The 573709-nt window shown below is 48.4% G+C and overlaps 11 protein-coding genes and 2 long non-coding RNA genes across 43 annotated transcripts; 7 read left to right on the top strand and 6 right to left on the bottom strand.

Moving 5' to 3' along the window:
• Window positions 1-37715: 37715 nt before the first annotated feature.
• On the bottom strand, window positions 37716-83247 carry PRMT2 (protein arginine methyltransferase 2). Of its 5 annotated transcripts, none has more exons than XM_061424263.1 (11): window positions 83128-83247; window positions 61447-61543; window positions 56610-56717; window positions 55678-55860; window positions 51906-52067; window positions 50838-51002; window positions 43369-43544; window positions 41393-41522; window positions 40443-40579; window positions 38934-39105; window positions 37716-38285 (listed from the first exon to the last, which is right to left on the bottom strand). In XM_061424263.1, exons 2-11 carry the CDS (start codon window positions 61483-61485, stop codon window positions 38253-38255), a joined length of 1305 nt encoding a protein of 434 aa, XP_061280247.1. In that variant the 5' UTR covers window positions 61486-61543; window positions 83128-83247; the 3' UTR covers window positions 37716-38252. The 5 variants fall into 5 exon arrangements, with proteins under 5 accessions (XP_061280247.1, XP_061280232.1, XP_061280238.1 ...); XM_061424248.1 differs by lacking the exon at window positions 83128-83247 and adding an exon at window positions 62728-62915; XM_061424254.1 differs by lacking the exons at window positions 51906-52067; window positions 83128-83247 and adding an exon at window positions 62728-62915.
• Window positions 83248-103075: 19828 nt separating this feature from the next.
• S100B (S100 calcium binding protein B) lies at window positions 103076-110482 on the top strand. The gene is made up of 3 exons (XM_061424226.1): window positions 103076-103184; window positions 106291-106428; window positions 109240-110482. The coding sequence occupies exons 2-3, from the start codon at window positions 106291-106293 to the stop codon at window positions 109378-109380; spliced, it is 279 nt and encodes a 92-aa protein (XP_061280210.1). The 5' UTR covers window positions 103076-103184; the 3' UTR covers window positions 109381-110482.
• Window positions 110483-136548: 26066 nt separating this feature from the next.
• On the bottom strand, window positions 136549-258401 carry DIP2A (disco interacting protein 2 homolog A). Of its 4 annotated transcripts, none has more exons than XM_061424111.1 (38): window positions 258017-258401; window positions 238139-238210; window positions 231573-231692; window positions 226689-226808; window positions 224084-224311; window positions 220670-220807; window positions 213200-213319; window positions 211960-212154; window positions 205962-206053; window positions 199749-199859; window positions 198458-198581; window positions 198006-198115; window positions 197627-197729; window positions 197126-197190; window positions 196852-196945; window positions 195802-195921; window positions 194768-194882; window positions 193390-193529; window positions 173361-173497; window positions 172935-173015; window positions 172377-172504; window positions 169967-170081; window positions 160943-161144; window positions 160078-160187; window positions 159799-159879; window positions 156958-157081; window positions 152393-152514; window positions 152188-152299; window positions 151012-151121; window positions 150522-150652; window positions 148213-148381; window positions 147709-147879; window positions 145909-145970; window positions 145065-145122; window positions 142997-143071; window positions 142542-142716; window positions 141942-142065; window positions 136549-139349 (listed from the first exon to the last, which is right to left on the bottom strand). In XM_061424111.1, exons 1-38 carry the CDS (start codon window positions 258105-258107, stop codon window positions 139097-139099), a joined length of 4698 nt encoding a protein of 1565 aa, XP_061280095.1. In that variant the 5' UTR covers window positions 258108-258401; the 3' UTR covers window positions 136549-139096. The 4 variants fall into 4 exon arrangements, with proteins under 4 accessions (XP_061280095.1, XP_061280101.1, XP_061280110.1 ...); XM_061424117.1 differs by having other exon boundaries at window positions 220670-220804; XM_061424126.1 differs by lacking the exon at window positions 231573-231692.
• A 627-nt stretch (window positions 258402-259028) lies between these two features.
• On the top strand, window positions 259029-262517 carry LOC133251584 (uncharacterized). The gene is made up of 2 exons (XR_009737694.1): window positions 259029-259361; window positions 262162-262517. It is a non-coding gene; the product is annotated as an uncharacterized LOC133251584 (long non-coding RNA).
• An 11430-nt stretch (window positions 262518-273947) lies between these two features.
• Window positions 273948-378705, bottom strand: PCNT (pericentrin). Of its 12 annotated transcripts, none has more exons than XM_061423983.1 (50): window positions 378527-378705; window positions 375818-376024; window positions 371023-371100; window positions 367974-368175; window positions 366098-366153; window positions 364924-365098; window positions 364327-364463; window positions 362213-362324; window positions 360552-360795; window positions 360235-360310; window positions 354423-354564; window positions 353382-353599; window positions 349982-350451; window positions 348211-348769; window positions 344575-344685; window positions 338833-338979; window positions 333556-333707; window positions 332230-332390; window positions 331904-332142; window positions 330115-330277; window positions 329710-329922; window positions 328421-328453; window positions 326826-327055; window positions 326328-326444; window positions 326192-326212; window positions 325077-325283; window positions 323009-323179; window positions 322602-322754; window positions 321183-321275; window positions 316580-317425; window positions 315981-316172; window positions 305154-305867; window positions 304163-304259; window positions 303647-303715; window positions 302214-302368; window positions 297414-297608; window positions 296042-296215; window positions 295241-295436; window positions 294262-294484; window positions 293822-293972; window positions 292793-293386; window positions 288363-288568; window positions 287481-287583; window positions 286712-286891; window positions 280388-280486; window positions 279287-279519; window positions 277638-277714; window positions 276595-276724; window positions 274772-274899; window positions 273948-274332 (listed from the first exon to the last, which is right to left on the bottom strand). In XM_061423983.1, exons 1-50 carry the CDS (start codon window positions 378581-378583, stop codon window positions 274289-274291), a joined length of 9750 nt encoding a protein of 3249 aa, XP_061279967.1. In that variant the 5' UTR covers window positions 378584-378705; the 3' UTR covers window positions 273948-274288. The 12 variants fall into 12 exon arrangements, with proteins under 12 accessions (XP_061279967.1, XP_061279986.1, XP_061280032.1 ...); XM_061424002.1 differs by having other exon boundaries at window positions 286712-286888; XM_061424048.1 differs by having other exon boundaries at window positions 292973-293386.
• On the top strand, window positions 377672-398053 carry C1H21orf58 (chromosome 1 C21orf58 homolog). 5 transcript variants are annotated; one of them, XM_061424192.1, is made up of 11 exons: window positions 378857-378943; window positions 379262-379491; window positions 386153-386452; window positions 387217-387277; window positions 388370-388443; window positions 389512-389676; window positions 391903-392014; window positions 396075-396196; window positions 396511-396734; window positions 397129-397191; window positions 397813-398053. In XM_061424192.1, exons 3-10 carry the CDS (start codon window positions 386309-386311, stop codon window positions 397172-397174), a joined length of 948 nt encoding a protein of 315 aa, XP_061280176.1. In that variant the 5' UTR covers window positions 378857-378943; window positions 379262-379491; window positions 386153-386308; the 3' UTR covers window positions 397175-397191; window positions 397813-398053. The 5 variants fall into 5 exon arrangements, 4 of the variants coding, with proteins under 4 accessions (XP_061280192.1, XP_061280176.1, XP_061280183.1 ...); XM_061424199.1 differs by lacking the exon at window positions 378857-378943 and adding an exon at window positions 385350-385464 and having other exon boundaries at window positions 379158-379491; XM_061424208.1 differs by lacking the exons at window positions 378857-378943; window positions 379262-379491 and adding an exon at window positions 377672-377771.
• Window positions 398054-402829: 4776 nt separating this feature from the next.
• On the bottom strand, window positions 402830-406892 carry YBEY (ybeY metalloendoribonuclease). 2 transcript variants are annotated; one of them, XM_061424169.1, is made up of 4 exons: window positions 406683-406892; window positions 405389-405517; window positions 404108-404176; window positions 402830-403094 (listed from the first exon to the last, which is right to left on the bottom strand). In XM_061424169.1, the coding sequence occupies exons 1-4, from the start codon at window positions 406890-406892 to the stop codon at window positions 403008-403010; spliced, it is 495 nt and encodes a 164-aa protein (XP_061280153.1). In that variant the 3' UTR covers window positions 402830-403007. The 2 variants fall into 2 exon arrangements, with proteins under 2 accessions (XP_061280153.1, XP_061280163.1); XM_061424179.1 differs by lacking the exon at window positions 404108-404176.
• A 95-nt stretch (window positions 406893-406987) lies between these two features.
• On the top strand, window positions 406988-449127 carry MCM3AP (minichromosome maintenance complex component 3 associated protein). Of its 2 annotated transcripts, none has more exons than XM_061424099.1 (29): window positions 406988-407078; window positions 408415-409734; window positions 409976-410199; window positions 412653-412731; window positions 412961-413105; window positions 414402-414592; window positions 416843-416982; window positions 418270-418467; window positions 418790-419058; window positions 420224-420386; window positions 422389-422549; window positions 423227-423468; window positions 423687-423892; window positions 424431-424531; window positions 427166-427297; window positions 427599-427712; window positions 428789-428941; window positions 430364-430561; window positions 432373-432441; window positions 432524-432658; window positions 435751-435904; window positions 440020-440278; window positions 440494-440591; window positions 441350-441740; window positions 442805-443062; window positions 443532-443661; window positions 445763-445969; window positions 447799-447949; window positions 448840-449127. In XM_061424099.1, exons 2-29 carry the CDS (start codon window positions 408522-408524, stop codon window positions 448996-448998), a joined length of 5940 nt encoding a protein of 1979 aa, XP_061280083.1. In that variant the 5' UTR covers window positions 406988-407078; window positions 408415-408521; the 3' UTR covers window positions 448999-449127. The 2 variants fall into 2 exon arrangements, with proteins under 2 accessions (XP_061280083.1, XP_061280072.1); XM_061424088.1 differs by lacking the exon at window positions 406988-407078 and adding an exon at window positions 407322-407428.
• An 11643-nt stretch (window positions 449128-460770) lies between these two features.
• On the top strand, window positions 460771-491269 carry LSS (lanosterol synthase). Of its 3 annotated transcripts, none has more exons than XM_061424145.1 (22): window positions 460771-460886; window positions 461326-461491; window positions 462172-462337; window positions 464289-464397; window positions 465096-465217; window positions 465984-466080; window positions 467335-467470; window positions 467697-467805; window positions 468439-468557; window positions 469647-469744; window positions 470001-470028; window positions 471582-471638; window positions 472259-472330; window positions 472597-472647; window positions 473177-473326; window positions 473624-473720; window positions 474459-474564; window positions 486708-486773; window positions 487165-487245; window positions 487759-487929; window positions 488680-488758; window positions 489154-491269. In XM_061424145.1, exons 1-22 carry the CDS (start codon window positions 460873-460875, stop codon window positions 489283-489285), a joined length of 2226 nt encoding a protein of 741 aa, XP_061280129.1. In that variant the 5' UTR covers window positions 460771-460872; the 3' UTR covers window positions 489286-491269. The 3 variants fall into 3 exon arrangements, with proteins under 3 accessions (XP_061280129.1, XP_061280140.1, XP_061280135.1); XM_061424151.1 differs by having other exon boundaries at window positions 460772-460886; window positions 462172-462310; XM_061424156.1 differs by lacking the exons at window positions 486708-486773; window positions 487165-487245; window positions 487759-487929; window positions 488680-488758; window positions 489154-491269 and adding an exon at window positions 485201-486701.
• On the bottom strand, window positions 476336-488940 carry LOC133251587 (uncharacterized). Its single transcript, XR_009737697.1, has 2 exons — window positions 488822-488940; window positions 476336-476799 (listed from the first exon to the last, which is right to left on the bottom strand). It is a non-coding gene; the product is annotated as an uncharacterized LOC133251587 (long non-coding RNA).
• Window positions 491270-498066: 6797 nt separating the features above from the next.
• On the top strand, window positions 498067-514721 carry SPATC1L (spermatogenesis and centriole associated 1 like). Its single transcript, XM_061423976.1, has 4 exons — window positions 498067-499278; window positions 506323-506673; window positions 513467-513618; window positions 514177-514721. Exons 1-4 carry the CDS (start codon window positions 498693-498695, stop codon window positions 514501-514503), a joined length of 1416 nt encoding a protein of 471 aa, XP_061279960.1. The 5' UTR covers window positions 498067-498692; the 3' UTR covers window positions 514504-514721.
• Window positions 514722-516795: 2074 nt separating this feature from the next.
• FTCD (formimidoyltransferase cyclodeaminase) lies at window positions 516796-539290 on the top strand. Of its 3 annotated transcripts, none has more exons than XM_061423954.1 (14): window positions 516797-516931; window positions 517542-517700; window positions 518759-518887; window positions 519675-519763; window positions 519841-520020; window positions 521275-521412; window positions 521504-521635; window positions 527190-527251; window positions 527599-527728; window positions 527822-527983; window positions 529409-529452; window positions 529626-529764; window positions 530955-531050; window positions 532046-539290. In XM_061423954.1, exons 1-14 carry the CDS (start codon window positions 516895-516897, stop codon window positions 532130-532132), a joined length of 1584 nt encoding a protein of 527 aa, XP_061279938.1. In that variant the 5' UTR covers window positions 516797-516894; the 3' UTR covers window positions 532133-539290. The 3 variants fall into 3 exon arrangements, with proteins under 3 accessions (XP_061279947.1, XP_061279938.1, XP_061279929.1); XM_061423945.1 differs by having other exon boundaries at window positions 517517-517700; XM_061423963.1 differs by lacking the exons at window positions 530955-531050; window positions 532046-539290 and having other exon boundaries at window positions 516796-516931; window positions 517517-517700; window positions 527822-528044; window positions 529626-529711.
• Window positions 539291-542183: 2893 nt separating this feature from the next.
• COL6A2 (collagen type VI alpha 2 chain) lies at window positions 542184-573358 on the bottom strand. Of its 3 annotated transcripts, none has more exons than XM_061423915.1 (28): window positions 573224-573358; window positions 559483-559622; window positions 558713-559311; window positions 558490-558510; window positions 557710-557775; window positions 556397-556450; window positions 556267-556311; window positions 555947-555973; window positions 555695-555721; window positions 555552-555596; window positions 554939-554992; window positions 554476-554538; window positions 554021-554083; window positions 553647-553736; window positions 552977-553039; window positions 552327-552393; window positions 552058-552116; window positions 551629-551691; window positions 551305-551355; window positions 551025-551060; window positions 550738-550800; window positions 550590-550652; window positions 550411-550446; window positions 550178-550223; window positions 549756-549908; window positions 549137-549589; window positions 548869-548907; window positions 542184-543295 (listed from the first exon to the last, which is right to left on the bottom strand). In XM_061423915.1, exons 2-28 carry the CDS (start codon window positions 559619-559621, stop codon window positions 542697-542699), a joined length of 3084 nt encoding a protein of 1027 aa, XP_061279899.1. In that variant the 5' UTR covers window position 559622; window positions 573224-573358; the 3' UTR covers window positions 542184-542696. The 3 variants fall into 3 exon arrangements, with proteins under 3 accessions (XP_061279899.1, XP_061279906.1, XP_061279915.1); XM_061423922.1 differs by lacking the exon at window positions 542184-543295 and adding an exon at window positions 544380-545467; XM_061423931.1 differs by lacking the exon at window positions 542184-543295 and adding an exon at window positions 545487-546480.
• Between the last annotated feature and the right edge of the window lie 351 nt (window positions 573359-573709).

The raw sequence follows: 573709 nt of genomic DNA, 5'->3' as shown, positions 1-573709 counted from the left end.
TTATGTAGTGGGAAAATGTATTTACAGGTCAAAGCAAGCAAGACAAGAGGAAGAGCTCTGTGGAGTGTGACCTCCTACCCCCCACTCTCAGGCCCAGCTCCACAGTAGCAGCCCTGTGTGCCAGTGCATCAGGCAGGTTTCACACGATTGGAAACTCAGAGCATCGCTGCACACCCCTGCTGCTCCCCATTAGGCTCCTGACTTAAATTTTGTTGCTCCATTCAGGGGAATTCTAGTGAAGAAAATGAAATCTGAAAGAGATCCAATAACCCTGTCCATTTTTATGCTTGCTGTTGTCATATGTTCTGTGAGAATCTACCTCCCTCTGCTTGAACATAAAGTGACACTCGTTACTCAGCAGGTGATCTGGGGAGGCTTTGAGGAGCAGAAAACAGTAGTGAACTCTCAAAATTGTTGTGAACATGATATGTCTTTCACAATTTAAAGGAGCTCTTCCAATTTTCCTGTTTCATAAGATTTTTCTGTCAACCAGAAAAATGTACAGCGCAGGCAGGGCTAGGGTCTGTGGCTGACCTGTTTGCACATTCCATGGGCCACCGTGTGACACACACACCCCCGCCCCAGTTAACTTTTTGCACACTGCATAGGTGATTATGTTTGCATGGCTCCAAGGGATACCCTGTCCCCACCATCTTCTGCAGATAACCATTTTCCTTAGTTTCTAGTCTATCTTTCATGTGTTTCTTTTCAGAAAATAATACATATATATGTGTATTTAAATTGCCTCTTCTTACACAAGAAGTAGCATCATGAATATTCTTTGAGCCATGTTATTTTCACTTAACATATCCTGGGAATCAGGCTGTAACAGCTAATAGAAACTTTCCTGTTGTTTGGGTTTTTTTCAACTACACAGTAGTGCATAGTAGTGCATCCCCATTTGGGGATGTACCAGAGGGAGTTCACCCTGACTCCTGTGGTTGAGCATTGAGCTTGCCCAATATGTGGCTATTACCAGGCAATAACTCAGTGAATAGCTTTGTGTGTGTATAAATTTGTGTGTGTATCAGTGCACGTGTGTAAAGATGTAGCCTCAGATGATGACTTTATCCACTGGATGGGGATGTGACCTGAGACCGTGAGCATGTGTATTTGTGTGCCTGTGTCTGTGTGCGTGTGTCTCTGGGTGTTCCTATGTGAGCATGTGTGTATCTGTGCACTGTGTGTGTCTGCGTGAACATGTGTGTCTGTGTGTATGTCTGTGTGCTTGTATGTCTGGGTGTGTGTCTCTGTGTGCAGTGTGTGTGTGAGCATGTGTATATCTGTGTGCTGTGTCTGTGTGTGAGCATGTGTGTCTGTCTTATGTGACTGTGTGTGTACATGTGTGTGCACATGTGTCTTGTGTGTGTACATGTGTATGTCCACACGTGTCTTGTGTGTACATGTGTGTCTGTGTGAGCATGTATGTATCTGTGCAGTGTGTGTGTGTGTGTGCGGAGCATGTTTATCTGTGTGTTGTGTGTCTGTGTGTGTCTGTGAACATGTATGTGAGCGTGTGGGTGAGCGTGTGTGTGTGAGCATGTGTATGTGTGTACTATGTGTCTGTGTGAGCATGTGTGTTTGTGTACGTGTGTGTGCAGAGGGAAGAAAGGAAAGTTGATGTGCAACTCCCAAAAGGAGGTAATTTAATGTGTCTCTGCAATAGACGACCTTCTCTATTGGAAAAAAAAAACTTAGGAATCTGCTCTGGGTGTGAAAAGCTTGGCTCTCAGGGCCTGAAGGAAAACAGAGAAACAAAGACATAAACTGCTTTGTGTAAGAAATAAACACAGGCTGGGGCAGGAGAAGACAAATGACAGGAGCAGGGCTGAGGATCAAGAAAGAGGCACCAGAAGCTCAGTGAGGTGGGACCTCGAAGCGCAGAAGCCCGTGCAGGGGGTGTGTGTGGTAAATGCCGCCCAGTGGCCACCCCAGCTCCCTCAGTCCTGAGGAGTACTGAGAGTGCTAATTCTTAGGTACGTGGATAAGGAGTCCGGGGTCCTCAAGGAGGAGAAAAGGGTCTGGGGCTCTCGAGAAGGAGAAAAGGAAAAATGTTTTTTTTCCTACATTCCTTCGTCTTAGTCACATAAGAGTTTTTACCTTAAGCTCTAAGTTTTTAGGGCAACAATCTATTTTGCCTAAGACTAACTTTCTTTAAGTCCAGAGCTGATGATTACACAACAAAGCAATGCATCTTGCTCAAGGGTATGTTTTTCCTTACTGTGTGTGTGTGTTCTCAGCCCTGTCTGACTCTTTGAGACCCCCCTGGACTGTAGCCTGCCAGGCTCCTCTGTCCATGAAATTTTTCAACAGTACTGGAGTGGGTTGCTATTTCCTATTCCAGGGGATCTTCACGACCCAGAGATCGAACCTGCATCTCTTGCAACTCCTGCGTTAGCAGGCAGGTTCTTTACCACAGTACCACCAGTTAGATGGCATGTTTTTCCTTAAGTTCTGTACTAATGATTATATAACAATAATGTATGTTGCTCAAGGACAAATTTCTCCTTAACAGGAACCTTCTGACTAATCTTATTATCTTCAATTCAGTCGCTCAGCTGTGTCTGACTCTTTGCAACCCCATGGACTGCAGCACGCCAGGCTTCCCTGTCCATCAACAACTCCCAGAGTTTGCTCAAACTCACGTCCATCTGTCAGTGATGCCATCCAACCATCTCATCCTCTGTCGTCCCCTTCATGCCCTGCCTTCAGTCTTTCCCAGCATCAGGGTCTTCTTCAATGAATCAGTCTTCATATCACATGACCAAAGTATTGGAGTTTCAGCTTCAGCATCAGTCCTTCCAGTGAATACTCAGGGTTGATTTTCTTTAGGATTTACTGGTTTGATCTCCTTGCAGTCCAAGGGACTCTCAAGAGTCTTCTCCAACACCACAGTTCAAAAGCATCAGTTCTTTGGTGCTCAGCTTTCTTTATGGTACAGCTCTCACATCCATCTCAAAGCTATGATTTTTCCAGTAGTCATGTATGGATGTGAGAGCTGGACTATAAAGAAAGCTGAATGCTGAAGAATTGATGCTTTTGAACTGTGGTGTTGGAGAAGACTCTTGAGAGTCCCTTGGACTGCACAGAGATCAAACCAGTCAATCCTAAAGGAAATCAACCCTGAATATTCATTAGAAAGATTGATGCTGAAGCTGAAACTCCAGTACTTTGGCCACCTGATGTGAAGAACTGACTCACTGAAAAAGACCCTGATGCTGGGAAAGATCGAAGGCAGGAGGAGAAGGGGATGACAGAGGATGAGATGATTCGATGGCATGCTGCAGTCCATGGGGTCGAAAAGAGTTGGACACGACTGAGTGACTGAACTGACTGACTCTCACATCCATACATGACTACTGGAAAAAAACAAAGCTTTGACTAAATGGAAATTTGTCAGCAAAGTAATGTCTCTGCTTTATAATATGCTATCTAGGTTCATCATAACTTTTCTTCCAAGGAGCAAGCATCTTTTAATTTCGTGGCTACAATCACCATCTGTAGTGATTTTGGAGCCCAAGAAAATAAAGTCTCCCACTGTTTCCATTGGTTTCCCATCTATTTTCCATGAAGTGATGGGACCATATGTCATGATCATTGAGTTTTTCATTTTTTTTAAATTTTCTTTTAATTTATTTTAATTGGAGGCTAATTACTTTACAATATTGTGGTGGGTTTTGCCATACATTCACATGAATCAGCCATGGGTATACATGTGTTCCCCATCCTGAACCCTGCTCTCTCCTCCCTCCCCATCCCATCCCTCAGGGTCATCCTAGGGCACCAGCCCTGAGCACCCTGTCTCACGATAGAACCTGGACTGGCGATCTGTTTCACGTATGATAATATACATGTTTCAGTGCTATTCTCAAATCATCCCACCCTCGGCTTCTCCCACAGAGTCCAAAAGTATGTTCTTTACATCTGTGTCTCTTTTGCTGTCATGCATATAGGGCCATCATTACCATCTTTCCAAATTCCATATATCTGCATTAATATACTGTATTGGTGTTTTTCTTTCTGATTTACTTTGCTGTGTATAATAGGCTCCAGTTTCATCCACCTTATTAGAACTGATTCAAATGCATTCTTTTTAATAGCCGAGTAGTATTCCATTGTGTATATGCACCACAGCTTTCTTATCTATTCATCTGCCAGTGGACATTTAGGCTGCTTCCATGTCCTGGCTATTGTAAACAGTGCTGCAATGAACATTGGGGTACACGTGTCTCTTTCAATTCTGGTTTCCTCGGTGTGTATGCCCAGCAGTGGGATTGCTGGGTTGTATGGCAGTTCTAGTTCCAGTTTTTTTAAGGAATCTCCACTCTGTTCTCCATAGTGGTTGTACTACTTTGCATTACCACCAACAGTGTAAGAGGGTTCCTTTTTCTCCGCACCCTCTCCACCATTTATTGTTTGTAGACTATTTGATAGCAGCCATTCTGACCAGCGTGAGATGGTACCTCATTGTGGTTTTGATTTGCATTTCTCTGATAATGAGTGATGTTAAGCATCTTTTCATGTGTTTGTTAGCCATCTGTATGTCTTCTTTGGAGAAATGTCTGTTTAGTTCTTTGGCCCATTTTTTGATTGGGTCACCTATTTTTCTGGAATTGAGTTGCAGGAGTTGCTTGTATATTTTTGAGATTAATTCTTTGTCAGTTGCTTCATTTGCTATTATTTTCTCCCATTCTGAAGGCTGTATTTTCACCTTGCTTATAGTTTCCTTCATTGTGCAAAAGCTTTTAAGTTTAATTAGGTCCCATTTGTTTATTTTTGCTTTTATTTCTATTACTCTGGGAGGTGGATCATAGAGGATCCTGCTATGACTTACGTCAGAGAATGTTTTGCCTTTGTTTTCCTCTAAGAGTATTATAGTTTCTGGTCTTAAATTTCTATCTTTAATTCATTTTGAGTTTATTTTTGTGTATGGCGTTATAAAGTGTTCTAGTTTCATTCTTTTACAAGTGGTTGACCAGTTTTCCCAGCACCGCTTGTTAAAGAGATTGTCTTTTCTCCATTGTATATTCTTGCCTTCTTTGTCAAAGACAAAGTGTCCATAGGTGCGTGGATTTATCTCTGGGCTTTCTATTTTGTTCCATTGATCTATGTTTCTGTCTTTGTGCCAGTACCATACTGTCTTGATGACTGTAGCTTTGTAGTGTAGCCTAAGTCAGGCAGGTTGATTCCTCCAGTTCCATTCTTCTCTCTCAAGATTGCTTTGGCTATTTGAGGTGTTTTGTATTTCCATACAAATTGTGAAATTATTTGTTCTAGTTCTGTGAAAAATACCGTTGGTAGCTTGATAGGGATTGCATTGAATCTATAGATTGCTTTGGGTAGTATACTCATTTTCACTATATTGATTCTTCCAATCCATAAACATGGTATATTTCTCCATCTATCTGTGCCCTCTTTGATTTCTTTCATCAGTGTTTTATAGTTTTCTATATATAGGTCTTTTGTTTCTTTAGGTAGATTTATTCCTAAGTATTTTATTTTTTTCGTTGCAATGGTGAATGGAATTGTTTCCTTAATTTCTCTTTCTGTTTTCTCATTGTTAGTGTACAGGAATGCAAGGGATTTCTGTGTGTTGATTTTATATCCTGCAACTTTACTATATTCATTGATTAGCTCTAGTAATTTTCTGGTGGAATCTTTCAGGTTTTCTATGTAGAAGATCATGTCATCTGCAAACAGTGAGAGTTTTACTTCTTTTCAAATCTGGATTCCTTTTATTCCTTTTTCTTCTCTGATTGCTGTGGCCAAAACTTCCAAAACTATGTTGAATAGTAGTGGTGAGTGTGGGCACCCTTGTCTTGTTCCTGACTTGAGGGGAAATGCTTTCAATTTTTTGCCATTGAGGATAATGTTGCTGTGGGTTTATCATATATGGCTTTTGTTATGTTGAGGTATGTTCCTTCTATTCCTGCTTTCTGGAGGGTTTTTATCATAAATGGATGTTGAATTTTGTCAAAGGCTTTCTCTACTTCTATTGAGACAATCAAATGGTTTTTATATTTCAATTTGTTAATGTGGTGTATCACATTGATTGATTTGCGAATACTGAAGAATCCTTGCATCCCTGGGATAAAGCCCACTTGGTCATGATGTATGATCTTTTTAATATGTTGTTGGATTCTGCTTCTAGAATTTTGTTAAGGACTTTTGCATCTATGTTCATCAGTGATATTCGCCTGTAGTTTTCTTTTTTTGTGGTACCTTTTTCTGGTTTTGGTATTAGGATGATGGTGGCCTCATAGAGTGAATTTGAAAGTTTACCTTTCTCTGCAATTTTTTTGAGTAGGATAAGTGTTAGCTTTTCTCTAAATTTTTTGTAGTAGAAGTCAGCTGTGAAGCCATCTGGTCCTGGGATTTTGTTTGTTGGAAGATTTCTGATTACAGTTTTGATTTCTGTGCTTGTGATGGGTCTGTTAAGATTTTCTCTTTCTTCCTGGTTCAGTTTTGAAAAGTTATACTTTTCTGAAAATTTGTCCGTTTCTTCCAAGTTGTCCATTTTATCTGCATATAGTTGCTGATAGTAGTCTCTTATGATCCTTTGTATTTCTGTGCGGTCTGTTGTGATTTCTCCATTTTCATTTCTAATTTTGTTGATTTGATTCTTCTCCCTTTTTTTCTTGATGAGTCTGGCTAATGGTTTGTCTATTTTATTTATTTATCTTCCCAAAGAAGCAGCTTTTAGCTTTGTTGATTCTGACTATGGTCTCTTTTGTTTCTTTTACATTTATTTCTACCCTAATTTTTATTATTTCTTTCCTTCTATTAAGCACTGAGGTGCTTCATTTTTTCTTTTTCTAGTTGCTTTAGGTGTAAAGTTATGTTATTTATTTGATTTCTCTCCTTTTTCTTGAGGTAGGCTTGTATTGCTATGAACCTTCCCCTTAGCACTGCTTTTACTGAATCCCATAGTTTTGGGTTGTTGTGTTTTCATTTTCATTTGTTTCTATGCATATTTTGATTTCTGTTTTGATTTCTTCAGGGATTTGTTGGTTATTTAGAATTGTGTTGTTTAGCCCCCATATGTTTGCATTTTTAATAGTTTTTTTCCTTAGTTGACATCTAATCTTACCGCATTGTGATCAGAAAAGACACTTGAGATGATTTCAATTTTTTTGAATTTACCAAGGCTAGATTTATGGCCCAGGATGTGGCCTATCCTAGAGAAGGTTCTGTGTACGCTTGAGAAAAAGGTGAAATTCATTGTTTTAGGGTGAAAAGTCCTATAGATATCAATTAGGTCTAACTGGTCTATTGTATCATTTAAAGTTTGTGTTTCCTTGCTAATTTTCTGTTTGGTTGATTTATCCATAGGTGTAAGTGGGTTATTAAAGTCTCACACTATTATTGTGTTACTTTAATTTCCCCTTTCATACTTGTTAGCATTTGCCTTACATATTGTGGTGGTCCTATGTTGGGTGCATATATATTTATAATTGTTGTATCTTCTTCTTGGATTGATCCTTTGCTCATTATGTAGTGTCCTTCTTTGTCTCTTTTCACAGCCTTTATTTCAAAGTCTATTTTATCTGGTATGAGTATTGCTATGCCTGCTTTCTTTTGGTCTGCATTTGCATGAAATTTCTTTTTCCAGCCCTTCACTTTCAGTCTGTATGTGTCCCTAGGTTTGAGGTGGGTCTCTTGTAGACAGCATATATAGGGGTCTTGTTTTGTATCCATTCAGCCAGTCTTTGTCTTTTGGTTGGGGCAGTCAAGCCATTTCAGTCAGTCAGTCAGTTCAGTCCCTCAGTCATGTCCCACTCTTTGCAACCCCATGAATCGCAGCACGCCAGGCCTCCCTGTCCATCACCAACTCCCAGAGTTCACCCAAACTCTTGTGCATTGAGTCGGTGATGCCATCCATCCATCTCATCCTCTGCCGTCCCCTTCACCTCCTGCCCTCAATCCCTCCCAGCATCAGGGTCTTTTCCAATGAGTCAACCAACTCTTTGCATGAGGTGACCAAAGTATTGGAGTTTCAGCCTCAGCATCAGTCCTTCCAATGAACGCCCAGGACTAGTCTCCTTTAGGATGGACTGGCTGGATCTCCTTGCAGTCCAAGGGACGCATAAGAGTCTTCTCCAGCACCACAGTTCAAAAGCATCAATTCTTCAGCACTCAGCTTTCTTCACAGTCCAACTCTCACATCCATACATGACTACTGGAAAAACCATAGCCTTGACTAGACAGATCTTTGTTGGCAAAGTCTCTGCTTTTGAATATGCTATCTAGGTTGGTCATAACTTTCCTTCAACCCATTTATATTTAAGGTAATTATTGATAAGTATGATCCCATTGCCATTTACTTTGCTGTTTTGGGTTCGAGTTTATACACCTTTTCTGTGTTTCCTGTCTAGAGAAGATCCTTTAGCATTTGTTGAAGAGCTGGTTTGATGGTGCTGAATTCTCTCAGCTTTTGCTTGTCTGTAAAGCTTTTGATTTCTCCTTCATATATCAATGAGATCCTTGCTGGGTACAGTAATCTGGGTTGTAGGTTTTTCTCTTTTATCACTTTAAGTATGTCCTGCCATTCCCTTCTGGCTTGAAGAGTTTCTATTGAAAGATCAACTGTTATCTTTATGGGGATCCCCTTGTGAGTTATATGTTGTTTTTCCCTTGCTGCTTTTAATATTTGTTCTTTGTGTTTCATCTTTGTTAATTTGATTAATATGTGTCTTGGGGTGTTTTGCCTTTGGTTTATCCTGTTTGGGACTCTCTGGGTTTCTTAGACCTAGGTGGCTATTTCCTTCCCCATTTTAGGGAAGTTTTCAACTATTATCGCCTCAAGTATTTTCTCATGGCTTTTCTTTTTGTCTTCTTCTTCTTCTGGGACTCCTATGATTTGAATGTTGGGGTGTTTGACATTGTCCCAGAGGTCTCTGAGGTTGTCCTCATTTCTTTTAATTCTTTTTTCTTTTTTCCTCTCTGCTTCATTTATTTCCACCATTCTATCTTCCACCTCACTTATCCTCTTCTGCTTCAGTTATTCTACTGTTGGTTCCCTCCAGAGTGCTTTTGATCTCATTTATTGCATTATTCATTATTGATTGACTCTTTTTTATTTCTTCTGTGTCTTTGTTAAACTTTTCTTGCATCTTCTCAATCCTTATCTCCAGACTATTTATCTGTAACTCCATTTTGTTTTCAAGATTTTGGGTCATTTTCACTATCATTATTCTGAATTATTTTTCAGGTAGACACCTTATCTTCTCCTCTTTTATTTGGTTTGGTGGGTGTTTATCATGTTCCTTTACCTGCTGAATATTTGTCTGCCTTTTCATGTTGTTTAGATTGCTTTGTTTGGGGTGGCCTTTCTGTATGCTGGAAGTTTGTGGTTCCTCTTTATTGTGGAGGTTCCTCCCTGTGGATGGGGTTGGATAAGTGGCTTGTCAAGGTTTCCTGGTTAGGGAAGCTTGTGTCAGTGTTCTGGTGGGTGGAGCTGGATATCTTCTCTCTGGAGTGCAATGAGTGTCCAGTAGTGAGTTTGAGTGTCTATGGGTTTGGTGTGATTTTTGACCGCCTGTATTTTTGTGCTCAGGGTTATGTTCCTGTGTTGTTGGAGAATTAGCTTGTGTATCTTGCTCTGAAACTTGTTGGCTCTTGGGTGGAGTTTGGCTTCAGTGTAGGTATGGAGGCTTTTGGATGAGTTCTTGTCGATGAATTGTTCCCTGGAGTCAGGAGTTTTCTTGTGTTCTCAGGTTTTGGATTTAAGCCTCCTGCCTCTGGCTTTTAGTCTTATTCTTACAGTGGCCTCAAGGCTTCTCCATCCATACAGCACCAATGATAGAACATCTAGGTTAATGGAGTAAAGGTTCTCCACAGTGGCGGACACCCAGAGAGGTTCACAGAGTTACATGGAGAAGAGAAGAGGGAAGAAGGGAGATAGAGGTGACCAGGAAGAGAAGAGGGGGAATCAAAAGGGGAGAGAGCAATTTAGCCAGTAATCAATTCCCTATTTGCTCTCCACAGTCTGGAACACTCAGAGAGGTTCACAGAGTTCCATAGAGAAGAAAAGAGGGAGGAAGGAGATAGAGGTGACCAGGAGGACAGGAGGGGGAGTCAAAAGGAGAGAGACCAGTCTAGCCTGTGATCGGTTCCCTAAGTGTTCTCCACAGCTCAGAACACCCAATGAGATTCACAGAGTTAAGTAAAGAAGAGAAGGGGGAGGGAGGAGATAGAGGTGACCTGGGGGGGAAAAAGGAGAGTCAAAAAGGGAGAGAGCAATCAAGCCAGTAATCATACTCTTAATTAAAAATGGGTACTGAAGATTGGATTCTTAAAGGTACAGAATTGATAACAAATACCAAAAAGCAAAGATTAAAAATCTAGAGTAGAGATTAGACTCTCAAAAATACAAATTGAAAAAACAAAATCGCAAAAGTTATTTAAAAATATATATAAATAAGTTTGCTTTAAAAGTAGGGTCTTCAGGAGAAAAACTATTAAAAATTCCAACATATGGAGGCTGAACAACACGCTGCTGAATAACCAACAAATCACAGAAGAAATCAAAAAAGAAATCAAAATTTGCATAGAAACGAATGAAAATGAAAACACAACAACCCAAAACCTGTGGGACACGGTAAAGCAGTCCTAAGGGGAAAGTTCATAGCAATACAGGCACACCTCAAGAAACAAGAAAAGAGTCAAATAAATAACCTAACTCTACACCTAAAGCAACTAGAAAAGGAAGAAATGAAGAACCCCAGGGTTAGTAGAAGGAAAGAAATCTTAAAAATTAGGCAGAAATAAATGCAAAAGAAACAAAAGAGACCATAGCAAAAATCAACAAAGCCAAAAGCTGGTTCTTTGAAAGGATAAATAAAATTGACAAACCATTAGCCAGACTCATCAAGAAACAAAGGAGAAAAATCAAATCAACAAAATTAGAAACGAAATGGAGAGATCACAACAGACAACACAGAAATACAAAGGATCATAAGAGACTACTATCAACAATTATATGCCAATAAATGGACAACGTGGAAGAAATGGACAAATTCTTGAAAGTACAACTTTCAAAACTGGACCAGGAAGAAATAGAAAATCTTAACAGACCCATCACAAGCATGAAATTGAAACTGTAATCAAAATCTTCCAGCAAACAAAAGCCCCGGTCAGACGGCTTCACAGCTGAATTCTACAAAAATTTAGAGAAGAGCTAACACCTATCCTGCTCAAACTCTTCCAGAAATTGCAGAGGAAGGTAAACTTCCAAACTCATTCTATGAGGCCACCATCACCCTAATACCAAAACCTGACAAAGATCCACAAAAAAAGAAAACTACAGGCGAATATCACTGATGAACATAGATGCAAAAATCCTTAACAAATTCTAGCAATCAGAATCCAACAACACATTAAAAAGATCATACACCATGATCAAGTGGGCTTTATCCCAGGGATGCAAGGATTCTTCAATATCCGCAAATCAATCAATGTAATACACCACATTAACAAATTGAAAAATAAAAACCATATGATTATCTCAATAGATGCAGAAAAGCCTTTGACAAAATTCAACATCATTTATGATAAAAACTCTCCAGAAAGCAGGAATAGAAGGAACATACCTCAACATAATAAAAGCTATATATGACAAACCCACTGCAAACATTATCCTCAATGGTGAAAAATTGAAAGCATTTCCTCTAAAGTCAGGAACAAGACAAGGGTGCCCACTTTCACCATTACTATTCAACATAGTTTTGGAAGTTTTGGCCACAGCAATCAGAGCAGAAAAAGAAATAAAGGAATCCAAATTGGAAAAGAAGAAGTAAAACTCTCACTATTTGCAGACGACATGATCCTCTACATAGAAAACCCTAAAGAGTCCACCAGAAAATTACTAGAAATAATCAATGACTACAGTAAAGTTGCAGGATATAAAATCAACACAGAAATCCCTTGCATTCCTATACACTAATAATGAGAAAACAGAAAGAAATTAAGGAAACAATTCCATTCACCATTGCAACGGAAAGAATAAAATACTTAGGAATATATCTACCTAAAGAAACTAAAGACCTATATATGAAAACTATAAAACACTGGTGAAAGAAATCAAAGAGGACACTAATAGATGGAGAAATATACCATGTTCATGGATTGGAAGAATCAATATAGTGAAAATGAGTATACTACCCAAAGCAATTTATAGATTCAACGCAATCCCTATCAAGCTACCAACAGTATTCTTCACAGAGCTAGAACAAATAATTTCACAATTTGTATGGAAATACAAAAACCTCGAATAGCCAAAGCGATCTTGAGAAAGAAGAATGAACTGGAGGAATCAACCTACCTGACTTCAGGCTCTACTACAAAGCCACAGTTATCAAGACAGTATGGTACTGGCACAAAGACAGAAATATTGATCAATGGAATAAAATAGAAAGCCCAGAGATAAACCCACGCACATATGGACACCTTATCTTCGACAAAGGAGGCAAGAATATACAATGGATTAAAGACAATCTCTTTAACAAGTGGTGCTGGGAAATCTGGTCAACCACTTGTAAAAGAATGAAACTGGACCACTTTCTAACACCATACACAAAAATAAACTCAAAATGGATTAAAGATCTAAACGTAAGACCAGAAACTATAAAACTCCTAGAGGAGAACATAGGCAAAACACTCTCGACATACATCACAGCAGGATCTCTATGACCCACCTCCCAGAATATTGAAATAAAAGCAAAAATAAACAAATGGGACCTAATTAAACTTAAAAGCTTCTGCACATCAAAGGAAACTATTAGCAAGGTGAAAAGACAGCCTTCAGAATGGGAGAAAATAATAGCAAATGAAGCAACCGACAAACAACTAATCTCAAAAATATACAAGCAACTCCTACAGCTCAACTCCAGAAAATAAACGACCCAATCAAAAAATGGGCAAAGAACTAAATAGGCATTTCTCCAAAAAAGACATACAGATGGCTAACAAACACATGAAAAGATGCTCAGCATCACTCATTATCAGAGAAATGCAAATCAAAACCACTATGAGGTACCATTTCACACCAGTCAGAATGGCTGCAATCCAAAAGTCTACAAATAATAAATGCTGGAGAGGGTGTGGAGAAAAGGGAACCCTCTTACACTGTTGGTGGGAATGCAAACTAGTACAGCCACTATGGAGAACAGTGTGGAGATTCCTTAAAACTGGAAATAGAACTGCCTTATGATCCAGCAACCCCACTGCTGGGCATACACACTGAGGAAACCAGAAGGGAAGAGACACGTGTACCCCAATGTTCATCGCAGCACTGTTTATAATAGCCAAGACATGGAAGCAACCTAGATGTCCATCAGTAGATGAATGGATAAGAAACTGTGGTACATATACACAATGGAGTATTACTCAGCCATTAAAAAGAATACTTTTGAATCAGTTCTAATGAGGTGGATGAAACTGGAGCCTATTATACAGAGTGAAGTAAGCCAGAAGGAAAAACATAAATACAGTATTCTAACGCATATATATGGAATTTAGAAAGATGGTAACAATAACCCGGTGTACGAGACAACAAAAGAGACACTGATGTATAGAACAGTCTTATGGACTCTGTGGGAGAGGGAGAGGGTGGGAAGATTTGGGAGAATGGCAATGAAACATGTAAAATATCATGTAGGAAACGAGTTGCAGTCCAGGTTCGATGCATGATGCTGGATGCTTGGGGCTGGTGCACTGGGACGGCCCGGAGGGATGGTGTGGGGAGGGAGGAGGGAGGAGGGTTCGGGATGGGGAACACATGTATACCTGTGGCAGATTCATTTTGATATGAGGCAAAACTAATACAATTATGTACAGTTTAAAAAAAAATAAAATTGGAAGATTTAAAAAAATAAATAAATAAAAAAAAAAAATAAAAGTAGGGTCTTTTTTTTTTGCAAGGTAAAAGTAGGTTTTAAAAAAGAAAATTAAAGGAGTAATAAGAAACTTAAAAATTAAACATTTTTTTAAATTTAAAAATGGTAATAGTAAAATATATCTAGGAATTTGTCTGGAGCTGTTGAGGGCAGTGTGGGGTCAATTCAGTTTCAGATAGTTCCTTGTTCCAGCTTATACTTCTTCTCAAGGTCTATAGGTCTCTTCCAGAGTAGTCAATGCTAACTACAGTGTTTTAATCTGTTGCACCTGTCACTTCCAAAGTGGTTCCCTCTTTATTTTGGCTTCCTCTGTTTGCAAGTCTCTTCAGTATCTAACTTCTACCCTGACACAAGGGTGTGAACATGATCACTTATTTAGCCTCATTTGTTCAGTCATGCTGTGGGGAGGGAGGAACACTGCAAACAAATATCACTGGCATGCGTGGGGAGTACTCGCAGTGTCTCGGCCACACTGGGTTTGCCCCCACTCACCGCGTGTGTGCTTTCCCAGTCTACACTGCTCAGGCTCCAGGTTGCTCTGCAACTCTCTAAAGCAGGCCTGGGTTGTGTGCCCTTCCCAGGTCTAAGCCACTCAGGTTCAGGTTCTCAGGTACTCCACAAAGGCACAGACTCGGATGGGCCTGCGTTTTGTGCCCTTCCCAGGTCCGAGCAGCTCAGGCAACTAGGTGCTTGACAAGCGCACTCTCCCCAGGTGGGGCGGTGTGTCTTATCACCTCCCCCGTCCCAGCCGCTCAGTTTCCTGGGTGCGCAGCAGGAGTGCCATCTGAGGTGTGTCGTGTGTCTCCTCTGGGGAGCTGATCTCTGGCTGCCACCCTCCTGGCGGCTGTCAACCGTCCAGGATCCCAGGAAGACTTGGTTAGCAACTGGGAGCCTGCTTGCAGTTTGGTAGAGGATGCCATCTCTGGGGCCGAGTTTGCCCCTTTCCAGCTCTGGCTGCCGCCTGCCTGCCTCCCTCCTGCCTCTCTGCCACTGGCGGGGATGGGCCGGTCCACAGCCTGCTAGCTCTCCTCTGACATTTGCTCAGTCCTTTGTTCTGTGAGCGGCTCGGCAGTGCCTTAGGTTAGAGCTTTTCACCAGAAAGTTCTCTCTCTCTCTCTTTCCCTTTTTTTTCTCTATCTGTCTCTCTGGCTATCCCATGGTTTGGGTTGCTATCTCACTTTATCTCCCTCAGATTGCCCTCAGGACATTCATGCCCAGTCTTTACCCTAAGCAATGCAGCCCGTGGCTCCCTGTTCAGCCCCTGCTTGCTGGTGTCAGACGCGAGCATCTGGGCTACTTCTCCACTGGGGGTTGCAGTTAGGCGCATAATCTGTGGGTTTTATTTATTTATTGTTTCTCCCGGTTATGTTGCCCTTCTGAGATTCCAAATCTCCCCACAGACCTGCCGGTGAGAGGGTTTCCTGGTGTTTGGAAACTTCTCCTCTTTTATGACTCCCTCCCCGGGATGGGTCTCCATCACTAACTCTTGTCTCTCTTTTTATCTTTTATATTTTGTCCTACCTCCTTTTGAAGACAATGGGCTGCCTTTCTGGGTGCCTGGTGTCCTCCACCAGCATTCAGAAGTTGTTTGTGGTATTTGCTCAACATTCAAATGATCTTTCGATGAGTTTGTGGGGAAGAAAGTGGTCTTCCCGCCCTATTCCTCCGCCATCTTAGGACCTCCCTTGAATGTTGAATTTTAAGCCAGCTTTTTCACTCTCCTCTTTCACTTTAATTAAGAGACTCTTCAGTTCTTCTTCACTTTCTGCCATAAGGGTGGTGTCATCTGCATATCTGAGGTTATTAATATTTCTCCCTGCAATCTTCATTCCAGCCTGTGCTTTATCCAGCCCAGCATTTCGCATGATGTACTCTGCATATAAGTTAAATAAGCTGGGTGACGATATATAGCCCTGACATACTCCTTACTCAGTTTGGAACCAGTCTGTTGTTCTGTGCCCGGTTCTAACTGTTGCTTCTTGACCTGCCTACAGATTTATCAGGAGGCAGGTAAGGTGGTCTGGTATTTTCATCTCTTTAAGAATTTTCCACAGTTTGTTGTGATCCACACAGTCAAAGGCTTTGGCGTAGTCAATAAAGCAGAAATAGATGTTTTTCTGGAATTCTCTTGCTTTTCTATGATCCAACAGATTTTGATAATTTGATCTCTGATTCCTCTGCCTTTTTAAATTCCAGATTGAATATCTGGAATTTCTCAGTTCATGTACTGTTGAAGCCTCACTTGGAGAATTTTGAGCATTACTTTGCTAGCTTGTGAGATGAGTGCAATTGTGCAGTAGTTTGAGCATTCTTTGACATTACCTTTCTTTGGGATTGGAATGAAAACTGACCTTTTCCAATCCTGTGGCCACTGCTGAGTTTTCCAAATTTGCTGGCATACTGAGTGTGGCACTTCACAGCGTCATCTTTCAGGATTCGAAGTAGCTCAACTGGAATTCCATCACCTCCACTAGCTTTGTTTGTAGTGATGCTTCCTAAGGCCCACTTGACTTTGGACTCCAGGATGTCTGGCTCTAGGTGAGTGATCACAGCATCATGGTTATCTAGGTCGTTAAGATCTTTTTTGTATAGTTCTTCTGTGTATTCTTGCCACCTTTTCTTAATATCTTCTGCTTCTGTTACATCCATACAACTTCTGTCCTTTATTGTGTCCTTGTTATCTTCAACATAGGTTGTGGGAGTGGGTCTGGTAAGACCTTTCTATTGTTAGTTCTAATCTTGTTAATTTAAGATGTATGTTGCGGGAGTAGGTCTGGTAAAAGTATATAAAGCCTTGATAAGACTAGTGGGAGCACTCTCTGCCCCCTTCTGATATCTATGTCAGAAGCTTTCTCTGTGCCTTTTTCACTGTAATAAAACTCTGCTACATAAAAGCTCTCAGTGATCAAGCCTCATCTCTGGCCCCGGATGGAAATTCTCTCCTCTGGAGGCCACGAATCTGACACCGTTCACTGGAAGCTATCAGTACCCACTCCACACTGTCTTGATGACACAGACATGTGCTCAGGAGCCAGAAAGAGAGAGTGGTGACAGTAAGAGAGACACAGAACACAATGTTCAGGGGAGTTAGGTAAGCCGAAAACAGCATGCAGAAGACAGAACACTTGGACTATCCTGGTTCTTCCAAGAGGTCCTTTGATGGTTCTGAAGCTTTAGAAGTTTTCTGATCAAAGTTTACTGAGCAAAGCCATGTTAACTCTCAACAAATAGGGTGACCTCAATTTACATCTGGATTTCAATAGAAAAATCACTTATACCTACATAGTATAAGCTACATTTTGTTCATATCCTGAAAATTATCTCATCCAAAAATGCAAAAACACTTCCATGAGTCTTGCTGGTCCTGCCAACTACACCAATTGTCTTGCTGTATCTCACTGTGCACACTGTTCATTGAACCCAGGGTAGGTAAGGCACAAGCAGGGAAGCTGGCAGAAGACTCGAGGAGCCATAAGAACTTCAAACACATTTATGCTCTCCTGGCTAGCACATTAGCCATAGCAGCAGACACGCTGTATTCTCTCCTCTCATGGGTGACCCAGCAGACATAGCCGTAATGCAGCCTTACCACCATAATGCAGCCATAACACAGTACAACCTCTAGGGCTTTCCAAGTGAAGCTGATATATGCTTACAGAGCAACAGTAGCTCCTGGCCAAGTGAGTACCTCGTGACGTGCATGGGCAGTGCTATAAGTGATCTCAGCTGTTACACGATCATTATTTATAAAACAGAAGGCAAGAGCAAGAGAGTATGGGTTGAGAGAGCCTGACCATGCCATCTTGGCAAATTTGCTCTTTCCCTACATCATGCTTCACAGTATCTTCAGGGGACTCACACAGAGGGTTTTACAGAATGAGATGAGGGGCTTGGATGGGCATGGAGATGGTCACTGGACAGTGCTGCTCCCCAGAGGACAAGACCCACATTCAGAGGTTGCGGCCAGGCTGTCAGCAGGGTAGATGAACATGGTTCAGTGTCCATGAGACAGGTGGGACCCTCAGAACTATAATGCTCTAGGTGGTAGTGGGGCTGGGCGGCAGGAGAGGTAGGACCCAGGAGCTGCCTCTGTTTGGGCCCTGACTGTGTAAGGGTGGGCCTAGGTTGAATGCCTTGTCCGGGCACTTTGCACCCTGTCAACTAGAACAGGGCCCTCCTGAGTCAGGGTGGGGCAACCCACCCACCCAAACACATGCAAATGCCCAGAAAAGCATGCCTTCAATAAATAGGTCCACAACTCCTTCACAAACTGAAGACCTTCAAAACAGCAAAAGCTAGTGGAACTGAATTAAAGGAGGAGATGACAGTCCTAAAGGGACAGGGGATGGAACAAAAGGTAGGTAGCCCAGGTTTGGGTCAGGAGGTGTCAGATATGGGGTGGAAGTTTGAATAACTGGATACCTGATAGGGGATTAGTGGAGCAGACACACTCGCACACCACACACACTCCACATCACACATATACCATACACACACACTGCCCACACATATCATGCACGACAGAGACAAGACACACACAGTCACCCAAACATATATGACACCACACACACACATACAGATTTGAAAGTGCAGTCATCATCTGGTTCTGGAGTGAATCCTTTCAGCTCATGCATAAGGCTAAAAGCTTTCAATATTAATATAAAAATAACCTTTTGTATATCAGATTTCTACTTATAGTTGCAGTACACTTTCTGTCTCAAAACAGTCCTATTTGTGTGATATACGACTAGAGAAAAAGCATATACATCCATGCACACATAAATATGTAAACAACATCAGTCAGTTCAGTTCAGTCCAGTCACTCAGTCGTGTCTGACTCTTTGCGACCCCATAAATTGCAGCACGCCAGGCCTCCCTGTCCACCACCATCTCCCGGAGTTCACTATAACTCACGTCCATCGAGTCAGTGATGCCATCCAGCCATCTCATCCTCTGTTGTCCCCTTTTCCTCCTGCCCCCAATCCCTCCCAGCATCAGAGTCTTTTCCAGTGAGTCAACTCTTCGCGTGAGGTGGCCAAAGTACTGGAGTTTCAGCTTTAGTATCATTCCTTCCAAAGAACACCCAGGGCTGATCTCCTTTAGAATGGACTGGTTGGATCTCCTTGCAGTTCAAGGGACTCTCAAGAGTCTTCTCCAGCAACACAGTTCAAAAGCATCAATTCTTCGGTGCTCAGCTTTCTTCACAGTCCAACTCTCACATCCATACATGACCACTGGAAAAACCACAGCCTTGACTAGACGAACCTTTGTTGGCAAAGTAATGTCTCTGCTTTTGAATATGCTATCTAGGTTGGTCATAACTTTTCTTCCAAGGAGTAAGCGTCTTTTAATTTCATGGCTGCAATCACCATCTGCAGTGATTTTGGAGCCCCCCAAAATAAAGTCTGACTCTGTTTCCACTGTTTCCCCATCTATTTGCCATGAAGTGATGGGACCAGATGCCATGATCTTCGTTTTCTGAATGTTGAGTTTAAGCCAACTTTTTCACTTCAAAAAGGTGTTTGCTGGTTTCTTATCTTGCCTGTTGAGTTTGATTTTATTCTGTAAATTTCGGTTCATGATTTTAGAGATGAGCGACAAAGGCAAATGCAAGGAAAAGATGCTTCTAATTTCTAAGGAAATGAGTAAACAACACATTTTGTGAAAATATACCCAAGCCAGAGGGATGCAGGGATGGGAGGATGGGTGGGGGAGGGGATGAGAAGTGGTTTTCAGGTGCTGTTAATCAAACAAAATCATCTGTGTCAATGAGTTTTTGCAGGATAAAGAAACCTCTCCAAAATGCAATGGTTTAAAACGGGGGTCATTTATTGCAGTTCAGGATTCCATAGTCAGCAACTCGACAGGGTTAGTGGAGAGTCCTCAGCTGGTCTTACTCAGGCTCTCTCCACACAAGCAGGCACCAGCACTCAACGCTGGGGCTGGGGCTGAAAATGCTCCACAGGGTATCAGGTCGAAAACCCTGAAACCTATAAATGTTACCACATATGGAAGGATGTCTCTGTGGAAGATAAAATCAAGGATCTTTTTATTTTAATTAGTTAATTATGGCTGTGCTGGGTCTTCGTTGCTGTGCACGGGCTTCCTCTAGTTTCAGCGAGCAGGGTCTTCTCGTTGCGGTGACTTCTCTTGTGGAGCATGGGCCCCAGAGCACGCAGGCTTCAATAGTTGCAGCTCCCAGGCTGTGGAGCACAGGCTCAACAGTTGTGGCTCAGGAGCTTACTTTCTCTGTGGCACAAGGGATCTTCCCAGATCAGGGATCGGATCCTTCCATGTCTCCTGCATTGGCAGGGGGATTCGTTACCACTAAAGCCCCATAATTAAGGGGCTTGAGGTGGGAGATCTTCCTGGATTACCTGACTGGCCCTCCCTGCAGCAACAGTGTCTTGTAAGAGAGGTCAGAGGAAGGCTCCAGACAGAACCAAGGCGGCCACGTGAAGTTGGATCAGAGAGGCACGAGGAGGCTGCCCTGCTGCAGAAGGCAAGGCATGCAGCTCCAGATGCTAGATACGGTGAGGAAACCCCTCCCAAGAGCTCCAGAGGATGTGTGGTCCTGTGGACACCCTGGCTTCAACCCAGTGTAAATGATTTTGGACTTCTGACCCCGTGAACTATAAGAGAATAAATTTTTGTTGCTTTCAGCCAGGAAGTTTGTAGTGACTTGTAACAGCAGCCACAGGAGACAGTGGACCCGGATGACCTAACTCTGATGGGCAGTGCTGCTGTCCCCAGGGCCTCGTGTTTCCAGCACATTTCCTTCTCCAGGGGATCTTCCCAACCCAGGGATCAAACCTGGGTCTCCCGCATTGCAGGCAGACTCTTTACCCTCTGAGCCACGAGGGAAGCCCTTCCAGCACATAGGCCTGGCCTAACCTGCTGATGGTCAGAGGTCCTGACGAGCAGCAGAAGGCACACCTGATGCAGAAGCCCTTTCAAACTTCTGCTTGGTCACATTTGCTTATGTCCAACGGTCAGAGTGAGTGGAGCAGACCACACCCCCATTTTGATGGAGGTGCAGGGAAAGGGGCACACTGAGATAAGGGGTGGGGCATCGGTGACTCTTTAGAAACCACCACAGTCAGCTCCTTCCTTCACCCTAGGCTTCCAGAAATCACAGTCTCCACCTCAGCATGTCTCCAGTGCCCCTCAGGGGCTCTGTGTGCTTCTTGGAGTGATTTTCCACTACACGGGCTTCCATTCTGAGTTTCTTTCCAGGAAAACTCGGCAACAGGTGACATTAATCTTACATAAAAGAAAGTACAAAGTGCATTTGAATGAAGCCTAAAAGAATTTCAACAAATACAATTTTACTGACACAAATTCAAATTATATAAGATTTTTGATAAGGGAAATTGGTATAATATTTTAATAGATTTATTTGTATCTGTTTATATGTACATGTAAACTTGCAAATTTCAATGCTAAATAGATTTATTTTATTTTTATTAATGAAAGTGTCTGAACATACACAAAAGTAGAAAGTACAAAGAACCTCATCACATCACCCAACCTCAACAGTTGTCAGCATTTGCCATATTTGTTTCACTAACCCTCACCTTTCTTTTTGCTGGAGTAATTTCAAAGTAAATCCTAAACATTATGTCATTTCACCTACAAAAAGCAGCAGTTGCATCTCAAACAATGACCAAAACAGACATTTTCTTCCTAAAACCACAATGGCATTTTCACATCTATGAATATTTACCATAAATTCTTTTTCTGTGTGAGTCAAGTTTTATCCGGGGCAAAATGAGGACTGCAGCCCAGGAGACACCACCTCAGATAGCTCTGAGAAACTGCTACAAAGGGGCAGTGGGGAGGCCAGTATACACGTGATTTTGGTGAAGGGGGAGTACATGCAACCAAGCACACATTTTTCCAGAAAGTATCTACTAGCCTGGTGAAGATTTACTAGTCACAGGGTGCCATAATTTCTTAATATCAACTTGTGAACATTTCAAATTCAGACTTTCCAAATTGTCTAAAAAGAAAATGCTATTTCACAGTTGGTTTTATTCCTATTAGGACCCAAACATGGTCCACATGTTGCATTTTGTTCTTGTGTCTCTCAAGCATCTTCTTCTTGTCACAGACCTCTCTCTGTTCTCTCTTCCTCATTGCGGGTATGGTTTGTTCTGTTACTGACGTGTTCAGGTAATCGAACATTCATCCCACAAAATCCCTAAATTCAGGTCTAGCTTCCTTGGACTGTGTCCTCTGTGTTTCCTGCAGAGTAGAATTTAAATACTTGATTACATGCAGGGAGCCTTTTTTCCCCCAAGAATACTTATATAACTCAACTTTTTTTCAAATAAGTGAATGGTACTTGTGATGGCTAATTTTGTGTGAACTTGGCCAGGCCACAGCCAAACATTATCCTAGATATTTCTGTGAAGGTGTATTCTAGATGTGATTAACACCTAGCACACTCTGAGTAAAGCAGAATATTATCCTGCACAGTGTGAATGGGCCTCTTTCTGTCAGTTAAAGACCTTAATAAAAAGAGACTGACTTCCCTCAAGGGAGAGAGGAATCTGATGGCAGACTGACTTCAGACTTGAACTTCGACATCAGCTCCTTCCTGAGTCTCCAGCCGGCCAATCTACCCTGTGCAGTTTGGACTTACCAGTCTCCACAACCACATAAGTGCTTTCCTGGTGGCTCAGATGGGAAAGACTCTGCCTGCAATGCGGGAGACTCGGGTTTGATCCCTGGGTTGGGACGATCCCCTGGAGAAGGGAATGGCAACCCACTCCAGTATTCTTGCCTGGAGAATCCCCATAGATAGAGGAGCTGGTGAGCTATAGTCCATGGGGTTGCAAAGAGTTGGACATGACTGAGCAACTAACATTTTCACTCACAACCACATAAACCAATTCCTTAGAACAGAGAGAGGGAGAGAGAACATGAGAACTAGAGACAGATACAGCTGGTATACGGATGATAGATACAGACAGACACACATGTGCATCTCTTTCTCTGGAGAACCCGAGAAATATGGACTTTTTAAGGGAATTTTAGTGGAGAACACTTAAATACAGTTCCCCCAAATTTGAAAAGGGCAACACGTAGCATCAAATTACTAAAAACTGTGTTGAAAATGCTGAATTCATGCTTGCCCCCACTTTGGGGGGTGAATTTTGGAGATGAATTTTTGTCCTTGGATGGAAAAGAAAGTACATTGTTGAGGGCTATGGCATGTTTTCCTATGTATTTATTCTAGTAGAAGTTATTTAATATTAATTTTGCCCTAGTACATTAAAAAGTAACACACTTATTCCAGTTACAGCTTCATTAAACCTCCACTTCTGTGTATTTTTTAATATGTAACACATTTCCTCCCTGTGACATTGGGAATAATAATACCTGTTTTACGAAGCCGCATATAGAGTCTGGCCCAAAGTAGCAGTAAACTGTGGTCATCGTCACTGCCACTGTTGTCAGCATCCCCTCCATCATCAGCAGCAAGACCACCCTTAGCGTCATCAACATAACCCGCTTTGCTCTGAATCCACACAAAGCTTCTTGTATGGAACAGAATTTGCTCGCTTTCAGTGTGAGTTCATGAAATTGCATTTTAGTCTTTCAAAAATGGAGCATGTTTCCCAGGCCACACTTACGTTATTCCTCACTGCTGTGACCCATCTTCCTGAAAAGCTGATTCCGTGCTCTCCCCAGAGGTCCCAACTCCTCCAGCATTACTCACGGGCCTCTGGGCTGTGTGCAGTGGAGCAGAACAGCTCAAATGAGGTTCGTACATTAGAAAGAAAGCAAGGACTTCAGAGCAGTGAGGAAGCCTGCTGATGTCTGCCCCTCCCCAGCCCTTCCCGACCCACAAGGGGCCTTCTCTTAACACACCCGAAATCACCATCCATCACTCCAGTGACTGTCACAACACATGATCAGTTTGGTGCCTGCCTGGCAGCTGGGTAACCTTGGGGAAACCTCTTAACCTTTTCAAGCTCCATTTATTAATCTGTAAAGAGGGATAATGTGACTTTGAGGGCTCTGCGGGCACCACATTCATGAGAGTGTATGGGGCTGACGCGAGCAAAGGGCTTAAAGGACCTCAACAGAGAGTTGACAGATGGACAGATGGATGGCTGGATGGAGTGTGTATCTGCCTTGAAGATTCCAAAGCATTTCCTTGTACTTGATCCTCACCACATCCTTGTGATGTAGGCTGGGAAGTAAAGTCCACTTGAATAAAAGGAAGCTGCCCCAAGACTAGCAGCAGTGAATGGTGCCGGGGTTGGGGGGGTGGGTGCTGGTTTCACAGTGAGATGCAGCACATCCTGATTAGTTCTCACCACCATGCAAAGCTGTGGACACGTGTCTTCGTTAGGACAGTATTTCTTGCACGGCTTATGTACGGACAGTTTCTAAAGAAAAAAGTTTATATCTCACTAATGTCAACCTAAATGACTTCTATCAAATAACTTAAATATGCTCCAGGAATTCTCCAGGCAGGAATACTGGAGTGGATTATCATTCCCTTCTCCAGGGGATCTTCCCATCACAAGGATTGAACCCAGGTTTCCTGCTTTGCAGGCAGCTTCTTTATCATCTGAGTAACCATGGAAGCCCCAACACTTTCTGATTACATGGACCTTTGTCAGCAAAGTGATGTCTCTGCTTTTTAATACACTATCTAGGTTTGTCATAGCTTTCCTTCCAAGGATTGTCTTAATTTCATGGCTGCAGTCACCATCTGCAGTGATTTGGGAAACCAAGAAAATAAAATCTGTCACTATTTTCAACTTTTTCCCCTTCTATTTGCCATGAAGTGTTGTGACCAGATGCCATGATCTTAGTTTTTTGAATGTTGAGTTTTAAGCTGGCTTTTTCACACTCCGCTTTCACCCTCATCAAGGGCCTCTTCAGTTCCTCTTCACTTTCTGCCTTTAGAGTGGTCTCATCTGCATATCTGAAGTTGCTGATATTTATCCTGGCAATTTTGATTCCAGCTTGTGATTCCTCCAGCCCTGCTTTTCACATGATGTGCTCTGCATAAAAGTTAAATAAGCAGGGTAACAAGCCTTGACGTATTCCTTTCTCAATTTGGAACCAGTCCATTGTTTCATATTCAGTTTTAAATGTTGCTTCTTGACCTGTATACAGGTTTCTGAGGAGGCAGGTAAGGTATTCCCATTTCTTTAAGAATTTTCAGCAGTTTGTTGTGATCCACACAAAGGCTTCAGCGTAGTCAGTGAAACAGAAGTAGATGTTTTTCTGGAATTCCCTTGATATGTACTGTATAATATAAACAAACGTCTAAGCTGATATATTGTATAATATAAACAAATGTAAAAGTTAATATACTGAATAATAAAAACAAGTGTCTAAGCTGATATCAGTTCAGTTCAGTCACTCAGTCATGTCCAACTCTTTGCGACCCCATGGACTGCAGCATGCCAGGCTTTCTTGTCCATTACCAACTCCCTGAACTTGCTCAAACTCATGTCCATCGAGTCGGTGATGCCATCCAACCAACTCATCCTCTGTCGTCCCCTTCTTCTCCTGCCTTCAATCTTGCCCAGCATCAGGGTCTTTTCCAATGAGTCAGTTCTCATCAGGTGGCCAAAGTATTAGAGCTTCAGCATCAGAATCGTCCTTCCAATGAATATTCAGGACTGATTTCCTTCAGGATTGACTGGTTTGACCTTGCAGTCCAAGGGACTCTCAAGAGTCTTGGAACTCTCAAGAGTCTATATCTAAGCTGATATAAGTTGTGTAATATAAACATATATATAAGTTGATATATATCAAATAATATAAACAAGTGTCTAAATTGAAATATATTGTATAATATAAACAAATGTCTAAGTTGATATGTAGCATAATATAAAGTGCCTAAGCTGATAGGCTATATACTATAAGGAAGTGTCTAAGCTAAACACCAACAAACCCATGCCTGTGGTGTCCCTGCTGCAGTGCCCCAAGCGAGGGCCTCAGGTCCTCCTTCCTGCCTCCTTCCTCAGGTCCAGTCCAGGGTCACTGGCCTTTGCCTGGGGTCACTTTGTAGCTGCCACATTTCCCGTGAAATTAGAGCAATCACAACACAAACGCTCACACCGTGCTGTTCACACAGCTGGATTCCGGGACACAGCATTGATCCCAGACGTGCTTTCATTGATATTCTGGGCCATGACAGAGCCCAGATCATAACCTTTAATCTCCTGGGAGGGATCTGCAGACTGGGTAAGGGCAGCATCCCCTCTGGCCCCCCTAATCCTTGTTGGGCATCTCTGACTCCCCCCAGTAAGTATCCTCATACCTGCCCCTCTCACTCACCCAGGAACCTCCTCCCTCCCAGTACAGTCAGCTTGTTCTTCACCCAAGGTGAGGGGTGGACATCAGACACCCTCTGCCCTCCGACAGTTCCAACCAGGGACCTGGCCCCTTCCTGTGGGGGCAAAGTATAGGGGCAGACGACTGACACTAGCCCAGGTTGGCAGGGCTGCTGAGCTTCTCTGGACTGGCCTGAGGTGACCAGGCAGGACACCTTCCACTTGCCCTCCACATGCACCTCCCTGTCCTAGAGGGACAGAACCTGTAGGGACAGAACCATGGGCTTCCTGGCTCTTGGCTTTGATCTTGATCAAAGGGAGCAGGAGTTCCCGCCCCACCCCCAACCCCCACCCCACTCCACCCCCCTGCAGGGGTGCCACAGCTCCCTGCAAGTTTGCTGATAAACTCTCCACTGGACCCGTGTCTGCGGGATGTCTGCTGGGTCCTAACTTGCTGGGGTCCTCCCTCCTCTCCTGTCACCAACCACTGGCCATTTCCTGAGTGTCAGCCTCAAGGTGGAGGGGCCCCAGAGCCCAGCAGACCCTGCTCATTCATGGGGAGGAATATGAATCCCCAATAGGCCCAGGTGGACGAGCCCAGGCTGCACCCCGGGTCCAAGGGTCACCCAGAAGCAGAGTCCTGGGGGCGGGGAACTAAGGCATCCCCTCTGGGCCCACAGGTGGCCGAGGTGTGGGGCTGTGTCCCCGTGCTGAGCCTGTGTGGCCACACACACTCACGGTGAAAAAATTGACCAAGATGAAAGCAACCTGAGAGGCTGAGCCCCCGGGACAGCGACAGGCCTTCTACCCCTGAGCCAGGGTCTGGCTGAGGTGGGGAGCCCAGCCCACTGCTGAGAACCCTTTGGGGTTGTTTCTCTTCATTGACCTTCATTGACATGGTGGCTGGTGGCTCCTGCTGTCAGTGTTCTCTCTCAGTTCACATGGCTGCACACGCATTAGTGGACTCCCTACCGTGCAAAGAAATGGCTGTTGCAGTGAACAGCTGAATTCTAGAGAAAGAAGCCCTGAACCACTGTCTGGACCCCTGGGGCACCACAAGAGCCAAGTGCATCTCAGACGAGGCCCTCCTGTCACAAAACTGAGACAGCTATGTGGCCTCCGGGGTCAGATGTTCACAGTTGTCAGCTCGAGAATGTAAAGGGCTTGCTGGACAGAAGCTGCACAGCAGGGACCCTGGATCAAAAGTCACCTTAACCCAACACTGACCAGGACCAGTGGCAGCCCAGCTGTGACCAAGCCCCCAGGACGGTGGCCCGCTCCTCCCACAACCATCATCCCTCCGCACATCTGAGCTGAGTCTGAGAACTTTGATTTTTAAAGGCACCCATGAAAAGAAAAACAACAAACCATAAACACAGCGCTTTGAGGATTGGTGTCTGATAATTTGCTCCACAAAGTTTACCTGGGGCCTGGGATATGCAGAACCAAGGGGAGCAGGAGGGACCGGTGAGAGAGTGCACGGGAGGGACAGGTGAGAGAGTGTCCGGGAAGACAGGTGAGAGTGCCCAGGGGCAGTGAATCTCCCTCTGAGGCCATAGTCACACGTTTGTGTACAGTGCACGAGCACAGGCATGCACGCACCCGCACACACACACACTCCATTCTTCACAAGAGCCTATCCAGAATCTGCCCAGGGCAGCGTTACACAGCACCCTGACCCTCCAGAATCATTTCTGACCATCATCATGGCTCTTTACATTCGATTTGGAGCATGGTTGGTTGGTGTCCCAGCAGGTATTTGAGCCACAGTGGTTACAAAGCATGAATAAAAATTCATGCTCGTCCTTTCAACTTGTTCTGCAAGTTACCTGAGGGTGTCCGTGCCTTGGGCAAGGATGGTGTCAGGGGACAGGCTACCTGTCAGCCCCCTGGAAGAGGACAGGGGCACTGACACAGCAGGATTCAGAGCAGACGAGTGGCTGTGGTCTCAGCAGACAGCTGATCTCGGGTCCCCACATGTTATGAATCTCAAAGAGCCAGCTGTGGTTTCATTTATTCTCCTTATTGTTTTATTTTCTTCTTCATTTATTCCCCCTTTGATATTTATCATTTACTTTATTCCACTTATTTTGGGTTTAAGATGCTCTTTCTTCTCTTTCAGTTTCTTCAGGTAGAAACTGAGATCTTTAAGTGGAGGACTTTCTTCTTTGATTGTGATAAAATGTACCTAAAATAAAATATACAGTTTTAACCATTTTTAAGTGTATAGTTCTGTGACGTTCAGTATCTAATATAGACTTTTAATGGTATAAATTTCCCTTAAGTACTGCTTTAGCTTCATCTCCCAAATTTTTATATATTTTCATTCAGTTGAAAATAGATTGTAAAGTCCCATTCTTTGAGCCCTGGGTTATCTGCAAGTATGTGTTCTACTTTCCAAATATTTGCACATTTCCAGAGATCTTTCTGTTACTGTCTTTCTAAATTAATTTCTGCTTTCATTTTTATTTGAGCCTTCTTCCTGCTTTGCTTACTTTTTAAACTTCTTCAACTGATAAACTTCATTTATCTTTATTCTCTTTTGTTATTTCATAAACTGATGGTTGCTTCACTTACTTGCCTTCTCTTTTACTTTATCATATTATTCTCTTTCATCTCATGTAAGCTCAGCAGATTTTCTACAAGGGCACCAAGGCCATTCAAAAGGGGAAGAAGAGTCTTTATAACAAATGATGCCGGACAACCAGACACCCGCACACAAAAGAATGAAGCTGTACACCTCCCTACACCATACACAAAAATCCACTCAAAATGTAAGAACTGAAACCATAAACTTGCGACCCCGTGGACTGTAGCCCACCAGGCTCCTCCGTCCGTGGGATTCTCCAGGCAAGAATACTGGAGTGGGGTGCCATTTCCTTCTCCAGAGGATCTTCCCGACCCAGGGATCAATACCAGGTCTCCCGCATTGCAGGCAGATGCTTTAACCTCTGAGCCACCAGGGAAGCCCTCTTAGAAGAAAACACAGGAGTAAATCTTCAGGACCTTGGGTGAGGCAACAACTTTTTAGATTTACCCAAAAAAAAGTGACAAAAAGAAAAAATAAATTGGATATCATCAAAATTAAAAATATTTGTGCTGCAAAATGAAAACTCCACTGAGTGGAAAAAATATTTGTAAATCACATATCTGACAAGGGACTTGAATCCAGAATACATGAAGAACTCTCACAATTCAGCAACAAAGGATTAATAAATAGGAAATTATCTGAATAGACATTCCTCTACAGAAGGTGTAGAAATGACCCACAAGCACATGAACAGAGGCTTAGCATTAGCAGTCATTCAGGAAGGGTAAGTCAAAACCAAATGAGACACTGCATCGCACCTACTCAGACAGCTGCAACCACCGCTGTTTAAGAAGACAAAACAAGTGGTGGTGAGGATGTGGAGAAATTGGAACCTTCATACATTGCTGATGGGAATATAAACTGGTGTAGCCATTTTGGAAGACAGTCTGACACTTCCTCAAATAGTTAAACATATAATTCTCATGTGACAGAAAGTCCACTCCTGGTATCTGCATAAGAGATATGAAAACATACATGCTCAAAAATTTACAAAAATATTTGTAGCATCATTACTAATAATAGCCAAATAGTAGAGAAAGCCCCAGCATTTGTACAGATGATTGCATAAACAAAATGTGGAGTACTGCCCTGCCATGAAGAAGAATGAGGTTCTGACAACACTACAGTGTGATCCTGAAAATGTTATATTAAATGAAAGAAGCCAGTCACAAACAATCACATATTGTAGGAGTCCATTTATGCGAAATGTTCTGAAGAGGCAAATCCATATGCAGAAAATAGATTGGTGGCTGCAGGGGTGGTATGGGGAGGTTGGGAGAGAGTTCACTGCTTGCTGATGGGGACAGGGTTCTTCAGGGCTTGACAAGATATTCTAAAATTAGATTGTGGTGATGCTGCCCAACTCTGTGAATGCAGCGTGAATGGACAATGTTGCTGCCATGTCAGTGAACAAAGGATGTTGTGGCCACCCAGCCACTACGCCTGCCCTGACAGTGAGCCCTGAAGGGACTCAGGATGGGAAAGCACCGGCAGTGGCCCCGGGAGCTGAAATTGCAGATCACAGGACTGGCTTCAGTGAGCCCAGACTCTGCATCTTCCCGCCCACAGACAAGCACTAAACTCCTTGAGATGTCCGGTTTTCCTTAATTAACAGTAAACTTTTGATGTTCTGGCCACTTGGTTTTCGCTGCAAAGTTCCTGTATATCTTGGTTCCTCCCTTGCCTCTTCCAAGCAGTCCCTCAGAGCTATCCTGACAGGCTGCCTCCCGGGCTTGAAGTCCTCAGAAAGTCTGCAGGATAAAACATAACTCTCAACTTTTAGGTTGTGCTTTTTTTTTTTTCATTCGGCAGTAGTAACACTTTCAAGGGGTGGAATGTGTGCTATGTAAATTACATCTCACAAATAAAAACTGTGTGAAACAGTCACAGATTTTGCTTTAATACAAGCTTGACTGATCCTTGGTCATTAGCGGTGCCTCTCCTGTAGCTGTTATTTCTAATCCTGTGTCTGCACCTCTAGTGCTCACTTCCCCCAGGTGTGAGGATCAGGAGGAGGCACTTGTGCTCACTTGCTTTTCTCAGCTGTATTTGGCTTCAGTGGAACCTTAGTTCTGGACCAGAAATTAGGTCCCTGTGGTGGAAGCGCAGATTCCTAACCTCTGGGCCACCAGGGAAGTCCCCCTTGCTCACTTTGCTCTCTGTTTCTCCTGTAACAAATACAGTTTCTTCCTTAACAAACACTCTTCTAGGATCTGCCAGGAGGCAGGCGCGTGGGGCAGAGCAGAACAAGAGACAAAGGCTTGCCTCATGGGACCTACATTTAGGAAAGAAAACAGCAAACTGCCGCATGAGTGGGGAAAAAGACAGGAGCCTTACCAGCTCGGCCCCTCTTCAGGGTCTTCATACTCCTGACACCTTTTGCCTGCCACAGCCCCTCTATTTCTCCCGATTTTTCACCACCATTGAGGTCACTTCATAGATGAGGCACCCCACATAGGGCTCAAGAACAGCAACCAGGGATTCAAAAGTGGTGGACGAAGCGTTGTTCAAAATGGTATCTCACATGCCACCAGTAAAACGCCCAAATATTTGGGTTAAATATCAGCCGCTTCATGCCCAATTCTCTCACAACTTGGGTCAACTTGGCATAGGTATGCCGTTTACTCACAGTATCCAGGAGCTTGCCTGTGTTCAGCCACACGGTGCAGATACAGCGTTCATCCATGCCATCAGGGTGTGTGTTTGGTTAGGCACACCCTGCATGACTCACCTGGCATTCTGCAAACTTTGTCTCAATGAGGGGTGAGTGGTTATAGATGCCAACTGTTCTATCTCATCCCTGCAACAAAGGATGCTGTCCGCCCTTGAGTCCCGGAGTCGCAAAAGCCGTGCTGCCAAGGGTTCCCCTTACTTTTGCTGAAACTGCTTACCAAAGTCATCTGAGTTGATACGTCATGAACTCAGTCACATTCAGGGGTCCCTTGAGGATGCCCCCCACTGAGCATAGGCTGCTCATACTTCACCTTCTGCTGCATAATGGCCTCGTGGAGAGGTGGGGACCTGCAGTCTCACAAGGCTCAGCGTCCCTCATTACCTCATAGTTCAAGGCACTGAGTTCCTCAAGGCCACGCATCTCTTGCTCCAGAGTGTGTATACGCTGCTCTAGCTCTTCTCATCTCTGCAACTCGCGCACTTGCACAGCATCACTATCCATATTTGCCTTCAAGGCAGTCAGGAAAATCCACCCCACATGGCCAGTGGCAGTACACGCTGCTTTGTCCAGCAATGGGAATTCACCACCTGGAATGCCTTTTCAATACTCTCTGGTGACCCCTCCACAACCTCCTAGTCTCCCACCAGGACCCACACTGAGAGGACTGTGGCCACCAGGTACCACATACTATGTGGTGGCCACTGGCTTTCTCCATCCACTGGAGCCTCAGGCTCCTCTACGTGCTGGGTATCCTGCCAACTACACCAGTTGTCTTGCTGTATCACTGTGCACATTCTTTGCTGAGCCCAGGGTTGGCAAGGTGCTAGTGGGGTAGCTAGAAGAAAACTCAAGGAGCTGTAGGAACTACAGACATGTTTATTCTCTCCAGGCTGGTGCACAGCCATAGCAGCAGACATGCTGTATTCTCATGGTTGACCCAGCAGACACAGTCTTGATGCAGCTTTAAGGCAGCCGCAAGGGCTTTTCAGGCTTATATATTCTTACAGAACAAAAGTGGCCTGTGGCCAAGCAGGCACATGGGGACATGCATGCGCAGTGCTGTAACTGATCTCAGCTGTTATATAACCATGTATTTACAAGATGTGGGGCAAGATTGAGCTGCCATGGGGTGAGAGAGCCTGACCACAGCATCCTGGATGATTTGCTCTTTCCCTACACAGGTAATGCCCCAACCGCCTCCCCTCAACCCCAGAAGCTCTTAGATACTTGTCTTCAACACTGGGGTTCTGAAATGAGCCTTTCCTGGTGTACTTCCCCCAGTGTGCTCCAAGTGGCACTCAGAAAGTCCCCTCAGCTTGAAGACCTGCATCCTCACTCATTTCTCTCCGTTCTCCCTCTGTCCAGTGGCATGTCCCCCTCAACACGACCCACCCAGAACACAGGGCCTCACCTGTGCTCCATCCAGAGCTGGAGGGGTCGAGTCAGTCCCCAGTGTGGCTGCCGGAGTTGGGCCCTTGAAGGCTGGTCAGACTGTGAACAACATCCGCTGAGGGTTCTGCAGCTTTTCAGCTTTGCTGGGAGACTCCCAGGGGTTGAGGTGGGGGACCCAGGACAGACAGGCACCCAGAGGCTGCCAGCCCCACCACAGGGGCCCTTCCCTCAAGCCACCTCCTCAGAGCTGCCTCTTCTTACCACCGCCACCCACCCCCCACCGCAGACATCCAGACCAACAGCCTCTATCACCCTTGAGGTAAGCATGGGGATGCTCTCTGCATGGCACTGTGCACTGACCAGCCCAAAGGGAGGGATTCCTCTTACAGTTGCTTTATTTTCTCAGTGGATACAGAAAGCACAGTTCTCAGCTCAAGGCTGGGTGGGGAGGGGACTCTGGGGAGGGGGTTGCAAGGCGCAGCTAAGGGGTCCCACGCCCCAGGCCCACACCAGGCACTCACCCCTGTGCCAGGCACACGCACAGGCTGAATAAGAGGCAGATCCAGAAATATGTTTAGTGCAACGTCATCAGGAACAGAAACTACTAGAACATTCAAATGTCCAATTTTGTGTAACATGAGTGGTCTTTTGAGTGCTGAAGAATTGATGCTTTCGAACTGTGGTGCTGGAGAAGACTCTTGAGAGTCCCTTGGACAGCAAGGAGATCAAACCAATCAATCCTAAAGGAAATCAACCCTGAATATTCACCGGAAGGACTGAAGCTGAAGCTCCAATATTTTGGCCATGTGATGCGAACAGCCGATTCATTGGGAAAGACCCTGATGCTGGGAAAGATTGAGGGCATGAGGACAAGGGCACAACAGAGGATGAGATCGTTGGATGGCATCACCAACTCAATGGACATGAGCTTGAGCACGTTCCAGAGGACAGTAAAGGACAGGGAAGCCTGGCATGTTGTAGTTCATAGGGTCACAAAGAGTCAGACACAACTGAACAACAACAACAACAATGAGCAGTTTAAGTCTTTCTTTTAATTTCATTTTTAGAAATGTCGACTTTTAGGTTGCTCCTATTGGTATCTAATTAAAACTTATTATAGTGTAGCAACATTTGGCGGATCATCAAAAAAGCAAGAGAGTTCCAGAAAAACATCTATTTCTGCTTTATTGACTATGCCAAAGCCTTTGACTGTGTGGATCACAATAAACTGTGGAAAATTCTGAAAGAGATGGGAATACCAGACCACTTTACCTACCTCCTGAGAAATCTGTATGCAGGTCAAGAAGCAACAGAATTGGACATGGAACAACGAACTGGTTCCAAATTGGGAAAGGAGTTCGTCAAGGCTATATATTGTTACCCTGCTTATTTAACTTCTATGTAGGGTACATCATGCAAAATGCTGGGCTGCATGAAGCACAAGATGGAATCAAGATTGCCAGGAGAAATATCAATAACCTCAGATACACAGATGACACCACCCTTATGGCAGAAAGCGAAGAACTAGAATCTCTTGATGAAAGTGAAAAAGAAGAGTGGAAAAAGTTGGCTTAAAACTCAACATTCAGAAAACTAAGATCATAGCATCCGGTCCCATCACTTCATGGCAAATAGATGGGGAACCAATGGAAATAGTGAGAGACTATTTTTGGGGGCTCCAAAATCACTGCAGATGGTGACTGCAGCCATGAAATTAAAAGACACTTGCTCCTTGGAAGAAAAGCTATGACCAACCTAGACAGCATATTAAAAAGCAGAGATATTACTTTGCCAACAAAGGTCTGTCTAGTAAAGTTAAGGTTTTTCCAGTAGTGATGTATGGATGTGAGAATTGAACTATAAAGAAAGCTGAGTGCCGAAGAATTGATGCTTTTGAACTGTGGTGTTGGAGAAGACGCAGTCTCTTGGACAGCAAGGAGATCAAAGAAGTCAATCCTAAAGTCAACCAGTCTTGAATATTCTTTGGCAGGACTAATGCTGAAGCTGAAGCTCCAATACTTTGGCCATCTGATGTGAAGAGCTGACTGATTTGAAAAGACCCTGATGCTGGGAAAGATTGAAGGCAGGAGGAGAAGAGGATGACAAAGGAAATGACAAAGATGGTTGGATGGCATCAGTGACTCGATGGACACGAGTTTGAGCAAGCTCTGGGAGTTGGTGATGGACAGGGAAGCCTGGCATTCTGCAGTTCATGGGGTCATAAAGAGTCGGACACGACTGAGTGAATAAACTGAACTGATGGTGTAGAAAACTGTGTTCTGTCATTATTTTAATTAATTATTTATTATTTTTGGCTGCACTGGGTCATTGTTGCTGCATGTGGGCTTTCTTCAGTTGCAGCAAGCAGGGGTTGCTCTCTAGTTGTGATGCACGGGCTTTTATTGCGGTGCTCATCTTGTTGCAGAGCACAGGCTCCAGAGCACAGGCTCAGTAGTTGTGGCGCGTGGGCTTAGTTGCCCTGTGGCATGTGGAATCTTCCCTGTCCAGAGATCGAACCGGTATCCCCTACATTGCAAAGCAGATTCTTTAACCACTGGACCATGAGGGAAGCCCCGTCATCATTTTAGACATAAATATCTGTACATTATCTCACCGAGGATAAAGTGCCTTTTAAATCTAGATTAGTGGTAACATCTTCAACCAAAGTAGAGGGAATGTTCCATCCAGTTACATCTTTGAGGGCAGCACTGGCACCTGCAGACTCGCCTCCAGGCACTCGACTCTGGAGCGGAGAATCCTGGCTGAATGAGAGGTGAGGGCCATGGGTGCCTGCCTAGCAAAGGACTGTGGAGAAAGGAGGTAAGGACTGGGGCCTCTGATCCCGGCTCACCGCCCACTATGTCTTCCCCATCCATGGTGGTCCTCCTCCCTGGCCATTACATCTAACCTTTGCCCTCTCTTTGAACTTCCTCCTGAGACCTGCATCCTCAGTGTCTGCACTCGCTGGCCTCTCACGTCATAGGAGAGGCCCCAGCATGGCTGGGGCACGACCCAGGGCCCTCACTATGGAGGATAACGCCTTCAACCTCTGGGATTCGGGACCCACCATCCAGCTCCAAGCCTGGCCTCCCCCTCTCAGGAAGTCCCTACCTAGCCCCCTGGAAGTTGCATAACGTCCACCCACGTGCTCTGGCTCCCATCCCATTGCTCGAGCTGGTCTAAACCCCACCTCGATCTCAGTTTCCATCTAGGCCCCCCACCCACACTTCACCTCTGGTGGTTCTAAGGAAGGTCACCAGCCTTTCCCAAAGGCAGCTGTCCTCAAGGCTCACACCCACAGCCTCCACCACAGCTCTGACAGCCAACTGCATACCAGCCCGGAAGCTACCATTGAGGGCAGCTCCCACACACAGCACAGGAAGAGCCCTGCCCCTGCCTGACTCAGGTCTGAATGTCCCCCTGGGCTGCCAGCCCATCTGGACCATCTGCTTGGTTCTCCCGGGTGCTGGGGGAGGCAGGGCTCTGTGTCCTGAGGACTCACACTCCCCCAGGACTGACGCCAGGGAAGTACCAGGGAGCCCAGGATCAGATGCAGCGGAAGACAGGACTGGGAGGCAAAGGGGGTCGGCAGAAAGCAGGCAGGATGACCATCAGTCACATGGGGCCAGCGAACACTTTCCAACAAATGTGTCAACAACTTCATACACACAAGACAGACAGTAGTGCAAGAACATGTAAAGTAAGAATGGCCCAGAATTTCCTAAGACTGACAAACAATATCAGCTCACAGATTCAAGGAGCTCCAAGAAACAATGTACTAAAACAGCTGAAACCAAAGACAAAGCGCAAATATTAAAGCAGGAAGAAAAAGGCATCAACCATTGGATTTAACAGCACAGACTGGCTCAGCTGCAAACATCATTCTCCTTCAAAGAAAGGGAAGAGTGACCCCCAGCGGCGACTCAGGGTCACCAGGGCTGCCACTGCTACCACCCACCGCCCCCAATCCCCGCGCCCCAACCCCCTGCCCAGGTGAGGTAAGGCTGCTTCCCCTTCACAGGGCAGGAACGAGGGGTATCTCTCTGGTTTCATTGGAATGACGCAGCCCAAGGTCTCGGGGGTGGCATTGTCAAAGCGAGTTGATTGGGTGGCTGGAGCAGAAGGGTTACTGCCACCCGGTGGGCCTGGAAGGCAGAGCATCAAACCAGAGGATTCCTGTCCAGCCTTACGAGCTGATGGAACTCACTCTGCTGTGTCTGGACGTGCCTGGGACCCCTCACTGTCTGACTGCTCCCAACCTCCCATCAGAACAGCAGTGTCTGTCTTGCCCCCATCCTATCACTGTGTTTAAGAAGGACAGACTTGTGTGATTCCATGGGTCACAGCACAATAGGCCTTTTGCCTCTGGACCTCTGGGCATGAAATACATTCGTGGGGCTCCATCCTCATGATGGAATCATCCTAACACCACCTTACTGGGGATTCGTTTTCAACACAGGAGCTTCGTGAGGACATAAAACATTCAGCCGACAGCAAGTTCACAATGTACAATCCCATTCACACAATGTTGGAAGCCAGGCTAAAGTCTCTGGTCACAGAAGCCGGCATCACCCTTAGCGGTGGTTGGGGGTAAGAGGGGCACTGGGGGCCGCCAGCGTGCTGAAGGGTCTTGGCCTGAGGGCTGGTTACACATGTGCCTACTTTGTGAAACTTCATCCATCTGTATACTCATGACTTGTGCAATTTGGGGTATATAATTTATATTTCAATAAAAAGTTAACTAAAAATCAAAATCACACACACCAAAAAAGGTTATAAAGCAATGCACATAATGTGACCCGTGCTTCTGAAAAAATAACGTTATGTGCACAGAAACAGGATATACACCGCCATTCATTTATTAAAAAATATTTATTGAGCATGTCCTATGTGCCGACCCATAACTTATCTGGAAGACGTCTCTACAAGCGGACTACCCCATGCAGAGCCCCACAACGTGCATCACACCTCCAGCTCTTGCGACGATCTGGGACCCCACGTCCGTGAGCTGAGCGATGAGCCAAGGGCGGGAAGGACAGACGCACACACGATGCATGACAGCCACCTTCAGAGCACAGGGTGGACACTCATATCCCGTGAGCTCAGGACTGGCCTGGCTGAGGGAGTGGGCCACCAACTAACCACAGTGGACGCTGGAAACACAGCCCAGGTTTCAGGACAGGCAGGGCAGTGACAATGGTGACGGTGGGCCCCCGGCGCCGGGCGTATGGGGAGGACCCTGAAGCCCCGAGCCCGTGCGTGTGGGAGTCACCACCCCAACCTGGAGTAAGTCCATGGCTTTCCCAGGACACGCATCCGTCCAGGAGTGACTCCTCAGAGTCACGTATGTCCCCCAAGATGCAGTGGACATCCCCCACAGAGCTGCTCTGTCATCTCCAGATGGGAAAGACTTTCTCCCCAACCTGAGAAAGACAGAGGAAATGAAAACAAACCAATCAGACAGCAAATCACGTCAGTTTCATTAACATGCAGTATTTCCTAATAATAATTTAATATTGGACAAGAGGCTGGCATTCAGGTGAAGGCTTTTCTTTTAATGACAAGCATTTCAACTTTCAGCATAAAGCCAAGCACAAAATGGTCTGCTTGATTATTCTCTCTCCTGCATGAACCTGAGTAAGGAAGAGGATTCTCAGTGGCCTCTGTGAGCCACGAGCCACAAGGCCCCGCCAGCCATGCTCACTGCAGCCTCAAACTGCAGCCTCAGCCAGGACATGGCTCCACCACACATCCACGGCGGCCATGGCAAGGCACACGCTGTGAGCAAGGCCGCGCTTGGCCCAGCCCTCGGCTCTCTCTGCACCCTGAGTCTCCTGGTCTCTGTTCTCACTGACCAGCCGAGTCTCACAGGGAGAACTTAGCTTCCTGCACCTCTGCTTCCTGTGAACAGGAGGGTCCGCCTCCTGCCATGAGGATTAGAAAAATAACCCAGACCAGCTCCGGCACAGAGTCTGCTGGGGTGGGAACAGGCACCCACCACTGTGACCACCACAGACCCGCCACCTTCGGGACAGCATCAGAGCACAAGACTCTAGAGCTACATATCTTACTTTCTGCAACGTAGGGTCTTGTGCAGAAGTGATGGACCAGCTCAGGGTGACAGACATGTGTCGCCTCCACACGGGGTTCCTCTGCAACACCACTGCGCCCGTGACCATGTCTCCCACGAGGACGGGGACGGGCTCATCCATCATGAACAGCACCTGCTTCCAGTGGGTGGTGCTGCAAGACAGGCCGTGGGGCCATCTAAGCCTGCCCCCTCTGGGGAGGCCATGGGACCCCCCACACCTCCGCCCCGGGATCAGACGGCTGCACAGGACCCAGGTGGGGTCACAACCTGAGTGGGGAGGTGGGTGGATGCAGCTGTTGGATGCTGCTCAGATTCCCTGGTACCTGAGGTAGACAAGCCACAAGGGCGTGTGGCCAGACACAGGTCCTGGCCCCTCTCTGGGTCAACCCAGCCTCCATGAGCTGGCACAGCAGCGCCTACCCAAAGCCAGTGACCCTGAACTGTGACTCCCACAGTCCTAGTTGGTGCAGTTAGAGAGAGATTCACACTCATGAAATCGTGCCCAAAAGAAGTCATTACTTCTCTGAATTTGGCTGAGTGTGAGCAAGACAAGTGCAGCACTGGGCAAGCAGGGACACCCCAAACTCTGCAAGTTCTATGGCTCGGACACACGAGTGCCTGGTGTGGGCCCAGGCACACCCAGCACTAAGGGTCTCTGTGGCCTCTTGCTCTTCTGTCACATTCTCTCTGATGCAAAGGCACCCCACCTCAGCCACAGTGGTGGTATCCTTTCCGCAGCCCACATGTCCCCTCATCCCCATCCCCATACCACCTGAGTGTGGACGATCCCCACCCAACGCTCGAGTGGGAAATGTCAGGCATACCCGGTTCACCGGTCTGGGAGGAGGCCCGGCTGGAGTCCACTCTGGCCATTCAGGTCCTTCTCCTGCTCAACGTTCACAGAGGATGCCCAGGTCCTCCCCGGCCCAAAGGCCACAGTGGGGTCTGACCCAGGCGGCCACCACCCTCCCTGAGGCTGTGTCACTTCTGCCAACCACACGGTGCAGACAAGTAGCAGGGTCATGTGGAGGGGAGTGGAGTCCCCACGTGAAGGCAGTGCTCCAGGGGCTGCTGCGTCTAGCCCCACAGACAGACAACACAAGCTTGCATCCCCACACGCAGGGGCAGGCGTGCAACTCTGAAATGTTACTACATGAAAATCGTATCTCAGGAAACATCCGCCTTCTCCAAGAGTCAGAGGAAAAGCCCCTGCCACTGAGCTGCAGCAGCAGTGGGGCCACGGAGAGAAGGTGGAGGCTGACCATCCAGGGCATCAGGGGCTCCCCTACCTGTGCAGGGGCCAAGGCGACCCGGACTCACCTCCGCACACAGCCCTGCCCAGCACCCACGCACCACCCACATGCCTGGCCTCGCGCTCGGCCGGGTCTGGAGAGATTTGGGTCCACTTCTGACATGTCTAGCTCTTTACATTCGTGACTCTGTCAGGCCTCCTCTGTGACCCACGGTGGGGATGGGGTGGCACACTCACGGGTGCAGCGGGCCAGTGCTCAGCACCAGCTGTGGCTCGTCCTCCTCCAGGTTCTGAAACTGGACGCTGAACCAGGCTGTGAATCCATGCAGCATGCCTGCCTTCTGTATATCAAAGTGAAGCTCCCCTTTCATCATCTGTGTTCAAGGCAACGGGTGAGAAGTGGGTGCAGGCCCTGGGTGCACGGGACCCATGGGCTGTGGCCACCTCCACGTGGCCATCCGAGACCTACAACACCACCCCAGGCAGCCATACTGCCTACTTCAGTAGCTACGACACAAATCCGTAGCTTGCTAATTTAGCCGAACATGTCAAAAACCCAGAGAAAGGAAACGTTACAACTTGCAACTTAAATGCTGCAGACAAGCAACTTAAATGCTGCAGACAATCAGAAAGGTCTGGAGCAGTCTAGGTCTCATTGTCCTGATTTTCTGTCCCCAAATCTAAGCAGGACACTTTCTCAATTCTCTGCATAAACAGGAAATTCCAGATTGAGTCTCTATGATCCCAAAATGAATTGAAGCCTCAGGTTTAGTCTGCACATGGTTTTGTATCGTAAGCTCCATAAGAGGGTCCTTCCGCTTTGGAGGGACCCCTTAAAACGGGGTTGTCCAGAATCCACACATGCCACCTCATGGCCACAAATGGTAAGTAAGAGAATTTTAAGAATTTTGTCATCAGTGGGAGATAAAAAACTTAGGAAAAAATTTTAATCCAAATCCTATCATGACACATAATTTATCCATATTTGAACAAGCTGAGAATATGAAACATAAATCTAAAAATAACTGAAGATGTTAAAGAGGTTAGCTATAAAGAAAATAACCAAAAAATACTAAAAACAAAATCAGAATAGATTAAAAAGAATGTGGGAAAATCAAGAGCAACACATCTAACTCATTTACTTGAATGATTACGTGGGGAAGGAAGGAAGGGTCATGTCTGCTCACCTCAAGGTCGGCGACCTGCACGGTTCTCATGTCCAACTGTAATATGGTGCATGGCTCAGAGAGACAGTCGTCTGGTTTCAAAATGTGGTTATACTTGGGCTTCGAAAAAAACTCCTTAATTGCTAAAGATCTGGGGGGAAGAAGTAAGTGCTCAGCATCTGAGATGACGTAGCCCCCATCTCAGGCTGTCTCGCTCCCTCCTGTGTGTTAGCAGGAATCCTAACTCACTGTCTGCAGCCCCGAGAGCAAAAGGCAGGGCCAAGGAGGCTGGCTCTGGTGGGCAGTGGCCGAGAATGGGAGCCACAGGCACATCCTTCTGTGTCCCACTGACACACCCGGAGGACACGGAAGCCACGGGAAATTAAATTTCAGTGAATGGTGCGAGAGAACGTCTCCTCCAAGGGGCCAACCAACGTCCCTGGGAAATGCACGGCCACAGTCCTCCCACGCCCAGTTCACAGTGCCCTGTTCCAGACACTGCAGGCCCTGCTCAGAGCTTCCTCTGCCCTCCCTGGTCACTTTACCAGACATTAACACCAGGCAACACAAGAAGCCCCCTGCCCTTTCCAGACCTTCCCTCGCTCCCGCCACATCAGTCCTGCACGAACCACAGAGCCTCTGTCGGAGACTCCCCTCTCCACCCACTTTCGGATTTGGGTTGAGAATACGACGATTCAACACATGAGGGAAGATTCCATACCTCTACACCGATATTTTTTTCTTTTTTTTTTGCTGCTGCTGCTGCTGCTAAGTCGCTTCAGTCGTGTCCAACTCTGTGCGACCCCATAGATGGCAGCCCACCAGGCTCCCCTGTCCCTGGGATTCTCCAGGCAAGAACACTGGAGTGGGTTGCCATTTCCTTCTCCAATGCATGAAAGTGAAAAGTGAAAGTGAAGGCGCTCAGTCGTGTCCGACTCTAGTGACCCCATGGACTGCAGCCCACCAGGCTTCTCCATCCATGGGATTTTCCAAGCAAAACTACTGGAGTGGGGTGCCATTGCCTTCTCCGCTTGTTTTTTGAGTTTTTAATAAAAAACAGAAAGGCCCAGAGGCCCCCATCTTACTGCCAAGCCCTACCTGGTCATCTGGTAGGTGAGCAGCCATCTCTGATGAGGGGCCCTTCCCTGGCCCCAGGACAACTGCGAGGCCTCCCCTCCTGCCTCCTGGCACCCTCGGAGGGGAGGCAGCCACATACACACATCATCCTTCTCGAGGAGGAAATGCAAGAAACAGGAGGCCCTTGTGAGGAGACCTTTTGTGATAAAACCTGAAGCTCTGCCACAGGCATGACCGTAAGTCAGGAACCAGGAGAGCCACCACAAATTCTGGGGCACTGCTTTCTGTGACAAAGGCCAGCAGAGACTCCACTAACACATTTTCCGACCCTTATTAAACACTCTTGGCTCTTAATGGGATCATCTGTCTGTTTTAATGGCCCACATTACCTTATGTTTCCTATCATGTTTGAGGTCTTATAAACAGGCCATTTCAATTCTGTTATCAGCTTAAAGGCCGGTAAGGCAATAGACAGACTTCTCAGTCATGTGAACAAACTGAAGTCCCAGCAATGAGGGTTTTCTAGCCCTGCGGCCTGTGCCCCTGCAGGCACGGGAACCTGACGCTTGCCTGAGGGCACTCACTGAGGTTCGGGTCTGGCCTGGGGTTTGGTCCCACAGGCCGGGAGCCCCACGCTTGCCTGAGGGCACTCACTGAGGTTCGCGTCTGGCCTGGGGTTTGGTCCCACAGGCCGGGAGCCTGATGCCCACCTGAGGGCACTCACTGAGGTTAGGGTCTGGCCTGGGGTTCGGTCCCACAGGCCGGGAGCCCCACGCTTGCCTGAGGGCACTCACTGAGGTTCGGGTCTGGCCTGGGGTTCGGTCCCACAGGCCGGGAGCCCCACGCTCACCTGAGGGCACTCACTGAGGATAGGGTCTGGCTTAGGGTTCGTGCCCTGGAGGCCAGGAGCCCACACTCACTTGAGAGGGCTGAGGTCGAACTCATAGGCATTGTCCCAGAAGAGCACCTTGCTCCGGTAGTCCTTGTCAGCGCTGCAGGGCACCAGGTGCAGGGCGGCTGTGGTCGGCCAGATGACCCCATCCTCCTTCAGCCAGGCGTCCCGGGCATACAAGATGGACTCGATCATGAACTCAAACTGCGTGGAGGGAGGCATATAGGAGACACAGTGACTGAGATGGCGTCTGCTCCCACCGCCCTGCCCCCGCCATGGCACTCATATCCCGGGGACCGTCACAGACAGGACGAGCCGCCAGCTCACCGGAGGGCTTCTCTTACACCATCACCACAGTGGTCACCGAGTTCAGTCACAGCCTGGGTTTAAGCCCACTGGCCCACACCACTCCTCAGAACTGGGCACGGCCAACGGTCAGGGAACTTGCCCTCTCGCCCACCCTGCCCACCCAGGAGACAGCTGTCACCGCAAGTGTTTTGGGGTCTTAACTCTCAAACAGTATCACTCTGGTCTGAGGTATTCTCAGAACTTTCACCACCCTTTAGGTTGACTGAAGTCACTTCTCAAAAATGTGAAACAGCAAAGCAGGAGTGCCACAGAGGTCATGTGACCCTCATGTCAAAAGCAGCAAGAGCCCCAGGAGCCCTCAGGGGTCATGTGACCCTCATGTCAAAAGCAGCAAGAGCCCCAGGAGCCCCTCGGGGGTGCTGAATTCTGAGGATTCTTCACATGTCAGGGTGCACATGTGAGCTGCAAATATTTTCTCCTGGTTGGCCTTTTTTCATTTTCTTAACATTGTCTTTTACAGAGCAGACTTTTTAATTTTGATGAAGTCCAATTTATCAACTTTTCCTTTAATAGAGTATGCTTTTGGAGTCAAAAAACCCTTTGACTAATCATGAACATTTTCTATGATTTCTTCCAAAAGTTTTACAGTTTTATATTTAAGCAACTAGATATAATCAATTTTGAGTTCATTGTTCAAGATGAGGTATGAGGCTTAAAGTTGAAGCTTTTTTTGGTTTATGGATGGCCAACTCTTCCAATATAATTTGTTGAAAAGACTATCTTTTCTTCATTAAATTAACTCTGTTCCCCTGTTAAGAATCAGCTGACCACATTTGTAGGAATCTACTATCCATTCTGTTCCACTGGCTTACATGTCCCATTAAATTAACTCTGTTCCTCTGTTAGGAATCAGCTGACCACATTTGCAGGAATCTACTATCCATTCTGTTCACTGGCTTACATGTCTATCACTTCACCAGGTTCACAGTCTTGACCACCACAGCTTTATACTAAAGTCAGGTAGTATAGTTCTTCCAATTTCGTTCTTCTTTTAAAAAGTGTGGCATTTTCCTGGTGGTTATGTGGCTAAGACTCTGCGTTCCTAATGCAGGGGGCCCAGGTTCCATCCCTGGTCAGGGAAATAAAATCCTACATGCCATGACAAAGATCCCCAACTAAGATCTGACACAGCCAAATAAATATCTTTTTTAAACTGTATCAGCTATTCTAGCCTGCCTGTGCTCAGTCATGTCTGACTCTTTGTGCTCCTATGGACTACAGCCTGCCAGGCTCATCTGTCCATGAGATTTTCCAGGCAATAATACTGGAGTAGATTGCCATTTTCTTCTCCAGGGCTAGTTTATTTACACTGCACATAAATTTTACAATAAGCTTATCTGTATCTACAAAAAAAATCCTGCTTGAATTTTTATTGGAATTGTATTAAATCTACAGATGAACCTGGAGAGAAGGGGCATCCTTACGAGGCCGTCTCCAGCTCATGAACGATGCGTGTGGGTCAGCATCACGTGGAGTCAGCATCCGAAACTTGAACATGTTTTCCCAAGTGTCATCATTCTGGAGCCACTGTAACTAGTCGTGAACAGTGCTAGTGTATAAACATGTGACTGCCTTTTGAATGCTGACTCTGTGCTCCATGATCGTCTTAAACTTGCTCACTAGTCTAGGAAAGTTTTTGGGAGATTCCTTGGCATTTTCTACAAAAGCAATCACACTGTCTGAGAACAGGGTTTATTCCTGTGCCTTCGTTCTGTTTAGCTCCCATTTCTTCCTTCTCTCTTGCAATGGTTAGATTTCCCAGGACAATGTTGAGTAGGAACAGGGGAGCACCCCTTCCTGCTTCATTCCTGCCCTGGGGGAAGTGGCCATTCTGTCCTAACAAGTAAAAAGCTGAAATGAAAAGTCAACAACTCTTCTGAAGTCCATTAAGAGAAACTAGGTCACAGAGTAAACGGCTACCTTCAAATCGGAAAAACTGAGAGGCCCGTAAGATGGTCCCTGACGTACGATGGTTCAGCTTCATGACAGGGCAATAGGTATTCAGTAAAAACTATGCTTCGAATTTTGATCTTTTCTCAGCTAGTGATACGCAGTGCAACACCCACATGCCACACAGGCCAAGCGCCCATCAGCCATGCGATCATGAGCGTGAACAGTCCACACACTGACAGCCTCTCCCTTTCAGGACAGTATTCAGTCGACTACATGAGACATTCAGCACTCGTTTTCAACAAGCTTTGGTTATGATTTTGCCCAACCATAGGCAAGTGGGAGTGCCCTGAGCACGTCTAAGACAATGAGGCTCAGCTGTGACGTTCAAGAGCTGAGCTGCGTTACGTGCGTTTTGGATCTCAGTATTTTCAACTTAGGACAGGTTTGTCAGGACGCAGCCTCACTGTAAGTCAAGGAAGGGCTGCACAGGGAATCGCAACTCACCAGAGCAGAAACATCCCTGGAACCAGGGCCAGGCAGGGAGCTGAACCGAGGCTGACAGGCTGCTGGGGCTCCGTGTGGACAGCTGAGGCCAAGACTCCAGGCAGGCCCCATCACGGGGTCCCCACAGTAAATACCAGAGGAAAGTCCCAGTGCTTCTCACAAGCTCAAAAGAAACCATTGGAAATACGCCAGAGTATTCTGTTCTTCTTAACAGGGTCTGCCATCAGGAGAGACTACTTAACAGAGCCTAATCAGCTGGGGAAAGAATACTATCCAATTCGAGCACCCTCCAGTGATCCTGTCCCACCTAAAAGGGGAAAAAACTTGAGAAGCACCTGTGGGGTTCACAGTCCAGAGGCCCAGGATCACTCAACACTGAGACCCCAGAGCAACCCCCTCCATATCTCTACAGGCCTGTTTACACAGACCCTTTATCCAGTCATCACACCTGGCTATCAGGAAAAAAAGACATATGAACAGTTACAAGAGCCACAGCAAACCTTAGAACCAGATTCAGCCTCAGTGAAAGTGTTAGTCACTCAGCTGTGTTAGACTACTTGTGACCCCATGGACTGCAGCCCCCTAGGCTCCTCTGTCCATGGAATTCTTCAGGCAAGAATACTGGAGTGGGTTGTCATTCCCTTCTCCAGGGGATCTTACCAACCCAGGTCTCCTGCATTGCAAGCAGATTCTTTACCACTGAGCCACAAAGGAAGACACAGTAGGCAACTGTAATTATCAACTTAACAACTATGATTAATATGCTAAGGGCTCCAATGGACAACGCAGACAGCATGCAAAACAGATGGGCAATGTAAACAGAGAAAAGGAAATTCTCAGAAAGAACCAAAAATAAATGCTCAAGAGCAAAACAATTTAACAGAAGTGGAGGATGCCTTTGATGGGCTTGTTAGTAAGGACTCTCAGCTGAGCAACAAGCCTGAGCTTGAGGAAATGAAAACAGAAACTGCCAAAGCTGAAAAGCAAAATAAAACAGGCTGAAAAAGGGAACACATTGAAGGGCTACAGAACACAAAAGGTGTAACAGACACAGAACAAGAATATCAAGAGAAGAATGAGAGGCGGGAAGAGAAGAAACAGTTGAAAAAATGACTGAGAATTTCCCCAAATTAATGTCAACTCCATTCACGGATCACAGCCTTGTCGTGGTGAAGGGGCTTGTGTAACTCAATGAAGCTATGAGCCATGCCATGCAGGGCCACCCAAGAAGGATGGGTCATAGTGGAAAGTTCTGACAAAACGTGGTCCACCGGAGGAGGGGACAGAAAACCACTGCGGTATTAGAACCTCACGTGGTGTCTTACATGGTTCACACCATTTGCTGAACCCAGGGTAGGTAAGGCACGAGCAGGGAGGTTGGAAGAAAACTTGAGGCACCGTAGGGACTGCAGACATGTGTTTATTCTCTGATGGCGGGTGCAGTGGCAAAGGGGGATTTCTCAGGTGGGGCTTATATATGTTTCCAGAACAAAAGTGGTCCATGACCAAGCAGTACAACATGATGTGCATGCACAGTGCTGTGAGTGACCTCCACTGTTACAAAAGCATGTATTTACAAAACGTGGGACGCAGGACCCTGACCACGCCATCCTGGCTAATTTGCTCTTTCCCTACATATGGTTAGAACCTTATGTAGGACAACTGACTGGTTCAAAATTGGGAAAGGAGTACGACAAGGCTGTATATTGTCACCCTGTTTATTTAACTTATATGCAGAGTACATCATGCAAAATGCTGGCCTGGATGACTCAAAAGCTGGAATCAAGACTGTTGGGAGAAATATCAACAACCTCAGAGATACAGATACCACTCTAATGGTAGAAAGAGAAGAAGAACTAAAGAGTCTCTTGATGTGGGTGAAAGAGGAGAGTGAAAAACCTGGCTTAAAACTCAACATTCAAAAAACTAAGATCATGGCATCTGGTCTGATTACTTCATGGCAAATAGAAGAGGAAAAAGTGGAAACAGTGACAGACTTTATTTTCTTGGGTTGCAAAATCACTGGGGACAGTGAGTGCAGTCATGAAATGAAAAGATGCTTACTCCATGGAAGATAAGCTATGACCAACCTAGACAGCATATTAAAAAGCAGAGACATTACTTTGCCAACAAAAGTCTAAACAGTCAAAGCTATTGTTTTTCCAGTAGTCAAGTATGGATGCGAGAGTTGGATTTTAAAGAAGGCAGAGCGCCAAAGAATTGATGCTTTTGAACTCTGGTGTTGGAGAAGACTCTTGAGAGTCCCTTGGACTGCAAGGAAATCAAACCTGAATATTCTTTGGAAGGATTGTTGCTGAAGCTGAAGCTCCAGTATGTTGGCCACCTGATGTGAAGAGCCAACTCACTGGAAAAGACCCTGATGCTGGGAAAGATTGAAGGCAGGAGGAGAAGGGGACGACAGAGGATGAGATGGTTGGATGGCACCACCGACTTATTGGACATGAGTTTGACCAAACTCGGGGAGATGTGATGGGAAGCCTGGCATGCTGCAGTCCACGGGGTCACAAAGAGTTGGACACGACTGAGCGAGTGAACAACAACAATGTCAAACACAAGTCCACAGATGCAGGCGTGAAGAGCACACCAAGCAGGATAAATGTGTGGTTGGAGGGTGGGGGGCGAAGTATGAAGAGGCATGTCATCTTCCAACTATAGAGACTCAAAAGATAAAGTCCTGAGAGAGGCCGGGGGAAAAACACCTACCTACTGAGGAACAAAGATAAAATTTCACCTGAATTCTCAGAAACCCTGAAAGCAAGAAGAGAGTGGAGTGAAATATTTAACGTATTTCTTGATTTTCTGTTGTGTGTGTTTTTTTTTAAGCCACCCTGTGCTGCATGTAGGATCTTAGTTCCCTGACCAGGGATTGAACCTGGGCCCCAGCATGGGGAGCACAGTGCCTTAACCACTGGACTGTCAGGGAAGTCCTTGTGATTAAGGATCTTTGATGTTACTACTGCAAAAGGATTAGAACTCGCTGAAGGCTCAGATGATGGTTAGCATTTTTAGGCAATAATGTGTATTTTAATTAATATATGTACATTGTTATTTTAGATATAATGCTTATTGCACACCCCACAGTATAGGGTAAACATAACTTTCTATGCACTGGGAAACCAAAGTACTTGTGTGACTTGCTTTACTGCAATACGTGCTTTATCATGGTGGTCTGGATACAAACCTGCACTATCTCTGAGGTCTGCCTGTAGATCAAACGCAGATCTACATAAAGAAAGGAAAGCACTAAAAGAGAAATAAGTGAAGATAAAACTAGAACTTTTGTTTTTCCCATTCTTAATTAATCTAACAATTTAATCTAACAAATCTAACAATGTGTCCAAAATAACAGCAACACAGTACCTGACCATGTATGTGTATTTATGCTTACATGTAACAAAATGAATAAAAATGCTCACACAAGGGACTGAATTATTTTGTTCTCATAAAGAACTCACACTACCCATGAATCATCACAGTGTTAGATGAAAACAGACGTGAATCCGCTGTAAGTATATATTGGAAACTGTTGTTCTCTGTGTCCAGTCATGACCGACTCTGCAACCCACCACGGACTGTAGGATTTCCCAGGCCACAAGACTGGAGTGGGTTGCCATTTCCTTCTCCAGGGGATCTTCCCACCCCAGGGACTGAACCTGGGTCTCCTGCACAGCAGGTGGATTCTTTATCACTGAGCCACCAGGGAAGCCCTTGGAAACTGTAGGGCAACCAATTAAAAAAAAGGAAAACAGAAGAAGTATAACTGATACGCTAAGAAAGGAGAGAAAACGGAGTCATATAAAACGCTCAATTAAAACATCAAAAGGCAGAATACCTAAGTACATATGGAAAATATTAAGAGATCTGAAAAGAGAAATAGGCACAATACAATTATTGTAGGGGACTTTAATACCCCATTTTCAACAATAGATAAATCATCCAGACAGAAATCTTAAGGCTCAGTGTCATTTGCTGTCACTTTCCCAAATCTCTGCAATCTGTAAGAAGTGAGGACCAACATTCTTATTGTTCTTATTAGTTAGTTCCTTACTATTTAAAACAAACTTCTTGCTGGAAACTCCAGTGGTGTCCCCCTCCCCTTCATCCATACGTCACTTCTCTGGGTTTTTACAGAGACTAAACTTCAGACCACATTTCACTGTAACATCTTAGGTCCCAGAAAGGGGGTGGGCCGAGGGGCCGAGGAGACACACACCTGCAGGCCCGGCTCCCACTCACCTCTCACCTGCCCTTGGAGCACAGAGAGCTAGGGAGCTCAGAAACCACTGCGCAGGCTGGGTGGGCAAACCAGCAACCTCTCCACCCCAACCCAGGTGAGACTGGGGAGGGAACCTGGGAGAGCCTGGGCTTCAGGCTGGCACCAGTGCAGACCAGGGGGGCTACAGAGAGGGGGCAGATCAGCCGGGGGGAGACAGGCTCTGCTAGCACGGAAAACACCGCCTAACATCACGCACTGGATATTCGCAGGTTCTCGAAGAGAACAGAAATTTATGTAAATCACTCACCAGAAAGATACATTCACTCTTAGATTTCCCATAAAGGCATTTTTTTTTTAATCCATTAAAAATTCAAGCCAATGTTCATACAAGAAATCACTGACATGTCACCTTAGGAAAAAGTTAAAATTAATCACCATGTACGAATATTCCAGAGCCCAAAGCAGCCACTCCAGCATTCCCCACGGCCCCTTACCAGCAAGCAGGTGCCCATCCACTCAGACACCAGCACGTCCACCTTCTCTGGCAGCACCACGTCTTCCACCTTCTGCTGAAACACGGTGATGATATCAGCAAAGCCATTCTGCACGACCAGCTGCCCCGTGTGCTGGGCCATCTCACTGGCCTCCACCGCAAACACCTACATGACAGAAACACCATCCACGTGTGCCTCAGCCCCACACCACAGCCAGCTGCCCACTCTCCCCGAGCCCAAGTCACCAGCAAAGTCAGGACCAGCATCAGAGAGAGGCAGGCAGCGTGCTGGACAGCGGCCAGTGGATGGCCACCCCGTCCCCCTGATGGAGCCCCGGGAGGACCTGCCTCTCTCCCTGACTCCACCTTCTGCCAAAAGGCAGACACAGGGCTGCGTGCAGGTGGACAGAGCCTCTGCACCCACGGGGGCTGCCCACCCCAGGGGTCCCGGGTCAGGCCCAGTGGCCTAGCTCCCATATACACAGCAACAATCCGTAACCGACACAGGAGACTCCTGGCCCTCAAATGACAACAGTCAGACTTTGAGGCCACCAGCAGCTAGTTACCAATCGAGGATCTAAGAAGTCCTGAATGCTACGTCTGGGTTCTGGCAGGATCGGGACTTGGGCAGTCACTGCGCTGCAGCTCCACTTGTGAGCCTCATCCACCTGCCTCGGGGCCACTGAGAGGGGCACCTCTGCTCGGCTCAGACAGGCCTTAAATGGCAGAGGACCAGAGCCCAGCAGGAGTCCCAGAGAGTGGTCCACCCTGACCCTGGCAGGGTCACATTTGGGGCGGGAGGACACCAGGACACCAGGATAGCAGTCTACACAAGCTGCCCAGCCCTGACACGTGGATACACGTGTTTCTAACGTAACTGAAGCAGACATTTCACAAAAACATCCCACCGGTTTCACCTCACTGCCCTGCCCTATTCCACTCCGTGCTGCCTGCGACTCATCAGACCCACAGCAAGGCCTGTTGCGGGCTCAGCCTTCAGAAACACGCTGCCCTTTTCACTAAGCAGTGGAGGCACCACCAGGACCCTGCTCAGAAGCTCCCTACTTACGGCTCTGGGCTGAGCATAGTGTGCACAGAAGAGGCTGATGATCCCAGTCCCACAGCCGACGTCCAGAATCACTTTGTCTTTCAGGGATTCTTTATTCTGCAGGATAACGCTATGGTACTTAGTTGTTCGTGGCTGGTCTGCCAACATCTCCAAGTGAAGTTTCTAGATGAAATACGCATGAAGGAAGGATCACTGCCTGTCATTAGCACTACGCTACCCTCTGACTTTGGACAATCAGAGCCTGACCTGACCCCCATAAAGCCCCACACCACCCCGTGCCTAAAAAAACGTGCAAAAATCAGAAGACCAAAAAAATGCCAACAGATACAAACAAGAGTAGACAGTGAAGGAATGAGGTAGAAGCTTCTGGAACCCTTCCCATGCAGGGCGGTGCACCTCTCCAAGAGTCAGGAGAGCAAGGAAGCAGGTGTGGACCCAGAGGTGGACACGGGAGAAGCGGCCACATGCCTGACCTGACACAACGTGGCCAAGATCCGCCACGAGAGAATGGACGAGACTGGGAGGGGCTGCGGGAGGTGACGGCACTCCACGGGAATCGAACGCATCCCCAAGGAGGCAGAGCAGGGCTCCTCCACACAGTTCAGGAAGCCACAGAGGGGGCACCCCCAGCACCGTCCCCACACACCCGCCAAGGAGACCCAGCCCAACAACCACTTGGAGGGTAGGGGTGTGGCGACAGGGGCCTGGCAACCCAGACCAGGTCAGCGCCAACAGGAGCCTGTGTGGGCCTCGTGAGCCCATGGCTCCTCAGGGACAGACAGACAGAGGGATACCACCAAAGTGGACTAAGTTGAGACCCAGATGTCCTGCCTGCAGGTCAGAACCAGGATATGGAACCCATGGAAGAGGTGTGGTTACATTCACCTCAGATACAATACACTTCAGAGCAAACAGCATCAGGTCATGGCATGGACAGCAGACGACTGAGGATGGGGGTGGTGGGAAGCCCCCACATCAACACAAGAACCACTGCAGCCAGAGAACATAGGAATGCTAAAGGTTCCTGTGCCTCCACAACAGAGCTTCAAAACGCACAAAGCAAAAGCCAGGAGAAATGCAACAAGAAACACAAATTCACCACTACAGAGATTTCCATAGCCTTCTCTCAGTAACTGACAAGTAGAAAATCCTAAGAGACACAGATGTAAACAACAGTGTCAGCTAACTTAATCCAACAGACTTGAACAGCACTTTCCCGACTATTTACAGTAAGACACAAAAACATCTACAGATTCACCTAGAAAGGTACACAACCATGTACGATCAAAACCTCAAAACTTAAAGAGACGTAACACAAGGGTTAAGAAACGAGGAGAGTCGGCGTATCACCACAAAGATGTCACTCCTCCCTAAATTCACACACACTGTCCATAAAACCAGTGGGGTAGGGGCAAAGGCGGAGCACAACAAAACAGTAATAAAATTAGTTTCAAAAAATAAACACTTCAGGCCATGAAAATGCTAAAAAGGTAAATCAAAACCGAGATACATGTTTTTTTGCCTTTAAGATGGGAAATCTTTTTTCAGCTGGCAGCTTTTTCTGTGAAGACCTGTAGCAAAGGCACCCTCTGTGCCGCCGGGAGGCGTACACTCAGCCGACCTTCCAGGCGGGTGGCTTGGCTTGATCCACCCCAGAAAAACTCATACACACATCCCCCTCAAACCCACCCAGTGGGAATCTAGCAAAGAGGAGGAGGATTCAAGGAGGAGGACATCCACTACAGCATCACTTAGCATGACGAAAAGCAAACATGATCCTTTCAAAATCAACACACTGGAGCTACTGAAAAGAAGAGACTTCCAAAGCAGTACAGCTATGTGAGAAAGGTGCTAACAGCGTATGGGGACTACTCCTTTTCCATAAATTTAAAAAAATAAAACAGATGCAGCTTAGACTTAGACTATCTACACTGCTGTTGGGAGAAATCTCACAGAAGAGACAGACCTCATCTTCTCATTAACTCTTTCTTACTAGACGGAAACCTCTAAGCATGTACACAGTGGCAGATTTTCTTTTCTTAGGCTCCAAAATCAGTGTGGATGGTGACAGCAACCATGAAATGAGAAGACGCTTCCTTCTTGTAAGGAAAGCAATGACAAACCTAGACAGTATATTAAAACGCAGACACCCCTTTGCTAACAAAGGTCCAAATAGTCATGTATGGATGTGAGAGCTGGACCATAAGAAAGTCTGAGAACCAAAGAATTGATGCTATTGAACTATGGTGCTGGAGAAGACTCCTGAGAGTCCCTTGGACAGCAAGGAGATTAAACCAGTTAATCCTGAAGGAGAGCAATCCTGAATATTCATTGGAAGGACTGATGCTGAAGCTCCCATACTATGGCCACCTGATGCCAAGAGCTGACTCATTAGAAAAGACCCTGATGCTGGGAAAGACTGAGGGCAGGAGGAGAAGGGGACAACAGAGGATGAGATGGTTGGATAGTATGAATTTAGACATGAATTTGAGCAACAGGACGTGAACTTGGGCAAACTCCAGTAGCTGGTGAGGGACAGGGAGGCCTGGTATGCTGCAGTCCATGGGGGTCACAAAGAGTTGAACGTGACTGAGAGACTGAACAACAAGCATGTACACGCGTCAGTGGTTTTTCATTTACTTTAACATTTTTAATGATCCAATAGGATGGGGGCTTCCCAGGTGGCTCAGGGGTAAAGAATCTGTCTACCAATGCAGGAGACACAAGAGATGAGGGTAAGATCCCTGGGTCATGAAGATCCCCTGGAGCGGGAAATGGCAACCCACTCCAGTATTCTTGCCTGTGAAATCCCATGGACAAAGCAGCCTGATGGGCTACAGCCCATGGGATCACAGAGAGTTGGACACCACTGAGCACACACATGCAGAATACATATCTACAAAAAAGTACACGAAAAAGCACCTGTAGATTTCACCCAACATAGCAACAGTGCAAACGCTCTTGTACCCACACCCACTCGGAACCCTGCCAGCACCCCAGGCCTTCCCACCTGGCCTCACCAAACACGGACCCCTTTTACCGGTAACCATCATCCGAATTCTAAGGGGAATCCAGTCCCTGATCTCCAGATCCACCACTTTAACACACATTCACAAACAACACCTTTTAATGTCGCCTTATTAACCTTACAGGACTGAATCTACCGTATTTGAAACGTTCATCATTCAAGTATCTATTTTATTTAGTCTAAAATATAAACAGAGTTGTCTGGACCATAGGACTTTGGGTCGTTATTCACACTGGAAAAAACCAAACTAATAAGCTAGTTATTTATAGGTAAAACTACTGATTTACACAACTTTTTACATTTTATTTTTACAGTAATATTTACTACTTTTTTTTAAACACTGAGAAAAGTTTAAAATTCCATTGCTCAGATAGTATCTCTAAACCAGGAATTGGTACATTACAGCCAATCCAGTCCATCACCTGCTTTTGTATGGCCTGCAAGCCAGGATTGGCTTTTACATTTTTAAATGGTTTTTAAAAATCCAAAAACACGACACATGAAATCATATGGAAGGCAAATTTCAGTGTCTATAATGTTTTATTGGAACGCAGACCTGCTCACTGAAATTTTTAAGTCTGCTTCAGCACTTGGATGGCAGAGCTGAGCAGCTGAGCTGAAGAAAACATCTGCAGGCCCCATTCTGAACAGTTGAGCTGAAGCCCGGAAATTATTTTTGAAGTTAGAACTTAAAACCAGAGAGTGGCAAGCGGCTCCGCCTGGCTGGGCGGGCAGGAGGCATACCAGGGTTCCATAGCTGCCGAAGTACTCCTCATCCTGCCAGGAATCCTCGGGGTCCCAGTCTTCCAGCTGCTTCCCCAGGTGGTTCGCCGGGATGTACCCACAGCAGCCCGCACGCTCGCCCCACCACCAGTCTGCAGTGGTTTGTCTCAGGATGAGGATCTTTTCTCCTCTCAAAAAGCTGAGCTAGAGAAACACATATAGAAATGAAAACTAAAGAAAAACCTGCAGTTGGTATTTCAGTTGTGGCTCAGTGATAAACCTCCATCACTGGTCCCAAATCACAGCAATTGCAGTAAGGAGTCCATGGGAAGGACATCAACTGACAGTCTGAAAATCACACTAGCATTTCGAGATTTCTGAGGAAATCTACAAGAAACAAAAGCAGACCTTAACAAGAAAGATCAAACATTTTCGAACAGCTTGAATTTCTTAGAAGAGAATTCCTAACAGCCCCTTCACCGTAACTCAGCTAGGTGGAAGCAGACCTTAACAAGAAAGATCAAACATTTTCGAACAGCTTGAATTTCTTAGAAGAGAATTCCTAACAGCCCCTTCACCGTAACTCAGCTAGGTGGTAACGGATTCAGTTGCTGGAGGCTTACGCTAAGAAATTACTATTACACAGTAAAGAAAGCTGCATCAGGTAGATGTTTTTATTTTACACCCAATTTTCCTTCACTAAATAGGTTACAAGTAAGGGTTTCAAAGCAGAAGGTGAAGCAGGTACCTCCTCTCCCACCCCATTCCTCACCCAAGGATCCTACACATCAGGCTTCGGACCTGAATCTGTTAGGCTGGAAGGGTCACAGGTGGGTCTTCTGTTGCTGTGAAGTATCTGAATACCTCTCTATTTCAATCTGCTGACTTCTGCATTGACATTAATCCTGCCACTGAACATGCTGAACCCACAAAGAATAAACCCACATGGCTACCTGCGTCTCATCGGTGGCAGAATAGTCTGCGATGGCCACGAACTCCTCCGGATGCACAGCCCCCTGGAGGTGCTCCTCCTCAGCCTGCGTGGTAGGGTCCTCCTCCTCCTGATCAGAGCAAGGGAGAAAGGGAGGTGATGGGGGCAGCCATTCCTCTCCCTTCCTCTCTGCCTCTCTCTGCCTCTCTGTCCGTCTCTGTCACTCTTCATCTCTCTACTCGATTCTTTTCCACTCACTCTCATCCCATTCAGCTCCACTCTTGCTGCCACTGGCTCCCCACCACCCCCTATCCTCAGCTGCCTACTGTCCATGTAGAGCATGGAGCGGCAGGAGGTCCCCACACCTCTCCATGCTCATGTCACACCTGTGCCCGCACACGTACATACGTACACACTCAGTTTATTTTTTCTATTGACCTAGCTTTCTGTCAAAGATTGCACAGCCACTTTTTAAATTTTTTTTCTTTTTTCACTCACATAATACCTTGCGGAAAACTCCCCACCTGCAGAACTCTAACTTATAATTGGCTACTTAACATTACACAGCAGAATTCTGCCTGAGTCTTCAGTCGTCCTTTACTGATGGACTTTCTCTATGTCCACAAACATCTGCACACATTTATCCTGACACGATGACATTTTGTCTCTATGGGATAGACTGACATGGCTGAAACACAGGCACAGTTTTCATTCAAACATTTGTCAGGTTCTTTCCACAAAGGGTGAGGCACTTCACCAGCAGTGCATGGGGTGACTGACTTGAGTTTTTGCAGAGTGCTATGTGTAAAGACTCCAGAAAGGGTAAATATGTGGGGAAACACTATTACTTACACTTTATAAAGAAGACTTCTGATAGTACAGAGAAACAGCAATAACTTATTGTGGGGTTTATAACATATATAGAAGTAAAACATGTTACAACACAGCACAAAAATAGGGGCTGGTAAATGGAACTAATTTGGAGGATTCTTACATTGTCAGTTCAGTTCAGTAGCTTAGTCATGTCTGACTGTGACCCCATGAATCACAGCATGCCAGGCCTCCCTGTCCATCACCAACTCCCGGAGTTCACTCAAACTCATGTCCATCGAGTCAGTGATGCCATCCAGCCATCTCATCCTCTGTCGTCCCCTTCTCTTCCTGCCCCTAATACCTCCCAGCATCAGAGTCTTTTCCAATGAGTCAACTCTTCACGAGGTAGCCAAAGTATTGGGGTTTCAGTTTCAGCATCAGTCCTTCCAATGAACACCCAGGACTGGTCTCCTTTAGGATGGACTGGTTGGATCTCCTTGCAGTCCAAGGGACTCTCAAGAGTCTTCTCCAACACCACAGTTCAAAAGCATCAATTCTTCGGTGCTCAGCTTTATTCACAGTCCAACTCTCACATCCATACATGACCACTGGAAAAACCATAGCCTTGACTAGATGGGCCTTTGTTGGCAAAGTAATGTCTCTGCTTTTCAATATGCTATCTAGGTTGTTCATAACTTTCCCTCCAAGGAGTAAGCATCTTTTAATTTCATGGCTGCAATCACCATCTGCGGTGATTTTGGAGCCCAGAAAAATATAGTCTGACACTGTTTCCACTGTTTCCCCATCTATTTCCCATGAAGTGACGGGACCAGATGCCATGATCTTAGTTGTGAAGAGGTCAAAAAAAAAAAAAAAAGATTGGGATAGGTTAAGGATACACAACATAATTTCTTGGGTAACCACTAGAATGATATAAAAAGGTACTGCTAAAAAGTTAATCGAGGAGATAACATGGAATTATAGAAAATATTTTATTAATCTAAAAGGCAAGATTGGAAAAAGGTACAAAGGAAGAACTGTGACAAAAAGGAACAAACAGCAAGATGTTAGACTCATTATGTTAAATGTTAACAGACTGAACACTCTAATTAAATGGCAAAAATTACCTAACAGGAAAATAAAAGACACAACTACAGGCTCTTTACAAGAGGAATACTTTAAATATATAGAATTAGACTAGTTGAAAATATAGATATATATGTGTCTGTGTGCCATGCAAACACTAACCGTTAAGAAAGCTGGTACAGCTAAATTAATATAAGACAAAGTAGATGCTAGGCAAGAAGTATTAATAGGGAAAAAGAGAGACTTCATAAAAATAAAAGGGTCAACTAACCTAGTAAACAAATACTAACCTAAACATATGTACCAAGTAACAGAGATTCAAAATATATGAAGCAAAAAGTGACAGATCCAAATGGAAGTAACAAAAAAAAAAGACAAATCACAGCAGAGATTTTTGAAACTCATCTCTCTCAGTATTTGACAGAACAAATGGACAAAACATCAGATGGAATCCAGAGATTTGAGCAATACTAATGACCCATATGACGGTGATGACACCCTGATAGCTCAGTTGGTAAAGAATCCACCTGCAATGCAGGAGACCCCTGCTCGATTCCTGGGTGGGGAAGATCCACAGAAGAAGGGATAGGTTACCCACTCCAGTATTCTTGGGCTTCCCTTGTGGCTCAGCTAGTAAAGAATCCACTTGCAATGTGGGAGACCTGGGTTCGATCTCTAGAAGGGAAATGTCACCTGTTCCAGTGTTCTGGTCTGAAGAATTCCATGGACTATATAGCCCATGGGGTCGCAAAGAGTTGGACACAAGTAAGAAACTTAGGGGAAAAAAAAAATGACCCATCTGACAGTGACAACACTGGACACTACACCCGACAACTGCAGGATGACTTAGTCTCTGAAAGTGTACACGCAGCATCCAAGGCCAAACAGGGTCTTACAGTGAGACCATACAGCTTACAATGAGACCAGTGTAAGGCCAAATAGGCCTTACAATGAGACCATAAAGCAGGCATGAGTAAATTTCCAAAGACTGAAATGTTGCATTTTCAGACCAAACATTAAGTAAAACCAAAAGTAATAACAAAAATATAAAATTTCCCAAATGTCTAGAAATTAAGCAACATACTCTGGATAGCCCAGAAAATTTTAAATTTCCTCCCCTTAGGTAAATTCTAAAAAGCACACACAAACAATATCATATATTGCTCAAAGATACCTACATAAGGTATAAAAGCATAAAAAATGGTCCAGAAACACAAAGATCAATTCATAATTTATAGTAGTGTTTGCCCTTGAGATAGAAGAAGAATGGGACTGGGGAACAGACTTTATTCATGGTTTTCTCATTCATTCATATTTATATATATATACACATACTTATATTCTTTAGTAAATATGACAAAATGTTAGCAAGTTTCCATTTCTCTGTAATATGTAATTTTTTGCAGTATTATTCTATAAATACTGTCACCCTGCTTATTTAACTTATATGCAGAGTATAGCATGAGAAATGCTGGATGAAGCACAAGCTGGAATCAAGATTGCCGGGAGAAATATCAGTAACCTCAGATATGCAGATGACACCAACCCTTATGACAGAAAGCGAAGAACTAAAGAGCCTCTTGATGAAAGTGAAAGAGGAGAGTGAAAAAGTTGGCTTAAAGCTCAACATTCAGAAAACTAAGATCATGGCATCTGGTCCCATCACTTCATGGCATATAGATGGGGAAACAGTGGCTGACTTTATTTTGGGGGGCTCCAAATTGACTGCAGATGGTGACTGCAGCCATGAAATTAAAAGACACTTACTCCTTGGAAGGAAAGTTATGACCAACCTAGACAGCATATTAATAAGTAGAGACGTTACTTTGCCAACAAAGGTCCATCTAGTCAAGGCTATGGTTTTTCCAGTAGTCATGTATGGATGTGAGAGCTGGACTATAAAGAAAGCTGAGCACAGAAGAATTGATGTTTTTGAACTGTGGTATTGAAGAAGACTCTTGAGAGTCCCTTGGACTGCAAGGAGATCCAACGAGTCTGCCCTAAAGGAAATCAGTCCTGAATATTCATTGGAAGGACTGATGTTGAAGCTGAAACTCCAATACTTTGGCCTCCTGATGTGAAGAACTGACTCATTTGAAAAGTCCCTGATGCTGGGAAAGATTGAAGGTGGGAGGAGAAGGGACGACAGAGGATGAGATGGTTGGATGGCATCACCAAGTCAATGGACTTGAGTTTGAGTAAACTCTGGGAGTTGGTGATAGACAGGGAGGCCTGGTGTGCTGTCCATGGGGTCCCAAAGAGTCGGATACAACTGAGTGACTGAACTGAACTGATTCTATAAATGTTCCAGTACTTTTTAATTTCTCAAAAGAAAATTAAGACATCCACAAAATTAAAACATTTTATAATTTTAAGAAACAGATAAGTGAAATGATCCAACTACAAATAAAATTCTATATATAAAAGCCACATGAATTTAGAACAATAATTAGAATGAAAAGAGAAAAAAGAAACGTCAAAATTGATATCACAGACATGAAAATGTTTTTAAAAAAACACTATTTATTATTCTGTTTTTTAATTTTACATAATCAACATTCCTTGAAATTTAAGGTGACTTTTTTTTTTTACTGTTAACTTGAATGATACGTGTTACAAGCAGAAAATAAGCATAAATATATAAATCTTTTATAATATCCAACCCGTGTCTAATATATTCTGTCTGGGATGTTTTTAACAACTAAAAAAAACCTGTGCTTGCTTCACCAGCTCAACTGTCAAAAATGGAACCCTAGATTCCTGGGAGGTATTTACAATGCCCAATTCAGAATGTCCTGTGTGACCTCACAGCGCACTTCCTCTGTTTAAGCAGCCCCTGGTTAGTGGCCACCTTCCAAGGTCCAAGGAAATCATCATCACTTCGTGACTGAGTGAGCTCCACTCTCTGTAATGGTCCCAGTCTTTAAACACAAGTTCTCGAATAGCAGAACCGAAATTACCTGCAACTCATTTCTGGGGCAGTCACCTGGTGTTGCCATGGTTCCTTTGGGATCTGTACATAACTGCTGCTTTAATGTTTCATTTTCCCCTTCATTTCTATTTTTTAAAAAAGAGAAAATGAGAAAACGCTTGTTATGTTGCATCATAATGTTCACTTCTCTTTTAAGGTCCATGAAAAAGGTCTTCTACCAAATGGAATGTGAAGAATGAATGGAAATGAAATTTATAAACACAACTCTTACAAAATCAACTGAAAACATTTAAAATTTATGAACTCCAAACAGTGTATATTTTCATCACTAGCCTTCAAAGTGTTAATTGTTTATTGGCCAAAGCCTGTTACTTTCTCTTAGATCACTGGGAAAATTTAAAACAATAAATTGATGTCAACCCTTAACCTGGAACCCTGACAACTGTGACTCCAATTAAAATTTCTTATCTGGGGCTTTAAAACGTTTCCACTAACAGGAACCAAGGTCTGCACCTCCCAGAGACTTATCAGTTTCAATCTTATTCTTTCAGTGACAGTGTAACTCACATCGTGCTCTGCTATGGATGTGTGTTTTTTCAGTTACGCAGCAATTCCTCGTTTGAAATGAGTGCTTCACATTATCAGTCAATACCTAGTACTTGTTTTTGTGACGTTTATAATTACAAATACTAATACACATACATTGCATTTTCACTGGAAACTGCATTGAGGCCAGGATGGGGCGGGGCCGGAAGATGAGGTGTGGCCGTATTGATGGATGGGGACAGGGTGGGCGGGGTGGAATAATAGGGCGGTGCTCGGCTAAGGGGCGGGGCACGGTTGGGGGACAGGGCCCTGAAGGGCAGGTGGCCCGTGGCCTAGAGAGAGAAATAGGGGAAGGGAGGATGAAGGGAGGGGCGGGGCGTGATGCAAGAGCGGAATGAGTAGTGGGGGAAGAGAATGGGACCTGCGCTCGGAGAGGGTAGTCCCGGATGCCAAAGACAGACGGGAAAGTGGGCGTGGCTGTAGGAGGGGCGGGCACTGTGGGCGTGGTTGGGAAGACAGCCGGGCAGTAAGGCAAAGGGTGCGGGGTCGTGGGCGTGGCGCGATGGGGGCGTGGCCTTGTGGGCGGGGCGCCGAGCCAGTGGTCAGGGGCTAGCAGAAGCAGGAAGGCGCGGGGATCCCGGGAAGGAGAACGGCGGCCTCGGTGCGCCGGCTGACGCACACCTCGGGAGTGTACTCCCCCCTCCCCTGTCATGTCCAGCTTTACGTGCGGTCCAGTCGCCCGAGCTGCCCACGGGAAACCTACCTCAGTTGCGTTTCTCCGCTGAGGTCGGCGTCCACACCTCCGGAAAGGAGTGGAAGCCAGCACCCACCAAGAAACAAGCCACCGCCCTCTGCCCGCGCAGGCGCTCTGTGAACACACTGTCCCCCCCAACCCCGCCGTGGAAGGCCCCGCCCTGGAACCGGCTCGGCGAGCATGCGCCACCGTCCACGCCCACCCCCTAGTCTGGAGAGTGAGCCAACGCCCTGAACTGCGCAGGCGCCGTGCGCTGGCGCGCATCCTGGAGAAGACTCAGTCCTAGGTGGATCTCCCTGCGCAAGCTCGTTTTGAGGTCCCGCCTTCGGTTGTCGCGCGAGCTCGGGCTCTGCGCTCGGATGCCGGCTCGTGTTCGAGCTCGCGTCCCATGGGGCGGGGAGTCAGACGGCGGGGGGTGGGCGACGTCCTGGTCCGGGGTCAGAAACCGGCTGGGAGTGACAGAAATGGCTGATTTCCGCCGGAGCAGGACCGAGAAAGTTTTCCTGTTCTTTTCTTGTAATAATTCAGTAACCTTCGCAACCACACTGTGAAGTGTAAATCCTGTGTCATTCTTTCCAGGGCAGGGGGTGGCTGGAGCTGGAAAGGTAGAAGGAGGTGGTCAAAATCCTAGAGAAAGTAGGGCGGTGGGGGTCGCGGTCGAGTAGACGGGTGGGTGTAGTCAGATTCACAGGATGACGTTTCGGCGCATATATGCTGGTGATCGTTGCACAGAAATGTAAATTATTTAATACCACTGACTGTAGACTTTGGGATTGGAATGAAAACTGACCTTTACCAGTCCTGTGGCCGCTGCTGAGTTTTCCAAATTTGCTGACATATATATTGATTGCAGCACTTTCACGGCATCATCTTTCAGGATTTGAAATAGCTCAACTGGAATTCCATCACCTCCACTAGCTTTGTTCCTAGTGATGCTTTCTAAGGCCCACTTGACTGCACATTCCAGGATGTCTGGCTCTAGGTGACTGATCACACCATCGTGATTATCTGGGTTGAGAAGATCTTTTTTGTACAGTTCTTCTGTGTATTCTTGCCACCTCTTCTTAATATCTTCTGCTTCTGTTAGGTCCATACCATTTCTGTCCTTTATCAAGCCCATCTTTGCATGAAATGTTCCCTTGGTATCTCTAATTTTTTTGAAGAGATCTCTAGTCTCCCATTCTGTTGTTTTCCTCTATTTCTTTGCATGGATCGCTGAGGAAGAGTTTCTTATCTCTCCTTGCTATTCTTTGGAACTCTGCATTCAGATACTTATATCTTTCCTTTTCTCCTTTGCTTTTCGCTTCGCTTCTTTTCACAGCTATTTGTAAGGCCTCCTCAGACAGCCATTTTGCTTTTTTGCATTTCTTTTCCATGCGGATGGTCTTGATTACTGTCTCCTGTACAATGTCACGAACCTCCGTCCATAGTTCATCAGGTACTCTATCAGATCTAGTCCCTTAAATTTATTTCTCACTTCCACTGTATAATCATAGGGATTGGATTTAGGTCATACCTGAATGGTCTAGTGGTTTTCCCTACTTTCTTCCATTTCAGTCTGAATTTGGCAATAAGGAGTTCATCATCTGAGCCACAGGCAGCTCCCAGTCTTGTTTTTGTTGACTGTATAGAGCTTCTCCATCTTTGGCTACAAAGAATATAATCAATCTGATTTCGGTGTTGAGCATCTGGTGATGTCTATGTGTGCAGGAGATCCAAACAGTCCATTCTGAAGGAGACCAGTCCTGGGTGTTCATTGGAAGGACTGATGCTAAAGCTGAAACTCCAGTACTTTGGCCACCTCATGCGAAGAGTTGACTCATTGGAAAAGACTCTGATCCTGGGAGGGATTGGGGGCAGAAGGAGAAGGGATGAAAGAGGATGAGACGGCTGGATGCCATCACCAACGTGATGGACATGAGTTTGAGTGAACTCTGGGAGTTGGTGATGGACAGGGAGGCCTGGCGTGCTGCGATTCATGGGGTCGCAAAGAGCTGGACACGACTGAGTGACTGAACTGAACTGTAGACTTATAAATGGTTAAGGTAATAAATTTGTGTATTTCATCATTGAAAAACAGCAGGAACACAAATTAGCAGTATAAGGAATGAAAAAGGAAATACAGATGCTATAGATTTTTTTAAAGATAATAAACTGATATTATGAAACTTTGTCCAAAAAAGTTAATAAATTAGATTCCTTGAACAACTTGCCAAAACTGAGCAGGAATAGTTAGGATAGCTGCATAGTTCTAGATCTTCTAAAAGAAATGATTTCATTATTTAAAATCTTACAATGAATGCTCCAGGAGAAGACAGCTTCACTATTAAATGCTTCCAAATATATAAGGAAAAATAATAATAGTGTTACACAAATTCTTCCAGAAACTAGAGAAAACTGAAATACTTCATAACTGGTTCTATGAGGCCAGCATCGCCCTGCTATAAAATACTGTTAAGGCAGAAAGAAGTTAAAATGGCTGCAACAGAGAGCTTTACTCAGCATGCAGTTCCACGGAGCTAAGGCATAGCCCACAGCAGCTGAAGGACAGTGCACCCTGAGAAGATTTCAGGGCTTAGCAGTCTATGGTTTGGATACACAGGCCTCTAGATGCATATCTCAGGAAGAATTTCAGTGAACCAGATCCCTGCATCCTCCCATACATAAGAAAAGTACTAAAATCACGAACTTGAGATATCTGTTCTTTGTGATTAACAGTAATGTTTTACCAAGATACATGCTTGACTCCTTCTATTCCCAGGCCAAAATTCTATATAAACTGGCTCCTCCCTTACCTCTTTGGAGCAGTTTCCTCAGAGCCACTAAGAGGCTGTCTCCCAAGACATAGTGCTCAGCAAGACCCTGACTAAAGCTTAAACTCACAACTTTTATCTTGTGTGTCTTTCTTTAACTGAACATAAGTAAAAGTAATCCAATAATATATAAAATGATTGTCATGACCGAGTGTGGTTTATACTAGAAATGACAGAATGTTTAACATTTAAAAATCAATATTCTTTCCACATTACAGATTATTAGGGGAAAACATATGAGGACTACATAGGTGCTAGAGAAAAACATTTCATAAAATTCAAGACCCACCAAACTCTCACAAAACTAGAAATAGAAATGTCTAATTATAAATATATATGCACCCAACACGGGAGCACCGCAGTATGTAAGACAAATGCTAACAAGTATGAAAGGAGAAATTAACAATAACACAATAATAGTGGGAGACTTTAATACCCCACTCACACCTATGGATAGATCAACTAAACAGAAAATTAACAAGGAAACACAAACTTTAAATGATACAATAGACCAGTTAGACCTAATTGATATCTATAGGACATTTCATCCCAAAACAATGAATTTCACCTTTTTCTCAAGCGCACATGGAACCTTCTCCAAGATAGATCACATCCTGGGCCATAAAGCTAGCCTTGGTAAATTCAAAAAAATAGAAATCATTCCAAGCATCTTTTCTGACCACAATGCAGTAAGATTAGATCTCAATTACAGGAGAAAAACGATTAAAAATTCCAACATATGGAGGCTGAACAACACGCTGCTGAATAACCAACAAATCACAGAAGAAATCAAAAAAGAAATCAAAATTTGCATAGAAACGAATGAAAATGAAAACACAACAACCCAAAACCTGTGGGACACGGTAAAAGCAGTCCTAAGGGGAAAGTTCATAGCAATACAGGCACACCTCAAGAAACAAGAAAAAAGTCAAATAAATAACCAAACTCTACACCTAAAGCAACTAGAAAAGGAAGAAATGAAGAACCCCAGGGTTAGTAGAAGGAAAGAAATCTTAAAAATTAGAGCAGAAATAAATGCAAAAGAAACAAAAGAGACCATAGCAAAAATCAACAAAACCAAAAGCTGGTTCTTTGAAAGGGTAAATAAAATTGACAAACCATTAGCCAGACTCATCAAGAAACAAAGGGAGAAAAATCAAATCAATAAAATTAGAAATGAAAATGGAGAGATCACAACAGACAACACAGAAATACAAAGGATCATAAGAGACTACTATCAACAATTATATGCCAATAAAATGGACAACGTGGAAGAAATGGACAAATTCTTAGAAAAGTACAACTTTCCAAAACTCGACCAGGAAGAAATAGAAAATCTTAACAGACCCATCACAAGCACGGAAATTGAAACTGTAATCAAAAATCCTCCAGCAAACAAAAGCCCAGGTCCAGATGCCTTCACAGCTGAATTCTACCAAAAATTTAGAGAAGAGCTAACACCTATCCTGCTCAAACTCTTCCAGAAAATTGCAGAGGAAGGTAAACTTCCAAACCCATTCTATGAGGCCACCATCACCCTAATACCAAAACCTGACAAAGATCCCACAAAAAAAGAAAACTACAGGCGAATATCACTGATGAACATAGATGCAAAAATCCTTAACAAAATTCTAGCAATCAGAATCCAACAACACATTAAAAAGATCATACACCATGACCAAGTGGGCTTTATCCCAGGGATGCAAGGATTCTTCAATATCCGCAAATCAATCAATGTAATACACCACATTAACAAATTGAAAAATAAAAACCATATGATTATCTCAATAGATGCAGAGAAAGCCTTTGACAAAATTCAACATCCATTTATGATAAAAACTCTCCAGAAAGCAGGAATAGAAGGAACATACCTCAACATAATAAAAGCTATACATGACAAACCCACAGCAAACATTATCCTCAATGGTGAAAAATTGAAAGCATTTCCTCTAAAGTCAGGAACAAGACAAGGGTGCCCACTTTCACCATTACTATTCAACATAGTTTTGGAAGTTTTGGCCACAGCAATCAGAGCAGAAAAAGAAATAAAAGGAATCCAAATTGGAAAAGAAGAAGTAAAACTCTCACTATTTGCAGATGACATGATCCTCTACATAGAAAACCCTAAAGACTCCACCAGAAAATTACTAGAACTAATCAATGACTATGGTAAAGTTGCAGGATATAAAATCAACACACAGAAATCCCTTGCATTCCTATACACTAATAATGAGAAAACAGAAAGAGAAATTAAAGAAACAATTCCATTCACCATTGCAACGGAAAGAATAAAATACTTAGGAATATATCTACCTAAAGAAACTAAAGACCTATATATAGAAAACTATAAAACACTGGTGAAAGAAATCAAAGAGGACACTAATAGATGGAGAAATATACCATGTTCATGGATTGGAAGAATCAATATAGTGAAAATGAGTATACTACCCAAAGCAATCTATAGATTCAATGCAATCCCTATCAAGCTACCAACAGTATTCTTCACAGAGCTAGAACAAATAATTTCACAATTTGTATGGAAATACAAAAAACCTCGAATAGCCAAAGCGATCTTGAGAAAGAAGAATGGAACTGGAGGAATCAACCTACCTGACTTCAGGCTCTACTACAAAGCCACAGTTATCAAGACAGTATGGTACTGGCACAAAGACAGAAATATAGATCAATGGAACAAAATAGAAAGCCCAGAGATAAATTCGCGCACATATGGACACCTTATCTTTGACAAAGGAGGCAAGAATATACAATGGATTAAAGACAATCTCTTTAACAAGTGGTGCTGGGAAAACTGGTCAACCACTTGTAAAAGAATGAAACTAGAACACTTTCTAACACCATACACAAAAATAAACTCAAAATGGATTAAAGATCTAAACATAAGACCAGAAACTATAAACCTCCTAGAGGAGAACATAGGCAAAACACTCTCTGACATACATCACAGCAGGATCCTCTATGACCCACCTCCCAGAATATCAGAAATAAAAGCAAAAATAAACAAATGGGACCTAATTAACCTTAAAAGCTTCTGCATATCAAAGGAAATTATCAGCAAGGTGAAAAGACAGCCTTCAGAATGGGAGAAAATAATAGCAAATGAAGCAACTGACAAACAACTAATCTCAAAAATATACAAGCAACTCCTACAGCTCAACTCCAGAAAAATAAATGACCCAATCAAAAAATGGGCCAAAGAACTAAATAGACATTTCTCCAAAGAAGACATACAGATGACTAACAAACACATGAAAAGATGCTCAACATCACTCATTATCAGAGAAATGCAAATCAAAACCACTATGAGGTACCATTTCACACCAGTCAGAATGGCTGCGATCCAAAAGTCTACAAATAATAAATGTTGGAGAGGGTGTGGAGAAAAGGGAACCCTCTTACACTGTTGGTGGGAATGCAAACTAGTACAGCCACTATGGAGAACAGTGTGGAGATTCCTTAAAAAACTGGAAATAGAACTGCCTTATGATCCAGCAATCCCACTGCTGGGCATACACACTGAGGAAACCAGAAGGGAAAGAGACACGTGTACCCCATTGTTCATCACAGCACTGTTTATAATAGCCAGGACATGGAAGCAACCTAGATGTCCATCAGCAGATGAATGGATAAGAAAGCAGTGGTACATATACACAATGGAGTATTACTCAGCCATTAAAAAGAATTCATTTGAATCAGTTCTAATGAGGTGGATGAAACTGGAGCCTATTATACAGAGTGAAGTAAGCCAGAAGGACAAACACCAATACAGTATACTAACGCATATATATGGAATTTAGAAAGATGGTAACAATAACCCTGTGTACGAGACAGCAAAAGAGACACTGATGTATGGAACAGTCTTATGGACTCTGTGGGAGAGGGAGAGGGTGGGAAGATTTGGGAGAATGGCATTGAAACATGTAAAATATCATGTATGAAACGAGATGCCAGTCCAGGTTCAATGCATGATACTGGATGCTTGGGGCTAGTGCACTGGGACAGCCCAGAGGGATGGTATGGGGAGGGAGGAGGGAGGAGGGTTCAGGATGGGGAGCACATGTATACCTGTGATGGATTCATTTTGATATTTGGCAAAACTAATACAATTATGTAAAGTTTAAAAATAAAATTAAATTAAAAAAAAAAGAAATGTCTTACTCTGTGAAATGACACACAATAATATTTAACAAAATAGTGAATGGTTTCCTCCTGGATTCAGGCACAAGACAAGATTATCCTCTATCACCTTGTCTATTCAATTGGCAGTCTTATTTAATGCAAGAAGGCTAGAGAAAGACAAAGAATGTGCAGACTAAACCGAAAAAATAAAACTGTCGTTAGTCACAGGTGGCATGATTGTGTATGCAGATAATCCAAGATAATCCACAAAAAAGTACTACAATTACAAGGTGAATTTCTAAGGTCCCGAAAAGAAGGCTCACTACGGCAACAACAGTTGGAAATCGTGATCTAAAAGTTTGTGTAGAATAGCACCAAGTAACATCAAGTGTCATCTGTCCTTTAGTAACTGAAAGAATGACTGGACAAACACACACACACAGGATACAGAAGGTCTAACAACACTGTCACACCCGTGTTTTAACTAACAATGAAAGTATCCAAAATATACCAAACAACTGCAGAGTACACCTTATTTTTAAGGTCATATGGAACGTTAACCAGGGCAGACCATAGATGCTCCATAAAATAAGTTGCAAAGGTTGAAATCTTAGAGTTTGTGTTCTGAACATAGTGAAATAAAATTATAAATCGATACAAATAGAAAAACAAATAGAAACATGTCCCAATGTTTGGAAATTAAGCAGCATGTCAGAGTAATCCATAGGTGAAAAGAAGAAACCAAAGAGATAACATTTTTAATTTCACACTGAATGTTAATGAAAATATACTGCTATGGACTGAATGTCTGCATAACTCCACAACTCAGACTAACCCCAAGGTGATGGTATTAGCAACCAGAGCATTTCAGATGAGACAAAAATCATGGTAGTACAGCCCTCATGAATGGGATTAATGCTTATATAAAACAGACCCTTAGTGGAAGTGAGAAATAGATTTAAGGGACTAGATCTGATAGACAGAGTGCCTGATGAACTATGGACGGAGGTTCGTGACATTGTACAGGAGACAGGGATCAAGACCATTCCCAGGAAAAAGAAATGCAAAAAAGCAAAATGGCTGTCTGAGGAGGCCTTACAAATAGCTGTGGAAAAAAGGGAAGCGAAAAGCAAAGGAGAAAAGGAAAGATATATCCATCTAAATGCAGAGTTTCAAAGAATAGCAAGGAGAGATAAGAAAGCCTTCCTCAGTGATCAGTGGAAAGATATAGAGGAAAACAATAGAGTGGGAAAGACTAGAGATCTCTTCAAAAAAATAAAAGATACCAAGGGAACATTTCATGCAAAGATGGGCTCAATAAAGAAATGGTATGGACCTAAGAGAAGCAGAAGATATTAAGAAGAGGTGGCAAGAATACACAGAAGAACTGTACAAAAAAGATCTTCACGACCCAGATAATCACGATGGTGTGATCAGTCACCTAGAGCCAGACATCCTGGAATGTGCAGTCAAGTGGGCCTTAGAAAGCATCACTAGGAACAAAGCTAGTGGAGGTGATGGAATTCCAGTTGAGCTATCTCAAAACCTGAAAGATGATGCTGTGAAAGTGCTGCACTCAATATGCCAGCAAATTTGGAAAACTCAGCAGTGGCCACAGGACTGGAAAAGGTCAGTTTTTATTCCAAAGAAAGGCAATGCCAAAGAATGCTCAAACTATCGCACAATTGCACTCATCTCACACGCTAGTAAAGTAATGCTTAAAATTCTCCAAGCCAGGCTTCAGGAATATGTAAACTGTGAACTTCCAGATGTTCAAGCTGGTTTTAGAAAAGGCAGAGGAACGAGAGATCAAATTGCCAACATCCGCTGGATCATTGAAAAAGCAAGAGAGTTCCAGAAAAACATCTATTTCTGGTTTATTGCCTGTGCCAAAGCCTTTGTGTGGATCACACTTAACTGTGGAAAATTCTGAAAGAGATGGGAATACCAGACCACCTGACCTGCCTCTTGAGAATTCTGTATGCAGGTCAGGAAGCAACAGTTAGAACTGGACATGGAACAACAGATTGGTTCCAAATAGGAAAAGGAGTACGTCAAGGCTGTATATTGTCACCCTGCTTATTTAACTTATACGCAGAATACATCATGAGAAACGCTGGGCTGCAAGAAGCACAAGCTGGAATCAGGATTGCCTGGAGAAATATCAATAACCTCAGATATGCAGATGACACCACCCTTATGGCAGAAAGTGAAGAAGAACTAAAGAGCCTCTTGATGAAAGTGAAAGAGGAGAGTGAAAAAGTTGGCTTAAAGCTCAACATTCAGAAAACTAAGATCATGGCATCTGGTTCCATAACTTCATGGCAAATAGATGGGGAGACAGAGGAAACAGTGGCTGACTTTATTTTGGGGGGCTCCAAAATCACTGAAGATGGTGATTGCAGCCATGAAATTAAAACACGCTTACTCCTTGGAAGGAAAGCTATGACCAACCTAGACAGCATATTAAAAAGCAGAGACATTACTTTGCCAAAAAAGGTCCATCTAGTCAAGGCTATGGTTTTTCCAGTAGTCATGTATGGATGTGAGAGTTGGACTATAAAGAAAACTGAGTGCTGAAGAATTGATGCTTTTGATCTGTGGTGTTGGAGAAGACTCTTGAGAGTCCCTTGGACTGCAAGGAGATCCAATCAGTCCATCCTAAAGGAGATCAGTCCTGAGTGTTCATTGGTAGGACTGATGTTGAAGCTGAAACTCCAACACTTTGGCCACCTGATGAGAAGAGCTGACTCATTTGAAAAGACCCTGATGCTGGGAAAGATTGAGGGCAGGAGGAGAAGGGGACGACAGAGGATGAGCTGGTTGGATGCATCACCGACACAAGGGACATGGGTTTGGGTGTACTCCGGGAGTTGGTGATGGACAGGGAGGCCTGGCATGCTGCGGTTCATGGGGTCGCAAAGAGTCGGACACGACTGAGCAACTGAAATGAGCTGAAAACAGACCCCAGGGAGCTCCCTATCCCATATATGAGGACATAGTGAGAAGACAGCTGTCTGTGACCCAAGAAGCCCTCACCAGACCCGGGAAGGGGGTGCCTTCATCTTGGACTTTCAGCCTCCACGACTGTGAGAAACAAATATTTCATGGTTTATAAGCCACATAGTTTATGGTCTTTTTGTTATAACAGTCCACTCAACTAAGACACATAGATTAAAATTGAGGTGGGGGGATGCAGATAAAGCAGAGTTTGGAGAGAAATTGATGCTTTCAATGCTTATGTTAGAATTAAAGAAAAATTTAATCCATGATCTAAACTTCCAACTTAAGCTAAAAGTAGAAAAGAAAAGCAAATTACAACCAAATTAAGTTACAGAAGAATATACTAGATATAAAAAAATTAATGGATGAGGAAACAATTGAAAACGTTAATAAAGACAAAAGTTGGCTCTCAGAAAACAATTTATAGAATTGACAAATTCCTAGCAATATTTATCAAGAGAAAAAAGATCGATCAATATTAGAAATGAAAAAGATATACAGAAGACTGTGACCCCAATGACACCAATGTTAAAAAGATAAATAGAAGACTGTGACCAGTTTTGTGCCAATACATCTGATAACCTGTATGAAATGGATAAATCCTTTAAAGCATAACTTAACAATACTGACTCAAGAGAAAAATTGAAATATATATATGTTTGTATATATAAATATATTTATATAAATTAGATCTTAAATTTTATTTTAAAAAATCCAACAAAGAAAATTCCTGTCCCAAACTGTTTAATGGATGAATTCTATGAAGTATATAGACAAGAAACACCAATGTCAACAAAAATTATTTCTTGTCAATAAGAAATAACGCCAATGGTTAATCTGCAAAAGAAAGGGAAATTTTTTGGAGCCAACCTGAGGATTACAACCCAGGAGACACTCTTTCCCACTTCTGGGAATTGTTTCCCCCATTAGAGGTCAAAGGATATAAATGTTTTTGAGACAAAAGCTTATATATCAAGTGACATATTGACAGTTTACACAATCATCCAGATCTGCGTGTACAATGTAAGTAATGAGTCATCAGGTCCCTTCACAAGATTAAGAAGGAAGGTTGTCTCCAAGGAGGTCTGGTCAAGGCAGATGCACGGCACACACTCTAGGGGAAGGAAGAGGCCCAATGGGCAGACAAAAAGTTTACATTTAATTTTTTTTCTTGGTTTGCCATAACATGAATTTATCTCATCATCAGTATTAAACAAAATCTTAAGAAAATAGGGCATAGACACTTCCCAGTTTGTTTTATGAGGCAAACACAAATATATAGAAACACGTGACAAATACATTTCAGTTGCTCAGTCATGCCTGACTCTTTGCAACCCCATGGACTGCAGCACGCCAGGCCTCCCTGTCCATCACCAACTCCTGGAGTTTACTCAAACTCATGTTCATTGAGTCGGTGATGCCATCCAACCATCTCATCCTCTGTCGTCCCCTTCTCCTCTTGCCTTCAATCTTTCCCAGCATCAGGGTCTTTTCAAATGTCAGTTCTTCGCATCAGGTGGCCAAAGTATTGGAGTTTCCGCTTCAACATCAGTCCTTCCAATGAATATCCAGAGCTGATTTCCTTTAGGATCGACTGGTTGGATCTCCTTGCAGTCCCTTGGACTCTCAAAAGTCCTCTCCAACACCATAGATCAAAAGCATCAATTCTTCAGCACTCAGCTTTCTTTATAGTCCAACTCTCATATCTATACATGACTACTGGAAAAACCATAGCCTTGACTAGACGGACATTTGTTGGCAAAGTAATGTCTCTGCTTTTTAATATGCTGTCTAGGTTGGTCATAACTTTTCTTCCAAGGAGCAAGCATCTTTTAATTTCATGGCTGCAGTCACCATCTGCAGTAATTTTGGAGCCCAGAAAAATAAAGTCAACTACTGTTTCCACTGTTTCCCTATCTCTTTGCCATGAAGTGATGGGACTGGGTGCCATGATCTTAGTTTTCTGAATGTTGAGCTTTAAGCCAACTTTTTCACCCTCCTCTTTCACTTTCATCAAGAGGCTCCTTAGTTCTTCTTTGCTTTCTGCCATAAGGGTGGTATCTTCTACATATCTGAAGTTATTAATATTTCTCCTGGCAATCTTGATTCCAGCTTGTGCTTCATCCAGCCCAGCATTTCTCATGATGTACTCTGTGTATAAGTTAAATAAGCAGGGTGACAATATACAGCCTTGACGTACTCCTTTTCCTATTTGGAACCAATCTGTTGTTCCATGTCTAGTTCTAACTGTTGCTTCCTGACCTGCATACAGAATTCTCAGGAGGCAGGTCAAGTGGTCTGGTATTCCCATCTCTTTCAGAATTTTCCACAGTTTGTTGTGATCCACACAGTCAAAGGTTGTGACAAATACATGGAAAGAAAATTACAGACCGATAGACTTAGTAAAAAAAGATGCAAAACCCTTAACAAAATATTAGCAAACTGAACCCAACAGCATGGCAATATGTTATTGCCAAAGCAAAATTTGGGGCTTCCTTGGTGGTTCAGATTGTAAAGAATCTGCTTGCAATACTGGAGACCCAGATTTGATCCCTGGGTTGGGAAGATCCCTTGGAGGAGGAAATGGCAACCCACTCCAGCATTATTGCCTGGGAAATCCCATGAACAGAAAAGCCTGGTGGGTTACAGTCCATGGGGTCACAAAGAGTTAGACATGACTGAAGTGACTAACCCTTAAAAAGCGAAATTTTTCCAGCAACACAGAATTGGGCCAACACTTGGAAACCAATGTAACTCATCATTTTAACAGAAGAAAGAAAGAAGGAAAATCATATAGATTACTTTAATAAATAAAGGATTTGACAAAATTCAACACCCAATCAAGATTTTTTATCTCAGCAAAAAGAGAATATCTTCTATCTGTAAAAAGCCATATATGAAAAACCCAATCACTAAAATCAGACTTAATGACATTATACTATAAAGGGAATGGCAGGATATATTTAAAGTACTGAAAGGGGGAAATCTACAACCAAGATTACCATACCTGGCAAGGATCTCATCAAAATTGATGGAGAAATAAGAAACTTTTTAGACAAGTAAAAGTTAAGAGAATTCAGTACCACCAAAACAGCTTTACAGCAAATGTTAAACAGACTTATATAGTCAAGAAATACAACAGAAGAAAAAAGATCTACAAAATCAATCCCAAATAATTAAGAAAATGACAACAGGAACATATATCAATAATTACTTTCAATGTAAATGGATTAAATGCTCCAACCAAAAGACACAGACTGGCTGAAAGGATACAAAAACAAGACCCTTATATGTGCTGTCTACAAGAAACCCACTTCAGACCTAAAGACACATATAGACTGAAAGTGAGAAGATGGAAAAATATATTCCATGCAAATGGGAAGCAAAAGAAAGCTGGAGTAGCAATCCTCGTATCAGACAACACAGACCTTACATTAAAGAATATTACAAGAGATAAGGAAGGACACTACATAATGATCAAGGGATCAATCCAAGAGTAAGACATAGCAATTGTAAATATGCACCCAATATAGGAGCACCTCAATACATAAGACAAACACTAACAGATATAAAAGGAGAAATTAACGGTAACACAATAATAGTAGGAGACTTTAACACCCCTCTCACACCAATGGACAGATCATCAAAACAGAAAATTAATAAGGAAACACAGGTCTTATATAATGAGATGGATCTCATTGATATCTTCAGGACATTCCATCCAAATGCAGAAGAATATACCTTCTTCTCAAGTGCACATGGAGTATTCTCCAGGATAGATCACATCTTGGGTCACAAATCAAACCTCAGCAAATTTAAGAAAATTGAAATCATACCAAGCATCTTCTCCAACCACAATGCTGTGAGACTAGATACCAATTATAAGAAAAAAAACTATAAGAAACACCAACACATGGAGATTAAACAACACGTTTCTAAATAACCAACAGGTTACTGAAGAAATCAAAAGGGAAATCAAAAAATTTCTTTTTTGAAACAAAGACAATGAAAACACAACTCAAAACCTATGGGATACAGCAAAAGCAGTTCTAAGAGGGAAGTTTATAGCAATACAATCCTACCTCAAGAAACAAGAAAAACATCTAATAGACAATGTAACTTTACACCTAAAACAACTGGAAAAAGAAGAACAAAAAAAAAATTAGCAGAAGGAAAGAAATCATAAAGATCTGAGCAGAAATAAGTGAAAAAGAAATGAAAGAAACAGTAGTAAAAGTTAATAAAACTAAAAGCTGGTTCTTTGAGAAGGTAAACAAATTTGACAAATCTCTAGCCAGACTCATTAAGAAAAAAAGAAGAATTGAATCAACAAAATTAGAAATGAAGAAGGAGAGGTTACAACAGACAATGCAGAAATACAAAGGATTATAAGAGATTATTATGAGCAACTGTATGGCAATAAAATAGATAACCTGGAAGAAATGGACAGATTCTTAGAAAAGTTCAATCTTCCAAGACTGAACCAGGAAGAAATAGAAATTATGAACAACCCAATTACAACCACTGAAATTGAAGCTGTGATCAAGAATCTCCCCAAAAACAAAAGCCCAGGACCAGATGGCTTCACAGGACAATTCTATCAAACATTTAGAGAAGAGATAATGCCTATCCTTCTAAAACTCTTTCAAAAAATTGCAGAGGAAGGAGCACTTCCAAACTCATTCTACGAGGCCACCATCACCCTGATACCAAAACCAGACAAAGACAACACACCAAAAAGAATAAACTACAGGCCAGTATCACTGATGAACATAGATGCAAAAATCCTCAACAAAATTTTAGCAAACAGAATTCAACAACACGTCAAAAAGCTCATACACCATGGTCAAGTTGGGTTTATTCCAGGGATGCAAGGATTCTTCAAAATATGCAAATCAATCAATGTGATACACCATATTAACAAATTGAAGAATAAAAACATATGATAATCTCAATAGATGCAGAAAAAGCCTTTGACAAAACTCAGCACCCATTTATGATTAACAGCAAAGGCCATTTATGATAAGCCTACAGCAAACATTATTCTCAATGGTGAAAAACTGAAAGCATTCCCCCTAAGATCAGGAACAAGACAAGGGTGTCCACTTTCACCACTATTATTCAACATACTTCTGGAAGTCTTAGCTACAGCAATCACAGAAGAAAAAGAAACAAAAGGAATCCATATCAGAAAAGAAGAAGTAAAGCTCCACTCTTTGCAGATGACATGATACTGTACATAGAAACCCTAAAGACAGTATCAAAAAATTACTAGAGCTAATCAATGAATTTAGCAAAGTTGCAGCGTACAAAATCAATACACAAAAATCACTTGCATTTCTATATATTAACAATGAAAAATCAGAAAGAGAAATTAAGGAATCAATCCCATTTACCATTGCAACACAAATAATTAAATATCTAGGAATAAACTTACCTAAGGAGACAAAAGAACTGTACACAGAAAATTATAAGACACTAATGAAAGAAACGGAGAAGGCAATGGCAGCCCACTCCAGTACGCTTGCCTGGCAAATCCCATGGACCGAGGAGCCTGGTGGGCTGCAGTCCATTGGGTTGCTAAGAGTCGGACACGACTGAGCGACTTGACTTTCACTTTTCACTTTCATGCATTGGAGAAGGAAATGGCACCCCATTCCAGTGTTCTTGCCTGGAGAATCCCAGGGACGGGGGAGCCTGGTGGGCTGCCGTCTATGGGGTCGCACAGAGTCAGACACGACTGAAGCAACTTAGCAATGAAAGAAATCAAAGACAGCATAAACAGATGGAGAGATATTCCATGTTCCTGGGTAGGAAGAATCAATACTGTGAAAATGACTATATTACCAAATGCAATCTACAGATTCAATGTGATCCCTATCATATTACCAATGGCATTTTTCACAGAACTGGAACAAAAAATTTCACAATTCACATGGAAACACAAAAGACTCCGAATAGCCAAAGCAGTCTTGAGAAAGAAGAATAGAGCTGGAGGAATCAACCTTCCTGACTTCAGATTATACTACAAAGCTACAGTCATCAAGACAGTATGGTACTGGCACAAAAACAGAAATAGAGACCAATGGAGCAAGATAGAAAGTCCAGAAATAAACCCATGCACCTATGGGTACCTTATTTTTGACAAAGAAGGCAAGAATGTACAATGGGGCAAAGGCAGCCTCTTCAATAAATGATGCTGAGAAAACTGGACAGCTACATGTAAAAGAATGAAATTAGAACACTTCCTAACACCATACACAAAGATAAACTCAAAATGGATTAAAGACCTAAATGTAAGACCAGAAACTATAAAACTCATAGAGGAAAACAGGCAGAACACTTGATGACGTAAATCAAAGCAAGATTCTCTATGACCCACCTCCTAGAGTAATGGAAATAAAAACAAAAGTAAACAAGTGGGACCTGATTAAACTTAAAAGCTTTTGCACAACAAAAGAAACTATAAACAAGGTGAAAAGACAACCCTCAGAATGGGAGAAAATAATAACAAATGAAACAATTGACAAAGGATTCATTTCCAAAATTTACAAGCAGCTCATACAACTCAATACCAGAAAAACAAACAACCCAACCAAAAACTGGGAAAAAGACCTAAATGGACATTTCTCCAAAGAAGACATACAGATGGCTAACAAACACATGAAAAGATGCTCAACATCGCTCATTATTAGAAAAATAAATGCAAATGAAAACTACAGTGAGATATCACCTCACATCGGTCAGAATGGCCATCATCAGAAAGTCTACAAACAATAAATGCTGGAGAGGGTGTGGAGAAAAGGGAACACTCTTGTACTCTTAGTGGGAATGTAAATTGATACAGCCACTATGGAAGACGGAATGGAGATTCCTTAAAAAACTAGGAATAAAACCACCATATGACCCAGCAATCCCACTCCTAGGCATATACCCTGAGGAAACCAAAATTGAAAAAGATGCATATATACCATTGTTCATTGCAGCACTATTTACAGTAGATAGAACATGGAAGCAATCTAGATGTCCATTGACAGATGAAAGGATAAAGAAGCTGTGGTACATATGCAAAATGGAACATTACTCAGCCATAAAAAGGAACTCACTTGAGTCAGTTCTAATGAGGTGGATGAACCTAGAACCTATTATACAGAGTGAAGTAAGTCAGAACAAGAAAGATAAATATCGTATTCTAATGCATATATACAGAATCTAGAAAAATGGTACTGAAGAATTTATTTACAAGGCAGCATGAAGAAACAGACATAGAGAATAGACTTATGGACATGGGGAGAGGGGAGGAGAGGGTGAGATGTATGGAAAGAGTAACATGGAAACTTGCTGCTGCTGCTGCTGCTAAGTCGCTTCAGTCATGTCCGACTCTGTGCAACCCCATAGACGGCAGCCCACCAGGCTCCCCCGTCCCTGGGATTCTCCAGGCAAGAACACTGGAGTGGGTTGCCATTTCCTTCTCCAATGCATGAAAGTGAAAAGTGAAAGTGAAGTCACTCAGTCGTGTCCAACTCTTAGCGACCCCATGGACTGCAGCCTACCAGGCTCTTCCATCCATGGGATTTTCCAGACAAGAGTACTGGAGTGGGGTGCCATTGCCTTCTCCAACATGGAAACTTACCCTATGCAAAATAGATAGCCTACAGGAATTTGCTGTATGTCTCCAGAAACTCAAATAGGGGCTCTGTAACAACCTAGAGGGGTAGGATGGGGAGGGAGATGGCAGGCAGTTTCAAAAGAGAGGGGATCTATGTATACCTATGGCTGATCCATGTTGAGGTTTGATAGAAAACAACAAAATTCTGTAAAGCAATTATCCTTCAGTAAAAAATAAAAAAAAAAAAAAAATAGCATTCCTTCTTGGGCTTCCCTGGTGGCTCAGTGGTAAAGAATCTGCTTGACAATGCAGGAGATGCAGGTTTGATCCCTGGGTTCAGAAGATCCCCTGGAGTAGGAAACGGCAGCCCACTCCAGCAGTCTTGCCTGGGAAATCTCATGTCCAGAGGAGCCTGGGAGGCTACAGTCCCTGGGGTCCCCAAGAGTCAGACACAGCTGAGCATGAGGACACACACACACACACACACACACTAATGCAAGCACCTGACAATTAGCTTTTGAATACAATGCAAGGGACTGACATTAAGCTTTCTATGGCTGAGGCATCTGCTTCAAAGACAGCCATCTCAGATAAGCACATTACCAGCCACATAACTAGATGAAGAGCCAGATCATCCACGAACTTCCCCTTTTTAGGAAGCACCGGTTGACCTAGATAATTGACCCTTTGATGGTTTGCTTTTTCCGTCCTGTCCCTTCATTCCCTCTCTTATATTTTAAATTCACCAATAGAGAGTGAGCCAGAAAAACTCTAGACCCTACCCTCCACCCCAATAAAGGCAGAACCCCAGAGAGCTCTATCTCTCCACTTCCCCTCCCCCGCACTGCATATTGAGACCTGACTGTGTGCCCTGGGCAATCTGTACCTTCCAGGACCTGTGAGTAACAAAACGTGTCTTTTCAAAGCTCCTTAATGATGGTTGCTGAGGTGCTTCTTAAAATCCCAATGATAACCACAGGGCTAGTCCAACCTTGGCAAGACCTTGAAAAACATCTGTGGGAGCAAATAGGATGGGTCCAGAGAGGGCCCCCAGGCATCTCTAGCTGATAGCATCACTACAGATAGGCTGAGACTGACCAATATAAGCATCAACATAAAATGTTTACGAATAATTTTAACAAAAATATGTGCAAGGCTTTATGTTCAGTCGCCCAGTTGCATCTGACTCTTTGCAACCCATGGACTAGCAGCACACCCGGCCTCCCTGTCTCTCACCATCTCCTGAAGTTTGCCCAAGCTCATGTCCACTGCATTGGTGATGCCATCCAGCCATTTCATCCTCTGATACCCTCTTCTCCTTCTGCCCTCAATCTTCCACCGGAATCAGAGACTGTTCCAATGAGTCGGCTGTTCGCTTCAGATGACCAAAATACTGGAGCTTCAGCTTCAGCATCAGTCCTTCCAATGAGTATTCGGGGTTGATCTCCCTTAAGATTGACTGGTTTGATCTCCTTGCAGTCCAGGGGACTTTGAGGAGTCCTCACCAGCACCACAGTTCGAAGGCATCAGTTCTTTGGTGTTCCGCCTTCTTTACAATCCAGCTCTTACAACCATGTGTAACCACTTGGATAGGCCATAGCCTTGACTATCTGGACATTTGTCAGCAGAGTAATGTCTCTGCTTTTCAACACACTGTCTAAATTTGTCATACCTTTCCTGCCATGAACCAATCGTCTTCTGATTTCATGGGTGCAGTCACCATCCACAGTGATTTTAGAGCCCAAGAAGAGGAAATCTGTCCCTACTTCCACTTTTTTCCTGTCTATTTACTATCAAGTAATGGGGCCGGATGCCATAATCTTTGTTTTTTTAATATTTAGTTTTAAGCTGAGTGAAAGACAGAGTGAAAGGTTTTATACTACAACTAATTTTTAATGCTGAGAAAATCATTGAAAGATCTAAAGAAGTGAAGGGAGATTCCATGTTCACATATTGGAAATTCAATATATTTAAGAAGTCAATTCTCCACAATTCTTCAAGAATTTTTATAAAGATACAGCAATCAAGATAGTGTGGAACTGGCAAAATGATAAAGAGATCAGTGGAAAAGAAAAGAAAATCCAGGAGTAGACTCAGACTTTTACAGTCATTGATTTCCAACCAAGGTGCCCAAGCACCTCCTTGGGTTGAAGAGTCTTTTCAAAAGGTGGGCTGCAAGAACATGAACGTATTTGCCTGCCTCACAAAAGACATAAAAGCTTATTTGGAATGGATCACACATCTAAATACAAAACTTCAAAACTAGAAGCAGCAAAGATTCCTCAGACATAAAAACCACTAACAATAAAGTTAAATATTGGTAAATTAGACCAGTGGTCAGCAAACATTTCTGTAAAGGGCAGTCCAGATGGTAAATATTCTAAAGCTTTGCAGGCAGCCTCAGCTAGAATCACTTGACCTTGTTGTTGGTCATAGCATGAACAGCTTGGACAATGCAGAAATGAATGTACACACCTGTGTTTCAATAAAACTTCTATTTACAAATCCAGGCAAAGGGCTGACTGACCATAGATTGCTGACAGCTGTATCAGACAATCAAAAGTTAAAGCCCTTCTCGTCGAAAGAGACAATTAAGAATACGCAAACCAGAAAAAGACAACCTGCTGATAGGATAAAATATTTGCAAATACTATCCAACGTATATAAACAGCTCATACAACTCAACATCAAAAAAATAATCTGATTTTAAAATGCACAGAAAAACTGAACAGACATTTTTTTCAAAGAGGAAATGCAGATGGCCAACAGGCACATGAAAAGTTGTTCAACATTGCTAATCATCAGGGAAATGCAAATTAAAACCACAATGAGATTATCACCTCTCACCTGGTTGAATGGTCATCATCAAAAAGTCTGCAAGTAACACATGTTGGCAAGGGTGCCGCAGAAAAGGAACTCTTGTAAGCTGCTGCTGCTGCTAAGTCGCTTCAGTTGTGTAAGCTGTTGGTAGGAGTGTAAACCGGTGCAGCCACTGTGGAGAAGGGTATCTCAGGAAACTAAAAATAAAGATGCCATGTGATCCAGCAATTCCACTCCTGGAGATATATCCAAAACAAACAGCAATTTAAAAAGATACGCGCAGGTCATTGTTCAGAGCAGCGCTATTCACAATAGCCAAGACATGGAAACAACCTAAATATGCATCAGCAGGTGAGTGGCTAAAGAGGCTGTGATATACATCAAAAGAAGGAAATACTGTCATTTGCAGCAACATGGGTGAACCTGGAGGACCCAGAAAAGACCCCACAGCCTTTGTCCAAAAGAAATGAAAAAACATGTTAAAAGATGCCTTGCCCAAGAATGTTGATAGCAGCTTTATGACAAAAATGTTGGTACCATGCCAAGTGTCAGTGACCAGGAGACTGGAGTCACAAACTGTGACGTGTTCACACAATGAACAGTGCTCACAAAATTTACTTCCGTGAAAGCACCACCTGCTTGAACCAAAAGGGACCAAGATCGTTCAATGTGAAACAAGGCTGCTGTGGACCCCAACTCCTCCATGCTGAGGAGCCAGTTCTTGCAGAAAAGGAAGGACAGGGGCCTGCATGCCATTCCAGGGAGCAGCAGGGTCTTGAGATGGCAGCTGCCTGAAAGGAGCAGAAAAGTGAAAATGAAAGTCGCTCAGTCACGTCTGACTCTTTGCGACCCCATGGACTATACAGTCCATTGAATTCTCCAGACCAGAATACTGGAGAGGGTAGCCTGTCCCTTCTCCAGGAGATCTTCCCAACCCAGGGATTGAACCCAGGTCTCCCGCATTGCAGGAGAAGGCAATGGCACCCCACTCCAGTACTCTTGCCTGGAAAATCCCATGGACCGAGGAGCCTGGTAGGCTACAGTCCATGGGGTCGCTAGCAGTCAAACACGACTGAGCGACTTCACTTTCACTTTTCACTTTCATGCATTGGAGAAGGAAATGGCAACCCACTCCAGTGTTCTTGCCTGGAGAATCCCAGGGACGGGGGAGCCTGGTGGGCTGCCATCTATGGGGCAGCACAGAGTCAGACACGACTGAAGTGACTTAGCAACTCCCGCACTGCAGGTGGATTCTTCCCTGAGCTATCAGGGAAGCCCAAGGAGCAGAACCAGGCACTAATCCAAATGCACTGACTCCTAGACCATGGACCTGGGAATACTGCCCTGTGATTTCAGGACTGAGGGCGGTAGGTGAGGACAGGGGCCTGTGCACCACCCCTGCATGCCTGGGAGCGTCCTGTTTGTCGCTCCCATCTCAGCAGCGTGTGCTGGGTCTGGCAGGAAATTCAGACTCCTCGTCTTCCCAACTCACAAATGCCTGAAACTAGAAGAGCTACTGCTCCCCAGTGGCTACTAGACCTGATGGAAATCATGAATCATGAGGTCCTGAGCTTCAAGCTTTATGCCACAAGTGGATGAGACTTTTAGGGGAGGGAGCTTCCTGGGATGGGCGAGCAAATGCTCTGTGTTTAGAAATGTAAATAGTTCATTTCTAGAACTATTTACTATAAAATAGTTTAAAAAAAAAAAGCTAAGTGTGTGACACTGCAAATGCCACCCTGAAAAATAAAACAGCCAGTTATCTTACCAGTAAAACAGACTTATTCAGAAATAGCAGCAGAATTGCAATTCAGGACGTGCAGGTTATGGCAAACCATAGGCAAGTCCAGAGAACAGGGAGAAGAAGGTCACTTCACAGACCAAAGAGGGAGCTGGAAGGGCTCCTGTAAAGGAAAAGTCCATGGGAGGGAAGGGAGGCTCTGGGATAACGGCTGCTCATTGCCCAGCTGCTGCCAGGCAGGGAGGAAATTCTCCTTCTCCTGTGGTTGGTGAAGTCAGCTTCCTGTCTGGGAATGGGAGCTGAGCTGCGAGGCATGAGAGCTCCCCATCCTGGGCTTCCTGACTTGCTTTAGACAAGATTTCTCTTTAGTTTTTACCACCAAATGCCCACAGTACTCTGCAGGCTTCCCAGCAAGAAGTGGACCCCCTGAATCTGGGCTGGCCTTGCAATAAATATACCCACAGAAGTTGAAAAGTGACCTTGTACAATTTCCAAGGTTAGGATTCCAGAAGCCACAGTTTCCAGTCTCATGGTCTTGAAACCTGTACCACCAGGTGAAGAGGTGGCTGAGCAGAGATAGATGGCTGCCTCACACACATGCACAGGCACACACATATACATGCACAGCACACACACACGTTTGACAACCGGTCACCTCCAGAACCAAAGCCACCTGGTGGCCGGTAGTGACTGGAGATGGAATGAGTGCAGGGGAGGCCCTCCTGAAAACCCTGCTGAATAAATCCCTAACAGCCAGTATGCAGAATCGTGAGCTAAGTCAATGATTCAACTTTGGGACTGTTTGGCATATACAACAAAAGCTCATAGACACATCAAGGAATGCTAATTAAAATCACAGTGAGCTGTCACCACACTCCCATTAGAACGGTTAAAAGACTGAAAATCCTGAAGTGTTGGTATTTTGGGGACTGGAGTTACACGTTGTTGGGGAGAAAGTGGGATACAAACTGGTACAATTAAGTTAGAAACTGGCAGTTTCTGGGAAAGTTAGACCTATGCCTACCCTGCAATTCAACAGTCCCACTCATAGGCTTGTGTTCCTCCCCTGAAAACTGCATGCGTGCCCGAGATAGACACTGTGAAGGGGATGCTGTGAAGGAGTCTTCTGGGACACTGGAGTGTTCTGTATCTTTAAATGGATAAAAATGTGTGTAGTAAATGTGCAATAAAAAATAACCTTGATCCGAAAAAAAAAAAAAGTATGCAGCATACCATGTAAACCACACAATGTAAAAGACACTTCCATTGAAAGTAATCTTTCAACGTCTTTAAAAAAGATGTGCACCCTCCACTGTTCGCAGGTGATGTACGGCTAGAGGATGAACCGTGGGTTTTTAACGACTGTGAATTCTTTGACACTCTTCCCATAACATTCCCTCTGCCTGAATCTGGGTGGGCTTTAACCAATAGAACAGGAGACCAGCAGTGACCTCTGAGGCCAGCTCACAAGAGGCTGTGCAGAGCCCTCTGGTTCTGCAGAAACGCCTGCTCTCAGAACCCAGTCGCTGTGAAAGTCCACTTGGGAACCCATACAGGTGCCAGACATGCGATTGAGAGGGTCCTGGGTCACCCACTACCACTGTTTGAGGTATCCCACTGTTCCAGGTTTCTCAGCTGTGGCCCGGACATCATGGAGCTGAAGCAAGATGGGTCCCTGCTCCCTGATGGCGCGCCTGGTGAGAATAAGGAAGAGGGTGAGTGTTTTACACCGTCCGCTGGTGGCTTCCTACACGGCACTGGGAACCGGGGCAGAGTTTGGTGCTGCATTGTGGGTGCTGCCAAAACAAGAGCCTAGAGCCTGCAGCCCTAGTGTGAAACCAGACAGAAGCAGGAGGCTTGCACACCTAGGGGCCAAGGCAAGGAAATCAAAGCAATGTACCAGAAGAGGAGGAAAGAGTCTTCGTTATTCAGCCGTGGGAACTGGGTCCCAGGGTGACCTGTGTGGAAGTGGACTTCCGGTCTGCTGAAGTGGCTTCCCAGCAGCATCAGAGTGTCAGCCGGGTCTCCTCGCTATGTGTCTAAGAATGGTCTGGAAGAGAGGAGCTAGAGGAGGATAATCCAATTTCCAAACAGAACTTAAAAGAGCTACAAAGGACCATGGCTGGCTCAAAAATGGAACTATTTCTTATGCCCCTTCTCTCCCAGAAGAAGATTCTCGAAGAACGAGCAGGTTCAGGGCAAAGGCTGACTCCACGGGCTGTTGGGGAAGAGTGGCCTCAGAGCGGGGACAAGATGAGATGGCATTGTGAAGCCCTCAAAGACTCCGCAATAGTTCAGTTGCTGCTCATATCTGTTTTGTGAGCAAAAGCTTCCTGTGGACTTTGTACATGGGCCCCTCAGACGCTGTCGTATCAATCGCCTTCCAAACCTGAGGGCACTGGTTGCAGAAGCTGCATGAGGGCCAATTAGAGATGGGCCCGTTTCAAACAGATTCGGGTTTAGGTTTTGTCAAGTGCTGTGAACGTCAATGAACTCTGTAGAAAACCCACAGTTATTCAGACAACAGAACCGGCAGAATCAATAGCAGCTTGCGCTGAAAGAACCAGAGAAAGCACAAGACAGAAAGCAGCATTTGGACCCTGAACTTCGTCAGCCAGGCAGCAGCTACAACATGGACTGCTTTTCATGGAACAGGAAAAATGGCTGAGAGGTGGAAAGGGGGCGAAGTGGAGAGGTGGGGGTCATGCCCAGCCACTGTAGAGCCTGACGAGGGGCTGCTGTGCATGCCGGGCCTCCCATTTCCTCTTCAGACTGGACTATCTCATTAGGGTTCTCCTAACCCATTCCACCACTGGACGCAGGGCAAGAGGACTGGGTCAGATAACTTGTCTCTTTAGGTCACATGCTTGGAATCCTCAAGCCACTTTTCTGAGGAATCGCGTCTGCGGAGGCTCAGCACACTGGCCCAACTCCTGGGGCTCTGGCGAGCAGTGGGGTGAGCCCTGCGGGTCTGGGGGATTACTGTGCGTGTCTCTGTGGTTTGGCTGGAGGGCAGAGTGCTTTGTCCAAAGTTGGCCCTGACAGTGCCTCCCTTCCCACACCCTGTTGTCCAGTGTGGGCTTGCCACCACTCCGTCCCCTGCTTGTGAGGGCAGCTAGCCTCCACCTGCCGATAACGAGTGGGAAATGATGACAGAGACCCTACATGACTTCTGAGATGAGGTCAAAACAGTCAAAACGTCCAGTGGTTCTGGAGAAAGGCCATCCCCATGTGAGGGGCTGACTGTCTTGAGACCACCTTGCTGGTGGATAATACACACATCCTAGGAACTGTATCAACTTACTTGACTTTATTGTGGAGGCTACATTGTTTTAATTTCCCAAAATAGTTTATTCCTCTTATGATTTTATTTACATACTCTTTACATTTATATTTACATTAGCCCTCAATTGTACTATTAAATAAGAAATATACCTGTGGATCTATTTCATTTATACTAAAATTTTAAATATCAGGCCAACTATTTACAACGTCTTTAACTTTGTTTTTAATCTTTTTGGCCACACTGCAAGCAGCTTATGGGATTTTAGTCCCCTGACCAGGGATCGAAGCATGGCCCCTGAACTGGAAGCGTGGAGTCTTAGCCACTGGACTGCCAGGGAAGTTCCAAACTTGGTTTGTTTTTTAAAAAGCAAAAAATATTATTGTCCCACAGTAGGAAAACTGCTAGGAATTAGACTGCTGGATTTAAACCTTCTTTGGAAGGAATGATGCTAAAGCTGAAACTCTAGTACTTTGGCCACCTCATGCGAAGAGTTGACTCATTGGAAAAGACTCTGATGCTGGGAGGGATTGCGGGCAGGAGGAGAAGGGGATGACAGAGGATGAGATGGCTGGATGGCATCACTGACTCGATGGACGTGAGTCTGAGTGAACTCTGGGAGTTGGTGATGGACAGGGAGGCCTGGCGTGCTGCGATTCATGGGGTCGCAAAGAGTCGGACACGACTGAGCGACTGAACTGAACTGATCTTTAATATTCTCTGTTTTAGTTGGTAAATTTTTATTTAAGTCTTTGTATAATTTGACTCATTCCACCTCCTGGATCATTGTTGTTGGAGAGGGTTCAGGTCCACATAGTTGTTTTGAAAACAAGGTGTAGGAACCCTCACTACTGACTAATTTTAGCCATCGATTGAGTGGGTTCCGCTGTGGCTCACTTGGCTTCATGCACTTGAATGCTGCGTGCTGAGCTGGGCCCACGTGGGACAAGGCTGTAAAACGAGCGGTGCTCACAGAGCAGTTAAACAAAACGTTACCATTGAGTAAAAAAACGAAAAAAAGGAGGCTAATCTAGAGATTTCTTTAAACTTAAACCTGATGAGTTTTTATGGCATCAATGAAAAACTATTCAGTTGTTTTTTCTGAATAAAAAAACTATTCTAAGAAGGAATTGGAATTTTTTATTCAAGCCAAATTTGAGGATTATAACCTGGGAAGAGCATCACAGAAAGTCTACCCATTAGAAGTCAAGACATAGTTTATATAAGGTTTGTGAGATTGAGGCTGTACGTTAAAAAGACATATTGTTGACAGTTTATATAAATCAGATTTAAGCACCATCGTGTGGGTCCTGTGACCCTTTATAATTCAAGGAGGAATGTTGCCTTTAAGGATTTGTCTTGGTGCTGGGAGCGTAATGCTGCTTAAGGTTGGCAGGGGTCCCTGCCTATGGGGGGTGGTCTGCTCCACGCCTAGTGTGGGTACAAGATGCTCAGTGCAGGGGAGGGGAGGCCAACGGGCAGAGAAGAATCTTCGTGTTTACATTTTTCTTGTCTTGCCACATATATGAATTTTATTTCACAACGGCAAATTTCTGAGTCCTTAAAAATTATACAAAGCATATTCAGATGAATACTTGTGCCGAGTTCTGCCAGGGACGCGCTGGCGAGCCTCCTCGGGTGCCTTCCCGGCATTGGTCACTTGCTCTCACATCCCTGGACTCGATTCCAGAGAAACAAACCACACGCATAAAATGGACTGAGGAAGCAGCTTCGTGTGGGGCGTGCTGCTGCGCACCAACCCCAGCACCTTCTCAAAACAAAAGCTCTCTTGTCTCGAGCTGGACCCTGCTGTCGCCATGGACCCAGAGCAAGGCCAACACCATGGCGGCTGCCAGCTCTGCTCACGCTGTGCCTGCCCTTCTGGGAGGGACTCTGACTTTGGAGCGACTGGTTAGAAACTAAATGGATTCATGGAATTTGATGTGGTGTAAAAATAATAAAACATGATACCCATAAAATACAGATGCTCTATCACAATTGGCCAGATTGGGGCCTCCTGGACTCAAGGTTTTCTAAGTTAGCCAGTGAGCTGATTCTGCACTTTTGGCTCCAGTTGTCTGGCTCAGAAAGAAGCCTCTGCTCTTCTCTTCTTTGCTGTTCTTTGCTTTGCTTGGTCTTCCTTCTGTACCAGGAGCTCACCCGACAGTTGCAGGTTCCTTTGATGGGTGAGAATAGTAACTTGCATGATGATAGTGACCGTTATCTGGGCGCATTAGGCACAGCGCACTATATACACACACACAAATTTCCCCTCTTACTGAGGCTGAGGGAGGTCAAGTCAGTTGCCAGAGTTCTGCCCACAGAGACTGGACTTGAACCCGGCTCGACTCCAGCCCCAAAGCTGCTGGCGGGAGCAGCTTTCTCGGGAGCAATGAATTCTCCTCTCCTGACACTTGCATTTGTTACAACAGAAGCCTTTTGTCCCTCTCCCACATCCCTCTGGAACACAGGCATCCTTTTCTCCCTGTGGACATGGGTCGCTCTGACCCACCTCGTGAGCAGCTTGGTGGCGGATGGCACTGTCCTTTATGCAAGAGAACAATGTTGCTGCCCAGGCCTTTCCCCCTGGAAAACTCCAGCCAGAACAACTCTTCCTTCCCCCAAGCCAATTCAGCTAGACTTAGAGCTGGTTCCTGAATTAATTGTTGCTAAGGGTTTGCTGGGTGGATGAAAGCTGAGCTCAAGGAAGCTGGAAGGAGCTTTGTACATCCTAGAGAGTCCTGTTGACCCACCATCATCTCCATCCACTGGGATTCTATAGGCTAGGAGGAGCACCTCTCCTTACCAAGACTGATGCTGGAGCCCCCTGCTCAGGAGCCCTCCTCCCTTGGCCAGCAAAGCCTCACTATATGTCACTTGGGGGCCTTTGACACTGGACATGCTGCAGGGTCTGAGCATCCTTCACTGCTTCCCAGTTATCCCTGAAGTTCTGTAGACATTTCTCAGCAATGCCATGACCACTAATCAAGCAGACAGCTCTTGACTATAGAGACAGCAAAGACAGGTGAGTTGCTTCAGTGTTATTCACAGTAGACACCTTCCTTCCAGGCCAACACCCAGCCCCTTGGTCTCCACCTTCCAGAAAACACCTGAGGTGGTGGCAATCCAATAGCCAGCCCTGTTGGTACTCTGACTCCCTAAGATTATTTTTTTACTACTTGGGCAATAGTACATATTCCTTTTACAGATAGGCTGTTTATATTTACAAAATATCATTACATTGTGTGAAATTGTAATATAACAAGAAATATGGATTTGGTTTTTGTCTCTGGGCTTCCCAGGTGGTCCTGTGGTAAAGAATCTGCCTGCCAATGTAGGAAACATAGGAGACTCAGGTTTGATCCCTGGGTTGGGAAGATTCCCTGGAGAAGAACATGGCAACCCACTCCAATATGCTTGCCTGGAGAATCCCATGGACACAAGAGCCTGGCTGGCTCTGGTCCATTGGGTCACAAGAGTCAGACACAACTGAAGTGACTTAGCATGCACACGTTGGTTCCTGGCACAGAACTCCTATCACCCCCATAATTCCCGGAGTGGCAGGGGTGAGAGGAAGATCTTCATAATAGGCCCTATCAAGCATACCTGAGATGATGCTAAAGAGGTGACTCTGGGCCCTTGGAGAGCTTCAGGATGGGGCTGGTTGCCTGAGGAGACCACTGAGACTGGAGGTTGGAATGTAAGCCCCACTCCAAACTTCACAGAGGGGAGAAGGGCTGGACAGTTAGTTCAGTTGTTCAGTCGTACCCAGCTCTTCGTGACCCCATGGACTGCAGCACACCAGCCTTCCCTGTTGATCACCAACTCCCGGGGCTTGCTGAAACTCATGTCCATCGAGTCGGTGATGCCATCCAACCATCTCATCCTCTGTCGTCCCCTTCTCCTCCTGCCTTCAATCTTTCCCAGCATCAGGGTCTTTTCCAATGAGTCAGTTCTTCGCATCAGGTGGCCAAAGTTTTGGAGCTTCAGCTTCAATATTCCAATGAATATTCAGGACTGATTTCCTTTAGGATTGACTGGTTTGACCTCTTTGCAGTTCAAGGGGCTCTTAAGAGTCTTCTCCAACACCACAGTTCAAAAGCATCAATTCTTCGGCATTCATTTTCTTTATGGTTCAACTCTCACATCCATCCGCACACATGACTATTGAAAAAACCATAGCTTTGACTAGGCAGATCTTTGTTGGCAAAGGAATAATGTCTCTGCTTTTTAATATGCTGTCTATGTTTGTCATAGCTTTTCTTTCAAGGAGCAAGCGTCTTTTAATTTCATGGCTGCAGTCACTATCTGCAGTGATTTTGGAGCCCAAGCAAAGGCAGTCTATTGCTATTTCTGCTGTTTCCCCATCTATTGGCCATGAAGAGATGGGACTGGATGCCATGATCTTCATTTTCTGAATGCTGAGTTTTAAGCCAACATTTTCACTCTTCTCTTTCACTTTCATCAAGAGACTCTTCAGTTCCTCTTTGCTTTCTGCCATAAGGGTGGTGTCATCTGCATATCTGAGGTTATTGATATTTCTCCTGGCAATCTTGATTCCAGCTTGTGCTTCATTCAGCCTGGCATTTCACATGATGTACTCTGCATAGAAGTTAAATAAGCAGGGTGACAATATAGCCTTAACAAACTCCTTTCCCAATTTGGAAGCAGTCCAGTTCTAACTGTTGCTTCTTGACCTGTATACAGATTTCTCAGGAGGCTAGTAAGATGGTCTGGTATTCCCATCTCTTGATGAATTCTTCACAGTTTATTGTGATCTACACAGTCAATGGCTTTGGAATAGTCAATTAAGCAGAATGAGATGTTTTCTGCAATTCTCTAGCTTTTTCTATGATCCACTGGATGTTGGCAATTTGATCTCTGGTTCCTCTGCCTTTTCTAAATCCAGGTAGAACATCTGGAAGTTCTCAGTTCATGTTTTGTTGAAGCCTAGCTTGGAGAATTTTGAGCATTACTTTGTTAGCATGTGAGATGAGTGTAATTGTGTGGTAGTTAGAACATTCTTTGGCATTGCCTTTCTTTGAGATTGGAAATAAAACTGACCTTTTCCAGTCCTGTGGCCATTGCTGAGTTTTCCAAATTTGCTGGCATATTGAGTGTAGCACTTTCACAGCATCATCTTTTAGGGTTTGAAATAGCTCAGCTGGAATTCCATCACCTCTACTAGCTTTCTTCATAGTGATGCTTCCTAAGGTCCACTTGACTTCAGACTCCAGAATATCTGGCTCTAGGTGAGTGATCACAGTATTGTGATTTTCTGGGTCATTAATATCCTTTCTATACAGTTCTTCCATGTATTCTTGCCACCCATTCTTAATATCTTCTGCTTCTGTTAGGTCCATACCATTTCTGTCCTTTATTGTCCCCATCTTTGCATGAAATGTTCCCTTGGGATCTCTAATTTTCTTGAAGAGATCTCTAGTCTTTCTCATTCTGTTGTTTTCCTCTATTTCCTTGCACTGATCACTTAGGAAGGCTTTCTTATCTCTCCTTGCTATTCTTTGGAACTCTACATTCAGATGGGTATATCCTTCCTTTTCTCATTGTTTTTAGCTTTTCTTATTTCTTCAGCTATTTGTAAGGCCTCCTCAGACAACCATTTTGCCTTTTTGCATTTCTTTTTCTTGGGGATGATCTTGATCACTGCCTCCTATACAATGTCACAAACTTCTGTCCATAGTTCTTCAGGCACTCTATCAGATCTAATTCCTTCAATCTATTTGTCACTTCAACTGTATAATCAATCCTAAGGGATTTGACTTAGGTCGTACCTGAATGGTCTAGTGGTTTTCCCTACTTTCTTCGATTCAAGCCTGGATTTTGCAATAAGGAGTTCAAGATCTGAGCCACAGTCAACTCTGGGTCTTGTTTTTGCTGACTGTATAGAGCTTCTCCATCTTTGGCTGCAAAGAATATAATCAATCTGATATTGGTATTGACCATCTGGTGATGTTCACGTGTAGAGTTGTTTCTTGTATTGTTGGAAGAGGGTGTTTGTTATGACCACTGCGTTCTCTTGGCAAAACTCTGTTAAACTTTGCCCTGCTTCATTTTGTACTCAATGCCCAAACTTGACTGTTACTCCAGGTATCTCTTGATTTCCTACTTTTGCATTCCAGTCCCCTATGATGAAAAGGACATCTTGTTTTGGTGTTAGTTCTAGAAGGTCTTGTAAGTCTTCATAGAACCCTTCAACTTCAGCTTCTTTGGCATTAGTGGTTGGGGCATAGACTTGGATTACTGTGACACTGAATGGCTTGCTTTGGAAACGAACCGAGATCACTCTGTCATTTTTGAGATTGCATCCAAGTACTGCATTTCAGAGTACTTTGTTGACTCTAAGGGCTATTGCATTTCTTCTAAGGGATTCTTGCCCATGGTAGTAGATATAAAGGTCATCTGAATTAAATTCACCCATTCCTGTCCATTTTAGTTCACTGATTCCTAAAATGTTAATGTTCACTCTTGCCATCTCCTGTTTGACCACTTACAGTTTACCTTGATTCATGGACCTAACATTCCAGGTTCCTATGCAATATTACTCTTTACAGCATCAGACTTTATTTCCATCACCAGTCACACCCACAACTGGGCGTTGTTTTTGCTTTGGCTCCATCTCTTCATTTTTTTTTGGAGTTATTTCTCCACACTTCTCCAGTAGCAAATTGGGCACCTACCGACCTGGGGAGTTCATCTTTCAGTGTCATATCTTTTTGCCTTTTCATACTGTTCATGGGGTTCTCAAGGCAAGAATACTAAGTGGTTTGCCATTCCTTTCTCCAGGCAAAGGAGAAAAGGAAAGATACATCCATCTGAATGCAGAATAGCAAGGAGAGATAAGAAAGCCTTCCTCAGTTATCAATGCAAAGAAATAGAAGAAAACAATAGAATGGGAAAGACTAAAAACCTCTTGAAGAAAATTATAGATACCAAGGAAACATTTCATGCAAAGATGGGCACAATAAAGGACAGAAATGGAATGGACATAACAGAAACAGAAGATATTAAGAAGAGGTGGCAAGAATACATGCAAGAACTATACAAAAAAGATCTTAATGACCCAGAAAACCAGGATAGTGTGATCACTCACCTAGAGCCAGACATCCTGGAATGCAAAGTCAAGTGGGCCTTTGGAAGCATCACCATGAAGAAAGCTAGTAGAGGTGATGGAATTCCAGCTGAGCTATTTCAAATCCTAAAAGATGATGCTGTGAAGGTGCTACACTCAATATGTGAGCAAATTTGGAAAACTCAGCAATGGCCACAGGACTAGAAAAAGTCAGTTTTCATTCCAATCCCAAAGAAAGGCAATGCCCAAATTTTCATTCTATCCCACAATTGCACTCATCTCACACTCTAGCAAAGTAATGCTCAAAATTCTCCAAGCAAGGCTTCAACAGATGTTCTAGCTGGATTTAGAAAAGGCAGAGGAACCAGAGATCAAATTACCAACATCTGTTGGATCATTGAAAAAGCAAGAGAGTTTCAGAAAAACATCTCCTTCTGCTTTATTTTCTATGCCAAAGCCTTTGACTGTGTGAAACACAACAAACTGTGGAAAATTCTTCAAGAGATGGGAATACCACCCCATCTTACTAGCCTCCTGAGATATCTGTATGCAGGTCAAGAAGCAACAGTTAGAACCAGACATGGAACTGGACTGCTTCCAAATTGGGAAAGGAGTTTGTCAAGGCAGTATATTGTCACCCTGCTTATTTAACTTATGTGCAGAGTACATCATGTGAAATGTCTGGCTAGATGAAGCACAAGCTGGAATCAAGATTGCTGGGAGAAATATCAATAACCTCAGCTATGCAGATGACAGAAAGCAGAAGAAGAACTTTCCTTTATAGCAGAAAGCAAAGAAGAACTGAGGAGTCTCTTGATGAAAGTGAACGAGGAGAGTGAAAAAGCTGACTTAAATCTCAACATTCAAAAACAAAGTTCATGGCATCTGGTCCCATTTCTTCATGGCAAATAGCCAGGGAAATAATGGAAACAGTGAGAGACTTTATTTTCTTGGGCTCCAAGTCACTAAAGATGATGAGTTCAGCCATGATTTTAAGAGACGCTTGTTCCTTGGAAGAAAAGCTGTGACCAACCTTGATAGCATATTAAAAAGCAGAGACATTGCTTAGCCAACAAAGGTCTATGTAGTCAAAGCTGTTGTTTTTCCAGTAGTCAGGTATGTATGAATGTGAGAGTTGGACCATAAAAATGGCTGAGTGCTGAAGAATTGATGCTTTTGAACTATGGTGTTGAAGACTCTTGAGAGCCCCTTGGACAGCAAGGAGATCAAACCAACCAGTCCAAAAGGAAATCAACCTTGAATAGTTATTGGAAGGGCTGACGCTGAAGCTGAATCTCCAGTACTTTGACCACCTGATGGAGAGAGCCAACTCAGTGGAAAAGACCCAGATGCTGAGAAAGATTGAAGGCAGGTGAGAAGGGGATGACAGAGGATGAGGTGGTTGGATGGCATCACCAACTCAATGGACATGAATTTCTGCAAACTCTGGGAGATGGTGAAGGACAGGGAAACCTGGCATGCTGCAGTCCGTGGGGTTGCCAAGAGACGGACACGACTGTGCAACTGAACAACAGCACCATCCAAGGACCGGTGTCTGAACCAGAATCAGGCCCTGTACTGACTCTAGATCACAGTGGCGTTGGAGCGCTCCACACACGGATGTCTGTGGACACAGTTGTCTTGTTCTGGAGACTTTCGTGAGCTCCCTATCACAGTGGCTCTCAGGTCACAGGTAAGGTAGCCAGAGAGGGAATTCAGCAGGGGCCGAGTGTGTCTGTCTTGGCAGTACATTCAGGAGCTAAGAAACAGCTCCAGAGAGTTCTGTGCACCACCCAGCTCCCCTGAATGGGCTGAGACTCCCTCTTACTTCCAGAGTTCTCCTTTGACTGCTGGCCCCAGTGCCAGTTTGTGGCCCCAAGACTCAGCATCAGCTCAGAGCCCATATCTGAGGATGTCACCCTGTGGACTCACAGCACCTGAAAGCCCATCTCTTTCCGATGGGCAGCTCCTCTCCGCCCTGTGGGCCCTCGAGTTGGGTAGGGGCACAGCCTGTACTGGGCTGTCCCAGGAAGCTAATGTTTGTGCCAAGAGGGCAGGCCCAACGCTCTGGCATCCAGAAGTTAGATGAGAGAATCCCAAACTAGCTTTTTACCTCTGCAGGAGCAGCCTGAAGCTTTTCTTGTGTACAATGAAGGACGAACTCAGAGTCCAGGTTGTGACCCTGGGATGGGGCTGAGGCCCTCAGGGCTGGTGCCTTGCATTTGCTTGAAGCCCGCAGTGCACAGCGGCTCCTTCCTCAGAGGCAAGCAAGTTCTGTGCTTCCCAAGCAGGCCTGCTCTGCCTGTGGGGCAACTGGGAAGTAGGGCCAAAGCCTGTGGCTCAGGTCCACCTCATGGGGTGTGAGGACAGGCTGTGGACCAGGCCAGTCGACTCAAGCGCAAGGCTCAGGGCCCACGCTCTCTGTGGGCCATACTTCCAGGACAGCTTCCCCTTCTTATCTCGGCAGTGAACCCGAAGCTGTGTATCACCCCGGAAACTAATGCCGCCAGCAAAGGGCTGACATAAGCGGTGGGGGGGAGGTGGCAGGGGCAGGGCAGATACTGATCACAAGCCCACTTAACTTGCCACTTTGGTCTGCGAGGCTGGCTGTGGACTCTCGCAAACAGCCATCTGCGGCCTCAACTGCAGCTGCTGTGACTGGTGAGGTGTCTGCACCAGAGAAAGTCGACATGACCCCGGCACTTGGAGTGCAAGCTGTGGATTCTCTAATGCCTTTTCATTCCAGCCAGTTTCCGAGGACCAGTAGCAGCAGTTTGGGTTAGGTTAGGGTTAAGGTTAGGCAGCTAACTGCAGCTCCACTCAAGGGTCAGCCTTGAGACACGGTGAAGGAAAGTCCTCTCAGGACAGAACTGCAGCAGTTTGGTTGGTTGTCCACTGTGTCTGTAGAGGCATGGCTAGAGTAGGAATCTGTATTAACCCATGGGCGGCTGCTAATGATTTGGTTGTTCAGCAACTTGGAAGGAACAGGATTGAAAACTGGTCACAAGAAGGCCCTGGAAGAGGGTTTGGATGGACCTCTCTGAAAGAGCAGTCTGTGAACATGTTCGTGTTCCGGGGAACCCCTGCCCCAACTCTGGGCATGCCCTGCAGAAGAGGCTCCTAATAAGCAGGTGGAGATGGATTGCCTCGTGGGCATCAGCCAGCTCTTACTGCAGCTGCTCCAGGGCTCACTTGATGTATCCACAAATACAGTGGCCACGTGGCAGAGGTGGGGGTGGGCAGGGCTCAGCAACAGTTGCTCCCCTCCCCACTGTTGCCGTAGTGCCTTGTCTACTGGCAGCCAAGACTAATGCTGCGTCCGAGGTGACCAGCCATACCCCTGGTGGCAGGTGGCTTACACTGGACCTCTGCCATCATGGACAGGGTGGAAATCTGTCCTCACTGGAATGAACATACACTCTGGGTACGGATTTTACTTCCCTGCTTGCACTGCTGCAGCAGGAGGTCCAACATCCATGACCTCACAGAGTTTATCCACTACAGTGGCTCTGCATCCCAGCCAAGGACACGAGTCCCAGCAGAGGAAGAGCAGTCTTATCACACATCTTATAACTCAGAAGTGGCTGACCTGGTCGAAAGTTGGAATCACTTCTTGAAGAGTTGATTATGATCCCAGGTGGAAGGCAACATCCTGAAAGGATGGGTTCTGTAAGGCAGGATATGATCTGTACTTTGAGTTAAGAACTGTTCCATCATGCTGTGTCCCCAGAGCCAGAATGCATGAGTCTGGGAACTGAGATTAGAAGGATGAGTGGTGCTGTCATTGGTACACTTCATACCCTCCTGGCAGAATTTTTTTCTTATCTTGGCAGCTTTGAGATCATTTGGAAATCTTACTGTCCAGAGGGGAGGTTTCCACCAGGGTGCAGAGCAATGGTCCCACTGAACTGGAAGCCAGGATTGCCACTGGCCACTTTGGGCTCCTCACGCCTTTGAACCAACAAGCAAAAAGAAAAAACAGATCATCTATTGGCTTGAATGATTGATCCCAATTACTGGGGAGAGGGAGGAGGTTTGTGTTACTGCTATGTGAGGGCAGCAGGGAGGACTTTGGAACCTGGGCGTTCTGGGGCTCCTCTTAATACTTCCACAACCAGTAGTAATGGTTAATGAAAACACAGAGCAACCAAATCTGAATTATTATAATTAAATAAAGCAGGAGTACTGAGGACTCCAGCCCCTCAGGGATGAAGGTTTGGCTCACTCTATCTAATAAGGAATCTGGAGCAGGTTCTTGCTGAGGGCAGGGGAGATTCGGAATGGATGGTCAGGGGTGTCTACCAGGACCTCAGGGCTGGTTACACAGAGGTGAAGGCTAGAGCAGCTATGCATATGTTTTTGCTTGTTACATGTTGTGTCTGTCTCCTAATCATTTTTCTTTTCTCTACTTCCCTGTTTTATAAACAAGTTGTTGGAAGTTAGCATTTCAATTTAATCTTTAGGTAACTGAATTTTCTGTGGAATCATAACGGACACAGTAACTGTAGGGCTGTGCGTCTTCTTGCTGGGGAAAGAACTAGTTCACTGTAACAAAGGGAGCTGTGTCTTCTCAGCTTCTTTAGCTGCTGCAGGGGAGTCCGGATGTGTGTAGAATGCTGCTGATGGATGCAGAGTGCCAGGCAGGGCGCCTCTGCCTGGTGTGGATTCTGGCCCCTTAGTGCTGCTGCCTTCAGTGGCCACTAATCAGGTCACACCGTGGTGAGCCTGGGCTTGCACTTTGGAGGGGGGCCTTCTCTCCTGCTCCTGGGGGAGCATGTTTGTCTGTCCCCTCCTGCTTCTCCATCCTTCACAGCATCTGCTGGTGCTCGGCTCCAGGATGTGGCTGGCAGCCTGGCCTGGCTGGCCTAGCAGCCTGGCCTGGCATGGAGGCCATTTCACCTGCTTCTCTGACATGCACATGCCAGATGCTGCGTTCACACCGGCCCCCTCTTCCTGAAGCTCTTTAGATTCCTCTACACAGTTACGATCCTATTATAGGTGCATAATTCTTTGTGTTAAACTTGTCCTGTTTGAATTACTGTGTGGTTTCTGTCTCTTGATTAGAACCAGACTGATAACAAGAAAAATAAAAGGATTTATTAATTTTTTACTATACTGTTGTTAGTCTAAAGTGATTTCAACACAACATTGTTATATAACCGTGCTCCAATATAAAATAAAAAATAAATGGTTACCTGAAAAATAAAGTGATTTCAAAATTTAAAAAAAATTTAAAGATGCTATAAGGAAAGAATGAACTTGGTAGAATAGACAAAATGGAGGGGAAAAAAGGACTGATGCCAGAAATCAAGAGTTAAGTTTTGAGTGCATAGACCCCCTAGTGATGTGCTGTGAGCTGTTTATTTTCTACCAACAGAAAGCACTCTGACACCAAATGTATGGTTTATGCCAGCTGGGTGTCCTGTGATCTGACTCCCTTCTGACACCATCCACTCACAAGGTTGCCCCACTTCAGCAGTCACTGTAAGACCCCAGCTGTGGACACCTATAAACTGGGGGTCCCACACACCCTCCTCTGGTTCAGTGATTTGCTAGAGCAGCTCACGGAACTCAGGGATAGGTTACCAGCCTGTTGTAAAAGGATGCAACTGGAGAAGAGCCAGATGGAGGAGGTACAGAGGACTAGTGCAGGGGCTCGAGGAGCTTCCTGCTCTCTGGGAGTCACCCTCCCCATCTCTACGTGCTCTCCAGCCCAGAAGCTCTCCAAACTCCTTCCCTTGGGGATGTTTATGGAGGTTCTATTACGGCAGCATCAATGGATTAAATCATGGGCCATTGGTAATTAGCCTGATCTCCAACCCTTCAAAACGTGGTCCACTAGAGGAAGGAATGACAACCACTTCAGTATTCCTGCCTTGAGAACCCATGAGAAGTAGGAAAAGGCAAAAGGATAGGACACTGAAAGATAAACTCCCCAGGTCGGTAGGTGCCCAATATGCTACTGGAGAAGTGTGGAGAAATGACTCCAAAAAAAAAAAGAAGAGATGGAGCCAAAGCAAAAACAATGCCCAGTTGTGGGTGTGATGGGATGGAAATAAAGTCCGATGCTATAAAGAGCAATGTTGCATAGGAACCTGGAATGTTAGGTCCATGAATCAAGGTAAACTGTAAGTGGTCAAACAGGAGATGGCAAGAGTGAACATTAATATTTTAGGAATCAGTGAACTAAAATGGACAGGAATGGGTGAATTTAATTCAGGTGACCTTTATATCTACTACGTTGGGCAAGAATCCCTTAGAAGAAATGTAATAGCCCTCATAGTCAACAAAGTCCGAAATGCAGTACTTGAATGCAATCTCAAAAATGACAGTGATCTCGGTTCATTTCCAAAGCAAGCCATTCAATGTCACAGTAATCCAAGTCTATGCCCCAACTACTAAAGCTGAAGAAGCTGAACGGTTCTATGATGACATACAAGACCTTCTAGAACTAACACCAGAAACAGATGTCCTTTTCATCATAGGGGAGGAACGCAAAAGTAGGAAGTCAGTAACAGGCCTACCTGGAGTGACAGGCAAGTTTGGGCTTTGAGTACAAAATGAAGCAGGGCAAAGTCTAACGGAGTTTTGCCAAGAGAACACACTGAACATAGCAAACACCCTCTTCCAACAACACAAGAGACAACTCTACACGTGGACACCACCAGACGGTCAACACCGAAATCAGGTTGATTATAGTCTTTGCAGCTGAAGATGGAGAAGCTCTATACAGTCAGCAAAAACAACACCCGGAGCTGACTGTAGCTCAGATCATGAACTCCTTGTTGCAAAATTCAGGCTTAAGTTGAAGAAAGTAGGAAAAACCACTAGACCATTCAGGTATGCCCTAAATCAATTCCCTTATGATTACACAGTGGAAGTGACAAATAGATTGAAAGGATTAGATCTGATAGACAGAGTGCCTAAAGAACTCTGAAAGTTCCTAACATTGTACAGGATGCAGTGATCAAAACCATCCCCAAGAAAAAGGAATGCAAAAAGGCAAAATGGTTGAGAAGGACTTACAAATAGTTGAGGAAAGAAGAGAAATGAAAGGCAAAGGAGAAAAGCAAAGAGAGTCTGTGTATAATGTGTCTAAAGAGAGGCTGTTAAGAGGACCGCAGTGTGGAGTTGGTACTCAGCCTTCCTTGGCTGCTTGTGAGGCCTCGGTGAGGGCCTCACCCCCCATCCACCCCGACCCCTGCCAGCACAGCCCTTAAATCAGAGCACTTGGACAGGACGTGCCTGGGGCACTGTCCAGCTCTGACAGCCTATTGCAGCTCACCCCGGAGGGATGAGGAATCCTTCAGGGTCGCCTAGCATGTGCCCTCGGTAGTATTAAACCATTCGGCCCACGTTTCAGGGCCTGCAGACGCCCTGAAGTTCAGTGACTAAAGTCACTGAAGTTCAGTGACTAAGGCAGACGCCTTAGTTCAGTGACTAAACTCGAGGTACTGACGTCCACGGGTGTCCCACTCGCGGGTGGGGCGACAGTAGGTGCCTTCGGGCCCTGAATTCCCGCATTCATCCTGCTATTGTCTGCACATTTGCTTTGTCAGAATCAATCACTAGTCCCACTCCTCTACCCACTACCATCCTTGCCTTTAGAGGAACATCAATATTCACGTATAAATTTAAAACCAGTACAAAGAGCTGACTCCCCACTTTCTGCCCTACAGGCCTTTTTCTTCCTTGGCCCGAGTGCAGGCCTGGCTCCCGAGCGAGTCCCGGGTGGCGCCGTCAATGCGGCCCTGTGTGTCCAGCCCCCGCGGGCCGCAGAACCAGGAGAGGGAGACGCAGGCCCCGCCCCCGGCCCGCCAGCGCCCCGCCCACGGCTCCCATTGGCTGCCGGGCTCTCTGGGTGCCGGTCACGCCCCCCGCGAAAGGATAATAGGCTGTTTCTGCCCTAGTCCCGGCATTCAGGACGCCGAAACCAGAGGTGACCGGAGCTACAGCCAAGGACCACTGACGTGAGGACACTCAGGGGAACCTGCTCTGGTGTTTGGGGGGCAGGACCCGGAGGGTGGGCTTGGGAACTGGGCGGTACTTTAAAACCCTTTAGGGTGGTGGTTTAGTCGCTAAGCCGTGTCCGACTGTTGCAATCCCATGAACCGTATAGCCTGCCAGGCTCCTCTGTCCCTAGGATTCTGGCAGCATTTCAAAAGTACGACTCTCCTGCCTAGCGGACACGGCTACCTCAACTCCAGGCAGCGAGATTCATCCTACAGATGAATCACGTTCTCCCGTTGATTCATCACTACAGTCGGGGAAACGTCGGGTCTTCGGCTCGGCTGTTGCTGCAAGTCGGCCTCCTGCTTAATTATTTGAAGACAGGGTTTGCGTCCTCCGCGGAGAGGGGACGACGCCCTGAGCTCGGAGCCGGCGTCTTCGGACGCCCTCCCCCAGGTCAGGGCGAGTGAGGAAGTCTTTGCAATTAAATTACAACCAAGCCAAAGAAATTGAAGTCTGTGGTAGGTTTAACCATCCTCAGGTTTCTTGGGGAGGTAGGGCTCTTGCCTAGAGGGATTCCCACATCTCCTGTGATGTGACCTTCTGAGGAGCTAACGCCCAGCAGTTCTCCTGTTTTCGAAATAAAAGATTAATGTAGAATATTCACGGAATGCAGCGAAAGGAGAACTGGATATTTGACTTCCAGTTCTCTTAAACAACAATTTTAACCATCAATTGGGAAGACTTTAACAGGAAAAACTTGTAAAAATTAATTTGTAGTGTTTTTAATGAAGAAAATCGCATTTTATGGCGTTTTCACATATGGGATATATATTTTATGCCTTTCCTTTAAAAAAATCCCACTAGTCATACTTCACACAACAAATATTTTAGCCTCATCTTTCCCAGTCATCATGAAGCTTGAGAAACATAAGGACTATGCAAAAGTTTCTTAAGTTTTTTGTTTTCTTTTTTAAAAAATTAATAATTGAGAACTCGAGTTCCAAGGATAAGAAAGTATGAAATGTTAAAGATTTAATACACCTGAATTGTTCTGTCTACATGTGGTATTTTTAGGGACTTTAGAGCAAAACAAAGTGTACTGATTATTAATAGGTAAGTTTAACAAAGATCAGAGAAGGCAATGGCATCCCCACTCCAGTACTCTTGCCTGGAAACTCCCATGGATGGAGGAGCCTGGTAGGCTGCAGTCCATGGGGTCTGGAAAGTCAGACACGACTGAACGACTTCATTTTCACTTTTCACTTTCCTGCATTGGAGAAGGAAATGGCAACCCATTCCAGTGTTCTTGCCTGGAGAATCCCAGGGACGGGGGAGCCTGGTGGGCTGCCGTCTGTGGGGTCGCACAGAGTCAGACACGACTGAAGCGACTTAGCAGCAGCAGCAAAGATTAGGCCAAGGCAAAAATCTTCAATCCTTTTCCTTTGAAAGTCAGAAATAAATAAGAATTTAAATCTTATATTCCAGTGTATTTTTAAAAATATAAATGATATTCAATACAGCAATGGTTTTTCAAAAATGAGACATAATTCTTTATTTTTAACTATGACACTGCAAAGATTCTTTAATGATTAGAACTCAAGGCCAAAAGCTGGCAAATTTCTCTGGCTGAGCGTCCGGCCGTTTTGTGAAACAGTTGACAAGCAGTCCTTTGTATACTGCTGTTTCCCAGGGTTGAACAGCTGTTTCCTTGGCTTGCAGACTGTGTGGTATAAGGTACATGTTGTGGGGGAGACAAAAGCTTCCTACCTTGATAAATGCAGAGCAAAGGCACCATTCTGTCATTGGAGGCAGCACCGCCAAGAATACAAAGTGCCTGGAGGTGGTCCAGCCTCTGCCCGCATTTGTTCTGGCATCAGAGCTGGTATTAGGAAGGAAGACATTTTCCTCTACCCTTCTAAATTCTTCTTGCTGGTCTAAGAATTAAATAAACATGAGACAGGTAAACAGGAGAAATTTAAGTCGAAGTTTGAAAACATATATACATGGGAGAGACCCAGGAAAACTGTCACTCACCAAAATGTGGAAGATGTTGAGAGCAGTGGTTTGGGGCTTCAGAGGGGAGGAAGCAGTTCACACAGAGATGGTGAACCAGCGTTTGCTGTGCCAGCAGAGGTGATGGGACACGGAGTGGACTCAGGTCTCCTAGCGTTCCCCCCGCCCTCCTTTGCCCCTGGCCCACATTCCTTGCTGACCTCTCTCTCTGGTGGTTGCTCCATTCCTGTAATAGGCCCTCCATCTAAATTCTAATTCAGGCAGCTACGGGGAATTTCTTCCTGAGTCCTGGGGGCCTTGATTGTTTTCAGATGAAAATAATCTGCATCCCAGAGAGATATTTTGGGGTGGCAAGTCTTGCTCCCCTACAGTAACTTCATCAGATGATTGTATAATACCTTCAAATTCAAGGTCCCTTTCCTTGATCTTCTTTTTCAAAAAAATTGTGGCAATTCTACCATGTTTATTTTTTCAGTTGAATTTTCTAGCCATTATTTGGTCATGTTCTTCACCGCCCCCCACCAAAAGTCAGAAACATTTTTGTTAAAAATGAGTTAAATTTATATATCCATTTGAAAGAAATTTCCTACATTTTATGACCTCAGTAGCTTTTGGAAGGACCTACACTTTTGTTGCTAAACTTATGCTTAGAAATATGTGTGTGCTGCTGTAAAACAGGACTTTTCTGCTACATTTTCTAACTGCTTATTGACAAAACATAGGAATATTATTGACTTCTGTATCCTTATTTGGCTCCTGTTCACCGTAATTAATTCAAAACCTTGCTCCCCTGTACCGTCACCTCATCTTGCAGTCCTGCCAGGACAGGGTGGGGAGTCTCCTAGGGATGGGGGAGGACTCAATCCCCCTCACTGCTCTTCCTCTGTATTTTGGTTGAAGTTTTCCCCAAATGCAACCAGAAGCCAGAGGGCTTGGGAACGGAAGACAGAGAAGGGAGGGTTGGCGGGGAGTGGGTTCAAGGGGTGATGAAAAGCCACACCCTCTAAGCTCAAAAGGGGAGGTGAGCCAAAGCCAGTTGCCCCCGATGGTAAGGTCGGTGTAGGTAACAACTGCTCTGTTCTACAAAGCGTCTTTTTTTGTGGGCCCCAGATGTCTGAGTTAGAGAAGGCCGTGGTGGCCCTCATTGACGTCTTCCATCAATATTCCGGGAGGGAAGGTGACAAGCACAAGCTGAAGAAGTCAGAACTCAAGGAGCTCATCAACAATGAACTTTCTCATTTTTTAGAGGTGAGTCTTGCTTTTTAAAACTACATTAACCTACTCTCCTGTCCACTTGTAAGACCATCTGTCCATTTTCTCTTCTGAGCTGCCCTGAACATGGCTCCAGGTTGGTATCAGGACTCCTCTGTTGTTTCTGAAAATGTGTTTGCACAAGTGAGCCCTCAGTACAGAGGCTGGCTTAGGTAGGCCCCACAATTTTCATTTTGTGTACAGTATGAGCATCAAGGAAAAACTGCTGTCTCCAACGCAAGAGTACAGGTTCTTGGGAAAACCTAAGGATATACAGCAGTAGGGTGGCTTCCCCATTGGCTTAGTGGTAAAGAATCTGCCTGCAATGAGTAGATGCAGGTTCAGTCCCAGGGTCAGGAAGATCCCTGGAGGAGGGCGTGGCAACCCACTCCAGTATTCTTGCCTGGAGAATCCCATGGACAGAGGACCCTGGTGGGCTGTAGTCCATGGGTCGCAAAGAGTCAGACACGACTGTAGCGAGTGAGCATGTACAACAATAACAATGACAAAGTGGGATGGAAACTACACCATGACTTATCACACACTGAACACACAAGAAGACTGTTAAAAATAAGCTTTTGTTCTTGGGAAGAGGACTGTTTCTGCTTTCTCTACATGGTTAGATCCACCACAGTGAGAAGATGCCAGGTATTACTGAGCTCTCAGCATAGTCGATGCTGGGAGAGATGCAGGCCCCAGGACCTGGCTCATCACAAAGAGGCCACAAAATGGTCACAAGAGAGGCCCTGGGGCCTTGCAGGGGGACCCTGTGGGGTGAGGTGCCCTGGCAGGAGCTTGCGAAGCTACATGAGGACATCTGATGAGGCCCACTGCCCTGGCAGTTCCCCTTCTGGTGGATCTGTGTCCAGATGCTCCACTGAGGACTCACTTCCCCACTCACAACCTTCACTGCCCTTGGCTCAGATGGCCCGAAGGTCATCTCTGCTGTATCCATATTGTGTATTCAAGGCAACAAACTGCAGTCCACCTGGTACCTAATATTCCCTTGGTGCCCAGAACCAAGGTTACTGAAGTGATCTTGCACCCAGAGGAAATGGCCATACAGTGCACCAGTGCACTCATGTCTGACCAGGAGCTAATTCCCAGGAAGACATGAGAGCCCAGCCCACATGGTGGTGGGAGCTGTCCTCCTGTGCAGGCTTGGTGCAGGACGAGCCCCAGCCTCTGTGCCCCGAGTCTGCAGGGCTCTCCCCACCCAAACACTCCTTGGCTGCAAATGGCGCCACCATCATAGGAAGCGGCCTGCAGACTTCAGGGGGGATCCCCTAGTCTGATTTTGAAGCTGGTTTTCTCAGGCACCCAAGTTCTCAGCATGGTAACTGCCTGCTCACACTTTTACTTACCTTGTTTCCCACCACCTCACCTAAGAATCAGAAGGTCCTGGATTCTTCTGTGAAAAGAACTGTTGCAATGAGACCAAGTGCAGCTCAACAAATGTAGCTACTGTCATTAATTATTGATTTAAAACATAGAAAAAGCTTAGCATGTGGGAAACACAGTTTATAAAACAAAAGCAAATCATGGTAAGTATATCAAGGTATCATGAACATCGTTGGCCTGGTTTTTAGGAAGTAGTTGCTGTTTGGAGGCAAATCTTTCCTGTAATTGAAATTAATCTTTTAGCGGATATTTATAGGTACCACCCAACCCCTCATGGGAACCTCAGTCTTTTACATGTTTTATGTCTAAGGCAGCCATTGTGTGTTATACTCGACTTCTTCAGGCCAAGTGCTCCTGCCCTGAGGACTGGGTGTTCGGAAGAGTCGGCGGTGTTATGCTCCTCTTCAGCTCGTGTGTGCATCTTTCCTGCACTGTCTCTGTCCCTCTGTCTCACCACTCACTTGACTCCATGTTGGGCATAATGTCAAGAAGAGTCCCAGACACCGCGAAAGCAACTCAAGTGCCAAAAGACACACGAAGTTAATAAATTGAGGGCATGTTCCCGAGAGTTATTTCAGCCAGAAACTACTTTCAAAACGTGAAAATCCACTGGAAGCCTTCACTATAGGGTCTTCCACATGCAGAAACCATGAAAAACTTATAGGAGCCAAAAGTTCGTTTTTGCTTTCAAGGCATTTGCATATAATGTGCTCAGGCTAATCTAGACTGTACTCTCCCTTTCTGTTTTTTTTTTTTTTTTTTTTTTAACACAAGCAGCCTGCAGTTTTTCAGATCCTGGCTGTTCCAGTCAGTCTTTTAGTAGCAAGATCCCACTGCACCTAAAGGAAAGTGGAAGAGAAGGCTCAGACCCTTAGAGACCTCTGCCAACCAACAGCCTCCTGGTCACTGGAGAAAACCTTTCTGGAATTTTGCATCTCATGTCTTAGGTTGTTTCTAAATTAGTTATTATTATTATTTTTCTTTTTGCTCTGGGATTTTTTTTTTTTTTTTTTTGGCTGTGCTGTGTCTTCTTTGCTTCACAGGGCTACTCTCTAGTTGCCGCAAGCAGGGGCTTCTCATTGCCGTGGCTTCTCCCGTTGTGGAGCACAAGCTGTTGGGCACGTGGGCTCAGCACGTGGGCACTGTGGTTCCGGGGCTCTAGAGCACAGGCTCAGTAGTTGTGGTGCAGGGGCTTAGTTGCTCTGAGGCACGTGGGATCCTCCTAGATCAGGGATCGAAGCCATGTCTCCTGCATTTGCAGGTGGATTCTTTACCACCGAGCCACCAGGGAAGCCATTAGGTTGCTTCTAATACAAAATTATTAAAGCCAACCAACTTCTGATCATGTCTTTGTGGCCCTAACGTTCATTTAGAAGCAAGCTGGACAACCTGTCTTATCTCTCTCAGGAAATCAAAGAGCAGGAGGTTGTGGACAAAGTCATGGAGACACTGGACAGTGATGGGGACGGCGAATGTGACTTCCAGGAATTTATGGCTTTCGTTGCCATGATTACCACTGCCTGCCACGAGTTCTTCGAACACGAATAAGGAAAAGAAAGCAGCGGAGCTGTTTCTGCAGCAGAGATGGAGTTTGACCAGGGGAACACAGGCAGGGCTTGCAGGGCTGTAGGAGCTGAGCTTTCCGTGTTGTAGCTAATTAGGAAGCTTGATTTGCTTTGTGAGGGAACAATTGAAACCTCTTTCCAAGGACCATTTTTAGTGCCCCCAGCCTTACTTCTGCATTACTGGGCATAGTGTTAGCTTTCTGGACCCAGGGACTCTTGGTAACTATAACTTAGGAAAGTCATTTCTCAGTCACAAAGCATGTGCTGTGCTAGCTCTCCAAGCTGTGGAGACCCCTCACCTAGAAAAAAAAATTGACTACCAAAAAGGACTGGAGCACTGTGGGTTCCACATGCTGCCACTACATTTAAAAACACAAAGCTTTGTCCACCATCCTTTGAAAACGTTGCCCATCATTAAATCTTCTCATCACTGGAGCAAATGAAACCTGGTGTGGTTGGGTGGCCTGACAGTCTGTCCCACCTGCCAAAGAGCATGGTCACATTTAGAGCCCTTTCCAACAGGTGAGCTGTGATGTTTGCCTATGCAGTTAAGCTAATAGTTCTAAATGGAAAATCTGTCTCATAAGCTGACAAATGCTGACATTATAACTGTAAAAAGAACTGAGAATCAGACTTCTGCATTCAGTGGGATTCTCCCGACAGAACCACACTTTGCTGGGTCTCTGGGATTTGGGGCAGGGGAGCAGGGGGCTCAGGGCAGGTCACAGCTCTGCCCTGGAGATGGCCGTACCCAAGCACCTGCACCTCCTGTTCTGTCTGTAGAATGAAGGTTATGATGGATGTGTCTGATGTGCGGTGAAGGTCATTCTTGATCTGTCTGTGCAGACAGGGTCTGCTTCCAGCTGTTGGTGAAGCCAGGGAATTTTATGACCTTTATGCTTTTGTAGCCACCAATTCGAAAAAAATCAAGTTACAAATATTAAGAATCACTCCCAGGAAAATTCAAATTAAGCATTAAGCTTATCTATCCTTTTTCTCTTATGCTTTAAGGACACAAACTTGGAAATCATAAACTAATTGGTCGCTTGTAACTGCATTAAATAAAAAGCACTGTAACAAACCTACTTGGTGGTTAAGCATGAAATAAAAGCTGTATTCTTGCAAAACTGGAAAAAGGAGTAGTCCACACAGCCTGTCTTCATCAGGGCTGCAGATACAGCACCCCCCAAGCCAGGGTTAAAGCTTAGGTGGGGAAGAGAGGGTGTGACAGGGCAGGGACATGAGGAGTGACAGAAAGGGAGGGGTTGGAGGTGTGGGTCCATTGGAGAGACATAAAGGGGAAGGCTGTCAGTTCAGTTTAGTTGCTCAGTCATGTCTGACTCTTCACGACCCCATGGACTGCAGCACACCAGGCTTCCCGTCCATCACCAAACTCCCGGAGCTTACTCAAGCTCATGTCCACCGAGTCGGTGATGCCATCCAACCGTCTCATCCTCTGTCATCTTCTACTCCTCCTGATTTCTATCTTTCCCAGCATAGGGACTTTCCTAATGGGTCAGTTCTTCACATCAGTATTGGAGTTTCAGCATCAATCCTTCCAATGGATATTCAGGACTGATTTCCTTTAGAATTGACTGGTTTGATCTTCTTTCAGTGCAAGGGACTCTCAAAAGTCTTCTCCAACACCGCAGTTCAAAAGCATTAATTCTTTGGCTCTCAGATTTCTTTATGGTACAACTCTCACATCCATACACGACTACGGGAAAAACCATAGCTTTAACTACACAGACCTTTGTTGGCAAAGTAATGTCTCTGCTTTTTAATATGCTGTCTAGGTTGGTCATAACTTTTCTTCCAAGGAACAAGTGTCTTTTAATTTCATGGCTGTAGTCACCATCTGTAGTGATTTTGGAGCCGAAGAAAATAAAGACTCTCACTGTTTCGATTGTTTCCCCATCTATTTGCCAGGGAGCGATGCGACTGGATGCCATGACCTTAGTTCTGAATGTTGAGCTTTAAGCCAGTTTTTTCACTCTCCTCTTTCACTTTCATCAAGAGGTTCTTTAGTTCCTATTTGCTTTCTGACATAAGGGTGGTATCATAAGCATATCTGAGTTTACTGATATTTCTCCCAGCAATCTTGATTCCGGCTTGTGCTTCAAACCAGCCTGTCATTTCACATGATGTACTCTGGATATAAGTTAAATAAGCAGGGTGACAGTATACAGCCTTGACATACTCCTTTTGCAGTTTGGAAAAGTGAAAGTGAGGTCGCTCAGTCGTGTCTGACTCTTTGCAACCCCGTGGACTGTAGCGCACCAAGCTCCTCCATCCATGGGATTGTCCAGGCAAGAATACTGGAGTGGGTTGCCATTTCCTTCTCCAGGGGATCTTCCCGACCCAGGGATCGAACCCAACCAGTTTGTTTCTCTATGTCTGGTTCTAACTGTTGCTTCTTAATTTGCATACAGATTTCTCAAGAGGCAGGTCAGGTGGTCTTGTATTCCCATCTCTTTCAGAATTTTCCACAGTTTGTTGTCCACACAGTGAAAGGCTTTGGCATAGGCAATGAAGCAGAAGGAGATGCTTTTCTGGAATTCCCTTGCTTTTTCAATGAACCAACGGATGTTGGCAATTTGATCTCTGGTTCCTCTGCCTTTTCTAAATTCAGCTTGTACATCTGGAAGTTCTCAGTTCACATACTATTGAAGCCTAGCTTGGAGAATTTTGAGCATTACTTTGCTAGTGTGTGAGATGAGTGCAAATGTACAGTAGTTTGAACATTTTTTGGCATTGCCTTTCTTAGGGACTGGAAAGAAAACTGACCTTTTCCAGTCCTGTGGCTACTGCTGAGTTTTCCAAATTTGCTGCCATATTTGGTGTAGCACTTTCACAGCATCATCTTTCAGGATTTGAAATAGCTCAGCTGGAATTCCATCACCTCCTCTAGGTTTGTTTGTAGTGATGCTTCCTAAGGCCCACTTGACTTCACATTCCAGGATGTCTGGCTCTAGGTGAGTAATCACACCATCGTGATTATCTGAGTCATGAAGATCTTTTTTATATAGTTTTTCTGTGTATTCTTGCCACCTCTTCTTAATATCTTCTGCTTCTTTTAGGTCCATACCATTTCTGCCCTTTATTGTGCCCATGTTTGCACAAAATGTGCCCTTGGTATCTGTAATTTTCTTGAGTATCTTAATTTTCTTGAATTTCCCATTCTATTGTTTTCCTCTATTTCTTTGCACTGATCACTTAGGAAGGCTTTCTTATCTCTCTTTGATATCCTTTGGAACTCTGCATGCACATGGGTATATCCTTTCTTTTCCCCTTTGCCTTTAGCTTCTCTTCTTTCCTCAACTATTGTAAGTCCTCCTCAACCATTTTGCCTTTTTGCATTCCTTTTTCTTGGGGATGGTTTTGATCACTGCCTCCTGTACAATGTTACAAACCTCCAGAGTTCTTCAGGCACTCTGTCTATTGGATGTAATCCCTTCAATCTATTTGTCACTTCCACTATGTAATCATAAGGGAATTGATTTAGGGCATACCTGAATGTTCTAGTGGTTTTCCCTACTTTTTTCAACTTAAGCCTGAATTTTGCAACAAGGAGTTCATGATCTGAGCCACAGTCAGCTCCAAGTCTTGTTTTTGCCGATTGTATGGAGCTTCTCCATCTTCAGCTGCAAAGACTATAATCAACCTGATTTCGGTGTTGACCGTCTGGTGGTGTCCACGTGTAGAGTTGTCTCTTGTGTTGTTGGAAGAGGGTGTTTGCTATGTTCAGTGTGTTCTCTTGGCAAAACTCTGTTAGACTTTGCCCTGCTTCATTTTGTACTCAAAGCCCAAACTTGCCTGTCACTCCAGGTAGGCCTGTTACTGACTTCCTACTTTTGCATTCCAGTCCCCGATGATGAAAAGGACAACTTTTTTGTGTTAGTTCTAGAAGGTCTTGTATGTCATCATAGAACCGTTCAGCTTCTTCAGCTTTAGTAGTTGGGGCATAGACTTGGATTACTGTGACACTGACTGGCTTGCTTTGGAAACGAACCGAGATCACTGTCATTTTTGAGATTGCATTCAAGTACTGCATTTTGGACTTTGTTGACTATGAGGGCTGTTGCATTTCTTCTAAGGGATTCTTGCCCACGGTAATAGATATAAAGGTCACCTGAATTAAATTCACCCATTCCTGTCCATTTTAGTTCACTGATTCCTAAAATGTTAATGTTCACTCTTGCCATCTCCTGTTTGACCACTTACAGTTTACCTTGATTCATGGACCTAACATTCCAGGTTCCTATGCAACACTGCTCTTTAGAGCATCAGACTTTATTTCCATCACCAGTCACACCCACAACTGGGTGTTGTTTTTGCTTTGACTCCATCTCTTCCTTTTTTTTTTTTTTTGGAGTCATTTCTCCACACTTCTCCAGTAGCAAATTGGGCACCTACCGACCTGGGGAGTTCATCTTTCAGTGTCATATCTTTTTGCCTTTTCCTACTTCTCATGGGGCTCTCAAGGCACAAATACTGAATGGTTTGGCATTCCCTTCTCCAGTGCTGCAGTCCTTGGGGTAGCAAAGAATGGGACTGAGTGACTAAACTGAACTGTGGAGGGGTGGGGCCATGGGAGGGTATAAAGAGAAGGGGCCATGAGGAGGGACATAACAGGGAGGGGAATAAGGGGGAGGAGTCTGACCATGGGAGGGACCATAAAAGGGTGGGGCCATGAGCAGAGACATAAAAGGAGGGGAATAAAGGGGAGAGGTGGGGCCATGGCAGGTATATAAAGGGGAGGGTTGGAAGGCTGAGCCATGGAGAGACATAAAGAGGAGGGGCATACAGGGGAGGATGTGGGGGTGGACTGGCTGCGCTGTGGGAACTCAGTAAAGCTCACTCGCTCAGTTGTGTCTGACTCTTTGAGACCCCATGGACTGCAGCACACCAGGCTTCTGCCACAAACATGACTGCAAATTCTGGTACACAGATGTATTAGGATATGCAAATTTTATTTAGGTTAAAAGACAATAGCATTAAGTATAAACCAAAGGACAAGGGAAAGAGAAACAAAAGGACAAGAAATATTCTTCTGAAAATAGATGATGGTGGAGAAGATCATGGAACAGCAGAAATACTGTAATTAGTAGCAGAAAGAAAGAAGAGTGATATGCATTGCAGAAGTAGATAAAAGGAAGAATGAAGGGAATGACTTGAAATATTCATTGGTAGGAAAAATCACTGGATATATACTTAAAAGAAACAAAAACTCTAAAAATCAAATGCATGAAAGTTGAAGAGAAAATGCCACCAAGAAGAGAGACAAGGAATAAAAATAGGATAGGGGTTAACACACACTCTTCAAGTGTAAAGGACAAGAGAAAAAAAACAGAAGAAAAAGGGTAAAAAAGCTTACCCAGTCAATACATGGTATATTTTGATCTATAATCAAACATACATGATTCTCTTAATTATATACAAGAGATTTTTTTTGGAAAATGAACAAAAATCAAAGAACGAGAAATAGAAATGACCAAAGAAGCCAAGGAAGAAATTTTAAGAGAAAAGAAGAATTCAGTAAAAGGGGAATTACTAATAGAATAGAAAACAAAGATAAAGAAATTTTTAAAGTTGATGTAGTAAAACCACAGTGTAATCATACCATAAGAATTTTTTATAAAACCAATACAAAGAAGAAATTGAAATGGGGGATGTAAGAGATGAGAGCATGAGTTTAGATTTGGAAAGAGGAGAACAGAATGAGTAGAAGAGATTCTAGAGAAGTCTGAGTATCTCCTTGCAGCCCTGAGACCCCAATCACACCAGCATCCTTACCAAAGCGGTCTCAGTGACCCTGTGCAGGCAGCTTAACTCGCATGCTCTGCGCTGAAAAGCAATGACAGGCAGCCAGAGTTATGGGGAAGGGGCTGTGTGATTTCATCTCCCACTGGGCACTAACCTGTTTGTTATCCAAAGTGGAAATGGCCTTGTGTAAAGACACTCCGTAAATCTTACTGAGTAAAATCTCAGGGCTGCAAGGAGATACTCAGACTTCTCTAGAATCTCTCCTACTGATTCTATTCTCCTCTTTCCAAATCTAAATTTATATTCCCAATTTGTCAGTTCAGTTCAGTCACTCAGTGGTGTCCGACTCTTTGCAACCCCGTAGACTGCAGCACACCAGGCCTCCCTGTCCATCACCAACTCCCAGAGTTTATTCAAACTCATGTCCATTGAGGGGGGGATGCCATCTAACCATCTCATCCTCTGTCATCCCCTTCTCCTGCCTTCAATCTTTCCCAACATCAGGGTTTTTTCAAACATCACTTCTTCACATCAGATGGCCAAAGTATTGGAGCTTCAGCTTCAGCATCAGTCCTTCCAATGAACACCCAGGACTGATATCCTTTAGGATGGACTTGTTGGATGTCCTTGCAGTCCAAGGGACTCTCAAGAATCTTCTCAAACACAACAGTTCAAAAGCATCAATTCTTTACAGTCCAACTCACATCCATACATGACCACTGGAAAAACCACAGCCTTGACTAGATGGACCTTTGTTGGCAAAGTAATGTCTCTGCTTTTCAATATGCTATCTAGGTTGGTCATAACTTTTCTTCCAAGGAGTAAGCGTCTTTTAATTTCATGGCTGCAGTCATCATCTGCAGTGATTTTGGAGCCCCCCAAAATAAAGTCAGCCACTGTTTCCGCTGTTTCTCCTTCTATTTGCCATGAAGTGATGGGACCAGATGCCATGATCTTAGTTTTCTGAATGTTGAGATTTAAGCTCAACTTTTTCCACTCTCCTCTTTCACTTTCATCAAGAGGCTCTTTAATTCTTCTTCACTTTCTGCCATAAGGATGGTGTCATCTGCATATCTGAGGTTATTGATATTTCTCTCAGCAATCTTGATTCCAGCTTCTGCTTCCTCCAGCCCAGCGTTTCTCATGATGTACTCTGCCTATAAGTTAAATAAGCAGGGTGACAATATACAGCTTTGATGTACTCCTTTTCCTATTTGGAACCAGTCTGTTCTGCCATGTCCAGTTGTATCTCTAATTTTCTTGAAGATATCTCTAGGCTTTCCCATTCTAACATTTTCCTCTATTTCTTTGCATTTTTCACTTAAGAAGGCTTTCTTATCTCCCCTTGGGTGCTATGCCTACTTTAGTCCACTGGCCATTGTGGAATGCAGAGTTCTGTACAGGCCCAAACCCTGTACCTACTACTGAGGAAAGTAAGGACTGTACCAGGTCTCCAAGCACTGTCCTCAGGAAGGTTTTTTTTTTTTTTGTAAGTGGACTTCCCAGGTTGCTCAGTGGTAAACAATCCAATGCAGCAGACACAGAAGATTTGGGTTTGATCCCTGGGTCAGGAAGATCCCCTGGAGAAGGAAATGGCAACCTGTTCCAGTATTCTAGCCTAGAAAATACCAAAGACAGAGAAGCCTGGAGGGCTATAGTCATGGGGTTGCAAAGAGTTGGTCGCGACTGAGTGACTTAACAGCGTTCAGAGCATTTAAGTAAATTACAAAAGTTGTACAACAAGAAAGTGGTTATATGTCATTCTTTTCATGTGTGAGTTTGCTAATGTTTTGTTGAGATTTTTGTTCCGTGTTCATGAAAGATACTGCCTGAAATTTTCTTTTCTTGCTGTGTCCTTGTCTGGTTGGGTATCTGGGTTGTGCTGGGCCCCAAAATGCCTTGGGAAGCATTCCCTCCTTTATTTTCTAAAAATGATCAGCCACACTTGGTGCAACTTCCAGCCCTGAAATAGTGAGCACTTTGAGGGGGAAGCAGCAGGAATTGAGATTTGGGTCCCTTGATTATTTGGGTCCCACAATTGCAACAAAGAAGCCAGAATGGGTAAATAATGGAGTTCACACTGTTCCGATGGTTGGTGCTGGTTAGTGTAGGAGGAAAGTCAGCCATGCATGGACACAGAGTCAAGAATTTTCCCCAGGCCTCCAAACTGGACACTGTGTCCTTTTTGTGTGGAAAGGAGCCAGGTAGTAAAAGTCCAACACATTCTGTCTTTGTTTCTTTCAGATGACCCTCTCTCTACTCCTCAGTTCTGTTACAGGTAGGTTCTGCCTCCCTCCCACCTGGGTCAGCTTCTCACAGAGATATCCAGGCTGGATTGTAGAAATAAAACACATTAATTCTTCCAGAGAAAGTGAAAAATGGGAACAATCCCAACTCAGCATATAAGACTGGCATAACTTTGATATAAACATTTAGAAAGACATTAATGGAAAGGGAAATAAAAATTGAAGGTCAAGTCTGTAATTCCTAAACAAAATACCAAAAAAATTAAATTTAACAACATAAAACAATAAAGGATAGTACATGGCAATTAAATGGATTTGTTCCCCAAAAGCAAATTGATTCAATGTTCAAAAATCAACTTAAGCAATTAACCATATCAACAGAACAAACAAATAAATCATAGCATTTCAATGCAAAAATATCACTGTAGGGACTTCCCTAGAGGCCCAGCGGTTAAGACTTCACTCTCCAGTGCAAAGAGTGGGGGTTCGATCCCTGGTCATGGCAACTAAGATTCCACGTGCATCCGGGCCAAAAACCAAAACAAAACAGAAACAGTGTAGTAACAAATGCAATAAAAACTTAAAAAATGGTCCACATCAAAAAAAAACTTAAAAAAAAAAAAAAGAAATATCACTGTAGAAACTACACATCTATTTATGATAAAAAAGAAAAAGATTTGGGAAACTATGAATAGAAGGAAATGTACTTAATCTGATAGTGCATCTACATCACACTTACACCAACCATCACAGCTGCTGGTGAAACCTTAAATTCTTTCTCCTTGAGATTGAGAACAAGATACAAATACCTGGAATTATCTTTTTATTTTTTATTTTTTCTGTTTACAGAGTATACAGAAAAAGAGACATATTCACTACAGTCTACCCCTGGTTCCAGAGCAGGCATGCATGTGTGCTTTCTCTCGCGCACACACACACACACACCACACGCTGGGGTAATCGTATCTCACTCGTCACCGGTGGGTGTGGACGATCCCAAGGCATTTCCAGTATTTATACAATACCTCGCTCCGAAAAACACCCAGAGCTCCTCACACACATAGACGCATCCAGCAGAATTAAGTCCAAAGGCTCCTGGGCACAGACTTACGCACCCACCGGGCCTTCGCTTCCCGGAGCTGTGCGTCTGCCTTCTTGGTCCAATCTGGACTCTCCAGGCGGCTGGACTACTGTCTGCGGGGCGCGTCGGTGGGCAGGGCCGGGGATCCTGTCAGCTCTTCCCTCCGCCCCCGCTCCATCGCCAACACCTCATCGCGTTCCAAGGGCTCCTGTCCCGCGTTTGCGCCTTGGCGACCTCCTGCCCGTAGAGCGCTGTTTCTGGACGCGAAGCTGCGCGAAAAAGGGAGTCAGTCTGGGGTCTGGATTCTTATTGATCCAAGGACACGCGTGGGGAGGGGCCGCGCGCGGGGACAAGGACTTCTCCCGACTCCTTCCGGGGATGTCTTCGTCCATAGACGCGTGGTTTCCAAATTAGCCTGGTGTTGATGTGAGTGAGTTGCTACCTGCGACTGTGGCGCACACCTTCGTATGAGAAAGCCTGGACAGAGAGCCCCCGGGGGAGCCCGCCACTTCTGCGCCTGCTTCCTCCTGTCTCGCTGGAGGCCAGCCCCTGCAAGCCCGGCGGACGCCCCTCGGTCTCCAGCACCAAGGAGGGACCCTGGAGAGCCTTCCAGTCGCCCGCAGCAACGCGGTCTCCCGCCCTGGGACTGGCGAGTGCGGATCTTTCCAAGGTGCACGCGGGTTCGGCGCTCGTGTCCTGCGCGGTCACAGTCTGAAGGGGCGCGCCCAGACCTCCACGCTGGCGACCCCCAGGTATGATCAGCCAGGCATGCGGACTAGCTTCCAGGCGCTGGTCGGCATCCCCGCCCCGCGCCCCTTTGTGAGGCCGCCTGCGGGACCCATGCTGTCCACCCGGGGCCAGTACGCCGTGAAGAAGAGGAAAAAAGCCGTGCCCAAGAAGTATGTGCGTGGCAGAGGTGGGGGGTGGGAGGGCAGCGAAGACCCGGAAACCTGGTTGGGGGTGCGGAGGGGGGGTCTTAGCCCTCCCGCGGTCCTCAACCCGTCTCTCTGCGGGTCTCCCGGGGGTTCGATCGCCGACTTTATCTACTCGGGAAGGATAGATTTCGTTTTAGAGTCCCCTCCTCACCCCTGACACCCCTGCTGGGTTCTTGACAAGTTCAAAGCTGAATTCGGCCTGGGGTCGGGCTGGTGACACTAGTTTCTGGGAATCACCGGGTTTCGGGGTTAGTGACCTGTGCCTCTGGGGCCCGCGCCCGGGACTAAGGCTGGGTTTTCCGAGCGCGCACACGTGCGATAGGGGTCCCGGATCACATTGCGGCTGGAAGGGACAGGTTTGCAGGTTTGAGAGACCTTTCAAGCCCTTTACAGACTCAATGCAGAGGCCTGCTGGGAGAGGACCCCTACCGGGTGAGGACCCCTGCGGGTGTGCGTCTGGCCCGAAATGACCCGGAAGGGTCCCCTCCAGGCCCTGTGGGGGTGGCGGGAGGACACTTCTGAGGACAATGAATCGGAAGTCTAGTGGAGGAGAGGCTCATTGGGCAGAGCCCCTGGCCAGAACTCCAAGGGTCTTTGCCCGGCGCGAACTGCTGAGGCGGCCCCTGAAGCTGCAAGAAGCCGCGCGGTCTTCCAAGAGCTTCCCAGGCCCTGGAGACCCGGGGAGCAATATACCCAGCGCCAGAGGCGCGTCCATGTCTGAGAAATTTCTAGTTACATTTATTTTTTAAATTAAAAAAAAAAAAAATGCCTTGAGAGAAGCAAGATACAAAAGAGAAACTTTTCCATGATTCCATTCATATCTACCCTGGCTCCAGGTGAGTGATCACACTATCATGATTATCTGGGTCATTAAGACCTTTTTTGTATAGGTCTTCTGTGTATTCTTGCCACCTCTTCTTAACATCTTCTGCTTCTGTTAGGTCCATACCATTTCTGCCCTTTATTGTGCCCATCTTTGCACGAAATGTTCCCTTGGGATCTCTAATTTTCTTGAAGAGATATCTAGTCTTTCCCATTCTATTGTTTTCCTCTATTTCTTTGCATCGATCGCTGAGGAAGACTTTCTTATCTCTTCTTGCTAGTCTTTGGAACTCTGCATTCAAATGGGTATATCTTTATTTTTCTCCTTTACCTTTCACTTTTCTTCTCAGTGGGGCCTGGAGGGGCATAAAGGGGGAGGTGGGGTGGGACATAAAGGTGTGGGCCATGATTAGGGACATAAATAGGTAGGGTGTGAAGGTGGAGCTGGTTTAGCTGTTGGGGCTGAAGCTACAGTGTCTGCCAGGAGGGTTGACATACTTTCTCAGCGGCTCACCACCTCTTGCCAGGAACCTCTGGCCCAGGGGCATCATGTGGCCTTCTCTGCACCAATTGCAGGGAAGGGAGCTGCAATTGGTCCTGTCAGAAACTGCAGACAGCAGAAGTAGCCCCCAGCGACCAGGTCTGCAGGGTGTCATGGCTACTTGCTTCTCGATTTATATGTGCTTAGCTTCCTTGGTATGCAAATTATGTCATTAAAAAACTTTATTATTTATTTGACTGCTCTGGGTCTTTGTTGCTGCATGGGCACTTTCTCATTGTGGTGACTGGGCGTTACTCTCTAGTAGCTGCGGCACAAGGGATTAGTTCCCGTGAGAGGGTAACAGGCAGGAAGGCCAGTGGTCTCCAAATGGAGAAAATAGGCTGCAAGTGTCACACACTTTTTCTCTCTCTCTTAAGTGGCAGAAGGAAACTAGTGTTACATTTTTTTCCCCTTCTCGATACAAATTTAAAAAGAGATTTCTCTTAAAATTCTGTTGCCATAATGACACCTGGTTCCACCTGAACTAAACTTTTCTCAAGTCTTGAGCTGACCGGTGCATGCTTCTTGTGGAAATGTTCGTCTTAAGCTGTGTTAATGTGCTATGCATTTACCCTAGACTGTCTTCAAGTCAGTTCCGCCTCAAGGCTTAGAATCCACGTGACAAATGGGTATGTTATACTCTTAGGTTGTTCTCCTAATCTATGTTAATGACACTATATATTTGTATGGAAATCTGCCTTTCTTCAAGATTCATGTCAGACATTTTATGGCCTGGGTTGGCTCACCTGGTACAATGTTATCTCAAAGTGCATGTTGTGGGTGAGGGGCCTGGTGCCATTCTCTGAGTATTCAGACATTTCTTTTCTTTAATTAGCAAACTACACGACTGAGCAGCTTCACTTTCACTTTTCACTTTCATGCATTGGAGAAGGTAATGGCAACCCACTCCAGTGTTTCTTGCCTGGAGAATCCCAGGGATGGCGGAGCCTGGTGGGCTGCCATTTATGGGGTTGCACAGAGTCAGACACGACTGAAGCGACTTAGCAGCAGCAGCAGCAGTAGCTATATAACATCCAGCTAAAGACTAGCAGGGGGGCACTCTTTCTGCCCCCTTCTGATGTCTATGTCAGAAGCTTTCTCTACGTCTTTTATACTTTTTAATACAACTTTATTACACCAAAGTTTTGAGTGATCAAGCCTCGTCTCTGGCCCCGGATTGAATTCTTCTCCTCCAGAGGCCAAGAATCCTGGTGTCTTTCATGGTTCAGCAACAACCTTTCACCTGCAGCATGTGGAATCTTCCCAGACCAGGGATAGAACCTGTGTCCCCCTGCATTGGTAGGCGGAGTCTTAAACACAAGACCACCAGGGAAGCCCCTCAGAATGGCATTTTTATGTCTGTAGGATCCTTTGTTTTGAAAATGTATGATTGTGCCTTCAACTGGTGGAACGGTTCTGAGTGTCTGAGAGTCTGTCTTCCAGGTTATAGTCCTCAATTTGACTTGAATAAAATTCCATCTTCTTGGCTGCTAATTGAATTGTTGCCACAGGGACATGCTGGTGGTGAGTCCGGAGGGCAGACCATGCCTGTCCAGCTCAGCCGCCTGGGCCCACATAGCGGTCAGACAGGGCCGGGGAGGAGAGCTGGCTCTGAACTGCAGGCTGCGTTTGACACACCTCTCCACCTTGCTTTCAGACCACATCTCTACACCTCCACCCATCACCAGACAGCCCTGCTACTTTAGCCCCAAGTTGAATAGGTCTCTGCTGGTACTTCCCTTGCCCCGGTTGATCCAAGAACCGCAACATAGTTCCCAGTTGTCCACGTGCTTCCAAACGGCACAGGAAAGAGCCCCAGTGCACCAGCCCCAGGAAGCCTGCCAGGGCGAGTGTGCCCCCTGACCCCACATCCAGGGATTACTTGTGCCACAGGGAGGGAGCTGCACCTCAACGCATCCGCACATCCATCCTTGGGACTTCTTCATCCTGGGGGCTTCTTTGCATCTGCTACTGAAGAAGGAAACAGAACAGGCTCCGTCTTGAAAGCAGGACTCCATCTTGGGCCAGACTGTGGACTTTGAGCTATTTGCTATGGAAACGACATACCAACTGGAAAACCGGGCCCCTGGAAGGAAGTGCCCCAGGGCTCGTACCTAGACTCTCTTGCCTAAAAGAATACCCTAATTATCTGTGTAACTGAATAGAATCATACATTCTATTATGCTTATTGGGGTGTGACCACAGGCCTATTGATAATTGTCCACTGTTAACTACCTAGGCTTAAGGCATATGAATAATGGGTTAACTTTGATTCTTTCTTTTCCTTTGTTCAGACTAGTTTCAGGGAATTTGGGGAGATGGGTTTGGGCACGTACACTTAGGGTATAGAAGGTTTTCACAAAAAACTGGTCGGGTGCTTGGCTAAGAGACTTGGCCTTGGGCCCGCTGGTATCTGCATTGTTCTTCTGAGTGAGTTTGTTTCCTGGAATGCGTGGCTACACTACCAGGAGCTCCAGATTGTAAGACTCCCTCATCCTCCTTTGACCAGTCCTCACTTAGAGGTACTGTCCAGTTCCGTGAATAGGTCCCTAGGTGGGCAGGAGGGTGCCCAAGGAAAGGTCTGGGAGCTGACCTGTCTCAGGCAGCCCCAGGGAAAATCAGGTTTCGACTTTAGCCAGGAGCCAAGGCAACACAGGCAGGACGAGGGGAACTCTGCCTCGGGGTGCCTTCCCCATGGCCCAGTTCAGCCTCACAGGACTTCCTATTGCCCTATTGGTTTATCAGTTTGATCCAGTCACCCAGAGAACCTGGCCTTGACAGCAGCATTGATTATCTCTGGGCCAAGACCCCAGGCCAGGGCCAGGGCCAGGAGCCCATCTTCTGGCCCGGTAGTGTCAAGTGCTGTCAAAGAGGCTGAAGCCTGCCAGGGACCCACCTCCCACCCTCTCGACACTGTGGACCACCCCAATGGGCACTGCTGTCCCTGCCTGCAGTCCAGTCCAGGCAACAGTATTGCCAGACTTTCCTGCCACCAAGGGGAGGGATCCTCAACTCCTGATACCAAGGGAGGGGGACTCAAGGTTTCTGCCTTCCAACCCCAACCCTGAGTCTGGCCACACCCTACCCTGAAGGCCACAGCAACTGAAATAACCCCAGGCCCCGGGAGAACCAGAAGCAGTGACCTGGAGGTGGAGGTGGGGAGGCACAGGCCCCCTGCTCTCCCAGTCTTCCCTGGCCCTGGGATCAGTCCCAGGGCCTCTGTCAGCTGGCTCTCACTTTCAGCCCCCATTTTAGTCCTGAGCCTCCTCAGCACCAGCCCTGCTTCCCTGCAGCTACAGAGGGAAGTGAGCTTTCCTGGGCCAATGGCACCCCCGACTCCCCACCCTTCTCAGCTTGTCTTCACAGTGACAGCCCTTGAGCTCCATGAGCCTGGGAATTGCTCCCTAAAGGACCCACCCTAGTCTTCAAGGCAAGGGGGCCCTTCAGCCCTGGCCTGCCAGCCCCCAGCTGAGGCCCTGGAGAGAGTTTGGCAATTCTTCCTGGGAAGTTCTGGGAAGGCCCACATCTCTGCCCCATGAGGTCCCAGGGTTTGTGTGCTGCTGTTTCATGGTTTTATTTTTATTTGCTTTTAGTTCAAATTTATCACATTTATTCAAATGCAATGAGAAATAAGGCCATCTGGAATATACACCACAGGGTATAATCAAAATTAAAATTGGGGCTTAGACGTTAGTTGTCTTGTATGAGCCTCAGAAGCCAACTTACATGTCGGTTCACAGTATCAAGACTTTCTTGAGCAGGACATTTAAATTCAGGCATTCATCCCTCTCAGGCCCAGAAAACTTGGGTTCTTATAACTGGGGTGGATGGAGCCGTCTGGGCATCAGGAGACAGATTGGGGCCAGTTGCACTCACTCTTCATTTCATCTGGCTGGAGCTCAGACATGGCCTGGGCCCCCCATGATGGCAGTTGGATGGCCTTAGGGTCAGGCAGGCATGGACAAGGGCTGCCCAGTCCCTCACCTCTAAAGCACCCCTTGAATTAGGAGCCTCATGGCATGTCTGCTAGTAGTGTGCACAGTAAGACCCTTTCGTGACCGCCTCTCACTCTGTTTGGGACGGAAATGACTGGCCTCCTGTCACGGAGAGCATGGGAAAAGACGCACCATTCAGGCACATTGGCAGGAGGCCAAGCAGGGAGGTTTGGACTCCAAACTTGAATTGGAGCAAAGCCAGGGCTGAGACTGGCGACCTCCTCCAGGACACAGCCCGACCCCAGCATCACTCATTCATCATGCTGCTCCCTTTGTGTGAGGTACAAAGGGGGGGCCACTCTGGAAACGTTCCCCCTTGTGATGGGCAGGGTGTGGGACACTGGGTCACATAGGCCGCACAGCTCCCAGTACACAAAACTCCCTGGGGAACTTGCTCTATACTCAGGAAGCAGGCCTCCCCGATCGAGGCTATGACCTTGCCTAGCTGTGGGACTGTCTCAGCAAGAACCCAGGGAAGCTAGGAAATGCCAGGTTAGCAAGGCAGCACTATGTGCCTGGGTGGTCCTGGAGGAATTGTGCCTGTGCCCAGGGTAGCAGGCCTCACTCAAGATCAGACTGTAGGCAGGTGGAGGGCAGGGGGAAGTGGGGACATCACAGTCCCCAGCCAGACGTGCTGCAGTTGGGTCCCTCTGGACTGCAGTGTTCTCGTTCAGAAACAGGTGTTGGATGGTGTGGATATACCACAGGTATACCCCTTCCCCTTCTTCTGCCTCTTATATCTTGTGTGAAGCTGCCCTAAGTGTCCATGATCTTAGGGGGAAGCATTCAGTCTTTCATCTCTAAAAACAAGGTTAGCCTTGGGTTCTGCAATTTATCAGGTTAGATAAATTTCCTTCTGTTCTAATAGTGTTGAATTTTGTCAAATTCTTTTTTCTTTTTCTGAGTCTATTTGAGACTGTTAACAGCCTCTGGAGGGAGGCCAGAGGTCCCCAAGCGGCAGGAGAAATAAACTGCAAGTGGCAGATGTCTGTTTTCTTTTCTATTCCTGTGTTGCCATGGTGACACCTGGTTCCACCTGAACTGACCAATGCATTTTTCTCATGGAAATGTCTTTTTAACGCTATGTTAATGAACCATGCTTTTGGACTGTGGTGTTAGAGAAGACTCTTGAGAGTCCTTTGGACTGCAGAGAGATCAAACTAGTCAATCCTAAAGAAAATCAGTCCTGCATATTCATTGGAAGGACTGATGTTGAAGCTGAAACTCCAATATTTTGGCCACCTGACGCAAAGAACTGACTCCTTGAAAAAGACCCTGATGCTCTGAAGGATTGAAGGCAGGGGGAAAAGGGAACAAGAGAGGACAAGATGGTTAGATGGCATTACCAACTTGATGAACATGAGCTTGAGTAAGCTCTGGGAGGTGGTGATGGACAGGGAAGCCTGGCATGCTACAGTCCATGGGGTTGCAAAGAGTTGGACATGACTGAGTGACTGAACTGAACTGAGCCAAATCTTCATCCCTGAGGGGCTGGAGTCCTCAGTACTTCTGCTTTAATTATAATAATTCATGTTTGATGATTCATCAGTTTACTTCAGTTCAGTCGCTAGTCGTGTCTGACTCTTTGCAACCCCATGAACCACAGCAAGCCAAGCCTCCCTGTCCATCACCAACTCCTTGAGTTTACCCAAACTCATGGCCATTGAGTCGGTGATGCCATCCAACCATCTCATTCTATGTCGTCTCCTTCTCCTTCTGCCTTCAATCTTTTCCAGCATCAGGGTCTTTTCAAATGAGTCAGCTCTTTGCATCTGGTGGGCAAAGTATTGGAGTTTCAGCTTCAACATCAGTGCTTCCAATGAACACCCAGGACTGATCTACTTTAGAATGGACTGGTTGGATCTCATTGCAGCCCAGGGGACTCTCAAGAGTCTTCAACATCACAGTTCAAAAGCATCAATTTTTTGGTGCTCAGCTTTCATTATAGTCCAACTCTCACATCCATACATGACTACTGGAAAAACAGCCTTGACTAGACGGACCTTTGTTAACAAAGTAATATCTCTGCTTTTTAATATGCTGTCTAGGTTGGTCATAACTTTTCTTCCAAGAGGTAAGCATCTTATAATTTCATGGCTGCAATCACCATCTGCAGTGATTTTGGAGCCCCCCAAAATAAAGTCAGCCACTGTTTCCACTGTTTCTCCATCTATTTGCCATGAAGTGATGGGACTGGATGCCACGATCTTAGTTTTCTAAATGTTGAGCTTTAAGTCAACTTTTTCACTCTCCTCTTTCACTTGTATCAAGAGGCTCTTTAGTTCTTCTTCACTTTCTGCCATAAGGGTGGTGTCATCTGCATATCTGAGATTATTGATATTTCTCTGAGCAATCTTGATTCCAGCTTGTGCCTCTTCCAGCCCAGGGTTTCTCATGATGTACTCTCATGTAAGTTAAATAAGCAGGGTGACAATATACAGCCTTGACGTACTCCTTTTCCTATTTGGAACCAATCTGTTGTTCCATGTCCAGTTCTAACTGTTGCTTCCTGACTGGCATACAGATTTCTCAAGAGGCAGGTCAGGTGGTCTTGTATTTCCATCTCGTTCAGAATTTTCCAGTTTACTGTGATCCACACAGTCAAAGGCTTGCAATCCCACGTTGAAGACCAGGAAGGGCAGAGGTGAGGAGATACCCCTCTTCCAAGGTAAGGAGCAACGGCTGTGCTTTGCTGGAGCAGCCATGAAGAGATATCCCACGCCTAAGGTAAGAGAAACCCAAGTAAGACGGTAGTTGTTGCAAGAGGGCATCAGAGGGCAGACACACTGAAACCATACTGACAGAAAACTAGTCAATATAATCACACTAGGATCACAGCCTGGTCTAACTCAATGAAACTAGGCCATGCCCATGGGGCAACCGAAGACGGGTGGGTCATGGTGGAGAGATCTGACAGAATGTGGTCCACTGGAGAACGGAATGGCAAACCACTTCAGTATTCTTGCCTTGAGAACCCCATGAACAGTATGAAAAGGCAAAATGATAGGATACTGAAAGAGAAACTCCCCAGGTCAGTAGGTGCCCAATATGCTACTGGAGATCAGAGAAGAAATAACTCCAGAAAGAATGAAGGGATGGAGCCAAAGCAAAAACAACACCCAGCTATGGATGTGACTGGTGATAGAAGCAAGGTCCGATGCTGTAAAGAGCAATATTGCATAGGAACCTGGAATGTCAGGTCCATAAATCAAGGCAAATTGGAAGTGGTCAAACAAGAGATGGCAAGAGTGAATGTCGACATTCTAGGAATCAGCGAACTGAAATGGACTGGAATGGGTGAATTTAACTCAGATGACCATTATATCTACTACTGCGGGCAGGAATCCCTCAGAAGAAATGGAGTAGCCATCATGGTCAACAAAGAGGCCAAAATGCAGTACTTGGATGCAATCTCAAAAACGACAGAATGATCTCTGTTCGTTTCCAAGGCAAACCATTCAATATCACAGTAATCCAAGTCTATGCCCTGACCAGTAACGCTGAAGAAGCTGAAGTTGAACAGTTCTATGAAGACCGACAAGACCTTTTAGAACTAACACCCAAAAAAGATGTCCTTTTCATTATAGGGGACTGGAATGCAAAAGTAGGAAGTCAAGAAACACCTGGAGTAACAGGCAAATTTGGCCTTGGAATACGGAATGAAGCAGGGCAAAGACTAATAGAGTTTGCCAAGAAAATGCCCTGGTCATAACAAACACCCTCTTCCAACAACACAAGAGAAGACTCTACACATGGACATCACCAGATGGTCAACACCAAAATCAGATTGATTATATTCTTTGCAGCCAAAGATGGAGAAGCTCTATACAGTCAGCAAAAACAAGACCAGGAGCTGACTGTGGCTCAGACCATGAACTCCTTATTGCCAAATTCAGACTTAAATTGAAGAAAGTAGGGAAAACCACTAGATCATTCAGGTATGACTTAAATCAAATCCCTTATCATTATACAGTGGAAGTGAGAAATAGATTTAAGGGCCTAGATCTGATAGATAGAGTGCCTGATGAACTATGGAATGAGGTTCATGACATTGTACAGGAGACAGGGATCAAGACCATTCCCATGGAAAAGAAATGCAAAAAAGCAAAATGGCTGTCTGGGGAGGCCTTACAAATAGCTGTGAAAAGAAGAGAAGCGAAAAACAAAGGAGAAAAGGAAAGGTATAAGCATCTGAATGCAGAGTTCCAAAGAATAGCAAGAGGAGATAAGAAAGCCTTCCTCAGTGACCAATGCAAAGAAATAGAGGAATACAACAGAATGGGAAAGACTAGAGATCTCTTCAAGAAAATTAGAGATACCAAGGGAACATTTTATGCAAAGATGGGCTCGATAAAGGACAGAAATGGTATGGACCTAACAGAAGCAGAAGATATTAAGAAGAGGTGGCAAGAATACACAGAAGAACTGTACAAAAAAGATCTTCACGACCCAGATAATCACGATGGTGTGATCACTCACCTAGAGCCAGACATCCTGGAATGTGAAGTCAAGTGGCCCTTAGAAAGCATCACTACGAACAAAGCTAGTGGAGATGATGGAATTCCAGTTGAGCTATTTCAAATTCTGAAAGATGATGCTGTGAAAGTGCTGCACTCAATATGCTAGCAAATTTGGAAAACTCAGCAGTGGCCACAGGACTGGAAAAGGTCAGTTTTCATTCCAATCCTAAAGAAAGGCAATGCCAAAGAATGTTAAAACTACCACACAATTGAACTCATCTCACTTGCTAGTAAAGTAACGCTCAAAATTCTGCAAGCCAGGCTTCAGCAACATGTGAACCGTGAACTTCCTGATGTTCAAGCTGGTTTTAGAAAAGGAAGAGGAAGCAGAGATCAAATTGCCAACATCCACTGGATCATGGAAAAAGCAAGAGAGTTCCAGAAAAACATCTATTTCTGCTTTATTGACTATGCCAAAGCCTTTGTGTGGATCACAATAGACTGTGAAAAATTCTGAAAGAGATGGGAATATCAGACCACCTGACCTGCCTCTTGAGAAATCTGTATGCAGGTCAGGAAGCAACAGTTAGAACTGGACATGGAACAACAGACTGGTTCCAAATAGGAAAAGGAGTACGTCAAGGCTGTATATTGTCATCCTGCTTATTTCACTTTTATGCAGAGTACATCAAGAGAAACGCTGAGCTGGAAGAAGCACAAGCTGGAATCAAGCTTGCCGGGAGAAATATCAATAATCTCAGATATGCAGATGACACCACCCTTATGGCAGAAAGTGAAGACGAAAAAGTCTCTTGATGAAAATGAAAGTGGAGAGTGAAAAAGTTGGCTTAAAACTCAACATTCAGAAAATTAAGATCATGGCATCCGATCCCATCACTTCATGGGAAATAGATGGGGAGTGGAAACAGTGTCAGACTGTTTTTTTGGGCTCCAAAGTCACTGCAGATAGTGACTGCAGCCATGAAATTAAAAGATGTTTACTTCTTGGAAGGAAAGTTATGTCCAACCTAGACAGCATATTGAAAAGCAGAGACATCAGTTTGCCAACAAAGATCCGTCTAGTCAAGGCTATGGTCATGTATGGATGTGAGAGTTGGACTGTGAAGAAGGCTGAGCGCCAAAGAATTGATGCTTTCGAACTGTGGTGTTGAAGAAGACTCTTGAGAGTCCCTTGGACTGCAAGGAGATCCAACCAGTCCATTCTGAAGATCAGCCTTGGGATTTCTTTGGAAGGAATGATGCTAAAGCTGAAACTCCAGTACTTTGGCCACCTCATGCGAAGAGTTGACTCACTGGAAAAGAGTCTGATGCTGGGAGGGATTGCGGGCAGGAGGAGAAGGGGACGACAGAGGATGAGATGGCTGGATGGCATTACTGACTCTGAGTGAACTCCGGGAGTTGGTGATGGACAGGGAGGTCTGGCATGCTGCGATTCATGGGGTGGCAAAGAGTCGGACATGACTGAGTGATTGATCTGACCTGATCCACAGCCAGCTTGTTTTTGCAGACTGTATAGAGCTTCTCCATCTTTGGCTGCAAAGAATATAATCCATCTGTTTTCAGTGCTGGCCATCTGGTGATGTCCATGTGTAGGGTCTTCTTTTGTGTTCTTGGAAGAGGGTGTTTGCTATGACCAGTGTGTTCTTGTGGCAAAACTCTATTAGCTTCTTTTCTGCTTCATTCTTTACTCTAAGACCAAATTTGCCTGTTACTCCAGGTATTTCTTGACTTCCTACTTTTGCATTCCAGTCCCCTATAATGAAAAGGACATCTTTTTTGGGTGTTAGTTCTAAAAGGTCTTGTAGGTCTTCATAGAACTGTTCAACTTCAGCTTCTTCAGCATTACTGGTCGGGGCATAGACTTGGATTACTGTGATATTGAATGGTTTGCCTTGGAAACGAACAGAGATCATTCTATCGTTTTTGAGATTGCATCCAAGTACTGCATGTCGTTCTCTTTTGTTGACCATGATGGCTACTCCATTTCTTCTAAGGGATTCCTGCCCACAGTGGTAGATATAATGGTCATCTGAGTTAAATTCACCCATTCCAGTCCATTTTAGTTCGCTGATTCCTAGAATGTCAATGTTCACTCTTGCCATCTCCTGTTTGACCACTTCCAAATGGTCTTGTTTCATGGACCTAACATTCCAGGTTCCTATGCAATATTGCCCTTTAGTCGGGCCTTGCCTCTATCACCAGTCACATCCACAACTGGGTGTTGTTTTTGCTTTGGCTCCATCCCTTCATTCTTTCTGGATTTATTTCTCTACTGATTTCCAGTAGCATATTGGGCATCTATTGACCTGGGGAGTTCATCTTTCAGTGTCCTATCTTTTTGCCTTTTCATACTGTTCATGAGGTTCTCAAGGCAAGAATATTGAGTTGATGCTTCATATCTTTTATACATGAGTAATTCATATCTTTTTAGAATTTACTGAGGTTTGCTCTATTACCTGATGTAGAATCTAGCCTGGAGAATGTTCTGTGAGCACTCAGGAGGACCCTGCATCCTGCTCTTCACTCAGACGGTAAAGCGTCTGCCTACCATGCGGGAGACCCGGGTTTGATCCCTGAGTCAGGAAGATCCTCTGGAGAAGGAAATGGCAACCCACTCCAGTATTCTTGCCTGGAAAATCCCATGGATGGAGGAGCCTGGTAGGCTACAGTCCATGGGGTCGCAGAGAGTTGGACACGACTGAGCGACTTCACTTTAGGTCCAGCTGGTTTACAGTGCTGTCCAACTCCTTCATTTTCTTGTTGAAGTTCTGACTGGTTGTTCTATCCATTGTAGAAAATGGTGTATTGATGTCCCAACTATCATCCTTTCTTTTTCATCAGCTTTGTTCTGTGTATGTCAGTGCTCTTTTGTGAGGTGCACATGTATTATAATCATTAGGTCTTTCTAATGGGTGGATTCTTTCATCATAAAATGTCCCGCTTTTTTTTTCTGATTTTTGTTTTAAAGTATATTTTACCTAAAATCAGTAAAGCCACTATGACTTTGTGATACAAGTTATATGCTATTTGCACGAAACATATTTTTCCAGTCTTTTACTTTCCATCTATTTGTATCTTTGAATCTAGATAGAACATGCCTTTTTAATAGCAGATAGTAGGGTAATGCACATACACACACAGAGTCTGAAAAATCTGCCTTTTGAATGAATTGTTTAACCCATTCACATTTACTGTTATTATTGATATAGTTGGATTTACCTCTAGCATTTCACTTTTTGTTTTCTGTGTGTCTCATATCTATTTATTTACTTGACTTTTTTGACCTCTAATCATCCTTTTTAAAAACTTACTTTTTTTGGCTGCGCTGGGTCTTCATTGCTGCTTGTGGGCTTCCTGAAGTTGTGGCGAGTGACCACTGCAGTTCAAAAGCATCAACTCTTCAATGCTCAGCCTTCTTTATGGTACAACTCTCACATCTATTCATGACTACTGGAAAAAACCATAGCTTTGAATAGACAGACCTTTGTCAGCAAAGTAATATCTCTGCTTTTTAATATGCTGTCTAGGTTGGTCATAGCTTTTTTTCCAAGGAGTTTCTTTTAATTTCATAGCTGCAGTCACCATCTGCAGTGATTTTGGAGCCCAAGAAAACACAGTCTGTCACTGTTTCCATTGGTTCCCCATCTATTTGCCATGAAGTGATGGGACTGGATGTCATGATCTTAGTTTTTTTCAATGTTGAATTTTAGGCCAGCTTTTGTGCTCTCCTTTTTCACCTTCATCAAGAGGCTCTTTAATTCCTCTTCACTTTCTGCCATAAGGGTGGTGTCATCTGCAAATCTGAGGTTATTGGTATTTCTTCTGGCAGTCTTGATTGCAGCATGTGCTTCATCCAGCCCAGCATTTCGCATGATGTATTCTGTATATAAGCAAAGTAAGCAGAGTGACAATATACTGCCTTGATGTACTCCTTTCCAGTTTGGAACCAGTTTGTTTTTCCATGTCCAGTTGTAACTGTTGCTTCTTGAAGTCATCCTGAAATGACAGTGGTATTGCAGCGATCTCCACTCTCTTTCCCTGACCACACTCGACTCTGAATGTCCATCCATTCACAGCTGATTGCTCTACTGTTGTCAGCAATGCTCTAGGGGCATAAACTGCTCTATAGCCTAATAACCTAATTTAGGATTTACAGAAGAGAGAGTTCCCAGGGTCAGAGTTTGAAGTTTGTCCTCAGGAGGGCTCTTCCTGGCTGTCTCCTCCCCTGATTCTCCTGCAAACTAGTTGGCCTGTAATTCAGTCTGTGTCTTCATTGACTCTATGAACCTCCTCCCAACTGCCTTTCACCACACTTGTACTGCTTTCAAGAGTGCCCTTCTGACTGACCTCCTCTATGCAAAGAAAGTCTGCGCTTTTACAAGAGGTGAGGAGCTACCTGTTTTACAGCTTGCTTCTCCCAGCAGGAAGATCTCTGAGCAGGGTTTTGGGCTCTGAAGTGAGAACAGTGGCTCCCATCTATCTGGGTGACTCCCCAGCTTCAGGAGCTAAATGTTCAGTGGAGTGGGGGTCATTAGCCTGAAGTCTTCCTATCTCATGAACTGGGAGGGCACCTGGGGCCATGTATAGTTAGAAGCACTATGTCCCTCCCATCTCATGAGCTGGAAGGGCACCCAGGACCCTGTATACTTGGAGGCCCTTTGTTCCCATCTCACGAGTTGGAAGGGCACCTTGGCCCTGTATAGTTAGAAGCACTATGTCCCTCCCATCTCACTAGCTGGAAGAGCACCCAGCACCCTGTATAGTTAGAATCATTTGCTCAAGGTGAAAACTCCACCCACTAGAGAAGAACAGAGCATGTTCTCTCTCATCTGCTCTCACCCAGAACATATCTGTACCAACAGATAACCGGTGGGACAGAAGCCTGTGTCCCTGGCTCCACATGTCTGCAGTAGATTTCTGCTTGGCTCAGCTGAGAGGTTGGAGGGAATGAATAGTCTTGGTTCAAACAACACACTTGTCAAAGATAAGGTGTCCCTAGGTGCGTGGATTTATCTCTGGGCTTTCTATTTTGTTCCATTGATCTATATTTCTCTCTTTGTGCCAGTACCATACTGTCTTGATGACTGTGGCTTTGTAGTAGAGCCAGAAGTCAGGCAGGTTGATTCCTCCAGTTCCTTCTCAAGATTGCTTTGGCTATTTGAGGGTTTTTTTGGTATTTCCATATAAATTGTGAAATTATTTGTTCTAGCTCTGTGAAAAATACTGTTGGTGGCTTGATAGAGATTGCACTGAATCTATAGATTGCTTTGAGTAGTATACTCATTTTTACTATATTGACTCTTCCAATCCATGAACATGGTATATTTCTCCATCTATTAGTGCCCTCTTTCTTTCACCAGTGTTTTATAGTTTTCTATATATAGGTCTTTTATTTTTTTAGGTAGATATATTCCTAAGTATTTTATTCTTTTTGTTGCAATGGTGAATGGAATTGTTTCCTTAATTTCTCTATTTTCTCATTATTAGTGTATAGGAATGCAAGGGATTTCTGTGTGTTGATTTTATATCCTATAACCTTCTATATTCATTGATTAGCTCTAGTAGTTTTCTGGTGGAGTCTTTAGGGTTTTCTATGTAGAGGATCATGTCATCTGCAAACAGTGAGTTTTGCTTCTTTTCCAATTTGGATTCGTTTTATTTTTCTAATCTGACTGCTGTGGCCAAAACTTCCAAACCTATGGGGAACACATGTACACCTATGGCGGATTCATGTCAATGTATGGCAAAACCAATACAATATTGTAAAATAATTAGCCTCCAATTAAAAGAAATAAATTTATATTGAAAAAAGACTTGTTTTTATTACTCAACTGTCACATTTAGCTGTTTCTTCATTTGTTGTATATGCTCTTACGACCATTTCCAAAAGCTTAAAATTAAATTTTCACCCATTTTGCTGGCTAGCATGTACACAGAGCTTCTCATCTCATCATGCCAGAAGTTGACGTTCTTTCTTTACCTTCTGATGTAAAGCAAATGCTAACCACTGTGTCTGAACTTGTGTCCCACCCCATCGCAGCACAACAGCCTCCAGATGGCCTTTATCCTCTGCTCCCCTGGGAGTTGCTGCAGTACCTGGGTGCACACCTGGAGGTCCAGCTCGCTGCTACTGGAGTGGCAATAGGTAGCAATACACCTGTGCTCCCTCCTCCCCAAAGCTTCATCTGGCCCCTTGTGGCCCCTTTTCAACTTCTGTCTTGTGGCATCTGCAATGAACACTTAAGACATGTGGCTCTTTAATAGATACGAGAGCCTGAGGAGTAAGTTGCCCTCACTTAGCTGGCACTTAAAACTAAGGGTTAATGCCTCAGTTTCTTGCCTCATATGGCCCTGGCAAATACTTCCAAAACATCTCATGATTCATGTGGAATAGTTCTCACACTGAACCTGAAGGGCACTGCTGGACGTAGGGAAGTGGTGGGGGGGAGGGTGGGGAATCGAGATGAGGAAGGGACTGAGCTCACCTGGGTGAAGCTGCAGGTTCTCAGACTTCCCATGTGGGGAGGGTGGTCCAGCTACCTGTTCAGACAGTTCAAAGATGATTGTTCTTGAACATAAAGAGGTTTTGAAGTTTTGCATATAGTTACCTTTTAAAAGAATTCTTCATTACTGAAATTGAGTATCAAGAGTGCTAAGTAGTTTCAGTTGTGTCCGACTCTTTGGGACCCTATGGACTGTAGCCAGCCAGGCTCCTCTATCCATGGGATCTTCCAGGCAAGAATACCGGGGTGGGATGCCATTTCCTACTTCAGGAGATCTTCCTGACCTAGGGATCAAACCCACTTCTCTTATGGCTCCTGCACTGGCAGGCATGTTCTTTACCACTAGTGCCACCTGAGAAGCCAAACGAGTATCAGAGGAAAGAGGACAAATGCTATACACAGTGTTATTACACTGTTACTGCATCCAGTTTAGAGAAAGTGTTTCTTCTTTAACTCAAGACCTAAAACTTATGCAGCATGGTCTCAGGTAGAAAGAGAATGCTCCTCTCTTGTTTTTGCACCAGCAAGTAGCATGTGCATGATTCTCCAACAACACTTGCTCTCAGGGAGAGGCCCTGGCGAGAGCGTCTGACTCTGGCAGACTCTGGCAAGAAGAGGCAAACACAGGAGGTGAGTCGTTCCCCATAGAGTTGAGCTGACCATCCCGGGACAATCTCTCTGAAACAAGTCAGCTATATTCATAATCTGAAATTAAGCACAAGTAACCTTAGTTTGCATAAAATAATCAGTACATTTAAAAAACAAGCAGAATGCAATACTGTAAAGCAATTATCCTTCAATTAAAAACAAAAACAGAGAATCAAGATACAAATGGCCCAGTAGGAAAAGTATGGATTATACAGAGGTTCTGATCCTTAACATAAACTGGCTCCTACAAATCAACTAAAAAAAAAACCCAAAAACCCTTGCACACCATAAGAACTGCCAAGTAAAACACATCAAATGAGAAAGTAAAATGACCACAAACACATGAAAACATATACAGCACCACCAGACAGGATACTTATTTGACTGACAGGGACTCATTTTTTATTGCCAGTGTTCTCAGGTTTCCAGGAACAGCCTCTCCACTCCGCCCTGTGCCCTTCCGAGGATGGAGTGCCCAAAGCTTCACCCCAGCAGAGCTGAGCCCCAGGCAGGCTGTGCGTATGAACGTGCTCCTGTGAGGAGGCTCATGGTAGCGGGCTGAGAGGGTGCTGACAGAGCCTGTGAGGACAAGCTGTCCCCACCTGCTGTGTGACACAATTGTTAAAACATGCAGAAGAATATATGGAACAGATTAAAAGTCTAATTTATTAAGTACAAAAGCTGATTATAAAAGTATATGACTGACCTAATTTTGTAGAAGTGTTTTTAAAGAAAAAAAATTAAACCTGGAAAGGATTTACATCAAATACTAACTAACACACTGTCATTAAACGAGAGGTAGGATTATGGGAGATTTAAATTTTATTCTTTATACTTTAATGTGCTTTGTAGATTTTATGCTGCAGCATAAATGCTTCTATATTCAGCAAAGAAAAATGCATAATAAAATACCTGCTTTTTGGGGTAATTTAAAAAATCTTTTCACACATTTCAAATGGCAGAATTACAAACAGTCCATAACTTTTATTAACATATTGATATAAAAATTTTTTCTGACATACAGAATTCCCAGAGAGTAATTTTAAAATATTTTAATGCTTCTTAAAATCTTAATTTACAAGACATATCTTACTGCCACTTACCTTTCAATACAAAAATTTTACAATGCCTGTTGCTATAAAATGACAACATAAAGGGCTGGGTGGTTCCTCTCCTACAGGCCATTCTGTTATGAGGAATATCCATTAGTCCACTGTTAGAACCTCTGTATGTCAAACAATAAGTTACACATGTTATATACATAATTACACGAGGACTGTTCAGTTCCAGTATGTGCTTACATACCACACTGCATACCAAGAGCTACTGAGCACAAGCTACTTGTAGCTGAGAGTCAGATGTGAGAGTCAGCCCAGTCAGCCAGGCCTTTTTGGCGGAGAATTTTAAATGGTAAAGAATTAACAACTGTTAGGCACTGATTCAGGTTAATTCCAGAAAAACCTGGCTGTTTCTAGGAAGCGTGTGATTCGTAAACTTTCTGACCCGCAGTCCCTGACAATTCGTAACACATTTTTTATTAGTGATACAAAAATACTCTGTCTTAGATTCGAGCTTCACTTCAAATTCTTAGAAGTATCTAAAGGATTTCACGTTCTCTGATTTATATTTACTATAATATTATATCACTCAGTTTAGTCGAGTTCAAATAAAATAAGTGAACATGATTTGGCCAAATTTTACAGGCACACAACTCACGATGCAACAGTGGCTGGCAAAGTTCTCGGGCCCTGGGCTGTACCACCACACATGTAAACCTCAGCCCACCGGTGAGTCCACATCTGCTGATGTGTAATAAAAACAGTAACTCAGTACACTTTTGGACAGTGAGAAGATCCTATACTGTGGTCATGAAAATCAGCACTTCAGCTGAATAGCAACAAGTCAGAAATGCAGAAAGAGGTTTAAAACTCAGCATTCCTTTATCTTTCTGAAACAGCTGCTCACCTGATGGACCCTGTCGAGGGTTAGAGATGACACAGGCAGGCAGGCGGCATACCAATGTTCAGAGAGGAAGTGTGTGTGCATGAGCCTGGTCTGGGGCCCAAAGCAGGTCAGGGGTGGGGAAGAGGGGGCCAGGCCAGGATCATGCCCTGCCCACCAGCCTTTCTGTATTTTGCTCTTCCCTGTGAATCAGAACTGAAGCAGCTGTCCCTGGGCCTCAAATTCCTTCTCGCATAAATTCTAAGTATGACCTTGTCATCTGAAATGGTATAGTTGAATTTTTAAAATCGAGAACTGAATTTTTAGCCTAAAAAAAGTGCAAACTCATAATACAGCAGAGGACTACACCTACAGCACCTGCAGTGCCCGCACCAGGCTTCTTTCCCAGTCACACCATCTGTTGCAATACTGACATTCATGTTTCTGTAAATGTTCCAGATGATTAAAAGGTTTTGAGTAATTCAGGAAGTGGTTTCTAGAATGAGATGGGTATGTAAGCGCATGGGTGGGGCCCTGTGCTCAGGAGCCTGGGGTCCTCTCCCCAGGGGCTGCAGACGTACCCCAGCCCCTCCAATGGCTCGTGAGGCCCCTCTGGGGCTGGTGCTGAGCAAGCTCACGTGCTGTAGGCCACACAAGTGGGGTCCAGCTGGTCGGGGCTGAGTGGGCTCACGTGTTGTAGGCCACGCAGGTGGGGTCCAGCTGGTCGGGGCTGAGCGGGCTCACATGTTGTAGGCCACGTAGATGGGGTCCAGCTGGTCAGCTAGGAAGCCATCGCGCAGGTGCATGCGCTGCTTCTCCCCACGGGAGTTGATGGGGATGACACCCGGGTCCACGATGACCACCACGCCCACCACCAGGTGGTGCTCCTCCAGCACCACGTTCGTCACCAGGGCCACCAGGTCCAGCGCGTCCTGCTCCAGCCCGTCCAGCTCCACCACCACCACCAGCAGGTTGGTCCAGGTGAACACAGCGCTGCAGGTAGAAGGCGAATGGTGTCACATGGGGCTGGGCGATGGCTTCAGGGGCCAAGGACACACAGGAAATGATGCCAGGCAAAGACCACTGAAACATACTTAAGTAGGTTTACTGACGTCATCCTCTGCTCAAGTCAGTTACAATTCAAAGGTTTGGCTAAGTGTGTTTTTTTGGAATATCTACTCTAATTAAAGTTCTCTCTAAGAATCAAGACAAATCTGACAAAAAATGGTCCACTGGAGGACCCATCCTCTTTAGCATTCTTGCCTAGAGAACCCTAGGGACAATATGAAAAGGCAAAAATACATGACACCAGAAGATGAGCCCCTCCAGGTCGGAAGGTGTCTAATATGGGGAAGAGCTACTGGGGAAGAACAGAGGGCAATTACTAAGAGTTCCAGAAAGAATAAAGCAGCGGGCCAAAGTGGAAATGAAGCTCAGTTGTGGATGTGTCTGGTGGTGAAAGTAACGTCTGATGAAAGAACAATATTGCATAGAGACCCGGAATGTTAGATCCATGAATCAAGGTAAATTGGAAGTGGTCCAGCAGGAGATGGCAAGAGTGAACACTGACACCGTAGGAATCGGCAAACTAAAAGGGAGGGGAATGGGTGAATTTAATTCAGATGACCACCATATCTACTACTGTGGGCAAGAATCCCTTAGAAGAAATGGAGTAGTCTTCATAGTCAGCCAAAGAATTCGAATGCAGTTGTCGTTCAGTCACTAAGTCGTGTCCAGCTCTTTGTGACCCCTTGCACTGCAGTACAGCAGGCTTCCCTGTCCTTCACTATCTCCCAGCATTTGCTCAAACTCATGTCTATTGAGTTCGTGATGCCATCTAACCATCTCACCCTCTGCCACCCTCTTCTCCTTCTGCCCTTAATCTTTCCCAGCATCAGGGTCTTTTCTAATGATTTGTTCTTTGCATCAGGTTTAAAAACCATAGTTGTGACTATATAGAACTTTGTCGGCTTTCCTTCAAAGGAGGAAGCATCTGTTACTGCTTCTATTTTTCCCCTCTGATTTGCCATGAACTGATGGGACCAGATGGGTTAGGGTTAGGAGGAGAGTGAAGAAGCTGGCTTAAAACTCAATATTTAAAAAACTAAGATCATGGCATCTGGTCCCATGACTTCATGGCAAATGGAAGGGGGAAAAGTGGAAACAGTAACAGACTATATTTTCTTGGGCTCCAAAATCATAGCAGCCATGAAACCAAAAGACACTTGCATCTTGGAAGAAAAGCTATGCTAAACCTAGACAGCATATTAAAAAGCAGAGACATTGCTTTGCCAAGAAAGGTCTGTATAGTCAAAGCTATGGTTTTTCCAGTAGTCGTACATCGATGTGAGAGTTAGACCATAAAGAAGGCTGAGCACCAAAGAATTGATGCTTTCTAACTGTGGTGCTGGAGAAGACTCTAGAGAGTCCCTTGGACAGCAAGGAGATCAAACCAGACAATCCTAAAGGAAATGAACCCTCAATACTCAGTGTGATATAGTTAACTTCAGCCAGTTTGATAAGTAGTCCAAGGCCCCTCAGGGATAAAGTCTGAATTCTTTACCTTAGCAGTCATGTAGGCACCGTGTTAATACTTATATAGCAACAACATCTTGCTTAAAGGCATGCTTTCCTCCTCAACAGGAACTCGTTCCTTCTGGCTAATCTCGAACTAAAGTTATCTCAGGATGCCTTGGAAAAGGGTCTGGTGGAACTTTTACAGTCTTGAGATATTCTTTTTACCTAAGCAGCCAACTGAAAAGTATATAATTTTCTGCTCAAGTTAACAATGTGGGGACTCTCTCTACCCACTTCTGATGTCTATGTCGGAAGTCTTCTCTGCCCCTTTTCAATAAACTCTATTTCCTCACTGCAAGCCTCAAGTGGTCTCTATTATCTGCCTGGTTTGGTGAGGGAATTTTTCTTCTCACAAGAGCCGTGAGCTCAAGTACAGCCTACACTCTGAGGCTACATCACATCAGAACTGGTTTCAACTGGAAGGACTGATGCTGAAGCTGAAACTCCAATATTTTGGCCATCTGATGTGAAGAGCTCACTCAATGAAAAAAGACACTGATGCTGGGAAAGAACGAGGGCAGGACGAGAAAGGGGCTACAGAGGACAAGATGGTTGGATGACATCACTGACTCAAGGGACATGAGTGTGAGAGATAGTGGAGGACAGAGAAGCCTGGCATGCTGCAGTCCATGGGGTCACAAACAGTTGGATTCAACCTAGCAACTGAATAACAAGAATCAAGAATATTATTTGATATTGAAAGCTGTACTTTTCCCACAGCAACCTCCCTCCAAAGTGAGGAAATCATGCGTCTTGACCATTTAAATTAGGAAATCCATGCAAATGCAGAGGTATTTCAGAGTAACTGGGGCGCTCACATTTTGCCTGTGCATTTGGGGACAGACTCTTAGTTTAAGACTGATTGAGAGAAGAAGAAAAACCAAGCAAACCCAAACAAGGGGTCTCTGGCACATGATTCGCAGAGTGTGTTTGGGGTCTGCTCCTGGAGAGGAGGTGGCTGCCCACACGACTGCGCGAGAGCTGCCAGCTGGTCCCCTGGGCCCTCACCATTCAGCAATGCTCCTGTGCGCACGGATCACGGACGTCTCGATGTCGATGGGGTGGTAGCGCATGCCCCTCAGCTCCAGCGTCTCGTCCAGAGACCCCACCACGTACAGCGCATCATGTCGCTCTGCAGATGGCACAGTTCACCACCTCAGCATGGCTTCCGTGCTGAAGCCTCCTGCCGTGCGCACCCACGTGTGAAGAGTACAGAACAACTTCTACTATCTCGGAGACAAGGCAGCAGCTACAGGGGCTCCCAAAGTTCTGACTGCATCTGGCCAGCCTGCTGTGGCTGTGGACTCTGTGACCTTGGGGGAATGTATGGGGAGGCCCTGATATATGGCTGGTGAGACATGCCCATGGCTCTGCCTGGGGGGCCCAACAGCCTCCCCCAGAACCCCCACACCCTCAGCAGAGGTCAGGATCCAGGAACAGTGAAGGAAAAGGAACAACTTTCAGAGAAACCATATCAGAGCACCTAAAGAAACCAGCTCCTGGGAAGGGGTGAGGTGAGTTGGCAGGAGATCCCAAGACACTGCCTGTAGGGGCTCCTGGCTGTGGTAGCCCCAAGACTGGGGGTGAGCACTGCATAGGACCCCTCACCTCCGCTGGCATCGGTGAGCTCTGTCCTTCGAAGGAAGCCCAGGAAGCCAGTCCTCGCCCAAACAGTCTGGGTGTCTCCGAAACTCAGCCGGGCACTGAAGTGGTCGGCATGGAGCCCCTCTTCCCCGTAGACTGTGTAGTACCCAGTGGCATTGTGGGGGCTGCTCACCCAGATCTGGGGCCCAGAGCACAAGGGGGTCAGTCATCACAAGTGCCAGGCACTGTGTGTCCCAAGACACGGCAGCACACAGTGGGGTGGGGGTAAGGGGCTTGAAATAAGTCACAAGAGAGGCCCAGAGAGCAAAGAATTCTCTCCTTCAAACAAACCGTTCCCCTCCTAGGACCCCTGAGTGACAGTTGCAGGACTGCAGCGTACAGTTCATCGCAAAGAAAGAACTGGGAGCAACCCGCATGCACACCCAGGGGCCAGCGAGAGGTGGGGTCCCCATCCTCACCTCCCCCAGGTGCGAGTCTCCCAGGGGCCCTCTGGTCTCTGTGTGGGCGATGATGACCTTCACTCCAGGGAGAATCTGGAAGGAGAACCATGCTCGTCAGAGGGAGCGTGGCCCTCCTGACGCAAGAGCGGCAAAAACAACGCCCTTTGAAGCTGATCTAAAGGACGTGACTCATACACGGCCATGACCAGGTTCAGAACCCGACCTAAATCTGACTGAATTTTAACAGAAGTAAGAGATTTTAATAAATAAAAATAAATTGTGAATCTTAGCAAAATCATCCAGCTCCTGAGAATGAACTCTATTTTGGACATGGAGAGGGGAGGAGGGGATCTTTCCCTGAGGCCCCTGTCGGGGCTCTTGAGGCCAGGGAGTCCAAACACAGCTCGGCTGGGCCCCCACCCACCCCAGAGTTTCTGGTTCTGGAAGGAAACCTGGCCACCAAGAGGCATTCCTGCCCTCAGACTTGGGGCTCCATGCCCACCAGAGGCTGTGGAGAAGGCTGGGGAGGGTGCTTCATGTTCAGCACCCCAACCCGGGGCCTGCGGCCCCACTGGACATGGGACTGACCACCTGGCTGCTTCTGGGTACCTATTCTGTGTCCTTAGTTTCCCTGGGTGTAAAACAGGAGATGACAGTGGAGCTTTCCAGCAGGTGGGGGAGAGGCGAGGGGTCACGGAAGGCTGGTCGGGCTCTGTTCTGTTGCCCATAGGATGCTGCTGAGCCTCTGACCTCCCCCCGTGTTACCAACCTGGACCCTGAGGACCCAGAGCTCTTCCCAGAACCCCAGTCCATCAGGCCCAAGTTATTGTAACAGAGAAATAACAGGGGGGGAAGTCCATCAAAACTGAGTGCAGAGCCACATGTGATAAGAAATAAAAATGTACCAGAAAGAATTAAGAACTGCTTTGAGAAAAACCACCATGTTATAGAAAGGAAACTGCAGATTGTAGTGGGACACGTCTGTGCACCCAGGGAAGGGTGGGGGAGCCCAGGACCATCTCCAGCCCCCAGCCCCTCCCTCCGACACCTACACTCTCCCTCCTCTCCTCCATTCTGTGAAGCTCCAGCCACACTAGCCTCTCTGTGGTCCTGGGACCTTCACACCAGCTGAGCCTGCTCCTCTTCTGGGGCCGCCCTCGGGAGGTGCACAGCCCCTACTAGCTCCTCTCCCACACTCACCTGGGCTCGTCAGTGCTGCCCCCGCTGCCCTGTCCCTCTCTGGGCACGCCCTGCCTCCTGAGAGGCAGACACGTGCACAGCGTGTGTGAGCAGGGCTAGAGGCTGTGCTGACTCCACTCTGTCGCGCATCCCCCTCAAGTCCCTCCCCCTTCACCCTGCCTGACCGCTCCTGGGAGCCTTCTTCCTTCCTCCGAACCTCCCCTGGTTCTGAAGATGCCTGGTCTCCTGGGTCTATGCCTGCTGAGCCCTCATGGTGGCCCACAGTTTTTCCCTAGGTGCCCTTGGGTGGTCTCACGGCCCCACCACCTAAGCCCTTGACACAGCTCCTGCGGTCGAACCAGGCCTGGACTGCTTTAATGGTGAACTGCCACTGGGGATACTGCCTAGCTGTCACCTGAGCCAGGGGAGAAGCTCTTCCAGGCCCCAGTGGGCTGCTCCAGGTGGCACCAAGGCGCCAAGGCCTCAAGACCCTGCAGTGCAGTTCCTGCAGGTCTGCATCTGAAGTCCTCCCTCTGGGCTGGAGCTCAGATGTGGACAGAAAGATGTAGAGAGTGTGTGAGCATGTACGTGTGTGCGTGTTGTATGTGAGTGTATGTGTATGGGTGTGTGAGTGTATGTGAGTGTGCATCTGTTTGTATGATGTGTATGGGTGTGTCTATATGTGGGTATGTGTAAGTGTGTCTGAGCGTGTGTGACTGTGTGCATGTGAGTGTGTGTATGTGTGTCTGTGTGCAAGTGTGTATGTATGTGTGTGTCTGTGAGTACATGTGTGTGTCTGTGTGAATGTGTGTGTATGTGTGTGTGTGTGTGTGTGTGCATATGCAAGGAGGTGAGGCCAGCTGGACCTCAGGGGACATAAGCTGGAAGCCAAGCCCCACGCCACTACCTTTCCAGACTCAGTCAATGGCAGACTGTGCGGAGAGCCCCGTTCCACCAGACGTACCCTACAAACGAACAAGGGAAACAAATAAAATTGACTACACAGACAACAATCTCTAAAGAAGGCAACTCATAAGGTAATCAGAATTGATCAGCACTGTGACGGGCAGTCCCGTGACGGCAGCCAAGCCTTTAGCCTTTGATCGTGACCTTGCTGTGACCTTGGGACAGTGACTTCAGGTGCCTGGCTCAACCAGCAGCGCTCAGGTCAGGAGCCCCTGGCCAGCTGGCCTCGCCCTCCAGGAGGGTCCACCACGGTTTCCCTCAAGCTGAATGTGAGGGTCAGAATCTGGCTCTAAAGCCGGGGGGGACCCAGGCCTCGAGGTACACACCGTGGGGCCCCCAGGACACATGTGCTGACAGGATGCCTACATCCTGCCTGGAGACGGGTCTTCCTGGTTTTTACCCATAAAAATCCCAGCGTCAAATGCTCGGTCACTCTTGGAAGGTCGGTCCCCTCCTGGTCGTGGGAACAACTGATTAAAGGAGGACATGGTGAGACTTCCCTGCAGTCCAGTGGTTAAGAATCCTCCTGTCCATGCAGGGGCCATGGGTTCAACCCCTGTTTCGGGGAGACCCCACATGCCGAGGGGCAACTAAGACCACGTGCCACAACTACTGAGCCCAAGCACCTAGAGCCTGTGCTCTGCAGAAGCCACCGCAATGAGAAGCCTGAGCACTGCAGCGAAAACCAGCACAGCGAATAAAAAATAAAACAAAATAACTTTTTTAAAAAGGAAGAACACAGTGGGCAGGGGAGGCCCAGGCTGAAGGGGGCTGGGGACTGTTACCTGTCATGGCGCAGTGCCCTCATGTCCACATAGACAGTTGTGGGGTCTGGGCCGGCCGTGCCCTGCAAGGGGAGCAGAGGAACGTCCGCTCAAACCTCACGCCCATCGTTTCCAGGGGTGTGGCATGCACACAGGCACAGCTCCTCCCAGCCAGGGGGCGGGGTGGGGGCGGGAAGGCAACTGCTCTGCCCCCAGCAGGTGTCTGCCTTCCTCCAAACACCTACAAGACTTACTGACATGGCGGGAAGCCTCCCCTAGCACTGAAGGGAGAGATCAAGGCAAACAATCTCACATTTCAGTCCTGACAGCTCCGATTCCCACTGGTCCCTGAGAAAACACCACCATGGGTTTGGGGGCATTTCCCTGAGCTGTGCTTGCTCAGACCTAATTCTCTTAAGGGCTGAGCCCAGCGTGGCTCCTTCAGGGGCGAGGCCTCAGCAGGACATTCAATGATGTTCCCACTCCATTCCTCTCACTTGACACTTGACGTTGGCCCTGACAGAGGACAGCACGTCCCTTCTGTTAGACACTGAACATCAAAGTACACAGACACTCCGCCCCAACACCATTCTCTGGCGATCCCAGACAATGTCACCAACGTCTGCCCTGGAATGAAGACGGCTCTTCCTCCAGAGGCAGCAGACTGTGAATGCTAAATACTTCTGAAAATACTCTGCTTTTAAGCTCGTTTTTACAAAGGAGCAAGACCACGAGAGGCCACATGAACTCACAGAAGCACAGAGGCACCTCGAGGTCAAGGTCATACCTGCTCAGCCAGCTTTCCCAGCCTGTTGGGCTGACAGACACAAAGGAGGCCAGCAGAGCGAGACAGGGAAGAGACGCCACAGGAAACACAAACAGAGAGCATAGGCACGTGAGGAAGGAGCTGAGAGAGAGCAAAAGGCATCACTGCATCGAAGCGCACAGAGCAACAGCCAGGCTCCTGCTGACGTTTCCAGGAAGGAGGAGCCGGCTCCCAGACGCTGAGCGGACAGAAGGGCCGCGCATACAGCCACCAACCCCATGCCACCAGTCGAGGTGCAGTCGCACCATCGACATCAGAAGGGATCTCCCGAGGGACCCCTCCACCTCCTCCTGCCATGCAGTAAGGGTCCAAGCAAGACCTGGACGGTCGGCATCTATACTGTGGAGAGGATGTCACAGGAACACCTGGACAACAGGATGCTGATCTCCCCAGTCCAGACACGCCCTGCACCCGGTGGGCATTGGTCAGGACCGGGGCTGGGGGACGAGGCACTGTGGTTCTCCTGAGGCCTTTCCTCCCAACAACCCTGAATGTAGGAGCAGGTGCATGCAATGCATTTTAGAAAGAAGTGGGATTGAGATACCAGCCAGAAACCTGGAAAAGAGCCCCAGCCCCCTGAAGAAGCAGAACACCGCTACAGTGAGCTGTTCTGAAACTTTGTTTCCTTTTAAAAAGTAAAATACCTCAGTGTTTCAAGAATGAGTTTAGGGCAATATAAATGATCACACTCATTAATGTTTCCATTTAAAATTGCAAGATGTCTCACAAAACAATAAACTCAATCTTGCTTTGGAATATTAGCTGCATACTGTGTCCAGCTTATCAATTCCTCTCAGTAATTGTCACTGTTCAAAAACAACTGGTGCTTTTTCCAAATAAGCCTTTGTTCATCAAGAACAGAATCTCTTTTAAACAAAAATGCTCAGTTCTCAAAGCCATACTTGGAAAATCAAAAGGCTGGAGGCCAGAAGGGACCAAGGGACGGGGCGGTGCAGGTCGTGCACAGGCGCCCAGAGGAAGCCCCGCGGCCTTACCTGGAGGCAGATGGCCACGTTGACCCTGCAGCCGAACGTGGTGCTCACGGCGCGCGCGGGCAGGCCCAGGTCTCTGAACAGCTTGGAGAAGGACTGTGTGAGCGCGATTCTGGGCCGCTCCTCAGCCACCACCATGCAGGTGCGCACACATGACAGGTTCACGCCCTTCATCTGCGGGAGGAGCGTGCATGCCACGCCTGCGTCTGCGCGCAAGGGCCAAACCGCACGGAGCCCCGCCCCCTGGGTTCCGTGCCTCCGCGTCCTCCGCTGCTACACTCCAGCCCCAGGCCCTGGGGACCATGAGGCCTCAGAGATCCCTCGGTACGCTCAGAGCCAGGGTCGGACCCACCCCTCATGAGGGGCCGCTGCGGGGTGCTCCACAGGTATGTGTGGGGGTGGAGCTCACAGCGCGGGGCAGGGCACCCCAGGGAGGGTTTTCTGTTTCCAGCCCCCTCTTCCCACCGGAACTGTCCCTGGGGTCTCTCCAGGCCCGCCCGCACTCACTCTGAGTGCCGCCGTCTGCGCACCCAGGCCCCGGGCACACATCTCCATCACCGAGTAGGAGCAGAACGTGACGCGCGCCTTGTACTGGCTGACGGCCCACAGCCACAGGGACACGTTGGTCTCCAGCTCCGGCGGGGGCACCAGCACCGACTGGTGTCCAGAGTAGACGCTGTGACAGCGACAGGGAGGGGTCAGCACTACACCTCACCCCTCAAGGATCTGCCCTTCCAGGCAGAGTCCGCCCCTCCTGCTCTGGTCAAGTCGGGGTTTTGGTGGAAAATGTGGGACGCAGGTCCGCCCACCAGCATTCAGGGGCCCAGGGTCTTGGTGAGGGACCCACTGTGGGCAGGGCTAGGTTCTATTCATGAAGATGGGTCCCTACTTCCCTGTCCTGGATGGAATTGGTAGTAACACAGAGTGTGCATTTAATAAAAATGCACTTCTACCCTTTAACTCCATTTCAGACCCACACTCCAGCTGCCGGCACACTCACACACACCAGCCATTCAGCGTGTATCCTCTGCTTCCTGGACCCTTAACAATATATCTTAGAGATGGGTGGGGGTGGGACTTTAGAGAAGCAGTTCAGTTAGCAGGTGGTAAGGAGTGGGTGGAGCTGTACCTGAACACCCATAGTGCACGTGCCTGTACACTCACCCTCCACTCACCTGACATCCACCCTCCACTCACCTGCACATCCAACTTCCACTCACCTGACACCCACCTTCCACTCACCTGCACACCCACACTCCACTCACCTGACATCCACCTTCCAATCACCTGCACACTCACCCCGCACTCACCCAACACCCACCCCCCACTCACCCGACACCCACCCTCCACTCACCTGACATCCACCTTCCAATCACCTGCACACTCACCCCGCACTCACCCAACACCCACCCCCCACTCACCCTACACCCACCTTCCACTCACCTGATACCCACCCTCCACTCATCTGACATCCACCTTCCAATCACCTGCACACTCACCCCGCACTCACCCAACACCCACCCCCCACTCACCCAACACCCACCTTCCACTCACCCGACACCCACCTTCCACTCACCTGCACACACACCCTCTACTCACCTGACACCTACCTTCCACTCACCTGCACATCCACCCTCCACTCACCTGACACCCACCTTCCACTCACCTGCACACACACCCTCTACTCACCTGACACCTACCTTCCACTCACCTGCACACACACCCTCCACTCACCTGACACCCACCTTCCACTCACCCGACACCTACCTTCCACTCACCTGCACACACACCCTCTACTCACCTGACACCTACCTTCCACTCACCTGCACATCCAGCCTCCACTCACCTGACACCCACCTTCCACTCACCCGACACCCACCTTCCACTCACCTGCACATCCACCCTCCACTCACCTGACACCCACCTTCCACTCACCCGACACCCACCTTCCACTCACCTGCACACACACCCTCTACTCACCTGACACCTACCTTCCACTCACCTGACACCCACCCTCCACTCACCTGCACACACACCCTCTACTCACCTGACACCTACCTTCCACTCACCTGCACATCCAGCCTCCACTCACCTGACACCCACCTTCCACTCACCCGACACCCACCTTCCACTCACCTGCACACACACCCTCTACTCACCTGACACCTACCTTCCACTCACCTGACACCCACCCTCCACTCACCCTCCACTCACCTGACACCCACCTTCCAGTCACCCGACACCCACCCTCCACTCATCTGCACCCCCACCCTCCACTCACCCGACACCAACCCTCCACTCACCTGACACCCACCCTCCACTCACCTGCACATCCAACTTCCACTCACCTGACATCCACCTTCCACTCACCTGCACAACCACCCTCCACTCACCTGACACCCACCCTCCACCCCCCTGCACACCCACCCTCCATTCCCCTGATACCCGCCCTCCACTCCCCTGACACCCGCCCTCCACTCACCTGACACCCACCCTCCACCCCCCTGCACACCCATCCTCCACTCACCTGACACCCACCCTCCACCCCCCTGCACACCCACCCTCCATTCACCTGACACCCACCCTCCACTCACCTGACACCCACCCTCCACCCCCCTGCACACCCACCCTCCACTCACCTGACACCCACCCTCCACTCACCTGACACCCACCCTCCACTCCCCTCACACCCACCCTCCACTCCCCTCACATCCACCCTCCACTCACCTGACACCCGCCCTCCACTCACCTGACACCCGCCCTCCACCCCCCTGCACACCCGCCCTCCACTCCCCTGACACCTGCCCTCCACTCACCTGCACAGACACCACAGGGCGAAGCCGAGGCCGCAGTAGGGGTCGAGGCAGATGGCGATCTGCCTGGAGGGGTACAGCTCACACTGCAGCTTGATGGAGCGGCACAGGGCGCTGGTGGCCGCATGCGACATCTGAAGGAGTAAAAGCCCACATACACCAAAAACCCCCAGGAATGCACACTAAAAACCTTCTAGGCGAGACATCAGGGCGATAAAGAATTTTAACAGAGCTTTTGGTGACAGACTCATCCAAGCCACCTGGTTGTCGAGGCCAGAGTCATGAATCAGAAAGTTTAGGTATCACCATAAAACATCAAGACATGCATTACTCTTCAGGCTAACCTAATTTTGGGGTTTACTGATATTTAACACAAGCTTTAAGGAGCAAAACTGCTGCTTCCAGCCTGGGAGGAAGCAGGGCCTGCACAGACCCGCATCAGCACTCTCTGGGTCAGGACGAGGCGGACAGGGGCTCCAGCCAGAGGACCCACCTTCACACCCGCCAGGATCCCGGTCGTTGACACGCTGAAGTCCAGGTACGCGAGCACATCCGGGGACGGGGGCCTGAAGACGCTGGCCACCTTCTTCTTGGGTATGTCATCTGTGGACCAGGAGACACGGGTGGTGTGGATGCCACTTCAGGGCTCGCAGGGAAGGGGAGACAGCATTGCCCCTGGGGACAGGGAGCTCAGAGCAGAGGTCAGGCTGCATGTGGACATGGGGAGGCCGCGTGGAGAGGACCCTCGCTAACCGCACTGAGCGGGTGGCTGCTGACAGTGGGCGTGGTGGACACGGACGGGAGAAGGCAGCCCGTGAGAGCCCCCGGAAAGCTTACAGGGTCCCGGAGCCTGTGATGAGCCAGGCTCGTTGCCATTTGTGCGCACAGTGAGCACTGAGAAGTTGGGTCAAGCTCCCTCACCCAACTTCATCACACCCCTCAGGACCATGGGGCACAGCGCTGACCGCGCACAGGTGGGCACAGGTGAGGCGGGGCAGGGAGCGAGCGAGGCAACAGGATGCCTTCGAGCCCGTTTGCCCCGAGCCCAGCCCCCCTGCCACTAGCTGCCTGGGCCAGCTCCCAGTGCCTGCAGTGGTATCAAGCAGGTGGTCACAGACACTCGGTCCTAAACCTCCTCTTGTGGGCGGTGCCCTGGTGGGTAAGGTGCGACGGGGAAGGAGGGACCCTGTCTGTTTGCCAGTGGGCACCTGTGTGGCCGTGTACCCTGAATTCCCTACAGAGCCTGCAGAGAGCAGCTGGTCTGGGGTGTCCTGATGGGGAGGGGCTTGGACCCTCTCAGCCCTCAGGCTGACCCAACAGGCCCAGGCAGAGGGCCCATGTGACTCCTGGGGGTCCGGGAAGGGTCTGTGCTGTGGGAGCTGTCTGGTCCCCACAACTGCCCACTGCTGCGTGGGCGCTGAGTGCAGCAGGAGGCGTCTGTCTGCAGGCACATGGCCTCGGAAGGACCTGTGCTCTCCACTGGCCACCCTCTGCTCTGGGTACCCGCTTTAGGCTTGAGGTGCTGGATGGGCTGCCGGTGCCCCACTGGCCAGGCTCCTCTCACCACCGACTCAGGCTCCCTCACCCAACTTCTGTATTTGGGTGGTGACAACGCAATCCCTACAACTCAAGAAGCAGAGGGCAGATCCCAGGCGCAGCACACACACACCTGTGTCCAGAATGGTCGGCCAGGTCCTGGCGTCCACGGTGGCTGCTGCTTCTTTGGACCTGAGCAGCCGCATGATGGCCTGCGTGGTGAGCACGCATGCAGACTTGCTGACCTGCAGGACACAGGGTTGAAGGCACAGCTGAGACAGCGCCCGGGAGCAAACAGCACTCAGGCCCACCACGCTCAGGCCGCAGCGCCCACCTACCTCCACAATCATCTTGACGGTAGGAAGTGTGGTGGCAAGGTTCTGGGGGTGTGGGGGCCGCACAGTGACGGGCACGCAGCCACAGTACAGGCAGCCGTAGAAGGCAGCAATGAGGTCCACCCCTGGAGAGACACGATCAGAGGGTGTCAGCGGGTCAAAGGCAGCCCCAAATGTCCAGGCTGTGGGTCTACCTACCGTGTGTGAACTAAACCACCCTCTCGCATCACAGCGCACACCCCAAACAGTGCTGCAGGGAGGGACAGGTTGCCCCGAGCCTAGACCCAGGGAGACAAGGAGATGGGTGGGGTGCAGCCACGGCCCAGAGGAGCCTATGGCGGACGGGAGGCCCAAACCTCATGGAGCAGCGTGTTCTGCCCTCCGGGGCACTCTGTAGGTGGGTGGGCGAGGTTGGGAGGACACTCTGAAGGTGAGCTGCCCACCCAGAAACGCCACACCTCCTCCTTGCATCTCCACCCTAATGTGGGGACCAGTCCATCCCTGGCGAGGCCCACACCCCCAGGGAGGGGCCAGGATGCCCCTGCCCTGCTCTCAATCTCTCAACGCAAAGTGGGACCACTCACGGCTCCTTCAACTCATCTATGTATTTAAAATTCTCCATAATTAAAACCAGGGGGAACTGAACCGCACTTAAAACCCAGCTTTCCCATTTTGACCTCATTCAGACTTAAGACCACCTGCACCCACACCCTAGAGGCCCTGAAGACACTGCCCTCAACTGAGACAAGGCCCTGCCTGGCATCACTAGGCTACAAGACATCAGGCTCAGGCTGTTTTGATTATAGAGTCAAAATAAATACGCAATGTTTGACCCAGCTTGTGGGTTTCACCACACTACAAGTCCCTGATGCTCCATCAGGGCCAGGAGCGCTCAGTGTGGTCACTGTCATGGCCCAAGCTCCTCCCCCAGGGACCAGCCATCCTCACTGTGCCTGTGGGCAGCTCAGGGGACAGATGAGCTGACAGGAAGGCTGACCCGTTCGAGCATCCTCATACCAGCATGGCCATTCTGCCCAAGGTGCCACACAGCAAGCACCACCAGCAGCTCAAACCCTCGAGCTCAAACAGCTCACGCTATCCCCTGCCTGCGCCCCACTTCCTGCAGCTCCTGCAGGGTCACACGCCCCTCACAGGAGATGCACACTAGGTCCTCTGTGCACCTGCAAACACCTGCCCCCTCCTGCCTCGAGCAGGGTGCGGTCTGCCCTCCAGCTGTCAATCACGCTCTCCTCCTGCTACGAAGTTTTTAAAATGTACATTCAGACCTTCACCACGCACTATCACTTTTTATGAATAGTGTCAAAAATGCCCCAAAGCAGAGAGCAGCGTCAGGCCCTGTCCGTCTCTCCTCCTATCACCTCAGCATGTCCACCCGCGCCCTCCCCCAGCCTGCCAGTGCGACCCCAGGCCTCCTCTCAGTCAGTGCTGCGTGCCCTGCACTGAGTCCAAGGATAAGAAAGGAACGGGGACTGCGATCAGTTCTGGACAAAAACGACCTCACATTCCTGGAACAGGAACAAGCAGGAGTGACTGTGATGCCAGTGGGAGTCCTGGAGCGTCCACGTCACCTAGCGTCCGTGTCAAGAAACCCGGCAGGCTCTGTGCAGGGAGCGCTCCACAGCAGCCCCGGGATTAAGTGCCCAGCACAAGCCACGTCCCACCAGACACGCTGAAGGGAGACGGCGCTGCAGGGCTGGGTTCCCAGGAGTGGCACCGTGGACACGTGAAGGAAGCCATCATGCAGGAGACCTGAGTCTCAGAGAACAGCCCCCAAAACAGGACTTCAGGCATTCCAGAAGCAGGAAACAGAGGAAGAAAAGGCAGTAATGAGAAAGAACATTTTCCTGAGAGGAGGATTAAGTGGGTAAGAAAGCGAGAGAGGACCCAGACCCGGGCATTTCCTAGTAAAACTCCTGAGCTAGAACCAACAAGCTTCCAGGTGAAACAACAATAAACACGAAGTGGGGAGGGGAGGGGAGGGTGGGTGCTGATCATCACCTGCAGCCCTGCGGGAGCACCTGCAGAAACCTGGGATTCCTGGCCCAGGGAAGGACAGGCTGCCGCTCAAAGTGCAGGGCCTTCCAAGTGCCCCTCACCTGGGCGCCAGACACAGGAGAGAAACTGCCAGGACTGAAGCCCCGAGACGAGGCGGGAGAGGGCAGGGCGGAGGAGCAGGAGAGCCAGAGCAGCGCCCAGCAGGCGGAGCAGAGCTGCCGCAAGGACAGGGTGCCGGGCTGCGAGGGGCAGGCGGGGCTGGAGGGAGTGTGGGAGGACCTGGAGCCCCAAGGGCACGGCCATCCTGATCAGGGAGGCCCCAGAGGAGGTTGTCTCATCCCCACCCCTGGGGGTCTGATCAGAGAGCAGCTGAGGACTTGGGACCAGCAATCCAGCCCAGCTTGGGACGACCCATGGCGGGGCAGAGAAGACGACGGGAGAAGGGAGGCTTCCTGACGGTGGCCAAGTCCCATACAAAGTACAAGAAAAAGAACCAGAGGTCGATCATCATATGTCCAGAAAAAGACAGCAGATAAGAACTGCAGCCCTTTCAACATGTGCTAAGATGCAATACATTAAGAAAATGATAGAAGATATAAGAGAATGACCGAAATGAGAATTAAAACAAACAAATGAGGAAAGAACTAGAAGTTATTTTAAAAAACAATTCAGAAACGGAGATGGAACTAGAAGGAGCCCAAGAGCCAACAAGACAAGGGACACAGAGAACGTGGAAAATGACAAGAAGAGCTAACACAGGGGCGATGGGAGCAGCAAAGAGAATGAACGCCAAGAAAATCCAAGCAGAGGCAGAGAGAAGACACTGATTCTAGAAAACTCCCCTGAGATTAGAAGGCAGGCTTGCAGCTTGGTATTCACAGGCACTTTACATGTTGTGTGGCCCTGCCTGCAGGGAGAGGTGAGCACAGCTGCCCTCTGTGTGGGAACGCTGACCTGTAACAATGTCACAACCACACGGAGGACTTTGAGAAGGGAAAGTGTCCTACCACTGAGAGCAAAAGCGCAGGTGAGTCACAGAGGAAGAAAATTAGATCACAGTCCAACCCGATGCTTGAGGCCGGGAGAAAATGGACACGTTTGAGGCACCAGCAGGGATGACTATTGCCACAAAGTGTACAGACTGTCACCAACAAGCCAGAGCTCCAGGGACGCTGTCCCCATGAACCTTCCTGAGAAACCAGCCAGGGACAATGCAACAGTACCACTGGGACAGAAAGATGGAGGTGTGCATGGCTGGAGGGCTCTGAATACAGGCCTGGTGGACTGCAGGTGAGGAGAGGCCAGCTTCGCAGTTTCCGCCCCCCACCACCACCCCATAGACAGCACAGCTACAGGGAGAGTGAGTGGAGGAAGCCTGTGTGAAAACTCACATGGGGTGGGGGGCGGTCATGTATGACTGCCATTATTTGGGGGTCCTGCATGTGACACAGGATGAAGCACGTGAGTAGTCCAGGCACATGTGAGTTCTACAGACTCTCAACCTGACCCTCGGTACAAAAGGAGACAGAGACATCATGGAGACGAGGTTCAGTGAAAACCTATAACCCTGAGTCTGAATGACTGGGACAGCATGAACTCAGGAGACACTGCCTCTAAGAGAAGCTATGACTCTCATTTTCCAATTGGAACTCTGATCACAGAAAGGGTTAATGGGACAGCGGCCAGCCCAGGAAGGATGAGTTCCTAGTGCCCAGACTGGTGCTGTCAACACCAGGCTCCATGGAGGACTGGCCAGGCACCTAGTTCCAGCCGACACAGGAGGCAAGGTCAGGACAGGAGGTCACACCCGAGGGCCCAGGAGCAGCTCCCACGGGAGTGCGACAGGGCACAGAGCTCATTTCACTGACAGCAGCAAAGACGCAGCATCCCACTTTTCACAGCAAATTCTACCACTGGGTGACCAGATCCTATTCAGGGGAAGTGTCTATTTAGTTTTATGGCTGGTCAGAGTTAACACACCACCGTTTAGTGACCACTAAGGAGTTAATGAAGGTGGGACAAGGTCATCGATAGGAGCTAATGTGCTAATTCTACAAAAGGAGGAAGCACCCGAGGACATTCAGGGTCTTGCAAGGGGAGTGAGTCTGATGCGGGGTTCCTCGTGGGAGCCCAGGAGCAGCCACCCGGCATACACAAGCCACTCCAGACAGCAGGGATGCTCAGGACCCAGGGAGAGATGGAAAGAGGGCAGCCTGCAGGTTACAGGAGCTGCTCATTGCGGTGGTCAAACTATAAAGAAATGGGAGGAATGATGACCATGGAGGTCAGGACAGAGGCTACTTCAGGAGGATGGAGCAGGTGGTTGGGATGGGAAAGCCAAAGATCCATCATTTGACCTGGTTGCTTTGTTTTTGGTAATAAAACAGGGTGGGGGGAGGGAGGGAAAGAACAGCTTGGTTGGAAGAGCAAGAGGAAGGCAGGCTGCACTGAGACGGGCGGGGTAGACTCACAGCTCGCCACGGGCGCTCACAGGGTACAGACATGGACAGAGGGCGGGCGAGGGTGGGTGCGCGGGGGGCCACGGGTCTTACCTGGAGGGTAGACCAGGGCCACATGGGCCCCGGCACTCAGCCTCGCCTTCTCCATCAGAGCAGCGGCCACTCGCTCGGCCTTTTTGTGGAGCTGGACGCAGGTTGCGGTGCTGGTGACTGTGCCCTAGGAAAGCAATCATGGGCACGCTGAGCCAGGGCACGGGGGTGGGGAACTCTGGACACTCCACGCACAGCCTCTGTCTGAGACCTGTGGCCAGGAGCCAGGATGGGTGCCACCCAGGCCCTGCCTGCTGTCTCCTTGGCCTCTGCCTCCTCAGAGACTGCTCGTCTACCACAGGCAGACTTGGTGAGCCCTTTCGGCTGTTATGATAAAATATTTTACATATAAAAATACTGTCAAGAATAATGTGACAAGGAGCCATCCAGGTTTTCATTACCTAGTATTCTGCCACATTGTTTCAATGTCTCTTTTATAAAATAAATCACCACCACTCCACATACACCTCCAATTCTATCCCCTCCCTCCCTAGAAGCAACCCTTTTCCTGGACATCAACACACATAAGTAAACAGTAAGCAGTAAACAAACATCCCTGAATTGAACCCTGACACACGCTCAGTCGCCCCACCCCCCAGCTCCAAGCCCTGGGTCACCACAGGCTGGTCTTTCAGGGAGCCTGGGAGGGCGAGAGGCTGGTAGGGCTGCCCCACACCCGGTCTCTGCAGAGGACAGCTGGGCTGGGACCAGCTCCAGTCTAGCCCTCCCTCCCCCTGCCAACCTGTCTGAGCTCATGCTCTCGGTCCTTAGGAGAATCACAGTGCCACTGAGCCTAACTAACCATCACCACCCTCCAGGACGGCCCGGCGGAGCATCTAAACTCTCACCCCTCCTCAGCTGGGGCCCCACCACACACGCCTGGGGGCTTCGCATGGTGGGTCAGACTCACTCCTCACACCCAAGCTGAGGTTCAGAGTGCCACACTGGGCACACGCTGGAGCTCAAAGGCCCAGAGCTTTGCCAGTCCCCAAGGCCAGGGGCCACCTCATGCCAGGGACACCACCTGCAGAGGCACAGGCTTCCTCCCAGGTCAAAGGCCAGCACATGCTCAGGTCCTAAGGACAATTCAAACCTGAGGAGGCTGACAAACCAGAAGAAACGCAAAAATCTACAAGGTTTTAGAAAGATCTGGGGGGCCCTCCCAAGCTTAGCTATAGAGATAGTTGTGAGCACTGCTGGCGACTCTAGGCCTGGTGGCATCTCTGCACACTCCCATCGGTGCTCCCTCCTCCCTGGGAAACACCCCATCTGCACAGACACCTGGCCTTCCCCTAGGCCGCCCTCACGTCCCACAAGCCTGCCTCCAACCACACCTCACACTCATCCACAGCCCCTGTCCCATCTGAATGGCTAACTTGTGCCTGGACCATGGCCCTGGCCCCCTGCTCCCATCCTCACCCTCTCACAACCCATAGGAATCACCCAGAATTGGGGACCCCATCATACCCTCATGCTCATGTCCAGCCCCCCAGCACACACTGAGGGTAAACCCAGCGCCCAGCCTCGCCTGCCTTAGAGCTCCGGCTGCTCCTATCTTAAGGTTCTCCTGCAAGCTGACTTTATCTTGGTCAATGCTACTTACTGGCTTTGGAATTCAATCAATCATAAACAAACGTCTCCAGTACACTGTCCAGGTGTGCGGATACATGTGAGCAGAAGATAGCACCTCTCCTGAGCACTGGTTTTCTAGCAGGAAGACTTGCTTCAGCAACTGGGGAACAGGGGTCTTTTTTTTTTTATCTTATTTAACATTGTGTATGTAGCAGATATTGATTAATATTTTTTGAATGAAGAAACAGTGGCCAATAGCAAGCAATTCTGAGAACCAGGCTGGTGCTGCTAAGACGTCAGAGCACACGCGTCCTCCCAGGCCAGGACACATCTAACAGTGAGTCATGCAAAGTGGTCATGGTTACTCTCTGTTTTCATAGTTTGTCTACTGGCCCATAACTTACAGTTTCTCCTTTACACCTGAGAAGCTCCTGGTACCATGTAACACCCACTGAAAGTTACTAGGATTAGGGCTGTAAGCCGTATTTGCTGTGTTACAGCTACAAACAAAGGAAGAAGATCTAAAGTACTTTTTACACAATAAACATTTGTTTTTAGTTTACTTAGGAGAATTTATATGCATGAAAGTGAAAAGCGAAAGTGTCAGTCACTCAGTTGTATCCAACTCTTTGCAACCCCATGGGCTGAAGCCCGCCAGGCTCCTCTGTTCATGGTATTCTCCAGGCAAGAATACTGAAGTGGGTAGCCATTCCCTTCTCCAGGAGATCTTCCCGACTCAGGGATGGAAACCGGGTGTCCTGCATTGCAGGCAGATTCTTTACCATATGAGCCACCAGGGAAGCCCTATTTACAAGCATACTCTTCATAATCGAAATACAAGGTAATGAGAATTTCCCTGTTAAATACAAACCCACAGAAATGTGACTGTGGCTTGTGTGGAAGCTGAGGTTTTCATGGAAAGAATGACACCACCCAGACGTCCCTGGTGGCTCAGACGGTAAAGAGTCTGCCTGCAACACAGGAGACCTGGGTTCAATCCCTGAGTCGGGAAGATCCCCTGGAGAAGGAAATGGCAACCCACTCGAGTATTCTTGCTGGGACAATGCCATGTACAGAGGAGCCTAGCTGGCTATAGTCCATGGGGTCACAGAGAGTCGGACATGACTTAGCAACTAACAAATGTGACACCAGCTGAGAGCCTGGAGGTCAAGGAGTGCTGTCCTCCAGTGAGACCTGAGCACATGGCTGGAGTGTGACATGGGCCCTCGCCCACATGAGCAGCACGTCCCACTGCACCAGTGCCCGCCTCACCTTGGCATTGAGCAGCAAGAACAGCGGGTGTTCGGGGGTGGTGTGGGCCCGCCACTGCAGCACGTCAGGCAGGAACAAGAACTGTGGGAGGGGCAGGGAGGGGTCAGGCCTGGCGCCTTCCCAGGCACCTCTTCACACCCCCCACCCCACCCCTGGGTGGGGAGGGTCAGGCCGCTGGCTTCCTAGGTGCCACCTCCCCCAACCCCACCCCTGGGTTGGGGAGGGTCAGGCCTGATGGCTTCCCAGGGACCTCTTCACCCTCCCCTCCAACCCCCTTACCTTCCTAGCCTGCTCACTGTCCTCTAGGTGCGACAGCTCCCTCCCTGAGGCCTGAGCGATTCTCTTCCCAGCGACCAGGTTCCCAACGATCATGGAGGCAGGCCCAACCTCTGGAACACGAGGGGACCTGAGTGAGGACCGATGACTCTGACAGGTAACCTTCTGAATGGGCAGGCAACTCACTCTTCACTACAATACAGGGTCAGGAACCAGGGAGGAGGGTCGTGCTTAGTGACAGAGAGAACCTCGCTCTCAGAAGTGAACCCGATTAACATATTCAGCAGGAGGCGAATATCCCAACCTTAGCCACAGCTAAACTTGTAGTACATTTCATTATTTTACTGATTAAACGTGCTTCACTTAATGGTTATTTTATATATTTAATAATCAACAAAAGTTATTGGCGTTTACTTAAGACTTACATCCCAGTTCCCCCAGGGAAGGGAAGCTGACCATGTGCTGGGCTTCCCAGGTACTGCCTGGCTGCTGTGGCAGATCACAGTGCTGGGCAGCAGCACGCACAGCGCCCTTGGCCCCCACGGCTGGCTGTGGTGGCCGCTCCGCGGCTCTTCAGATTCCAAGCTCCCAGTCTGCTCTGGGGCATCATTCGTGCCCCTGGGGCCACTGTGCAGCTTCCACAGCCCGGATACCAGGCCGCATCCAGTGCCAGGTGGGCCCCCCACAGTGGAGGGTGGGGATGTGCTCCTTCCAGGGAGCAGGAAGCGGGGACTGGCCTGCTGTGCTGCTCACTCTGGCTCTCAGCTCCAACCCCAGAGACAGAGGGTTCAGCAGGCCCGCGCCCTTAAACACAAGCGTGGCCGCTGCTGTCCACAGATGCAGCGGACGTGCTGTGGCGTGCACTAACCTGGCTGCTTCTGCCGAGGCTTGGGAAGGTTGGTAACACACGTGTGAGGGCACATCAACACGTTACACGGGTGCAGCATCCCCTCCAGGAAGCGCTGCTTGGTTTCAGAAACGTGAATCCCACCGAGAGGAGCCTTGGGCAAGGTGTTGGCAGGAACCAGGGCCAGACAGTACACGCCCACCTGGTGGATGCTATCGATGGCCTGGAGGGAGCATGAGACAGGGGCCTGCGCTTGAGCACATGCGACCAGCTCCAGGCTGGGAGCTACAGGAGGGCCAGAACACCCAAACCCAAAGGTCAAGCAGACCGTGACCTCTGGGACGTTAAGAGAAACACGGTGAGACAAGTGTGCATTTCCTACCATTTACACACACGTGTGCATGTGCACACTCCAACACAAATCTGTAACTGCTCACATTAGAAAAAGCCATCAGTCTCAGGCCGTATCAGCCTGAAGGCGCCCGATCTCGTCTGATCTCAGAAAAAGCCATCAAAGCAGACACTGACTTCCTGTGGGAGAAGTGTGGACAGAGGATAGAAACCAGGCTCCTCTGAATACACTTTGCTTTCAGAGTTGGAACCATGTAAATATTTTATGTCCAAAAAACTTAAAAACCAATCCCTAACAACTGACAGTAAAATAGAACAAATGAACTCAATCGAAGTGGATCAGGTTGGCACACCCCTCAGACAGAATCTACTTAAGGTGACTTTAAACACAGCAATCTGACTGATTCCATCCTAGAGGGATACACCCTATTGGCAAAAAGAATTGTAAAAACATCCTAAGTTGTGCTCGAAACCTCACACTTGAGAGGTTACATGGAGACTGGAGGGTGTGCAGCGTGGCATCAGGACATGATTACTTCTGCTGGAGTCATCATTATTGCAACCTTTCAATATGGAGAAAGGTCGGAGAGTCAAGGAAAACTCTGAGGCCTTAAACCTGAGCTGGAACCAGCAGCATAAACTCACAGTGTAGGTGATCTTACAGGCAGAGGATCTGCTCTGTCTGTTTCCTGCTCTGTCCACTGCCCAGACTGTGGTCCCAAGTCCATTTCTTGGAGGCAGCAGGGCCCCGTGGGTCCCAGTCGTGCTGGGTCTGGGACATGAGATGCCCCACCACCCTCTGGCATCCACCTTCCTGCTCTCCATGTGACCCCCTCAGAACCCAGTGGTGTGTCTAGAGGACTCAGGAGCCAATCCAGAGAGGCTCCCACTGACATATAAATGTAGTTACTACAACCACTAGTTCACAGGGAGACAAAAACCAGAGCTACTCCATGACGCCAGTGCAGGATCCAGAAATCAACCCTGGATCTCACTTTCCTGCACAACCTTCCATCCAGGTCCCCTGGTGACTTCAGAGGACACAGCCCTCTTTGTAGAAGACACTTTCAAAGCAGCTGCATTACCAATGAGCAAGAAATGACTGAATTGAAATGCCTCCCCTCCCTTGAAGCCCTACCAAGCCAGTGGACAGACTATCTACCTCCCATGAGGCCCCTGGCCAGCAAATCAAGCCCGAATCTGACCAGGCTTCAAGATCTACCCAGTGACACAGTGGACAGAGGAGTACAGAGATGGGACCACGAGGCACAACTGTCAGAGCCCAGACTGGGAGATGAACTGGGCTAACCTGTCAAGAAACAAACTGCAAGAAAAATAAAACAAGGAAGAGTGTGCAGATTAAAGAAGATTAAAAACCTGGACCAACCAAGTGCAGTTTTTACCTTATTTTGATCCTAAGTTTAACAAACATATTGAACATTAGGTAATTTGGGAAATCTGAATAGTGACTAAATATTTAATTACAGCAGAAAGAACTAAAATGCTCAGGAATAAATTTAACCAAGGAGATGAGGGACACATGTATACTTAAAACTGTGAGGGACTGATGAAAGAAACTGAAAAAACCACAACTAAATGTAAAGACATTCTGAGTTTATGAATTGGAAGAATTAGTATTGTTAAAAAGTCCATACTACGCCAAAGTCATCTGCAAATTTAATGCAATCGCTATAAAAATACCCATGACATTCTTCACAAAACTAGAATAAACACTCCTAACACTTGCAGACAACCACAAGACCCTGGGTTGCCAAAGCAGTCTTAAGAGAGAAGTACAAAGCTAGAGGTGTCACGCCCCCTGACTTCAAACGTTGTAAAGCTGCAGTAGTCAAAGCAGTGTGGGTGGACCTGGCACAAAAACCATGGATCGATGGAGCAGAAGGGAGCCCAGGAGTAATCTCACACTCACACAGTTACTGCTTTATCACAGAGGAGACGAGGACAGACAACGGGAAGAGAGAGTGCCTTCAGTAAATGGCACTGGAAAAACTGGACGCCCCACACAAAACTAAATCAAAGCAGACCAAGGACATGAATACAAGACCTGAAACGATGATACTAGAATAAAACATAGGCTGCAGTAAACTTGATGTTAGTCTTGATGATGTTTTTTTGGATTTGACACCAAAAGCAAAGACAAGAGCAAAAATAAACAGGTGGATTCATGTCAAACTAAAAGGCTTCTGCACGGGAAAGGAAACCACCAACAAAACAAGAGGAATCCATCGAATGGGAGAAGAGATCTGTAAAAGTACATCTGGTAAGGATTAAAATCCAAAATATAGAAGGAACTCATACAACTCAACAGTGGAAAATAATAATACAATTAAAAAATGGGCAGAGGACCTGAACAGACAGTTTTCCACAGAGGACATAAGGGACTCCCTGGTGCTCTAGTGGGTAAGGATCTGCCTACCAAGGCAAGAGATATGGGTTCGATCGCTGGCCCGAGAAGCTCTCACATGTCACGAGGCAGCCACGGCCATGCATCCCAACTATTAAGCCCGCTCTCTAGAGCCTGCAAGCTGCGACTACTGAAGCCCATGCACTGGAGCCTGTGTTCTGCATCAACAGGCAGCCCTGCTCAGTGAGACTAGAGAAAGCCTACACGCACAGCAGGGAAGGCTCTGCACAGCCAAAAAATGACAAATAAACAAATCTTAAAAAAAAAAAGACATACAAGATGGCCGAGAGGTACATATCTCTTCAGGGATCACGGCCTTGTTGTGGCGAAGGAGCTTGCGTAACTCAATGAAGCTATGAGCCATGCCATGCAGGGTCACCCAAGACAGATGGGTCAGAACGAAGAGTTCTGAGAAAATGTGGTCCAGAGGAGGAGAGAATGGCAAACCACGCCAATATTCTTACGTGAGTGAAAAGCCAAAAAGATATGACACTGGAAGATGAGTCCCCAGGTCAGAAGGTATCCAGTATGCTACTGCAGAACAGCGGAGAAATAGCTCTACAAAGAATGAAGAGGCTGGGCCAAAGTGTAAATGATGCTTAGTTATGGACATGTCTGGTGGTGAAAGTAAAGTCTGATGCTGTAAAGAACAATACTGTATAGGAACCTAGGATGTTAGGTCCATGAATCAAGGTAAATCAGACACGGTCAGCAGGAGATGGCAAGAGTGAACATCGACATTTTAGGCATCAGTGAACTAAAATGAACAGGAAAGGGTGAATTTAATTCAGATGACCATTATATCTACTACTGGGCAAGAATCTTTTAGAAGAAATGGAGCGGCCCTCATAGTCAACCAAAGAGTCTGAAATGCAGTTCTTGGGTGCAACCTCAGAAATGACAGAATGATCTCAGTTCATTTCCAAGGCAAATCATTCAACATTACAGTAATCCTAGGAGAAGGCAATGGCACCCCACTCCAGTACTCTTGTCTGGAAAATCCCATGGATGGAGGAGCCTACGAGGCTGCAGTCCATGGGGTTGCTGAGGGTCAGACATGACTAAGCAACTTCACTTTCACTTTTCACTTTCATGCATTGGAGAAGGAAATGGCAACCCACTCCAGTGTTCTTGCCTGGAGAATCCCAGGGACGGGGCATCCTGGTGGGCTGCCGTCTATGGGGTCGCAGAGAGTCGGACACGACTGAAGTGACTTAGCAGTCTATGACCCAACCACTAATGCCAAAGAAGCTGAAGCTGAACAGTTCTATGTTCAGCACGGAACACTATGCTTCTAACACTAACACCAAGACCTTCTAACACTAACACCAAAAAATATGTCCTTTTCATCACAGGGGATTGGAATGCAAAAGTAGGAAGTAAGGAGATACCTGGAGTAACAGGCAATTTAGCCTTGGAGTACAAGATGAAGCACAGCAAAGGCTAGCAGAGTTTTGTCAAGAAAACACACTGATCATAGCAAACACCTCTTCCAATAACACAAGAGACGACTCTACACATGGACATCAACAAATAGTCAATACTGAAATCAGACTGATTATATTCTTTGTAGCTGAAGATGGAGAAGCTCTACACAGTCAGCAAAAATAAGACCTGGAGCTGACTGTGGTTCAGATCATGAACTCTTTATTGCAAAATTTAGGCTTAAATTGAAGAAAGTAGAGAAAACCACTAGGCCATTCAGGTATGACCTAAATCAAATCCCTTATGATTATACAGTGGAGGTGACAAATAGATTCAAGGGATTAGATGTGGTAGACTGAGTATCTGAAGAACTATCGATGGAAGTTTGTGACACTGTACAGGAGGCAGTGATCAAAACCATCCCTAAGAAAAACAAATGCAAAAAGGCAAAATGGTTGTCTGAGGAGGCTTTACAAATAGCTGAGTAATGAAGTAAAAGGCAAGGGAGAAAGGAAAAGATATAACCAACTGAATGCAGAGATCCAGAGAATAGCAAAGAGAGGTAAGAAGGCCTTCTAAAATGAACAATGCAAAGAAATAGAGGAGAACAACAGAATGGGGAAGATGAGAGATCTCAAGAAAATTGGAGTGATCAAGAGAACATTTTATGCAAGGATGGGCACAATAAAGGACAGAAATGGTAAGCACCTAACAGAAGCAGAAAGATTAAGAAGACGTGGCAAGAATACATAGAACTATGCATAGAAAGTCTTAATGACCCAGATAACCACGATGGTGTGATCACTCACCTAGAGCCAGACACCCTGGATTGGGAAGTCAAGTGGGCCTTAGGAAGTATTACTACAAAGAAAGCTAACTGTGCTGATGGAATTCTAGCCGAGTTATTTCAGATCCTAAAAGATGATGCTGTTACAGTGCTACACTCAATATGTCAGCAAATTTGGAAAACTCAGCTGTGGCCACAAGACTGCAAAAAGTCAGCTTTCATTCCAATCCAAAAGAAAGGCAACACCAAAGATGTTCAAACTATTGTACAATCATGCTCATGCTAAATGCTCATTTCTTATTTTGCATTTCATAAGGTTACAATCAAAATCCTTCAAGCTAGGCTTCAGAGCTACATGAACTGAGAACTTTCAGATGTGCAAGTTGGGTTTAGAAAAGGCAGAGGAACCAGGATCAAATTGCCAACATTCGTTGGATCATGGAGAAAGCAAGGGAATTTCAGAAAAACATCTACTTCTGCTTCACTGATTATGCTAAAGCTTTTGCCTGTGTAGATCACAACTAACTGTGGAAAACTCTTAAAGAGATGGGAAAACCAGACCACCTTACCTGTCTCCTGAGAAACCTGTATACAGATCAAGAAGCAAGAGTAGAACTGGACATGGAACAATGGACTGTTTCCAAATTGGGAAAGGAGTATGTCAAGGCTGTATATTGTCACCCTGCTTATTTAATTTATATGCAGAGTACATCATGCAAAATGCCGAGCTGGATGAATCACAAGCTGGAATCAAGATTGCTGGGAGAAATATCCAGAACCTCTAGACATGCAATGATACCACCCTTATGGCAGAAAATGAAGAGGAACTAAAGAACCTCTTAATGAGGGTGAAAGAGAAGAGTGAAAAAGCTGGCTAAAACTCAATATTCAAAAAACTAAGATCATGGCATCTGGTCCCATCACTTCATGTCAAATAGATGGGGGAAAAATGGACACAATGACAGATTCTACTTTCTCGGGCTCCCAAATCACTGAAGACAGTGACTGCAGCTGTGAAATTAAGACACTTGCTCCTTGGAAGAGAAGCTATGACAAACCTAGATAGCATATTAAAAAGCAGGGACATCACTTTGCCAGCAAAGGTCCGTCTAGCCAAAGCTATGGTTTTTCCAGTAGTCAGGTACAGATATGAGAGCTAAACCATAAAGAAGGCTGAGTGCTGAAGAATTGATGCTTTCTAACTGTGGTGCTGGAGAAGACTCTTGAGAATCCCCTTGACTGCAAGGAGATCAAACCTGTCAATCCTAAAGGAAATAATTCCTGAATATTCATTGGAAGGACTGATGCTACATCTCCAATACTTTGTCCCCCTGATGCAGGGAGCCAACTCATTGGAAAAGACCCTAATGCTGGGAAAGACTGACAGCAAAAGGAAAAGGGGTCGGCAGAGGATGAGATGGTTAGAAAGCTCACCCACTCAATGGACATGAATTTGAGCAAACCCTTGGACATAGTGAAGGACAGGGGAGCCTGGCGTGCTGCAGTCCATGGGGTCGCAAAGAGTCAGACTTGACCTAGCAACTTAACAACAAGAGGGACATAAAAATATGCTAAATATCACTAATACTGCTGCTGCTGCTAAGTCACTTCAGTCATGTCCGACTCTGCGACCCCATAGATGGCAAGCCACCAGGCTCTGCGGTCCCTGGGATTCTCCAGGCAAGAACACTGGAGTGGGTTGCCATATCCTTCTCCAATGCATGAAAGTGAAAAGTCAAAGTGAAGTCGCTCAGTCGTATCCGACTCTTAGCGACCCCATGGACTGCAGCCTACCAGGCTCCTCCATCCATGGGATTTTCCAGGCAAGAGTACTGGAGTGGGTTGCCATTGCCTTCTCCACACTAATCTTGAGGAGAAGGCAAATCAAAACTACTACAACACACCATCTCACACCCATCAGAATGGCTATTATCAATAGGACAAGAAACAACAGGACTAGGTGAAGGTGTGGAAAAAGGGAACCCTCGTGCACAGTTTGTGGGAAAGTAAATTGGTGCAGCCACTGTGGAAAACAGTATGGAGGTTCTTCAGAAAATTTTGGGTATTTATTGGAAGAAAACAGAAATACTAACTTGAAAAAATATATGCACCCCTATGTTCAATGCAGTATTATTGACAACAGCCAATATTCTTGTGTCCATCAATGGATTAATGGATAAAGAAACTGTGGTACACACACACAGGAATATTACTCAGCCATAAAAAAAGAATGAAATCTTACCATTTGCAACAATACAGAGGGACCTTGACAGCATTGTGCTAAGTGAGATAAATCAGACAGAAAAAGCCATAGGATCACTTACATGTGGAAGCTAAAAACAACAAAAAAATGAGCTCTTGGACAGAAGAGATTGGTGGTTGGCAGAGGTGAGGGGTGGGGGTAGGAGAAATGGGTGAAGGGAGTCAGAAGGGAGAAACTTCCAGTTATAAGATGAACAAGTCCTGGGGATGCCGTGTATAGCATGGGACCACAGTGAATGCTGGGTCGTGTATTGGAGTGTATTTGATAACACTACATCCTAAAAGTTCTCATCACAAGAAAAAATTTCTGTAGCTGTGTTATGGATGTTAACTAGACGTGCTGTTGTGATTATTTCACTATATATACAAATATCAAATCACTGTGCTAGACACCTGAAACTAACACAGTGTTGCCTGTCAATCATACCCCAATAAAAGTGAAAGGCACTCAGTCATGTCTGACTCTTTGCGACTCCATGGACTATACTGTCCATGGACTTCTCCAGGCCAGGATACTGGAGTGGGTAGCCTTTCCCTTCTCCAGGGGATCTTCCCAACCCAGGGATTGAACCCAGGTCTCCCACATTGCAGGCGGATTCTTTACCAGCTGAGCCACAAGGGAAGCCCAAATCCCAATAAAATGTTATTGCTGATTTTTAAGATGTGATACTGGTACTCCTTTTTTAAAGAAATAAATACTAAAATTTACGGGTAAAACCTCTGAGTCTGGGATTTGCTTCAAAGTCCTCCTGAAGGAGAAGCTGGGCAGGCAGGTGTGGTGCAGATGGTTCCTGGACTGGTCAGTGTTGACTGAGGCTGACGGTGGACACATGGGTGCTATTATACTCTTCTTTGTATGACTGGTATATTAGTAATATTTCACAATGAAACATTAAACATCTTCACTAAGTATAAACATCAGCATTAGTAGAAAAACTGGTCATCTGACACTCAGGGCTCTCTGGTCTCCCTGATGCTGGACTTGCTCTGCTTCATAGGCGTGTCCTTACCCCGGGGGCCGAGGCCGAGCACACGCCACACAACTGCCCGAAGCTGGTCGGACACCAGGGGGCTCTCTGGAGAGCTGCCAGGACTGAACTCACCCAGAGATTTGGACAGACAACACTGTCCACAGCAGCCTTATCCATAACGGCCCCAAACCAACAACCCAGTGTCACCAAGATATGGAAAAACAAGCAAAGGAAACACAACTCAGCAATAAAAAGGGATGAGCCACTGACGCACATACAAGGAACCTCATGAATGCGCCACTGAGGAAGACAATCGGATCAGGAGCCCACACTGAGACTTGGCTGTAGGATGCCCTTGAGGGGGGTCAGAGTTCAGCCCCCAACACACAGCAGCTGGTGGTTCCCCAAATGGTGTGAGTGCTCTTAGCTGTGGTTACCGGGGCATGTACACCTGTCAAAATTCAACAATCTGGACCTCTGCAAATCCGCTCTTTCCATGTGTAAGTTACACTCAGTGAGCTAAGTAAACAACGTTCCCTGACCACACGTATAGTCTGCGCTCTTCACTGAAGGCAAAGTTCACTCCCAGCCCCGCAAAAGACTTTCTGCTTCTAGTATTAGTACTAGTATGCTATTAGTACTTAAGGAAACGAATGTGGATGTGCAGGGAGTGGCAGCGTGTGGGTCTCACGAGGTGGGACACACCGGAACCCCTCTGGGCAACACCTCCAGCTACAGTACACATTTGCTGGAAACATGGCACCAGCGGGTCCCAGTTCCTGCTCCACACCCCAGGGCCGGTGGAGCCGTGGGCCCACGCCCACCTGCAGCACGCGGCTCATCCACTGGAAGCTGTCCTCCTCGGAGGCGTCAGGCCGCTGCTCTGCCACCAGCACAATCCGGTCGTCATGGAGCACTGTCACGGAGAACACTGCAATCCTGGGGGAGGAAGGCAAGCGATGACCACCCGGCACGATCGGGCACGGATACTCCACCCCATGAGATGGAAACTGTGGTGGGGCTGGAGGGAGACGTGGTCCACAGAACGTAAAAGGAACCAAACTTCCTCCAACGTGGAAAAATGAGTTTCCATTCACAAAGCAGACAGAACCTGGGTGCAGAGAAAAAACAAGGCTCACACTATTAAAGAAGTTTCTCCTTAATTGTAATGTTAAGCCATGCGATGATGTCTTCATGTAAAAATGTGTATCCAGAAGATCCATTAATTACATAATTTTTCAGTGCAGCTGATGAAATCTCTCCCCGTGCGTGACTCTGCTCACGTCTGTGACTGACGTCTGTGGACTTGTATTTCGTGTCTTACTGAAGAATTCGACATGTTCACCTTTTCTGTGTGTTGCCTTTTTCTTCTTTTAGACTCGAGTAGATTCTTTTCCCTCACAAGACCGGTAGCTGGCATGTCTGCCACGTGAGCCCTGGGCCTCATGGACCTACCTGCTCACCCATTCCTCTGGCCACTGAGCACACAGGTGCCACATGCACACATACACACCCACACACTCTTTCTCTTTTATACACGCTTCACCCAGTATTAACATTTCCTCACTTTCACCCATCTTATTTCTCTTAGTACCTTACCTGAAAGCGTTTTCAAGAAAACAGTCTTTGTTATAAAACTTCTGAAACCTATATACCCAAGACCATTTTCACTGCAACCGCACAATTAAGTGACATCTTGGGATGCATATAGTAAAATCTAGGCTAAAAGTTCCTCTGAAAACCTTAAACATCACTGCACGTCATCCTCTCGCTCCAGGCCCTCTTCTGGGGTGTCTGGCGTATCCTGGCTGGAGACCCACCCCGTGGCTGCCTCCTCCAGCCGCAGGTTCACACGTGCACCCCCTCCCCTCCCTGAGGTTACTGTCTGCATGCCACCCCTGCTCGCTTCACTTTTCTCTCAATTTTTCTTTTAGACTTTCTATTTCTTCACTTTTGGAGCAGTTTCTTCTTCTGGCTTTCCAGCTTATCAGCTCCCTCCCCGGCCGCCTCTGCCCCACATTTATTCCACCTACTGAAAAACTGCTCTGTTGTGGTGCCTTGACCTCACATTGCAATAATTCCTGCAGGTATCTGCCCAGGGCTCAGCTCCTCTATGGTGAAGGCAGAGAGGTCACCTCTCCAGCCACAGATGCATCCACCCCACAACCCAGTCAGCCACCAGGCCAGCGTCACCTCCAGGTATCATCAGGTATCGTTGGCCACGCCAGGCAGTCTCCCTGACATACCAGGAGCACGTGCGGGCTACCCAGTGTCCCCTCCGTGGACACCTATGTTAACAGTGCCTCCAATTTCTGTGTGTGCCCCGTGCCCCAGCTCTAGGATGCATATACCCACCAGTTCCACCTGCCCAGCTGGCTCCCCCCAGGTGGTCAGTCACCCACGGCCATCACTCCAACCTGGACAAAGGCCGGCAGCCATGCTGACCCCTCACTGGCAGAAGTCCCTGATGATTTCTTTAAGGTATAATGGACATGAGTTTGAGCAAACTCTCAGAAATAGTGAAGGACAGGGAAGCCTGGCGTGCTGCAGCCCATGGGGTCACAAAGAGATGGACACAACTGAGTGACTGAATAACAACATATTCACAGGAAGGCTCTGGCCAGGCTCACAGGCACCCTTGTTTGAGTAATAGAAGCACTCCCATGAGAAGAATAAAATGAAATAGGTGGCTGAGTGGGCCAACCAGGAATGGAACCCCTCCCCTAGGACAAAGAGCCCTGAGCTGGACAGGCCAGACAGGGCCCTTCCTCCCCATCCCAGCTGTCTGGGGCCCCGACCAGCTGGGCCCCCTTATCTGCTCTCTGGATGAGAACCTGTGAAGTGCCTGCCTGACACGTGCAGGAAAGGTAAACTGACTTGATCTCAGGAAAGCAAGGCCCCTGGTAACTCTCAGGAAAAGGCCTCCATTCCGGCCTGCATCCCTGAGGTTCTGCCCTCAGGCACACAGCTCCTGGGTGGTGCTGGCCCAGTCTCCGTGCCCAGGCCTTGGTCTGGGTCTCACCCTCAAGAAATCGTGAACTCTGCAGATGGTGAGGACTCTGACTCAGGCATCCTCCTGCAAACATCGTCCTGTTCTTTGCGAAGTTCTCCAATGTACAGGAATTATTAGGTTTTGCGTATTCACAGCACTGGGCTCTCCTTCCAATGTGGGGACCTCTCGAGGGTTAAGCGGAGAAGGAACCTAAAGGTGAGGCAAGGGGACCCGCGCATCACCTGCCTCTGTAGACAAACTTCATGGGCTCCACGGCCAGCGCAGTGGCCACCACGTCATCCGCGTTGTGTCTGCGAAATCCCACCACCATCAGCCCGTCCAGCTTGCCCACGACGAAGACCAGGTCATCCTGAAGGCAAGGACGCTGGTTGGGCAGAGGACACACAGCAGGCCCCGTGGCTCAGGGCCTGAGACAGAGACCCGACAGCCCACAGACCAGGTAACTCACAGACAGGCCCTGCAGGCCCCCTGCCCACGGTGACAGGAAACACAGGTGGGCTGACCTGGGGTGAAGGGGCCCTAAGCCTGGTGTGCCGGAGTGGGGATGAGGGGGTGTCCAGAGCAGGCGTCAGCGCAGGGAAGGTCAGAGGTGGGCACACAGCGAGGGTCAAGTCTGTAAAGCACTCAAGGCTAGGGACAGGGAACCCCAGCCTGACAGCACTGATGGTTGGGCAAGATAGGACTCCGTCATGGGGCCTGGGCACTGTGGACATTGAACAGACCCCTCCCCAGCTCTGAGCCTGGCTGGTGGCCCGGGTTTGGCAGCAGGACACACTCACAGGCCCGATGAAGCCCAGAAGCCCTGTCCTGGTGAAAGGTCGGTCGGAGACAGGTGCGCCCCCAGCGGTGACCGGGACAGTCTGCACAGAACGCAGAGGACAACAGTCCTAGAAGCGCTATCACCACATCTCCCAGGAGGGGATAAGGCTCCCCACCCAACCCCAACCCACCCCACCCTGAGGCCAGAGGCCCTACTGGCTGGCGTGACCTCCATCAGGCTCCTGCCAGCATGGCCTCCAGGGCCCAGGCTTCCCCTCCCACCCCTGTGAAGGCACTGAATTCTCCCGAGGATCCAACGGCTCCAGACCCGAGGCCAGCTTCCCCAGGCCACCCAGGGTCCATCAGGGCTGTAGGCATCCTGAGGAAGGCCACACTCCTGCACGCCTCACCCACCCTCCCACCACTGTTGTGGGACCCGCAGGGACCTCAAAGACGTTTTTGGTGATCCCAAGCAGCCCATAGTACGCTGTCGCCGTCGCACTGGAGTCCACACAGATCTCTCCAACTTCATCAGTTTTGCAGAGATGAGGGGTGCCCTCCACCTTCACAACACACACGTTAGCTGAAGAGAGAAAACAACCCTGGAGAGCACGCACACGGACACTGAGGTGGACCATCCAGACACCTGTGTGAACAGAACCTGCAGGGTGGACACCAACGGCTGTGCTCCCGCTGCAGAGACCCACACCCCGCTGGCCACAAGCCTGCGTGGTCTGTATGTGGTTCGTGCAGGTGACAGAAACTGCTCCCAGTGACATGGGCTCCGTGGTCACCCTGCACTGCCCTCCTGAGCCCTGTGAGATGGGAGATGCTACTGCACGCCTCTGTCTTTGAGGCCGGCTCACACTCCAGGCCTGATGACCCGACTCCAGTGCAAGTCCCTCTTGCGGCCCCTCCCACAGCCCAGTGACCCCCTGCTGTCTTCACCAAACAGCACCCCCACCAACATGGCCACCTGTGGCCCAGCCCTCAGCTTTGGGGACCTTGCCTGTCTGGCTCCTGCAGCCCCAGTTACCAGCCTGGCCACAGAGCAGACATCCAGAAAGGCCTTGATTAGAGTGACATGCATACCAGAATATGCAGCATCCCTTGAATGGAACTCAGTCGCTCAGGCAAGAACCAAACACCCACAGTACTGGGCGAAGTCCAGCCTTCACCTCTGCCAAAAGATTCCCTGATTGACTCTCATCTCCAGGATGAGTGAGGAAGACACGCAAGGAAGACGGTCCGGGGGATGGGGGCGGACCCTGGGTCAGTCTCTTCTGTTGGTTCACAGATCAGGTCATGGCATCAGAGGGGCAGGGAGCAAGAGTGGTGCTGCCGCCTGGCCTGCCCCCTAGATACACACACTTGCACACAGTCCAACCTCCCTCCCACAGAGACCCTCCCACGTCACAACCAGACAAAAAGGCACAAACCCTGCACGTCCTGGGGACAAAACCCTGGGGCTGACTCAGGAGAGGACTGTGCACCTGACTCAGAGCTGTACCCGTCCTGTCAATACACACACCTGGGGGAGCATGCACACACGCAAGCACACACACACGCAAGCACGCACACACGCACGCACCCTGGGCAGCAAGAACACACGTGCACACACACGGAGGGGGGCACGCACACATACACACACCTGGTGGAGCACATACACATATACACACACACACCTGGGGGAGCATGCACGCACACACACCACACACTCTCAGGGCAAAAAGCACATGCACACACCTGGGGTGGCATGTGTCCACATGCTTGCACACACACACACCCAGGGCAGCAAGCACACACACGTACATGGCAGGGGGGCCCACACGCATGTGCACACACACACACACCCCTGGGGGAGCGCACACACATACCCAGGGCAGAAAGCACACACATATACCTGGGGGGGCACATATCTGCACACATGCGTGAACACACACACACGGGGGGCACATGCACACAAATACATATACCATGGGCAGCACACATGCGTGCACACACACTTGGGGAGCACATGTCTGCACATGTGCACACATGCACACAAAGTGGGAGCACACACACACACCCAGAGCAGTAAAAACATGCACACCCACACATATGCACACACACACACGGGGGACAGAGCATGAAGACACACACACACACTCAAACCCAGGGCAGCACATGTGCGCGCACGCACACACACACTTGTGACAGCACATGTGTGCATGCACACACACCAGGGGTGGCACAGGTGCATGCACGCACACACACACACCCCTAAGGGGACCACATACACATCTGGGGCAGCACATGTGCATGCACACACACACACACCCCTGGGGGAGCACCCACACACCTGGGGTGGCACATGTGTGTACACATACACGCACACCCAGGGCAGAACATAAACACCCAGGACCATGTGCACACATACAGACTCTGGTCCAAGTTTAAGAATAAAATGAGCCCCACTATGAAAGTCCTTACACTTTCAATCAGAAGAATCATCTCTTTTAGTATTTCATCAATCTTTAAAAAAATTCCTGTGTTCACCTCATAAAAGCTAAGAATCACTAAGACCTTGTTTTTTACTCCATAAGATGTTTATCCTTGAGTCCCTGCTTCTGCAGAACTTGTGTCATTGTTCAGTCACTAAGTCATGTCTGACTCTTTGTGACCCCATTGACTGTCGCATGCCAGGCTTCCCTGTGCTTCATTATCTCCCAGAGTTTGCTCAAACTCATGTCCATTGAGGTAGTGATGCCATCCAACCATCTCATCCTCTGTCTCCCCTTCTCCATCTGCCCTCAATCTTACCCAGTATCAAGGGTTTTTCCAATGAGTCAGCTCTTCGCATGAGGGGGCAAAGTATTGGAGCTTCAGCATCAGTCCTTCCAATGAATATTCAGGACTGATTTCCTTTAGGATGGACTGCTTGGATCTCCTTGCAGTCCAAGGGACTCTCAAGAGTCTTCTCCAACACCATAGTTCAAAAGCATCAATTCTTCGGCATGCAGCTTTCTTTATGGTCCAACTATCATACCCTTACATGACTACTGGAAAAACCACAGCTTTGACTAGACGGACATTTGTTGGCAAAGCGATGTCTCTGCTTAGTCTAGGTTTGTTATAGATTTTCTTCCAAGCAGCAAGCATCTTTTAATTTCACGGCTGCAGTCACTGTCCACAGTGATTTGAGAGCCCAAGAAAATAAAGTCTGTCACTGTTTCCGTTGTTTCCCCATCTATTTGCCATGAAGTGATGGGGCCAGATGCCATGATCTTCATTTTCTGAATGTTGAGTTTTAAGCCAGCTTTTTCACTCTCCTCTTTCATCAAGAGGCTCTTTAGTTCTTCTTCACTTTCTGCCATAAGGGTGGTGTCATCTGCATATCTGAGGTTATTGATATTTCTCTCAGCAATCTTGATTCCAGCCTGAGCTTTATCTAGCCTGGAATTTCACATTATGTACTCTGAATGTAAGTTAAATGTGCAGGGTGACAATATACAGCCTTGACATACTCCTTTCCCAATTTGGAACCAGTCCATTGTTCCATGCCCAGTTTTAACTATTGCTTCTTGTCCTGCATACAGATTTCTCTGGAGACAGATAAGGTGATCTGGTTTTCCCGTGTCTTTGAGAATTTTCCACGGTTTGTTGTGATCCACATAGTCAAAGGTTTTAGCATAGTCAATGAAGCAGAAGTAGATGTTCTTCCGGAATTCCCTTGCTTTTTATATGATCCAGTGGATGTTGGCAATTTGATCTCTGGTTCCTCTGCCTTTTCTAAATCCAGCTTGCACATCTGGAATTTCTCAGTTCAGGTTCTGTTGAAGCCTAGCTTGAAGGATTTTGAGCATTACCTTGCTATTGCTAGCATGTGAAATGAGTGCAATTTTGCAGTAGTTAGAACATTCTTTGGCATTTCCCTTCTTTGGGATTGGAATGAAAACTGGCCTTTTCCAGTCCTGTGGCCAAACCTGAGTTTTCCAAATTTGCTAGCATATTGAGTACAGCACTTTAACAGCATCATCTTTTAGGATTTGCTCATCTGCAGAACTGATGAGTCCTTGATTGGGGTAAACATATATATGCAAGGGAAAAAAGACAACTCACTCTCTAAAACAGTAGAACTCGAAAAAAATCTATTAGGTTGGTGCAAAAGGTCAGTTTTGCACTGTTGAATTTTGCCTTTTGATATTGGAATAGTCTTAAATATATGTGGTTGTTATACATCATTTTAATGCACATTTTTTTTTTGCTAAGAAATTACGTTAGACAAAAAAAATCAAGTGCTTTTTTTAAAATTCAAGTTCAAAACAGGTCGTAAAACAGAGGGAGACAACTCACAACATCAACAACGCATTTGGCCCAGGAACTGCTAACAAATGCACAATGCAGTGTTGGTTCAGGAAGTTTTGCAAAGGAGACAAGAGCCTTGAGGATGAGGATTGTGGTGGCCAGCCACTGGAAGTTAGCAATGACCAACTGAGAGGATCACTGAAGCTGGTCCTCTTACAACTACACAAGAAGTTGCCAAAGAACTCAACACCAACCATTCTATGGTTGTTCAGCACTTGAAGCAAATTGGAAAGGTGAAAAAGCTCCTAAGTGGGTGCCTCATGAGCTAACTGCAAATCAAATAAAATCATCATTTTGAAGTGTCATCTTCTCTTATTCTACACAATAACAACGAACCAATTGGACTGTGACATGAGACAAAAAATGGATTTTATATGATAACCAGCAACAATCAGCTCTGTGGTTGGACCAAGAAGAAGCCTCAAAGCACTTTCCAAAGCCAAACTTGCACCAAAAAATTGTCATGGTCACTGTTTGGTGGTCTGCTGCCGGTCTGACCCACTGCGGCTTTCTGAATCCTGGTGAAACCATTACAACTGAGAGGCATGCTCAGCAAATCAATGAGATACACTAAAAACTGCAATGCCTTCAGCTGGCATTGGTCAACAGAGTGACCCCAATTCTTCTCCATGACAATGCCCAACTGCATGCTGCACAATCAATGCTTCAAAAGTTGAATGAAATCAGGCCACAAAGTTTTGTCTCATCTGCCATATTCATCTGACTTCTCGCCCACTGACTACCACTTCTTCAAGCATTTCGACAAACTTTTGCAGGAAAAATGCTACCACAACCAGCAAGATGCAGAAAATGTTTTCCAAGAGTTCATCTAATCCCGAAGCACAGATTTCCTTTATGCTACAGGAATAAACAAATTTATTCCTCACTGGCAAAACTTTGTTGACTCCCTAAAATGGCAGAGGAATAGGACAGGGAGACCACCTTCTCCCCCACAAATTCATCAAAAGATCATTTGAATGCTGAACAAACTCCACAAAACAACTTCTGAACGCTGGCAGAGGACACCAGGCACCCAGCAAGGCAGCCCATTGTCTTCGAAAGGAGGTAGGACAAAATATAAAAGATAAAAAGAGAGACAAAAGAGTTAGGGACGGAGACCCATCACAGGGAGGGAGTCATGAAAGAGGAAAAATTTCCAAACACCAGGAAACCCTCTCACTGGCGGGTCTGTGGGGAGTTTTGGAATCTCAGAGGGCAACATAACCAGGAGGAAAAATAAATAAATAAATAAAACCCACAGATAACGTGCCTAATTGCAGCTCCCACCGGAGAAGTAGCGCAGATGCTCACGTACACCACCAGCAAGCGGGGGCAGAACAGGGGGGCACGGGTTGCATGCTTAGGGTAAGAACCGGGCCTGAATGTCCTGAGGACAATCTGAGGGAGCTAACGTGAGATAGCAATCCAAACTATAGGATAGCCAGAGAGAGAGAGAAAAAAAGAGAGAGAGAGAGAGAACGTTCCCACAAAAAGCTCTAACCTAAGGCACTGCCAGGCCTGCTCACAGAACAAAGGACTGAGCAAATACCAGAGGAGAGCTAGCTGGCTTCGGACTGGCCCATCCCCTGCCACAGGCAAGGAGGCAGGCGGGTGACAGCCAGAGCCAGAAAGGGGCAATCTCAGCCCCAGGGACAGCATCCTTTACCAAACTGCGAGCAGGCTCCCAGGTGCTAACTAAGTCTTCCTGGGATCCTGGACAGTTGACATCTGCTGGAAGGGTCACAGCCAGGGATCAGCTCCCCAGAAGAGACACACGGCACACCTGAGATGGCACTCCCGCTGTGCACCCAGGAAACCAAGCGGCTGGGACTGGGGAGGTGATAAGACACACCGCCCCACCTGGGGAGAGTGCACTCACCAAGCACCTGGTCACCTGAGCTGCTCGGACCTGGGAAGGGCACAAAACGCAGGCCCATCCGAGTCTGCGCCTTTGTGGAGTACCTGAGAATCTGAACCTGAGTGGCTTAGACCTGGGAAGGGCACACAACCCAGGCCTGCTTTAGAGAGTTGCAGAGCAACCTGGAGCCTGAGCAGTGTAGACTGGGAAAGCACACACGCAGTGAGTGGGGCAAACCCAGTGTGGCCGAGACATTGCGAGCACTCCCCATGCATGCCAGTGATACTTGTTTGCATTGTTCCTGCCTCCCCACAGCATGACTGAACAAGTGAGGCTAAACATGTGACCACCTTTGCCCCCTTGTGTCAAGGCAGAAATTAGACACTGAAGAGACTTGCAAACAGAAGAAACCAAAAGAAACAGAGGGACCCGCTTTGGAAGTGACAGGTGCAACAGATTAAAACCCTGTAGTTAGCACCAACTACAGTGGAAAGGGCCTACAGACCTTGAGAAGTATAAGCTGGAACAAGAAATTATCTGAAACTGAACTGACCCCACACTGCCCTCAACAGCTCCAGAGAAATTCCTAGATATATTTCTACTATTCTCACTTTTTAAATTTAAAAAAATTTTAAGTCCTTTATGACCCCCTTTAATTTTAATTTTTATAAACTACTATTACCTTGCAAAAAAAAAGACCCTATTTTTAAAGCAAATTTCATACATGTTTTTTAAATTTTTCTGATTGTGTTTTATTTTTTTAATATTGTATTTTTGACAGTCTAACATCTACTCTAGATTTTTAATCTTTGCTTTTTGGTATTTGTTATCAATTCTGTACCTTTAAGAATCCAATCTTCAGTACCCATTTTTACTTACAAGTGTGATTACTGGCTTGATTGCCCTCTCCCCCTTTGACTCTCCTTTTTCTCCCCTAGGGTCACTTCTATCTTCTCCCTCCCCTTCTCTTCTCTACCCAACTCTGTGAATCTCTTTGGGTATTTTGGGCTATGGAGAACACTTAGGAAACAGATTACTGGCTAGATCTGTCCCTCTCCTTTTGACCCACCCCACTTCTTCTCCTGGTTACCTCTATCTCCTTCCTCCCTCTTCTCTTCTCTATGTAACTCCGTGAACCTCCCTGGGTATTCCAGGCTGTGGAGAGCACATAGGGAAGTGATTACTGGCTAGATTGCTCTCCCACCTTTTGATTTCCCCTCTTCTCCTCCTGGTCACCTCTATCTCCCTCCCCTCTCTTCTCTTCTCCATGTAACTCTGTGAACTTCTCAGGGTGTCCCTCACTGTGGAGAATCTTTTCTCCATTAACCTAGATGTTTTATCATAGGTGTTGTATGGATAGAGCGGTCTTGAGGCTACTGTAAGAATAAGACTGAAAACCAGAGGCAGGAGGCTTAAGTCCAAATCCTGAGAACACCAGAAAACTCCTGACTCCAGGGAACATTAATCGATAAGAGCTCATCCAAAAGCCTCCATACCTACACTGAAACCAATCTCCACCTAAGAGCCAACAAGTTCCAGAGCAAGACATACCATACAAATTCTCCAGCAATGCAGGAACATAGCCCTGAGTTTTTATATACAGCCTACCCAAAGTCACACCAAACCCAGAGACACCTCAAAACTCACTACTGGACACTTCACTGGGCTCCAGAGAGAAGAGATCCAGCTCTACCCACCAGAACACCAATGCAAGCTTCCCTAACCAGGAAACCTTGACAAGCCACTTGTCCAACCCCACTCACACGGAGGAACCTCCACAATAAAGAGGAACCACAAACTGCCAAAATACAGAAAGGCCACCCCAAACACAGCAATCTAAACAAGATGAAAAGGCAGAGAAATACTCAGCAGGTATAGGAACGTTATAAATACCCACCAAACCAAACCAAAGAGGAGACAGGGAGTCTAACTGAAAAAGAATTCAGAATAATGATAGTAAAAATGATCCAAAATCTTGAAAACGGAATGGAGTTACAGATAAATAACCTGGAGACAAGGATTGAGAAGATGCAAGAAATGTTTAACAAGAACCTAGAAGAAATAAAAAAGAGTCAATCAATAATGAATAATGCAACAAATGAGATCAAAAGCACTCTGGAGGAAACCAACAGTAGAATAATGTAGGCAGAAGATAGGATAAGTGAGGTGGAAGATAGAATGGTGGACATAAATGAAGCAGAGAGGAAAAAAGAATTAAAAGAAATGAGGACAACCTCAGAGACCTCTGGGACAATGTCAAACACCCCAACATTCGAATCATAGGAGTCCCAGAAGACGAAGACAAAAAGAAAGGCCATGAGAAAATACTTGAGGAGATAATAGTTGAAAACTTCCATTTTAATGGGGAAGGAAATAGCCACCCAGGTCCAAGAAACCTAGACAACCCCAAACAGGATAAACCCAATGTGAAACACCCCAAGACACATACTAATGAAATTAACAAAGATCAAACACAAAGAACAAATATTAAAAGCAGCAAGGGAAAAACAACAAATAACACACAAGGGGATTCCCATAAGGATAACAGCTAATCTTTCAATAGAAAGTTTCCAGGCCAGAAGGGAATGGCAGGACAGACTTAAAGTGATGAAAGAGAAAAACCTACAACCCAGATTACTGTACCCAGCAAGGATCTCATTCAAATATGAAGGAGAAATCAAAAGCTTTACAGACAAGCAAAAGCTGAGAGAATTCAGCACCAACAAATCAGCCCTTCAACAAATGCTAAAGGATCTTCTCTAGACATGAAACACAGAAAATGTGTATAAACTCGAACCCAAGCAACAAAGTAAATGACAACACAATCATACTTATCAATAATTACCTTAAATGTAAATGGGTTGAATGCCCCAACCAAAAGACCAAGACTGGCTGAATGGATACAAAAACAAGACCCCTATATATGCTGTCTACAAGAGACCCACCTCAAAACAAGGGACACATACAGACTGAAAGTGAAGGGCTGGAAAAAGATATTTCACACAAATAGAGACCAAAAGAAAGCAAGAGTAGCAATACTCATATCAGATAAAATAGACTTTCAAAGAAAGGCTGTGAAAAGAAACAAAGAAGGACACTACATAATGATCAAAGGATCAATTCAAGTAGAAGATATAACCATTATAAATATATATGCACCCAACATAGGAGCACCGCAATATGTAAGACAAATGCTAACAAGTATGAAAGGGGAAATTAACAGTAACACAATAATAGTGGGAGACTTTAATACCCCACTCACACCTATGGATAGATCAATTAAACAAAAAATTAGCAAGGAAACACAAACTTTAAACGATACAATGGACCAGTTAGACCTAATTGATATCTATAGGACATTTCACCCCAAAACAATGAATTTCACCTTTTTCTCAAGTGCGCACGGAACCTTCTCCATGATGGACCACACCCTGGGTCATAAATCTAGCCTTGGTAAATTTAAAAAAATTGAAATCATTCCAAGCGTCTTTTCTGATTACAATGCGGTAAGATTAGATGTCAACTACAGGCAAAAAAAACTATCAAAAATACCAACATATGGAGGCTAAACAACATACTTCTGAATAACCAACAAATCACAGAAGAAATCAAAAAAGAAATCAAAATATGCATAGAAATGAATGAAAATGAAAACACAACAACCCAAAAGCTATAGTACTCAGTAAAAGCAGTGCTAAGGGGAAGGTTCACAGCAATACAAGTTTACCTCAAGAAACAAGAGAAAAGTCAAATAAGTAACCTAACTCTACACATAAAGCAACTAGAAAAGGGAGAAATGAAGAACCCAGGGTTAGTAGAAGGAAAGAAATCTTAAAAATTAGGGCAGAAATAAATGCAAAAGAAACAAAAGACACCATAGCCAAAATCAACAAAGCTAAAAGCTGCTTCTTTGAGAAGATAAATAAAATAGACAAACCATTAGCCAGACTCATGAAGAAACAAAGGGAGAAGAATTAAATCAACAAAATTAGAAATGAAAATGGAGAAATCACAACAGACCACACCATAAGAGACAACTATCAGCAACTAGATGCCAATAAAATGGACAACTTGGAAGAAACGGACAAATTCTCAGAAAAGTATAACTTTCCAAAACTGAACCAGGAAGAAAGAGAAAATCTTAACAGTCCCATCGCAAGCATGGAAATTGAAACTGTAATCAGAAATCTTCCAGCAAACAAAAGCCCAGGACCAGATGGCTTCACACCTGAGTTCTACCAAAAATTTAAAGAAGAGCTAACACCTATCCTACTCAAACTCTTCCAGAAAACTGCAGAGCAAGGTAAACTTCCAAACTCATTCTACGAGGCCACCATCACCCTAATACCAAAACCAGACAAAGATACCACACACAAAAAAACTACAGGCCAATATCACTGATGAACACAGATGCAAAAATCCTTAACAAAATTCTAGCAAACAGAATCCAACAACATATTAAAAATGAGAGAGTCAGTTCCTAGGCAGGTTGATAGGGAGTCTAGGGGTCCCCAAGGAGAGAGGGGTCTGGAATTCTCAAGGAGGAAGAAAGGACAAACTTTTTTCTTTCTCCACATTCCTTAGGATTATATAACAATAATGTATCCTGCCTGAGGACAGTCTTTGGATTAAACCTTCTGGCTAATTCTGTTATCTTAAAATGTAAATTATGGGAGTAGGTCTGATGAGGTCTTTACAACCTCCATTCTTTGGAGTATAGAACTTCATTGCTAACACTAGCAAGCGGGTACTCTTTCTGCCCCCTTCTGATGCCTATGTCAGAAGCTTTCTCTATCTCCTTTACACTTTAATAAAACTTTATTACACAAAAGTTCTGAGCGATCAAGCCTCGTCTCTGGCCCCGGATTGAATTCTTCTCCTCCAGGGGCCAAGAATCCCAGTGTATTCGCATGATTCAACAACAGCCTTTCATCTTGGGGGCTCATCCGGGATCCTTCAGGACAAGGTAAGGATGCTTGGAGCTTGAGTTCTTTGTTCTCTTAGCGAACACGTTTTCTGCTGTGCTTTACTAACTCTACTGTGTGCTTGTGTGAATGAATGGCATGCCCTGCGTGAAGCAAGTAAGGAGCCCTGCTCTGCGGTCCCACAGTGATCTCATAGGGCTTATGGCAGAAACCTGTCAGGGTGTTATATCAACCTGCCAATGCCAAGAGGCACCCAATGTCTCCTTCAGGAACCGACCAGAAATGGGCAAAGTGTGTGGACGGAACTCTCCTTTCTCGGTCAAACATTTTGGTCTCTTTGACCATTTCATAACTCCTTGGGAATTAGAAGTACTAACCTAATCTATTGGATCATAGACTTTCAAGGGACTTGTGATCTATACTGGTATTGTGTACTGTGGCTTAGGTCCCAAACTTGGATTGGTAGCCAATAAAGCGCCTAGCCTTGCTAGAAATCGAAAGTTCGGAATCTAGATGGAGCTCTAGCTCCCAGAACATCTCTGAGGTTAAAGGTTACTCAGATTGGGACTGCAATGGGTTTTTTTCTTTGGTAACGCTGACTCTTAGTAGATCAGAGGAGGCTGTTATACTGGTGTGGTGATGCTTGGAAAGAACATCTCAGTTTTATGTTCACGTCGGTCTTATTGTAGTCAGGAAATACTCAGGGTTGTGCACAGGCACTCAGGTGACAAATGTTTCCCCTAGTAGTCACAGCTTGGGAGGCAATCCGAAGGTTACTCTGATTCACCGCGGGTGACATCAGAGGCAAGCAAGGTTAAGGGTGAAGAGCTGGACGTCAAGTAGGGATGCTATCAAGTCTACCCCTGGTACATCCCCACCCCATCTCGGTGGCAGAACCGGGAGGGACGAGTACGGCACCTGCATCGGTAAGGGACAGGCTAAGTCCGACCAGGAAGGAAAAGCTTTTGGTGTAACGTCTGTCTACACCCCCATCTAGAGAAGGGAGGGACGCCTCGGGTAGAAAAATGGCGCTCGCTGGTGGCTTTTCTTCTCTCTTACAGATGGGAGCTAACAATTCCAGCCTCACTCCTTTGAAATGTATCCTGAAAAACTGGGATAGATTTGATCCCCAGGGCTTAAAGAAGACACACTTGGTCTTCCTATGTGATACTGCATGGTCACGGTATCCATTGGAGGATGGCGAACGGTGGCCAGTTGGAGGGTCTCTTAAGTATAATACTGTTCTACAATTAGACCGGTTCTGTAAGGAACAAGGGAAATGGGTAGGAGTAGCATATGTGTTGCCCTTTTTCTCTCAGTGAAATATGCCAGACTTACGTCCTAAGGGTATAGATTTGGGCGTGAAACCTTCAGCTCCCTCCTTTACATCTCCTGTCTCAGTACGACCTCAGACTACTCTGGTTTCAGTAGACACTCAGATCATCGAAGTAAGAGATGAGATGGAGGACAGGAGACAAAGAGAAGAGGAAAAACAGGTTTCTCCAATCTATCCCTAGGATCATATGTGCAGAGCAGCCAGAGAGACTGAGGAACAGCCACACAAGCTGTTGCCTCTTTATGAAACACCCACCAGGAGAAATAATCAGTCTGTGAGAGTTAATAAAGCCTTTCTCTTATCAAGAAATACAAAGAATCAAGGAGGATCTGGGAGACTAGAGGACCCAGAAAAATATATTAGAGCCTTTAAAGGTGTTACTCTGCTTTATGACCTCACTTGGAAGGATGTGATGTATATCTTGGGACAAATGCTGACTCCCGAGTCAAAGACTTGAGTTTTGGGAAAAGCGGTTGCTTATGGAGATGAGTAGCTTGGTAATGCATCAGTAGGGAAGAGGGAGAACGAGATAGCGGCCCTCCCCACTGGGAATCAGGCGGTCCCAACTACAGAACCAGACTGGGACTACAACACAGCTAAAGGAAGATGGGATCAGAGTCATTTTGTTAGATGTATTCTTGAAGGACTTAGGCAGGCACGTTCTAAGCCTTTAAACTATGGCAAATTGGCAGACATAGAACAGGAGGAGAAGGAAGCTCCTGGTAAATTCCTAGATAGACTGAGAGAAGGCCTTCGCAGATTCATTGAGATTGATCCCGAAAGTGAAGAGGGAAAAGCGATCTTAAAGGATAGATTTCTCACTCAGTCGGCTCCAGATATCCGCCGTAAGCTATTAAAACAGGCGTATGGACCAAATCAGTCTTTAGCTACTCTGTTACAACTGGCTCAGACAGTCTATTATGGTAGGGAATATGAGGAAAAGAAAGAAAGGCAAAAAAAGACAAAGGAAAAGGCAGAAGCCTTCGCCATGGCTATGAAAAACGTTCTTAAACAGCCTGAGAAAAATGCCCAGAGGGGCCCAGGTGAAAAGGGATGGGCTTGCTATTACTGTGGAAAGGAGGAGCACCTCAAATGAGATTGCCCTCAGGCATCTAAGTCGCCCCCGGCTCCATGTCCGGTCTGCAAAGGACCACACTGGAAGAGAGACTGCCCCCAGAGGCGTAGGTCTCCGGGGTAGGACTCTCAGGACTGAAGGTGCCCGGGGGTCCCCACACAAGCTCCCATCCTAATACACCTGAAGAACCCCGGGTATTAATAATTGTGGGGGGCCAATCCGTCAATTTCCTTTTAGATACTGGGGCAACTTATTCTGTGCTTACTGAAGCCCCTGGCCCACTTTCTTCCCGATCCACTTCCGTAATGGGACTGTTTGGACGAGCCAAAAGGTATTATTTCAGTTATTCTTTATCTTGCAACTGGGATTCTGTGCTGTTTTCACACAAGTTTCTGATTTTGCCAGAATCTCCCTCACCCCTTTTGGGGAGGGATGTACTGAGCAAGGTCCATGCCTCTGTTTTCATGAATATGGAGCCTTCCCTTTCTCTCCCTTTAGTTGAACACAATGTAAATCCTAGAGTATGGGCTGATGGAAAATCTGTGGGTCGAGCACAAAATGCTATTCCTGTAGTTGTTAAGCTCAAAGACCTGCACGTATTTCCACATAAGAAGCAGTATCCACTGAAACCTGAAGTTAAGGAAGGGTTAAAACCCATCATCAAAAATTTAAAGGAGCAGGGACTATTAATTCCCTGTAACAGTCCTTGCAACACTCCTATTTTGGGTATAAAGAAATTGAACGGTAAATGGAGACTAGTTCAAGATTTACGAATAATAAATGAGGCTGTAGTTCCTTTACACCCCATGGTGCCTAATCCTTATACTCTATTGTCTGAAATTCCTGAACGGGCCAAATATTTCTCAGTAATTGATTTAAAGGATGCCTTCTATTCAGTGCCTTTGGCGGAAGAAAGTCAATTTCTATTTGCCTTTGAAGACCTTACACAATCAGCTTCTCAGTTAACCTGGACAGTTTTGCCCCAGGGATTTCGTGACAGTCCTCACTTATTTGAACAAAGTTTGTCACGGGATCTACAAAACTTTAATAGCTCTGAAGCGGTGGTGTTACAGTACGTAGATGATATTTTGCTCTGTGCTGAGACAGAGGAAGCTTGTTCGCGAGCCTCAGAAGATTTCTTAAACTTTCTGGCAGGCTGTGGTTACAAGGCATCAAGAGAAAAGGCTCAGCTTTGTCAACAGTCGGTTAGATATCTGGGCCTAATCATATCAGAAGGAACTAGGGCCACAGGCCCTGAGAGAATTAAACCTATACTAAATCACCCCCTACCTATGACTTTAAGACAATTGAGAGGATTTTTGGGAATTACAGGTTACTGTCGCATTTGGATTCTGGGTTACAGGGAACTTGCCCGGCCTTTATATAAACTTATAGATGAAACTCAGCAGGCCCAAACCGACAAACTGGTTTGGTCTCCAGAAACTCAAAAGGCTTTTAAGGTTCTTCAGACTGCTCTCCTGCAAGCTCCAGCTCTGAGCTTGCCCACAGGGTCAGAATTTAATTTGTTTGTCACTGAAAGAAAAGATGTGGCATTGGGAATTTTGACACAACCCCGAGGGCCTCACCAGCAACCTATTGCTTATCTAAGCAGAGAATTAGATGTAGTTTCACGTGGGTGGCCGCACTGCCTAAGAGTAATTGGGGCAGCGGCTTTATTAGCACCTAAAGCTTTAAAAATAATTAATGGACGAAACCTTACTGTACTGACTTCTCATGATGTGAGTGGAATCTTAAATTCTAAGGTTAATATTTGGATGACAGACAGTAGGCTTCTTAAGTATCAGTCATTGTTGTTAGAAGGACAAGTAACTAAGCTTAAAGTTCGTGGAAATTTAAATCCTGCCACTTTCCTTCCTGAGAAGGAAAATGAAACACCTGACCACGACTGTTCTCAATTCCTAACTTTAAACTATGCAGCTCGGGAGGATCTAAAGGATACCCCATTAGACAATCCTGACATGGAAATATTTACAGATGGCAGTTCTTTTGTTCGGGATGGAAAGCGTAAAGCAGGTTACGCCATGGTGACTGCTGAACAGGTTTTGGAAGCAAAATCTCTCCCCCAGGGAACGAGTGCTCAGTTAGCGGAGCTTGTGGCTCTGACCCGAGCTCTAGAGTTAAGCAAAGGGCAGCAGATGGGCCTGATAATCTATGTAAGTCTACTTCTGCTGACTCCAAAAATCCTGAGTCTGCCGTTGGATCCTCAAGACAATGTCTTCCTGTCCTGGGCTCACTCCTATGCTGCATTCCACAATCGGTCTAACTGCTGGGTCTGCGGAGTGCTCCCCTCTTCGTCAGTGGAAGGCTTCCCGTGGTGGACATCCCCACTTCAAGGAAAAGACTTTCTCCAAGTCTGTGAATACCTTCGACAACAATCACATGCCTCTTCTTCATCTGATGACATCTACCAACCCTAAAATGGACTGGTGCAACACTTTGTACTCTAACTATGGAAATAATGTGACTTTTAATTTTGATTATACATTGTCTCGGTTCAATGACTATTTTGCTACATATAAGGCAAATAGGTCTAGATCTAATGGTTTTTTACCTGACGTTTATCAAATATGGGATGAGGTTATATGGCTAACTCCTGAAAAAGGACGTTTAATATCTACTGCCTCTATATGCTGGGAACAAACAGAGCCGTCCCCAAAAGTTAGCCAACAACTTAATTACAATGATTGGAAACAATTGGGATATTTGTCTCAGGAAACATGCAATGTAATCATTCCCGTGTTTTCCAATCCCAGTTCAGGTTCTCCCTTTGTCTGGCCAGGCACGAATTGGGACTGGATATCTCAGTCGCGCTGGCTTGCTCCAAACGGGACTTACTAGATATGTGGCTCTTACCTATGGGCATGGCTTCCCCCTGGTTGGATAGGGAGATGCACCCTGGGTCTAGCCTTTACTCATGGCTTTATATTTTCAGAGCTTCCAGAAAAGCCTGCTAATTTACCCCACCTTAAAACTCGGTGGGCAAGGTCTGTATTTCATTGGTATGATTATTTGGCTGCAGCGTTTGTTCCCTCTTTGGGAACTACAGATGTTATGTTACGAGTGGATGCTTTGACTAATTTTATTCAACAGGCATTACAAGATTCTCAAAAGGCTATTTCAGCTCTTAATGCTGAACAAGCACAAATTAGAAAGGTGGTTTTACAAAACAGATTGGCTCTAGATATTCTGACAGCTGCACAGGGAGGAACTTGTGCCATTATTCATACCCAATGCTGTACATATATACCTGATATGAGCACGAATGGTACTCATTTTACTAACCACATGAAGAAGATGATTAGGGCCATGGATACTCCTGAAGCCTCAACTGCCTCACTCTGGGAGACGTTAACTAGTTCCCCATGGTGGACAACTATCTTAATTACAATAATTCTGGTTGTTTTGTTCTTGCTGTTTGCTCCCTGCATCTGTAATTGTATAACTGGATTTGTTTCTAGCCTCATGAAAGCTTTTAAGTTACAAATGGTTGCTCAAACTCCTGCTACTGCTGTAGCTTCCTCCAGCTACTATTTGGGGCTCCTGGATCAGATATCCTCAATATGAGGATTAGGAGAATATGTTGCCTCACCAATTTAGGGACAATGCCCCTTGTCAGCTCGGAAGCAGTTATGGAATGAGAACGATGTCCCTTTTCCCTAGGCAACATAGTTCTCCTAAAAGAAAAGGGAGGAATGAGAGAGTCAGTTCCTAGGCAGGTTGATAGGGAGTCTAGGGGTCCGCGAATTCTCAAGGAGGAAGAAAGGACAAACTTTTTTCTTTCTCCACATTCCTTAGGATTATATAACAATAATGTATCCTGCCTGAGGACAGTCTTTGGATTAAACCTTCTGGCTAATTCTGTTATCTTAAAATGTAAATTATGGGAGTAGGTCTGATGAGGTCTTTACAACCTCCATTCTTTGGAGTATAGAACTTCATTGCTAACACTAGCAAGCGGGTACTTTTTCTGCCCCCTTCTGATGCCTATGTCAGAAGTTTTCTCTATCTCCTTTATACTTTAATAAAACTTTATTACACAAAAGCTCTGAGCGATCAAGCCTCGTCTCTGGCCCCGGATTGAATTCTTCTCCTCCAGGGGCCAAGAATCCCGGTGTATTCGCGTGATTCAACAACAACCTTTCAAAAAGATCACACACCATGATCAAGTGGGCTTTATCCCAGGGATGCAAGGATTCTTTAATATCTGCAAATCAATCAATGTGATACACCACATTAACAAATTGAAAGATACAAACCATTTGATTGTCTCAATAGATGCAGAGAAAGCCTGTGACAAAATTCAACATCCATTTATGATAAAAACCCTCCAGAAAGCAGGCATAGAAGAACATACCTCAACATAATAAAAGCCATATATGATAAACCCACAGCAAACATTATGCTCAATGGTGAAAAATTAAAAGCATTTCCCCTAAAGTCAGGAACAAGACAAGGGTGGCCACTCTCACCACTACTATTCAACATAGTTTTGGAAGTTTTGGCTACAGCAATCAGAGAAGAAAAAGAAATAAAAAGAATCCAGATTGGAAAAGAAGAAGTAAAACTCTCACTGTTTGCAAATGACATGATCATCTACATAGAAACCCAAAAGACTCCACCAGAAAATTATTAAAGTTGCCGGATATAAATCCACATTCCTATACACTAACAGTGAGAAAACAGAGAAATTAAGGAAACAAATAAGGAAAAAAAAAATAAACGACCCAAACAAAAAATGGGCCAAAGATCTAAACAGACATTTCTCCAAAGAAGATGTACAGATGCTAACAAACACATGAAAAGATGCTCAACAGCACTCATGATCAGAGAAATGCAAATCCAAACCACAGTGAGGTACTATCTCACACTGGTCAGAATGGCTGCTATCAAAAAGTCTACAAACAATAAATGCTGGAGAGGGTGTGGAGAAAAGGGAACCCTCTAACACTGTCGGTGGGAATGCAAACTGGTACAGCCACTATGGAGAACAGTGTGGAGATTCCTTAAAAAACTGGAAATAGAACTGCCATATGACCCAGTAATCCCACTGCTGGGCATATACACCGAGGAAACCAGAACTGAAAGAGATACATGTACCCCAATGTTCATCACAGCACTATTTACAATAGCCAGGATATGGAAGCAACCTAGATGTCCATCGGCACACGAATGGATAAGAAAGCTGTGGTACATATACACAATGGAATATTACTCAGCCATTAAAAATAATGCATTTGAATCAGTTCTACTGAGGTGGATGAAACTGGAGCCTATTATACAGAGTGAAGTAAGTCAGAAAGAAAAACACCAATACAGTATACTAACGCATATATATGGAATTTAGAAAGATGGTAACAATGGCCCTATATGCTAAGTCACTTCAGTCATTTCCGACTCTGTGCGACCCCATAGACGGCAGCCCACCAGGCTCCCCCGTCCCTGGGATTCTCCAGGCAAGAACACTGGAGTGGGCTGCCATTTCCTTCTCCAATGCATGAAAGTGAAAAGTGAAAGTGAAGTTGCTCAGTCGTGTCCGACTCTTAGCGACCCCATGGATTGCAGCCTAACAGGCTCCTTTGTCCATGGGATTTTCCAAGCAAGAGTACTGGAGTGGGGTGCCATTGCCTTCTCCATGGCCTTATATGCGAGACAGCAAAAGAGACACAGATGTATACAACAGTCTTTTGGAGTCTGTGGGAGAGAGCAAGGGTGGGATGATTTGAGAGAATAGTACTGAAACATGTATATTATCATATGTGAAACAGATCGCCAGTCCAGGTTTGATGCATGAGACAGGGTGCTCAGGGCTGGTGCACTGGGATGACCCTGAGGGATGGGATGGGGAGAAAGGTGTGAGGGGGGTTCACGATGGGGAACACATGTACACCCATGGCTGATTCATGTAAATGTATGGCAAAAACCACTACAATATTGTAACCTCCAATTAAAAAAAAATAATTAGTTAAAAATTTAAAAATGAAAAAAAAAATTTAAAAATGTGTTGACTGTAATAGTTCCTATTTTGATTAATAAAGATGTGTTTGAGCCTAGTTACAATGATCTAAAATTTACATCTGAAACCGCAATTATGTTTGCACCAATCTAATAAATGTCCATCCTTGTTCTGTGTGCTGATCCCCAGCACTACCACTGGGCCAGATGCAACCATGTCCCTCACTCTGGTGCCCAGCCTGTTCTGAGAGCCTACCAGAGGCAGAGCTGCAGACATGGTCCTGGGCCCGGGACTAGGGCGCACCATGACAGGGCCTGAGTGGAGATAGAAGCTGCTCTCCAGGGTCGCCAGAAGGGTGGGCACGGGCAGGAGGGGAGCTGGAGCACCGCAGGGTAGCCATGGCAAGGGGCAGCCTCAGAGCACATGCAGGGCACCCCCTACTCACAAAGCCACTGGCCTCTGGCTGGCTCTGCTCTAAATTCCCTGCTGTGACACTGCTTAAGGGGGGCCCTGTGGGGAGACGGTGCCATCACCCTCCCTCACTGCTGCCCCACCTGTGACTCGTGCACCATCCAGGCCCGTGGCCTTCCTGGAGCCCTTAGGGTCCCACTGCTGCTCACCTAACAGGCCCTCGGCAGGACCAAGACAACCCCATCATTGGTGCCTGCAGCTGAGGGCCTGAGGGCTGCAGGCCTCGCCAAGGGACAAGCATGTGACCACCTGGTGCACGAGCTTCCAGTGGGGAGCTCTGTCACTACTCCCCAGCCCTGAGAGGACCAAGGCAGGGTCATGGGGCAAACACACTGCCCTTGATACAAAGGGAGGCAAAAAACAGAAAACATGTTACAAACAAAAATCCCAGCCCACATGGACCATCTGAAGCCTGGTATTTGTGTGCTCTGGAGCCCATCCAGCCACAGTACAAGACCCTTCCCCACTATGACCCCACTGTGCCCTCACCTCCAGGCATCACCTGGCCGACGTCCTGAACTGTGAGGACCGACAGCTTCTCCTCAGCATCCACTCTGATCACCCCGTGACTGAGGCCACTCATGGACAGCACAGCTCTTCTTGGAGGAGGGCCCCCCAGGTCAGGCGGCCTGGAAACAAAATTTATTAACTGACGAGGGGACAGCTCCCTGACAACAGGATGATGTGCAGCAAAGAGCCGGCTGGTGCTAGGCTGTGGGGATGCTGGCTGTGAGACCCCAGGGGCAGGCTGCATCCTCACAGGTCCGCATGACACCCCACCCCATGTGCTCCACAGCAGGGGACCAGGGGGCTGTGGGGACCATGCAATGATGCTGCATGCCTTTCAAGGAGGGCACAAAGGTGACTGCTTCCACCAGGCAGGTAGTACTGGGACAGTGCCCAGAGCCCCAGGCAGCAGGTAAGCAGAGTCCATGCTTCCTGGGAGCAAGCCCAGAGGACCCAGAGACCAGAGGAGGTGGCCTGGAGCCACGGCAGAACAGCAGGCTGCACGACCTATTCCAGCCAAAGGCCACCGAGCTGCAGCAGACTGCCCCAAAGAGGGGTCCCGACTCCCGACTGTGAGAAGCCAGGGGCAGTAAAGCGGCTGCTGCTGCAATGCCAAGTTTGGGCCTGATTGGTTTCACAGCAGCAGGAGCTGGGAGGCTGAGAATCAAATGTCACGTCTCCTCCAGTAAGAAAAACCACTTTGCTGAGCATAAGAGGTCACCGCAGAACAAAGGCATGAAGAACCCACTGTGGTCTGGGAAGGATAAAGGTGATGTTGTTAATGCTGATTCTTATCAACATGTTAAGATTTCTTACTGCCATGGATAAATAAACAACATAATACAAGACTACAACTGAAACTCACTCTCTAACAACTAAGTTGAGAGTGGGAAATTAACAAAGTGCCCGCAAATGTGAGTGCACTGCCCTCTACCTGAGGATGGTACTCAGGGGCATGGACAGCAGCCTTAGGTGAGCAGAGATGACTGGGCAGGAAGGTGACCCCGTTGGGGCCTGGGGAGTCATGTGGGTGAGCACAGAGCAGGAGGCTGTGTCTTTCAGGCCTCCCAACCCCATCAGAACAGGGCAAGTCCTGGGCTGGAATAATCCAGGGATGGTGGTCCAGGGAGCCACCATGGAACTGTGTCACAAATCAGGACAGCCAGGGAGGGACGTGTGGCCAACAGGGCGTGCAGACGTGGCAGTCGGGGCAGCCCCGCTATGACACGAACATGCCTGGAGACGGGCCCCAGACCAGGCACTGCTCACAGTTTCTCTTGCTCAGGAACAAATCAACCAAATTTGCTCTCACAGGTAATTCAGCTGAACGAGTAAAAAGACAGAGCAACTGATCAGCTACCTGCGGATGGCCACGGTGAGTGCCTCCGGCGAGCTGGCACAGGGGCAGATGACCTCTGGCCTCAGCCCTCTGGCCTGGAAGACGTTGAGGAACGCATCACAGGAGGATATGGACCCTGCATGAGACAGAGTGGACACGAGAGCTGAGCGGAAGGCCGTCAGGCACCCAGTGTGGAAGATGCCTGGCGCCAGGCCCAGACGCTGTACCCCTTCACCTCAATCAACCCATTAGTCTCATGGTGGTGGGGGGGCTGTTTCCACAAAAAACAGGATGCGTTTTCAAATCGCTAGCAAATAAGAAGCTGACTCTCACCCCTGGCGTGGAGTCTGAGGTCTGATAGCCTCGCCCACCTACTGGCAGCTGTGCCAAATGGGAGGCGACCCCGGCCACTCACAGAGCTGGAGTTGAACCTTCTGCAGCACGTGGCCCGGCCCTGTGAGCACCCGCTCCTGGATGCGCCCCGCAGCTGCAGTCTGCCAGTGGCTTCAACATGCCTCTCCCTGCACGGGCAGCCCAGCCCTTCAACCCTGCCTCTCTGCCCACTTGCCCAGCCACCGTCTATGGTGGTGCTGCCTGATCAGGGCCTAAGTCAGCATAGCCTTGCCCCCACCGGGACCAGGGCTGCACTCCGACCTGCAGCGTTCTGCCACAGGGAGGCTCAGGAAAGGAGGGAACCTGGCCATGGGTCCTTAAGTCCAGCAGAGGGCAAACAAGACAGTCCAGATCACTCAGAGCATCAGGGAAGTGATGGGCACTCAGAGTGCTGGGATCTGGGATCTGTGGGCCGGCCGGCCTGGGGAGGGGCTCCTGGTGGCTCAGCAGCTGCTCCAAGAGTGTGGTGGAGACGCAGAGGAGCCAGCGGCCTGTGGTGCTCTGGAGGCAGGACGAGGGGCTCAGGGGCGGGTGGAGGGAATAAGAGGCTTTGGAGTGCTAGAAGGTGGGGTGCCCTCCCAACAGTCAGGTACCCAGGAGCCTAGGGTTGTCAGGGCCACGCTATACAGGGGTTCTGGGGTTTGGGGGTGGGCAGTACTCACAGGGGTTTGCACCATCAGCCACGATCAGCAGGCGCAGGGAGCTGAGGCTGACGTCCCTCTGACCTCTCTGAGCCAAGAGAGACCAATGCATGTCTCGGGACTTCACCAGTGCAGCTTGGGCTGCAGGGGAGCAGGATGTGCCTGAGTCACGGTCAGGCAGGCCCACAGAGCAGGCCACGTGCTCCCCACAGCCCACTGGGTCACCGGCAGGCAGGCCCACAGAGTAGGCCATGTGCTCCCACAGCCCAGCCTCTGGGCTTCCCCCATCTGGCCTGCCTGGAAGGCAGCTCAGTGCAGGGGCCGTTCTGACTCTCTCCCTGCCCCCACCACACCTGCCTCTTGCTCTCCAGCTGCCCTTCCCCAGCTGCCCCTCTTCGGCTGCCCTTCTCTGGCTGTCCTTCCCCGACAAGGGGGACCCTGCTCCCTCTAGCAGGAAGGGGCACTGCCAAACGCCCCCCTAGGATTCGGTTTTCATCTGTCAGACAGGGTCATCAGAGACAGCCCCCCACAGGGCACAGCCCATGTCTGCACTCCATAACTGCCAACATCATTAGTGTGGTCAACACGAACGGGGCACCTAGGACACAGCAGACCCGCCAAGCCCTGCTGGAGCAGAGCCCGGGGACACCCGGACGGTGCAGGAGTGGCCATGCTCAGGAAGCACCGACTGACTCCAGATGGACAGCAGGGTGGGTGTGGCCCTGCAGGCAGCCCCACTGCTCTGGATCATAAACTGCTTTGTTTGAACAATCAGCTTTGCTACTGGTGGCTTGAAGAGCCCTAACTTCAAATTCATGCCATCTCAAGAGCTAAGAACAGGAGCGTTTATGTGACAGCATGAAGTCAGGAGTCTACGGCCACACTGAACAGAGCCATCCTCCACGAGCCCCCTATTCCCAGCACTGGAGAGTCAGGCTGTGGGGCAGGGGGTGCCTGCCCTGGCCCCCGCCTGCAGCTCTGTGTGCTACTGTATTATTTCTTAATCACCAAAGACTAACTCAAAGACCCCTCTAAGGAAGGGTGCACAGACAGACGACGTTCCTCTGTTACCTTTATACACACACACTTTCTGAATCCAGGAGAGTGGGTTCGCCTTCATCAGCGCATATGGGATGCTGACCACATGTATCCTCTTCAAGATACTCTGTGAAGAGACCCGCGGTTGTGGGGTGGGGGGCCCCACCAGGAGAGGCACAGAGAGTGTCAGAGCTCTACTCACAGCACAAGGGCTGACTCCACCAGCCACAGTGGGGCTTGGTGTTGCCCATGGGCGTAAAACGTTAGCAACCTCCCCACAGTTAGGTAGTATAGACACAGCACTCACTGTTAACACTCCATGCCACAGGCCGGCATCCCTTTTGAAATCCAGCACATTTGTTAATGTTTCAGCTGAAAGTGGACAAAGATGGTTAAACAACCAAGCGACCCTCCTCACAAGTCACATGCATTTTCAGAGACACCCTGAGATGATTACATCATCAACAAATAGGAGTTCTAGGAAACATACACAGCACTTCCAAATACCATGTCCCAACCAGTCAACAATCTTGGTAAATGTGAAAGCAGATCACACAACTGCAAGTTAGCACAGAGAACAAGCTGACTGGTCTTCTGGAAACACAGGGAGCAGCCACACTCCAGAGGCTGCAGGAGTGCACACCTCCCTCTCCTCTCCGACGTGGAGCAGAGGGCAGTGGAGGATCTCTAGTTCCCATGCCCCGCCCCAGTCTCCAGTCCCAGGACCATAGCATGCCATGTCCCTCCCCTCCCACAGGCCTCACTGGGTAACCTCTAGGAGGGGCCAGAGAGCCACCCCAGCCCTTACCTTCTGAGTAGCCGCACGCCTGGGTCAGAGCCTGGCACTGCGCCAGCAGGGACGCATGGGACACCGCCACTCCCACCGTACTTCCCTCCTTGCTGGTTTTGTACTGAAAGATTCCAAAGCATGAGCTCATTAGGTGACATTTCTGGAGGCTGTCCTTCACTCACCACAGGCTCGACCAGAGCCCACGGTATGCCCGGGCCCTCAAGGTGATGCCCTCAGCTGACGTCAGGCTCACCCTGGGTGGGTGAGGGGCGACAGGGCACACAGGTGGTCCCCAGGGAGGCAGCAGGGGCGGCTCTGGGTGAGGCACCGTGCCTTTCTGGGGTGAAGGAAAAGCACACGTGGAGGTGCCCGAGCGCGGGGCTCAGCAAGGCACTACCTCGATGTAGGCGGTCCCGGGCCCCGCATCCTGCACTGCCGGGTTCCAGTCCTTGGGGGGCTTGGTCAGGTGCTTCCCATCGATCACCAGCCAGGTGAGGGGGGGCCAGCCTGTGAGGGCAGACAGGGACATACAGAGGCAGGGTCAGAGGGCCCTGCTCCCTCCCGACACCTCTGTGTCCAACACGCTGCCCGAGCCACTGAAAGGTGGGCAGGAGCCCCCGTCTCACTTGAGCTTCATGTACTTATGTTTAATGACCAGCGGCCGCCAGGCTGGTCCACACAGGTCTAGACCCTGAGCCAAGTGAGGAGCGAGATTCACCAAGGTCTAAAACAAGGCCCCACTTTTGCTGAAGGCCCCTTTGTCTCTGTAGCGGCTGCTGACAGGAAAGGACGCCCAAGGGCCCAGTTTAGCAGAGAACCCTGCCACATGCTCCCCGCCCATGGGCCCACCTTTGAAGGTCACCACCTCTCCGGTCTGAGCCTTGGGCAGGCCTTTCTGACAAGCATCCGTGGTCAGGGCCAGGGAGACGCCACAGCTGCCCAGCAGAAACCCGACCTGCTGGCTGCCAGCATCCTGCAGAAACAGAGGGGCAGGGGCTTGCTCGCACACAAGACAGCTTTTCTCAGAATGTGCAAAGCTAGACCAGGTCAACCCGAGAGCTGTGTGCATATTTCCCTCAAAAGGAAATACTTAAGTTCTGAAGTTCAAAAGATACAGTTCTGGGTAACTGACTAATTTCTCTTAGTTATCTTGCAAATGACACTCACTAGCATTTTAATAAACTCCAAAAATAATAGCACTGACATTTACACTTGATTTGTGTTTGAAGTTTACAGATTAATCTGGGGAGGTCTGACCTTTAACAATCTTAATTATTTTTACACAGAATATGTCCTTCAGTAGCATTTTATCATTTCCTTCATATAAGTTTTAGAAACTCGAGTCTTTCCCTAAAAACCCTGTATTCAAATATCTGCATATCATATATATAACCCTTTGGGATATACTGCGTTTATTCACAAGTTTTACTTTGAGGATTCTCAAATTCGAATATTTCTTGCTGATAATGCTCATGTTAATAATTACCTGAACACTGGGATACAACAGAAAACTATGATTTTCTAAAATACATGTTGAGTCTACTAGAATAATACACTTTTCAGTAATCAGATTACTGGTTGCTAACTCATTTCAGTCGTGTCCGACTCTGTGTGACTCCATAGACAGCAGCCCTGGTATTTATATCTAAAGTGTAATAGCTATCTAGGACATCAGCCCCTCCCCCACTGGAAGCCACCTGTGAGCAATGAGATGTGCTCACTGTTTTGGAGGTGATCGAACACAGGAGGGTCTCAAGTCATGTGTTTATCACTGAGAAATGAGCTATAACACATCTCTGTAATGACTGACTCATCCAGAAGTGAAAATTATTATCAAGAAGCACATCATTTTGAGAAAAGGTTTAACAGAATCTCATCAGATCCCAAATTCTATTCGTTAGAAGAAAAGACGTTCATTTCTGTTGGGATATCCGCACCAACAGGTGTTCTTGCGCCTTTCTCCCAGGGAGACACATGAAAGGGCATCTGGGTGAAGCTGCCCGGGTCTCTCTGAAGCCCGCCCGCCTGTCCTCGCCCATCAAGAGGCGCCTGGAGCAAGGACACGAAGACACCTGCACTGGATGCGGGGCTTCAGGACCAAGCCTCAGGGACCACGAACCGAGCTGGCACCACACGCTACCTTTCTGGTGAGTGGCACTTCGATGGGGACAGGAACCAGCTCGGCCAGGAGACACCCGTAGAATGCAACCATGAACATCACTGGGTCACTATTCGGAAACACCAGCGCCACCTACGAGAGCACAAAGGAAAACCCTGCAAACCACTCGGGAAGAAGCCAGTCATCTGCATACCTGCTGATGAGACAGATTTTACCTCAGAAAATGTTACTTTGTGTGTTAATACTTGGTTCTTAAGTTTCCACAACCATGTAACTTCTATTACATACTTTTTAGGTTAAAGTCTTTACTCCACATGTAACAAACATGTTAAATTTCTGGGCCTAATAAAAAGCAAGTTTGGCAAAGTAAGTCCGGCTGGGTCTGCCAGTGGGTCTAAATCCACCTCCATCCACTCTGACCACTCAGGGACAGGTGTGATGGACCACCACCCACCATCAAGTAGCCCAGGACAAAAACACCTGGATATGAAAAGAGAACCCAGAATCAAAGTATATCCAAGTATCTTCCAAAAGGGAATCTGGACACTGAAGTTTAATTGGACAGATCTTCACTCAAGACTGAAACACTAACAGGGGAGAGTGGGGGGCACAGAATACCTCAGCAAGACCCTGCCCCCAACACCTGCCCTCTCCCTCTGAGTCTCCACAGGGTGTCCACTCCCTGCTTTCATCTGGTCATCATGCTGCCACAGTTTAAATTATACGTTCTCAGGACTTACCTGGTGGTCCAGTGTTAAGACTTCACACTCCCAACGCAGGGGACTGAGGTTTGATCCCTGGTCAGGGAACTAGATCCCATATGCCACAAGCATGGCCCCCAAAATTACATATTCTATTTATCTTACATATTTATTAAAAAAATTTTTTTTGAACACAGAGATTTAAAATGACAAAAAGCACTAATGAAAAAGAGCACCCTGCACCCTTCCCCACCCCACAAGGCAACCACTTCTAACACATCTTAAACCCTCCCCTTGGCCAACTCTCTCGTCTTTTCAGACACTATGCTCATCTTGCTGCATCTCACGTCTGAAGGTATTAGGCGCTTTACTTCCTTTTATAGCAGACGAACCCTGAGCCCTCTGCCCTCTTCCCCTCGCTTTTCTCCCATCATCCCAATTTCCATGTCTTACAATATCTGGTTAAATCAAAAGCTATTTAGGAATATTTGTAATGCCATAACATTGTAGTAAGTGTGCTTGAAACCTAAATGGTAAGCCAGAATAGTTTATGAGGAGACTGTTAACACAGAGCCTTGGATAACTAATAACCCTTGAATAAGACAAAACTTGAGCTACATCTATATTCATTCTGTACTTGAGGTCTGGAAATCAAGTTTCTAACAAGTTTCTTGAAAATGGCAAAGATCTCCTTTGAAGGCTGATGTTAATAAGCGTCTGTCCCACTAAAAGGACTGTGAGCCTTGAGACTGGATGTTTGGTAGAGCATACACGTGAATATTCATTGGAAGGACTGATGCTGATTCTGAAGCTCCAATACTTTGGCTACCTGATGCGAAGAACTGACTCATTGGAAAAGACCCTGATGCTGAGAAAGACTGAAGGCAGGAGGAGAAGGGGACAACAGAGGATGAGATGGTTGGATGGCATCACCAATTTGATAGACATGAATTTGAGCAAGCTCTGGGAGTTGGTGATGGACAGGGAAGCCTGGCATGCTGCAGTCCATGGGGCTGCAAAGAGTTGGACATGAATGAGTGACTGATTTGAACGCATTTTTAGAGAATCTCTTATAAAGAGTTGTGTCTGTTCAATTTTATAAAATACATTATAACAGGAGGATGAACTTGCCACCCACCTCCGATCACTAACTCTCTAACTGTGATCTCGTCAGCTTTTTTATAACTAACCCAACTACGTGGATCCACTTTCAAGTCAATAGAGTATCTGTAAGTATGTCCTTGCAAGAACTTACCTCCAGAGAAAGAAATGAGTGATTCTCAGACTCCCTGTAAAGCACAACAGGAGCCCGGGTTTCCAGCAGGTCTGTCCTAAAGCATCAGGTACATAAGGTATCGTCTGGTACTGCTCACACTTCTACAGCCAAGCCCCGCCCTGTCTTCTGGTGGGACAGTCACTGCCTCTTTCACCAGCTTCATTCCCTATGTGCACCAGCCAGCTTTCTCAGAAATGCTCCACTGGGTTGTCAAACCCAGGCAGTAGTATTTCCAAATAACTAGCCAGGCAGGTAAGCTCACGGTTTCATGAGCTGCTGACCAGTCGGCCCACCTGGGGTGGCATCCTCCTGATCTCGGTTGGGCTGCTTCTTGGTCTGCAGCTTGAGGTCACCCTGGTAGCTCTCCTGTCTGACCAGTTACTCCTATGCTGAAGCACTTCCTCTGTTAACTTCCCGAGACAGTCCATCAGAGCCAACTGTCTGAGTGCCGCCTGTCTGAAAACAGCGCCCCGTCCTCACCTCTGTGACTGTCTGACTGTCTGAGTGCCGCCTGTCTGAAAACAGCACCCCGTCCTCACCTCTGTGACTGTCTGAGTGCTGCCTGTCTGAAAACAGTGCCGGTCCTCACCTCTGAGACTATCTGAGTGCTGCCTGTGTGAAAACAGTACCTGTCCTCACCTCTGTGACTGAGAGCTGCCTGTCTGAAAACAGTGCCACGTCCTTACCTCTGTGACTGAGTGCTTCCTGTCTGAAAACAGTGCCCCATCCTCACCTCTGTCTGTCTGAGGGCTGCCTGTCTGAAAACAGTCCCCCATCCTCACCTCTGTCTGTCTGAGGGCTGCCTGTCTGAAAACAGTCCCCCATCCTTACCTCTGTGACTGTCTGAGTGCTGCCTGTCTGAAAACACTGCCCGTCCTCACCTCTGTGACTGTCTGAGAGCTGCCTGTCTGAAAACACTGCCCCGTCCTCACCTCTCTGACGGTCTGAGTGCTGCCTGTCTGAAAACAGTGCCCCGTCCTTACCTCTGTGACTGTCTAAGGCCTACGTGTCTGAAAACAGTGCCCCGTCCTCAGCTCTGTGACTGTCTGAGGCCTACGTGTCTGAAAACAGTGCCCCGTCCTCACCTCTGTGACTGTCTGAGTGCTGCCTGTCTGAAAACACCGCCCATCCTCACCTCTGTGACTGAGCGCTGCCTGTCTGAAAACAATGCCCCGTCCTTACCTCTGTGACTGTCTGAGTGCATCCTGTCTGAAAACACTGCCCCGTCCTTACCTCTGTCTGTCTGAGTGCTGCCTGTCTGAAAACACTGCCCCGTCCTCACCTCTCTGACGGTCTGAGTGCTGCCTGTCTGAAAACAGTGCCCCATCCTCACCTCTGTTACTGGCTGAGTGCCACCTGTCTGAAAACGCTGCCCTGTCCTCATTTCTGAGATTGTCTGAGTGCTGCCTGTCTGAAAACACTGCCCGTCCTCACCTCTCTGACTGACTGAGTGCTGCCTGTCTGAAAACGCTGCCCCATCCTCACCTCTGTGACTGCCTGAGTGCTGCCTGTCTGAAAACACTGCCCATCCTCACCTCTCTGACTGACTGAGTGCTGCCTGTCTGAAAACAGTGCCCCGTCCTCACCTCTGTGACTGTCTGAGCGCTGTCTGTCTGAAAACAGTGCCCCATCCTTAGCTCTGTGACTGGCTGAGTGCCGCCTGTCTGAAAATGCTGCCCTGTCCTCACCTCTGAGACTGTCTGAGTGCTGCCTGTCTGAAAACACTGCCCGTCCTCACCTCTCTGAATGACTGAGTGCTGCCTGTCTGAAAACAATGCCCTGTCCTCATCGTTGTTGACTGCCCAGGAACAGACCTGAAGGTTGAAAATACTGCTCCGTGTCCTCCAGTATCACACCAAGAAGCCCAGCCCTGGGGCTGCTGGGCCTTCCCAGACAGCCCACTCTCCCTGAAAGCTGAATCCACCTTCCAGTACCTGGGTCGGTGCCTCGGTGTGGGCCCCTGAACCCCCACAGGTCCTTGACTCCAGCTCTGGAAATGGTCTGACATCACTATTACGATGCAATATTTCCCTCTCTCCTCTAGAAGTTATCTTAGAGGGCAGCCTTCATGATCAAGTCTAACCTGAACTGTTCTTCCTACTTTCCATCTCTCAGTCTCCCCTACTAGTATCTTTTCCTTGATTTATGGAGCTAAATCCTCATATCAGATCTCCAGGGATGTTAACACTAATATTTTTAAAAACTTATTTTCGGGGTCTATCTTTCCTCCAAGCCGGTTTGTTTCCTCTTCCTCCCTCCCTTTCTTCCCCAGTTCAGTTCAGTTCAGTCGCTCAGTCGTATCTGACTCTTTGTGACCCCATGGACTGCAGCACACGAGGCTTCCCTGTCCATCACCAACTCCCAGAGCCTGCTCAGACTCATGTCCATCAAATTGGTGATGCCATCCAACCTCTCATCCTCTGTCATCCCCTTCTCCTCCTGCCTTCAATCTTGCCCAGCATCAGGGTCTTTTCCATTGAGTCAGTTCTTTGCATCAGGTGGCCAAAGTATTAGAGCATCAGCATCAGTCCTTCCAATGAACATTCAGGACTGATTAACTTTCGGGTTGACTGGTTTGATCTTGCAGTCCAAGGGACTCTCAAGAGTCTTCTCTAACACCACAGGTTTGAAAGCATCAGTTCTTCAGCGCTCAGCTTTCTTTATGGTCTAACTCTCACATCCATACATGACTACTGGAAAAACCACAGCTTTGACTAGACAGACCTTTGTTGGCAAAGTAATGCCTCTGCTTTTTAATATGCTGTCTAGGTTGGTCGTAGCTTTTATTTCAAGGAGCAAGCATCTTTTAATTTCATGGCTGCAACCACCATCTGCAGTGATTTTGGAGCCCAGAAAAATAAAGTCTCGCTGTTTTCCATTGTTTCCCCACCTATTTGCCATGAAGTAATGGGACTGGATGCCATGATCTTAGTTTTCTGAATGTTGAGCTTTAAGCCAACTTTTTCACTCTCCTCTTTCACTTTCATCAAGATGCTGTTTAGTTTTTCATCACTTTCTGCCATAAGGGTGGTATCGTCTGTGTACCTAAGGATATTGATATTTCTCCCAGCAATCTCGATTCCAGCTTGTGCTTCATGCAGCCTGACATTTCGCATGATGTACTCTGCATATAAGTTAAATAAGCAGGGTGACAATATACAGCCTTGACGTATCCCTTTCCCGATTTGGACCCAGTCATTGTTCCGGGTCCGGTTCTCACTGCTGCTTCCTGCCCTGCATGCAGGTTTCTCAGGAGGCAGGGCAGGTGGTCTGGCGTCCCGTCTCTTGAAGAATTTCCCAGTTTCTTGTGACCTTTCTCCCCCACCTCCCCTTTAATTTTTCTGCCCATTTCTTGGACCTTTGGTTCTTCTCTTTCACACGCAAGTTTCTGTCCTTACATATCCTTGGCTGCTGATTTACATTAAAGACTGAGGCACCTGGAGAGCTGCCTGAAACTCAGCACCACCCTGTCTACTCACAGCGCTTCTGCTGGGTGCGCTGACCTCAGGCGCCCCTCCTCACAGGGATGGCCCTGCTGAGCAGGCTGGTTTTCACCATTCGGACTCCCTGTTATGCGTGGCCTCCTCATGTCTGGCTCAGTCTGCCAAGAGCAGTGCTGCAGGCAGAACTTCCCACAATGGCAGAAACGTTCCTTCTCAACATTCCTTCTTTATCAAATATGCTAGCTGTCGGTCACAATCAGTGACGGATCCCTGGAAACAGGATTCGCGCAACTCTTGGGTTAATCTGAACAGCCCATGTAGTCACCGCTGACCATGCTGGGCAGTGCAGGATGAGGAACTGCACTGGGGGGAGTGCAGCTCAACAGCCTCCTCTGTGTTCCGTTCTGGCCAGTGGGAAAGAGGGGGCTTCCTGCCACACGGAACAGGGAAGGAGATGAATACAAAACACCCAGAATTTCAAAGTAACATCAGTGATTCCTCACAAATATGAGCTTTGGAAATGTAACATTAATACCTGACATTAATATTTTTATTAAAACCAACATATATGAAGCAGAAGAGAAAAGAAGTTGAAGAATCAGAGACTGTGCAGTGAGTGAGAAAAAAAGGAAGCATCATTTTATCTACATCAACACAAACTTTCTCAGCGTTCAGTACTTTTCACTGCTGACTTAAACCCTTTGTGTTAATGCTGTGAGTCAAAACAATCGACAGAGCACTGCTACCATCAGAACGGATTTTTGACCTCCGCTCTCACTCCATCCCTCCAACAAAGGTTCACTGGGTTACTTACTCTGTCTCCAGGTTTAAGCAGTGGTTCGTTCTTATTAGTCAGTTTATTAAGTAGCGTATAAGCTAGTTTTAAACTTCGACTCCAAAGTTTGCCTAAAATAAAATAAAAATACTAACAATGTAAAATTTAAGAAACTAATAGTTACCATTTTAATGTAGCAATCATAATACTTCATTATATACCATTATTACTCTATTGTGAAAATGCAGATATTAATAGTTGCCAGTGATAGTTATTTTGCACAATGCGATAATGAACATCATAGTTTTCTCTTAGAAACAAGTTACAGATTTATTTTTCTTAACAGAAAAATAAAACATTTTATTATAAAAAAATTCAGAATACAGAAAAGCCAGCTGAAAAAAAGCATTCTTTCTGTTATGTACTTATGTGTATACACACACATAAGATGCATAATTTTTAAAAATGGGATCATATTGACACTTCACTCTTATTTCAATCAACTGTGAATCACGGTGAATGCATTTTCATTCCACTATGTCTCACTCATCCCCTTACACAAGTGGCACGCAGTTCATTTCACCTCTACAACAATAATTCACGAGGTGGGTCCTATCTTCATTTCTGCTCTTCATTCAAGAGAACAGTCAGGGAGATGCCAGGTGACTCGGTAGTGCCATGGCTGCTGGAGAGGTGCATCTGGACCCCTCACACACATACACTACAATACACCACACACACACGTCACATACACACACTGTCATAGACACCACACACACATCGTGCACACACACCACACACACACACCACATGTGTCCACAGACACCATGCATACACTCCCTCCAGCAGGTGGCAGGTCTCTACATGGATGGGAGAACAGCAGTGCTCGAGCCCAGGAGGGGAGGAGAAGGCCAGCCGTGCAGCCGTGAGCAGCCAGGACACATGGCCGGCAACACTTGTAGCACAAGCTGCTGACAAGTACAGACATCCAGAACACAAAAATGCTACAAAGAGCCCTGTGTAAAAATGTGCAGAAGACTCAACAGCATTTAACAAGAGAGAAAACCTAAAGGATGAAAACAGGAAAAGACTGCAACATACCAGCCATCACCAGATTAGCACCACAATGACTATCACTGTGTTCTCAGCAGATTAGCTCAAAGTTACGCTGCCAAAGGGAGGGAGAGGGACTCACACAGCAGGCAGCTGAGTGCAAATTGGAAAGGTCTGGAATTACCTGACAAAGGTAAAAACGTCATTATCCTAGACCGAGCTAGCGCCTCCTCTCCTAATATTAATACATGCTCTACAAGAACGCATGCTTGTGTACCAGGCAGCACTGACTGTAACAATCAAGATAGAAATGACCCCACATCCACCAATAGTATGATGGATACATATACTCTGAAATAGTATTCATTCCTCAACGGAAATGAATGAGCCACAACTATATACAACAATACCGGTGACTCTTAATGCATATAGTAAGAGGCTCCACTGCCAAGCAGGAATGGGCAGTGATGGCAGACCAGCATTCCCATCTAAAATGATTTTAAAGCTGGATAAAATGCAAGACCATCTGCTGGGGGAGTTGACTCCAGGGAAACCCCTGGGGAGGGGAGCTGATCTTCCACAGCTGTTCTTGCAAAAACTGGGGGGTTTGGGGTCCTGCCACCCATAGGACATCAGTGCCTCATGGTCTTATGTCCATCAATTGCTGCTGCTGGGGCATGGAGACCAGGGCCCCAAGAAGAACACTGAATCCCAGGGCCATGCATGGAGGTGGAAGCCTTGGAGAAGCCATTCAGAGCCCTCAAGTTGCTATGTAAGACAAAGATTGTGGATGGGATCACTCAGAATATACCAGTTTAGAGAATCTGAATAAAGGAAAACAGAAAATCTCCAAACTGAAGTATATATAAAAAAGAACACAAAACATAAAAAAAGATTTATTAAAGGCACACGGGACTCAGAGAGGTATTAATATAAATGTAATCAGAGTCCCAGAAGGACAGGAGAAATAAATGGGGAAGAAACACTATATCAAGAACTTATGGGTGTAAGTTTCCAGAAACTGATGAAAGATACCACTCCATAGATTTAAGAAGGCGTGTGGTCCCCCAGCAGAAGCTTCCAAAGAACATCACAGCTAAATGCATCACAGCAAGACAGACACAAGGCAGAGCCAAAAGCCACAGGGGAACGAGACAACCCATCATCCAGAGAGTGGCAGCAACCTGGCCTCTCACTTCTCAGAAGCCATCTCCAAGCCTGCAGAGTCCAACAACCCTGACCCCCTTCTAAGAGGGAGATGCAGGAAGTCCCGCAGCCAGAGGAGAGGTTATGGGGGAAACACAGGGAGGTGAGAGGGAACATTTAGCCAAGGAAGGAAAATAGCATGAGTCCTGACTTAAGAAGCAGAGCAGTGAATGGTGTCTTATGGGCGTAATGGATACAGACTTAAGATGCAGGACAAGGAGGCAAGGGCCTCAGGCCGGGATCTTCAGCAAGCACCAAGGCAGAGCGAGGTTAGAGAAGGGCCCGTGAAGGGGAGAGTGGACAGTGGCCTTGCAGCCCCTGCAGGTCTCTCCCAAGGACAGTCCTGGCTGAGCAGGACACAAGCCCTGTCCTTACCCCTCATGCAACCTGGACCTGAAAATTGAATTGGATAGGTGAAGGCTGTCCTCACAAGTGGGCAGCAAGCTCCTTTCCTAAAGAATTGCAGACCCATCTCTTTAATGAGCACAGGTACAAAGCCTACAAACAACATATCGGCAATCAGAACTCAGGCATTTACTTAAAGATATTAGGGCCAAGTGGGATCTATTCTAGGAATGCACGGGCTGCTTAACATTTGAAAATTATTCAATGGAACTTATCAACATCTGTTAGATCATAGAAAAAGCAAGAAAATTCCAGAAAACACATCTGCTTCACTGACAACATTAAAGCCTTTGACTGTGTGGATCACAACAAACTGTAGAAAATTCTTAAAAACACAGAAATACCAGACCACTTTACCTGCCTCCTGAGAAACTTGTATACAGGTCAAGAAGCAACAGTTAGAAGCAGACATGGAACAATGAACTAGTTCAAAACTGGGAAAGGAGTGCATCTAGACTGTATATGACTCACAAGCTGAAATCAAGAGAGAAATAGCAACAACCTCAGACATGCAGACGACACCACGCTAATGGCAGAAAATGAAGAGGAATTAAAGAGACTTTTGATGAGGGTGAAAGAGGAGAGTGAAAAAGCTGCCCTAAAACTCAACATTCAAAAAACTAAGATTATGGCATCTGGTCCCATCACTTTATGGCAAATAGAAGAGGGAAAAGGGAAAGCAGTGACAGATTTTATTTTCTTGGGCTCCCAAATCACTGCAGACAGGGACTAGAGCCACGAAATTACAAAGACGCTAGCTCCTTGGAAGAAAAGCCATGACAAACCTAGATAGCATATTAAAAAGCAGAGACATCACTTTGCCGACAAAGGTCCATATAGTTAAAGCTATGGTTTTTCCAGTAGTCATGTATGGATATGAGAGTTGGACCATAAAGAAGGCTGAGTGCCAAAGAATTGATGCTTTTTAACTGTGGTGCTGGAGAAGAATCTTGAGAGTCTGTTCGACAGCAAGGAGATCCAACCAGTCCATCCTAAAGGAGATCAGTCTTGATTATCCATTGGAAGGACTGATGCTAAAGCTGAAGCTCCAATACTTTAGCCACTTGATGCAAACAGCCCACTCACTGGAAAAGACCCTGACGCTGGGAAAGACTGACGGCAGGAGGAGAAGTGGGCGACAAGAGGATGAGATGGTTGGATGGTATCACCAGCTCAATGAACATGAGTTTGAGCAAGCTCTGGGAGATGGTGAAGGACAGGGAAGCCTGGCATGCTGCAGTCCATCAGGTCGCAAGGAGTCAGACTCAACAGAGGGACAGAACAACAGCAACTCACCAAACTAGTAGAGGAGGACAGAGAAGTCATGTGAGCATCGTGACGAAGCAGAAAAAACCAATGCATGTCAAACAGCTTTTAGCAAATTAGGAATAGAAGTGAACTTTATTAACCTGATGAAGAATTTCTACCATAAAACAAGCAAAAAAGCTACAGTCAACATCTGCATCAAGACCAAGTGCTGTCCATCTAAAACGGGAAAGGGCTCAAGCTGCACTGGTGGCTCCAGCCAAGGTGAGGCAGGGACAGAAGCACTAGGAAGGCCAGGATGACGCATCACTGCCCCTAGGTACTAGACTGTGAACAGGATGCTCAGGACTACTTGCTAAGAGATCAAAAAGAACTAACGCATCACTTTAGCAAGATCACTAGATACAAAGTCACTGTTCAAAAAAGCAATTGCTTTTCTATATACAGGCAACAAGGCGTAGAAAAAACTTACTCATTCCATTCCAACAGGAATAAATCCAACAAGATTCCTGGACTCAAAAGTATAAATCTCCACTGAGAGAAACTAAAGCAGACCTTGAAAGGGGAACATTCCAGGGCTGTGAACTGGAGGATTCCACAATCACAACACTGATGGGTTCGATGCAGTGTCAGTCACTATCCTGGAGGATTTTTTCTGGAATGGATGCAATGATTCTAAAGTTTACTTGGAAATACAAAGAGCCAAGAAGAGTCAAGGAAATCCTGAGAATCGATCGCAGAGCAGACGGACTGACATCCGACACTGACTCACAGCTCCAGTGACTCAGGAAGCCAGTACGGATGGCAGATGGTGAGACAGAACAGACCCACAAGCACATCTCTCACCTGGTGAAAAGCCGTTGGACTGCAAAGCCATCCCTGGGGGAAGCACTGTTTCTCACCAATGATCGTGGATCAATTACATTCAGAGGAGAGAAAATGAGTCCAAGTTCACCCCACAAAAAAGAAAACTGCAAATAGATCGTAGCCCTAAGTGTGAAAAGAAAAAGGCGTCTCCAGATGAGAAGGCAGGAGAAAACCTGTGTGACCTAAGGTTCGGCAAAGGCTTCCGATGCTGGACAGAAAGCACAGAGAAGGGGGAAGATAGGTAAATTAGACTGCATTAGGCTAAGGACTCTCGTTTATCTAAAGTCACAGTGAAAAGTGTTAAAAGGCAGTACAGAGGGTGGGAGAATTCATTTACAAAACATGTACTGGAGAAAAGGCGCCTGACTGAAACGTAAAAAGCATCAGCAAATGGGCAGAGAAATGAGCTGAAGATTCGGGTGCTTCCTAGAAGGAGGGCTCACATAGCCCACAAGCACGTGAAGAGCACCCTCTGCACCAGGAAGCCAGTCAGCACTCAACTGGGCACCATGATGCACACTCCCCAGGAAGGAGAAAGGAGACGGCCCAGCACTGGGTGGGGGTGTGGGAAGTGCCCGGCAGCTCAGCCCATGCCCACAGCAGCACAGATGCCTATACACGTCCACCGAAGACCCACAAAGGATGATCACAATAGTACAACACACAGCAGCCCCGCCGTGGACACAACCCAGATGTCCACCGACTGTGCAGCGCGGACGTCAGCAGATGGGTGAAACAACACCCACGGATGAGAATGAACTGACCACACAGTGCATGGGTGAGTCTCAGACAGCGCCAAGCATGATGCAGCCCAGGCACGTGGGACCTGCTCACACCAGTGGTCAACAGGGCACTGGCCTTGGCTGTGGGCGATGCCAGCCTGGGTACCAGGAGTACCTGAGGGCCAAGTGTTCCATGAAAACACACTGAGCCCAAAGTACACAATTTGTGTTATGTAAAAACAAAAATGGAACCAAAAAATGCCAAACAAAAAAAAACAAACACTGCTTGATGCCATTTTTACAAAGTTCAAAATGAAACAAAACTGAACTCCACTGGTCAGAAAGGCACAAACAGACGTGGAGTACAGGCGGTGGTCGCTGCTGCTGGGAAGGGTAGCGGGTGGGACGGTGAGGCAAGGCTGTTTCCCCACCCACTGTGTCAGCTCGTCAGGAATCTGCTCTCCCCTGCCCCGTGAGCTCATATCTGTGTGGCCCCTCAGCCTCCTGCTGACACTTGCCATAGGTGAGGGTGTAGACGGCCTTCCCGGCGGTGTCCAGAGCAGTCAGGCACGGGGCTTTGGGCTGTGTGGTACCCCACTGCTGCAGGGCGGCCAGCAGCGAGGGCGGCCAGGAGCTCTCGGCCAGGGGCTCCCCTCGCAGCACCGCCATCTGGCTGCCCTCGGGCTTCGGCTGGTTCGGATCTGGCTGCTGCACTACAAGCAAAACGGACATGTGAAGACCAGCATTTCTATAACCAGGCACACGCTCTGCTTGTTAGGCCTCACGTTTTATCTTTCTCTTCTTCAAAAGCACCAACTCTAAAAAAGCTACCATCATTTCTCTAGATTTCCTTATTGTTACAACAGTCACAGACCAGCTGACCAAGGATGGAAGAAATCAGGATGAGTCCTGTGACTGTAACCAGAGAGTCACAAGGATCCCAGGCTTTTACCTGAAGACACCTGAGAAGCAGGTGTCCCCACTTATAGAGGATGAGAACAGAATAACCACTTCAGTTTGGGCTCAAACCATGTTGGAAGAAAAATAATAAAGTAAAATCTATTATATTTTCAGTGGATATGTAACCAAGATTTGTCCAAATGTAAGAAAGACTTCCTAAAAAGCATTCATAGAATTGAACTCTGAATCTGAAAGGCATGATGTGATTACACAGACAAGCCCTGACAGCCACGCTAACCCCCAGGTAGGGGAGACACCAGAGCTGGCCTAAGGGGCGACTGCACAGCAGTGGTGCCGAAACCAAGGGCTGGTGGGCCAGGTGCCCCGAGGCCATGATAACACGTCACACGCTGGTGTCTTATACAGGGCTTGACTTCTCGTTTCCTACAGATTTATACTTCTTAGTAAGTCTACGCTCTTCTTTCCTAAATATATACATATACATATATATATATAAAATTCATAAATGAGAGACAGAAATTCTAAAAAAGAGTCCAAACTTTGATGAAAACACAATGCTTTAAAACCAAGGGAAGACAAGTAGCTCAGACTTAAAGTTTAAAGTTTACTCTTACAGAGTCCTACCACTAGGCAAGGCACAGAGATGCCATCTCTTAACTACGACTGGTGTGCACAGTGCCTGGGATCATGTGTGATGGGGAGGTCACTCCACACACATGACCAGAGCCTGAACACAGACTGCGGTTTTCTACATCTTCTGCTGCGGCGATAACCATGTCATCACACCTGGCAGTCTCCCTGCTCGCACAAACTGGAGGGCCGGCATTGGACGCTCACCTTCCAACAGCTCCTCAAAATCATCCACGAAGAACTCCTTCAGGGGAGGGCGCTTTGGCCTCTTCAGGGTGTTCAGAAGCTGCTGGATCTTGGAGGACACTCTGCTGTTCACGGGGACACCTGTCACAGGAAGAGAGCACTGAGGCCAGAGGTCAACCACGTGAGCACGTCAGAACTCGTGAACCTAACCGAGCTCTGATGGCCCATCAAATGGCCAGCCTGGGATTTATCAGTTCATCTGACATTTACTGACGCCTTCCAGGAACCAGAACTTTTTGTAAGCCAGTGGTTTTCAGAGTGGCCCAGGGACCCTTAGGAGTGCCCGAGGCCCTTTCAGGGGCTTCGTGGGGTCACGTGAGATGCCATTTGTGCTCCTCTCTCACACGTGCACAGCAGAGTTTTCCAGAGGCTGCATGGTGTGGGTGCCCAGCAGATGGGAATCATGCAGACGCTGCTCTCACACCTGCAAACAAGCCTGCTCTCTCACGGCACCTCACTGCACAGGAGCTGCTCCTGTGACTGTGTGCTGTTCATGCTAAGATGTAATGAGTTAGGTATCACTATTTTTCAATGAGTTAATTTTAACAAATCTTTAATTTCTAATATGGTAAACATCCAGAGATAACCCACATAAGCTATTTTTCAATGAGTTAATTTTAACAAATCTTTAATTTCTAATATGGTAAATATCTAGAGATAACCCACATAAGCTAAAAGCTCTTTGGTGTCCTCACTAATTATTAAGAAATTCTGTCCTGGGGGATGTAAAGTTAGCCAACAGGTAAGTCTGCCCTCAAACACCTCACAGTCTGCTGCATGGAAAGAAGCAAAAATATGTATATGTGCCAGCAAAAAAGGGCACCCACCACAGCGACAAGTCCTCAGAGGAAAAGGCGCAGGGGACATGAGTGGGTGCACTGGTAGAAGAGGCGAGAGAAAGGCCTGGAACCAGCCACCCCTTTGCACCATGAGGCACATGGCACCTCCCTTCTCCTGGGCTAGGTCAACAATTGAAACCTGCATTCACTGGCTTAGCCTCTACAGGCCCCTTTACGATACCAGCATTTTGAAAGAGTCTGACTCTTTCCTTTATTAAGTAGAATATGCCTCATTCTGCATTTGCTTGAGGTTTTCTCAGGATTCAATTCAGATATTGCACTGCTGGCTGAACAGCACCTGAGAATCACATCCAGGCGCATAGGACCCCCACTGCTCTTTTGAGGTTCTGGACACACTGCTGTCCAGCACTTCATTGTCGTCACTATTTTTTTCTAGTGCAACTAACAAGCACTCTGAGAGGAGACCCTTCAAGACCTCACATATACCCTGACCCCATCCAGCTCTCTCCCTTCGTGTAACAGCCACCACCACTCTGTCAGATGCAAGCTTTATCGCAATGGTTCATCAATTATATTCCACCTTAAGTGGCCACTGACACTAACAGTTGCCACCTGACTTCCTTCCTTCCTTACTGGCTCTCCTGAGAAAAGCTACTGAAGACCAAGACAGTGGCGAGATATGCTCCCTGATATTGCAGTCTTTGCTTCCTCTAGCACACAGAGCTAAAAAGCCCGTGTACATGCACACGCGTGCGTACTCATGGATATGCACACACCCCATACACAATGCACACAGGCAACACAACACACACAGGTCCCTGTCTTAGAATCCTGGGTGCACACAGCACCCCGGTGCTGAGCTCCTTGTCAGACACCTCTTCTCCACAGCAGGAGCCTGGCTCCCAACAGCAATGCCGCAGTTCTGCACCATCACAGATGTGACTTAATTCCCCAAGTCCTACCCAAACCAACACAGGAATAGCTACACACGAGAGTTCAGGTTGGTGAGCCTTGCCCAGGACTGAGGGCACTGTGTCCCCCACGGACAGCTCCCTCCCCCACCCCTCAAAGGTGGCTTATGCAGTTCTTGGGAATACAATCAGATTTATTTATTTACAATTCTTTTCAGTTTTGGGATTCCCCCCTTCTTCTCATCTTTTAGTTTCTGTTTTAAATGTGCAGAACATATGTCTAAAAATCACAACTATATAAAAAGATAAACTCGAACAACTGTCACTCTGCCCTAAATTCCTGGCCACCCACCCTGTCCTCTGCAGGACCAGCCCCTGCTTTCTGGCTCCTCCCTCCTGTTGGTTGTTCTCCTGCTTCTCACAAGGGAGGTGGTAAACTACGAACGTTCCTTTCCTCTTTGCCTTTTCACGTAACATCTCCTGGAAAACATTCCAGGTCATAAAGAGCTTCTCACTATTCCTGACAGCCGCACAGTCCTCCACCGTGTGAATGTACCCAGTTTATCCCACAATTTGAGAGGCCTGGATGGCAGGCAGTTTCCATTATTCCCGAGAGTTGCCCAGGCCTCCACCATGTGACTGTTCCCGGTTTATCTCACAATTTGAGAGGCCTGGACGGCAGGTAGTTCCCAATGTTTTGCAAGTACAGACAGCACGGCAGTGGGTGAGCTCGCATGTACACAATTCCTGATTTCTGGAGGTGTGCACTCGGGGTAAATGCCCATGCTGTGCTGCTGATCCAAATGGAAGCACAGACACAGATTTTTAACAGCTGCTCCCTCAGAAAGGCTGACCTACTTTGCATTCCCACCAACAATGTGGATTTCTCTAGTAACGAAAAAGAATGAACACCATGTGTAAGAGCTATTTTTATATCTCTTTTTGTGAATTGTCTGTGTGTTCTGCTTATTTTCCTACACTAGGAGCTGGAAACTTCTTTAAGGACTGATAGTATCTGGGGCTGTGGCACCATCTCCATCATCACAAAAGCAGCACAGACGATTTGGGAAGGCAGGTGTGGCAGCTCCAAAAGCACCCTGAATCAAGATGAACAGAAAAACATCCCAATGAATACATTCTGGATTTAAAAAATGAAGCTGAAAAAGAAGAGCAAAGGAAACACAGAGTAAGTAGAAGGAGAGAAGTAACATAGGTGAGCAGAAATAAACATAATAGAGAAAAGATGAACAATAGAGAAAAACTGTCAAATTAAAACTGGTTCTTTGAAAGATAAAGTTCAATTAGCTCACTAGTTAGGACGATTAAGACGGAGAAAGGAGACCCTAGCAACTAACACAGTGAGCCAGCACCACGGGTCCCGCACACGCAAGGACGACAGGGGGCCTGGAGAGCAGAGACGGGATGGACGACTCCACCAAAGACACAGAACTGACTCGAGGTAGAAAGGCTGTTTCCTCTGATTAGAAAACAGAAGAGGAAGGAACGTTTCTCAATTCATCCTGAGATGAGTACTATCCTGACCAAACCAGACAAAAGTATCAGACCAGTATTTATCTCAAACACAGACACAAATGCTAAAAAAGATACTAGTAAAGCAAATCCACAATATGCATCAGAGAGGAGGACACCACAACCAAGTGGGCTTTATCTTGAGAACATACCTCCTTTGGCTTAATTTTCAAAAGTCAGTCAATGAAATGTACTATATTAACAAACTAGGAAAGAAAAACCATATGATGAGCTTAACAGGTTTTAAAAATCATTTAACAAATATCATGATAAAAACTTTTCAGGAAACTAGAGGGAAAAAAGGAACGCCCCCAACCTGATGAAGAGCAACTATTTTAAAAGATCCATGGTTAACATCACAATTAAAAATTGAAAAAGTGGATGCTTTCCCCCTTAAATGGGAAACAGGCGAGTTGTGTCCATTCTCAACATTTCTAAGTAACATTAATGGAAGTCCTAGACACTGAGACAAAGCCAGGAAACTAAATGTTCCTACAGTGGACATTTTGGAAAGAAAAGTAAAATTTTATTCATAGACAACATGGTCATGCACTTGGAAATCTTACAGAATCTACCAAAAAGGCTACTAGAATTAATGTAAGGTCAATAGACAAGAATCAACTATGTTTCTAAAGATTAGCAATAAACAACTGGGAAAAAATTTAAATATCACTTGTAATAGCATCTAAAAATGTAACATATTTTGAGATAATTTTAACAAAATTATGTGCGATACCTGTACACTGAAGGCTACAAACACAGTGCTGAAAAAAAACTTTTAAGTGCTAAGTAAATGGAGAGATCCACCATATTTATCAACTGAAATGTACAACACTGTTAAGAGGCCAATTCTCTCCAAACTGATCTAGAGTCAATGAAATACCAGTCAAAACCCAGCAGGAATTTTGGTAGAAATTAACAAGTGGATATTAAACTATACATTAAGATGCAAAGGAGCTAGAATAGGTAAGGCAATTTTTAAAACGAAGAGCTGAGGGCAAACTACAGTACACAATTTTAAGGTTTATTATAAAACCACATATAAAAACCCACATATATAAAATCATGACAGTGTGGTACTGGTATAAAGACAGAAAAAGCATTGGAACAGCATACAGATCCCCGAAGTAGACCCCTCTCGTACGTGGTCCACCGTATGCGGTCCATCTTCATTACAGATGCCAAAGAAACTGGAGTGGGTATTACATGATCCTGGAACAGCTGGACACCCATACACAGAAAAGTACACTTAGATTATATCTTTCATTGATACTAAATTTAACTCAAAATGGGTCATGTACCTAAACATAAAACTTAAAACTACAAAATTCTAGGAGAAAATATAGGAGAAAACCGTTAGATCTTGGGTCAGGAAAGTATCTACTAGATATGACACAAAAATAGAATCCACAGAAGAAAAAAATGGTAAACTGGACTTCACCAAAATGAAAGACTTCTCCTCTCACTATCAGAGGATGAAAACACAAGCCACAGACTGGGAGAAAAAAAATTTTAAACCTGATAGAGAACTTATATCCGGACTATACAAAGAACTCTGAAAACTTAAGAAAACAAACAACACATTTTAAAAAACAAGCAAAAGATTTGAACAGACCCTTGTAAAAAGATATAAAATGGGAAATAAGCACATGAAAAGATGCTAAACACCATCAGTCACTAGGGAGATGCAAACTAAAACTAGAAGGAGACACCTCCGCACAACCACAAGGATGGTCAACATATAAAATCCAACACCACCAATTCTTGGCAAGGATGTGGGGGAACTGGGACTCTCATCACTAATGCCTGGGAGGTGAAATGGTACAACCACTTGGAAATAAGTTTGGCAGTTTATTTTTTTTTAATATTTATTTATATTTATTTATTTGGCTGTGTGGGGCCTTAGTTGCATCATGCGGATCTTTTATTGCAGTGCACAGTTTCTCTAGCTGTGGCTGCAGTGCTGGCGCTCAGTAGTTGTGGCTGCAGTGCTGGGGCTCAGTAGTTGCAGCGTGTGGGATCTGAGTTCCCTGACCAGGGACTGAATCCATGTCCCCTGCACTGCAAGGCAGATTCTTAACCACTGGGCAACGAGGGTAGACCCAGTTTGGCAATTCCTTTAAAAACTAAAATGTTCCCTGGTGGCTCAGATGGTAAAGTGTCTGCCTGCAGTGCGGGAGACCCGGGTTCAATCCCTCAGTTGGGAAGATCCCCTGGAGAAGGAAATGGCAACCCACTCCAGTACTCTTGCCTGGAAAATTCCATGGACTGAGGAGCCTGGTAGGCTACAGTCCATGGAGTCACAAAGAGTTGGACACGACTGAGCAATTTTACTTTCTTTCTTTCAAACCTACTGTATGATCCAGCTATTCTACTCCTAGATACTGACCCAAAAGAAATGAATGTGTATATCCACACAAACACTGGTAAAGGAATAGTCACAGCAGCTTTATTTCTAACAGCCCAAAACTGGAAACACCCAAAATACCCATCAGTAGGTAAAAAGATAAACTATGGTGCATCTATAGGATGAAATCTCACATCTATAGGATGTGAGAGTCGGTCCACAACAAAAGTTGAGCACGGAAGAACTGATGCTTTTGAACTGCGGTGTTGGAGAAGACTCTTGAAGAGTCCCTTGGACTGCAAGGAGATCAAACCAGTCAATCCTAAAGGAAATCAGTCCTGAATATTCATTGGAAGGACTGACGCTCAAGTTGAAACTCCAACACTTTGGCCAGCTGACGTGAAGAGCTGACTTATTGGAAAAGACCCTGATGCTTGGCAAGACTGAAGGCAGGAGAAGAAAGGGACCACAGAGGATGAGATGGTTGGATGGCATCACCAACTCGATGGACATGAATTTGAGCAAGCTCCGGGAGGTGGGATGGACAGGGAAGCCTGTCATGCTGCAGTCCATGGAGTCCCAAAGAGTCAGACACGACTGAGTGACTGAACTGAACTGATAAGATGAAATGCAGGGATATTTCATCTCCCAAGAAAAGGGATGACCTACGATACATGCAAGAACATGGATGAATTTCAAAATAATTGTGCAGCGTGGCAGAAGCCAGACAATAAAAAGTAAATGCTGAGTGATTCTATTTATATAAAATCCTAGAAAATGCAAACTACTTTACACAGTGTCAGGAAGTAAATCAGTGGTTGCCTGAAGGGACACCAAAAAGGGCAGCAAGCAGCTGTTACCAAAGTGCACAAGGAAGTAAGTTTCCAGGAGCTCCAGGTATACTGGCTACAGTGTAAGTGTACATGTATCTTCAAGCTTAGAAAACTGTCAAGCCTTCCCTCGTGGTCCAGTGGCTACGATTCCACGCTCCAATGCAGCGAACAGGTTCAGTCCCTGTCGGGGAACCAGATTCCGCATGCTGCAACTAAGAGTTCACATGCCGCAACAAAGACTGCAGATTTCACGTGATGCAACTTAAGACCTGGTGCAGTCAAATAAACAAAATTTTTTAAAAAGCTTATAAAATTATACACTTTAATACACACAGTAGATAATGTCATTTACACCTCAACTAAGTTCTCAACAATTTTTAAATATAATGAATAACAAGTTAATTTTTTTTTTTATCTACCTAACCAACAGGAAGACTGCTTCATGTTGACTCCGTTTCTCCTCTTGTATCTGAATAAGGAACTGAATGACACCAACAAAATCAGACCAACTGCTCAGGAGCCTAGAAACACGTTAAGGTCTCAGATCTAAGAACTGCTGGATTGTTCTGCAACTCAAATTTGGCACATTGGAAGAAAAACTTCATGTGATTTTGATAAAAGACACTGGAAACTGTTTCAAAAGCAAACGGTACAAGCGCAAAAAGGAGACTCACGCTGATATCTCTTGGCCTGCACGTGAGAAAGCACGACCGACCGGGGCTGCTGCTGCTGGCTGCACTTGCAGTCCTGGGTCCACCTAGAGAAACTTCCCCAGCTTCTCCTCTTCCCACAGTACCACAGATCCAAACCTTGTGCAGCAACTTAAATGTGCAGGCGCTCTCCTCCCTCCTTCTCCTCCTTCCCGACTTGACCTATTCCTGATCATTTCTCCACATGATACACGGGCAGTCTAAATGCACCAGGGCTGCACCTGACGGCTGGCTCACCAGGTACAGTGAGATCCAGGCCTGTGCTCTGCTGTCTCAAAGCAGGAAGAGAGGCATGCTTACCACCTGCCGTCTCTAGGACACTCCCACGGCACCCCCGAGGGACTCCTCTCACGGAGGCCAGCTGCGGACGCTCACAGTATGCGTGCTGATGCTGCACGAGGCCCGTGGTGACATCAGGAGGGGCAGAGTGCAGATCTGCTTTTGAAACACAAACCCAAAATAAAAGTGGCTGTTAATTCAAAAGAATGTGAACATTAAGTCGCTGTTCAAATTCCATTCAATTGAAGCTTCAGTAGCTGAGCTCTAAGCAAGGAACGTGGCATTCCAATCGACTTTGTCTGCCTGGCTGACTGAGCACATTAGGTGCTGTGAACTCTGAACTCTGGACATGGTCTGGACAGTTCTGCGTGCACATGGTAATCCAGTTCTAAGAGGGAACTAGGCCAGAAACACCAACCACAGCACAGAATGGCCGTGAGGAATACACCTTTCCCAATTTGGCCTAAGGAGGTTTTACTTAGAAATCTCCCTTAATGAAGCAGAAATATATTTTTAATCAATAATATTTTTGTTATATTATGAAAAAACTGCCAGGCTTCTACTCCCCTAAAAAGCAAGTTGAATGCCATGCAGACACAAACCTTGGCAATCTTCACAGAATAAACCTACACAGATTAAAAACTATCCCTAGAGTCAGTTCAACAGGTCCCATTACTAAGAGGCTGCAGTCAGGTTCTTAAGACAGAATGTACTCAGCTCACATTTAAAGACAAGCTATGGTAGATAGAAAAAGTATTTAAATCGTTCCTTCCGTGTCTGAATGTCCATTCTGGGCTCCATTCGCACCATGTGGCGTGTCCATCTGTTCTGATACTGGCTGACCGCCGCTAGAGCATCACTGCTACAACTCAGTCTTCTACCAGGAAAGAGTTTGGACCTAGCGTGACACTCGTCCACTCTCGAGAATGGATACTGCTCTGTAATCTCTTTAGTCTTCAAATGAATGTTCCCACCATCACAGGTTTTGATACTGATTTTTTATCTATCATTTCATAACCTAGAAAGTATGCAATCTAAAATTTTTTTTTAAATGTAGAAAGATGAATTTATATGGAAGCAAAACACAAACTTACTATACAAACTTACAAAGCAGAAAACACCATTTGGAAAAACCTAACTTTAATGACAAGAGTTTTCACAACCTTTGACAAAGCTAGATATTAATGAAATTAGCATTTTAAAGTATGCTTACCACAGAATTCTTTCAGTTTAAAAAGAAATCTCTCCTCTTTTCCAATCTAGCAAAAATGAGAGATTTTAACTATATTCATGAAAAAAGGTATAAATGGTAATTCTCAACTACAAAGTAACATTTTAAATAGCTGCATAAAAATAAACAAACTATACTCCAAAATGAACTACTGTAATTAAATGTACTGCTTTTAAATATAGGTACTTAATTTATGTCCAAATGTTTTATGCACATGATTTTCCTAGCCCCAAAATGAAAACGATAAATATTTTTTAACATTTCCTACCTATAATTTTGTTTACAGTTATCTTCTTTCTATATTTCTTTCCTTAGCCCAAACTGAAGAATTCTCCTAGTGTCAGAAACTAAAACAAAGGATGACTTTTATAACAAGGAGAGGGAAGTGGGATAGTTTTCAGATTTAAAATTCAGGTCACATGAGAAGTGCATGAAGGCTACAGACAACAGTGAGGAATACGTACAGAGCAAGTCAGGCTTTGGGACTACGAGAACTAACCACATAACACGCATGTGAGCACAGGTGAGCAGGAGGGAGGGAGAGCGGCTCAGCCACACCTACAGGAGTCAGGAGCCCAGCAGCCACAGAGGTGACAACCCACCTTGAAGCCTTTACAGCCAGGGCCTTTCCTAGAAAAGAGACTCCCACTCAGACTCACCTTACAACTCTGTGAAGTCAAGGGCTGTCCGTTAGACATTTTGAACTACGGTCAGTTTTTCAAGCTAAATATGCTTCTCTTTCTAACCCACCAGAAAGCTGTGTTTATAACAGCTCAGCAACAGCTGATACAACCAAACAGTGACAGCTCTGCCCTACTTCCCTCGCTGTGGGACCCAGAACAGAGCTGCGGAAAGCTGGCTCAAGCGAGAAGAAAACACCGGAATGCTGCCGCTTCCCTCACAGTGAGGTTCTTGTGCATTTCCAAACAGTGCAATCGCATGACAAACAGCAAAAATGTGTCCACCTAACGCTGTTTTCAAGCTCTCCCCTGTGAAACCCCTTGAGGATAGGCTGTAATCACCAGCCATTTGTAGGCTCCCCAGGAGAGTGACCACAACAATCCTGGCGGGTGTTTCCAGAGGAGCCTTCTCTCATAAAGCAAACTGCCCAGGATGGCCCTGACAGCACTATCCCGGCTCCTCCACGTGGTAGGAGCAGGTCAAGGCATCGTGAGTTCTCACCTAAGAAGACATCACGAGCTCAACAGAAATGTACAGACGTTGGCACTGACTCAACCAGTAACAACGAAGAGCATCAGTGATGTGCCCACAGAGGAAATGAAGGCGTCGGTCACTTACAACACCCAGTCCAGCCAAATGACCAGAATCTTGCAGGGAGCAGCTTAGCACCTGAGACCAGCACATGCCTGGGGGGCACTTAACCTGCTGGGACCCCATCAAAAACACTGGCCTGTCATGGGTGCACCGCAGATGCACCATTCTGATTTTAGCAGAACAGCAACTAGCAGCAAAGAAAAGGAACAGGAATCAGAAAGCTATGGGTCAGCCTGGCTCCACCACAGCCAGCTGTGTGGTCTCAGCCAGGGCAGTCCCCGACTGAGCTCTTGCTCCTCGTCAGATGTCCCCCAACATCAGCGAAGCACACACCAGGAGTACACTTCTTAAGGCACTCCTGCAAGAACGCATGTGTGCTTTGCATGCCAGCCAAGTTACTATTTTTGCATCAAAAAATATGACTTCAAATGGTGAAAGCTTTGCAACGTTTTCCTCTCTAAGATTAATATAATTTAAAGGACTGGGTGACTTGGGAAAGAGCTAGGCATCTTTATGACTGAGCTGTGACTTACATCTCTTTTCAGACTGAGGACTGTCTAATCCTGTGTGTAGAGGAAGAAAGGCTCTTCATGGCTGCAGCCCCAGCCCCACCTTGGGACACCCAGTGCAGGGACAACTGAGGGCTGAGGCTGTGCACACAAGGAAGGAACAAAAGACCGCGTTGTAGGTGGCAGGCCACCTAATGGCCAGGGACTGTCCACCTGTGCCAGCCGCCCCTCCAGAGCAGAAGCACCAGCTGTTGTCAAGGTCTCCAGGGGAGGCCCACCCAGGGTCTGGGGCTGCCAAACCACAGAGGCACCAGAAACCACTTGTTACCAAAAGGACATTTTCCACACAAAGAGGAGAAGGTGGGTCTGAGGAGGGGCGGGGGCTCCTCTGCCTGGAGGGGTCCCCGCAGCTGTACTGACCTACGCGGGCGAGGGCCGCGGGGCCGGCAAGCGCGGCGGCAGCACTGGGCGTGGCGGCAGGCTGCCCTCCCGGGTGAGATGAGGTGGAGGATGCGGAGGATGAGGTGGACGAGCCCTGAATGGCCGGGTCAGGCCAGGGCTCGATGCTGGGGCGGCTCTGCAGCGGAGCGGAGGCCAGTTGCCCGGGGCGCTGTAAAGAGCCCTCATCTTCTGAGGCAGATGACGTGTCTGTGGTCAAAATAACGACGACAGGCATGAGGGGGGCATCCTTGGGGGCAGGGTTCCCACACCGGCCCAGCCTGCGCCCTGTGCACCCGCACATCCAGGAGGGCCTGCGTGTGACTGACGGTGAGACCCAGGGCCGCTCGGAAGCTGGCTTCACCCTGGGCTCCCCTGAAGAACTCGGTCACAGGGCACCATGCCCAGGAGTGCAGCTGGTCCAACCCTGACGCTTTAGTGCATGCTGCGGGGCCCTTGGGGCCCCAAATAGCAGAGGTGACCTACGCCCTGTGGGTGCCTGACCCCAGCGAGGCCTTGCCCAGCACGTGCGCACCCTGGAGGACATGCCTGAGCTCTGAGAAGAGCCCCGCCTCGGGCAATAAAATCAACCTGAAACCTGGTTCTGTCAAGTCTGCATTTTATCATGGGTTTCATTATTATTAGGAAGTTCTTTAAAAAACTGGGTAGTATCTATGGTTATATTTGGTAGAAAATAATTTGACATAAATTTCTAAGACCTTTTTTTGAACAACATAAACTTTTTTTAAGTCAGGAAGCATCATCAAAACACCACACTACCCTGTTGACCTGGTGTGGCTGGTGTTTACCACGTCGACAAACCAAACACGCATGTCACCAGCTTTGTGGCTTCAGTAACCAGACAGGCAGCACTGTGCTCCCAGCACCCGGATGAGCTTTCCAGGAAACTTAAAGCACACTAACTATCCTGAAGAGAGGCCGCATTAAGAGTTTTCATTTCTAATGGTAATGAAACAACAAAAACAAATCAAAAACCCTCCAAATGGTCTTATTCTTTCCCATTTAAGACTCGGTAACAACATAACACATAATATTGGGTTGGCCAAAAAGTTCGCTGCTTTTTCTGTAAGATGGCTCTAGTGGTGCTTAGTTGTCTTCAACTTCATTCAAGACAGTTTTGTTAGACGGTATTGTGACAGCTGTCATATCAGCACTCATTAAAAAAAAAACTTATCAAAACTAGTGAATTTTTATGTAGCAACTTTAATATTGAAGATGGAAGAGAAAAAGCAACATTTTCACATATTATGTTTTATTATTTCAAGAAAGGCAAAAATGCAACTGAAATGCAAAAACAGATTTGTGCAGTGTATAGAGAAGGTGTTGTGACTGATCAAACATGTCACAAGTGGTCTGCAAAGTTTCATGAGGGAAATTTCTTGCTGGATGATGCTCCATGGTCAGGTAGACCAGCTGAAGTTGATCATGATCAAATTGAGACATTAACTGAAAACAATCAGGGTTTGAGACATACACAAAATATCCAAATCAAGTGCTGAAAATAATTTGCACCAGTTCTGTTACATTCATCAATTTGATGTTTGGGTTCCACATTAGTTAAAAAAAAAAAAAAACTCCTTGACTGTACTTCCGCATATGATTCTCAACTTAAACACAATGAAAACATTCCATTTTTAACATAAACTGTGACAGGCGATAAAAAGTGGATCTTGTACAATAATAGGGAATAGAAGAGATCACGTGGCAAGTGAAATGAACTACCACCAACTACACCAAAGACTGGTCTTCATCCAAAGAAGGTGATGTTGTGTACATGGGAGGAATGGAAGGGAGTCCTTTATCATGAGCTCCTTCTGAAAAATGAAACAATTAACTGCAACAAGGACTGCTCCCAATCAGACCAAGTGAAAGCAGCACTCAGCAAAAAGCATCCAGAATTAGTCAGGAGAAAACACATCAGCTTCCATCAGGATAACACAAGACTGTGTGTTTATTTGATGACCAGGCAAAAACTGTTACAGCTTGGCTGGGAAGTTCTGATTTATCTGCCATATTCACCAGACACTGCACCTTTGAATGTCCATTTATTTTGGGCTTTACAAAATTCTCCTAATGAAAAACTTTTCAGTTCCCTGTAAGACTGTATAAAAGGCAGCTGGAATAGTCCTTTGATCAAAAAGATGACAATTTGGGGGAATGGAAATATGAAACTGCCTGAAAAATAACAGAAGGTAGTGGAACAAAACGGTGACTACATTGTTCAACAAAGTTCTTGGTGAAAGTGAGAAACGTGTCTTTTTTCTTAAAAAAACTGAAGGAACTTTTTGACCAACTCAAGGAGAATAATTTTAAATTTCTGAATTCAGGGAACTCTGTCACCCCATAAAGCAGGTTCCTCTCTTTACTAAAAGACACAAATTACATCTTAGTGAAAAAATTAAAATCTATATAGACGATCTGTTGAAAGCAAGCCCACTGCATGCACAGAAATGTGCATGAGCTCACACACACTCCTCACCACAATCAGAAGCCTGCTCCATCTCAATGGGAAACCCTGCCCAAGCCGCCCCAACCCTGCCCAGGCCGTCCCGACCCTAACCAGTACCTGGGGGTGTGTAGGCCTCCACAGATGCGTGCGTGAGGACAGAGCGCCTCTTGGATGGCATGGGCATCTTCCTCTCTTTGTATTTGGCCAAAGCTGCCTGCACGGCCTCGGTGTGAACATCTGCACAGAAATAACAGCAGCAAAAGCACCTGTTACAAGATTCCTGATGAAGGAACAAAACCATGGTTCATGTTTTTAATCTGTTTTCATTGAGTATAAAAGGAACACAATATATAAAGGTATAAAAGGAATACATGTGGGTCCACACATCGGTCCCAGATTTCTACAAATATTCCTTGGTTTATAGATTCAACTTGGCAAGCATTTTCAGATTTAAACCGAGAAATCCCCAAAACTGAAAATAAAATGAATCAGATGGACCCAATGCACTCTGATTATGGTATAAACCACTACAAGCAGCACTGAAGCTCTGTGGTCATATCATCTGAGCTGTTGTCCCGGTCAAGCCCCAGGATGGGCAGAGCCATACAAGGAACCAAGCTCTCCCTGTAGTCGCATGGCTAGGGGGTGGTGGGGGTCCCATCACACCACCACACTTGTGGTCAAGTGCAAGAGAGCCAACAAAGAGGGGCCTGATGGCCTCACCCCATCATCCCTCCTAGAAACCAAGATGCTCACAAGGCAGAGAAGGGATACACACAGAGACTCCAGAAGTGAGGGGAACACTGCAGTCCTGAATCCGAATGGAAATTATCAGCATGAACACACATGGCATTTTATCTTTAAATAGCATGTCTTAATTCAGTCCCTAAAAATGTCTAGAAATGACCAGCCCAAGTGCAATGAGCACCTCTACCATCCAGGCTGCAGTCTTACAACACTGTCCTCACTGCGAGCACCCTGAGAAATGTGGGTTCCAGGGTGCAGGAAGTGGCAGAGGAGCCTAGAATATCTCATCCTACCAACCAACAAGTTCCTGGCCAGCAACCCAATGCTGGAGCTGACGTGGAAGCACTCCCAGAGAAAAAGGTTGGGGCAGTCTGAACACCACCAAGGACAAAAACAAGATCAGAGAAAAGGAAGGAAGAAAAAGAGGAAGCAAAACTAACTGGCTGCCACTGGAGGATGCCAGTGACATGAGCTACTGTTTTGAAAAAGATTAAATGGATGGAAAGAACCGAGCATCTTTCCGGGTTCTCCTGTGCTGTGTCATGAGCACAAGCTGCTTGCTCTCCCTAGAACTGGTCCAGCCGTCCTGCCACCAAATCCACCCTAATGAACCAAGGGATCAACCCTGCCAGCATCCCAGGGAGGAGAGAGACACAGGCCTGCAGTGCTTGTGGTGGGAAAACACTGACCCCGAGGTGACCCGCTAGAGCCATGGAGCCAGGAGCAGCCAGACCACAGCCAAGGCCCCAAGACCAAGTTATCAGTGCTGGAAACACACATCAACACACAACATCCTGTGATATGCACATCTTATTTGGAACCTGGGTCCAAACTGTTTTATAAAGCCTCAGGAACACTTGGGTATTTGATACTAAGGAGTTATTGCTGATTATTCTGTGACAATGGAGCTATCTTTTAGAGCTACATCCACTCTTTTCAGATATAGAAACCAAGAATATTATGACATCTAAGTAAAATAACGTGATCTCTGAGATTCGCTTCAGAATCACACGAGAAGGGAGAAGCAGCTGGGGCTGATGAAGAAGCCAAGGCTGAGCCTGAGCACGGTGGGAACCGTGGCACTGGGCAAGTCCAGGGCTCAGTACAACACCAAGTCCACCTTTGTATGCGTTCACATTTTTCCCCAACAAAATGTTTTTAAATAGCATTTAGAAACTTTATAGTAAAATGGCTCATAGGGTACTAAGGATGAAAAATTTACACCTAGGCATATTACAATAAAATTTACAAACATCAGCAATAACCAGTCAATCCTAAAAGCTTCTAGAGAAATAGTCTTGAAGGATCAGGAAAGAGGCTAACTTTCCCAATGGTAATCACCAAATACAAGGCAACACAGCTGAAGAAATGAGCTTAGAACCTATAATTTTATATCCAGCCAAAGCACCATTTAAACTTCAGGGCCTAATAAAAATACTCCCAGACATATAACCGAAATACTCATGAAAGACTATGTTCAGAAGAGAGACAAACCTGGGAGCCCCTGCAATAGATTTGGCTTGACTGTGAGCACAGACTTTTTACACTGTGGCTGCCTTAGAAACAAACAAAAACCTAAGTACAGATAACAGTCAAGAACTAAAAATCTAAACAATACCAACATTATAGGATATAAACCAACAGATCCAAGAAGCTCAACAAACCCCAAGCACAAGAAACAAAGAAACTTATACCAAGGCACATAATAATCAAATCACTCAAAACCAGCGATAAAGAGAAAAACCGTAAAAGTGCCGGAGGGAAGGAAGGCACAGTATATACAAGGGAACAATGATAAGGAATAAACCTGGACGAATAACAGTGGATATACCGACGTGAACAATGACTGCTAAGCTGCCATCATTAGGAGAGCTGGCGCTGCCATGACAACAGATGAATCCATCAAGAGAACAGAACGGAGTCCAGAAAGAGTCAGCCATGAGCAGCTGCCTTTAGACAAAGGAGCAAGGGCATGGGGACAAAAGGAATCCCCAGTGCAAGAAAGTCAGCTTTCTACCACACCCTGAAATTAACAAAATCTAAACTATAGGCCTAAAGGTAAAAACCTAAAACTACAAAACTTCTAGAAGAAAACACAGGTAAGAATCTTTGTGATCTTGGGTTTGGCACAGATTTCTTAGATATAAGAACAAAAGCACTATTCAAGAAAGAAAAGGAAGTGATAAGCCAGATTTCATTAAAATTAAAAACTTCTGCTACAAAAGCCACTGTAAGAGAATTCAAAGAGAAGACAAAGCCTTGGAGAAAATACGAGCAAGAACATTTATGGTAAAGGTCTCGTTTTAAGAAAGTAAAGAACAAGAACCAGATACAGTTCACAAGGGCAGAAAGCAGGTCCTCAACGTCAGTTACATGTAAACAGAGGCGACAGGGAACAGGAGGTGAGGACAGGCAGGGCTCTGGGTGACCTCACTCAGGGTGCGCGGATGCGGGTCCACTTTGTGCCCAGGGCTACATCGGTGGAATGCTGATGGGGCCGGTTCCAATGTTGTATGTTACAGGCATCATTGACGTAATCCGAAAAGAAATTATTGTCAGTGTGGGGAAGTTTTTTTTAAGCATATATTAAATCGGTAAGAAATTATCTGATCAAAACTTTCTTCAAACCACTTCATCACACTCCCACATTAACGAACCATTTAAAATCTGGAGCCTATTATACAGAGTGAAGTAAGCCAGAAAGAAAAACACCAATACAGTATACTAACGCATATATATGGAATTCAGAAAGATGGTAACAATAACCCTGTATATGAGACAGCAAAAGAGACACTGATGTATAGAACAGTCTTTTGGACTCTGTGGGAGAGGGAGAGGGTGGGATGATTTGGGAGAATGGCATTGAAACATGTATAATATCATATATGAAATGAGTTGCCAGTCCAGTTTCGATGCACGATACTGGATGTTTGGGGCTGGTGCACTGGGGCGACCCAGAGGGATGGTACGGGGAGGGAGGAGAGAGAAGGGTTCAGGATGCGGAACCTGTGTATACCTGTGGCAGATTCGTGTTGATATATGGCAAAACCAATACAATATTCTAAAGTTAAAAAATAAAATTAAATTACAAAAAGAAAAAAAATAAAATCTTCATTTTTAAAAAAAAATTCTTAAAATGGCCATTTCTTTATCTATCTTCAAAGTTTTTCTTTTATAGAAGCTTACTGAGTTTAAATGTAAAAGAAATATTTAATCACACAACAGTGAAAATGTTAAACAAGCCAAAGTGAAAGTGAAGTAGCTCAGTCGTGTCCAACTCTTTGCAACCCTGTGGACGGCAGCCCACCAGGCTCCTTCCTCCATGGGATTCTCCAGGCAAGAATACTGGAGTGGGCTGCCATTTTCTTCTCCAGGGGATCTTCCCGACCCAGGGATCAAACCGGGGTCTCCCACATTGCAGGCAGACGCTTTAACCTCTGAGCCACCAGGGAAACCCAAAACAAGCCAAAGAGTGTTCAAAAACTATTGATATCTAATCTATAACAGGAAGCAGAGGGCTTCCCTGGTGGCTTGGTGGTAAAGAACCCGCCTGCCAGTGCAGGAGACACAGGTTCCATCCCTGGTCCAGGAAGATCCCACATGCCTCGGAGCAACTAAACTCGTGCACGGCAACTACTCAGCCTGTGCTCTAGAGCATGGGAGCTGCAACCCCTGAAGCCCACAGACCCTGAAGCCTGTGCTCCACAAAAAGAGAAGCCACTGCAATGGGAAGCCCACACAGCAACGAGGACCCAGCACAGCCAAAAATAATAAATAAATAAAATGATCATTGGAAGCATGCATTTTTTCAAGGCACGTCCTGATAATGCAAATAAACTGTAGAGACAAATTCAAATATTTATAAAAGCACTAACAGAGTGGCAGAAATCTAATTAGAAGGAAATCTTCAAAATTAGAGAAAAATAAAATACTAAAACACATAGAGTAGTAGAGTGGTTCCCTACTGGACAACTCCATCAACACCAACCCCAAAGTTCCAGCAGAAAAATGGACACAGACATTTACAGAAATGATTTTCATGGTGAGGAAGATTTTGCTTTATTCTGAGACGTCTATACGCAGCTGCTGAGAGGAGCACGCTCACACTCCAGGCTACACTAAAACATACTGAGATCTATGAAAGTTTTGTTTTTTTCTTGAAAACCATGATGCAGTCAGTCACGGTTCAGAGAAGGCCCTTTCCTCAGTGGAGCTGTGGTGTCCAAGCAGAGGACGCGGCGCTCCGGGCCCTACCTGATCGGAAGCGCTCGTCCCGGGCGTTGCTGGGCCTCGGCTTGGGCTGCTTGGGCGCAGGGGCCGAGGCTTGTGCGGGCCCAAGGATGCTATTCTCCACTTGCAGGGAGGGGTCTACTCCTGAAACAGTTTCACAGAAACACCGTGAGTAAAAAACCTGTTTTTCCAACAATAGAAAAACCCATGTAGAATAGCACACACCTCTCGTACACTGCTGCACAGCCCCTGCTGCACAACCACGCACGCCTGGGGCCCCAATGCCCAGAAGACCCTAAATCTGGAGGTTGGGGCCGAGACATTGACGTCAGCTTCCAGCCCCTCCCTGTCAGCAGCCCTGGGCCCCCAGCTTGTGCACACGGTGCATGGGGCCAGCTCTCTCGAACGCCCCTCCCTGCCCCCACACTGGCCCCAGTGTCAGCAAGCCCAGCAGGAAGCAGCCCACAAAGCCATCACCGGGGTGCTGACAGCCGCCCGGAGACACAGGAAGAAAGCCGATGAGAAGCTTGGAGGCTTCAGGTGCTAACCACCTGGGCCTGTGACACCTGTGTCTCCACCCTGACGGGCGGCCAGCTCTCTGTGCCTGTTGCAGCCCCATGACTGGCACACCCATGGCCAGCCAACACCCAGGCCATCAGGATGTCATGTGTGGAGTAAAGGACAAGCACAAGCCTGCAGGGTCATTTAACAGAGTCTCTGGTCCTGCCTGAGCACTAGATTGTTTCAAATTGTCCAAGAAAAACAGCCTTAGTCACCAGCCCTTAGCACTCCCCAAAAAGCAGCAGCCTGTCCCCACTTCAGCAGTGGCCACAGGACTGGAAAAGATCAGTTTTCATTCCAATCCCGAAGAATGGCAATGCCAAAAAATGTTCAAACTAACGTACAATTGCACTCATCTCACACACTAGCAAAGTAACGCTCAAAATTCCAAGGCCTCAACAATAGGTGAACCGAGAACTTCCAGATGTTCAAGCTGGATTTAGAAAAGACAGAGGAACCAGAGATCAACTTGCCAACATCCGCTGGATCATCGTAAAAGCAAGCAAATCCCAGAAAAACATCTATTTCTGCTTTATTGACTACAGCAAAGCTTTTGACTGTGTGGATCACAACAAACTGTGGAAAATTCTTCAAGAGATGGGAATATCAGACCACCTTCCCTGCCTCCTGAGAAGTCTGTATGCAGGTCAAGAAGCAACAGAACTGGACATGGAACAACAGACTGGTTACAAATCGGCAAAGAAGTACGTCAAGGCTATATACTGTCACCCTGCTTATCTAACCTATATATACAGAGTACGGAGAAGGCAATGGCAACCCACTCCAGTACTCTTGCCTGGAAAATTCCATGGACGGAGGAGTCTGGTGGGCTGCAGTCCATGGGGTCACTAGGAGTCGGACATGACTGAGAGACTTCCCTTTCACTTTTCACTTTCATGCACTGGAGAAGGAAATGGCAACCCACTCCAGTGTTCTTGCCTGGAGAATCCCAGGGATGGGGAGCCTGGTGGGCTGCCGTCTATGGGGTCATACAGAGTCGGATACGACTGAAGTGACTTAGCAGCAGCAGCAGCAGCATGCAGAGTACATCATGCAAAATGCTGGGCTGGATGAAGCAAAGCTGGAATCAAGACTGCCAGGAGAAATATCAATAATCTCAGATATGCAGATGACATCACCCTTATAGCAGAAAGAGAAGAACTAAAGAGCCTCTTGATGAAAGTGAAAGAGGAGAGTGAAAACCCTGGCTTAAAACTCAATATCCAAAAAATGAAGATCATGGCATCTGATCCTATCACTTCACGGCAAACAGACGGGGAAACAATGGAAACAGTGACAGACTTTATTTTGTTGGGCTCCAAAAACACTGCAGATGGTGACTGCAGCCACGAAATTAAAAGACGCTTGCTCCTTGGAAGAAAAGCTATAAACAACCTAGACAGCATGTTAAAAAGCAGAGACATTACTTTGCTGACAAAGGTCTGTCTAGTCAAAGCTATAGTTTTTCCAGTATTTACATATGGATGTGAGAGTTGGACTATAAAGAAAGCTGAGTGCCAAATAATTGATGCTTTTGAACTGCGGTGTGGAGAAGACTTTTGAGAATCCCTTGGACTGCAAGGAGATCCAACCAGTCCATCCTAAAGGAAATCAGTCCTGAATATTCATTGGAAGGACTGATGCTCAAGCTGAAGCTCCAATATTTTCGCCACCTAATGCGAAGAGCAAACTCATCAGAAGAGACCCTGATGCTGGGAAAGATTGATGGCAGGAGAAGGGGACAACAGAGGATGAGATGGTTGGATGGCATCACTGACTCAATGGCCATGAGTTTGAGCAAGCTCTGGGAGTTGGTGATGGATGGGAAGCCTGGCGTGCTGCAATCCATGGGGTCGCAAAGAGTCGGACACGACTGAGTGGCTGACCTGATCTGAACTGCCCCACCTGGGCCTCAGGGGGTCATTACCTCTGACACTGCTCCTGAAAAGGCCACCTGACCCCAGCTCCCTAGGATGACACACAGAGAGGACAGAGGGGACAGGAGACGTGGGGGCCCTCACTCCGCTGCCTGAGCCTCCAGGCGCCTCTGTGACTGAGGAGCCCCTGGGACACCAGCTCTGGCTCTGCAGACAAGAAGGAGCTGCCCCCAAGACTGGCCGACCTCCAGATGTGGGCGCAGAATGCTGCCATTGCTGATGTTTATGTACCAGGTTTGGAGTGTTCGTTAGCTCTTCAAAACTGAACATATACACACATACATGTATGCAACATGCAGCAATGCTGATCAGCACTGCTTCTGGCTTTTTGTTTCTTGGACTGACTGGAACAAATTTCCCTAAAATCCATAATGGAGAACACAGAATCCTAAGCATTATGCACTATAAACAGGTATGCTTGCAAAGTGATGTGTAAATATAGGGACATCCTTGCATTTTTATTCCAAAATACAGTGCTTTTATTGAGATCGATTAATTTATTTAAGAAAGATATAAAGCCCAATGGGAAACCACTGGATGAAAGAGTAGGTATATTTTTAGTCTTAACAGGTATCAAGAGAGAACTTCTCAGGCCACAGCATTCGCATTCCCACAGGGTGCCATTTCCCCATGTCTCTGTCAGCACTGCATGTTACAAATTTTAGAATCTTGCCAATCTGACAGGAGAATGGTTCCCTAATTTGCATTCCCAAGGCAATGGCACCCCACTCCAGTACTCTTGCCTGGAAAATCCCATGGACAGAGGAGCCTGTTAGGCTGCAGTCCATGGGGTCGCTAGGAGTTGGACATGACTGAGTGACCACCCTTTCACTTTTCACTTTCATGCATTGGAGAAGGAAATGGCAACCCACTCCAGTGTTCTTGCCTGGAGAATCCCAGGGCCGGGGGGGGCGCCTGGTGGGCTGCCATCTCTGGGGTCGCACAGAGTCGGATACGACTGAAGCGACTTAGCAGCAGCAGCGTAACTAGTGAGGTTGAACATATGTTAATGTTTACTGCTCATCCATACGTCCTTTTATTTGAATTCTATTAATTCTATCCAGCTAAGGAGCCCCCAAAGGGCTTCCCAGGTGGCTCAGTGGTAAAGAACCTGCCTGTAATGCAGGAGATGTGGGTTCAATCCCTGGGTCAGGAAGATCCACTGGTGAATGAAATGGCAACCCACTCCAGTATTCTTGCCTAGAAAATCTCATGGACAGAGGAGCCTGGCAGACTACAGTTCACAGGGTTGCAAAAAGTCAGACATGACTGAGTGAGCATGTATGCATGCAAGGAGCCCCCAAAGGACCTGCAGGGAGCCCTGGTCAGCTAGAGGCCCCACCCTACGCTGGACATGCCCCCAGGCCATGGCCAGCCGGCCGCAGCTCAGTCACTCTGCAGTGCTTCATTTCTAGAGAGACAATCATAACCTTTTTTTTTTCCCCTCAGGTCTCTCATCTTGTCATCACGCAAACATTATTCAATATTCTCCTGAACTTTATAGTATTCTGTAATTACAAACATACTTAGAGTTTTACTCCTGAAGTTTACGTTCAGTAATGCTGCAGAGGAAAGGGGGTCCCACTGCTGCCTCCACAGGCATGGCACCAGTTACATACACCTTCCCTTCTTTGAATTCTCCTGAGTCGTTTCTAGACGCCCTCCCCATACACTGTTCAGTTGTCCACGTGTCTACCAACACCCTGTGGTTGGGACTGCCAAGTGCACGTGACCAGGTTTAACACCTTGAAGGCCAAGCCTTTCTCCCTGCTATTCCTCCTCAACAATGTACTAGCTACTCTCAGAACTTTTCTCCTCCAAGTGAGTTATTTCCAATGCCAGATTTGGGGGAAAAAAAAAAAATCAACAACTGCTATTCAGACTGGATTATTTTTGTCACATATTAATTTAGAAACTACTCATGTATGGATGTGAGAGTTGGACTGTGAAGAAAGCTGAGCGCCAAAGAATTGATGCTTTTGAACTGTGGTGTTGGAGAAGACTCTTGAGAGTCCCTTGGACTGCAAGGAGATCCAACCAGTCCATTCTGAAGGAGATCAGTCCTGGGTGTTCATTGGAAGGACTGATGCTAAAGCTGAAACTCCAGTACTTTGGCCACCTCATGTGAAGAGTTGACTCATTGGAAAAGACTCTGATGCTGGGAGGGATTGGGGGCAGGAGGAGAAGGGGACGACAGAGGATGAGATGGCTGGATGGCATCACCGACTAGACGGACATGAGTCTGAGTGAACTCCAGGAGTTGGTGATGGGACAGGGAGGCCTGGCGTGCTGCGATTCACGGGGTTGCAGAGAGTCGGACACAACTGAGCGAATGAACTGAACTGAATTTTTATAATATTAAATTTTTGCATTTAAGATATTGGTATATTTCTTCATATTTTAGGATCCTGGTTACTTTTTTCAAACAGATTGTATGATCCTAACATAGATCCTGTGGGTTTCTTGCTAAATGTATTAAAAACATTCGACAGTTTTTTTGCCATTATGAATGTGAGCTGTTTTATTAACAGAAATATTGCCAGAGAAAAGCCATTGATTCTTACATATTTGTCTTCTATTCAAACCAAGATGGTTACTAATTCCAATAGCCAAGTGAGCAGTCACCCAGCTTTCAACATATAAAACAACAGCACCTGAGGGAGGATGGGGTCCTGCCGTTTGTCTGGGGTGCTGCCTGGGCACTGGCCTGCGACAGACGGCCTTGTGAGCAGCCCAGTGGGCTTCTCGTTTGCCTGCTAACAATTAGGGTTTCCTCTGGTAAAATATTTATGCAAGTCCTTAGCCCATTTTCCTACTGGGCTTTTTAAAAAAAATCACACGGGGGAACTTTCTGGCTCTTTATAAAGTTTAAATTAATCAAAATTAAATTTAAAAAATGCAGTGTCTTAGTCATGCGACCACACCTCAAGTGCTCAGAAGCCATACGTGGGAGGTGCTCCGTGGACTGGACAATGGGGCTGCAGACCACTCCCACTCTGGCAAAAGGTCTCCTGGATGCTTCGACTTCACCGGCTCTGGACTCTAGCCCTTTTTCTCTTATGTATGTTACGATCATCTTCTCCTATACTGTGGCTTGTCTTTAATCTCTTTATGGGAACTTCTGATAAAACATGATTCTTAATTTTAACACACTCTAATTTACCAATCTTTTCCTTTTCAGTTGCTGCTTTTTGGTACCTTCAGGGACTTGAGAAATCCTTCCTTCTGTCTAGAGATGGTGACAGTTTTCATATACAGTCTTCCAAAGGTGCTATAATTTTTGCCTTTCTCACTAAAGCCCTTCATATTTGGTTTCTGTGTCTTAGGGAACTATGCCGGCATCGTGAGCTGCAACACCAACCCCACCATAAACCTGGTCCCCACAGCCACACATGTCTGTCTGGGTCCATGTTCTGTTTGTGAATAGAGCTATCTACCCTTGTGTGAAACCAGGCTGTCTTAATGACAAGCTTGCTATTAACTCCTCATATCATAACCAGCAAATCCTCCAATCTCATTCTTCCTTTTTATCATTATTTTGAATCCCTTAGCCCTTTAAATTTATATATAAAATACTTAACTTCTTTTTTTTGCCTTGCTGCACAAGCCATGTGGGATCTTAATTCCCTGACCAGGGATGGAACCTGTGCCCCCTGCAGTGGAAGCATGGAGTCTTAACCACCGGACTGCCATGGAAGTCTCAAACTTCTACATAAATTTTAAAATCAGCTTCTTAAATTCCACCCCCAAAAACTGTGCCAAAACACTGAAGGTGCTGCCTCTGAAGATCAATAATAAAGTGGGAGAACTCACATCTTTATAATACGTGTTCCAAACCAAAGTAAGGAAATGTTCTTTACTAAAATCATAAAAATAATCATGGTCTATGATAATAAAAATAACATAAATCCTATTTGGGGATGAAATCTATACCAAACCAGAGATATAAACTTTAATCTATGACTTTGGATTTTATAATTTAATATTAGACACATTATTTTCCCAGCCCTTATTAATAAAATATGAAACTACCGAAGTCAAACTCTAATACCAATTTTTAAATCAGTTTTATAAGACCTATGTTAACCTCACCTTGAATGAGGGGTACGCAGCGTGCAAGCAGCTTTGCCCTTTTCTTTTCATATCCTTTTTGAGTGATGTCACCTAAAACAACAATAGAAAAATAGAATCACATTTCTTCTAAAGTCTCCCAAAATTTTTAATTAAAAGTTCATTCATAATGGAAAAACTGGAAACACTTAGGTCCTTCAACTGGTGACTAAAGAAAGGATGAGGTGTCCCCACAGGCAGTGCTACTCAGCAGTAAGAAGGAGCAAACTGCTGGCAGACAGTAGTCTGGGTGGGCCTTAAGGGCATACAGCTAAGTGACAGAAGCCAGGCTCCAAAGGTTCCCAGCGGAATGGTTCCGGTCACATGACACCTGGAAAAGACACTGTTACGGGCAGCGGCAGACTGCTGCCATGGGAGGGGCTTAGGGAGGACTGACCAGAGTGGCACGAGGAATCCTGCGGGGGGTGAAGCTGGTCCACGCTGTGATCGTGGTGCTCGTTCTATGACGACAAGTCGGTCCCGAGCTCACAGAACTACACCCCAGGAAGGCTGAGTCCAGCAGTATGTAAACACTTCAATATCCGAAATCTGAGATCAGCATCTCGGGGGAGCATGTTGGAACTATAGACTCTGAGGCCACACCCCAGAATGACAATCCGATGTGCATTTCACTGGATGCCCACGTGACTGCGCAAATTTGAGCTGTGGAGTCTTGGTGTGAGGACCTACAGAAAGCAACCCTCGCAGGCCACAGGGCATCCCTAGGCCAGGACTCAGGTTCTAATAAATTATCATAAAGAAGAACAGCCTAAAAAGGAACTAACCTACCCAGGAACAAGGCAGGAAACGTGTCTGCAGGGAAATGCTTCTCATCTAAGCACGCCAGCTGATTTCCTGGACAACTCAAGCACTCAGGGTGGATTCTGTGTGTTTTTGACCAGAAACACGTTACAATGTCTACCAGTATCTTGTTCTTCAAGTGAACTGTTTTCAGCAGAGAGCGTCAAGTGTTTTGCAAGCCCTCCCGGCATCCCCTCCCTGTCCCTCATTACCCCCACCATCCACTCACCCCAAACAAGCCAGCCAGTCGAGGAGGCTTCTGGGAGTCAGAGGGCAGCCTGCCATCATGCACCCAGCACTTCACCAAGTACTTCCTCAGCCATCAAAGGACCAGCACTTCTGAATGTCTGACTCGTACATTAAGCCTCCCTGAAACCCTCTGGGAGAACATTAGCCCACCACCCACAGAAGATGAGCCCAAGGTTAGGGAGTCACTGGTCCGGCCCTGGGCTCAAAACAGAGCCGCTGCTTTGACCACGGATCACTCAGTGAGGCCCCTCCCCACCTCCATCCTGTGAGTCATCACCCACCTTCACCTTACACTCCCAACAACCCCACAGGAAACGCCTCTAATGCTTGGAGTGCCTTTTAATTTGAACATGTTCTGTAGACCATGTGCCGCTTTAAAGTCCAGGTATTTTTACTTTACCTGAACAATATCATATAAAATATGATATTGTTATACCATATATTGTTATATGATAACAATATATAAGTCTCACTTTACTGCCAATTTTCTCCATTAAACACTTCATTTTTTAAATTTATTTTTAAACTGGAGGATAACTGCTTTACAGAATTTTGTTGTTTCCTGTCAAACCTCAACATGAATCAACAATAGGTATACATATCTCCCCTTCCTCTTGAACCTCCCTCTGATCTTCCTCCCCATCCCACCCCTCTAGGTTGATACAGAGCCCCTGTCTGAGTTCCCTGGGACAAACAGCAAATCTCCATTGGCTATCTCTTTTACATATGGTAATGTAAGTTTCCATGTGACTCTCTCCATACATCTCACCCTCTCCTCCCCTCTCCCTGGGTCTGTAAGTCTGTTCTCTATTGTCTGTTTCTCTACTGCTGCCCTGCAAATAAATTCTTTGGTACCATCTTGCTAGATTCCATATATACACATTAGTATATGATATTTATCTTTCTCTTTCTGACTTACTTCACTCAGTATAATAGTCTCTAGGTTCATCCACCTCATTAGAACAGACTCAAATGTGTTCCTTTTTATGGCCGAGTAATATTCCATTGTGTATATGTACCACAACTTCTTTATCCATTCAACTGTCAATGGACATCTAAGTTGATTCCATGTTCTAACTACTGTAAATAGCTAAGCACTTCATTTTTATTATCATCCAGTCTCTGCTGGCTCAGATAGTAAAGTGTCTGCCTACAATTCAGGAGACCCGGGTTTGATCCCTGGGTTGGGAGGATCCCCTGGAGAAGGAAATGGCAACCTACTCCAGTACTCTTGCCTGGAAAATCCTATGGACAGAGGATCCTGGTAGGCTACAGTTCATGGAGTTGCAAAGAGTCAGACACAATTGAGCGACATCACTTTCACTTTCAATCTCTGCTACAATGAACACACCTGACCCACAGCTGACCACAGTGGCCCACAGGCTGCGTCCCCCTCATTCCACCCTGACTGGACACTTACAGATCCCGACTGGATCCAGAATGTGAGTGTATGGTTTTGTATATTGACTTCCAACTTCTTAACAAATTCAAAGCACATGTGTTTTTTTAAACAATATCCACTAAAAATAATTGTTTCCTCTAGAATATATGAAACTATATAGAGACAAATTTAAATGAAAACAATATTGCAACACTAAACTAAAAAGGATAAATCCCTATTTACAAGCAGAGCATTTGGTTTTACAAGATTTTTTTCAATTTCTTTGTTAAATTTTATTGGAGTATAGTTGATTGACAATGTTATGTTAGTTTCCGCTGTATAGCAAAGTGAATCAGTTTTATATATATATTTATATATACACACACACACACACATATCACTCTTTTTTAGATTCTATTTTCATATAGGTGGCTTCCCTTGTGGCTCAGACAGTAAAGAATCTGCCTGCAATGCAGGAGACTTTGGGTCTTTGACTTCTGGGTAGGAAAGATCTCTCTAAAACGGAATGGCTACCCACTCCAGTATTCTTGCCTGAAAAATTCCATGGACAGAGGAGCCTGGCAGGCTATATAGTCCATGGTATTGCAAAGAGTCAGACACAGCTGAGTAACTATCACTTTCACTTCTCATGTTAGGTAGGTCATTACAAATATTAAGTAGAATTCCCTATGCTATACAGTAGGTCCTTATTAGTTAATCTATTTTATGTATCGTTGTTGCTGTTCAGTCACTCAGTCCTGTCTGGCTCTTTGTGACCCCAGAAACTGCAGCACACCAGGCTTCCCCTGTCCTTCACCATCTCCTGGAGCTTGCTCAAACTCATGTCCATCGAATGAGTGATGCCATCCAACCATCTCATCTTCTGTCACCCCCTTCTCCTCCTGCCCTCAATCTTTCCCAGCATCAGGGTCTTTTCCAATGAGTCAGCTCTTCACATCAAGTAGCCAAAGTATTGAAGTTTTGGCATCAGTCCTTCCAATGAATATTCAGGGTTGATTTCCTTTAGGATGGACTGGTTTGATTTCCTTGCTGTCCAAGGGACTCTCAAGAGTCTTCCCTAGCACCACAATTTGAAAGCATCAATTCTTTGGCGCTCAGCCTTCTTTATGATCCAATTCTCATATCCATACATGACTACTGGGAAAAACACAGCTTTGACTAGACAGACCTTTGTCAGCAAGGTGATGTCTCTACGCAGGTTACACTGTGTAGGTTGGGCACAGCTTTCCTTCCAAGGAGCAAGTTTCTTTTAATTTCGTGGCTGCAGTCACCATCAGTCAGACCAGAAAATAAAGTTTGTCACTGCTTCCACTTTTTCCCCTTCTATTTGCCATGAAGTGATGGGGCCAGATTCCATGATCTTCGTTTTCTGAATGTTGAGTTTTAAGACAGGTTTTTCACTCTTCTCTTTCACCCTCATCAAGAGGCTCTTTAGTTGCTCTTCACTTTCTGCCATTACAGTGGTATCATCTGCATATCTGAGGTTATGATATTTCTCCCAGCAATCTTGATTCCAGCTTGAGTCATCCAGCCCAGTATTTTGCATGAGGTACTTGCATATAAGTTAAACAATCAGGGTGACAATATACTGCCTTGAGGTACTCCTTTCCCAATTTGGAACCAGTCCATTGTTTCATGTCTGGGTCTAACTGTTGCTTCTTGTTCTGCATACAGATTTCTCAGCAGACAGGTAAGGTTGTCTGTTATTTCTATCTCTTGGAAGAATTTTCCATAGTTTGTTGTGATTCACACAGTCAAAGGCTTTAGTGTAGTCAATGAAGCAGAAGTAGATGTATTTTGGGATTCCCTTGCTTTTTCTGTATATAATAATGTGTATATGTCAATTCCAATCTCGTGATATTTTAAGATTAAGTATTCATTTCCTAGAAACAGTTTCTTCCTATGCTCCCATTTCAAATGCGTGCTCGTGTGGTGAAGGCAGCAAGGGGCATTCAGGAAGGAAACATGCTAACTCCCAGTTTGGTGCTCATGGTTTCCTGAAAGTTCTCCAGACCAACTGAATAGAACCAGCTACATGTTTTCACATGTGACCAGCTACATGTTTTCAAGTATTCAACACAGACCATCAACCCAACATGCCTCTGAATGCAACATGGGATCCAAGACAGACTCCAGACAAAATTAATGAGCCAGTAAAGGACTCACATCCAAGGTCCCTGACCCCAGGTACGGTGAACAATAGAGAGACGACAGCAGAGTATGCTCCCCGACCCATTGCACAGATCAGGTGACCTGCCCACAGGCCAGAGGAAGGCCCAGACACAGCAGAGGAGTCTCCCCTGGCTGGCCACTCAGGCCCAAGCAGCTCTGGAAACACGCCAGGATGTCCACAGAAGGTTCTTCCCTGGCAGTCTGCGGGCAGCTGTCTCACTACCCCACACACTGGGTACAAGGTGTGGCGCAGGCTGACCTCCAGGCCGCAAACCAAATGAATTACAAAGGCAAAATCCCAAATGATATCAAGTCTCTAACTCGGCAACACAGTTTCTAAAAACCTATTCTGGAAAACACTCAACAACTCCTTAAGGTCACAGAAACAAGGAAGGCCAGGCAACAGACATTACACACAAAAGCAACGTGAGACAGCCTGTCCACAAAACCAAGCAGGAAGAAGTGAGTCTGCAGCCCCACAACACTACTACAGAACGCTGCTGGTCCTAAAGATGCCCAGTGCCTGCGGGACAGGGAGGGGAACCACTCACAGGAGACCCATGACATCCTGCCAAGTAAACGCAGCACGCTGAAAAACAGTGTGTATGCAAAAAACGATGTGATTCTGCTGAAAGTTGCTCAGTTGTGTCCAACTCTTTGCATAGAGTCCATGGAATTTTCCAGGACACAGTACTGGAGTGGGTAGCCTTTTCCTTCTCCAGGACATCTTCCCAACCCAGGGATTGAACCCAGGTCTCCTGCTTTGCAGGCGGATTCTTTACCAGCTGAACTATCAGGGAAGTCTATTCGCAGGCATGTAGGTAGATATATTTTTGTGTGTGCAGAAAATGTCTGGAGGGTACCCGATACATTATTAGTAGTGTTACTCCTGGAGAATGATTTATTTGCCTTGGGGTAGGTATTAGAGAGATTTCATCTTTTACTTCACTTCTGAACTTGTTAAATCTTTTGGCACAATAATCATACAATCTTTTGTAATTAAGAATATATGGAAGCTGGTTTGATAACATACTATGGTTATATGTTATTGTAGGAAACAGAATGAAATCATGCAATGTTTTGTAATTAAGAATATATGGAAGCTGGTTTGATAACATACTATGGTTATATGTTATTGTAGGAAACGGAATGACTTCTATGTACTATTTTTATAACTTCTTCTGAGATTAAAATTATTCCAAAATTAAAAAATATATGAGCGAGACTACATAAAATTGGTGTTATTTCTGTTTTAAATGTTTGATAAAATTTGTCAGTGAAACCATCTGGGCTTGTAGATTTAATTCCCAGGGTTTTTCTTTCTTCTTTTGCTTTATTTTACTTTTTCTAGAGCAGTTTAAGGGTTACAAGCAAAACTGAAGGCAAGGTTCAGAGGGCTCCCATACACCCTCTACCGCCACACGCACAGCCTCCCCATCATCAACATCCGCCACCTGATGGTGTGTTTGTTACAGGTAATGAGCCGGCCCTGACACAGAAGCCTCAGCTTCCAAAGCCCTCCCTCTTGTCATGCATCCCATGGGCTTGGACAAACGCATGATGACATATAGCAATCATTAAGCTATCACACAGGGTATTTCACTGCCCTAAGAATCCTCTGTGCTCTGCCTACTCATCCCTCTTCCCAGCTTGTGAACCCCTGGCGGCCACTGGTCTTCTTACTGTCTCCATAGTTTTCCAGAATAGGTGGAATCCGTAGCCTTTTCAAACTGATTTCTTTCACTGAGTAACAGGCATTTAAGACTGTTCCCTGTCTTGCTTGGCTTGGTAACTCACTTCTTTCCAGTTCTAAATATTCTATAATATTCCATTGTCTCAGTGTACCAGTTCATTTATCTATTCAACTACTGAAAGACATCTGTCTTGCTGCTTTCAAAAGGGCCCCTGTGAGCACCCGGGTGCAGGTTCTTCTACATACCACCTGGTGAGATGAAAGCAGACTAGGGGATGATTCACACTCAACCCTCATGACCCAACCGCGAAGCCTCTTACAGCTGAAAGAATTCCCTCCAGCATTTCCCAGCTGCATAGCTTCCCTCCTGTGAACTTTCCAAGGATCAGCTGCTCTGTTCAGGCGGAGGGCGGGGGGGCCGGTCGCCCTCCAAGCACCCCTCCCTCTCAGTGGACTCTGGAGGCCAGTGGGAGAGTGGACGCACACCGCCCTCCCCAACACTCCTGCTCCTCCCGGCGCTGACTCGCCCGCCTCACTCCTGCCATCCCCACACCGACAGCACCCTGCTGACTGACCTTTTTGACTTCCCAGAGTCTAGACTGCTGTGAACGGCTTTTTAATTTTTAACACTGCCACCATTTCAGTGAGATGTGGGGAAGGAGAGTCTTCTTTACCTGATGACTGGCCATGGATACTGACTTGGGCTATGCCCCTGAATAAATGCCCTCGTCTGGAAAGCCTCTCCTGCCTCAGCTGCACAGACGCCCACGCGTGCTCCTGCATCTGCCCCTGTGGCAGTGCCCTCTTTGGTCTCCCTGCGGCCTCCCCTTGCTGCCTTTCCCTTTGGGGTCTGGGTTGCTGGAGGGTTTGTCAGAGGCCTTCTTTGCATTATTCAGTTCTCCACAGGCAGCAACTGTCTTTGTTTCAATTATGACAGTTGTATTGATGGCTTCCAAGTTTCTACTGTCAGACCAGCCCTTTCTAGAAATGCAGTCCTACATGTCAAATGCACGGATCTCCCCAAGACGCCGCACACTCAACAGGTATGAACAGACGTGTTCTGCTTGTGCACACATCTTGAGGAACAACCCCGTCATCTCCCCGGCAGTCACTTCAGGAACTCGGGAGTCACTCAAGACCCTCCTGCAACGTCCCCCTCTCCACACTACGGCTGCTGACTCTATTCCAGCCCATTCTCCCCAAGCGCTCAGCCGCCCTCCAAACCAGCACAAACTCCTGCCCTGGGTTATGGTAGTGTGCTCTCCCATTTTTCTGTTCCCAATGTCATCCTCACCCAAACCACTCTCTACATGCTGCCAGAAAATCACTCTAAATCAGAGCAGGAAAAAGAGACTGGCAAGAGATCACACTGGAGTATTTCACCTGCTCCTAATACCTGAACAAACGACCTGCTGGCCCCATCATTTATTAACAAACAAAGCAAAGCACCCAAGAATAACCACCCCTTAGTCCTTTATAAAAATTAGAAAATTGGCTATCTCTGCCTTCAAAGTTTTGTGGGTTCTGAACATACACACTAATCTAATTTTAATATTCTCCCCACTATTGAGAAAAGGGGCGGAAGACTGCATACTTTGAGAGCATGACTCTTTTTCAGCAGAGTGCCTTTACAGAGCATATGCTTTGCTGCGCTGTCCAATACAACAGCCACTACTCATACGTGCCTATGTAAACTTCCGTTACTTAGAAGTAAATTAAATGACTGTTTAGTTCCCCAGACCCCTGAGCCACATTTCGAGTGTTGAACACCACATGTGGCTTGTGGTTACCACACTGGATAGCACAAGACATCCCCACAGACCTCAGGGTGCCTGTCACTCACACCCACACCACCAGCGGCTGCAGGTGGCACCCTCGCTTGCCTCGGTGCTGGGCTGGACTCCAGAGTCTGGTCCTGGCTCCTCCTGGGATGCACAAATCCTCCCGTGAGCGAGCCCCCGCCCTCCAACCTGTTCTCTCCACCACTTGCCGGGGGACACTGTCTGGAAGCCCAGCCACTGACGCTGGCTCATCCTCCTCTGTCTAGCACATTCTGCTGTCTTCTCCCTCACCCTCCTCACGTGCCTTCAGAGCAAAGCCGGAAGAATCTCTTTCCTCTATTGGCCCTACTGGCCCATGTCTGATGATCAGAGCTGACGGGGCCCTGCATACACCTCACAAGACAGCCAGTTTTTCAGCCTGTCAGCCTCACTAGCTCATGGGCCTTTTTGTTCAGTCCGCGGAAGCTTGCTGAGAACAGGATGACAAGCTGAGGGTCTCAGGCTGCTCTAACAAAATGTCACAGGCTGGGAGGTCTGAACAACAGGTGTGGAGGCTGGACGTCTGAGACCTAGGTGTCACAGGGCTGGTCCCTCCTGAGGCCTCCTCGCATGCAGGCAACCGCCCGCCTGGGTCCTCACAGTCTTCCCCCTTGTGTGTGTGCTCTCAACGTCTCTCTCTCTTGAAACTGAATCAGGAACCCCTATGGCTTCATTTAACCTTAATCATCTCCCTAAAGGAATGCAGTCACACTGAGGGTTAGGGCTTCAACATACGAATTTTGGGGAACAGAGTTCAATCTGTAACACCAAGATTATCTAATCTTGATGAAGTCAGAATCTCTATTTCTATAAACCCTAGCCGTTTCCCAACAAGGCTAATCCTTAGGCTCCTTCGTGTTCAGACAAAACCTAAGGACATGAACCCACGCGTGGAGGAGCTTACCAGGACGTGTTCTTTTCAGTTGCCAGTTTTCAACAAGCACAGGCATACCTTCTGACATTTCAAATTCTCAATTTAAAGGTTCTTTACCAAAGACTCTGTAGAAAAAGTCTGAAGTCTGAAAAGGAATAAAAGCTCCTTCTCTCTTTCCAAGATGGTGATCTTATATCATGACAGTCAGTGTAGACTAAAGGAAAATTTTAAACCATGACACTCAGTGTAGACTAAAGAAATAGGATGTCTATTCTTTCCTCACAGCTGGGTAAGGAAGTAAAGTGCTGCACTCAATATGCCAGCAAATTTGGAAAACTGAGCAGTGGCCACAGGACTGGAAAAGGTCAGTGTTCATTCCAATCCCAAAGAACGGCAATGCCAAAGAATGTTCAAATTAACATAAAGTTGCACTCATCTCACAGGCCAGCAAAGTAATGCTCAAAATTCTACAGGTGAGGCTTCAACAGTATGTGAACTGAGAACTTCCCAGATGTTCAAGCTGGATTTAGAAAAGGCAGAGGAACCAGAGATCAAATTGCCAACATCTGTTGGATCATAGAAAAGGCAAGAGAATCCCAGAAAAAACATCTACTGCTTTATTGACTACGCCAAAGCCTTTGACAGTGTGGATCACAACAAACTGTGGAAAATTCTTCAAGAGATAGGAATACCAGATCACCTTCCCTGCCTCCTGAGAAATCTGTATGCAAATCAAGAAGCAACAATTAGAACCAGACATGGAACAACGGACTGGTTCCAAATTGGGAAAGGAATACATCAAGGCTGTATACTGTCACCCTGTTTATTTAACTTACATGCAGAGTACATCAAGCAAAATGCCAGATTGGATGAAGCACAAGCTGGAATCAAGATTGCCAGTAGAAATATCAGTAACCTCAGATATGTAGATGACACCATCCTTCTCGCAGAAAGCGAAGAAGAACTGAAGAGCCTTTTGATGAAAGTGAAAGAGGGGAGTGAAAAAGCTGGCCTGAAATTCAACATTCAAAAAATGAAGATCAGGCATCCGGTCCCATCAATTCATGGAAAACTGATGGGGAAACAATGGAAACAGTGAGAGACTTTATTTTTGGAGGCTCCAAAATCAATGCAGATGGTGACTGCCACCATGAAATTAAAAGATACTTGCTCCTTGGAAGAAAAGCTATGACCAACCTAGATGGCATATTAAAAAGCAGAGGCATTACTTTGCCAACAAAGGTCCGTCTAGCCAAAGCTATGGTTTTTCCAGTAGTCATGTATGGATATGAGAATTGGACCATAAAGAAAGCTGAGCACTGAAGAACTGATGCTTTTGAACTGTGGTGCTGGAGAAGACTTTTGAGAATCCCTTGGACTGCAAGGAGATCAAACCAATCCATCCTTTGGGAAATCATCCTGAATATTCATTGGAAGGACTGATACTGAAGCTGAAGCTCCAATATTTTGGCCACCTGATGTGAAGAGCAGACTCATTGGAAAAGACCGTGATGCTGGGAAAGATTGAGGGCAGGAGAAGAAGGGGATGACAGAGGATGAGATGGTTGGATGGCATCACCGACTCGATGGACGTGAGTTTGAGCAAGCTCTGGGAGTTGGTGATGGACAGGGACGCCTGATGTGCTGCAGTCCATGGGGTCACAAAGAGTTGGACACGACTGAGCGACTGAACTGAACTGAGTAACAACACCAAGTCTGTACGGAAACCCCTGCATGGTTCATGGTCCCCCAGCAATGACCTGAGGTGCTGACCCAAGACTCCAGGAACTCACAAAACACAGGCCATTCATTTCCTTTGTGCAAAGGGGAAGGGGCCAAGGAGCATCCAGGAGACACTTTATCCACAGATGACAGAGATGACCAGTGTAGGTGTTTCCCTCCCTGACCACAAAGGTTTCTCTTTACCGAATAGTATATATTTTCCCAGTCTTTTTAATACACAGGTTTAACACCAGAAATGTTAGATAATTTAAGGACATAAGGACTGATCTGAAAGGATTGTCAGCCTCACTCAGAAGCAAGCTCACTACAAATAAAATGCTACAGGAAGAGTTCATCTAAGGACGGACCAGCAGCTCACTTCCCATTCCCGTCACCCTGCTTCCTTCCCACCCTTTCCTTGGCTGTGTCATAGTAGAAGGACCCAATGCTTTGCATGAGTTCATTTTTGTATTAAATAAATGTTGCATGTCGTGTCAGGCAAAGAATACTAAAAGATGAAATTGAAGGGTTTTCAAAATTACAAGTCTTCAGTAGTTTTCAACTAAAATGACAAAGCACCCTCCCAGCCCCCAGTACTGAGAGGAAGGTTCAGCAGCAACAGGCAGGCTGACCCCTGTGGACATGCCACATGACTAGGGGCAGCAGCAGCCTCTGATCCAGGTCCCGCTGGAGGACTCTTGCCTCCAGCAGACTGGTGCCCCAGGCCCATCTCTTCTCAAACCCTTCAGTCCTGAATGTGCATTTCTCTCACTTGGTAAGGCTGAAGGTCAAAGGACGACAGGGACCTGAACGACCCTGCAGAGGCCCTCCATGTGCAAGAGCAGGGCTCTGACCCTCGAGACTGGGCTGTCCTCCTGAAGCGCACCCTGACACAGCCCACTCCTTCCTCCCCACTGGCTGAGTGCCCAGTGCTGAGCAGGACGGTAGGCACTCACAGGTGCCGTCACTGCTGAAGGGGAGACAGGATCCTTACCTCATATTTGTGGCTCAGATTAGGCCACAAGCCACAGGGGAGGCAATGACACCACGAGAATAGCAAATCTGCAGCATCCTGGCACTTTCCCACACATGAAACATTTACCACACAGGCAGCAGGCACAACTCCCCCCCAACACAGCGGAACCGCGGAGCAGCCTGGCTGGCATCCCCACTCCCCCTCCTCACCTCACCCTCTGCCTCCATTGGTCTCAGTGCGGGGCTAGAGACCCTGCACGAGGTACCTGTCAGACCATAGCCCTCCTCCACGGCTCCCCAGGGTCAGTGTTTTTCCGCAGCTCACCTTTCCGGCCCCACAATTCACCAGGCTCCTTCCTCTGTAGCCACGGCCCAGCTAACCCACCTGCATTGAGTGCTGACCGCCAGCCATACGCACAGCCCCTCCCGCCACTATCTGCCTGCCCAGAGGGATTTCCTGACCGCCAGTCTGAAGTCCCCTCCCCACAGTCCCAACCTCCCTTCCTCCAGCAGGTGTTAATAGAAAGCAAATGGACAGAGCAAATGGTGCCTTCCTCTATGACAGACAGAAAGGCAACAGGTCAATGGACCTGCATGACACTTCAGCTCGGGACACAGAGGAGAGGACAGCAGGCTCGGCCCTGCTCTCATGGATCATCGCGGTGCACCACCAAGGAAGAGCCAGCCATGGACGAGAGGGCCCTGAGACGTTCAACTGAACTAAAGTTCAATTCAGTACACGCTGACCAACAACCACGTACCAAGAGCCATCTCAAAAAGCAGGTCATGGATACAGGAGCCAGACCTCAGAGCAAACAGCAGACAAACAGCCCTCCCAACACGGGTCTAGACCAGTGGCCCTGCAGGCAATTCAAGTCCTCCAAGCAGCAGATGTGGTGACAGGATCAGATGTGAAAAGATTTATGTGGAAAAACGGGGAGGGGCCCAGAGGAGGCTGCGAGCTGTTAGACGTGACTGCGCAGGAAGAAGAAAGGCAGGCGGGTTTGGAAGGAGAAGCCCTAGACTCCAGGCAGCTCCACGAGTGTCAGGCCTAGAGCCAAAGTCCCTCCCAGGAATGAGGCAGCTCCAGCTCCTGCAGCAGGACTCGTGGCCTCAGTGTGGGGTCAGTGTGGACCCAGAGTCCAGCAGGGAAGGCCCAAGTGGATCATGGCCACTGTGGGGCCGGAGGAAACTTGAGTCTTGGAGCTCCACCACGGGTCCTCCCCGGCTGGACGAGACTCACAGTACGCTCATCTCAGTATGACTCTTTCCCTCCCAGGAGTTCAGAGCAACAGACACTCCATCCTGGTTCAATGGCTCCCTGGGGCACAGCTCAGGACTCCCCGGGCTTCACTGAATCTGAGAAACAATTGCCAAAAAATTAAGTATCCAAGCCAATTACGGAGGATTCTTGATTTAAAACTGAGAATAAATAGCATGTGTGGTTTTACTCTTTTAAAATTTCTTTATTTATTGGCTGTGCTGGGTCTTTGTTGCTACCTGCCGGCTCTCTCTAGGTGTGGCAAGTGGGGGCCGCTCTCTAGTTGTGGTGCCTGGGCTCCTCCCTGCGGGGGCTTCTCCTGTTGCAGAGCCTGGGCTCTAGACGGGCTTCCACAGTTGCGGTGCATGCGCTTAGCTGTCCTGCAGCACGTGAGATCTTCTCAGGCCAGGAACTGAACCCGTGTCCCCTGTACTGGCAGGTAGATTCTGAATCACTAGACCACCAGGGAAGTACTTTATTCTTCCATTAATTCAACAAAGATTCAACAGAATACCTAAAATGTCCTAGGGGCTGAAGACATGAAGATGAACAGACCAAAATTTCCTTTGGAAGTGCTCCCTATGAACTGGCAAAGAAAAGTCCAAGTAAACAATAAATACAAAGTTGTGATAAATCTTGTAAGAACGACACAGTAAGGGTAAAAGGAACAAAAAAGCCAGCACCTAACTCTGGGTGGGGGGCAGGCAGGCTGTTCTCAGAGGAAGGCAGAGCTTCAAAAATAAAGTGAAGCTTAAACTTAAGTATTAAAACAAAGGCAGGAACTCAACAGGTACATAAAGTTGGCAATGAACAGCATGTGCAAAATTTTAGGATATTAAAGTGGAAATCCTAGTATTGATATTCTTTTAAAAACTTATAAATCAAAATTCTTTAAAGAGACAACACATTAAGATGATTTACTATAACAAGAAAAACAGTTCTAAAGGGAAGATACCTGAATCATGAATAATGGATTTTGCATAAAGTAGGATGGACATATTGATACAAGCAGCTAGTCAGTAAGTATAACTTTTAAGGATTTTCAAACATATATTTTATAAATTGAAACATCTGATTGCCCTTAAAAATATAAACAGAAATTGCATTATACTGGCAACGGTGGAAAAAAATGCTATAAAAAGTAGAAGAAATACATGTTGACAAATAGGTATTTCCTTAAAAGCTTTTCATATTACACAGTCTTATTGTTCAGTCACTCAGTTGTGTCCAACTCTTTGCAACCCCATGGACTGCAGCACACCAGGCTTCCCTGTTCTTCACCATCTCCTAGAGCTTGCTCAAACTCATGTCCATTGAGTTGGTGATGCCATCCAACCATCTCATCCTCTGTCATCCCCTTCTCCTCCTGCCTTTCCCAGCATCGGGGTCTTTTCCAATGAGTGGGCTCTTCACATCAGGTGGCCAAAATAATGGAGCTTCAGCTTCAGCATCAGTACTTCCAATGAATATTCAGGATGATTTCCTTTAGGATGGATTGGTTTGATATCCTTGCAATCCAAGGGATTCTCAAGAGTCTTCTCCAATACCACACTTCAAAAGCATCAGTTCTTCAGTGCTCAGCTTTCTTTATGGTCCAACTCTCACATCCATACATGACTACTGGAAAAACCACAACTTTGATTATATGGACCTTTGTCAGCAAAGTAATGTCTCAGCTTTTTAATACTCTCTCTGGGTTTGTCATAGCTTTCCTTCCAAGGAGCAAGTGTCTTTTAATTTCATGGCTGCAGTGATTTTGGAGCTCAAGAAAAGAAAGCCTTTCACTGTTTTCCTATCTATTTGCCATTACATAGTTTGGTAGTTCTCAAAGGTGTGGCTCTCAAGAACCCTTCACACTCTTAAAACTTATTGAGGACCCCAAACAGCTTTTATTTGTGAGCTATCAATGTTTACCACATTAGAAATTAAAACAGAAAATTTTTAATATTTAATTAATTTCAAAAACTGTACATGAAACCTACCATAAATAAAAAATAATAATTTCCAAAGCATTTGGTGATTTCAGGTGTTGTTTTACTCTTACGAGCCTCTTTAACATCTGTCCTCTCGGAAACAAGTGGATTCTCCTTATCTGCTTCAGTTCAATGGCCTGCAGGATACGCAGTTAGGGTCTACGAAACACAATCAGCCTCACACAAACACGGGCTAGAAAAGCGAGGAGTATTTCAGCAGCCTTTTCAGATCATTGTGGACATTCTTTGATACCACACCCAAACTAGGCAAACTGTAGGTTCTTAAACAATAGTTGCAATGTAGAATCTAAAACCTTATCAATGAACTTATCGTACTGTTATGTTGCAATCCATTGGTATATCTCTGAATGGGTCTTTTACCCATGCACAGATCTGAAACATGATGCACTGGCCATTTGGAAAATACTGGTTCACAAAATTATGCAGCTCTTTCAAATGTTGACACATTTCACCAAATAATATCAGTAACTCACATTCTGGACTTCCTTGCTGGCGCAGTGGATAAGAATTCGCCTGCTAATGCAGAGGACACACTTTGATCCCTGGTCTAGGAAGATTCCGCATGCCGAGGAACAACTAAGCCCATGCACCACAACTGCTAAGCCCACATGCTGCAACTACCGAAGCCTGCATGCTTAGAGAGGGCCCATGGCCAACAACAAAGATCCACTGCAACCAAAAACACAGGAATAAATACATAAACTATTGTTCTAGAAAACACCTATAGGCCTAAGGCAGTCCTTATGTGAGGGTGGGGTTAATATTAAAAAAAAAAAAATTGATTAACGTTACCACTGAGCCCATCAAAAAAGTCTTCAAGTACTCAGAAGCACACACACACACACAAAAACAAAAAGTGGCAAGAACTCCAAAAGACAGGACAAGTGTGAGAGAAGGGTCACAACACAAAGACACCAGGCCAGGCTTTGCCAGGTGAATGGAATTTGGACTGAGAACTTTCATATACCACAGAATATTTAAAAAGCACAACAAATGTTTATCGACGTGAAGGCAATGTCAGAAGCTGTCATGCTCATGGTAGCAGACAGAAGTTTTAAATTTTTGTATTTTTCCTTGAAAACACAAATATTATCATCGGCCACAATTTCTGACACTTGTTCTTCATTTCTCAGAGAATGTCCACCAAATACCCAATTCTGAATAACTGTAGTTTGTCTGCCACTCATTTTTTTCAAGCAAAAGTCACACTCCAGGAGAAAAGTGGCCAGTTCGTTCTGCAGTTGCATAGCTGCCACAGCTGCCACTCCTCACACAGGCCCTGGGCCTCTCAGAGCAGCCAACATGCTTCCCATGCGCCTCTCATTCCTCATGAGCAGACTCCACCAAGCGTTCAGGGCTGAGAGGCAAGAAAGTTAACTGTGGGGACTTCCCTGGAGGTCCAGTGGTGAGAACTCAAGTTTCCACTGCAGGGGGCATAAGTTCAATCCCTGGTTGGGGAACTAAGAAACCCCACCCCACACAGTGCAGCCAAAAAGAAAAACATTAACTGTTACTGTATCAACAAGAGATATGTCTAAGTCAAAGTAGTATTGTTTTTACTGCCAGTGGGGAGGTGGTGAAGAGGGTATATTGGCTGTCAGTGTGATTTGGGGCCCTTGCCTCACAGTTTCTGCCTAGATACCAGCAGTTTCACCCACCAGGTTTCTGCATCATTAGTACAACAGTGAAAACAGAAATGACAATCTTAATATTATTATAAAAAAGTTTTCCCTCATAGGCCCCCAGGAAGGGTCTTAGGGACCCCAAGAGGTGTGTGAACCACAGTGTGGGAACCACTGGCAGATTATTTCTAGAAGAAAACAGAAGAAATGGCTACCAGAGGCCAACTCTGGGGAGAAGCCAGGGGTAGGAGGGAGGCTCACTCCATCCTACGTTTCCTTTAAACTGTTCCATTTCTCTGTAATGTGTAATGACTACTTTAATACAACATTGTGCAGCCTTAAGCTCAATGGAGAAATGAAGCTAAACCTGACCACTGACAGCCAAAACATTACCAAGCACCCAGCAGGTACTCGATAATCACTGAATGAATGAATATATACAGATAACACACACACACACACATACAAAGAGTGGCAAGAACTCCAAAAAACAGGACAAGTATGAGGTTAGGGTCACAACACAAAGACACCAGGCTGGGCTTTGCCAGGTGAATGGAATTTGGACTGAGAACTTTCATATACCACAGACTATTTAAGAAGCACAAAAAATGTTTATCGACATGAAGGCAATGTCAGGCTGTCATTTTGAAAACTAAGAATTACATCACAAATTTTAGAAATTAAAGACGTTTAATGAGAAAAAAAAGGCTTTGTGAAAAGAAGTTCCTTCCTCACATCCACAAATGGAGCTTTTCTGCTTTATGCTTGATTCCGTCCAGGCTAAGCCCCTGCTGTAGCAGAATACAGGAAAACAAAAAACAAAGTTAAAGCCATGGGATAGACCTACTAACCAGGATGAAAACACAGGAGTGGGACAAATGTAACCTATTGTGTAGGAATTTCCTCTCTAAATCTCTGCAGGCCACCAAAACAAAGAATAAACTTTACACCATTATTCTCTTCTCTTTTTTTTTTTCAGGTTTACAAAAAAGTATTTGAAAATACAAGGGCTTCCCATATATCCCCTCTCTGTGTGCACACCACATCCCCCACTGGTATTAATGGGGTACATATGTTATAACTGATGGATAATATTGATAAATTATTACCAACTAAAGTCCATAGCTAACTTTAGGGTTCACTCTGTGCTGTATATTCTATGGGTTTTGACAAATGTACAGTGACTTGTGTCTGCCATTACTGTATTACACAGAATCGTTTTGCTGCCCCAAAGATTCCCTGTGCTCCACCTACTCACTCCATCATCCTCATTTTTAAGCAGTTCAGCATCGTTCAGTGTTGTTTCCTCCTCCCTCCACCCTGCACCCACTGTCATCTCTAAGTTTTAAGCAACTCTTCATCCAGACAAATGTGACCGCTGTGAAGGCATCCAATTTTGACATTACTATTCTAATTCAGGGGCTTCCCAGGTGGTGCAGTGATAAAGAATCCACCTGCCAATGCAGGAGATGCAAGAGATGCAAGTGCAATCCCTGGGTTGGGAAGATCCCCTGGAGAAGGAAATGGCAACTCACTTCAGTATTCTTGCCTGGAAAATTCCATGGACAGAGGAGCTTGGTGGGCTAGAGTCCATGGGGTCGCAAAGAATCGGACATGACTGAGCAGTGCACACAGCAGCATTCTACTTTTTCTCGAAAATGGTGGGGGGTGAGTGTGTGGGGAGGAGAGAAATATCACATAGGGCAAATAAGAGTCCCGCTTTGTACTTCTACCTGAAAAATATTAAAATGATAATGAAACTGAAACTAGTTTGGGTTGCTTTAGAATCGTGCTTCATTAGTAACATCTTCCTTTATTTATATAAATAAAACTTTACTGATGTAGGGGGTAGGACAGAGGCCAGGGCTCCTGTCTCCTTGGCTGCACTACACTCTGCTGTCCCTTCCCTTCAACACTGTCTTCACTTCCCCAGCTTAAGCTACTATCCACATAAACTTAATCTTATACCTTTTATGCAACTATACATCTTCTACAGTTGGCTAAAATGACAACAGGATAAAAGGATTCAACAGAGCAGTGTTTCTTTTGTTGAAATACCTGTCTTTACGTGTGTTCTGTCCTACAAATTATGAAGTTCTCAATCTTATCTGTCAACTCCCAGAAAGAATTCAAACACACAACCACAAAACAAGGAATTGAAGGAATAACTAACACAGTGGAGCAGAAATCAGAAGCACTATGCAAAAACATATTTGAAATGTGTAAAATCTAAACTGTAACTATATGATTTTCCCTGGGTGAAGAACTAGAACAAACTCAGGCCAGTAGTTCCTGTCAGAAACATTCCTAATTTGTTTTTTCAGATTTTCCAAGAGCATCTCATCACCAAGAATTCTCAAGTCCACCCTTTGCCAATTGCAGTTTCATTGAAAAAAGAAAAACTCACATGTCACGGTACTTTAAAAAATCTGGATGTTAAATTCAAAGCAGTTGCATGTAAATGTTGTATTACCTGTAAAACAAAGATTACAGCACCACCTACCTCCCTAAGCTTGGTGAGGATTCGCTGAGTTAGTACAACCCTGTGCATATTTATTAGATAGTCCTAAGAATTCACTAGCCTGACCCCAAGTGAAACTCGGTTCAGCCTATGGAAAAAATGGATTCTAAAAGTTGAAAATGTATTTAAATTTCAAAAACAGTTACGCATTTAGATGCTTCTCTCCAAGGGCTGCGAGGTCCCCTGACCCGGCCAAGAATTAAACTCTGCGCTGACTGCCACGCGGAATTCGGGACCTGAGCCTGGAGGTTACAGACAGAGGGTAACGCCACCCACGCCTCTGAGGCCCAAATACTCAGTCCATTTTAAACAAACAAACACTTATTGCACATCTTTCTTAATTTTAAAAAATTCCCTAAGAGGGGCTAACAATCTCGTTCCAAGTGTTCAGTGCTTTGCACCTGTTACAGCATTCCAGGCTCCCAACTATCCCCGAGAGGTAGGTGCGGCGACCACCTAGTCTCGCAGGGGAAACCGAGGCACGCGGGCGTGCAGCCGGCGCGGTCTCTACGCGCTGACACGCGGACCTGGGCTGGCCAGCCCGCTCGGACACAGCGGTCATCCCCGTCCAGGTTTCCATATCTGAGGCCACACACCCAAAGCGCGGCCACCGGCCGGGCGCCGGAAGCCGGACGGGAGTCGGGGTCCCGGGTGTGAGCGCCGGGCGGGGGTCTGGTCGCATTAAGGCGGGGCGGGGCCTGGGCAGGGGTCTGGGAGGAGAGCCGGGCGGGGGTCCGGGTTCCGGGCCGCTCACCTTCCGACAGCTCCAGCTCCAGCTCGGCCAGGCTCTCCCGCACCTCAGCGGGCAGCTGCACCGCCTCCAGCGGGCACCCGCGCTCGGCCATGGCCCCGCAGCAGGACTGCCGTCCGGCCGCCTCGCGCCGGGCGGGGTCGGGGCCGGGGTCGCTCCAGGCCCAGCCCAGGTGGCCGCGGAGGCGACAGCTATGTCGCTCCCCTCAGCCCCGGGACCCGCATCGGCCCTCGAGGAGCCAAGGCGGCGGGCAGGAGGCGGCCCAGGCAGCTCCACAGAGACACGGGCGCGGGCACGAGCGCAAGCAGCTCCTCTGCCGCCGCCGCCGCCGCCGCCACCGCCCCGCGCGCCCCCGACAGCCCTGCCGGCCCTGCATGGAGCGCGCGTGCGCGGTGGGAAGAGCGGGCAGGGGAGCGCGCGTGTGCGGCGGGCCGCCAGCCTGGTGGGCGCCTGGCCCCGCCCAGCAACACCAGACGCTCGTTGCCATTGGCCGCGAGAACGCGGCGAAGCCGCCCGGGGCGTCCATTGACTGAGCCGAGAGAAAGTCACTCCCGAGAGGCTCTGCGCGGGAGGCTTGGATCGCGGACTGGCCCGAGCGCAGGCTCGGCTGAGAGGGCGGTCACCTCAGTGTTGGGGTCTCGGGCACGAGGCCTCTCTCAGCCCATGTACAGTGGGCCGTTGGACTCAGGCGGGCGTCAGTGCGCGGCGATCCCTCAGGCTCCTCGGCGGGCGAGCAGCGGGCACTGGTGTGGAGTCCGCGCGGACGGTGGGGCGCAGCTGAGATGGAGGACGTTGAGGCTTCCGGGCGCGCTGGGCCTCCTCTTGAGGAATGCGTCCACATGCTTTCCTCCCAGCACGGGCCTCACTCATGAGGCTTTTCACAACTCCCAGGAGCCAGCTGGACACCCCGGTCCCCTTTGGACGTCCTTCATAGACCCGTTATGACGTGTATTAGTCCAAGTGCTTTTCAAAACAGCCTTGGAAGGAGCTCCAGCAGCAATTTCAGACGGTGAGGTGATCTTGGGAAGTGCGAGGACAGACTTGAGGGAACTACAGACGTGCGGAGCCTGGGGGGGGGTTGGGTAGTGGAGCTGCACTGAGCCCCCCTCACACACACACACACTGGAGAATCCAGAGGGAACTGTTGCGCAGTGTCGCGGGAAGTGCATCAGTGGACTGTGGTGGACGTCAGTACTCACAACTGTACGCAGAGGGTCACTTTGCTACGTCACATCAGGTGTCCTTCAGGTGACAGAGCCAGCAGGAGAACGATCTGGCCACTGGGCCAATACAGAAGGCCTCTGATGAGCAGTGCTTGCCCCAGAGTTAATTTTTCACCTGGGTTGAGGTAGGAGTGTGAACCAGTGAAGTGAATGAATGCCCTAGTGACCTGTTTATGATGGAAATATTAGCTATAAGGAAAGATAATGGAAGTGGGCATCATCTAAATGGTGCTGCTAGTGATAAAGAACCTGCCTGCCAATGCAGGAGACGTGAGGTACAGGTTTCATTCCTGGATGGGGAAGATCCCCTGGAGGAGCACATGGCAACCCACTCCAGTATTCTTTAATACTACTGATATTGTTCAGAAAAATAATGGACAGCTGATGGCTACCAATAGACCATTGAAAGTGATGGAGTCTCTTTGATTGCATGCCAAGAAATCCTCATTTCCTGCATTGAAACAATAAAGACAAGGACTAGGCCCAAGAGTCTCTATGATGGTAAACACCCAATCAAGACAATTCTGTTTTGCTAAGTTTGGGATCCTGGTTGGGGAAATCTGGGTAGATGCCCTCAAAGATTTCCTCACCCCCACCCCATCCCACACTACCCCCTCGACTGTCTTGAACCTCTGGAGCCTGCCCATGTGGCTCACCTTTCCCTACCAACCTAGCCCCCCACTCCCCAGTCTGTTGGACAATAGGCATATGATTATGGTTATTTCTTAGTATAATTCAGCTGAACTATAACCCTCTTCCCCTCAAAAGAACACATTAGTTTGCTGCTGCTAAGTCGCTTCAGTCGTGTCCGACTCTGTGCAACCCCATAGACGGCAGCCCACCAGGCTCCGCCGTCCCTGGGATTCTCCAGGCAAGAACACTGGAGTGGGTTGCCATTTCCTTCCGCAGTAACAAAGTACCACTAACTGGGTGGCTTAACAGAAGTTTATCTCACAGTTCTGGGGGCTGGAAGTTAGAACAAAGTGACAGGGCTGTGAGGGAAGGATCTTCTATTCCTCTGCTAGCTTCTGGTGGTTTGCTGGCAATCTTGTGTTACTTGGCTTGTAGATGCATTGTGCCAGTCTGCCTTGATGTTCATGTGCCTTTCTCCCTATATGTTTGTATGTTTCTGTGTCCAAATTCCCTGTTTTTGAAAATACCAGTTATTGGATTTTTACCTGCTCTAATTACAATACTCATCTTAATTTGATTGCCTATAAAGACCCTATTTCCAAATAAGGTTACATTCATGGGTACCTGGGGGTTAGGACTTAAACATCTTTTGCAGGATACAGTTTAGTCCATGACAGGTTGTAAGAACCAGCCAACTGCCAGGAGCTAGGAAAGTTTTTGTGGGGCTGGATTATAAGTGTGCTTGATGAGTGGTGGTCCCCAGCATCCTTGCTTAATTCACCAGCATGAGCCCTGCAGAAATCAGGAGAAAACTGGAGTGTAAAGTTGGTAAAAGACTTATGACCAGTCTTCTAAGATACAGGGTTTATGACCAGTCTTCTAAGATACAGGATTTAACACCTAGGCAAAGACCAATAGCAAACTCCTAAAGTGATGCTATGTCTATTGCCATATAACAAATTACTACACACTTAGTGGCTTAAAACAAGAATCATTTATTCTCCTAAGTTGCTGAGGGTCAGGGCAGAGTGGAATTGAGCTACGTCATCTGGGGCTTCAGTTGGAACAGCTTGAAGGCTGGAGGTTGGAATGATCTGAAGGTTCATTTACTCACATGTCTGACAGTCGATGCTGGAGCCCGGATTGGAGGTGTCGGCCAGCATGCCCACACACGGCCATTCCCACTAGTCAGTGGTGGCTCACCACTGTAGGCAAGAGCTGACAGTAGGAAAGGTTGCTCCTGAACAGCATTTGCGGAGAGTGGGGAGGGCGGTGGGCGATAGGATCCTAGCAGTAAAGAGGTCAGGAAGGAGCTTGTAACTGACAGAAGTCAGTACTGCAAATTACAGTGGCCAGCAAGACCTGAGTGGCAGCCAAGGGACCCTGACCTGTGGACAGTTGCAGAAATGGTTAATAAAACACAGCATCCCTAGAGGCAAAACAGATGGGCAGTTGAAAATACCAGCAGAAAAAAGTTAAGGATGGATGAATAGGAAAATCAGGATCCCACAGCCAGTTTCTGGACTGAGCTGGTTTTCAGATGTGGTACTGAAGAGGTGGCCAAATACCAAGAAGGACCCTGCAGCATACCACAAGTAGATACAGAAATGAATCCTGAAGTCCTTTTCCAGAGTCCAATAGCCATTTCCTTTGACAACTACACCCAGGGGGAAAGTGGGTAACCAAACATTCTGAAGACTGTGTACTGAAGATGTACACAAAATCTGAATTGACTTTGATATCCAGACATCTGCATTATCATCACGGCTTCCCTGTCAGAGTGGCTGCATAGTGGCCAGATAATTAATGGAGTCCTCCCCAAGGTCCAGCTTACAGTAGGCCCACCAACTCTGTGGACCTGCTTGTGGTCATTTCCCCTGTCCCAAACTGAATAATTGGCATTGATGTACTTGGCAATTAATGTTACTCTCAGGTTGAGTCCTTGACCTGTAGGGTTAGAGCTATCACAACAGGAAAAGTCAAGTGGAAAACTGACTGGTTTTGAAAAGTCAAGTGGAAAACTGACCTCTAAAACTGATCTGTTCCAGTCAAGATCATAGAGTCTCTAGGGGTGAGACAGTGGCAGAACTGGGGGCCACTTTTAAGGATCTAAAGGATACAGCATGGTGGTCCCCCAAATCTTAAATTCACCAGTGTGATCCCTGCAGAAATTGGGTCCTGGAGGATGGCAGTACACTGCAAACTCAACCGAGTGGCAGCCCTGATAGTAGTTTCTGTGTCAGATGCAGGGGGTGGCTACTGATTTGGTGTGTTCTTTTCTGTCCCCATCAGGAAAAAAGGATCAGGACCATTTCACATTCACATGGAACACAGATGCAGTTTTGCCCGAAGGCTATGTTACCTCTCTTGCCCTCTTGTAGTCCAAAGACTTCACCATCCTGAAGAATATCACACTGCTCCATTACACCAATAATATTACAAAGATGCTGGAGGCCTTGGTAAGATGCAGGTGTTCCAGAGAGTAGCAGATAAACACTGTGAAGATTCAGAGACCTGCTACATTTGTAACATTTTTAGGGATCCAGTGGTCAGTAGTGCCCTAGGGCATCCCTTTCAAAAGGCAAAGACAATTATTGCATCTTGCACCTTCAGCCATCAATAAAGGAAGATACTTTTGGGTCTTTTCAGGTTCTGGAAGTGGCCTATTCCACACCTAAGAATAGTGCTCTGGCCCAAATACTGGGTGACTTGGAAGACTTCCAGGTTTGAGAAGAACCCAGAAAAGTAAGAGTTTTTGTAATTGGTCAAGGCTGTGATGCAGGCAGCTGTGCTGCCCCAGCCATATGGTCTAGCAGGTGGTGGTGGTGGTAGTGGGGAACGACATGATGCGGAGTTTCTGGCACATCTCAGTAGGAGATTCACGAAGCAGGACCCTAGGTTCTGCCATGCCCCTGGAAGCAGAGAATTATTTGCCTTTTAGGGGGAAAAAAGCCTTGGTGTGCTTCTGTGCTCTGATAGAGATGGAACATCTGGCCTTGGGACACCAAGTGAACATGCAGACAAAACAGTGCCTTGTTAGGGGGTTCTGCCAAACTCACAAGGTCATCAGGGTGGTTTGGCCCAGCAGCAATCCACTACCAGGTGGAAGGAGAATGTTCAAGACAGCATGAGACTGTTCAGGGGTCACAGGTGAGTGCAGGATAGGTGGCCCAGACCCACAGAGCACCCACTGTTCCTGTATCAGAGCCCCTTTGTCCTTTCATATGGGGAGGCCTTTAGGACATGTGCACAGAGGGGGAAAATCTTGAGCCTCATTCCTGGATGGATTGGCTTCGTGATGGTGTTCAGTTGCCAAGTCGTATCTGATTCTTTGCAACCCCATAGACGGGAGCACACCAGGTGTTCCTGTCCCTCACCATCTCCTAGAGTTTACCCAAGTTCATGTCCATTGAATTGGTGATGCCATCTAACCATCTCATCCTTTGTTACCCCCTTCTCCTTCTGCCTTCTATCTTTACCAGCATCAGGGTCTTTTCCAATGAGTCGGCACTTCACATTAGGTGGCCAAAGTATTGGATTTCAGCCTCAGCATCAGTCCTTCCGATGAGCATTCAGGGTTGATTTCCTTTAGGATTGACTGGTTTGATCTTGCAGTCCAAGGGATTCTCAACAGTCTTCTCCAGCACCACAGTTTGAAAGCATCAATTCTTTGGTGCTCTGCCTTCTTTATGGTCCAACTCTCACATCTGTACATGACTACTGGAAAAAACCATAGTTTTGACTATCTGGACCTTTGTTGGCAAAGTGATGTCTGCTTTTTAATACACTGTCTAGGTTTGTCATAGCTTTTCTTCCAAGGAGCACCTGTCTTCTAGTTTCATGGCTGCAGTCACCATCCATAGTGATTTTAGAGCCCAAGAAGAGGAAATACGTCAGTGTTTCTGCCTTTTCCCCTTCTATTTGCCATGAAGTGATGGAACTGGATAGGCATGATCTTAGTTTATTTAATATTGAGTTTTAAGCCTGACTTAGCACCTGAGATCAGCATGAAAGTGGACAGCAGCTACATTACAGCCTCATGCAGGGCTGGCCTTGAAAGACAGCAGTGGAGACATATCCCCCACTGGGAAGAGCGCCTGTCATTCACTTTTGTGTGTAAGGAGTGGCCCAAGGTGAGAATATATGTGGACACAGGGCAGTGCTGGGTGACCTCTGTGACTGGGAATAAGGAAAGCACATGGGAAGACGTACTGGGATGGGCACCAAGCAGACAGAACAATTCTAACAGTTGACATTGGACAGCATTTCTTACTGGCAACCTGTGTGCTGGCACGATGGGTACAAGGACAGAATGACCAAAGTAATGGAGCTGGAGGCTATTTATGGGCCCAAGGCTGATCCAAGCACTCACTTGGTCTAACCTGTCAGCAAGAGACCAATGAGGAGCTCCCGATGTGGTTCCTTTCATGAAGTTCAACCAGCCATTTGCTCTGCTGGAACTCTTCTATCCGGGAAGGGCCAGCAGTTTGTTTTCACAGAAATAGATTCATACTGCATAGATAGGTTTAACCTCCTGTCCACAGGTGTCAGCCAGCAAGGGTTTATGGAGTGTTAGTTCCTCTAGCACAGGATCTCACCTTACAGCAAAGGAAATGCAGGGTGCACTTTACACTGCAGGATGTGCAGTGATCACAGATCTGCTGCCTGACAGAGCACTGGGACAGTCAGCTAAAGGCACAGCTGAAGTGCCAAGGTGGAGGTAATATTCTATGGCACCATTTCCCAACAAGAAAGACACCTGAGTCTAAAATCCAAAGGTGGAAATAGGAGCGGCCCCACTTAATATCACTCCCAATGGTCCACTGGAGAACTTGGTGCCTCCTGTCCTCCCAAGTATAGATTCTGCAGGGTTAGAGGTCATGGTCCCCAAAAGGAACACTTCCTGTCCTACTGGATATAAATGATGGATGATGTCTGGGAACCCTGGGTTCCTGAATCTTGGGACCAGGAGGCAAAAGGAGAAGTCACCATCTGGGCAGTGGAGAGGGTAGGGCTACTCTATACTCAAGAATGTGTGGAACCCGTGACCCACACGGAGCATCTTGGTACTCCTTTGCTTAACTGTGATCAAGAAACTAGAGACTCCAGCTTGCACTTGCAGTGGAAGAGTCTGTCTCTTGATTTTCAGGCACCTGCAGTCTGGCTGTAAGGGATGTGCATGATATATGCGATACTAGTTTAAGGCACACACCAGTCTGCAGCATTACCTCTAACTTGAAAGACTGATTTCCAAGCTGGTGCTGAAAGCAAACCTTCAGCTAGCCATTCCACTCTTCAGCCCAGGCAACTGCTTCCAGCGATGGGATCTGTAATGCTGGTTTGTAAACCAGCCCCTGTACACAAGGGCAAGGAGAGATCTAAGAAAGAGGCAGACCCTCCAGGTCAGCAGGCAGCAGGTTTGATAAGCAGGGAACTGCTGAGGTTTGTCTTGGGCGGCCAGAAGATAACTCTCTGCAGCCACCAGAATCTTTAACTTTTTTAAATTAATTAATTTAATTGGAGGATAATTACTTGACAACATTGTGGTGGTTCTGCCATGCGTCAACATGAATCAGCCACAGGTGCACGTTTGTCCCCTCATTGTGAACTCTCCTCCCACCTCCCTCCCCACCCCATCCCTGAGTTCTCCCAGACTACTGCCTTTGAGTGCCCTGCTTGATGCATTCAACTTGCACTGGTCATCTGTTTTACATATGGTAATATACATGTTTCAATGCTATTCTCTCAAGTCATCCCACCTTGCCTTTTCCCACAGAGTCCTTTACATCTGTCTTTCTTTTGCTGCCTGGCAAATACAATCATCGTTACCATTTTTCTAAATTCCATCAGATCAGATCAGTCGCTCAGTCGTGTCCAACTCTGCAACCCCATGAATCGCAGCACGCCAGGCCTCCCTGTCCATCACCAACTCCTGGAGTTCACTGAGACTCAGGTCCATCGAATCAGTGATGCCATCCAGCCATCTCATCCTCTGTCATCCCCTTCTCCTCTTGCCCCCAATCCCTCCCAGCATTAGAGTCTTTTCCAATGAGTCAACTCTTCGCATGAGGTGCCAAAGTACTGGAGTTTCAGCTTCAGCATCATTCCTTCCAAAGAAATCCCAGGGCTGATCTTCAGAATGGACTGGTTGGATGTCCTTGCAATCCAAGGGACTCTCAAGAGTCTTCTCCAACAACACAGTTCAAAAGGATCAATGCTTCGGCACTCAGCCTTCTTCACAGTCCAACTCTCACATCCATACATGACCACAGGAAAAACCATAGCCTTGACTAGACGAACCTTTGTTGGCCAAGTAATGTCTCTGCTTTTGAATATGCTATCTAGGTTGGTCATAACTTTCCTTCCAAGGAGTAAGCGTCTTTTAATTTCATGGCTGCAGTCACCATCTGCAGTGATTTTGGAGCCCAGAAAAATAAAGTCTGACACTGTTTCCACTGTTTCCCCATCTATTTCCCATGAAGTGATGGGACCAGATGCCATGATCTTCATTTTCTGAATGTTGAGCTTTAAGCCAACTTTTTCACCCTCCACTTTTCACTTTCATCAAGAGGCTTTTGAGTTCCTCTTCACTTTCTGCCATAAGGGTGGTGTCATCTGCATATCTGAGGTTATTGATATTTCTCCCAGCAATCTTGATTCCAGCTTGTGTTTCTTCCAGTCCAGCATTTCTCTTGATGTATTCTGCATATAAGTTAAATAAACAGAGTGACAATATACAGCCTTGACATACTCCTTTTCCTATTTGGAACCAGTCTGTTGTTCCATGTCCAGTTCCAACTGTTGCTTCCTAACCTGCATACAAATTTCTCAAGAGGTGGATCAGGTGGTCTGGTATTCCCATCTCTTTCAGAATTTTCCACAGTTTCTTGTGATCCACACAGTCAAAGGCTTTGGCATAGTCAATAAAGCAGAAATAGATGTTTTTCTGGAACTCTCTTGCTTTTTTGATGATCCAGCAGATGTTGGCAATTTGATCTCTGTTTCCTCTGCCTTTTCTAAATTCCATATATATGCATTAATATTCTGTGTTGGTGTTTCTCTTTCTGGCTTACTTCACACTGTATAATAGGCTCCAGTGTCACCCACCTCATTAGAACTGACTCAAATGTATTCTTTTTTATAGCTTAGTAATATGCCATTGCATATATGTACCACAATTTCCTTATCCATTCATGTGCCAATTGACATCTAGGTTGCTTCCACATCCTGGCTATTGTAAATAGTGCTGCGATGAACACTAGGGTACATGTGTCTCTTTCATTTCTGGTTTCCTCAATGTGTATGCCCAGCATTGGGATTGCTGGGTCGTATGGCAGTTCTATTTCCAGTTTTTTAAGGAGTCTCCACACTGTTCTCCATAGTGGCTGTACTAGTTTGCATTCCCAACAGTGTAAGAGGGTTCCCTTTTCTCTGCACCCTCTCCAGCATTTATTGTTTGTAGACTTTTTGATAACAGCCATTCTGACCAGCATGAGATGGTACCTTATTGTGGTTTTGATTTGCATTTCTCTGATAATGAGTGCTATTGAGCATCTTTTTGTGTGTTTGGTAGCCATCTGTATGTCTTCTTTGGAGAAATGTCTGTTTAGTTCTTTGGCCTGTTTGTTTATTGGGTCATTTATTTTTCTGGAATTGAGCTGCAGAAGTTGCTTGTATATTTTTGAGATTTATTCTTGTCAGTTGCTTCGTTTGCTATTATTTTCTCCCATTCTGAAGGCTGTCTTTTCACCTTGCTTATAGTTTCCTTCGTTGTGCAAAAACTTTTAAGTTAATTAGGTCCCATTTGTTTATTTTTGCTTTCATTTCCATTACTCTGGGAAGTGAGTCATGGAGGATCCTGCTGTGATTTATGTCAGAGAGTGTTTTGCCTATGTTTTCCTCTAGGAGTTTTATGGTTTCTGGTTTTATGTTTAGATCTTTAATCTATTTTGAGTTTACTTTTGTGTATGGTGTTAGAAAGTGTTCTAGTTTCATTCTTTTACAAGTGGTTGACCAGTTTTCCCAGCACCACTTGTTAAAGAGATTGTTTTTTCTCCATTGTATATTCTTGCCTCCTTTGTCAAAGACAAGGGGTCCACAGGTGTATGAATTTATCTCTGAGCTTTCTATTTTGTTCCACTGATCTATGTTTCAGTCTTTGTGCCAGTACCATACTGTCTTGATGACTGTAGCTTTGCAGTATAGTCTGAAGTCAGGCAGTTTGATTCCTTCAGTTCCATTCTTCTCAAGATTGCTTTGGCTATTTGAGGTTTTTTGCATTTCCATACAAATTGTGAAATTATTTGTTCTAGTTCTGTGAAAAATACCATTGGTAGCCCCAGAAATCCACGCACATATGGACACCTTATCTTTGACAAAGGAGGCAAGAATATACAATGGATTAAAGGCAATCTCTTTAACAAGTGGTGCTGGGAAATCTGGTCAACCACTTGTAAAAGAATGAAACTAGAACACTTTCTAACACCATACACAAAAATAAGCTCAAAATGGATTAAAGATCTAAACGTAAGACCAGAAACTATAAAACTCCTAGAGGAGAACATAGGCAAAACACTCTCTGACATACATCACAGCAGGATCCTCTATGACCCACCTCCCAGAATATTGGAAATAAAAGCAAAAATAAACAAATGGGACCTAATTAAACTTAAAAGCTTCTGCACATCAAAGGAAACTATTAGCAAGGTGAAAAGGCAGCCTTCAGAATGGGAGAAAATAATAGCAAATAGCAAATAAAAGCAAATATCTCTGGGCTTTCTATTTTGTTCCACTGATCTATATTTCTGTCTTTGTGCCAGTACCATACTGTCTTGATAACTGTGGCTTTGTAGTGTAGCCTGAAGTCAGGTAGGTTGATTCCTCCAGTTCCATTCTTCTTTCTTTTTTTTTTTTTTCCATTCTTCTTTCTCAAGATAGCTTTGGCTATTCGAGGTTTTCTGTATTTCCATACAAATTGTGAAATTATTTGTTCTAGCTCTGTGAAGAATACCGTTGGTAGCTTGATAGGGATTGCACTGAATCTATAAATTGCTTTGGGTAGTATACTCATTTTCACTATATTGATTCTTCCAATCCATGAACATGGTATATTTCTCCATCTATTAGTGTCCTCTTTGATTTCTTTCACCAGTGTTTTATAGTTTTCTATGTATAGGTCTTTAGTTTCTCTAGGTAGATATATTCCTAAGTATTTTATTCTTTCCGTTGCAATGGTGTATGGAATTGTTTCCTTAATTTCTCTTTCTGTTTTCTCATTATTAGTGTATAGGAATGCAAGGGATTTCTGTGTGTTGATTTTATATCCTGCAACTTTACTATAATCATTGATTAGTTCTAGTAATTTTCTGGTGGACTCTTTAGGGTTTTCTATGTAGAGGATCATGTCATCTGCAAATAGTGAGAGTTTTACTTCTTCTTTTCCAATCTGGATTCCTTTTATTCCTTGTTCTTCTCTGATTGCTGTGGCTAAAACTTCCAAAACTATGTTGAATAGTAGTGTTGAGAGTGGCCACCCTTGTCTTGTTCCTGACTTTAGGGGAAATGCTTTCAAGTTTTCACCATCGAGGATAATGTTTGCTGTGGGTTTATCATATATGGCTTTTATTATGTTGAGGTATGTTCCTTCTATGCCTGCTTTCTGGAGGGTTTTTATCATAAATGGATGTTGAACTTTGTCAAAGGCTTTCTCTGCATCTATTGAGATAATCATATGGCTTTTATCTTTCAATTTGTTAATGTGGTGTATTATATTGATTGATTTGCAAATATTGAAGAATCTTTGCATCCCTGGGACAAAGTCCACTTGGTCATGGTGTATGATCTTTTTAATATGTTGTTTGATTCTGTTTGCTGGAATTTTGTTGAGGATTTTTCTATCTATATTCATCAGTGATATTGGCCTGTAGTTTTCTTTTTTGTGGCATCTTTGTCTGGTTTTGGTATTAGGTGCATCTACCAGAATGTTAAGAGCTTATACGGAGGCCTGAACTGGGTTTAGTTGTGCACACCTTCATATGGTCTCACCACCACCTTGCTCTCTTCCACCTGTGCCCTTGGGGCAGCTTCTAATGTGGAGAAGGCAAGTGGAATGCACAACTCTGACAACCCAGGGCCAACTCACAGGTCAACCAGCAGTCATGTCTTCTTGGTGACCTCCTACAACATGTAAGACCAGTGGATTCTATGTGTGAGCTCATCCTGCATTTTCACTGCTTTAAAGTATGCTTGTTTCTAAGGGGCAGTGTCACACAGAACTACAGCAACGAGTAAAACATCTCCAGGTCCACAGATACTGGTGTCTGCAGATGTACTGCAGACAGGGGATCCAAAGCCACACTTGGATCGTGTCTGTTCCTGGTGGAACCAATCACTGCCTCCTCCGTGATGGTGGGAACCAGCTCACCACATGAAGGGCTCAGCATTGGCCTCTGCTGTTGGCAGTTCAAGCATTGAGAAGAATGCCAGGAAGAAGCCAGGAGGCCTTGGTGAGAGGTCTGGTTGCTGCCACTTGAAGAAAGAAGCTGAGTGACACCCACAGGCAAGTCATCTTGTCCACCTTCTGCACTTCCATAGTGGGTCTTGTGGGAGGCAGGTCTCCTTACTGCCCTATAGACGTCCTTGGTACCACTTGGTAATCTTTTCTCTGTCAAGTGTTAACCAGGTGGACAATCAACTACTCAGGGAAATCTTATGGATCAGGAACTCAGGTCAGCACTCTTTCCATACAAAATGGACCACGATGCACCATCCAAAGTTGGCTGATAGGAAATCTTCCACAGCCCCAAGCTGGATGTGTGTGACAACTGTCTACTTTTGGTTGAGGCTAGCACTCTTGCAGATCCATCTGCAGAACAAACCTGTGCTTCCTCCTGTTCTGCCAGCTGGTCACAGGGAATGTACCCTGAAACCACAGATGCAGCCTGAAGAGGAGACATGAGGTAGGAGGAAGATTCAGCACCACGAGTCTGACCACCTGCTGAGTCATTCATGTATGCCTCCAGGGTCTGTTCAGGCCAGCTCTGTGTGCACTGGTGATGGACAAGCCTCCTGTGATGAAATCCCACCCACAGTGGGATGGCAGCGGGAGGTGGAAGCTCTGGGGGGCAGATGAGGCCGTGAGGTGGAGCCCTCAGGACGGCTTAGTGCCCTTACAAGGGTCATGAGAGCGCTCGCTCCCCACCGTGCTTTCCATCATGTGAAGACACGAGAAACAGTCAGCTGTCTGCAACTCAGAAGGGGCCCTCACGAGAACCCACCCTGCCAGCACCCTAATCTTGAACTTTCAGCCTCCAGAACTCTGAGACAAAGTTCCATCGGTTATACACCGCCCAGTTGTGGTATTTTGTCATAGCAACCTGAGCTGAGACCATACTGTTCCTGGTTTTCAGTGGAAGCCTACTGTTTACACCTGGTTTTATTGCCTGTACTTCTCTAGCTCTTTTGGGATACACCTTTGATGGGGTCCAGAGGTGATGGCATGTCCCAGGTGCATTCATGAAAGCTTTTACCTTTAGGTTCCCTTGTCATTTTTCCTCAGTGGGCAGGGACAGCTTCCCTGCCTTACCTTAGGGTCTTTGCTTAGATATCATCATATCATAGTAATTGGTCCTAGTGAGCAGGAAGTAGTACCCTAGATGCCTTGGATGGTGAGAGCTAAATTCCTTGAAAAATCTGTGGTCTGTGGACTACCACGGTTTCCCTTCCAGAATGAAAGACAAGTAGTCAAAAGACACCCTGCGGAGCCCACAACTAAGAGAGGCCCGGGCTTGGTGCATGCGGACTTTTCTGTGACCACATCTTGGCTGCTGCTCTAGCCTACTGACTGAGAAAGTCATAGGCTGTTGGGTTTGGGTGAGACTTGGACAGAGACCTGCAGGTCTGATGCTCAGGCAAGCTTAGAGCTGGCCAGGCAGAAGTGTGGGCTGCCTGGAGACTCCATGCTGACCCAGGTAGTGTCAGAACTGCACTGCAGGACATCTGGGTGGTGATGGAGAGGCAGCGGTGAATAAGATGACACAAGCAGGTCAAGAAGGTGAGAGTTATGGCACGAACAGCTCTCTAGGGTTCCCATGGAATGTCTGCCGCAAGTCCCTGTGCCCAGTCCTCTCCTGTTCTGCAGAGGAACCTGCTGTTTCTGCTGAGAGTCCTCTAGGGACTTCCCAAATTCCTTGCTCACCATCACTGCTTCTGACAGAAAATTCTTCTCACAGCAAAAGTACATGCTAGGCTCATGACCCCGGGATTCCTTGATGTCACCCAGGTGCAGCTCAGCTACTGATGGTAGGAAGGCCTCCCTCCTGCCGACCCACTTATGGCCATTTCTCCCGCAGCCGAATATATCAGCCTGGGGCCACGGAAGGTGGGACATGCCCCTCTTACTGCTTTGTCAGACAATCCTGGGGGAGTTCCTGCTTTCCATCCGTGACTCTGCTCCATCCGTGGGCTCTGCTGTGCTGGCGACAGTGGTCCCTCTGAACCAGCAGGGGTGGGGGTTCCTGCATCGGCTGGTGTAAGTGACCCGGTCACTGAGGGGAAGCCTGGGGGCTGGCACAGCACGAGCACAGTGAAACCTGTACCTATAACTTGATATCTCCAGGGACACCTCCTGTACTCAGTACTTTCAGGTTTGACTGTGTAAGAAAGGAAGTCCTCTAGAAACAGACTGTTGAGGGCTCAGATCTTTTAGGAAGGACAGTGCTGGTCACCCAACCAGCTAAGTGAGGCCCAGAAGACCAGCCCCATGTGATGGAAGGAAGATGTGTGGATACAGGGCACTGCCCTTTCTGCTACTGCTGCTATGTCACTTTAGTCGCGTCCGACTCTGTGCAACCCCATCGACAGCAGCCCACCAGGCTCCCCCGTCCCTGGGATTCTCCAGGTAAGAACACTGGAGTGGGTTGCCATTTCCTTCTCCAATGCAGGAAAGTGAAAAGTGAAAGTGAAGTCGCTCAGTCGTGTCCGACCCTTAGCATGGACTGCAGCCTACCAGGCTCCTCCGTCCATGGGATTTTCCAGGCAAGAGTACTGGAGTGGGGTGCCACTGCCTTCTCTACCTTACTGCTACTCTGGACGTCTCCCGTACTTTCCACGTGACATTGCAGAAGACTGTGCCCCGGGGTCACGGTGGACACTCCTTGGCCCCTGCACCACGAAGGGGAACCTCCTCTTGATTTTAGGACCTGTTGATGAACCTAATGTGACCTGATTATTTTAGGGCAGAACTGGAGGTTTTCTAACTGTATCTATTGCTCCCTCTATATTAATAAGCTGGTGCTTTACTGTGAAGAATTTCCCTCATCAGCAGGTGTGACCTGTGTTCTTTTAAATTATCAACCCCCATGGTAACAAGTTGGTGTGATGGTGGTTATGAGCCCACTCCCTCCCTCATTAGCTTAACACTGATGTACATGGATATTTATTTATTCCATATTTGATCATCAATTTCAACTGTCACTCTTCTGGATGTTGAGAGTGAAAGGCCGTTTCTTGGATTCCTGCTCCTGGAGCCAGTCAAGATTTCGGCTTCAGCAACATCCAACAGAATGAGGACTGAATGGAAAAGGTAGGACGACTGTAGAACAATGACCTACGGTAGTACTGCTAAGCAGCAGCAAACGCACCCAGGCTGCAGACAGAGAACAATCCATCCCAAAGATAAGTAAGCAGTGACTTAGAAGAAGTTGTTTTATATTGAAACCAAGCCCAACAGAATAAACATCATGTACAAAGGTCCTAGAAACACACTGAGATACCTGTACATATGCCTTAACAGTGGCTGTTTGGGTAAAGGACACTTGGCTGGACATCACTACCAGGTACAGATGAGCACGAGTAAAACATAAAAAAGACCATACTTGTGAGAAATAAATATGTCTGACAAAAATGAAATAAGAGCCCAAGCAAGGTGAATCAACAGGCACATGACTATTTGTCTTACCAGGGCTTTGAGAGCTTTTTTGACTGACAGGAGTTTATAAAAATTCTGTTTTATTTTTTTTGCCAGTGATAAAAGTAAACTGGATATATGAAACAAAACAAAACACAGGACTATTCACAAGTACATCAGGGCTTTAATTTTATTATTTTTTTTAATGTTTTTGTTTTAAACCAAGTTTCCAGCTGTACACTTTAAGAAAATAAACAGGAAGTCATCGTCTGCTTATCCTCTGTGGAGGGAGGCATGCAGGCATGACCGAAACAGAACCAAGGGGCTACCTCATCAAGATGAGAAGCTAAAATGTGCTGAATTACAAAGAAAATACCCCATTTGGCTTCGCAGCAAAATGTAAAGGTGAGAACACTTAACAGATGACACAGGGCTGGCACTCAACATGCCACAGCACAAGCTCCCCTCAAAAATCAAGTGTCTTCTTCAAATAAAATTGTCACAGGACTTTATTCACTGTTTCATCTTCTGGCAGCAGGACTTCTTTGAAGTGGAATCTGAACACAAAGAGAAATGAGGAAGCAGTTTGTTAGAAGGCTTCACGTCTTTTAAGAGGAATTTCACAATTTCAAAACACTACCATTGCATTAATCTTATTTTCAGTGAAAACAAAAACAGCAATTAAGATGCGCAATAGTTTAAATTATGAGAGTTGAGAAACTGAACGACACCCTGTGAACACAGCATGACGGCTGTGTGAGATGAAGGCCCAGAGGCCCACGTGGTGCTTGAGTCCACAACCCCCACGTGGCGTGCCCTTCACCCCTCCCCAGCCCCCAGGTGTCTGCACTCCCAACCCTCCTCCTGGTACTTCAGTGACGGCTGGCCAGCAGGACAGACACTGACAAGGTTGACCAGGCTGCATCCCACCCACCTCCACGACTGACCACTCCTGGGTCTCTCAGGTCATGGGGGAAGACAGAGGACTTTGGTTACCTGGTAGCACACCTCCCAGTCTTTGCTGGATCATTTCCAAGTGGTGAATATACTCTGTCAAGGAATGTTCTGGATCTTGAGAAGCCGTCAGGGATCTTTCTGATCTGGGATTTGAGGGTGGACTGGATCTTCAAACACACGAACAACCAAGGGACAAAAAAGAAGTCAACTCAGCAGACAGAATGCAGGGAGTGTGACAGGCAGTGGCACCGGGACTGCACACTAGTGGGAAACGGTAAACGATGTTATCTTTGTATCTTTTCTTTACCACAAGGGGAAAGCAGGGCTTTAAAAAAAGTGCTACACTGTCCTTTAGAAACTAACTTCTTTACAACGTCTCCAAGTTTAAGACAACTAAAAGCTATTGTATATTATTGTGTATTATTTAATTCAATAAATCTTCACACACAAGTCTACCTAGCACTACACCTGGTTCAGCCCAGCATCCTTCATGTGGCTGCCTTTCCTCCTGACCTCCAGTGACCATGTCACGGCCCACTGCTGCTCCAAGGGCAGTGAGCATCTTACTCACCCGAGCACCATCCACACACAAGAGGCCTTGGCCACCACTTATTCTTTCAGAGCAGCCTGGGCCCAGGGCGGGTCACAGCCATACTGAGAGTCCCTGCCCTCCTCGAACAGAAACAGGTTTATTGTCACACTCTTAACACACAGTTCAAATGGAGGCATCATCACCAACCAGAGGCCGTGAAGCAAGACAGCTCACATGGCTGTACACTCTGCCTCACTCTGGGGCCATGACTTTCAAAACACATTTCTTGGAGGGACTACATGCACTGGTAGGACATGCTCAGCAGAGACACACATGAGCAGAAACACAGCGTCTCGCACAACAGGCTGCCCATACTTGTGGGCCTGGCTCCTCCGGTCAGGGCAGTTATGCCCGAGATTGTCACACTCTTAACACACAGTTCAAATGGAGGCATCATCACCAACCAGAGGCCATGAAGCGAGACAGCAAACATGTTTCATCCTGCTGGCTGAGGGCAGAGGTGGACGTGTTTGCTCTGATAGCTCCTTTCCGATGACACGCCTGCCTGAGCCCCTAGTGCGGGTTCAACACCACAGACACAAACAGCTTTTCTACCCACTTCATGGGTAGGTTCAAAATACTGGACAAGTCATAGTCGAAAGAATGAAATAAATGACTTGTAAAATCATACTTAAGCATTTGGATACGATTATCACTACTTATGTGTCAATCTGGAGAAGTGAAATGGAAATCACATCTCTCTCACATGCAGTGCTTGGCTGAGAAATCTCATGGTCAGAAAACTGGAGTGCGAATCATGAAGATGATCAAGCCCATGCCACGTGACCCCACGGCTGCAGCACTTGATAGTCTCACAGAATCACAGCTCCCACCACCCCAGCCACCAGGGAAACCTTTCCTCACTTGGATTTTTGCACAGGATTGATTACACTCTACCATTTAACTACAACGCCTAATTGAAAACCCTTATTCCCCCAAATAACTTACAGATGTTTAACATTATCACTCTAACATCTCACTTGCCAAGTGAGTTGTAAGTATAAAGACATATTACATGTGCGAAACCCCCCAAATCCCAAAGAAAAGAGATTAAGTAAAGCTAACACCAAGCCCTTCCATGTGTGTAAGTGAGTGTGTGCATGTGTGTGGGGGTTCACGTGCCCGGGGGCCCTTCCACTGGAGGTGGACCTGGGCACACACACAAATCTGCCCAGGAACACTTCTGTGCAAGGCCCCATTCTCTGCAGACTTGCCCCTGCTGACAGCCAGGACCCCGTAGTGGAAAAGCAGCTGAGGTTCCTCCGCTCACTTTTCCCTCCTGCGTGGGGATGCTTTTGGCACAGGGTCCCTGGCCTGGCTGGAAGACACATCCCGGGTGGGTGGGGATTCACGAGTGACAGGTGGAGACTGCTGCCGCCGTGGTACCAGGAATCCTTCCCCTAGAAATATTTAACAACAAAGGGATTAAGGAAAGAGAAAAATGCATTTTAGTAAAGGCTCATCCACCAAAATTTAAAATTTACAAAATTTTAAGAGCCTGCATGATAATTTCAAGACATTTTAAAAGTATTCATTATAAAAACTGTATTTAAAAAACCTCAAGAAGGAACCTGAGTTTTAAGCACCTGCGTTTTGCTCCTGCAAGGCAGACCCTGACTATCTGCATCTGGGTGGGCAGTATGCCGGAGGAGGGCCCAGCACCCCGATGGAGAGAGGAGGGCGCCACGTGGCCTGGGGTGGATCTCCCACACCCAGCTCTGAGGAGTGAGAGATGCAGAAACCCTGGAGACCACCAGGTTCATCAGAGGCAGGGGGTGTGCGGGAACCTCCTGAAGAACCTTGAAGCCATCTGCCTTCAAGCTGTGAGGATCACACGTGGAGTCTAAGCTGATGGGCACCACTAGGGAAGCCCAGTGGCCGTGCGGGGCGCTGACCACTGCAGATGGCCCAGGTGGCTTGGCTACACCTGGGCCTGGCTGGTCAGATGTGGCAGTGGACAACCGCAGACTGGACGGGACTGAAACAAAGGACGCAGCCATGCCCCCCCAGTGAAGCAGAACTTCACTCCATGTAGGGAATAGAGAGACTTTTTATTGAAAATAGCTATCAGTCAATACATTCAGCATTTCTGTATCCTTCAGTCATTGCTGTGCTCCTCAGAACTGCTTTCTTCATAAACATTAACTATATAAACCTGTGTTTGTTGCCCAACTAAAAACCATTTTTCCTTCAAAATCCCTGCACCTCCTGACAAGTGTACTGGCTGAGTTTCTGGTTTCTCACTGTGCTTTGTGTCTCCCCCCCGGCATTGAGAAGGAACCCCGCTACTGAAACATTTGGGGTCGGAGGTACCTGGGCGCAGTGCTTGGCCTGGTGCTAGGGCTCCTCTGCCATCTACTTGTTGCCACTTCTTAACCAAAAAGCGTAACCTACACAAAAAGGAAGAAAAACACTGAAAACTAGAGCAAAGCCAGGGTTTAAATAACGAAGAACATTTAGCCCTGACCAGACCCTGTAGTCAGAGAAGGCAATGGCACCCCACTCCAGTACTCTTGCCTGGGAAATCCCATGGACAGGGGAGCCTGGTAGGCTACAGTCCATGGGCTCGCACAGAGTCAGACACGACTGAGGTGACTTAGCAGCAGCAGATCCTGTAGTGCGAGCACAGCCCCCACCCCTGCAATATCTTCCCAGGCCGCTCCCAGCCCCACCCTGCTCTCACTCCCAGCCAGCTCCCCAACCCAATCACAGCCCCGCCCCCCAGCCCCACCCAGGCAGTCTCCAGCACCTCCCCAGGCCCCGCCCACTCCCAGCCCTTCCAATCACAGCCCCGCCCTCCGCTCCCAGCCCCGCCAGCTCGGGGTCTGTCGGGGGGCTCGAAGGCCTCACCGTCTCCATGCATCCCTCCATTCATGGGGACCAGAAGTGAAGCAGTGTGGGGGCCCCGATGCCCCTCTCCTCGATGACCCCTGGCAGCACCCCCACAGCATTGCTGCTGCTGGGTCCCAAGGCTGCGAGGCACTGCTGTGTGCTGACCGGAAGACCAACCATCTGGCCACCCCCCACCCACATGTGACCTTCTTCCTGGCCCAGGGTGGGCTCTCCAAAAATATATGACAGATGGGTTTCAGAGTGACAGTTAGGTGGGTGGACCGTCTGCCCTCAGATGAACTCAGAGGGAGGCCCCCACCCCCACAAGGGGCTCCCAGCAGGTGTGCAGCTGAACCGGCTGGGGTGCTGCATCTCTGAGGGCCTTGGGACCCCCTGACCTTTGCATACAGTCCAGGAAAGAGGCAAGGGTGCCCCGCTCACCCCATGGCACCTGTTCTTGCAGACAGGTGAGTGTGGCCTGGAAGAGGCACCTCTGTGGGCAACACAGAGCAGACACAGATGCACAGTTCTTAGTAGAACAGACATTTTTAGAAATACAGCAGATATTAAAATTATAAAATGAAATAGATTTTCATCACTGTTAATTGTGAAACAGTCAAAATTTCTTGTCATCACACCAGGGAGTCCACCCCACTCCTAAAGTGCCTCCTGTGCACACACTGGAGGCTGGGCAGGGCCAGGAAGGTGGACACTCAGAGGCAGGGGCACCCCCTTCCCACAGCGCAGGCTCAGAGCTTGTCTACAGGGAAGGCTGGAACATGCCACCCTGGGGGCTGGGGGGCACATCTTCCTGTGCACATGGCGACCTTTATGTAACACAGGTTTGACTAAAACATAAGAAACTGAAATGCAAAGAAGTGAAATACAGTTTTAAGCATGATCAGACTGTCATCGCAAGAGCCCCGTTAAGAGGAAGGATTTGTTTTACAATAAAAAGGCAGCCTTACACCTTTCTGTCTTTGAAAACGTAGCTCTGCATAACGTGGTTTCCAGAAGATAAAGGTCGTTTACATTTTAAGGCCTCAAATGTCATTCATCTTAAAAGAGGAAACAACTGTCGAGTTTAAAAGCAGTTTAAAAAACTGCTCACACGAGCAGACAGGCAGTACCTGAGGACGGCGATCACCACCCTGACAGCCGTGCGGAACCTGGTGAGGGGGCGGGGCCCCGCTGCCTTCTTGTCTGCTTTGGAAGGGAACACCCCCAAGTGGGCGATCATGGACAGGGTTTCCTGTTCAGAGTCCTGGAAGCCACCGATGAGCAGCAGAAGGTACTTCTTCTGATAAATCAGGGCTTTTCTAAAGCTCTCTGCTCTCAAATAACGCAAGTACAACTTTTCCATCTAAAAGAAAAAAAACAGTGAAACTTGTCACAGGACAAAGACATCCTCCTCAGAAGTCTCCACAGCAAAGCTGTTGCACCAGGTGCTTTAAAAGAACCAGACTTTCTCCTCAGAAATTATCACAGGGGTTGGCTCCCATGACATCTGTGACCAGAACCAACCTTGCTGTTCAGAGTTCCATCTGGTTTATCAGACGAAACGCAGAGCAGATGCTGCTTTGCCAGCAATGGAGGAGCCCGAGGGCCCCAGCAATCAGCCACCGAGCATGGGCCAGTCTAGGGGCAGGTGGAGCTCCGCTCCCAGGCCCATGGGCGTCCAGGGAGGGGAGGTGCAGGAATCCTGAGGTCACAGGCAGAGGTCGGCGTCCTATCCTGACAGGGCTTCCCTCGAGAGGCCCACAGCTTGGGCCTCATGGTCAGAAACGCTGCGTAAACTGCGGGCCGAGGGTTTCTCAGGCTGCAGACACGATGCCCTGAGATTCAAGGCATCAGGGGTTTCACTCCAACCCAGGATCTTAAGAGGCACCACGGGTGGAGCCTGGAGGCTCTGTAAGGCAGTAAGAACACTCCGCATGACACTGGCTTGGGGAATAAATGTTGTGTTACACGTGTGGTCTTATACTCATCAAACCCACAGCAAGTATAGCCCCAAGAGTGGCCCCCACGTGATGACAACATGGGTCTATCGACTGCCACACACGCACCATCTCGAGGAAGTGGATGGTGTTCGGGGGCTAGGGGTGGGAAATCTCCGTAATTTCCCTTCACTGCTGTCGTGAACTTAAAACTTGCCTAAAAACATGAACAAGTCGGGAGCGGCCAGGAGACGGCGTCCCCACACTTCACACTGCCCGCGGGCTCGCGCTCACCTTGGCGCTGCAGGCACCGGTGTCCAGCGCTGGGTCCGGGTGTCGTGCTGAGCCTGGTGAGACCATCTTGTCCTGCTTCCAGGCAGACCTGTCTGACCTCTGCAAGGACCACAGATGGTGTGTCTATACAGTCATTCTCCCGGCAGAGCATCTTGAGAAAAGCGTCTGACAGCACAGTCAGGACTGCTCCCAGCCCCGAGCCATCCCCCACACATGCCCTCTGGACACAGCGGGGCTGAGGCAGGTGCCGGCCACCTGGGTCCCACTTCAGCCTCTTCTCAGTGGTGCCCAAACTGTCACGTGATTATTAACAGACCATTAACACTCAGAGGTGGTTATGACCCACCATTTACTGAAGTATGATTGCACAAAAGGTACATCTTTATTAAAAACAAAACCCTCAACATTTGAGAAGTCAAAGCTTTAAGCCTACTAGATACTCTCATCCTCCCTGGTCCTAGAAAGGCAACTCCCGGCAGATGCAGAGAGTTGGCTCTGTTCCAGTCCTGTGGAACCACACACCTTGGACACCGTGGGGGCCATGCTGTGAAGAGGGGACATGGTGACCAGGCCACGGTCCCACATTGGCGGCACAGCCTGACACCGTGTGTGCCGAGCACCCTGCAGCTCCAGAGAGGACTCATGAACAGAAGGAGGACCGTACAGGGAGGGTCAAGGCTGCCACCCACAACAGATGGCCAGGAGCTTCCTGTTGCCCAGGCTGAGGGTAAGTGGGAGCCCTTGCTGGGGTCATGTGATCAGTGGCCTTCAAGGCAGCCTGGCCATGGCCCACCATGCAGGGCAGTACCAGGAGGAGGCAGGTGCTGGGTTGTGCCACCTCCCTGCTGGGCAGAAGGCAGAGACCATGCTCAAGATTCTAATACAACCTAGCCTCCCTAGAAGGAGATGCTTCAGGGACAAAGGCCACCTTGACAGGAAGGAGACGCCTGTGTCAGTTCGCCCCCAGCCACCTCTGACTCACTCATTCCTTTAATGTCCTGATTGGCTAACTTCCACGGGAGAGACAAAAGCATCCCAGGAGACCACGCCTTTAGTCCACCCAGGGTGCTCTGAACAAGAAGCCTCAATACACACTCCAAGCAGTAGCCAGAGGGGCAGAGAGCCAGGCACTCTGCCCATGGCAGCCCTCGCCTTATAACCCCTCCTGCAAAGGAGCAGAGCCGTGGGTCTGCTTGTGGGTGGGCCCCACGTCACAAGCACAGAGGGCTCTGCCTTCCACAGAGCTTCACACCGACAGAGTGGCACTGGACAGAACCGAAAGACAGACCCCACGCCAACAGGACCCACCCGGCCTCGACAGGACACTCTGCCTCGCAGTACCAGAAATAAGCATGCACATCACTAAAACCTTCCAAAAGAGAAGACACTAGGCACAGACGGTGCGTTTAGCCAACATTTAAAGAAGAAAAAACCACCAGCTCCACATACTCTCTTCCAGAAAACCAGAGGAGGGAAATGTCCCAGCTCGTTACTAAGGCCAAAACCAGACACAACAAAAAACCTGTCCAGATTAATATCCCTCCTGAAATCAGACACAGAAATGCACAACGATATGTAAGCAAATAGACGCAGCAGCACATGGAGAGAAAAACACATCGTGACCCGGTCGGGTTTTTCCTGGAACAACGAGAGAGTCCACATTCAACAGTCAATGGACTTCACCATATTAAGAGACTAAACAAGAAAGACCAAACTATCACACCAACAGAAGAAGAAAGGGCACGACAGAGTCTGACATCCACTCATGACAGAAGTCCCAGCAAACCAGGAACCGGACGGAACCTCTTCAAACTGACCCCAGGGCATCATCCTCCAGGGGAAAACAGGCTCCACCTGGGATGGAGTGGGGCTAGGTGTCCTCTCCAGCCTGGCAGGGGGCAAGGACAGGAAATCACAGCCATGCCAAGTAGAAAGAAGGAAACAGCCCCCATGCGCATATGACAGGATGGCCCAGGTAGAAGATCCTACAGATAGGCTCCTGGGGCCAAAAAGTAAGGCTTGGAAGATCGCAGAACGCAAGGTGGGTCTGTGAACATCAATCACGTTTCTGCACACCAGCCACGAACACCCAGAAAACAGAAAGCTTGAAAAGTACCATTTACAGCAGCCTGCTAAATATGAGTTCTTTACGTAAAGTCTAACCTAATGTGACAGGATCTGCAGGCTGACAGCTACAGCACATTTAGGAAAAGAATTTTAAAACATCTGAACACATGGACACGGAAGTAGACAGATGGGGAGATTCAAGACAGTTCAAGTGCAGTTACAGATGTCAATTCTGCCCAAATGTTTAATGAAAAATCTGCTTCATAATTCACAAAATAAAAATTTACCCTTTTAAAGGGAGAAAGTGAACTGGCACTAGTGGTAAAGGACCCGGTTACCAACGCAGGAGATGTAAGAGACACAGGTCCGATCCCCGGGTCGGGAAGACCCCCTGGAGGAGGGCGTGGCCACCCACCCCAGTATTCTTGCCTGGAGGATCCCATGGACAGAGGAGCCTGGCGGGCTATAGTCCATGGAGTCACAAAGAGCCAGACACGACTGAAGCGACTTAGCGTGCAGTGTGAAACTGAACTGGCTCTGGTATATCCCTCGGGCTGTGCAACCATCACTGCTTCCCAGTTTCATCACCCAGAGCCGTGTGCCCTGAGCACTCACTCTCCACTGCCTCCCTCTAGCCACGAACAACCTACGATCTTGCCCCTGCGATTGTCTGTTCTGGGCATTTCGTACCAGTGGAGCCTACACATACTGTCACCTCTGGGAACTGGCTTCTTTCACCTTTCATAATGTTTTCAAAGCTTACCCACACTGTAGCACTCATCAGTCCTTTATTCCTATTTATTGCCAAGTAATACTCCATTTATGGATATGTGTTGTGTGCTGTCCTTAGTCGCTCAGTTGTGTCCAACTCTTTGCAACCCCATGGACTGCAGCCCACTAGGCTTCTCTGTCCATGGGGATTCTCCAGGCAAGAATACTGAAATGGGTTGCCATGCCCTCTTCCAGGGGATCTTCCCAACCCAGGGATCCAACCCAGGTCTCCCGCACTGCAGGCAGATTCTTTACCATCTGAGCCACCAGGGAAGCCCAAGAATACTGGAGTGGGTAGCCAATCCCTTCTTTAGGGAATCTTCCCAACCCAGGAATCGAACAAGGGTCTCCTGCATTACAGGTGGATTTTTTAACCAGTAAGCTACCAGGGAAGCCCCCATTTACTGATACACCACATTTTACTTACACATTTATCAATTAATGAACTTTTGGATTATTCCCACATTTGGAAGGATGAATACTGGCAATAAGAAAGCTTGTGCACAAGTTTTCATGTGGACATATTTATATTTTTATTTCTCCTGAGGGAAGTCCTAGAGGCAGGACTGCAGGATGAAGACAGCAGCCTCATGTTTTGAGGAATGGCTCGGCTGTTTTCCAAAGTGGCTGTACCATTTTACCTTTCTAATTCTCCCCACACTGATGTACAGAATACAGTCCCAGTCAAAACAAACAGCAAGATTCTAAAATTTATATTGAAGAACAGAGGAACTAGCCTAACCAAGTCATTTGAAAAAGAGAAAAAAAAAAATGGAACATTCCACTACCTGACCATATCAATCAGTTCAGTCCAGTCGCTCAGCTGTGTCCAACTCTTTGCGACCCCATGGGTGTGCGCCAGGCTTCCCTGTCCATCACCAACTCATGAAGCTTGCTCAAACTCATGTCCATTGAGTCGGTGATGCCATCCAACCATCTCATTCTCTGTTGTCCCCTTCTCCTCCTGCCTTCAATCTTCCCCAGCACCAGGGTCTTTTCCAATGAGTCAGTTATTCACATCAGGTGGCCATTTAGGATTGACTGGTTGGATCTCCTTGCGCTCTGAGGGACTCTCAAGAGTCTTCTCCTACACCATAGTTCTAAAGCATCAATTCTTCAGCACTCAGCTTTCTTTATGGTCCAACTCTCACATCCATACATACCACAGGAAAAACCATAGCTTTGACTAGATGGACCTTTGGTGGCAAACTTATGTCTCTGCTTTTCAATATGTTGTCTAGGTTGGTCATAGTTTCTCTTCCAAAGAACAAGCATCTTTTAATTTCATGGCTGCAGTCACAATATGCAATGACTCTGGAGCCCCTCATGCAAGGAGATCCAACCAGTCCATTCTAAAGGAGATCAGTCCTGGGTGTTCATTGGAAGGACTGATGCTGAAGCTGAAACTCTAATACTTTGGCCACCTCATGCGAAGAGTTGACTCACTGGAAAACACTCTGATGCTGGGAGAGATTGGGGCAGGAGGAGAAGGGGACGACAGAGGATGAGATGGCTGGATGGCATCACTGACTCGATGGACATGAGTCTGAGTGAACTCTGGGAGCTGGTGATGGACAGGGAGGCCTGGCGTGCTGCGATTCATGGGGTCGCAAAGAGTCGGACACGGCTGAGTGACTGAACTGAACTGAAAATAAGTCTCTCACTGTTTCCATTGTTTCCCCATCTTTTTGCCATGAAGTGATGGGACCAGATGCCATGATCTTAGTTTTCTGAATATTGAGTTTTTAAGCCAGGTTTGTCAATCTCCTCTTTCACTTTCATCAAGAGGCTCTTTAGTTCCTCTTCATTTTCTGCCATAAGGGTGGTGTCATCTGCGTATCTGAGGTCATTGATATTTCTCCCTGCAATCTTGATTCCAGCTTGTGCTTCATCCAGCCCAGTATTTTGCATGATGTACTCTGCATGTAAATAAGCAGGGTGACAACAAAAAGCCTTGAGGTACTCCTTTCCCAATTTGGAACAAGTCTGTTGTTCCATGTCCAGTTCTAACTGTTGCTTCTTGACCAGCATACAGATTTCTCAGGAGGCAGGTAAGGTGGACTGGTATTCCTATCTCTTTAAGAATTTCCCACAGTTTGTTGTGATGTACACAGTCAAAGGCTTTGGTGTAGTCAATAAAACACAAGCAGATGTTTTTCTGGAATTCTCTTGCTTTTTCTATGATCCAATGATGTTGGCAGTTTGATCTTTGATTCCTCTGCCTTTTCTACGTAATATAAATCTACATTAATCAGGCAGCTCATGAAGAACAGACATATAGACCAGTGGGACAGAACAAAGAATCCAGACATAAAGACACAAATATTGTTGAATGGGTACAAGGACAACTCAGGGACAAAGGAGAATCTTGTCGACAAAGTGTGTGGGAGTCCTGGATATCAACAGGCGTAAAATAGGCCTCTACCTACCCTCAAACCAAAACGAAACGAACTGCAAACAGATCATGGACCTAAACATACAAAGAACAACTCTACGACTCTTGGCAGTGCCCATATAAGAACAAAGTGATACAGGACTGCACCAAAATTAAAGGCTTTTGTTCTGCAAAGGACACGACATAGGAGAACAAACTCAGATGGGGAGAAAATATTTGCAAATTATATTTCTGACAAAGGAGCTATATCCAGACCATATAAAGAACTCTCAAAACTCAACAATAAGAAAACAAATGATCCGACTGAAGAAGAGGCAAAAGACTTTAACGGACACTTCTCCAGAAGATCCTCAGACACCACGTCACATCTGTCAGCATTCTACAGAGATGACAGGTAAAACACTAAACGCAAAGATGCAGAGAAGCTGGAACCCTCACTGAAATGCAGCTTTTCTGGAAAGCTCTGGACACCGAACACACAGTGACCACTGGACACAGCAATGCCCAAGCTGGGGATTCGATTCACACAGAGAAAGGAACCTGTGCCCACACTCATAAGCTGAGGCACGTTCATGCCAGGCAGAGCCACTCAATAATGGATGGGACTGAGCTGTGGACACTCCACCTGATGGACCTCCAGTGCTTTTCAGAAGAAGCGAACAGCCCCTCAAAGGCCCCAGCCTCGTGATCCCACTTACAGACTCCATCACACTACCAAGGCAGGGGCAGAGTTAACTGAAGGTAAATTTTAAAATAATTTGGAAACATTTCCATTTAAAAAAAAAAGTAATAAAAGCAAATTGCCCACAAGAAACCTAAATATAAAAAAGAAAAAAAACAAGGCATTCCTGAGAAAGCGCCTATCAAATGACACAACCAGGAAAATTATCTATTATTTTCACTAGACGAAAGTCAAATAAAACTCTAATAAAATTCATCAGATTATTCAATTCTTGGTCGAAATTTCTTTTCATGAGCAGGTACCAGACGCCATCTCCTGAGGAGGGTCACGTGGGTGTGCACACATCACTGTCTGCACGGAGCCAGCGTGCCGGGTGCGGCCCGAGGCCTCCGGGTCCCCTGGAGCATACCTTGCGAGCGCAGCCCTCCTGCAAGGTCCTCGGGACCCGGTGTGTCCTCTCCAGCCGTGACAAGGCCTTGCACAGCTCCGCCTTCTCCCGCGTCACCGTGCTGAGTGCTCTGCTCAGGGACTCATTGTCCTTCAGCAGGACGTCCACCAGCTGGATCTGCAGCTCCGCAGCTGTTTTCTTCTTGAGGAGAAAACAAGATCAGCGTCTGAGAGTGTTTAGTTAAAAGACATGCATGCTACTTGTGGCTTGCATTGCTGGCTATTTCCAGGGATTTTAACTTTAAACATATTTGCATTTGGTGGCAAGCCTAAGGGGCTGGGCAGAGTGCATCAAGTCACATTCTTTTGGGCATCAGCCCGGGAAGCGTGTTAGGAAACACAACCCGCTCCGACAGCGCCTTTGTCAGGGGTAGTGCATGAAGGGCAGTGGGAAGAGCGTGCTCATCCCCAGAGGCTCCCAAGGACAGGCTCATTCTTTCCAGGCCAGTGGGCATGGCGCGTCAGCCCTCCTGCTGCCTGCACTGTCCTACCTGTCCCAGAACTCTGTCAGGAATTCATAGCAGCAGTCAGGACTCCTGAAGGCCCCCTACACAGCTGATAGGCAGCTCGATTTCAGCCCAGCATCTCAGTACAAGTGCAGGGCCGTCAGCCACAGAGCAGGACAGACCAGCGCCGCCATGGGCACCGTGGACAGTGCCCTCAGCCAACCATAAAACAGGCTGATGGGGGTAGGCAGGACTGGCCACAGTGAACAAGAAAGCTGGTCTCACCCGGCAGGAGCCAGACGTGCCCAATTCAGACTTCAGTGTCTCCAGCGTGTGCAGCAAAGACGCCACTGCCTTCTCATTTGACGACGTCCAATCACTGATCGTCCTGGAGAAGGACACAGACACTCAGCAGGTGCACACGGCTCCCAGTGGTAGACACCCATAGCTAGGCAGGTACTCCGCACAGCACCCAGGGTGCTCTGCAGTGACTGTGGCAGCCAGGATACAGTGCAGCCTGGGGGTGGGCAGTCTGTGAAGCCAGAAACCTCCAGCCACTGACCACTGACCTCTGAGGCTCCCTCAGTGAGTCCCTCTCCCTCTGCTGCTCTCTATTGGGACTCTGAGTCGGCTACTCAGAGATGGTCAGCTATTCTAAGCGAGATTTCACCGCTCCAATAACTAAACTCAATTACAGGAGAGGGGCTGTAGCGGCTGAGCTTTTGTGTGCTCAGAAAAGGGCAAATAAATGTTCTTTCCCACCAAACAGCAGGGTCTCGGGTCCTCGACAAGGCAGAGGCATCCTGGTCCCAGGCACAGCGGCCCCAGGGCCTCAGGCAAGGCAAACCCTGCACAGACACAGGGCACTACCCACCCTGGAGCACTGGGCTTGGGCCGGACCCTCTGGGCGGGGAGCGCTTATAAAGGGGCGTGGAGTGCTTATAAAGGGGCGTGGAGACACCCAATCGTCTGTCACGTTAGAAGGCAAGCCCATATCCTGTGGTCATCTTTCAAGAGAACACTGTGGATGAATTTATCCACACACGTGGGATGAGAAAGAGTCTGTCTCACTAAAACCTGGACCTCAATCAAAGGCATGCCCCAAATGCAGGATTTTCTTGGCACCACAGGTGCTAGGCAGCAGGGGGTGGGCCCTGAGCCACTTACCTGTCCACCGTCTGGTTGATGAAGCTGGTGAGAAGCCCTGCAGCGCAGAGTAGCTGCTGCCGCACCTTCTCCAGGCCCCGCTGCTGCTCGCGGAGGTGCTCTGGCTCCGCGTTTGGCAGCGCCACCCGCGCCTGCAGCTCCTGCACGGTCCTCTGCAGCTGCTGGATCTTGTGCTCATCCCGCTGGCGCTGCAGCTCCAGCTCCCGCTGTGGGCGAGAAAGCAACTTCACACACAGCTCAGGGCAGAGACGGGGCCCAGGGTGCAGCACGGAGGCTGCCCTCCCGGCCCGAACTGACCGGACGTGCTCTAGGCAGAGACTCTGGGTACCATGCTGAGTCGGGGGAGGAGTCAGGGGAGGATGGCCCTGCCCCAGACAAGCTGCATGGCAGGCCTTGAGGGCCCGCAGACAGGGCCCGGGATGGGACATACACAGGGGTGATGGTAGCAGGGAACCACAGCCCAAGCACCCCTCTGCCTCTGCAGGTGCCCCAGCAACAAGAGGGCAGGCTGGGTCATGAGGCTCTCTGCCACCCCCCTTGTGACCTGCCCTCCACTGTGGAGGAACCAGGCCACTTCCTGCCTGGTGCCCAGGACCAGTGCCCAAGGGAGGAGGCATAGGGAGGGGGGCTCCAGGGAACCGAAGACAGCCAGGCAGGACCAGACAAGACCAGGCAAAGAAGGTGCAGGCCTGGCCCGCCCCCACTCAGGCCAGCACATGGGCTGGGCCTACTCTCCACCCAGCACCTCCCAACCCCTCCCCAGCATCACCTCCTCAGGAAATGGCAGTCTTTATTGATTTTCCAAATGAGGAAAAAGGAACAAAACTGAGGGACCTGCCGATTGGCTTTAAAAAAAAAAAAAGAAATTGGCCCTGAAGTAACTATAAGAAGCCTGGGCCATTATGGCCAGAAAAAGACCCCATAGTCCGGATCAAGTTAACTGCCTGCAGTAAAAATAACACCAAAATGACAACATAGTTCTTAATAAAAAATACATATCAAGGTACATTGTGAAGGACAGTTAATAATTTAACTCAGAAAACACTTTGTATTTATTTTTTAAGTAACTACGTTATCATACATTCCTGGAACTCACTCTGGGGGCCCCGAATAACCAAAGCCCAACCAGGGCCATGACTTCAGCTCCTCCGTCAGGAAACCCCCCGGCCAGGCTCTGCCCTCTGCCATAGCCCCAGACGACCCCTCCACTGCCAAGACCTCTAGTGATGAAACATGACTAAGTCCAAGGCTGTCTAACCCCGCAAGAAACACTACGCATTACTCACACACAACACACATGAACCTGGAAACCACCACAGCGGGGCCAGACACAGAAGGCTACACACCTATGATTCACTGATATGAACCGTCCAGGAGGGGCAGAAAGTCAGTCAGCGGGTGCCGGGGCTGGGGTGCCTGCTCACAGGTTCATCCTGGGAGATGAACATGTTCTAAAATCAACTGAGTGATGGCTGCACAACTTCTAAATATACTAAAAATTGCTGAACTGTGAAATTTAAATTGGTGAACTCAATAGTGTGTGAATATCTCACTAGTATTTATTTTTTGACCATTTAATGGCAGGCTAACCATTAAAAGGACCAGGCCATTGGTTTTCTTTGTGCGCTTTAAAACCTTTTTCAGTTCAGTTCAGTTGCTCAGTCATATCTGACTCTGTGACCCCATGAATCGCAGCACGCCAGGCCTCCCTGTCCATCACCAACTCCCGGAGTTTACCCAAACTCATGTCCATCAAGTGGGTGATGCCATCTAGCCATCTCATCTTCTGTCATCCCCTTCTCCTCCTGCCCCCAATCCCTCCCAGCATCAGGGTCTTTTCCAATGAGTTAACTCTTCACGTCAGGTGGCCAAAGTATTGGTGTTTCAGCTTCAACATCAGTCCTTCCAATGAATACCCAGGACTGGTCTCCTTTAGGATGGACTGGTTGGATCTTCTTGCAGTCCAAGGGATTCTCAAGAGTCTTCTCCAACATCACAGTTCAAAAGCATCAATTCTTCGGTGCTCAGCTTTCTTCACAGTCCAACTCTCACATCCATACATGACCGCTAGAAAAACCATAGCCTTGACTAGACAGATCTTTGTTGGCAAGGTACTGTCTCTGCTTTTTAATATGCTATCTAGGTTGGTCATAACTTTCGTTTCAAGGAGTAAGCATCTTTTAATTTCATGGCTGCAATCACCATCTGCAGTGATTTTGGAGCCCAGAAAAATAAAGTCTGACACTGTTTCCACTGTTTCCCCATCTATTTCCCATGAAGTGGTGGGACCAGATGCCATGATCTTCGTTTTCTGAATGTTGAGCTTTAAACCTACTTTTTCACTCTCCTCTTTCACTTTCATCAAGAGGCTTTTGAGTTCCTCTTCACTTTCTGCCATAAGGGTGGTGTCGTCTGCATATCTGAGGTTATTGATATTTCTCCCAGCAATCTTGATTCCAGCTTGTGCTTCTTCCAGCCCAGCGTTTCTCACGATGTACTCTGCATATAAGTTAAATAAGCAGGGTGACAATATACAGCCTTGACGTACTCCTTTTCCTATTTGGAACCAGTCTGTTGTTCCATGTCCAGTTCTAACTCTTGCTTCCTGACCTGCATACAGGTTTCTCAAGAGACAGGGCAGATGGTCTGGTATTCCCATCTCTTTCAGAATTTTCCACAGTTTATTCTGATCCACATAGTCAAAGGCTTTGGCATAGTCAATAAAGCAGAAATAGATGATTTTCTGGAACTCTCTTGCTTTTTCGATGATCCAGCAGATGTTGGCAATTTGATCTCTGGTTCCTCTGCCTTTTCTAAAACCAGCTTGAACATCAGGAAGCTCATGGTTCACATACTGCTGAAGCCTGGCTTGGAGAATTTTGAGCATTACTTTACTAGCGTGTGAGCTGAGTGCAATTGTGCAGTAGTTTGAGCATTCTTAGAATTTGACAAAACACAAAGATAGAAATTACAAAGGTAATTTTTTCAACATTTTAAAAAATATTTTTAAAAGAACAAAATAAAAGTGAATTCATGAGAAAACACAGAATACTTTCAGAAACAAATACTTTTGGTTGACATATAATGTATCTAAAATTAAGATCTATCCAAAAGATAAAGGAGAGAACACTTCCAAATCTACTCTGCACAGCCAAGACCTTCCTGATACCAGAACCAAAAACACAGGAAAACTACAGAACAATATTGCTCATAAATATAAATGCAAAATCCTTAACAAAATACTAGCAAACTGAATTCAGCACTAATTTAAAAAGAATTATACACTAAATTCTTTACTGTCTAAGCCACCAGGGTAAAGAATCCACCTGCAATGTGGGAGACCTGGGTTTGACCCCTGGGCTGGAAAGATCCCCTGGAGGAGGGCATGGAAACCCACTCCGGTATTCTTGCGTAGAGTCCATAAGGTCGCAGAGTCAGACACAACTGAGCAGCTAAGCACCTCACATATACCAATTTCAAGAGGAATGCAGCCCAAGAGGGCCAGGATGGCTGAAAATATGAAAATCAATCAATTCAGAAGCACAACGGAAGCATAAAAGCCGTAAATCTCAAAAGACAGTGAAAGAGCACACCCAATACTCCCAATATTAAAATAAACTAGAAGAGACTGAATAAACTAGAAATGGAAGGGACCTTCCTCTGATAAGGGGCAGCGACAAAAACCAAACAACTACCATCGTAGTCAGTGGTAAAAGAAGACTGCTCCCCCAAGATCAGCAATGGGGCTGGACCCTTGCCCTCGCGCCTGCTTCAGCACTCTTGTAGGTTCTGGCCAGGGCAGTCAGGCAAAGAGAAGAGAGAAGGCTTCCAGGTGGGAAAGCAACAAGCAAAACTATGCCTCTCTGCAAAAATCATGGTCTTCAATGTTGAAAATTCCAAAGAATCTATTAAAAATATTGGGACTCATAGGCCAGTTCAGCGAAGTGGCAGGACACCAGATCCAAGTATGGAAGTCACCTGCATTGCTACACGGTCACAACAAGCAATCTGAAAACAGATGTAAAAAATAACACCACTTACAACAGCATCAAAATATAACCTTTAGGGATAAACAAAAGAAATGCAAGGTTTACCACCTGAAGTGATAAAACAAAGGTCTAAATAAAGCAACTGAGCAAATAAATGAATAGACCCTCAGACTTCTCCAATGGGAAGACTTAACACTGTTGAGGAGACAACACCCCCAGAGCACTTTGCAGACTCAGTGCAATTCCTACCGAGACCCCAAGGGTCTTAACACAGAAGCCGAAGCGCCATTCACGGAGACACATGGAACTGCTTGGGCCTGAGGATTCACAACGACCTTGGGAAGGAACAAGGTAGGAGGACACAAGCGCCTGGCTCCACTTGCCACCAGGCTGCAGCGACCAGGCCGAGGGGCAGTCCGGGGCCAGCACAGGCGCGCTCACCAGCGTCTCCTTGTCTCTCTGCCACCTGCTCCACGGCTGTGTGTCCGCTCGGCTGGGCCTCAGCTCCGCTCCTGTCCTCACGTCCTCGCATGCGTCCTGCTCTACCCGTCCCCGGCCCCGCGCCGGCCTCTCCCGTGTTCCAGGCAGGGTCTCCGGAGGCGTCTTCGGTGCCGCACTTACCTCCTGCTCCCGCTCCACCTCCTCGCGGTGCACATGCGCCTCGGCCTCCAGGGCACGCCGCTGTGCAGCCTCCAGCGCCACCTCCAGCTCGCGCACATGCTCCTCCTGGGCCCGCAGCTTCTGCAGCAGCGCCTGGTGTGCAGGCCTCTCCTGAGGCCGCCGGCTCAGCCGCTCCGTCAGGACGCGCTCGTGCTGCAGGGCCTCTGACAGCTCTCTCGCGCGGTCCCGCTCAGCCTCCAGGCTCCGCTGCAGCTCAGACATGTGGCCGCGTTCCTGCGCCAGCAGTGCCTCACAGCGTGACGCCTCGATCTGCAGCTCCTGCCGCAGGTTGTCCTTCGCTGTCTGTTCGTGTTTCAGCACCACGCATAGCTGGTTGCTCTGGGCGCACTGCTGCTCCAAAGACGCCCTTAACTCCTGCGTCAGGGAACAGTGAGGCAAGAAAGATCAAACCAAGAGCAGTAGCATCTAGCCAGTTTTCGAAGCCAGAGCTTCTCCTTTGGGTGAAGGGATGCAAGCAGTAACCACCCGCCTTGTGACTCTGGATGAGGCGCTCTTCCGAGCACAGGGCCACCACCCAATTTGCCTCCCCCTCAAACCTGCAGCCCTGGACCCCACATGGTGCTCAGCTCTTCCAGGCCTGGGGGACACCCCTGACACACAGCCACATGGCTGCCACGGGGTGCTGGCTCTCTGCCTCCTCGGTACACGGGTGGGGCGCCCACAAGGCTTTGAAGCTGCGCTGGCCTCGCAGAACCGATTATGTGGCGGTGGTGGGGGCCACACGTGTCTATGCCCACAGGGATTCCCCTCACAGCCCCAACCCAGGCCCCAGGGCCTGAGCCCCATCACCTCCAGGGTCTTGGCACTCTGGCCCTCTCTCTGCATGTGCTGCAGCCGCTCCTCCTCTAGCTGGCTCTGCAGGGCCTGCTCCTTCATGCGCTCACCCTCCAGATGCTGCAGTGCTGCCTGCAGGTCACTCTCCTTACTATCCAGCATGGACCTGAGTGGAGACATGGGCTCTCAAAGGGACGTGGGCCAGTGCCAGGGGCTCCCAGGACCCGGCGGGTGGGCCCCACTGTGCATTCAGTCCCCAACCCCTACCAACCCATGGGAGCAGAGTGGCACTCCCCCACACGGATCAGGACATGGGGGGAAACCTGGCTCCAGACATCCCCTTTCACTTCAAGGCTGGGAAGAAGGTGGTGGGAACCACGCAACATGCACTGAGTTTTGCCCAGAAGCCTAAAGACAGGACAGCTAGAAGGGGGAGCCTTGCAGAAGGGCCGCACCTCAACTGGAGGACCTCCTTCTGCACGTCGTTGAGGGACTTGAGCAGCCGCTCGTTGTCTTGTCGACACTCGCAGAGCTCGGATTTCAGGTCTCTGACAGCGTTCTGCTCTGCCACCAGCAACTTTCGGACATTATTTGCTTTCTCTTGCTCTTCGTTCAGGGTTTTCTGCAGGTCACTTGCTATACATTTTTCCTGCTCAACCTTATATGCCAATAATTCAACTAAGAAACATTAAACAAATTAAAATAGCATTATTCATGAGTCCAGAGTGAACACACAAATGACTTAGCATACCATTAGTAACAAACTAACAGGGATGGAATATGTTCACTTTGAGGGGGCTAGGGGGAGACAGGAAGTTTCTGTGACCCTGAAGCTGTTGTTTACAACTGTACCAGGATACTCAGGACACATGCCTTCTGCTCACACCACTGCCAGCCTCACCTTATGGCCGGCTGAGCCTCCAGAGACACACTGGGGGAGAGCAAGTAGGACCACCCAGCCATGCAAGGCATGTAATGTGACTGGGGGCGGGGGGGGGCACGTGTCCTCTTGACCCCTGTGCTGTTCAGGCCTTGGTCTCCCAGGGACAGAAGCTGGAGTTCAGCCAAGATGGACCTGCATGGAGCCCACCCTGCCTAGCGCATGAAGCTTGGTGTGACCATCCCGTGGTCATCCTGAAATGCCACCCCACCTGCCACTCCTCCTACCAGAGACTCTAGCCTGGATGGCTTTGCTGGAGAACTCTCCAAACACTAAGGAGGAGGCTGGCGTCACCCTGACACTAAAACCATAAGAAAAAAACTATAGACCAGGACCCTCAGGAACAGAGGTGCAAAACACTCTCAAACTAGCCCAGAGGTGCACGTGCAAGCTCCAGAGAGCCTCGCAGACCACGCACTTGGTGGCCTGGGGAGATGAGGGGCTGGCCGCCCCGCCCACACCACCCAACAGGCGAGTGTCGGGGTCACACCCACCCTGCCTGCGCAGCCGGTGCTCCTGCCGGCTCCCGCGGGCCTCCGCGCTGGTCAGCGCCGTGCACAGCTGCTGCAGTTTCTCCTGGTTTTGCAGGTGTGTCATCCGCAGCTGGGCACGCAGAGCCTGGATCTCCGACAGCAGGCTGCTCCTGTCTGACAGGCAGAGGTGCTCCAACGACCTCTCCTGCTGGTCCCCCTGAGACAGGGGGAAGAGGCAGGGTAGGGGGACGTCAGACACGGCAGGAGAGGGGCTCCCAAGGGCTGGGGGCTGAGCCGGAGCAGCCCCTGCTCCCAGGATCGCTGCCACAGGATGTGTGTGACGACTGTGTGGTGTGAATGTGGGCACAGTGGCACTCAGACTCTCAGATCGCATGAGGCTCCCCCCCAGCATCTTGGTCTCACTTTTTGGGCCAGGTCAACACCTGCCATGCACCCTGACCCTCTCTGCCAGGGTGGGGGGCGGGGTGAGGGAGGGAGATGGGGAAGCTGGCGAGAACAGAACTCTCAGGGCCTTGCGGTGCTGACCCTCTGACCTTGGGCTCAGCGCTCATAACCTGCAGCTGGGCTGCCTAGAATTGCTGATTTGTTTTCAGGGAAAGGACAGTTATTTTCTGAACAGAGAGAGATAGTGAAGGAAAATAAATGCATTGAGTTTTACATTTCATGGAATATCATGCATTAAAAGGAGCAATCACTGCCTCTAAGATCAGGTGAAATACAGGAACCGAAATTCACATCTGAAGCATGCTCTGTCACCCCTGTGTCAGGACTGGCTGCAGGGGATGTAGGAGCACAGCTTACCTGCTCATGAACCACCTTCTCCAGCCTCTCGAGCAGGGAGCCGCAGCCCCCAGGGCCCAAGCCACAGAGCTGGGGCCACAGCTCCACTCTCAGCATCTCCCGCTCCTTCTCAAAGGCCTCCTGTACAGTCTGCAGGAAGTCTCCCTTCCAGTCCAGGCCCACGTTGGAAGATGCCTAAAATATCAAAGCAAAAAACCCATGTTTCTACAGACCCATCCTGCAGGTTCAACAGGACCCACCTGACTGACAGGGACACATGCACAACCTCAAGCACCCTGGACAGCAGGAGCAAGCGGTACCTCTGGGGGCAGAGAACCCCTCAACCCCAGCGAAGACGGAACACACACCAGCAAGCAAACCTCTTCCCACTGCTATACCAGAGCCCCAGGGCTAGGGGAGGCCGGATCCTGAGTGTGTGTGTGTGTGTGTGTGTGTGTGTGTGTGTGTGTGTGTGTAACGAGCCCAGGGGCTAGGGGAGGCCAGGCCAAGTGTCAGTGTGTGTGTGGGTGCATATGTATGTGTGTCCATGAGCCGCAGGGCTACGGGAGGCCAGGCCCTGAGTGTGTGTGTATCTGTGTGTATGTGTGTCCATGAGCCCCAGGTTTAGGGGAGGCCCGGCCCTGAATTGTGTGTGTGTCTGTGTATGTGTCTGTGTACATAAGCCCTGGGGCTAGGGGAAGCCAGGCCCTGAGTGTCTGTGTGTGTCTGTGTATACATGAGCCTGGGACTATGGGAGGGCAGGCCGAATGCGAGTGTGTACACGAGCCCCCGGGCTAGGAGAGGCCAGGCCCTGAGTGTGTCTGCATATGTGTCTGCGTGTGTGTACACAAAGCCAGGCCGTGTGTTTGTGCACACACACACGCAGGTGCATCTATGTGGTCCGTGTGTGGGTGTGTGGGTGTGTGTGTGCAGGTTTGTCTGTATAGACCATGCATAGCCTGGCTGCCTTTTGGCGAGCTTGGGCCTGCCTGCACCCTTCCCCTAAAGCTCGGGGTCTGCCCACTGCTGCAGCCACGCTCCAAGGCCAGCCGGCTCCCTGTGCGTGGGAACTCAGCATCTGTCCCTCACCTCCGTGCTGCCTCTCAGTCAAGGAGTGGACACTGAGACCCTGTGGTCGCAGACCCCGTCCCCACACCCATCTCCATCATGAGCTGCCAGCAGAGCTCCGTCGCGCCTCTTCGCCCAGCCTCTCCTGCCTGAACAGGGTCAGGAAGGTGCTGACATGGGGCTGGAGCCCAAAGGATGCGAGTGAGAGAGTGGCTGACCAGGCATGGCCTCCCCGCCTACCGCTGACCTGCCTCTTGTCCCTTTACTCCCATTTCTTGACTGGTCCATGCCCACTGCTTCTCTTCTTTACCTTGAAGGCCTGTACCTTCTCTCCCTTCTGGGATCCTGGGGTGGGATGCTCCCTGGGAGCAGGCACTGCCTCCAGCAGGCCCTGGCCCCCCAATGGAAGGCACTCGAGGCGGGCGCTAGGCTCGCTCCTGCTCAGGATGTGGGGGGGTCCTCGGCATTCGGATAGGGCCAGGATGTGGTGGCTCTCATCACACACCATCTGCAGCAACGCCTGAAACAGATAAACATTTCAGAAAGAAGGAAAAGAGGCGTGAAGCCTCTCACCATTGCTGTCACCCATGAAGGCTCACCAGGCTGCCCCACAGCCTTTGAACAGAGTCCACTGCTGACCAAACTTTCCTCCTGTAACAGTCAGAGGAAAAGACAGAGGAACCAGAGATCAACTTGCAAACATCCACTGGGTCATAGAAAAAGCAAGAGAATTCCAGAAAAACATCTACTTAATTGATAAGCTAAAGCCTTTGTGTGGATCACAACAAACTGTGGAAAATTCTTCAAGAGATGGCAATACCAGATCACCTTACCTGCCTCCTGAGAAACCTGTATGCAGGTCAAGAAGCAACAGAACTGGACATGAAACAACGGACTGTTTCCAAATAGGGAAATGAGTATGTCAAGGTTGTATATTGTCACCCTGCTCATTTAACTTACATGCAGAGTACATTGTAAGAAATGCCAGGCTGGATGAAGCTCAAGCTGAAATCAAGATTGCAGGAAGAAATAACAATAACCTCAGATATGCAGATGACACCACCCTTACAGCAGAAAGTGAAGAAGAACTAAAGAGCCTCTTGTGAAAGTGAAAGAAGTGCAAAAGCTGGCTTAACATTCAACATTCAAAAAACTAAGAGCATGGCATCTGGTCCCGTCACTTCATGGTAAATAGATGGGGGAAAAGTGGAAACAGTGACAGATTTTATTTTCTTCAGCTCCCAAATCAGTGCAGACAGTGACTGTCAGTTCAGTTGAGTCGCTCAGTCCTGTCTGACTCTTTGTGACCCCATGGATTGTAGCACACCAGGCTTTCCTGTCCATCACCAACTCCCGGAGCTTGCTCAAATTCATGTCTATCAAGTTGGTGATGCCATCCAACCATCTCATCCTCTGTGGTCTCCTTCTCCTCCTGCCTTCAATCTTTCCCAGCATTAGGGTTTTTTTCAATGAGTCAGTTCTTCCCATCAGGTGGCCAAAGTATTGGAGCTTCAGCTTCAGCATCAGTTCTTCCAATGAATATGCAGGACTGATTTCCTTTAGGATTGACTGGTTTGATTTCCTGGCAGTCCAAGGGACTCTCAAGAGTCTTCTCCAACACCACAGTTCAAAAGCATTGACTTTTTTAGCACTCAGCTTTCTTATGTAGCCATGAAATTAAAAGACACTTATTCCTTGGAAGAAAAGCTATCACAAACCTAGACAGCATATTAAAAAGCAGAGACATCATTTTGCCAACAAAGGTGTGTATAATCAAAGCTATGGTTTTTCCAATAATCATATACGGATGTGAGAGTTGGACCATAAGGAAGGCGGAGTGCCAAAGAATTGATGCTTTCGAATTATGGTGCTGGAGAAGACTCTAGAGAGTCCCTTGGGCAGCAAGGAGATCAAACCAGTCCATTCTAAAGGAAATCAACCGTGAATGTTCATTGGAAGGACTGATGCTGAAGATGAAGCGCCAATACTTTGGCCACCTGACACGAAGAACTGACTCATTGGAAAAGACCCTGATGCTGGGAAAGATTGAGGGCAGGAGGAGAAAGGGGTGACAGAGAATGAGATGGTTGGATGGCATCACTGGTTCAATGGACATGAGTTTGAGCAAGCTCCGGGAGATGGTGAAGGACAGGGAAGCCTGGCGAGCTGCAGTCCGTGGGGTTGCAAAAAGTCAGACACGACTCAGCGACTAAACCACCACCACCACCACCGTCAGAGACAAGTGAATTTCTGTGTGAGCTGCTCCAAGAGAGACCCTATAATCCAGCGTCCCGCCTGCTCCCTCAGGTGGACACTCATTTCAGGGAAATCCACGGCCAGGTCAGCAAGATGCCAGGTGGCTCCATGGCTTTCTGGGACAAAAGCTGCCCTCCAGGAGGAAGACCCGAGGGCCACACAGTCATCTGTGCTTCGGTGAGGCACCTGCAGACAGTGCGAGGCTGACCACTGACTACTGCAGCCCTCCCATGCCCCAGCTCGGCCAGAGTCCCCACCACGGGGTCTGTGAGCACAGCAAGGGTCTTCCATACCACTGGGATTTGGAGGGGTGGTTACAGAGCCATGGGACACGGGACACACCTGCCAGCTGTCTGTCCTACACACAGAAGCTGAGAGCGGAAGACAGCAGCCCCCACCCAGGGCTGTCCTCCTAGAAGCTGGGGCTACGACATCGTGTCTGGGCACCAGGACCGAGCCCATGGCATACACACAAAGGCTCCACAAGGGCACCTTAGGGAAATGCAAAAAGAGCAACTTGGAGGCTTGTGAGAGAGAACAACTAGTCACTCAACTATAACAGAAACAGGTTTTTCCTCTAAATCTAATGATGCGGCTAAAAAACTAAAATATGCTGGACGCCACAATATATGTTTATTTTGAAAGCAGTCATCTTTAACACCCTAAAACAATTTCACATTAAAAAACAGTGTACATGACACAGAATGGATGCAAACAGCAGCCACAGGAAAGGAGGGGTAGGAGACGGATAGGGTCAAGTGGACAGGGAGCCCGCAGGCTGTGGGTCACATGATGAGAAGCCACATGTTCTGAAAAACACACTGGAGAAGAACAGTGGTGACGAACGAAGTCCTCTGCCCTCGCCACCCGGACCTTCAGCAGTGTCCCCAGCTTCAGGACAGGCCGAGCTGTGACTGCCTGATGCTCCTGAGACTCAGCCCCAGGGTGGAAGGTCCACATGCCCAGCTGAGGACTGTGAGGCAGGGCGGGGGCAGCCAGCGGGGAACGTGGCAGTGGGGCTCCGACCAACAGGACAGGCCGCCTCGGGGTGACCACTCCCGAGTTTCTCTCCCACCACCTCAGCGCTTCCGAAAAGGGCTTTGCTGAGTTTCTTTCTTTCATTTCTAATACCTAAGCATCAAATACTAAGTGTCAAAGCCTAAGCATAAAACATGGTCATTAACAACCAAATGGCTTCTTTAAAAATTAGGAATCCTCATATGAGGTTGCCTGGGTGGGAAACACTAACAGAAACGTGTTTTTTATGGTCTTACATCATATAAAGAGTTGAGGAATATAAAAAAAGAAAGAAGAAACAGCTACAAGATATTACTTCAATTACAATTCTTACAGGAATAAAAACAATATCATTTTGAATAGAATTTCAAAGAAAATTTTACTTAACGTCAAAATTGCTTCCTTTGTGGACACTTACTACCTGAATAAAACAGGACAGTGGGGGCTCTCTCGTAGTCCAGTGGTTAAGAATCCACCTTGCAATGCAAGAGACATGGGTTTGATCCCTGGTTTGGGAAGATCCCACATGCCGTGGAGCAGCTAAGCCCGAGTTCCACAGCTACTGAGCCGGCGCTCTAGAGCACACGAGCCACAACGACTGAAGGACTGAAGCCTAGTGCCTGGAGCCTGTGCTCTGAATGAGAAGACACCCGAGCAGCCCACGCACCACAGCGAACAGCAGCCCCAGCTCGCTGCAACTAGAGAAAGCCCGCAAGCAGCACTGAAGACCCAGCACGGCCAAAGAATAAAAAAAAATCTTAAAAAAAAAAAGGAATAGTGACATATTTACTTATTCAGCCAAGTTTACATCAATGGTTTTGCCATAAAAAGATTTCTAAAGTGAAGACAGAAGAAAAGTTCCCCCTGAATTCTGCCTTTCAGGGTAGGGGAGGCATTAACTGACCTTACTGTGGTCATTTCGCAACACAGACATGTAAATCCTTATGCTGTCATGTGTCAGCTAAGCTAGAAAAATGTTTATATTCTGCCTGCAGGTTAAATCCCTGGACGCCGATGGGGTGGCCATCTCTCCTCATCGCAGAGAACCAGCTTGACCCGAGTGCTCCTCTGGAGCACAGCTGTGAGAGGCCAATATGGACTCAGCCCTGGGACCCAGGAGCTGCCCGGGGGTGGCTCAGGGTGACCGTCTGGGCTTCCAAAACAGAGACTCGTTGGACCCCCTGTCGTTCCCACCATCCTGAGAACAGTAGCAGTGGGAATATGGCAACATCCTGGGTGTGCCCATGCCATGCAATGCCAAACATGCGTTCTTTTTGGGCTGTACGAGCCAAAAGCAAAGATCTTCCTTCTCAAGAGCAAAGAACAACACCTCGTGGAGACTCAGGGAAGGATGAAAACACATCTCTGCGCCATGGGCCTGAAGCAGAGCAGGGTGGGTTCTCCTGAGCCTGCAGAGCGCAGCCCCTCCCACCTCTGTGGGTGCCCTGGCACAGAGCCCCCAGGTCGTCTCAGGAAAGCCTCCAAGGCCAAACAAACAGGAACCACAGCTGCTTCCCAAACAGGGTTGTGAGTTCCGACACCTGAACTAGACTCAGGATACAGATCTAGTTTTGTCTTGAGACTCATGACGACACTGTGCGGGCAGGCCCACTGTGTGCTGTGCTGTGACAGGCACTATGGGAGGCGCTGGCCCCCCAAGCATGGCCGTGGCCCCTCCAGTGTAGTAGGGTACCCACCTGGGACAACTGTCCTTATGACCCTCCCAACAGCAGCATCTCTCCTCCCAGAAATACAACACAAGGCACAAAGTCAGAGCAGGGCTGAGGCTGGTACAGCTACTGACGGGCCAGAGGGAAGGCCCCTTGAGCTGGCCCCTCCTCACAGCCACTACCTTCACTTGCTTCGGATGGACTTCCTTCTCCTTCATGGTGTCCAGCGGCCGTCGGCAGTCCCTGGGGGTGACGGGGGGCGCTGTGGGGCTGGCAGTGGGAGCTCCCAGTCTTCCCGAACCTTGGCTCAGTGGTTCTGCAAACTCCACACCACCACCTGGAAACACACTGCACAGTCAGGGCTGGACTGGCCCAGAAGTCTAACTTCTCACATGTGCCAAGGAGCACTCAAACACAGCAAAAGACAGGGAGAAACAGAGACTGAGAGAGTCAGAAGAAACAGAGTCAAGGCAGCTAACAGAAAACATCAGAAAAGCTAAAACTCCCAGAGAAGTGACAAGGGCAGTATCATTCGGGAAGGGGAATGGAAGCCTCAAGAGAAAAGGAAGAATCAGAAATCAGAACAGAATTCAAATCGTAGGAAGCTTAAGAAGCTCTGAAAATTCTCTTGAATATGAGAACAAGAAAACAAAGATGTGGAAAAAGAGAAAGTTTTAAGTCCAGGAGGTCCAACATGTGGTCAATAAGAATGAAGACGACAGCAGAGAGGAAGCTCAGGGGAGACAACCCAGGGAGTAAGAGGCGTTCTCAGGTGGATGACACGCTCTGGGGCCAGGCGCTACACCCACCACATCCAGGCCCAGGACTGTGGGATCCAAACTCTGCAGGAATCTGCCTGCCTGCCCACCCACAGTCAAGCCCAAGCATCATATCAGGAAGATGTCAATGTTCGTACAGAAAGCATCTCGCACACACTTTTCTCCAGAAGCTTGTAGAGAACAGAAAGGACGAGGGGTCTGACCCGAGGCGAGGACCACATCCAGAACACAGGGAAGGCCGTGGAGGGCAGCACACAGCCGCACTTGGACACATGTCCTTGAAGTGCAGGCTCTCTTGGCTGGTGATGGGGCAGAAAGTGCAGGCTGGGCTTCCAGGGATCAGGGCAGGAGGTGGGCGGGGTTTGTTGCCAGGAGGCGGAGACCTGTTACTTAAACTCGAAGCTGTGATTTAGGAACAAACACTAGAGTGAACCTCTGAAAGCTGAATGTGGTGTCCTCAGGACAGTGGACGAGAGGCTGCATGGGGACGCACCTTGCAGCCGCTCACACTGTTACATCGCGCAGCTGCTGCCGGGGGAAGCAAGAGCGTCAGCTGGAAAGAGCTGGCCCCGAGCTGCGAATGCTGACACGGCCTCCGATCTGGACTTCACTGCTGCCCTGTCATCAAAAGGGCCCCAGGAGCCAAGGAGGACTTCATTAAAACACCTTGAGGTAACTCACTTGTAAAAATCTAACAATTATAAAAGTGTGAGGTCAGGAGCCATGGTGTGGTGACCACCGCTGTGACGATATAGGCAGGACCACCAAGAACCATCGATAGAGGCTAAGTGGATCTGAACATGAGAAGAGACCATTCCAAAGTCTTGAAAACCTACCCAGGACACTTGGCTGTTCAGAAGGAACAGGATGAAGCCTGGCAGTACGACCACAGGATCTGAGCTGACCTGCAGGAAGAGCGCAGCACCATTACTGTGCTTCCAATTCCCTGAGAGACAGTCACATGCTCACATACACCAACAGGCCTGCCGAGGACCTCAGGGATCCTCACGGCCGGAGCTCTGTGCCTGGCACCTGGCCTGCATTCCAGTCTCCACCCCGCAAAGGACGTCTGGATTCATGGTGCTGGCCGCTGCTAGTTTCTATAAAGGGCACTAACAGGACAAAACCTCAGGAACGTCTGTGGACTCGATGCTGCCCCTGAAACAAGTACAGTGCTGTGGACTGGACCCCGCGAAATACATGTGACCTTCTCAGGAACAAATGCCTTCAGGTCCTCAAGTAACAGAACACAAACCCGGGGGGAGACAGAGACAGAGAGAGATGCAGAGACACAGAGACGCGGGCCAGTCTGTGCTCTGAAACTGTAAAAACAAAGCTCGTGGCTGACTCACTTTTTCCATCGCTTTTTCCTTCTAACCCAAGAGGAGGTGATCGTGACTTTTCTTGAGAATCAAGAGATGTTATGATAAAATCTTCAACATCCTTCTCCTGTTCAAACATGTAGATTTTTAAATGGTCACAAAATGATAATTTTTATATCATAGAATTGAACTTCCCAGATGGAAACTTTCTAAGACCTCAATTTATCACCTTCCCACATAGAACTCAAACAGAAAAGGGTTCAAAGCTGGTGGACACAAGGTCATAACGTTCGTTTTAATCAAACTCATCTACATTTCTCTAGGAATATTTTAAAGGTTTCACTGGCAAATATTTTAGATTTTTAAAATTTTGCATGATGTGTGGGAGCATATGGATACAAAATGGAAGCATATGGATATGGAGTGGTAATACATGGATACTTCAAATTGCATGTATCCTATAATTTATTTTTCATCTAATCCAAGATACACAAAATCTCAAAGCTATGTTAGATAAACTATAACCTAACCCCAAAATAATACATTGAAGTGTCCTTGAAACTGATCACATTATATGTAGAGCCTGTGAAACATGAAATACAACTGAAAATAAACCTAAAATACATATTCTAAACTAAGAGCTGATATGCAGACCACACACGAAGATGGGTTTGTGATGACACTTCCCAAAGCCAGTGTGACTTAGCAAACTCAGGCGTGCAGTGGATCTGAGTAAGGCTAATGCATTTCATGTACTGTTAAAAACAACCCAAGTGCTCTGGATGTTCCTATTACAGTAGATTTGGGTCCGTCCTGCAGAACGCTGACCGTCCCTACACTTGCTGACCAAGGGAGTGCCAAGTGCTCACCCATGCCTGGCCAAATGGCCACATCAAGAGGTGAGCCAACAATGGCTGCAGCTGTGACTCCCCCGGCCACAGAGACACAGCCCAGTGTGAACAAACTGCCCTTCAGCATCCCATGGACCCAGATCAGGACAGAGCTTGGGGAGACCACTTACCACAGGCACCCGCTGAGCATGGTGGTTGGCAGAGGGAACGCCGTCTGCAGCTAATGGAGACCCCACCCACTTAGGGGCTGTTCCTGCAGCTGACTCGCCCGGGTAACAAAGCCGCCCCGACTGGTCAGCCTGGAGCACGTGGGTGCTTGTCCCATCCCAAAGCGAGGTGTCCAGGCTGTGCAGGCTCAGGGCATCTGAGCAGGGTGTCAGGGGCAGGTTGGGCAGGGGCTCAAGGGTTGAGTCCTCCCTGACAACCTCAGGGGAGCTCCAGGGGGACAGGCCCATCGTCCTGAGCACGTTCTTCAAGGGCTTGGACCCCTGGGAATGGGTGAGGTCCTGGGAGCACCCATGCAAGTGGCCCTGCAAGCAGAGTGACCTGTCCTGCAAAGTGACCTGCTCTCCCGTGGGAGCATCTGGCTCATTTCTTATCAATGAATCCGAATTTCCAGTGACTTCAGCTAGATCCCATATGATGTTAAATGTATCAATAGGAGGTGATTTGTCAGTTTCTTCACTGTTATCAGAACCATCACTCAAACCATCTTCTAAAGCACATGGAGATGCCAATGCCTGCTGGTATTTAAAGTCCTCCATCTCGATGTTTTGGAAGCTCATGGAACACACCAGATGGTTCAGTTTTTCTTGAAGTTGTTTCACCTGAGCTATGAGATCAACTTTCTGTAGCCGACAATCTTCCAGTAGTTTTCCCTTATCCTGCAGGTAAGGAAGAACATGCATACAGTAAAATGGCTGAATTTCATGTTGCCACATTTGCCTGTTATTTATGAGCTAATTTCAGAGACTGTCTGAACAATTAAGGCTGTGGTTCCATGATGAGCCCTTTGTCCCTCTAGACTCTTTAAGATTTTAAGTTTTAAAAAATCCCATGAAGGGCTCAAAGCTTAAAACTTGTTCCCTAAGGTGACCACTGGAGAAGATCTGGAAGGATGGGAGGGCAGGCAGCACCAGGGTCCCCTTTCCCACCTGGATGACAGCCACTGGCAGAACATGTCCAATATGACTATTCTGGAAGTCTACAGTCTACTGCAGGACTAGAGGGTAACTGCTCTCAGCTCTTAGCACAGAAGCACCACCCAACCCCCAATCCAGGGCCTGGGGGCAGCTGTGCACGTGCCCTGAAGCACTGGCAGGAAGCAGGGTGGGCTGTCCTCTAAAAACTGGGAGTGGCGCTCTGACTGCTGCTTCTGATCAGAGGAGCAGAGACAGCCAGCCTGCTGCACCTGCCCACCTGGTGAAAGTGACTTCCAGGGGACTGAAAGGACTGGTGCCCTCTTATCCCTACCAAAGTGTTTTCCTCTTTGGGGAAAAATTTTAAACCTAGGACATTCAAAAACAACTGCACATGCAGAGGAAATTATAAAGTGACTACATGTGCCTTGGAAAAAGGAACAGGCTAAGAAAAGATGTGAGAACCTAAGTTTATATCTCACCCTGATCCTCTGCACAGAGACATCAATCCAAAATAAAAATAAAACTAACAACCCCACATGAACAACAACAACAAGAAAACAAATACTGAGAAGGAAGGAAAGTACGATTTCTAGGTTTACATTAGTAAGATTAAAAAGGTTCAGTGTTCAACAATAACAACAAAAATCACCAAAAAAAAGGAAATAGGAAAGTATAGATCCTACACAGGAAAAAGTATGTCTACAGAAATCATCCCTGAAATAGACTTGATGGTGGACGAATAAAGACTCTAACACAACTGTCTTAAAGATGCTCAAAGAACTAAGGAAAATACAGAGAAAGTGTAAAAAAAAAATTATGAACAAAATAGAAACATCAATTAAAAAAAAAATCACAAAGAAATTCTGGAGTTGAAAACTATAATAACTGAAATTTAAAACTCACTAAAGGGATTCAAAGGTAGATCTGAGAATGCAGAAGAAAGAATTAGTGAATGTGAAGACAGAACGACGGAAATGACCAAGGCCGGGAAGGAGGCTGAGAAAAGTAAATGGAGCCTCAGGCACCTGTGGGACACCACTAAACAAGCCAGCAGACACACTGATGGAGTCCCAGCAGAAGGGAGAGAGGAGGCAAAGAGAACAAACAGGGACATAATGAATGAACTTTCCAAATCGGATGAACGATATGAACATAAGTACCCAGGAAACTCAACCAACTCCAAGTAAGATGAACTCAGACAGACACCAGGACATGTCCTAATCAAACTCACACAAAGCCAACGTGAGACTCTTGAAAACAGCAAGAGAGAAGTGACTTGTTGTATACAAAGATCTTCAATAGGATTATCAACAGATCTCTCCACCAGAAACTTTGAAGGCCAGAGGACTGTGGGTCTGTATATTCAAAGGGCTAGAAGATGAAGAACTGTCAACTAAGAATCCTAAATCCAGCAAGACTCCTTCAAGAGGAAGTGAGAAATAAGACATTCCCAGATAAACAAAAGTTGAGGGAGGTTGTTACCACTAAGTCGTGCCCTGTAAGGAATGTTCAAGAGAGTTGTTTAGTTGCTAAGCCCACCAGACTCCTCTGTCCATGGGATTTCCCAGGCAAGAATATCGGAGTAGGTTGCCATCACCTTCTCCAGGGGGCCTTCCTCACTCAGGGACTGAGCCTGTGTCTCCTGCATTGGCAGGCAGGTTCTTTACCTGAGCCACCAGGGAAGCCTCCATTCAAGAGAGTCCTGCAGGGGGAATAAGAGAACCCTAGACAGTAACGCAAAGCTGTACAGAGATATAAAGATCTCAGTAGGTAAACATATGGGCAGTTATAAAATCTAACATTATTGTAACAATGGTTTCTAACTGCATTTTTTGTTTTCATCCTGATTTAAAAGACTAATATATATATTCTTAAGTTATTAATCTAAAAGTTAGTATTACTGTAACTTTAGTTTCTAACTCCACATGTGTTTTCTACATAATTTAAGAGATTAATGCAATGAAAGGAATTATTAGTTTATGTTTTGAGGCACACAGTTATAAAGATGTCTTTTTATTACATCAAAAACCAAAAGGAGTGGGGATGGAGCTAAAAGGAACAGAGTTTATGTGTTATTAAACTTAAGCTGGTATAAATGCAAATCAGTATTTTGTGTTAGGATGCTAATTGTGAAAACAGCAATAGAACACACACAAAGAGTAATGAGGAAGGAACTTAAAAATATTTCACCATTTTAAGAAATTAATTAAATGCAAGAAAAGATAGTAATGTAGGAAATGAGGGACCAAAAAGAGCTGTAAGGCATAAAGAAAACAGCAAAACGGCAAAAGCACAGGATTCCTTATCAGCAACAACTTTAAATATAAATGGATAAATAAAGCGCTCCAAAAACAGAGACTGGCAGAGTGGATAAGAACATGTGATCCGACTCTCGGGCTGGCCGAAGGGCCACTTGCTTCTTCCCGTAAGGTGGCTCTAGCAGTGCTTAGCTGTGTTTAACATCATTCGAAACAGTTTTGTTAGACTGTATCGTGACTGTGTCATATTAGCACGCATTTTTAATAAAACATCAAAACTGGTGAATTTTTGTGTAGCCATTTTAATATTTAAGATGGAAGAAAAGCAACATTTTTGGCATACTATGCTTTATTATTTCAAGAAAGGTAAAAACGCAATTGAAAAGCAAAAGATTTGTCAGTGTATGGAGACCATGCTGTGACCGATCAAATGTGTTAAAAGTGGTGACATTTCATACTGGACATTTCTCACTGAGCAATGCTCCAAGGTCAGGCAGACCGGTTGAAGTTGTTACCAATCAGAGATATTAATTGAGACCAATCAACATTATGCCATGCAGTAGATAGGCGACGTACTCAAAATATCCAAATCAAGTGTTGAAAATCATTCATACCAGCTGGGTTATGTTAATTGCTTTGATGTTTGGGTTCCACATTAGTTAAGTGAAAAGAACCTTCTTGACCATACTTTCCCATGTGATTCTTAAACGTAACGAAAATGTTTCATTTTTAAAACAAATTGTGACAGGCAATGAAAAGTAGATATTGCACAATAATGTGGAATGGAAGAGATCATAGGGCTACTGAAATGAACCACCACCAACTACACCAAAGGCTGTCTTCATCCAAAGAAAGTAATGTTGTGTATATGGTGGGATGGGAAGGTAGTCATTTATCATGAGCTCCTTCCAGAAAAACCAAAGAATAAATTCCAACAAGTACTGCTCCCAGTTAGACCAACTGAAAGTAGCACTCAACGAAAATCAGTTCAAAATTAGTCAACAGAAAAGTCACAGTCTTCCATTAGGATAAGCAAGAACGCATGTTTCTTTGATGACCAAGCAAAAACTGTTACAAACTGGGAAGTTCCAAATCATTCACTGTATTCACCTGACATTCCACCTTTGGATTTCTATTCATTGCAGTCTTTACAAAGGAAAAAATTTCAATTCCATGGAAGAATTTAAAAGGCAACTTTTAAAAGATAAAAACTTGGGAAGATGGAATTATGAAGTTGCCTGAAAAATGGCAGAAGGTAGTGGAACAAAATGATGACCACGTTGTTCAATAAAGTTCTTGGTGAGAATGAAAAATGTTCCTTTTATTTTAACTTTAAAACCTAAGGAACTATGTGGTCAATTCAATACATGCTGTCCACAGAAGTTCACTTTAAACCCAAAGACACAAGCAGGTTGAAAATAAAAGGATAAAAAAAGATATTCCATGCAAACAGTAACCAGAGAAGAGCAGGTGACCCTTTCAATGTAAATTTATTTATAAAATAAATTTAAGCCAAGAAAAGTTATGAGAGACAAAGAAGGAGATGGAATCAATAATAAAAAATCTCCCTACAAAACAAAGCACTGGACCTGATGCCTTTGCTGGTGAATTCCACCAAACATGTAAAGAAATACTATAAATCCTTCTCAAACTTTTCTAGCAAGTTTTGAAAAGGAGGAAGCACCAGGCCCAGATGAGTTCACTGGTGAATTCTACCAAACATTTAAGAAAGATATTATACCAATTCTTTGCAGTCTCTTTCCTAGCACAGAAGCAAAGGGAATGCCTCCTGATTCATTCTGTGAGGCCTGCATTACCTTAAAGCCAAAGATACTACAAAAAAATGAAAACTATAAACCAACATCCCTTATATTTATGCAAAAATTCTTAACAAAATAATAGCAAATCAAATTCAACAGTATATTAAAAGGGTTATACATCATAATTAAGTGGTAGTTATTCCTTAAATTCTACACAGGAAAAATCAGTTAATGTACCATGGTACATTAAACTCGCATGTCATTTCAGTTGATGCAGAAAAAGCATTGGAAAATCTAATACCCTTTCACAACATTCAATTCAGCAAACTAGAAGCAAAAGGAAACTATGTCAACACAAAAGCCACGCGAGAAACCCACAGTGAACACCATACTCAAGGATGAAAAATTGAAAGCTTTTCCTCTAAGATCAGGAACAAGCAAAGGATGCCCAATTCCCTTCAACACAGTACTGGAAATCCTAGCCAGAGCAATTAGACAAGAGAAAGAAATAAAGAGCATCCAAACTGGAAAGGGAAAAGTAAAATGATCTATATTCGCAGATGATATGATCCTACATGTAGAAAACTTAAAGATTTCACAAAGAAACTGTTAGAACTAATGCATGAATTCAGTAAAATTGCAAGATACAAAGTCAGCATATAAAGTCAGCTGCATTTCTATGCAGGAACTATCTGAAAAAAATTAAAACAATTCCATTTATGACAGCAACAACAACAAAAATAATTTTTTTTTTAAAAAAGGAAGGAAGAAAGGAAAAATTAACCAAGAATTCATCAAGGAGGTGAAAGACTTGTACAATGGAACTACAGATACTCTTAAAAGAAATTAAAAGAGGACGTAAATAAATGGAAATATGTCTCATGGCTATGGATTTAAAGGCTTAGTATTAAAATTAAAATGTGTCAATACCACCCAAAGCATTCTACATATGCAAAGCTGTTCTATCAAAATTCCAAAGACCTTTTTTACAGAAATTAAAACACCCATTCTGAAATTCACAAGGTGTTTTAAAGGACCCTGAACAGCCAAAATAATCTAACAAGAACAAAACTGAAGGACTCAGTACTTCTTGATTGTAAAATTTATGACAAAGCTATAGTAATCAAAACAGTGTCAGAGTCTCATAAAAACAGACATATGAACTAGTAGAGAAAGCCTAGAAATAGACACTTGCATATACTGTTATATGATTTTTGACAATGGTGCTAAGATCATTCAGTGGGAAAGGACAGTCTTTTCACACATGATGCTGGTAATACAGGATATTAACATGCAAAAGAATGATGTTGGACCCTTACCTAAAACCACGTACAAAAATTAACACCAAATAGATCAAAGACATAAAACTATAACACTCTGAGAAAACACATGGCAAAAGCTTCACGATGCTGAACTTGGCAACTATTGCCTGTATATTACACAAAAGATATCAGACAGATCAAAGACAAACTGGACTTCATGACATTTTTAAAATTTGTGCATCAAAAGACACTGTCCATAGAGTAAAAATGCAACACACGAAATGGGAAAAAATATTTACAAATCATACACCTGATAATACATGGATCTTCATTATTTAACCAATACTTTAGTCAACTGTTGTGAAGAACTGACTAACTGGAAAGACCCCGATGCTAGTAAAGATTGAAGGCAAAAGGAGAAGACGGTGGCAGAGGATGAGACGGTTAGATAGCATCATCGACTCAATGGACATGAACCTGAGCAAACTCCAGGACATAGTGGAGGACAGGGAAGTGGGGTGTGCTGCAGACCATGAGGTTGCAAAGAATCCGACAGAACTTAGCAACTGAACAACAATAATACCTGAAAAGGGATTAATATACCCAGAAAAATATAAAGAACTCCTAAAACTCAATTAAAAGAAACCATACAACCTGATTCAAAATTTGCCATGATGAGACATCTCTCTAAAGAACATATATAAATGGCCAATGAGCACATGAAAAGATATTCAATAACACTAATCATTTGAGAAATGCAAACCAAAACTATAATTAGATACCACCTCCCAACCATTAGGATGACTACTTTACAATGGAACCTTCGTATACTTCTGAAAGAAATGTAAAATGGTACAGCCACTGTGGAAGACACTATAGTAGTTCTTCAGAAAATTCGCAATGGAATTATCACATGATTCAGCAACTCTAGTATTGGGTGTACACCTAAAAGAACTGAAACCAAGGTCTCAAAGAGATATCTGTACACCATGTTCACAGCAGCACTACTCACAAGTTAAAACGTGGAGGTACAACGTCCCTGGCGGTCCGGTGGTTAAGGCTCTGCACTCCCAACGAAGGGGGCTTGGGTTCGATCCCCGGTCAAGGAACGAGAACCCATACACCCCAACTACAGAGCCTGTGTGCCACAACTAAAAAGCCTATACGAAGCAACCAAGGAGCCCACACATAGCAGTGAAGACATCATGTGCAGCAACTGAGACCCAGAGCAGCCAAATAAAACAATAAAAATTTTGAAAATGTGGAAGCAACTCAAGCATCCATAGACAGATGAATGGATAAGTATCAGTTCAGTTCACTGCTCAGTCATGTCCGACCTTTTGGAACCCCATGGACTGCAGCACACCAGGCCTCCCTGTCCTTCATCATCTCCTGGAGCTTGCTCAAACTCATGTCCATCGAGTGGGTGATGCCATCCAACCATCTCATCCTCTGTCATCCCCTTCTCCTTCTGCCTTCAATCTTTCCCAGCATCAGGCTCTTTTTCAATGAATCAGCTGTTTCCATCAGGTGGCCAAAGTATTGGAGATTTAGCATCAGTCTTTTCAATGAATATTCAGGACTCATCTCCTTTAGGATTGACTGGTTTGATCTTCCTGCAGTCCAAGGGACTCTCAAGAGTCTTCTCCAACACCATAGTTTAAAAGCATCAATTCTTTGGTGCTCAGCTTTCCTTATGGTCCAACTCTCACATCCATACATGACCACTGGAAAAATGATAGCTTTGACTAGATGGACCTTTGTTGACAAAGTAGTGCCTCTGTTTTCCAATATGCTGTCTAGGTTGGTCATAGCTTCTCTTCCAAGGGGCAAGCGTTTTTTAATTTCATGGCTGTAGTCACCATCTGCAGTGATTCTGGAGCCCAAGAAAATAAAGTCTCTCACTGTTTCCACTGTTTCCCCATCTACTTGCCATGAAATGATGGGACCAGATGCCATGATCTTAAGTTTTTGAATGTTGAGTTTTAAGTCAACTTTTTCACTCTCCTCCTTCACCTTTATCAAGACGCTCTTAAGTTCCTCTTCACTTTCTGCCATAAGGTTGGTGGCATCTGCATATCTGAAGTTATTGATATTTCTCCCAGCAATCTTGATTCCAGCCTGTGGTTTGTCTAGCCCAGCATTTTGCATGATGTACTCTGCATATAAGTTAAATAAGCAGGGTGACAATATACAGGCTTGACATACTCCTTTTCCTATTTGGGACCAGTCCATTGTTCCATGTCTGGTTCTAACCGTTGCTTCTTGACCTGCATACATATTTCTCAGGAGACAGGTAAGGTGGTCTGGTATTCCCATCTCTTGAAGAATTTTCCACAGTTTGTTGTGATCTACACAGTCAAAGGCTTTGGTGTAGTCAATAAAGCAGAAGGAGATGTTTTTCTGGAACTTTTTTGCTTTTTTGATGATTCAACGGATGTTGGCAATTTGATCTCTGGTTCCTCTGCCTTTTCTAAATCCAGCTTGAACATCTGGAAATTCATGGTTCATGTACTGTTGATGCCTAGCTTGGAGAATTTTGAGCATTACTTTGCTAACGTGTGAGATGAGCGCAACTGTGCGGTAGTCTGAACATTCTTTGGCATTGCCTTTCTTTGGGACTGGAATGAAAACTGACCTTTTCCAGTCCTGTGGCCACTGCTGAGTTTTCCAAATTCGTTGGCATACTGAGTGCAGTACTTTCGTACCATCATCTTTTAGAATTTGAAATAGCTCAACTGGAATTCCATCACCTCCACTAGCTTTGTTTGTAGTGATGCTTCCTAAGGCCCACTTGATCGCATTCCAGGATGTCTGGCTCTAGGTGAGTGATCACATCATCGTGCTTATCTGGGTCATGTACATCTTTTTTGTACAGTTCTTCAGTGTATTCTTGCCACTTCTTCTTTATACTTTCTGCTTCTGTTGGTCCATACTGTTTATGGATAAGCATGATGTGGTATATACATACAATGGAGTATTATTCAGCCTTAAAAAGGAAGGAAATTCTGACACCTGCCATGACATAGATGAACCTGGATAACATTATGCTTAGTGAAATCAGCCGGACACGGAAAGGCAAATACTGTGTGACTCCACTTATGAATACTTACAGAGTACCTCATAAACCTATATAGAGACAGACAGAAGAATGATGTCTGCCAGGGCTGGGGGAGAGGGGAAATGGAACTTACGGTTTATATGACAGAGTTTCAGTTTTGCAAGAGGAAGAGGGCTGTGGAGATGCGTGGTCACACGTTACAAACATACCTGATGCCACTGAGTCACACCACACACAGACACAAAAAGGCAACTGCCAGAACCCATTTCAGTGGCAATTCACTGGGGACAGAAGTTTTTTATTTTTAAGGAAAAAAAGGCCTAGAAGGCTCAATACGCAAACACTGGAAAACACAAAATTGCAATTTATGGAACAAATCTACAATTTCCTTGTCAGTGTGTTAACTTCAAAAAATTTGGCAACCGGCTCATGACATCGCAGGGCTGAGCTTTAAGAATTCAGACAAATGTTCCTGACCCAAGGGCACTGAGACAAGTGCTCTAGAGTCAGTGGACGTTCTCCACAGCTTTTCTGAAGGGGAAGTGATAAACACACAACATCAAATTCAAGTTTTCTCTCTCAAAACTGCAGGCCTAAGTGCACAGTCCTATTGCTGGGCAAGTCAGACTCTCCCAATTTCCCAATACCAACATGGTGCACACGGCTCCTGCACATCCCAGCAGGTTAGGGCTGGAATACCAGCATGGTTTGCAGGGTCCACACCAGCAATAACGACGCTGTCAGCCTCCTTCCTGCCCCTGGAAAAGAGACGCTAGCTTTCTGGTAGCTTCTGTCTTGGGATCATAAGAGCTGACTCATTGGAAAAGGCCCTCATGCTGGGAAAGGCTGAAGGCCAAAGGAAAAGGAGCAGCAGAGGATGACATAGTTAGATGGCATCACTGACTCAGTGGACATGAACTGGAGCAAACCTTGGGAGTTAGTGAAGGACAGGGGAGCCTAGTGTGCTACAGTCCATGGGGTCACAAAGAGTTCGACATGACTGAGCGAATGAACAACAACAATGTATAATTATTACACGTTATACAGATAATAACGGAACAACAACTGTCCTGAGATCCGAATTTAAAACTGCTGAATCATGGATCACTCGCTCTTCTTTGCTGGGGAGCAATGGAAAACACCTAAAGTTCAACCAACCAACGCAAAGCCTTCCCAAGTGAACCGGAGGCTGGCCGCAAAGGTCGTGTGGGGGCAGCGCAGCTGCGGGCAGCTTGCCCTCACCTGAAAAACCTTGGACGCAAGGCCTAGATCCCAGTTAAATCCTACCTGCACTGACTGCTCACTCTTCACAAGCTGCTAAGATGTGTATTTAGATTAAACACATAAGAAATTTCCAAATGGATCTGAACAGCTCTACCAAGAGCGATGGACCCAGAGGTGTTCCTGTCTAAAGTCTGCGTAACCTGTACCGTCACAGCAAAGACACTGAGGGGGTCTCTGCCCGGGAACAGCTCTCAGGTCCTGTGCCCCGCCCCGACAATGTCCCCAGGCACCTTCACTGCTCCTGATGCTCTGCCGCCGTCCTCCGCATGCAGGCGCATCTCCTTTTTCACTAAGAGCAGTTCAGACTCCAGCTGCTGCTGGCAGACTGTGAGTACAGATATCACGCTGTCCTGCTGGCTGGGGCGGGCGCAGGTCAGTGTAGGCAGGGCTTTGGCCGGCTGCAGGTCATCCTTAACTAGGCTCTACAATGCGTGGAGAAAACAAGGATGATGCTTATGAGCACACAGCCAAGGGCATCAGAAAGCCAGAAGTGCAGCAAGGCCCCATCGGGCTCCCAGCCAGCTGAGCCTGAGGGAAAGCCCACAGCTTATGACCAGAAGCCCACACAGAGTAGGAGATGAGGGATACACGCCCATGGCAGGCCAAAATGTGCCGGAGCTGGGGGACCCCATGAAGCATGGCCTCCCATAGATGTCAAGCAGCTGCTCAGCTCCCCGCATGCACTCCCAGTACCCTGTCTGCCCCCAGCAACCCCCTGCAGCCCCCCCACACACACCCAGCTCCCCGGACACATCCCACCTTCCGACGTGCACCCAGCTCTCGGCACACACAGGCTGTGCAAGTTGTAGCCTGCGGAGAACAAACCCACCTGTGGGTCACTGCCACGGCTGTCAAGGGCCTGGGCCAGCTGCCTGCCATCCACATCCTGTTGCAATTCCTCACTGCAGGAGGTCTCTTTGCCCCTAGGCACCCAGCCCTGGGAACCACCCTCCCCACGCGCCTGCCGCTCGTCCAGCTCCTTCTGGCACTTCAGGAATCGCTGGTTGAGTGCCTGCAGCTGGCGGCTGAGGCAGACACACTGCTCTCGGAGTCGCTGTAGCTCAGGGGGCTCCCCACTGGCCGCCAGGAGCTGCTGCTCCAGGGCATGGCGGAAGCGGGCCACGGCTGCCAGAATGGCCTCCAGCTCAGCGGAGTGGGTGGACTTCTCCCGGCGCAGAGCTTCAATTTCTAAATCTCTCTCTGCGATCTTTGCTTCCCTGGCATGCAGGGCAGCTTCAAACTCACGGATCTGGGAGGCTAGGCCCTCAGGCTGCAGCTCGGCCAACTGCCGTGTGGCCGCCTCCTCCGCGGCCTGTAGGCGCTGCTGGAGGGCCTCGAGGGCCTGGCTGTGCTGGCGCTCCTGCTCGGCCAGCCGCTGGCTCAGGGCCTCCTTGGCCTCCAGGGCAGCATGCAGCTCACCCGCCAGCATTGCAGGGGCCTCAGCTCCTTCAGCCGGGAGGCCCAGCAGCTCACTCTGCAGGCTCATGGCCCCACCTTCCCCGGCCTTGGGAGCCTCAGGCCCCCCGAGTGGGAGCTCCCTCTGCAGCTTCTCGATGACCTCGTGGAGCTGCTCAATCTCCTCAGCATTATCCTTCTGCAGCCGTGCTTGGTTCTCACGCAGAGTCTCAATAATGGATTTTAGCTCTTCAACTTCAGAACTTCTATTACACACAACCTGAAGGACAAGCACATTTCAGAGGGAAATTATATGCATCAACTTCAGAAGTACCCCTTCCCACTTACCATTCTGCCTGAACTCATTCTCACAGAATGGAGAGACTTCACAACTTAAATTAGCTGTGGAAGTAACTAATAATGTCACTGAAGACATTAACACCTGAAAAAGAGACTTCAAGTGTGTCAAAATGGTCAGAAATTTGTATCTGCAGCTGCTGGAACACTTCATCAAGGCCACATTCCATCACTGAGGCAGGCCCCGAGCCTGGCTGTGGTGATCCAAGGGAAGTCCTAACGTGGCCAAAGCTCAGCTGATGATATTACACACAAATGTTTTCACCACCTTCTAATTCATCATGTTAATGTTCGTCCCTCAGTCATATCCAACTCTTTGCAACTCCATGGACTGTAGCCTGCCAGGGTCCTCTGTCCGTGGAATTCTCCAGGCAAGAATACTGGAGTGTTCACCATCTTCTAAATGTCCATCTTCTTAACATTTACGCAACTATGGTTTGGTTTTCCCAAAGGGCATTTAGATTTTAGGTGTCATTCTAACACTAGAACAAGAATAAAAGCAAGAAGACTCGACAAGGGAGGTCTGCAGTAAGGAAGAATGTGAACGAGCCAGAGCTCACAGCACGTTTTCCACAGAGTGCACAGCAGGGATCTGGGGATTCAACTCACCAGGCATCAAGCGATGCTTCTACTTGTGCTGTTTAATCTAATTCTCAACAATGTTAAGACAGGAAACGTCATTGTCCCTATTTTAAAGGTGTGACAGCTGAAATGTAGATATGAAATATTTTGCCAAGATCACAAAGACAATAAATGGAAAATCAGGATTGAAATCTATGTCAATATGGCCCACACATTCCGTTCTCTTAGGATTACATCAATAGGGACTTTTCCTGGTGGTTCAGTGGTTAAGACTCCATGCTCCCAATGCAGCGGCCTGCGTTTGATCCTTGGTCAGGGAACTAGAGCCTGCAGGCCACAACTGAGAGACCATATGCTGCAACTGAGATCCGGTGAAACCAAATAAATTTTTTTTAGAAAGATTACATCAACAGTAGCAACCAGAATACAAAAGAGTTCTAACCAATCTGTGTTCTAGTTCATAATACTCAACCAATTTGTTATAGGAACATACTTTCTAAACATTGAGAGTTTCACACAATTCTTGGTTTCACTAGTATTAATTAACAATTACTTTAAATACAAATCCAAGCCTGGCCCATAGTAAAAACAAAAGTAAGAAAACTGACTTTTTGGTTTTGGTTTGGATAACATAAGCTATGCACCAGGTTCACATGTATCATACCTGAATGCTAGTGTGTAGTTGAAAAAAAGAAAATTTCTCAGTGTGAGGCAAGACCCTCTCCCTAGCCCCACGAGGTGCACTGCAGACACTCTCGTCTCTCCTGCAGATAGCCGGAGGCACAGGGGAGTAACTCTGTCTGTACACACTTGCACATTCAGCATGCTGAGACGAAGAGGTGGGCATGACAAAAGAGCCAAGTCACAACACAAGCAACACACTCAAAATATCAAACCCAGCGCGTGAAAGTGGCTTTAAAAGTAAAACACGAAAGTCTAAAATAAGTCCCCTGAAATACAGTACAGTTACAATATTGCTTCTATTTATGTTTTGGTGTTTAGGTCACAAGGCATGTGGGATCTTAGCTCTTCAACCAAGGAGTGAACCCACACCCTATGCATTGGAAGGCAAAGTCTTAAGTACTGACGGCCAGGGAAGTCCTGCCAACATTTTATAAGCCCAACAAAACCAATACCTGATTAAATATGATACACACACACACCCTTCATAAACACAGATGTAAAATCCACTAACAAAAGATCAGCAAATCAAACCCAACAATATATTAAAATGGTAGCTCATCACCACCACACAGGGTTTAACCTAGGAATGTAGGTTGGTTTAACCTTCAAAAATCACTCAGTATAATTAACCATATTATGAGAATAAAAGAAATATAATTATCTCAAAAGATTTAGAGGAAGCAATGTAGAAACAAAAGGGAACTTCCTCAATTGGATGAAAGATATCTATGAAAAACTTACAGCTAACATTATACATACTGATGAAACAATAAACACTTTCCTCCAAGATCAGAAACAAGGCAAGAATGACTGCTCTCGCCTGTTTTATTTAACACTACACTGGAAGTGGTAGACATTGTAATAAGGAAGGAAAAGAAATAAAAGACGAAGACTGGAAAGAAATAAAGCTGTCTATATTTGCTGATGGTGTGCTCATCTACATAGAAAACCTTAGAAATCTATAAAAACACTACTAGTATACGTGAGTTTAGCAAAGTAACAAGATACAAGGTTAATATACAACAATTATATACATATATACATCTATGATGTGCTTGGCTCATGGCAAACAACTGGATAATAAAATTAAGCCCATTTCCCATATGGCAACAAAGCTAAACAAGAATACATTTAATAAAAAATGTTCAAGTCTTCTTTCTTGAAAACTATACAGAGTAAGGGGAAAAGTAAATGATAAAATTAAAGATGTGATACTAACCCAAGTATTAAAATAAATCATGAAGGAAGGGATAATGTATGTTGAGAGTAAGATGTTAGGATATCAAACAGCTGCTGGAAAAGAAAGCACAGGAAATAAAGAGCAATAACCACATCAAAAGAGGTCTTAATAGTGGTGGGAACGTAAGTGTAGTTTACAAAAAAAAACCTAAAGATACGATGATTTTAAATGATGAAAGTCTTCACTGACACAAAGTAAGGACAGAAAATGTAACAAAATGTGTTCTTTCAAAGAATCAGAAGTCTAATCTACAAGTGGAATTTGGGGTTATTATATCAAAGTAAGATACTGTTGACACAAAAAATGAGAAATATAATCACAGAAAACAAATGATGTACAGATTTATATATAAGATCAAACCAGTCAATCCTAAAGGAAATCAACCCTTAATATTCATTGGAAGGACTGATGTTTAAGTTGAAGCTCCCGATACTTTGACCATCTGATGTGAAGAGTTGATTCACCAGAAAAGACTCTGATGCTGGGAAAGACTGAGGGCAGAAGGAGAAGGGGGTGATAGAGGATGAGATGGTTGGATGGCATCACCGACTCAATGGACATGAGTTTGAACAAATTCTGGGAGATAGTGAAGGACAGGAAAGCTTGGCGTGCTGCAGTCCATGGGGTCGCAAAGAATCAGACACAACTTAGTGACTGAACAACAAGAAAGAAACAAACAAAAATCCCAAAAGAAAATATCTGTGATTGTCTATTCTTAATGGGACTAAAATATTTTCCTTATCACGTAAACTTTTTAGTATTTATGATATTATCAGTATGTAAAATTATACTCACATGACCAATTCTAGCACTAAGGACAAGTAACTGATAGAATCGCCTTTAAAAATTAGTCGCTGGCTTTAAAGGTATTCCTTGAAGTAACATAAAAGGATATTAAAAACTTTTGCCGAATAGATAAGGTACTAACACAGATCCCAACAGCCTGTCACTGCAATGTTGTGGCCATTAAGAGCTACAAACAGAACTCCTTTATACTCTACAGCCCTTACAGCCTCCTCCAACATTACATCTTCACACCTTCCTCCAACATGAATCATTAAAAAAAAAAACACTACATCCTTTGTGTAAGGACACAGAGGCCTCTGTTGATCCCTAGACACCTCACAAACTACTGAGGACGTGATGTCAAAGTGCAGCATCAGGCAAGGCCCACCTCACTGAGAGCACCACTTCCTGTCCTGGCCAGCTGTGCTTCCGCCGACTCACGCACATGCATCATCTCGCTTTCTTTATTTTGCAGAAGGGTCTGTGGAAATAATAACAATTACAGTGGTAATAATGCCAAGAAAGTGTTACCATGGGAAAGGGTCCCCAGATCTCAAAGACACGAAATACCCTAATTAAATAAACCTGCAGTTTTAAATAGTATTAATAATACTCAGGACTTCCCCAGTGGCTCAGGAGGTAAAGAATCCACGGGCAATGCAGGAGACATGGGTTCGATCCCTGGTCAGGAAGATCCCTTGGAGGAGGAAATGGCAACCCACTCTAGTGTTCTAGCCTGAAAAATCCCACGGACACAGGAGCCTGGCAAGTTATAGTCCACGGGGTTGCAAAGAATTGAATACAACTGAGCTACTAAATGTGCATGCTAGTCACAGTAACACTCAATTCGAAAATGTTCTCCTATTTAAGTGCTTTCTGTCTAAAGTAACTTATTAGTTTAGCTTTCAAAAACCAAAATGTTACTGCATTTTTCCACGTAACTCGTTTCAAAGCAATCACCAAAGAATGGCCACGTGTGCTCTCATGTGCCATCATCTATTCATCAAGGAAGAATTCCCGCCCAAAGGACAGCCAGTGTCAAGGACTGACCTAAAACTCCGCTGTCACTAAAGATTACAGTTGCAACCTTCAAGAGGAACAGGCATAAACGACATGACCCATCAACTTCCTTTCACGAAGTGAGTTCACCCTTATCCAGACTGCAACCACAGGCAATGCAGGAGTCTAAATTCCACCCACGTCAAGGCCGTCTATGAAGGTGATGTTCTCTTTACAACTGTGGTTGTCATCCACACTACAGAGAGGTGGTTTTGGCTGTTTGCTTCAAGAGCACAATTACATTCAGATAAAAGAGAAGACATAACAGATTTTTTGCAATGCTGGAAGGAAGCAACTTTGTCCTGAAAACACCTCTGCTCGAATGCAGCCCGAAGTAGGGACAGGGTCCTAAGTCATGACATTTCCTCCTCAGTTTCCGCAACCAGGGAGGTGCCTCTCCTGCAATTTTACTCCAATAAGAATCCTTCACAAGACTGGACTTTGAAGGTGCAAACAAAAAGCAGAGTCTGGTGGGGGAGGGGAAGCAGATGACCTTCACTGGTCAAGGTGACTCCGATTCCCACTAAGATGTCCCAAAAGCTTCTCCCCACCTCCACACACACGTTAGAGCTGCCGGGGCCACCCTGTGGCAGAGCCCTGACAGCACGAAGTCCCTCTGGCTTCAGTAAGGAGGTGCCGTGTGTTTGGGGGGGGCCCGGGGGCCTGACTCCCCACAACTGCCGGTCCCTCCGGGGCCACAGCAATTCCACGACCGAATGGATGGAGGCAGGGGGTCTTCCTCACTTACTTTCAGATGGGCGTTCTCCTCCTGAAGCTCTTTGATGCTGGCAGCGGTGCTGTTGTCCTGCAGGCCTAATTTCCAGTTCAGATGCAGTATTTCTTCATTTTTATTTACTAAGTCATCTTTAAGATTTTCTAATTGTTCTTTTATGTCCGAAACCTTGCATTAAAGGAGGTAAGCATTAAAAGTTATCTAATATTCTAATTGACCTTAATAATTATTAAAATCACTTAAAACGTTTAAAGCACATGCCAGAAAAAATTATTATCCCACAATCCACACAAGTGTTAAACTACAAAGCGAATATAGTTGTGACAAGCCCACAAACCGTGCCACGTGGACATCCTGCACACAGCAGGGAGGCCCCGGCAGACACACACGGCGAGGGAGTGCCCTGTGTAGTCCCCGCGCACCTCAGCCTCACGTTGCCTGAGAGCCCCCTGCATCGCCTCCAGCTGGGCTTCGGCACGGTCGGGACGACCGCCCTCGGGGGGCACCGGGCACTTGCCCTCGTCCAGTCTGGACTGCAGCGCGGACACCTGAAGCAGGTTACTCATCTGCTGCTCCTGTAATGCCTCTTTGTCCTATTTAAGTAAAAAAGGTTCATTTTAGGCAAGTGCCTCAGGAAACTGGGGGTCTCAAAACTGTTGTTTGCTGTTGCAGTGCAGATCACGCTCAGCCCTCCTGAGGCACACCTACGCACACCTGCACGTGCAGTCACAACACACAGACCCAGCCACGCTCCAGAGCCACACCTGCCTGGTGGAGGGCACAGCCCAAAGGGAGCCACCACACCCCCAAGATTCCCCTGGAAGGAGGTCATCCCAGTAACTATTCAGCACGGCACAAAAAGAATGTCTAAGCTGTTAGCATTTTTTTCCAAAAAATCAGAAACAACTTGCCAAAGAACAGGGCAATGGCTGACAACACCTCTGTACAATGAAGGTGAACAGCCCGTTAATAAGTTTCCAAGGAACATTTAACATGCGTAAAATATTAAGTGGGGAAGAAACATGCATTCAAAGTTCATGTGGTTCAACTCCATAGAAGAAATAAAGGCGTTTTCTACACCCATGGTCCCTACTAAGCTCAGCAGCTGTCTGCTGGAGTCAGGGGTAGAACTGCCCCCAGCAGACAGAGCGAGCAGGCTGGTGACTGGGGCTGAGGGGCCTGAGCCAGAGGTCCCTTCACACTGCATGTCCTCAAGAGGGGTCTGCGCTTCCTCTAATGGTTCCCAGTGGTGTTTTCAAAAATGAACTCTCTTCCTGGAGGCAGTGTTTTCTCAGAGCCAAAACAATGATTCCAAAATAAAACTTCTCACCGAGTCTCAGAGACTTTCTGTGAAACTTCCAATGACACAAAATACAAGAAAGCTTGATTCCAAGAACCAAATGCACAGAGGAAGTCAACGCTGACCAGGAGGCCCTCCTGCCCGCTCCACCCACCCCCAAAAAGAGACCTGCTCACACTCATCTTACACCCTCAGACACAAGCCCTGGTACATCATAGACACAAAATTTCAAATTACAACGTGAAGAACTGTCACTGGAGGTATTTTCACTGGGGACTGACAAATTCGTAACTGAAAAACTAAAATAATTATAACTAGGCTCTATGTGTGTAATACAACAAGCTTTCTAAACCTGAAATCTTGAACCTGCTTGTAATTAATTACTAAGAATAAACTCAGAGTACCTGAGAGACAAAGGAGTGCTAATAAAAATCGGTACAAACTGCGACCACTCTAAACGCGACACCGTGACTGATAGTAAGCAGTGGGCCCTCCTGAGCCACGAGAGCCGTGGCTGCGCCCTGACGTTTGTCAGCAGCCCCTCCGGCCACACCCGGTCTGTGTCACTGAGGTGACTCTGGGGAAGCCTCTGGGTCACCGACGGTTGGGGACTGGTTGCCAGGGCAGTCGACCACATGACTGAAGGTCAGAGCTGCCGGTGTCATCCTGACCTCCGGGAGGGGAGATGGGCTGAAGGTTGACCCCGTCTCACAGGCTGTGCCATGAGGCCTCCACCAAGCAGCGCTCTCCCGAACACCTGGCCTCCGCAGAGCCTCCACCCGGCGGCTCCCGACCTGGATCCTTTTACAGTAACCTGGAGGTCAGCAAGTGAAGTGCTGGAGTTCCGTGAGCTGCTCTAGCAGATCTGAACCCCAAGAGGGGGTCCCGGGCCCCTCAGATTCATACAGGCTGACCCTGAGGTGGACGTCTGGGGGCGGGGGCGCGGCCGTGGGGCTGAGCCCCAAGCTGTGAGGTATGGCGCCACCTCCAGGTGGACAGTGTCAGAGCCGAGCTGCAGGGCAGGACACCCAGCTGGGGTCACTGGGGACGAGGGGCCCCACACGCTTGGAAACTGTGTCCACAGCACAGGGAACATACAGCAGAGGGTCGAGGCCAGGGGCAGAGGAAGCCCAGCCCAGCAGCTAGGGCCCGCAGGCACCTCCGCCAGCGGCAGCCCTCGCCGTGCTCACCTGCTGCAGGGCCCGCACGGCTCTCCGCTGTGTCTCCAGCTCTTCTTGGAGCTGCAGCAGTTTTCTCGTGGTGCTGGCATTCGTCTCCTCCAGACGCCTGATCTCCTCTCCCTGAATTAGTACTTGTCTGTCTACCAATTCTTTCTTTAGAATCAATTCATTAAGTCCATCTGATTTTTCTCTCAATTTTTCTTCTAACAATTCAACCTAAAACCACAAAAAATACTTCAGAAACAATAGTTTTTAAAAAATGCCCCACCTTCCAAGTTAAAAAGTACAACACAACTGTGAGAAAACTGACCTGGCTGCACAGTGAAGCGAAAGAACATGACAGAATTCTCCATAAAAAGACAAGAATAACAGCACAGAATTTGTTAGTAAAATAAAATGAATTTTGATAGTAAGGAATGGAAAGCCACTGAGCAGCAGGAAAAGAACCAAGCACAGATACATCAAGTATCTGTGTCAAGTGCGGGCGGAGCGCAAAGGCTACACCTATGCTCCAACTTCCCAGGTGGCTCAGCGGTAAAGAATTTGCCTGCTAATGCGGGAGACGTAGGTTCGATCCCTGGGTCAGGAAGACCCCCTGGAGAAGGGAATGGCAACCCACTCCAGTATTCTTGCCTGGAGAATACCACAGACAGAGAAGCCTGGTGGGCTACAGTCCCTGGTGTTGCAAAGAACTGGACACGACTTTATAGCTAAACAACAATGCTCTGACTGCACGACAGCATGGAGATGACAAAATACGGACAGAGTGTGGATTAGTGGGTGCAAGGGGTGGGCACTGTCTCCTGTCTGCAAGTCTGCACCTCAGTGGGACTTCTGCAGGATATCATCACAGGGGAACTGGGTCTTATTTCTTACAACAGCAAGTGAATCCATAATTATCTCAAAATAAGTTTAATTTTTAGAAAGAACAAACCACCACAGTGACCTTGGACAGGAAAAAGCAGACAAATCTGGACCAAACAAAATGAAGTAAGAAAAGCAAGCCAGAGACAGCCCTGTGCACCAACCCCTCCCTGTCTGGTCATGCAGCAGTCAGGTGAGGAGCAGCAGCACCAAGGGTGCGGACAGATGGACAGACACAGACAAGCTCGGAGCACCTGTACCTCCTTATCCAGCTGTGCCCGCTGTCGTTTTCATGTACATGGAAGGCAAAAATGTCATTAATGATAAAGCTTACAAGCATCGTAGAGAACAGCTCCCCCAGGCTGGGCCGGCAGGGGCGAGGGTAGGCTCACTTACGTGGCTGTCACGGAGGCCGGGGGACCGCGGCCGGGCCGCCTGGCGAAGCTGCTCCTCCAGCCTCTGGATCTCCTGCTGGAAGTCCTCCCGCTCCCGCTCCCGCTCCACTGCCTGCTCCTGTCACGAGGGGCGGCCTATTCACATGTATCCCAGCGTCTCCACTGCCCATAGTGACACCACCACCCTCTGAAGCAGGAGGGGAGGACAGGGGACTGGGCGAAGGGCCCCTCTTCTCAGGCACCTCGTACAACGGAGCCACGAGAAGGGGTGCAGCTTCCAGGGGGGGACCCAGGGTGGCTTCTGAGATGTGGGCAGAGAGAAAGAGCAGACACATGGGGCCACTGGACACCACCCCGGACCAGGGCAACACCCAAGACACACATCAGCTGAGCTCAAGTCCACCCCGACGTTGGCACAGATGTGGCTTAACAACCTAGAAGGAAGCTCACGCCGTGAAGATGACCTCTGGCGATGCAAACGTTATCGCTCAAGACTTACGTCCATGAACTGGCGCTGGCGGCGCAGGTGCTGGTCCAGGGAGTCAATCTGCTGCCTCAGGGCGGCAAGCTCCTCGGCCTGCCGGGCACATGCCTGCTGATGAGACAGCTGCTCCTCCAGCTCGGCCTCCAGAAACCGCATCTGGGAGAGCAGGGACGCACGGTCCTTATCCGCCTGCCTCCTGGCCTCCGACTGCTCCTGGGTGAGTGACTCCACTTCCCTCCGCAGAGCTGAAGATGCAGAACAGAGGGCAGGGAGCCGCTCAGGGTGCGCGTCCAGCAGACACAGGATGCTAGCACGGCAGAGACCAGCACGCACCTGCCCTGGCAGCCTGAGACCCACCCCACCTGGCCAGAGCAGGGGGCTCCTCCCACCCCCTCCCTGCCGGGCCAGAGCAGGGGGCAGAGGGCTCCCCCAGTCCCCTCCCCACCACGGGCCGTGACCTGGCGGAGGATGACAGCTGCTTCAGCCGCCTTGACCTGTCAGACCCTGAGCCCACAACCTGCCGAACAAGCCACAGTTCAGCCAGAACCCACTGGAAATAAAATGAGAACTTCCATGCGCATGAGAAGAGGGGCTGGGGATTATATATTTCAAACAAAAAATTGGCTAAAATAAAAAATTTTAAAGCCTGAGGAGAAAATACATCTTGGGTGTCCCCAAATGATGTTATCAGGTAATTTTCTAGGAATTATGCCTTCACATATACTCTCCAACATGGAAATATAAAATGTGACTTAAGACCTCCACCCGAGAGAATATCAGCCCAGCTGGAAGGTTCCCACTGACCCGCTGAACTTACAGGCAGCCCACGTACCAGGGTGACGTGTCCTGAGGAAAAGGCTGAGCCATCAGCAAGGTTACAGCTGACCTAACGTTGACGGGTGGCAAGGCCACGGGCCAAGGGAACGGGCAGGTTAATGAGCAGCTTTTCAAATGGGGTCTCCCTCAGATGGACCCCAAGGTGCTGGTACCAACCAGAAACTGTTAAATCCCTAAATCTGCATCTACAGTTCACCAGCATTCAGAAGTTAGCTATTTTGGTTTATATAAATGTCAGTCTTTTGTGACAAACTGTCATCCCCACTGACACAGCATTCTCAGTAAGTTTTTATGCTAACGATGTAGCAATGATGGCAAACGGGATGAACATGCAGTTAGAATAATGCCATTCACAGCTGGGGAGATGCGGCGACGGTCAGCGTTGCCTGGCCAGCCACCCAGAGAGGACCTGCCTGTGCCAGGGCCACTCGACCTTGATGGGGCCACTCGACCTTCATGCAAGTAGGGCAGAGGGCAGGTGTCCATAGAGCCGTTACAGCCAAGCCAACGGCCGACTCCAGGGCCACAGGCCGCGCAGGGCCCCCAGCCCAGGACACGGATGGAGACAGGGCTCCTACAGCTCAGGGACTGCACTGGGGGCCCTGAGACGCCTGACCACGTCTCTGTAAGAACACTGAAGATCTAAGCTCCCTTTTATGTAGCAGTCTGCCACAAAAGCTCTTAAGTATTTTTACTCTTTAGTAAAAACTTGGCAAAACCTGATGCAAACATAGAGCCGATCACACAGAAATCACTCATTTGCTTCTACGAACCTGAATCCTCATGTGCTACAGAAACAGGAATGCCTATAAACAAAAACATACAGCACCTTCAGAGCTGCAAAGAGGAAGGCTGGTGACTTAGGATATGAAACTCAGAAGTAAGGGAAGGGGACTGTGGCAGGAGATGCCACAGCCTCGGACAAACCTCTGAAACATGTGCTTCAAGACACCACTGCTCTGGTCAGAATGTCATTTCGGGCCCCAGAATTCACGGGCTGGCGTTTAGGGTGATGAGGTCCCGAGGGTGAAGCGTCATGACGGGTGAGAGCCTTTATTATGAAAGGGCCCCACAGAGCTCCTGCCCCACTTGCACGTGGACCCAGAGAGAAAGCGTGTCACCAGAAGGTGACCGTCCCAGTGCTCCAGGACCGTGGGGCGGGGGGGAGGTAACGTCTGCAGCGCCCGGCCTCTGGATGGACTAAGGCCACTGCCAGCCCCCATGTGGCAGCAGGTCCCAGCTCCCAGGGGCTTCGGTGCTGACTTTTAAAGACAACAAAGACAAATACACAGGATAGATGGCATCTCCCTGAAGGCGACCACAAAACACTGCAAACTGTATGTCTTCCTACCTAAGGTTAACGTTAGTCACTTTTCTGGTAATTTTATTTGTTAACATTTATTTACTTGACTGCATCAGGTCTTAGTTGTGGCATGTGGGACCTAGTTCCCTGACCAGAGATCGAACCTGGGCCCCCTGCATTGGGAGTGCAGGGTCTTAGCCACTGAACAACCAGGTAACTTTAAATGAAATTTTTAGGTAGCCGTTTATCTTGTGAAATGTGAAATAAACAGGACTCTCCAAGTCGGGGGCTCCAACATGGAGCTGGGGTCTCCAGGAGTGGGCTTCACACACGTCCCCACCAAGGAGGCAGTGGACTTCAGACTGGGGCAAATGCAGAGATCCCAGGACTCAGCAAGGACTCGCGCCTTTCCCCCATGACAGCCTCAGTGCTCAGGGTCAGGGATCAGCCCAGACTGGCTCCTGCCCCCAGCCCCACTGAACAGGCTCTGCAGGCAAACCGCCTTCCTCACCCTTAAAGCCCCACCTGTCACTATTCCCTCTCGAGACCCGAATCTGTGTGCTCCAAACTTCAATCCTCTGATCCCAAATAAGCACTTTCAGCTCCGAGGACGTGGATGCACGATTGCACACAGGCGGGCGACCTCCTGGCCAGGTGACCTGGCCCCAGAGTCGGTTGGCAGCCCTTCCTCCGAGAGCAGCCCCCCACCCTCACGCAGCATGAAAAGCCCCCTGCTCCGGGCTGTGCCCGCCTCCTCACCAGCCTCCCTCTCTCGGGCATCCGCAGCCAGGGCCTCCGTCTGGCTGCACAGCGCAGCGTTCTCCTCCCGCAGCTCTGCCTGCCGCCGCGCCGCCCGCTGCAGCTGCTGCCTCAGGCCCTCCAGCTCGCCCACCAGGCCCCGCTCGCTTGCCTCCTTCTGGCCCAGCGCCTCCTGCAGGCCGGCTTTCTCCTCCTTGAAGCCCTCGATGATGCCTGCAAACCACGCGGGGGTGGGGGTGGGGACGGGGGCAGGCAGGCTGAGTGCCCCGTTCGCACAGGGACCTACAGGGCCACCTGCCCTGAGGTGCTCCCCTCCCCACACCCCTAGGAAGGGCACTGGAGCCTCTCAGCCCAGCCTCTTTCCTCCTGGGGCTCTGCTGCTAACACCCTCAGGACCGCGCTCACCCTCTGCTTTGTGCAGCTCCAGTGCCAGCTGGGCCTTGGCCTTGCTCTCTGCCTCCAGCTGCTCCAGCAGCTCCTGGTGCTTCCTCACCACCTGTGCTGTCTCCTCATTCTTACAGCTGAATTCCTTCTCAAAACGAGAATGGATCTGACGCGCTTCCTCCAGCTGTGAAACACATTGGAAAGTAGAAGCTCTCCTCGTGTAGGATTTTGGTGAAATGGTAAACATCACATGAGGAACAACGATTCTGATGCCCGATATTATGTCAGTTACTAACGAAGCAACAAGTTTTCAATAGACGAAAGTTCCACACATGCAAACACAGACAACGCTGCACGAACACACCGTTTGTGACCGTCAGCCCCAAGGGTGCTGCATGGAACATGGACAGGGAGCCTGGCACACAAGCAGGGACGGGCCACCTGGTAACCACAGGTGGAGGACAGGAAGGCTCCCGGGCCGTCACCACAGTAAGCAGGGGACCTGACACATCTGCATGGCCTGTGACATCCCCTCCTCCCAGCATGGCCACCATGGAGGCCCTCGCCCACAACACCCTGCCTGCTGGGACCCCAGCCTCCCTTTCCTCCCAAGCTACCCTGGTAGGCATATCCAGGCTGAGGATCTAAATCAAAACGCCTACCCGCAGCTGTCCTTGCAGACAGCTCAGCACCTGGCCTGGGCTGCCCAGTCTCCTCCTGTATATCACCAACTCCGACCCTTCCAGACCCAGCCTCTAAGGAAACCTGTCAGCTTTTCCTTGAAAACAGCCCCCAAAGCTGCCAGTTCTCATGCCCTGCTGAGGGCCCCTGTCCAAGTGCTCAGCCACCGCTGCCCCTTCCTGCAGCCAATGGCCCTTGGGCAGCCCCACTGACCCCAACCTCATCAGGGGTCCATCCTCCCCTCCAGTCACTGCCCCCTGCCAGCTCCCACCTCCCCACGGCCCACCCACCTCCCCAAGCCCACGCTGCTTCTCCTGATATGCCTATGTGCCCTCTGCAGAGCAGACAGTGAGAGGGCAAGATTTCTGAGGTGCGAGCAAGGCCCCCACAGACTGCCCGCATGCTTGGATGTAGGGCCATGGGCCAGGTCAGAACTGCACACCGGTTGCCCTCCCGGGAGATGCTCGCACATGGGGATAGTCAAAAGCACCTGGCTACTTATCACCAGACGCTGCCCCACTCTGTCTGGTTTCTTAGAGAAGACGGGACAAAGCCAGAGGAGACACATCCGAGGTTGACACTGCTGTTCTGCCTGCATCCACATGTCCATGTTCCTGAGATGTCAACAGTGACATTTCACTTGAAAATGCTTGTTTTTTAACAGGGCAACTTTGGGAAAAGGGTCTCTATTGTTTTCCATGTTTTGTTAATTGTCTGAAACATTCTAAAAGGTTAACAAAAACATCCCAATGTTCAGTAATAATCTTGAAACAAAATTTTATCCCATTTGGAATTAAACTAGCATGTGAGGTACAGCAAGAGGCTGAACACACAGGGTCTAAACTAAGTGCACCAAGGTTGTCTTTTCATTCATAGCAAGCCTACTTCCTCAAGGATTTCGGCTCAGAGAAGACTTCTGTTTGAGGAAAGCACGTGGTTGAATGTGGCTGCCAGTAACAGGGTTAGGACGACACCCACCTGCACATCTGCTGGAGAACAGAATGCTGACAGCACAGCGCCTGCAGGCCCCTGGGGTCGGTGCAGGCCCCTGGGGTCGGACAGCTCTGCCATCCCTCACTCCGCCTAGCACCCTTCTCTGCAGGGGGAGCTGAAGCCCGTGTCTTCTTACCTGCCTGGCCGAGTCCAGGACCATCTCCAGGAGGCCATCCACCGCCAGGCCCAGGCTCTGGAAGACCCTCCTGACAGGCTGCTCACAGTCCAGCGTGCGCTCTGGGCTCAGGAAGAAGCTCTCACACACGTGACTGCTGATCTCAGCCACCGATGATGTCTCTGCACACTCCGCCACCGTGCCGTCTGGCTCCAGGGAGGCCACATCGAGCCCCGCCCACATGTCGTCCAGCGCAGGGTCTGCAAGCGAATACATACAAGGGCTGTGCTGCAAGACACCCACAGGGAGCTGGGCTGGGGCCTCGGTGCAGGGCTGTCAAGGCTCACCTGTAGGGGGGCTCTGGCCCCCCGGCTGTGTGGTGGGCGGGCTCCTGTCCTCCAGGCAAAGCCCCACACGCTCACCAATGCGGCTCTTCAAGGCAATTGCAGTCTGGAGCGTCTCCCCAAACAGACCCAGCAGCCGCCTCAGGGTATCCTGGAGAGCTCTCCTGGGGAGGTGGGGGGCACAGGGTAGCGTCAGCCGAGACCAGTCCAGCCTGACCCACACGCAAGCAGCGTGATTGTGATCAAGGCACTCTTCTGGAGGCCACGTCCAGCTTGCCAGCTCTGGGTAGGTGCCCCAAGTAGCACAGGGGCTTCTCCCAGAACCTCCCTCTCAGCCGCTCCCCATTCTGCCCCCAATGTGACTGTGTAAGCCCAGCCCATCACTGTGGCGCAGTCCTGCTGGCTCTCAGGAGACACCTGTTCAGAAGTTAGAAGTCAGCCCTAACCCATGACCCATAAGCGTGGGAAGGCAGGCTCCCCAGCTTTCACTGGGGCCACAAGAACCATGGAGTTCAGGGTGTCTGGTTCTCTTAGGGTGGAATCCGGTCTCTGAGCTACAGCCCCCGGACTGTCAGGGGCATGGGGACCCTGCCTAGGGTGTGGCCTCAGGGGCCCCGAGACATCAGGGATTGTTCCCCCACCTGTTCACGACTCACAGCTTCACAGGAAGCTGACTACCCAGACCTGTAACATCCCACCTGCAGCCCCCTCACCCAACCACAAGTCAGCTGCAAACAGCGGGCAAGGTCCTCACGGAGACGATGAAACGATAGATGAACGAGAGATCAAGCCCATGTGAGGCGCACCGGCACAGCAGCCCCGCCGCCCCACCTGCTCTCCTCTGACCCTCAGGGCTGTGTGCACGGCAGCACCGCAGCCCTGAGGAGGAGGGTCTGGGGGCGGCAGGGACCCCAGAGCAGCAGGACCATAAGATACCAGCAGGGTCAGGCTGAGGGACACACAAAGAGGCACAGAGAGGCCAGCCTGAAAGCTGCATCTCCTGGGCAATGCTGAGGCAGTGGCCTGACAGACAGAGACAAACGTAACTGAGCGGCCCCTGGCCCACTCCAGACACACACGAGAAGCAGAGCCAAGACTGCCTGGCGTCGGGTGGGATGGGGCCATCAGTGCCTACAGTGCAGCATCACATCCTGTAAACTGGCAACACGTGAAGGGCTGGCAAAGCGAGGTGAGGGTATGCGGGTGACAACTCAGCGCCTATCTTGCGGTTTAAGACCTCCCTGGACGGGAGAACCATGAGGCACAGGATCCCATCTGCAGATGCCAACCAACATGCACTCCAGCCATGAGGCAGGGGCGGCCACTGACCTCTCGCCATGGGACAGGTCGACGTCGGACTTGAGCATCGCTATGAGAGCGGTGCCCTCCTGGTTCTCCCGTTCCCGCCTCTCCTGAAGTTTCTCCAGTTCGGAATGGCGCTCCTCTACCTCTCGATTTAAGGATAAAATCTGGTCTTTCAGCTGTTGAAGAAAAATTGTCAAAAGCCTCAGTTAGAACAATTTAGTTAAAAATAAGTTTCTGTAAGGAACTTTCTTCATCTAAGAGCAGCTCTGTGGGTTGAGGGGATGCCAGCATGGGGCCCATCAGGTACACAAAACGCAGGTCTGAGGACAAAGAGGGTGTGATTTTGAAACCAATTAACTGAAGAAGACAAAACAAATAGTAAACAGTTTCAATACTGCACATGGAGGGAACTTAGGAATAAGTGCAGCTCTTATAACCATGTCCCTGGTCAGGATGGACTAGGACACGTGGGTCACAGGAAAAATAAAGAAAAGGGAATACATGGACAAAGAATGGCAAGTTTTAAGATGGCAAACAATGACCAAATGGACAAAACAGACACTGAAGGGAGCTGCGCTGCTGCACGTGGCACGTGCGCCTGCACAGCCTGAGGCCAGCGCGGCCCGGTGCCAGCATGCCGGAGGCGGGCAGCCTGGGGCGATGCGGCTGTGGCTGCAGCCAGGTGCAGGCACTGAGCCCACGGACAGCAGACCTTCTCTCTGCTGGTCCCCTTCCTCCTCAGCATTTCCATCAGCTCCTCCTCCACTTACGATGGGGTTACACCCGTCGTGGCTCAGTGGTGAAGAACCTGCCTTAAAATGCACAAGACACAGGTTTGACTCCTGCGTCAGGAAGATCCCCTGGGGGAGGAAATGGCAACCCACTCCAGCATTCTTGCCTGGGAAATTCCACGGACAGAGAAGCTTGGTGGGCTACAGTCCATGGGGCTGTAGAGTCAGACACAGCTTAGCGACTAAACCACAACAACAAACCCACGGTAAACTGTGAACATCACAAGTCAAAATGCATTTACCACACTTGCCAATGGAAAATCTCGCTGCCATGTCAGTGAACAAAGCATGTTGCAGCCACCCAGCCACAGCTGCCCTAACGGTGAGCCCTGAAGGGACTCAGGATGGGAAAGCACCGGCAGTGGCCCCGGGAGATGAGGTGCAGATCACAGGACTAGCTTCGGTGAGCCCGCACTCTGCATCTTCCCACACATAGACAAGCACAAAGTTCCTTAACTTGAGATGTCCGGTTTTCCTTAATTAACAGCAATCTTTTGAAAGGGAAAAGCAGAGCGGTTTCTTGGTCCAGAATGGCTGTCAGCGCGTCGGTCATTCACCTTTGTGACCATGTGGCTGATGGGGGGCTATGGCTGCCCTGTCTAGCATCACAGGAGAGTGCTGGACTGCACAGAACTAGCCCCGGAAAAGATGAAAACCCAAATTCAAAATTCTAAGTACGGTTTCCATTGAACACGTATCGCTTTCACGCCATCGTGAGGTAAAAAATTCCTAAGTCAAACGATTGCAAGTCAGAGATTGTGTGTATTCAATAAGCATTAACCTTAACAAAAGATACGCAAGACTTCTAGGAGAAAACTATAAAATTCAGTGGCAGAAATTAACAAAATCAAATAGAAAGAGATATTCCAGAATCTCAGAATGCCTGTGTTGCACGGATGCCCTTGTCCCTAAAGGCACGTAGAGGTCGGTGCGTTTCAGCCAGCCGCAGCAGGAGACTGACTGAACAGAAGGGCTGGCACAGATGGGCTCCCCCATGTGCGGCCCCTAGACCTTCACGGCATCTGCACTGGGCACCCAGCCTGACCAGAGGAGACTAGGAGGGAAGCCAGGGGCTGCCCACATGCACGGGCTTGCTGGCCCCCATCCACTGGACCACAGGCAGGGCGAGGACACGGCACACAGGTTTCAGGTCAGTCTCCACAGGAAAAACTCAACTCCCTTCCTCATCTCCTCCCAGGTGGAATAAAAAGACGAATTATAAAATAGCCTCAAGATTTCTTCAGCAAGGCACAAAAAGCATAACCCTGAAGGGAAGAAAAGTAGTAAATTCAGCAATCAAGAACATTCATTCATCCAAAGATGACAAAAGGGGGGGGGGGAACTCACAAATCAGAATACAGAAGTACAAAAAAACTTCCCTAAATCATTTAAGAAAAGGACAAACAATTGTTTCAAATAGAAAAAATGGCCAAAAATACAAAAAGGTGTTTCATAGAAAGGGAAACAAGTAGACCACAAGCCTGGTAACAGACACTCAACCTTATCAGTAAACTAAGACCATGAGACACCATTCTGCTGCCACAGAACTGGCAAATGTTACACAGTAAGAGGGCTCCCGGTGAAGATGTGCGGTGACAGGAGCGCGGGCGCGGGCCTGGCGGGCCGCCCCTCCTGGGGCGGCTCGGTCTTCGCCCCCCACCACGCCCCGCCCATCAAGCTCCTACCCCGCTTTGTAAAGGCAGATCACTATATGTATTTCACAATTTCTCTCTTAATTCAGAATTTAATATTTCTTTTTAGACTGTACTAGTACTTTTGTTAGGATTGTTACTGTTTTTGGTCCTTGAGTTATAAAATTGCAGAGGTTGTGAATGATGTAATCTCTAACCCTATTTTGCCCATGAGCCATGTTTAGTATTTTTTACAGAATGAGAAGTTTTTTTTAAGAATGCATATAATGTATCAGCAGAAATGCCTGGTACACTGAGGAACCAGCTCAAGAAATGCTTTGAAAGGCTCTTTCTTCCTGAGACTTCCCCCTTCGTCTAAGTCCTGGGGCCCTCCATGCTTGGCGGCAACCCCCCACACCTCCTCCTCCTCAGGGCTGGGCTCCCAGCACTGGGGTGGGGGGTGGAGTGTCTGCAGCTGAAACATGCCCTTGACCTGCGACTGATACCCTGAATCTCGCTGTGGGTAATTTTTGTATCATTGGTGCTAAATTAAGTCAGACACACTGTGTGCAGGGTTCACAGTCGAAGGCCCGGCTCCACCACTCGGCAGTCCAGGGACTTTTACCAAATTAACAGGGCCTCTCCTGGACCTCAGGGTCCTGAGAGGGAGATAACTGCACAGAAATGAGAAAATTCAGCTTTTAATGTGCTTAGTGCAGTGTGTGGTACACTGCCTCCAAGGTGTGAAAAAGTTCAAATCCAGTGACTTGGATGATGATAAAGTCAAAGAAATCAGTACTATTATGACTCTGAAAGATCGCACAGTGGGACAATCGCTGTACACATCCACATTTTCAATAATAATAATGGGAAAAAAATCCAGTTCAAAATTCTCAAGGCCCTCAGTCATAAAATAAAATTAACTAATGCCATTTGCAACAACATGAATGTACCTAGAGATTATCATTCTAAGTAAAATAAGTCAGACAGAGAAAGACAAATACCATATGCTATTACTTACATGTGGAATCTAAAAAAATGATACAAACAAATGTATTTATAAGATAGATGCTTCCCTGGTGACTCAGTCAGTAAAGAGTCTATCTGCAATGTGGGAAACCCAGGTTCAATCCCTGGGTCGAGAAGATTCCCTGGAGAAGGAAATGGCTGCCACCGCCGCCGCCAAGTCGCTTCAGTCGTGTCCGACTCTGTGCGACCCCACGGACTGCAGCCTACCAGGCTTCTCTGTCCATGGGATTCTCCAGGCAAGAACATTGGAGTGGGTTGCCATTTCCTTCTCCAATGCATGAAAGTGGAAAGTGAAAGTGAAGTCACTCAGTCATGTACGACTCTTAGGGACCCCATGGACTGCAGCCTACCAGGCTTCTCTGTCCCTGGGATTCTCCAGGCAAGAACATTGGAGTGGGTTGCCATTTCCTTCTCCAATGCATGAAAGTGGAAAGTGAAAGTGAAGTCACTCAGTCATGTCCAACTCTTAGGGACCCCATGGACTGCAGCCTACCAGGCTCCTCCGTCCATGGGATTCGCCAGGCAAGAATACTGGAGTGGGGTGCCATGGCACCCCACTCCAGTATTCTTGCCTGGCGAATCCCATGGACAGAGAAGCCAGTCAGGCTACAGTCTGGGGGGTCACAGAGAGTCAGACATAACTGGGTGATGAAGACTTTCATTACAAGACAGAAACAGACTCACAGATTTGGAGATACATTAGGAGTTGGGATTAACATATACACACCACTGTGTACACAGGTAACCAACAAGGACCTACTGTGTAGCACAGGGAACTCTACTCGATATCTTGTAATAATCTAAAAGGTGAAGAATCTGAAAAAGTATATACATTTGTGTGTGTGTGCGTGTGTATAACTGAATCACTTTGCTATACATTTGAAACTAACACAACATTGTAAATTAATTATTTTATAATTAACAATCTGCATTGCAGGCAGATTCTTTATCATCTAAGACACCAGGGAAGCCCCAAATTAACTATACTTCAAAAGAAAAAAAAGAATCAAGGACCTACCTGAACTGATAAAAATGGCTATGAAAAGATGTCCAACATCATTAGTCATTAGGGAAATGCAAATAAAAACAAGATATCACCTCACATCTGTTATGATGGCTATTATTTAAAAAAATGAAAACAAGCATTGACAAGAATGTAGAAAAACTGAAACTCTCGTGCACTGCTGGCAGAAATGCACAATGCCACAGCCGCTGTGGAAAACGGTTCAGCAGTTCCTCAAAAGTTAAACACAGAATTATGTGACTCATCAACTGTTCCTAGATATACACAAAAAAATATCAAAAGCAGGGACTGAAACAAAAGCTCGTGCCCCAGTGTTCACAGCACCATTATGCCCAACAGCCAAAAGGAAGAGATGACCACTAACAGACACCCATCAACAGATGAACAGATAGACAAAATATGGTGTCTGCATACAAGGGAACAATATTATTTAGCCATAAAAAGCCACCAACGTTGATACACACACTATGTGGATAGACCTTGAAGGCATGATGCTAAGTGACATAAGTCAGACACAAAACAACATACGTTGTATGATTCCTCTGAAATGAGATCCCTAGAGTAATCACAGAGGCAGAAGGTACAACAGTGGGTACCAGGGCTGGAGGGAGGGGGATGGGACTTACTTTTAACAAACACAGAATCTCTACTTGGGATGATGAACAGGTTTTGGAAATGGACAGTGGCCACAGTTGCACAATATTCTGAATGTGGTTAAGGCCACTAAACTGTACACTTAAAATGATTGAAATGGTAAATATTATGTTAAGCATATTTTTACCATACACAAAAAAGTATTAACAAAGAAAAGATACATTCCACATACCTGAAGAATTTGATTATTCTTCTCCTGTAGCTGCAGAGACAAAGATTCTTTCTCTTTTTCGTAAAGAGAATGTGCCTTCTCATGGTCAAGTTTATGTATCTCCTCTTTTTCATGCAAAGCAGCTTTCCTTTCACTTCCAAATTCACCCTGTACAAAAGTATACTATTAACAAAAAATGCCATTAAGTTATAAAATTATCCTAGCTCTATTTCTCTCCTGCTCACTAGAATTTAATTCAAACAAATACTCATTGATTCCGTACTCTGCATCAAGAGAAATGATCCAAAAGACCTAGGCCACTACCCTCAGTGAACATGCATTCAAATGTGCTTATCACAGAGAATATAAAATAAAAAACAAACCAGCCTGCTACCTTTAACAGTCACATTAAGAAATTTCCGTCATCAGGGTATCATGACCATTAAGATCTAATATATTTAGAAACCTAACTTCCTCTCATTTTAAAAGATAAACTCTGTTTCTTCTTAAATAATACATATTTTTTAATAATGCTCATCTGATTAGTAAGAATATATTAATGAAATAAGCTTTCTTTTTTTTTAAACTACAGAGGTAGTACTTTCAGAATGGCTGAATAGGGACCTCCAAAACATCACTCCTCTACAACTGAGAACACTGGCAAAAACTGTCAAAAATCAGCTTCTTCAGAGCTCAGGAAATTAAAGTGTCATTAAAAACAAAGGCTGAGTCACCACAGAACAAGAAACTCTGGGACTTTTCTGGTGGTGCAGTGGTTGAGAATCTGCCTGCCAACACAAGGGACAAGGATTCAGTTCCTGGTCTGGGAAGATTCTACATGCTGAGGGGCAACTAAGCCTGTGTGCCACAACTCCTGAGCCCCCAGGCTGTAATTACTAAAGCCCGCATGCTGCAACCACTGAACCCGCATCCTGCAACTACTCAAGTCCGCACGCCACAACTCCTGCGCCCACGCACCTCAGAGCCTGTGCTCTGCAACGGAGAAGCCGTGACAGTGAGAAGCCGGCGCGCCACAACTAGAGGACACGTGCACACAGCAAGGAAGGCCAAGAGCAGCCCCCAAATCGTAAAAGAACAGGACACTTCGGGTGGTTGAACCTGTCCTAACCGCATCACTCCAATCTTTGGGATCTCCTTGAAAATGCAGCCCAGGGCATCTCTGGTGGTCCAGGGGTTAAGACTCAGTACTCTCACAACTTTGGGCTTGAATGTGACCCAAGGTTCAATCTCTGATCAGGAAACTAAGATCCTGCCACCCTCCCCCCCAATTTTTTTTTTTTTTAGAAGAAAATTCAGCCCAGCAGTCATGAGGGAAGGAGGAGGGACAGAATGGGTTTGCAGCTCCACCAAAGCAGCAACACCAACTGTCACTAACTGACCTGTCTGGCCAGCTCATTGAAAAGCTCCATTCTCAAAGCTGGTTTTTATCTGATCTGAAGCAGAGTTCTCCTCAACAATCCTATTCCCAAGCCATTTGTCAAAAACAATTAGCAACCACTGTTCAACATCTCAGCAGCCTGAGGCAGTAACAACAACCGGAGCTAATAAGAGGGTGATCAAAAAACTTGAAGTGAAAGCTCAGGCAGAGATGTAAACTGCCTTCCAGAGCACTAAAGGGCCACCGGGACCAGAGCCCCACAGTAGAGAGATAAAATTATAAAATGAAACCAACAGACATTTTGAAGCTTAGAAGTACAATGACTGAAAGTTTCACTGGAGGCATTCAACAGCAGATTCAAGTGGGTAGAGGAATCAGCCAACATGAAGATTGGTCAAATTATTACTCAGATTATTCAGTCTGGGGAACAAAAATAAGGAGAAAAAAAAAAAAGAAGTAGGCTCAAAGGCATCTGGCACACCCACAGAGACCAACAAAGACATAATGAGAATCCTGGAGGAGAGGACAAAAGGAACGGAGCAGAACAAACACTGAAGATAACGTGGCCAAAACCTTTGCAAATGTGATGAAAAAATATTAATTTATACACAGAAGAAGCTCAATGAACTCCAAGCAGGATAAGCTCAGAGAGCCATACCTGGACACATCATAATCAAACTGTTGAAAGATAAAGAAAGTACTGAAAGCATCAAGAGGAGCAGCCCAACAAAAGGACTCCTCAACAGGACTACAGCCAGCTCACTCCTCATCAGGAAGTGAGAGTGGTAGTCGCTCGGTCGTGTCCGACTCTCTGAGACCCCACAGACTGCAGCCTGACAGGTTTCTCTGTCCATGGACTTCTCCAGGCCAGGATTCTGGAGTGGGTAGCCGTTCCCTTCTCCAGGGGATCTTCCTGACCTAGGGATCAAATCCAGGTCTCCCGTATTGCAGGCAGATTCTTCTTTACCATCTGAGCCACCAAGGAAGCCCTTCTCATCAGAAACCAGAAGCCGAATGGCAGCAGGATGCCTTGTTCACAGTGCTGAAAGCCAAATAATGTCAACCAAGAATTCCATATCCAGGAAATGATCTTTCTAAATGAAGGAGAAATGACGACATTCATAGATAAATAAAAACAGAATTAATCACTAACAGACCTTCCTGTGAAAAAACACTAAAGAGAGTCCTTCAGGCTAAAATGAAAGGAAACTAGACATTAACTTGAATACACAAGAATAAATAAAGAACACTGGGAAACGTTACTATACATGTAAACATAAAAAACAAAATAAATGCAGTTTTTGTTTAAGTCTTTTTCTCTCCTGTGATTTAGAGGACAACTGCATAAAGCAGTGAGCACGAAGTGTGAGCAGACATTCTTTGTATGACATCATCAGCACAAAGGAGGAAGGAGCGGGGACGGGAGCTGTGCAAAAGGGTAGCTGTACAAACCATTAAAATCAAGCTGGTATTAATCTGAACTACACTGCTATATGGAGAGAGAAGAAAGCCTTCGTAAGTGATCAATGCAAAGAAATAGAGCAAAACAACAGAGATCTCTTCAAGAAAATCAGAGATACCAAGGGAATATTTCATGCAAAGATGGACACAATAAAGGACAGAAACAGTATGGACCTAACAGAAGCTGAAGATAAAAGAAGAGGTGGCAAGAATACACAGAAAAACTATACAAAAAAGATCTTAATGACGTGGATAACCACAATGGTGTGATCACTCACCTAGAGCCAGACATCCTGGAGTGCAAAGTCAAGTGGGCCTTGGGAAACATCACTATGAACAAAGCTAGTGTGGGTGATGAAATGCCAGCTGAGCTATTTTAAATCCTAATAGATGATGCTGTGAAAGTGCTACACTCAATATGCCAGCAAATTTGGAAAACTCAGCAGTGGCCACAAGACTGGAAAAGGTCAGTTTTCACTCCAATTCCAAAGAAAGGCAATGCCAAAGAATGTTCAGACTACTGCACAACTGAACCCACCTCACACGCTAGCAAAGTAATACGCAAAATTCTCCAAGCAAGGCTTCAATAGTACATGAACCAAGAACTTCCAGATGTTCAAGCTGATTTAGAAAAGGCAGGCAAACCAGAGATCAAATTGCCAACATCTGCTGGATCATCGAAAGAACAAGAGAATTCCAGAAAAACATCTACTTCTGCTTTATTGACTATGCCAAAGGCTTTGACTGTGTGGATCACAATAAACTGCGGAAAATTCTTTAAGAGATAGGAATACCAGACCACATTACCTAACTCCTGGAAAATCTGTGTGTAGATCAAGAAGCAACAGTTAAAACCAGACATGGAAAAACAGACTGGTGCCAAACTGGGCAAGGAATATGACAAGGCTGTATACTGTCACACTGCTTATTTAACTTGTATGAAGAGTACATCATCGAAATGCTGGGCTGGATGAAGCACAAGCTAGAATCAAGATTGCTGGGAGAAACATCAATAACCTCAGATATGCAGATGATACCACCCTTATGGCAGAAAGTGAATAAGAACTAAAGAGCCTCTTGATGAAAGCATAAGAGGAGAGTGAAAAAGCTGGCTTAAAACTCAACATTCAAAAAACGAAAATCATGGCATCCAGTCGCATCACTTCATAGCAAATAGATGGGAAACAATCAAAACAGTGAGACTTTATTTTCTTGGGCTCCCAAATCACTACAGATGGTGACCGCAGCCATGAAATTAAAAGATGCTTGTTCTTTGGAAGAAAAGCTATGACCAACCTAAACACTATAGTAAAAAGCAGAGACATTACTTTGCCAACAAAGGTCTGTCTAGTCAAAGCTATGGTTTTTCCCGTAGTCATGTATGGATGTAAGAGCTGGACCATAAAGAAAGCTAAGCACAGAAGAATTAATGTTTTTGAACTGTGGTGTTGGAGTAGACTTTTGAGAGTCCCTTGGACTGCAAGAAGATCAAATCAGTCAATCCTAAAGGAAATCAGTCCTACATATTCATTGGAAGGACTGATGCTGAAGCTGAAGCTCCAATACTTTGGCCACCTGATTCGAAGAACTGACTCACTGGAAAAGACTCTGATGCTGGGAAAGATTGAAGGCAGGAGGAGAAGGGGATGACAGAGGATGAGATGGTTGGATGGTATCAGCAACTTGATGGACAAGAGTTTGAGCAAGCTCTGGGAGGGTGATGGACAGGGAAGCCTGGCGTGCTGCAGTCTGTGGGGTGGCAAAGAGTCCGACATGACTGAGCAACTGAACTGAACTGATATATACAGATAAACATCAAGGAAATTAAAATGGAAGAAGGCAGTAATGGAGGACTAGAGGAACAGAAGAGACAAGACACACAGAAAACAAACCGCCAAGTAGTGACACGTATGATCTAGAACCCATTATTCCAGGTGAGAGAAATCAAACACAAAACACCACATATCGTACGATTTGATTTCAATAAAATGTCCAGAAAAGGCAAATCTACAGACACAGAAATTAGACTGGTGGTTGTGGGGGCTGGGAGAGGAGACAGACTGCTAATGGGTAGGGGGTTTCTTTTCTGGTGATACAAATGTTTTGGAATAAGATACAACTTTGTGAATATACTAAAAACCACTGTACTGTATACTTCAAAAAGAGAGCTTTTTATGATCTCAACAAAGCTGCAATCTAAAACAAAACAAACCCACAGTAAAAATCATTGTGAGTAGTGAAAATCACTTATGTGCAGAGTTCCTTTCCTGGAAATAGGCTCATTAAAGAAGAAAAGGCTTGATGTGGCAGCTGCTGAGTCGCCAAAGCAAGATCATGAAGGGGACTCCAACTTCCCCAGATTTATACACAGCTGACTCTCAAAGATGGTGCTGAACCATGACATTCAACCTATACACATGCCACGAGGCATGCAGGATCTAGTCCCCTGACCAGGGATCAAACCTGTGCTCCTTGCACTGGGAGTGCAGAGTCTTAACCACTGACCACCAGGGAAGTCCCACAGATTTTGTTTCAACAGTAAATATGCAATCCAGGCGGCTGAATCTGGGGATTCAGAGCAATGGCAGATATGGAGGAACCACATATACTGAGGGCCAACTATAAATGACATACAGATTTTCGACTGTGTAGAGCATCAGCGCTGCTAACCCCATGTTGCTTAAGGAACAACTACTTAATGACAATTTCTAAGCAGTAAAAGATAGACTAACTAGCCACTTTAAATATAAAAATGAATGAAAAAAGATGCCTAAAAACCTTTGGTTTCTAAAACAATGAAAATATGCTTTAATTCTGCATACCAAAATTAATTTAGACTAAAATATTCTTTGCAGATGAGGAAAGATAACCATAAAACCGAACTACGGCTCCTGACCCAGTACCTGTAACAGTGCAACCTGCTGCTCCAGTGAGGCTTCTGGCTTACGCTCCAGCAGCTCCAGCTCCTCTTCCTGCCCCGCCTGGGGAGCTGAGCACTGGGCCTCGGGTTCCTGCTGAGCAGGAAGGAAGGTCAACCTGAGCCACGAGCACGTACGTGGGTATGTGGCAGGCTGCAGCTCACACTTATTCCACGTGTTTTCACTGTGACGATGCACAGGACCTCCCTACACACCAGTGTTCCACAGGCTGCCTGAGTAAACTCTGTTTTACAGATTGAACTCTGTTCAATCTGCTATGTGCTAAATGGTAAAGTCAATAGAAGAAGTTTCTAAGAAGCTATTTTCAGGTTTTTCTAAAAATCCACAGAATTCTATGGGAAATGTGATATATATTTTAATCATAAAAAAACAGATACACCAACAGAAGAAAAAATAAGCAGTACTGTCCAAAGAACACCAACGCAGTATTAAAAACAAATTCAACTAATAATTGAAGACATTCAAAGTATATCAAAAACAACCACAGGTCTCTTACTGTTTTAAAAAACCCTATGAACAGAGCATTTGCTTTGCCAGAAAAAGCGAGGCTGCCTGAGCAACCAACAGTGAGCACACGACAGCTGACGCCCACTTTCCTTCCCTGCTCTGCGTTACCAACATAAGAGAGACTTCTGCATGGGACACTTATCTCTAAAAAAGGAAATCAGGCTTACGTGTTCAGAGAACTATTCTCACAATCAAACTCCAGAGAGAAGTAACCTGCAAAGTAAACAATCTCACAGCCCTGGGTAAACAACTCTTCTGATGAGTGACACTGCTTCTCAAACAGGTGCGAGGTATTTGTGGCCCAGATAAAACCCGCTCGCAGAGGAAGAACAGCGCGTCCCTGCTATTTTGGGAACAATGACCACGGCACCCGGGAGACACCCAGCAAGGCTTCATCGAGTATCTGTCTGCAAGGATAGCCTGCGGGAAGAGGGCAGAAGGTGGCAAATACTGCCTGCAAATATCCTCCCAGCCCAGGTACAGACACGGACTATCCTCCCTGCCCGGGTGTAGACATGGACTATCCTCCTGTCCTGAGTGTAGACACAAACCTGAACTATTCTCCGGGCCCGTGTGCAGACATGGGCATGAACTATTCTCCGGGCCCGTGTGCAGACATGGGCATGAACTATTCTCCGGGCCCGTGTGCAGACATGGGCATGAACTATTCTCCGGGCCCGTGTGCAGACATGGGCATGAACTATTCTCCGGGCCCGTGTGCAGACATGGGCATGAACTATTCTCCGGGCCCGTGTGCAGACATGGGCATGAACTATTCTCCGGGCCCGTGTGCAGACATGGGCATGAACTATTCTCCCGGGCCCGTGTGCAGACATGGGCATGAACTATTCTCTGGGACCATGTGTAGACATGGGCATGAACTATTCTCCCAGCCCAGGTGTAGACCAGGGCATGAACTGTTCTCCCGGCCCAGGTGTAGATGTGGGCATGAACTATTCTCCTGTCCCATGTGTAGATCTGGACCAGAACTGTTCTCCCACCTCTGCCTGTATCCCAATTTGACCTACCCCAGAAAGAAACTGGATCTCAGGCTGGATCTGTGATGAAATTAAGAGGTCACTATTAATTCTGCAGGGCAGCATGGAGCATGCTTCTGGTATATTTGGGTGGCTTGATGCACTGAGTATGGCATGTACCCCGTGGGCAGTCCCGTCCTGAACTATTCTCTGTTTCTGTTGAAATTTTCTCCAAAGCAAAGTTAAAATGGGAAGAAATGGCATATCTCACCTCCCCACAAACCCAGCTGTTTTCTCATGTGAGATGAGCGAGACAAAAAGGTCACTTAAGACAGTATCTAATGCTTAAATATCCCTCCTAGCAAAGGGATGATGTACTTCAACACACAACTAGAGAAATACTCCCCGAGTGCTCTCAATGCTTGAACAAGAGTCTACACACAGGTACAAAAGTTTTGGCCAAGGAGCACGCGTGACATGTGCGTCACCAACAGGCAACAGGACAGGCAGGGTGAATGAACAGGAACCACAGTTTCCTGGAGGGAAGGGTCTTCAGCCAGTAAATAAACCTCTCAGCAGGTGTGAGGCCCGCCCGGCACCCACTCCACACGGACTTCATGCAAGACCCTTGGCACTGTGATAGAGAGAAGCTTATGAGGCCCAGCGGCTCTGTGATGTCACCAGCACCCCTGTGGGGGCCAGGGTCTGACCCCTAGGTCATTCCTGAAGCCACCAGTGCCCAGAAGGAGGCGCACTGCCCACCCACAGCCACCCCTCTGCGAGGGGCACCCCCTGTGGGGCCTCCTGTCGCTGCATCATAGTCACGTGACCGTCCCTGAGACCCTGCCAGGCTGCATGGTACTGCTGCCCAGGGAGCAGGACCCTGGCATGTGCCCTGCCCTCCTCCAGGGGCCACATCCACAGGTCACTGCACCCCACACGCCTCTGTCCCACACACCCTCACCCCTCATGCCTCCTATGAGCACATTTTACACTAATGAAATAAAGGCATGGTTTAAAACACACGGTTTTCCCATGTAAGAGACACGCTTCCCCCTCTCAATGTTCTTTCAAAACTTTATTTTCTTCAAACCCTATAAACTGAAGGAATCCAGTTTAAATCCACGGGTTGGGAACAAAGCCCCTTCCCCAAGTACCCTTCTGCCTGGGAGGAACGGAAGCTGACAGCTGATGGCTCAGAAGCCGACCAGCCTGGGGGCACCTCAACCCAGGGACACCTGCCCTGGGCTGCACCCAGGGAGGCCCAGAGGCTCACGACCCCACGAGAGCCTGCCCAGCCCTCCTGGAACTCACTCACGGTCTCGCCCACAGACCACACAGGACAGGCAGAGCCAACGTCTGAAGTGAAACCCCACCCCCTCCACAGGTTAGGTTGCCCTTTTCCTCCCATCCTTAGACAAGCTGAACCACAGCAGAGGACGAAACCCTCCTGGGAACATCCCCTCGTACGTAAAGCACGTCTCAGTTGGAAACGAAAATTCTGGTATCTGTGTTTCCGCAAGGCTGAGGTTTCCTGCTTTGCGACCTGGAATACCTACTTGTGACGTGACAAAGCACGAAGTCACCAGAACAGGACGGTTTCTGAGGGCCGGGCACGCACATCTGCCGAGTCAGTGCAGAGCAATGTGCCCCCACGCTGACTTCAACTTCTAACCAACTAAATACGTCCTGCTCACAACGCACGGGACCAGGGGCCTGCAGACAAGGCAAGCCTGGTGTTGGCAGGGCCACAGGGCCACCTCCAGAGAGCACCCACCACGGGGACAATCGCTGCCTGACACAGACCGCCCCAGACATAAGACAAAGTGCTCTACCTCACAGAAACAACACAAGCCCCAGGGAGGACACTGAACCCACTGCAAGCTCACAGGAAACGCCACACGTGGGCACCAGCTGCCAGAAGTCTTCACCAAGGAGCTGCGACCAAGAAATGCCATAAAACTCACTGTCCTGTACCTGCCTCACCAGGAAACCCATGACTGGTGAGCGGCAGTGGGCAGAGGGCAGGGGCACCAGACAGACACGCGTGCAGCTGACACGAGCGGCTCCTAGGGAAGGGCAAAGTCCCTGTCCCCGCCCCACCCACACACCTCACCTTGTGAGCCATGGACAGCCGGACGGCTCTCACGCCCTCCTGGGGCTCCACGCTCCCATCCCCTCTCAGGCTGTCCTCTGCAGGCTGAGGCTCTTCAGCACATCGCAGCTCCAGCAGCTCCAGCACCTGGGTCAAGACCGCGTGGTGAGCCACGTCCTCCTTCTGCAGCCGCTCCTCCAGGTCCAGGCGCAGCAGCTCCAGGGCCTGCCGGTGCCTGCCCTGCACAGCCTGCAGCTCAGACAGGTACTGCAAGCGCAGAGCATCCAGGTGTGACGCATGTCTGGCCTCCAACACATTGATGTCAGCAGCGTGTTTCACCTGCAACTCGGCCTCACGCGCCTCTGCCAAGGCCAACCGCTCACGCTCTAACGAGGACCTCAGCGCGTCCACCTCGGCCTGGCGCCTGGTCTCCAGTTCCGCGGTCAGGGACAGGATATGCCGCTGGTGCCCCTCCTGGAGGAGCCGCAGCTCGTGCGCATGCTGCTCCTGGGCCTCCCGCAGGAAGGCATCTTGCTCTGCGGCCAGTTTCTCTGTGATCGCTCTACGTTCTTCCAAAAACCTGAGACAACAAGCCAAGTGAACACAGAGCCATCACGTAGCCACAAGAGCACCGCTGGGGAGCCCGCTGCCAGGGGAGAGGCCACCCTGCCCGGATCCCACCTGTTCTCCCTCCTCCCTGGGCACCACCACCAGCCGCGAGCCAACAGGGAAGGGCTCACAAAGCCAGAAGAGCTCAGGCCAGAGCCCAGCATCCCCGGCCACAAACTAGAGTGCAGGGCACAGCCCCAGCCAGAAATCACAGATATTGCAGGAAGCAGTATCTGATCGCCACTCGGCCAAGAGAAGACCTCAACAGGGAAGGGGTGGCATGCCCTACAGGAGCCCCAGGGCTGCAAAGAGTGTTCAGAAGACTCAGAAACCAGCTTCCACAGGGTGACTCGGGCATGAGGCAGTGGGACTGGCTGGGAGCAGAGTCAGGAGGCACACAGAGCCCCAGCAGGAACAGGGGAGACTCTGCACAGGTGCTGTGACACACCAGGCGAATGACAAGAGCTGGGACATGTCTCAGGTACCAACTGCCCACCAGCCACCATGACAGCCTCTCCACAGATGAGCCCATGAGGAGGATACTAAGGTCTCGTGAGCCTGCCCATAGCATCTGTGTCCATCCAGCTCACATGGTGGGTCAGGGTTTGAACTCAACCCTCAGACCCCAGGCCAGGAGTCTGTGCACCTGCCTCGAGACGCTGGGGAGCAGATGACACACAAGAAGCAGCTCCAACGATCCCAGCACTCATCACCCACCCCTGGGCACTACAGCCCAGGTCTGCAAAGAGGCAGCAGACCAACATCATCCTAGGCCTACTTAAAAACTTCAGGGAAGTATGTACGTAGTTGAGAAATGCTGTTCATTTTTTTAATGAGTTTAAAAAACACAAAAATTCATGAATAAGCCACACAATCTTAGGATAAAAAGGCTGAAGTTCTGCTACTAAAAAACTAAAACGTGCAAAGAACACACACGCTTGTCAAAGATGCACACGTGGCCACATGGCTCATGGAACACAGGCCCCACAGAAAGGATAGGGATGCCATTCCTGCCAGAGGCCTGCAGCCCTGGGAGCCACACACACCCTCCCGGGGGTCTGCCTCACCCTCCTGGAGACCCGCCTCACCCTTGGGGGGCTCAGGGAGGGGACCTGCCTTGCCTCACTGGCCAGGCGGGTAGGCGGCTCTGAACATAACAGGCTGCTATACGGATGGCACCCACCTGCTCTGGGCCACCTTCAGCTGGAGGGCGCAGTCCTCCTTTAGGTGGAGAATGGCGAGCTCCTGGTCCTGGGCCCCAGGGGCCGGGCTGCAGCCCAGCTCCCGGCCACAATGGCTGCACCGCAGAGACTCGTCTCCGGTGAGTCCGAGTTCCAGCTGCCGCAGGCGGCCCTGTTGTTCCACCAGTGACCCCTCCAGGTCCAGGATCTGAGCTGCCTGCTGGTCCTGAAGTTGCCTCATTTCGGATTCTCGAAGCTCAAACCTGTTCATCATGGACCGCTTCTCAGACTCCACCTGTTCTCGCAGGTCAAGGAGCATCTTTGTCAGCTTCTCTTCGGCCCCTCTCCGCAGGTCCTCACTTGTAACTTTCCACTGAGCCTCTCTCTCCCTGAGTTCCTGTTTTATTTGCTCAATCCTCTCCTCAGCACTCTTTAGTTCTTCCTGGTGAGCTTCAACTAAATTCTGTTTCACCTGCAACCACACAATTTTTTTTAAGAAGAAGAAATTAAATGAAAAGATCACTGGCCACAAAAACCCAAATCCATCTCTGAAGACAGAGAAGCTCTGTCAGCTATTAATAGAAGCACTAGTCCCACAGTGCTGGGCTGGATGAAGCACAAGCTGGAATGAAGATTGCTGGGAGAAATATCAATAACCTCAGACATGCAGATGACACCACACTTATTGTAAAAAGCAAAGAGGAACTAAAGAGCCTCTTGATGAAGGTGAAAAAGTTGGCTTAAAAGTCAACATTCAGAAAACTAAGATCATGGCACCTGGTCCCATCACTTCATGGCAAATAGATGGGGAAACAATGGAAACAGTGAGAGACTTTCTTCTCGTGGGCTCCAAAATCACTGCTGATGGTGAGTACCGCCAGGAAATTAAAAAACACTTGCTCCTTGGAAGAAAAGCTATAACCAACCTAGACAGCATATTGAAAAGCAGAGACATTACTTTGCCAACAAAGGTCCATCTAGTCAAGGCTATGGTTTTTCCAGTGGTCATGTATGGATATGAGAGTTGGACCATAAGAAAGCTGAGTGCCAAAGAATTACCGCTTTTGAACTGTGGTGTTGGAGAAGACTCTTGAGAATCCCCTGGACTGCAAGGAGATCCAACCATTCAATCCTAGAGGAAATCAGTCCCGAATATTCACTGGAAGGACTGATGTTGAAGCTGAAGCTCTGATACTTTGGCCACCTGACGTGAAGAGCTGACTCATTAGAAAAGACCCTGAAAGATCAAAGGCACAAGGAGAAGGGGACAACAGAGGACGAGATGGTTGCATGGTATCACCAACTCGATGGGCATGAGTCTGAGCAAGCTCCAGGAGATGCTGAAGGACAGAGAAGCCTGGCATGCTGCAGTCCATGGGGTCGCAAAGAGCTGTACACAACTAAGTGACTGAACAACACAGTCCCACAACATACGTGAACAGAGCGATGGGAGTGTTTCTCACGCTGATGGGAATGATGGAGACTAAAAGGCACAAATCTAAGACTATCTGGCTATGTTAACCGTGTCCATTGCCCAGCATCTGGCCCCAACTGTTAACTCTAGGGCTGGCAGGTCTGAACACAGTCAAAGGGGGGCCTCCTCTGCAGTGTCAAGACCAGCTCAGGGGCTCAGACATGAGAGGGACCTCCCATCAAGGGGAGGCGACCCCCCTCCCTCAGCAGAACCACCACCAGGCAGCACAGCTCACAGGCGAGCAACAGACAGTAAGGCCAAGCCTCTGGACTTGCACCACGAACGATCCAGGTTCTAGAAGGGACCTGAGCAAGAGGCTGGTGAGCTGAAACCAACAGTCTTAAAGGTGTTGTATGAAAAGGGACACGAACCAGAAAGCTGCACACACAAATATCCTAATTTTCAAAACAGGAAAGAAAGTAGGTCAGCATACTGATCAATCATTGAGAAGAAACAAAACAAAACCAGAAAGGTCTGTCAAACTGACCTCAACCAGTTATTCAAGTCATTACACTTTAGGGCCTGCTCTTGGTGACAGCTGAGAGTCAGCTCTAATCAGAGGAAACAATTGCAGGCTCTGGATAAGATCCAGGAGATCCAGGGCTAGGGGTCCCGACACCCAGAGTAAAGAAATGCCCTGGGTGACCAACCCACCTGTGCCATGGACATGCACCTGGAAATGCTCCTTGTTTGAACCAGAAGAGCCGGGAAGTGAGGGGGAAGCGCACCAGGACAGGGCAGGAGGTGCCGGAATCCAGCCCAATTCTGAGGCTGGTGCCTGGTCATATACGAGCAGAAGGTCATATAGGACAGAAGACAGACACAGACCAGCCCAGAAGGCCTAAGCGCACACGTTGGCCCAACACGGAGAAGAAGGGGAGGCCGCTGCCTCTGAAGGGGTCAGGGGCAGCCTTCTGGGACTGAGCCCTTGACCCGTGGGGTTGGCACTAATTCCAGGTAGATACAGTCAAAGGTAAAAAGTAAAACGGACAAAAGAAGATGCTGCATCAAAGAAAACACACTGCACCGATCAGAGAGCAGGTAGATTTCAGCACAAAGAAACTACACCAGAAACGGGGCATTTCACTCATGATGAAAGCCTGATTTCCCAAGAAGACACAATGACCATAAAGGTGCAGTTCACAGAACTCCAAAACACAGTATACACCGTGAGAGCTAAATGGAGAGAGAGCTCGCTCCACATTCCTCTCGACAGTTCACACGAGGAGATCAAACAGTGGCCCAGGAAGCACTCAGACACTTGAACGTAAAAATCCATCAAGCAGAGTCTGTCCTTCAGGGACCCCCTGTGAGGCTGCAGGCCTTCACATGCCCATCCTCACGCCCAGCGCGTGAGTAGGGGGACAACACGTGATCTGCCCGTGAAACTCGGCCTCGATGGAGGAGGACCTGGGACAGCATCACAGGGAGGAGGAGCGGGGCAGCCACAGAACTGCCCAGATGGCCACCCTGGGCCTTGCAGAAGAAACACTGAGACAGTCACCTCAACTCCACGTCTCCAGGCCTCGGCGAGGCCACTAGTAATTTAGGGGAGGCGCCTAAGCTGTGGGCCAGGGTCTCATCACTGCATGTGCACGGCTGCAAGTCTCAGTCAATGGAGAGAGCCTGGCAGCTGGAACAGCACAGAAGACGCAATGGACAAGGCCTGAAGGTGGCTTTGCCACCCACCCTGGCACCCCTATGAGGACCCGGTCAGTTCCCCTAAGCCTGCAGCCTCTCTAAGAGTTAGGATTACACAGTTGGGTCCAAGCTTAGGTGGCAGCCCATCCCGACCCAAGGGAGGCACCCAGCAAACACTGCTACAGGGCAGAGGGTGGCGCTGACCTTGGGGCTCGTGCTGACCTGGCCAGTTCACATGTGGCCCTATGGACGCGAGCATCGCTGCAAGGTAAGCCATTTCAACTTACTTTCTCCAAGTCCTCTTTCAGGTAGATTTCACGCTGCAACTTCTCCTGTAAATTTCTATTTTCTACTTTTAAGAGATCGATTTCTTTCTTGAGGTCCACTGGAAGAAGCACAAGCTGAGCCCTGTGTGCAGTTTCCAGATCCATGTCTCCAGCCGGCACCTCCGTCTCCAACTCCAAGGCCATGCTCTGCGCACACAGGAGAGGCTCCCGGGCAAGCTCTGTGGGGACCAGGGGCAGAATCATCAGGCTGACCCTCCAACAGACAGGACACTGTCAGAAGCCCCAGACAACTGCACGTAGACCCTGAAACCCCTGTGGGAGCACGGTACCAGAAGGGGACACGACACACCCGTCTGCAGCCCCATGGGCACTGTGCACCAGAAGCAGACGAGCAGACCTGTCCCGAGCTGTCCACACCCGCTGCTGCCCCTCTGGTCTGGGTACCGAGGAATCGGCCCCCCAGAGCTGCTCTGGCCAGGGCTCATCACTGCTCCAGGCTGGAGGAAGAGGCACGGGGCGCAACTCAGGGGACCAGAAGATGCCGAGCAGCAGCCATGGGACACTGCTCACGCAGGAAGGAGAACAAGCAGGACTGGGCACCAGCAGGTGTGACCCCCTCTTGGGGCCATGTGCTAGCCTTCCACAGGCCCACACAGCTCCAGGGGACCCTGGGCTGGACCCTGAGCCTCAGGCCCTCAAGGCAGGACACGTGGACTTGCCTCCTCAGCTTGACGCAGGACCCACCCTTTCCCGGGCTCCGTGTCCAGGGCCAGTCATGCATCTGCTCTCCTGGGCCCCAGTCCATGCCCAGGATGACCACAGCTTCTCCATCCCCATGGCCCCCAGGGACCCTATGCTGCTGCCTGGGCAGACCCTCTCCTGACACACAGGGCCTGCTCCTCAACCCCAGGGAAGGGCCTCCAGCGCCCCCGCTACAGAGTCAACAGCCATCGTGTGTAGTGCCGGTGGCTCTCGTGGGATGCGGTCATGGCCCAGAACACCCCTGCAGGCTGGCCGCCACAGCAGCACTTAAGGACATACCTTGGCCGGGCTCCTCCGAAGGCCCTGTGGGCAGCTCTCCTTCCAACGCTTCCTGCTGGGCATCCTGGGAGGACGTCCCCGCTGCTAGTTGGCACTGGTGATTTTCTTCTAACCGTGTGCGTGTGCGCAAACCCAGGCTCTCCTTTGGGGAAATCACAGAGGAAACCTTGTAAAGAGCCTCTCAGCCTGGTTCCCTGACCCTGCCTCCCACAGAGTCCCCCATGGAACCCGCCTTCCTGAACCTCACACGTCCACACTGCCTACTGCCCCCACGTCCCACTCCCAGAAGGGAGGCAGGCATATCCCCTGGAGTCAGCTGTGGGCTCAGGGCCTCCCTGCACCCACACCCACTGGAACCCAGGGCCCACCCTCCACGTCCCGGGGTCAGACCTGCTGGGCCAGCTGTACGGCCAAGGCCCTCGGCTGAAGGGTTCCCACTCCGCCCCGGGTCCCCTCACTCCCTGCTCCACGCTTCCCATCCAGAGCCCATGTTGGGCCACTCCTCTCAATGATGCTCCTGGACACAGAGTCCCGAGCGTCCTCATGCGAGGATGGGAGGGAGGGCAGAGGGGCCCGAGGCTGGGTCAGCCCTTCCTGCTCCCTCCAAGAGGCAACCTGTCACTCATCTCCCTCAGAATCAACAGAGGGTCCCATCAGTCTAAACACCCAGCTGTCAATAAGCTCAAATCATCCTTTAATCAAGACTGAAGTCCTCGTATGGTCACTGGAAAAAACAACCTGACTGATGGACGGAATCAAGTGCCCCCCTCACTCAGAGCACAGTGGGTCAGGCTTCTGAGTGGAAGAGCAGACCCAGCAAGTCGGGTGAGAGAGACTCACCGTTCAGGGAAAGAGAAGGAGCCAGACATCACCCCCGCCGAGCAATGGCCAGTGGCAGACGACAAAACAAAAACAAAACACAGCAGAGTGGGGGCAGGGAGCCGAGAGCAAGGGCTGCCAGCTTTGGAGAAACCGGCAGAAACACGGCAGCGACACCCAAACACGTAAAAAGACATCCTGGCTCAGTGACAACCCAGCAGTCGCAGCCAGAGATTTACTGGCCAGGGTCAGCGCTGGCCAGAGGGGCGTGAGGGGCCCCACACCCAGCTAGGGGCAGTTCCACCAGGCACCCTCAGTCCACATAATACGTCAACACGTCAAATACACACCAGGCACAGGCATCCACCATGCACACAAGCCCACACGCAGGACTCCTGCTCAAACACACATACGCTCAATGTTTTTACATTCCCTCAGATGATGAGACACAATTTATAAACCTATGAGAAGAAACAGGGACAGAGGTGACCGGTGAGCCAGCGGTGAGCAACTGCTGGAGAGCACAGGCACACAGAAGGCTTGGAGGAGCATGTGTGAGCTGCCCACACACCCGGGAGGCCAGGCAGGGGGCACAGGGGGCACAGAGGTAACTGCAAGACCCCCAGGGGCTACAGATTACGGAGGCTGGCAAGAGGTGGGGACCCCACTGTGTCCCTCACCTCACGGAGCCCAGCAGAAGACTAGTAGAGACCAATGGCCCTGGGAGAGAAGGCTGCACCCACCCCCACCACCCCAGTCTTCAGCCCCCAAGACCCCACAGTGCTTCACGCCTCCTGGGATGGCACAGCCTCGGGGCACCAACCAACGCACAGACCACCATCATCCCACATAATACAGAGACCCAGATGGACGGACACAGAGCAGAAACCTCTCAACACTAACCGTCAGAGAAAGTCACCGTCAGAGAAAGACCAAAAGCACTCCATCCCTGACACTGAGCAGAGAACATAGAATAGAACACAGAGCAAAAAAGCAAAGCCCTTAGAAATTAAAAATGATTGGCACTTCCCTGGGGGTCCAGAAGTTTCAGATGCAGGGGGTGTGGATCCAATTCCTGGTCAGGGAACTAAGATCCCACATGTCCTGTGGCATGGCCAAAAAATGCCAACATAAGAAAATTTTTAAATGACAATGGAGATAAGAAACTCAACCTCACAATTAGAGGAGTGAAGATCTCCTACCCTCAAAGAGGCCTAAACAAATGTCAGACGAGAAACGAGGACTGAAGGACACCAGTGGTTTCCCTCTGGAGGCCCAGTGTGACACTTGCTCTCGGGAGTCTCAGAAAACTAAGTGCACTGAAGAACTGGCATCCGAACAGCTCAGCAGCAGCTCAAGACATCTATCTTGCTTCTCTCACTGCGCACTGAACCCAGGGACAGTAAGGCGTGACGGTGGAAGCTGGAAGAACACCCGAGGAGTTGTAGGAACTGCAGACACATTTATTATCTCCTGACTGGCACAGCAGCCGTAGCAGCAGATACACTGTATTCTCCCATGGTTGACCCAGCAGACATAGCCGTAATGCAGCCTCAAGGGCTTTTCAGGTGGAGAATATTTATGCTTACAGAGCAAAAGTAGCCCATGGCCAAGGGGGTTCATCGAGATGCGCAGTGCTATAAGTGATCTCAGCTGTTACATAAACGTGTATTTACACAACACGGGGTGAGAGCAAGAGGCCACGGGCCAAGAGAGCCTGGCCGCGCCATCCTGGCTAATCTGCTCTTTCCCTACAGTGTCCCAGACTGAAGAGAGTCAAGGCCCTACCTTTCCCTAGGATGAAAAACGGACCCAGACCCAGACCAAGTGCCATCACAGGACTCTGAGGAGCATGGAAGGCTAAGAGCTGCCAGAGGCTCCCTGGGTTGAAATGGTGTGGGTTGCTGTTTCCATCTCCATGGGATCTTTCCCACCCAGGAATTGAAACCAGGTCTCCTGCATTGCGGGCAGATTATTTACTGACTGAGGTATGAGGGAATCCCTAATGAATGTTGGGGTATGTGTGGCTTTTCGAATTAGTGATTTTGTTTTCTTTGGGTAAATACTCAGGAGTGGAACCGCTGTATCTATTTTTAATTTTTTGAGGAACCTCCTTCAAGTCAGGCTGACAGCACAGCCTTGCCCAGCGCTGGGGCTGGGAGGAGAAAGAATACACTCACACCCTGGAGCTCTTTGTCCAAACAGGTGCACAAGGCTTCCAGCATTACAGTAGCCCAGTGAGCCCCACTGCCAGAGGACAGAGAGGCCAGAGACGAACGGCACGGAGGCCACTGGGAACACGCCCAGCATGCACGCACCCAGCGCCTCCCTCTCAGCGCAGGTCTCCAGCACGCATGAGGCAGGCAGTCAGGGAGCTTGTGGAGAGTGTGGGACCTGAGCAGGACCCAAGCTGCCATCCACCCGACTGCAAGTCTTGCTCCAGACCAGCCAGGGGGTCGTTTTAAACAAGCAGACACAGTCAGCCTGTGGAGATGCCAGAGACACAAGCACAAGCCTCCCTCCACTCACCAGTGTCACGGAAGAAAGCTTCAGTGAAAAGGATGGAAATCCAGACTTGAGAACATAAAGACAGCCCATTTCCCAACTAAAGATTAATGAAATACAGCCTTCTCGTGATATACTGAGATGCTCATATACCTCAATAGCACACACACACAAAAACTGATTAAAAAGCAGGCTGCTGCTGCTGCTGCTAAGTCACTTCAGTCATGTCCAACTCTGTGCGACCCCATAGATGGCAGCCCACGAGGCTCCCCCGTCCCTGGGATTCTCCAGGCAAGAACACTGGAGTGGGTTAGACCTGCAAACATTTCTGCAGACATTTCTACAAAGAAGAAACCCAGACGGCCAACAGTTTCATGAAAAGACACTCCACATCACGAATCGTCAGAGAATATAAATCAAAACCACAGTGAGGTATCAGCTCACACGGGTTAGAGCAGCTACTGCTAAAAAAACAAATAACAAATGTCATCCAGGGTGTGGAGAAAAGGGAATGCTTGTGCACTGTTGGTGGGAAAGTAAACTGGTACAGCCACTGTGGAAAACAGGAAGGAGGTTCCTCAAAAAATTAAAAATAGATACAGCAATTCCACTCCTGAGTATTTACCCAAAGAAAATGAGAACACTAATTCGAAAAGCCACACACCCCAACATTCATCAGGGATTCCCTCATACTTCAGTCAGTAGAGAATCTACCTGCAACGCAGGAGACCTTGGTTTTGATTCCTGGGTGGGAAAGATCCCGTGGAGATGGAAATGGCAACCCACGCCTGGGAGAATCCCATGGACAGAGAAGCCTGGTAGGTTACAGTCCACGCGGTCGCAAGAGTTGGACCCGACTTAGCGACTAAACCAGCACCGCCACCATTCACAGCAGCACTATTTACAACAGTCAGGACGTGGAAGCAGCCCGAGTGTCCATTTGCAGATAGACAGACAGATGAAGATGTGGCACCTACACACGTATAGACCTACCCACATGGGAACTACTACTCGGCCACAGAAGAGGAGAGCCTGCCTCCTCCTGCAGCCTGGAGAGCAGGAGAGCCTGGTTCTCCTCCACAGAAGAGGAGAACCTGCGACAACACGGCCGCTCCCTGAGAGTGCCACACCAGGTGGGGTCAGTCAGACTGAGACAGAAGTGCTGCATGGGCTCACTTCCGTCTGGAATCTAAAAACCCACCTCTGGGAGAAGAGACTGGGGGTTGCCAGAGGTGGTAGAGGGGTTGTGGGCGAAGTGGGTGAAGGGGTCAAACTTCTAGTCAGAGGATAAGAGTCCCAGGTGCCTGCACAGCACAGGGTACAGTCAACAAGGCTGCACTGCCTGCAGGCACCAAAGAGGCATCTTACAAGTTCTCATCGGGGTACAGTCAACAACACCATACCATCTGTCTACAGGTGCTAAGAAAGGAGATCTTAAAATTTATCATCGAGGTACAATCAACAATACTGTATGTCTATCCACAGGCGCTGAGAGAGATCTTACAAGTTCTCATCAGGGTACAGTCAACAACACTATGTCTGTCTACAGGCACTGAGAGAGATCTTACAAGTTCTCATCGGGGTACAGTCAACAACACTGTACTGTCTGTCTATAGGCACTGAGAGAGATCTTATAAGTTCTCATCAGGGTACAGTCAACAACACTATGTCTATCTACAGGCACTAAGAGAGGAGAGCTTACAAGTTCTCATCAGGGTACAGTCAACAACACTGTATTGTCTACAAGTACTGAGAGAGGAGAGCTTACAAGTTCTCATCGGGGTACGATCAACAACACTGTACTGTCTGTCTACAGGCACTGAGAGAGGAGATCTTATAAGTTCTCATTGGAGTACAGTCAACAACAGCATACTGTCTATCTACAGGCACTGAGAGAAGAGATCTTACAAGTTGTCATTAGAGAACAGTCAATAACGGCATACTGTCTATCTACAGACACTGAGAGAGGAGATCTTACAAGTTCTCAAGGGGTACAGTCAACAACACTGAACTGTCTGTCTACAGGCACTGAGAGAAGAGACCTTACAAGTTCTCATAGGGGTACAGTCAACAATACTGTACTGTCTGTCTACAGGTGCTGAGAGAGGAGATCTTACAAGTTCTCACTGGAGTATAGTCAACAACACTGTACCGTCTGTCTACGGGCACTGAAAGAGATCTTATAAGTTCTCATCAGGGTGCAGTCAACAACATTGTACTGTCTGTCTACAGGCACTGAGAGAGGAGATCTTACAAGTTCTCATAGGGGTATAGTCAACGACACTGTATGTCTATCTATAGGCACTGAGAGAGGGATCTTACAAGTTCTCATTAAAAGAAAAATGCTCTGACTCTGTGGAGGTGCAGGTTCACCAAACTGACCAAGGAGACCCATCATATCACACCCAGGCATCCGGTCATGACACCAACACTGGACACTCAGGTCCCGTCAGTCACACCTCAAGACACAACAAAGCCGGCCCATCACCTCAAGCTGCTCCCGCTGAAGGCTGAGTCCATCAAGATGGTCTCTTTCTTCTTCTGATGTCTCTTCCAAACAGGCACTGGGTCAATTCAGAGAGAAGCTGTGTTGTAAGAGCCTGACGTGGCACCTTGCCACTGAATCCCACTGTCCCTGGGACCCCACTTCTGTGCCAATCTGCAGGGCAATGTCCACCCACTTTGGCCAGATGTCACCAACCACACCCACATGCAGGTCAGACCAGCGTCAGCTTCAACATCACCATGCCAAGACCCAAACATCAGTGTGTTCTCCTGGGCTGGGCTGGGCTGGAAGCCACTCACCTGGTTCCCATGGCCTCCAGCAGGGAGTCATCCCTTCCCTCCTGCAGGCGCCGCTGCAACAGGGTCAGGTCCTCCTGGTAGCTCTGCTCAGCCTCCCTCAGCTTCTCTTCGAAATAGAGCCTCAGCTGCTCCAGTTCGGACTCGTGCCGGCTCCTCTCCTGCTGCTGCTGCTGCTCCAAGTCTCTCTTCAGGAGCTCCAGCTCCTCCACATGAGATGCCCGGGCCAGGAGCTGCTCACGCAACTCTTTATGGGTGGACACAAGCGAGCATCTCAGACACGGCACTCAGGGAAATGAGACACTGAAGACCCCATAGTGAAGGGCCAGAGCAGAAGTGTAAAGCGGGGGCCCCATCCCACCCCAAAACCTGTGAATGGACAAAGGCCCCCAGGGCTTGTGCTACGAGCACAGGGCCTGGAGCAGGAAGACTACCAGGGAGACCACCCAGGCGGCCTCAGCAAACCCCAGTGCCCCTCGAGGGCAGAGGGCTTTCTCAGGCTGGCTCCCCAAGCCACGGGGGCTCTGAAGACAGAGGAGGGGCCGCCTCTGGGCCACCAGCCAGCAGGAGATGGGACCTCGGTCCCACAGCACTGGATTCTGTCAACGGGAAGTCAGGTCATGGCAGAGCCCAGAACCTTGACCTCAGCTGTGGATGACCCTGGGCAGAAACAGCCACGCCAGCTCAGATTTCCATGCTAATAAATGTGGGTGGTTTTAAGCTGCTGAGATGGTGGTGTTTTGTTTACAGCAAAAGAACAGTAATACAGACCATAAACAACTGTCACCACCACCACTATTCTGATTAAGAGGTGCTGCCAGCTGGCCCACCGCAGCCAGTGATCAGCTTTCAAATAATGGGGAAGGAGACAGTCACTGTCCCAAATCTACGTCCCCCACAAGGGCCGTAGCCACACAGGGGAGGCCGCAGAGGCAGCACTCAGGCTGTGACCCCTGTGTGAAAGCACGTCTGAAGCCCAGCCTCCAGTCAGTCCACCAGCTCTGCCTGGAGCCGCCCTCTCCCAGGGACCACAGGGCGGGTACAGGGCACGTGGAGCCTATGCACCCCACAGCCATCAGGAGTGATCTCGGGTCCTTTCTCCTAACTCTGTCCTTTGTTCCCAACAACACAACAGGGCAGATCCTACTGTTTGAGGCCTGTGTGCAGAGCAGCAGACAAGCCCACACCTCCTGGCCCTGTGCTCTTGACTGGGTCTTGTGCCCTCAGTAAACGTGGCATCACCCTCCAAAATCAGAGCTCAGAGCCACAGGAGCCCGACAACACTTGCCACAGGAGAGCCTGCAGGCCCAGGAGGTGATACGCAGCAAGGCACAGCTGTGCCCCGAGTTCCCGCGTGAGAATAGCGTTCCCACAGTGCTTAACCAAGCCTCAGCAGGAGCCCAGGCTCACGTGTGAACAGTGCATGTCGGCTTCCAGAATCATCGCTAGCTCGCCTATGGTGAAGCCCAGGGGCCGCCACAGCTCCACACAGTGACCCCACAGACCTCAAAACGCACACAGGTTTACAAGACCACTTTTTGGGGCTTGCAAAACTGTTAACTTCTTTTGGGGTTTGCAAAACTGTTAACTTCTTTTGGGGTTTCAGCAGTTCAAACTGCAGCTTTCCCTTCCGGGGACCTGGACTGGGAAGACAAGGTGCTCACCACTCAGCTCCTGCCTGCTGGACCTCGCCGACTCCAGCTGGGCCCCCAGGCACTGGATCTCCTCCCGGGACCGAGCCTGCAGCTCCTCATAGGATGCACGCAGCCTCTCCAGCTGGAAAGCAGGCACAGTGTGGGTGCCAGGTTGCGGCCCTGGCACCAGGTGAGAACATGCAGCTGCCTCAGCCCAAGCCCACCCCATCCCCCAATCGGCAGCCCCGAGACCATCCAGAGGAATCCATGGCGGCCATGGTCTCACATGTGGATGCCTCTCAGGCTGTGGCCTCGTTCCCTGAAGAGACCTGCCCCCTACTTTGTCAAGGAGGGTGGAGGAGCCCCTCCCACTGGCCCCCTTCCCCGTCTATGACCTTGGTCCCTTACCCCCATGCAGCCTGTTTGGTTTTCTCCAAGTTGCCTGGTCAACCTCCCTGGGAAGCATCTCCTCTTTCAGAGTAAACAGAGCTTGCACACTGGGTGTGTACCACGTGCCAGCCAACCCTGCACCACTGGAGCTGAGGTGCACCACCTGCCCTCCTGGGGGCCTGGGTTGGAGTGGCTGCCAGGCTCCCCAAGTCACCAGCGTGGGGCCAAGCCTCCAAGGGAGTGAGGGTCATGCAGGCCTGCAGGTGCCCACTGCCTATGAAATGGGCCCTTCCTTTTTCAAGGCACAGGACAGAAGATGCCCCTCTGGCTGCCTGTCTCCAGGATGGGGGGCTGCCGCAGGCCCCGCCCGGCCAGGCTGCCCTCTGTCTGGAGGAGAGACAGGAGCCAGCACAGCAGGGCCAGATCCGGCTCCTCCTGGGCTCCATGACTCTCCTCCCTGCAAACCCATGCACCAGCCTCAGCTAACTCCTGCCAGTCTCCCAGTCACTTCCTGATTTCCTGAATCAATGCATGGGGCACTGCTTGGCTCTTGGTCTTCGTGACAAAGGCCCTTCAGGCCCTTGAGTGAGATATGTCCACATCACCCACATTTTGGTATGTAGAGTCGCATTGGAATAAAGTTCTGAAGATGTGAGCAGCAGAACCTTGCACCCTTGATGGCCGGAGCCTTCTCCAAGGGTAGGACTGGACAACATCATTAAGTCACAGTCACAGACTTTACCTCCTGATGTGGCTACCTACTGCCTCTAGCAAATACTGAGAGTCCCTTTAAATTAGGGCTTAGAGTATGGAGGTCCCTCAAAAAACTAAAAACAAAACTGCCATATGACCCAGCAACTCTTGGGTATACACCCGAAATAATGGAAAAACTAATTTAAAAAGATACACGCATCCCGAAGCAACCTAAGTATACACTGACAAATGGATAAAAAAGACGTGGACACATATATAATGGAGTGCTGCCTGCATGCGCAGTCGCTCAGTCATGTCTGACTCTTGTGACTCCATGGACTGCAGCCCACCAGGCTCATTCTCCAGGCAAGAATACTGGAGTGGATTGCCATTTCTTCCTCCAGGGGATCTTCCTGACCCAGAGATTGAACCTGTATCTCCTAGGTCTCCTTCATTGGCCAGCGGGTTCCTTACCACTGAGCCATGTGGGAATCCCATAATGGAACACGGCTGCCGGCACAGCCATAAAAAAAAAAAAAAATACTGCAATCCACAGAAACATGGATGGACTGGAGAATATTACACCAAGTGAAACAAGTCAGAAGGAGAAAGACAAATACTGTATGTTATCAGTAACGTGTGCAATCTAAAAAATAAAACAAATATATGTACAAAAAGACTCACAGTTATAAAGAACGAACTATGATCATCAATGAGGAGAGGGGAAGGGGAGAGAGGCAAGTTAGGGGACGGGATTAAGAGGTACAAACTATTAAGTGTAATTAGGTATAAAATCAACTATATTGTATAACACTGAGAATACAGACAATGTTTTATAATAGCTATAAATAAAATATAATCCTTAAAAATTGGGAATCACTATGTTGTACGTCTAAAACTCACACAATATTGTAAATCACCTAAACCTCGATTTAAAAGTAAAAAAACATGTAACACAAATTAGGGCTTAAGTTTTGGCTGATGACAGAGCGTGAATCCAATCCAAGGTCTCCTCAACTCCCTCCTGCACTGACAATTCAAATAAAGAAGCGGGTGCCTACCTCAAGCTGGTTCTCCTTTTCCTTCTTTCGGAATTTCCGCTCCAGCTCCTCCAAGTACTGGCAGTGCTCCAGCTGCAGGTCTGCGCGCAGCTTGCTCAGGGAGGCCTCGTGTTGCGCCTCCTGCGTCTGAAGGGAACCTGCCAACGGGCCGGGGCCTCAGTTTGTGATGGCACAGTGTCCTCCACCTGCAGCAACAGCTGTACGCACCGCGTGTCCCCAGGCTCCCTGCAGACCCTGTTTTCTCAAGACTCTGTTCTTAGGACTCCACTCTCCTCTAGGACAGAGGGAGGCAAGGGGGAAGGGGAAGGCACAGGCCAGCAGACAGTGCCTACTGCGAGTGGGTGTCACCGTCTAACAGAAAGTGAACAACTGCATATTACTTGTTTGGTAGCAAAACAAACATGTTCCAGTAGTAGAACACGTAAAAACTGTCTCTGAAACAAAGGATTCTGGAAATTTCAGGGAACCCGAGAGGCCTGAGACCCATGAGGCAGGACCACACTGGCTGTGTTCTGCTGGTCCCTCATATGGCAGTCTCTCCAAATGACACAGGAAAACCAGCCCCTCCAAACTTGCTCATTTTACTTAAAGACTCACATTCAGCTTGATTTTTGGCTTGAAAAACCTTCTCAAACTCAGCTTTCTGTTGTGCCAATTCTTTCCTAAACTGGTTTTGTAAATTCTCCAGTTCTGACCGATGCTTTTCCAATAATTCTCGGCGTAGGTTTTCTAAACACGAGTCTCTCTCGGATTCCCAGTCTTGCTTCAGAATCTAATTTAAATGAGAAAGAGGAAATGATAGCCAACAGTTGATTACTGAGGTAAAACTATTTCAACCTCGCATTCAAAACCCAGTCATCCCTGCTCAGACAAGACTGTGAGTACAGCATGCGGCTTGAGACGTCCAGTCAGACAGGAACAGCAGCAGGCAAACATCCCAGGACATGAGGGCCTGGACCGCCGCCAGAAACAGAAGTGGCCTCAGAGCAGAAGCATAGGAACTCAGCTGACAAGCCAGGCATCTGTCACCCACACAGACCCAGGCACTACAGCAATGCCACCCAGCTCCACAGGGCCAGACTCTGCCCAAGCGCCCCGAGCTGGACAGCTGGGACTGAGGGTGCCCTGAGCTGAGGCCTGAGGCTGTCCTCCACTTGCCACCTGTCCAGAGTGGCCAGGACACAGTCCCCACCACCACCCGATTCCACTGCCGTCACCAGCGCCAAGAACTCTTCTACAAAGGGAGACTTGAAAAAGGGATGGGTCACAAGAGTCAAAAGTTTGCTGAGGGACTTCCTCAGAAAAGAGCTAATCCTGTTACACCCTAAATCAGAACTCTTACCCCCAAAAGGGGGCATGGAGTGGGAGCAGCAGGACAAGCAGAGCACCAGCTGGCGTGCTCAGCGCTGTCAGCACACTGACTTCCGCCTTCACCCTCAGGGACGCTCGTCCCGTATCTCCACCCCACCACAGCTTCCTAAGTGGTGTCCGTGTCTCCTGTCCCTGAGGACCGAGGTCTGTGTCCCGAGCACAGCCAGGGCCAGGCCGCAGGGCTGCTCAGAAGCCAGACGGGAGGGAAGAGCCTCCCATCACATCAGGCCACACAAAAGACACGAGCAGTTGCTGAGGAATCCACGCTGGGCAGAGAGAGCAGTGCGCCACACTGCCCTGGCGACTCCAGCTATGACTGCATTGTGAGAATCAAGTGTGAGACCCCGGGGGGTGAGGGAAATACCACCTACACAGAATGACATTTTCCCATCCTATGTACCTCTATCATCTGGGCGTTTTTTTCTATTTCTGATTGTAGCTTCTCCTTCAGCTCAGCTGCAAGACAAACAAACATGACAAGTGGCTCGGATCACCGAGGCTCAGACTTCCCCACAGTCTGGTTCCCCAGAGAGGACAAGGCTCCAGCACCACAGGCCACTCCACAGGACACTCGCCAGCACTGACAGGACAGGACAGGATGCACCTGAGAGAATCGAGATGGTGAAGATGGCCGCTCTGATTAGCAATCACTCTCGTGCCCAACAGAGCACAGGAGACGTCCAGCCAGAGCAACAGTCTAGGAGGGTCATGTGAGGCTGGCTCTGGGCCTCGCAGATCACTGAGCCCACCTCATCCTTCTGCTAGTAGAACCTCGGCCAGTCGGCCCTGCACCGGACCCCACGCACACCCAGGGCCTGGAGTCCAAGGATCCTGCAGGGCCAGCTTCCAGGCTGGGTGCTGGACAGTAAGTAAAGGGAGACAGGTAAAGACGTTTCAGGTCCCAACAGCTGTCCACCGGGAGGGAAAAAGCACTAGAAAAGAGGTGCCAGGCGCCAGGGGCAGAGGAGAAGGTGAACTGGGCCAGGGGAGCAGCAGCAGGTGACAGCCAGCACCACCAGGTGCTGGGAGGGCGGCCCAGCAAGCCCGGGATCCATGCAGAGATCCAGCCACCACCCTGCAAGGGCAGGTTCCACCAGGTCCATGGGGGCCCTGCCCGTGGCAGAGTCCAGGGAGTGGAGGGCAGATGGGCCTCTCTGGGGACTGTTCCCAGGGGTGCTGGTAGAGGAAACAGCATCAAAACAGGCCTAGGACAAGCATATTTCATATTTTTAAAACTTAACAAAAGCAGGGGAGGACATGGAATAATCTCCTTGTGTTTGCCTGAATCTCAATGAAGATGCGTCAGAGGACTGAGGAGGATGCTTCTGGGGGGTAGCGGGGGAAGGAAAGGAAGACTCTGCAACCCAAGGTGGGTCAGAGAAAACAGCCCAGGGACTCTTCTGGGGGAAAAACGTTCTGAGCAGAAAAAACAAGAAAAGCCACCAAAGTGCTGCCTTGAAACAGTTTTAAACAGGTGAGTTATATGGTACATAAATTACAGCTCAATAAAACTATTACATAAAATTGATTTTTACAAAAATACCAACAAAAAATGTACCAAGAAACATAAAAAATGACAACATAAAAGTTCACTTTAAGGCCAGAGAACTGCAAGATTGAAAGGCGCCTGAGGTGCCACCAGCAGTGAGACAGCCTTTGAGCACAGTGAGGAGCCAGGGGTGGGGTATGGGTGGGCGGAGGGGTCTGGGGCAGTGCTGGGGTCCAGTAGGGGATAGAGGTCCAGGTTGGGGGTCTAAGGCAGGGATGCAGGTCTGGGGTAGCGATGGGGGTCTGGGGTGTGGGTCTGAGGTGAGAATGGGGGTCTAAGATAAGGGTCTGGGGAGGGGATGGGGGTCTGGAGTGGGGATTGGTGTCTGGGGCAGGGATAGGGATCTAGGGCGGGAGTCTGGGGTGGGGATGGGGGTCTGGAGTGGGGATGGAGGTCTGGAGTGGGGGTCTGAGATGGGTGTCTAGGGCAGGGATGGGGGACTGGGATGGGGATCTGGGATGGGGGTGGGGGTCTGGTGTGGGGGTCTGAGATGGGTGTCCAGAGCGGAGATAGGGGTCTGGAGTGGGGGACTGGGATGAAGGTCTGGGATGATGATGGGGGACTGGGATGGGGGTCTAGGATGGGAATGGGGGTCTGGGGTGGCCACAAACTGTGGCCAGAGACAGAAAGTGAAGAAGCGACAAAGAAACTCACAGCTCTCAAGCCAGGATCTTCTGTCGACACCCCCAGGTTGTCGGCCAGCCCCATGCACAGCCACCGTGCATACCTGCCTCCTCGCGGACCAGCTCCAGCTCCCGGCGTGCCCGGCTCTGCAGCAGGGCCCGCTCCTGTGCGTGCCGCCCAGTGAGCTCAGCATGCAGCTCGGCCAGTGCCGCCTCTTTCTCGCGCTGCAGGTGCGCCTGCGTCCGCTCCAGCCGTGCCGCGTGCATGTCACTCAGGCTCAGGCGAAGCACCTCCAGCTCCAGCTCCTGGAGGACAGTGAGGTTAGCTGCGTGCCGCCATGAAAGACAACGTCATGCCACCCACGTGAGGCATGCAGTGTCGTCAAACCATAAGGACGGATGGTAGGATGGTGGCCCAGGGGCTGGGGAGATGCCATCAACGAACATGGTTTCAGGTTGATGAGATAAGAGCTGTGGAGACAGATGGTGCTGAAGGATGCACAACACTGTGAATGAACAAACACCACTGAATTGTGCACCCAAAAATCATTAAGATGATAAATCTTATGAGTGTTTTACTAGGTTGGTACAAACGTAATTGAGGTTTTTGCATTATTGAAATTTGCTGTCTGATATTGGTACAAATGTGGTTACTTTATACATCATTTTGATAAGTATTTCTTGCTTAATTTTTTTCTGCTAATGACTTATTACTTTAAACTAGGGAAATGATGTTAGACAAAAAAACAAATTCAAGCAATTTTCTTATTTGAGTTCAAAATGGGTCATAAAGCAGTGGAGACAACTCACAGCATCAACAACGCATTTGGCCCAAGAACTGCTAACGAACGTACAGTGCCAAGGAGGTTCAAGAAGTTTTGCAAAGGAGACGAGAGCCTTGAAGACGAACAGCACGGTGGCTGGCCATTGGAAGTTGACAACAACCAATTCAGAGCAATCATCAAAGCTGATCCTCTTACAACTACACTAGAAGTTGCTGAAGAATCTGTCGACCATTTACAGTCTTGGCATTTGATGCAAACTGGAAAGGTAAAAAAGCTCAATAAATGAGTACTTCATGAGCTGACCAAAAATCAAAAATATCATTGGTTTGAATTATCGTCTTCTCTTATTCTATGCAACAACAACAAACCATTTCTCAATCGGATTGCGATGTGTGACAAAAAGTGGATTTTATATGACAACCAAGGACAACCAGCTCACTGGCTGAACCAAGAAGAAGCTCCAAAGCACTTCCCAAACCCAAACTTGCAAAAAAAAAAAAAAAGTCATGGTCACTTTTTGGTAGTCTGCTGAAGGTCTCACCCACTATGGCTTTCTGAATCACAGCAAAACCATTATTATATCTGAGAAGTACGCTTAGCAAGTCGATGAGATGCACCAAAAACTACAAGGCCTGTAGCCGGCAGTGGTCAACAAAATGGCCCCAATTCTTTTCCACAACAACGCGTGATCAACTCTTCAAAAGTTGAATGAATCGGGCTAAGATGTTGATTCAGCCACCATATTCACCTGACCTCTCGCGAGAAGACTATCAGTTCTTCAAGCATCTCAACAACTTTTTGCAGAGAAAATGCTTCCATAACCAGCAGGAGGCAGAAAAATGCTTTCCAAAGGTTCACTGAATCCTGAAGCATGGATTTTTACACTATAGGAATGAGCAATCTTTTTTCTCATTGGCAAAAATGTGCTGATTATAGCAGTTCCTACTTTGATTAATAAAGACGTGTTTGAGCCTAGTTGTAATGATTTAAAACTCATAGCCTGAAACCTCAATCGCTTTTGTACCAACCTAATACAATTTTTAAAAAGACCATGACAAAAATAGAGGTTGAGGGAAGTAAAAACAGAGTTTAAATAATTACGCAAGAGGAAAGTGAATGTGATTAAACTTATACTTAGATAAATTAAGTATATAGACTGTATTTCATAACCTCACCATTAAAAGAACAGAAACTGTGTACTATTACTTCAAAATGCATAAAAGGATAATTTCTTTGTAAATCCCATGATAAATTATAATTCAAAGAAGGCAAAACAGGTGAAAAGAAAGGAACAAAACAGGCAAGACAAACAGAAAACCCAAATTAAATGTCTGGTGTTAAGTACAGGCACAGCAGTGATGACATTAAATACAAGGGAATTCACTGCCAAATAAGAAGACAGATTGTCAGGCTCAATTAAAAATCAACCCTATGCTATTCACCAGACATACATCTTAAACTGACATCTGCAGAGATGCTAAAGGTGAAGGAGAAAAGAGACCAGGTCCATTTACACAGAGTTCCACGGCAGAATCAGCAAGCGAGTGCTCACTTGGGGTGGACAGTAGGGATCAAAGCCAGCACTGTCCTACCTCTGACCAGCAGAGGGGTCACCTGCGGTGCGTGGTGTACTCATCTGTTGGGCTATATGTAAGTTCTGTGTACTTTTCCACAAAGATGCTATAAGTCACAGCTTAAACAAGTATGAAATGTGTATTTAAGACTGGATCTTACAGACTCCATCAGAGACCATTTTTCCAAGCCCTATGATCTAGATTTCTCCTGCAATAATGCAGATTAAAAACCAAACTTGCTCACTGCTACAAGTAGTGTGAACTGAGTCCAGCTAGAATTGAGTGTCTAAAATATCATTATTTTGTATTAACTTCTAATGGAGTATAATCTATAAAACTACTGAATCACCATGCTTTACACCTGAAACTAACATAATGTAAAACAACTATACTTCAATTAAAAAAAAAAAAACAGATAGACAACTCTTTGATATTGGTCAATATCTAATCATTTTTCTTGCAAATGCTAACAAAACTGAATTGATTTGAAAAAGGAATCAATTCAATATCCATCGAAGTCACACTGACCACTCTGGGAGGAGCTGGGACAGTAACACTGACCCCTAGCCTGCACGCCAGCCCCTGCAGTGTCTGGGGTGTGGGCCAGGCCTGGGAAGCACATTGACCAATGACAGAAACCTGCAGGGCAGAAAGGCGGTTTCCCCCCTCCACACCCACCAGCCAAGTGAGGAGGGCGTGAAGAGAGGCCTTGCATGCAGGGAGCTCTGCCTCCAGTTCCCACGCATGGGAGGAGACAAGGACACGCCTTAACAGGGAACCCAGGGAAAGCTCACCTTCGTCATGACCCCGGGCTGCTCTGCACAGTGGCCATCCAGCTTCGGTGGCGTCCTCTCTCTGCTGGGCTCCTGCAGCTGGCGGGGAAGGGCCAGGAGGGGAGTCCACAGCGGCACCTGGGCGGCCCCGGCCCCTCTGCCCCCGATCCCTCCACCTCTGCCCCACTCTAGGCCTGCCAGGTCCATCTACAATCTCCTCCTAAACCAGTCTCAACTCTAAACATTTTTTGTAACTTGTTTCCCTCATGATGGTGCTGCATGATTTTTAATGAATTCTGTTTCTTTAAGTTATTTCACTGTGTACTTAACATTTAAATCACTAAATTTTAGTTTCTCAACAAATCCTGGTCTTTCACATTCATGCACATTTTCTAAGCTCTTAATTTGATACAAATTCAAATATTTCATCTTCAAGATTTTCCTTTTTTGATAAATATTTTCCTTAAAAATCTGTAAAGTAGTATTTTGTTTTTCTAAATCACCTCAAAATTGAGTTTAAAGTTTTCCAACAAATTTCCCCCCAATAGTTTTGACACATAAATTTATAATAATTTAGGGCTTTTATCTGCAGGAAGGCTCAGTGCATCCTCCTTGTCAACTCACTGGTGGCTTCCCACCACGTCCATGTGGGCTGCCACACCCGACCACACATCACTCACTGCTGTCGGAATGTCAGAGTCTGCTGGACCCAACTGCACTTAGCAGTTTCATTTCTGAGCAGAGTTTCATTTCTTCTAACTACTTGAGAAGGCTGGCATCATTTTATCTTTCATATAGGCCTTCCAAAGAACAGTGAAAAAAATCCGCCCCCCTTTTTTTTAACTAGAGTAAAACATTTTATTTTGCAATTACTGCCAGACCCCTGCATTTACCTAGGATGCAAGACGGATCTGAGCAACCTGCTTCTCCCATAACACAATGCTGTTTCATCATCATAAGGATAAATCTGTCAATTCAGTTATTCCCAAGCATGCCAACAATGCCTTAAATAATGAGGAAGCAGAGGAACCACCTAGAAGGGCAAGGGGTAATGAACTCATCTCTCCTCCAGTTTTCTACGTGACTGGAGAGACCATCTCCATGTTCTGCTTTCGAGGTGACAATTCAGGGAGGGGCTTCCCTAGCAGTATAGTGGTTAGGACTCTGAGCTTCCCCAGCAGGGGGCACTGGTTCAAATCCTGGTGTGTGTGTGTGTGTGGTAGTTGCTTAGTTGTGTCCAACTCTTTGCAACCCCATACACTGTAGCCCACCAGGCCCCTCTGTCCGTGGGATTCTCCAGGAACACTAGAGTGGGTTGCCATTTCCTTCTCCAAAAGCAACTATGGAAAGAAAGAAAGTGAAGTCACTCAGTCATGTCCGACTCTTTGCAACCCCATGGACTGTAGCCTACCAGGCTCCTCTATCCATGGAATTTTCCAAGCAGGAGTACTGGAGTAGGTTACCATTTCCTGCTCCATCAAATCCTGGTAGGGGACCTAAGATCCCACTATGCCATTTGACATGGCCAAAAACTTTAAACAGCCCAGCAAATGTGAAGCTAGCATACTGGGTTATTCTATTTATAAAACACTCAAAACCAGCAAGACTATAAACTATTCTTCTACAAGTCAAGGTGCTCTAAACACAGAAAGTAACTTGAGACAGATCACGGAATTAAACACAGAAACCAGGCCAGAAAGCCTCAAGCAGACACAGGAGACTGTCTTCACAACCAGAGGACAGGAGAGATCTTTTGGACAGGACACAGAAATCACTAACCACAGGAAGAAGTGATGAGCTCAACATCAAAGTGAAGAATATTTGCTTATCACAAGACACCATTAAGAACAAAGCTAGGTAAGCAAGACCAGGAAAAATATTTGCAGTACATATATCCCAAGAAGGGAAGAAGGGAAAAGCTACCCACTCCAGTATTCTGGGCTGGAGAATTCCATGGACTCCAGTCCATGGGGTCACAAAGAGACGGACACGACTAAGCAACTTTCACTCTCTTTACATCTAACAAATAACCTGGAACAATAAAGACAAAAAAGAACCACAGGTTCCCCCAAGACCAAAAGTTGAGCCTTCCTAAGAAAGTTCTCATAAGCCAAAATGGCCTAAAAGTAAAGAATCAATTGCATTCCTTCATAAAAGTGAAAACCCTCTCTGGATTTCTTTCAGTTAGCAAAAAACAGGTATTAATTTGGCCTTTTATAAAAGTGACGTGGTATAAAGCAAACATTCAAAAAGTGGGGAGAGCTATATAAACAAATATTCCACTTTAGTTAACAAATTTGTTTTTCATAAGCATGAGAACTGAAGCTTATTTATGTGTATTTTAAGACTGAGTAAATAAAGATATTGTAAATAAGGATGTCAGGTTTCTCACTATGGGTAAAAGGAGTGAAAAGTAAAGAGGGGGAAAGCGAAAACAAAATTTGTACTGTTGTATTAAAATTGAAGATATTACTATTAATTTATGGTTTTTACTATACATACAAATAAAGAAATATGTACAGATGTGTTTGAATATACATTTACTTATATTTTCCTGCTCTCTTTTGAAACAGCGCAGAAGCAACTACACCCTGCTAGCAATAAGCACACTGAGCACACAGATCTTGGCTTCTAGAACCATTCTCCACCAAAAGGTACCAGGGCTCCTAGAAGAAATGACTGGTTTGGGGCTGTAGAAGGGAAAGAACCAATTAAGCCTGGAAAGTCTTGGTGCAGAAAGTATGGCAGTAGGTGCCAGCCAACAATGAGCACATGTTGAAAGGTCACAGATGCCAATCCAAAGGCCCTCCCAATGGCCAAATGTATGTGTTTCAGCAACAAAATAAACACTGATACGATGGATTAAAACCCAAAATAGAATAAGTATCTAGCAGTCCATACTGATAGAAATTATTGAATAAATAAACAAGTTGGGGAGGAGCAACAGTTCCTCCTTAGAGTAAAACACCAATTAACATATGCAGGTGGAATGATGGAAACAAAGTCATCATCCAGCCAACACCACAGTAGTTACTACAGGTAAGAGTCCTCAAAGAAAGCTAAAAGTGACAGAATGTTTACAGGATCTCCAAGTACCTCCACACTATATACTTATTAACTACAACGGGAAAAACAAACTTTTCTATCAGAAGAAATCTGGCAGGCCCTCCAGTAGTGAGACATACCACCCGTGCCTCTTCTCAGACACCCCTGGCAGGCAACATCATTACCTCCACAGTGTTCCTGCTAAAATGTACTACCTGACTTCAATCAGGAGAAAATATCAAACAGAGCCAAACTGACAGGGATCCTACCACACAACCAGCTAGCAGCCCACAAAGGTCAAACTTATAAAACACAAAGGAAGACTAAGAAACTGTCCAGACTGGAGGAGACTAAGGTGACAAGGCACTGAATTGCAACATAGAATCCTGGACCAGAAAAAATGGGAAGAATTAGAAAAAGCTCTGTCAATTAGCTCACAGTATTGTTTCAATGTTTACTGAAACTGCATAATCATTTATATTGTGATTACACGGATATCAATGTTTCAGGAATCTAGGTGAGGGATATCCAGGAACTCTGTTAGTTTTTACAAACTTTTTGTAGCTCTAACATTATTTTAAAACAAACAGCTGAAAAATACAAAAGTTTTAAGTTAAAATTAAAAAAAAAAAAAAGACTTGTCTAATTTGAAAGTAAAGATACGAAATAATAAATGCTAACTTACACTATGAGCCTTTCTCCTCAAAGAGCCTAGGCAGGAAACATACAAAGAAAAGCCACTGAGAGTTAAGTGCCTGGTCCCCTCAACATGGAGTTCGCGTACTTAGCTGCAACAAGACAAGGCTACTGAGATCCACAGCTCTACCCCAGAGAAGCAACAAGAAGACAAGCATGAACAGCAACTGAAATCCAGTCGCAGGTCTCTGAGAGCACAGGCAATGGAGGGCAAGTCAGCCGGGCACAGGCTGGCCCAGAGGCTCAGGCACCAGAATTCTGCAGCAGCTCCCGGGCAAAGTCGCAGCACCGTGACAAGGCCTTCCCATTTGCCGAAAGCAGCACTCGAGCTTTGTAGGTAGAATATCATAAACTACGCTAGTAATCACCCCATTTTTTCTCAATCAGGCAGTGCAAATACAACATGGTTTTCAGGCAGTCTGCCCTTGGCCACCAGTGTTCTGCTCATTCTAGCCAACCCCTGCCCTGCCCCTGCCACACATAAGCAACAGATCCTCCTGGTTCTAGGCCCCTTGCTCATAATACAGGCGAGAGGAGGCCCCAGGGAGAGCCCCCACGCAGACCCTCGACAGGCCCCGTGAGGCCAGGCACCCTGCACACCCAGGTCCACACCTGCCCCTGCAGCCACAGGGCCTCAAGCAGCAGACAAGACGTTTCTGGGATGCCTTCACCCCTTGCCTCCTCATTCCACATTCAGAAAGAAGGGGAAGGCTACACCCAAGAACGAGGCGGATTTGAGAGCACATGAAAGGACGTTACGGTTTAAGTGTCAGAGGGGCTGCTGCACAGCCACACCTGAGGAGCCCACACTTGTCAAGCTTCTGTTACCACAGCGTCACCAACACGGACACTCGCCTTCAAACAACCATTCAACATTTCAAAATCACGTGATGAAGAAACAACTTTTAACTGTAAGTAACTACAAAAATATACTCCCCATCTGTAAGATAGAGTAAAACCCTCTTTCCCTAACTTTGGATGGACAAAAACAGACCCAACACCACTTTCAGCACATTAGGCTCGCAAGAACTACAAGATAAGCAAAACACGAAAACACAAAGCTGACTAAATGCACCTGAGCGGCTTCAGCGCCATCAGGGGTGTCACTGCAGGTCGGGTTCTTGCCAATGTCCAGGCCTCCCAGGGGCCCAGCGTTCCCGGGCGCAGCTACCGGACTCTCCTCCGTGACAGGCGCATTGACAGTCGTGCCCTTCCTCTTCGCCGGCGTTTTCTTCGAATGCGTACAGTCGCCTTTTGTTTTTCTCTGTCTGAAGTGAGCAAGCTGCGCAGAAATGCAGAAAAGTAGCAGAGACAAAGGTAAGCAAGGAAGAAGCAACAGAACCACAAGGTGAGTGAGCTTGCGGGGAGCATGAGGCCCTGCGGCCCGCGCAGCCCACGCGGCCACACCTGGCCAGACACACGTCACCCGGGTCCTTGCCCCCCAAACACGGCCGCCATCAACATCGAGGTACTGGGATTCAGAGTCACATTGAAGAACCTAACAGTGAGGATGGTTAATGATGCCCAGAGACAAAGGAGAGCAATAAGGCTGGCTGGCAGAATAGCTTTTCTAGCCCGTAACAGTTTACAAGAAAATTCAAAAATTTAGAGACGCATCTATTTTAAAAACTGACAGCTTAATCAAGGCACATTTACGGTTTAAAATTATATAAAAGCTAAATCTCTCCCCTTTTGCCCCATTTTCCCCCAATCAGAGAAATACATAGTGTAGACAAAATTTCCTTGCCGTAGATTCTGAGACAAGGTACAGAAATAGCAAAAAATTAATTAAGCCAGGTCAATCTAACATCCTCCTTTATGGAATCAGATGTTCTAGTTTTCATGACACAGCTCACCAAAGCACCAGGGACTGCCACAGAATGTCCCTATCAGAAGGCACACCTGGCAGTGTTCAGTCCGTCGAATCTGAGGCTTTTAGACTGCTCACATACTGTTTCTCACAACACTTTATTCAAAAGGTATGACTGCCAACATCAGCTTTTCACAGGACAAGGTCCTTCACATGACAACTGTGGTCATGAAAGTAAATGCATGTTAACACATTTGTGTGAATGATAACAGAGGCTCACAGTCTCACAGGTGTGGGAAAATCACAAAAGGAATTTAAGTGAGAGAAACTGTCAAGACCAGACACTGCCTTCACAACTAGCCCCATCTCCATCAAATCTAATGTCACTGAGTTCCCTTCCTACATCACAGACCTGGTCCCTCGCCTGTGGTCGCCCAAGGAGAGGCATTTGTTTTTTCCCCCAAGGTTAAAATCTCCTCCTCATTTAGACATATTTAGAAACCATGGAGCTCAGGGAAAACGATATTAAACTCTGATTCAGTTGCATCTCCTTCCTATGTGCCAGGCACACGCAAAGGGAAGAAAACACACTCCCGCCTCACTCTTCAAACACCAGTCAGAAGTCTGACCTGCATGGGAAGCTTGCAGAGGCCCCTCTGTCCTCCGCCTGCCACCCTGCCCTCCCCATCAGCGTCTCACACCCTCACCGTGTGTTCTGAATGGTCTCTAATACAGTGGCCCTGCGATTTCCTCAAGGGAAGGAACTATCACTGATCCATGTGAATTCCCAATGTCTGACCACTTCTGACCTCAAACAGCAACTTCACAGTACTCCGCAGATTCTGCCCCCAGACGGCCGGAATGCGGTGGGGTGAGGCGGCTAATCCCAACCCTGATCCAAGCTTTCTCCACTTTCTCACGGGCGCGTCTGAACTGCACACGGCTCAACCTCCACAAATTACCCAAAACAGAGAGTAAAGGATGGCGCCTGCGTGGATGGTCAAAACCGACTCAAGGAACTACAGAGCTCCCGGGGCACTGCAGCCCGGGGACGGGACACCTCCCGGTGGATTCGTCCGAGCGTCTGGAACTCCAGGCCCGGCGTGGGGTGGAGGGGGGTGGGGGGATCTGGGCAGAGCTCTTCGCCCTCACCTGCCGGAACCATCTACCTGGGCCCCAAGAAGCACAGGCGCTTCGGGAGCCGGACACCAGGGAGGAGGTGAGGCATTCCTTAGTGTAAACAAGTTCGTGCTCAGGAATACTACTCCGAAAGAAAATTTTTACAGAAAAAAGCAGGACTGAGTGTAAACGAACATCTGTACGTAGTTTTAATCGGATGGAAGCTGAGCTTAGCCCTAGGGGAAGCGCCTGTTATGCCCAACTGCTGGGAGGCCTGGCCTCCAAGCCTTCCAGGAATCTGGGCAGGGACTGGGAGGGGCGCAGGTGCGAACAGGTGTAGAGTTGTGGAGACCGCGCCGGCCCCGCACCTCCGGCTTCGGGAGCGGGCAGGCGTCAGGGACACCGCGTCCCGACGACACCACGGCCTGTCAGTGAAGCCGCCTCGCCAGCTAAAAAGGCAGCTCCCCTGGGGCCGGGTACCAGCAGGGGCTGGGCTCCCTGGGGGACGGGTTGAGGAACTTGCCTTCCTTAACTCCGCCCCTGCCCCTGCGCAAGCGCAGCCCCGCCAGTACCGGCGTACCCCGCGCCCGTCCTCCCCGCGATACGCTGCGCGTCCCCAGCCGCTGATTGGCTGCGGCTGCGATGGGGGCGGGAACTGGCTGAGGGCGGCGGATTCAAGATGGCGGCGGCCAGGGGGTGGCTTCCAGCCGAGTCGGCAGAAAGGGCAAGAGTGAGGCGGCGGCGGCGGACCCCGCCTGGCTGCGTCCGCTCCTGGCAGGGGGCGTTGGCGGGCACTGGAGCCCGCCCTATGGACCCCACATCGGGACAGCACGGGGAGGAGGCGCTGCTATTTACCTTCGCTCTCCCAGCTTCCACTTTTCTGCGCCGCTGCTCTTGCTCATCATCTTCCATCTTCCCCTGGCGCCCTTAGCCAGTCGCCAGGAGGTGGCTGAGCCGATGCGGTGCCGCCTTCGTTCTATTTACACTCCCTCCCCCTCTCCTGGGCTCACCCTCCCCCCACGACAACTGTCACGCAGACGTGGGCCCGCCCCACGTCCGGCCCCGCCCCGAGGCGTGCACCCCGGCTAGTGGCCAATCAGGGGCCGCGGCCCTGCTCTCGCGCCAGCGCGCTCAGGGCGGTGCGTCCAAGGAGGTGCGGCTCAGCGGAGCTCCGCCCCATTTCCTTCCTCTCCGATTGGTGAATGTCCGCTCCCGCCTCTTTGGGCGGGACCAATGAGCGGGGCGCGGCGGCTTCGGCGCCCTCAGCGGTTGGTAGGTTTGAAGCGCCCAGTGAGTTTGGGGGGCTCCGGCTCGCACTGGTGCGGCTGCTGGTTCGCTTTCCCCGGAGGTTCGGGCCGTATGGGAGGAGTCTGCCCCGGGTCGAGCTTTGCAAGAGCCCAGGAACAAGTCCAGGAGGCCGGGCCCCATTGGCGTGGACGCGCCAGCTCGGGGCTGTCCCTGAAGTCGTGTTCCAGGTGTCCGTGGCCGGACCCCGGGGTTGCAGGACCCAAACGTTCATCTCTGAGGGTCCTGGCCCTGTGTGTGTCACGATAACAGACAGCCGGCCAAATCACTTGATTTCATTCCTAGTCATCCCTCTCTTGGGTCCCGCTGGCGCCTGTACCCACGGATCCGGAGTGCCAGAGGCGGCCACAATTAGTTCAGTAGGAATCGGCGCCAGGACCCCCCAGCCCAAGGATCCCAGAGCTGCAGGGACAAGAAGCCACTGGCGGTGCTGCCACTCCTGGATTCTTCCCAGTGGGCACACAGTGCTATATCGAGGACTCTGTTCCAGTGCGTCTATGCCCAACTTGCATCTGGTTAGTGCGGTTCACGGTTTGACCAGGGGACCCCACAATCATGGGTCCACTCTGGCACTTCTGACATAAAGCATTGCCCTGCGTCAGTGTTAGGAGGGATTCTGTGCACTGGGAAACTGAGAGGGTCAGGCTGAAGCTCTCAGGGCAGGAAAGGCAAACCATGCGTTAGGGCAGTCCCTGGAACCCAGCGTGAAAAGGGTTTCATAGGGCCTCCTTGCTAAGGGGCCTTGTTTAGTCGCTAAGTTGTGTCCAGCTCTGCGACCTCATAGACTGTAGCCCACCAGGCTTCTCTATTCATGGGATTTTCCAGGCAAGAATACTGGAGTGGGTTGCCATTTCCTTCTCCAAGGGGCCTTCAAAGATGCAGTTTCAAATGTTACAGCAATTATACTTAGTCTAGATCACCAGAGGGAGAGAGCTGTTTCAGTGAAAGGCAGAAAGTCTCTTCTTACACAGAAAAGTTTTAAGGCCTGGAAATGTTTGGATAAAAGGATAAATCATTCCAAATACTTTGTAAATGGTTATTAAAAAGGGATATGCTGTGTACTTCTTGTTCAAGTTTCTGTGAACCTAAAACTGCTCTAAAAGATAGTCTTATTAAAAAAAAATTTTTTTTTAAAGGAATGTGGTGTGGGTTGTGAATTCATAATCTGTGTGTCAACTGGAGTCTCATGAAACCATTGTTTGTTTCTTAGCGTCAGACTCCACTTGAACCTGTTTGTCCAGATGAGGAAACAATGCTAGGTTTTTATTCCTAGCCCGCGGTTTTTTGATTAACAATCAAATGCTGTTACAGTAACTAAGGTTATTGGAAGCTGATAAGCTCTGACTAATTAACACTGATCCAAAGCATGTGGTCTGCACCTCTTGTAACTGTAGCTTAACTGTGCCTGGGTGAATGTTCCCAGAAACTCAGGAACTCAGGAAGAGACACAGGAAACCCCTAAGCAGCTGTGCCTCTCTGATTTCCTTATGTGAGTAGGAAGACAGTGCAGCAACTAGAGAGAAGGTGGCATGTCAAAGAAGATTGGGGTGGGTGACTGCAAGCATGTCCAGCAAACACACTGGTCTCTGGGTTTCCTTCACTGGAGCAGGGTGTGTGTACAGGCCATGTGTTCCCCAGCTGCTCTCTGAGACTGAGTGACAATAGCTATGCTCCTCCACTGGTACGCTGTCATGACTCTTTGCTGACATGAGCTCACCTTTTAACCACAACTCACAAATCTTCAGAGAGCCTTGGATACTCAACCACCTCCTGGGTCAGACCACAGCCCTTTTTGTGTGGTGAGTGGAGTTTCCAGTCTTGGCTCACAGACGTGAGGCACTGGACTCCCAGGACCAGGGGTCAGCAGGTTACACTAGCAGACCACAGGATCAGATTTCCCAAGAGCATTCAGGGACTCAGATCCACACCTGAATCAATCTCTACATGTTGTAGTACATCAGATTGATTATCTTCTTTGCAGTCAAAGATGGAGAAGCTCAGTACATTCAGCAAAAACAAGACCTGGAGCTGACTGTGGCTCAGATCATCAGTTCATTATTGTAGAATTCAGGCTTGAATTGAAGAAAGTAGGGAAAATCACTAGGCCATTGAGGCATGACATAATCAAATTCCTTATGATCATACAGTGGAGGTGACAAATAGAATTCAAGGGATTAGATCTGGTAGAGTGCCTGAAGAACTAGGGAGGGAGGTTTGTAACATTGTAGCAGAGGTGATCACAAAATCCATCCCAAAGAAAAATGCAAGAAGGCAAAGTGGTTGTCAGGAGGTTTTACAAATAGCCAAGCAAAGAAGAGAAGTGAAAGGCAAGGAAGAAAGTGAAAGATATACCCAACTGAATGCAGAGTTTCAGAGAATAGGAGAAATGAAAAGGTCTTCAATGAACAATGCAAAGAAGTAGAGGAAGACAGTAGAATGGGAAAGACTACAGATCTCTTCAAGAAAATTGGAGATACCAGGGGACATTTCATGCAAGGATTGGCACGATAAAAGACAGAAAAAGTAAGGCCCTAACAGAAGCAGAGAGGCTAAGAAGAGGTGTCAAGAATACACAGAACTATACAAAAAAGCTCTTAATGACCTGGATAACCACCATAATGTGGTCATTCACCTAGAGCCAGACATCCTGGAACATGAAGTCAAATGGGCCTTAGGAAGCATCACTACAAACAAAGCTAGTGGAGGTGATGGAATTCCAGCTGAACTATTTCAAATCCTAAAAGATGATGCTGTCAAAGTGCTACACTCAATATGTAAGCAAATTTGGAAAACTCAGCAGTGACCACAGGACTGGAAAAGGTCAGTTTTCATTCCAATCCCAAAGAAAGGTAATGCCAAAGAATGTTCAAGCTTCTGGACAATTGTGCTTATTTCACAACCTCACAAGGTAAAGCTCAAAATCCTTCAAGCTAGGCTTTGAACCGAGTATGTGAACTGAGAACTTAGAGATATCCAAGCTGGATTTAGAAAAGGCAGAGGACCATGCGTGCACAGCTTCCCCAACGGCTCAAGGAGTAAAGAATCCCCCTGCAATGCAAGAGACACAGGAAACACAGGTTCAGTCCCTGGGTTGAGAAGATCCCTGCAGAAGGAAATGGGTGTAGAAAAGGCAGAGGAACCAGAGATCAAATTGACAACATTTGTTGGATCACAGAAAAAGCAAGGTGATTCATCAGAACATCTACTGCTTCATTGACTATGCTAAAACCTTTGACCACTGGATCACAACAAATTGTGGAAAATTCTTAAACAGATGGGAATACCAGATCACAGAAACCTGTATGCAGGTCAAGAAGCAACAGTTAGAACCAGACATGGAACAACAGACTGGTTCCAGATTGGGAAAGGAGTATGTTAAGGCTGTATATTGTCACCCTACTTGCTTAACTTACATGCAGAGTACATCATGCAAAATGCTGGGCTGGATGAATCAAGCTAGAATTGAGATTGTCAGGAGGAATATCAACAACCTCAGATTTGCAGATGATTCCACTCTGATAGAAAGTGAAGAGGAACTAAAGAGCCTCTTAGTGAAGGTAAAAGAGAGTTTAAAAGCTGGCTTGAAACTCAACATGAAAGAACTAAGATCATGGCATCCAGTCCCATCACTTCATGGCAAATAGAAGGGAAAAAGGTGGAAACAGTGACAGATTTTGTTTTCCTGGACTTGAGACTCACTGCAGATGGTGACTGCAGCCATGAAATTAAAAGACACTTGCTCCTTGGAAGAAAAGCTATGACAAACCTAGACAGCATATTAAAAAGCAGAGCCGTCACTTTGCCAACAAAAGTCTGTATAGTCAAAGGTATGGTTTATCCCGTGTTCATGTGCAGTTGTGACAGTTGGACCATAAAGAAGGATGAGCACCAAAGAACTGATGCTTTTGAACTGTGGTGCTACAAAAGACTCTTGACAGTCTCTTGGACTACAAGGAGATCCAACCAGTCAATCCTAAAGGAAATCAGTCCTGAATATTCATTGGAAGGACTGATGCTGAAGCTGAAGCTCCAACACTTTGGCCAGCTGATGTGAAGAGCTGACTTATTGGAAAAGACCCTGATGCTTGGCAAGACTGAAGGCAGGAGGAGAAAGGAATCACAGAGGATGAGATGGTTGGATAGCATCGTTGACTCAATGGACATGAATTTGAGCAAGCTCCGGGAGATGGTGAAGACCAGGCAAGCCTGGTGTGCTGCAGTCCATGGGGTCTCAAAGAGTTGGACACGACCTAGCAACTGAACAACAAACCGCAGCATGTGCATCATTTGCCCATGCTGCCTTGGCCAGTGATTTTCAAACTGTGTTCCTAAGAACAGAATCATTCCCATGGCTATTCTAGATGTTCTGTAAATGCTGGATCTGAATCTTAGTTTATTTTTAACCATTAAAACACTGTCCAAATATATAGATGTACACCCTCATGGAGGGAAACGTAACTCCCACTCCTTATGAATGGGCTGTGCATAGCTACTTCCTCCTGCAGAGGACAGTGTGGAAAGAAAGAGAAAAATAGTACCTGTGCAGTGGGACACCTGACAGACACACTTATACCACGTAACTGAGGTCTACATCATCCATGTGGGTCATGTTGATGGCATGCACTCTGGATGGGATGTGATTAGAAGGGCCGTCTCCTCTGTGGTCTTCCTCCCAACAACCGTAACCCCAGTGCAGTCATGAGAAATTATCAAGCAAATCCCAATAGTGGAGGGACCCCTTACAAAGATTCCAGATATAGTAGATACTGGTACAGATCAGATCAAATCAGTTGCTCAGTCGTGTCCGACTCTTTGTGACCCCATGAATCACAGCACGCCAGGCCTCCCTGTCCATCACCAACTCCCGGAGTTCACTCAGACTCACGTCCATCGAGTCAGTGATGCCATCCAGCCATCTCATCCTCTGTCATCCCCTTCTCCTCTTGCCCCCAATCCCTCCCAGCATCAGAGTCTTTTCCAATGAGTCAACTCTTTGCATGAGGTGGCCAAAGTACTGGAGTTTCAGCTTTAGCATCATTCCTTCCAAAGAAATCCCAGGGCTGATCTCCTTCAGAATGGACTGGTTGGATGTCCTTGCAGTCCAAGGGACTCTCAAGAGTCTTCTCCAACACCACAGTTCAAAAGCATCAATGCTTCGGCGCTCAGCCTTCTTCACAGTCCAACTCTCACATCCATACATGACCACAGGAAAAACCATAGCCTTGACTAGACGAACCTTTGTTGGCAAAGTAATGTCTCTGCTTTTGAATATGCTATCTAGGTTGGTCATAACTTTTCTTCCAAGGAGTAAGCATCTTTTAATTTCATGGCTGCAATCACCATCTGCTGTGATTTTGGAGCCCAGAAAAATAAAGTCTGACACTGTTTCCACTGTTTCCCCATCTATTTGCCATGAAGTGATGGGACCGGATGCCATGATCTTCGTTTTCTGAAAGTTGAGCTTTAAGCCAACTTTTTCACTCTCCACTTTCACTTTCATCAAGAGGCTTTTGAGTTCCTCTTCACTTTCTGCCATAAGGGTGGTGTCATCTGCATATCCAAGGTTATTGCTATTTCTCCCCGAAATCTGGTACAATATACCGTAATAGAAAATACTGCAGTCATGTGCTCAGTCGCTTCCAACTCTTTGTGGTTTCATGGCCTGTAACCCACCAGGATCCTCTGTCCATGGGATTTCCCAGGCAAGAATAGTGGAGAGGGTTGCTATTTCCTGCTCCAGGGGGTCTTCCTGACCCAAGGATCAGGTCTCCTGCATTGGCAGTTGGCACTGGATCAAACTTATATTCCTCAAAACTATCAACATCAAAAGCAAGGGGAACCCAAGAGGACAAGGTGACTAAATGTCATCTGGTCCTGGATAGGATCCTGGAACAGAAAAGCAACAGTAGGCAGCATAATAAGGAAGTCAAATGAATTACAGACTTTAGTTAATGCTACTCTATCGGTATAGACTCATTTATTGTAACCTGTGTCATACTAACTTAAGATGTTAGTAATAGGGAACCCATGTATATGGAAATTCTCTTCTCAATTTTTCTATAAACCTAAAAAGGAAGTTTTTTAAACTAACTGAAACCCACTGGGGTGTGTTATGGTGACCTCCCAGCCACCTCAAGTTTCTTGGCTAAGTTAACTCATTTTTGTGTACCTCAGACCTCCTGTTTGAATCTCAGGGTCATGACACATATGAAGCCATAAATACTGAAGTGTATGGGCAGTTTGGCTGCCAGGTCAAGTTTCTGGGTTGGCTGCTCTGAGCGGGGCTATAAGTATGCTGACCTGGCACTTACCCAGCCAGGACTGCCAGCACTGGGTCCACCTTCAAGTCTGCTATGTCGGCTTCATTCTTCAGGCTGACTCATTTGTGAACCTGAACTGGAGTCGACAGGGTGCCCTGCCCTCCCTTGCTGGGCTCACCTGCTCCCCACGCCAGCCCTGTGGACATGCACTGCCTCCCCACCCAGCAGGTGGGCTACCCATCAAGGGCTGACCTGGCAGGGGGGGTTCTGCTCCCAAGTGCCCCTGACCCCCAGCCACCAGGACCCCCCACCCCTCTCTGGGCAGAGGTCCCACACGGGCAGTCCCCCTGCTAGAGTCACATCAACACTGACGGGGGATGACTTGGGAGGCCCCATGTCCTGTGAGATGCCGGCTGGGTGCCTATGGGGTGGGCCCACCTCAAGCCCCCACCAAGAAGCCCCTAGGCGCCTCATTGGCAGGCTCCCTGGTGCCACCTCTTTGCCACCTAGAGTTTCCTGAAGTCTGCGGTGGAGGAGTGGGGTGGTCACACCGTGACCTCTAGGGGTCCATCTGGTGGGGAGGATCCCTAAGTGAGGCTAGGGGCTTGCTGGCCTTCTGAAGGCCATAATCAACTGGGAGTTGGGGTGGCAGACCCCTGTGGTGCATTGCCCCACCTCATCTCTCTGGGCTCTGTCCTGGGGGGTCAAGACTGTCCTCCCCCCAGGGACCCATGCCCCGCCCCCGTGCTCTGCCCCTCTGGCCCCAGCATCTGCCCCATCTCCTTCCTGAGGAGCCCAGCCCGGCCACATCTGGGGATCAGCAGTGTTTATAGGTAACCCCTCATGGGGACTGGGGCAGGCCTGGGAAGGACTCTTAGCAGAAACCTGGCAACCAGGGGCCTCCTTGCGTCTGCAGTGCCTAGCAACTGTTGCGGTGATGCCAGCCTGTTGACTCTGGACACTCCACATCCATGGTGCAGGGCCACCTCCTACATGCCCTCCTGAGGCCATCGAGCTGACCGTGGAGACCAGTCTCTGGGATATACGTCACGTCCAGGAAGGGAGTCCTTCAATGACCCCAGAATGGGGCTGCTTCTCTCCAGCTGAGCAATCCTTCCAGAGGGAGCCAAGCAGTGTCCCCTCCTGTGGCCCCGGGATGCTGGACTCCTCAGTGGCAGATCAACTGACTCGGCTGACCCTGAAACTCCTCAAGAAGGTAAGACAGCTGGGCACTTGTGCTTCTAACAGCTTGTTACAGAGCACAGCTTTGACAGGTAAGATTATACCTGTCACGCCCACTTCCAAAGCAAAGCACTTCTGCGTGGTCCTAGCCTTGTAGTGAAGAGCTGTGGTTTCTTGGTTCTTCTTGTGTTTGAACAGAACCAAGTAGGGTCTTCTGGAAGTTTCTGCAGCTGGGAGGCAAGCCTGCACCCACAGGATGGAGCACTTCCAGGGCCCCCAAAGTTCTCTCGCAGCCTCCCAGCTTCCAAATTTTAGGAAAGACAGACCCAGCCTGGTGTGGCCTCTCAGCTGGGCACGGGGCAGGCAGCCTGTGCACACTCTCAGGCCGGTCTTCGCCTCCTCTGAGGGTCTGCATGGTCCTTTCAGTGCCCCCTCCAACCCCTCACCTGCCTGCTCTGTTCTTCTGCCCGCCACGCTTGCCTTCTGCCCCCCTGGGCTGCCCAGAGAGGGCAGCAGGGGTCACCCCAGGACTGGTCTGGATTGTAACTGCTCAGCCTTAGGCTCAGCTGGGGCATCAGGGCAGTCAGGACACAGAGCTGGCCTGGTCAAACTCTTCAGAAAGCTGCTTGAAGGGGCCCATAGGTTTCAAGGTGGAGCATGTGTGCGTCATATGGAAAATGTGACCACAGGCCCCACCTGGCACCAGTCAGTCGTCTGGGCACTTGTTCCTGGCCCAGCCCCTCATACGGAGGAGCCTGTGCCTGGAGCCCGCATGCTCATCCCTCTCTCTCCTCACAGAAACTGGAGCAAGAGCGTGAGGATGTGGAGGGGGCTTCTGAGGACCCCCATGTCGTGCCAGGTAAGAGCCTGGGCTGCTTGGCGCTGTGTGGGCCCCAGACCCACCTCCAGGTATGGCCAGACTGTCCTCTAAATTTCACTTTCAGAGCAGAAAGGCCTTGATTATGTCTTTAACACACACACGCGCACCCTCATATCGTTATCACTTCTGCCTGCACACCCAGGAGGGCACGTTCATCACTCCATCTACAGATGAGAAGAAGGAGGCAGAGGGTAGAGAACCAGCCCCACTGCCTTGCTCAGATCAGAATCACCCTCGCCCGCATCAGACCATGTTTCCCCGAGCTTGCTCTGGGGTAGTGGGGTATAGGGGGCCCAGCCATCCACATCCACCTGCCCATCTTCAGGTGCCCAGACCAGACGTCTCCAGATCCCCAGCCTGGCTGGCCGTCAGTTGCTCAGGCCCCAGGAACCAGGGGAAGGGCCGCCTTCCCTGGCATTCTGGGGTCCTGGGCTCAGGGACATCCGGGCAAGGTGCTGGGGAGACACCGCTCGTCCTTCACCACGTGGTGAAGCTCCTTGTGCTGCGGAGTTTCAGGCAGTGCCCGAGGGCAACGGACGGAGCCCAGGGCCAAAATCCAGATAGAGAATCCCAGATCAGTTCACATGACCAAGGGCAAGCACAGGCATGTGCTGCGCTCAGTCCTCTCCAACTCTTTGCGACCCCATAAACTATAGTCCACCAGGCTCCTCTGTCCATGGGATTTTCCAGGCAAGAATACTGGAGTGGATTGCCATTTTCTCTTCCATAACACAAACATGGAACACTACAAATGGGCTGGGAGTGGGGATGCCTGGGGGTAGGGGGAATGGGGACTCCTGGGGGGGAGTCAGGATTCCTGGGGGTGGAGTGGGGACTCCTGGGGGGAGTGGAGACTCCTGGGGTTGGAGTGGGGACTCCTGGGGGGAGTGGAGACTCCTGACCCCAACTCGAAGACTCAGCTTCCTGAACGCCCCCTACTGTTGCCCACATATGGGGTGGCCCCTGAGCTCCACCCACAGGCACCTCCCTCCTCCTCTGGGACAGGCAGGTCCTGGAGGCAGGAAAGGCTTGGATGTGGTGCTGAGTCCTGAAGCCTGTACTTCCCTCCAGGAGATGAGGACGGGCCAGAGGCCGCCCTGCGGAGTGCTCTGAGGATGAGGAAGGACCTTCTGCAGAGACTCTGGGTAGGCCTTGTGGACACGGGGTGTCTTGACCAGAGCTCTGTGCAGCTGAAGCTGCAGCTGGTGCTCAGAACAAGCACTGGGGTGGGGTGGGGGGTAGGGTATGGGGGTGAGGGTGGGGTTGTGGTGGGGGTCCTGCATGCACACTGCTTCTGATGTTTGTGATGTGGCAGTGGGTAACTGGTGGACCATGGACTCCACAGGAGAGAGGACTCGCCTGCTTCCTGTAGGCTGGGCTTTCACAGGGGCTACTTGCTGAGAAAACCTGCTCTGGCTGCATATGATCAGAAGTGGAAATGCCCCGTGAAGGGTCTGGTTCTGGGAAGTGGGATTCCAAGATGCCCAGGGCTTTGTCCAAACAGACACACTTGTAGCAGGGAATGACACATGGGGGGAGGAAGGTATTTGGGTCCACACGGCAGCTGTGATAAACTTACTGCTCTCCACTGGAAGTGTGCTGGAGAGACAGAGTATCCTCTACTGGCTTCCCTCATAGCTAAGTCGGTAAAGAATCTGCCTGCAATGCAGGAGACCCCGGTTCAATTCCTGGGTCAGGAAGATCCACTGGAAAAGAGATAGGCTACCCACTCCAGTATTCTTGGGCTTCCCTTGTGGCTCACCTGGTAAAGAATACGCGTGCAATGAGGGAGACGTGGATTTGATCCCTGGGTTGGGAAGATCCCCTGAAGAAGGGAAAGGCTACCCACTCCAGTATTCTGGCCTGGAGAATTCCCTGGACGGTATAGTCCATGGGGTCACAAAGAGTCAGACACGACTGAGCGACTTTCACTTTCACTACTGGCTGGAGAAAAGTTGTCTTTGGTTAATTTCTCCTGTGTGTACCACTCGAAGGGCTTTGCCTCCAGAGTCTCGCTGCAGTCCCAGCTCAGATGCATGCTGGACCCTGGTTGGGGCAAGAGGGGGCCGGGCACAGGGCAGTGATTGGCGGTATGGGGGCTGCCTGCTTCTGACTGGGGTCACATACCTGTGCACTGGCACTGCCCTGCCTGGCAGAGTGAGGGCTGGGACATGCCCCCACTGAGCAGCCATGGCTCTGCTTTGGCGTTGCAGGAACAGCGCCTCCTGGAAGAGGCTTCCCGGGTTCATCACCACAGGGGAGTGCACGGAGGAGCCCAGGGGTCAGTGCTGCCCCCAGAGGCGCCTCCCGTGAGCATCCACCCCACTGTCTCCCCAGCCCCACCTGCCCTAGACCCACCACGGATCATCCAACACCCGGTACGTCTGCCTTGGGTGAACCTGGGGGGCAGAACCAATGGGGAGGGTGCCGTGCCCCCAGAGACCTCCCGCCTGAGCAGAGATTGTCGGTCACTCCACACCTGAGCCCTCAGCAGCTTAGGGAAGTGCGCTGAAGGGGCCATCGGCTCAGCGGCCACAGTGGCTGCAGTCCATGTCCAGCCCTGTTGGGACAAACGTGTCCTGTATTGTCAGGCCTCACAGGTGCCCTAAGCACTGGCTGTGTGTATGTGTGTGTGTGGGGGGGGCAGTTATCTCCTCATTACAGGTGGAGGCTGGGGTCCCAGCTCAGCCCCAGGTGCTAACCTCTGCAGCAGGAGTGGAAGTATGGGGGGATTCCGCGTTGGCTGGGCCTGAATTTGGGGAAGAAGTGTGTCAGCCCTTTTCCAAAATTTCCTAATTACCAGAGGAAGCTTGGGCCCCTAGTCTTCAGGTAGAATTTTAAGGTGCATTGAAAGGTGAGTGCGCACCCACTCCTGAGAGGCTCACCCCTGCATATGGCAACAGAAAGCCACTCTTTCTTAAGCAGAAGGGATTGTATCAGGGCGGGTGGTGCCCAGAGGAAGGAGGGACAGCAGCTGGCCCCGGCGGGCTGTGGCCTCAGGGGTTGGGAGTGTGAGTAGACGACAGGCAGGAGGTGCCCCAGCGGGCTGTGGCCTTGCGAGGAGGAGATGAAAAGGCCGGAGGTGGCCAAGGCCAAGCTGAGAAGGTTCTGGATGGGCTGGCCAGGGAGACCGATGGTGCCAGTGGGCCGGGTTGTGACCTGGAGGATGTTTATCCCCTGGGGGGACCTGGCTGCCCATGTAAAGGGAAGGGAGAGGGATCCACCCAGTGGAGCCCCCAGGGCCCTGGCCCCGGCACTGTCTGTGTCTTCCCCAACTTTCTGCCCCTGGAACCTCTACCAAGAACGGTGGGAGAGGGGTGTAGGTGCAGGAGGCTCGCCCAGTCCCCAGCGTGCTCACACTTCCTGCAACCCCTTACCCCAGTCGTGCTTGGGTGTCTCAGCCTGGACTCCAGTGACACCACAGGGCAAGCAGGACTCAGGGTGGTTGGGATGAGTTTTCCAGAGACCCTGGGGTGGAGCTGCCATCGACCACTCCGGCTGCCTCTCTAGTCTGCACCAGGTGGTGGGCTGTGACGACACCAAAGCTGCCTGCCACCTGTGTGTGTGCAACCTGCTAGCCAAGGGGGCTGGCAACACACAAAGAGGGTACGAAGTGTGCACCTCTGGGTTCATAAGTCAAGTTTCACCGGATCAGCTCTGTTAGCTTAGCGGTCTGGGGCTGCCTTCCAGCGGCAGCAGCAGAGGTGGACAGTTACAACTGAAGCTGTGTGGCCACAGAGCGGGAGTAATACCCCATCCGGCCCTTGGCGGGATGTTTGCCAACCCTGTCTATGCCACCCTTTCTGTGAATGAGGGAGAGGGGACAGGGCAGGGCCTGGTGCATTCAGAAGAGGATTAAAGTGGTAGTCAACATGTAGTGCATGCTCTGAGCTGTGGTGCATTTGTGTTAACTCAGGAGAGAAGCCAGAGGGTGTTTCCATGCCAAGCTCCTTGGATGCCTCTATTAAAGCAGAAGTAATGGACACAGGGATGAGCTTAGCCCACTGACACCAGAAATGTGGGAAACATTAGAAAACGCCCTATTTCGCTCAGCTTGAGCTCCATTACAAAATATTAATACCACAGTCTTTGCACTTAAATGTCAGACATTTACTTTATCACTGCCTGGAAGCTGGATGTCTTGGATGGAGGTGCCGGCCAACCTGGTTCACTGAGCATGGCCTCCTGGCTAGGAATTGGCAGCCTTCTCGTGGTGTCTCATGGGGCAGAGAGAGTCTGCTGTCTCTTCCTCTTATCAAGGGCACCAGGCCTATCAACCTAGAGCCCCACCCTTATGCTCTCTTTACCTTTATCACCTCCTCACAGGCCCCGTCTCCAAATGCAGTCACTTTGGAGCTTAGGGTTTCAACATATGAATTTGAGCGGGGAATAAACATTCAGTCCATAACATGCTATGTCCTAAGTGAAACCCAGATGCAAGTATTTATCTATTTGGACGCTTTTTTAATCTCTAGGGTTTCTCGCCTAAAATCTCCCATGGATGGATGGATGGATGGTGGATGTCTGGATGGCGGGTGGTGGGTGGTGCTGTAGGTCACTATTCCCAGGGCACATTCAGATAATGGCTTGTCTGGCTCTTCCAGGCCCCCCCACCTCCTGCCACCATCATCCAGCAGCTGCCTCAGCAGCCACTCATTGCACAGATCCCCCCTCCCCCGGCCTTCCCCACCCAGCGGTCAGGAAGCATCAAGGAAGGTAAGTGTCCACAATGAATGTTGTCATGTTGTTGTTCAGTCACTTAGTCGTGTCCAACTCTTTGCGACCCCATGGATTGCAGCACGCCAGGCTTCTCTGTCCTTCACCATCTCCCAGAGTTTGCATAAACTCATGTCCATTGAGTCGGTGATGCCATCCAACCATTTCATCCACTGTCGTCCCTTTCTTCTCCTGCCTTCAATCTTTCCCAGCATCAGGGAAATCTTTCCCAGTGAATCAGTTCTTCACATCAGGTGGCCAAAGTATTGGAGCTTCAACTTTAGCATCAGTCCTTCTAATGAATATTCAGGATTGATTTCCTTTAGCATCGACTGGTTTGATCTCCTTGAAGTCCAAGGGACTCTCAAAAGTCTTCTCCAACACCACAGTTCAAAAGCACCAATTCTTCAGTGCTCAGCTTTCTTTATGGTCTAACTCTCACTTCTGTACATGACTACTGGAAAAACCATAGCTTTGATCATACAGACCTTTGTTGGCAAAGTAATGTCTCTGCTTTTTAATATGCTGTCTGGTTGGTCATAGCTTTTCTTTCAAGGAGCAAGCGTCTTTTAATTTCATGGCTGCAGTCACCATCCAAGTAATTTTGGAGCCCAAAGAAATAAAGTCTATCACTGTTTCCATTGCTTCCCCCTCTATTTGCATGAAGTGATGGGACTGGATGCCATGATCTTTGTTTTTTGAGTGTTGAGTTGTAAGCCAGGTTTTTCACTCTCCTCTTTCACCTTCATCAAGAAGTTCTTTAGTTCCTCTTTGCTTTCTGCCACGAGGGTGGTGTCATCTGCATATCTGAGGTTATTGATATTTCTCCTGGCAATCTTGATTTCAGCTTTTGCTTCATCCAGCCTGTCATTTCACATGATGTACTCTGCATAGAAGTTAAATAAGAAGGGTGACAGTATACAGCTTGACATACTTCTTTCCCAATTTGGAACCAGTCTGTTGTTCCATGTCCAGTTCTAAGGTTGCTTCTTGATTTGCATACAGATTTCTCAGAAAGCAGGTCAGGTGGTCTGGTATTCCCATCACTTTAAGAATTTTCCACATTTTGTTGTGATTCACAGAGTCAAAGGCTTTGGCATAGTCAATAAAGCAGAAGTAGATATTTTTCTGGAACTCTCTTGCTTTTTTGATGATCCAGCAATGTTAGCAATTTGATCTCTGGTTCCTCTGCCTTTTTTAAATGCAGCCTGAACATCAGGAAGTTCACAGTTCACATACTGTTGAAGGCTTTCGTAGAGAATTTTGAGCATTACTTTGCTAGCATGTGAGATGAGTGCAATTGTGCAGTAGTTTGAACATTCCTTGGCATTGCCTTTCTTTGGGACTGGAATGAAAACTGACCTTTGCCAGTCCTGTGGCCACTCCATTGCCCTTCTTTGGGATGTTGTCATGGGTTTATGAAATTCTCTACTGAAAGAAGAAATACTTTTGTAAGCAGGGTAGTCATGCAGGGCAGGAGTCCTTAACCCTCGGGCCGTGGACGAGCACTGGTCTGTAGTCTGTTAGGAAGCAGGCTGCAGAGCAGGAGGTGAGCGCCAGGCCGGTGAGCGGAGCATCATCTGTATTTACGCTGCTGCCGGTTACTCACATTACTGCCTGCTCTCTGCCTCCCGTCAGATCAGCAAGGGCATTAGATTCTCAGATTAGTGGCAACCCTGCTGAGAACTGCACACTCGAGTGATCTAGGTTGTGTGCTCCTTGTGAGAATCTAATGCCCGATGATCTGATTCTGCATTATGGTCAGCTGAATAATTCTTTCCTTATATATCACAATGTAATAGTAATAGAAATGAAGCATAAAATAAATGTAGTACTGGAATCATCCCAAAACCATCCCCCTTGACCCCAGCCTGTGGAAAAATGGTCTTCCATGAAACCAGTTGGAGACCTGTGATTTAGGGCCATTTTTCTTGGCTACTCAATGGAAGCTATGCATTTACCAACGTGAAAATAATTTTACTTTGAAAAATCCTTACTGATGGATATCCCTGAGGGAAGGGCCTGGACTCAGAATGGAAAGAACTGGGCTCACTGTCCCGACTCGTTCAGTGATTAGCTTCTCAAATTGTTGGTTAAACCGCTTTTTCTCTTTAAATAACTTTTGAAATACTTTTATTTGAGAACCGCTCTACTGAGGTGACATAGACTAAATTGCACGTGGTTAAAGTGTACAGTCTGAGAGTTTCGACACCTGTCCACACCTGTGAACCCATCACTAAATCAAGGTGGTGAACATGGGCCCCACCTCAGGCCCGGCCTCTCGCCATCCTGCCTGCTTCACCACTGGGCGTGGATCTGTGTCTCCTATTTTCTGGTCTGAGTAGAATCAGCCAGTGTGTGCTCTTTTTTTGTGTGACTTCTTTCACTTGGCAGCACTGCTCTCAGATTCATTGCTCCTGTTGGGTGCAACAAACCATGGCTCCTTGAAATTGCCAAGTGGCAGTCCTTCCCGTGGATGGACACGTTTGTGATCCTTTCACCTGAGATGGAACTGGGGTTGTTGCATTTTTGGTTATCACCACAAAACTCCCTGGACATTCACGTTTGAGTCTGAGTGTTTATTTCTCCTGGGTACATACCTAGGACTGGAGCAGCTGAAAGGTGCCAAGTGTGTGCTTAAAACTGCTGCGTGTGAGAGGTCCGGTTTCTCACATCTTCTCCTGCACATGGTGTGGTCAGTTAGTGTGGGTGGTGCTCAGTTAGTAAGGGTGGTGGTCTATCACTGTGGTGGTTGGTTAGTGGGGGTGGTCAGTCACTGTGGTGGTCGGTTAGTGGGGGTGGTGGTCAGTTAGTGGGGATTGTGGTTAAGTGGCAGGGGTGGTCGGTCATCGTGGTTGTGGTTTGCGTTTCCCTAACGACGGGCAGTGATGAGAGTCTGGAGGCAGACCTGTGTATAGAATCACCTGCTAAGTGTTCTCTGCCCTGTCCTGGTGACCACAGCTCCACCATGTACATGCTACATGGCCCAGGCCAGCCTGCAGCCCCTCAGGGGGGAGCGCTCACATCGAGACCCACAGGAAGGTGCCCTGCAGGTGCAGGGAGAACCGCCCGCTGGCCTCTCCTCACCACCCTCCTCGGTTTTTCCAGATGAACTTTAGTGACTATCAGGCCTTAGAGGGCAACCCAGCACAGTGTGTGTGTATGTGTGTACTGCACGCATGCAAGTGTCTGTGTGCCTTAAAAAAAGTGCATTAAAATCATTGGTAAAAATGAAACAGTAAGTAGCTAGCTATTCAGAAAAGTAAAGTCACGTTCCTTACCCTACTCTTTGTACCAAAACAAATCCCAACTAGATCAAATACTGAATGTAAAAATAGGAAATCTCGAAAGTACTCTAATAACCACTTTGGAGAAGTCTTGGGCTGTTTCGTATGAAGTTAAACTCTCAGTTTCTGTGGCATCCACTCTGCCCCTGACTCTTCATGACTATTCTCCATGCCAGTCCTACCTTTTAGAAAATCTTCTCAGAAACAGACACCGGTGTATCATCATACGGAAGTACATTTGAATTAACCACCCTTCATTGTGTCTCAGACTGTCCCCTGGGGTCCCCATCTGTCATCTGGGGACAGTCTTTTACAAGGCCTTGCAGGACAGGCTCCTAAGCTCTCTCAGCATTCACTTTCTTCTGATGTCCCCCTGTTCTTAAACATGAGTGTTGTTGCTGGATATTCAAGTGTAGGGTGATGGTTATTTTCTCACAACATCAGGACCACCTAGATAATCCAAGATAATTGCCCCATCTCCAAATGCTTTTCTTAAAAAAATTAATTAATTTAATGAATGATTAATTAATTTTTAAAACTGTGGGGAATTCCCTGGCAGTTCAGTGGTTAAAACTCCACCCTTCCTCTGCAGAGGGTGTGGGTTTGATCCCTGGTCGAGAAACTAAGTTTCCATATGCCATGTGCACGTGAGGAGTCCAGTAGCAGGAGGCGCTGCATGGGACCTGCAGACCACAGGCAGCGCTCCATTCCCGGGGCGGCAGGGTCACGGCCCCCACTGTGAGTGACCAGCCCTCCATGCCCCTCGCACACAGAGGTGGTGGAGATGATGCTGATGCAGAACGCGCAGACGCACCAGCTCCTCATGCAGGCCTTGATGCTCAGAGCCCTGCCCCCACCAGCACTCGCGCCCACACCCCTGCACCTCACCCCACAGGTAGGCTCCACGCCCAGGCCAAGACCAGAGGACCTGGTGGCTTCGCCTCCAGAAACTCATGTGTTTCCGGCTCCGGGTCTATGTTTCCTGCCTAACGCCCCCGGTGCTCCCCAGGGCAACCCCAGGGGAGGACAGGTTGTGCCGGCCAAGCCCAGACAGCTGCCCCCTGAGCTGCGTGAGCTCTGTGGGAACCTGGTCCGCCGCTGCCCACCACTTCTGACCCTGACCGCGTCCTGAGTCAGGGCCCGTGTGGAGGGAGGGGGCGGGGAGCAGCCGCGTCCTCGCTGAAACACTCTGCTGTGTGTCCTGCGGAGGATGCACGGCGCACCCGCCCAGCCGCCCAGAGGCCGCCCCCCGCCCACCACCACCACTGCTACGCACCTCCAGCCCTCCCGCCGGCCATGCCTGCGCCTGGCTCCCCTCTGGGTTACTCCGTGTGGCCCCTGGTGGTCTCTGCCACTGCTCTCCCGCCTGCCACCAGCTTCCTGCCCAGCACCGCGCAGCACATGACCGGCCCGTCTGTGGCCGCCCTTAGCACGTAAGTCTGGGCCGGGCTCCGGCCCAGTTTCCTGGGCCTGCAAGGCGGGAGGAACCCCAGGGCCCGGGTCACCCCTCCTTGGCCTCTGTTGGGCCGGTGGCTGCAGCAGGAGTCTGAGGAGGCCTTAACAGCTCCTGAGGGACAGGGGAGGGCTGGGGAGGTAACCACGGCAGTCTTGGTCCTGGTTGCCATGGCCGAGTGTGGACCCCGTGCCATCCTCCCAGGGGAGCAGCCTGAGGTGGGGGTTGTTTGTCCAGCCCAGCAGGGGTGGCCCTGGGAGAGCCCCAGGATAAGCCCAGCTCTGAGGGCCCCACCCAGGCCTGGTGGTGAGACACACCTGAACGTGGTCTTTGAGCCAGACCAGGGCAGCAGCAGACACCCTCCTTCCCCTCAGGATGGCGTCCAGTGGGGTCCTGCCTGCACAGGCGCCAGGCCCGTGACCTCACGGTGTGCTCAGGTAAGCAGCAGGCCTCATTCTCCCCAGGGGTGGGGCAGCTGAGGCCCCTGGACACAGGGCTGTGACGATCATGAGGGGACCCAGGGATTTGACCAGGAAACGGGGCTCAGGAGCCAGGAGAGAAAAGGTCGATGGGTTCAGCTACATAAATGCCATGAACAGAGTCACACATGTGGTGCCCAGGGAAGGCACTGTGGCAGGATGTGTGCCTGGCATGCCTGGGTGAGGGCAGGGTGTCTGGGTGAGGGCAGCATGTCCAGGTGAGGGCAGGGTGTCTGGGCAGGGCATCTGAGTGAGGGCAGCGCGTCTGGGTGAGGGCAGCACGTCTAGGTGAGGGCAGGGTGTCTGGGTGAGGGCAGGGCCGCGGGCTGGCTTGAGCGGGCTGGCTTCTCCTCCTGAAGTTAAGCACTAAAGCTGGTTGAGGGGGACGCTCCTCCATCTGAGCCAGTCTGGATTCTCCCAATGGGACACGATACCTCTACTCCATTTTTTGCTCTTTTATATTTTTCTGGTGGAATTGCACTTCCTGGATGCTTTAATATCATTTCCACGTAAATGCCCTTTGCAAGCATTATGCATGTTTGCATTGGCCCCTTTGGGGATGTTACCTCTTTCCTCAAGTTCCACACGAGCCGGAGCTCTGCTTGGGTCTGTGTCCTTGGAACTGCGCAGCCCCCAGAAGGCTCCTCAGAGGAAGAGATGACCTTGGAGTTGCCCTCCAGCTGCACACAGGCTCCCCTGCTGGGCTGACTGCACCCCAGGCAGCTCCCCAGTGTCGAGTGCCACGAGCCTGGGTGGGGTGTGTGCCGACGTCTGCATGTCTTGTTCAATGGGCAATTAAAGGTCTGACCCAATTTCCGTATTTTCATGTTGACATTTTCTTTTAATAAAAATTTCACCACGGTTTGTGGGATCTCAGCTCCCCAACCAGGAGTCTAAGCCGAGCCCTCAGCAGTCAAAGTGCTGAGTCTTCATTACTGGACCACGAGGGGGTTCCCATTCATGCTGACATTTTCTAACAGGGCTTTTCACTTTGGTTTTACTTCTCAACATAATTGTTAACTCTATAGAGGGAAGAGGTTTGACAGCAGCTTGTCATCTTTGGCTGGCCTGGGAAACTGGACAATCTGTTTTGTTTGTCTTTGGAGTCAGGGGAAACCCAGCCCTTTCCTCGGGTGTCTTCCTCTCGAGTCTCCCCTGCCGTCACATAGGACGTTTCGCATGTCACCAAATGTGTGTGGGGTTTGCCCACAACAAGCAGGTCCCTGTGGTCCTGGTCGGGTGTCCTGCAATTCAGCTCAATTCTGATACTGCCTGCCTGGAGGTGGGGTCAGATCCCTCAGGTCAAGGGCTCAGTATCCTAGGACTGTCCCCCCTTCAGATGCCAGTCACAAATCCAGGGCTCACCTGTGTCCCCAAGGAGTGGGGTGCGTCACCTCCCAGCCTGCATGTGTCTGCCGACCTGGACCCCCTGCACCTTAGGCTGGGATGGTGTGGAGGCTTCTTCACGTGGGCCTGACCACCGGTCACTCCATCTCCAGCCCCCTCCCTACTCCAGGGAAGTTCCGAGGCTGTAGTCCTGGCTTGGTCTTCCCAGCAACCAGACTCATCCAGGAGCCACCCAGAGTCACCTCATCATCACGTGGGAATTTACGAAGGTTTCAGGATCCCCATGTCAGGAGCTGGGGTGGGGGGCGGGGGTGGTGGTGGCGTGAAGACTAACACACGTGTTTTCTGCCACTGCACACCTGGCCTTGGCGGGTCAACCAGGATGAAGGAAATACGTTCCTGCGTCTGGGAGAGTCCAGTGCTGTGAGAGCGTGGCAAGGCCACCACTGGGAGGGCCTATGGGAAGGGAGGTCAACGTTGAGGACACGGGGTGGGGAGAGAGCACCCCCATGAGTTGGCCAATCCGGGGCAGCTTAAGAAGTCTCAGGAGGCCCTGGAAGTGGGGTGGGCCTGCCAAGGAGGCGGTGCTGGGGTCCAGAGGTGGGGGCTTTGCGTGGTGTGATACGGCGGCATAGTAAGAAATGTGTATTTGGTTTTGTTCTGCTTCCTGGCACACAGCTCCTAAAACCTTTGTAATCAGGACAGCATGCTAATGAGGTGACTCTGGGCCCCTGGAGGGCTTCAGTAGGATGGGGGCTGGTTGTCCGAGGAGCCCACTCTGATTGGAGGTTGGAACTTAAGCTACACCCCCAACCTGAGGGAGTGGAGGCTGGAAGTTGAGTCAATCACCAGTGGCCAATGACTGAATCCATCAATGCTGCAGTAATAGAACCTCCATAAATCCACTAGAAGGTTGGGCTGGTGAACATCTGGGAGGTGGTGCACACCCTGCTCCAAGGGGACAGACACGCTCCTGTGTTCCGGACCCTCCCAGACCTTACCCCTTGCACATCTCCAGCAGGCTGTTCATCTGTGTCCTTTACAATAAAGCAGTGTTCCCTGAGTTCTGTGACCATTATAGCAAATCACTGAACCTGAGGGATGGGGAGGGTTATGGGAACCTCTGATTTTTGGTAAAGTTGGACAATGAGTATCTTGGTCTAGAGTGGGAGGCATTTAAAAAAAAAAAAATTTATTTTTATTTGTTTGGCTGCACCAAGTTCTAGTTGCAACATGCGGGATCTAGTTCCCTGACCAGGGATCAAACCTGGGCTCCCTGCATTGGCAGCTTGGAGTCCTAGCCGCTGAACCACCAGGGAAGTCTTGAGAGGGTTAATAGCCTTGGTAGGGAGGCCAGGATAAGATGGTTGGATGGCATCATCAACTCGATGGACCTGGGAGATGTCCATGGGAGTCCATGGGAGATGGGAGAAATATCAATAACCTCAGATAAGCAGATGACACCAGCCTTACGGCAGAAAGTGAAGAAGAACTAAAGAGCCTCTTGATGAAAGTGAAAGAGGAATGAAAAAGTTGGCTTAAAACTCAACATTTAAAAAAATAATCCATACGTCACATCCACGTATGGATATGAGAGTTGGACTACAGAGAAAGCTGAGCACCAAAGAACTGATACTTTTGAACTGTGGTGTTGAAGATGACTCTTGAGAGTCCCTTGGACTGCAAGATCAAAACAGGCTAATTTCCTAAAGGAAATTAGGAAGGACTGATGCTGATGCTGAAGCTCCAAAACTTTGGCCACCTGATTCAAAGAACTGTCTCACTGGAAAAGACTGACGCTGGGCAAGATTGAAGGCAGGAGAAGGGGATGACAGAGGATGAGATGGTTGGATGGCATCACTGACTCGATGGACATGAGTTTGAACAAGCTCCAGGTATTGGTGATGGACAGGGAAGCCTGGAGTGCTACAGCCCATGGGGTTGCAAAGAGTCGGACATGACTGAGCGACTGAACTGAACTGAACTTGTGGGCCTGAGCCCTTCACTTGTGGGGGCTGCACTGGCTCCTGGCAGTTAGTGGTAGAAGTGTTGTGAGGAGAGGAAATTTTAATGGTTGTGCCAAGTGCCCTGGTGGGGGTGCTGGTGGGGCTCCCCTCACCAAGATGTCAAGGACCATGAAGCAGGAGGCACTGCTTGTGCCCTGTGGACCTGGCGTAACTCTACGTTGCCTTCAGGGCCTGGAGCCTGCGAGGTGAATCTAGGACACTCCCAGGGCAGTAAAGGGCTGGGAACCCAGGCAACACATGGAGCAGGGGCTCTGCTCAGGCGACGCTGGATTTGCAAGGAAGCTCTGGGACCAGATGTGAGAGCTGGACCATAAAGAAGGCTGAGCACCGAAGAATTGATGCTTTTGAACTATCGTGTTAGAGAAGACTCTTGAGAGTCCCTTGGACTGCAAGGAGATCCAACCAGTTAATCCTGAAAGAAATCAGTCCTGAATATTCACTGGAAGGACTGATGCTGAAGCTCCAATACTTTGGCCATCTGATGGGAAGAACTGACTCACTGGAAAAGACCTTGATGCTGGGAAAGGTTGAAGGCAGGAGGAGAAGGGGACCACAGAGGATGAGATGGTTGGATGGCATCACCAACTCTATGGACATGAGTGTGAGCAAGCTCTGGGAGTTGCTGATGGACAGGGAGGTCTGGCGTGCAACCAAGGGGTTGCAAAGAATTGGACATGACTGAGCAACTGAACTGAACTGAACTGGGACCAGGTAGCATGTGTCTGGGGTGAGGAGGGCAGGGGGTGGGGGCAACCAGTGGAATGAAACAGAACCAAGATGCCCTGTGGCCAGCAGATGGCCTGGCTGCTGATGGACCGTGCAGTGGCCTTCTCTCAGATTCAGGTCAGGACACTTGCTCACATTCTGTACTAAAATTCAAGGGCTGTTTAAAACACATATTAAAACACCCAATTATTAAGAAAAAAGGAAAAAACAGTAGAAAATGGGCAATAAGACACGAGCAGTTGCCCATCTGGTGGAGGGGATGCCAACGGGGAGGGTCACTGGTGAGAGAAACACAGGATGGCTGTGCTGTACACATGGACGCTGTCCACGTGGAGGGTCAAGGCACACCCAGGTCCCTCGGAACCTGGTACCAGGTAGCAGGACCCGGGGGCCACTGCTATGGGGTGCTAGGGTGGGCGGGCGGGAGGGACACATTATCCAACCCTGGAAAGCTTCTCACTGCATCACCCTGTAAATCTGGACCCTCCTCCAGCCCCAGCAAGTCTGCTCAGACTTAAACACAGGAGCAAGTCGCCTGTGTCCAGACACGAACAGAGGTCCTGAGGGGCTGGCTCTAGTGGCAGGTGAAGACCCTCCAAACACTTGCTGGCAGGACCAGCGGGTCTCAGGACCCTTCGGTCCCTTAAAAGGACCCAGAAAGCAGAGAGCTCTGCGGGCTTATCATTGGTCTTTGCCACGTTAAACTCTAAACTGAGAACAAGCTTAATGATTAGAAGCAGGTCATGCAGCCAGCAGCTCAGGAAAATGACAGACCCATGTCCCCAGGAGCCACTGGAAGTCCAGGCTCAGGATGCAAATCCAATGGGAAATGCGTTTTCATGTTTCTAAAATCAACTTATGGGAGAAACCAAATTCTTAGAATCATAGTTTTCTGAGTTTTAGATTCTCCAAGAGGCAGTGTTTTGTTGCCCTGACTCGTCTGGAGCTCCATGGAGAGTCTGTGGCACTATGGTCAGTGCTGGGGCCTGAGGTCGAGGCGACCAGGCTCTGAGTTGGCTCAGTGCCCGCCCCCTCCACATCTGCCCCACTTGCGAGGTCAGAGCGTAGGCACAGCTCTGGAGAAGGCTCTGGGTGACCCCTGGGTTTACTTTACTGTTCAGAAGGCAGGCCTGAACAGGACAACAGGAGGGTGCTGTCCAACAGGAGGATGGGATGTGGCAGTGAGAGCTCTGCTATGTGGGTGCCATGGCAGAGGACTCAGGAACGACCTACGAGCAAATGCTTGGACCGGGGACCAAAGGGCAGGGGCGGGTGATGGCAAAAGAGCTGAGGGTCCCCTGGGGTGGGGGTGGGTCGGCTGGCCTCGAGGCCATCCTGCTCCTGTGGGGACTGGGTGGGACTGAATCCAGCAGGATTTCAAGGGAGGGCACACCCACCTGGGCTCCTTGATCTGTCCTGAGATGGGAGAGATGCCCCCAAGCCAAAGGCAGAGCCCCAGGGAAGGGGTGGTTCCCATGCCCCACCTCTGTATGATCTGAGAGCTGAGAACTATTTTATTTACAACACTGGAAATAGCACACTGGCTGTGTCCTAAACGAAGGACTGGAAGTTGCCCCACAGGGCAGCAGTGGCCACCGAGACCCTCAGTGTGGGGGCACCCTGATCTCTGGGGCTTCCAGCCACAGATTTTCCAGCCACAGTGCGTCACCTCCGTCAGAAGAGGCCTCTGCTCAGGGGCTGCAGCCTGGTCCCCATGTGTTTGTTCAGCTCCTGGAGAACCTGCTTCTCCTTCTGGTACATCTGAAAGAAAGGGGTGGAAACCAGCTCTGGACTGGCCCAGAGGCCTGGCCTCCCCTGGCCCTGGGGCTCTCTCCCTGAGGCCCATGGCTTCCCACACAGCCCGAGGCGGGCAGCCCCAGGACAGAGGAGCTCCTGGTGTGAGCCTTGGAGCCAGCAGGGGCAGGGGGTGGGGGGCCGGGGCTGAGCTGGTGGTCTTGGGTATGAAGAGGAGGGGAGGGCCTATCTTGGGGTTAGAAGGGGTCAGACTGGGTGACTTGCTTCAAAGCCTGGGAGTGGGTGTATGAGGACAGCCCCTCCTGCGGGGAAGGGTGGGCTGGTGGGAAACCGCCCTGGAGCGTCCCTGAGATGCTGCTGGAGCAGAGGGTAGCGGAGCTGAGGAGGGGGATGAGTGGGCTAGAGCAGGGTTAGGGGTGGGGGACAGAGCCAGGGTGTGGCCAGCGTGGACGCAGGAGCCTCGGAAGGCTGGGGAAGCCAACTGTACCAGGACCATTTTGTTAATTTTCAAAAAACGTTTTTCTATGCAGTTCAGAGAGCCTGTTTGATTATGTACATAATTTGAGTTAATAAAACGCAATTATGGTTCTATACCAACACAGACCTTTATAAATTGAGTAAATACTGGTAGTCTTTGAGGAAACAAACCACCACGTGATAGGTCTGGATCAGACACTCTAATGTCCTAAATCCTGTTTCCTACTGACAAATATCATCACAGTAACTCAATGAAGAGTTTAACTTTAAGTCATTTTGGGATTTCATGAAATTCACAGCAGCATCTCTCCTCGGACTTTTCAATAGTGAATGAATAAAGGAGTTACGAGCACTTAGGGAGCCCAGTATTTAAAACAAACACCGTCTCTTTTATAAAGTGGGCCCTATCAATTCCTCATTTGGCTGCATTTCTCCATTTGGTTTTCACACTGGACAGCAGGGGGCAGGTCGCACAGCCTGGTTTCTGGAGCCTGGGCTGCAATGCGTGCCCGTGTGTGCGGCAGACAGGGCAGGGCTCCTACCTTCTGCCATTCGGCCTCCGTGCTGTGTGTGAAGCCCAGCAGGTGACAGAGCCCGTGGGTGGCAGTCACCTGTCAGAACAATTAAGAATTTGCCTCAGAGGGTGGTCAGGATCAAGCCATGAGCTGGGGTGGTGGTAGTAGCGGCGGTAGTGGAGGAGGAGAAGGAGGAAAAAGTCAGCGAGGGCAAGTGGATGCCCAGTGGGAGGTGAGGAAGCCTCCTCTGGGCCCAGGCAGGGCTGCGGGCAGGTGGTGAGGTCACAGGGGTGGGTCTGGTTAGCAGGAGTAGGTCAGGCCCCTGTAGTGGGGTGTGAAGATCAGGATCTCCTCTGGGGTAGGGGAAGCTGTGGAGACATGGAAAACCAGGGCAGGGAAAGGGGAGGTACCCAGCGTTGCCATGTAGGCGGGTGCCAGCTGGCAGGAGAGTGGGTTGGCCTGGCCCAGTGCCAGGGAACTGAGGATCCTAGGAGTGCAGGCTGGCTCTCCACTGTGGGTAAGAGACTTCTCAGAAGGTGTTGGGGAGTGGACAGTGTCCACAGGTGACCCTAGCCCAGAGCCCCCAGGGGCACACAGACGCTAGTCACGGAGATCCTAGAGTTGAGACCGGTGCTAAGCAGTGCTGTCTACGCTGCGGTTCTTAACCACTTGCAGGGAGAAAGCACACCCTCCTCAGCAACCCTGACGCCTGAGCACAGGGAGTCTCGCTGGGAAGTTCCACTTCAAGTCTCGGAAGCACTAGGATTCCCCAATACTTTAGGGTGCGGACAAAGGGAGACACCTCCATTGAATCCATGGGGACACTGAAACACGACTGAGTCGGACACTGCTTTTCAGAACACTTCTGCCATCCTGCCATCCTTCATGGCATCAGGGGAGGAGACAGATCTCAAGGTGCTGGAGGCCGGAATCCCACCTGCTTCTAGCAGTTCAGTAAGAAGCTCCTTCAGCCTGTCTGAGCTGGCTAAATGGCAGCCAGCTCATCTCCAGAGGCAAAGCTAATAATCAGGCCACTCCCGGGGCTCCCTCCTCCCAGCATGCTTCCTGTCCCCTCCCCTCACCCAACACTGCCTCGGGGGCACAGACCCATACCCCAGGCTCTCCTCTCTGAGGTGTGGTGAGAGGGCACGGCCCCTGCCTGCGGGTTTCCGCCAGGAACCCTTGTCCTACACAAAGATTATGGTGTGGATGTCCATGTCACCTCCACAACCTCCTCTCATGGCCTGGATGAAGGACATGGGCCTCTGCTTTGCCCATAAGGATTTGTCATTTCAGCATCCCACTTACAGTCAGGATGTCATAGTAATCTTCATTTTCCTTGCACTGCTGGAAGATAAACTCCACGCCCAGGAAAATGTCTCCTAAATTATAGTCATCTGGAAAGTCGGGCTGGGGGATTTCACCTGCTTTCAGATTCTGAAAATGAGGAAACACACACTTGCAGAACATGACCTCAGAACACTAACTCGCCACAGGCCCACAGGTTTCTACCCTGAAAGACCCTGTGTTGCTACTTTCAAGGCAGACGAATCAGGACTGTGGCAGGGACACTACACACTGACTTAAGATGTTCCCACACTGTCAAAATAATTATTTCCATTTCTTTCATCCTTCCTAATGCACAACCACTCAGCTCCAAAACATCTATGGAGCTAAATCACCTCATTGATACAAGTTTACATTTCTGTTCTTCCCAGTTTTGATACTGATCACATGTTCCCACATAAAGACCAGTCCATTCAGCTGAGGGCTGTTCACACTAAGTCAGTCAAATATTTTTATTTCTTTTTATGGAAAATAAATGGACACTTTAATGTATTTTTATATTACACATTGAACATTTAATTCGCTTTCCTTTTTCAATTTATTTCCTTAGGTGTGATGCTAGTGGATTAAACAGTTATCAAGACTTACTTCAGGTAAACTGCCAGACTGCTTTCCAAAAGGGCTGCCCCAATTTATGTGGCCACTAACAATGCAGGAAGTCTGGAATGAATCATTCACATAACATAGGTAATAACCTGATGCCTGTGTTAGTTGCTCAGTCGTGTCCAGCTCTTTTTGACCTCATGGACTGTAGCCTGCCAGGCTCCTCTGTCCATGGGATTCTCCAGGCAAGAATACTAGAGGGTTGCTGTACCTTCCCTCCTCCAGGGGATCTTCCCGACCCAGGGATGGAACCCTGGTCTCCTGCATAGCAGGCAGGATTTTTTTTTACCGTTTGAGCCACAGGGAAATCCTCATAACCTGATAGACAGCACATATTTGTTTAAAATATTTGCCCAAGTCTGTCCTTTTATTTTCAGAGTTATTTAAAATTTTCAACCCGTACATATCCATTACTGAATCACACTTAAAACTGCAGAAGCGCTTTCTCTTTAATTCACTGTTACGAGGAGGGCGGGGATCACCCTCCCTCCTTCAGCAATAAGCTCTGATCAGTAGCGACGGTCACATCTTACTCTCTACTTCCGTGTGTATTTGAAATTTTCGGAGCAACACTGACAATCCTGTCCGTGGTGTAATTAACGGAATTCACAGCGGAAGGTAGGCCGGACGAGAACAGGAGGGCAGCCTTTACCTCGTGAAACGGGAAGGACAGCACGTCGGTCGGGGTGTCTTGCTCTCGGTAGATCCTGTTCATCTGCTGAATCTTCCGGTTGTCGACGCAGACAACCCCCAGGTCGAAGGCCCGCACGCCCAGGACCCCGCGCACCGCCTGCAGCCTCTGGCGCAGTAGCGCGCGCCGCAGGGGCACCGCCCGCTGCAGATTGCGCAGCGCCAGGCTCATCTCGACTTCGGGCCGATGAATCGTAAAGCCCGCGGAAGTTCTGTAGCAACGCACGCGCACGCACGGTGACGTCACCCCGTTCGGTGGAATTCGTTGAAAACTGTCATGGAACGTGCGCTTTACCGAGAGGAAGACGCGGCACTGGCGGGCTGGACAGACGGTGGAGTGCGACGCTCCGGACGGCCGGTGACACACACTAGAAAACGGGCGAGAGGGGAGGGCCCAGCGGTGTAAGGGTGCACGGCAGGCCCAGCGCGCGCCGCCCCATTTTTGGGAAGAGGCGCTTACTGAGCAGAAGCGGGCGGACGGGGGTGTGGACGCCGCGCCCCGGAAGCCGCTCCGCCGCCGCCCGGCCGGAGAGCGGAACCCGCGCGCGGCCGGGCCCGGGCGGTGCTGGGCGGCGCGGGACCGACCGGAAGTGGGTCCGCGGTGTTTTGTGTTCGCGGGCCTCGGGCAGCACTGGCCTAGGCGGCTACGGGCCCTGCGTGCCTCTCTAGCCCGAAGGACAGTGGGCGGCCGTGTCCCTGAGCTAGACGGTGAGCATGGCGCGAGGCCGTGGAGGGCGGAGGCCGCCCTCTTCGCCGCCGCCGCGGCCGTGTTGCTAATCGAGCGGGGCTGGGGGAACACGGAGGGCGCCCGGCCAGGGGCGCGGGGATGGGACATGGCGGGTCCTGGGGCGCAGGGAGGGGGAGGCACACGGCCGGCAGGACTCGGGGGCTGGGTGCGCGGCGGGCGCCGAGCCCACCCATTGGTCCGCCCGAGATTTGGGTTGCGCTGCACCCGCGATCTGGCGGGGCTGCCTGTCTTTCAAGAGCACTGTGTACTTCGAGCTAGATCCTGGGGGTAGTCGCCACTGTGTTAAAACGCAAATTATTTCCTTGTTTGGAAAAAGTATTTGGTGCCCTGGTTACTGGGAGAAAAAATTAGATGGGAGGAAACATTGAAAACACTTAACTTTTTAGCAGTGTTACATTGTAATTCTCTGGCTGTGGAGATTGAAAGACGTCAGAAACTCCTGTCTTGGAAAGTGCAACTGGCATATACTTTCTTATTGCTATTTTAGGTTTTCCATAAATTTACCAATTCAGTAAGATGTTTTAATTTTTTTTTTTTAAGTCTTAAAGGATCATGCTTTAAACCCCCATAAGTGAAGTAAAGTCGCTCAGTCGTGTCCAACTCCATGGACTGTAGTCTACCAGGCTCCTTCCATGGGATTTTCCAGGCAAGAGTACTGGAGTGGGTTGCCATTTCCTTCTCCAGAGGATCTCCCTCACCCAGGGGTCGAACCCTGGTCTCCCACGTTGTAGGCAGACGCTTAACTGTCTGAGCCAAACCCCCATAACAAAGTAATTTATTTGTACCATCTTCTACTCTGCACTCCCTCCAATAAGGCAGGGTACCACCATTTGTCTCTCAGAAAATAAGAATTAGTCCTTTGCTTTGCCTGGCATGTGATTAAAAATTCTGATTTGGTGCCTTCCAGCACCACATAGTTGTGATTGTCTGAATTTTTGTTTTTCAGCTTATTGTGGAGATAGGGGGGAGCTCCCTAGTTGAACAGACCATTTGAGGAAGAGGACTACTTTTCTACACGTAGTATTTATTGCCTTCTAGTAACTGGCTCAGAAGATGAATCCAACTAATCCTTTCGGTGGGCAGCAGACTGGTGTTTTTCCAACATCTTCCAGTAGTTCCATAGGAACATTTCAAGCTAAGCCACAATTTCGGTTTGGTGAACCCTCTCTTTTTGGACAAAGCAATACGTTATCTGGGAAAAGCTCAGGATTTTCACAGGTGTCCAGTTTTCCATCATCTTCTGGACAAAGTCATTCTTCAGTGCAAGCATTAGGATTCTCTCAAACCACGAATGTTGGGCTCTTTTCTGGACTTGAACACAGTCCAGCCTTTGTGGCTGCCTCTGGGCCTTCGAGTTCACGTGTGCCTGGAAATCCTGGATTCAGTTTTAAGTCCCCCAACCTTGGAGCATTCCCAAGTACTTCTACTTTTGCCCCAGAAACTGGAGAAAAAGCAAGCTCTCTCTTTGGGAAAACAGAATTTGGCTTTAAACCTCTGGAAAATTCAGTGTTCAGACCAATATTGGGGGCTGAATCTGAGCCAGAGAAAACTAAGAGCCAAGTTACTTCTGGATTTTTTACATTTTCCAACCCAATCAGTAGTGGACCTGGGGGACTGGCCCCATTTCCTTTTTCTCAGGTGACAAGTAGTTCAGCCACCAATTCAAATTTTACCTTTTCAAAACCAGGCAACAATAATTCATCATCTGCCTTTACCCCTGCTTTGCCAAATCAGAATGTGGAGGAAGAGAAGAGAGGCCCCAAATCACTGTTTGGAACTTCCAGTAGTACCTTCACCGCCTTCCCCATGTCTTCAGGATCCTTGGGTGAACCCTTCCCAGTTGGCAAAACAGGTGTCAGACAAGGATACGAAGAAGCTGTTTCCCCAATGGAGCCACTTCCCAGCCTCATGAAAGGACTGAAAAGAAAGGAGGACCAGGATCGGTCCCCAAGGAGGCACGGTCACGATGCAGCTGAAGACTTGGACCCTCTGTCAAGGGGTGATCATCCTCCAGATAAACGACCTGTTCGGTTGAATCGACCCCGAGGAGGCACTTTGTTTGGGCGGACAATACAGGATGTCTTCAAAAGCAATAAAGAAGTGGGTCGTCTGGGCAGCAAGGAATCTAAAAAGGAAACTGGCTGTGTCGAGTCTGGGGAAAATGACCACTTGGTCATCCCAGGAGGCAGTCAGTCTGTCCCGGTGCCTTCCCGGCTTCCAGGTGTGAATAAAGAGGAAGAAACTGAAAGCAGAGATAAAAAAGAAGGTACGTTCTAGAAAGTACAAAATACAGTCTATCCTGCTGGCAGGTTCTTGGTAAATTTCCCCGAGTGTTAGCTTAAATCTCCTAGTTAACCCCCTGCAAACATTAGGGATCCTAATATATAGGATCCTGGAGCAGGTCTCAACAGCCATAAAAATTTTCTTTGCTCTTTGCTAGTTGATGCCCTAGTAATTGGAAAACTTTGCATCTGATACATTTTTCTGACTGTTCACTGATCCCCTAGATTCTCTAAGAGGAACTCCTGGCCGTCAGAGTAAGAGGAGTGAGAGCACAGACAGTCTTGGGGGCTTGTCTCCTGCTGAAGTCACAGCGATCCAGTGCAAGAACATCCCTGACTATCTCAATAACAGAACCACACTGGAGAACCACTTTGGCAAAATTGCTAAAGTGCAGCGCATATATACCAGGCGCAGCAAAAAGCTTGCAGTGGTGTATTTTTTTGATCATGTGAGTACTCCAACAATGTAGTTCATGTGCGTGAGAAAAAAAAATAGGCTTTAAAGTGGCAAAGGTAGAGTGAACTTTGTCACTTTAAAACTTATTTTTAAAAATCTATCAGTTACTTGTTAGAATTTAGAAAAGTACTCTAATGTCTTAATTTGGAGAAACTGGAATAGCACTATTTTTATCATAAATTAGATTTATTTGTGAAAAACTTGCGGTTCCAACTGAATGCAGTGTTCTAGAAATTTTAGGTGAGTGATTCCCACGAAGTCAGATTTTTCTGAAACACATGGGAATGTCTTATAACCACACAGCATTTTTTCAAAGTTGAGTTTTCTTATTTTGTTTTTGACTTTATTTTATTTGCTGATAGTACATGATCTGGAGAAGGCGATGGCACCCCACTCCAGTACTCTTGCCTGGAAAATCCCATGGACGGAGGAGCCTGGTGGGCTGCAGTCCATGGAGTCGCAAAGAGTCGGACACGACTGAGCGACTTCACTTTCACTTTTCACTTTTATGCATTGGAGAAGGAAATGACAGCCCACTCCAGTGTTCTTGCCTGGAGAATCCCAGGGACGGGGAGCCTGGTGGGCTGCCAGGGGGTCTATGGGGTCACACAGAGTCGGACACGACTGAAGCGACTTAGCAGCAGCAGTACGTGATCACCATAAACATTCAGAACAGTACAGGAAAGGTAGAATTCTTGTAATCCCATCTTCCAGAGAGCACCGCCGTTAATTGTGCCTATGCCTCGACTTTAATATGTGTTTAGGTACATACACGCATAACGTATTGGTTGTAGGGTATATGCTTACATGAGCTGCTCACAGTATGTAGCTTTATATCTTTTGTTATTTTCTTCTGAATATTCTTGGGAAAATTATATTCTATAGATATTTAGAAAGCATGTTTTCATTCTTTTTTAAATGATGAAGGTGTTACCTGTCAACATAGGGGAAAAACCCAGAAAGTCCTATGGCATGGGACACAAAATCAGCCCTAGTTCTATCCTCTAAGATACCACCCATGAATATTTTGGATAACGTCTTTGTAAATATATAGTCACATTGTTTTTACAGAAATGACATTGCACTACATACCCTGTTTGGTAACCTCTTATGTGGTCATTTTTAGTAGCTTCTGAAATCAGCGAACAGTCTAGATTAGAATGAGGTCGTTAAGAGCTACATGACGTTCTATCCTATTTACCTACTTGGCCAACTTTCTGTTTGTGGACATTTCTGTGCATTTATTTTTGATTATATCCTTTGTTTAAGTTCCTGAGAGTAGAAGTTCTGTGCCCAGATATGCACAGTTTTAGGGCTTTTGCTGTTTATTCCTTTCTACTGATTTTTTTTTTTCAATTCAGCAGCATTAAATGTTCTCACAAATGTTGTACAACCATCACATTATCTAGTTCCAGAACTTTATAATCCTCCCAAACAGAAGCTCTGTAACCACTAAGCAATAACTCCTCATTCCTTCCTTCCTCCAGCCCTTGGTGACCTCACATCTACTTTCTAACTCTATGAATTCATCTGTCCTAGGTATTTCATATGAGTGGAATCGTACGGTATTTATCCTCTTGTGTCTGGCTTATTGCATAATGTCTTCAGGGTTCATTCGTGTGGTTGTATTTCTTTCCTTTATTCCAGGTATGGTTGTCCCACCTTTCGTTTATCTGTCCCCCTGTCCACGGACCATTTGGGTCTTGTGAATAACGCTGCCGTGAAGCCAGCGCAGGTCTCTATTCAGGACCCTGCCTTCACTCCTGTTGGGTGTGTACTTGGGAGTGGAATTGCCAGGTCATACAGCAGCCCTCATTTTTTTAAGATTATTTCTGTCTGTTGCAATGTCTTTTTTTTTCTAGCTGAACCTTAAAAAATATTTGTATAGAAAATATATAAATTGTCATTGTAAGCAGTTCATTGATCTATAGAAAGTTGAGGTCCACTCATCACCCCTTTCTCTCCAATTAGAGCCAGCACAATTATCTAGTGTGGTGTGTGTTTTCCTAGACATTTGCATAGGTATATTTATAGGTGTGCTAACATACAGTTGGTTTTGTGTATGTATGTTTTATGACAAATTGTACCCCGTGTGTGTCAGTCTACAGGTTTCCTTTGTGTTTCAGTGTTACTTGGCCATCTTTCCATTGTTCTTCAGAAAATCATATGGTGACAATTATCAAACGCCAGTAGGGCCAAGTTTATGGATTCTGTCACAGTAGAGTCATTAATTTCGATAAGGAGAAGCACAGATACATGCTATAAGACAGGTAAGGGAGATGAAGACCGTGGCTGCCATGGCCGGAGGCAGGCGCTGTGGTCAAAATGCATAGCTGTAGAGGTGTAACTCTGTTGAACAAAATTCCACTAATGCACGTGCAGGCTTGATCTCGTTTCCTTGGTCTCCTGATGCCATCATTCTTTGTGTTGTGGACTGTTTTCCAGGCATCTGCAGCCCTGGCCAGGAAGAAAGGGAAAGATTTGCATAAAGATATGACCATCTTCTGGCACAAGAAAAAATTAAGTGAGTTTTCAGTTGTTCTCTGCACAGTCTCTCCTGCTTTGTGCAAGGCCTTGGAGTGCTGAGTGTGAGCCTGATCCCCAGTGTGGGGTGAAGTGGGGGTGGGGCTGTCTTACTTTCTTGGGCTCCTTCCTAACAACATACTGCCACAATTATAACTTTCCCAAGAGGAAGCCCCCAAGTTGAGTGACTTGTGGTGTAATTAACTCTGTCCCGACTTTTGCGTCCTCAGGTCCCAACAAGAAGCCCTTCTCCCTCAAGGAGAATCAGCCAGGTGATGGGGAAGCTGGCCCGGGCACCGAGGACCCGCCCTTTCAGCACTCCCCGCTCGGCAAGCCTGGGGTGAGGACTGCGACTGGTGGCCTCCTGAGTAAAAGGTGTGGCTGGTCCTTCCAAATGCCACTGTTCTAATAGGGCAAGTGGGTTCTTGGGGTTCTCCTGTCACTGACCTCGAGGGACTTCGTAGCTGTCGTGAGATAGCGTGGAAGGGAAGCGGGTGATCGATGACACCTGGATGGGGGCTGAGGGATGCGGAGAGGACCTGGGGGGCGGGGGCGGGGGCTGCCCTGGGCCCCCCTCTCCCTCAGCCTTGTGGCCCATGCAGTTGCTGTCATGCCATCTGTGTGATGTATATGTGTACAGACAATCGCTTTTCTCCTTAAGATGTATAATTGGCTGCACACCATGTTCCTAATCGCCACTTGCAGCCATGGCTGTAACTGCACAGCCCCGTGCAGAGTCTCAGGCCCGATCTAGCACAGTGTGCACTTCAGAGACCTCCGCGTCTCTGTGTGGAACCTGCGTTCCCAAAGGCTCCTCCCTCCTTCCCCTTGGCTTGGAGACTCCTGTGTGGCCTCCGCCTCCCGTTTCACAGCAGGCCAGCTTCTGTTTAATCCTGCTTCCCGTATTTTGGCCAGTGGATAGTTTTCCTCACATTTTGCAGTTAACAGTGTAACTGTTGCTGATTTGCTTTTGTTTTTTCCTCTTTTTACATCCTCTTTGAGATTCAAATTCCCAGAATGTTGAAAACCAGCTAGAAAATGAGGAAGCTCACAGAATGCCCTGTTCTTTTCAGTACGTCCTTCTACTGAAGGGAAGCTGTGTTTGAAAACACGCAGGCCTGGTATTTCCTCACGGTGTTGGAGTGCTTTTATCTCACTCTTAGTTTCATGTCTCTGAGATAGAAATCTACAAGTAATTCATTTCAGGGTTTCCCTGATAGCTCAGTCAGTAAAGAATCCCACCTGCAATGCAGGAGACCCCAGTTTGATTCCTGATCAGGAAGATGTGCGGGAGAAGGGATAGGCTACCCATTCCAGTATTCTTGGGCTTTCCTTGTGGCTCAGCTGGTAAAGAATCCGCGTGTGATGAGGAAGACCTGGGTTCGATCCCTGGGTTAGGAAGATGCCCTGAAGAAGGGAAAGGCTACCCACTCCAGCATGCTGGCCTAGAGAATTCCATGGATTGTATAGTGGTTTAAAGAGGAGAACCTGTGAGTGATGTGAGCCTTCATGCTCATCACTGGTGGTATTGCGGCCGCCTCCCCTCTGTGCCAGCTGCTGTCCAACTTTGGAGGAGCTGGGTGTCCAGGACAATAAAAGAAGTGTTTGGATGTGGAAAAAATCCAGACACCTGATGGATACACAGCTCTTAGCATGTGGTCTTTCTTCTAGTTCTCCTGTGAAGAAGCCAAGTCTTCTGAAGGCCCATCAGTTTGAGGAAGACCCTTTTGATGAGAGCTCCGAGGGCTCTGAGGGTCTCGGGCCGTGTGTGTCATCCCTCAGTCCCCTGATAGGTACCGTGGCTGAGACATCTGAGGAGAAGTACCGCCTGCTTGACCAGAGGGACAGGGTCATGCGGCAAGGTAAGGGGCTGGGCTCGGCAGAGGCGGTCTTCTCGGGAGCCGTGAGGGAAGGGGTGACGCTGGTCTGGGGGGCTCCACTGCCGCTGGGCCGTGGGGCCTGCGCTCTGTGCCCGTGATCCCTGTTGCTTTCTGGTCTGCTGAGGCTGTGAGTGCAGACATGGACTCGGTGCGGTGTGTTTGTAATCTTATTTTTGGAAGAAAGCCAACACCATTGATACATGCAGGATTAAATAAAGGGCAATTTTTTAGACCTTGAGAAAGCACACATTAAAGATCAAAACTTTCCATTTAACAGAAATCACCACAAATAAAACTACAAAAGATGTCACAGGGGAAAAGTCTGTAACTCACGACAGACAAGGGGCGGATTCCCAGGTACAGAAAGTCCTGTAGAGCCAATAAGAAAAAGAACAACTCCAGTAGAAAAATGAGTACGGTCTGAGAGGTTCGGAAAAGGAAGTGTCAAGAGTTGACACTTGGGAATTCCCTGGTGGTCCAGTGATTAGGATTCAGCTTTGGCTTTGGATTATATCCCTGGTCAAGGAACTAAGATCCTGCAAGCCGCGCAGCATGGCCAAAAAGGAAAAAAAAAGTTACCTCTTAAACATGTGGATGGAAAGTGGAAAGATCCAGCTGCTGCCTGCCCGTCACGTGGCAGCGAGAGATGGAGAGGTCTCATACCGCCCCATCCCTGGGCAGGCTGCTCAGAGGAGCGAGTCGGCAGTGTCTCTAGGCCCAGGGGGACAGTGCTCTTGACCCGGCATTCCACACCCAGGAGTGTGACTTACAGACTGCCCGACACGTGTGTCATGTTTACAAGGTTTTTTGTGATAACAAAGATTGGAAAGTGACTGTCCACACGGTGGGATTCTAAACAGCCTGAAAGGAGACTGGGGTTTCTTAATGGAAAAATGATCAATGTTTATTGTGAAGCGGAAGAAGCAAGGTGTGGGAAGTACAGAAAGGGGAGTGTGTGTGTCCATATACGTGTGAGTGTACTTGGCCTGTGTGTTAAAAGTCATGGAGGTGAGGCAGGATCACTCACATAGCTAGCTGGTCACGAAGCAGGGAGCACGGTCGTGGGGTCCCGTCTGGGATGTTGTACCTTTGGAATGTTAAACCATGTGAATGGATTTAAAGCCTATTCAAAAATCAGATCTCCTGTTAACACTAAAAGCTATGTACAGTGACCAGAAATAAAACAGCACACGTGCTCTTCTTTGCAGAGTTTTTTTCAGAATTAAATTTTACCTCCAGGATTTTGTAGAAGCTGGAGAAGGCAATGGCACCCCACTCCTGATCTCTTGCCTGGAAAATCCCATGGACGGAGGAGCCTGGAAGGCTGCAGTCCATGGGGTCGCTGAGGGTTGGACACGACTTTATGACTTCCCTTTCACTTTTCACTTTCATGCATTGGAGAAGGCAATGGCAACCCACTCCAGTGTTCTTGCCTGGAGAATCCCAGGGGCGGGGGAGCCTGGTGGGCTGCTGTCTATGGGGTCGCACAGAGTCGGACACGACTGAAGTGATTTAGGAGCAGCAGCAGTACAGGAATAAACACGTGTTTTCCTTAACACAGTAATAAAAGCTGCTACCATAGGTTATGTCATTGACATGTGATTTTTGTATTCCTAAAAGAATCATTAATAGATATTGGAATTTTTAAAAGTAAAATAAGATGTGAATGTTTTGAATTGTGAGGTTGTTGCATTTCACTTCATTTAATAGATACTTTGGTAACTGTGTAGTTCTGTGGGTAAGAATCATCTATTCAGGTCAGGATCCTGCTGACTTCCATTAATGTGATTCCTGTTAAAAACATGATGAAATACTGAGAGTTCTGGAATACTGGCATATTTTGAATATTTCTTTTAAGAGGTCGATCCTTCGACCAAACATTGCAGCATGATTGTGTATCATTCAGGTCGTTGTAGGAGCCATAAAGGCCCGCGTGTGGGCCCCTCCCCGCCACCACCTGCTATGCCCTGAAGATCTGTGACTGTTGGACACCCACCCGCAGAGAGGAGAAGGCCTGGAGGGTCTTCATGGGTCTTGATGGCTTGTCACTTGGTGTGATAGGCAGTGCTTTCCTTTTTCTGAGGCCCAGTAGTGTTTTTTAGATTTTTTTCCTTTGTAAAAGAAAGGAAAATAATTTTTATTTTTATTTCTCCTTTTGTCATTGTGAAAATGCACTTCTCTGGCTTCCCAGTAACTGTGGTACATTTTTACTTTTTACCTGATTCTGTTTAGCTCGGGTGAAAAGGACCGACCTGGACAAAGCAAGAACTTTTGTTGGGACGTGCCTGGATATGTGTCCTGAGAAGGAACGGTACATGCGGGAGACCCGGAGCCAGCTGAGTGTGTTTGAAGTGGTCCCAGGCACTGACCAGGTAGAGCCTCGCATCCCATGGGGTTGCTCTCCAGGCTGCTGTCCGTGTTTAATCACTGGGGCAGAGGGGGGTGTGCTGGGGAGGGAAGGCTGGTTTCATGATTTCTATACTATTTGATTTGGGGGTTGCTTTGCTATTAACAATCATGTTTATTCCATTATTTGTATCATGAGGTATGTATGAAGCAGTCTTACGTAAGGTGACTGGACCACGTGGTTCCCTAAGTTATGGAAATACATACAAATCTGTGTTTCACAAATTAAACAAACTTTCCCTTTCTTTTTGCTTTTCACAGTTTTATTCCTTTTTTATGTTTATGTTTTGGGTGTTGGAGGTTATGCTCTAGGTATTTTATATGAATCTTTTTCACTTAAAATTATGTCATGAGCATTTTCTTTTGTATAGTAAACTCTAAGCATTTAAAACTTTACATATAGGCACACCACTTGATTATGTAACTCTTTCAGAACTCCCTTTCTGCAATCATAGACTGTTTCTGATTTTCCACTGTTACCAACTCTGTTGGCATGCTGTGTCAATGGTTCTAAGGTTTTCAGCTTCCTTCCCTCTGATAGATTCCAGGAATGAAGGGCTGTGCCAGAGGTGTGACTTTTCCTAAGGTTCCTGAACATGAGTAGATGCATGTCCCAAGTTGTTTCCCCAGAAGTCTGCACCATCTTACATTCATTTTCTCTCCGTTAATTTTCCTTCGGGTTTCTCCTTTACTGGCTGGGGGTTTTACGGCTGCCTTCACCTGTCAGCAAGGTGGCAGTTGTCAAGGCAGGTGCCCAGGGCGGGGACTTGTGGCTTTTCTGCTCCACCGTCAGCTGCAGGTCTCCAGCCTCTTCTTGCAGCTCTGGGCTCTGGAGGGCCTTCCCCAGACCCTGCTGCTACTCTTCCTGCCTCCTCACTGCCAGCTCCGTTTCTGGTCCGTATAGACAATCTGGTATATGAGCATGGCTGAGGCCTTTTAAAATCTCTATCAAGTCCTTCATCTGTCACACCCCAGCAGGTGCGTCTTCACTTAAATTTCTCTGCATTTTGATGTGGTAGCCTGTTCACTCCTTGTCGTGTTTGCCAAAAACAAGTTGCTTTATTTTGCCTTTTAATTTTAATTGTTACCTTCAAATAGAAATTTTGTGTTCTAAAATTGTATTCTGAAGTATTGACCTTACTTGTGTGTGTGTGTGTGTGTGTGTGTGGTCTTCCCCACTTTTGGGGTACAGCAGCGGGGAGGCTGGCCTGGCACCTGCCCCCCAGCTGCTCCTCCCTACTCCCCACTCTCAGGTGGACCACTCGGCCGCTGTGAAGGAGTACAGCCGCTCCTCAGCCGACCAGGAGGAGCCCCTGCCACACGAGCTGCGTCCCTCGGGGGTGCTCAGCAGGACCATGGACTATCTGGTGACCCAGATCATGGACCAGACGGAGGGCGGCCTGCGGGACTGGTACGACTTCCTGTGGAACCGCACGCGGGGCATACGGAAGGTATCAGCCACTTCCGACAAGGAAGCTAGAAAAACTAGAAAGCACACGTGAAGTCGAGTGAAAATGAGAGTTCTTGTCATTTTACTCAGTTACATTTCATCTGTAACAAAAAAAAATACACTGTCCTTTAAAATCATTACGAAGTCCTGTTAAAATGTGCTTCGTGCTTGTTTCAAATTGAAGTCTGAGAAATTCAGATAATCATGATTTTTCTAGTAGTTGATTCTTACGTTTGGATGTGTTGAGACCTGTGTGTACGTAAGATGCGTGCATACACGGGTGTGTGACGCGGGTGTAATTATTCCACCTCACTTGTGTCCAGGACATCACGCAGCAGCACTTGTGTGACCCGCTGACGGTGTCTCTGATTGAGAAGTGCACCCGGTTTCACATCCACTGTGCTCACTTCATGTGTGAAGAGCCCATGTCCTCATTTGATGCCAAGATCAACAATGAGAACATGACCAAGTGCCTCCAGAGTCTGAAGGAGATGTACCAGGACCTGAGGAACAAGGGCGTGTTCTGTGCCAGTGAGGCGGAGTTCCAAGGCTACAACGTCCTGCTCAATCTCAACAAGGGGGACATCCTAAGGTGAGCTTTCCAACTCGGAAGTCAGCCTAAGCCGTAGGGAAAGGCAGGCTGTAACCAGGAAGAGAGCTTTCAGGATTGGTGGCGGCGGTACTGAGGATGCTCTAGTGTCGGTGTTAGTGAGAAAGCTGGGCTCAGCGTGCGGCCCCTGGAGCTGAGCTACCGAGGGAGAGGCTGGGGCTGCCCACGAGCACCTGAGCATCCTGAGTGGGCCCCAGATACTTCCTGAGGACCAGTTCTCGTCAGCTGGAGAGGATGCACTCAGCGAGTGGGTCCCTTATCAGAGTAGTACACACGTGCACTCAAACCTCTTCAAAGATCTTAGCTGCAGGAGAGGGAAAAATGGTGTGAAACAGAAGTGCTAAGGGTGGGATATCAAGAAAGAATTTTAAACCTTGCACACCTGTAGACATGAAATGATACATCTGTAGACATTTCTGTGAAGAATACCAGAGTCCCCAGGCCCTCCATTCCTGTCGTTGGTAAACTGGATTTCCTTAAGTTGGAACTTGTTTTCAGCCTAGTGTTTTCCCTGAGAACCTGGTTACAGAATATCTTAAGTGTGTGATTGATTTTAAGTTTTAAAATTAAGCCTTAGGGATAAACTAGTCAGGGAAAATGGTTGTGTAGTCTTTTCATATATGATAAGCAGTTGTTTCCTGTCTTGAATAATTCAGTCTAATCAGTATTTTTCCCCCTGCACTTGCTGCACAGCTTATAGAATTGTAGTTCCTTGAACAGAGATTGAATCCAGGTCCTCAACAGTGAAATCGTAGAGTCCTAACCATTGGACTGCCAGGAAATTCCCCAAATCAGTTTATTTCTAAACAAAACAAAGTTAAACTTTGTTTCTTAAGCGTTGTCATCAAACACTGGTAGCTGGCAGTCAGTTGGCATTAAAATAACTCTTTGATTTGATAATCAGTTCTTAGGTTATTGCTCAAGTCTGTTTATTCATCATCTTTTGAAAGAATACCTTTGTCGCCAATCCAGCCCGAGTCAGGGTGGCCTTGACGCAGGTGAGCCGTGCACACACGGGCACTGTGATCACCAAGGCCTTCTACTTCAGTATAGTGGAGACCTTATTTTATTGTCAGCTCTGTTTTTGTGGAAATTTTGTCTCATGGAAGATCACGTTCTAACCACTTCTATCTCCTCTGATTAACAGAGAAGTGCAGCAGTTCCACCCTGCCGTTAGAAACTCCCCTGAGGTGAAATTTGCTGTTCAGGCCTTTGCTGCGTTGAACAGTAATAACTTTGTGCGATTTTTTAAACTGGTCCAATCAGCCTCTTATCTGAATGCTTGTCTTCTGCATTGTTACTTTAATCAGGTGAGTACTGTCACTGTCCTGGAAGGAAAAGGCCATGCACTGGGAAACACTCTTCTGGTTCAGATGAGGGAGGTCTCTTCAGAACGCTCTCGCTTGAGTTCAGCACTAGCATTTTCCGTGGGAACAAAGAAGCCGGAAAGCAAACTGCATGCACAGACCTCTAAGCTAGAGCTTAACAAGTGTTGTCTGTCTTCAGTTTTGGAGTGAGCCTGATGATGCTAAATTCATTTCAGTAAATATCTGAAGTGCCTGCTCTTTGTTGCACTGGGGTTACAAAGACTGGGCAAGACCAGTCTCTTACCTTCGGCTTTGTGTGGAGTGTCATCCTGATCTCAGACTCCCACAGTCAGGTCTAACGCCCCTGAAGCACCTGGGGAAGATAAGAAAGCAGTGGCCCTGCCACCTCACAGCAGTCCCTGCACCCCCAGGGTCCTCGCCAGGAGCCCCCTGTGCTGGTGGGGTAGGGAGGAGGCTGCACCAGGCTTCTTGGGAACCTGCCTGGCCCGTTTTGTGACTCCAGCTCATTTTTCTTCTTTGGTCACAAGTCCTCCTATAAACAGTGACTAAACCCACCATCACATCCCAGGCAAAGAATCTGCAAGCTTGCTCATTGTCAGATCTGACAGTTTCCAAGAGAGCAGAAATTCTGGAACAAATGAAAGGATTTCTAACAAAGTGCACTTGGGAAAGTCCGTGCAGTTGATAAATACAACTGATAGTATTTTTACAATGACTATTTAATGTTACGAGAATGTTGACCATTTGCATCCATTTTAGTAATTTTAAACTAAGAAATCTAAGCGTTTTTTCCTTAGAAAAACAAAGTGTTTCACCAGCAGCAGCCACAGGGTCCTGTCTTCCCCACCTACAGCGGTGCCTTCCTGCCCTGCAGCCACAGCACGCTCCTGCCTCAGGGCCTTGGCGGCTGCTGTCCTCACTGAACCACTCAGAGCTCCCCTCCTCCAGATCCTTCTCGGCAGGGCCCGCCCTCGCCGCCCCGCCCGCCCTCGTTCCCTGTGCGCCTCCTCTGCTGTCCTTCCTGTCCCGCTTTCACTGTTGAATGCACTCTGCATTTTGTACACACATATTGTTCAGTGTCGGTCTGTCCTGCCACGTCAGCTCTGTGAGGACAGGGGTCTTGTCTGTTCATTGCTGGACCCTGGCTTGGACAATGCCAGCCTTGAAGTAACACTGTCAACCGGGGTTGGGTTGGTTAAAGGACACGGAAGAGGAGGGGGAGGGTTACCAGAGCCCTGGGACCAAGCTGACCTGGCAGTCTCTTCGTATTTCCCTCTGCGTTTGTAAAGTGCTCAGTGTGACGCTGTGAAACGACTTTTACTCAGTTTTATGTCACACACTTTCCTTGGCATTCCACCATCTCCGTGGTGAGTTTTACTAGCTACACGGCTTTCTGTTGAGTGGAGGATGCACCTGCTGGTGGGTGGTTTGTTTTTTAGTTTTTCTAATAAATAAAGTCTTCACGGCCCAACCAGTTCTATGTGTGAAGCTGTTTGCTTTGCATCATCTCTGGGCATCTTCCGATGAGCAGACAGCCTACTGAGCACTAAGCTGAGTCTAGGGTACTTTCCAGAGGAACTGAGAGTCCCTTGGACTGCAAGGAGATCCAACCAGTCCATCCTAAAGGAGACCAGTCCTGAATATTCATTGGAAGGACTGATGCTGAAGCTGAAACGCCAGTACTTTGGCCACCTGATGTGAAGAGCTGACTCATTTGAAAAGACCCTGATGCTGGGAAAGATTGGGGGCAGGAGGAGAAGGGGGCGACAGAGGATGAGATGGTTGGATGGCATCACTGACTCAATGGACATGAGTTTGGGTGAACTCTGGGAGCTGGTGATGGACAGGGAGGCCTGGCTTGCTGCGGTTCATGGGGTCCTAAAGAGTCGGACACGACTGAGCGACTGAACTGACCTGAACTGAGTGCTCTGTGACCCTGGGCTCCTGACCTGCTGTGACTCAGTGACTTGGCTTCTCGTTTCAGATCCGCAAGGACGCGCTCCGAGCGCTCAATGTGGCGTATACGGCAAGCACACAGCGCTCCACCATCTTCCCCCTGGATGGTGTGGTGCGCATGCTGCTGTTCAGAGACGGCGAGGAGGCCACAGACTTCCTCAACTGCCACGGCCTCACAGTCTCCGACGGGTAAGCACCGAGGCAGAGGCGTGGGGCTGCTCTCCTTTTTTCCCTTTTAGTACTGGGAAGGCCTGGAAGTGCCTGTGCCTCACCAGGCCATAGAGAAGGCACAGTCCATGGGCTGCCTCCCTGGGGTGCAGGCACTAGGGCAAGGCCTGGAACAGCTGGCAGGGTAAGGTTCAGACCCACCTCTTCCTGACTTTTCACAAGTAACTTAAGAACCTGATGGTCGAGGTTGAGGTTGGGGCCTTCTTGTTCTGTCCCTGAAGATGGCCTCTCCGACTGGCCGGGGTGTCTCCTCTGCTGCAGTCAGAGATTTGAGAACGCGGTGGAACTTGAGGACCCTCTTCTAGAACATGGCTCACAGCCTGTTGTGTCTGGATCTGGGATTTCCTTGACCCCATCTCCTCTGACTTCTCATCACAGGCCACATCTGCTGCCTTGCAGACCTGCCCTTAGGGGATGAGCTGGGCGCTTGTAGTCAGGTGTCACTCTACCTGGGGATCCAGGTGACTCCCGCATCACATGGAGATGCTGGCGGTGGTGGGTGCTGTGAGCTGGACTTCTGCCACCTCCCCCATTTCCATGAGACTGGCAGGCAGTATGGAGACTGCAGGGGTCTGCAGAGGTGAGGGCGGCCTCTTGCCTGTGTGATGCCTCTCCATGGGTTCTTTGTGGTCTGATAGCTGTGTCGAGCTGAACCGATCCTCGTTCCTGGAACCCGAGGGCTTGTCCAAGGCCAGGAAGTCGGTGTTCATCACCAGGAAGCTAACGGTGTCGGTTGGGGAGGTTGTGAATGGAGGGCCGTTGCCCCCCATACCCCGTCACACCCCCGTGTGCAGCTTCAATGCCCAGAACAAGTACATCGGGGATAGCCTGGCTGCAGAGCCGCCTTCGGGCGTGCAGAGACCTGGCTTGGACGTGGCAGGTGAGTGAAGCCATGGTCTCGGGAGGGCACCTCACCCTGGGGCCGGGCAGACACCAGCGTGGTGCTGCCTGAACAGCTTCCTGGCCCCACAGGCGCTGGGTTCCTGCTGGTAAAGTACTCCTGGCACCCGATCATGGTTCAGGAGGCACCCCATGGTGGTCTGCTCAGGAGGGTGGCCTGGTCCTATCCCTGATGCCCACCTTCACCGGTTCCTCCAGGTGTGGGGAGAGGAGAGGAGTGTGGTGCAGAGGCGGCCGAGCCCCTGCCGGCTCTCCTCCTGCAGCCTCTGCCTGTGTCGGCTTCTCCACCACATCGCTCGGTGCTGCCCCCGAGCGTGGCGCCCAGCCTCTTGCAGCCCCCGGTGCAGCCCCCCATGCAGTCGGAGCTCCTCCCACCGAAGCCTGTGCCTGTTTACTCAGATGCGGTAAGGCATGCTCCCACTGTTGCGGGCAAACATCCAGCTGTGTGTGATGTCCAGTCTGACCGTGTCTGTGTTCCTGGGGTCAGTGTGCCCCTGATGGATGGCCCCAGGTCTAAGTACTCCACACAGGTTATGAGATTTTATCTTGCCACCACGTTGCTTGGGGGCCACTGGGCACTGGGCACCACCCTCCCTGGGGAACAAGGAGGCCTGAGGGGTAGCGAGGAAGGACCACAGCAGCTGAAGCTGTGTCGGCACAGGGGGCAGCACTGGGGCCGTCTGAACGGCTGTCGACCAGCAGGAAGCAGGCTTGTCCTCTCATGTCCAGAAGGCTCCTGTTTATCAGCAGGAAACCTCACCAGGTGCACAGGACCAGGCCTTGTGTGAGGGTCATTTAGACACCTTCAAAGAGCTTCCAGTGATGAGGTCTTGCAGGAATTTCGGACCCAGGTGGGACGTCCTGTGATGTCTCTGTGGCTTATGGAACATCTCCAGTACCTTCGGCTGTAGAGCACTCCTGACCCTTCTGCCCTCCCCTTAGGACCTGGCCCAAGTGGTGGATGAGCTCATCCAGGAGGTTCTTCAGAGTGACTTTGAGGAAGTTGGTGCCGCGGGGGCAGCCTTTGCAACCACAGCCCTGGGGTAAGTGCGGTGCGTCTCCTGTTCTGAGGCTGTCTGCACTGGGGGCCGCCTGCTGTCCCTCCAGACGCTTCCTCTCAACAAGTGAGCACAGCCACCCCTTTGTGCAGGCTCAAGCGTTGGTCCTGCTCCCTAGGTGGGTGTGCCCCTCACGTTCCTGACTGGTGTGTGTGGTTTGCAGGTGGTTTCTCTGTGTGTGTGAGTTTTGAGCAGCATTAGGTTTATTAAAGTTGTAAATTAGAAACCTGTTTTTTAAGTTTTAAGCTTGATTAAAAATCTAATGGTAAAAAATCTAGTAGTAAGTAGTTCATTCTCTGTTAAAAAATAAAAACACTTGATTTTAGATTAAGTCTCAGTTTATAAGTTTAGCAGATTAAATTCCCTTAAACATTTGTTACCATTTGTATTATATACCACGATAAAATTTCCTTAGACATTTCAGACTACATTTACAAATTTTATAAATCTGATTTTGTGTAATACTTTAAGAATCTAGTCTTGATAAATTTAATAATCAAAATTTTTCTAAACTCCTAAGCAGCTTTTGTAGTTAATAGTTAATTAAAATCTGATTAATTAGTAAGTTAGGCTGTCTTAAAGATTTCAAACTTCTTTTAAAAATTCTAGTACGTATAAAGCAACATACTGATAAGAAAGAATATTATTTCATCTGTATAAATGTAGGTTTCATAAAAGGATTTGTTCATTTTTTTAATATACCAGAATTAGATACATACTTTCTATTTGACGGAGTTAAAAATAAATATGATTTCCATGGGCTTAATTTTTTATTGTGGTAAATATACATAACAATTTACCATTTTAATCATTTTTGCATTCCCACCAGTAGTGCACGAGGGTTCTAGTTTCTCTGCATCCTTTCAAGCCATGCTATCCTTTTGTTTTTTTTAAGTAATAACCATTGTAATGTGTGAAGTAGTGACTCGTGGTTTTGATTTAGATTTCTCTAATGACTAATCATATTGAGCATCTTTTCATGTAATTATTGGCCATTTGTGTGTCTTCTTTGTAGAAATGTGTACTTAAGTCTTTTGCTCATTTTTGAATTGTTGTTGAGTTGTAGGAATTCTTTCATATTCTGGATATTAATCATTATTTCGTATTTGATTTGCAAATATTTTCCCCCAGTCTATGGATTGCCTTTTCACTCTTTTGCGTGTGCACCCTCTGATGTGCAGAAATTGTTTAATTTCTATGTAGTTCAGTTTATTTTTTCCTTTCGTTGCCTGTGCTTTTGTTATCATATTCAAGAAATCACTGTCAAGTCCTGTGTGGTGACGATTTTGCCCTATGTTTTCTTCTAAGAGTTTTATAATTTTAGCTCTTAAGTTTGTTTTTGATCCATTTTATTTTTATATATTGTGTAAGATAAGGATCCAACATTGTTCTTTTGTATGTGGGTATCCAGTTTTCCTAACACTACTGTTGAAAAGAATGTACTTTCCTCTTTGAATGGTCTTGCTATCCCTGTTGAAAATCAGTTGACCATATATGTGAGGATTTCTTTCTGGGCTCTATATTCCATTGGTCTGAATGTCTGCTTTTATGATACCATACTGCTTTTATTTGATTACTATAACTTTGTTGTAAGTTGTTATAAGTTTTGAAATCACAAAGTGTGAGTCCTTCAGCTTTGTTTCTCTTTTTCAAGACTGTTTCCCTATTTGCAGACCCTTTAAATTTCATAAGAATTTTAGGATGGGTTTTTCTATTTCTGCATAAAGTTATATTGGGATTTTGTTGGTGATTGCAGTGAATCTATAGATTGCTTTGGGTGGTATTAACATCTTAACATGGAGAAGGCGATGGCACCCCACTCCAGTACTCTTGCCTGGAAAATCCCATGGGTGGAGGAGCCTGGTAGGCTGCAGTCCATGGGGTCACTAAGAGTCGGACACGACTGAGCGACTTCACTTTGACTTTTCACTTTCATGCATTGGAGAAGGAAATGACAACCCACTCCAGTGCTCTTGCCTGGAAAATCCCAGGGACTGGGGAGCCTGGTGGGCTGCCGTCTATGGGGTTGCACAGAGTCGGACACGACTGAAGTGCCTTAGCAGCAGCGGCAACGTCTTAACAATATTAAGTCTTCCAGTCTGTGAACATGGATGTTTTTCCATTTGTTTATGTCTTCCTTAGAATAAGGCTAAAAAAATTGCTCAGGGGACTTCCACAGTGGTCCAGTGGTTAAGACTCTGTACTTCCACTGCAGGGGGTATGGGTTTGATCCCTGGTCAGGGAACTAAGCTCCTACATGCCATACGGCATGGCCAAAAAATAAATTTAAAAATTAAAAAAAACTATCACTCAAATTTCTTTTTGTTTTAATATCATTTTTATAGTCTAAAATAAATATAAAATAAACAGCAAGTAGTAAGTCATTAGCAAAAAACATAAAGCAAGAAATGCACAATAAAATGATTTATAACAACTACATTTAAGAATATTCCAATATCGAACTGCAAATTTCAATAATGCAAAACTGCAGTTACTTTTGCATCAGCTTAATGGAAACCAAGTAGATACTTTTTTCCTTGCCAGTGTTAGAAGTCTAGTAATATGGTTTGTGTGGCTTGTATTATTTATTTAGAACAGTCTCCACTTTGCTCTGTCTAGTGTTTCCAATGCTGCTATGGAGGAGCTGTTAACAGCGACAACCACAGGCATTCTGAGGCACATTGCAACTGAAGAAGTCACCCAGGAAAGGGAGCGGAAGGAGGAAGAGAGGCGGCGGGCAGAAGAGGAGAGGTGAGTTTCATCCCTGCTGTGCATGGGGCAGCGTGGCTGCAGGAGAGAGCCTTCCGCAGCCTCGGATTCTCTTGCTTTTGCCCGCTGCACTAGTTGGACTCACAGCTCACCCCGCACCTTCGTACACTGTGGCCCAGGGCGTGGGTGATGGTCAGGGGAATGGGAGTAGGGGTGGCTGTGTGACCTTCTACTGAGACCAGAGGGGTCAGGTCTGCCGACTCAGCATAACTCAAATCCCCTCTTGCAAGGTCACAGAGTGTGGCAACTCTTATTTCTTGTGCTCTTTCACTTTTTCCTTTAGGTTGAAACAAGAGAGAGAATCGGTGTTAATTCAGCTGAGCCAGGACCTGGCCGCAGAGCTGACAGAAGTTGTGGTGACAGAATGTGTGAGAGAAACCTGCTCCCAGGAGTTGAAGTAAGTGACACTCTGGTGTCCTGCAGTGTAAGGCGCGTGATTGGCAGGAGGGGGTTAGCTCAGGCTGGCTGGCTTTCATCTGCACGTGGAGTGTATCTGCTGGTTGACTAGACACTCACAGGCCCTCCCGGTGTGTGTGTCTGTTACTGCCAGGGAGGCCCTCACTACTCTCATCTTCCTGTAGACCCTGCCCTGGGCTTGGGGATGTGATGTGTCTGTTAGTGAAAGAATTTGCTGATAGTCTTCTCTACACTGTTCATTTTTCTTAAGTAGAAGATCCTTTCCCTTGTTTCACATGTCAAAAGATTCCTTTGCGTTATCTCACTTAAGAACTTCAATGCCAAGCTTCAGGAAAGAGGTTTGATTGTGCTGGGAAATCTGTCCTTGTGTTTCATTTCCGCTGGGACAGGCCTGCAGCCTCTGGTGCAGATGGAGACACAGCTAGGAGGCAGAGCGTGTTATTGAATGTTTCTTTCCATTTTTATTAATTGGGAGTCTATTTCACTGCTTCCTGTAACAAGAGACCCCGCGAATGATGGGTATTTGTCTGTTCTTCTTCCCAGGAAGGGTTATTAGGAGACAGCAGCACCTAGGACTCTCTGACATGCAGGCGACTGCTGCTCTCTGTAGCTCCAGGAGACTTGAACTAGAGTTCAGCCCGGGATGTCTCTACCCACGATAGAGGATAGCTAGTGGAAGTGGGTCTTGTCTGTTTGAGCTTCTTTGACTTTGATAATAAACTTCTCATCAGATATCGTTGATGAGAAGATAGTTTAGTTGTTTCAACAACCATTTAAAAATTAAATTTCTAACTATAAAATAAAGGCTTATTTCTTGACTGTTTATAAGGTCCATGTTGGATCTGCAGCCTTATACCCTGTACCACTTTAGTTCTTTTTCCATCTATCTTTTCAGATGTCTGTGCCTTATATGAAATAAAATCTTCAAGCTTTTCTTACAGTGACGACATGATTTCATTTTAGAGTTAAGGACGTGGACTTATATACTTCCAGGCAGGCCCTGTGTGGGGCCTTGGGTGCGGTGCTCTTATGCTGATCGATTGCCCTGTTTCCTAGGAGTGCAGTGGAGACAGACCAGAGGGTTCGTGTGGCCCGCTGCTCTGAGGACGTCTTTGCCCATCTGGTGGACTTGTTTCTCGGGGAGGAAATTTTCCAGACTGCAAAAGAGACCCTGCAGGAACTTCAGTGCTTCTGCAAGTATCTCCAACGGTGAGTCCCATGTCCTTACAGAGAGTCAGTGCACACAGAGTATCTTTTACCAAGATGATACTTTCACAGCTGATAATACACACATGTAACATGTTCCTTCCTAAAGGGTATAAACTAAGTAAAGAATTAGATTGGGATGAGGTAACTGTTCTGTATTTCAACAAATATATATAGGTAGCCTCCTGCTGTTTACCCAATGTGCTGGACACGGGGAGATGGCCATGAACAAGCCAAATGATAGCCGTATACACCTGTATAGGTAAATTTGTAAAACATAATTTTTAGTGAAAAGAAAAACAGTTCTTAGGGAAATGTGTACAACATCTGAATTGTCTATTCCAACTCAATAGGTTGTTTTAGATTTATGTATAGTAGTACAACCCTAAAGAAGGGAAAGGAAAGAACAAACATAAAGCTGACACAGCAGTTACCTTTGGGAGCAAGAGGGTGAGTGACTGAGCAGGGCCCGTGGGTGCTCATGGCCGCTGATTCTTAACTGCATGGAAGGATGTGGGTGTTTGATTTATCATTAGTCTTTAAAATGGGGGTACATGGGTTATGTGTGAAGGGTGATTCATTTAATAATAACATTTAAAAAAAGTAATAGGGTGCTTGACAGCTACAACTGTATAAAAGGGGATTTAGTGAGGAATGAGTCTCCATTCCACAAGGACCTCTGAGCTTTGTGTGGTGGTTGGCACGGTGGGAGCATGCTCACTGCTCCGCTCTGGACGTTCCTGGACGCCCTCTGACACGAGGTGGAGGCCTGACCGCAGTAGTGCAGCGGCCCCTCTGCGTTGTCGTCAGTGCGCTGGCAGTACTTCAGCATGGCCTCTCCTCTCTAGTATGACAGAGAGCGCTGCAGTGGCCACCCTGTACAGACATTTCACACACGTGCCTGCAGGGTCTGGAGAGAGAGTCCTGTCAGTGGTGTTTGCTGGGTCAAAGGGTACATGTATCTGTGTTTGTATCCATATCAGCAAATTGACCTCCAAACATTGTTTAGCATTCACTTTTTTTTTTTATATTTATTTTTTAATTTGGCTGTGTCAGATCTTCTTTGTAGTATGTGGACTTCTCTCTAATGGCACAGGGGCTTAGTTGCGTCCTGACATGTGGAATTTTAGATCCTGACCAGGGATCACACCTGTGTCCCCTGCATTGGAAGGCAGATTCCTAGCCACCAGGGAAGTCCCCAGCATTCAGTCTTAGGTTCAGTAGTTTCATTGCCCACCACCACCACTCATTCTCTCATGCATCCCCGCACCTGAGCTTTAGTTGGGATTAATTTCTCAGTTTGAGATCTGTTGCTGAAGTAGACCTGAACATGTTGGCGGAAGGTGTCTCCCTGTTAACGCTGGAGGTGTTCTGCATTTGCCCTGTGGCCGACCTTCACAACACCTAGTGGTGTTTGTCCTCCAGGTGGAGGGAAGCTGTCGCAGCCCGCAAGAAGCTAAGGCGCCAGATGCGGGCCTTCCCTGCGGCGCCCTGCTGTGTGGATGTGAACGACCGACTGAGGGCGCTGGTGCCCAGCGCGGAGTGCCCCATTGCGGAGAAGAACCTGGCGAAGGGCCTCCTGGACCTGGGCCACGCGGGGAGAGTGGGCATCTCCTGCACCAGGTCAGCACCCGGGGCCTCCAAAGTGCCTCCTGGCCTAGCTGGCCTTAGGAGCGTGGATTAACGCGTGTGTGTACAGGGCAGACAGGTGGGGCCAGAGGCAGTGAAGACAGATGGAGAGTTGTGTTTTTGGAGTGCAGCTTGCTCTACCTGCTGTGTTTTCACTTACCTTTTCCCCTTAAAACACTGCTGGTCCTGCCAGTCGAATTACCTGGAATTATGTGCTTTCTCCTCACCTCCCTGACTCAACGACGCATCACAGCCATTCTCGTTAGTGGAGTCAAAGGTCCGTGTTGGCCTCACCCTCACTCCCACCGCGTGCCCTCTGCCATCCTGGGTCTGCTGCAGCAAGCAGCGTTTTAGCAGCTCTTCCTCCGCTTTCTGGTCTTCCTCTCACAGGCTGCCTCTCTATGTCCCCTCGCATGGCCCTCCCTGACTCTCCTCCTGGCCACTCCACGGGTGCGTGGATCCCTGCCCCGGTTCTGGCTTCAGCTGTGCAATCCTGGCCCTGCAGGGCTTGACTTCTCTCTTCAGACCATGCCATTGTTGCCTCTGGAGAGGACCTCCCAGGGAGGGGCCTTGGAGGGCCACGTGAAGGGGCAGCAGCAGCCCCCTGTGCCAGGGCCTTAGGGTGTGCCTTGTCCTTCCCAGGCTGTCACGAGGTGCTCTGAGAACCAGGTCCACGCTGCTGACTATGCAGCCGCTCGGGTTCCCAGTCCTGGGCCTGCGTCTGGAAGCAGGGTGGTGGCAGCGCAAGCCTGTCTCTGATGCGCTGTGTGTGGTCTGGGCGTTCGGGGTTCTCTGTGACCCGTGGCAGCCTTGGCCCCGCTGCCTCCTGGAGTCGAGGCTGCTTTACCTGCGTCAGGACGGCCCTCTCTGTGTCCATCTACCCTTACGCCTCCAGCCCAGCCCCCTGCCCCTTCTCCTCCTCTGCCTCTTTCCCTGTAATCTTTCTCCATCCTGCACGCTGACAACTCCCTCCATGCGTCCCCAGTGAAGGCTTCCTCCTGGTGTCCCCAGCTGAAGTTTGGAAGCTGCTGTCCTGGCCCGCTGCACTCAGTGCCTCCTCTGTTTCACAGGGACTAGTCTGATCTCCCTGCACTGGGTCACCTCCGGACTCAGACCCACCACCCTGCAGCTCGCCCCTCACCGCCTCCACCACCAGCCCTTTCTCACATCCCACCTGTCTGCCGGTTTCGGCCCTTGGCGCCTACAGCCTGGTGTTCTCATCCCCACAGCAGTCAGGTCGCCTCACATCCTCACTGAGGTCCCTGGGCTCCTCTCTGAGTCTTTCCACGGTGGCCCACATCTGCCCCCTGGCTAGCCCACTGCTCTCCCTGTGCTCCTTCTGTGTGCATGCCATGCCACTCCTGATGTGGTCTGGCCTGTACTCCGGAAATCCTCATGCTGGCTCCCCTTGTTTCCTTCTGGTCTGTGCTCCCAGGTCATCTCTGAGCACCCTCCGTATGTCCATAGTAAGCCCACGGCACCTGTCATGCCATCTGCCTACAGGGGCCCCTCTCTCCCTGTGAGAGCACGTGTTCTCTAAGGGCAGGATTTTTGTCTGTTTACTGCTGATCTGCGATGACTGGCACACAGTAGATAACTGCTTGACAGCTGTGACGTGAACAAGTCCTCTTACTAAACTATTTCTTCATCAGAAAAAGTTCTCGGTCTCCTGAGTATTCCCCACTGGGAGACACTTAGTACCCAATCACCTTGCACTCAGAACGTCGCTAGATGCTTGTCCGCCTCCGCCGTGGGTGCTGAGCAGGCCTCACATAGGACTCCTTCATGTGGTTCCTCCCTCACAGGTTAAGGTGGCTCAGGGACATGGCGGCGCACCAGATGAAGGTCCAGCACTTCCACCAGCAGCTGCTAAGGTTGGTCACCCCTGCCCGCCCTGCCTGCTGCTCCTGCTGGGGCCTTGCAGGTGACTTGGCTGTGGTGTTCTGTCCCTTCCAGTGATGCGGCATGGGCACCCCTGGACCTGCCGTCCCTCGTGGCTGAGCACCTCCCAAGGCAGCAGGAGCGTGTGTTTTGGAAGCTGGTACTGGTGTTGCCTGATGGAGAAGAACAGTCCCCAGGGAGTCCCAGCAGGTAAGAGAGGGTTCCTTCCGTGGGGCTGGGGGCTGAGTGAGGGGCCAGGAGTGACTCCTCCCTGAGCCTCAGGCAGCTGGGTGTGTGTGCGAGGGTGGATGGTTGTCAGCCCTGTGCGCTCCTCTCCTGCCCGGGACCCTGATGCCTGCTTTCATTTTGATGCTTAGCTTTGCAGGCTGTTTTGTTTGTGATTTGAAGTTGACACTTTAGGTCATTCACATTTTAATCTTGTACAGTTGGCAATGGTCTTTATCCAAAAGTATTCAAGACTTGATTGTGACTTAAAGCTGTGCTGAGGTATATTTAGAGCCCGTTTCATTTACACTCTTGGGGAAGACAATATAGTTTGTTTGCTGTAGTTCCATTTTTCTCCTTAGGAAAAACACTTGGCAGTTTTAAAAGAAATCCAGAAAGTTGACATGGCATTATTTCCTGTAACCAAGTTGTTTCCAGAAACCATACTTCTAAAGCAACTACAGAACATATTACTTTTCTTTTTTAACAGCTTTTTAAGATGTAATTTGCATATCATAAATTTCTCCCATTTAAAGTGTACATTTCACTGGTTTTAGTATATTCACAGTTGTATAACCACAACTATCTAATTGCAGAACATTTTTTTTTTCAGGTGATAGTTCTACTTTTAATTTTATCAGGAACTTCATACTATTTCACATAGTGGCTGTACCAATTTATATATATTCTCATCAATGGTTCACAGAGGTTTACTTTTCTACACATCCTCAGCAACATGATTTATTTCATCTTTTTCATAGTAGTGTTAGTTGCTCAGTTGTGCCTGACTCTTTACGACCCCTGGACTGTAGCCCACCAGGCTTTTCTGTCCATGGAATTTTCCAGGCAAGAATACTGGAGTGGGTTGCCATTTCTTTCTCTAATAATGGCCTTGCTTTTTCATAATAGCCACTCTAAATGATGTAAGGTGATCTATCTTTGTGATTTAATTTTGACTTCCCTAATGATAGCCATGTTCAGCATCTTTTCATGCACTTTTTGGCTATTTGTATGGGCTTCCCTACTGGCTCAGATGGTAAAGATTCCGCCTGCAATGTGGGAGATCTGGGTTCGATCTCGGGTCAGGAAGATACCATGGAGGAGAAAATGGCAACCCACTCCAGTATTCTTGCCTGGAGAATCCCATGGATAGAGGAGGCTGGTGGGCTACAGTCCATGGGGTTGCAAAGAGTCGGATGTGACTGAGTGACTCAGCACAGCACCGTACAGCACACATGTCTTTTTTAAAGAAAATGTCTATCCAAATCTACTTATTTTCTAATTGGATCATTTGTGTTTTGCTGTTGAGTTGTAGGAGTTCCATATATATTTAGAATATTAACTCATTATTGGATATAGGATTTGAAAATACCTTCTTTCATTAGTTGCCTACTCCTTTTGTTTCTTTTACTGCAAAGAAGCTTTGTACTTTGATATTGTCCCAGTTTTTTACTTTAGCTCCTTGTGTTTTGGGGCTCACATCCGAAGAAATCATTGACAGTACCAGTGTCTGGGAGGTTCTTCCATTTTATTCTAGGAGTTTTATGATTTTAGTTCTTATGTTTAAGTCTTTAATCCATTTCAAGATAACTTTTATTTGTGCAGGATAGGGGTCCAGTTTTGTTCTTTTTATTATCCAGTTTTGCCAGCACCATTTTTAAAGAGACTGTTCTTTCTCAATTGAATATTCTGGGCTCTGTTGTTAAATATTAGAAGACCATATTTGCAGGCTTTTATTTCCAGGCTCTCACTTCTATTAGTCTGTGTGGCTCTTTTTTATGCCAGTACCGTACAGTTTTAGTTACTATAGTTTTGTAATGCAATTTGAAATCAGGAAGTGTGACATTTCCAACCTTCTTTCTCCTATTCGGTAGTCTTCTGTGATTCCATAAAAATTTAAGGGTTAAAAAATATTTCTTTGGACTTCGGGTTCAAGATGGTGCAGTTAAAAGATGTGTGCTTATCCCCTCCTGCTAGTGTTGGAGGGCCTCTTGTGGAGGTGTGGGTTGGCAGGGGCTCACCGCAGGGATGGGGGCACTGGCAGCAGCAGGCTGGGAAGGTCCCCCTTGGCGTAAACACTCTTGGAGTTTGCCATTAACCCTACGATATACCCCAGGACTGGAGAACATTTTTTCTCCTGAAAAGAAACACATGCCCATTAACAGTCCACCACTCCTTACCTGCAGCCCCTAGCAAGCACTCATCTGTTTTCTGTCTCTATAAACTTACCTGTTCTGGACATTTCATACAAACAGAACCTGAAGATATGTTGTCTTCTATGACTGTCATTTAGCACTTAGCATAATGTTTTCTAGGTTCATTTATGTTGTAGCATGTATTAGTCCTTCATTTTGTGGCTCAATAATATTTGATTGCATGAATATACCGGAGAAGGCTGGTATATTGCCTGGAAAATCCCATGGACGGAGGAGCCTGGTAGGCTGCAGTCCATGGGGTCACTAGAGTCAGACATGACTGAGCGACTTCACTTTCACTTTTCACTTTCACGCATTGGAGAAGGAAATGGCAACCCACTCCAGTGTTCTTGCCTGGAGAATCCCAAGGACAGGGAAGCCTGGTAGGCTACCGTCTATGGGGTCGCACAGAGTCAGACACGACTGAAGCGACTTAGCAGCAGCAGCAGCATGAGTATACCACATTTTATTTTTCTGTTCATTAATTGTCGTTTCCACTTTTTGGTTATTATGAATAATGCTTCTGTGAACATTGATGTATAGGTGTTTGCGTGGACATATGTTTGTAGTTCTCTTGGGGTTAAACCTAGGAGTGGAATTGCTGGGTTGTACGGTAAACTCTAAGGATCTTTTCGATTGTTCAACATCTTTTCTTAGGGCTTCAGAATCATACATCACATTAGAATGAGTGCTCTCTCTTCCTACCCAAATATATAACCCAGTAGAGTTCCTAACTCCATTTAAAAATTATAGCCTGCTTTGTTCAGATCAATTTCATAGTAAGATTTGATGTTTGTGGATCTCTATTTATGTGATATTTCTCTTTGTGGTTCACATTTAGAATTAGACTTTCCTTCAAGTGTTATTTTCTTTCATTCACAGAATTCTATCACATTGGTTAAAAGTCAAGTTCATGGGAGGTGATGGCTCAGTGGATGACATATACCTTGATGTTGGTGGGATTCAGACACTCACTCTCTTTAACACTCTCAGCAGCAAAGGGGATCAGACAATTTGTGTCAGCGTGTGCATCAAGGTGAGTGACAATCATTTAGTGTATTTACTTCTGTAACTTTCTTATTTACACTCCCTCCCAGATATCACGGGAATCATATAACTCCCCTGAAGTGGCTCTGAAACAATACGGGAGGCCCAGAAGCAAGTGTTGTATCTGTTCTTCCTTGTGTCTTGATGACTCATGTACACCCCCTTGGTGTAAGAGACCAAGCTAGATTCTCAGGATGCAGTAAGTCTTCTCTTGGTTCACGGACCTCTTTTTGAGAAATTGGTGAAAGCTAGAACCATCGTAAAAGGTACCTGTATTTCCCTATGTGTTCTGCATACAGTTCAGAAGCCGTGAACTCCATGGACCTCTAGTAGTTAACCCAAGAGGGTTATGACAGAGCATTACACAGAAATGCAGTGTCTGTTGCATTTCACATGGTCTGCCAACTGCTGACATCTTTATTTAAATAGCTTCCTGATATATCAAGTCTTACCAGAAGACTAATGGTTTTTAGTCCTATGCAGTTTTCATATAGATTCAGTGTTAGGCATTTCAGGTTAGTTGTTTTTATTTTACATTCACGTTATCCTCAGCTTTTGATTATAAGTTCTACTTCTTATTCATTATAGGTGTTCGTACACTACTGAGCTTAATTGGTTCCCACAGAGTCTTATTTAATGAGAACCTGTTTTCTCATTAGATTCAAACCTGCATTAATGAATTTTAGGTTTTACTGTGTTCAGAAGATGCATATTTTATTTACTTAGAAAATAGCAGTGCAGAGCAGAAGTGTGGGCCTCGGTGCTCAGTAGACCTGGCGTTGGTAGCTGCTGCTCTGGCCAGCTCTCTGACCTGGGTCTGGTGGGGTCCACAGTGTGGGATTCATGACTGGCTGCATGCTCAGAGCAGGGAAAAGTTGCCTTCCCCACCGTGTCCTGACCCCAAGGTCTCAGTCCAGGCTTCTCCTCTTCCTGACAGTCTCCTTCATGGCACACCCTGGACATCTGCATGCGACATTCTAGTCCACATTACTTCTGTCCTTGGAACTGCTTCAGATTGTAGTTTGACTATAGGATTTTTGTTTGTTTCTTTCCATTTTAATACCGTTTAATATTTTTTCTTAAACGTGAAAGTAATACATATATAAAACTTTAAAAATATAAGGAAATATAGAGGAAATACAAAGATGGTAAGAGCCCTCTATGCTCTCACCATTCAGAGGTAACAGAAACATCCTGGGACATGTTCTTCCCCTTTTCCTAGGATGATAAAGTCATACTTAACCTACTGGACAATTAGTTCGTTCTTCTTGCCTTTAGATTTAAGTCAAAGTAATACTTGCATGTAGTTAAAGAGTCAGATGGCATGGCATGACTTAAGATGATAAATTGCAGCCGCTGCCCCATCTCCTAGCCCTTTTCTCCAAGCTTTGATTTCTGTCCTGTTTCCACATCATGTATTTATACTGCTGTTTCTCTGTTATCCACTTTTAGATCTTCTCTGCTGACTTAACTATTAAAACAGGTGCATTTTATCTATTATCGTATAACATGTTACCTCCAAATGTGGCAGCTTTGGGAATTCCCTGGTGGTCCCTGTTTCCACCACAGGGAGCCTGGGTTTGATCCCTGGTTGGGGAACTAGGACCTTGCATGCCATGTGGCTGAACCAAAACAAGCAAACTAAAAACACAAACCAAATGTGGTATATGTAAGTAACCAATGCTTGTTACTCAGTTTCTGTGTGGTAGAAGTCCAGGTGTGGCTTAGGTCCTCTGGGGCATGATTTCTCAGCAGGTAGAAGTCCGGGCTCTGGTCTCTCTGAAAGCCCACTTTTCATGGTTGTTGGCAGGATTCACTTCCTCGTAGTCCATGCCATGTGGGCCTACATGAGGCAACTCACAATAGGGCATCAGCCAGCTCCCGTGAGCTGAGTAAGCTGGCATCATCTCTTTAACCTAACCTTCATGGTGGCTTTCCATCATGTTTGTCTGACTGTTAGAAGCATGTCACTAGGCTCAGCCCATCCTCAGGGTAGGTGATGGTGCCAGGACGTTAGCACTACGAGGTGGGATTATGCGGGCTATCTTGGGGCTGTGCACTCACCCCCTGGGTGAGGCATGAACTCTTAACACCCCACTTGCTCTCAGCCTTCCCCATCTTCCTGGTGGTTATGTGGTCAGTTTATAATATCTCAGAAATTGAGGTCACATGTGTGTGTTCCAGAACCAGCAAGTGTTCTGTGGCTACATTTATTTTTTCTGCACGTAGTATTTGCTACATTATCTTACTTAAGAGGGTGCCATTCTCCTGTTCCCATTTGGGCTGGAAACATGTCCCAGGGTGTGGCTGCCTCTGGGGCCTCCATACCAAGAATGCAGTCCCGCTCCTCCACTTCTAACCCTGACCTTGGTCCTCGGCCCAGGTACTGACCGTGGGTTGGTATACTCTTGCTTGAGATGGTGCTGGCGCCATGCATGGGGACCCATGAGGTGATGTGTGTTATACAGACAGAATTCTTAGAACAGTGCCTGACCTATCCAACACTAGGTGCTGCCATTGGCAGCAGCAGCAGCAAAATTTTTTCTTGGTTTAGTCTCTTGTTGATGGAGCATGTTTTCCATTTTCTTCAAAGGAAGAATGCAATGGGAGGAGAATTTTGGAGCTCTAGCCTGTCTGAAAATGTGTTTACCCTCACATTTGCTTCATAGTTTAGCTTGGTATGTAGAATTATGGGATGAAAGTTACTTTCCTTCTAGTTTTATTCCACGGTCACTGACCATCCAGCATTGCTGTTGATATGTCTGAAACCGTTCCCATTCCTTTCTCTGGCCTGGCCTTGTTTCACTTGGGAAGCCTGCTATCTTTGCCCTGGGACTTGGGTGCCCACTTCCTTCCCTCATCATCTGGGAAGGTCCTTGACAGGACCCTTGGTATGTCCTTGTGGGCTGGAGACTGGTTTTTGCATCTTGATGACATCTCTTTCCTTCTCTTTTATTCTTCTCTCTTGAACTCTGACTAGACCAATGTTTGACCTTATCAGTTGATCTTCTGAGCCTCTTCATCCTTTCTATCCCATTTTCCATCTTGTTTTTTAATATTATTTTCTAGGAGCTATCTTTGAGTTTTTAATAACATACTGTATTATTGATTTCCTTTTTCTTACCCTTATTTTACTTTCTTGTATCATCTTATGACTATTTCTGGATGCATCTTCAGAGGAAATTAGGGTTTTTGTGTAAGTTTTCTTCCGTTCCATGTGGTATCCATTTTCTTAAGGTTTCTATTCTTTTACTCTAGTTTTTCTCTTATGTTGAAGGCTCTCCTCAGACACCTTATCTGAACCTGCCTATACCTGAGTGAGGCCCTAAAAGGCTGGTCATAGGCCTGTGTTTGGGGTGGGGTGGAGGGTAACTGAAATGGCAAGCCAACCTTTTTTGGGGGAATCTGGGGATCGATTCCTTAGGTTGTTTGGCTTCCCTGGGAAGGACTCATCGTGTCTCCTCCTTGTGCAGCTTCTGGTGCTCTCGGGGTAAGGTGCGGGGTGCCCACCGCCTGGTCCCCTCCTCTGTGCCTGCGATGTCCCCGTGTTGGGATCCTCAGGACAGGATGCTGGCCCAGGGCCCAGGGGGACGGCTTGTGCTTAGAGGCAGGGGGATGGGTGACCTGTGGGCCACTGTCTCGTGTGTGACTTGTCCTCCTGGCCTGGAGCTTTGGCTGGCTCTGGTGCCACGGGCCTGGGCTCCCAGGGCTTTTGCAGGCCCAGACAGTCTGGTCCCTGCTCAACGTGTCTGCAGCCCTTCAGTGTGGCATCCTCTGGTTCCTTTACCTGTCTCTGCACTGCTTTTTAGAAATGGGTAGGAATCCCTTTTCTGCTGCTGGCTTGCCTTTCCTTTTTACTGTCATTAAAGGCTTACTTGTTTTTACACCTGTTTGAGATAACTGTTAGGATTAAAGCGCTCAAACAGTTCTCACCAGAGGCTGGATTCATCGTTTCCCCACAGTTTGTTGTACTGGTTCTTGGCCTCACAGAGGCAGACCGACCTGGAGTGCAGTGAGCAATTGGCTGCGCTCTCCCTGGGGCTGATGCTCACTGTTGATCTGTCCACGAGTGCGTCCATCTTGATGGTCTGGGTGCCGTTCCAGGTGGCCCATGGCGCTCTTAGTGATGGTGCCCTCGATGCCGTGGAGACACAGAAGGAGCTCCTGGGAGCCAGTGGGCTCATGCTGCTGCTCCCTCCCAGAGTGAAGAGTGTGGACGCGGCGGAGGAGGACGTGTACTGGCTGTCGGCCCTGCTGCAGACCAAGCAGCTCCTGCAGGCCAAGCCCTTCCAGCCTGCGCTTCCCCTGGCGGTTCTTGTGCCCAGCCAGGGAGGGGACGCCGTGGAGAAGGACGTGGAAGAGGGTTTGTGAAGGCAGTTCCACTTCTGAGCTGGCATGTTTAATAAATGGGTAGAGCCTGGGGTCTGAGAAAGTGCTGGTGGCGTGGTGCTGCCACATGTGACAACAGCCACTGTAGTGCCTGGGCACAGGGCTCTAGGGGTCAGGGCAGTGAGACTTCTCAGCTCATGTGCAAATCTCCACCAGGAGATGGGTGACTGGTGTCTGTTTGTCTTAAAGGTCTGATGCTCCAGGATTTGGTTTCAGCTAAGCTCATTTCAGATTATACTGTTATTGAGATCCCTGATTCCATTAATGACTTAAAAGGCACGAGTAAGGTAAGGTTTCATTATTTTTTTCCCTTTCACTGTATCTTGAATTTAGTGTATATTACGCCTTACATTTTAATTTTATGTTTTGACAGGAAACTTTGTAAAATTATAAGCAGATATCAAAATAAAAGATAAATTTTGCTCATAGTCCTGCTATTGGCAACAAATTAAATTCTGTAAATTTTTTTCAGAGGTTTTGTTGTTACAGATTTAAACTGTGACACTTCATGTCTTATATCTGAGGGTCAGATGTATGATTATTTTTGTAGGGTGGTTGTCCTTGGAATATGAAGAAATAATGTTATCAGAGTTTCCTTAAAAAGTCTGTGCTGACAATTACATTTAGGGAAAGAAGTGTCGGGACTTAAAAATAACTACAGGAATAAAGATAAAGCTAACTACCGGGTGTGAAAGCACCCAGGCATGGAGTGAAGCTGTTAGTCCTTCTAAGAACTGAAGATACAGTTTTCTTTTCAGTGTGAGGTGGAGAGGATGTGCATGGTGCTTCCCCTGGGCTTCTAGCCCTTCTGGGTGGCAGGGGTGATGGGAATGGGAGCCCTTCTCGGGGTCCCTGCTGTGTTGGTCTCCAGGGAGAGCAGACTCAGCTACAGTGGAAGCTTCTGCTCCCCTCTGGCATGGTGAGAAGCTGCTGTTCCGGTGGCACCTGCTGTAGCAGCTATGGGAGGGGCGCCTTCAGGAACCTCCTCTTGAAAAACAGCGTAGATTGTTGACCTAGAACTCTCCCCACTGTCTTTGCTTCTCAGGTTTCGCAGGCTGTGCAGTGGCTGGTCTCCCACTGCCCCTGTGCCCTTGAACTTTGCTGCCAGACCCTCATTCAGTACGTGGAAGATGGGGTTAGCCGGGAGTTTAGCAGCCGGTTTTTCCATGACAGAAGAGAGCGGAGGCTGGGCGGCCTGGCCTCACAGGAGCCAAGTGCCATCATTGAGCTGTTCAACAGCGTGCTGAGCTTCCTGGCCTCTGTAGTGTCCTCTGAGCAGCTCTGCGACCTGTCCTGGCCTGTCGCCGAGTTTGCTGAGGCAGGGGGCAGCCAGCTGCTTCCTCATCTTCACTGGAACGCCCCGGAGCACCTGGCCTGGCTGAGGCAAGCCATCCTTGGCTTCCAGCTCCCACAGATGGATCTTCCGCCTCCAGGGGGTACGTGCTTGTGTCGAGGGGACTGGCTGGAAGGAGTGTGGGGGCTGCATTCCCCTGATCCTTTTTGCTATAGGGACACTAGCAGATGTCGGGCACCACTGTGCCCCTGGCCCCCCATGGCTTCCACCAGCACTTGCCTTTGGGTTCAGATGTCAGGACAATTTGGGGTCTTCTGGAGCGGGAGCTGTTGGCCTTCCACCGCCAGCTGAGTGCTCTGTGGGTGTCTGCTCAGCCCCAGGAGGGGGTGTCAGGAGGAGTGCTGAATCCAGGCCTAGGGTTTCTCGGTTGGTAGCAGGTCCCATCTTACCTGCACCATGGCCTTTGGGAGCTGAAGGCATGGAGACACTGCAGTCCTGTCTCCATGCTGTTGGCTCTGCCTGGGCCGTGGTGCTCAGTGCTGTTGTGACACCAGGGTTCCTTCTCCATTAGAGAAGCTCATTCTGTGGCTCTGGCTGTGCCCGAGTGAGGCTCCTGGGCTGTCCTGACACAGATGCTATGGGCTGCTGTGCTTCAAGGAGCTGTCCCTTCCCTTGCTGATGCTGTTAGGAGGGAAGGAGGCTGTTTTTGCTCATGTGGTCTTGGTAGGGCCATTCTCTGGACCATGTGAAGCAGAGGCCTCAGGCATCTTTCTAAATTTGAGGTGTGATCTCCAGTAGGTTTAACAGATGTTTGCTGCTGAAGGAACCCAAAGAGAAACAAACTTCACTGTGTAAATCCTCTGTGGTGAGCTAGGTCGGGCCTCCCTGAGAGAAGCCCACAGCTCTGGGACCAGGTCTCCTTGAGTGCTTGGTCAAATACAAATTCCTAGGTGCATCCACAGACCTGTGCAGTCAGCCCCCCTAGTATGGACCCTTTGTTGTGAACTGTGGCCTGGGTAACTGCATCCCTTACCTGGACACAGGGAGGGAAATGTACTTTCTTTAACAACTATGGTTCTGTTGTATTCAGAGTTGAATACTGACTTCTCAGCTACACAGTTGCCTTCTATAAAAAAAATACAGAGTGAAGAACATTTCATGTAGATTTCTACCAAACCCTGTAACTCCTTGGTGCTTTCTCTCCAGCTCCCTGGCTCCCTATGTGTTCCATGGTCATCCAGTATGCCTCCCAGATTCCGAGCTCTCGCCAGACGCAGCCTGTCCTGCAGTCGCAGGTGGAGAGCCTGCTCTGCACCACATACAGCAGGTGGAGGAGCAGGCACCCCTCCCCGGGACAGAGGGCTGGGCCCTCGGTTGCTGAGATCCCATGGGATGACGTCATCGCCTTGTGCATCAACCACAAGCTCAGGGACTGGACACCCCCAAGGCTTCCCGTCACATCAGGTACTTAGTGCTTGGTGCTGAGGGGCTGACTCCTCAGGAGACTTTCCTGGTCGAGTTTCAGCAAAGAAAAATGTCTACTTGATGTTTGTGTCTTTCCTGTGGGTCCCCACCCATCCTTGCCCTAGGACTATATCTCTTCAAGCCAGTGACTTCCAGATGACTTTGGGAAGAGCTGAGAAGGTTTGATAGAGCCTGCACTCATCTCCCTGAAATGGGCCCCTGAGTCTGGCCTTAGAGAGACCTCTCTGAGTAGTCACACTGGGCATAGAGGTCTGGACATGAGCCTCTCTGGACCTTGAATGACCTATGGACACCTGGAGCATATTTAGCTCAAGCATGGAAGTCACATGATTGTGTGACTTCAGTTAATCAGAAGGGCTTGTCCTTAAGTCAGTAAATTTAAGCAAACATCATCAGGTGGTCACCTGTTGCTCTCTTGATAATCTTTTCTTTTGTATTGTTTTCTCAGAGGCACTGAGTGAAGACGGTCAGATATGCGTGTATTTTTTTAAAAACCATTTGAAAAAATACGACGTTCCTTTGTTGTGGGAACAAGCCAGAATGCAGACGCAGAAGGAGCTACAGTTGAGTCAGGGCCGGTGAGATCTGTGTTCAGTGTATGTTTCTGTCATCCCTCAGCCAAGAGAGTAAACTGTATTCTCTTCCAGAGTATACTGCAGAAATTCACAGCCTATACACGAAATCTAGGTGTCTCTGGTGGTAAAGAACCCATCTGCCGATGCAGAAGACTTACTCTGGGTGGGGAAGATCCCCTGGAAGAGGGCATGGCAACCCACTCTAGTATTCTTGCCTGGAGGATCCCATGGACAGAGGAGCCTGGCGGGCTACAGTCCATAGGGGTGCAAAGAGTCAGACAAAACTGAAGCAACTTCGGACACATATATGAAATCCAGCCCATTGTGGGAAGATTCCAACAAATAATGGGGGCAGATCATTCTTCCCATGTAGTAGAAACTGTTGTAGAGCAGAGAAAGCAGACATCTTGTTATATTTACTGGACGAACCTGACCCTGAAGTCGTAACATAGCCAGGAGAGTACGGACAGAAGGCTGACCTCTGATCTCGGTTACAAACCTGATCCAAAAAATACTAAGTAAAATGTTAGCACTTGTAGTTTTGTAGTATATAAAAAACTCACAAGCTCACTTTATACTGTGCTGAACAATATGAACAATAGAAACCTATTCATGGAGTTTGCTGCCATTTCAGAAAAATAAGTGATCATTTCACTAGGTGTTGAAATGCTTTCCTTAACATTTATAGCCATTCCTTCTCCCCCCCACCCCCCCCCCGCCAAGAAAAAAAATGTATACCCATTCCCAATAAAATTCCTTACTAAACTTGGATAAAATTCCTTAGCCTGATATGGCTACCTACCATAAAACTAGCCCAAAGCCTCCATGCTTCTTGGTAAAACATGAGAAACACTGAAGTTAGAACCAGCCTTGAACTGCCCCTGACATCACCGTTGTTCACTGTTCTCCTGGAGGCCCTGCCCAGTTGAGCACACAGACACGGTGGCATAAATATTGAAAGAGAGGAGGAACTGTTGTTTCCAGAGGGTAAAACTGTCAGTTCAAGATCATCAACAGTCACACCGTTAGAACCATTCAGCATTTAGCACGGTCATCAGACAGGTCAACCTACAACTGATAAAAATTCTCATTCACAATGGCAACAAATCTAGAACGTATGGACACAAACTGACCAGGAGAGGTGCTAAACCCTTATGAGTGGATTCTCAGGGTCCTGAAGATGCAAAGAAAACCTAAAATAAATGCCTTGTTAATTGGAGGATGCAATACTATAAAGGTGTCAGTTCTGAAACTGTAAAGTTGGGGCATTTCTTTTTTTAAAAATTTCCTTTTAATTGAAGGATAATTGCTTTACAGTATTGTGTTGGTTTTTACCAAATAGCAACATGAATCAGCCATAGGCTTACCCATGTCCAGGGCATTTCTAATCAAAAGCCCAAAAGGATGTTTACCCCTGGTCTTGCCAAGTTAATTCTAAAATTCTTCAGAATGAGAAAATTTGTAGCAATTGCTGAGAAAATTTTGAATAACAAGGAAGGTCTGCTCTACCTGATATCAAAACATAAAGTTGTAGTAGACAAATGGATCACAATGGAAAAAATGAAAGAACAGAACCATATGTGATAAAAGTACCATGCCAAATGAGGGAAATTAATGAGGAGAGGACAGACACTGGCATCTGTTTAGAAAAAGCATTAGACCCTCATCTCCCGCTGCTATAATCATTACTTCCAGGGGAATTCCCTGGCATTCCCACGGTTAGGACTCAGAACTTTCACTGCCTACAGCCGTGGGTTCAATCCCTAATTGGGAAACTAGGATCCCACAGGCCTCAAGTCACAGCAAAAGAAAAAAGAAAAAAATTTCCCAGATGGATTTAGGAGCTAAATGCAAAAGTAAGAACCTTGCCAATATTAGGGGAAAACAGAATCTGCTGCTAACCCTGTAATGGGAAGCAAAGCTTACAGTAGAGAAGCTTTGGGAGCCCAGCTGCCCAGGAGAGGGGAAGTTCCTGCAAGACAGAGGCTGCCTGCCCTTGGCACCCGTGCCTGACCCCAAAGCACCCCCACTCTACCTGATGCCAGAGGAACCCTTTCCTCCCTCTCTTTGTTGACTGTAAGCATTTCAAAACATGTACTTACAGTTTGGGGATAAGATCTTTTCATCCTTCTGGAAACAAGCTTCCTACTCCATTACTTCACGTGCACCGCAAAGGGAAGAGAGGTGTGGAGCACAGCCAAGAGGGGCGGATTCCCAGCTCGGAGGATCTGATGCACAGAGCCTCGGCCCAGGAGCTCCTGGCCCAGTGTCTGTCTAGCAGCCTGCTGCTGGAGAAAGAGGAGAGCAAGAGGTGAGGCCTGCTCCCTGGGGTTCCTTATGTCCTTTAGGCCTCCTGCTGGGTTAGCAAGGATCTCAATGATGAGACTCTTTGAAAAAGAAGGCAAGTGTGAAGTGTGAGGACAGAGGCAGTGCCCTTGATAGCGTGCCTTAAACTGCTTTATTACTTGAAATGAGTTTCATTGATTGTGTATCACTGAAGGTCTTGAGTTTCCTACTGGGAACTAAGTGTAGCTGGCTAATAAGCCTCTGCGGAGTGTGGCCGGCACCTGCTCTGTCTGTCTGGCCAACCTGACTGAGGATGTGGGTGCATCCCCACACCGCAGGAAGTCAGGAGCTGGAGTAGACCCTCCTCTGCCTCCCCCACCACCCTTGTTTATGATTTTACCAAGAAAGAAAACCTGCAAGATAGGAGTTTGCACTGTTGTCCCCTTGCCTCCTCGTGCACTGTTCCCTCCAGCAGCTTCTGTCCTGGAGGCAAGGTCAGTCCCTCCCTTTGGCTGGACTCTCATTTCCCACCCACTCAAGGACACTCGTCCATTGAGAGTCCTTCACTCTCCCATCAGTGTACAAACGTGAAAACATGCTGCCATTTCTCCCTGTCTTGGTCCCATTTCCCTCTCTAGTCACCACCTCTGTGTCTCTGCTCCCCTAGGACATGAATTCCTCAAAAACTGTGATTCTCACTTTTCCAGTCTTCTGCAGCCCTTCCCTTCCCCCGCGCCCCCAACATCCCCTTGGCTCACCTTGTACTCGCTTCTAGTCTCTGCTCATGTCTACTCAGCAAGGATCTCCTTACCCATCTTACCAGTCCACCCTGTGCCCATGTCTCTGCTTTGTCTTTCTAGCCTTCAGACGTTTCCCTTGTCTGTCTCCCCCCACTTAAGTATAAGCTGCCTGCAGCTGGCCTTGTCTGCTCTGTCTCAGTCCTGTATACTTAGTACCCAGGATGGTGCCTAGTATTTGGTGGAAGCTTGATAAAATGTGTTAGGAGAGTGAACGAATGTGTTACGATTCTAAAAGTAGGTTTTTTTAGATATGTATCATGTAAACAGTTTGGATCAGATTGTTTCTCTTAAAAAGACTAAGTATATAGAGTGGACAGCTCTGGAGTGTGTTAGGTGGCGGTGGGTCAGTTCATCACTGAGTCATGTCTGAGTCTTTGCAACCTCATGAACCGCAGCATGCCAGGCCTCCCTGTTCATCACCAACTCCTGGAGTTCACCCAAACCCATGTCCATCGAGTTGGTGATGCCATCCAACCATCTCATCCTCTGTCATCCCCTTCTCCTGCCCTCAATCTTTCCCAGCATCAGGGTCTTTTCAAATGAGTCAGCTCTTCGCATCAGGTGGCCAGAGTATTGGAATTTCAGCTTCAACATCAGTCCTTCCAGTGAACACCCAGGACTGATCTCCTTAGGATGGACTGGTTGGATCTCCTTGCAGTGGGATGTTACTTTGGGTTAGTCTTAAACTATAAGCAGCAATTCATACATTTGGATAATCCAAAAAGATACTAATTAATTATACACACATAATAGCAAAATAAGCCAAAGAAGATAAACCAAATGAGAGAATTACAAGTAATGTTAAAAAAAAAAAAAAACAGTTGTTTTGGATAAATGCCACCTTTTTCATTAAATAGAAATCAGGTTTATAAATTAAAGAGAAGATCCTAACCTGTTATATTTTTCTGCTTCTCAGTTGATGTTATAACTTAATTCCACCTTTAGGAAAAAGCAAAGCTTTAAAAAATTTAAAGCATACATAGGAGAAAAGTGAGTGATAGTTTTTTTCTTCCTAATAGATAATTTTTTTGTTCCTAATATGCAAATGTTTCAGGTTTGAAGATCAGCTTCAGCAGTGGTTGTCGGAGGACTCAGGAGCACTTAGAGATTCAATGTCCCTTCCCCTCTACCTTCCTCAGAATCTGGTGTCTCTGCCTCAGACTATTGAACCTGTGATGAAAACATCTATGACTGCAAGCCCTCAGGTGAGAAGAGAATACATTTGGCTTTTGTATTAGACTTAACGACTGACAGAATGGGAAAAAAGCAAGGTCTCTTTATTAGCTTAAATTAGAACTTTTCTTACACTTCATCTGTCAGTGTTATAGTGGCCCAGCTAATTTTGAATTTCTGCTTATGAAATGAGTGAAGAATGGGATTGAAATGTGCTAAGAACTGAACAAAACCCATAACCATGTGCGGACATGTAGTAAAACGTTGAGAATAGTCAAGTTGACAACAGTGGCTTGGTTCATGGAGCACATACCGTCCAAGCTTTGGCATCATCCAGACCCCCCTTTCTGGGATTGACTTTCCATGAGGAGAATTAATGAGGAAGGCATGCTTACAGAAGTCCAGGGCTTCAGTCAACAGTGTAAGATGACATACTGTTTGCAATTACTAGTTTGGCAGATACCTTAAAAATATTTGTACTGATTAACTTAGCAATTCTGCCCTAAAGAAATTACTGTATATGACAAAAATTAATGTATTTTTGTTCACTGTAGTGTTAATTATAATATATAAAAGTGGAAACTAAATAGCCAATGATGAGAGTCTGCTTTAGCAGTCACAGTATATATTATGGAATAGTTCCTAGTTCTTGACAATGATATATAATAAAAATTACTAGAAGTTGTTCATGGTAGAATCAGAAGAGAAAACATTCCATGTGCAGATGATACCAGCTATATGTGTGTGTGTGTTGGAAGGGGCTGGAAGGATGTATGATAGATGCCAAGAGAGGAGTTTGTTGAGCCCAGCAGCCCCCAGAAGAGGTTTCTAACGTGAGCTGGATCTAGTGCCTTTAGAGAGAATATATCTTGGCTTATGGATATACCAAAACTACTTTTAGTTTCTTTATTTGTTCAAACAGAATGAAAGGATAGGAAAGCAACTGCAGTTGTCAGAGGCAACAGGCACATCTCTGACTGAACGGCTGAAGCACCTAGAAAGGCTGATCCAGAGTTCACGGGAGGAGGACATTGTCTCTGAGCTCCATCTCTCTGCACTGTTGGACATGGTGGACATTTGAGCCGCTGGAACTGAGAAAGGGTCCAGAAGATTTTATTTTACTCAAAATAATGTTATTCTCAGATGCTTGATGCATGTTGGAAATGTGATTATTAATCATGCAAATAAACCTTTGGACTATCTAATGAAATCTTCCTCGGTTTTCACAATGAAAGTCTGTTTCCCTCCTGTGTAATGTTCTTGATACTCTTTATCTGTTTTCATAATCTCTTCTGTCATCCAGCAACCCTTGGTGTTACATTTTGGTGTGTAACAGTGGTCATTGTCTCAGCAAAAGTTGTAGTCCCTCATGTGCCAAAATCAGTCATGCAGGGATGAATAAGGTGCAGGGACCCCACCAGCTCACACCTCAAGAGAGACAACAGATGTACCGAGCCAACAGTATATGTACATATCTCTGAGGCATAGAGCATGTGTCTGGATTGGGAGCAAGGGGACACAGGGGACTGGGTGGAGGAGAGAGCAGAATTCCTGAGAGGAGTGTAGGAATATATCTGAGAGGATATGAAGAAAACCTGGAGGTGCCAGTTTGGTAGTAGTGCCAAGTGAGAAGATAGGCCAGGTCACAGCAACCCTTGCTGCTTTACTGTGAGTACTGTGGGAATCAGCTGTTGGAGGATATTAGAGAAGTGACTTGGTCACATTTTGTTTTAAAAATTGCCTGTGGGGAACATTAGGAAAACAAGCCCTGAATTTCGAAAGAGGGTTGCTGCAGGTGTCCAGGTGAAAGATGAGTCTGCTAGCAGTTGGTGTGGAGAGAAGGGATAAATTTGAGACATACACAGAAAGGGGTATTAAGATAGACTTGGTGATGTTGAGTATGATCATCAATCTTTAATTGGCACTCAGCATCTCCCTACTATATCCCACACCCCCTATTTCATATCTTCTCATTCTCTTCAAATATACATTTCTAGATGATGACTTGCTTGTTATTTCACTGAGAAACAAGAAGCAGTAGGAATAGAACTTCCTCATCCTACCAAATCTGAATCTACCAGCCAAACTTTGCATCCCCTAGAACAAACACTAATCGACTCTTAGGGATTTCTTCAGTGATTAACTTCATGTTTTCAATAAAGACTTCAGTAATGCTATTTGTTAATCTTGATTTTAGAAATTATCTATTGATTTCCTACAATAGAAAATGAGTTAGCCCTTGTACTGTCCTCTCTGCAATGAGTATCACCCACACATGCATACTACATTTCCTCTGCCACTAGTCTCCCAAAACAGTTTAATGTTAGCTGAAATCTGCATTCAGAGTTCACTATGGGTGTATTAATACTGTTTGCTATTGAGCCCTGTATTGGTTTATGATGACATTTCCACTACGTACAACTGTTGTCCCTGGAGTCACTTGTCTTGTTTTTTCATTTGCTTGTTGTCTGTGTTCCTGGTTTGACTTCACCCAAACCTCTCGTCACTAAATGTAAAGCTTCTATCAACACTCCTGTGCATCAGGTAGTATGCTACTTCCATCTTCTTTTGGAAATGACCCTTTGGGAAACCCCCATCTTTGTGCCACACGTTGGACATTTCCTGGATTCTGAGTCATATCTGACTTGGCTTGCCTTCTCATTTTGATGGAGCTCATCTTTTAGAGCCTTCTGAGTTTGCATATCTAAAATGTCTTTAATTCCACCCTTACATTAGGTCCATCATTTGAATGGAAATATAATTTTACATTGGAAATCGTTCCCCTATGTTTTTGTTTTGTTGTTGCTCGAAGTTTTAAAGATTAACTTACATGCAGAGTACATCATGAGAAACGCTGGACTGGAAGAAACACAAACTGGAATCAAGATTGCCGGGAGAAATATCAATAACCACAGATATGCAGATGATACCACCCTTATGGCAGAAAGTGAAGAGGAACTCAAAAGCCGCTTGATGAAAGTGAAAGTGGAGAGTGAAAAAGCTGGCTTGAAGCTCAACATTTAGAAAACGAAGATCATAGCATCCGGTCCCACCACTTCATGGGAAATAGATGGGGAAACAGTGGAAACAATGTCAGATTTTATTTTTCTGGGCTCCAAAATCACTGCAGATGGTGACTGCAGCCATGAAATTAAAAGATGCTTACTCCTTGGAAGGAAAGTTATGACCAACCTAGATAGCATATTCAAAAGCAGAGACACTACTTTGCCAACAAAGGTTTGTCTAGTCAAGGCTATGGTTTTTCCTGTGGTCATGTATGGATGTGAGAGTTGGACTGTGAAGAAGGCTGAGCGCCGAAGAATTAATGCTTTTGAACTGTGGTGTTGGAGAAGACTCTTGAGAGTCCCTTGGACTGCAAGGACATCCAACCAGTCCATTCTGAAGGAGATCAGCCCTGGGATTTCTTTGGAAGGAATGATGCTAAAGCTGAAACTCCAGTACTTTGGCCACCTCATGCAAAGAGTTGACTCATTGGAAAAGACTCTGATGCTGGGAGGGATTGGGGGCAGGAGGAGAAGGGGACGACAGAGGATGAGATGGCTGGATGGCATCACTGACTCGATGGACGTGAGTCTGAGTGAACTCTGGGAGTTGGTGATGGACAGGGAGGCCTGGCGTGCTGCGATTCATGGGGTCGCAAAGAGTTGGACACGACTGAGCGACTGATCTGATCTGATCCCTGATGGTCTCAAATTTCTCAACACGGTTCGATGTATTGGTCTCTCTCCTTTATTCCCTGCCAAATTTATTGTGCTGGTCACAGAGTAGTTCTTTCCAATACTCTTTGCTGTGTAACAAACTACCCCAACCATAGGTTAAATTTGGGCAGCTTAAAGCTGGGCAGCTTTCTTTTGGGATCTCTCATGCAGAAGTCAGCTATTCCATGCATTGGTTGGGAATGTGGTTATCCAAAGTCTTGACTAAGCTGGATGTCCCTGACAACCCACTCATATAGCTGGCAGGTGATGTTGCACTATTGACTAGGGGCTCAGCTGGGGTTTTCAACCTGAGTAGCTAGCCATATGTGACCTCACCATGAAGCTTGGCTTCCTCACAGCAAGGTGGCCTCAGATAGGACTTCTCACATGGCATCTCAGGGCTTAAGTGCAAGTGTCCCAGTGAGCAAAATGCAAGCCCAGCTTTGGAATCTGTACAGGGTCTCTACTGGTTATAGGCAATTGGTTATAGGTTCAAGGGATGGGGCATAGGTCCTATTTCTCAATGAGGTTGACTGGTAAGACCACATAGTACAAGAGTATGTGAGATGGGAGATTTTGGAGGCTTCTTTAGAAAACATTCTCCCATGCTTTTTCAATCTAGAAAATTCTCTACAATTCTGGGAATTTGGGGAAGTTATTTAATGCATTCTTCCCCTCCACTACTTCCCTTAGGAACTCCTACTATTCAGATGTTTGACCACCTGTATTGATGCTCCAATTTTCTTTTTAATTTTTTAATATCTTTATCTTTTTATCTTACTCCTAAAATTTCTCTATCTCTCTGTTCTAGTGACATTAAAACTGCTGCCATATTATGAATCACTATATTGTACACTTTTATATAATATTGTATATCAACTATACTTCAATTTTAAGAAGTTAAAAAAATTTTAAACTGCTGCCATATTTTTAATTTCTGAGAATTTTTTTTCCCTAGTGTTTCTTATTAGAGACTTGTGCTCATTCACTCATTTATTTAGTATATAATTTTGGAGTATTTACTATATGCCAGGCATTACTCCAGGTGCTGGGGATATAGCAACAAGTGAAACAAATTTCAGCCCTTACAGAGGGCTTATATTTTAGTAGGGAGACAGGCAATAAGATATGCAAAACATTTGGCATGCTAGTTGATGATAAGCACAGAAAAATAAGGCAGGGAGGGTTAGAATATGTCAGATGATTATTTTTTGTAATTCATTCATTTTGGACTGCACTAGTTGAGGTGAGCAGGGGGCTACTCTTCATTGCAGAGCATGAGCTTCTTATTGCAATGGTTTCCCTTGTTGCAGAGCATAGGCTCTAGGGCACACCAACTCAGTAGTTGTGATGCACAGGATTAGTTGCTCTGTGACTGGCGGAATCTTCCCAGACCAGGGATTGACCCTGCGTCCCCTGCATTGGCAGGCGGATTCTTATTCACTGTACCACGAGGGAAGTTCAACAGATAATTCTTGTTTCATGGGTGCAACATCCTATTTCTGAGGACATATTTTTCTGAAAGTCTTCTTCCACAACTTTCAATTATCTCCATTTCTCAAAATTTTCCTTTTTCTGTGTGTTTTGTTGCCTTTCATGTTAGAGGTCTTCCTTGAATGTCTGGCTTACTGATGGAGCTCTGAGGAGCTTGCTGGAAGCTCTATGTGAACTAATAGGCTTCTCTGCTTTTCTACTGGATCCCAGTTGTCAGTGTTTGCAGGTCTTTTATGGGAGCACCATTTGCTTCAGAGAAATCCTCCTACTGCCTGAAGCTATATGGCTAGTGGGAGAAGTGGAACTCCCATATGAGTGGAGACTTCTGTTCAACACCCTGCTTTCAGTGACCCTCAGCTATGCCTTGTGCCTGAGTTCACACTTGATCTGACTCAACTGCAGCAGGCTTCCACCCAGGTAGGAGAAAGGATCTACTGTCACGTTGCTTCTTATTCAAACTTTCCACCAGTTCTAATTTCTGCACCTCCAGTTCATTGGCAAAAATGGTCTTTTTTCTGAAAGACTTTACCTCCACACATGGGTTTCAGCTGTCTCTGCCTTGCTAGGTTAGTTATTGAAAGTGAAAGTGGTAGTCACTCTGCTGCTGCTGCTGCTAAGTCGCTTCAGTCGTTTCATGGACAGAGGAGCCTGGTAGGCTGCAGTCCATGGGGTCGCGAAGAGTCGGATACAACTGCGCGACTTCACTTTCACTTTTCACTTTCATGCATTGGAGAAGGAAATGGCAACCCACTCCAGTGTTCTTGCCTGGAGAATCCCAGGGATGGGGGAGCCTGGTGGGCTGCCGTCTCTGGGGTCGCACAGAGTCACTCAGTTATGTTCAACTCTTTGTGACCCCCATGTAACCTGATAGGCTCTTCAGTCCATGGGATTCTCCAGGCAAGAATACTGGAGTGGGTAGCCATTCCCTTTTCCAGGGAATCTTCCTAACCCAGGGATCGAACCCAGGTCTCTTGCATTGCAGCCGGATTCTTTACTGTCTCAGCCACCAGGGAAGCCCAAGTCAATTATTACTCCTTCTTATTTTCCCAGCCTCTCTGATTTTGTTGACCTCTCTTTATGTGGTCCACTGGAGAAGGGAATGGCAAACCACTTCAGTATTCTTGCCTTGAGAACCCCATGAACAGTATGAAAAGGCAAAAAGATAGGACACTGAAAGATGAACTCCCCAGGTCGGTAGGTGCCCAATATGCTACTGGAGATCAGTGGAGAAATAACTCCAGAAAAAATGAGGGGATGGAGCCAAAGCAAAAACAATAACCAGACTGGTGATAGAAGCAAGGTTTGATGCTATAAAGAGCAATATTGCATAGGAACCTGGAATGTTAGGTCCATGAATCAAGGCAAATTGGAAGTGGTCAAACAGGAGTGGCAAGAATGAACATCGACATTCTAGGAATCAGCAAACTAAGATGGACTGGAATGGGTGAATTTAACTCAGGTGACCATTATATCTACTACTGTGGGCAGGAATCCCTTAGAAGAAATGGAGTAGCCATCATAGTCAACAAAAGAGTCCGAAATGCAGTACTTGGATGCAATCTCAAAAACGACAGAATGATCTCTGTTCGTTTCCAAGGCAAACCATTCAATATCATAGTAATCCAAGTCTATGCCCCGACCAGTAATGCTGAAGAAGCTGAAATTGAACAGTTCTATGAAGACCTACAAGACCTTCTAGAACTAACACCCAAAAAGATGTCCTTTTCATTATAGGGGACTGGAATGCAAAAGTAGGAAATCAAGAACACCTGGAGTAACAGGCAAAGTTGGCCTTGGAATACTGAATGAAGTAGGGCAAAGACTAATAGAGTTTTGCCAAGAGAACACACTGGTCATAGCAAACACCCTCTTCCAACAACACAAGAGAAGACTCTACACATGGACATAACCAGATGATTGACACCAAAATCAGATTGATTATATTCATTGCAGCCAAAGATGGAGAAACTCTATATACAGTCAGCAAAAACAAGACTGGGAGCTGACTGTGGCTTGGATCATGAACTCCTTATTGCCAGATTCAGACTGAAAATTGAAGAAAGTGGAGAAATCCACTAGACCATTCAGGTATGACCTAAATCAAATCCCTTATGACTATACAGTGGAAGTGAGAAATAGATTTAAAGGACTAGATCTGATAGACAGAGCGCCTGATGAACTATGGACAGAGGTTCATGACATTGTATAGGAGACAGGAATCAAGACCATCCCGAAGAAAAAGAAATGCAAAAAAGCAAAATGGCTGTCTGAAGAGGCCTTACAAATGGCTGTGAAAACAAGGGAATTGAAAAGCAAAGGAGAAAAGGAAAAATATACCCATTTGAATGCAAAGTTCCAAAGAATAGCAAGGAGAGATAAGAAAGCCTTCCTCAGTGATCAATGCAAAGAAATAGAAGAAAACAACAGAATGGGAAAGACTAGAGATCTCTTCAAGAAAATCAGAGATACTAAGGGAACATTTTATGCAAAGATGGGCTCAATAAAGGACAGAAATGGTAGGGACCTAACAGAAGCAGATGATATTAAGAAGAGGTGACAAGAATACAAAGAACTGTACAAAAAAGATCTTCACAACCCAGATAATCATGATGGTGATATCACTCACCTAGAGCCAGACATCCTGGAATGTGAAGTCAAGTGGGCCTTAGGAAGCATCACTACGAACAAAGCTAGTGGAGGTGATGGAATTCCAGTTGAGCTATTTCAAATCCTGAAAGATGATGCTTTGAAAGTGCTGCACTCAATATGCCAGCAAATCTGGAAAACTCAGCAGTGGCCACAGGACTGGAAAAGGTCAGTTTTCATTCCAAACCCAAAGAAAGGAAATGCCAAAGAATGCTCAGACTATCGCACAATTGCACTCATCTCACACACTAGTAAAGTAATGCTTAAAATTCTCCAAGTCAGGCTTCAGCAATACATGAACCGTGAACTTCCAGATGTTCAAGCTGGTTTCAGAAAAGGCAGAGGAACCAGAGATCAAATTGCCAACATCCGCTGGATCATTGAAAAAGCAAGAGAGTTCCAGAAAAACATCTATTTCTGCTTTATTGACCAAAGCCTTTGACTGTGTGGATCACAATAAACTGTGGAAAATTCTGAAAGAGATGGGAATACCAGACCACCTGACCTGCCTCTTGAGAAATCTATATGCAGGTCAGGAAGCAACAGTTCGAACTGGACTTGGAACAACAGACTGGTTCCAAATAGGAAAAGGAGTATGTCAAGGCTGTATATTGTCACCCTGCTTATTTAACTTCTATGCAGAGTACATCATGAGAAACACTGGGCTGGAAGAAGCACAAGCTGGAATCAAGATTTCTGGGAGAAATATCAATAACCTCAGATATGCAGATGACACGACCCTTATGGCAGAAAGTGAAGAAGAACTAAAGAGCCTCTTGATGAAAGTGAAAGAGGAGAGTGAAAAAGGTGGCTTAAAGCTCATCATTCAGAAAACTAAGATCATGGCATCTGGTCCCATCATTTCATGGAAAATAGATGGGGAAACAGTGGCTGACTTTATTTTTCTGGGCTCCAAAATCACTGCAGATGGTGACTGCAGCCATGAAATTAAAAGACGCTTACTCCTTGGAAGGAAAGTTATGACCAACCTAGACAGCATATTCAAAAGCAGAGACATTACTTTATCAACAAAGGTCTGTCTAGTCAAGGCTGTGGTTTTTCCAGTAGTCATGTATGGATGTGAGAGTTGGACTATAAGGAAAGCTGAGCGCCGAAGAATTGATGCTTTTGAACTGTGGTGTTGGAGAAGACTCTTGAGAGTCCCTTGGACTGCAAGGAGATCCAACCAGTCCATCCTAAAGGAAATCAGTCCTGGGTGTTCATTGGAAGGACTGATGTTGAAGCTGAAACTCCAATATTTTGGCCACCTGATGTAAAGAGCTGACTCATTTGAAAAGACCCTGATGCTGGGAAAGATTGAGGGCAGGCGGAGAAGGGGATGACAGAGGATGAGATGGTTGGATGGCATCACCTAATCAATGGACATGGGTTTGGGTGAACTCCAGGAGTTGGTGATGGACAGGGAGGTCTGGCGTGCTGCGGTTCATGGGGTTGCAAAGAGTCGGACATGACTGAGTGACTGAACTGAATTTGTTTATTGGTGCTTCCTCTCCAATGCTTTTACTATGCATTTTTATCTCTTATTACTTTATGTAAGTAGGGTTTAAGTAGGAAATGGTAGTCAATGCCTGTGCTCAGTCTGATATGTTTAACTGGAAATCCACACACACCCCACACCTTTTTAACTACCACTGGGCTTTTCTTCTCACATCTGAGATTGCTCTTGTCAGTCACCAGTAAATTGTTTGCTACATCTAGGCAACAATTCTCAGACCTCATTTTACAATCCCTTTATAATCTTTGCACAGATCACCATATCTTCTCCTGGCTTCCCTGACTCCACATTTCCCTAGTTTTTCTCCTCTCTTTGGCCATTCCTCCTCCTCTAGATTAGAAATTGTTGCTGCCCTTGGACTGATCCTGGAAATTCTTCTCTGAAATATTTATGCCCTAGTTGATTTCATCCAGTCTTATGTTTCCAAATATCAACTGAAAACAGACCACTCCCCAATTTGTCTTTCTAGTTTTGTCCTCTCTCTTGAATGCCAGCCTATTCAACCTGTCCACTTTGAACGTCTAATGGGCATCTCTGTCTTAACATATGCAGAGTACATCATGAGAAACACTGGGCTGGAAGAAGCACAAGCTGGAATCAAGATTTCTGGGAGAAATATCAATAACCTCAGATATGTAGATGACACCACCCTTATGGCAGAAAGTGAAGAGGAACTAAAAAGCCTCTTGATGAAAGTGAAAATGGAGAGTGAAAAAGTTGGCTTAAAGCTCAACATTCAGAAAACGAAGATCATGGCATCTGGTCCCATCACTTCATGGGAAATAGATGGGGAAACAGTGGAAACAGTGTCAGACTTTATTTTTGGGGGCTCCAAAATCACCACAGATGGTGACTGCAGCCATGAAATTAAAAGATGATTACTCCTTGGAAGAAAAGTTATGACCAACCTAGATAGCATATTGAAAAGCAGAGACATTACTTTGCCAACAAAGGTCCATCTAGTCAAGGCTATGGTTTTTCCAGTGGTCATGTATGGATGTGAGAGTTGGACTGTGAAGAAAGCTGAGCACCGAAGAATTGATGCTTTTGACCTGTGGTGTTGGAGAAGACTCTTGAGAGTCCCTTGGACTGCAAGGACATCCAACCAGTCCATTCTGAAGGAGATCTGCCCTGGGATTTCTTTGGAAGGAATGATGCTAAAGCTGAAACTCCAGTACTTTGGCCACCTCATGTGAAGAGTTGACTCATTGGAAAAGACTCTGATGCTGGGAGGGATTGGGGGCAAGAGAAGAAGGGGATGACAGAGGATGAGATGGCTGGATCGCATCACTGACTAAATGGACCTCAGTTTGAGTGAACTCTGGGAGTTGGTGATGGACAGGGAGGCCTGGCGTGCTGTGATTCATGGGGTCGCAAAGAGTCGGACACGACTGAGCGACTGAACTGAACTGAACTGAACTGAATCTAAGTTGAAAGTTTTCCCTAAGCCTTCTCTACTTTAGAAGTGACAGTACTATATGCCCAGCTGTCCAGGCCAAAACTCTCAGTCTTCTGTGTCTTATTTATTAAACAAGATGGAATTGGTAGGGTGCAAGTAGAGAGAAGCATTATGTTTTCTCGTGACTGTCCCTGGAAACTCTTATCTGTAATTATCAGATAGATTTTATAGGTTTTTCCTTTCTATCTTAGAAATTTTTAAAAAATGATTATGTATTGCTCATAAAAATCCAGTCCAGTAAAATACCAGCATTCAAAGTCCACACCAATTGAAATGAGTTTGAGATGTCCATATAGGCTGGAGTCCTTATTCCCACACTTTGTGTTTCCACATGGAGGCACATCCCTGGAGAAAAACTTCCAGCTTTTTCCCCACTCCCAGGAAATGTGAATTTGGGGGAACAGAACAGAATTTCAGGGTCTTCTGGTATACTTTCTAGGATCAATAGGCTGACGGGCATCTTTTCATAGGCACTGGCTCCATGGTGTTTCGTGGGGCAGCTCTGTGGAGGATACAGTTGTCCCCCTGGGCCAGAGGCTGAGAGGTACATGTGTATGATTTAGCGGTGGAAGTAGCTGGCCATCTTGTCAATCTAAGCCATGTATTTCAAACTATAGTTTTTTCTCTGTAGCAAGGCTGGTAATTTGATATCCATTCCTCTTACTGCTATATCTTCTTCATTGGTTTCTGAACTGGGATAGGAAGATGCAAGTGTCCTTTACTGACTGTCTAATAGCCTGATATTCCATTAGGGGAAATGTACATGTGTTTTCTTTTGCAAGTATCCCCTGCCCTTCTCTGGCTTGCTGAGATTCATGGCATGGGGATAAGACTCAAGGGATGGGTACAGAAAAACTCACTTGACTGGAGAAATTGTGACATGATGGTCAGAGCTTCTGTCAGGAAGATGAAGAAACAGTGGGGCTGTCTGTGAGTTCCTGAAGAGTCGCCTTTGGGACCTCAATGTTTGCACAATTTCCTCCAACTCCATGGAGCCCCTGGCTCCTGCTGCACACCCTGAGACCACTTTACTGCCATCCATCCCATTCCCAGTCCTTTCAGCATGTTCTCCATTTTTCTCTCCCTTCCTTTTACAGTCCAGGCCTTCCACATTTACTTACACTGGAACTCCAAAACTGTTAGGCTCCCCTCTGAGTGACCCAAGCTCTCTCAGTGTGGCTTCCTCCCTGGGCAAATAAGTGCTTGGCACCTGTACCTTGAAAGCCCCACAGCAAAGCATCCTGAAAGATGCACCGCCCCTTGCAGTCAGCAACAGCCTGTCATCTGTCCCCTTCTGTCGTCTCCTCATGTCCTTTCCCCTCTCCTGTCGTCTCCCTTCTCCTGTCATTTTCCCTCTCCTCTCGTCTCTCCTCTCCTGTCCTTTTCCCTCTCCTGTCGTCTCTCCTCCTGTCAGTCTCTCTGGTGTCATCTCCCTTCAAGTGTCATCTCCCCTCCTGTTAGCCGCCCTACCATCATCTCTCTCCTGTGAGTTCCTCTCAGGTGCTCTCCAGCAACCTTTCTCTTTCGGATGCCTCTCCCCCGCCCCTAACCCCCGCCCGCGTCGCGCCCTCCGCGGGATCTCGCGGCCACGTCTCCCCTCATTCACTCACCTACAGCCTCCGACCTCGGGTACTTCCTCAAAGGCACTCGCCGCGATCCAAGCCCCTTGTCTTCTGGTCTCTGGTGGGACCCTCTTCAAGGGTCAGTCTTAGGCGCCCCTTGGTGGCCTCGTCCTGGCGCTTTGCTCCACAGGTAGCTACGAAGCTGACAGAATCTGGCTGCAGGCGTGACAGGCAGTCGCGTCCCTCCGCGACACGCGCGTTCACCAATCCCCGCTCACCGGCGCGCCCCCGCCCACCGACGCAGCCCCGCCCACGCACTTCCTCACCCCGCCCCCAGATCCACCTCTGTCCCTGTACTTCGGCTCCGCCCCCACTGCTCGGAGGGTCGCGCTCCACCACTGAGGTACCCGGGCAAGCCCCAGGCCCACCCTCCCTGTGCTCTGATTGGCTGCGTGAGCATCTGGCCACGGCGCACGCACGTCGGCAGAGGCGAAAGACTTCGCCGGCTAGTCCAGGTACTGGGCCCAGGTTACCGGGAATCAGGAGCGCGGCAGCGGTCATGACGGAGGGCACGTGAGTCTCAGCGCCCCCCGAGAAGGGAGAGCGTGGTCGGGGTCGCCGAGGAAGGGGTCTCATCGGGTCGAGGGCTTCCAGCGAGGCTGCTGCACCGTCCGGTCCAGCCCTCTGTGGAGACCTGCGGCACCAGCCTTGGGGGGCGGTGAGGGGCAAGCTCTCCTTCGGAGGCGTCGCCCGAGGGCCTTCTGGGGCCGGGCCGGGGTGAGCCGGGTGGGGCCGGGGGTCGGGGTGGGGGCGAGGCCGTGGGCGGCGGTCCGGTGGCAGGTGTCTCCTCTCCCGGAGAAATAATGGCGCGACGTGTAGGTGCAGAAGTGCCTCTAGAGGGTTTTTATTTTGCAACAGTCTGCTGGTAGGTTGTTGGGGGAAACAGTGAGTGCGTTGCGCCTCTGGCCTCTGACCAGGTCAGAGCAGGTCACTTGAGCATGATCTTTTCTAGGTGTCTGCGTCGAAGAGGCGGACCCTATAAGACAGAGCCAGCCACAGACCTCAGTCGCTGGCGGCTCAGCAATCAGGTTGGGAGGCAGACATGGACCTACTCTCAAGAAGAAGATCCTGTCCGAGAGCAGTCTGGCCTGGAAGCTCACCTCTTGGGACTGGATACAGTAAGTGTTGATTCTGCTAGTCCCTTGCAGTGTCTGGGACACCACCAGAAACTTGCGTCCCTCCCTTCTTAGTAAGGAGCACCAGGAACCAGCAGGGAGCTTTAAACAGCTAGATGTAAAGGGTATTTTTTTCTTTCTTAAAAAGAATGGATGTGTAATGTGTACTTGTGTTGCATGTCACCAAAGCTGGTTCCTACAGGAGTTAACTGGGTAAACACAGAACATGAAGCCCCTTTGCTTCAATCCTTTTATCACTAAGCTGTGTGTAAAAAACACCTCTAACTTTGTTTTTATTCAGAAAAATAAGTTTTTGATCCAGCGAATTTCACGAGAAAACAGTTAGAGGGTATGACATATAAATGAAATCTCCCTGTCACTGTGCCATCCCGTGGCCCCTGCCCGAGAGAGGCCTGAGCTCTAGGTCTGAGTCACACACTCTTGGGCACTTGGTTTATTTAAGATGTCTTGGAGAAGTTGTGAATAAATTTGAAAATATGTCACTGGAACACAGAATTGTGAGGGAGATTGGCAATACCATCATCAGAATTTTAGGCTTTGAAACAGCTGAAACTTTCAAAGTAATTCAAGTTTGTTACTTTGACTTGCTGTCTAAATGCCAAGGGCTCCTCTGGCCTAGCTGCAGACCCCTCAGTTCTCATCTCTTTTTTTCTTCTTTGCAGAAAAGTTTCTTTAAGGACTTGCCGAAAGCGCACACAGCCTGCAGGGGGGCTCTGAATGGGGTGACATTTTACGCTGCACTGCAGACTGAGGATGGGCATTGGGCGGGTGATTACGGTGGCCCACTCTTCCTCCTGCCAGGTAGGAAGGTGCTGCTGTGGCTTGTGGGTAAGACATTCTTGAGATCCTGGCTTGATCTGGTTCAGGCCTTCATTGATCATCTGTGGTGTGAGTGAATGAACAGGTGAAAAACCAGGAGCTTACATAGAAAAGGTCTGGGGAGGGTTGCCTTGTGCCTGAGTTGTCCTGATGTTGTTGCTGGGGGATGGGAGCGAAGGCTCAGCTAGCTAGTGTTCTGAAAAAGGAAGCCAGGGTACTTTGGGAGGTGCAGGGAGGCTCTGGAGTCCCAGTGCAGAGTAGGAGCATCCGTGGAGGGCCTGGCCTATGGAAAGGTGCAGAGGTGGGCAGGGTGTTGGGTGGCGATCTTTAAGTCCTGTGTAGGCAGCTTGCACATGTGAACTCACTGGAAGGCTTGGCTAAGAGAGCTCAGCTGGGAGCTGTAGGTGGAGGTTGGTGAGCTGTAGGAGAACTGCAGTTGCATCTCCCGGGTACTCATCTGGTTTGGCTAGATCAGACTGTGCTGCATCCTGGGAACATTTCTCTAAAGCAATATGAGAAATTCCTTTTATGAATTTCTAGGAGTCCATCAAGCTCCCGTGTTTGTTTTGACTCCAAGCCCTGCTGTCTCCTGGACTATTCAGCTTTGTATTTCTGTCCAGGGACCCATGGGCCTGTCCTTGAGGGCAAGTCATTGGGCTTTCTTCCCTTGGTCCCACCTAGAGCCTGTTGAGACTTTTCCCAGGGGTCTTTGTAGGGAGGCAGTGACTGTACTGGCTTGCTGTGACCCTGGGCAAGGTGGCAGGACTGCACCATGCCTCGGCTGACTCATCTGTGACGTGGGGACAATGGGAACTGGGTTTGGTCATATGTGCACAGCACCAGGCACTCAGTAGGCGACAGGTCATGAGGATGCTGTGTTGGTTTGTGCTTGCTGCTGCAGCTCTGGGCTTGGCCTGCCGCCCCCCTCTCCTCACCCCCACCCCCCCGGCCCTCTGCAGGCTGTAAGGTGGGGCTTTCCTCTCTCCCTCTGGACTCTGGACAGACCATCTTTCTCAGATTAACACTGGCCTGTTTTGGGGTACTGTCTCAGGGTTCTTCCATGGCTGACTGAAATTTGACTGGTCTTTTTCTTCTTTAGTTTGGAGAACGCTCCTGGAGGCCATGACTCTGTGTGGCTGGTGTTGCACTGAGCATCACTGTGGTGATCACTGACTCTGGGGTTAGACCTCCTGGGCTTCAGCCCCAGCCCCACCACTTAGGGGCTGTGCCTCAGTTTCCTTGACTGTAAAATGAGGAAGCCACAGGCACTGCTTCCTGCTTGTGTGTTTCACTGTCTTGAAAGCATCATATTTGTTACAAAAGGAGATGGACTTTTTCCTATGAACCTCTGTGATGTCTGCTGGGGCTTCTCATGCATCTGGCCAGAGTCAGGGATCCATTCCACAACACGTTGTTGTTGGGGCCTGCCTGAGACCCCACAGGCTCAGTGCCATGGGCATGTGGCTGATGAAGTCAAGGCCAAGGGTAGAGTGGAGGGGGAGGAGGTGGGGAGCTTTTGAACACCATGCTCAGGAGGGGCAGGCTGGGAACAGAAGGTTCTTTGTGGGTATTATTTGTTGTCCATCTTTCAAAGTGACTTGTGCAATTAAAACATTTAATAAAATGGGAATATGTAAATATAAGCAAGTAAACATTACCCCATCCAGGGATGATCCATTTGGGGTTTCTTTCCCAGCTGGCATGTCAGTAGCATGGGACCCTGGAGTGGCTGGTGGGTTCTGCATGCTCCACGCAGTGTGTGTCACGTGTGCTGTTGCCGCTGCTCCTGGGTCCCCGGTTCCGAAGTCCCTGATTGGGTCGGGAGGAATAGCCTGCCCGGGCTTGTTTGCACAAGAAGGGGCCGAGCAGAGAGCTCCCTGTTGCATGGGGTTCCCAGAGTCTCAGGCCTGGGCTTAGAAGTGCTGAGTCCCTGCCAAGGAGTATCTGTTCTGCCCCACAGGCCTCCTGATCACGTGCCATGTGGCGAACATCCCTCTGCCGGCCGGATACCGAGAAGAAATTATACGGTACCTGCGGTCTGTGCAGCTCCCCGACGGCGGCTGGGGCCTGTGAGTCTGCCTGACCCTGGGTCATGGCATGTGTGTGTGCGCATGTGCACATGTGTTCTTATGTGAGAGATGTACCTGTTGGCGGGGAGTTACTGTAGCTGTGGGCTGGGAGTGGGTGGGGAGAGAGCCTGGCAGGAGGGAATTGGGCTGGGGTCTCCATGCAGGTGGGTCCAGGTTTCCCTGGTGCTTCTCATCCTGCAGCTGGGGCATGGGCCCCTCCTGGGCTTGCTGACTCCATACCGGCAGCCTTCATTGCAGAATCCTGGGAGGACAGCTCAGCTCTGCTCACCTCCTGGACGGAGTCGTGGGCGTCTCGAGCTTGGGGTCCCAGCCCTCTGGCCTGTGGGCGCTGGGGCAGACAGGATCTCGCCAATGCCCTTTCCCGCCTGGCTGGCTGCCTCTGGAGTGGGCTTTGCGGGCCTCGGTGATGTAGAGTCTTAGCTGAGTCACTGCCACACGACACTGGTCCTGTTGATTCAGTGTGAGAAGTGGACAGAGGAGGCGGGCAGGCCTGGGGAGCAGTTTGGAACTGCTCAGTTGTCACAGAGGTGCAGGAACTCTTACCGGAGTATGGCTGTTCTGGATGTTTCTTGTGTAGTTATGTCATTCTTGATTTGCTGAGGAAACTTAATGAAAGCGTTGCTTAATTTCTTAAGTAATGGAAGATGTCATTTCTCATTCGCCTCCTTCTGCCGTAGGCACATTGAGGACAAGTCCACGGTATTTGGAACTGCGCTTAACTATGTGTCTTTGAGAATTCTGGGTGTGGGGCCTGACGATCCTGACCTGGTGCGAGCCCGGAACCTTCTTCACAAGAAAGGTAACCCCTGCCCAGAACACACAGGCAGTAAAGAGGTCATGTTACCTCAGTGTAAGGAGGGCTCGCAAATTGAAACTATTAATAGACAGATGCAAGGAAGGCATCAAAGTGGGAGTAGGAGGAAACTGCCTACCCTTGCCAGTAAAATTTCAGAGCACAAAGTAAGGTTGCTGTGTTTCACAATTCTGTTCCACAAATCGGCATGGACTCACGAAGGACACGCTGGCGCATTGCTTGCGGGAGTGTGCCTTCCCAGAGGGCAGCTGGGCTGCACCTGTGGGGTGGAGCTGGTGGAGCTCTGCTTGCCCTGCTGCCTGCCCTACTGTGTGCCTGGCAGAATTCCTAGTGGTGGCTGCTCTGCCCTCGCCCTGGGAGGCCCTTCAGCTCCTGCCGCTCAGAGATCACCCACTGCCGCTCTGGCCCACCTGCCCGCCTGCCCGCCCCTCACAGACATTCCTCACGCTGTTCATGCTTCCAGTTTTGCGCTCACCCACCGGAGGGCCTTCCTGTCGGCACCTTGACGCCCCTTCCTGGCTCAGGGCTTCGCCTGCACTGCTTTGTCTTCCTGGGGGCAGGGGAGACACGCTTGTTCTGGGGAAGCTGTCTGTTCCAGCCAGTGGTTGTGGTGTGGGTGGTCCGAGGGCTCTGGAACCTGCTCGACGCGAAGGGGAGAGGACCCTCAGCAGCCTGTTGGCCGAGGGGCTCTGTTCCTGAGGATCTCCTCCTCAGCCAGAGGCCGGTGACGGGGACTATGCTCTCCCTCCAGGTGGTGCTGTGTTCATCCCGTCCTGGGGGAAGTTTTGGTTGGCTGTCCTGAACGTGTACAGCTGGGAAGGCCTCAATACACTGTTTCCAGAAATGTGGTATGTGACCCCCTACAGTCAGTTTGGTGGCCGGGTCACCAGTGTCTTAGCAAGTGGAGTGACACTGCCTGGGTCACTTGCTGCCTGTTAGTCAGATATGGGACTGTCCATTCAGTGGTGTGGGGTGGTGTTAGGCCCCTGGTAGAACCCGTGCTTGGCTGACAGAGGAGAGAAGGGGGTTCCCAATTGGGTGGGAGGGAGGGAGGTGCAGTGGGGTTGGGTCCTCAGCAGGTGGGTGGGTCCTGCCTGACTGCTTACAGAGCCACTGGGGTCGGGAATGAATTGCTGGCTTTGCTGCACAGGTGGCTGTAATTGTGTTGTTATAGACACTCTGAGCATCCGTCGAAACAGAGAACGAAGGTGACAGCCGCGCAGCCCTCCCCAGCCAGGGTTGGGGTGTGCATGCTATCTTACTGCCCGCCTTCTAGTTGTTTGCCAGTGAATGTTAAAGTCGATCCCAGACATCCTATTTCCCCTGTGAATACTTCAGTGTGTATATTTGAAAGATGAGAATTTTCCTTTCAGCAGAACTGTAATGCTGTTTAAAAACTCAGCAAAATCAACTTTCATTCCATATTGTGTGAAGCCTATTAGCTGGCAATTGTAAGCATTTTGTGAATATCTCATGAAAGCTGTGGATGTGTCCAGAACACATCCATATACATATAAGCACCTCGGTATCACCCCCAGGAGGTGAGGTCCCTGGGGCGGTAGCTGTCAGAGACCCCTCGCACATGTGGTCTGAGGCTGAAAGGGGAGGGTGGAGGACACCGCCAAGGTGCTCAGCCGCCTGGCGGGCTGCAGAGCTGTGCCCACGTCAGGGTGGGTGTTTGGGCAAAGCACAGCAGGGCCAGTGGTCAGACTTGGTCAGACTTGAGGAGACATGGCAGTCCTAAAGGTTTTTAAGTAAGAACTTTTAATTTTGAAATACTTTTCAATCCCCAGAAAAGCTGCAAAGATAGTCCAGAGCGTCTCTGTAGACCCCTCACTCAGCATCTCCGTGGTTAAGGGTCTCTGTTTCTGTGACATGTTGGTCACAGCCGGGAACTTGCAGGCTCCCTGACCCATTAGGGGCCGCGTCTCCTGGCGTTAGGAGGCACTGGAGGGGTTGTTGGCTACTCAGACTGCGCCCCTCAGGAGCTCGGCTGTGAAGCGCTGAGGGCTGTGCCCACTTGGCTGGAGACAGCCCTGCCTCCGGTGTCCACTTGCTGAAACAGTTGTGGGGGGGTGCCCACTGACATACTCTGCCCCCAGGCTGTTTCCTGACTGGATGCCCGCACATCCCTCCACCATCTGGTGCCACTGTCGGCAGGTGTACCTGCCCATGGCCTACTGCTACAGCACGCGGCTGAGTGCCGAGGAGGGCCCGCTGGTCCAGAGCCTCCGCCAGGTGAGCCTGCCCGCACGTGCCTGCCCCAGAGTGTAGCCCCGCCCCATGTCCCTGAATGACTGCCTGGGGGGCTATGCTGTTTGATAGGTCCAGTGAGCCTTGCGGAGCGCCCTGGGATGGACTTGGGGAGGCTGTGCTCATCAGGGTCTGCCCGGGGGCAGAGCAGGAATGGGGGCAGGGGACCCAGGGCCCAGCAGGTCTGGGCTGAGGCGCTGCCTGCCTGCAGGAGCTCTACCTGGAGGACTACAGCTGCATCGACTGGGCCGCGCACAGGAACAGCGTGGCCCCGGACGATCTGTACACGCCGCACAGCTGGCTGCTCCACGTAGTATATGGTGGGTATTCCCCCAGCGCCCCCCTCCCCGGGCTGGCCAGGACCCCGGAGTCGGGGGACATCTGAAGTGATAGGAAGGGACACTGCCCCTCAAAGGGTCTCCTTCTGCCCTTCTCACCATCCTGTGTTGGGGTCCTGTGGGGACGACGGGGGCCGGCCTTGCACAGCTCATGTCGAGCAGACCTGCCTGGCATTCGGGCTCCTGGACAGAGGATTCAGAGCCTAGGGCCTTGGGCCGGGGGTGTCTCCTCTGTGGAACAGAAGGGGCGGTCCCCAGAGCCCCGTCCAGGCCCAGCTCCCATGGATCCATCAGAGCCCAGCGCCTCCCATTGGTGCTGTGTGAGCAAGCGGCATGTTCCCCTTCGCCCTTCCATTCATCTCCCCCGCCCTCCACTCCCTGCCCGCACACCTGTCTGCTCCCCGCCCCCCGCCCATCTGCTCGTCCCCACTTGTCCATTCACTCGTTCCCTCACTGCAGGATGCTGTTCCCTCACTGCAGGATGCTGGGGTGGGGCGTCGGGGGCGCGGCACAGCCGCCCAGGCAGGCCGGTGGGGGCAGAGGCTGCCTGCTATGATGGAGCCAGCGCTCCTCCCATGTCTGCTGTCATTGACGACCCCCTACCACGCCCCACAGCCATCCTCAACTTGTACGAGCGCCACCACAGCACCAGCCTGCGGCAGTGGGCCACCCAGAAGCTGTATGAGCACATCGCAGCTGATGACCGCTTCACTAAGTGCATCAGCATCGGCCCGGTCAGTGCGCTCCCCCTGGGTGTCTGGGCCTGTGTCTGTGGGGCTGGGGGTGGGGTCTCCCCCAGGTGAGGTCTCTCCTTGGGATGTGGCCTCCGATCCCCCAGGACCCTTGGCCTGGCCTGCACTGTCCCCGACCTGCTGTGTCTAGAATGCTGCTCCTATTCCCCCATTCTCCACCCCCTCCTCCCCTCCCCCCATCCCACCCCGATGGCCACTGCTGGCCTCCTTCTTCTTTGGAGGGCCCCTGTGCTTGTCTCCATTCCTGACTCCTGATGAGTCTGCTGGCTCTAGACTCTCGCTTCACAGAGCCTCTGGGCTCCTGACCCGGCTTTGCGTGTGTGCCCAGGCGGCCATCACAGGGTCAGTCGATGGCCTGCAGCCTTAGGGCAACGGGTACAGGAGGCAGAGTTGTGTGAACCAGGGGCAGGCTGTGACCTCCATGCTAGGACCCCCACAGGGCCACCGTGTGAGCCACATCCCTGACCCTGCTGGCAGGTGTTTGCTGGGCCACATGGTACCTGGGGCCGTAAACCACCACTGCTCCACTGAACGGCCCTTTCAACATTGGGCAATTCTGTGTGGGCTCTTAGTGCTGCATAAACAAGTTAGACATTGATTTGTGACCTCTTGGGTGGAAGGGTTGGGTCTCTAGAACTTCTGCTTTGAGCAACAGGCCCTGGCTCACTGGTCTCACTCCCAATTCTCTCCCATGCCCCACAGACAGCTCTGCCCTTGGTCCTGAGTTATCTCGAACAGCTCAGGACACCCCACACCCAGGCGCCCACGTAGGGTCCCTGCCTTGTCTGTCACCTCGTGGCAGTCCTGCTCACCCACTGGCTGGCTTGCGTCCCCTCTGTGGGTCACCCTGTCTTTTCCCTGCTGCAGTGCCCCCTCCCTCCAGGCACACCTGCCTTGGCTACTCGCTGCAGCCTGGTTTTTTTTTATCTCAGGGCCTGGAAGCAGAGAGTGCTTGGGAAAGTGGTCAGAGCAGTGGCCTCACCTGCAACAAGGCTGTGCTGGGGCCGCAGCCCTCAAGCCCAGGAACCCGGTGGGTGTGGGGCAGGGCCCTGACCAGGCTGTCTCCTGCAGATCTCGAAAACCATCAACATGCTCGTGCGCTGGCATGTAGACGGGCCAGCCTCTGCTGTCTTCCAGGAGCACGTGTCCAGGATTCCTGACTACCTCTGGTGAGTGTGCGGGAGGTGAAGCCAAGAGCTGAGTGCTGGCCTGTCTGGGGGAGGGTGGGCACAGCCTGTGTGTCCCTCAGTCTGCATTCCAGGGTGGCCTCTTCCCCACTGGACCCTCCGCATGCTGGGTATGGGGGAGCCTCCTTGTGTGTCCCGTGCTGCTCGGGTGGGTTACTCTCCGGACGTGGACTCTGGGCCCCTGATGTCTGGCACTGCCTGTGCTCCCTGACCCAGGTCATTCTCCCCCTCCTTGTAGGCTGGGCCTCGACGGCATGAAGATGCAGGTGAGGGCAGTGGGGCCGAAGCTGCGTCCTTGCCACCGTCCCCGCCCTGGGTTTGTTCACATCCCCAGTCTCTCCTCCCCACATGGCCTGTTGGCTTGAGGTCCTGTGTCTCAGGGGTGTTGCTGGGCCCTCCCGGGTGGGTGCCGTCTGGCAGGAATGTTGACGGGCCCCCAGGATGGTGGGAGAACCAAGGGCTGGCAGCCACCCTCTGTGAGTGGTCTGTACACTGAGGTCACTCAGCCACAGCTCAGAGGGGACGAAGGCCACGGGGGGTTCTTGGCACTAGCTGACTGCTGCTGGATGCTGATCTTGCAGCTCGCACATGGGGTCTGGCTGGTGGGGTCAGGACAGTCAGAGGAGAGCCCCTGCCCTCCCCCTGCCTCCTGGAGCTGAGTCCCTCTTCAGGGTCCTGAGACATGCTCCCTGTGGGCGGGCTGTTTGTGCTGTTTGCTGGTTTCCAGTGTCTGGATGCTGTAGATGATGTTCCCCCCACTTGTGTCCTATGCATGGCCCTGGGGGTGGGGCTGCGGGTCACAGGGTGGCCTGGGCTGACCCGGTCCTGTCCCGGCAGCAGGGGCCCCAGAGGCAGCCAGCCAAGAGCTCTCGGGCTTTGCTCTGCTGTCACTCAGTGTGGAACAGGGCGCCCCCAGCAATGTCCTTGGGTCACACTAAGTGCTGGACCCCTTGGGATGGGTGCACGTGAGCCTGACCCTGCCCAGCACAGACCACCTGCCCAGGTGCCCTTGCTAAGGGTGCTCAAGCCTCTCTTCCAGCTTCCTGGCCCTTCTTCCAGCATTCAAGCCCCTCTTCTAGTTGCCTGGGCCCCACACTGCCAGTCTTCTGTGAAGTATCCCAAAACCCACGAAGTTGAGGAAGGTGGTGAGCCTCCAGCCCTGGAGCTTCTGGTTCTGACGGAACTGCCATGCTGTCCCCTGGATCTCATGGCAGCCTGCAGTGGCGTTGTGCTGTGGGCTCGCTGGTATCATGATTTCACCCAGGAGGCTGATCCTTAATGTCACCTTCATCCTACAGTCTCCCGGTGTCCTTCTCTCCTGGGCCATTTGTCCCGAGGGTGTCCACCTTCTTCCTGCTCTGTGCCCTGATCTGATCAGGGCTTGATCAGATCAGGTTTTTGTGGCCTGGGGCTGCCTTGGTCGTGTGCTTTCTTCCCACATGTTGTCTGGCAAGGCCATGATGTCTGGGGCTGCTGAGGGCCACCAGTCTGTCTGGGCTCCGTGCCACTGGGTGGGCAGTAGAGGCCAAAGCATCCAAATCCTGGAAGTGCCCTGAGGAAGCCCTGCCCTGGCTGATATTCTGACTAAGGCAGGTCGGGCTGCCTGACCCATGTCTGTCTGCCAGACCACCCACTCAGGCCCCTGTGGGTGTCAGAGTGCAGAGCCCAGAGCCTGGGGTCAGGGGTCAACTGGGCTCCCACCTCTTCAGGATCCGGTGGAGGCCCCTGCACCCTCTTTGACCCTCTAGGCGCCTGTGGGATCTAGGAAGTTGGGGTGGAGTGCAGGAGAGGCAGCTATAATGTTATCCTTTCTCCACAGGGCACCAATGGCTCACAGATCTGGGACACCGCGTTCGCCATCCAGGCTTTGCTGGAGGTATATGACATTGTCCCTCGTTCTTCAGCTGCCCTTCCTGTGTGTCTACCCCTGCATTCAGTGGACATGGCCCCTGCTGGCCCTGACCCTCCCCTCAGCTGGGCTCTGAGCCTCTTGCCTGGCAACTCTGGGTTGGTGGGGGGTTGGTGTTTGAAGGCTCCAGGGACAGGGAGCCTTGGAGGGTGGTTCCTGAGGTGATGAGGTGGTGGGGTCTTTGGGAAGGGACAGTGGGCTCCAGGCCCTCTCACTGCTCAAATGGCTCATTATGGATACTTCTTAGTACATGCTGGAGAGAAATAGGAGCATGTTTTCATGCTGGTGGGAATGAGGAATGATGTTGGCAGGATGGGGAGCCCTAGGAAGAAGTGTGGGCCACGTAGCAGCCTGCCTTAGACAGGCAGGGACCCTGTGTGGTGGGCTGGGGCTGGGTGCAGTGGAGAAGCCTGCTTCATTGCTTCACCACGTCCTGCTGACTTGGTGGCAGAACCCAAGCCCACCGAGACTTGGAGGGGTTTGCCTCTGGCTCCTGGGAGTGGCTGGGTGTCACCAGTAGCGTCCAGGGACCAGCCACCGTGCAGACATATGCTGCCGAGCATCTCAACCCCTTTTCTCTTTTCTAGGCACGTGCACAACACAGGCCGGAGTTTTGGTCCTGCCTGCGGAAGGCGCATGAGTATCTCCGGATCTCACAGGTAAGGCCAAGCCCGGCCCATGCCTCCCACAGATGGGGCTCCCTCCTTCCCTCTGCCATCTCCCACTCAGGGTGTGCCCGATTGTGGATGGGGGAGTGGGTCAGGGGGTGCTGCCTGGCGGGGGGTTCCTCTGGTTCTGGTGACTGAGGGGGCAGGAGCCCTGGGTCTCTGCGCCTCCCACTGCGCTGGCCGCTCCTGCCCATCTGCGCGTGTCCAGTACGGTAGTGATGTGCTCCTCACCCCCGCTTTCCCTGTGTGCTGCCCAGGTGCCAGACAATTTCCCCGACTACCAGAAGTACTACCGCCATATGAGCAAGGTATCACGCCCTGCACCACCGGCCCTGTTTAGCTGGACCTTGCCTGTGAGGAGGAGCTGCTCCCAGTCTTCTGGGGCTTCCTGCTCTGATAGACGCACAGGGTGGGGTTCCACCGGGGCACCCATGATGTTCCTGACCGTGGAGTCGTGTACAAACCCAGTAGCTGAGCTGCCAGGGTTTCACTGCATCATGTGACACATACGTGCACTCAGCAGAACGTGCAGATGTTAAACAAGCTGTCAGACGTGAACGAGAGGGAGGAGGGCAGGGCTGGCTGGGTCGTTCCTGCAGCGTGCGGGGCGTCAACATGGCCACGGCCACGGCCACCTTCCCACAGCGGCTGCTTGTGCCCTTCCTGAGGTGGAGCCTGCCTGGTAGAGGCTGCAGTCCTTGTGCTGGAATCTGGAGGCCTGTCTGCATGTGTGTGGCCTGGGGCTGTGGCTGTACTTCCCCATGATGGTCAGGCATCAGCCCTGCAAGGGCAGGGAAGATGCCGTGGCCTCCACACTTACAGCCCCGCACTTTACAGGGTGGCTTTAGCTTCAGCACGCTGGACTGTGGCTGGATCGTGGCTGACTGCACGGCTGAGGCCTTGAAGTCCATCCTCCTCCTGCAGGAAAAGTGTCCCTTTGTTTCCAATCATGTCCCACGAGAGCGGCTTTTCGACACTGTCGCTGTGGTGAGGCTGCTGGTTGTGGGGCTCCCATCCCTGAGGGTGCTGGGCACGCCGAGTCTTGGCCGCCCAACCACAGACCCTCTTAACCAGGTCTTGTCAAAGTTTTACATGGAGATGGCTCGTTTGGTGGCGCATATGTGATTTATAAGTGATAGGCACGTGTGTGCTGGGAAGGGATCCCAGGTGGTCCCAGGGTGCCTGGTTGACAAAGTGTCCACTGTTCTGGGCCCACAAGGTCTGGGCTGCTCCTCAGCTCCTTGCCTTGCGCGGATTCTCAGGACCTTCTCTCACTGGTTTTAGTTGCTGAGCTTGAGAAACCCCGACGGAGGGTTTGCCACCTACGAGACCAAGCGTGGGGGACACCTTCTGGAGCTTCTGAACCCCTCCGAGGTCTTCGGTGAGTAGTTGACCTGTCACGTGGCCACGGACTCAGGGGCCCCACATGTCCAAGGCAGGCCCTCCTGCCAGCGCCTGGAGCTCTTTCCCTGCTTGGGGGTGGGGGTTGGTGCACAGTACCAACCAACTGCTGGCGGGTGAGGTGGATGCGGGCAGACGCTCTGAGGAGCCCCCAAACACCAGAACTGTCTGGGCTCCTCACCTTCCAGGGTGTGGTGACCCTGGTGGTAGATAGGAAAGCTGCAGTGTGCCTCTCGGAGGTGGGGGCGGCCTCACTGGGGCTCTCAGGTCTGAGCCTGGGCCACCCCTGCTCTGTGTTCCATGAGGGCCGGCCTGCTTCCTGAGCGCTCCTCATGGAGCCCGTGAAGGGCGGTGATGGCGGGGCCGCTCACCTGTGTCCTCCCAGGTGTGGCCCGTGTGCACCCTGTACACGGGTCTCCATTTGTTGGGCTCCTGTAACTGGCAGGCGTGCTCCCATGCAAGCCTTTTTAGGGTGGGTGCGGCTCCGCTGTACGCCCTGCTCTTTCACCCTCCTACCAGCCTGGCCATCTTGCAGCACAGACAGGCCTCCAGGTCACCTGCGCTGGGGCCACCCTCCCACCGGTGGCCATGTCCCCAGGCTGGTCGCCGGTGACATCTCCTCCTTTCCTCTGGAGGACAGTCAGGCACCGTGTGTTACGGCACTCTCCTGTCTCATGGTTTGGCCTGGATTGCCTGAGTCTTTCCTTCCGTTTTCCAGGGGACATCATGATTGACTACACGTACGTGGAGTGCACCTCAGCAGTGATGCAGGCGCTGAAGACTTTCCACAAGCAGTTCCCAGACCACAGGGCCGGGGAGATCAGGTAAGGGGTGCTTGGCCACGCAGCACAGGTGCCATTAACTTGGGGGCAAGAACTCAGACAACCTTGATGTCATTGAGAGCAAGCCATTTGCTCACTTGGGTGCTAGGGCGGGGGGCCCATCTCAGAAAGGGGGCTCTGGAATGAAACTCATTTAAAAATGGAAGAGGTTCAGATGCTTCTGGATGTGGTTGTATGCCCTGAAGTATATCAAGTGTGTGTACTGGGGGTCAGAGTAGCACAGTTATACCATAAAAGCTATTCTTTGCATCTTCTTAATGTTAAAAGAGGACACATGAAGGTGTACCTAGGAGATACCACGGTTCAATTCCAGCCACTGCAAATGTCAGTATAATGTGGGTCACATGAACTTTTTGGTTTCCCAGGGCGTTTGAAATTTATGTTTATGCTATATTGTAATCGTTTAAGTGTTCAATAGCATTATATCTAAGAAAAATAGATCTCATTTAAAAACATTTCATCGCTAAAAAATATTAACCATCATCTTAGCCTTCAGCGAGTCGAATTGTTTTTGTAATAATAACATCAAAGATTACTGTTATAGATCACCACAACTGATACAATGGTAATGAGAAAGTTTGAAATATTGTGAGAATTACCAAAATGTGAGAGACATGAAGTGAGCAAATACTGCTGGAGAGTGGCCTGATAGACTTGTTCGACGCAAGGTTGCCATGAACCTTCCGTTTGTAAAAAAAAACATAGTATCTGCAAAGTTCATAAAGCAGAGCGCAATAAAGTGAGGAATGCTCCACCTGTATTCAAATCATAGAATTTTTACATACACCTTTCCTGGTACAATTTGGCACATGTTCAGAGAAGCACACAAACCCTACATGTGGCCCTTGGGTGAATAATGAAGTATTCACCCACACACCCGTGTGACCACATCAGGCAAACACGTTACCAGAAGCTCCCCTCCTGGTTCTCCTTCCCACTGTGATCCCAGGTGGAACCCCACGTCTGTCTCCACTGTCAAATACAGATCCCATACTTGGTTTATGCATGTGCTGTCATGGATCTTTGGGGGTCTCTCAGTGGGTTATGATGAACCATCCTGCTGTGAACCCCCTTAGACTTGTCTTTTGGGGCATAGAGGTTCCCATTTCTTGAGGATGTGGATGTGGACTTGCTGTGTTATGGGGCTTCTGTGCAATTTTTGTAGATTTTCCTTCATCCTTGTATGATTCTATTGTTTCATGATTCTTGGTCTTTATGTGCTTTCCTTTTTCTAGATTGTTGGACTTGGTAAGTATTTTGTTCAGGATTTTGTCAAAGGTTTTTATTTTGTTAAATAGCTAAAGGGAAACCAAAGAATCGTTGAAGCAGTAATTAGTAACAATTTATCATGCACACACCACCAAAAAAACAGTTTGCAAACCAAGAGCGCTCAAACCAAAACTCTGAATGAGAGTTGGGTATATATTGTTATAAAGCAGCTTATATTGTGAGAAAACAGAACGTTTATTCTTCACAATGATTGGTTTACAGTATTAAAATTTTAAGTGTTTACTTTGTATCAAGGTTGAGAAGCAGTTTTCTTTATGATTTCCAGAGGTGTAAACAAGAAATGACCCAGGTCAAGTTAGTCTTGCAAAATAAGCTAAATTAGCCTTTGTGTGTATGATTGAGCTGGTTTTGTCTGCTTGGGGAATTTTCAAGGCTGCACTCAGGTTTTTGGTCACTGTCTTGGCTGGCTGAGAGGATCACCAGCCAGGGTCACATTATTCTTTGTCTCTACCGTTGGTATCTCTTTTCTCATTAGTTGAATTGACAGATGGGAGGGCCATGTACTCAGGATATTCATCATTCACGTTGTTATTGCAGATTTCATCCAGTTGTCTCATTCTGAGGCTAGCATTTGGCATGTGAGTGGCTGCTGATAGACATTTAAAACCATTGAGAGTTTAATGTGATAACTATAAAAAGAACAACAGTCAAGATTGAAAAATTTCCCAGAGCCAAAATTTCATCAGTTAAGTAAATCAAATGGGTTATCACCAGATTCAGGTATTAGCTTTCTGACTCAACCTTCAAAAACTTTAAACGTTGTTTATGTAACACATATAGTGTGTCAGCAACTGCACATCCTCAGCGTTCCTCAGTAGGAAAGGCACACGGGGGCTTTACTTCAGGAGGCAGTACTGCACACGTGCTTCCACCTAAATCAGTCCTTTATATGATCTGAGCCATCAGGTAATTCAGTGAGAAGCATTTCTGTGGAAACAAAAGAAAGCAATGAGTAATAGTTAAAGCAAATTATAATTTCAGTTTCTGAGTTTGGGGAGCAGCCAGTTGAGACAATTTCTGGGTGTTGGGTTCAAAGCATTGTCAGATGAAGTGAGGACAGGCGTGGCAATCAGATAGGATAGTCCTGGTTCTCAGTGTGAGTCTCTGGTGATCTTTCTGAGTGGCCACATAGCAACAAGCATGAAGACTGTCCTCTCATGAGCTGTTGAAGTTTGTATCAAGTTGTCCAGCTTTTGCTTGCAAGGTTTGGGAAAAGGGCAGCATTCGTTTTGTAGTGAACTCAAAAGATGGAAGAAAATTGGAAGTGTTAGTTTGAAGAGTTCTATCCACATACAGGAAGAAATTAGAAGAATTCAGGATTCAGTCCAGTGTACACTGAGAAAACAAACTTCAAAGACAGTTAATGATGCTAGCATCTAATGTACATCAGTTCAGTTCAGTTCAGTCACTCAGTCCTGTCCAACTCCTTGTGACCCCATGGACTGCAGCATGCCAGGCCTCCCTGTCCATTACCAACTCCTGGAGTTTACCCAAGCTCATGTCCATTGAGTTGGTGATGCCATCCAATCATTTCATCCTCTGTCATCCCCTTCTCCTGCCCTCAATCTTTCCCAGAATCAGGGTCTTTTCCAATGAGTCAGTTCTTTGCATCAGGTGGCCAAGTTATTGGACTTTCAGCTTCAACATCAGTCCCTCCAATGAATACCCAGGACTGATCTCCTTTAGGATGGACTGGTTGGATCTCCTTGCAGTCCAAGGGACTCTCAAGAGTCTTCTCCAACACCACACTTCAAAAGCATCAATTCTTTGGCGCTCAGCTTTCTTTATAGTCCAACTCTAACATCCATACATGACTACTGGAAAAACCATAGCCTTGACTAGATGGACCTTTGTTGACAAAGTAATGTCTCTGCTTTTAAATATGCTAAGTTGGTCATAACTTTTCTTCCAAGGGACAAGTGTCTTTTAATTTTATGGCTGCAGTTACCATCTGCATTGATATTGGAGCCCAAGAAAATAAAGTCAGCCACTGTTTCCACTGTTTCCCCATCTATTTGCCATGAAGTGATGGGACCGGATGCCATGATCTTAGTTTTCTGAATGTTGAGCTTTAAGCCACCTTTTTCACTCCCCTCTTTCTCTTTCATCAAGAGGCTCTTCAGTTCTTCTTCACTTTCTGCCATAAGGGTGGTGTCATCTGCATATCTGAGGTGATTGATATTTCTCCTGGCAATGTTGATTCCAGCTTGTGCTTCTTCCAGCCCAGCGTTTCTCATGATGTACTCTGCCTATAAGTTAAATAAACAGGGTGACAATATACACCCTTGATGTACTCCTTTCCCAATTTGGAACCAGTCTGTTGTTCCATGTCCAGTTCTAATTGTATGCAGTTCTTCCTGACCTGAATACAGATTTCTCAAGAGGCAGGTCAGGTGATCTGGTATTCCCATCTAATGTACATAATGGTGTGTTGTTGAAGAATAGTTTTTCTATCCATAGTAACCTCTGTTTCTGTCAAAGATACCCAAGTCCACTTTCAATAAACTTGTCCTGATTATTTATGTAAGTGTAACTGGAATAGTGACTGACCATGTAAGCTTTTTAAAATCTGTTTTGCTGAAGCTTTTCATGAGGAATCTCAGATTAGACCTTCAGCGTCTCTTTAGGCTAAGAGGCCAAGCCAAGGAATTGTCCAGTTATGGCCTGTTACTGGAACAGATTTGTATTGAACTTTCACAAATATGTATTGTTATGAAAAATTAGAATGTTTAATAGGAGTTTTAGAATCGATCTGGGGGGACCAGATTGGGAGAAAAAGATAACTGTTTACCAAATTGCTGTAAGTTAAAGATAGCTTAAAAGAGAAGAAAAGGGGTTCTTTAAATTTAGAAAATGAAATGATAAAGAATAAGCAATGTTTTAAATTAAGTTATAAAAATTATAATTACCTTCATCAGTTCATTTAGTCTCCAGTGATTAATGCTTGTTGATCTTGATCTTTTGTTATCAGTTTTATGAATTCACCAGTTTTCTGCCAGAGTTCTGGAAATTTTTACCCAATTCAGTGTTTTGATCCTAAACTTATCAGAAACCTTCATTCTAGAGGACTTGTCAGAGCCTTTTCCATGAATCTCTTTGAAGATGAAGCGCTTTTGCAGGAATATTTTTGCAAAAGCCGCAAAGTAAAACAATAACTATTTTTAAATAATAATAACTGTTTGTAAATGACAATAATTGGTATTATGACTGATGACATTATATCAAGGCATACCAGATTTTTGGGAATTTCATGATTTCTGATTGTTGTTTAGTTGCTAAGTCACGTATGACTCTTTTGTGACCCCATAGACCATAGCCTGCCAGGCTCCTCTGTCCATGGGATTTCCCAGCCAAGAATACTGGACTGGGTTGCCTTTTCCTTCTCCAGGGGATTTTCCCAACTCAGGGATCAAACCTGTGTCTCATGCATTGCAGGCGGATTCTTTACTGCTGAGCCACCAAGAAAGCCTGTGTTTTTTGGAATATTTATATTAACAATTTCCATATAAATATTCCCTAAAAAAAAGTTCAGCCTCACTTCTTATTTAACAATATTTCCCATGAAATTTAACACATAATGAAAGTTAGATATTTGTTAAAAAATTTTTTTTCTTTCTTTTAATAGAGAAGACTCAGTTTTCTTAAGTAATCAAAGACCTGATAAAGACAAATCATAGAATTTTAGTTTCCTAGGCATATTAAAGGTAAACAAAAATCTTTCTTATTAAGATCAGACCAACAATCTAAGAAAAATATCCTTTTAACAAAGAAAAACAAATCCTAATTTTGTACCACTGTGATTTTAATATTAAAATTCTTCCTTTTTAAAAAACTAGCATAAAATCCATTCTAATCTTAGTTGACTTGACTAAACATAAAATTCCTTTCTTAAGATTCCTTTTCTATAAACCTATACCTTTTTACATACTTAAGGTTTTGTCCTTTTTTGTTTTTTATTCTGGAACAATCATTTTACCTTAGAACAAAATTACTTTCTTTTTTCCTTGAACGAAAATGCATATTTATCCCTCATGCCTTCTACTGAAAACATACATCCGACTTCTCCTATATAGTCCACGTTTTTCATCCGTATTATTTCTTGTAGTTTTGTAAACAAAGGAACAAGCTTAGCTCTTTTGCAAATCAGTTTTGGCAAGGGAACTTGCTATAGGCAGTTTGTATTTTCTTTGAAAAGCCTCTTTTTTAAATGCTGTCGTTTCAACTTTATTAGTTCAAATGTTATTTTCTCAATTTCAAAAACTTACAAAGCTTATCTAGAAAGGATGCAAGGCAGTTGTCACTCTTGAGTGTGTGTGTGTGCGCTCAGTTGCTTAGTTGTGTTCGACTCTTTTTTTTTTTTTTTATCCTGGCAGGATAGCCTGCCAGGCTCCTCTGTCCATGGGTTTTTCCAGATGAGAATACTGGAGCGGCAACACCATATCCTCCTCCAAGGAATCGTCCCGACCCTCGGGACAAGCCCATGTCTCTTGCATCTCCTGCATTGGTAGGCAGATTCTTTACCACTTCACCTGGGAAGCCAGTTGTCACTCTTAGAGGATAGCATAATTGCCTGTGAACTACAGCAAATGATTGTGAACTCTTTCTACATAATACAGTTAAAATAAACCATATGCTTTTTGAAAATTACATTATGAGATTCCCTTGTGTCTACGGGTTCATCCTGGCATTGTTTGCTAGAGTGGGAAGGACCAAACAGGCAGGGATGCAGGATCCCCACATAGCTGCTGAAGGGGATTGCTCTCTGAGTTGAGTAGGCAGAATAAAGATTTGAAAGATGGGAGAAAAACTTCTGAACTGGTGGCAGCTTCAACTATAAGCTGTGACTGTCTTTGAAAACTTCACCAGAATTACCAGCCTTGCAAGTAGTTATAAGATTGCTCCCTGGCTGAAATCTGAAAAGACAAGGCAGCAAAGCAGGGGCCTAGGTTGCACCTGGCTTTGAGGAGTTACAACTGTATTTGCAGAACAGGACGGGTGGTGTGGCTGTGCTGGCCTGTTTGGTGCACAGCCCTTTGTTACTCAATTTGCTGACCTATGAGAATGGTGATTTTCAAACATGTGGAGTCATTCCTTAGAAGAAATACAGTGTACATTACAGCCTGTATCTTTGCATGTAAAACCATGGAACTAACTGAAAGAAAAGTTTAATAAATGGACATGTGTTTCTTGTTTTCAGTATATGCCATGTATGCATTCTATTTTGTACTTTATGAAACTATTACTTATATATAGACAAATGAATCTGTAACAAATCTATCTATAAATTATGGATAAAATTGAAGGTGTACACTATTTCTTTATATAGATATAGATAATATATATTTTCTTTATTTTACATGCTTATGATTCTTTTTCTTTAGAACTATAGAAAAGACAGATTGATCTTTGTAATGGAAGCAGATCATTGGTTTCCAGAGGGTGGAGGGAGCATCAGGAGCGTAAGGACACATTAGGAGGATGGTTTGTCCATTGTCCTGAGTATGACGATGCTTTCTCAAGTGTATGCATGTCGTAGAACTTACTAAATTAAATACTTCAAGTAATATATCATATGTCAATTATATCTCAATAAAACTTCTTAAAAAAAAAATCTAAAAACACAGGTACTTGTATCTTTGCTAGGCCAAAGAAGAATGAAGTCCTTCACCATAAAGAAAAAGGATATTGAAGTGGGGAGAAAACAGGAATAGGTTAAAGGTCAGATGGGTTGGGCTGCACCTCAGTGGGGCTCCACCAGCACTTTTTAAGGTAGGCTTGTCAAACAGCCAGGAAATCCAGGCCCGCTAGGAGGAGAGGCACTGGCACAGGTAGCACATTGTGCCCAGGCCCTTTCAAGTGTTATGTCCCTAATCACAGCGTAGGACACACATCCCAGTCTCTCGGTGCTCTTTGAAATGGATCTGTCCACTTGGGCCTGTCCTAGACCTGCTAAGCCACAGCCTGCATTTACATAACATCCCAGATGATTCATAGATAAAGTTTGTGAACTGCTAACCCAAAATATCAATACACAATAGTCTTTCTTGTTTAAAATTAATGATAATGTTAATCATAATTCTCCAATAGTCTATGATCAAAGTTTGAGAAATAAGAAGTTGCAGTAAGTCCTCCCACATAGGAGGAAACTCTCTTGTGCTGTGCTGTGCTTAGTTGCTCAGTTGTGTCTAACTCTGTGCAACCCCATGGACTGTAGTCTGCCAGGCTCCTCAATCCACGGGGATTCTCCAGGCAGGAATACTGGAGTGGGTTGTTATGCCCTCCTCTAGGAGATCTTCCCAACCCAGGGATCGAACCCAGGTCTCCCTCATCGCAGGCAGACTCTTACTGTCTGAGCCACCAGGGAAGCCCACCCTGGGTCTTGCAGATGCTCCAAGGCACATGCATAGCTGCCCGCTGGGCCCTGGGGTAAGGGATGGGTAGTGCTTCTGTGCTAAGAGCTGAGAACAGTTACCCTCCAGTCCTTCAACAGTTGGCAGGCTTCCAGAATAGTCATGTTGGACACATTCTGCCAGTGCAGCTGTCCTCCTGGTGGGAGAGGGACTCCTGTGCTGCCTGCCCTGCCATCTTTCCAGGATCATCTGCAATTGATTTTGATATTGATCTTCTAACTAGACAGTTTGCTAAACTTTAATGAAGTTTTTAATATACTTTGGCTTATATAGCAGTCTTAGGTTTACAGAAAGATTGCATAGAGGGTTCCTGTTTAGCCACTTCCCTCCCACCTTGTTTCCCTGTTATTGATATCCTGCATTAATTTGGTACATCTTTTTTTAATTTACAATTGATGAACCAGTATCGACACATTATTGTCATCCCAAGTCCACAGTTTACATTCAGATTCACTCTTTGCATTAAAAATTTTTTGGTGCTAACATAATGGGTATTGTGATTTTAATTTCAGAATCGAATTGTTCATTGTGGTAGAAAAACAGTTGTCTATTGTATATTAATCTTGTATCCTGCAACCTTGCTGTAATTATTTAGTAGTTCCAGGAGTTTTTTGGTTGAGTCTTTGGGATTTTCTATGTAAATAATCAGGTAATCTGTGAACAAAGACAGTTTTATTTCTTCATCCCCAATATGTATACCTTTTATTTCCTTTTCTTGTCCTATTGCTTTAGCTAGGACTTCCCATATGAAGTTGAATAGGAGTGCTGAGAGTGGACATTCTTGTTCCTGATTTGGCAGGAAAGCATCTAGTTTCTCACCACTAAATATAATATTAGCTATAGGTTTTTGTGGCTGCCCTTTATCAAGTTGAGGAACTTGAGGAACTTCCTTTCTGTCCCTAGCTTGCTGAAAGTTTTTTTTTTTTCTTATCACGAGTAAGTGTTAGATTTTGGTAAATATTTCTTCTATAGCTGTTTTTTTGGTCATGTGATTTCTCTTCTTCTTTAGCCTATTGATTTGATAGATTGCATTATTAGATTTTTCAGTGTTGAACCAGTTGTTTCATACCTGGGATAAATCTCACTTGTGATATGTTATTCTTTTCATACATGATTGGATTGGATTTGCTAATATTTTATTGAGGATTTTTTAATGCCTGTGCTACTGAGAGATACTGATCTATAGTTTTCCTTTCTTATAATGTCCTTATCTGTTTTTAGTATGCTGTGCTCATCAAATGAATAAGGCAGAATTCCCTGTTCTGGTCTTTGGAAGAGATTGTAGAGATGGTATAATTTCTTCCTCAAATATTTGGTAGAATTCACCAGTGAATCCATCTAGACAACTCTTTCTGTTCTGAATAATTGCTTATAGATTCTTTTGGGTTTTCTCTTAAGAAAGCTTACAAATGACATATTTTTCCTTTCAATCCATAGGCCTGTAGTCCATTTTCTTGTTTCATTGCCCTGGCTGAGACCTTTAATATTTTGCTTAGCAGAACTGGTAATAGTGGCATCTTTGTTGTATTTCCTGCTTTTGAAGGACAATGCTTCTAATATTTCTCCATTAAGAATGACATTTGGAAGCTTGCATCTGTGTCCAGTAATGAACAGCCTGAAGTTTTTGCTTTACCACATCACTCTTATCTGGCTGATTGAGAAGCTTACACTGAGCTCCCAGAATGAACCAGGGAAAACATTCCTTCCTCTTTGTATTCCCTAGAAGAGTTTGTGTAAGATTAGAATGATTGCTCTTGGTGATTTAGTAGAATTCACTTATGAAATGTCTAGACCTGGGCAAAGTTTGTTTTTTATGCACATCTTTAGTAGTTGTAGGACTATTCAGGTCCTTTACTCTTGAGGCAGTTTTGATAAGTTAATATTCTGATTTGTACATTTTGTCTAAGTTTCCAAATGTATGTGTTTTTCTTTTTTTCACTTTTTAATTTCTGCTAAAACTAGAGTCATACCACTCTTTTCATTGCTGAAGTTTTTTATTTGTTCCTTCATCCTTTGTACTAGTATCTCTTGCTGGGTGACAGTATTATGACAGACTTGGTCGCCCAAAGCAACACACGTCTATCACCTCGCAGTTTCTGTGGGTCAGGAGTCTAGGCACGGCTGAGCCAGGGCCCCTGCTCTGGATTTCCCTAGGTGGCCGTCGGGATGCTGGCAGTGCGGGGGCCTCACCTGAGCCTCAACTGGGGTCTGCCCCAAATGCGTGTGGTTGTTAGCCTGTTTCCATCCCCTGTGGGTTGTTGGCCGCAGGCCCCATGTCCTTGCTGACTGCTGGCTGGAGCCACCCTTGAGCTCCTGCCACGTGGGCCTCTGTACAGTGGCTCCATGACAGCCAGCAAGGGTGGGTCCAGTAGTGCCAGGAGTCCATCCGCCAGTCAAGGGGAGCTGGAGGCAGTGGCCGTCAGCTTGCAGGGTCAGCTGGCTACATGCAGGTTATGGGCCACGGCTCAAGGATGACATGGGCTGAGTGCCTGGGGGCAAGTGAGCATTGTGGGGGCTGGGTCATCCTGAGGCTGTATGCGTACCTTCACCTCTAGCCTTTTCAGAGAACCCGGTCTTCTTCAGAAGTATCAGTTAGGCCTGTGATGGATCTTCTCTGCCCTCTGAATGTATCATTTTCTCTCTCACTTTATGTTTACTTAGAAAATTTCATTTGTGTGACTTAAACCTATCTATATCACTGACCCTGTTTTTGGTGACACTGATCCCCTTTGTAGCTGCTTCTCTTATGGGCTTGTCCTTGAGGTTTTCTCTCCTTCATTTCCTCCTTTATCTGCCTCTTCACTCTCCTCCTGTGACCTGTGATTACTGTTTCTTCAGCCTTATATCTCCTCTATGAACCATTTGTCTTTACATATTTTAAGGAAGATCATGCTCATACTTATTTTATGTATTTTAAGGGAGATCATGCTCATATTGGGCACAATAAAGGACAGAAATGGTATGGACCTAACAGAAGCAGAAGATATTAAGAAGAGGTACACAGAAGAACTATATAAAAAGATCTTAATGACCCAGAAAACCACAGTGGTGTGATCACTCAGCTAGAGCCAGACATCTTAGAATGCAAAGTCAAGTGGGCCTTAGGAAGCATCACTATGAACAAAGCTAGTGGAGGTGATGGAATTCCAGCTAAGCTATTTCAGATCTTAAAAGATGATGCTGTGAAAGTGCTGCACTCAGTATGCCAGCAAATTTGAAAAACTGAGCAGTGGACACAGGACTGGAAAAGGTCAGATTTCATTCCAATCTCAAAGAAAGGCAATGCCAAAGAATGCTCAGACTACACAATTGCACTCAACTCACATGCTAGCAAAGTAATGCTCAAAATTCTCCAAGCCAGGCTTCAATAGTATATGTATCGTGAACTTCCAGATGTTCAAGCTGGATTTAGAAAAGGCAGAGGAACCAGAGATCAAATTGCCAACATTGTTGGATCACTGAAAAAGAAAGAGTTCCAGAAAAACATTTACTTCTGCTTTATTGATTATGCCAAAGCCTTTGACTGTGTGGATCACAACAAACTGTGGAAAATTCTTCAAGAGATGGGAATACCAGACCACCTTATGTGCCTCCTGAGAAATCTGTATGCAGGTCAAGAAGCAACAGTTAGAACCAGACATGGAATAATGGACTGGTTCCAAATTGGGAAGGGAGTACGTCAAGGCTGTATATTGTCAGCTTGCTCATTTAACTTATATGCAGAGTATGTCATGTGAAACTCTGGGCTCCAAAATCACTGCAGATGGTGACTGCAGCCATGTGATTAAAAGATGCTTGCTCCTTGGAAGAAAAGCCATGACCAACCTAGACAGCATATTAAAAAGCAGAGACATTACTTTGCTGACAAATATCCGTCTAGTCAAAGCTATGATTTTTCCAGTAGTCATATATGGATGTGAGAGCTGGACCATAAAGAAAGCTGAGCACCGAAGAATTAATGCTTTTGAACTGTGGTGTTGGAGAAGATTCTTAATAGTCCCTTGGACTGCAAAGAGATCCAACCATTCAATCCTAAAGGAAATCAGTCCTGAATATTCATTGGAAGGAGTGATGCTTAAGCTGAAACTCCAATACTTTGGCTACTTGATGAGAAGAACTGACTCATTGGAAAAGACCCTGATGCTGGGAAAGACTGAAGGCAGGAGGAGAAGGGGATGACAGAGGATGAGATGGTTGGATGGCATCACCGACTTGATGGACATGAGTTTGAGCAAGCTCCGGGAGCTGGTGATGGACAGCAGCCTGGTGTGCTGCAGTCCATGGGGTCGCAAAGAGTCAACACGACTGAGCGATGAACTGACTGACTGATGTTCTTTCTTCTGAGGCGGTAGAGTGCGGGGTGAGGGCTGCTGGTGCACTGCTGCTTTGCTGGAATGGACACCGCAATGTCCCACTGTGTTGCAGGGAGACCCTTGAGCAGGGCTTGCAGTTCTGTCGGCAGAAGCAGAGGCCTGATGGCTCCTGGGAAGGGTGAGTGCTGCTGGTGGGTGCAGATGCCAGGGGCAGGGGTGGGAGGGGGGCACTGTGCTGCCCAGAAGTCTCTGGACATGCACCTGGGCCTTCCCCCACAGTCACTGCTCAGTGTTTTGCTGGGCAGTGAAGCCAAGGGCGTTGGAAGGACTTGGTGGCCTGATGGCTCCTCACCCACTTCCTCTGGGCTTGGATCCAGCTTGTGGAGCCGTCTGTGGAGGCCAGGTTGGGCGGGTCTGTCTCCATGTTGAAGGCTTATGGATGTTTTCCTTGGAAACAGATGCAGCCCCTCCCTGCACACCAGAGGGTGCTGGGGGTGTGCCTGCAGCCTGTTGTCTGGCACCCTGCTGAGAACTCAGGGATCGGGCTGTTCCCCCTTGTCTTCCTCCAGCTCCTGGGGTGTGTGCTTCACATACGGTGCCTGGTTTGGGCTGGAAGCCTTCGCCTGCATGGGGCACACCTACCATAATGGGTGAGTGCAGGCATTTGCCCTGTGGTTGGAGGGGGTCTTCTCAGCATAATACTCTGCTGGAGGGTTTCTCCCTCTGATGTTTGACTTTGGGGTTGTTTTTACATGCTTTTAAACACTGAGAGAAGATCAGTTTTCCAGAAAAATGTATGAGGTGCTGTGCCTCACTGCTCTGTAGAGCCTCCTTGCTCGTGTGGGGCAGGAAGCTTTCGGCCCTCTGCCCTCCCCCAGCTCACCTGCCCCACCCAAGTCCTACACCTGGGCTGGAGCAGGAGCAGCCACAGGCCAGGAGGCTGGCCAGGCTGGGTTGTGTCATGTGCGGGAGCCCATCTGCAGTTGTCTGGTCATCTCCCCAATCCTGTGATGCTGGTACCTCTGTCCCTTTCACCTCCCCTCTGGCACGCTGAGTGCAGGGGGCCCACACCCCTGTCTCCGTTACCCAAGGAAGCCCAGCCAGGGTGAGGAGGGGCAGGGATCCTGTCCAGAGTGATGGCCCTGCATCTTCTGTCTCTGCAGGGTTGCCTGTGCGGAGATCTCCCGGGCCTGTGACTTCCTGCTGTCCCGACAGATGGCAGACGGAGGCTGGGGGGAGGACTTCGAGTCCTGCAAGCAGCGTCGCTATGTGCAGAGTGCCCAGTCCCAGATCCACAACACGTGCTGGGCCCTGATGGGGCTGATGGCTGTCAGGTGGGGGCTTGAGGCCTGTCCCAGAGCCACAGGGTCGGGCGGAGGAAGGACAGTGAGCCAGCAGCCAGGGTGGGCACGGCAGCGGAAGGAGGGGGAGACCTATGGGCCACCTTCATAGGTGACAGGTTCACAGGGCCAGGTGGTGGGTCCTGCAAAAGGCCTCTGAACAAGGTCAGCCAGGGCACAGGCTGTCAGGGCATGACTGTGTGGCAGCACCTGCAGCAGCTCTGCGTCACAAACATATTCAGGCATGCAAACATGACACGCACACGCAGAGTCATGCACACAGACGTGTACGTGGTGCCCCAGTCTGTGCCCCCTGTTGGATTTGGGGCCATTGGGAAGCCTCCCTAAACCCCTCAGAGGAAGGCCAAGGATGTGGGCAGGGGCAGACAGGTTGCACCCTGACCTGAGCCATCGCGCCTCCTGGTGCCTCATCCTGCAGCGAGCAAGGTTAGGCCCCTGAGGACCTCTGGCCAGGTGGACGGGAGAGCACTGCTCATGGCAGGGACAGCTCTCTTGGCCACAGGTGGGCTGTCCTCCTGCCCCTTTGTCTCCATCCCAGTGGCATTCCCGCTCCTCAGGATGTCTGGAGGACTGACTTCCCAGCAGGCCTGGAGGTTCAGGGTGTCCATCATCAGGCAGCGTTTCTCATCCTTGTCCGTGCTTGGCTGCGTGAGCCTGAGGACCCAGCTAGAGGGGGTCTCATGCAGGGGGGTGGTGGGAGTGTTCAGTGCCCCTCTCCCCCAGGCACCCTGACGTGGCGGCCCTGGAGAGAGGAGTCAGCTACCTGCTTGAAAAGCAGCTGCCCAATGGGGACTGGCCCCAGGTACGTGTGGCTCCCCCCACAACAGGGCCCCATGCCCCTCATGGCCTGTGGGCGGGGTTTCACCTGGGGGGTTTGGGCGTCACAAATATCACCAGGGTTGGAAGCAGGTCTGTGATGGTGGCAGGTCCTGATGGCCAGGGCTGGTGCACATGAAGCACTGGCTGGTGGCAGGGTTGGTGGCCTCTCACTGAAAAGGAAGGGTGGGAGGGCATGGGGTCATGCGATCAGGGGAGGGTGACGCGCCTGCAAGGGGCTGGTGGCCCAGGCTGAGGGTTGCTGCAGGGCCTGGGGTCCTAGAGGTGGGGGGTGGTAAGCCCGCCTGCTGAGGTCAGGGTCTGGTTCAGGGAGCTGTCCTCCACCTAGTGGAGCCGCTGTGTTAACCCTTGTCCTTTCAGGAGAACATCAGTGGGGTCTTCAACAAGTCCTGTGCCATCAGCTACACTAGCTACAGAAACGTCTTCCCCATCTGGACCCTCGGGCGCTTCTCCCGTCTGCACCCCGAGAGCGCCCTCACTGGCCACCCTTGAGAGCCCGCCTGTGGGTGCCTGGGTGGGTAGTGGGGTGCTGGTCTCGCGAGTTCCAGGGGAGGTTGGGGCGGGGCGGGGCGGGGCCTGCTGTGGAGGTGAGGCCTTCAGACTTGATTTCCAGCTGGTGGAGCAATTTCTGGCTAGAGGAGCACTGGTGAGGGGAGCCACCGGATGAACCTTGACGCTGGATACAGCGCATTGCGTTCGTGGAACCGCCTGGAGCGGTACCTGGCCTAGCTGTGGGTAGGGCTGGGAGCTTTCCTGACCAACCGCTGAGTTCGGGAGACCAGCGGCTATGCCTTGTACACATCCTGCTGCGCGCTGACGAGAGCCGGCTCGCCCTGCCTCTCTCTGGCTGAGGGACGTGCTAGTCTCATCACCCTCGCAGGAGAGGCTGGGCCTTGCTGTTCACCGAGGCCGGTTGGGCTGTCTGGGATTGGGGACCAGAATCGGTGAGTGTCCGGGGCTGCTCAGAGGAGAGCCAGATGCTGTACGCTGGCCCCACCCCAGGTCGAGGTTCAGCCAGCTTGTGGGGCGCCAGCATGGCTACCTCGAGATTAGAGTTGTCTCCTAATGAGAAGAGCAGGAACCTGAGCTAACTCAGGGTGAGGGGTCGTGAGTGGCCCCACATGGGGTCGACCCTCATGCCCCCTCCAGGGTGCTGCCTCTCAGTTCTCCTCTGGCTTCTAAATGCCTCTGGTCTGGCGTGCGTGGACTTCGGGCTCAGGTTGGAAAGTCTGAGTCCTGGAATTGCTTCTGACCTCCGAGGATGGGCAGCTCACCTGCGCAGGGCCCCTAGGAGTGTGGCTGTGAAGGCACAGAGCTTTGATGAGGGCCGGAACCAGGCCTGGTGTCACCCCTGGGCCCCACCTGCTTCTCGCCCACCCCAGGGCTGGAGCGACCCATAGAGGTGCCACCTCCCCTTCTAATGGCAGCCCCAGCCACGCTCCCCCAGCCAAGTGCTCTCCCTCAGACAGCCAGAGACACCTGGATGCCTCCCTGCTCCCACCATTCCTGCCGGGAACCCTGAAGGTCTCCCAGAGGCTTGCCCCCTGTGGCCTTGCTCCCTCCGGTCCTGGGACCCCCAGTGCTGTCCCTGACGTCTGTCTGGGGCTCACCTGCGAGGAGCCTTTTCCTGAGCTGCCCCATTACCCCTCCCCCCAACTACCCCAGGTGGTGGTCCTCCTGCTTCAAGCCTTGCAGGGCCTGGGCACAGGTAGGCAGGCAGGTCCTGCTGCTCTGCCAACCGCCCGGCTGGCACCTAGTGGTGTTTAGCTGTGCTGGTTGAATGTCAGCACTCTCTGCAGGCACTTTTAAAGGAGTGTTTATGTTGCTGAAGGTGCTGTGCTGGACCCTTTGGGATCTGTCCACTCTGCTCTTGTTCCCGCAGCAGACGGTGGTTTACCAGTTTGGGCTGGCAGTGGACACTGCCAGGCGTGACTGGGTCACTGGACAAAACACTAAGCTTCCTGAAAAGAACTCCACCTTTATACTGAAACAATGGAAGCCACCTATCTCACCCGTTACCTTAGTACCCAGATCCAGCCCCTGGGCAGAGGCACGTAGTGCCCTTGTCTTGTCCTGGGAGCAGTCACGGACTCGGGTCCTTCATGCCCCGTGGTGGACACTGGACCACCACCCCTCAGCCTCAGGGAGAGAGGAGCTGCACAGGATAAGCAGGAGGCACTCTAGTTATCTGAGGGAGAAATACTTGCCTCAGGCTGATTAAAAATCAAGTTCTGTATCCTGGGTGAAGGATTAATGGGTCTTGATTCACACTGCTTTTCTTTTGGTTATCAGGAGCAAAATCTGAATGTTCACCAGGACATAAACCAGATCTGACCCTTTGAGGGATTCTCTAACCAAAAGTGCTTAACGCATAATAAAAATGTACCTCCAAGAAAGTACTTTCCTTACTGAGCATAACCAATGTTGATACCTAGATCTGAATTTTTTTCCGGTAATAAAAATGTCTAAAAACTGATGCCATCAACTGTGGCTTCCTCATTCTCTCAGCTCTCAGCAACTAATTACAGGTTAATTGGCTGGCTTGATTTAGTTTCATCTCTCCATCTGCAGTAAAAAGTTTTATTTATGACTCCCGTTGTTTAAAAAAAAAAAGGGTTAGAAGCATAAGACAAGGGGACATGAAGGCCAGAAAGTCAAAGGGGACTGGGAGGGACATTGCTTGACTTGCTTGGTGTTGTCAGCCTCCAAGCTCCTGGCTCGGCTTTCTCCCTGCTTGTCAGGAGGGGGCATCTGAGTTCTTCTCTTCTCCATAAGGCATCTGGGTTGCAGCAGGATCACAGGAACTGCCCTTGGAAGTGTCCACGTTGGAAGCTACAGATGCAGCCCTGGAGAGCTCAGGAAACTTCCTAGGTGCCCTGGGGCAGCCAGTCTTGACATTGGTTGCGTTTTTCACTTGGAAAAATGCACCTCAAGGTTGCGTTTTTCACTTGGAATTTCTGCTGCTGTTCTACAGACCCTCCTTTCTCACTCAAGGTTAGGGTGATACTGGTAACTTCAGACTTACTTGTCTTTAGTGAAAATGATTCACCCATTAGTTTCTATGAGCCTATTATTGGTACATGACTTCCAGGCTTCCTCATGGGAAAGTACCACTCGGGGGCTGATTGAGACCCACATTGCCATCATTGCAGAGCAGCTCCTTTGGTGGCTTCAGGCAGACTCGGGTGCCTGCCCCACAGCCAGGATATTCATGGGTGCAGGACAGAGTGAGCCTTCAACCCCGTGTTCCCTGACACCCCCCATTTCTCAGGAAGATGGAGGAGCAGGACCTGCCCTTGGGTCTTCCAGGAGTAGACAGGCACTGAACCGCCCTGAAGGTGGCCAGAAGACATAAAAAAAATGAGTGGAGCTTCAGTGGCCTATAGGATAATAGTGAGTGGTCCACCCTGTGTAATCTGAGTCCTAGGAAATGGGGAGGAAGGGCAGGAGGCAGGCAGCAAAATATTTAAGTAACTGTGGCTGACATTTTCCCAAATATGATACGTATAAGCTCACATTCATGAAGCTTAACCCACATGTAGCAGGATAATCACAGACCAGAAAGCCCAAGCAAAACCCACTTCAAGGCTCATGATAATTGATGATGAAAACTAAGGATGAATACAGCTTAAAAGCAAGCAAAACAGGCAAGTTAGGCTTCCCTGGTATCTCAGTGGTAAAGAATCTACCTGCCAATGCAGGAGACACAGGTTTGATCCCTGATATAGGAAGATCCCACATGTCACAGAGCAACTAAGCCCATGCACCACAACTATTGATCCTGTGCTCTAGAGCCCGGTTGATCCTGTGCTCTAGGGCCCGGAAGCTGCAACTGCTGAAGCCCATACTGTAGAGCCTTCAAGTCACACCCACCGAGCCCACATGCCCTAGAGCCCATGCTCCACAGTAAGAGAGGCCACTGCGATGAGACACTCGTGCACCGCTGCAGCTAGAGCTAGCCCTGGCTCACCACAACTAGAGAAAGGCCCGAAAAGCAACAAAGACCCAGCAGCGCCAAAAAATAAACGAGGCATTTTATGTATCAACAAAGACAAGAATGAGAAATGACTTATCAGAAGGAGAGCACAGTGAAATGACTTCTTCAAAATGTCAAAGGGAAAAAAAAAAAAAACCCTTAAGTTCTATATTCAAAGAAAATAGAAATGAAAGCAGAGTAGAACCTTGTCCTGATGAACCAGCACTGAAGGAATTGTCCAGCAGCCTTGCCTTTGAGAAGCATTCGGTTGTTTGGTGCAGGAAAGAGAGGCTGGATGGAAACTGATCTCCAGAGAGTGAAAAGCACCAGGTGGTGTGTGCTAAGGATAGAAGACCTCCCTGCTTTGTCTAAAAGATTTTTTCTTTAAAATTAACTTTTAAAATAAAAAACAATAATGGTGTTTCTGACATAAGGAGAAGTAAAACACATGGCAACAATAACAGGATGTTAAAGGTGGAGGGAGGTTCCCATCTGTATATGAAGTGGTTTATTGCTTAAAGGTAGACTGATGAGCAAAAGAAACCTGCTGTCAACCCTATAATAAGCCACTAAAAAAGAAACAGGTACAGCTAGTCAACTAAGACAGTAGGTAAAACAGCTCAAAAGGGGATGAGAAGAAGAAAAATAACAGATGGGACAAATAGAAAACAAGATAATAGATTTAAACCCAACTCTTACGTACTGAACTGTGGCCCTCTCTGTTCATATGCTAGGCTTCTCAGGTAGTGCTAGTGGTAAAGAATCTGCCTCCCAACGCAGAAGATATAAGACTCCGGTTTGATCCCTGGGTCGGGAGCATCCCCTGGAGTAGAAAATGGCATACCCCTCCAGTATCCTTGCCTGTAAGATTCCATGGGCACAGGAGTCTTGTGGGTTGCAGTCCATGGGACTGCAGGAGTCGACACGACTAAGAGACTGGGCACAGTAGCATTGATATGATGCTGCACCCGGAGGTGGGGCCTTTAGGAAGATAAGGTTAAATACGGTTGTAAGGGTGAGTCCCTGATTCAGAAGGACTGGTGTCCTTGAGAGAGAGACACCAAGAGCACACACTGAGGAAAGACCGCATGAGGACCCAGGTGGGTAGTTGTCTGCAGCCCTGCTAATACCCTTGTCTTGGACCTCTAGCTTCCAGAACCCTGATAAAATTAATTTCTGTTGTTTAAGTCACCCATACTGTGGTGTTTTGTTATGGCAGCCCCAAAACACTAGTAAGACATATACCACCAATTCAAATAATTGTACTAACTGTAAAGGGCTAAGCATTCTGGTTAAAAGGCAGAGATTGTCATGCTGGATGAAAAGCATGACACAGCTATGCTGTCCATTAGAAATTTCTATTTTATTTTATTGTTTTGTAAAATTTATTTATTTGGTTTCATCGGGTCTTAGTTGTGGCATGCGGGATCTTTGTTGCTGCTGGCAGGCTCAATAGTTGCAGCCGTGGGCTCTCCAGTTTGTAGTGTGTGGGCTTAGTTGCTCTGTGGCATGTGAGATCTAAGTTCCCTAACCGGGATTGACCCATGGCCACTGCATTGCAAGGTGGATTCTTAACCACTGAACCATCAGGGAAGTCTCCATAAGAGATTTTTAGTATAAAGATACAGGATAAAGGTGAAAGTTTAGAAAAAATGTGTAATGAAAATACAAATAAGAAAAAGTGCTATATTAGTATCAGTAGATTTCAGGAAAAGGATTAGTATCAGAAATAGAGACATTTACAAATGATAAAAATGTCAATTCAACAAGAAGGCTTAGCAATCTTATAGGCACCTAATAATAGAGCTTCAAAGTATATGAACGGAGAAGGCAATGGCACCCCACTCCAGTACTCTTGCCTGGAAAATCCCATGGGTGGAGGAGCCTGGTAGGCTGCAGTCCATGGGGTCGATAAGAGTCGGACACGACTGAGCGACTTCACTTTGACTTTTCACTTTCATGCATTGGAGAAGGAAATGGCAACCCACTCCAGTGTTCTTGCCTGGAGAATCCCAGGGATGGGGGAGCCTGCTGGGCTGCTGTCTATGGGGTCGCACAGAGTCGGACACAACTGAAGCGACTTAGCAGCAAAGTACATGAAGCAAAAGCTGGTGAGACAATAGAGACAATTAGACAAATACACGATAAAAGTGGGAGATTGCAGTACTTGTCTCAGCAACTGTAGACGAAACCTCCAACCAGCTTGAGTAACTGCATTTGTATAACATAGCATTCTTTCCGATGCTTATTCACTAAGGTAGGCCATGTGCTGGGTCAGGAGACAAATGTCAAGAAATTCAAAAGGATTGAAACTGCACAAAGTGTACTGTGACTGCTGTGGAGTTAAGTTAGAAATCAGTAATAAAAAGTCTTAGAAAATCCCAAATATATGGAAATGAAACAATATACTTCTAAATCATCTATAGTCAGGCTTTCCTAGTGGTTCAGTGGTTAAGAATCCACCTTGCAATGCAGGGGACATGGGTTCGATCCCTGGTCTGGGAAGATCCCACATGCCACTGGGCAACTAAGCTTGAGTGCCACAGCTTCTGAAGCCTGTGCGCCTAGAGCTGGTACTCTACATCAAGAGAAGCCACCTCAGTGAGAAGCCACCTCATTGAGAAGCCCACACACTGCAATGAACAGAGTAGCCCCCAACTAGAGAGCTCTTGTGTAGCATCAAAGACCCAGCACAGCCCAAAATAAAGACATAAAAAAAATAAATCATCTATAATTAAAAGCCTTTGACTGTGTGGATCACAATAAACTGTGGAAAATTCTGAAAGAGATGGGAATACCAGACCACCTGATCTGCCTCTTGAGAAATTTGTATGCAGGTCAGGAAGCAGCAGTTAGAACTGGACATGGAACAACAGACTGGTTCCAAATAGGAAAAGGAGTACGTCAAGGCTGTGTATCGTCACCCTGCTTATTTAACTTATATGCAGAGTACATCATGAGAAACGCTGAGCTGGAAGAAGCACAAGCTGGAATCAAGATTGCCGGGAGAAATATCAATAACCTCAGATATGCAGATGACACCACCCTTATGGCAGAAAGTGAGGAGGAACTAAAAAGCCTCTTGATGAAAGTGGAGAGTGAAAAAGTTGGCTTAAAGCTCAACATTCAGAAAACGAAGATCATGGCATCTGGTCCCACCACTTCATGGGAAATAGATGGGGAAACAGTGGAAACAGTGTCAGACTTTATTTTTTTGGGCTCCAAAATCACTGCAGATGGTGACTGTAGCCATGAAATTAAAAGACGCTTACTCCTTGGAAGGAAAGTTATGACCAACCTAGATAGCATGTTCAAAAGCAGAGACATTACTTTGCCAACAAAGGTTCGTCTAGTCAAGGCTATGGTTTTTCCAGTGGTCATGTATGGATGTGAGAGTTGGACTGTGAAGAAGGCTGAGCGCCGAAGAATTGATGCTTTTGAACTGTGGTGTTGGAGAAGACTCTTGAGAGTCCCTTGGACTGCAAGGAGATCCAACCAGTCCATTCTGAAGGAGATCAGCCCTGGGATTTCTTTGGAAGAAATGATGCTAAAGCTGAAACTCCAGTACTTTGGCCACCTCATGCGAAGAGTTGACTCATTGGAAAAGACTCTGATGCTGGGAGGGATTGGGGGCAGGAGGAGAAGGGGATGACAGAGGATGAGATGGCTGGATGGCATCACTGACTTGATGGACATGAGTCTGAGTGAACTCCGGAAGTTGGTGATGGACAGGGAGGCCTGGCGTGCTGCGATTCATGGGGTCGCAAAGAGTTGGACACGACTGAGCGACTGAACTGAACTGAACTGATAATTAAAAGCACAAGGGGAATTAGAAAATATTTCAAACCAAACAAAAATAAAAACATAACATCAAAATTAGTGGGTTTTCACTAATGCAGTGTTTAGAGAAATATTTACAGGCTTACATGTTTAGTGCTGAAAATTAGGTTTCCATCTTGCAGCTGCTGCTGCTGCTAAGTCACTTCAGTTGTGTCCGACTCTGTGCAACCCCATAGACGGCAGCCCAGTAGGCTCCCCCATCCCTGGGATTCTCCAGGCAAGAACACTGGAGTGGGTTGCCATTTCCTTCTCCAATGCATGAAAGTGAAAAGTCAAAGTGAAGTCGCTCAGTCGTGTCCGACTCTTATCGACCCCATGGACTGCAGCCTACCAGGCTCCTCCACCCATGGGATTTTCCAGGCAAGAGTACTGGAGTGGGGTGCCATTGCCTTCTCCAAGGTTTCCATCTTAAGAATCTTAAAACTAAAGTAAGTAGAAGGAAGGGAATACTGGACAGAAGAGTAGATGTCAGATGCTGCAGAAAACATACAAGAAGATCAATGAAACCAAAAGGTGATGCTTTGAGAAAAGTTAACGGGCCTCTAGCCTGACCAAGTTAAGAACTTGTATTGAGACTGCAAATGGTACATCAGTATAGATCCTGGGGAAGTAAGCCTGCACCCTTCTCCCTGGCTCACGTCAGTCCCACACTCAGCTTCCTGTACACGCTCCTGCAAAACCCACGGGCACTGTTGCTGCACTTTTACATTTGGCTTTTCTGCCTTGGCTGTACCTATTTGTGCTCAGAGGTGTGAGGCTTCAGAAAGGGTAGCAAGGAAATATGAACTGTGTGATGCCTGTATTCCACAGTGTAGATGCTGTGGACAAATTCCTCAGAAGCCACAACTGTTGTCTAGATGGGAATGAGAAGAAGTGGAAATGTTAAGTGACTTTATTGATACTTAAAAAATTACATCAGAAACTTTCCCAGAAGAAAACTCTAGGCTCTCATGGCCTTGCTGGTGAATTTATCAAACATTTAAGAGAGAAATAGCAATCTAACACAGCACACAGAAAAGAGAGGAGGGAACCCTTTGCAACTCATTGTATAAGATCAATATGACCTTGATAGTAAACAGGACATTACAAAAAAAGGAGATACAGATCAATTTCCCTCATGAAATATAGAAAATACTTAAAATATTAGCAAGCTGAATGTGATGTGTTAGAAGGGAATTGCATCATGACCAGGAAACTGGCAGGATGTCCCCAGGTCCATGGCTGAGAGGGTTTTCTTGGTGTGGGAAAGAAAATGGCATTTTAAATGTGAGGGGAGGGGCCAGCAGAGGGGAGCTACTCATTCCCCCCTGCCTGATTCTCGAATCTGGTAGGGCACTGCCTCCAGCCTTCCTCAATGGGCGCCGTCCGTGTTTCCACTGTCCCATCTGCTCTGTCTCAGGATAAGAGGGACGGTTGGGATTTAGTCTCATTTCTCCGCAAGCTCCACCCAGGGCTCTGTCTTCCTGCGGTAACTTTGCACTAAGTTATTAGTCTGGGGGGAGTCGAAGCTGTGTTCTGCTGGGGGCTCCTCCCACCCCACCCCAGCCCTTGCTGCCAGGGGGAGCCCTAGACGACAGCAGGAGGGGAGAGAGGACTCGATGTTCCTGTTGGGGCTCATGTCCTCAGGAGGAGCAGACCTCTCTGCTGCCCGTGGGGCCAGGAAACTGCTGACTTGGTGTGCCTCCCAGGTAGATAGTTGGGGGGCGGGGCTCACGGAGGTCACACTGCTTGAGGACTGGAACCTGGGCAGGACTCTGCGTGGGGTTGTCCAGATGGCCCTGTGCCCTGGCTGGGGGTCCTCAGGTCCGATAGTCAGTGTCCCAGATGCTCAGTGCTGGCATTTAGTGTGGGGATGCGGACGTGCTGCCAGGACCCTGAGCACCAGCAGAGTGCAGTCAGCAGGTGGCCTCCAACTGCCAGCCCCTGAGAGCCCACCAGAGTTCCATGGGCTGTGGGGGCCGTTGAGGGGCACTCCCCGGCCTGTCTCCCTTGTGCCCACGGCCTGCTCTTCCTCAGGCATGCATCCTGGGGGTATGTCATCCACGTCTGCAGGTCAGACAGCCCCAGCTCCGGGCCGGCCTGCATGCCTCCAGGACCCTGCAGGTGGCCTGCAGTTGAGGGTGGGTGGCAGGGGAGGGGGTCCTTGAGTCACTCAATGAAGGCAGAGCTCCCCTCCCCCAGGCCTGTGGATACTCCTGCGGGCCAGATTTCTGGCTGTTCCTGGAACATTCCAGCCTCGGCCTGTGCTGTTCCCTTGCTGGGGACCCCACCCCTGAGGTGCCCCATCCCCACCTCCTGTCCCCGCCCCTCTGCTCACCGTGGCCGAGGCGCTGCCGCTTTAAGGGCGACATCACAAGGCTGCGGAAGGCCGGTGGAACTCGGGGCTCTTGGCGTTTCTGGAGCACCTGTGGGCTCTGATTTTCCATCTCCATGGGGCCGCGGGCCCACACGTGACAGAGAACTGGCCATGGCTGAGGGCAGCGAGCTGATGAACAGGCTCATGAGCGAGAACGCCGACCTCAAGAAGCAGGTGCGTCTCATGAAGGAGAACCAGATGCTGAAGCGGCTGCTGAGCGAGAGCTGCCAGGAGAGCTGTGGGCGCGGGGGCCGTGACTTCCTCTTCCCCAAGGCACCCGCCTACCCCGAGGCCTGCTCCCCGGGGAGCACAGGTGAGCCGGCTCTGGGAGGTGGGTGGGCAGGCGGGTGACCCGCTTGGGCTAGTGGGGTTCCGTCCATGGTGGCCGCCGAGGTGCTGCCACAGAGGCTTAAAGCAGGTCCACTGAGGCCAGCCCAGGGGACGGCGGGGCCAGGCTGTGTGCGACCCTGCTCTGCTGGGGGCTGGCCAGCTGGGCATACTCAGCCCTTGGCCAGGGCAGCTGTGCCCATCGTACTGGCTGACAGCTGCACCCAGAGAGGCAAGGACCCTGCCTAGGAGAGAGACCTGTGGGTCACAGACAGGAAGCAAGCACGGCATGGTCATCCAGCTCACCCCGTGGGAGCCCCTTCAGAGGCCGACACACGTTCTATGAAGGTAGCTGGCTCTGCTTGAAAGCTTTTGTATGTGGGAAGTGCGACTTAGGGTGTGGTTGGCACCGTGACCTTGGTCTGAGTGGCTGGGATGTGGATCATGGGTCCTGTGACCAGGTGAGCTCCGTGTTCCCGGAGGTGATGATCACTCACTGCCCAGCAGAGCAGGTGGAGTTCATACCCCAGCCCTTGCCCTGGCAATGGCCGTGCCTACCCTGGCAATGGCCATTCCCACCCTGGCAATGCCCACGCCCGCAGACCAGCTGTCTTCTCAGGATAAGTTGTTCGCCTGGAGTGAGTTGTTTTCCTCTGTTGAAGCTTATTTCAGAGCTGCTGCTGGTTCCCAGGGGGATGCTCGGCTGCTCCGGGACCCGCTCTAGATGTGGTCACCTCCTGTGCTGAGCAAGCAGACCCTGTGAGCGAGCATGTCCTGGGGTGCGAGAGTCCCTCATGGCATCTCCACACCTTCAGCCTCGGGGTGGGCCTTGAGGAGGGAGCTCAGACAAGCAGGGTCCTTATGTGGGGGGATGGCAGGTAGAGGGGGGAGCAGCTAGAGGAGCCTGGGGCCCTGTCCTCAGCTCTGCCTGTGACCAAGACACACAATGTCCCCAGGTGACCAGGGATAGAGGGGGGCCTGTCTCTTGGTGTTGTGTCCCTGACATGACAGCTTGCAGAGGGTCCATGCCACCTCCTCAGCCTTCGAGGAATGCCTGCCTGGCAGTGGCTGCCTGAGGCACTTGTCCCCAAGGCCTTGTCTGCGCTGTGACCATTGCCAACAATCACGTGCCTCAGCCTGCTCTGTGGTCCTTTGTCCTAAGAATTGAGCTTTGCTGAAGCACAAGCTGGAATCAAGATTTCTGAGAGAAATATCAATAACCTCAGATTTGCAGATGACACCACCCTTATGGCAGAAAGTGAAGAAGAACTAAAGAGCCTCTTGATGAAAGTGAAAATGGAGAGTGAAAAAGTTGGCTTAAAACTCAACATTCAGAAAACTAAGATCATGGCATCCGGTCCCATCACTTCATGGCAAATAGATGGGGAAACAGTGGAGACAATGACAGACTTTATTTTGGGGGGCTCCAAAATCACTGCAGATGGTGACTGTAGCCACGAAATTAAAAGATGCTTGCTCCTTGGAAGGAAAGTTATGACCAACCTAGACAGCATATTTAAAAGCAGAGATATTACTTTGCCAACAAAGGTCCATCTAGTCAAAAAAAACATCTAGTCAAAGTTTTTCCAGTGGTCATGTATGGATGTGAGAGTTGGACTATAAAAAAAGCTGAGCCCCAAAGAATTGATGCTTTTGAACTGTGGTATTGGAGAAGACTCTTGAGAGTCCCTTGGACTGCAAGGAGATCCAACCAGTCCCTCCTAAAGGAAATCAGCCTTGGGTGTTCATTGAAAAGACTGATGTTGAAGCTGAAACTCTGATACTTTGTCCACATGATGTGAAGAGCTGACTCATTTGAAAAGACCCTGATGCTGGGAAAGATTGAGGGCAGGAGGAGAAGGGGACAACAGAGGATAAGATGGTTGGATGGCATCACTGACTCGATGGACATGAGGTTGAGTAAACTCTGGGAGCTGGTGAAGGACAGGGAGGCCTGCCATGCTGCAGTCCATGGGGTCACAAGGAATTGGACACAACTGAGCGACTGAACTAAACCTTCATCCGTCTGTGTGATCAGTGGACTGGCCAGGCTGGAAGGAGGGCATTGGGTGAGGTGCAGGACCTTGCTCAGGCTGCACTGTTCCCCGTCAGGGTACAAGTCAGGCCATCTCTGGGGCATGGCCAGCATCCCACCCATGGGCAAGTCCAGATCCTCCTGGATGCGAGTCTTAGGAGGAGCCCCAGCCCCTGGCCCGCCCGAGGCCTCGAGCCTCCAAAGAAAGGCCTTGGAGCCCCTGTTGCAGGTTGTGGGCTGATGGGCCCCCACTATCTTCACAGCCACCTCCGTCCCCAGAGTGCAACCGTGGCCTCGGGGCTGGACTTGGAGAACTGGCAGGAGTTCTCCAGCGGAGCTTGAGGTTTCAGACGGACGGGAATTGCACACAGCAATGGCTCAGTGTTTGCTTTAGAAACTGGATGTGGTTTATCTGTTTATTAATTTTGGCTGCAGGCCTCTCACTGCAGTGGCTTCTGTTGTTGTGGGCACAGGCTCTAGGTGCACGGGCTCAGCGCCTCTTGGGCTCTGGAGCACAGGCGTCAGTAGTTGCAGTGCACGGGCTTAGTTGCTCCGCGGCATGGGATCCCTCTGGACCAGGGATGGAACTCGTGTCCCTGCATCAGCACTCAGATTCTTTACCACCAAGCCACCAGGGAAGTTGCACAGGATGTGCTTTAAAAATTTGTCGTTCTCACTAAGCAAGATCACTTGGGGTGAGCGTGACTACTGCAGGCTCCTGGCCTCACTCCCAGCGGCAGCCGCTGTCCACATCGACTCTGGTTTCTCTCTGAAGTTTTGGTGGCTGTTTGCATGTGTATCCCAGGATCCTCAGTTTATGTGGACAGGGTAGAGCCATTCTACACTGACTCCCCAGCCATCCATCTTCTGTCCTTGACCATTGGCCATCTCCTGGAGGGCTCGCTCACTGTTCCCTGTGGGTTCACCACCAGCCCTTAAGTCTGGTCCCCATGACAGGAGTGCTCTTCCATCTCCCAGCAGCCACGGGGCTTCACAGGTACCCCTGTGGCCTGCTGACAGGGGGCTGTCCAGGAATCCTTGGGTCAAAGGCCACATGCAGCTCAAGTGTTGACATGGACACTGGGACCCTCTCCAAAGGCCTGAGGCCTCTCCACCTGCACCTTTCCCACAGCTGGTGCCACCTTCTGGGGCCACTTTGCACATGGTGCACATGTTCTGAGGGACAGGGTGGGGTGGCGGCCTTGGCGATCCCGGGCCCTCCCCTCCCAGGCCAGTTTCCTCCAGATCACCCTGGTGCCTGAGCCCCTGGCATCTCAGAGCCTCCACGGTTGCCTGGACTCCTTGTCCTGAGTGGAGTGTCCAGTGATTTTAAGTAGTTTCTGAGTGTTCTCTCTGCCTCTTTCCTTTACCATCACAAGACAGCTGCTTCTGTATTGTCATAAATACATTCTAAATAGCTATGTCATATTCCAGAATCAGATGAACCAGAATTTAATGAACTCTCCTTATGTTTGAAATGACAGTTCTTTTCTCTTACCCTGAAGTAAGTGTTAGTTGCTCAGTGGCGTCTGACTCTTGTGATCCCATGGACCATAACCCGTAAGGCTCCCCTGTCCATGGAATTCTCCAGGCAAGAATACTGGAGTGGGTTGTCATTTCCTTCTCCAACCCTGAAGTAAATACCACAGGAAAAGCATTTTCTATTCAGAGTTATTTCCTTAGGGTATGTTTCCCTACAGGTAGAATCACTGGCTTGGAAGGCAGGGTAATTATTTTCTCCTTTTCTTACATTTGCCCAGAGGGTGAGATCGTCCCCTGCAGCTCTATTAAGCTGCTCTGACTCTGTTTCTTCAAGTCTCTTTAGCCATTTCTCACATAAATCTTTCACATTAATGGTTTATTCCTGGGGCACTTTATGTTACTTATTGCAGTCATGGATGAGATTTCTTTTTCCACTGTGTTTTCAGTTATCCCTGTTGCTGTGTTTTGGAAATCTGTTGATTTGTAAATATTTAGCCTATATCCAGGCCCCTTATGATATTTTGCTTACTTCATATTTTTATTTTTACTTTTGGCCATCAGGCATGCTGGTTCTTAGTTCCCCGAATCAGGGGTTAAACCCAGGCCCTGGGCCATGAGAGCGTGGAGCCCTAACCACTAGACCACCAGAGAATTCACTATCCAGTCCCCTCCCTGAGCTGTTTTGTTCTGCTAAGTTTTCCAGTTCTTTCTCCCATGTTTTCTGAGTTCTATAGCTGCTGTTACAGACTTTTAAATGGGGTTGGCAGCTCAGATGGGCTTCCCTGGTGGCTCAGTGGTAAAGAATCCACCTGCCAAGCAGGAAACAAGGGCTCAAGCCCTGGTTCAGGAAGATCCCCTGGAAAAAGAATGGCAACCCACTCCAATATTCTTGCCTGGAGAATTCCCACGGACAGAGGAGCCTGGCGGGCTACAGGCCATGGGGTCGCAAAGAGTTGGACACGTCTTAGCAACTGAACAACAATGGCAGCTCATACGCTCGTTTCTGTCTTTCTTCCTCACGAATCCCAGGACTTTGGCCTCGACAGGCTCCGCCCTCATCCTCTGGCGGTTGGTCGGCAGTGGACAGCTCTGTCTGTCCAGGTACTGGGGGTTGGGGGGTGTAGGCTGGGTGCTGGGGAAAAGCCTTCTAGTCCTTATTTTTAAAGAACAACAACAACAAAATTGAAGAAAGGCTCATTTTGTTAAGATTTTATGACCTCACTTCTGTACTGGCCAAAGTGCCCTCGGCTGCGCCCCCACTGGCCTGTGGGGTCTTGTTCCGCTGTGTCGTTGAGAGACTCCCGGTTCTGGGCCTGAGCTGTTTGCTGCGGCATCTGTTTGGCTGGGGCTTCGCTCAGGATTTCTGGACTCTGTTTTCTCTGATTCCTATGTGAATCTGGGCTGCGGTTTTCTTTCTGTGGGTTGTCTTTTCAGGGATTTGATATCAGACTTGTGACAATTTATAAGCTTGATAATCAAGCATCATTTAATTTTTTTCAGTGTTCCAGCCTCATTCATATAATGCAGGGGTTGTGAATTGTTTGGGGACTTGAAAGAACTCATCCGCCAACCACTCAGGCCTTCAGCCCTTTGCTCATAATTCTATAACTTAAAGGTTTTTCTTTTTTGCTTATTAATCTGTGCAGGTTTTCTACTTCTTATTGAGTCATTGAAAATAGCTTCCCAAGTGATAGCTCCTTTATTAAAGTTTTCAAGTAATATTCAGTTGGATATAATCTTTTATAATTTAAACATTGTCTTCCTGGTCATTCTTATCTGGCTTTTCTAATTTTCAATTTTATTCTTTTGTTTTCTGTTTCTCTAAAGTAGCTTTCCAGTTTCACTATCTTATTGGACTTTTCGTAGAACTATTTCAAGTTTATTTCTGCTGCTATTTTTATTATTCTCTAACTTTTGCTTTCTTCAAGAGTTCATTCCTATATGAATGTGTAATTTTTTGATGATGTTTTAGAAGTCATTAAAGAATTTAAGTTGCTAATTTCACTTTGCTGCTGCTGCTAAGTTGCTTCAGTCGTGTCCGACTCTGTGCGACCCCATAGACAGCAGCCCACCACACTCCCCCGTCCCTGGGGTTCTCTAGGGAAGAACACTGGAGTGGGTTGCCCTTTCCTTCTCCAACGCAGGAAAGTGAAAAGTGAAAAGTGAAAGTGAAGTCGCTCAGTCGTGTCCGACTCTTAGCGACCCCATGGATGGCAGCCCACCAGGCTCCTCCGTCCATGGGATTTTCCAGGCAAGAGTACTGGAGTGGGGTGCCATTGCCTTCTCCAATTTCACTTTAGATACAGTTTTAAATGTATTGATGTCAATATACCTAGTGTTCTGATTTTCATTATTTCTCAATAATCATTTTTCCTATTTTTATTTTCTCTTTGATCATTACTAAAGATAATTTTTTTTTCTAATATGTATATATTTTTTGGTCTTAGCTGTGGTACTTGGGCTTTCTAGTTGTGGAGTGGACTGAGTTGTTCTGCAGTATGTGGGATCTTAGTTCTCTGACTAGGGATTGAACCCACAGCCCTTGCATTGCAAGGTGAGTTCTTAACCACTGGACCACTGGGGAAGTCCTGAGAATTCTTTTAATTTTGAGGAGATGGGGTTTTCTATTGACTCTGATTCATTTATAGTTTTATTATAATGTGGCTTGAAAGTTTTGACTGAGGATTAAAAAAATTGTTTTATGTTTAACAGAACTTTATTAAGGCTGGGGAATAACAGGAGGGAATTTCAATTCACTAAATAGAAACTAAAAGTGAAGTGCAAACACACCTGACCACACAACAATCCCTTTAAAATTAGGTCACAGATACGGCTCTTCCCCAAGCCCATGAGTAGAGTTTTCCCAGCCCCTGCCCATGGCTGGGATGGCCTACCTCCCCTGGGAATATGTGAGCCCTGAGCAAAGGGGACCAGGCTCCTGGGACTCAGCCAGAGGAAGCACCGGGGGCCCTTGCTGCCTCACTGCTGTGACTTCCTGACAGTTTCTGGACCGTGTGTCTGGCAGGGGACACACATGAGGGACTCCGATCACCGCTCTGCTTTACAAGGAATCCTGCAAACAGTCCCATGTGCAGCAGTGGGGATGGATGAAAAAATCCATGTGTGTCTCTGTGTGTATGTGCAGATGTGTGCCCATGTATGCATGTGTGCCAGGAAATGGTTAAGTGAACCACAGAGCTACCCAATGACACACTCATCATGGATAACTCTCAAAAAAAGAAGTTTCATAATAAAAGGTGCTGGATGATACCACACATATAGAATTTAAGATGCACATATAAGTCACTGTCACAGTGTGTGGACACACAGTGGGAGTGCTGGAGGCCACACGTGTGCTGCGCCTCCGGACCCGGGGCTGCTGGTGTCCTGGGATCCATTGCCTCCTCCAGAGGGGAAGTGGGGGCAGGTGTCAGAGCTGAGGGCAGGGTCTCTGCAAGACGGGGGTGCTCCGGGAGCCTCGCCTCACAGCTTGTTCCTCCCTCCCTGCCCCAGTCCCAGACTTCGGAAGGTTCACCAGCGGCCCTGATGCACCCTCCCAGCTGCAGGGGTCCTCCCTGGAAGACCTGCTGTGCTCACACGCCCCCCTCTCCAGCGAGGACGACGCCTCCCCGGGCTGTGTGACGTCCTCCCAGGTGCCCTTCAAGGCTTTCCTCAGCTCCCCGGAACTGCGTATCCCCCGAGGCTCCGATCGAAAGCTGTCCCCACTCCTGAGCCCCTTGCAGGACCCGCTGGTGGAGAAGACCCTGCTGGAGACCCGGGACGTGGGCCGGCCCAAAAAGGTGTGCTTCTCAGAGAGCAGCCTGCCCTCTGGGGACCGAACCAGGAGGAGCTACTACCTGAACGGTGAGGAGGGTGAGGAGCAGGCGGGAGTTGGGGGTTGGCTGCTGGGGAGGGTGGTCAGGGCCCAGCTTCTGCATCTAGCCAGCAGCCGGAAGAGGAGAGTGTGCCCATGCTGCTCGGGTCTGGGGCCCTGTCTGTACACATCTTTTGACCGTTTAAATAAGTGAGTAGCTTATGTTCTTATGATTGAGTTGTGTATTCTGGATACCAGACTTTTTTGGTACATGTTTTGCAGATATGATCCATGAAGGGGGAGGGGGTGTCCTTCCCTCCTCTAGTGGACTACATTCTGTCAGAACTTTTCACTATGACCCACCCATCTTGGGTGGCCCTGCAAGGCACGGCTCATAGCTTCATTGAGTTATGCAGGCCTCTTTGCCATGACAAGGCTGTGATTCTGCTTCATTGACTACACTAAAGCCTTTGACTATGTGGATCACAATAAACTGTGGAAAATTCTGGAAAGTAAACTGTGGAGATGGGAATACCAGACCACCTTACCTGTCTCCTGAGAAACCTGAATGCAGGACAAGAAGCAACAGTTAGAGGTGGACATGGAACAACTGACTGGTTCAAAATTGGGAAAGGATTATGTTCAGGCTGTATATTGTCACCCTGCTAATTTAACTTATATGCAGACTTCGGTTCAGTTCAGCTCAGTTGCTCAGTCATGTCCGACTCTTTGGGACCCCATGGACTGCAGCACGCCAGGCTTCCCTGTCCATTACCAACTCCTGGAGCTTGCTCAAACTCATGTCAATTGAGTCAGTGATGCCATCCAACCATCTCATCCTCTGTCATCCCCTTCTCCTCCTGCCTTCAATCTTTGCCAGCATCAGGGTCTTTTCCAACCAGTCAGTTCTTCTCGTCAAGTGGCCGAGTTCTTTCTCATCAAGTGAAGTTTCAGCACCACTCCTTCCAATGAATATTCAGGACTGATTTCCTTTAGGATTGAATGGTTTGATCTCTTTGCAGTCCAAGGGGCACTCAAGAATCTTCTCCAATACCACAGTTCAAAAGCATTAATTTTTCAATGCTCAGTTTTCTTTATGGTCCAGCTCTCACATCTATACATGACTACTGGAAAAATCATAGGTTTGACTAGACAGATCTTTGTCAGCAAAGTAATGTCTCTGCTTTTTAATATGCTGTCTAGGTTGGTCATAGCTTTTCTTCCAAAGAGTGAGCGTCTTTTAATTCGATGGCCGTAGTCACCATCTACAGTGATTTTGGACCCAAGAAAATAAAGTCTGACATGTTTCCACTATTTCCCCATCTATTTGCCATGAAGTGATGGGACCAGATGCCATGATCTTAGTTTTCTGAATGTTGAGCTTTAAGCTAACTTTTTCACTCTCCTCTTTCATTTTCATCAAGAGGCTTTTTAGTTCCTCTTCACTTTCTGCCATAAGGGTGGTGTCATCTGCATATCTGAGGTTACTGATATTTCTCCCGGCAATCTTGATTTCAGCTTGTGCTTCTTCCAGCCCAACATTTCTCATGATGTACTCTGCATATAAGTTAAATAAGCAGGGTGACAATATACAGCCTTGACGTACTCCTTTTCCTATTTGGAACCAATCTGTTGTTCCATGTCCAGTTCTAACTGTTGCTTCCTGACCCGCATACAGATTTCTCAAGAGGCAGGTCAGGTGGTCTGGTATTCCCATCTCTTTCAGAATTTTCCACAGTTTATTGTGATCCACACAGTCAAAGGCTTTGGCATAGTCAATAAGTCATAGCATAAATCTAAAAGAATTATGCTACATCTACTTTGCGTGTGCTCTGTAAATGGACAACAAAGCCTGGATGACAGGCTTTGCAAAATGGATATCTATTTGCAAAATGGTTCACTGAATATTTTAAGCCAACTATTGAGACGTACTGCTCAGGAAAAAGATACCTTTCAAAATATTCCTGCTCATAGATGACGCACCTAGTCACCCAAGGTCTCTGATGCAGATGGACTAGGAAATTAAAGTTGTTTACATGCTGCTAAGGCACATCCATTCTGCCCATGTATCAAGGAGTAAATTTGACTTTCAAGTCTTATTACTGAAGAAATATACTTCATAGGGGCTTCCCTGGTGGCTCAAACGGTAAAGAATCTGCCCGCAATATGGGATACCTGGCTTCAATCCCTGGATTGGGAAGATGCCCTGGAAGGGGGCATGGCAACCCACTCCAGTATTCTTGCCTGGAGAATTCCATGGACAGAGGAGCCTGGCAGGCAACAGTCCACGGGGTCACAAAGAGTTGGACACGACTGAGCCACTGACCACAGCACAGCACATACTTCATAAGGCTGCCATAGATAGCGGTCCCACTGAGGGCTCTGAAACTTTCTGGAAAGGATTCACCATTCTAGACTCCACTAAGAACATTCATGATTCACAGGAAGAGGTCAGAATATGGACATTAACAGGAGTCTGGAAGAAGTTGATTCCAGCCCTCATGGATGACTTGGAGGGATTCAAGACTGCACTGCAGGGTGTGGCTGCAGATGTGGTGGGAACAGCAAGAGAACTGTAATTAGAAGAGGAGCCTGAGGTGTGACTGCGCTGCTGCAGTTGCAGATAAAGCCTTCACACAGGAGGAGTTGCTTCCTATGGGTGAGCTAAGAAAGTGGTTTCTTGAGGTGGAATCTACTCCTGGTGAAGATGCTGAAACGACAACAAAGATTTAGAACAGTATGCAAACTTAGTTGAGAAAACAGTGGCAGGGTTTGAGAGGGGTTAACTTTAATTTTGAAAGAAGTTCTATTGTGGGTAAAATGCTCTGAAATAGCATTTCGTGCTACAGAGAAATTATTCCTGAAAGGAAGAGTCAATCAATATGGCAAACATCATTGTTACCTTTTTAAAGAAATTGCCGCACCAACCCCAACTTTCAGTAACCACTGCCTGATCTGTCAGAATCTGTCAATACTGAGGCAGGACCCTCCACCAGCAAAAAGGTTATATCTCACTGAAGGCTTAGAGGATGGTTAACATTTTTTAACAATGAAGTATTTAAAAATTAAGGTATGTACATTTTTTGGACATAATGCTTTGCACATTATAGAGTACGCTGCAGTGTAAACCTAACTTTCATGTGCACTGAGAAACTGAACAATTCACATGACTTGCTGTTTGTTTTTTTGTTGTTGTTGTTATTATCCTTTTTTTTTTATTACTCGACTTGCTTTCATGTGGTATTTGCTTTATTGTGGTGGTCTGGAACTGAAACCAGCAATATGTCCAAGGTATGCCTGTATATCTCTCTGTCTTTTTAGTTCTTTAAAAATACATTTCAGTAATATTTTATAGCTTCTATGTGCAGATCTTGCACATTTTTGTTGAATTTACCCTTTAGTATTTCATGTTTTTGATGCTATAATGAATAGTACTTTTTATCAATATGAATTTCTGATTATTTGTTTCTAATATATAGTAACACAATTGATTTTGTATATTTATCCCATGATGGTCAACTTGACTGGGCCATTAGGTGCCCAGATATTTGGTCAAACATTATTCAGGGTATGTCTATGAGAATGTTTTTAGATGAGTTTAATATTTAAGTCAATAGACTGAATAAAGCAAACTGGCCTCCTGAATGTGGGTAGGCCTCATACAATCAGTTGCAGGTCTGAGTGGGATAAAAAGGCTGACTCTCTCCCAAGTAAGAGAAAATTCCTCCTGCCTGACTGCCATTGGATTACAACTGGAATCTCAGCTCTTCTTGGGTCTCAAGCCTCCAGTCCTTTAAACTGGAGCCACACCATGGGTTCCCTTATTTCTCAGACCTTGCACGCAGACCGGGACTACATCATCAGCTCTTCTGAGCCTCCAGCTTACTGACTCACCATCGCAGATCTTGGGAAGTGTCAATTTTCATAACTGCGTGAGCCAATTCCTTTTAATAAACACAGAGAGACACACACAGACACAGACACACACACATAGGTTCTACTTCTATCTGTAAAATCTATGGTGATACCATCTCTGGTTTCTGATAGTGGTAATTTTTATCTTCCTCTTTTTCTGTAATTAATCTGGCTAGGGGTTTATCAATCTTACTGACTTTTTTCTTTGAGGAATAGCTTTTTGGTCAGATCTTGAAGGGCCCAGGTTGGACTAGAAATGCTCTCTAGATCCTCTCAGATCTAGAGGTTGCTCGTTCCTTCCACCTAATTTATACTTTAGAGGAGGGGAGGCAGGGAGAGGGGCCAACTCCTGATGAGATAACTGTATTAATACAGAAGGGGGAGACTGTTTTCTGCTTCTCCATGGGCCCTGTTTTCCCCAACATGCTTCTCTGTGGTGTATCTGGTCCTCAGTTAGAATTCCTGGGTCGCTTCTGCAGTGTTGCCAAGTGATTTTGGCAGGAGTGCACTGAACACTAGGGCTTCCCAGGTGGTTTGGTGGTAAAGAACCCGTCTGCCAGTGTAAAAGACAAGGGTTTGATCCCTGGGTCGGGAAGACCCCCTGGAGAAGGAAATGGCAACTGACTCTAGTATCCTTGCCTGGAAAGTCCCATGGACAGAGGAGCCTGGCGGGCTATGGTCTATGGAGTCACAAAGAGCTGGACACAACAGCGACTAAACAACAACAACACTGAAAACTACAAAACATTGAAAGAAATGAAAGAGACCTAAATAAATGTAAAAAGTCTTCTGGTCATGGCTTGAAAGACCTAATATTATCAAGATGGCAAACCTCCCCAAATCAATCTACAAATTTCAATGCAAGCCCTATCAAAGTCCCACCTGACTTCTTGGCAGAAGTTGACATACTGATCCTCAAATTTGTATGGAGATGCATGGAACTCAGAATAAGCAAAACAGTCTTGAAAAAGGAGAATAAAATTGGAGGACTCACACTTCCCAATTTCAAAATTTAAAGGTACAGTAATCAGCAGCATGGTACTGGTGTAAGGACAGGCATACAAGTCCATGGAATAGAATCAAGAGTCAGAGATAAACCCATGCATTTACAAGTCTGATGTCTGGCAAGGGTCTCAAGACAATTTAATGGAGAGAGAAGAGTCTTTTCAACAAATGGTGCCAGGAAAGTGGATCTCCACATGCAAACAGCTGAAGCTGGACTTCATATCACATATGAAAATTAACTCAAAATGCATCAGAGATTTTTAAAAGACCTAAAAGAGCTAAAACCATAAAACTATTAGAAGAAAACACAGACATAAACCTTATGACCTTGGATTTGGCCACAGAGTCTCAGCTGTGACAGACCTGGACTGTGCTAAGTTCAACTTCATATTCCCTGCTCAGCGCGTGCATTGGCGCGGCCGAGGGAGCAGGAGGACATGTGCCCCCTCGCCTATCCCAGTGCCCACAGAGGAGGAGGAGCCACCCATGCCTGGCTTTGATAAGCATGTGTTGACTGCCATCCTGTTCCTGCCCAGAGTGGCTAGCCAGGGTTCTGGGATGGGTGGCTATGTGGGCAGTCCCAGCTTGGGGCTGAGGGAGGGAGAGCAGATGCCCAAGGTCACAGGCAGGGTTGGTCCTGCAGTCCAATGCGCACAGCTGCATAGAAGCCCTTGCGGAGGTCTCGGAGCAGCCCAGTGACTCCCCGGGCCACTGAGCCCTCCAGCAGGGTGGGGAGTCAGACCAACCTCTGTATGTGGTGGGGGTCCTGAGCCCTTGGTAGGCACAGCTGTCTGTGGGTAACAGGACCTGGGGCCAGCTCTCCATGGCAGAGCACCCAGCCCGTCTGTGCACTACCTGCCTGCTGGATGGACCCTGCGGGGCTTCACCATCCAACACTCTTGGGAGGGGTTTGGATCACTGTTGGGTTAGAAAGTTGCAGGGCTTTAGAAAAAGCTTTAGAAATGGGCCTGTTATGAAGTGTCTCCTGTAGGGAGGAGCAGAGTTCGGGATGCGTGGAGGCCTGTGCAAGTGCCTGCTCTCCCCGCAGAGTGCATCCTGGTCAGTGGGGGCATGCCAGGCGCCATGAGGCGGGCCCTTCCTCACTCCATGCTCCCTCAAAGTCTGGTGCACCTGGTGGTAACAGCCGTCAGCGTGATCTTCAGAGAGCACAGTAGTTTTGAAGGGCAGTGGTGGGATCATGGCTGTGGGGTGGAAGACATGCTGACATCAGAGGCTGCCGTGGGGAGGGGCAATTTGGAAGCGATTTTGGAGGGGAGGGTGGTTGATGTGCTGGGGTGATACTGGGGAAATAATTAGAATCTCCCGCGAACCCAGCAACCCTCAAGTCTTATTATGAAATAAGTATTAGACCAGCCTGCAATACACACAGGCTGCTGAGACAGAGCATCTCACTGTTTCATGTAGCTATGCAGGCTGGACCCACACGGGCTACATATGTTTTCTTGAGTTAACCAGGACCCTACCCTCAGGTGGGGACATGCCTAGCCCATTCCGAGTTCACCTGGTCATGGGGCTGAGAGCTCCGAGGGGCGTCACCCCAGACCAGGTGCTGAGCTGATGCTGGTGACAAGGGGACCAGAAGCCAACCCTGGGCTGTGAAGCGTCCACCTCAGGGAACTGGGGCAGGGCCTGGGATCGGGCTGCCAGGGAGCGGCGGAGAACAGGGAGAAGGGTGCCCCCTCCGGTCACCACTGGCCCCTGCAGGAAGGCCTTGCCGGGGTCCCCAGGCTTTACCTCAGATCCACAGTGGCAACATCTGGGTCAGCCCTCTCCCTGAAATGGACCCTGGAGCACAGGCAGGAGGAATGTGGGCAGCCCTGGACCCTCTGAACCCCTTGACCCTCCTACCCTCCCAGATACTGGCTGCCTGTCTCACCAGCCCCGCCCAACCCTGCCCCTCAGAGATCCAGAGCTTCACTGGCACGGAGAAGGATGGTCGCATTGTTGGGGAGATTGCCTTCCAATTGGACCGGCGCATCCTGGCCTATGTCTTCCCAGGGGTGACCCGGCTCTACGGCTTCACTGTGTCCAACATCCCTGAGAAGATCAAACAGGTATGCCTCCCTGGCTGGGGGCCTTCCCCTGGCTGGGTCCCTGACCTGCCCTAGGACCCCCCCAGCCCAGGGTCCCATCCCTGCCCCACGCCCGCTGTTGCCCAGCTCCCTGCCCCCTGCTCCCCCAAGGTCTCCTGGCTGCCAGTCCGCTGTAGTGCCCACACAGCTGTAGGCCTGGGCAAGGCTGAGTGGTGTCTGAGTGGGGAATCAATGAGCTGCCCCACAAGTCCCTTTGCTCTGTCCTGTCTTTCGTAGTCTGGGACAGCCTCAAGAGTGGCTTCGGGCAGGGAGCACTGTGACGCTCCACCCGGCTGGCAAGGCACCTTTTCCTGGCACCGGGGGTGGAGCTCCCTTCTTTCCTGTCGGTCCCTGCGTGGGAGGGAAACTGGGAGCCAGCCCCTGGTGGGGGCCTGCCTCTGGGCCTCAGTGTCCCCACCGACACAGCTGTGCTGGGAGGGCGCCAGGATCTCGCCTCGGGCCTGCGCCTGGCCTCCCGTCCTCGCCTCCCTGTCCCCGCGGGTCCCTGGCCCCGCCGCCCACTCGCGCCTGTGCCCGCAGACGTCCATCAAGTCCCTGGACGGCTCGGTGGACGAGAAGAAGCTGCGGGAGCTAACGCACCGCTACCTGACGCTGACGGCGCGCCTGGAGAGGCTGGGCTACAACCGCGACGTGCACCCTGTGTTCAGCGAGTTCCTCATCAACACCTACGGCATTCTGAAGCAGCGGCCGGACCTGCGTGCCAACCCGCTGCACAGCAGCCCGGCCGCCCTGCGGAAGCTGGTCATCGACGTCGTGCCCCCCAAGTTTCTGGGCGACTCGCTGCTGCTGCTCAACTGCTTGTGCGAGCTCTCCAAGGAGGACAGCCGCCCGCTCTTCGCCTGGTGAACCCACGCCCCGCGCCTCCCTGCAATAAAAGCGTGTTGCAACTTCGGGCGCCACGCTCCTCCTCGTCCGCTCCCCGGAGGGCGCGCCGAGGGCGCCAGGGCCGGGTGGGCCGCTGCCCGCGCTGTCCCGCCCCCCGGCCGGCGCGCACCCTGGCGCACGCCCCGCCGCCCACACTTGCGCGGTGAGCCCCAGTCTATTAAAGTCGTCTGTTTGCTGTTCCTCCTTTACCGCTGCTCTTTGAGGGCCTGCGGCGGGTCCCCGTGGGGGTCTCCCTGGAGGGCAGGGCCTGGGGCCAGGGTTCAGCCGCGGACAGGACAGCTGCAGAGTCCGCGGCAACGTGAAGACGCAGCCCCTTGTTCAAAGCCAGGGACAGCAAGACAGCAGCAGAGCTTTAAAGCAGGTGCCCGTGTGCAGCCGTGTGGGCGTCCCTGTTGGGAGTTTACCTGCGAGAGGATTCCCGGCAGCCGGAGCCCCTGGACGGAAGCCGGTGTGGGCTGGGCTCTTCCTGCCGGGTTCTGGCCTCCGAGCCCTGGTCTGTTTGGCTGTGGGGTGGTCACAGAAACCAGCATCGGGGCACTGACTGATGAGATCGCTTTCCCTGTAAATAGTGGAGCTTTCCAGGGTCCCCTCCTCAGGAGATATTTTTAGCACCTGCCAGCACTTTTAATGTCTCAAAACTGCCCCCCAGAACTGGTCTTGGCATCACATTGGGTCCCCTCTGTGCATCTTGCATTCCCAGCTGTGCCCAAGCCCTGGGCCAGACCCATCTCCATAGGACACACAGCCCTCTGCCCCCCAACTTCCACACCACCCCCCATCTCTCCTGAGGCCTAGAGAGGGCAGGTAGCCCTCTGAAGCCCTGTGACCGGCCCCTCCCTGGCTCCTCCTCTGCCATAGGTAGGAGGATGAAGGTGCCAGAATGCCTGTCCCTTGTTCCCACAGCCTGGCGTGTCCCAGATGCCCCAGCTCCTCAGACCCCTGCCTCAGACAGCTCAGGTGCTGTAACAAACACCACCGATGGGGCGGCTTGAACAGTAGACATTTATCATCTCACAGTTCTGGAGGCTGAAGCCTGAGATGGGGGTGCCACAGAGCTGGTTCCTCTGTGGCCTGCCTCCTTGGCCTGCAGACAGCTGTCTCTGCCCGGTGTCCCCACATGTCATCCTCCCTGTGCTTCTCTGGTCTCATCTTCTCATAAGGACGGCAGTCCTACAGGATTAGGACCCGCCTTAGTGACCACATTTTAACCTCATCACCTCTGTAAAGACCCTGGCTCTAGGCCGTGCTGGGGTGAGGGCCAGGTGGTGCTGGGGCTTGCATTGGGACCATGTGCGACGGCCGGTCACCCACACTCACCCACAGTCACCCGGGAGCTGTAGCTGCACAGGACGGGCCTGCCCCCAGCCTGCAGGGTCTCTGGGCTCCCCAGCCCCTTCTCCCTCTTCCAGTTCCCGTGAGCAGTGGCTAGAGGGGTGGGCTTCCAACTGCCCAGACAGCTGGGGGCCTGAAAGACCTGGGTATCTCCTCTCCTGGCCCCGTGGTGACTGTGAGAGGGGGGAAGTGGCCTTGGACCTGATCACCCCAAAGGCCATGTGGGGTACCCAATGCCAGGAGAAACACAGATGGTGTGGGCTGCTCTTGGGAGGGGCCTGCGGCGGTCCATGTGCTGCCAGGGTGACCATGTGATGGGTGGGCCTTTGCAGAAGGGAAACAGCACCACCCCCAGTTCAAAAATCATGAAGGACTTCAAGATGGCATTGACCTGAGGTGGCCCTCTCGGCTCAGGGCCCTGTGCTGCTGACCTGGGGGTACGTGGCCCCTTGTGGGGATCCTCTGGCCTCAGTGGGATAGGGAGCTGGGCCTCACCTGCCTGCCCCTCCCCAGTGCCATGGGCTTGCACTCCCCGCCCCTCCCTGCCAATACCTACCCTCCTGCCAGCCAGCTGTGCTGACCTCTGCTGAGAGCCAGGCCCAGGGCCTCACACACAGTCCCTCTTTTCCCTCTGTGGCCCTGAGGCTCAGTTGTTCATGAAGAAATAGCTGCCAGGAGGGTCATCCAGAGGGTCACCAGGGGGCCCTGGGCCCAACTGGGCCTGGAGCCTGGGGTGACCTGAGGCTGTAACCTGCTGAGGACTTTCCCCCAGGAGTCCAGTACTTCTTTCAGGGGAGCCCACACTCACCTGGGCAGAGGTCTCGGTCCTCCCCTCCACCCTCTCCTTTACTGGCCGCCACAGGGTCCTGGCTCTGCCCCTCCCCCATCTGCCCAGTTAATAAGAAGCCTGGCGCAGGGAGGGCCCTGATTGGGGAATAAAGGCCCCGCCAGCCTCCTTCCCACCTCTGCTGGTGCAAGGAGCGTCTGGGTCAGGGTTTGGACCATGTCCCGGCTGGTGGAATGTGTCCCCAACTTCTCAGAGGGGAACAATCAGGAGGTGAGGGCCTGGGGGTGGCCAGGGCAGTGCAGGGGGCTTGGGGCCAGGAGGGCAAGGCTTGGGCTGGAGCCTGGGGACTGTCTTTTCTGGAAAGGGTGAGGAAGGAGCAGCGGGTGGGCAACCAGTCAGGGGTCCTGGTCCAGGTCTGGGCAGGTCGTTTGGCCTCTCGGGTGATGGTGGAGCACCGGAAGGCTGACCCACATAGCTGTTTGAGGGTCCTTGTGTGGGGCACAGTCTCCCCTCCCCCACCTGTCCTTATCCCCAGGTTATCTGCAGGAAACAAGTCACAGAGCACTGGGCAGGCCTTCCTACTGCCTCAGGAGCTTCTGGGCTGCCTGGGGGCCGGGGCCCCGACCCTCTGTGACCTTGGCCTGTAGTCACCTTCTAGGGGCCCTGGCAGCCCCCCACCCAGTTCTGCTCCCTGCCTCAGTTTCTGCCCATGGGGCTGCCTGTCGCTGTTCCCAGAAGCCGAGAGCCAGCTCTTGGCCCTGTGTCTGGGTGGGGGCAGGACAGACTGGGCCCCAGCAGCTCCTGTGCCCTCCTCCTCTCGGGGAGACGGAGGCGCAGGCCCGGCTTCACACCCAGGTGATTGATGCCATCGCTCGAGCAGTGGCCCAGACCCCGGGCTGCACGCTGCTGGACGTGGACGCCGGCCCCTCCACCAACCGCACTGTCTACACCTTCGTGGGGCGCCCTGAGGACGTGGTGGAGGGGGCCCTGAATGCCGCCTGCACTGCCCACCGGCTCATTGACATGAGCCGGCACAGAGGTGAGGGTGGGGGAGGGCGGCCTGCCTTGCGCTCAGGACTTGCAGAGGGCAAGGGGCCAACAGGCTCGCTGGATGCTCCTTTGACCCCGTTTACATTTCAGGGGCCCAAGAGTGGCCGGCAGCAAGGTGCTCACACTCTGCACGGGCCCTGGGTATGGGGGACAGAGCCCTATCTGTCAACAGCCCACAAACCAAACACATTCTTTGGGCGGCAGTGTCAAAGGTCAATGGACACATGGGGAACTGGTCAAAGGGCAAGGTCTCTGGCCTCTCACAGAGTGGGAGGGAATTCATGAGTGATTCCAACTGGTGAAGGGCAACCGAGGCTTATCTCAGAGAAGCTGCCTGGAGGAGGGGATGATGTGGGACTACCATCTGGGGGACCGCCTGGGGGGAGGGGACGTGGGGTTGTCATCTGGGGAGCTGCCTGGGGGGAGGGGACTTAGGGCTGCCATCTGGGGGGCTGCTTGGGGGGAGGGGACGTGGGGCTGCCATCTAGGGGGCTGCTTGAGGGGAGGGGATGTGGGGCTGCCATCTGGGGGGCTGCCTGGGGGAGGGGACGTGGGGCTGCCATCTGGGGGGCTGCTTGAGGGGAGGGGATGTGGGGCTGCCATCTGGGGGGCCGCCTGGGGGAGGGGACATGGGGCTGCCATCTGGGGGGCCGCCTGGGGGAGGGGACGTGGGGCTGCCATCTGGGGGGCTGCCTGGGGGAGGGGGCGTGGGGCTGCCATCTGGGGAGCCGCCTGGGGGGAGGGGGCGTGGGGCTGCCGTCTGGGGAGCCGCCTGGGGGGAGGGGCGTGGGGCTGCCGTCTGGCCGTGGGCTGCTGGCCTGCAGTGGGACTCGGCTTCTGAGGACACCCTGTAGGGCAGCAGGGTGGAGGAGTCCACTCCTGAGAGTGCAGATGGTAGCTAGGGAGGGGGAGGGGTTAGCCACCGACAGGCCACAGTGCTCAGTCTGCCTCTCTGGGGCCCTGTGGTCAGTCTGAATGTGCGCAGAAGGAGCCGGAGGGCGGTGTTCTGCACCTAGGCCCCCCTTCCTCAGCCCCATCTCTGTGTAGGGGAGCACCCCCGGATGGGCGCCCTGGACGTGTGCCCCTTCATCCCAGTGAGGGGCGTCACCATGGACGAGTGTGTGCTGTGTGCCCAGGCCTTTGGCCAGCGGCTGGCAGAGGAGCTGGGTGTGCCAGGTGAGAGCCCAGGGCGGGCGGCCCCTCCTCACCTCAGCTCAACAGCAGCAGCACCAGGCACCCTGTGAGGGTCTCTGCTCTTACATCCTTAAAAATGCAGATTTTAAGGGAAAAAACCCTACCATACCGGTTTTTGACAGGTAGGAGTATGTCCCCCTTCTCCTGTGATGAGAACCTGTGGGGACAGGGTCCCAGCCGTCAGGGAGCTGGCAGACCCTCAGCCTTGCTTGGCAGTGGGCTTGAGTAGTGGCTCCGTGAAGGGCTTGAGCAAGATGGACAGACAGAAAGCCCTTAACAGTCTCTTTGGGGAATTAAATCAAGGCAAGCCCAGCACACACAACAGGTGGACACCTGAGAGGCCAGCTGCAGGTCCGGGCCCTGCCTGTGGGCCGATGGGCCGACTTGGGCATGGGTCTCCTGCCTCGTGCAGGTGTCGGGAGCCGGCAGTGAGCTTTGTTTTCTCTCCTCCACATTCCATGTTTTGTTCAGTAAAAATGCACTTTGGAGAGAAACATGAATATCCTTCCAGACCCGAGTGCCTGCTCCCAACTCTTGTGGGTGGACAATGGCTTTTTCTGCGGCATCAGAGCCTGGGCAGTGGGGGTGGGGCCTGCCCTGCCCCTGGGTGGGCAGAGGAGGGTTCCTGCCCATACAGAGTGCCCATCAGGGACCACCCACACCCACTCGACGGGGCACAGAGATGGGGGCTGCCAGCAAGACGGAGCTGCAGGAACGGGGTCCTGCAATGCTCGCCGCTGGGGGCCTGACTTGCCAGGTCCCTTTGCAGTGTACCTCTATGGTGAGGCGGCACGGATGACCAGCCGCCAGTCCCTGCCAGCCATCCGGGCCGGGGAGTACGAGGCCCTCCCTGAGAAGGTGCTGTGCCCCTCATCAGGGGGCGGTCTGGGCTGGGCCCTCCTCCCCCCTTCCCTCACCCGCCCATCTCCCCACAGCTCAAGCAGGCCGAGTGGGCACCCGACTTCGGGCCCAGCTCCTTCATTCCCAGCTGGGGGGCCACTGCCACAGGGGCACGGAAGTTCCTCCTGGCATTCAACATCAACCTGCTCAGCACCAAGGAGCAGGCGCACCGCATCGCCCTCAATCTCCGTGAGCAGGGTCGTGGGAAGGACCAGGTAGGCGGCACCTGCAGTCCCATGAGGCCTGGCCCGTCCCTGTTGCATCTCGAGGGCTCCCAGAGAGGGTCAAGGCTGGGCACCATGTGTGGACCCACTGGCCACAAGTCCTGCCCACTTCGGTGTCCATGCCGTGTGGGACTGGCAGGGTCAGGGTTCCAGAGTTTGAGGTTCGGGAGCAGGTCTTTCGGAGAAGGCAATGGCACCCCACTCCAGTACTCTTGCCTGGAAAATCCCATGGATAGAGGAGCCTGGTAGGCTGCAGTCCATGGGGTCGATAAGAGTCTGACACAACTGAGTGACTTCACTTTCACTTTTCACTTTCATGCATTGGAGAAGGAAATGGCAACCCACTCCAGTGTTCTTGCCTGGAGAATCTCAGGGATGGGGGAGCCTGATGGGCTGCGGTCTATGGGGTCGCACAGAGTCGGACACAACTGAAGCGACTTAGCAGCAGCAGCAGCAGCAGGTCTTTAAGGACATTTTCCATGGAAGCAGCAGGTCTACAGCTGTGGCCAACATACTGCAGCATTTCCATGCTGATAGGAAAACAGGCATTCCTGAGCCCCAGGTATCCCCAGGTACCCCAGGTGCCCTGATTCACTAAGTCTGTTACAGGAACTCCCACCTAATTTGAGCACCACTTCTGCAGAAACTTTGCGTTGGACACAGGTAGACAAAGACACACCTGTGAAGGAGGCCCTGCTCCTCACCTGTCAGCCTCCGCCCCCAGAGACCTGGGCCTGGCTTCTTTCCCGAACACTCAGCCATCGGCAAGCACAGCACAAAAGCATGGCAACTCCCCAGTCCTTCTCTGTGCTCTGCTGAGGTCAGAAGTCAGAGGTCCCCCCCGAGGGGGAGTGAGTGCTCCAAGGAGCAAGGGCTGCGAGCTGGCCTCTGGGGCAGGGGTGGGATGGGAGGAAGGAGCCAGGCCCAGGACAAGGACGTGGGTGGAATGCTGGCCAGGCAGCAGGGCCTGGTCTGAGCCTGGACCCTGTGTGGGGTGAGCCGCTGTTGGGGGCTCTGCTTCTGGTGGTGGGCAGGCCCCTCCCATGCTCAGATGAGAGGCTGGGAGAGCAAGGCGAGGAGGAGACCAGCCACACGGCACAGTTTTCAGGCCACGGCCTGCCTTGTCCCTGTGTCTGGGGCAGAAGGGAGACCCTGGGCCAGCTGAGGGGATGCAGGGGGAGGGGACTGTCAGTGCGGGGTGCCAGGAGAGGCAGGGCCGGGCTGGGTAAGCCTTGTCCTCCGCAGCCAGGACGCCTGAGCAAGGTGCAGGGCATCGGCTGGTACCTGGATGAGAAGAACCTGGCTCAGGTGTCCATGAACCTCCTGGACTTTGAAGTCACAGGGCTGCACACCGTCTATGAGGAGACCTGCAGAGAAGCCCAGGTGAGCGGGGCAGGTCCTCCCCATATTCCCAAACCCAGCTGCCTGGGCACTTATGCCTCGATCTCCGACCTCTGCTCTCCGCCCTCTGCAGGAGCTGAGCCTCCCAGTGGTGGGCTCGCAGCTGGTGGGCCTGGTGCCTCTGAAAGCCCTGCTGGATGCGGCCACCTTCTACTGCGAGCAGGAGAATCTGTTCCTCCTGGAGGAGGAGCAGCGGCTCAGGCTGGTGGGCAGGGCCCGTGCGGGTGGGGCTGGAGCTGGGGGGCTGGGGGTCCTGAGAGCAGGGCGGCTGCTCCAGGTACCTGCTCCCCAGGCCTGGGTTCCTGTCCATGTGGCCTCCTACTTCTCCTTCTTTGTTTTATTGTCTGTGTCTGCAAGTCGAGATCACATTTTTCACTTGGTAGATACTGTTGGGGTTTTCTCTATGACCTAAAATATATTCAGTCTTGTGAAACTTCTGTGATAGGGGGTGCCTGGGCTCAGTCGGATGGAGGGACTTGCCCCTCCTCTGGTCCTGACCCGTCCAGATTTGGGGATGTGAGTCTAGCCTCCGTGGGCTATTCAGCACGTGGTTCCTGTGGTCCTGGGTCCCTCTAGCCAGCTCTGGCGGTAGCCAGCTTTTGCCATCCTGTTGCTCTGGCCTCAGGGTGGTTCTGTTTTGAAGGTATTTCTTAAAATGAGCACATGACTGGATTTCTCTGAGAGTTTTTGTCTTTTGGTTGTTGGGTTTATCCTTTTGTATTTACTAATCTAGCAGATATGCTTGGACTTGCTTTGGTCCTGTTTTTAGGCAGAGAGGATGTGGTTTCCTTCCGGTTACATGGAGGCAATATAATGTGTGTATGCAACTCTGTGTCCAGCTCTGTGACCCCATGGACGGTAGCCCGCCAGGCTCCTCTGTCCTTGGGGATTCTCCAGGCAAGAATGCTGGAGTGGGTTGCCATGCCCTCCTCCAGGGGATCTTCCCAACCCAGGGATTGAACCACATCTCCTGGGTCTTTTGCATTGCAGGTGGATTCTTTACTGCTGAGTCATCGGGAAAGCCCATAACTTAACGTATTCATCTCCATTTTTGATTTATTAAGTTAAACTCTATCTAAATGTATCAATGTGATTTGTCAATTTTTATCAGTTCAGGTACCACAAAGATATTCGGTTCTAGGCCATTGCAAATAAATCAAATATCCCAATAAAGCCACTCACATGATTTTCTGGTTTCCTGGTATATATAAAAGTTATATTCATACTAGACTATAGTCTGTTAAGTGTGCAATATCATTGTGTCTAAAAAAACTGTGCACATACTTAAAAGTACTCTATTGCTAAAAAAAAAAAAAAAAAGCTAAACTTCTTCTGAGCTTTCAGAGAGTTGTGATTTTAATGCTGGTGGAGGGTTTGAAATACTGTGAGAATTACCAATATGTGACACAGAGGCACACTGTGAGCAAATGTTGTTGGAAAAAGGGCGCCTATAGACTTGTTTGAAGCAGCGTTGCTACAAAATTTGTCCAAAACTCACTGTCTGTGAACCTTGAGGTCTGTGATCTGCAGGCTGCTTGCTGTGCACATGAGAAAGTAACTCTCGATGTTTACCCCCATCTTTTCTCCTTTCTCTGCTGCTGCTGCTGCTGCTAAGTCGCCTCAGTCGTGTGTGACTCTGTGCGACCCCATAGACGGCAGCCCAATAGACTCCGCTGCCCCTGGGATTCTCCAGGCAAGAACACTGGAGTGGGTTGCCATTTCCTTCTCCAATGCATGAAAGTGAAAAGTGAAAGTGAAGTCGCTCAGTCGTGTCCGACTCTTAGAGACCTCATGGACTACTGCCTACCAGGCTCCTCCGTCCATGGGATTTTCCAGGCAAGAGTACTGGAGTGGGGTGCCATTGCCTTCTCCATCTCCCTTCTCTAGTTCCTGGTTTTTTAGAGCTGTGTCATTTTTTTTTTTTTTTAGGGAGTTGGTTCTTTTAAATATTTTTTCAGCTTTTAAAATTATGGTAAAATACACATGACATAAAATTTCCCATCTTAGCCATATTTAAGCGTGCTGGTCAGTGGTGTTAAGGACGTTTATAAAGTTGTGCGGCCATCACCGCCATCCAGGATGGGGTTTCCAGTTTCTCTGAAAGGTACTGTCAGAAAGGTATCGCTCACACTGTCCCCGCCGGTCACCGGCAGTGCTCCATGTCACGGCACCGTCTTCCCGCCCTGGACTTGGGCTGTGCCCCCTTCAGTGTCTTTAGTTCCTTTCAGCATGTTTTGTAGGTCTCATTGCAGTCTTTCACCTCCTTGGTGAAGTTAATTAATCCCTGAGTGTTTCTTTTTTTTTTTTTTGGCTGCTACTGAAAACGGAATTGTTTTTGTAATTTGTTCTTCAGTGTTCATTGTCAGTGTTCAGAAATGCACTGATCTTTGTGGGTTGACTTTGCATCCTGCTACCTCGCTGAATTCATTTGTTAGTTCTCGGTGGTTAACTTTCCAAGTTTGCACAGTATACTCACTCCTTTAGCTCTTAATTGGTGTTAGAATGTCTCTTGACTCTTGGTGAAGAAAGACAAGAAAATCAGTGCACTGTGTGAGCTGTCATTGCTGGTCCAGACTTAAACTGCTTAGTCGTTATTTGTACATTGTCCGAAGTATACCACTTACCTTCTGTAACCACATCACATGAATTAAATATACATGGATATTTAAGCTTGGTTCTGTGCTTAAGTGAGTCACTGTGCATCTCCGTCCTTTCTCTGTTGCCTAGATTTCACAGTCAAGCAGGTTTTTGAAGAAAGGCTCAAGGGGGCTTTATTCTGTAGGTTCTGGTGTGTTTGGGAATGTCTGTGTGACTTTATTCTTTTAAAACAGTAGGACAATCAAAGAGCTTCCCTGGTGGCTCAGTGGTAAATAACCCACGTGACAATGCAGGAGACTCAGAGACACGGGTTGGATCTCTGGGTCAGGAAGATCCCCTGAAGAAGGGAATGGCCACCCGCTCCAATATCCTTGCTGGAAAATCCCACAGACAGAGGAGCCTGGTGGGTCCTGGAGGTCCACGGGGTTGCAAAGACACAACTTAGTAACTAAACAACAACAACGATAAAGGAGAACCAGCACCTCCAGTCGCTTGTTTTTCTCCTGAGGATGTTGCAGGCACATCTCTGCCCCCTTTGGAGTAAATGTTGCTGTGTGTATGGTGGTGGAGTCTAAGGCTGCCTGGTGACTTCCACACCCCTGCTGACCGGTTCTTTCTCCCTGGTGCTTGACAAACTGTCTTTATCCTTGAAATTCAGTAACTCTGCCATATATGTCTTGGTGTTGATTATTCTGCATCAGTTTTTCTTTAGAGCAGGGTTCTGTGTGATTTACAGATTCATTCTTGTTCAGTTTCAGGAATATTTTCTTTAATATTTTTGATTCAGTGTTTGGTTCTTTCACTTTGCAGACACAGTCACTCCATGGTAGCATTTTCTTCTTCCATATATCCTGTTTTTTTCTATACTTTCTCTCCATTTCCCCCCTCTCCATTTGCTGTGGTTTTCTCAGGCCTCACTTCTTAATCACTCATGTACTTTATAGCTGGGTTTGTTCTCTTTCTGACCATTACAAAGTTCTGTGTCACTTTATTTTGATGTAATTCTTGCTCACAGAAGAGGTCCGCACATAGTATCAGGAGTTGCTTTATTCCCTCCAGATTCACTACTGTTATTTTGCATCATTTTCTGTATCTCTCTTTCTCTACAGTCATGCACAATCACACTTGTTTCTGGACCATTTCAGAGAGGACTGAAGACACTGTGCCCTTTATGCCTCGTTTATTCAGAGTGTATTTGTCTAGATCAAGGACATTCTGTTATATAACCACAGTGCAATGATCAAAACCAGGAAATTCAGCACAGTACGATCTGCTCTAATCTGCAGACTGTAATCAAATCATGTCAGTGTCTCCCTCTCCTGGCTCCACCCCAGACCAGGAGTGGGTCCACGTGCCTTGTCTTTTATGGCCCTTAATCTGGACCAGGGCCCCAGTTCTCCCTGTCCTTCCTTGACCATGATGGGCTGTGAGCACTGCTTGCTGGGTGCTGGTCTGACCTTTCTCAGGGCTGGGCGTGCTTGTGTGTTTCTGGCAAGAGCAGCACAGAAGTGATGGGGTGTCCCCCTCAGGGCGTTCGCTACCTGGGTCCCCTTGTTGAAGTGGTATCTCCAACCCAGGGTTATCACTGTGGTGTTCCTATTTTTCCTATTGTTGTTAATAAGCACTCCCTGGGGCGACAGTTGAAGACATGTAAATACTTTGTGCTTCTTGAAATCCAGCCTCAAGAATCTCCCTCCTCCATCCTTTTTCCACTTTCACCTCTCCCACATCTATTTATCGTTTATTAACATGTTTGATGCTCTCTATTGCTTCTTTAAACCATAGTATTTTATATTCTTTATCTGGAAGTTCTGAGATCTGCATTCTTTGAAGGTCTGGCTCTCCAAACTATCATGCCTGCTGACACGCGTAGTGATGCTTTTTCTGGTGCTTTGGGAGTTCGGGCTGTGCGCCTGGGTTTCTTCTGTGGTTTCTTGGTCATGCCTAGTTGCTCAGTCATGTCCGACTCTGTGCGACCCCCTGACTGTAGCCCGTCAGTCTTCTCTGACCGTGGGATTCTCCAGGCAAGAATATTGGAGTGGGTTGCCGTTTCCTGCTCCAGGGGATCTTCCTGAATTCTTGGTCACTGGTTTAAACTCGTGTTGCCTCAGGCAGGTGCTTGCGCCCTGTAGATGAGCCTCTTCTTTGGGCTTTGGAGCCACACAGAGGAGAATTCTGGGTGAGCCGTGGCCTCTCTCCCTCTCAGGTTACAATTCCCAGGAAAGATATTTTCTGGGGCTTCACCATCTGGGGGCTTCACCAAACGTAAGTCTCAGACTGGAAAGACTGAGACTTTCCTGTGAAGGGTGGCTCTCCCCAAATTCATCCTTGGAGATGTTGTCTTCCAGGGGTCTCCCGTCTGACCCCTGCTCCTGAGAGATGGCTCAGGCGTCTCCGGGTGAACCCAGCTCCAGGGCAGGGAGAGCTTCTGGGCACTTCTGGCCGTGGATGGTTTCCTTTACTTTCTTCCAGGCTTGTGGGTGCTAAAGTCCATTCTGACAGTTCTGTTCCTCTTTCTGAGGTTTTCTGCAGCATCCTCCGGGAGACCTCGGGCCATCCCTGGCTCTCAACTTGTCCCGTACTCGTCGCTTTCTGTTCCGCGTAGAATGTATCCCCATGTGGCTCAGAGGGGCTGGGACTGTGTTGCCAGCATCAGCACCATGATGTGTCCTTAAAGCATCTTTAGGTGAAAGAAATTCCTCTCTGATATGGGGAATTCCTTTCATCAAAAGGATATTTCCAACTTTGTTTTGAAGTTGGATAAACTTCACTTTTTGTCACACATCAAGGGTCATAGCTGGGCTGCTCACGCAGCTCTGGGCCTTTGAGAGCCAGAGCCACTGACTCCCAGGAGCTGGAACCCCATCCAGGAGGCAGTTGTCTCGGCCCCTTTCCAGCACAGGCTCTCGAGTGGGGAGGACGGGTCACAATGGGCCCGGGTCTCCCTGGCGCAATGCAGTGGGTGGAGTCCAGGGCCCGGCAGGGCACCTGCCTTGAAGGGCTTCTGTCTGCAGGGCTGCTGGTGTGTGTGTGTGTGTGTGTGTGTGTGTGTGGCAGCTGTGTCCCTGCAAGCTCCACACCAGGGCCAGGGAGCACCCCCACAGGTGGCAGGGGTGGGACCTGGGCTCAAGGGGAACCCCAGTCACCAGGCCCTCTTCCAGGTGGTGAACCGGCTGGGCCTGGACTCCCTGTCCCCCTTCAACCCCAAGGAGCGGATCATCGAGTGAGCAGCCCCCAACCCCCACCCCTGTGCAGAGACCCCCTCGGTTGTCCAGAGCTCTGCTCCATCACTAAGTGTAGGGCTGGGGGCTTGTTGGGGGGCCCAGTGAGGCCCCAACAGGTCCCACTCGGTCCTCACACAGCTCCTGACTGGTCACAGCCGCTTTCGGGGTGGCTGCTCTGCAAACAGGGCCCATATCCCCTTCCCTGTGCTGGTGCGAGCCAGGGACCGCCCCCACCCCTGCCCCTGCCAGTCCCACCTTTCTAGCCTAGAAGTAATGACCAAGGACCCTCCGACATAGACCCTAGCCCACCCCCACCCTGGCCCCCCTGACCGCCCCTGCCTCGCAGGTACCTGGTCCCCCAGGACGGGCCTGAGCAAAGCCTGGTGGACCAGCCCCTGCGCGCTTTCATCCGGGCCGTGGGTGCCCGCTCGGCAGCCCCGGGGGGCGGCTCTGTGGCCGCAGCCAGTGCAGCCATGGTGAGTGGGGCCCGGGGCGAGGAGGTGGGGTAGGAGGTGGGGGTGGGGGAGCCCGGCCCGGGGCTGGTCTCATGATCAGCGCACTCTCCCCAGGGCGCCGCCCTGGCCTCCATGGCCGGCCTGATGACCTATGGGCGGCGCCAGTTCGAGCACCTGGACGTGACCATGCGCCGCCTGATCCCGCCCTTCCGCGCCGCCGTGGCTGAGCTGACTGCGATGGTGGACGCCGACGCCCGGGCCTTTGAGGCCTACCTGGTGTGTGTGCAGGCGGGCCGTCTCCACTGGCCCTACGGAGCAGGACCTGAGGGACAGTGGGGTCAGTGGACAGTGATGGGGGGTCTCCAGAGGAGAGAAAGGTGGTCCAAGGTCATGGGGGTGAGGGGCAGACTGCCATTAGCACAGACGTCTGGAGACCAGGGGGCCTGGAGGGAGGGTACAGTGGTCTGGCTGCTCTTGGGTTGAGCCCAGCAGGTGTGACCCCAGGTCGGAGTCTCTGCAGGGCTGGGGGACAGGGGAGAGGAGGACACCTGCCCTGAGGGTCAGCCAGGCTCAGCGTCCCCCTGCCCAGCTCCCTGCGTCCTGCTGATGGGCCGACACCCAGACCCGCAGACGCTGGAGGAAGACCAGGTCCTCAGGGAAGAGCTCTGGTCCCAAAAGTGTGGGAACAGAAATCTTTACATGGTAACACAGTCAGTCACAGTGTCAGCGATCAGAGAAGACAGTTCAGCGACAGACGGAAAGGGCCCCAGGAGCTGGGAGGCTAGATCCAGACCTCCCTTGTTCGGGAGGGCCTGGAGGAGGGGAGTCCGTCAGACCTGGGTGGAGGTCAGAGGACTCACAGGAAGGTCGAGGTGTGAGTTCAAGGTCAAGAAGCCCCAGGTGTGTGCGAGAGCAGAGCCAGCAGGGGACACAGGAGAGGAGGGAAGGGGGGTGCTTGGACCCCGCCGGGGAGGAGGGCCTGCTGGGGAAGGTGTGAGCTCCAGGCCGACACCAGTGCTCGGAGCCACCTTGGGGCAAGACCTGGTATGGGGGTGGATGGTGCTCTGGGCACGCTTGGGGTGGAGGCCATGGGTCAGCCCTGCTGTGGGGTTTGGGCCGAGTCTAGTCTGCACCTGGGCCCCTGGGTGGACAGCTGGCCTCTGTCACTGGGCCTCAGTGGATGGCTGTGTGAGTGACTCGGGGGAGGCTTTCGCCCCAGGGTGAGTGTGTTTCCTGCATGAAGGATGCCGCCTGGTGGCCCCTGCAGAGCTTGCGTGGGTGGGGTGCCTGGAGTGGTCCTCCCGAGGTCCCCTGACAACGTGGCCATCCGACCTGGAGGTCGCGTGAGCCTCTTGGTGCGTCTCACATGGGCGGGGCAGTGGGAGGAGCAGTTTCATACTTCCTGGAAGGAGGCCTGCGTTGTATGTCGCCCTCGGGGGTCGGGGGACACGGCCTTAGCCTTTATGCTGGTCTCTGGGGTCGCACAGTTGCCTCCCCTGGAGTGGGTGGGGAAGACTGGTGCTGGAGCCCTCACTCCCCTCTGGCCCCCTCTCCAGTCCCTCACAGGTGGCCCTCCATCTGTAATCCACAGATGCAAACTTGGAGGTGGTGGGCACTGTGTTAGGCCCCCGCCCTCCCCAAGCTCCCAGTCCCCTTGTCACAGTCCCTCACCCCGCTGTGTTTCTGTGCTTGCTCTGGCAGAAAGCGACAAAGCTGCCCAAGAACACACCTGAGGACAAGGACAGGTGAGTGCAGCGAAATCCCTGGTACTGGTCAGCCCCCCCGGGTGTGCTGTGGCTGAACAATGATTTCCCTGTGGTCCCCAGCCTGGTTCCGTGGGCTCCTCGAGGAGCCATTGGATAGGGACTGGGAGTGTCTGGGCGCCCCGGGATCTGACCGCCAATGCCCTTGCTTACAGACGTGCGGCCGCCCTGCAGGAGGGGCTGAGGCAGGCGGTGGCTGTGCCCTTGGCGCTGGCAGAAACGGTGGCCTCACTGTGGCCGGCACTGCGAGAGCTGGCCCTGTGTGTGAACCTGGCCTGCAGGTCAGACCTGCAGGTACGTGGCAGGGCCCTGCTGCCGGTGCAGAGTGAAGGGTCAGTGGGCGTCACAGCTGCTCACTGAGCCAGCAGACGTGAGCGCTCGCAGGGTGTCTCGGTCCATCTCAGCCTGCAGGGCCGGCTCTGCTAAGATCTTGTTCAAGGTCACACAGCAGAGGCAGACACTCGAGTGTGCTCCAGAGTCCACCTCTGACTATCCCCTCAGGCCCCAGCCGCCCTCCTCCCCGTCGGCCCCTCTCCCAGAAACCCCAGGTGCTCGCAGAAATGCATGCACGCCCTGTCTGTAGCCTCTGCACGGAGGCCTGGGACAAGGGCCATCACACCCATTGCTGTTTGTCTACAGCCCGATCCGAGGCCCCCAGCCATATGGTCTTTACAGAGAGACACCTGTTTTCGGTGTCTGGTCTTCAGGCCCTAAGGACTGCACCCTCCTTTCCTGGAGGTGGCTGCCTGTGAGTTGTTAAGAAGGTTCCAGAAGCCGCCTGAGCACAGAGGCCATGATTCCTGCATTCTGGGTCTTCCTGGCCCAGCATGTGCTGCCCGTCTCTGTGGCCCCTCAGGGCCTGTAAGCGGCCAGCATGCTGTGCTCGTTGTTAAAGGCCCCCTGTAGCCAGCTCCCGGCTTCCCAGGTGGCTCAGTGGTAAAGACTCTGCCTGCCAATAGAGGAGCCGCAGGTTCCATCCCTGGGTCCGGAAAAGCCCCTGGAGAGGGAAACGGCAGCCCCCTCCAGTATTCTTGCCTGGGATTATCCCATGGACAGAGGAGCCTGGTGGGCTACAGTCCATGGGGTCACAAAGAGTTGGACACTGAGTGACTGAGCATGCATCCAGCCTGGGCTAAGCACATCTCCAGCCTGGGCTATGCCTGAGGCATCACTGGGCCGCGGGGTTGGAGTGCCGAAGTCAGCAGGGTGTGGACTGCTGGGTGGTCAGCTGAGGGTGGGCCTCTGAGCACTGGATGGCGCAGGGGCCCTGGGACCCTCCTTGGAGAGGGCCAGGCTTCTGTCCAGTGACTCCGGGCTCCCGAGGGCTGTGTGGATGCTTTCCTGCTCGAGTGACTGGTCAGATTGCCGTCTTCAGGGTTGAGGCGTGAGGCCCCCAGGCTATGTCCTGGGCTGAGGAGTGGGCAGCAGGAGACCTGCTGCCTGCCCCATCACTGCCGGCTGGTTCTGCCTCGTGGCCATTGCAGGTGGCAGCCAAGGCCCTGGAGACAGGTGTGTTTGGCGCATATTTCAACGTGCTCATCAACCTGAAGGATGTCACTGATGACGCGTTTAAGGACCAGGTGAGTGGGGGCGCATGCCAGGCCCACCAAGGGGCCTGGAGGTTGCCTTGGTTCCCACATGTGGGGCCCAGGGGCACCTGGCTAGCATGTCCTTGAGGGAGGGATGTGTCTGACGAGACAGTCCTCCAGCTGCTGCGGGTGTAAAGGCCTGTCTTGCAGAACGCAGGCCTCAGGGGACAGCTGGGGCCTTCTTTCAGGGTCTCTGTGGGGGCGGGTGGCCTGGGTGCCTGCTGGCACCCCCTCACTCCCTGCTGGGGGCTCTGGCCAGGGCCAGGTCCCCTGGCTGGGCTGGGCTGCAGCACCAGCAACACGTGGTCTCAGGGAGCAGTTGCTGGCCTGTGCAATTGTCCTGCTTCAGCGTTTGTGACAATTTCACTGTTACTGTTTTTGGAGGAGAATTCACAGAACGTGCAACTCACTATGTTAAATTATACAAGTCAGAGGCAGTTGGCACATCTATGGTTGTGAGACCATCACCTCTATCCAGTGCTGGAACGTTCTCGCCACTCCAGAGGAGGCCCCACAGTAACCCCCATTCCCAGGCCTGGCCACCAACCTGTATTTGTGATTTTGTGATGATTGTTAAAAAGCGATTTCCTGACTGGGAATGGGAGCAGTAGGGCCAGCCAGTCCCCACCTGCCTCTGTAGCTAAGCTGAGCTCATCATCAGGGAAGGCCCTGTCCATCCCAGGGCATTGAGATAATACACTAGCCACTCGAGCACTGCCCTTTGGGCTTGGAGGACACAGCCCCGCCTTCAGCAGTGGTGGATAAAGTAGGGAGACTGGGAGGGTGGGAACTGGGCCTTGCTGGCCCCAAATGTCAGGAAAGACAGAGGGACCCCCCCCATCCCCACGAGAGACCTGTGAGGATCTGGAGTTCCAGGTCAGAGGCTCGGGGCCACCCAGAGTGGATAGCCCAGGGAACCGGCAGGGAGGCTGGGCCCGTGGGTGGGTGGCAGGTGAGCAATGATGACAGCGCTCCTGTGTCTTTAGGTCCGCCGGCGCATCTCCAGCCTCCTGCAAGACGCCCAGACACAGGCAGCCCTGGTGCTGGACGGGCTGGAGGCCCGGCAGGAGTGATGGCTGAGCAGGGAATCGACGGACTCCACTCCCCCTTGCAGCCCCTCCAGACACGTCCTGGGGGCCCAGATGTGGGGGATGTGAGGGGCAATGATAGGGGGCTGTGAGGAGTGGGCATGGCTGGGGTTGGCAGTGCCAGTAAAGTGATGACACACTGGTGCCTGTGGGGTCCATGTGGGGTGCATGTGGGATACCAATGAGGGGCTTGGGGGAGGTCTGAGCTGAGTGGCAGGAATGGGACCTCGTGAGGTGCCAAACATGGGGAGACAAGTGGGAGGGAATGGGGGTGGAACATGAGGTGACCCAGGGTCACAGAGTACCCGGGGTCCTGGGGGCCTGAGCCCCCTTAGTAGGACCCTCAAATCTCATGGAGGGATGAGGGCCATGCTGCCTGATGGACAGGGAATGGCGGGGGATCCACCAAGGTGAGGGGTGGCCGGGCCAGCTCCTCCCAAGGCAGGAGAAGATGAGAGCAGCAAGCGGCCGAGGACGGGAAAGTGATGTGTGGGCCAGGTCCCGGGTTCTAGGGGAAGAGGGTGCAGTATCAGACCTGGGGTCCCGGAAGAGAGAATCCCAGGCATTGGGCACTGACTTCTCTTGGTGGAAGCTCAGTGGCCCAGGCCCAGTGGTGGGGGTCCCAGGAGGGTCTCTGCAGGGCCTGGGTGGTGAGGGAGGGGTGGGAAGTGGTGGAAAGTGCCCACCCCCCTATTCCCGGGGCTGGGGGCCACAGGACAGGACCCAGACCTGAAAGGTTGTTTTTGCAAGCTGTGTGTTACGCTGGCATTCGTGACCTCCGGAGGAGAGGATTTCCATCCAGGGTCAGAGACGAGGTTTGACAACTTGGAGCTTTTTGTGTAGCAGAGTTTCTTTTAAAGCATAATAGAGATAGGGAAAACTTCTGACATAAACATCAGAAAGTGAAAAGTGAAAGTGAAAGTCGCACAGTCGTGTCTGACTTTTTGTGATCCCATGGACTGTAGCCTGCCAGGCTCCTCTGTTCATGGAATTCTCCAGGCAATAGTACTGGAGTGGGTTGCCATTTCCTTCTCCGGGGATCTTCCTGACCTGGGGATTGAACCTGGGTCTCCTGCATTGCAAACAGATTCTTTACCAGCTGAGCTACTAGGGAAGCCCATAGACATCAGAAGGGGACAGGAAAAGAGAGCCCCCTTGCTAGTTTCTAGCAAGGTGTTTTATGTCTGTTAGAAAATTATTAATCAGATAAGAGAGACAACTCAAGGCTGAGGGAGTTTCACCAGACCCCGCTCCCACAATAGAAAGGATGACATGAGGTGTGTCAACCCCCAACCATAAAACAATTGACAGGGAATACTGGTTTGTTGAACCATTATCAGCCCAAGGTTTGAAAAAAGAAAAAAAGTTAATCTTAGGTGGAACCATTTTGAAGAAAGGCAAATTCTAAAGCAAATACATAGCTTCCTTAACATAGCTTAAGAAAAACATTTCCATAAGAAGAAACACACTTGTTAGTTCCAGGCAGGATGTCCGCCACTTATTTCCTCCTGCCTCTTGGGGACCTCTGGCCTTCCTGCCTGTTCCCCTCTCAGACCCACCTGGGCCAGCTCTGGTCCAGGAGCTGAGTCGACGATGACGATGACGGCCCACTGGAGGATGGGCCACGGGGTCCTGGGGGTGTTGGGAGTTGGTGGTGGAGGAGGGCAAGAGGTGTGACCTGGGAGCCCTGTGGGGGTACCCCAGGGGGGCAGCATCCACAAGGCTTGGAGCTGCGGGTGGTGAGGGTCAGAGCTGCTGTAGGACTGGGCGCTGCCATGGGTCTGCAGGCTGAGGTCTTTCAAAATAGGCAATGCGTCAGGTCACCTGGTTCTAAACCCAGGGCTGCTTAGAGATTCCGCAGAGAAGCCCCGCCCCCTCGTCCCCACCAGCCCCTTCCCATCCTCGTCAGGAAATGCTGAATTCCCTCTTTGTGCCCATTTAGTGTTGATTTATGCAAACACAAACACATGTGAATTTATGTTCTCCATTCCTTGACACTTAAACAGAGCAGATCAATGCTGGTTTTTGTTTCTAGTTAACGCATTAGCCCCGAGGTCTTTCACATCAGTGTTTAGAGAGACTCCTGTGCTCAACTGCTCAGTCATGTCCAACTCTTTGCAACCCCACGGAATGTAGCCCACCAGGCTCCTCCGTCCATGGGATTCTCCAGGCAAGAAGACTGGAGTGGGTTAGAGAGACTCCTACGTAATGTATATTTTATTCACCTGTCCTTTCCCTGTATTTCCTTTACCATTTCATTGTGAAAATGAGACACATTCAGAAAGGTGCGTGTCCTGAGCGGCCATCTCCCCATCACAGCATCCTCCTGACCCTGACCCCCACCCCTAGGGTGGCTCCATGGTGACCACGACCCTGCCCATGATTCCCACAAGAGGTTCAGTTCTCCCTGTGAGCTGATGTTCAGGTCAGCAGGGTCACGTGTGCCCTCTCAGCCCCGGATGTGTCCTGCACAAGGCTGTCCTAGGGTGGTGCCCAGCTGAGCCTCAGCACCCCAGTTCCCTCGCAGCCCTGTGGCAGTTTGGAGGAGCCCGGCTCTCACTGCTGACAGCAGAGTGTATCCTCAGCTCTCTGATGCTGGGATAGGGGCAGAACAGGTGAGCATGGTAACAACCAGGTCAGAAGAGGCGCTCACCTGTTGCCTGTCTGGGAACCATTTACCTTCACCTGAGAACAGGGTCCCTGAGCAGCCACAGCCATGGCCTAAGCATCCCACTGACCCACAGCCCCAGGGCGTTAGCTGGCCTGAGGTAGCCCCTGGAGTCTTAGGCAGAGATACCGAGGGTGACTGTGGGTGATTCAGGAGTGAAGTAAATGCCAACTGTCCCACCATGAGACACTGTGGCTGGTTGTTATGTAGCAGGTGCTGACAGATACACTTCCCAACACACCTCAAACTTCTGCTACATCTGAGGTTGACTGTCTTGTCATGTTAACGATGGATTTCCTTTTCTGTGGTCTGTTCACATGTGTAGCCTGTTTTTCTGTTGGGTGCTAGTCTGTCCAGTCCTAAATATCCATCAACCTCCAGCTCCTTCCCAGGGGCGGGGTCTCCCCACCTCAGTTGCTCCTACTATGGCAGCCTCTGGCTTCCAGGACATTCCCAGTAAAAGTAATTTCAAAACATCACCACACCCTGCAATTCTTTCCAGACAGGCTATGCACATGGGAAAAACAGCAAGTATGCATGCACTTGTTAGGTAACCACACAGAATATTGAGAGAAAATGATGTATAGTGTCTGTCCTCCTGGAGCAAGGCAGAGAACCCAATACTTTATAGGGAATTTAAAAACCTGTTTTGGTAAAAGACATGATAATTAGAGCAAATGTCAGGAACCTATTTTAAGTTACTATTGACCAACAGAAAAGCTCCTACAAATCAAACCAGCAAGGGCAGTGTGCGAGCAGGGTGTGGTGGGTGTGCTTGTCTGTGTGTGCAAGCACATATGTGTGTTCGTGTGCAAATGCAAAGAAAGTTCCAGGAAGGTCCCCAAGGGGTGAACTCAGGAAAGAAGGTGAGCTGGGATGCAGCATGGAGTGTGGGGACAGGAGAGGAGCCAGCGCCCAGTGGCCTCAGAGGCTCACCTGGGGCCTGCCTGGGTGAGCTCACCTGGGGCAGCGCAGTGGGTGGGGAGGGGTCCTTCAGGCCGTATCGGGTGGGACTGGGTTCCTTTCAAGGGGCATTCAGAAGAACTGCAAGTGGGTTTTTAAAGGCACTCCACAACGGCACATCCAAGGGTCCTGTGCTCCCCGAGGTGCCATGGCTCCCTCACAACTCCTTCATCTGCTCCTGTTTGCTTCTCTGAGGCAGCGGTATTAATAGATGCTCACGATCATTCCTTTTGTCAGCCCTCCTGGAGATGTGGGCGCTTTCATCTGCTGGCGCACTGGCCTCTGCCCCTAACTCTAACTACCCCCAGCCCACTGCTCCTGATTCTCTGCGTCTCTGGGGGTCACCCCTTGGCTGCCTTTGCCATTTCCTCCCATGTTGAGGGGCTGGGAGGTGAGGCATGTGGGGTCTCTCCAGGTGGTGGGGGGTGTGAGGGTGAGGTCAGCTTAGAAACACAGGGCCTCCCCCTCCTTTCCCACAGCCTTGGCTCAGCTGACCCCACTGCATGGTGGGCACCCAGCAGGGGCTTAAGCCTCAAGCCCAAATGGCTGCTGTTGAGCTGTGGGACGGAGGGGACAGCAGTGCAGAGGCTGAGGGGGCTAGTGAGCAGCGGTGGACGTGGCTGTCACGAAGGCCTGTTGTGAGGAAGCATCAGGGAGAGGAAAAAGGTGTAGACGCTGGTGAAGTTATGGTAGTGAGGGGGTGTTCCTGAGGGGACTTTGGGGAAGAAAGTGGCTGAGGGACATTAGTAAGGGGAACTTAGTGAGGAGATGTGGGGGCCTTTACTGCGGGGGTGTTGGGGACATGACTTTGGGAAGAGAGGTTAGTGAGAATGTTTGTGTGGGGTGTCCCTGAGGGCACATGGTGAAATGTGTGAGGGCTGTTAGTGTGGAGATCTGCTGAGGACGCCTTAGTGAGGGACACTGGTGATGGGTGGTTTGTGAGGGATGAATGTGAGAGGGTGTTACTGAGGGGACATTACCGGGAAGCGTTTTTGTGGGGATGTTGGTTTGCAGACTTTGGTGAAGGATGCTCCTGAGAGACAATGTGAGGAGGTGTTGGTGGGGAGGCTTGGCTGAGGAGACATCGGTGTGTGGATGTGGGTGACGCGATAATGGTACAGACAGAGCCGGGTGTTAGTCTGGGGTCACCGGTGAGGAAACTGTTGAAGGAATGTCTGTGAGAGATGGAACTGGAAGCATATTCAGTTCAGTTCAGTTGCTCAGTTGTGTCTGACTCTTTGTGATCCCTATGGACTGCAGCACGCCAAGCTTCCCTGCCCATCACCAACTCCTGGAGCCTGCTCAAACTCATGTCCATTGAGTCAGTGATGCCATCCAACCATCTCATCCTCTGTTGTCCCCTTCTCTTCCTGCCTTCAGTCTTTGCCAGCATCAGGGTCTTTTCTAATGAGTCAATTCTTTGCATCAGGTGGCCAAAGTATTGGAGCTTCAGTTTCAGCATCAGTCCTTCCAATGAATATTCAGGACTGATCTCCTTTAGGATGGACTGGTTGGATCTTCTTGCAGTCCAAGGGACTCTCAAGAGTCTTCTCCAACACCACAGTTCAAAAGCATCAATTCTTTAGCACTCAGATTTCTTTATGGTCCAACTCTCACATTCATAACTACTGGAAAAACCGTAGCTTTGACTAGATGGAACTTTGTTGGCAAAGTGATGTCTCTGCTTTTTAATATGCTGTCTAGGTTGGTTATAGCTTTTCTTCCAAGGAGCAAGTGTCTTTTAATTTCATGGCTGCAATCATCATCTGCAGTGATTTTGGAGCCCCAAAAAGAAAGTCTGTCACTGTCTCCATTGTTTCCCCATCTATTTGCCATGAAGTGATGGGACCAGATGCCATGATCTTTGTTTTATGAATGTTGAGTTTCAAGCCAGGTTTTTCACTCCCCTCTTTCACTTTCCTCAAGAGGCTCTTCAGTTCCTCCTAGCTTTCTACCATAAGGGTGGTGCCATCTGCTTATCTGAGGTTACTGATATTTTCCCTGGCTATCTTCATTCCAGCTTGTGCTTCATCCAGTCTGGCATTTTGCATGATGTCCTCTGCATAGAAGCTAAATAAGCAGGGTGACATATACAGCTTTGATGTACTCCTTTCCCAATTTGGAACCAGTCTGTTGTTCCATGTCCAGTTCTAACTGTTGCTTCTTGACCTGAATACAGATTTCTCAGGAGGCACATAAGGTGGTCTGGTATTCCCATCTCTTGAAGAATTTTCCACAGTTTGTTGTGATCCATACAAAGGGTTTGGCATAGTCAATGAAGTAGAAATAGATGTTTTTCTTTTTGAGAAATTCTCTTGCTTTTTCTATGATCCAACAGATGTTGGCAATTTGATCTCTGGTTCCTCTGCCTTTCTAAATCCAGCTTGAACATCTGGAAGTTCTCGGTTCATGTACTGTTGAAGCCTAGCTTGGAGAATTTTAAGCATTATTACTTTGCTAGCGTGTGAGATGAGTGCTTTTTCCATGATCCAGTGGATGTTGGCAATTTGATCTCTGGTTCCTCTGCCTTTTCTAAAACCAGCTTGAACATCTGGAAGTTCATGGTTCACGTATTGCTGAAGCCTGACTTGGAGAATTTTGAGCATTACTTTACTAGGGTGTGAGATGAGTGCAATTGTGCAGTAGTGTGAGCATTCTTTGGCATTGCCTTTTTTGGGGATTGGAGTGAAAACTAACTTTTTCCAGTCCTGTGGCCACTGCTGAGTTTTCCAGATTTGCTGGCATATTGAGTGTAGCACTTTCACAGCATCATCATTTAGGATTTGAAATAGCTCAACTGGAATTCCATCTCCTCCACTAGCTTTGTTTGTAGTGATGCTTCTTCCTAAGGCCCACTTGACTTCACATTCCAGGATGTCTGGCTCTAGGTCAGTGATCACACCATAGTGGTTATCGGGGTCATTAAGATCCTTTTCATATAGTTCTTCTGTGTATTCTTGGCACCTCTTCTTAATATCTTCTTCTGTTAGGTCCACATTGTTACTGTTCATTATTGAGTCCATCTTTGCATAAAATATTCCCTTGGTATCTCTAATTATCTTGAAGAGATCTTTAGTCCTTCCCATTCTATTGTTTTCCTTTTCATTCTATTTTTTCAGTGTATTTCTTTACACTGATCACTGAGGAAGGCTTTCTTATCTCTCCTTGCTATTCTTTGGAACTCTGCATTCAAATGCATTTATTTTTCCTTTTCTGCTTTGCCTTTCTTTTCTCTTGCTTTCTTGGCTATTTGTAAGGCCTCCTCAGACAACCTTTTTGCTTTTTTTTTTTCTTGGGGATGGTTTTGATCATGGCCTCCTGTACAGAGTTCCAAACCTTCATCCATAGTTCTTCAGGCACTTGTCTATCAGATCTAATCCCTTGCATCTATTTCTCACTTCCACTGTATAATCATAAGGGATTTGGTTTAGGGCATACCTGAATGGTCTAGTGGTCTTCCCTACTTTCTTCAATTTAAGTCTGAATTTTGCAATAAGGAGTTCATGATCTGAGCCACAGTCAGCTCCCAGTCTTGTTTTTGCTGACTGTATAGAGCTTCCCCAACTTCAGCTGCAGAGAATATAGTCAATCTGATTTCGGTATTGACCATCTGGTGATGTCCATGTGTAGAGTCATCTCTTGTGTTGTTGGAAGAGGGTGCTTGCTATGACCAGTGTGTTCTCTTGGCAAAACCCTATTAGCTTTTGCCCTACTTCATTTTGTACTCCAAGGCCAAATTTGCCTATTATTCCAGGAGTCTCTTGAAGTGTATTAGTGAGATGACATTAGTGAGAAATGGTGGTGAGAGAACATTACTGAAGGGACATTTTTGAGGGAACACTAGGAACTGTTAGTATGGGAAACTAGTGAGGAGACTAGTGAAGGGTGTTACTGAGGGGATGTTACTGAGGGACATTAGTGAGGGGACAGTGAGGGGGCGTTACTGAGGGGACATTACTGAGGGGGCGTTACTGAGGGGACGTTAGTGAGGGGTTGTTAGTGAGGGGACGTTAGTGAGGGATTGTTACTGAGGGGACGTTAGTGAGGGGTTGTTACTGAGGGGACATTAGTGAGGGGGTGTTACTGAGGGGACATTAGTGAGGGGTTGTTGCTGAGGGCATGATGCTGAGGTGACATTTGTGTGGGCATTGCTGAGTGATGACAGGATGTTAGTGAAGGGGACATTCATGTGGGATGTTGGTGTGGGGACATTAGAATGGTGACATTGGTGAGGGTCCTTGGTGAGGGGATGTTTGTGCAGGGCTGTTGCTGAGGGGTGCTGGTGGGGGGGCCTTAGTGGGGTTATTCACGAGGGGTGTCTGTGTGGGGACACCAGTGAGGGGATGTGCCTTCTAGAGACAGGAGTGTGGCTGGTCAGGCCCCTTATGGACATTTTGAGGGCCTAGACTCTCTGGGTCGACTCTGTCCTTCCTGTGGGGAGTGGAGTTGACAGGTGTGACATCCATTCAGGCTGAGGGTCCTCCTCAAACACTATGTTTTGGTCCTGGAATAAGGACGTCATTCCTACGTAGGTGGACCCATAGCCTTGTGCACACTTTTGTCGCCTGGGAGTCACTGGGCTCCCACGAGGACCTGGAGTCCCAGCTCATGGACAGTTCATGCTGGCAATGTCTGCTTGGAGGTTGGAGGCGTGGCTGGCGCCCCTCACTGTCCTGTGGGTCCTGTGGCCACTCTTTGGGCTTCCTTTTGTGACCTTTGCCCCAAGTGAGCCCATTTGGGTTCATCTTTGCTGGGTTTCCTTCACTCGTGTCCACTGCTTTCAGGGGAGAGGATCCACATCGAGTAGGGTTGGGTGGGGGTGAGCAGGCAGAACGGGAGGGCCCTGCAAACCCGGCCTTGCTAGAGGTCTGAGGGTGTCCTGTGTGTATGGAGTGAAGGGCCTTGTAGGAAACCAAAATATCAGCACATGTATGTGGCAGGGAGTGAGTCTGGGGGTCCCCCAAGGGCTGAGAGCTGGGCACGTGGGGCCTCAGAGAACAGCCCTGAGAGGGAGCTCTGCCCTTGGCCTCTGGGGAGGTTGGGGCCCTCAGGGGAGAACCTGGGGGATGCCAGTGTGGCAAGCATGCTGCAGCTCTCCAGGGTGGCCTGCACCCTGGAAGGAACCTGGCCCCCCACTCACCAGCATCACAGAGAGAGAGAGAGTGTGTGTCCTTCCCTCTGCAGAGGGGACCTGTGCAGGGCCCAGTGGGCAGAACTCTGGAGACCCGGAGGGCGGGACCCCAGCCATCCCCTCCCCTCCACCCTGCCATGACCCCTGGAAGTTCATAGGCACCAGCACTGCGCTCTGAGACCTGGGGCTCTCTTCTCTGTCCCCTGCTGGCATTTTGTTGGGTTCTCTAGGGGGAGAGAGGGGCGGAGGAAGGGCAGGTACTTGGTGGGATATCCTGCCCTCTAGCTGCAGGCTGCACAGGCAGATGAGAGGTGGAGTGAATCAGTCTCATGCCCCCTCCCCATGTTCTGAGCTGAACTGTGTCTCCCTTCCCCAAACTCCATGTCCAAGTCCTAGCCCCTACCTCAAAATTTGACCTTATTTGGAAGTAGAGTTATGGCATCTGTTATTAGCTGAGATGAGGTCATCCTGGGTGGAACAGGCCCTAATCCAACATGACTGCGTCCGTGCACGAAAGGGAAACATGGACACAGATGGGCTGGGAGAACAAGAGCCTTGGGGGGATGGTGGCCCTGCAGACACCTGGTCAAACACTGGCCTCCAGAGTGTGTTTAAAGACAGACCCCATGTTGAGGCCCTTTGCTAGGCCAGGCCCTGCAGATGATACAGCCCGGGTTTAAGAGGGCACTTCCCAGAGGGTGAACTTAAAAGACCTGGGTGTCTGAACACAAAGTCACCGAGGCTGCCAGAAAAAAACCACCTCTGTCTCATTTCTCCTATCTATATCTATCGTCTATCACTCTGTTAAAATCATCAATATACCCATCAATCAATCAATCAGTCTACCTATCATCTTTTTCTATCGCTTATCTATCTATCCTCTGTCTCTATCACCTCTCCATCATCTCTCCACCATCTCTCTATCCACAAATATCGTCGTGCAAACACCAACAAGTGTCCCTAAAGCACTCTGGCCCTGGTCCGGGGACAGAGCGAGACTTCATCAACCAAGTACATTGTTTTCAGCCCAGAGTCAACTAGAGAGGTGAATTCCATGGCTGAGGCCATCCTGTCCCTTGGGAGTGTGGTGTCTGGAAGGACTTGAACGTTGGGAGTTCAGGGAAGAGAGACACAGTTCAGCCCAGAACACGGAAGGACACGGGGCCAGGCCCAGCAACATCTCGGTGCACAGAACAATCTGGGGTCCCCAGCGATATGATCAGTCCTGGGGGTTACGTGAATCCCTATTGGTACAGTCACTTGGAAACTGGGGAGCAAGAGGGGTCAAAGCCTTTATTGGACTGGGGTGTGTGCACACAGGGAGGTATGGGGCCTGCTATCACAGCTCAGTCTGATGGGGAAGGTGACCCCTGGAGACCTGAAAGCGGCAGGGGAGCTGTTGGGGCTGGCAGGGAGCCTTTGCGGGGCAGGGGTGGGGGGGAGGATGAGTCTGTGAATGAGGCTGGGCTGAGGGAGGTCCACTGGAGAAGTGCACCCCAGGAAGCCTCTGGGGTCCTGGGAGGGCACAGAGGGCAGGGCCAGGGCAGATGATGAAGAGGGGAGGAGGGCTGGGGTGCCCGGAGCTATGGGATTCCCAGTAGGAGCTGGGTGGGCCGGTGTCCTTCACTCCTGACTTTATACCCATACGTGGAGACTCATTCCTCAGCGGCTGGACCTCTCAGTGGGGTCGGAGTAGCACCATGGACAGGAGGACAGAGCCCGTAGGGCAGGAGTCACGGGGCTGGGGCCCGGGGCCTGGTAGGGGTGCGGGCTGGGGGAGGGGGGCGCTAGCAGATCCAGCGGATGAACCTGTCGAAGAAGCCGGGCTGGGCCAGGCTGTCGTAGTCTTTCTCGCGGAAGACGGCGGCCGGGTCGCCCAGGCTGATCTTGGAGAGCACATCCGTGTCCACGTCGCTACCCACGGCCACCACGGTGGGCACCACGTTCTGCTTGCGCATGGAGTGTACCGCCTCATCCAGGCTGTCGTTGCCTGTGACGCCATCGGTGAGGAACACGAAGGACAGCTCCGCGTGGCGGCGTGCCCCGGCCCGAGCGCCCTGCACCACCTGATTGATGGCCTGCACGATGCCCGTGCCCACGTGAGAGAAGGAGTTGAGGTAGCGCGCGCTCGCCAGCGCCTCCTGAATGACGGTCAGGTTGGAGGTCAGCGGGAAGGCCACTTGCTGCTCACGTGGGCCCCCGAACTGCAGCAATGCCACACGCGCGTTGAGCGGGTCGTCGTCCTTGCGCGCCAGGGTCAGCCGTCGGGATACCTCCTCCACGAAGCGCCGCACCTTGTGGAAGTTCTGCTCGCCCAGCCGCTCAGAGCCGTCCAGCAAGAAGACGATGTCCACCGGCCGCTGTGTGCACTGGGCCACGTACAGCTCTAGGAGCGAGAAGGGGTGGTGCGCGGGCGACCCACGTGAGGCCCGGCAGCCCGGCCCCTGGAGCGCCAGCCGGGCCACGCCCCGCGCTGGCCTTTTTACACTCACCCCGCCCACAGGAGCACTGAGACGCTGGAGCTTCCCCCAAGGCCACTCCGGTAGGGAACTCCCCCACCTGACAGTGCCCAGGACGCTGGTGCAGACTCCCACCGTCTCCCTGAGACCGACACTGTCTCTTTTGGTTGTGCTGCCACCAGGAAATGTCCCCAACCCCGAGACTGAGGGGCCCCTTTTCACTCTACCAGCACCATCTCTGCCCAGCAGCCTCCAGGCCCTCATGGGAGGGGGTCCATAAAGCCCCCTTTTTTGACCCAAGAATTGGATACGCCCCCAAAGGATCACAGTCCATGGGAAATGAGGGTGTGACTGTGTAAAAACATCTCAAGAAGATCCTCAGACTCAACGACCTGCCTCTGGCCAGATTTCTCCAGGCTTAGGAATGTTAGAGAGAGGGGCCCATCAACTAGATGAGGCTTTGATAGGCCAGTGGGCATAGGTGTGGCCAGGACACCCTTGCCCTCATCTGGGCAGTCACCAGCCTGGACATGCTGGACAGTGTGCGGGCAAGATTGCTGCCAGGCTGAGGCTAGACCTAGGGGCCATGCCACTACACAGGTTGAAAACCCGCTCCACACACAGGAGGGACCACAGGCTCGGTCCCCATCCATATGCCAGGAATGTGCAGCCAAGCCCCTCCCCTAGCCACTGCTGAGATCGCAACTCTAACCACCCTGGGGGCTCAGCGTGGACCAGGCTGGTCCTTCCCACCTGGGTCTAGCTCCTCAGCCCTTGGTCACCCCTCCTGACCTGGGCAGAAAAGGACTCTGGTCATAGCCCAGGTGTGCTGACCCAGGGCTGGGCACACAGGGGTGCCTGACCCTTGGCAGCAACCATGAGGGGGAAGTCCTATTTGGGTCCTGTAGGCACCAGGTGACCCCCACCCCCCTGTGCCATATGGGTCACCCTCAAGATCCGGTGAGCAACCAATTCACCCCAGCAAGCCGCTGACCACAGCACACACTCAGGTACCTTGCTTTTCAGCTTTTATAGAATGTCTGAGATGATCTCACAGCACCTGAAGGACACGCTTGAGTGTGTCCTTGGAGTGCTGCTCCCGGCAGAGGAGCGAGGGTTTCAGTAGATTTTTTTTTTTTCTTTTTTTTAAGGAGCTTATTAATGATGCAGCTTATCTTGGTGGTGGTGCAGATGAAGAGCAGCTTCGAGGTGGACTGAAACTGCCCAGCAAGCTCCCTCTGTGTCCCTGGCAGGCAGTCTGAGATGTAGGGACTGGTGGTGTGGGCAGGGGCTCCATGTCTCAGCCAGGGGACAAGAGGACTGCACAGGGGCCCTGGGCACAGGCCAGCGGTGGAGTCGGGAGCTGGGTCGTCTGTGAGGCTCTGCTGGTCTCTCTTTCTTTCTGGCCAGATAATGGCCCCTGAGAGATCCTAATCCTGGATTCTGTGACTGTGACCTTATATGGCAAAAAGGACTTTGCAGATGGAATTCAATGAACAATTCCCTTTAAATGGGGGGGACTATCCTGGGTTATCTAGCCCTTAGTGCGACCACAAGAGTCCTTGTAGGAGGAGGCAGAGGGGAAGGGGACAAGTCTCATGGCCACAGAGGCAGAGAGGGGAACTGGAGAGGCAGGAAGGACCTTCTCTTAGAGGCCCAGGGGGTGTGTGGCCCAGGACACCTTGACTTTGGACTTCTGGCCTCCAGACTGAGAGGACAGCTTCTTGCTGTCTCAAGCCTGGCAGTGTAAGGCAGGCAGCCCCCGGGAGCTCATGCAGCCAGGTGGGGCTGCACCCTGCGGCTTTAGCACAGCGCCAGCGCGGTCTCAGGGTCCCCCACGATGTCCCTGTGCACCAGTTTAAAGGTGTCAATGAACAGGTCCATCCAGTCCTGCCGCTCGTTTCCTGTGGCGAACTTGGCCCGCTCCGCAGTGTAGACCAGCACAGCCACCAGCTTGGAGTAGGCAGCTGGGTCCTGTGTGAGCTCCGTGGCGTTTAGCAACTGTTGGATCAGGGGGATGGTCCTGGGGAAGGAGACATCCGGGCCCTCTTCCGTGCGGAGGAAGGTGACCGGGGGCTCGCCGCCAGGCCACGGTCCATCTGCGGGGGATTCCAGAGAGGCCTTTCAGGGATGTGGTGGGTATGAGCACGCCTCCGGCCGCTTCTCTCCTCAGAGACGAGGAGGGGCCAAAGGCTCAGCCAGGGGTTAGATGAGGAGCCAGGGAGGCTGCACTGTTGGCCCTGAGGGCCAAGGCCAAGTAAGTGGGGCTTCAGGGAGCCCCGAGGAGATGGAGCAAGAGCTCGAGAACCGCTAGACTCTGAGCACAGATGGCTTCTGAAATGGACCCGGCCTGGTGGCTGCTGACAACTCAGGGCCCTGCCCTGGGAGGGCCTCAGCACTGCCAGGAGAATTTCCTGCCTGTTTCAGCCCCACCTGGTGCTAGGCAGGTGACCCCTGAAGCCCCTCTGGAGCAACTTCTTTAGACAAATCTGCCTCGCCTTTTAGATGTAAATCTCTAGGCCCAGAGCCATCTCCGAGGACCGAGGAATAATCGCTTGGAGAGCCTCTCGCTCTCTACCCACCCTGTCCCTGGGGAGGTCAGGGCCTACCCCCTGGGTCCAATGGGCCCAACGCCTCCTGTCCTTGGGGCTGCCTCGGCATGTCCAGTTAGCTCGTCCAGGTGGCCTGGCCCATGGCCCCACCCCTGCCCTGCGCCCTTCCTTCGGGCCCCGGTGTTCCAGAGCCCTGGCCTTGGTGTGGGGAGCAGGGCTCAGGCCTCCTGGCTCTCCTCCCTCCTACAGCAGCTGTTGTGGAGGAAAACCTGCCTTTGCTGTCTTTGACTGGTGTCCAGCGTTGTTTCTTTTTGACGGCGGCTTCATGGTTCCACCCCAGCTGAGTTGCCACCCAGCTCAATCCAAGCCCAGATGTGGCTGAGTCTCTGGGTGGACAGGGCCACTTGGCCCAGAAGGTCCAGGCTGCACTAGAGCAGGCAGCATCCCCCTGCGCCTTGTCTGCTCAGCCCTCAGCATGCTGGACGGAGTCCACTCGTGTCAAGGAGCACATTCTGTAGTTACATCTGGTCTCTTCCTCTCTGGGCACAGTGTCTAATTTACTTGGAAATTTCAAATCATTTTAAAGGAAATGAGGGACTTCCCTGGTGGTGGCTAAGATGCCACAGTCCCAATGCAAGGGGCCCAGATTCAATTCCTGGTCAGGGAACTAGATCACACATGCATAATGAAGAGTTCAAACGCTGTAACAAAGACCTAGCATGCCACAACTAAGACCCAATGCAGCCAAATAAATATTTAAAAAAAAAAAGAGGACAAGGTGGAAATTAAAAAAAAAAAAGGAGAATGAGGGTGTGAGTTTAGTGAAAGGAAGAGTTAGGAGAAGGGAGAAGGGGTCTCTCAGGGGTCTGTTCCCTTTCACTCTCAGGTCCTGGAGGCTCAGGAGAAGTGAGATCACCAAGCTGGGGACCAGCATCACTCTAATATCAAAACCAAAGACATCACAAGAAAGGTCACACAGCTCTGTTCATCTCTCACGAACACAGATGCAAAGATCCTCAACAAAATACTAGCAACTGAATCCACCAGTCTGTATCTATGTGTGTTCAGTTGTTCAGTCATGTCAAACTCTTTGCGACTCTGTGGATTGTAGCCTGCCAGGCTCCTCTGTCTATGGGATTTTTTTCAGGCAAGAATACTGGAGTGGGTTGCCATGCCCTCCTCCAGGGGATCTTCCCAACCCAGGGATCGAACCTGTGTCTCCTGTATTGGAAGTGGATTCTTTACCTGCTGAGCCACCAGGGAAGCCCAACAGTGTGTGTGTGTGTGTGTGTGTGTGTGTGTGTGTATACACACATATATACATACACATGTATATATTACACACCATGACAAAGTAGGATCTATGTCAGGTCTGTAAGGTTGGGTCAGCATTCAAAATCCAAAGACTCTACCTCATGATGTTGACAAGCTAAAGAAAAAACACCACCCAATCATATCATAGGTGCAGAAAAAGCATCTGACAAAATCCCACACATGTTCATGACAGACTCTCAGTAACTAGGAACGAGGGGACCAGCCTCAGCTTGTGAGAAGTAGCTACAGAGACCCTCAGCCGACTGCCCATGGTGAGAGACTCGACACTTCCCCAGCAAGATGACTGCTGGGCCCTGGCACCAGGGCTGGGTTCAGGTTTCTGCCCTCAAGCAGCCACCTGACCACAGGGCTCCTACCCTGAGAGGACTTGGGCATTCTGAGGGCAGCAGGGGCACAGACCATGGGTTTTTTGGGTCTCTGTGGGGACACCAGCCCCTTTAGCCCCAGAGGAGATGGGGATTGGTGCTACTAGGTCAGCCTCTGGGGGTTGGGTGGCCCTGGGCACCACACACCACTGTCTCCAGCTGACTCTGGGGCGCCCCCACTGCTCGCCATCGGCCATGGCGTGGTCACTGGTACAACCTCAGGAGCACTTCCTTGGAAGTTCTCTGTCAGAGTAAGAGTAGGGACCCTTGTCCCCAAGTCAACACATTCCCTCTCCTCAGGCTGCCTTGGAGCCTTTGAACTTACCCAGGGGTCCATCTGACGCCTGGAAGGAGCCCCAGCGCCAACTTCATGGCAGACATGGATGTGGATGCACGACCCATGTTCCTGTCAACATTGGACCCGCCAGCAGCCCAGCCCAACCTGGCCCCTGCCCGCTGTGGCAGCCCCTACCTCCCAGAGTCAGCCCTGGAGGACCCACTTCCAGGACAGGCCCAGCACCCACAACTTAGCGCAAGGATCCAGCTGGCTCTACGACCCGGCTGGCAAGGGCAGGGCGAGCCGTGGAGGCTCAGCTCCTGGTGTCCCTGGGCACCTCCATGGCCCAGTCACTGCAGCAGAGCCCTGCAGGCAGCAGCTCGATGCCCAGTGGGGCTGGACGATGCCATCCTGCCTGAGGGACTCCTTGGAGCAGCCTCTGTGGGTCCCCAGCCTCCCACACTAGTGCCAGCACGTCGGGCGGGGGCATGGCCCCGTAAACGTCTGCTTCCGGACAGAAGATCAGACCGGAGATGCTGGGCAGCAGCAGCATGGGGCTGTCAGGGGAGAGGCCCCTCTGCCTCGCTCAGCCGCCCCTGGGCTGTGAATGTGTTCACCTCCTAGAGGGTTTAAGACCAGCTATTTCATGTATGGATCCAGGGCTTCAACTCCAGGCAACTCTGGGGTTTCTGTCCCTCTAGACACCTGTGTGTTTGAGACCAGTAGCTGGAGAGCCCGGCGCAGTGCCCAGTGGGCAGCTCCCCTTCTCCACATGCATGAGGTGGGGGGTGGCTGAGCACCCCCAGCCCTCTCCTCAGAAATGCTGGGATCCTGGAGGCTGGGCCACCACAAGTCTGGAACCTGAGGCTTCTCCTGGGGGTGGCCGCACCAGCATTTCCTGAGGTCCCTGCACAGCCCTCTCTACGGCCCTGGCTGCCAACTTGTTTGGGGGTCAGTGGCGCCTGCGTTACCTGTTTGGCAGGGAAGATCCGGGCACACAATCTGGGGATCTAGGAGAGAGGAAAAGAGGCGGGGGTCCTGGTGACTCCTTCAGGTCCTACGGGGCCAGGAGCCCCTCCTCTCTCCCCGCCTACACCGCCCCCCCCCGCCCCACCCCCCGCTCCTTCCCCGCGCAGCCCCACCTCTCCCTGCACCGCCCTATCCCTCCCCTCACCCCGCCCTCCCCGCCCCTCCCCCCACCCCTTTCGGCCCCGCCCCCCCGCCCCCGCCAGGACTCACCCGGGCACAGCACGTCCTCCATGTCGTCGATGAACTTCTCGGCCACCAGGTCGGAGAAGAGTGTCATGTTGCGCACCTGCTGCGGCTTGTCACAGGCAATGGAGTACAGGTTCTCGCTCTCGTGCTTCTCGTGGAACATGTCCCCGATGCCGATGGCCGTCACCGTCACTTCGTGGTTGCACAGCGCCCGCAGGTTGAGGTCGTCGTCCCGGGGGTCGTGGCGGCCGTCTGTGATGACCACCGCGAACACGCGGGTCTTCTGGCGCCGGCTCTCCTTGATGAGCTTGTTGTAGGCGAACTTGAGGGCCGAGGGCGTCCAGGTGCCACCAGCAATCCACTCAAGGTTCTTGACGGCCTCTTTGAAGCTGGACAGCGAGTCGATGCGCTCGTCGTCCAGCTGGATGGCTTCGAAGGTGCCCTCGTGGCTGTACTGCACGACGCCCACGCGGGTCCCTGCAGCGGGCGCGGGTGTGAGGTCAGCCTTGGCAGAGCTACGGCCCCTCCGAGACCCCTCCCGTGGGCTTCCGTCTGGATCCCAGGTGCCCTGCGTGCCGGCCCCTCTCTGCTCAAGACTGCGGCCCGGCGCTCCCGTACCCCACCCCACTGCGGTGCAGCTGACCCGTCTCCGACTTGGGGTCCTTGGCGATGGCTCCCAGCCTGTTGACCACGTTGATGACGAAGTTCTTCTCCAGGGTGAAGTTGGTGTAGCCAATGCTCTCAGAGCTGTCGATGACGAACACCACATCCAAGGCGCCACAGCGCTTCTCACAGTCTGCCGGGAGCCGGGAGAGTGGTGGGGTGGGGTCAGCGGGAACCGGGCAGGAGGGCGGAGCCGGGCGAACCGAGGGGCGGGAGGGTCGCCGCGCTGACCCCCGGCCCATGGAGACACCCTTAGACGCCAGGGGCGTGCACCCAAGTGCACCATGGGAAACAGTGAACGCAACCCGGAGGGCAGGACTAGGGCAGGTGACCTTGACCCCTGGACAGGAGCCCCAAGGGAGACAAGTGCTCCGATGTAGCTGCGTGGGGGCCGCGACTCACCACAGCACCCGCAGGTCTCCCGCACGTAGGTCATGACGTCGCATTCCTGGAACACAGCCGGGTGGGCGGGGCAGAGCGTGAACCATGGGGAGGGACCAGAAGTGCTTCCTGGGAGCCTGCCGACCCTGTCCACCTCCTGCCCTGAGCTCACCCCCGACCTGTCTGTCCCTGCTGCCCTTTCCTAGGATTTTAAGACGCAGGAGGACCCTGAGTCCAACCCAACTGCTACCTACCGTGAGGCCGGGGTCTCCTGGGGGGCCAGGCTCTCCCTGGAGAAGGAAGGGTGACAGTGAGAGGTGACATTCCTCACGGCCAATGCTGCGAGGGCTGCGGACCACGTGGTTTGGGTGCCTGTTGGTCAGGCTGACCCAGGGGCTGGGCCTCAGGGCCAAAGGCATGGCGACTGACCTACCTCAGGTCCTGGGGCTCCTCTCTGCCCTCGTGGGCCAGGCTCACCAGGGGGACCAGGATCTGCCTGAGAAGGAAAAGGGCAGGTGGGCTCTGGCAATGCCTTGGGTGGTCCCCGCACACGGCTCTGCCCTGGGCACGGAGGTACTCACAGGCTCTCCCTTCTGGCCTTTCCTCCCAGGTTCTCCTTTGGAGCCAAAGTCACCTCTGCCCCCCTGTGACACAGGACACCCTTGTTAATAGCGCAGAGAGCTCTGTGGCCCAGCACTGCTTCCCTGCCCCAGCCTCAGCAGACCTGCCGGCTTTTTCAGGAGGAACCCGTACTCAGCAGTGCTGGCAGAGATGCAACCCCACCCAGATTCAGGGCATAGCCAGCTCCCACCCCCAGAGCTCAGCGGAGGCCAGGCGCACATACGGGCCCATGCACCACAGTACGTACCTCGGGGCCGGGGGGGCCTGGCTCACCCTTGTCTCCCTGGGAAGCAAGCACAGGGATCACTCAGCAAGGGCCAAGGGCTGGCAGGCCCTGCAGCCCCGTCCCAGCCCTCACGGTGAGCCACGCAGGCTGTGGGAGAAGGTCTGAGGTTCCAGGAGGCCTGCCTCTTGCTGGAGCCCCGGGCCCTTCTCCACTCACCCTGGGCCTAGCAGGAACTAGCAAGAACCTTCCCTGGTCATGGCCCTCCCCCAGTACTTGTCCCACGCCAGGTGCCAGGACTTACAGGTGCTCCTCGGGGTCCAGGATAGCTGAATCCAGGCCTGCCAGGGTCTCCCTGGGGGACACAGGAGGCCAGTCAGGGCAGGTCCAGTGGAAAAATGTGGAGACTAAGCCAGCTGGCCTGGACTGGGGCAGGTGGGGAGGGGCCTCATGGGCAGGGACCGCTTTGGGAAGACATACTACCCCCAAGGGTGAGAAAATGAGGGAGGTGGGGGGGTTGCTGCTCAGCCCCTGATGTCCTCCCACACCAAGGGGGCTGAGCGGGCAGATTCCTGGAAGACTTGGTCAGGCTCCCAGCCCCATCCTGGAGGGTGGGGAGGGGGCATACCTTGGGGCCAGGCTGTCCCGAATCTCCGCGGGGACCAGCATCACCAGGGTCTCCCCGAGATCCCTGAGAACAGAAAGGAGGCAAGGAGTCGGCACAGAGGGGGACTGACGTCATCCTGCTCTGACCCCCAGGTGACACTGTTGCCCCATGAGGCTGGGCATCCTGAAGGTCTCTACTCTCCATGAGCCACGTCCAGCTCCCAGGCCCCACACCGCCTCCCATCTGATAAAGCTGGACCCCTCAGGGCAGGATGAGGGTGTGAGATGCCCCCTGTCCCGCTGCCCAGGTTTTTGGGGACAGTGTCCTTCCTGCCCAAGGACAGAAGACCCAAGTGGACTGCAGGGTGGGGAAGGGGGACAATGAGGTCAAAAGACAGCAAGGGGCCTGGGTCCCAGAGCCACGAGCCCTCCTCGGCGTTCTGCTACTGACCTGTTTCCCAGGCTCTCCGACAGTCCCCTGGGGACCTCTGGGTCCAGGCAAACCACGATCTCCCTGGAAGGAAGAGGGATGAAGCGCTTGAGACTCACTGTGGACGTGAGCAAGGTGGGGCTGTGCTGCCCTCCGAGAGGCCCTCAGCCCTGACCACAGTGGCCCCCGGGCTGAGTCTGAAGGTGGAGGGCAGGAGAAGGCAGGGGCTCCTGGTGCAGCCCCTCCAGCAGGAGGGCACGTGGCCCCTGTGACCACCCAGCCATGACCACTTGCCTTGGCTCCTTTGTTGCCAACCTCTCCAGCCAGGCCCCGGGGCCCCTCAGGACCAGGGTCCCCCTGTGAGAAGAAAGGCCAGGTTAGTTTGGTTTGCATTCGAGGGAGGTGGGAGAGGGGATCACTAACTCCCTGGAGGAGGAGGCCGCACACTGTGGAGGGTGACGCTGGAACAGCAGGCCTGTCCACTCAGCCTCATTGCAGCCTGGGCAGGCAGGGGCCACCACTCATGTCCAGAGGAGGAAGCCCTCCTTGGAGCCCTTCACTCACATTTCACAGGGAGCTGGCCACCTTCGGCTTTCATCACAAGACCTCCTGTGCCAACTACAGGAACACATGTGTGCAGGGGAGGGGAGGGGAGGCCGGGGGTGGAGCAGAATGCAGCTTGCTCTACTGTGCATGGTGTGCATGGAATTGGCCCTGCCCAGGCCCCTCAGCAGGGAGTGCCTCTTGCTCTCCCAGACCCTGCAGGAAGCACCCCTTGACGGTCAGGCCCTGGGGGTCACCTTCGTTGTCTGAGGTGGACTGTGGAGGGGGTGTTGGTCATCCCTTGTTACAGGGGCCCCGTTGGCCCCTCAACCCAGTGAGACCCCAGTGCAGACACAGACATGGCCGACAATGCCCCAGGCTCCCCTAATGCACTCACCTTCTCACCCTTGGGGCCGTCACTGCCTGGGCCACCTTTGGTTCCAGGGTCTCCCCTGCGCCCCTGCAGAAAACAGGCTTGTGGAAAGGGGGGTCCTGATGGTGGGGGCCACACTGGAACCCTACTCTCTGTTCTCGCCATGAGGACTTTGGCGGTGGGGCCTGGGACCCCTTTCAGAGTGCTTCAGCCTAGACTGTGTCCTCTGATGGGCCAGTTTGTCCCAGCCAAGGGTCTGGGAATGATGCGGGCTGGGGGTTCAGGTGACATGACTGACACCAGCTTGGACCAGCTCTCTGCGTGGTCACTTAGGTCCCTGCTGGATTAGGCCAGGCCTCAGGCTGCGACCTCTCTGAGGGTCAGCCCGGAGATCGGCCCTGTGTGTCTCTGGGTCTAGGTTTAGCCCTCAGGGGAGTCCTGCTAGGGGGGTGAGATGGGGACACGGGGCCACTTCACAGGCACCAAGTGTCTGGCAGGGGCGTGGTTGGGCCCTGGAGGCCACTCTTTGGTGGCCCTGCTTGGTGTCTGCAGCATGGGGACAAGGGGCACATTTAGAGACGCCAGAGGATGTTGGGCTCAGAGACGCCCAGAGCAGGGAGTGTGCTGGGGTGGCTCAACAAGAGGGAGGGGCCAGGGGGACGGGCACCCCGGGGCTGGGCAGATATGAACTCACAGGCTCGCCTTTGGGTCCTCGAGGCCCAGGCCCGCCCTTGGCTCCTTTCAGGCCAGGACTTCCTGGGGCTCCGTTGTTGCCTTGATAGCCCTGTGGGGAGGAGATAACTCAGTTACAGTGATGGCCTGGTTACACGTGTGAGTGGCCAAGGGCAGGGCCCAGCCCCAAGTGGACTCACGCCCGCTGCCTCCAGAGGGACCACGTTTGCCTCAGGTGCAGTATACCCCGGTCACCTGGCAGCAGGGCCAGAGAGATGGGGTGGGGGGCACTCAGGGTTCAGGCTGGCCTGCATGACCACCTCCCTCCCTTCCTCACTGCCCCTTCCCCGCATGGGGTAGCACAGGCCTCAGCGCAGGGCCTCCGGGAACACTTGCCTTGCTTCCTTTTGCCCCATTCTCCCCGGGGGGGCCTCTGCGTCCTGGGCGGCCAGGGTCCCCCTGGAAGTGTTTGGAGAAATCAAGAAATCAGCCTCTTGTTCCTCAGACCCAGGAGCAGGACAGGACCCCGGTGGGGCTGGGGGCTTGCGATTCTCCTCCTGTGTCCATGGAGCAAGCCCTGCCTCCGTGTGGGCACCCCATGACCCCCATGTGTGGGCACCCCACGGCCCCCATGTGTAGGCACCCCATGACCCCCATGTTTGGGCACCTCATAGCCCCCACTGTGGGTACCACACGACCCCCATGTGTGGGCACCCCATGGCCCCTGGCCTGGTTTTCAGGGACAGCGCCTCTTGGGCATCTAGGCCGGGTGCTGTGGGCAGGGAGAAGGCCCTGGAAGGGTGGTGGCCCCATCTGCTCTGGCCCGCCCGCGCCATGGCCAGGCGGTCTACCTTTGAGCCTTGGTCTCCTCGCTCCCCAGGGCTGCCGGCTTCCCCCACGTAGCCATCAGGGCCCTGAGAGAAGGGAGAGGGTTGTGTTGGGCTCCTGCCCGGGGCCATGCTTGAATTTTCTCTGTGAGCTCAGGGCCAGTTGACCAGGGGAAGGGTGACCAGCACCCCATCTCTGGACTGGATGCCGGGACCCCTTGGGCCTGGGTGGGCCAATCAAACAAGCTGCTAACCTGGGGGGACGTGCCTTGGGACTGTAGAGCAGTTCCCCTCCATCTGACTCAAGAGCCCTGAGGTCACTTGTCACGTTGTGACCCCAACACCGGCTGAACTCTGGCAGGGGTCCAGGACAGGTGGTTGGGGAGGAGCTCCGCTATGGCCCCTGCCACCTGGCTTCCTGCTACAGCTGGTGGACTGACCCCTGCCTTGTGCCCAGCATCTCCCAGAGCCACCAGGCTGCACTTACCCGATCCCCGGTGTCTCCCTTGCAGCCAGGAGGTCCAATGCGCCCCAGCTTGCCCTGAAGGAGAAGAGGGGAGCAGAAGACGCATCAGGGCTGGATTTGGGGACACGAGCCCTGATGACAGGGGTCAGAGGTGCCAGGTCTGGGTACACTGGGCACCCCTTGTGGGACATCTGTGTGAATGGCTGTCAGGGTGGCACTTCTGTGAAGGTGGGAGGGCATCCCTGGGGTGTGGCTGGGAGCGTGTGGGTCTGTGGTGTCTCCTCCACATGTGTGCAAGTGTGCGTACATGCATGGTCTCCTGCGACACTTGTGAGTGTGCACCCGTGCAGGTCTGTGAACCCCCAGCCAGGCCAGACATAAGGTCTGCAGGCCAGGCTGGGAGAGTCCTGCCTGGCCAGTACCTGCTTTTCTGCAGCAAATGTCCACTCCCCTCATGCGGGTCCCCATCTGTCCTGTGTCCATTGAGGAGGCACGACCAGGGGCTTCCCAAGCCACAGGTGTGGGCAGTGGGCGGATGGGCCCAGAAGCCCACCCCCTGAAGGACCTGAGAGTCTGAAAGGGCTCATGCTCATTCCGTGGGCACTGCTGCCCCGCCCAGGGACGGTGTACTCACCTTCTGCCCATCTGTCCCGTTCTTGCCCGCCAGGCCCGGGGCACCCTGGAGGAGAGGGGAGGAGGGACCCCATTAGCTCCCTGGTACTTTCTTCAGAGCAGTGGGAAGGTGGGCACCCTGCCCTTGCCCGCCACTCTGCTCACCTTCCGCCCGTCAGCTCCAAACTCGCCCTGTGCAGGAGGAAAGAGGCCAGTTAGTGCTGATCTCCCGCATCACAGACACCACTGCCTCCGGGCGGAGTCTGCCTCAGACCAAAGGCCAGAGAGGCCCCAGAGGTCATGACTGGCATGACGCGGGGTCTCGTGTCCCAGGACCCTGGGCTCGCTGAAGGATGCAGCTGAGGGGGTTGGGCTGGGTGATGCCCAGATGCTCAGATGCCCAGAGTGGAATCTCACCTTCTCGCCTTTGAAACCAGGAACACCCTGAGGTCAGAAGAAAAGAAAAGAAGCATTACCATGGGTGGGCACGGTGCTGGGACCCACCCACCAGGTCCAGGGAAGAGAACGGGGTGTGTCGGCAGGCTCTGGTGGAGAGATGCCACCAGGGATGATGCGACGCCGGAAATACCAAGGCACTTCGCTTCCGTGGGTCAGCGGCGAGGGTGATGGACTGCGCCGGGCACAGCCTGACCCCGTGGCTGGCCCCTCCTGGAGGCAGGAAGCCCTTGGCTTGTCCCCATGTCCCCACCCCCCAGGCAGGGTCAGCAGCAACTTACCTTGGGTCCAGGGAATCCAATGGGGCCTTCGATGCCTGGATCTCCCTGTGGAAGAACAGAGGGTGGTGGATGCAACCCCAGCCGTGGGGACAGGGGCCTCTGGATGGGCCGGGGTGGGGAGGGCACTCACCTGTCGCCCCTTCTGTCCAGGCTCTCCAGGCTCACCCATGTTGCCCTTGGCGCCCTGAAAGCAGATGACAGAGAAAGGAATAAGGGAGGCATTGGGCCAGGAGAGCTCCTGGGAGGTGGTAAGACTGTGGTCCTGGGGTTGGGTGGCCAGGTGACAATTATAGCGCCACCTCGGGACCCCTAGAATCCTGGACCCTGTCAGAACAGGCCTATCTGACCTGTTCCCTTGAGCTCTGACCGTCAGCTCTCTGAGAAGCCACCCTGCGGTGGGGCTGGAGCGGCCCTGGGGTGGGGGTGCCCACACAGATCTACAGGACTCCAATTCTGCACCTGGCTGCTCCTGCCTGTATCTCATGCCATGATGTCAATTCCTCTGGATCCTGTGGGGGCAGCTAAATAACACCTCAAGACAGGCCGGCTCCTCAGAATTCAAGGTTTAACAGTACAATGTGGGACTGTATTAAGTAAATGCATCTACTTATTAAGATGCTTCCAGTTTCAGGGCAAAGATGGGCAGAAGTGAGAGGAGGTCAGAGAAGGGAGGAGTAAGGAGCAGAAGGTCTTGGGGATCCAGGAAGAGGGAGACCACAGACAGGAACTAGTGGGTGGGCAGAGGCTTCTGAACATCTGTGCCCCGTTTTGGGGTTCTTTCTGCCCCCACACTAACCACAGTGATCTCCGCAGCAGCTTCCAGAGATGCCCCCTCCCCACCAAGGACCAGAGTCACAGCCCTGCCATGGGTGGCCAAAGCTGCCTCTGGTGGAAAATTCACCCCTGGATCTAGGACTGGAGTCACCAGGGAGGCAGCGAGAACATGTGACCAGTGGCCTGGCAGACAAGCACCTAGATACCTCACTGAATTTGGAAAGAAGCAGTTTTCTGACATGAATCACTGGCGTTTCTTATACTCGGGTAGTAATTTTGGAAGAATTTCATTTTATACACCTCTGCTGTTATGAAAATGCAGGGCCAACCTGACCTCTTAAAAACCACTTATTTAATAAACGACAAGCGTGGGTACCCTGTATGAATTTTCATCATGTTACTAACAGTAATGTAGCTCGTGCTTCCTTATGTACATGGGCATGCTTGTTTACTTTAGAGGAGTATTTTATGGGCAAATCTTAATTTATAAGTATTCCTACTTTTCTGAAAATGCCATAGGAAAAGAAGTTGATAAAAACTGAATTTTAGATCCTCCAGGGTGAGAAGTGGGGAGTCCATCCAAGGTGCACTGGCCCTAAGATATGGAGTTGGGGAGAGGTCAGAGGCTTTCCTGTGGCTTCGACCCCACCGGTGGTCTGGGCAGCTTACCTTCTGTCCGCGGTAGCCCTTGGGGCCAGGGGGCCCAGGGATCTCCAGACAGCTGACCTTGTAGCACTAAAATCAGAAGCAAGGGGCAGTGTGTGAGGCCAGGGTCACAAGTACCAGGAGGGAGGGAGGGGCGTAGCCTGGGCCCCCTGGACGCTGGGCCATCCTGAAAACGGGGCTGTGTGATGGAACAGACTTGAGAGGTGTCCAGGAGGCCTCTGTGCCCACCAGGGGCAGGTTCGGGGGTCCACATGAGAGCTCCAGTCAAGTTTGGGAAACCAAGGCTGGGTTAAGCAACGACTGGCAATAGGAAGGATTAAGTCGCTGCTGGCCAGTGTCCGCTGATCTTGCATGTTAAATCTCTGTGTTCTGAGCAGCTGTCCTGGGAAAGGGTATGCTTGTAGGAGCCAGGGCTGTGAGATGGTGCTGGGGAAGCACAGGGACGAGGGTCCCACACTGGGCACATAGCTGGCCACCTGCCTTCTCCTGGCCTGATTTAGGTGGATAGAGCCTGTCAGCCCGGGGGCAACCTTCAACCTCGAGCCTCATCCACAGGGATTGCAGGTGACCCTGATGCTGATCTCCTGGGCTTAAACAGCATGGTTTTGGCCAAGAGCCCCTCAATCAGGCTCCAGTCTCAGGCTCCACAGGGAGCAGAGGGGTCATGCTCCCTCATCCCTTCTCATTGTCCTAGCTCCCGGGAGTGGGGTGTGGGAAGAAGTGGTCATCTTTTCTCAGTCAGAGGCCCTGGCAGCCATGGGGCTGGGATGGAGACACTCTCACCTCTCCATAGGCTTCATGTTTCTGCGGAAAAGACATAGAGAGAAACCCTGGTGAGTGGGGAACTGGAGGTGGCACCAGCTCCACATCTGGGTGGGGACCCAGGACATCAGAGCAGACATCAGACCCCTCCTCACTCCCGGCCCACACCCTCAGTCACCTCACAGCAGGTAGACAGACCTGGAGCATACTGCCTCCTGCTGCCCTGCCCCAGCCCGCCACTCACCATGACCTTGATGATGCGGTTGATGGTGTCCTGGTCGATCTCAGTGGAGTCCGGCCGCATGGTCGCGTAGTTGTTCCGGTAGAGCTCGTGGGGTGTGTTGGCAATGTCCCGCAGGCCCTGCTCATTCAGCTTCAGGTTGGGCGGCACCGCGAACAGCCGGATGCCCTCCTCGCGGGCCCGCTCTGCCTGCAGCTTGATGCCCCCGCAGGGGCTGCCGGTCACGTGACCGTCGGTGATGACCACCGCGAAGTTGACCACGCCCTTGCCCACATGCCGCCGGACCTCCTGGGTCATATTGGCCAGCATGCAGTCGGTGAAGGTGCCCCGGCGGAAGGAGCTGATGCTCTGCAGGCTCTTGGTGAAGGAGGCCCGGTCGCTGCCCGGCGGGCTGAACACCTCTACCAGATCGGAGAAGTGCAGGCCGCCGTAGCGCCAGCTCAGGGCCACCTGGTCCAGATAGAGCTCATCCTGCAGTTGGCTGATGAACTGCAGCACGAACTGCTGCATGTGGTAGAGCAGGCTGTCAGTGGGGGACTGCATGGTGATGCTCTCCGACGTGTCCAGCACGAAGTACACGTGGACCGGGCAGTCGGCCTTCTCTGGGGATGCACAGGCGTCACCTCGGGGCCTGAGCCGGTGGTCCTGGGGTCTGCCTGCTAGGTCTCCCGGCAGCCGGCCCCGCCCTCGGTCCGGCCCCGCCCCTCCACCCTAGGCCCCGCCCCATCCCTGCCCCACTCGGCCCCGCCCCACCACACCCACACCAGTCGTACCAGGGCAGCTATTCCTGTCCGAGGGGCCAGGGCTGATGACCTCCTGCTGCTGAGCATGGACGGCCCCCAGGAGCCCCCAGAGCAGGAGGGCGGAGCAGGGGCTGCGGAGCATCTTGGCAGCACCCTTGCGCCTCAACATCCTGCAAAAGGGAAGAGTGGCGCTGCAGACCGTGCCCCACCCTCACATCACCAGCCCCCAGCCCCCCGCCCCAGATGATGCTGGGGGACACGCGGAGGTCAGGAAGCACCTCATCTCAGGGTGCGCCTTGTTCCTTTGCCTGGGTAGGGACCACAAACACAGTGGGAGCAGAGACTGCAGGCTTTGGGCTCCATTCTGAGTGGGACGTTCACTGTTCCTCCCTGCCCTGCGCAGCCTGGGTGTAGAGATTAAAGCAAGCCCCATGGGAGCATCAGGAAATCCAGGAGGGTTTCCTGCAGGAGGTGATGGATGTGCCCAGAGAGAAGTGTCCAGAGGAAGGGAACTCCCCGCCCAGAGGAATCTAGTTTACAGAGGGCTGGGGGCAACACTCGATTGTGTTGACTGAGAAGGTGGGGTGAGGTGCAGGCCAGGGGTTCTGAATTATACCACATACATTATACACATCACACAAACACTCCACCCCACACATACCACACACACAGACATCACATACACATCATACACTCACACACCATACACACATCATACCGCACATCACTTACACATCATACATATACCACATACGTTATACACATCACACACACACACTCCACACCACACACCACACACATTATATACACCAAATGGCACACATATATTATACATATCACACAGACACCACACACACAGACATCACACACACATTACACACATACCACACACACATTATACACATCACACACACACTCCACACCATACACACCACATACACAGACATCTCACACACACACATTATACACATACCACACACACATTATACACCTCACACATACACTCCACACCACACACACCACACACATTCCACAAAAACACACATCATACACCACACACACACAGTATACATACCACACACACACTCCATACCCCCCCCACACATCACACACATACATCATATCACACACATCATACACACACCACACACACATTATACATATCACAACACACTCCACACCACATATACCATACACACCACACACACATATCACACACACACATCATACACCACACACAAACACACATAATTAAAAAGAGGCCCACATAATAAAGTGTTGCTGCTGTTAAGTCGCTTCAGTTGTGTCTGACTCTGTGTGACCCCATAGACGGCAGCCCACCAGGCTCCCCCGTCCCTGGGATTCTCCAGGCAAGAGCACTGGAGTGGGTTGCCATTTCCTTCTCCAATGCGTGAAAGTGAAAAGTGAAAGTGAAGTCGCTCAGTTGTGTCCGACCCTCAGAGACCCCATGGACTGCAGCCCACCAGGCTCCTCCATCCATGGAATTCTCCAGGCAAGAGTACTGGAGTGGGGTGCCATTGCCTTCTCCAATAATAAAGTGTACTGGTGGAAAATATTATTCTCAAATGTAATGAAAACTTCTAAAAGTATCTACCCAGTGGAAAAACACAAAAGCAACAACAAAATACAGAAATACCCAAAGGGATAAATCACTTTGGCCTATGGGAGGCAATCTCCAAGGTACCCTCCTTGGAGTCCTTTCAGCCCCAAATTATCACTGACCACTGTGGCTGACAGAATAACTCAGAGTGTGTTGTGTGACTTCCACATATGGGACATAAAAGGCATGGTGGCTTCTGCCTGGTCCTCTCTTGAACTGCTTGCTAAGGACGAGGCTGTCTGTCACGACAGGAAGATGTGCCAACAGCCTTCGCAGCAGCTCACTAGGGGAGGCGATGAGGCCTCCAACTGACAGTAGTGAGTGAGCCATCTTGGAGGCAGAGCCTCCACCCTAGCCAAGACTTCAGATGACCATGGCAGAGCCAATATCCTGCCTGCACCTTGCAAGGGACCCTGAGCTGGAAGCACCCAGCAAAGCCTCCCTTGAATTCCTAACCTGAATAAATTACGAGATAGTAAATGCTCAGGTGGCGCTAGTGGTAAAGAACCGACATGCCAAAGCAGGAGACATAAGAGATGTGCGTTAGATTCCTGGGTCGGAAAGATTCCCCTGGAGGAGAGCATGGCAACCCACTCCAGTATTCTTGCCTGGAGAAGCCCATGGACAGAGGAGCCTGGCAGACTACAGTCCATAGGGTTGCAAAGAGTCAGACATGACTGAAGTGACTTAGCACATTGTTTTAAATCACTGTTTTTGAATACTTTATTATACAGCAATAAATCACTAATAGAGGCATCAAACTCTTCTTCTACAACACTGTAGACTGAAGATGAGATAATAATTCAGAATTTTGACAGGAAAATGAAATGACCCAAGGATGTCTCCCCAGCGACCTTATCTTTCATATACAAGAATAAACATCTCAGAAAACTAAAAATAGAATTCCCATATGATCCAGCAATCCCAATTCTGGGCATATATCCAGACAAAACTCTAGTTCAAAAAGATGCATACACCCATATGTCCATAGTGGCACTACTTACAATAGCCAGGACATGGAAACAAGCTACATGGCCACTGACAGAGGAGTGGATAAAGAAGAGGTGGTGCATAGTTAATACACACGATGGAATGCTACTCAGCCAGAAAAAGAATGAAATAATGTCATCTGCAGCAACGTGAATGTAACTAGAGATAATCAAACTAAGTGAAGTAATTCAGAGAAAGATAAATACCATATGACATAAGTGATATGATAGCACATGTGAAATCTAAAATATGGCATAAATGAACTTATCTACCAAACAGAACAGTCTCACAGACATAGAGAGCAGACGTGTGGTTGCCAAGGGGGAGAGAGTATGGACAGGGACTCTGGGGTAAGTACGTGCAAACTAACATTTAGAAAGGATAAAAAAGAAGGACCTGCTATATAGCATAAGGAAATATATTCGATATCCTCAGATAAACCATAATGGAAAAGAACATAAAAAAGAAAGCATATACATGTATATCTGGATCATTTTGCTGTACAGCAGAAATTAACACAATATTGTGAATCAACTATACTTCAATTAAAAACAAACAAAGAGTAAAAAATGGATAAGCACCTCAGATGTAAATGGGCTCAGATCTATGCCACCTACACACCATTCCTAAAAAATATTCTGCAAGGAGTTTCTGCAAACAATAGGGAGGTACTGTGGATTTGATTCCAGACCACCATAATAGAGCAAATATAATAAAGGGAGTTTATGGATTTTTTTTTTGGTTTTCTAGTACATAGAAAAGTTATGTTCACGCTATAATGTAATCTATTGTGTGAAATGGTGTATGTCTTAAAAAATAATATACATAGCTTAATTAAAAATATTTTATTGCTAAAAAATGCTAATCATCATCTGAGCCTTCAGAGAGTTGTATTAGTAATATTAAAGACTGCTGATCACAGATCACCATAACAAGGTAATAATGAAAAAGTCTGAAATATTTCAAGAACTCCCCAAATGTGACAGAGACAGAAAGTGAGCAAATAGAGTTGAAGAAATGGCTCTGATAAACTTGCTCAATGCAGGGTTACCACAAGCTGCTGATTTGTAAAAACCAAAATATCTGCAAGGTTCAATAATGTGAAGTACATTAAAATAAGGTAGGTATGTAACAGCTCTATTAAAGCCACCAAACATCCATTTATGATTAAAAAAAAATCAGACAAGGCAAAACCTCCTAAGAGATTTAGGAGTTGGATTAACACCATAAAGGATATAAATTTCAAATCAAGAAAAGTTATGACAAACCTAAACAATGTATTAAAAAGTAGAGACATCACTTTGCTGACAAAGGTCCATCTAGTCAAAGATATGGTTTCTCTAGAAGTCATGTACAGATGTGAGAGTTGGACCATAAAGAAAGCTGAATGACAAAGAATTGATGCTTTTGAATTGTGGTGCTGGAGAAGATTCTTGACAGTGCCTGGGACTGCAAGGAGATCAAACCAGTCAATCCTAAAGGAAATCAACCCTGAATATTCATTGGAAGGACTGATGCTGAAGCTCCAGTACTTTGGCCACCTGATGCAAAGAGATGACTCACTGGAAAAGACCCTGATGCTGGGAAAGACTGAAGGCAGGAGGAGAAGGAGACAACAGAAGATGAGATGGTTGGATGGCATCACCGACTCAATGGACATGAGTTTGAGCAAACTCTGGGAGACAGCGAAGGGCAGGGAAGCCTGGTGTGCTACATTCCAGTGGGTTACAAAGAGTCAGACCCAAGTTAGCAACTGAACAACAGCAATCAAATTTTACACAAAGCTAAAATAGATGTTTTTGTCTTCATGGGTCACAGACTCCTTTAAGAATGTGGACAATTTTACCTGACACAAATACACAGATTACTCATATACAGAAATCAGATTCCTTATTACTTCAGTGGACCCGTCTATGGAACTGACTCTGGATTTGAAACTCCTGCCCTTGAAGAATGACCATTAGAGTACAAAAATTAAAAAAGACAAAGAGTGTTGATCTCACTCTATTACTCACTGTTGTGTTGGAAGCCAATGCAATAAGACAGTAAAAAGAAACAAGTATAAATCTTGTAAAGGATGAGATGGGAACTCCTTATTAAAGATGGTACTATCTACCTAGAAAACTCAATAAGATAAACTGAACAAAGTTTAGGGGAGAGAGAAACGGGTTTCATTGAGGCAGTTATAAGAAAAATACATAAAAATCTACAGGTTTTCTTCTATCAGGAACGACCAATTAGAAAAGGTAATGGAGAAAATACTGTTTACTCTAGCAAGAAAACCAAAATAAATCCAAGGAATAAACTTAACAAGAACCTAAGGATGTGCATGACTTATGGAAAAAACTCAAAAAATTTCCAAAGAACACAGTTGGAGAGAAAAACCTTGTTTTTAGATGAGAGACACAATACTTAAGAATATCAGTTATTTCAGAATATCAGTTATTTCTAACCAAATCTATAATTGAATGTAATTTTGACTAAAATTTCCAATAAATTTTCTTTTTTGCCATTATTTGTTGACAAAATAAATTCTAGGTTCATCTGAAGGAATAAATAAGAGTAGGTGAGAAAAATAAAAAATGAAGGTTGATAAAATTTATGCTATCAAGTACAATAATGGAATACAATCACAGTAATGAAGTATTTATTGTTTTGGTGTTGGAAATGGCCAGAAGACCACACAGCAGCAGCATAAAACCAGATGAGAACTGAAAAGATGAGATGGCTGTTTTCAGAGCAGTGAAAGAAGGCTGGGAAAAGGGCTCACAATATGACTGAAAGTAATCCTACCTCATGCAGGGCACCCAAATAAAATCCAGGAGGAGCAAATAACTGTGTGTAGAGCATGGACTAAAAAGCCTTTGAAGAAAATAGAAAAGATGAAGTGGCATGAAATGCCTATGATTACTCTGCACCAGATGGTACACTGCAGACTTTTAACCTTTACAACAGCCCTTGGATATTAGTGCCAATATAACCTCCATTTCACAGATGAGGAAACTGAGACCAAGATAGGTACCTTGTCCGAGGTGCTCAGCTAGTAGCGGAGCTCCAAATCCAGGCAGCATGGTTTTGAGTCCACAGTCGTGATAACCGGGCTCTCACATATCACCTTTATTACAACAAAGCGACATGGGCAGAGTGGACCAAGAGCCAGGCAACCATCTTCCCAGTGCTTGATCAAGATTTAGCATTTTTAAGGTTTAAACATTTTGATAGCCTGTTATTGTGTATATATTTACAACTATAATATGTTATTTTCTGTTGTAAACTTTTTATTAATATATAATATCCTTCTTTGTCTCTTATAACTCTTTTGATTTAAAGTTCACTTTACCTGGTGTTGGTATAGCTGCCCCTGCTCTCATTCGGTTCCTATTTGCGTGGAATAGCATTTTCCATCCTTTCATTTTCAACCTATTTGTGTCTTTGGATCTAAAGTGAATCTTCTATAGACAGTATTTAGCTGTATGGTGTTTTTTAAAGTCCATTCAGCCAGTATCTGTGTTTTGCTTGGACAGTATAATCCATTTAAAATTCAAATAACTATTGATAAGGAGAGAATTACTTCTGTAGTTTTGCTATTTGTTTTCTATGTACCTTATAGTTTTTTGTTCCTCATTTTCTGCATTACTTTCTTCCTTTCTGTGTAGCTGATTGTTGTAGTAAAACATTTACATCCCTTCCTCATTTCTTTTTGAGTTTTTAGGTACTTTCTTTATGGTTACCAAGGGATTAACTTAACATTATAAAATTATAACAATATAATTGGAATTTATGCCAGTTTAACTTTGTGCTGCCTGCCCAGTCATGTCCGACTCTTTGCGACCCCATAGACTGGTAGCCCCCCAAGGTTGCTCCATCCATGGAATTTTCCAGGCAAGAATATCGGAGGGGGTTGCCATTTCCTACTCCAGGGGATCTTTCCCACCTAGGGATAGAACTTGTGTCTCTTGTGTCTCCTGCATTATCAGGCAGATTCTTTACCACTGTGCCACCTGGGAAGCCAGTTTAAGTTCGACAACATACACACAAAAAACTGCTCCAAAAACACAAGCAAATATTATTTGTAATGCATTGGTCCCTTAAATTATGTAGAAAACAAAATGTGGAGTTACAAACTGAAGTTACAATAATACAAGTTTCAAGAAGAACAGACTGAAGGAATCATGTGTGCAATTTCAGACTACACCACAAAACTACAGTAATCAAAACCATAGAGTACCGGCACAAAAACAGACACAGATCAACAGGAAAGAACGGAGAGCCCAGGGCATAAACCCATGCACTTACAGTCATTAATCTATGACGAAGGAGGCAAGAATATACCATAAAGAAAAGACAGTCTCTTCAATAATTGGTGCTGAGAAAACTGGACAGCTAAATGTAAAGGAGGAAATTAGAACGTTGTCTAACACTATATACAAAAATAAACTCCAAATGGATTGAAGATCTAAATGTAAGACTGGATACCATAAAACTCCCAAGGGAAACAAGGGCAGAACACTCTGACATAAATTACAGCACAGTTTTTTTTTTCTGCTCTATCTCCAAAAACAAAAGAAATAAAACCAGAATTAAACAAATGAAATCTAATTACACTTAAAAGCTTTTGCACAGCAGAGGAAACCATTGACAAAAAGACAACCTGCTGAATGAGAAAAGGTATTTGCAAATGATACGACCAATAATGGGTTGTGTGTGTATGTGTTAGTTACTCAGTTGTGTCCAGCTCTTTGCGACCCCATGAACTGTAGCCTGCCATGATCCTCTGTCCATGGGATTTCCCAGGCAAGAATACTGGAGTGGGTTGCCATTTCCTTCTCCAAATAAGGGGTTACTATCCAACATATATAAACAGCTCATACCTAGTTAAAAAATGGGCAGGAAAACTGAATATTTTTCCAAAGAGGAAAGGCAGATGGCCAACAGGTACAGGAAAAGATTCTCAATACTGCTAATCATCAGGGAATTGCTAATCAAAGTCACAATAAGACATCAGCTCACACATGTCAGAATGGTTATCATCAGAGAGAATACAAATAACAACTGTTGATGAGGATGTGAAGAAAAGGAGACCCTCACGCACTTTTGAAGGGAATTGGTGGATTCCACCGTGTAATCAGTTGGTGCATCCACTGTGGAAAACAGTATGGAGGCTTCTCAAAAAAACTAAAGATGGAGCTACCATATGACCCAGCAATTCCACTCCGGGGTATACATTAGATTAATTATTGTTTTTTTTTTTTTAAAACATGTATTAGTCTCTCAAATCATGTAGAAAATAAGTGAGTTATATGCCATTGTTATAATAATAGCTTTATAAAATTGCTCATGTATTTACCTTTACTGAGATCTTTGTTTCTTCATATGACTTCAAGCCACTGTCTATTGTCCTTTCATTTCACCTGCAGGACTCTCTTGAGCATTTCTTATAGGGGAGATCTGGTGATGAACTTCTTCAGCTTTTGTTTATCTGGGAAGTTTTTAAGTTTGCCCTCAATTTTGGGGGACAGTTTTGCTGGATATAGAATTTTTGGGTGACAGATTTTTTTTTCTTTTAGCATTTTGAATATATTAACCCACTGCCTCTGGTTTCCAGAGTTTCTGATGAGACATCTTCTGGTAACATTATTGAAGTTCCTTTGGATCTGATGAGCCACTTCTTTCTTGCTGATATAAAATTTTTCTCTTTGTTTTTGTCTTTTGACAGTTTGATTATACTGTGTAACATGTGAGTCTCTTTAAGTTCATCTTATTTGTCTTAGATGTTTATATTCATGTCATTCATCAAATTTGGGAAGTTTCTTCACATGTTTCATCTGCCCCTTTCTCTCTCTTCTCCTTCTGTGACTCCTAAAACTGTATGCAGGTCCTTTAGGTTCTGTTCACTTTTCTTTAATCTTTTTTTCTTTATGCTCCTCAGACTCATAATTTCCATTGTCTTATCTTCAATGTCACTGATCCTTTCTTTGCTCAAATTGGCATTTGAAGCCCTCTAATAAGTAAAATCATTGTGCTCTTCTGGTCTATTAAATCTTTTTTGATTCTACCAGGTTTTCTATTTATCGATATTTCTATTTTATTAATACATTATTTTTTACTTTCTTCACATCTCCCTTTAGCTCCTTGAGCATCTTTAAGATAGTTGTGTTAACGTCTTTGTCTAGTAGATCCACCATCAGGTCTTTCTCAAGGATGGTTTTGGTTGGTTTACATTTTTTCCATTGAATGGGCCATATTTTCCTGTTCATTTACTTGCCTTTTGATTCTTGGTAAAAACTAGACATTTGAATCTAATATGTAACTCTGGAAATCAGATTCTTCTCCTTCCCTAGGGTTTGCTATTTTTGATTGTTTTTGTTTTATTTATGTTGTAGGCTGTCTCTGTGCCAAGGATCAGCCTGAACAGTAAAGGTGCGTGTGTACGTGCTAAGTCACTTCAGTTGTGTCTGACTCTTTGTGACCCCATGGACTGTAGCTTTCCAGGCTACTCTGCCCATGGAATTCTCCAGGCAAGAATACTGGAGTGGGTTGACATTTCCTTCTCCAGGGGATTTTCTTGCCTCAGGGATCGAACCTGCATCTCTTATGTCTCCTGCATTGGCAGGCAGGTTCTTGACCACTTTGGACTTGGGAAGCCCTGAAGAGTAATGGTAAGGTCTTCTTATGTCCTTCCTGAGGCTGTACTTTCCCCTAGATATGTGCAGTGCCTGTCTAATTTCCCCTGTATATGCAATTGCTTTCCAATGTTATAGTCTTCAATGTCTGACTTCCAAAATGAGAAAAAGAGAAAAATAAAAGGGTGGGGGAGGTGGCAGTCTTTTAAATCCCCTGAAAGTCAACTCAACCAGAGAGGGTAAGGCTTGTAATGATAGGGAAAAACGTAACAACAATGGAAGCCTCAAAAGATTTAAAAAGAAAATATCATGAAAAGTATCTTCTCTGATTACAATGGGATGACTTTAGAAGTCAATAACAGAAGGAAAACTAGAAAATTCACAGAATTGTAGGAATTAAACAACTCACTCTTAAACAACCAAAAGATGAAAGAATAATCACTAGGGAAATCAGAAAATACTCACAGATGATAAAAATGAAAACAAGACATACTAAATACATGAAACACAGTAAAAGCAGTATGAAGGAGAGAATTTACAGCTATAAGTGTTTACATAAAACAAGAAAGATCTCAAATCAATAACCTAACTTTACAATTTAAGGAACTAGAAAAAAAAAAACTAAGCATACATCTAGCAGAAGGAGTGAAATAATAAACATTAGAGCAGAGATAAATGAAATGGATAATAGACAAACAGTAGAAAAAAATCAATGAAACCAAAAGTTGATTCTTCAAAAAGTTCAACAACACTGACAAACCTTTAGCTAGATGGACTAAGAAAAAAAGAGAATACTCAAATCACTAAAATCATAAATGAAAGTGGGAAATTACTACTTATTCTACAGAAATAAGAATTATGAGGGTACTATAATCAGTTGCACATCAACAAATTAGATAACCTAGATGAAATGGACAAATTCCTAGAAACACAAAACCTATAAAGAGAAGATCATGAAGAAAAATCTGAGTATTATTAGTAAGGAATTTGAATCAGTAATTGAAAATCTGACAAAGAAAAGCCCTGGACCTGATGGCTTTATTGCAGCCACAAAATTAAAAGACACTTACTCCTTGGAAGGAAAGTTATGACCAACCTAGATAGCATATTCAAAAGCAGAGACATTACTTTGCCAACAAAGGTCCATCTAGTTAAGGCTATGGTTTTTCCAGTGGTCTTGTATGGATGTGGAGTTGGACTGTGAAGAAAGCTGAGCACTGAAGAATTAGTGCTTTTGAACTGTGGTGTTGGAGAAGGCTCTTGAGAGTCCCTTGGACTGCAAGGAGATCCAACCAGTCTATTCTAAAGGAGATCAGTCCTGGGTGTTCACTGGTGGGACTGATTTCGAAGCTGAAACTCCAATACTTTGGCCACCTCATGCGAAGAGTTGACTCATTGGAAAAGACCCTGATGCTGGGAGGGATTGGGGGCAGGAGGAGAAGGGGATGACAGAGGATGAGATGGCTGGATGGCATCATTGACTTCAACATGAGTTTGGGTAAACTCCAGGAGTTGGTGTTGGACAGGGAAGCCTGGCGTGCTGCGATTCATGGGGTTGCAAAGAATTGGACACGACTGAGCAACTGAATTGAACCGAACTGATGAAGCATTTAAAGTGGAACTAATATCAATATTTCTCAAACTTATCCAAAAAAATTGAAGAAGAGGGAATCCCTCCAAACTCATTCTATGAAGTCAGCATTACAGATGGCATCATTGACTCATAGAATATGAATTTGAGCAAACTCTGGGAGACAGCGAAGGACAAGGAAGCCTGGTGTGCTGCAGTCCAAGGGATCACAAAGAGTTGGACTTAGCAATTTAGCAACTGAACAATATTACCCTGATACCCAAACCAGATAGACACTACAAGAAAATAAAACTACAGCCCCAAATCCTCAACAAAATATTAGGAAACAGAATTCAACAGGATGGAAAAAGGGTTAGACATCATGATCAAGTGGGATTTATTCCTGGAATGCAAAGGTGGTTCAACATATGAAAATCAATTAATGTAACACACCACATTAATAGAATGAAGGAAAAACCCACATGATCATCTCAACTGATGCAGAAAAATCTTTTGATCAAATTCAATATCCTTTCATGATTCAAAAACTCAACAAAGTAGGACTAGATGGAAACTATCTCAGCATAATAAAAGCCATTTATGAAAATCCCACAGCGAATATCAAACTCAATCGTGAGAAACTAGAAGTTTTTCTAAGGTCAGGAACAAAACAAGATGCCCATTTTAACCACTTCTATTCAACATAGTATTGGAAGTCCTAGCCAGAACAATTAGGCAAGAAAAAGAAATAAAAGATAGATGTAAAATTATCTCTGTTCACAGATGATATGATCTTCCATGTACAAAAGAGTCCACAGAAAGAAACTGTTACATAGATGAATTAATTTAAGTAGCAGGATACAAAGTCAACACACAAAAATCATCTGCATTTCTATACACCAACAATGAACAACACAAAAGGTAAATTAAGAAAACAATTCCATTTGCATTAACTGCACTGTTGCTGTGTGATCTGGCCCAGCCCCAACGAGTACTCAGGGTAGGGGCTGGCCTCCAGGTCCTGTTCAGTGAGCAGAACCCCATGAGTCCTGCTTCTCTGCAGATGTACCCCACACCAGGGTCCCCTGGCTCTGCACAAATGTTTGAAAGGAGTCACAGGAGGGATCAATCCAGTGGAACGTGGGGTGGGGTTTAAAATAAAAGAATCAAACTATTTGGGTTTTTCTTAAAATAATCATGAGAGCCAAGTTTTCCAGGTATCATAAAGCATTCATGGCAGCAAACACGGTCTCCCTCCACTCTGTACCTGGAGACCCTGTCCTACAGATGAGAAAATGGCAATGGAGAGGAGGGCAGGCTCAGCCCACACCCTCTGCTGAGGCCTGGGAAGACCCCTGGGTCCTGCTCCTTCTCCCAGGCACTGGCCCATTCCAGGGAGCTCGACTGACCTGAGGGACCTCAGGCAGGTCCACTGCACAACAGAGCCACCCGTGCTGGCTGGCGATGCAGAGTCCACTGGGTGTGGATGTGCCCTGCCTGACCAGGTGACCCAGCAGCTGGAGCCTGGTCTCTTGTATGTTGCCTTGCCTGTAGCTTCCACCTTGGACGGGCCCAACAACTGCCCCCAACCTGCTGCGGTCTTCACAGCCCTGCCCCCAGGTCACTTTCATCAGCCCAGGGTGGCAGCTTTGCAGTGGCCAGAGTATTTCAGAGGTCCATTGAGACCCACGTCTGGCCGAATGGACATATCTCTGCCTCTTACGTCTAGCCCCTCCAGTCACCTATGCCCCAGGGGCCCAGGCCCTCTTCCCACCCCACCTCCTGCCTCCAAGTGACAGGAGGAAGCAGACCATTTCCCTCCTTCCTGGGAGCCTCAAATACCCATCAGGCCTCCTGATGGGTGAGGCAGACAGAGACAGGCAGGGAATAAACCCTGCTATGAGGGCCTCCAGGCCAGAGCTCCTTTACTGGAAACTAAACCCAGGGAAATGTGTGGACCTCAAGCCTCCTTCTTTTTGGGTGTCAATCTGCAAGTGAAGAGCCTTTCCTTGGGGACAGCTGGGTGGCCTAGGGGTGTGGGAGCTGTCAGCTTCCTTCCTAGGTGCAGGGGAGGATGTTTGGGGGCCCTGGGCAGGATGGCAGGCACACAGGGGTGGCATCCTGCTGTTTTCGGTCGTCCCTACTGGTATCAGCAAGTATTCCCAGCGGCAGACCTCCCCTCACCACCCCAGAGGGTGCTGGGCCCTGTCCCGGCTCTGCTGGAGTGGATCCTGAGGATCCCGGCGGGTGTGGGGCCGGCCCATAAGGGGAGCCGCCCAGCATAGTCAGCACCCGCCCTGCCCCCCGCACTCCCCTCAGTCTCCCTCAGCAGACTCTCGGGTCGGGGGCAGATGCTCAGTGGACACCTCCAGCCTCAGAGGAATGGGGCAGGCTGGGCTCCTGCTGGCTCCTGGGTAGGTGGGGTGTGAGTGTGACTCCCCTTCCCCTGCTCTCCATCGGAATGTCAAGGACCCCTCCTCCCCTGAGGCCCACTGCAGGGAAGCTGGCCCCTCGGACCTCATTCTAGGGACGAGTCTTTCTGGGGAGGAGGGACAACCGCTCCCTCTCAGCTGAGCCGAGGAAGGGGGCCAGCACCCCTGGACACTCCGTGCCCAGTTTCGTGTTGGGGGGGAGTCATCCCATGGGAGTGAGTTGGGCTCCTCAAACTCTAGAGATGTCCCCAGGCACGAGACACAGGACCGAACCTCCCAGGAACGGCCAGGGGTCAGGCTGCAGATGGGGGACCGGGCGTAGATGGCAGGCGCCCCGAACGGGGACCCGGCTCTGCCCAGGAGAGAAGGCGGCAGCCGGATGGGTCCCCGCGCGAGGCGCCCCAGGAGCGGACCCGGGGGCTCCAAGCGAGGCCGGCGGTGCAAGTGGGAGCACCGCGGCGGGGGCGGACCCCACCGGGCAAGACCCAACTTCCCGCGTCCCCGCTGCGCGGCACTGAGCTGCCAGTGGCCTTACCTGACCGTGCTTCGGGCGCCCTCGTCGGACTCGTCCGGAGCGAAGAGGCTCCGGGTCCTGACCGCGCAAGACGGCGCCGAGTGGGCAGAGGGAGGGGCGGCGGGAAGGGCCGCCGCCAGACCCCGCCCCCGCCCCGCCTCGTCCCGTCCACCGCCCGGCGCCCCGGGCAACTGCTCCGCGCCCCCGCCCCTCCGCGGCCAGACGGCGGCCACCGGGCGGCGCTGCGGCCACGTGGATGGCGGCAGGGCGGGGCCGGGAGGCGACCCGAGGGGACAGGGGTGCGGGTGGGGGGCGGGAAGGGACCCCAGGGGGCAAGGGTGCGGAAGAGAGGCCCCTCTGCGGTCCCTGCTAAGTCAGGACCCCTCCCTGTTCTTGGATGCTGCTCCGACTGGACACCTGCCCACCTCCCTGCTTGCTGCGCACTCCCCCATTTCCTGGCGACCTGGAGTGTCTACTACCGGGCCTGGGGCACCTTACTCACCACTC

The sequence above is a fragment of the Bos javanicus genome, chromosome 1, assembly GCF_032452875.1.
Source record: "Bos javanicus breed banteng chromosome 1, ARS-OSU_banteng_1.0, whole genome shotgun sequence".
Taxonomy (NCBI): domain Eukaryota; kingdom Metazoa; phylum Chordata; class Mammalia; order Artiodactyla; family Bovidae; genus Bos; species Bos javanicus.
The sequence above is the reverse complement of the archived record's forward strand: the minus strand, read 5'-3'. Positions and strand labels throughout refer to the sequence as shown.

Coding starts and splice junctions, on each gene's coding strand:
- COL6A2 (XM_061423915.1), bottom strand. CDS start 559,621: ATGTTGAGGCGCAAGGGTGCTGCCAAGATGCTCCGCAGCCCCTGCTCC. Junction 556,451..557,709: donor AGGGCTACCGCGGACAGAAG/GTAAGCTGCCCA, acceptor ATCTGCTTTCAG/GGCGCCAAGGGCAACATGGG. Junction 556,312..556,396: donor CTGGACAGAAGGGGCGACAG/GTGAGTGCCCTC, acceptor GTTCTTCCACAG/GGAGATCCAGGCATCGAAGG.
- PCNT (XM_061423983.1), bottom strand. CDS start 378,583: ATGGAAGATGATGAGCAAGAGCAGCGGCGCAGAAAAGTGGAAGCTGGG. Junction 329,923..330,114: donor GGAGCTGCACAAAGCAGAGG/GTGAGCGCGGTC, acceptor CGTGGTTTGCAG/GCATCATCGAGGGCTTCAAG. Junction 305,868..315,980: donor GAGCATCAGGAGCAGTGAAG/GTGCCTGGGGAC, acceptor CCTTACCTGCAG/GATAAGGGAAAACTACTGGA.
- DIP2A (XM_061424111.1), bottom strand. CDS start 258,107: ATGGCCGAGCGCGGGTGCCCGCTGGAGGCGGTGCAGCTGCCCGCTGAG. Junction 198,116..198,457: donor AGAGGTGGTGACCTTCAAAG/GTGGGCCCATGG, acceptor CTGCCCTCACAG/GCTGGCCCCCCCTCACCTGG. Junction 145,123..145,908: donor AGGGCACTGCGCCATGACAG/GTAACAGTCCCC, acceptor GTTCGTTTGTAG/GGTACGTCTGGTGGAACGGG.
- FTCD (XM_061423945.1), top strand. CDS start 516,878: ATGTCCCGGCTGGTGGAATGTGTCCCCAACTTCTCAGAGGGGAACAAT. Junction 517,701..518,758: donor TGACATGAGCCGGCACAGAG/GTGAGGGTGGGG, acceptor ATCTCTGTGTAG/GGGAGCACCCCCGGATGGGC. Junction 518,888..519,674: donor AGAGGAGCTGGGTGTGCCAG/GTGAGAGCCCAG, acceptor GTCCCTTTGCAG/TGTACCTCTATGGTGAGGCG.
- PRMT2 (XM_061424248.1), bottom strand. CDS start 62,900: ATGCTCGCCGAGCCGGTTCCAGGGCGGGGCCTTCCACGGCGGGGTTGG. Junction 43,545..50,837: donor GGATGGGCACCTGCTTGCTG/GTAAGGGGCCGT, acceptor CCCTCCACGCAG/TTTGAGTTCATGATCGAGTC. Junction 38,286..38,933: donor AAGACCCTACGTTGCAGAAA/GTAAGATATGTA, acceptor TGTCTTTCTCAG/GTTGGGGAGAAAGTCTTTCC.
- LSS (XM_061424145.1), top strand. Junction 467,806..468,438: donor GCTGCTCCACGTAGTATATG/GTGGGTATTCCC, acceptor CACGCCCCACAG/CCATCCTCAACTTGTACGAG. Junction 472,331..472,596: donor AGTATCTCCGGATCTCACAG/GTAAGGCCAAGC, acceptor TGTGCTGCCCAG/GTGCCAGACAATTTCCCCGA.
- MCM3AP (XM_061424099.1), top strand. CDS start 408,522: ATGAATCCAACTAATCCTTTCGGTGGGCAGCAGACTGGTGTTTTTCCA. Junction 412,732..412,960: donor CTGGCACAAGAAAAAATTAA/GTGAGTTTTCAG, acceptor TTGCGTCCTCAG/GTCCCAACAAGAAGCCCTTC. Junction 445,970..447,798: donor GAGAAAGAGGAGAGCAAGAG/GTGAGGCCTGCT, acceptor CAAATGTTTCAG/GTTTGAAGATCAGCTTCAGC.
- S100B (XM_061424226.1), top strand. CDS start 106,291: ATGTCTGAGTTAGAGAAGGCCGTGGTGGCCCTCATTGACGTCTTCCAT. Junction 106,429..109,239: donor AACTTTCTCATTTTTTAGAG/GTGAGTCTTGCT, acceptor TATCTCTCTCAG/GAAATCAAAGAGCAGGAGGT.
- C1H21orf58 (XM_061424208.1), top strand. CDS start 386,309: ATGACCCCAGAATGGGGCTGCTTCTCTCCAGCTGAGCAATCCTTCCAG. Junction 388,444..389,511: donor ACCTTCTGCAGAGACTCTGG/GTAGGCCTTGTG, acceptor TTGGCGTTGCAG/GAACAGCGCCTCCTGGAAGA. Junction 389,677..391,902: donor CACGGATCATCCAACACCCG/GTACGTCTGCCT, acceptor TGGCTCTTCCAG/GCCCCCCCACCTCCTGCCAC.
- YBEY (XM_061424169.1), bottom strand. CDS start 406,892: ATGAGCCTGGCGCTGCGCAATCTGCAGCGGGCGGTGCCCCTGCGGCGC. Junction 405,518..406,682: donor TGTCCTTCCCGTTTCACGAG/GTAAAGGCTGCC, acceptor CCTCATTTTCAG/AATCTGAAAGCAGGTGAAAT. Junction 404,177..405,388: donor ATTACTATGACATCCTGACT/GTAAGTGGGATG, acceptor TTGTTCTGACAG/GTGACTGCCACCCACGGGCT.
- SPATC1L (XM_061423976.1), top strand. CDS start 498,693: ATGCCTCCAGGACCCTGCAGGTGGCCTGCAGTTGAGGGTGGGTGGCAG. Junction 499,279..506,322: donor CTGCTCCCCGGGGAGCACAG/GTGAGCCGGCTC, acceptor TCCCTGCCCCAG/TCCCAGACTTCGGAAGGTTC. Junction 506,674..513,466: donor GAGGAGCTACTACCTGAACG/GTGAGGAGGGTG, acceptor CCTGCCCCTCAG/AGATCCAGAGCTTCACTGGC.